General features: G+C 40.2%; 1 protein-coding gene and 1 long non-coding RNA gene across 2 annotated transcripts; one reads left to right on the forward strand and one right to left on the reverse strand.

Moving 5' to 3' along the window:
* Positions 1–105,305: 105,305 nt before the first annotated feature.
* Positions 105,306–385,731, reverse strand: PDZRN3 (PDZ domain containing ring finger 3). The gene is made up of 10 exons (XM_021007579.2): positions 384,572–385,731; positions 369,587–369,673; positions 364,260–364,367; positions 136,118–136,365; positions 131,029–131,116; positions 115,940–116,038; positions 114,097–114,159; positions 111,495–111,596; positions 108,827–108,943; positions 105,306–107,776 (listed from the first exon to the last, which is right to left on the reverse strand). Exons 1-10 carry the CDS (start codon positions 385,286–385,288, stop codon positions 106,211–106,213), a joined length of 3,195 nt encoding a protein of 1,064 aa, XP_020863238.1. The 5' UTR covers positions 385,289–385,731; the 3' UTR covers positions 105,306–106,210.
* Positions 385,732–385,737: 6 nt separating this feature from the next.
* LOC144456747 (uncharacterized) lies at positions 385,738–400,737 on the forward strand. The gene is made up of 2 exons (XR_013485815.1): positions 385,738–386,392; positions 396,937–400,737. It is a non-coding gene; the product is annotated as an uncharacterized LOC144456747 (long non-coding RNA).
* The last annotated feature ends 175,979 nt before the right edge of the window (positions 400,738–576,716 follow it).

Consider the following 576,716-nt stretch of genomic DNA (forward strand, 5'->3'; position numbering starts at 1 on the left):
GGACTGAGTATAGCAAGCTAGCCTCCAGGCAGCTTTTTCCTCTATGGAACCAATAATTAAGATGGTACCTGTTAGAGATGACCATCCCTTAAGAACTATGGGAATGTGGCAAAAAGTTTCAAATCCCTTCAACCTTCTTCCTGTCTTTATGCCTGCTGGGAGGCAGGCTGGTACGTAGAATTCTTTTTGCTGTGTCATTTGTTTGTTGATTTTAGTAACACTTTAAAGCCAACCTTCTCTTGATAAAGTTAAGATTGATGTTAATTGCTTTTGTAGTCATACATGTAGAAAAGTTGGGGGTGGGGAGAACTGGTAACTAGATTGAATGTAAAGGATTTAAACAGGTCAGAGATGCTCATCTTGGGAAAAGTTGGACATTGAATCTGATCACTTCAGGATCACAGATCACAGATTTAGAGCTGGAAGCAATTATAAAGATCTTTTAGCCGAATCCCCACCCTTTACAGATTAGGAAACTGAGGTGACTTGCTCAGGGTCATTTGGAATTATTAGTATCAGAAACAGGATTTGACACTATAGACAGTGCTTCCCCCACTCGAGCATATTTATAATCTGCTTGTTGGGATGGAAGGGTAGGGCTTCATAAGGCAGGATTTCAGTCAGCTAGGCATCAATTTTTTCTGTCCAGTGTGGTTCTGACTCTAATTGTTTTCCTTATGCTACCTCTCAAGGTCTCAAAGAGAATAAAAAACCAATGACTTACATCCAGAAATTATTGTTTGCAAGAGCTATAAGGCACTTTTTAAGGAAAAAAAGGTCCAGTGGACTCTTCTTAATTTAAGGCAGAGCCTTCCACATTTGATTAGTGACATCTAATTTTAAATGTATATGTGTACATATATGTATATATTAATATCATTGATATTATTAGATAAATCATTGTATAGTTAGGCTTTATTGTAAGTTATCTGCATTTAAGAGGTGCAGTGACCAAGAAAAATCTAAACATGGCATGTGACTTTTTCATTAGAGGTGTTAAAAATATCTTCATGAACAACTAACAAATCATTCATTTCCTTGAAAGTAAAGGCTTAATGAATGTTTTGGAAAATGCCTGGTTATCATGGCTCAGCCCTTCTTGAGGAGTTCAACACACATGATCATAGGATGAAAAATATTGTCCCCCATCTGCTTACCCTCAGATCATGAGCAAAGGTAAACAGCTACCCTCTAGGATGCCTGGACTGAACCTCAGTGTGTTCCTACCTGGTCTTACTTCAGCTAGCTACCAGGTGTGTGATTTGTGTTTGAGGCTGGCTGAAATGTCAATTTCTAGACCTTTCCAGTTGGTAAATAGCACAGCCTATACTATATGGAGACCACTTTTCAAGGGCATATTAATTTAATTCTCCCTGTGTTAGCACCAAGTTTCATGGGCAGTTTATATATGTTTATATGAATTTTGCTTTGCATTTTTGCTTTACTTTACATATTTGAAAATGCTTTACATGAATTAAACATGTGTATTCCAGCCACAGGCCATAAAGGTACAAACAATGAGTATTTGGAATGTAGGAAACATTTTCCCTTCTACTGACAAAGAATCAGTGGCTTCTCCTGACCACCCAGCTGATATGATTGATGGGTTTGGGTGTCCTTTTGTTTGACAAATGAATTTCAAGGACATGGGGTGTGTTGAATAAGCTGAAAATCAAAAAGCAAAACCCTGGGCCCAAGAGTTCCACATGCGGTAAATCTTTGAGTTTAATTACTGTGATAGTTAAAATAACAGGAAATATAATGAGGTTTGTAAAGCATTGTTCCCTTGATGGTAGTAAAGGGAGGGGTGGGCCTTTTTCTTGGTGTCAGTCAGGATGAAAAGACTGGGGTCTAGATTTCCTTATGAAGAGTGTGCCAGAATATGACCTGAGGGACTCTCTCTCTGTAGCACGTGTGCGTGTTTGTGTGCGTGCGCACACATACACATGCATTTGGTTCATTTTGGGTTTCATGATGTCCTATCTTATTCTAGGCTATTTTGCATCTGAAATCAACTGTCAGAAGACATGGCAGCCTGTAGGACTTCGGATGGTTCAAGTCAACATGCATTTATTGAGGGCTTGCTGTATACAAGAACTTCTATTAATGTCAATCTGTGATGAGAGTTCCTTTAGTTTCTTTCAAAGCTCAGACCAAATGCTGACTCCTCCATGTCATTGTTGTTGTCCAGTCATTTCAGTCGTGTCTGACTCTGCATGACCCCATTTGGGTTTTTTTTTTTGGCTAGGCAATGGGGTTAAGTGACTTGCCCAGGGTCACACAGATAACGAGTGTTATGTGTCTGAGGCTGGATTTGAACTCAGGTCCTCCTGACTGGTGCTGGTGCTCTATCCACTGCACCACCTAGCTGTCCCTGTTTGGGGTTTTCTCGGCAAAAGTACTGGAGTATTTTTTTCCTTTTCCTTTTCTGGCTCATTTTATAGATGAGGAAACTGAGGCAAACAGAGTCACACAGCTAGGAAGTGTCTGAGGCTGGATTTGAACTCAGGAAAATTAGTTTTGCTTACTACATGCCAGTGACTGTATATAGGTGCTTTTCAAATATTATCTCATTTGATCCTCACAACAATCCTGGGAGGTAGGTAATATTATTATTCCTATGTAACAGATGAAGAAACTGAGGCAAACAGAGAGGTTTTGTGTGTGTGTGTGTGTGTGTGTGTGTGTGTGTGTGTGTGTGTATATGTGTGTGACTTGTCCAAGGTCACACAGAAAGTGTCTGTAGCTGGATTTGAACTCAGGTCTTCCTGACTCCAGGCTCAGGGCTTTATCCACTGTACCAATAAATATCAGCTTATAAGAGTCAGCATGGCATCAAAGATAGAAAGCTTAACTGGGAGCTAGGAAGTCTTAGATTCATGTCCTTCCTTTGATGCATCCTGGCTGGGTGACTCTGGGCAAGTCATGTGATTTCTCAATGCCCCATACAACTCTCTAAGACTACCTGGTACAAGGATAGTGCAGATCTGTGTTCATAGAAGATGTTTCCTGAGTGAGAGGTTCTTACACCAGTGTAATCTCAGGTCTGGTAAGAAAAAAAGCATCACATTATGATGGCTAGAGCTCCATGTGTCTTATCAGGGGGGCCACTCCCAAGATACCATGGGGCAAGAGTCAACCCTTTTGTAAAATTACTTGGGTGTTCACATCAGTTGGCTCTGAATAAACCTTGGTCTTGGTCTTCTCCACTTTAGCTGAGGCTATCACAGAGCTCTCTTGGACTTGCTATGGCCACCATCTGAGGCTATTCTGCTGAAGAAATTGATGTCCAGTTAAGCTCCAAAACTTCCAGCTCAACATGGTGTAGGAGAGTATATCACCCCCTGTCTGGATTATTTCCATAGTTGTGGCCTTCTTGCCTCTCATCTACTCCAATGCATCATCTACTCAGTTGCCAAAATGATTTCTCTAGAGTGAAAGTCTGCCCATGTCAATGCTTTTCCCAATAAATTCAGTGACTCCTTTGCCCTCCAAAATCAAACACAAAATCTCTTCATTCATACAACCACCTAAGTTCAGCTCTCATCACTCTTTCCTAGACTATTGCAATAGCCTTCTAATTAGTAGTCGCCCCCCTCTCCAAGACAACCTCCACCCACCTACCAAAGAGAATTATATCTAGCCAAGGTATGCCCATGCAATCCCCCTGCTAAATAAAAGCAGTGTTTTCCTATTATTCAGGATCAAGTATAAAACCCTCTGGTTGACACTTGGAGTCCTTCATAAACTGCCCCCTTCCCACCTTCCCCTTCTTCTCATGCTTGCTCCCCTCCATGCTCTCTATAATCCAGGTATGCTGGCTTCCTTGCTTGAACACAGCTGTCCCTTGTACCTGGAATGCGCTTGCTCTCTCTCCTCTCCTTTACCTCTACCTTCCTTGACTTCCTTTGAGACTCAGTCCAAATCCCACCTTCTATAGAAGGTCTTTCCAATTACTGCCCCCTACATTGCCTTCCCTCTGAGACTGCCCTCCATTTATATGTGTATATGTTGCAGGTACATAGCTATTTGCATGCCATCTCCTCCATTAGAATGTGAGCTCCTTGAAGGCAGGGACCGTTTTTCCTTTTGTCATATTCCCAAGACTTAGCAGTGGTGCCTGTCTTCAGGGAGCTCATTGTTAAATGGCAGATAAAATATCAATATAGGAAGCTACTGTTAGGATTCTGATTGTGATTATAACTATGATCACCATGACATGATAAACGTGTTTGAGAGTTACAAAGCTCCTCACATTGTGAAGAGAAGCTTCACAGAGTCAATAACAGAGGACCTTGACCAAGTCAAGTAGGCATTGATCTCATTGTGGGGGAAAAGGGAAAATGTCCATGAAATTGAATCACCAAGGCTTCTTTCAAAGTAAGCTTGACCAGTTTGGTTCCAGTAAAATGCCCACAATGGGTCCGAAGAGAAGTATAAAGAAAGGAGAAAAAGTTACTGGCAAAAAGATAGCTTCTCATTTGCAGATGCTAAGGATGCCTTCTCTTAGAAAAGAGACAGGCTTATGAATTATGGCAAGAATAAACCCGGCTGCCCCTTGTTGCTTTTGTAAAACCCAAGTTTTATTGATACCTTTTGTTTTTATACCATAGTTGTTTATCACCTTATAATAAAGAAAAACAGTTACACACAAACCTGCCCCTTTTGTCCCTCACTTCTCTGTGGAGAGGAGAATCAGATCATCTATTTTCTGGGACAAAGATTGCTCATCACAATTAACCAGAGTCTGATTGCCTTTAGGGTTGTTTTATTTCTGCTGTTGGAGTCACTGTGTATATTACTTTCCTGGTTCTGTTTATTCATACAGGTCTTTACATTTTTCACTGATTTCCTTATATTAATTTTAAGTTGTTATTCAGTCATTTCAGTCATGTTTGACTCTGTGACCCCAGTTCTTAAAAATTTTTTTTATTTTCTTGGCAAAGAGACTGGAGTGGTTTGCTGTTTCCTTCTCCACCTCATTTTACAGATGAGAAAACTGAGGCAAAGAGGGTTAAGTGACTTGCCCACAGTCACATAGCTAGTAAATGTCTAAGGCTGGATTTGAACTTAGGTCTTTCTGACTCCAAGCCTGGAGCTCTATCCACTGTACCATCTAGCTACCCCTTATATTAATTACTGCAAAATAATGCTCCATAATATTAATATTGCCATAATTTCATAACCATTCCCTGGTAGATGGACACACACTTTGTTTCCAGTTTTTCACTGTCACAAAACCCTTCTGGTTGAAGAGAGGAAGCAGTTCAGTCGGCAGAGCTGATCTTCTTGGGGATCTGGCCACAATATTCAAGGGATGGGCCTTCATCTTCCATGCAGGCAACTTTGGCTCTGAACTCTGTTGGGTTTCATTTGTAATTACTTTCATCTTGATGACATCCTAGCTCAGGATATTTTTATTGCCTATAGAGAGGAAGTGCCCTCAAGTTATCTAAGAGAACTCAGTCAAAGGCACGTCCTTGAAGGTATTGACCTTAAGACAATAATAAAGTGTGTGGTTGAGGGAGTAGGAAAAGATATTGGGTTTGTGCAGGATTCAGAGAAGGAAGCTTGTCACTGGGGATAGAGAAAGGTGGGAAACAAATTAGAAAATTGGAGCATAGCGAATGATTGGAATGTAAATGCCTCCTTTTATTGTGCTTTGACTTGGAGAGTCTAGAGGTTGTTTTTCAGAATGCTTTATGTGTATATAAATATCCTGCAGAACGGTATGGGTTTTTTACATTAGGCAGTTTCATCGCTCCCAGTGAGTGCAGGAAGAGAAAGTAATTTTTATGTAATGCAGGGTCTATACTACAATCTATAGAGCCTGCAGAGAAAGGGCGAAAGGCTGAATACAGCAATGTCTCCTGAGTAGGCTTAGACTCTCTAGCCCAAAGTGAGGGATTTAGAGAGGTTAATACAGGGAAACACCATAGCAGAAAGTTCTCTTCATTACCAGTACCCCAGGAAAAGAGTCTGTAATTTTCAGCTTTAGTGGAAAGATATGTGGAATATAATTCAATAAACATTTATTAAGGACATCCAAAAAGATGTACTCTGATGCCTCATTGTGGCAGGGAGATGAACCTGGTTTCTCAGAGGCCACGCCAGTGGAATACAAGTGCTGATGAGGGTTTACCTTGCTGGAAAGGCTTTGGGTATGATCTGAATAAACTGCTTGTTTTCTGGGAATAAGACTAGTTGCATTCAGAGAGGCTAATGATCTATAGGCTAGTCTCTTGGTGATGAATTCTTTGTGGTCCAAAGACAAATACAAAATTACCATCAGTCTTGGGTGACTCTCTTTCACTTCTGCAGCAATGATGACAGAACGATGGGCAAAGGTACAGAGGGTGCTTAGAATCTATGGTTTTTAGATAACTTAGAAACATTTATCTCTTAGTTCTCTAAACACGAGATTCTTCCCCGTGACCAACAAGCAAATATACTACTGAAGGAACTAAACTGTTTCAATCATGATATTTTTTTTTGCCATAAGTGAAACCAGAAGACAAGAGGAAGCTATAGCTATGTGGAAGGATGACTTCCAAGTTTTCCTTGGAGACCCAACAAAGAAATTGGCAGAGTTGGTTTCAGTATGCATCCAAAGGCCATAGGAAGCATCATTACATGAGATGTTTGGTCATCTGGTATTACACTACTCATAATAGGCATTTGCAAAAAGACACTGCCATGAAGATAACTACAGCTTATGTGACAACATCTGTTGTGGAGCGGGAAGGTGTAAAGAGATTTTGTGAAGAGCTTAATTCTCCAAATTAAACAGACATTTACTCTGATATTCATTGACTTCAGAACAAAGACAGATACAGGAAAAGATGGCAAAATATATGTTGTAAGCTATAAGAAAGGTGTGGAAGTGTAAGAAAATATGTCTTTGGGTATAAGGGTAAAGCCCAAGGCTTATAGTCTCTACAGGAATCTCTTGCCTGTATATCCTGAATATTTTATTCAAGAGGAGAGTTGGGGTGGCGGGGGAGGGTGAAGAACATGGCAGACACCAAATAACATTAGAAGAACAAATGATGATCGTTTTACAGATGGGAAAACTAGTTACTTATATGGGATTTGTTTCCAAACCAATTCTCTGTGCAGTTAGACCTCTGACTTGCTAGAGCAAAGATCAAGATCTATTGAAATGAGAAGATGTGGTATACAATTGAAGCAACTCCAGCCTAACCTATTTAATGAACTACTGACTCTAGAAAAATGGAGAACAGAATAGATATTGCCATAGCTTATCGCCATTTTATAAGGAAGTTTAGCCGATGTAAATCAATCACCTCAACAAGGAGACTAAAAGAACTTAGAAAACACCTTAACTGGCCAAAATTTGATCTCTTCAGTAAAGGGTGAAGATAGAATGGTAGGAGAAGAGAAAAAGCATTTTTTCCCTTTATCTATTATATACCGTGGATGAGATCATAGAGTTATTGAAGAAGGGAGCTAAGTTACTAAGTGCTCACTTTAGCCAGAAAACTGCGCTAGGTCCTGGGAGGGATGGGGGTAGTATTCACATGCCCTAATGGATCTATGTGCTCATCAATATGGATCTTCCCTTCAATGGTGCAGATATTAGTCCATTCGTGCCACACCCATTTGGTATATTACTGGAGCACACAATCTGTCCATTGGTTATCTCTTATTTGCTGCAGGACAAGTAAAGTCAACAAGCATTTATTAAGTACCTGTTGTATGGTAGGTACTGAGCTAAATGCTGGAGATGTAAAGAAAGGTAAAAGACTGTGCCTGCCCTCTGGTATAGTGAGAGAGATAGCATGCAGATAACTACATACAAATAAGATAGATATAGGATAAACTGGAGACATTCTTAGGGAGAAGAACCATGTTCTTTTTCATGCACACATTTCTTGGATGGCAACCTTTGCTCTGTATCACCTTTGTAATTGTAATGAATGCCTTGCTCACAAGTGCACCATGTACCTCTCCATTGCCCTATGGGTAATCTTTCCTTTCAGTTCTTCAGAGACTGGAGTGTTCTATGACTCACATTTTGCCACAATACGAGAAGGTTTGGAGAAGGTGGCTATTTCAAGGAGAAGCTTAGATCATGAAAAGAACTTTGTCATTTCCCCAAAGCAATCATACTCCTTTTCTTATGCTCTTTTTCTTATGCTCAATTCTAAGCCCAAATGAACTCACTAATCATTTGCACTGCCTGTCCGAGATGTGTATATTTTATTGGACAAGCTCGATAGATTGCTCATACAACTGCATCCCATCATCTGGGCAGCAGGCAATATTTCTACACTTGATTTTTTTTCCTGGGGAAATAGGCCAAAATCTTACAAGTGATTATAGATCTCACTTAGGAGGCTCTGCAATATTCTAGGGCTCTAGGGTTGCAGCAACATCTACTAATAAGGAGACTGGAAGGTCCCTTGCTGCATAGTTTGTCTTCAAAAGGCAATTAAACCATCCTTGAGAGTAAATGGTCACAGGGGATTAAGGCTTAATATAAACTTCATGATTGTAAGGCACAAATGTCCTACGCATGCATAGTCAATGCTACTGAGGCTTGACAGATGTACCACTGCCCTGCTACCCAATACCCTCTTCTGTCTAGGAGGACCCCGATGGCAAATGCAGGTGAAGGGGTAGGAGAGGCTCTGCCTTCCCAAAGCAATGCCGCACATCTGATGAATCCCCGTTCCATGCTTTCATTGTGTCGTTTGTATCTTTTGTAAAATATTACCCAGTCAAAGAGCATGGCTCATTTGGTTCTGGTCTTGAGCTGAACCAATGGACTGGCCTGAGGCAGGCCTGGCCCAGAACATGAGGCTTGATGCAATCAGCACAATGTCAGCTGCAAACAAAATCTGGATGAATGCACACTTTGAACTTGACTCCGCGCTGGCTCTCCTCCATGGCTGCGGCATAAACCTTTGGTGAGCGTATGTTTCCCTGTTTCATACCTTGTTTGATATGAATGATCACAGGGGTCATGAAGGTTACCTCTGTTACCTTTGAAGGAATCTTGTATAATTTTGTCAATGCATCAGAGCTTGCAAGGCAGCATTTTCCTCTACTGAATCAAATCCCTTTCTACAAACAGCAAGCAATAGGATCTCATATTCTCTATCTCTTGCCATCAATTGTGTGATAATGAAGGAGAAGGCTAGTAGAGGATATTGCCTATAAATGCTGGACTGCTGCATTCTAATACTCTCATCATCCGTACCCTTGGTACATTTGTAGATTATTCTCATAAAAATTCATATGGGTGGGAAAGTAGACATGTGGATTAACAGTTATTTTCTCTGTCTCCTTTGAGGGGTAATAATAATAGCTAGCATGTAGATAATGCTTTAAGGTGTGTAAAGCTCTTTACAAATAGTATCTTATTTGGTCTTCATAATAACCCTGTGAGGCAGGTGTTATTATTCCCTTTTTACAGATGAGGAAAATGACTTCCCCAGGGTCACTTGCTAAAATACAAATATTATATTTGGGAGGGCTAGCATTTCCATCTATTTTTGTCAAACTTGGAAGGGAACTTAGAATTCAATGTAGCTGAGGCCTGGGAAATTCATGATGGGAACCCTTGAGCTGCTCAAGGCCAGTAGCAGAGTGGAGAGATTGTTTATGATTGTTTACAATTGTTTAGTTGGGGCAAAGGCCCCAACGAAGAATCTTCAAATAATGGAGCGTCCAGGGAGAGTGGATGGGACTGGCTTCCAAGATGGAAAATGCAACAGGCAAATCCAAGTCTGATATTCAGCCCCATCTTGGGAACTCAGGAGATTGGATTGAATAACAGGAATAGTCATTCTGACAGCAGAGATGCACAGAGAGAACCCAGGTCAGAGATAGAATGACAGAACCATTGGGGACAGATGGCCAAGTAGAGGAGTATTAAGAGAGACTTGACTCTGCTATCCTCATCACGTTTCCATTTTGCAAGACTTGCCCTGGCCTTAAAAACTCTGCGTCTTAAAGGCATCTGCTTGGGTCAGGTCCTCCTGAGCTCTGAAACTTAAAATGTTGATTTAAGGCTTAGTGGTAAAAGGGTATGGGAGAAGTATATTTTGAGAGAGATACGGAAATGAGGTGATAAAGTTCCAAAGCATGAGGCTCTTGTAAGAAAGGTCATGGGGAGCACTGGCCCTGGAATCAGGAGGGCCCGAATTCAAATCCAGCCTCAGACACATAACACTCACTAGCTGTGTGACTCTGGGCAAGTCACTTAACCCCAATTGCCTCAGAAAAAAGTAATAATAAATAAAAATAAAAAAGAAAGGTCATGGGGATTTATGGGGCAGTGGCATGGCTGTGGGCATCATACCAGTGCCAAGAAGAAGACCATAGGATCGAGGTCTAAAGTGGGAAGGACATCAGAGGTCATCTAGCCCAACCCTTATTTTACAGAAGAAAAAACTGAGGCCTAAAATGTCCCAGAAAGATCTGAGGGGCTGCCACAAACAAGCCAGTGGTATTTCACAACAGATACTAGAGCTGGCCTTGCAAATGGGTGTTTCTGGGGAAAAATCAAGGGACTGCAGGAAGCTTTACACAGCAAATCAATCCATAGGTGCTATGGGAGACAAAGAAATCAGAGAGATTTTGGGGAACTGATGCACAAGTTCAAGGAATACATTTCCAAACAAGCTCGCTTTTATGCCGTGGGGGTTAGGTTCTCTCTTCCTGTTCTTTCTTCTCTCACTTTATGTCACACTTTTGTACCTACCAATAAGCTCAAGCCTCTGTATCTGCAGAGAAGTCTCCAAGAAAAGACATCCAAGGAAAGAAGGCTGGCGCCACTGTTAGACACCCAAGGGGGGCTGGTTGGACCTTAGGCTGAATCCAGTGTGGTACTTGGGTTCTTATTACTTTTGAAGTACACCTGGTGGGGGGGATTCCCCTTCCTTTTCCCCTATGGTCCTTTCCTGCTGTTCTTCATCTCTCAGTCCTGCCCTCTTGATCTTTCAAAGAAAAAAAAAAAGTTGGCTATTAGCTGCCTTGTTGGCAGACGCAATCTGGAGCACCTGTGAGTCGACTTTGCTAGCTGTGTGTGGGCCTGAGCCCATCCCATCTGCAGAGTGTGACACCTGCCGGTTGTTCTCCTCAGACTGGGTCAAGACAGGGGATGGATGAGGAGGATTAGAGGAGGCTAGGTGGGTTTGAGAAAAAGGGCTTTGGTCCCCGCAGAGCCTTCAGTTCTGGGGATAAGAGTGCGGCTCTGACTCAAGCCTGTAAATCCCACCCACGGAACAGTGATGGTGGTCAGTCAGGGCCCCATCCACTAGAGCTGGGATCTTATCCGTGTTCTCTCCAATGGTGCAGATCGCAACCCATCCATGCTGGATCACAGTAATGAAAAACAGAGAGATGATTAATAGCAACACCTCTTGTTTACGTAGGAGGTTTCCCAAAGCACTTTCTGCACAACAAACCGGAGGAAGTAGATTCTGCAAGCAACCCTGGCCCCATTTTACAGATGAGAGAGTGAGGTTCCCAGAAGTAAAGAGACTTGCCTGATCTCACACGCTTTATAAAGGTGAGAGCCAAGGTTTGAGTTCAGATTTCAAAATGTCAAGTCCAACTCCCTCTTCATCATACCAGGTGTGTTCCTGTAAGCTTGTTCCTGTTCTTTTGAGCAATGAGCAGTTCTAAGGTTCACCAAGGATCATTTAAGAATCATGCCATCTTTTTTTTTTTTTTAGGTTTTAAAATTTTATTTATTTACTTATTTCGAAAGGACATTTCTTTTGGAACCTGGGAGACAGAACTACATAGATTGTATTCTCCTGCACATTTCTGATAATAACTGTTATTGATAGCGTGCTTCAAGTTTTGCAGGACATTTTATATACATTACCTCTTGATGCTCACATCAGCATTTAGAGGTATTAATATCATCCCCATTTCATAGGCAAGAAAACTGAAACAAACAGAGGTTATGGGAGTTGCTCAGGGTCACACAATTACATAATGTCTGAGGTGGGATTCAAATCCAGATTATCTTGAGTCCAAGTCCAGTATTTTGTCCACTATGCTGTGTTACCTCTTAGAAGAACATTGTGAAAATTTTATTTTCTTGAATTTGAAAATAAAATCTCCCAACCTGGAAGTGGGAGAAAAGTTACTCTGCTTTTTGACTGTGACTTAAAACATTATCTTAACCATGGCATGTGATGCCTCTATGTCATCGAGCAACCAAAGATTTCTGCAACTAAAGTGACCTGCAAAACGGCTTTTTAAAAAATTGGAAGTGGAATAGATCATAACTATGGCAATTGAAATGATGGTAAGATGGTAACGATAGCTGTTTAAGAGATGGTGAGATGGTAACTATAAGTATTTAAAAAATTTTTTCCTTAAGGAAAAAATTTGGCTTCTTTGAAATCAAATGTCATGACTCTCATTTTAGCCAGTAAATGTTTTATTCTTCCTTTGCAAAGTCCTAACTTGTCAGAAAGGACCTTCTCTGTGAGGTCAAGGCAGAGAGGCTTTTTGCAAAGCCTCTAACAGCTACTGACTGCTCAGCAAAATCGAGGGGGTTTGCTTAATGAGGGGTGAAGACAATATGGACTTGGAGCTGTGGACAGTTGCTTTTTCACAGTTGGTAGACTGTGTTGCAGGTGCATTTTCCTAATGAGGGTTAATTTGTCTCATATTTTAATCTGACAGAATCTGGCAACATTCTGCGTTCCTTGGAGGTAACTCGAACAACTCTTGATTGGCATTGCAAGAGAAAGGGGAGTCAGTTTTGGGGGTGTTCAGATGCTAAACTATGCAACTGGAATTCTTCAGAAAATATGACTTCTGCTCATGCCCTGGAATTTGATTCACAGGCTGAAAAGCTGCAGTGGGAATAATGATGAGGAAATCAAGGTCATGCATGGGAAAATCAAAGATGTGGAGGTTTTTCAAAGGGTTCCATTTGGAATCACTCAATAAAACGTGGCCCGAATCAGCAAATGGATGCCATTGGCAGAGTCCTCATGAGGAATGCTCACATGTGGGGCAGATTCAGTTGAGCAGGGAGATGGGGATGGGGGGGGGGAGGTGGGCTGAGGTATGGCCACCCCGATTGGTGAATGAGGCAGATTGGAGGCAGAAGTCATGGGAGTTGAGTGGGTGAGATGCTGAAAACTAGGGAAGTAAGGTATTTGAAGAGGGTAGGGATCTTTGGAGAGGAAGACTGGGAGCTTGGTATAGAACTCACTGGGAAGGAGGGAGAGTGACTTGGGGGTCCTTAAATGACAGCACCAAGGATCTGGATGAGACAGAGTAAACTTTAGAGAAGGTGAAATGGATGCTTAGTGACAAAGGCAGAGGGAATGTCTGAAAGTGGTAGTAAAGAGCAAGGAATCTGCCAACATTTCCTTGTGGGCCTCTATATTGAGATGAGAGGAGGAGCACTCGGGTCTGGAGAGGGTTACAAGAGATGTAGAATATCAGCAGAAGGACGTTAGGTTTTAGTGATCACCAGAAGATGAAAAGAATGCAAGAGGAAGAGATTTGTGATTAAGAGATCATGTAGTGAAAGGTGGGGTAGTGGACAGGTGCTGGCCCTGCTCTTATCTTCCTGAGTCCAAATCTGGCCTTAGACACTTACTAGCAAGGGCAAGTCCCTTAACCCTGTTTGCCTCAGTTTCTTCATCTGTAAAATGAACTGGAGAAGAAAACGGCTAACCACCCTAGTATCTTTTTCAAGAAAACCCCAAATGGGGTCATGAAGAGTCAAACACGACTGAAACAACTGAACAACAACTAATTTAAAGTTGGAAGGGTCACTCTCCATCCACGTTCCTCATTCTACACATGAGGAAGGTGAGACCTATAGAGTTGAAGTGACTTATCTAAGATCATATAGGTAGTAGGTAGAAGAATCAGGATCTAGACTCATTCTATGAACTAGCAATCTGTGCCCCAAGGTTCTCAGAAAAATGAGGGAAGATTCTCAGAGTGCAGAGGAAAATGAAAGCTGGAGGATGGTACCTGAGAGAGGGCTAGGGATAAGTCTGCCATGGGAGGTGGTAAGAGATGGCAGCAGTGGTAGATGATTTGGTCAATGGTGCAGCCTTTTACAGCAATCTGGTAAGGATCCTGGAATCCCATGCTTCACTAAGCGGGGTGGTTTATTTAGGGAGAGAGTGAGAGCTGAGTGACAGCTGCCTTGGTGGGAAGCTACGGGTTCCTAAGAGGCTCTTAGTCTAATGTCAGTGAGGGAGCTGATCAGTTGGTTGTCTTGAGTTGGAAAGGGCGAGGGTTCCTGGTTTTGGCTGTGAACGTGGCATTTGTCCTGTTGGACATACAAACCACGCTGTATGTACAAGCTCCTGCTCACTCATGGTGGTCAGATTCTGTCCATCCTTAGCTTAAGATGGAAAGGCTCTTGGATTTGTTTGAGGAAGGAAAATCTTGGTTTGGAAACTTCTTCCCCCCAAACAGTTTTTGGGCCTGTTTTACGACTTATTAGATATATTCTAGGGGTAATTCGATGTTACATAGTAACATTGTACATGATAGAGACAAGATTTGAACATAGGTCTTCCTGGGCCCAAATTCAGGATTATATCAATTATGCCTAATTAACTCTAGTTAATGAGCGTTATCCTAAGTTTTAGCTGAATCCAAAGGAATGTGTTTGTTTGCTTGCTTTTATTTTTTAAGAACTGCGAAGCATACAGGCAGCTAGATAGTACAGGTGGATAGGATGCTGAGCCTGGAGTCTGGAAGACCTGGGTTCAAATCCAGCCTCAGACACTTTCTAACCATAAGACTCTGGGCAAATAATTTAATTCCTTTGAGTATCAGTTTCTTCATCTATGAAATGGGAATAATAATGTCACCTGCCTCACAGGGTTATTATGAGGGCCAGATCCGATAAAATAACTAAATGTCTTATAAACCTTAAAGCACTATAAAAATCCTAGTTATTGTTATTATCATCACTTTCACCATCAGTATCATCAGTATTAGTATTATATCTTAGGGCCAAGGAAAATTTAGACCAAGGCATTATCCACAGTGGATTTCACAGTGAATGTTATCTAAAAAAACCCTTGTTTTCATTTTCTCGGATGGTACAGTGGTACTAATGCTGCATTTGCAGTCAGAGTCCTAACCCTGACAAAATCATACAGGTAGTAGGTGACCTTAGACAAATCATTTCATTCCTTCAGATCTCAAATTCCTTATCTTTAAGATGATTGGTTGGACTCAGATGACACCAAAGCACTCTTCTAGCTCTCCGTCTTTGACCCTAAGAAGGCAGGAAGAGGAGGTATAGATACAGGGCTAACCTTCTTTACAGGCAAAGTAGGTGGTGATGGGTTTGTGCCTAGACAAGCCCTTGCTCAAAAAATGCACCTTACCCTTTTATTTTGGGTGCACAAAATGCTGGCATTATAGCTTTATTCAAGGCTTTTGTGGCTTTTGAAAGAAGAAACATACCTGGAAGATGTGATCTTAGTCGGTCTTTTCCTAAGCAGATTTTGAAAGGAGGAGGGTAGCGGAAGCATGAGGATCCTTCATTCCTTGGGGCCAGGGTCCATTTGGTGGTCATTTTAATATTTGGCCTCATTTTACCTCTTTACAATTAATTGTCACCCATTTTTTTTCTAGTTTTGCTCTCTGAGGTTGTTGCTGTTTAGTTGTTTCAGCCATGTCCAGATCTTCACGACCTCATTTGGGGTTTTCTTGGCAAAGATACTGGAGTGGTTTGCCATTGGCTTTTCCAGCTCATTTTATAGATGAGGAAACTGAGGCAAACAAGGTTAAGTGACTCACCCAGAGTCACACAGCTAGTAAGTGTCTGAGGCTGGATTTGAACTCGGGAAGTAGGATCTTCCTGACTCCATGCCTGGTTCTTTATCTACTGTAGCACCTAGTTGTCCCCCACACCGAAGTGACATACATTTAAATACTAGGTGAAAAAAAGCTATGATGTCTTTCTTGAATCTTCTTTTATCCAGATTAAACATTATCATTTCCTTTAACTGACCCATGAAGTTAAGGATTTTTCACTATCTTTATATCTATATCTATATCTATATATACATACACACATGTAGTTTATATACATATACATATATACATATACATACATACATACATACATACATACATACATACATACATACATATATAGATGTTGTATAGCTTATCAATGTCCTTCCTAAAATGTAGCGGCACAATATTCCATATATGGTCTGAACAAGGCAAAATATCTTTCCCTGGATGCTACCTTCTCTTAACAAAGCCCAAGATCACATTAGCTTTTCTGGCTTCTATATAACACTGTTAGCTGACATGGAGCTTTCAGTCTACTTAAATCACCAGGTCTTTTCCAAACAAACTGCTATTTAGCCATACTTCCTTCATAGCATTTTTAAAGCTCATTTTTTGAACCCAAGAGTACAAACCTGATATTTATTTCTATTAGATTTCATCTTATTGGTTTTGACCCATTGTTTCCTGACTGCTATTCAAAGTGTTAGCTATCCCTGCCTGTTTTTGATGTGGTAAGCGTACCATTTATATTTTCATCCAAGTCACTGATAAAAATGTTAAGAGGCACTGCTGGTCTAAGCAGAGCCCCCTGTAGCATTCCATTGGAGACTTCCTTCTAAATTGACATCAAACCATTAATGACTTCTTTAGGCATCCAGCCATTCCACTAGCTCTGAATCCACTTAATCTTACTGTTGACTAGCGTATATGTCTCCTTTTTTCCCCCCACAAGGATAATATGAGACATTTTGTCAAATGCTTTGCTAAAGCCTACGTAAGTTATGTCTATAGCGTTCACTTAGTCTACCATTTAAGTAACTGTTAAAAAAAAAAGAAGCAGAGTTATCTGACCTATTCTTGATGAGGCCATACTTACTCCTTGTAGTCACTGCTTCCTTTCTAAATGTTCACTAACCATCTCTTTATTTTCCAGGAAACAAAGTCAAATTCATTGGCTTATAGTTTATAGATTTTATTCTCTCCCCACTGTCCCACATGCTTTTCTTTAAAAATAAATTAGAACATTTGGTCTCCTCTAGTTCCTATACTGGGAATTCATATTCTGATAAAACTGTAGGTCCTTAATATAGCTACATGTGTTTCTTGTATATGTAGATTTACCATCAAGTTGGCAAAAGGTAATGAATTTGGGGACCACAGCAGCTTTCAAAGATGACCTCACCAAAGTTGTAGAGGAGTTGCGTTTGATGAACTCATGGGTCCTTAAAGTATCAAAATGACATATATTCATCACTTACAATTATGTTCATTGTTCTAATGTAAACACACAGGGTTCTTAGGAGAGTTTTGAAGTTTTTATAGGTTTGTACATCAAGGAACAAGGATTGAGTGCTTGAAGCCAGGAAGATTTGAGTTCAAATTCAGCCTAAAACACTTACTAGCTATTTGAACCTGGGCAAGGCACTTAACTTACAGCTGTCTCAGTTTCCTCTACTGTAAAACAGGGATGATTCTAATGGAACCTATCTCTCAGGGTTGTTGTGCATATCAAATGAGATATTGTAAAGCACTTGCCACAGTGCCTGGCACATAGTAGGGGCTTAAGAAATACATGTTCCCTTTCCCATCTCCCTTCCTGAATGGTAGGGTTTGCAAAGCACTTTGCTTATGTTATTTCATTTGATCCACCCAAGAATCCTGGAAGGTAGGTGATATTACTGTCCTCATTTTATAGATAAAGAAATCGAGGTTCAAATTGGGTCACACAGCTAGCAGAAATCTGAAGCATCAGTCGAACTCAGGTCATCCTGACTCCAAGCCATCAACTCTACCAACCATGCCACTTAACTAACCTCTTTCTATAGGAAGAACCTTTTCTTCTTCTTTTTTATTATAAAATTAACAAACAGCATTTAAAACAAATATTTCAATGGAAAAGAACAAAAAGAGTGTCATCTATTAGACTGAGTGCTCGTCGAGAACAGAGACTATCTTTTACCTTTCATCATATTTCCCAGGTTTAGCAAAGTGCCTGATACATGTTAGTTGTTTAATAAATGCTTATTTATTGAATGATATTGAATTGTGACTTTTAGTTGCATTTTTTAAAAGAGTCTGCACTAAATTTAATACGGTAGTAACAAAATTGCCCAGTTTCTTTGCATCTCCATTGCAATTTCTTTTTATTTTCTTCCGTGTTTTTTTTTTATTTGGTCTTCCCTCCACTCCTTTCTTATTTCTATCCCACATTCTACCTTTCCACCCCAGAAGACAGACAGAAGCCCTGTCTTGTAATACTTAAGCATAGTCAAACAAAATCATTCAGTACATGGGCTACATCTGGAAAATGCATACCTTATTCCACAGCTCTAAAATAGAAGGCATGCTTAATAAGACTGAAGCAAAATGGACCTCAGAAGACATCTGTTTCAACCTCCTTATTTTTTTTTTTAGGCAATGGGGTTAAGTGACTTTCCCACGGTCACACAGCTAGTAAGTATTATGTGTCTGAGTCCGGATTTGAACTCAGGTCCTCCTGAATCCAGGGCCAGTGCTCTATTCACTGTGCCACCTAGCTGCCCCTCAACCTCCTCATTTTGCAGATACAGAAAGGGAGACCTAGGGAGTTTAAGTATCTTGCCCAAGGATGCAAATGTAGTAAATGTCAGAAGAGGTATTCAAATCCAGGTCCTTTGATTTTTAAAGTTAATGCTCTTTTCTAGTATACTACATTTCCTTCCATCTTCAGTCCTCTGAAGGCATAACTGCTTGTTACATCAGTCAAAGTTCTGATGTCTTTCAAAGTTGTTTTGCTATACACTATTGTGCTCATCATATAGATCATTCTCTTGGTTCTACTCATTTCATTATGAATCAGTTCATACAAGTTTTCCACATTTCTCTGAATCTGTCATACTCATAATTTCTTATGGTATAATAATATTTGTTCAGCCATTCCCCGAATTGATGGGTACCTACTTTGTTTCCAATTTTTGCTATAATAAAAAGTCCTGCTATAATATTTTTGTGTATATAGGTACTTTCCCTCTTTCTTTGGTCCCTTTAGAGTATACACCTGGGCATACACGAGTTAGTAACTTTTGGGGTACAGTCATGAACTGCTTTCTAGGCTGTTGGTGCCAATTTACAGTTCCATCAACAATGCATTGATATGCCCACCCTTCTATAGACTCTCCAGCAATCGTCATTTTCCAATTCTTGTCATCTGCCAGTCTGATGGAAGTGAGGTGAAATCTCAGAAGAGTTCTTCCTTGTATATTTTTATATAAATACTTTATTATAAATATATAATATGTAACATATATATGTATATATATATATAATTATAAATATATAAATAATCTTGCATTTACAAATTAGTGTATATGGGTATCCTTGGTAGAATGTAAGACTCCTGAGGGCAGGTTATTGCTTCATTTTTCTTTATCTCCCCAAAATGTGACCTAGTGCCCTGCAAATAGTAGATGCTTATCCAATGATTATTGAGCGAATATTAATATCAGCTGGCATTTATATAGCAGTTTAAGGTTTGCAAAGGACTTTAGAAACAGGTTCTCATTTTCTTCTCACAACTCTGAGATGTAGGTGCTGTTATTATTCCCATTTTACATATGAGGAAACTGAGGTTGAGAGGTTAAGCAATTGTGCCCAGTGTTTCAGTGTGTGAGGCTCTATTTGAACTCGGGTCTTTCTGACTCCAGGCCAGGACTCTATTCGCTGTCCACTTTATTCACCGCCTATTGTCAAATTGGTTTACCAAAAAGTTATTGCCAATGCTAGGTGAGTGTGGACAACATGAGCACCAGCTATTTCTAAGGCTTTGCAGGGTTTTTTCTGGGGAAAATAAGATATAAATAGAAAGACAGAAAATAATTTCAGGACAAAATCTAATCTAATGTCTAAGCAATATTGAATATCTAATCATTTTTAAACAGGCAGTACAATGATGATCAAGAACACATATTTTCAGTACTAATTTCTAGAGACTGGCTTTTAGGTACAATTGATTTTCATTTGTGATTTAGACTGCCCTATAAAGAACCTGGAGTTGAGGGGTGGATTAGGTAGTTCAATGAATGAAGTGAGTGGACAAGTCTCAGAGAAAGATGACAGCAGACAGAGAGAAAAGCTATCAGTGAGAAGAGAGTTTTTTGGAACTCTCTTAGGACAAAGGAAAGAGCTTCAGAAACTCCCCTACCTCAGGTGTGTAAGCTAAATCTTCCCCAAGGCTGCTCTAGCTGACTTGCGTGATAGTCCCTTACTGGATATTCCCAATATTTAGAAAGTTTGGCAGCAGGAGAGGCCCATCTTTCCTGAAGACCCAACTGTTCTCAGACAATTTCCCCAGTGTTTGTGGCACAAACATAGTTGGTGTTCCCCCACCTCCATTCCAGCCCCAGCAGCAATGCCTCTTGTTTATTTCCTTCTGAGTTTGTTTGCCACATTGGAGATGGAGTATGGAATTCCCAATTTTTGTTTATGTCTGACCTAGCCCATATTTATCAAACTCAATCACTACTTAGTTATGAAACATTGAGATGGACCTTTGAAATGGGAGCCAAACCTTATTAGGCACTTAATCACAGGTCTCCCCAACATATAATTGCCTGTGGCTTGTGATCTCTCTCTCTCTCTGTCTCTGTCTCTCTCTGTCTCACATCTTTGTCTCTCTTTTTCTTGCATCAAATGCTCATTTCATCTTTCAGAGTATGTCCTCATCATTGCTTCTGAATGCATGTTCTCATTTGTGTGTGAGAAGCGAACTACCAGAGGGCACACACTTTCTATGTTTAGCCTGGCTCCTCAAGTTTCAGGTCACTTGATAAATGGCACTAGAAATCTTTGTGTGAGTGTCCATGTCTGCATGTCTTTCTGAGCTTGACTTGGTCAAGGATTTCTTCCAGTGTTGTCTCTAAGGTCTTGGCATCTTCAACAAGACTGCAAGAGTCTGTCTCTGAACCCTTCAATAGGTTCAGATGAATGGGAAGGGCATGTGTGGAAAAAAATCAGAAGAGTCAGGGAATCTGTAGCCACTGAATGAAATTGCATGGTCAGGTTTGTGAAAGCTAGTAGGAATGGCAAACAAAGGGGTTTGTTCTAGCCAGCAATTTCCTATAATCTCTCAATTGCTGGGTAATATGCAAGTTAGCCCTTATTCTCCCTGTCTGTATTTGACAGCTCTTGAAGAATCATAGTGCCCTTTATTTGGACTGTTTTTCATCAAATACAAATTCTAACAAATACACCCAGGCACAAGGTCAGAAATCAATTCTATCCTTCTAAAATTACTTCCATGCTAGAGATAACTGCTTCAGGGAATCTAGTTCAATATCTTATATTTTGCTCTTAGAGATTACTTGTTTCTTTTCCTAATATCTGGAACATGCTAAGGGATATTTTCACCTTTTTTTCTTTTACTTCAAGCAGAGACTACAAAGGCACTTTGTGAAAGGAGACGAGATAACTCAGGATTGAAATAGGAAATCCAGCCATTTACTTTGAGCTCAGTTCAAATCTGGCCTTTGTCAGATGTGCCTCAAAGTCATTACCTGCTCCCCTACCTCCCCAAAGGACATTCTGCACAGCAAGTAAATTAGTCACATCATCCCATTTCATAGTAGACAGCATTATCTTTTCCCGAGTTGAACTCATTTTGTAGTAAGACACTTCTCCAAATGAAGAAAAACTCAAGCAGATGTCTTAAAACTGTTTTTCATGATGGGGTGGCAGTGGTTTCCACACTGTGCTTGAGGCCTCTGTCTTTTTTTCTATGCCATGATCTATCATCTCAGGGGAGGTACCAAAGCATCCCTCTCAGACAGTCTGGCAGAGGAAGGAGCCCTATTCCTCAGTATGTTTTTATCTTCTGGATGCTCACCATTCCGATGAATTTTTGGCAGCCAAGAGTCAGAAAAGGGAGGAAAAGGCTGCTGGAAAAGCACCCCTTTCCTCCTCTTTCTGGTCTCTTTTGGGCTCCTTGCCAACCACCACTCAGCTGAGCAGTCTCGGCAAAGAGCCAGGAGCCCTCTGGTAAAGAGAGAAGGGCTCTATTGTGCTGAGTGAAGAGAGAGCAGGTCGGGGACAGATGCTTAACACAGGGCCCTCCCACCTCTACTCTCCCCTTTCTCTTCACTCCAGTAATCAACACATGATTACTCTGGACACTAGCTGAGTGTTGCTCTGACCTTCACATGGGCCCTGGAATGGAGGAAGAGACTCTCACAACCCAGTGGGCCCCTACCCATCCTCACTTGAGCCTTACATCCAAATAGACACTGGTTATAGAGAGAGGAGAAGCAGACCAACTCCATTCCGATCTGGAGTCGGGAATACTTAGGTTTGACTCTGTGACCATAGGCAAACCATCCATCCTCTCTGAAGCTCAATCTGTAATTTGTGGATAATAATATTAGTTATTGTTGCTGTGGTATCCAAATGAGATCAAGCACTTGATAAATGTCAGTTGTTATAATTACATAACCTGCCATTTTTAGGCATGATTGGTATTGTCATTCCAGTAAAATGTTATCTATCCTACTATGTCACTGGTGTGGTGCCATGAAGAAAGTGTTGGCTTTAAAGTAGAGGACATTGGTTCACATGTCAACTCTGTCATTCTCTGGGGGACTGCGGACAAGTCATTTAAATAGTGTGGGCTTCAGTTTCCTGATTTATAAAATGAGGAGGCCGTGCTGTAACACTGCTGAGGTCATTTTGAGCTTGAAATGTATGATCCCCAAACCCTAAAATATATTTAATGTTCTCTCACTATACTTTCAATTAAAAATAAAAGATTTTGGAAAGACCTGTTACATTTAGCAAATGTGAAGTCAACTGTCATACACTATTTCTACTTATTCCTTAGAATCATAGCACTATGGAGCTGGAAGAGACCTTAAATACTGTCTAGTCCAATATCTTGGGTTTTACATGTGACTGTAACAACTGTATTAACAACTGAGTGTTAACAAAGTATCCTTGAAGCTTTATTGCTAAAATAATAACTAAATAAAATAATTCAGGCTCCAGCTGGTCTGCTGACTAAAAATATAACATTTCCAGATTTTCTTCTTGTGTATTCATCAAATCATCCCTTTTAAGTTGGGCAGAAGCCATTTTAATTGTAATTGAGTTTTAATAGAATAAGGCAATTCAATAAGAAAATGACCAGTGATGGCCATGCTATCACTCTCGTGTAAAGGACTGGTTCAAGGTAAGGCTTAACCTGATGAATTGTGGAGTCAAGATGTCTTTTAAATAAAGCTCCCTTTCCCAGAGTCGCAATCTGCTTCGAAGCCCATTTGTTTCCCTTACCTCATAATTTGCAGAAAGCTCAGATGTGGCTGAGTAAATAATGACAATATGATCTGTAATCAGACACCTGTCTGTCCATTACAACTGTGGGGTCCCCATGTGTCTTGCCATATATGGAGCACTGCTGGCACTGAGATGCTGAAACACACAAAGCAGACATTTGGTGGCTCATTAACCCTTCAGTGGGAAAAGGAGCTTCTAATTTGAGGGAGAGCTGAAAAACTGGGGCTTTAAAGACCACATGCCCCTTGGAACTCATATGGGTTATGCCACTTTCCCACTTGCTTGAGAGCTCTCTCTCTCTGTATCTCTCTCTCTCTCTCCCCCTTCCTTTCTCTCTCTATCTTCCTTTTCCTCCCTTTCTCTCTGTCTTCCCCCTTTCTCTCTCCCTCCTCCTCTCTCTCCATCTTTCTCTTTTTCTTTTTCTCTCCTCTGTCTCTGTCTTTCCCTTTCTCTTTCTCTCTCCCCCAATTCTTCCTCTGTCTCTCTCTTTCCCTTCCTCCCTCTACCCTTCCCCCAATCTCTCTCTCTCTCTCTCTCTCTCTCTCTCTCTCTCTCTCTCTCTCTCTCTCTCTCTCTCTCTCTCTCTCTTTCTCTTTCTCTCTCTCTCTGCCTGTCTCACAAAACTTACAATCCACTGTGAATGGTGATGAACAAGGCCAGGAGTTTCTCCTCCACGTTAGTCATTGTCCTGACAGTTATTCCCTGACTAGGTCCTACTTGCCGGTCCATCACTGCTGCGCTTGCATCTCTGAGAAAGGAGCTCACAGTTGTGGCTTTGCCTTTCCTTCCTATGTTCCAGCTGGCCTCTCTCCCACGTGGGCTCCACACCACTGTCACCATTCTCAGCTTGGCTTTGTTGCTCTGGCTCCCTTCTGCTTCTTGTATACCTCCCACAGATGCTTCTTGCCATGGCTTTGCTTCCTGTCAGTTGCTATGGGCCCTTCTTATTGTTCATCATCTTTAGCTTGGATTGCTCCACTCTGGGGGAGCTCATGGTAAGCCCACCCTGATTATGTCCTGTGTCCACCAGCAACTATACAATGTACCTCTTGTAGTCAGCAGCTCCCCTTCAGGGTTCTAAGAACACTCACTCACTTTGTTTCTTCTCCCTGATGGCTTCTCATTCCCCATCTCCCTGGGTCAGGGTATGCAAATGACCTCAGGGCTTCTCTGAGATTCTTCCAGTATTTCCCCAGGTAGGGGCAGAGTAGGGAGTTCCTAGTGGCTGCTCCCATCACTCGCACCTCATCAGTTAGAGGAGGGATAATGACAAGATTTGAGTCCCCACTACCTAAGGGAAACAAGGAATGGAGCCCTGACCTCCTCCCTAAGGGAATGAGAGGAAAGGGTCAGCTGTAGATCAACCCAGCTCCAAGTGGTCACCAGGAGAATCTTAAGAATCACCAGCTTTATTTATAGCCTTTCTCTGGACCTTAGCCATTATGAGATCTGCTCTTACAGGCAAGGCCATTGTGTTCAATGTGCAGGCCCTTTCTCATGAGCATCTCTGCTAGGTTCAAGAAGGCAGCCATCATCTTTTATCATCTGATGACTGGCTCCTCTTCTTCGCGTGCAAACTCCTCCATCACCTCCCCGGGCAGAGGCTGCCTCAAAAAAAAAATGTCTCTGTGAAACAGGAGTGCTTCACTAATGATCTCATTTACATCTGGGAGAGAGGAGAAAAAAAAGATTTAGTTCAAAACAATATGGGGCCAAGCTATATTTCTGTTCTTCTTTTCAAGCAGCATACAAAGTAGGGTTTCCATAATACCTGCTCTCCCTGGGACCAGAGGATTCAAATCCTGCTAGACACAGTAAACATGCCTTCATCTTTCAAGCTCAAGAAATCCGCTGTAAGGTAGTGTACTGTGTGGGAATGCTTTTGCTAGGTCCTAAAGATTTTAGGACTTTTTGAAGTTAGGCTGCATCTCTCCATATTTTAAAAAGCTTTTATCGCCTGCCCTCCCAGGCTAAAATTTGGAGGTGTAGCAGAAAAAGCCCTGGGGTCCACTCACTGGAAAAGTTCCCATTTTGTAGAGGTGGAGGTGGAAGGAAGGAGTTGGTTTACTTGTTTTTATTCTTAAGCTTCTCCTTTCCTAACTTTCTTTTCCCTCTGAAAAGGAAGCAATGCCACTGGGAATTCTTTTCTTTTTATAGAGGATGACTGACTTATGGGGGAAAAAAAGCCCAAGTAAGGCCAGTAATTCAATCAATAAACAACTTAATTTTAAAAAATTTTCCTTGTTAATATGTAACAGATCGGGGGTGTTGTGACCAGTGCTAGGATCAGAGGAAGTAGCGATGGTAATGAAGCATTGGCAACATCCGACACCAGACAGTTCTCTGGGGTAACTGCCTATTCGCTCTGGTTTTCAAAGAGCTGGTGGCCTCTCCCCTTAGCTCCTTCAGGAGATCCATTTTTCTCTCCCTGGTCTTAGATTTGAATATGGATTATGAAGTTTGATTGTGGCTCACCCCTAGCCTACTCTGGGAAAACCCTTCACCTTCCTTCAAAGACCTAATGGGTTTCCTAATTACTCAAGCCTCTACCAGTAGATTTGTAATTAGAATAAATGTTTAATTGAAGTCATAAATATTTTAAACCTCAAGGAGGAATGAGAGTCAGCAACAGCTTTCATTCACCCATTTTCACAACCACAAGCTTTAATCTCCCAACCCAAGCAGCCTCATGGCAGCCAGCCCTTCAAGGGCAGATTGGGATTAGTATACCTGGAGATTGGGAAACCCACTTGACTCCTCACTGAAGACAGAAGACCTAGCCTCTGCACGGGCTAGCAATCACTTTGCAGTTTCATAGGAACCGGGTTTGAGGTTTAACCCTTTGAGTTGTTGGGTAATGACTGCTCCCTACTCTCTTTATACTTGTCCCAGGCCTGGCTCTGTCCCATGGTGATGGATTCTCATTCTTTTCCATTCCATGGCTCCCAATTGCGGCCTCTTGCTCACTCATCCCTTCTGGATTCACTGCTTGCACTTTGAGCTGGCTCACACTCAAAACATCGTGTGGCCTTATTAATAATGTCTTAGCATTGGTAAGGGGCTGGAGGGCATGGGCATGTCAGCTTTGTCCTAATTGCCATTTGCTTCCTATTTACCTTCAAAAGTCTCCAACTTCTTTTAAGATCTCATGTTCCTCCTTACTTGGGCCCAGCTCTGGCCATTGACTAAGAAAGTAAAATTGATATCAGCATCTCAGAAGCACTAGTAGGATGATATGACAACAACAACCACAACAACAATTTATGTTGTATGTTGTATTGCTATAACCCATGGCACAGCACCCCACACTCTGGGCTTGCTCAGATCTCTCAAGTGTTGCGCCTATCCTAAAAGACTATTCTCTTTTTGACTCATGTTGCCTCTATCTAGAGTTTCCTCTGGGAAAATCTCCAAATATATATGTGTCTAGGTCTCCATAGATATAGGCTAGCATGTCCTTTAGATCCCAGACAAGTGACAATGTGCTACTGGGGATAGCCTTTGTTCTACTTTACAGAAAATCCATAAAACACAGAGAACTCACAGGGTCCATAGAAGCAGAAAACAAGTCACGAACTTACAAAAGCCAACAAGCGATCAATGCAATTCTCATCATCCTCTTTTGAGTTCCACTTCCCACCAGAGTCCTTCTTACCCAATCTGCTCACCCCAGGCTCATAGTACTATCCTGTGGCTTACATTCTCTTTGGACAGGACTAAGTTTGGGGTTGCCAGTGGGACAACCACCTGACATTCTCGTGAGTCTTTTTTTTTAAACCTCATAAAAACTCAGTTATCATACAAATGACTATCTGACAATTTGAATTTCCCTGAAAGGAAAATGCACTTGAGGATTCCAGACAGGTAATAGTACTCTAACATTCTATTTGGCATACAAAGCCCAAGTGCTTGTCCCTTGGAGAGCCTGGGTATAGTCTTTCTCCATTTATTTCAGCATCAAGGGCCACGTGGGCCATGCGGCAATCTTCCTTTGCCAAAACTGTGCCACTCGGGAAATTTCTTTGGTAGATGATCAAGTCCCTAAGCTTTTGAACTTGAGGTTCAAAAGGATGAGACCACCCAAGCAATTCCCTTTTCCAGAAAAGAAAGCTATTTTGGGCGATCATGCTACTTAAGAAATATCCTCCCTTAACTAAGAGGCTGAGGGTCAGGAGCAATATTTCCTAGCAACTGCCCTTTCAGGTCACTTGGATAAGCAGATGTATGCCTCTGCTGAGTGCCCTTCTGGGTGCTTTAGATTGAAGTTCTGTCACTGCTGTTTGGGTGGAGGAAGTCTTCTCTGGCCTCTGATTTCCGAACACTTCTAGGAACTTTGGGGTCCAGAAGCTTCCCTTCCCTTCTAGCCTATACTGCCTCCAATACGTGTGGTATGACATGTGCTTCTGCTTCGAGGTAGCTATTACTAGCTTGCATACTGGACCTGTCATACAACTGCGGTGATCACAAGACCTCTCCAGAAAGAAGGTGGAAAAGGAAAAAAAAAGTCCAAATGCTTCGTTAAGACTGAGTTTCATAGGCCATCAAGGATGGTTCCTCACATGAGTCTATCCTTCCAAAAATTTGAGGCAACGAATTCATCTTGGAAGCCACCTCCATCAATGAAGCTCATTTTCCAGGAGGTCCCAAGGGCTGGCTTCGAACCAACTAACTCATCTTGGGGACCAGCCTCTAAGATGTACAAAAGGGACACATTCATACCCTCTATAGAGATATTTAATTTTAATTCTCAAACAAACTTATGCCAGACTATAAGCTTATCAAGCTAATCAGGGAACTCTCTTGATTAATTACCCTACATTTAGAAACAATTTATTCAAAACTGCCTGGACAGGTAGCTATTCTCCATTTTATAAATAATATAAAGAATTGCTGACATTTGTACAGGGTATCCTAAAAGTCTTTAGTTTTAACAGATTAAAACTGCACCAAGATTTTTGGGACCCCTTGTATAGTGCTTTAAGATGTGTAAAGCATTTTGTGCACATTATTTATGTGAACCTCACCATAACCCTATGATATAAGTACTACAGGTATAAGCATCATTATTCCTGTTTTACAAATGAGAAAACTGAGACTCAGAGACTTGTACATGGTAACATAGTAAATATTAGAGGTGAGATTCTAACTCCATATATAGCACTCTTTATGCTATGATACAGGTACTAGGTGACATCAAACGCAGATCCTCTGACTCCAAGGCCTGAAGCATGGAACAATGGAAAGAGCCTTGGTCTTAGAGTCAGGAGATTCCTAGGTTCAAATTTCAACTCTAATATTTTGCTCATGTGACCATGGGCAAATCATTAAACCTTTCTGTGTCCTGGTTTCTTCATCTTTATGATGGGACTAATAATATTCAAATGAGATGATATTTATACAGGGCTTTGCAAACATTAGAGCACTAAACATATATTAGGTATTATTCTTACGTACCTCACATGGTTGTTGGGAGAAAAGAATTTAATCAACCATAAAATGCAAGAGGAATGAGATATTATCACTTCATTACTCTTCCTGCTGCACTGGAAGTATTAACCTCTTTCAACAAGTGAAATACACTAATGTGTGTGCATGTATGTGTGTGTTTCATTTCCATGTTGTGACTACTTACCAAATGGGGAGAAAGGTAAATAAAAAAGAAAGGATAGGAAGGAAGGACAGAGAAGAGAATGAAAGAGAAGAAGAATGAAGGAAAATTGGGAATAAAGCAAAAGCACGAGAGAAGGTGGGGGGGACAGAGAGAGAAATAGAGAGGAGGGAGAAAGAAAGAGGGAGAGAAAAACAGACAGGAAGAAGAAGAAGAAGTAAGGAAGATATTTAGTGGGAGAGAAAGGGACTGAAAGAATGGTTTATAGGATCACAGATTTAGAGTTGGAAGGGATCTCACAGGACATCTAATCTAACTCCTTCATATAACAAAAGAGGAAGTTGAGGCCCATGAAATTTACAGATAGCAAGTATCAAAGGCAGGATTTCACCCAGCTCCTTTGACTCCAGAACCAGTGCATAGGGAGAGAGAGAGGATGAAAGGAAATGGCTTCTGTAGGTTTGGAGGTAAATTTTAAGCCCTGAGACATTGGTGAACTCTTGTTCATTTCAGCTGCAGGACTCAGAGTACATTTGCATGTTGCCTTCAGAAAGGTAACTATTGTTCCCTATTCAACTGCTCAAATCCTTAAACCTTTCAAGCTGTGGCACCCAGAGCTGTGCCCCTGGGACCATACTGGCCATCACTCGGAGTCACAGGGCTGCATGAACACTATGTACCCCATCCCAATAGGTTATCGTGCAATATAGTGCTCCAAACCAGAGCATACAGGATTTGAACCACAGTTCATGAGGGTAAGAGCCCCAAAAGTGAATTTCACCATAGGTTACATTAAGAATTGGAGAGCTCCTGGGGCTGGGTGATTAGCAGACAAAACGGGCAAGTCAGAATGTAGGGAGTGGGATTGATCAAATAGTAGCTCACTTGTGGGAGCTGGTGCCTCCTGTCTCTGTAGCTGTCTTAGTGGGATTGTCATACTTTGGTAATTCACATCCAAGGTGGGGATATTCCCCTTGACCTGCCTTGTACTATTGAGATTGGGATCCAAACTAGATGTATACACCAGATGATGCTAGGCATGATAGCTGAGTTCATGTATTTGAAGGATTGTCATGTGGAAGAGAGATTCGATTTGTTCTGTTCGATCCCTGAGGGCATAACCAGGAGCCATGGTGGAAAGAAAACACCCTAACAATGGGAGCTGTCCAAAGAGGAAGATGCTGCCTCAAAGGATGGTGGGTCCCCCCTCCTTCTTCAAGTATGACTACTTTTCATGGATGTCTTCTTGTAGATGGTCACAGATATCTCTAACTCTTAGATTCTGTGATTTTGTGAAATCAGTTGAGCTGAGAGGAAGAAGAAGGAGAAAGAGAAGAGGGAACAGGAGGAGAAGGAGAAAGAGGAGGGGGAGAAGGAGGAGGGGGAGAAGAAGAAGGGAGAGGGGGAGGGGAGAGGAGGAGGAGGAGAAGAAGAGGAAGAGAGAAGAGGGGAAGGATGGTTATGAGAAGCTAATTAATGGAGTCTAGAGAGAGCCTTAAGAAGAAGAAGGAGAAGGAGGAGGAGGAGGAGCTAATGAATGGAGCCTAGAGAGAGCCTTAAGAAAAAGAAATAGAATTCTGTGGTTCACTATGTCCACTTGGAAGCAGACCACACCAAACGCAGTCTTGCCTATGCAGCCCATGTTGTTCTTCACAGGAGACCATAATTATTATGTTGATTATGAGAATTGTGAGTTTCTTTATAACCTCAACAGACTATGGGACCTTTGGGGTTAGTGAAAAGCTCCATTCAAGCACCCTTGCTGGTTCTCTGATGGGGAAGGAGGTGAGGAACATCTGGCTTTTGGGGCTGACTCCTATTGAGTGGGTGAGGAAAAGACCAAGACTTTTGGAGGGGGAATATCCATGTTATATGAGTTGATGTTCACTTGCTTTGATTCATTTCAAATACCATTCAAGGCTATCTGAAAGCATGTCATGGTATGACCCTTACCAAACACAGCTGGATAAGAGACAAAGGGAAGGATCTTATGATAGGGTCCAAGCCACAGTATGATTGGTGGAAATATTAACCCACACCACATACAGATAAAAATGTAAAAATATTTACGTGTTCCCCTCCTCCCATAACAGAGCTAAGTCAAGAGGTTAGTGTGAATTCTTAATCGCCAAATTGAATGGCCTTATCTTAGTCCTCATCTTTCTTGATCTCTTTGTAGCATTTGATATTGCTGATTACGCTTTCTTCCTAGATACTCTCTCCTCACTGGGCTTTTTCAACACTATCTCTCCCATTTCTCCTATTTGTAGCATCAATCCTTTTCTGGCTTCATTGTCAAACCCACTATCTGTGGATGTCCCCTCAGGCTCTATTCTGAACAGAGTCATTAAATAACAGAACTTGAGTTGGAAGGCATATTAGAGGTTATCTAGTTCAATCCCCTCATTTTACAGATGAGGAAACTGAGGCCTCAAGATCACATGTGTATCATTAGAAGTGTGATTTGAACTCAAGTCTTTTGATTGCAAATCCTTTCCACTGCATCAGGGACCAGACATCTAGTTATTTCACCAATCCTTCCATTATAGTGCCACAAAAGTACTACTTTGCATACGGTGAGAATGTCACCTCCCTAATTTGTACTCCTTCCTGGTATATCACTTAGGCAATCATATTGAGTTTTGGGGGCCACATTTTAGAAAGGACAATGATAAAACAGAGATAATCCAGGCAGGACAGCCAGGATGGTGAAGGACCATGAGATTATGACCCCTGAGGACCGATTGAAGAAACAGGATGATTAGCATGGAAAAGGAGCATGACAGCTACCTTTTAATATTTGAAGGGCTATGACATGGAAGAGGTATTTGCCTTATGCTGGTTGGCTACAGAGAGCAGAATTAGGAACAATGGGTGAATTTGGGCTTGATGTCAGGAAGAACTTTGTAGCCATAAGAACTATCTTACAGTAGGTTTCTGCTCACTGGAGCAATTCACACAAAGCTAGGCAGCCTCTAACAAGGTATGCTAGATGCTTAATGCACTTCACAATCTAGATGTAATCTACCTTTGCATTCTTTCTTATTATGCATTGTTCCTCTTTGTACATTGTGGTTCAGTCATGCTGACCTTATTACTCTTCCTCATCCACAATACTCCATCTCCTCTCTCAGTACCTTTGTCCTGGCTGTTCCTATGTCAAGAATGCACTCTCTCCTCATCTGTATTCTCGAATACTTGGTTTCTTTCAAGATTCATTTTCAGGCAACACCTTCTACATGAAACCTCTTTTGATCTATCTGACTGATAATGCCTTCTCTCCCAAATCATACCTTTTTTTTTTTTGAGACTGGGTGTCCCTATCTTGCCCAGGCTAGAAATATAGTAGTCATTCATGAGCCTGACCCCACTGCTAATTGGCAAGAAAACTGATCTACTCTGTTTCCAACTTGAGCCAGTTTATTTCTCTGAGTCAGTTTGGTGGGTGGGTGGGGCAGAAGAAGAAGGAAGGGCACCACAGTGCTACTCAACAATCCAGTGGCTCAGGACTCCTGAATGCAAGTGATTCACTAGCCTCAACCTCCTCAGTAGCAGAGATTATAGGTTTGCATCACCACATCTGGTTATTTTGTGTCTCTTTTATGTATATTTATGTCCCTGCTAGCTCCCCCTTCTTGAGGGCAGGGACTGTTTTTTTTTTTTAATTTTATCTTTGTATCTCCAGCACCTAGGACAGTGCTTGGCATTTAGTAGGTGTCGGATGAAAGCTTGTTGACTGATTGCTATTGGAGCAAAGATTAATGTCCACCTACAGTTTAGACTAGATAGGCTCTGGGGTCCCTTCCAACTCTGAAATTCTGTGTTGCCATGTAACAAGTAATGTTTCTATGTAATAAGAGACAATGCCGAAATTTCACTCCCTTACCCTTAGAAACTTTACTTCTAATGAGAAGACATGGGCAGATCATCAGAGTGAAGGTTATTCCTGGGCTGCAAAAATGGTACCCAGGCAATGTCAGTCCAGGGCTTGGAAGATCCTTATTCTTGTGTTCAAGAATGGAATCTTCAGAATGGATGGACTCCTTAGGGTACTGCAGAAAATACAGAAATAAAGTAATCTCATTTTAAGCTCTCTTTTTGGTGCCTCAGTTGAGCCTACTAGGGCGAAACATAAAAGACAAACCTATCTGTCTGAGTGGCCTAGCTTTTAAGAGCATCACAATTTTAATTTTTTTTTTACCTTCAAAGGCCTCATCAGGGAAGATGCAGATGGCAGATAAGCCATGGTCCTGGGAGAGCTGATTTTGAGAAATAAATAAGTTTTGTTATAAATCCTTATTCAATCGCCTCCGTCCATTTTGGACAAGCAATTTGACAACTGAATTCTCAGCATGAGAAGCCTTGTATTCCACCTGGCAATACCAAATCCGGATTTGGATGGGGTGGGGGATCTCTGCTATGCCTTTGTGAACAGAAGAATTATTTCTAGGATCAAGGCACACATCTTGGGTCTTGTAGCATGATCCTCTGTCAGTTTTAAAGGAAAAGCAATCCAAGTCATATTTGGAATGAATTATCTTCCTAGGCCTATGCTCTACAGCGTAATACTGTAATGCCATATAATGCTCAGCAATTTGATGTGCTATATTCAACGACATGTATGACCATTTTGTGGCTTTCCCTCATTGAATGCACTGAGTGCAACCAAAAGCATAAATCTGCCCGCTGACAAAACATAAAATTTACATGCGAGATCTAATCTCTCTTGTCCTGACTCACAGAACAGGGTCACCAGTGGGTAGTAAATTAAAATTCAGCATAAAAGTTTTACCTGCAGGTGCAAAATTACTAGACCATGCCAGTATCATAGGACGGTCTTCTGTGAATAACTACAGTGTTGGTAATTGGCTCCTCTGCTGATGCAACCCTCCAGGACTGGTTAATATTTGGATAAGGAAAGGTGCCCTCTGGTTCCCAAAGAGCTTGTGGGTTTCTTTCACCCTTTGTTAGGTACCATCATTTTCAACTATTGTTGTTGTTATTGTCATTCGTTTATTTCAGCTGAGTTTGAGCCTTCGTGACCCCATATGGGGTTTTCTTGGCAAGGATACTGGAGTGGTTTGCCATTGTGTTCTCTAGCTCATGTTACAGAAGAGGAAACTGAAACAAACAGGGTTAAGTGACTTGGATCTTAACGCAGGATCACACAGCTAGTAAGTGTCTGAAGCCAGATTTGAACTCAAGAAGATAAATCTTCCTGAATCCAGGTCTGGCACTCTATCCACTGTGACATCTTTACAAGGTCCTAAACTTTCAAGGCCTTAGGTGGAAATAGTAAACAGTTCAGGGAAGATCAGAGACAACACAGGGGAGTGGAATGTAAGCTGGATTCAGAATCCAAACATCTGTGCTCAGACTCCAGCTCTGCAATAGTGGGCAAAAGGCTTAAACCTTTCTCTGCCTCAGTTTCTTCATCTGTAAAATAAGGGAATCAGATGACCTCTGGGGTCCTGTTCAGCTCTAGATTGATGATCCTAATAGCAATAGAAATGAGAACAATTTTCTCTGGCCATGCTATACATATAATGGTGATAAATAATTGGTTTACCAATAAATAACTCTGGATTCAGAATAGAATGGGACCTTAGAAATCATTCAGTGCCTCCATTTTATAGGTGTGGTAACAGAGTTCCATAGAACCATGGATTTGGAGTGAGGGCAGCTAAAGAAGACATTAAGTCTGACATCCTTACTTTACAGATGGGGAAACCGAGGCACAGAGCACCTAAATGGGTTACATAGGCAGCAAGTACCTGATACAGGATTTGAACCCATGTCTTCCTGTTTCTAAGTGAAGCACTTCATCTGTTATACTATATTGCCTCTCGGAAGAGAGAGGGAAAGCTGCGCAAGATCACATAGAACAAGGCTGTTGTCTAGGTCCTGTCCATGGTCCTGGGGAGGTAGCTGTCAACTGTCCAGCCTTTCACTTCTCACTGCAGCCTCCCAGGCAAATGTGGGGATATTTGATAATCATGACAGGTCATTCCTACAGGTCATTTGCCCCTTCCCGAGTCCCTTCCCCATCCCCCACTCCCAGCCCCAGCACTGGAGCAGAAGCAAAATAGGTGGCAGCTAGGCAGTGCAATGGACAGAATGTCAAGCCTTCAGTCAGGAAGACACGAGTTTAAATCTAGCCGCAGACACTTGCTAGCTATGTGACCTTGGGCAAGTCACTTCACTTCTATTTGTCTCAGTTTTCTCATCTGTAAATGGCAATTAATAATAGCATCTGCCTCCCAATGTTGTGAGGATCAAATGAGGTGATAATTATATAAAATGCTTAGCATAGCAACTGACACATAGTAGTTGCTATGTAAACGTTAGCTATTATTATTGATATCGTCATCATCTCAATATCTCACATTAGCTCTCCTGTCCCCAACAGAGGTAGAGTGGGAGGCAGGAAGGCAACACTAGGATTGCACACTTTTTGTACACTAGGATTCCTGGAGAAGCTTCTGTGATTTTCATGCACGTGGCCAAATGGAAGAAGACACTAGGAACCCTATCCCTGCATCTCACTCATGCACACATGTATCTGTTCACCCTAGCAACCCTTTAATATATGGGATGTTATTATGCCCATTAAGGAAAATGAAGTTGAAAGAGGTTTACTTATCCAGAGTTAATGAGTAAGTATCTAAGGAGGGATTTAAATACAGGTCTTGGCAACTGCTAGTCCCTTATTCACTATACGAGAGGTGTCAATTCAAGGGCTCTGTCTGAAGTGGCCTGCAAAACTCCTGAGTGTACCAGAACCAGATTGAAATGTCATTGGGAGATGTTCAACAAAATAACTCAAAATACAACACAACACAGATAGTGTTCATTTGTGGTTTTCTAAGTTAATAGGTAGCAAGCATGGATCTGGTTATGTTTGTGTTTCACATCCCTGCTCCACACCTTGCTGCCTCAGATAAAGGTTGTTGAAAAACCAGGTTGTCCTGGACAAACTGAGATATTTGGCCCACTTTGGGGTACCTTGCTAGGTGCACACAAGTGTCCTACATTTAGCTACATGTTCCTATGTCCAATGTTGAATGAATAAATAGCTGATCATGATAAAAAGGGAGCCAGAGAAAGGCTCCTTTTAAAGAAAATATACCTGTATCCTAGGTTATAGAGGCAGGGAGACTTTAACTTCCTGTGTGATGGATGCCTGACATAGCAGTATCCCTCACTAACAGTTCCCGTCTGGCCATCCATAATGGGCATTCAGTGCTTTTCTTGTTGCTAGGGTCCATATCTCTGACTCTTTCATGGTCATTTAAAGTCATCTGGCCATTCACTACCCCTCAGACTTATTCACCGCCCAGAGCAGGCTCTGTCGTCAACCAACCCTCTGAGTGTCAGAATATTTGCTGCTGATTTTTCCTGTTTAGTTTCTAATTGAGTTGTGGGTTTTTCCTTTTGTGATTGTGTTGGAATCTTAATGGCAAGATGGACTGTTTCCTGCTGAGCCCCAACTGTGCGAAAGCCAAGCAGGTGGCATGCCTGCTGGAAACCAGAAAGCTTGGGAAGAGAATGGATTAGATGCTATGCTTTAGTTGTAATGCTTTTTCTCCTTCAGACCTGCTTAGGAAACTAAGCAACCAATGAAAAAATCAAATGGCCCTTCCCATGCCAGGAAATGTCTTATTGTCCATTATTTTAAAGGTCAACTGATACTAAATAAGTGAATCACTATCAAATATTTTTTAAAATTAAATTTTATTTTATTTTAGAAAGGTAGCATAGTATAACGTAAAGAAAACAACCTTTGGAACCAGAAAGACCTGAAGTCAAGCCCTGCCTCTAATGCACATGGAAGCCACTTAACCTCTCATTGTTATAGATACCTCCCTAAGAGAATGTGGCAACCTGAATTGGTAGAAGGAATTTCCTTGCCAGGACATTCTTGACAACAGTGAAATCATAAGTGAAGTCCCTATTCCTGTCCCTTATTTTTAAAAACTGGATAGGACCTTAGAAATCATCCAGTCCAATGCTTTGATTTTACAGTGGCAACTAGGACTATGTGAGAAGGGTGAGGAAATAAGCATTTATATAATGCCACCTATGTACCAGTCACTGTACTAAGCACTTTACAAAAGTTATCTCATTTGGTCCTCATAGCTACCCTACAAGGTCGATGATAATATTATCCCCATTTGGAAACTGAGGCAAGCAAAGGTTAAGTGACTTGCCTAAGGTCACATACCTAGTAATAGCTGGATTTGAACTCGTCTTCCTGATTTCAGTACTCTATCACTGTGCCAGCAATTGCCACCATGTATGCGTGTATACATCCATCCATCCATTTTATATGTGTGTGTGTGTGTGTGTATTATTTATATATATATATATACACACATATATATATGGAGATAGAGACAGAGAGACAGGGAGAGAAAGAGAGACAGAGAGAGACACACACAGAAAGAGAGAGAGCAAGAAAGAGAGAGACAGAGAGAGAGAGACAGAGACACAGAGACAGAGACAGAGACAGAGACAGAGACAGACAGAGACAGAGACAGAGACAGGGAGGAGAGAAGAGAGAGAGAGAGTGTGTTTAACTGGTCCTTTTTGTTTTTGCATCAAAGTTTTTACTAGATATATCTCTTCCCTACATCAGCTACACTCTGTCCATCATCTTCATCCCCCTCTCATCTGAAACTTGGACTCTGCCCTGGACCCACCCTGGATTCTGACAAGTGAACTTTCATCTTATCTTGTCTAGAGGAAGGCCTCCACATCCCTTCAGGACACTTTGGCCCACATCACCTCAACCTCTTTTCTAGTTCACCTTTATGTATTGTGTTCCCCCATCGTGATGTAAGCTCCTTGTGCACAGGAGTTGTATTGATTTCTTGTATCTGTACTTCCAACACTTAATGCAGTAGCTAGCACATAGTTCCAGGTATTGTGGCACTTAATACATGCTTTTCATTCATTGAGTTGCTTCCATTTCTCCTAAGCTGCTCTGAAGAGGGAAGGGAACTATGATTTATATAGTACTTACTATGTGCCAGGCACTGTGCTAAATGCTTTACCAATATCTCATTTCATTCTCACAATATCCCTGGGGGTAGGTGATGTTATTATCCCTGCTTTTATAGTTGAGGAAACTGAGGCAAACATCATCATCATCATCGTCGTTGTTGTTAGTGGTCCGTTGTTCTTGAAGAGGACCATGATATCAGGGAGGTGATGCCATGACATGCAGGTGAAATGGATTTAAGTGACGGAGGGCTGTGCAAAGTCACCAGCCTCATTTCCTCCTCTGGAGCCATCTGGGTCCAGTGACAAGATATAGATCAGGGTGAGTGGAGGTGGCCCTGGATGCAATGGGAGACCTTGGCCTTTTTAAGCTAAGGTCTTTAACAGGTTTCAGTTTGTCTGAGGCAATGCCTCCTCACTGATTAAGGCTAGGTAAGAAATGGGACAGAGAATGGCCTCTTTTACCTAGTCAAAAAAAAAAGCCCATCTGAGAGGGGAAGACCCGCAGGGTTTCTGGCCAAAAACAGAAACAATTGCTGTTTACATTCACTCTGAGCCAAATAATGACCAAGTGGGGCTTGGCCTAGGACCCATTATTGGCCAATCAATGAGAGCCAGAGTAATTTGGGTTTAAGGCAAGGTCCTTAACAAAAAAAATCTACCCTGGAAACCTCAAGCTATCTTATTAGGTTTCAGCGATCAAAATTTACATTCCTTTGGGCAGAGCACCTGTATGATACCCTATGTGGACAGAGGGAAGGGGGGGGAGAGAGAGAGAGAGAGAGAGAGAGAGAGAGAGAGAGAGAGAGAGAGAGAGAGAGAGAGAGAGAGAGGAGAGAGAGAGAGAGAGAGAGAGGAGAGAGAGGAGAGAGAGGAGAGAGAGGAGAGAGAGGAGAGAGAGGAGAGAGAGGAGAGAGAGGAGAGAGAGGAGAGAGAGGAGAGAGAGAAGGAGAGAGAGAGAGAGAGGAGAGAGAGGAGAGGAAGCTGTGTTGCCCAGCTGGTTGGTTTCAGGTGGGTCCCCAGTGGAGCAGCTCCTGCTTACAGAGGTTGCTGTTTGTCTTTGTTCTCAAAGAGGACCATGGCATCAGGGAGGTGATGCTATGAGATGCAGGTAAATTGGATTTAAGAGAGGGAGGGCTATGCAAAATCACCAGCCTTAATTTCTCCTCCAGAGCCATCTGGGTCCAGTGATAAGATGTAGATCAGGACGACTGGAGATGACCCTGAATGCAGTGGGAGATCTTGGCCTTTTCAAACTTAGATCTTTAACAGTGAGGAAACTGAAAAGGGGCAGCGAGGTGACGCAGGGGATAGAGCACTGGCCCTGGAGTCAGAAGGACCTGAGTTCAAATCCGGCCTCAGACACATAATACTTCCTAGCTGTGTGACTCTGTCACTTAATCCCAATTGCCTCACTTAAAAAAATAGTTGAGGAAACTGAGGCAAACATCACATAGCTAATAAATGTCTGAGGCTGGATTTGAACTCAAGTCTTCCTGACTTCAGGTCCAGCACTCTATCCACTGAGCCACCAAGCTGCCTAAGGGCCACCTAACTCCCTGAAATAAGTTTTCCTTTGGGTTAGAAAAAAAATAGACACATTCATATTCTCCCACAGTGACTTTGCCTTAGTTTTATTGTCCTTTTTATTTAATTGTTATAATCATTGTGTCTAATTTCCTGGTTCTGCTCACCTCCTTGTAGGTAACTTTCTTACAAGTCACGCAAGTAAAGTCTTTGAAGGCGAACTGTTTGGATTTTTGTCTTCGTAGCCCTAGCACCTAGGACAATGCCTGGAATATAGTAGGTGCTTAATAAATGCTTGCTGATTGGTTGAAGTCTTCTCATATTTCATAGAATTCTTTATATTTGTCCATTATATTTGAATACCAAAATTTGCCTGGTTATTCCCTAAACAATGGACACCTACTTCATTTCCAATTCTTTCCTGCTACAAAGTATGACTATAAATATTTTAAAACATGTGGGATAATGTTTTGTGTGTGTGTGTGTTTAACCTTCCTGGGGTATATGCCCAGCACTTGATATCTGGGTCAAAAGATGTGAACAGTTTAGTCTCCTTTCATGAATAATTCTACATCGTTTCTCTGAACTCTTGGGTCACTTCACAGCCCCAGCAGCAATACATTATTGCACCTATCGTCAGGCAGACCAGCCAGCATTGAATGTTTCCATCACTTGTTATCTTTGCCAGTATTCTGGGTGTGGGATGAAAACTCAGAGTTGTTTTCATTTGTATTTCTCTTATCAATAATTTGGAGTAATTTTTCATATGATTGTCAATAGTATACAATTCTTTTTTTTTAACTTTTTGTTCATATCTGAAAAAGGGTTTTAATTGTTACTTATGAGGTTACCTTTCTGAGCCTCAGCTTCCCTTCTGTAAATAGAGGATAATAGTAATACCTACTTCACAGAATTGTTGCAAGGAGCAAATGAGGTGACATACAAATTGCATTACAAGCCTTAAAACATTCTGTAAGTACTAGCTGTTGTTATTATTTTAGGGCAGTTGGTGGCACAGTGGATAAAGCACTGGGACTAGAGTCAGGAAGACCTGAGTTCAAATTTGACCTCAAACACTTACTAGCTGTATGACCCTGGGCAAGTCACTTAACCCTGTTTGCCTCATTTTCCTTATCTGTAAAACGAGCTGGAAAAGAAAATGACAAACCATTCCAGTATCTTTGCCAAGAAAACCCCAAACTGGGTCATGAAGAGTCAGAAACAAATGAACATCAAAATTATTATGATTATTTGGTTAGTTATTTCAATGGTATGGGCTCTATTTTTAGCTTCATTCAAGTACTGTATAAATGATAGCTATTATTATTATTGTCAATAAGAAGGAAACAAACATTTATTAAGTGCTTGCTATGCCAGATAATATTAAAAATATCTCATTTAACATCAAAAACAACCTTGAGAGGTATTATTATTATACCCATTTTACATTTGAGGAAACAGGCAAACAGAGTTTTAAGTTATTTGTCCAGAGTCACACAGCTATTAGGCATCTGAATCTGGATTTGAACTCAGGTCTTCCTGACTTTAGGCCCTGTTCTCTATCCCTTTTACCTAATACCTCAGTTCAGTTCAGTCATTTTTCAGTAGTATCTAACTCTTCATGACCCCATCTGGGGTTTTCTTGGCAGAGATACTGGAGCAGTCTGTCATTTCCTTCTACAGCTCATTTTACCAAGGAGAAACTGAGGTAAACAAAGTTAAATGATTTGCCCAGGGTCACACAGCTGAGGCCTTATCTGGTTATTTCATTAGTGTGGCCTTAGGCCTGCATTACAGAACACACCTCATTTGTGCTGTCTGCCTGTTCTAGTCTTCTTCACAGTCTTTGGTAAATCCCACAAAGAGGACCTCCCTGAGGTTCTGGAGGTCTTCTAGGACTTTCAAAATTTCATCCCAGGGAGTGCTCAGAATGTCCATCACTTATCCCTTACACCTTCCAAATGGAAGGGGCCTCATCTCTTTACCCATCACACATTTTCTTGATGATTTAATTATTGCACTCCACACCCCAAGCACAAGTCACCATTGGTAGCATATTGCAATCTATTTTTACTCACTTTCATATTCTGCACTGCCTTTTAAGGCTCCCACAATGTTGATTCTTCTTGGATAGTAGTTGCTTAACAAATGTTTGTTGAATTGGATTGAAAGTGCTAAACACTTTTTTTCTGAACACAGGCCAGCAAACACTCTTATTTAATTCTAGGCTGAAATGACTGTCCATCTGCAGTGTTTGTATAAGATATATGGACTAGCTCCATGAGTTAGCCATGTGTGTTATGATTGGGAATTAGTATTCTTCATCTACTTGGCTTGTTCTGTTTGTATTGACAGTCTCATTGGGGTGGCCTCAGATCTCATTTAGGAGGCCTTAGAGTAGTCTGAATCACAGAAATCATAAAAGCACTAAATCTTGCAGTTGGAATGAACCTCCTAGGCCTCCTAGGCTAACCTATGTATGAAAAGGGACAGCAGTCTGGAGCAGAGGATAGAGCGCCGGACCTGGAGTCAGGAAGACCTGAGTTCAAATCCACAACAACACAGTTACTAGTTGTGTGAACCTGGGCAAGTCACTTAGCCCTGTTCGCCTCTGTTTCTTCATCTATAAAATGAGCTGGAGAAGGAGATGACAAACTGCTGTAACATCTTTACCACGAAAACCCTAAAAGGGGTCACAAAGAGTTGGACATGACTGAACAACATGTCTGAAGAGGAACCACGTCTATAGTATTAGTCATTGAATCTGCCCTTGAAAACCATCTATTTCCTGATATCCTTCCATGCCAGCCCATTTCCCCTTTGTTCCCATCATACCTTCTGGTGCCCTTGTTCTATTATTAATAAACTGCCTCTAATATTAAGGCTATACCATCCTCCATGAAATTGCTTTGTGCATATTACACACACATACACATTTATATATATATATATATTATATATGTCTATGTACATAAATGTGTATACATGTATGTGCATATGTAGATATGTATTGATATATATGTATATATGTGTGTTTTATATATATAATCACATTATTTATATTTGTATTTTACTGCCAAGGTCAGTGTTATTCAGTTCTTCCAGAAGGAGCATGTTCATTGTTGGATGACAGTCACAGTTTAGAAAACTAGCATATTAATTAAAACCATAATAATTAAAATTGTATTAATATTTATCAATGATCCCCAAACTGTATGATTCTTAGAATCCTATTCTCTTCCCCCCTCATTTTTTGCCACTTTGCCACTATCACTGTAAAAGAAGGAAGGAGTTGTACAGGGCTGATGGCCATTTTACATGTTTTTTGTTTCTTGGCCAAAGTGGCCACCATGTTGGTGTTGAGCCATAGGCTCACAGAGCTGGAAGGGAGCTCAGGGTTATCTCTTTCAATCCCTCCTCCCTCATTTTATAGATGAGGAAACCGAGGCCCAAGAAAGTTAGGTGACTTGCCCAAGATCACAAAGGTAACAGTCATCAGAGATGGGATCTAAGCCTTGGTCCTTTGATTCTAGACCCAATGCTGTTTCCACCCTCTTATAATGCCTTCCTGAATGTCTCTCTGCTTAATCTGTTTGGTCTTCAGGCAGCAGACAAAGTCTGTCTCCAGCACCAACAGCATCTGCGCAGGCTAGACCGTGCTATGTTCTATGTACCTGCTGGATATTATGCTCTTCTATTGTAGCATTTAAGAACTAAGATGAGATGTTGGAGTAGAATTTTAGGAAAGAAACATCAAAAGAAAACAAGAACAAAAACAGTCTTAGGGCTGCTAGATCTCAGAGGCTGGCAAGGGAAAATGAAATTGCAAATTTCAAAAATGGGAAGAGGATAGTTGAAGAAATGGTTGTCAGGCATTTAGAAACAGAAATGGCAATTGCAGCAGGCCGATATGGCTTCATCAAGAACAAGCCGTGCCACAATGACTTTATTTTCTTTTCTGATAGGATTACTGAATTAGTCAATGAAGAGAATTCTGTAATGTAGTTGGCCTAGATTTTAGCAAAGCTTTTGGCAAAGTATCTCATACTATTCTTCTGGAGAAGATAATGAGAGATGGATTAGACTAAGTGTCTGTAAGCTATTGCCCATAGGTCAAATCCAGCCCACTCTGGCCGTACAAATTTTTGGCCACAGCTTGTAGTTTGCCAACTGCTGGATTGGACTATAACACGATCAGAAGGATCCAGAACTAGTTAAGTGACTGGACTCCAAAGAGTAGTTGTTAATAATTTAATGCCAAAGTGGAGTACCCCAGGGATCTATGCTTGGCCCTGGGCTGTTTAACATTTTTATCAATTACTTGGGAAAGAATAGAATGGTATGTTCATCAGATTTGTAGCTGACACAAAACAAGGAGGGATACTGACACAATGGATGACAGGGTCAAGATTCAAAATGATTTTGACATGCTACAACACAGGCCTGAATCTAAGGAGACAATCTAAGGAGTGAGGATAAATGTAATGTCTTGTACTTGGTCATAAAAAGGCTAATCTCAAATCTAAGATGGTGGAGTCGTGGATAGACTCTGGTTGTTCTGAGAAAGGATCTTAGGTTTTAGCAGGTTCAGTATGAATTCCTGTTCTTATCTGGAAAACCATGCCCAATTCTATAAACTATAGTTTAAGAAAGGCATTGATAAGCTAGTCCAAGGATCAGCAGCCTACAACCCCCAGTAATCTGGTCCCTACCTGTTTTATATTTTCAAATACGATGGTATTATATTTTAAAATGTAAGAAACATTCTTAGCTTGTGGGCCACAGTTTGTCATCCCCCGGGCTAATCCACTGGAGTGTCCATCAGCAGACAACCAGGATAAGGAGTCTTGAGTCCATGACATAAGAGAACCAGTTGAAGTAGACAGAGGGAGCTAGATATTCTAAGAGGAGTAAGCGAACTTTAGCCATCTTTGAATGCACCAATCATCAGTGGGTCAAATATGGCTAAGCACAGGGATTCATTGTTATTATTCCTCTTTCCTTTTCAAAGAAGACCAATGACATCAGGAGGGTGATGTCTTGATTTGCAAGTGAATTGGATTTAAGTGAGGCAGAGCTGTGCAAAGTCATCAGCTCCACTCTCTCCTCCAGAGTCATCTGAGTCCAGTGGCAAGACATAGATCAGGATGACTGGCGATGGCCTCTGATACAGTGGGAGACCTTGGCCTTTTTAAGCTAAGGTCTCTGTATGTCTGAGACAGCACACAGGGATTTGTAGATTTCCTTTGAAGTCAGAGACTTCGTTCATGGATATTTATCAGTCCCTCTAGCTGTCTCTCCTGTTAGATCCCTCCTGATCCTCTGGGTAACAGAATCTAATCTAAACCTCCTGCAAGGGAGATGGAGCCAGGGCCCAGAGTTCAATGACTACAGATGCATCTAGTGAAGAGCTAGAGGGAAATTGGAGGGGGCAAGTGGTCCTAGACTTTGAGGAAATCAGAGTGTGACTGTTTGTAAATGAAGTTCTCTTCTTTTCTGAAGAAAAGTTGAATCTAGCTGACCAAATAGGAGGTGTGGTTGAAGTCGTGAAGGAGATCCCAGTGACCAGGGAGATGAACCAGTAGAGCTGTTAGGCATTGTACTAAAGGAGCCTGGGGAATCGTTCTAGGAACACGGAAAGAGAGCGGCCCTGGATGAGAGCAAATTAAACACAGGCAGGAACTGTTCATGCCACGGCAACTTTCTGTTGCTGTGACTTGCAGAGTGGACTCTCCCCACACTTTGTGAACGGCTTTCTTGTAGAATTAGGGCTCATTATACGACAATGTCCCCACTTTTGTTGCAGGCATGCATGAATAACTTACGATAGTTAATAAAATCCAGACATCCACTCATTAGGAATGTTCTCATTAATTCTGTGGAAGATTTTTCTACAATGGCAAAGCAGAGAGGGCATATGTTCTACACAGTGTTTTTACTTTCCTGAAATGCTCTGTTTAACCCCCGAAACTAGAGAAACATTGCTGTCTGTGATATAATTGGTATGGGGAACTCCCAGAGTAGAAACTCCCTCCAATGATCCATAGGATCGTTGGTTTAGACCTGGAAGGGACCCTCGAGGCCATTCACCTCATACTTGTGACTTAGAGTCTTAGAGTTGCTTCTAAGAGGTTGTGACTTTGCATAGCTGGAGTCAGTGACTAGACACGAACCTCAGTCTTCCTGACTCTGACGACACCATGATGCTGTCCTGCTTCAGTATGCCAAAGTATTGGTTGCTTTAAAAAAAAATAAAACCAGAAACAAAACACTTCCTTCCCTTTTTAACTTTTCCACAAGAAAATATATAAAAAATACAAAAGTTTAGTAAAAAGAGATATTAAACTATCATAGAAAAGGTGTTTTCTCCACTTTTCTTTGTTTACCAGTGGAACCAATTGCAAATTTTTCTGTTTGGCTGAGGAGGCAGCACTGAAGGAAACCGGAGGGTGAGAACATGGGGCTTGTGGAGGACGGCACAGGGTAGAGCAGATTTTTCTAACTGACCTAACTGGAGGTAGCAAGAGGATGCCATGGATTGAACACTGGACCTGGAGTCAGGAAGACCTAAGTTCAAATACAGCATCAGACACTGCAGGGCCTCAGAGAAGCCACTTAACATCTGCCTACCTCAGTTTCTTCAGCTGTAAAATGGGGAAAATAATAGCATCTAACTCACAGATTGTTCAAATAAGATAATCTTTGTCAAGGGCCTGAAACATAGTGCACACTTAATAAATGCTTATATCCTTCCTTCCAACTATTTACACAGAATGAACCAAGTGAATGAAGAATGCTTGTTGTCCAGATTATGATATGCATGTTCACAGATATGGAGCTATTCTAGCAAACCTGAGGGGGGGGAGGGATGCACATTTATGGATGGATTTTGATTTTGCCCTATTAACTTTACTGTTATGAAACATTGGTTAGGACACCTTTATGTAAGGTATGATTAATGATAAAAGTATTATGAATTCCATTAGTTTTACCTTTGTGGTACAGTGAAAAAAAATTAAAAGCCAGAAGACTAGAGTTCAAATCCTGGTACAGTTACTTATTACAGCAGTCAAGTCATTAAACCCCCAGATGTCTTTCCTCATGTGAAAAATGAGGGAGCTGGTCTGCCTGTTCTCTAAAGTTCCTTATTTTGGGGTTTCTATGATTCTATGATCTTTTGATAATGGGCTAGCATCGATTTTTATTTTCCTCCCAGAGGAAAATTTTATTTCATGGCTATTCAACATGTCCTACCACAAGAAGGCACACATCAGTTCCTACCATGCATGAAAGGCTTTTGATAAATGATGCTATAAACATAAGCAATTTCCACCATCCTTATCTTGGGCTTTGGAAATTTACAAGGTGTCTCTTTTACACAATTGTTTACGCTAGTTAAGGCTAAGTTTTATGGTGTACCTATGTTTCCCATTACGCTTTCAAAAAAAGCTCTTCCCAGGCTCCATGTTCCTCTGTGTGAATGCTTCATCCAAGTAAAAAGGGATGTAAATGATACTTCCGGAAGGTTGTATTGACCACATTGGGGCTTAGTGAACCAGATGGTAAACAAGCCAGATTTGGTCAGCCTCCAACCCACATTTCTCAAGCACATTTCTCATGGTTTTAAAAAGTATATGCCACCTAAATCACATTTGTTCCACATAGATTCAGTTTAGATATAATTTTCAAAATGTGAGAGGTGGACTGTGGCATAGTGGATATAGAGGTAGCCTTGGCCTCTGACATGTGCTAGCTGTCATAACTTTGAGTAAATCCCTTAACTTCTTAGTATCCTAGACCAGAGGTGTCAAACTCATGGCCCACAAAACTCCTTGTGTGAGCCAAAGAAGATTAATATGGAATTGGGAAATATTTAACAAAATAAATAAAATTATAATAATGTGTTTATAAAAACACAATAAATGTATTTTAAAATGTGATAACATCTTAAACCCAAGACAATATACTATCTGCAAGAATAATTACATACGGATTAGTGGTTTGATAACACTGCTTTAGACAACCCCTCTAAGACTAAAAAATCGCAGGGGAAGGTCCTATCTGCATTATGAGGGGTGTTCCCTCATTTGGGAGTTCCCTTTAATCGGTGAAATCACAGATTCAATCCCTATCAAAAAGTGCCTTTTTTTTTTTAGTAGCCTTTGCCTGGGTAAATAGGAAGCTTAAGTGCCCCATTTACACACATTTTCCTAGACATAGTGAAATGACTTTGGCAAGGGACAGGGATATGTGTCTGTAAAGGTCAGAGAGGTACATTTCAAATTCAAACAATCCCCAGGAAAAAAAATTCAGGTTGTATTTAAGGTTAACAATGGTTCCAGTTGAAAATTGAAAAAATTAGATTTCCAGCTGCTAAATGGAGGGAATTAGCCATTTGTTTTGTCTGGGTCTATATGGATGTTTTATTTATAGTAACTAGGTGCCATCTGTTAAATGTTGTTCTGAGGATCAAATAAGATAATATGTGTCAATGGCCTGAAACATAGAAGATACTTAGTGAATGCTTCCTTCCTTTCTTCCAACTATCCACACAGGAGGAACCAAGTGGATGAAGAATGCTTGGTGTCCAGACTATGACATGCATTTGCATAGATGTGGAGCTGTAATATAGTGAAAAGTGCACTGGAAGAAGAATGAAGAGATCTATGTTCTAATTCCTGCTATGACCCTAAATATGTGACCTTAGTAAGGTTCTTAGCTTCTCCAAGCCTCAGTTTCTGCATCTGTAAAATGTGAGGGGGGGGGCCCCAACATGATCTCAAAGTTCTCTTTTGGTCCTAAGATCCTATAATTCCATGAAAATGTTACCAAAGAGTGGTCTTCCTGGTGTGCCTAAATGAATAAATAGGAAAGAAAGAAAGAGGGAAGGAAAGAAGAAAGGAAACACACATTTATTAAGTGTGTACTATGTGCCAGGCACTGTGCTAAGCTTTACAAATGTTATCTCATTTGATCCTCACAGCAACCCTGAGAGGTAGGTTCTATTATTATTCCCATTTTACAGCTGGGGAAACTGAGTCCCAGAGAGGTTAAGTGATATGCCCAGAGTCAAACAGCTAGTAGTGATAATAATAGCTAACATTTATTTTGGAGAATGAAATGGCAAACAACTCTCTTATCTTTGTCAAGAAAACCCCAAATGGGGTCATGAAGAGTTGGAATTGACTGAACAACTAAAGGACGACAAAAAGATGTATGTAGCACTTACTATGTGCCAGGCACTGTGCTAAGTGCTTTACATTATTGTGTCATTTGATCCTCGCAACAACCCTGTTGTTCTTATTATTATCCCCATTTTACAGATGAGGAAACTGAGGCAAACAGAGGTTAAGTGACTTGCCCAGGATCACACAGCTAGTAAGTGTCTGAGGTTGGACTTGAACTTGGATTTTCCTGATTCCAGGCCCTGTGCTCTACCCACTAAGCCTCATTTATAATTAGCATGAGTTGTGTACATATTATATTTGGACAAAGTTTATCTTAAGTTCGAGGATACCTTAATCTCTTTACCCTATTTATTTACTTATTCAACTGTTATCATTCCTCTTTTGATAACCTGATGGATCTATGATCTTATTAGTGTGGATATTCATCTCGCTGGGACAGGCATCTGTACCTTTTCATCCCCTAGGATTCTTGTCCATAAATCTTTCATACAGAAAGAGTTCCAACACTCTGGGGCTTTTGCAGCGTTTAGTCACTCAGGCTACCCATCCATCCTCCGTTACTCTTGCCATGAGATCGGCTCACCTCCCCTTCCAGGCATGGATGGTTTCTCATGCACCTGCCATTGTTGACGTGACGTCTTCTACACTCGCCATGGGGCTTTCTTTTAGTAGTTGGGTCAACTGAAGTTTTAGTTCTGAGATCATATTGTGCCATGAATAATAAGCACAAAGCTTCACAAAGAGAAAATGTATTTTAAAAGGATAGAATTTTGTGTCAAGGAACAGAAGGCCTGTGCAATGAGGATCACTAGAAGGACCATGAAGTTTCCTAAATTCCATCCAGCCAGGTTTCGTCCTCCTATTGGATTCTAGGCCTAGGCTAGTATCTAATAGCAATGCTAGTCCGCTGAATGGCACGTCACCCAACTGGCTCTTTGAGATGCCAGCTTGGCTTGCATCTTGAAGTCTGTGTAGATTGCAGGGACCAGAAGAGAAATTGCTTGAGGAGTTAAAAATATTTACAAGTTGCCAACATGTTTTCTGCCAATAAATGAGTACTTTTATGGAGGAAATTATGTTATTCCTTAAAGTGATTAGCACATTATCTTAGACCACACACAGCCCATCTGGGAATTGTTTATATGAAAGCATTGGTTAGAAGCTATGTTTGATGGCCTGAAATTGATTCTAATATTGAAAAAGCTAATTTGACCCAGCAATACCACTTCTGGGTCTATATCCCAAAGAGATCATACAAATGGGAAAAGGACCCACATGTACAAAAATATTTATAGTAGCTCTTTTTGTGGTGATAAAGAATTGGAAACTGAGGGGATGCCCGTCACTTGGCCTAAATAAGTTGTGGTATATGAATGTAATGGAATACTACTGTTGTATAAGAAATGATGGGGGCAGCTAGGTGGTGCAGTGGATAGAGCACCGGCCCTGAAGTCAGGAGGACCTGAGTTCAAATCTGGCCTCAGACCAAACACTTGACACTTACTAGCTGTGTGACCCTGGGCAAGTCACTTAACCCCAATTGCCTAAAAAAAAAAAAAGAAACAACATATAGTAGACACTTAATAAATGTTTATAAAAAAAAAAAGAAATGATGAGCAGGTAGACTTCAGAAAAACCTGGAAAGAAATGCATGGACTAATGCTGAGTGAAGTGAGCAGAACCAGAACATTGTACATGGTAACAGCCACAATGTGCCATGACTAACTTTGATAGACTCATTTCTTCTGAGCAATGCAAGGATCCAAGACATCTCCAAAATTCTCAAGATGGAAAATGCTATCCACATGCAGAAAAGGAACTATGGAGGCTGAATGCAGATCAAAGGATATTATTTGCTCTCACTCTTTTTTTCTTTCTTTTTTTTGTTTCTTCTTTCTCATGGTTTCTCTCATTGATTGTAATTCTTCTTTACAACACGACTAATGTGAAAATAGGTTCAATATGAATGCATATGTAGAGCCTATATCAAATTGTACACCATCTTAAGTTGGGGGGAGGGGAGAGATGGGGAGAAATTTGGAACTCAAATCTTATGGAAGTGAATGTTGAAAACTAAAACTGAATAAATAATTTTTTTTAGAAAGAAAAAGCTAATGAGGTAGCTAGATGGTGCAGTGGATAAGGTGCTGGGCCTGGAGTCAGGAAGACCTGAGTTCAAATCCAGACACTCACTAGCTGCATGACCCTGGGCAAGTCCACTGGAGAAGGAAATGGTATGCCATTCCAGTGTCTTTGCCAAGAAAATGCAATGCACGGTATCGGCATGCTATGGCCCACAGGATTGCGAAGAGTCAGACACAACTAAACAGCATCAATAAAAGGGCATAGCACATCATGAGGCATATGACATAACCTATCAGAGGTCCTTGCTTTTCTGTGGACAGCGATCAAGATGAGTGGAAAATTCTTAGTTTTATAAGACCACCTTCCTCATCAGCAACATTAACAAGCATTTATTAAGCACTTAATGTGTATTGAGCAGCATGTTAAGTGCTAGGGATACAAATGACCTGAACACACATTCTCATGGGAAGGAGTGACAGGGTATGGAAGACTTCTCTTCACAATTTCTCAGATGCTCCTAGTTTTAACTCGAGCCCCCATTGCTACAACCCCAGCTCTTTGCCAGTTCTTCCTAATTCACAGATTTCCCAGAACTTTTGTTTCTGGCTCTTCTGACCTTGCAGCAGCTGAGTTTAAGAAATCTGTGAAATGGAACATAACCTGAGTTGCTAGTTGCATTTTTCACCTACAAACAAATGATCAGTTGGAAAGCATGGTGTAGACCACTACCAATGTCCTGAAATGGAATACTGGGGGAGACTGGCCAATAAGATCTGCTGAGTTTCCCATAGTTCCTCCTATGACTCCATGTCGTTGTGATATTATCACTAAAGATCTCTCCCCAGACTTATGTTGATTCCATCCAGACTTAGTTGGGGAATTAAACATCAAATGAAAACATATTGAGATGATCTATCTGGACTGACATGTGCTGATTTTCACCCAAGAATTAGTCTTTGTAGGAACTATGGGAGTGAACCAAGCTGGGTAGTTGTCAATATGGTTAACACCACTGGGGTCTGTGTGTATGACCTGGAGGACAGATGTGCCTGTGTGTCATGGCTATATTGATCAACTCTCAGAAGCACGGCTCCCAGGTCTCAGGGTCTTTGATGCGCCCTGAAGAGAATGAATGACTTGAGAGTGTTTCCAAGCATGTAGCTCTTGTGGACTTTGTGACAGAGATTAATCATTGTCCCATCCTTTCAAAGTGTTTGCGCCTCAGACTTTAAGGAGCATAACCTAGCACATTAGACTTCCCTGGAGATCCATACAGTAGAAGGGTCATCAATGTAAACACATAAGAGAATGTCGCCCAGGAACACCAGACCCCTGTTAGGCTTCTTTCTTGTCCTCTCTTTCCTTCCTCCAATGACAAAAAGCTTTGTAAAAGCAATATGATTTAGCCAAGCTTCAAACAATAGCAAGGAAATTCTGCTTTTCTTTGATTTTGTGTGCTGGCTGCAGGAAGCCCTATTGCTGGAGATGGGCTGGGGCTCTCCTCACAGCAGCTAGGTGGTACTGTGGATAGAGTGCTGGGCCTGGAGTCAAGAAGACCTGAATTAAAATATGACCTCAGATACTTACTAGCTGTATGACCCTGGGCAAGTCACTTAACTCTGCCTCAGTCACCTCATCTATAAAATGAGCTGGGGAAGGAAATGGAAAATTATTTCACTAACTTTGTCAAGAAAATCCCAAATGGGGTGAGAAAATGATTATTTTCTTTTTATATTAATAATCAATTTTATATATAGGACCCAAAGATACTCTTTTTGATTCTTAATAACCAATTACTAATAGGCTAATTATTAGTAGGGGTTTTTTTACTTCCTCATTCAAAGCCCAATCCTTAGGGACAGGGCTGACAATGAGATATTCTTCTCAATCTTGGAGGGGACTCCACCCAACTGGGAGAGTTTATTTCTGATTAAAGGGTAAAGAAAATCTAATCTAGGTGAATTCTAGCCCATTGTTCAATTCTGGTAGTAGTGAGTGGAGAATAGATTCTTATGTATAAATTGCTGGAGGCATAATGATCTGGAAAAGTGTTGACATGATCACACTCATATCTCTAGACCCTCATAAGAAAAAGCACATCTCTCATTATAATATTAATTCTCTCCTTAGCCAATCAGAGTTGCTTTTCACCATCAGGGACACCCCTTTTTTCAAGGGTATTTAAGCATTCAGCAACTTCATGCAGGGTCTTTGGTTTTGGAGAGAACCACTGACCTCAATTTATTGATTATTTGCTAGCCTAGTTAATAAGTTGATTATTAATTATCCAGAAACTACGTCTCTTGGGCTTTTCATTCATTACAGGAGTCAAGAAGAATCAGACATGATCAAAAAATGACTAAACAAAACACTGCGTTCTTACTCCTGTAGCTCAACTTCCTCATATTTCTTGTTGTGGTAAGATCAAGATAACATGCAGCAACAGAACCGATAGAAACATCTCCTCTGAAGTCATCTGATTACTTTTTCTTGGTTATAATTTCAAGGATTCTTTAGAGCCATTACGGGAAGTGAGCCACTACCCTTCCCTGACCACCACAAATGCTAAAAAGGAAGTCATGTGCTATTTCTAAACACATTAGTATACTACAGGGGTAGCCTTCCAAAAGAGTTTCCTTTTTTGGTTAAAAGATGGTGAATGATGATAATAGTTAAGGGTTAGGGATATAGATAGATAGATAGATACATAGATAGATAGATAGATAGATAGATAGATAAATAGATAAATGGATGGATAGAGAGATGGATGGATAGAGATATAACTAGATAGCTATATCTACCCACACTTAACTATCATCTTAACAAAAAAGATATATACACATACATATGTGTATATGTATGTATATATGTATACACACATGTATAAACACATATACAAGTACACACATACATTCATGCCTACATACATATACATACACCCATCCATCCATCCATCCACCCATCCATCCATATGAAACACAATGAGACTCTAAGTTTCATTTTTGTAGGTAGTCCAGAGATGCCACTTAGGACCCCGAGGGGAAGTCCAGCATGATTGTCGCCAAAGGACTGAGAGAGATCTTTGACAGTTCTACAGAGGAGCAGCTGCAGTAACATGGTTCCGCCATATTCAAGGTCTCCTTATTCCTTGCCTGTTATTGTTGCTCAAGCTGAACTCTTTCCAACTCCACTTTCCTGACACAAGTGAAATGGACGCAGCCTGTCGGCCAAGGTAATCGCTTTATGGAGAATTGTTGGTTGTGTTTCTTTTGTTTCCTGCATTGGTTGTATGTGTCCCCCCACGTGGCAGCTTAATATCTCTGCTGCAATTCATGGCGTTTGCTGTAAGGAAATGGTTTATGCTGCCTCTTTTTATGCCATGGCACAGGGAAAAGTGAGCAGTTACAGAACTGTGAGGGGAATAGGACTGTTTCTAGAGCAATAAACATTTCTTTTATTTTTTCTTCTTTTACATTGGTTGCTATTAATTATAAACTTTCTTGGCATTCATAGCAATAAAGAAAGGCAATAACATTGTTCCTGTGAATTGTGGTGTGTTATTTTGTTTTGGTTGTTGTTTTTTAAAAAAACCAACAACCTCAAAGTAGAAAGAATAAGTCTGCCTAAGAAGACAGGCTGGCCTTCTTCATTTTTCCAAGGTGGCTAGATATTTATCTAAAGATTAATAAAGCCCTTCAGTGTCCCTGGGGATATAAAGGGTGTTGTTCCTTGTTGTTATATACATCCCCTTGTTCCCTTGGAAGGGAGGGTGACTTTTTTTTAACAGTGGGTGGAGATCAGGCTCTTTACCAAGCAGACCTCTTAGCCACCCATCTCACCACCTAAGGGCCTGCCTACCTGGTAGAGTGGCCCCACAGGCACCATTCCCCACAGGTGTTGTTCAGTTAATGATTAAATTAGGCTTGGCAGAGCCATAGAGCTGGAAGGGACTGCAGAAATCATTCAGTTCAACCACCTCGTATTAGAGGAATCTGAGGTTTCAGTTTTCAGTTGTGTCCGATTCTTCGCAACCCCCTTTGGGGTTTTCTTGGCAAAGATACTGGAGTGCTTTGCCATTTCCTTTTCTAGCACATTTTACAGATGAGGAAACTGAGACAAACAGGGTTAAGTGACCTGCCCAGGGTCACACGGCCAGGGTCACATGGCTCATAAGTGACCGAGTCTGGATTTGAACTCATGAAGATGAGTCTTCCTGACCTTGAGGTTAAGTGATTAGAGTTAGGTTACACCAAGGTGATACAAGGAATGATATGAACCCAGATTTTGTGGCTCAAGAGGGAGGAAATAAGCATTTATCTGCACCTACAGCCTTCCAGGTAGTGTGCTAAGCACTTCACAAATATCTCATTGGATCCTCCCAACACTCCTGTGGTGTAGGTGCTGTTATTATCACAGTTTACAGTTGGAGACTGAGGCAGACAGAGGTGAAGTGATTTACCTAGGGTCACATGGCTAGTAAGTGTCTTTGGCTGGATTTGAACTTGGGTCTTCCTGATTCCAGGCTCGGTGCTCTGTGTACTACGGCACCACCTAGTGGCCTTCAAAGCTAGTGCTTTCACAAAATATCTCACATTAAAGGTTTGCAAGGTGGAATTTGGGTAAAAAGCCTCATTAAGCATTATTCTCTTTCTCATAGTCTTTGGCCTAGCCACACTAGGTGTGCTCTGAGGCATCCTTATCCCAGCTTCTTCCTCACAGTTGAGTTAGATCTCCAGAGCTTGGCTAGCTCCCCTGGGGATTCTAGGGACATCCCAGAGGGGGTCAATGGTAATTCTTTAACATCATTTGCTCAAGTCCCCACCCCTTAGTACGCTCCCTAAGATGGTCAGTTGAAAATCACTTAATCATTCAGCCTTAAGCAGCTTTTACAAAGGGGTATTTACTATGGTAATACAATAAAAGCAGTTGGGACAAAATATCCATCCAAAGGTCTGGAACACCCTCTCGCACAAATGAAGATAAAGACCAGGGGAAAGTAGGCTGAAGTTTAGAGAAGACACATGGCAAAGGGGTCACTCACAGCAACTTGTTGCTCGAAGTCTTTTTCTCTTGTTCCTGGATTACTCGAGAGGTTCTGCTTAAGCATGGCATAGTCTCTTTGCTGGGCTCCTTGTAGAACTCTGAGTCCAGTCTGTCCTTGGCTTCCAGTGATGCAGACTTTGCTGATGGTTGATCCAAGGATGCTCTTTAGGACCTCAAGGGGAAGAAGAGAAGTCCAGCATCCTCCAAATCCTTTGAAGTTGGAAGGTCCTTCTCCAATCAAAGGGGATGGAGGGAAGGAGACCTGGTCAAAGCCAAGGCTTCTTGTTCCACAGGTGAGTCATCCCCATTGGTTAACTAGAAAGATACATGCTCCAATTTCGGGAAAAGCCTTCCATTCTACCTAACTCGATACTTTTTATACAGGACCCAGAGGGCATGGCAAAATCCCTTGTCCAATTGGAACAGATCTCTTGTCTGGTATCATTTCATTACAAATAACTTTCAAAAACTTTCTGCACTTAGTCTAAAAGGCTCAGGCTAAAATAGGGTAGGATGGTTAAAGCTTCACCTTATGTGTTCTAATAGGGAGAGACAATACATATGGGGGAGTGGTGATCAGGGTGAAAAATCATGGTGTCAGGCCAGGACATCAGAAGTAAATGTTTTGGGGCAGCTAGGTGGTGCAGTGGATATACAGCACTGGCCCTGAAGTCAGGAGGACCTGAGTTCAAATCTGGCCTCAGACCCTTGACACTTACTAGCTGTGTGACCCTGGGCAAGTCACTTAACCCCAATTGCCCAAAAACAACAACAACAAGAAGTAAATGGTTTAACACCTCCTGGGCACAGCCTCTGGGGATCCAGTTTGGAGAGCAGGGCAGCTGCTGGAAAGGCAGGGTGGAAGGTGGGGAATGGAGCTGCATGGTCCTCTGGTGGGAGCTTGGAGCTCAGTGGGATTATCAGGGATGAACACCAAACAGCAAGGCCAGCTTGATTGTACTGAAAAGGGTGTGAAAGGGAGCAATTTAATGGCAGGTTGGAGCTGAATTGTAAAGGGCTTTAGATGCCGAACAAAAGAAATAATATTTGATGCAAAAGCCAATTGGGAATCACTGGAGTTGATAGAACAGGGGAGAGGCATAACGTGTGAACAAAGTCACCTGTCTGCTGCATCTGGAGGCCGACCTTGAGATGCACTGTATTCTCAGAACTCACAGGCCTGGATGTTTTGTGAGGAAACTTTGGGCAGCTGTTTGTACAGAGGCTTAGCACTGGTTCATGGAAAGTTCTAGGAAGAAGACAGAAGACAAGAGACAGGCATGAAATTTGAGGAAGAGCGATGTATTGAAGCATGGTACTCCTATGTTTCCTCCCCAGTACTTGCATCCAAAAAAGGTAAAAGACCTGCAGAGGGCAGAGGTATGGTCACTGTGCTGTGGACCGTTCAGTGACACAGCCCCATAAGAGATGCTCCCATGGCTCCTGTTTATCCAGGTGCTGATAAACTGTCCCTGATCCAGTCTCTAAGCAGGAAGACTTTCCTACTCCCTGTAGTGAGGGTCACTGGCTGCCATATTTCCATTGAATTGATCAGTTCTTTATCCCATTTTGTGTTCTGTTCAGCCCCCCATCCCATCCTTTGTGCTGATTCATTTGGTCTAGTAAATACAGTTTTAGCTCACTAGCCTGCATTATATGAGGATCTGGAGAGTGTTGGAGGTGAGAAAGGTAGAGATGATCTGGAACAAATTCTGTCTTGCATCCCGCCCTTGTCTCGGTGTAGAAGTTGGCCTTGGGCTTGGGCTCAGACGCAGCAGTTGACCAAAGGCCTTCCCCAGGGAACTTGCCAATCCCACAGAACTTGCTAAAACTGCCTTCTAAACTAGTCCAAGGTTATAAGCAGGAGAAATAAATAAAACCCAGAAGAGTGATTTATAATCTGTTACCTGAAGCCATAAATTCTTCTTAGACCTATCATTCTTTAATAAGCCCAGGATCCAAGGACAAAAGGAGGCATAGAGTAGAGGGATTATGTGACATGGCCGTTCCTGGATTCCCCTATGCCTGGTAGTGACCACAAGTGGGGCCTTTACCTGCCTCCCTAGTGGTGCATGTAAAATGCTACAGAGTAACCACATGTGCTGTCCATCTATCAAGGAGTCTTGTGTGATCCAGACATACATGGGTGACATCACATTGGAGGGGAGTCTTTAAGATGCCATTTTATTCTTCTCATTCAAATGCACTTTTCTTGTAATCAACAAAAACAGTCAGATCTCATTGAACCCCCACTTTATAATCAATTGGATAAGTGTCAAGAAGAAGTTGTCTTGTAGACATTTGTGAAAGTTCCTTTCTCATACACTTTTGATACTCTTGACCTTCAGATGGATCATTCTGAAAAAAGATTGCATCTATTAGTAAAATGTCTGCTCCTTGAGGACAGGGACCATTTCTGGTTTTGTTTTCATTATCTCCAGCACCCAGTACTTGCTCAGCCTACTGTAGGCAGTTATAAACATTTGTTGAATTGAATTGTTAAAGTCTTGTGGAGACATGCTAGCCATCTTCAAGTAGTTAAAGAACTACCTTGTAGAGAAGATTCAGCCTGTTTTGTTCAGCCTCAGAAGGCAGAACCAGTGGAAGTTACAAAGAAGTCAAGATGGGCTTGATGTAGAAAGAACTTCCTAATGAAGAAGGCTTCCCCAAATGCAATGGGCTGTCTCTAGAAGAGCCACCACCACCTTGGAAGTCTTCAAGCAAGGGCTATGTGTCCCCTTGTCAACTATGTTATAGTGGAGATCCCTTTTATCTGTGTGTTGGGCTAGATGGCCACTGACGTCCCTTCCAATGCACAACTACTGTGATTCTGTTGTGGCCAAAACATGAGGCCAATCTGGTGAAATGCCCCTGTGAATATCACGAGGCTGGCTTTCCTCAAAGCCTTCCCAGCCCAGTAAACCTGCCAGAGCTTTTGTCCCATTGACATATCTTCAAGTCATCTTCATCTCGTAATGGGTATATGAGGAGGAATTTCTTTGTGAATGGATTTTTTAAACTAAAAATATATACTTACTTTCATCCTTTTAGACACTTGCCACTACTGATGTACTTAAGATAAAAAAAGATACAACTGAATTAGATGAAAAAATTTACATTTTGGCTTTAAGAGAGACCAGTACTATAGGCAGAACACTGATGTGAGAAGTGGGTTCAAATCCTAGCTTGGGTGACCTTAGGCAAATTATAATATTGATGGGGCTCAGTTTCCCCTATGTTGTCTTAGATCGATCCCTTTGTAGCTCTAAATCTGTTGTGCTATGATTTGAGGTTGCTAAGTGATTCTAAGCTCCATGAAGGCAGGGACCATGACTTCTTCATCTTTTTATCTCCCACAAATCACCAATAAATGTTCGTTGATCATAATGGTTGAATTTCTGCAGACAAATGAGGAATGCCCTCTCCTTTTGCCATAGGCTGAATTAAAAAATAATAATTAAAAGAATCTATGAAACCTGCTGCTTCAGACAAAAATATACGTGAAGAAAAAGAAAATTCCAAGTGGGGTTACTTCAGTTCTATAAATTCCAAAGCCCTTTGGAATGCAACTTTGGAGTCTTAAGGGACCAGATTAACTGGAATTTTCTCTGCAGAATGCCAGAGGAGATAACCTGACCTAGTTCACTGCTCATATCTCTCTGCAGACCAAATGCTGTTTGGGATTATTGTTAAGTTTGATTTGATTTCATTTTTTAAAAATGTAAATGCTTTGAAGTGCTCTGACGGATTATGTTGAGATGGATATCTTGAAATCATTAATCTTTATTGATTATTTTGACATAACACATTCGGGTTACATGAAAAGAAAAGCCCCTGTGGACTTCAAATTAATTTTCTTCCTGGACTGACTTGGAGGTGCCAAGTTTGTTTATTTTTTCTGATGGCTGATCCACAAGGCAGATTGAGCCATAGGAAAAAAAATATCTATGATAGCAGCTGAAGCCCCTGTCGTGGGAGGGCTTTGTCTTGACAATGTTTCCAGCTCATTGCGTATTTTTCTCAGGAAGGCTTTGCCATCACTCCCACAGAACCTTGTATTTCTGTAAGCAATGTATCTCCAGTTTGGTATCTTATTGTCATCACAACCATTAAATGAATTAATGCAAATCAACAGACATTTGCCAAACATATAGAAAGAAAAAGAACTCACATGTCCATAGTACTTCAAGGTTTGCAGATCATCTCATCGGAGCTTCACAATAATCCCTTGAGATAGGGGCCATTATTATCTTCACTTTACAGAAGGGGAAACTAAGGCTTAGGGAAGTTAGGTGACTGGCCAAGATCACACATCTAGTAAATGTTTGAGGTGGCTTTTGAATCTGTGTCTCCCTGACTCTGGTTGTGGTGCTCTGTTCAAACAAATTAGAGCATTCTGCCTCATCATGTTTTCCTGTGATTTCATCATTGTAGGGAACGTCAGGTGAGGGAACTCTTTCTAGCAATGTAAATTGGCACCTGCTTTGCCACTTACAGTCTTAGAGAGTTGCCCAAAACACTGTAATTCACCCAGAGTCACATAGTCAGAATGTGTCAAAGGTGGCTCCCTGTACACTATGCCATGCAGGTTCTCATGCCTCATTGTGAGGAGGATGATATAAGACAGAGTCCCTGCCCTCATCAAGAACAAGATGAAGTAAGATACAGTTTGTACTCTTTAAGAGCTACTGGGTGAGATAAAGCACATACACACCCAACTGTAATCCAAGACAGAGCAAAAGAGTGTAAACGGTGAGAAGCTTGTGAGTGAAAAGTGCTGTGGAAAGTATGAACAAGAGGAAGGAAGCTTGCTCCCCTGGGGCTGTGCGAGGTGGTGGAAGGTGGCTGAGATCGGGAAGGCTTCTTAAAGGAGTGAGTGCCTGACCTTGGCCTTGAAGAATTGGAAAGACTTCAGCAAATGGAGAGCAGAAGTAAAGCTGGAGAAGGAAGGAGAGTATTTTAGGTCTTGGGGATAGTACAGACAAGATGCAAAGATAAGGAATAACACGGATGGAACAGGGAGTGGTGAGTAATCCACTCTGGCTGGAATATAGAGTTTAGGAAGCGAAGGAAGGGGGAGATAAGCCTAGAGAGTTGGGTTGGAACAGTTATGGAGGGAGTTCAAATGCCAGGATAAGGAGTTTATACTTTATTCTATTGGCAATGGGGAACCAATGAAAGTTTTTGAACCTGACTTGAAGATTAGGAAGATGACCTTGGCAACTGTGTGAAAGGTGCATTTGAGAAGGAAAGATTGCAGATAGGAATATTAGTCAAGCAATCGGTTTTTAGCTTCATAGTTCCTGCCTGGACTGAGCAAAAGTTGCTTCAGTATCCAGTTCCTTCTTTGTTGCCTCATATCTCTAATTGCCCAAACTCTGCCTGGGCACTCATCCCTTTTGCCTGGGCTCCTCACACTTTCCTCCTCCCTTGGTCCGGTCTCTTTGTCTGTGCTGTTAATTCCCAAGTAGCTCAGATTGCCTCAGTTCAAATCAATTCAACCCACATTTATTAATATTTTAGGCACTGTACTATGTGATAGGATTAAAAAAATGAAAAGGAAAATAGTTGCTGTCCTGCCCTTGCAGGCCAGGCATATTTCCTACAGTGACATTGACTCTTTCTACTTATCCTTTCTGCCTTTATCTAGACCCCTGACAGCACAGTGCCTGGTGCCTACATGGTAGACATTAATAAGGGCTTGTTGACCTGAATCTTTGCCTACTCTGACCTTCATTGTTTCTGATCTGAACCATTTTCCTCACTAAGTAACTCACTCGAAGACTCACCTTGATTCCCTTCTCTTGCCCCTCCTTTATCCAGCCCTGCCTTATCTCTCCCTACCCCATGCTCTATGTCCTCAAACTTCACCCACCTGAAATGTTGGCATCCCTAATCCAGATGACAATGATGCTGTTAGAAAATGACATAACTGGCAAACACTGAACAAGTCGAGGAAGTATTTAACGCGTGAAAGACAAGTGTTTTATAGAGTCATATCTGGACATAGAGAGGCTGCCTTGTGGCCACCCATGTTTCAGGTACTTGAGGGAAGTAGAATGGGACTTGCCTCACGAATATTCACTTTTTCTGCCTGATTATGGTATGTTAAGTGTGTTGGACATGAATTTAAAACACCAGATAATAACTGTTTCCCTTTTGATTTTATTGATTCATAATAAGACATTTCAGGTTTTCCTTCAGGGTCTCAACTGAAAGTAAACAAAAATTCTTCCCACCACCCACTGCCTAATGATGGTGGCAAATGAGAAGTTATTTAGAGCTTATCTCTCATTTGTCCTTTCCTTCACCCAACCAAATAGGGTCTCAAGTTGTGCTCTTCACAATATATCCATTCAGCCTGTGCCTAGATTTCATTTTCTACATTTTGTAATGGTCTGTAGGGTGATTTGGTTTTAAATACCCCATTACCCAGCTGCTCCAATAGTAATCAAGGTACTGAGCTACTTAATAACACCAAGGTATCGACACATGGCATATATTATGGGATACTTTGGAACATGATCTCTAGGGTTTTCTTCCTACTAAATGAAGAAGTATTGCTTTTGGAGGCAGCACAGTATAAGGGCTACAGTGCTGCTTTGGAGATTTAGAAAGACCCAAGTTTGAATCTCACCCCAGGTGCTTACTAACTGTGTGACCCTGGCCAAATCCCTTAACCTACTTGGGCCTCAAAGCTTCCCCACCTATAAAATGGAGATGATAATCCCATGGTATATACCTTACAGGGTTGTGTCAAAATTTTAATGACATGGAAGGTGCTTTGCCCACTTAAAAGCACTACAAAAATTCAAGTGATTGTTTTTGATGGATTTTTTTCACATAAAAAGCTCTGATGATAGCATGAGAAGTTCTGTCAGCTATCCACAGTTTTTCTGTCATCTGTCTGTGTCTCTGTCACTTTCTGACTCCACAGACCTGCTTGTCTGATTCTTGTCTGTGTCTGTCTCTCATACATGAATTGATACTGAATAATCCAGCTGAGATCCCTGATAAGCTTTTACACACACTCACACACACACAGATATAGATATACACACACATATAGGTGTGTATTTATATGTGTGTTTATTTATAAGTGTATTTATAATATATAATATATTTTTCAAATTGTGTCGGTTTTCAGTCTGACATTTCCCTTTTGGAACCCAGAATCTCAGGTGTACTAAATCCCTTATTTTCTAGACTAGGAAATTGAAGACCAGAGAGTTTAAGTGATTAGCCTGCAGTCACAAAGCTAGTCAGTGGCAGAGTCAGGACTAGACTGCTGACATTTCAAACTGGATGTCCAAACTGTATTAAACTCAGTATATCCGAAGCAGAATTCTTTATCTTTCCCCCTAAACCCTTCCCGCCTTCTACCTTCCTTGTTACTGTAGAGGGCAACACCACCCTCCCAGTCCCTCAGGCTCACAATCTAGGAGTCCATAGTGGGTTCCTCACTATCTCTCACCCCCAAATCTACACTAAGGCCTGCCAATTTGCCTTTGCAACAGTGCTCAAATACACCCCTTTCTCTCCTCTTGCAGACCCTCATCACCTCACACTTGGACTATTCAATAGCTGCTGGTGGGTCTGCCCACCTCCAGTCTATCCTCACTCCAATCCATCCTCCATTCAACCACTAAAGTGATTTTCCTAAAATGCAGATCTGATCATGTCACTCTCCTACTCCATAAACTCCAGCGTCTCCAGGAACAAATGCGAAATGCTCTGTTGGGCCTTCAAAGCCCTTCATAACTGATCCCCCTCCTCCCTTTCTTGTCTTCTTCCACCTGACCCTCCAATAGGTGCTCTCAGATCCAGTAGCATGGACCTCTGGGCTGTTCCACAAACAAGATAATCCATTTCTTAGCTCCAGGCATTTTCTCTGGCTTTCCTGTATGCCTGGGACACCCTCCTTCCTCCTCTCTAACCACTGACCTATCTGGCTTTGAGTCCCAACTAAAACCCTATCTTCTACAGGAAGCCTTCCCTCATCCCTCTTCCTCTGTTAACTATTTCTTATTTATCCTATATAGATAGCCTGCTTTCTATATATTTGCATGTTGTCTGCCTCATTAGACTGTGAGCTTCTTGAGGCAGGGACTGTCTTTTGCCTTTTTGTCTCCCAAGGCTTATTACAGTGCCTAACACATAGTAGGTACTTTAAAAATGTTTATTGAATTGAATCAAATTGGCGTGGTGGCTGAGAATGTATGGAGAGTAACCTAAATCAGTCTGTAATTCAAATGCTAACGACAGGCATCAACATGTAGGACAATTCACATAGTAGGATCAACTGAGTTAATATATGCAGAGCACTTTGCAAACTTTGAAGTGCTATATGATACCATTCTTAAGCGCTCAGTAGAGGGTTATTATATGAATTAATAAGTAACATACTTGAAGAAACTGAGAAATGACCTACCTAAAAATCATATGGAAAATCAGAACTGGGAATTGAAGCAAACCTCATGTCAACTAGTATTTCACAGTTTTAATTCCCCCAACCAAGGGTAATTAACCTTTTTTTTTTTTAAAGTAATGGATCCCTTTGGCAGTCTGATGAAACCTGTGGACTCCGCAGAATAATGTTTTTAAATGCATAAAACAAAATATATAGGATTACAAAGGAAAATGATTATATAGAAATAGAGTTATGAAAATAATTTAGAAAAATAAATAAGTTCATGGGCCCCAGGTTAAGAACTCTAGCAAGCTAACCCTGTGCAAAGGCTCATGGGTAGCAAAGAAGGCCAGCTTCCATAGAGAAAAAAGGGGCTCAGCATTCACAGCCTGGCAATATTCCTCATTAGAAGGCTCTGAAAATTGAACTCCGTCAGGAGCCGTGGTGGGAGTGGCACCTGTGAGCCCTGCTTCATTCTGGAATCAGTTAGCCAACTAATTTGGTTTAATCATTGCAGGGAAATGCAAGTAGCAAAGAGAAGGCACCCTCCTCATTGCTTGTACCGTGCATATTTCAGGATGCCAGCCTCCCCAACTTTGCAGGCTTCTGCTGATACTACACAAAGGATTTATATGTGGAATAAATACTCTTAAATCTTTATAAGGTGCCTAAAATATTTATGGGTGTTTTAGTTTGGTTTGCATGGCATATTGCTCCCTTACATTAAACAGTTTTTACACCATCCTGCGCAAGCATTAATCTTCCCAGCCTGGGCTCAGCTATCCTAACAGGAGAGCCATCTATTACATTTCAGCAGTCAGAGCCAAATGATCTAATTTCTCCTTTGGCTGTTTATCCGATGGTTCATAAACCTATGCCTGTTATTGTATTAGGAAGACGAGTTGTGATATCAGAGTGTCAGGTTGACGAGTTTTCCATTCCCTTTTCTTAAGGGAAGTCAGGATTAAAAATGGAATATTCTTCCACAGTAAGGGATTACTGCCACCAATCTGACCTGATAGAATTAAAAAGGAAAATATTTGGTTTCCCACAATTGCTGAGTTGTGTGAAATCAATGTGCTCAAATGATCAAAATCAGCCCTGTGGCTGCCTTCTAAGACTTGGGATATATCCAATGTGGCTTGACAAAAGAAGGGTATCTGGCAGGGAAGGACACTGTTGGGGGAAAAGGATCACCCAGTGGTAGTTATTCCAGGAATTATAGGATTCAGAGCAGGAAAACACCTTCCATTCCCTCTGCTTAATCAATGTAGCACCTTGGAGTATATCCCCCCTTCCCGCAAAGGTCCCCTAAACAAGGTTACCCCAGGTACAAAGTACTTGTGGATCAGTATCTGCTCAAAACACCTGCCAGTGTACTTACTTTTTCCCCCCTAGTAAGCCAGAGGACACAATTAGTTCAAAGCAAAGACATGGAACAAAATACCACAATTTGAAAAATAGTGATAAAACACTTCCCCCATAAATTTGGGATACATTTGCCCACAAACATCATCAGTGGGAAAGAGTGGACACACCTGAAGAATACATGTACAAAGGCACACAATTAGAGCATGTGTGTGGCCAAAGTACTCACGTGGAGGGGCATATAAGCAGGCTTCACATGTGGCCAGAGATATATGTGAGGGAGCACATACGTAGGGTATATATATATATAGTCAAAGCATAGTGTGGAGGGATAACCTGCAGCTCCCATCCTGGAGGGCTATCAATGTCTTCTAATGATTTATACTGCTCCTGACAGCCTTATGCCATCTATGCTGGGCATATCATCTTTGTCAGATGTGTACTCTCTTACCAGATGTGTGGTCATGGTGCACAGTATATTCTGGGTATTGTATGCCCTGCTAATATTGAGTGGTTGTTACTTGATAGGACTCTAATGCTCCAGTGATAATTACCAAATATAATTTCCCGGTACATTCTTATATCCCCAGTCATCAAACTAGTGGGCAGAAAAATCTTCAGCAGCTTTTCTTCCCCTACCGAGGATCTGTCTCTTCTCAGAGTCTTGGCTATGACCAATGGCTCCTTTATAAAAAAATCCCGTCTCCCCAGGAGCCAAACTTTCTGAAACATAAAATAGTGCCACTTAACTAGTGTTGGCAGGCTTCAATCTATTTTCAAACATGCTCATGGGGGCAGTTTCTCTTTCAGAGTGTCTTTCTGACTTAGGGTTAGAAATTCCTAATGTCATCCTGCTTAATTTTCTCCAGGGGATCCTGTGCCCACAAACCAATTTCAGGAGGGTAGAAGAACACCAAAGAAACTTTGTGCTGTGTGACTTTAATCCTTTTTAGTATTTTGGGATTCCCCAAATGCTTAGAATCTTCTATGTAAATAAATCTGAGTTTGTAAAGAAGCTAAGTCCAGAGGGCAAGGTGACTGTATCTAGGGAACTTTTATCTTTAAGACATAAATGTGGCTGATAACAAACTGCCCTATACTGAAGGAAACTGATGGCCAGCAAAGTGAAATGGCTTGCCCAAAGTCACACTCAGCAGAATTGGTACTTTTTTTTTTTCTTAAAGGGAAGTGATGATTCCTAGATAATGTCACTAGTTCATCCACATTTGTCTAGAATCTGGAAAAAGCAGTCTCGGACTTTCTCTAAGTCCATTTTGTCTTTCTGTAGAGTGGGTCTAATAATACTTTAAGCCTTGGGATAAAAGATACCGTCTTCCATTTAATTCTAGTAAATCTTCCACTCATCTGTAAAGTATAAATACACAGATAAAAAAAGACTCAAACAATATGCACAAAAAGTAGATATTCCTGCCCTTTCCACTTATTTCCTCAGGACTTTTGCCTATTTTCCTTTCAACAGGCATGATAATCTACTTAATCTCCCCTTAACTAAAGTTAGGCTGTCATCCAATTTTTTTTTTCCCTTAGGGTTTTTAAGTTGCCACTTCTATCTAACTCAATTGGATTCACAAAGAAGGTGCTTCAGAGCCCCCTGCCTTTTCTGTCCTCTAAAGGATGGGAGAATTTAGGTAGGAAAGTAACACATGCAAACCATTATTTTCATTGTCTCAAACTCAACTGTTTTGTTCATTTACCTTGGGTTCTATAAATATTCAGTATTGCAATGCTTCTTGGAGGGAGCATGGTTATTAGTTTTAGGAAGGTGTGTCCATGGATTGAAAATACACCAAAAGTCAAGTGTCATTTTGGAAAGCAATTACAGTTCCCTCACTATGTTGTTACCGATGAATAAGTACATGTATTTGTAATATGTTTGCCCAGATACAACATGCTTTTAAAAGACTACATTGAGAAGTTTTTACATAGAGAGGACCCCACCCCCTTCTACTTTCACCCCAAGTTTAGCATGATTCTATACAGAGCTATCAGACTTGTTTCACTGTACAAGCAAGAACACAAAATGATGGATTAATTTGGAATGGTATCTAAAAATACACATAGGCAATCAGGAGGCAAAATTCGCTTGTAATCACAACCAACAGGAATCATGTACAATAAGTTGATTCACAGAGGATTTTAAGCATCCATCTGTCCCTATGAGACCATTGTCAGGAAGTCTTGTGCAAATGAAAAAAGTGGAAGTACCATTGTTTTCCCCTACTGTATTTAGTTATATAGTTAATTGGTTTAAGATTGGGGGAGATGCAAAAAAGGAGGACCATTGTTACTCCACCAAATCTAGTTACAGTTAATTTCTTTAAGGTTTTTTTTGGGGGGAGGGGGATTAGAGAAAAATGAAAAAAAAATGTGCTTCTGTTTCCCCCCTTCTGCATTTGGTTATATATTTAATTTTTAAAATATTTTTTGGGAGAGAAAAAAGATGAAAAATGAAAGCACCATTGAATCTTCCTAACATATTTAGTTATGTGTATAATTTCTTTAAGATTTTATTTTTTTGGTGAGGGGATGAAAAAAATGAAAGAGCCATTGTTTCCTCCCTGATGTATCTGGCTGAAATTTTAATTTCTTAAAGATTTTTTCGGGGTGAGGGGTGGCTCGAATTCACTTTTGTGAATGGGGATGCTAAGGCCTATCGGACCACAAGTTTTGTTTGTGTGACGACAGCCCCAAATGGGCCATTAAAAATACATGATTACAGATGGTTGTGTCTGAGCAAGTCACAGCTGCTCATTCCCTTACAATTCTCTAGCGCACATTCTCAGCTGAAGTGGCTAAACCTTTCGAACAATCTTTAAGCAAAAAAGGCATGGCAGGGGGTGCAGTTATTCTGATATAATCACCTCTTCCCCCCTGCCTCACAGCTCCCCTCTACCTCCTCTCACCCCCCCCCCCCCATTATGAGGCAGGAAACCCGGCCAAGGTCTTTCTAGTCCCATGGGGCCGTGCTTATTCCATGATAACAACACTCCCTGGAGTGGTCTTATTGGGATTATAAAAAGTGTTTATTGTGGAGAGAGCCTATATTTTTGGTGCTGGCAGGGAAGAATATTAAGTAGCAGTCACAGCTGAGGTAATGATTCACATTGATTAATCTACCACTTTAGAATTCTTATTAGCCAATCAGAGCTCCCTCCTCTCCTGAGTGGTCTTAAAATAAAAACAAATGCCCAGATAAATGCATAGAACAGGCCCCTTTCCCCACCTCCCCCCAACAGCTTCCTGCTGTAGGGAGCCACAAACATGCTAGTTGACTCTGCACCGAAATACAGGGAAATGTGATTCACTGCAAATCCTCCTGCCATGAAATCAAATTCTGCCATCTGGCTGGCCGGAGTAATCTTTCCTGGTAGATGCTATGGCTGTTCTCTGCTGAGGGAAGGATTGCAGTTAGACCATAAGGGCAGCCAAAATCCAACAGGAGGCCGCAGAGACAGAGCTGATTCCATGTGGCCACAACTCGGGGAGACCTGGACGATTCACGAGCCGCCTTTGGGAAGGGGATTGAAACGTTTTGCACTTGTCCAAGGAGGGAGGCCCAAGGGGATCCAGCATCAGACTGGCTCCCCAGCCTGTGTCTTCAACACAGATTTTTGGAAAGGGGCCCAAACTGTTCATCTCCGGCACATTACATCAAATTGGGTTCAGCTGTTGGAGTGTGGGGGGTGGGGGAGGCTGAATATTTCCTGACTAGCTTTATCCTGCATGTGTGTTCACATTTGCATGGAGGAGAGATCTGATTTCCTTTGTATTAGAAGACGATACTATGGACAGGGTTAGTTCTCCCGGATGCAGGTGTCACCAAAAAGGTCCACGTTAGCCCATTACTAAAATCTGGCCTTGAGTGTCTGCGTGGTCATTTTCTTCACTGGCTCTGTCACAGGAGAGATAATTGTCATGGAAAGACTCTGGCACCATGGCTGGATCCCTGCATACAGCCACCTAAGGGCTTGGGGCTCTGGCTGGGGGCTAGGGTTTAGAAACCTCTCCATTCCTTTAATGTTCTAAAGCTTTTCTTCTAGAGAGCTCTCATAACATTAAACCATTCTGGGCCGTTCATATGTAAGTGACCCATGAGTCTAAGCAGACTGCAAATTCGATAGGAGGCAGCTCTCTGATATAGCACACCTCCCCCCAAAAGGCAACACAACACACACATGAGCTGGAACTGCAGTAATAGAGAGTGTTAGGGAACAAAAAGAAAGTCATGGCTCTTCTGTCTGCTGTTCTGTTCTCTAACTGAATTAAATCTGGATTACTGTGGTCAGTTCTAGGAGCCACATTTTAGAAGTGACGCTCGAACAAATAAACACAAAAACAATTCTATTTCCTTATCGCCATTATTTGTGCAGCCCATATAGGCTCTGTGCTTAACTCTCCCACATATGCGGTAGGTGTGTGGGTTCCCAGAGGGTAGGTGGCTGTGTACTCCTCAGGGTCTTAGGGGTAACCCTAAGGGTTTATAGGGTTTTCTTTCTTTTTAAAAAATATTTCATTTTTTCCAACTACATGTAAAGACAAATTTTAGCATTCATTTAAAATTTTTTTGAGTTCCAAATTTTCTCCCTCCCTCCCCTCCCCCTCCCTAAGATGGTAGACAGTTTGATAGAAGTTATATATGTGCAATCATATAAAATATGTTTCCATATTAGTCATATTGCAAAAGAAGAAACAGACCAAAAGAAATAAAAAACACAAAACATAAAGAAAGTGAGAATAGTATGCTTTGATCTGCATTCAGACTCTATCCATTCTTTCTCTGGACATGGAGAGCATTTTTCATCATGGGTCAGTTACAGGCTTTTCTAATGCTATTGGCTCACCTTCATTCTAGTTTGTGGTCTCCAATATCAATCCACCAGTTATCTCTTCACTGTTATCTATTTACAATCAACATCTTCTCTATATCATTCATTGACTCAGTCATTAGCATCCCACTGTCAATAGCCACTTGACAGCAGTTAGTTATACGAAGGGATATTTACTGAGAAGATAACAGTGAGAACAAAGTTTCAGAGCATGTTCTTCTCCCCTCAAACCAGGGGCACACTTTCCCCTCTATGACCTTGTTCTCTAGGGAGAAAGCAGTTGCTACCATAGATTCACCCCTTACCAAATTCACTTCGAGTGCAGCATAGCCACTGGACAAGTTGTTCTCTTGATGCAACATGGTGACTCAGCTATTGAGTTGATGTTGGGTTGGCTCATTGGAGTGATCTCAGGGCTACTCAATGCAGTTTCTCAGGGCTACATTGATTGACTCCTTAGTTGACCTGACCACTGGCAAACCGTGGTACAGACTACAGTTCCTGGACTGCTGCCAATTCACTTTTTCAAAATCTCTTTGGCTTTGTACCAAAGGACAGAAGACATAAATGAGAGGCAGCTCCACCCCAGACATCTATTTGCCTGGAAGACCGTGTAGTCACCAGTGGCTCCAAGTAAGAGAAAGTCTGATGACCTTCCCGCACATAGAGGCCTCCACTGGTTTATTCTCTTCACATGACAGCAGCCAGGGTGGAATGAGGGAGAAATACAGTTGCTGGAACTTTTTGCATGAATGTTCTTCCAGCTTGGCAGCCAATTAAAATGCCCTCTTCACCACACAGTAAACAGATAATAATCATAGAATCACTGGGCATGCTCTGAAATGGACAGCAGTGTCCTCCATTACTAATGCCTAGAAGCAGGCTTGGCAAACTTCTATGTGAGGGAATGCATCAGGCAGAGAATGCTTCTATGGGCTAGGCTTTTTTTGGCCAGTCCTCTATTACAATTCTAATTATAAAAAGAAATTGGGAGCAGCCTCTATATCCAAAAAAAATTTTTAAAAAATGTTTTTAAAAAAAGTTTAAATACATTATGGTACCTTAATTAATAGATAGTTTGGTCCAAAACCAAGAATACTGGAGATTAGGGTGACTCTGCCATTGACGGAGCTTCAACATCTGTGAGTCTTTACTCTTCCAATGAAAAAAGATACTATCTTCAAGGAGTGCGGTGAATATAGTGAACCAATGATAGCTCTTCATGAGCAACATTTCCTTTTCTATGTGCTCAAAAACTTTCTGTTTAATTATCTCTTCTAGAATTGTGCCTGGGAATGAAGGCAAGGTCATACATCTGTATTTTCTTAAAAACACCCATTTTCCCTTTTCAAAAATTGGGATGACATTTGCTCATTTGCAAGTTTCTGGGTCCCTCTCTCTGTAATTCCTTAGAATGTGTGATCCCACTCACCTCATCCTTCACTACTTTGGGATGTAATTTGTCTGGACAACTATTAACATTATCTGCACAACTGTATACATTTAAATTAGGAGCCCCCTTAAGATCTCCTCACCTGATGGAACATTCAAGTCCATCAGAACCTTGCTAATTATTCACCTTTGGTTTGAAGACCTACAGGGAGGAGAAACCCACAGCCTCCCAATGGAGCTCACTCTACTCATATGGCTATGTTAAAAAAGGTTTTTTCTCACATCAAGCCTAAATTTTCCCCTTTGCAACTCCTGCCCATTGTCTTATTTCTGAGTGAAGCAAAGCATTTCTAATTCATTTTCTACATTATTCAAATACTTAAAGACAATTATCATTCTTGCCTGTCCCACCCCACCCTCATCCCCAAGTTTTCTGTTCTCCAGTTAATTCTCCGTCTTCCCTTCAGCTATCCTATATGACTTGAGACTCTTCATCACTTTGGTTTCTCTCCCCAGATGCTCTCCAGTTTTTCCATTTTTTTTTCACTAAAATGGTATGTCCAGAACTGAACCCAATACCAGATGTGGACTGACCAGGGTGGTGTGCAGCAGGACTTTATTTCTAGAAACTATTCCTCTCAGAATAGTTCAAAATTACATTAGTTTTTTGACTCCCACATGCCACGGTTGACTCCTGTTGAGCTTTGAGCCATCTAGAAGCTATAAAAGACACAGATTTCTTTCAGATGAACCATCATCTAACCATGATTTCTCTGTTTTGTATTTGTGAAGTTAGAGCTTTGAACCCAAGTGGCATTTGTCCTTACTTTCATCTTATTAGCGTCAGCCCAATGTTTTAGACTGCTGAGTCCTTTTTGGATCATGTCTCTGTCATCTGAATGCTAGCTATTCCACCTTGTTTTATGTCATCTACTACAAATTAGTAGTCATTTATGCCTTTACCCGACATTGACAAAAGTCAATGTCACACACATAGATCCCTGAGGCGCTCACTCCAGGGAGACTTTGCATGTTATTGATACCTCAATGGCCACAATCAATTTCCTTTCCCTTTTCTTTGCAACCTCATGACTTGTCTTAATAAGTAATCTTACTTATCTTGTCCCATTCATCTTGTCTTACCACTTTTTCCACTTTCTTTTCATTTTTCTTCATGCTTCTCTCCTTTAACTAAAGACCTTATCTTTTTCTTTTTCTTTATTTCTTCTTTTTAGTCAATTTCAGCAGTTTTCCTCCTTCAACTTAAGTCTTTATTCCCCTCTGAGTTCTCATGTCTTCTCAAATGTATTCTGCCCAAATTCAGTCTCTGGCCTACCTAATTCCAAAGCTTTCTGAACCACTTTCACAGTTGCCCCTTTGTTCAGCTCAAGATCTCATCCTCTTCCTTCCCCTCCTCTTCCTTCTCTTCCTCCCTCTCATCCTCCTACTCTTTTTCCTCCTCCTCCTCCTCCCTCTCCTCCTCCCACACAATCTCCCACACAGAATGAGAAAGAATGGATGAGTGAAATAATATGCAGCATTCTCAGATTTGGCCTTTGGCCTTTCTTCTCTCTCTTTCCTGTCAGTGGGTGCTAAAGAAGTAAGATCCAGGCTTCTAATACTTCTATACTCTGTCTCTATCTGCATCTGTTTCTATTTCTCTATTTTTATGTCTTTATCTTTTTGTCTGTCTTTCCCTCTCTCTCTCTGTCTTATGACTCTCTTTCTCTCTCTCTCTCTCTCTCTCTCTCTCTCTCTCTCTCTCTCTCTCTCTCTCTCTATCTCTCTCCCTCTGTCTTTCAGTCTCTGTCTGCCTTTGTCTCTGTCTCCCCCCACCAAATATAATATATAATAGATATAGTGCAGAAAAGCCCAGCTGTTTCTGAGAGGTATTTTTTTTAATGATGTCATCACCACATCACACCTAGCTGTAAGAAGGTGCAAGTTTTCTGCAAACTTCTTCAACCCTAAGATACCCTCTACCCTGAGGAAGAAAGAAAGGAAGAAAAAGAATTATGTGCTAAATATAGAGTAAAGTTGGATCTTTAAGAAGAAAAAGGTAAAAATCCCATGAAGTAACATCAGAAAACTTAGATACTTGAAAAGAAAAAAAATCTATACTCTATATTTTAGCCAAAGTCTGTTAGTGACAACTTATTGATATATTCCTGCTTGAGAAGAGTTCCAAATCGCCATAGTTTCCCCTGCTAATTGTAATTCTCTGACCCCAAAAGCAATTGCTACTTAAGTTTTATAGAAAACCTAAAACAAAAGACAGAATTGTTCTTAATGTTCAGTTGGGTCCAACTCTCATTGACTTCATTTGAGGTTTTCTTGGCAAGGATCCTGGAGTGGTTTGCCATTTCCCTCTCCAGCTCATTTTACAGATGAGGAAACTGAGGCAAACAGGGTGAAATGACTTGCTCAGGGTCACCCAGCTAGTAAATGTCTGAGGCCAGATTTGAACTCAGACCTTGCACTTTACCCACTGGGCCACCTAACTACCCCAAAATGCAGACGTAGTTTTGAGTTTAGAGTTTTTAATTTACCAAACAGAACAATTGTCATGTTAATACCACTTCAGCCTTACAGACAATATATTCCTGAAACAAATTACTTCCTCTTTAATGATTCTTTCATCAATCAGGTCAAAGGTAAACAGAAATATTTCTTTTAATTTAATTAAACTAAGTTATTTCTACTCATACTTCAGTCACTATAAGTAAGACTAAATCTCGTAGTCAGTCAACTGGCATTATTATTATTATTTTATTAAGTCATTCAGTTTCAGCGTCCCTCCCTCATATCGATTAAGTCTTCTATTCAAGGAAGACTGATTAGGTCTTTGATTCAAGTGGGTCCAAGGACTTCAGGCAACGACTTGACATAATATTGCTTAATAGGATACAACACAACTGAGGCTTTAACATTTTATGTTTACATAATACTTACAGCTTCCACTCAGTCCCCACCCTCCAACACAGTCAAAACAAGCCTGGCAGGATCATATTTCAGGGTTTAGCTGGTGTGACAATAATAATGATTCAGCCCCAAACTCCAATTCTGACCCACAAGTGGAAGCAGATACTGATTCTGCCCACCTCCCTGAAGGAAAGGGAGAATAACAGCAGAGAGGGAGGCAGAGGAGTGTCTGAGGGAAAAGTAATTGGAAACCCAACTGGGGCTAGTCCTTTCCCCTACCTCCCCCCCTTCCAAAATCTCAATTGATTCTACCCAGAGGAAGTGAAGGGATAGTTAGGTTTTCCACTGAGAATAAGAAAGAAAAGCTAACAGACCAAAGTTTAAGGGAGAAAGCCTGAAAAAAAAAAACAAAAACCTCAGCTCACAACCAGATAAACCAACATTAAAGGCTCATAAAAAAAACAGAAAGAAAAATAGATAAAAATGCAAAACATGGTCAGAACACAATGAATGAGTTTCATGCTATGAAGGAAAATATATTAGTAAAGTATTATAGTATAAAGGAAAATTGCATTATGAATAAAAATTGCTCTATAAAAAAAAACAAAAAAACCTTCCGACTCCCCACAGATCATGGATAAACAACAAAAACCTCTAGAATGGTTCAAAAGAGAAATGAAACTTTTGAAACTTTTAAAACTAGATATTTGCAATATAATTAGGCTAGAAATCAGAGCTCTTAATAGCAGGAATGGAAAGCAGAAAATGTAGCAGCAATGAGGGAGAGAGTAACAGCTTTGTAACACAAAAATCCAGACATGGAAAAATCATTTGTCAAAAGATGAATAAAAACCACTTTAAAAGAACACGGGTATTTTATAGAAGCCAAAATGCACGATCTTTAAGACAAACTGTAGAAACATAACCTAAATATGATAGGTAAAACAGAAGAACATAATAGAACAAAAAACTAAAATATCATACCGAAGGGAATAATACAAGGAAGCTGTCCAGAACTTTTGAATACAACATTTTGATTAATATAGTTCATAGACGATTAACTAAAAATGCACTCCATACTTAAAAGTCCAAGGCATCTAGTGGTTACATTTCACAATTTCATAACAAACTACAAATCTCACAAGCAGCCCAGGGAAAAGACCTACAGATATGAGGGAACAGTAATTCAGATTGTTGTTGTTCAGTCATTTTCAGTTGTGCATAGAAGTGGGAAGGGGTTTGTTAGAAAAAATGTGTGTAAAAAATGAAAGACATTAAGAACCCCAAATGAATATATAAATATGTGTATGTGTGTATAGTGTGTTTGTATATATGAAGAAAATGTAGATGGATTGCAAGCTATACCAGTGAAGGCAGTTCCCACATCGATGAAATCATGGATCATTTCAAGCATGATGTATACTAATATAATGGAATTCTACGGGATGATAAAACAACAAACATATATAAGAATTATGGAAAGATATGTGAAATGATAGAAAGTGACATCAGCAATCAGAATTACAATATGAACATTAATTACATTAAAAAAGAAAACAATTATTTTCCTTTTTCCATTTTAATTTTAAGTGTATGGTATCACCTTCTCCGCCCATTTGGTCAGATATAAATGATTCAAATTTGGAAGAATTAGCTGGAGATTCACCCCGTGTTTGATTTAATGGCCAGTTTGTAGCGATAATAACGGGTTGCTCTCTGTACGGGACAGAGGACATCATCCTGGTATCATAAGTTATGGTTCAGAAAACCCCAAATCCCATCATTTGACACCACCAGTATCACCAGCTGTTCCCTTCTGCTCTCCTCCTCCCTCTTCCAAAGTCATGACCTTCAGCTGGCAGACAGATGCAAACACAACCCATTTCCCACATAGCCTCTCTCTCTCCCTTCCCCCAAGTTTCTGATTCAGTAGTGGGAGGCTGACAGAGACACACTCTAGGTTTCTTGTGGCGATATCATTTGTTGCCACATGACTCAGGAGATGGCTCAGAGTCGTGGGCTTGATAAGGCTTGACAGGTGCTCCATCATATTCCAGCTACATATTCCCGAAAGGCAATACACATCTTGATTGGCCACATTAGCTGTACATATGGCTATCTCTGAGTCCCTGGCAGGGAACTTAGAGCTGACCTCGACAACCAACTGCTTCCTTGTGTCTCAAGCTGCCTGTGAATTCTCCTGATGACTCTGGGAGGATGATCTGTTGCTGTTGATTCGGGAGCCTTGACTCCCCTACTAAGGTGTGTCATAGGTAGCTGTAAGCGCTCAGAATTTTTTCTCTTTTCCCCTTTTGCTTCGCTTTCTCATACTCACCAGCCTTTTGACACTGATTTGAATTCCCCTTTCTTTTGGGCTTTTCTATTTCTGTTCTATATATCCCCCCTTCTCTTCTCTGACACTGCTACCATGTTGGTGCAGACTCTCATTACCTTATGCCTAGACTATTATTGGATTGCTTTCTCTGGCTTCTCCAGGAGAGGTTCTTTCTCTTATTGATGACTAAACCTAGTGATTTTTGGTGTTCTTCAGGCCTTTTCACCTTTGCCTCAGGGAGACAGAGCAAGTGGCCTTTAGGGCACATGTGAGAATAAGAGTCAGCTGAAAGACCAACATAACACACACAAAGGGAGTCACTAGTTCAGCCCTACCTTCTGGATCTCAGGGAGAGAGTACTATAGACCTTTCAGATACACACACACATACATACATATGTATATAAAATACAGATACATATACGTGAATATGTATTATATATGTATGTACATACATATATAAGTCATATAGTATGTGCCTAATGGGTCCAGAATGTTCTATTAGGGACTACTATAGGGATGATACAAACTTTAGATAAGCTGTGATACCTACCCTTGTGAAACTTACATTCTAGCATATACTACATACCAATAAATGTAATACAAAATCACAAGTGCACATGATATTGAAATAAATTGTTGTATGAGGTTTGAAGGGGAGGAGGGACATTATTAGTTGAGGGAACTGGGGAAGACATCCTGAAAATTAAGAGCATTTGCTGAGAGCTTTCTCTTCTCTCCTCCTCCTCCTCATCTAACATCATTCAGATACTTTCTGCCACTGTCTTTTCTTTCATCTCCATCTCGAATGAAGAGATGGCCCTTCTCTTTGTCAAGCCAAACCGCTCTACATGCACAAGAGATTTCATTCCATCCCATCTTCTCCAGCAGCATGCTCGTCTATCATTCCTATTCTTATTAATCTCGCATCGCTCCCTGGCTACTGGCTGTTTCCCTACTGCCTGTAAACATGCCAATGTTGCCCCCACCCTCCATAAACCTCTACTTGATCTCTTCATCTCTGCTAGCTATTGTCCTATATCTCTCTTCCATTTGTTTCTAGACAATAGGTGCCTCCATTTCCCTTTTTCTACTTCTTAACTCTCTGTAGTATGACTTCTGATCTCACAGTTCAACTGAAATGGCTCCCTTTCAAAACAATTACCAATATATATCCCCCTTCTCTTCTCTGACACTGCCACCATGTCGGTGCAGACCCTCATCACCTTATGCCTGGACTATGGCAACAGCCTCCTGCGTATTCCCCCTGCCACTTGCATCTCCCTTCTCTAGCATAACCTCCATTCAGCTGTCAAACTATCTTCCTAAAGCACCAGCAAATGAGCACTCCCCTATTCAATCAGCTCCAGTGGCTCACTATTATCTCCAAGATCAAATAGAAGATGCGTTAGGCTTGGAAAGCCCTGCATAATCCTCCCCTCTCTTTCCAGTCTTCTCTGTCTTTTAATATCTTTATCAATGTTTTTTGCTTTTCTTTTTTAAAAAAATTATTTAATTCTTAATTTATGGCATAAAACAAACATTTCTATAACAGCATAATAAAAAAGATGATTACACATGAAACTGTGAATCTACTACATACAACTTGCTATTCCTTTTAAATATATGATGAAGTTATCATGTAAATCTCTTTTTTTCTTTTTTACCTGCTCCCCCCCCCAGATGGCTACCATTAGACCTAATATATATATATATATATATATAATATATATATACATATATATATACATATATATACATATATGTATACATATACATATATATATATATATATATATATATATATATATATATGAAATTATTTTATACATACTTCTACTTCTTCTTTCTCTGGATGCAGAGAAAAATCCAATCTCCTCATTGTTCCTTGAACAAGCTACTCCGTATTCCAACTCTGGACATTTTCAATGGCTGTCTCCCATAGCTGGAATTTTCTCCCTCTTCACTCCTGCCTTCCATGTATTTCTTCTTTCATCTAAAGTCCTACCTTCTGCAGGAAGCTTTTCTCAATCCTCCTTAATGCTAGTGGCATCCCTCTGAGATTAGCTCTAGTTGATCCTGAAAGTATTTTGATTATAAATAGAAAGAGAGGAAAACCAAAAGAGTGTAGTGTTTCAGAAACTAGGGGAGGAATAAAAACCAGAAAGAAGGGGTGATGCATGTTATAGAGAGGTCAAGAAGGGTAATCATTGAAAAAAGCAGTCACTGAGTCTGGTAAAGGCCTTGGTGCCTTTTGAGAGGGAGATTTTAGTAGCGTGGTAGAGACAGAAATTAGACTGCAGCACTTTGAGGAGAGAAAGATTAGAGGGTAAGGAAGTGGGTGAAGAGGGTGCAGACAACTTTTTCGAGAAGTTTGGCAGTGAAGGAAAAGATATAAATGGGAATTTCTTTCCCCAACTACCTTGTATTTGTTCTAGACATATCTTGCATATATTAATATGTTTGTCTTGTCTCCCCTACTAGAATGAAAGCTCCTTGAAAGCAGGGATTGTTTCTTTTGTCTTTTTGTGTGTGTGTGTGTGTGTGTCCTCAGTGCCTGGCACTTATTAGGCTTTTAATAAATGCTTACTGATTTGATTGATGGATGGATTGACTGTAACTGGATGGGTCAAAGGGTCAAAGGAAAGATTCCCCTGCAAACTGCTCATTTGCCATGCCTGTTTGCTCCTGGGCCTGCAGGGTCACATGGAGCTTGGGAGAACCTTGCCATTTTAGCTGACTTGTCCTTTCCCTTCTCTGTCCCTGATAATCTTGGATAATCTGTTACAGTGTGCTGAAGATGCTTAGTTAAAGGTGTTGGCACAGCATCTTTTAGCAGCTATCAAACACACAGAGACCCTCAGTTATAGGGTCTTTCCCAAATCTTCCCTTTACTTATTCCCTCCCCCTTTGCCTCTGGGTTTCTGGGCTTCAAAGCTCTCCAGGAAGAGACTGCTCAGATGGTTTGAGAAAAATAGATAATGGCATACAATCATGCCAAAATGCATGAGACAGACTAAGTGTGCTCTGTGAAGACTTGGAGCATCATAGTCACATTAAGACCTATGCTCAGCCAGGAGCATTAGTAGAGTTGGCATGGGCTGAGAAGAGTAGATGGCATTCTAGGTGGGAAGAAAGGCATATGTACAAAGACAGAAAAGGTCATGGTGTGTCTTTTGAATAGTAAGGAGTCTGGTCTGATGGTGGCAGAATAGAGTAGTGTTCCAGGGAATAAGAGCCTCTTGAATACTAGAATGAAAATATTGACTTTCTTATCTTAATTAATTAATTTGTTTTTAGTTTTTATCATTCACTTCTATAAGATTTTGAGTTGTGAATTTTCTCCCCCTCCCCAAGACAGCATGCAATCAGCTATAGGCTATACATATACATTCATATTAGACAGATTTTCACATTAGTCATATTTTAAAGAAGAACCAGAACCAATGGGAGAAACCAAAAAAAAAAAAAAGAAGAAACAAAAAGAGGGAGAGAGAAAATTGTATGCTTCATTCTGCATTTAGACTCCATAGATCTTTTTCTGGATATGGACAGCATTTTCCATCATGAGTCTTTTGGAGTTGTCTTACATCCTAGCATTGCTGAGAAAAGCTAAGTCTATCAAAGTTAGTCCTCGAACAAAGTTGCTGTTACTGTGTACAATGTTCTCCTGGTTCTGCTCACTTCACTCAGCATCAGTTCATGTAAGTCTTTCAGGATTTTCTGAAGTCCACTTGCTCATTATTTCTTATGGAACAATAATATTCCATTATATTCATATGCCACAACTTGTTCAACCATTCCCTCACTGATGGGCATCCCCTCAATTTCAATTCTTGGCCACCACAAAAAGAGCTGCTATAAATATTTTTGTATATGTGGGTCCTTTTCCCAGAAAATATAGACTCTCTGAGAGACAATGAGGGAGCCACCCTACTCTTCTGAGCAGGAAGTGGCATGATGGAAATGATCCCTTAGGAAGATTCCTTTGGGATGTTGGCTGGGATGGACTGGAAAAGTGAGACGGCACCGGAGGCAAGGAGACCAAACAGGAGGGTATTGCAACAGTCCAGATGTGAGGTGATGATGAGAATGAGAATGAGGGTGGGAACAGAGGGAAAGGGATGAATTTGGGACATTGTGAAGGAACAATAGCTGTGCAATGAGTGCTAAGCTGACTTCACTTTTTGGCATCTCAATTGTGAGATTAAAACACTCACTACAAAAACAAGACAAAACAAAAATAGAAAGCTTGTCTCACTCTCCATCTACCATGTTGTTAAAGGACTTGAGTTATTTGGAAAAGCGACTGTTAACGGTGAGCTCACCACATACACAAAATGTTACCTAATCTTTCAGCTGTTTCCACATACATTACTGTCACAGAAATAAGCCTCTCTTCGGGAAGGTCCTGCTGAGTTTTCCCTAAATTTGTATACGGGGATCTTTGTCTACTATGCAAATTTGTCAAGTATTTCCTATTTCTTTAGTCTGGCATTTAAAGCCATCCATAACATGGCCCCAACCCACCTTTGAAATTTTATTTCACACTACTTCCCTTCACGGACTCTATGTTCATTCATTTATCTATTCAACAAATATGCACTGTTCTCCCAGTCCATTACCCTTGCCCCGGCCTCACTTTTCTCCCTCTACAGTCTTGACCCTATAATTGACTGGTTCAACTATGCACTGTTTGTCACTTTTGAGTCCTTAGCCCATTCATGCCCTGCCAATCTGCAGCCCAGGGTCACCACCACCCTTTGCCTTTTACAATTCTAGCTGACCACTGAGAATGGAGTGCAACCACGCCAGCTGGGTCTACTGCAAAACCACATTATCTCATTTAAACTGGGTTCTCAGTGCTGCACAGCAATCCTTTTTCGTCTCTTGCATGAATGCTTATAATTCTTCCCCTTCTCCCCATCTGAGGCTATCCTCCACCTTTTCTTCTCTATACTACCTCCTCCATGATTTTCCCCAGAGCACCTCAAGAAAATTGAAGCTATCTGTCAGTAGTAACTTGATCTCCTCTCCTCCATATCTCAAAACATCCTGTATTGTTTTTCCTCATTTTCTGCTCCTTTGCTTCAGTTTCAAAGGAGGAGAGGTTCTTTCTTTCTTTTTTACTTCTTTTTTTCCCCCAATTACCTGTTAAACAATTTTCCACATTAAATTTTTTTTTGAGTTCCAAATTCTATGCCTCCTTCCTTTTCTACCCTCCCCCATTCCTGAGATGGTAAGCAATATGTCCAATCATGTAAAACATTTCCATATTAGTGCTTTTGTACAAGAAGACTCTGAAAGAAGGAAAGAGAGAAAGAAGAAAAATGCTATGCTTCAGTCTGTATTCAGGCAATATCAGTTCTTTCTCTGGAGGTGGATAGCATGTTTTGTCATGAATCCTTTAAGATTTTCTTGGATCATTGCATTGCTGAGAATAGCTAAGTCATTCCCAGTTCTTTATTGCACAATATTACTGTTAGTATGTACAATGTTCCCTGGTTCTGCTCATTTCACTTTTCATCAGCTCATCTAAGTCTTTCCAGGTTTTCCTGAAATCATCCTGCTTGTCATTTCTTATAGCACAATGCTATTCCATTATAATCATATACCACAGCTTGTTCAGCCATTCTCCAATCAATGATCATCAAGAGGGGGCCTTTCTTACCAATGACTTCTGCAGATGACTCCCAATCTTGGAATACTGCTTGAACCTCCCTTTTGAATTCCAGGCCTGTATTTCCTTCTAGACATCTCTATCTGGATATCTTATCATACCTCAAACACAGGTCCAAATAGAACTGGAGCGGTCGATAATATCTGAGACTTGGAGTCAGGAAGAACTAAATTTAAATACTGTCTCTGACACTTAATAAGCCTGTGACTACAGGCAAACCATTTCCTCTTTATGAACCCCATTTTCCTCCTCTATAAAGTGGCAATGATAAGATGTTTAGTATCTATCTCACAGGGTTGTTGTGAGGGTCAATGAAATTATGTATGCAAAGCCCTTTGCAAACTTTATTTAAATGTTAACTGCCATCATTAACAGACCCTGCCCTTCCATCCCCCAACCTGGCCCTTTGCTAAACATCTCTATTTCTTCTGAGGGTACCAAGGTCCTCCCAGTCAGGCAGGTTTGTAGCATTGAAGACATTCTTCATTCTTCTCTGCCCTCATCTTTCATATTCAATAGACTGTTGAGTCTTATTAACTCTACCTGTACAGCCTCTGTTTCATCTGACCCTGCCCTTGATGCCTCTCATTTAGGCTAATGTAATAGCCTCCTCCCAATCAATCTCCTTGAAAGTTATTTAGCCTTTCTTCCAATTTCTCATGGCACTTTGCCTACACCTCTCCTTTACCTTTATTATATTTTAACTTGTCTCTTATTGATTTGTATAGACATCTAATTAAGGGTGTGTGGTGGAGCTAGCTCATACTGGCTAATAACAGCTGATTGTTAAATTTTCAGTGTAAGCCGTATCACTTCACAACCAGCAAATGCAACAAATCAGTTTGATTTATTATTTTATTGCTTGTCTAGACTATAAGCTTAAGAAAGTGATGGAGAAGATGTTAATAATACAAATTAATCCTAAAAATGTGTTGTGCATACAATCCCCTCCACACCCTGCCCCCTTCCCACCAGCCAGTTGTTAAACATTTCCAGCACATCCCTGTGTCGAGTTCTCCCTATTTAAAGATAAGCATTGTCAGGTTATAATCTGTTATTCATCATTATATCCCCAGCACCTCGCAAAGGGCTTTGGATATGAGTCTAACCATGTCATTCTCCTAACTAAGAAAATTCATTGGTTCCTTGTTACTTCTAGGATAAGATTGGGGCTCCTCTCTTTGACAGTATGGCTCCAATCTGTTTTTCCAGGCTGATTACACATCACTCCACCTCACACACTCTATGTTTCACAAATCTATCTTACTTTAGTCAATCAATCAACATTTATTAATGCTTGTTACGTGCCAGGCATGATCCCCATAGCCGACACTCTGTCTCTCACCACCATGCCTTTGCCCATACTATTTTCTAAGTCTGCAAAACTGTTCTCTTTTCCTCCTTCTATGTCATTGAACCCCTACTTCCCTTAACGGCTCAGCTCTGGTACCATCTTCTAACAGAAGGTACTTTTGCTTCCTTTAGATGGTAGGGCTCTTCCCAGCTTTGCATTTATTTTATATATAATGTGTATTTATGAATTTACATTCTGTTCTTCCACCCTCTTCTACCCCCAGCCCCAGTCTCCCTCTCCCTGTCCCTTGAAGGCTGTGATGGTTTCATTTCTGTCTTTGTAACCTCGGTTCTTAACAATTTCTGACACATACTATAGTAGATGCTTAATAAGTGATGGCTGCATTGAATTGAACTGACATAGTAGATAATTAATAAACATTAAATGAATTGAATTGAATCCACAAATAAAAGATTTTTGGATTCTTTGTGCCACTGCTTCTTTCTACTAATAGGAATGAAGGGGAATTAAATCTATCACCAATCACTCACTATATGGGCCAAGATTCATTAAATTTCAATCCCATGAAGCAGAAAAAAAATGTCACTGTATTAATTTTTCACATGAGGAAACTAAGTGAATCAAGGGACAGAATGAGGGAAAACAGAAACCTGAGTTCATTGTATGTTCTTGACCTTCACTTGAAATGCCTGAATTCAACCTAATAGCTCCGGCTGTCTCTTCCTAGAAGAAGAAGGGGAATTAGAAAATTAGTTTTGTGAGAAACCACCAGAAGGGGACAAATCACAGACAGGGAAGCCTTGTCCACAGGTAAATGGTATCCAGTGCCTCTAGGCTAGCCAAAGAATACCACAGATTAGAAAAGGGAAAAGAGACTCTGAGTGCATTTTACTGGACCCCACAATTCACCAAAAAGGTTTCAGTAGACCAACCCAGTGGGAGCTGGGGTTCTTTCTGAGAGTGGTATCCTGGGACCCGTACTTGGCACAATATTCCAATATTTATCATACCACATGTAAACCTGTCTAGGGCATTAGAAAACCAATGTTTTAGGCTGAATAGTTTGCTGACTTGTTTCCTAAAAAAGTCATCTCTCTCTCTGATGGCACAATCAGCATAAAAATGGAATAAATTCAATGAAGAAATTGCCACTATGAACTGAAGAAAGGCTGGAGGAGTGAGTTTAGACACAGTGAGAAAGGGGGTGGTAGATGGAAGTCACTGTCAAGATGATGACATTGAAAATAAGGCTATGAAAGCAAAGGGCAAAAACCATGTGTGCTGAATTTGGTGTCTGAGTGCCTGAGTTCAGATATGGGCTCAGCCATTTATTCCTTCGACGATGATAGACAAAGCACCGAGAACTTCTCCGGTCCCTTCATTTTCTCATCTATACTCAGTCTTGCCAAATAAAATCTTGGATCTAGAAAGATGGTAGGTTTCTAGCTTGAGGGAACCTCAGAGGACAAGCAGGCCAAGCTCTTTATTTTACAGATGAAACCGAGGCCCAGGGATCTTAAGTAACCTACCGAAGCTCACACAGGTAGAGAGCATGAGAGGCGGGATCTGAACCCAGCTTCTCTGACTCATTGTGTAGCTCAGTGAAATTATGAGCTATGGTTACCCAAGATGGACAGGTCATCATGAGAGTTCCAACAAAAGGTGATCTCCTGCAGGAGGAAACAGCAAAACGCTCCAGTATCTTCACCAAGAAAACCCCACAGAGAGTATTAAAATGCTAAAAGATATGACATTGGAAGATGAGCTCCTTAGGTCGAGGGCTTGGCATGAGGAGTTGGACATGACTGAACACAGCAACAACCTCTGACCTTAGAGTGAGGCTTTTTCCCAGGGTGCCATGTTGCCTTGATAGAACGATTCAGAAGTAGGGCCAAGTGGGGCAACTATAAAGAAAGAAATAGTACTCCCCCCCCCCGCCTCAGTTGTTTTAACCTTCTTGATTCTCTTCAACACGAAGCATTTGTCAGGGACCCTATCAACTTTAGTGCCTTCCATGTTTATAGCTTTGAATTTAATAGTCAGAACATAAACATATACTTTTCATCTATTTACCCTGTTCCTTGCTCATCACAGACAACAGTGGAGATTATCATAACTCTTTGGAGAAAGCTATTATGAAGCCTGGGGCTTAGCCAGGCATCAGGCAGAGTCATAACGGCCCTGTCTCTGAGGCTGAGCTGCAGCCATTAGCCAGGCCTGGTCATTATCTGAGCCTTCTCCCATGGCAGGTGATTGTCAGCTTCCCCCTCCTCCTATCTGTCATGATTAAACCCTCTCTTTTAAAGCTTTTCACCTTTCCCATGACAATGGAAAACAGTTTGGTTCTGGCTGCTCCATCTTGCCTCTGATTGTTATTAAGCACAGACAGGCCCGTTGACCTTTGTGGAGGGCAAAGGAGTTACTGTACAACTCAGCAGACTCACATTATTTCTGTGGATCAAAAACCATGCAGGGGACTACCAGCTCATCCCTGATTTAGCTTTCCTAGATAAAGGTGCTTTTTTTTTGAAAAAACATTTGGATAACTGTATTTTAGTAGAATTGGTTTCTCTTGTAATTCTAAATATTTTGTGCATTTAGAACCATAATTCTGAGAAGGGATCTAGAGGCTTCACCAGATGGCCACAGCAGTCCAAGATGCAAGTAAGGTTAAACATCCCTTGCCCAGAGGGTTGCCAGAACTGCCTGGAGAGTCCAAAGAGGACCAGCAGGATCCTTTCCTCCTTTAACCCTAGGGCTTTTTGTCCATGCCCCCTCTTCCACCCCTTTTAAATAAATGATAGACCGAGTTTGGGACAGAAGCTGGAGCTGGTTATCTCCACTGACCTTTCAGGGACTCCTGGCCCTAATTGGTTTCCCTGGAAGAGCTCAGTTGAGCTTTCATTTCATCAAAGGATGATTTCTTGTCATCTGTTCTGACAGCATCCTCATGTGTTCAAATGGATCATAAAATCAGATTTAGAGTCAATAAGCAATTAATAAGCACCTACTGTGTACCAGGAACTGTGCTAAGCAATGAGCTAGAAGGGGCTGTAGAGGTACAGTTTGACCTCCTTTACAATTTTTTTTTAAAAATTCTGAACTTAACCACCAAGTAACGTGGATATTTTTATACACAATAGAACAGAAAAAGAGGATTGTATAGGAAACGGAAAATCTCTGTTATACAACTTGCTTTTCTTTTAAAATACATACTAAATTCAATGTATAACTTTCAAAAATGCCCTTTATGTCTGTGATTTTTTTCTGGCCTTCCTTCTATTATCTTCTATGCATTTTAAAAATGCTTCAATAATCTTCATTTCTTTTCTTCCCCTCCCCTTCCCCTTCCCTTTCCTTTCCTCCTTTTCTCTTCTCTTCTTCTACCATAACCTTAACCTTCCTTTACTCTGTCTGACCCTCATTAAAAAAAAGAAAACCTTTGTAACAAGCACTCATAGTCAAGTAAAACAAATTCTCACATTGGATGCACCTGAAAATATTTGTCTTATTCTGCATCTCAAGTGCATCACCTCCTCTCTGTCAAGAGATGAGAACAATGTTTCAGCACTAGCCCTCTGGAACTGGGATTCATCATTGCTTTGATCAGGGTTGCTTTTCTTTATGATGTTTGTCCTCTCTATTTTACAGATAAGGAAACTGAGAAGGTAAGTGACAGCACAAGATCAAACCTATGAGCGGCAGCATTAGGTCTTCTGACTCCAGATCTGGTGCTTTTCCTGCTGTGCTACAAAGATATCACACTTGTTCTTTAAGGATAATTTCTGATCATTATCTCCTATGTAGGCTTCACAGCTAGATTCAAATCCTGCCTCCAACACTTGCAAATTATGTGATTAAGTATAAGCTTCTTTGTCTCTCAGAGCCTCAGTTTCCTCATCTGTGTAATGGGGATAATAATAACTGTAGTACCTACTTTACTGAGTTGTGAGAATCATATGAATGAAATGATGTACAGAAAGCACTAAAGCACTGTTAGAACCCCACACTGGGATGTTCTCCCAGCTTATACTCTCAGGTCCCTAGAGCATGGCTGCTGCCTTTCTTTTTTAGGTACCCTACTGATACTCACTACTAATTATAGCTCATAAGCCCCCACTGGTATGCTTCTCATTAACAGTCAGCCAGTAAATGCAAATAGCTTTTAACAAAGACATTTACTAAGATGGTATAGTAAGAACTGTACTACAAAACATTCTTCTCATATACCTTGGATTTATTCTCCTACTAATACAGGTAGTATACCTGGGAGTATTGAGCTCAAACTTAAGAGTACAATTGTAGAGAGGCATATATGTAGAATACAGGTATGGCCAAAGAAACTCCCAACTCTGGTACTGCTGGGCATTCTTTCTGTCTTCAGGGAATCCTCATGCTCCCCTCCAGATTGCCAGGGTTAACTACCTCAAGCCCATAGATGCCTCTCTTTTTGGCTGCCAGGAATCCTCAGGTGGATGCTAAGGATACTTAGAAAGACAAAGAAAATGGATCCTTTTTTATATTCTAATGAGGGAAACAATACGTACATAATTAGGATTTGTTAATTTTATGTTCAATTCTAGGAGCTGATTTACTCTCTGGCCTTTTTTTTTTTTGCAGGGATTGGGGTCAGGTATGAAAATTTGTATTCTTAGTGTTTGGTGAATCTCCCTTATGGGTATTTTGGGTGTTTCTGAGCAGAAGAACTGGACATGAGGGGCCTTTGTAAACAAAAGCAGCAGAGTACCCTGGTAAAACTCTGAGCATCTCTGATCCTGGCAGAGAAGCATCAGGAGAAACAAAGGCATTCCTGCTTTCAGAGGAGTAGACAATGGCTTTAGTTATCATCCTCCCCAACCCCCAAGCTCCTCACACCAGAAACACCCATCCTCCATTCTCCTATTCTCCTTCTTCCTTGCCTTGGCTTGCACCATTCCCTACACTCTGAACACTCAACCACTATCTCTATTTGAGCTTGACACCACTGCCTTAGAAGAAAAGCAGTTGCTTCCTTCTAAGAACATGCATCTTCCTCCTCTTCATGTCATGCATGGAATGCTCTCCCTCCTCTCCACTCTCTGGCTTCCCTGGCTTCCTACAAGTCCTAGCTAATATCTCACCCTCCACAAGAAGTCTTCCCCAATTTTCCTTAATTCTAGAGCTTTCCTTTTGTAGATTATTTCTGATTTATCCTGTCTGTAGCTTAATTGTACATAGTTGTTTGCATGTAATTGCCCCCTCATGATCATGAGCTCCTCAATTGCAGGGACTGTTTTTTGCCTTTCATTGTATCCTTGGTGCTTAGCACTGTGCCTTGCATATAGTAGGCATTTAATAAATAATGACTAACCGACTTCAGAAAAGTCTCAATTAAGAGTAAAGTCTTCAAGTGTTTAATGGTCCATTTAATAATTATGTTAAGGAGAGAAGAGCTGTTTTAATCCCATCCCTGACTGAGTGCAGACCTTTGGGCATCTTTAAAATTAATTTAAGGGTATTGCTCCCTCACTTAACTTCTGGTTAGAAGAGCAAATGAAGCGTCCATGGACACTGCTTTGTTATGGTCCTGAGACCAGCATCAGAGCTGAAAATGAGCTCAGACCTGATTCTTAGACCAATGTTCTTTCTACTACACCAATCAACCAATTGACAAGTATTTATTAAGCACCTACTATGTGTCAGCCATCATGCTAGGTGCTAGAGATACAAGGACAAAGAATGAAATAATCCAAGCTTATATACTTATATCCAAAGAATGAAATAATCCAAGGGGAGACAAGTACATGTAAAATAGAGGCAGTATGAACACAAAGTTAATAAATATAATTAGATACTTACATAGCACTAGCAGATATATTAATATCTGCTTATATTTATGTGACCTTTTATAATTTACAAAGCTGTTTCACTTTGTTGTTTAGTCATTTTGGTTATGTCTACCTCTTCATGACCCCATTTGGGGTTTTCTCGGTAAATAAACTGGAGTAATTTGCCATTTACTTCTTCAGCTTATTTTATAGATGAGGAAACTTAGGCAAACAGGGTTAAATGACTTGCCCAGGGTCACACAGCTAGTAAGTATGTGAGGCTGGATTTGAACTCAGGAAGATGAGTCTTCCTGACTCCAGGAGTGGCTCTCCATCCACTGTTTATCACTTAGCTGCTCACTAATAATATATTATTCAATCCCCCAAATGACATTATGAGGTAGGGGAAGCCTATGGTGTTATTTCAATTTTTTACTGATAAGATGTAAGACTGCACCGCTAGTGTTAAGAGGTCAGATTTGAGTGTTGGTTCAAGGATGCAAGTCTAGAATCCTTCATGCCACACCATACTGCCACAGGAAGCAGATGAATGTCTCCATGTTGAACTGTTTGATGCAGGGATGCCTTTCTTTGACGTCCAGGCTCTGAGATGTCTTCCAGTCCTGATGCTGAATTGTTTTACTTGGAAAGCAGTTTCTGTTGTACTCAGGACAATTTGCCTGAATGTGCCTTGGGGTCACAGTAACTTCTGACTGAGGACATGGGAGGGGAGATAGAGGAGTATTGTGTTGCTGAGGCAATAATCACAAGATAAATCCCTAGTGGTATCCTTCCTGGGAAGCTCTGGATCTTAGGTGGTCAGCCTGAAGGACTGAACCTGGAATGCTGAAAATATTCAGGTGAGTTTCCAGGTTGCTGCCCTGCTAGCATCAAGCACACATCTGAAAGACAGGTGGAAAGAGTATTTACAGTCATTTTGCTTTTCCTTGGAATATGGAGGTAGGTGGTTTGCAGGGGAAGAAGTTGCACAATTCCAGCAATGAGAGCTGTTACAGAGTAGAATGGACACATAGTAGGTGGTTAATAAATCTTTATTGACCTTTCTGGAAGGTCTCCAAGCAAAAGCTGGGAGGCCATGTGTAAGTTGTGGATGGGATTTTTGTGCAGGTGCATATTGGACTACACCTTCCAACTCAAAGTTTCTATAAAATCATGTCTATCAAAGAGTTCCAGCATAAACTGCTGGAGTTGGATTCAAGAAGACTTGAGTTCAAATCCTGCCTTAGACCACTATGTGGCCCTGGGCAAAACACAAAACCTGTCTCAGCCTCAGTTTCCTCATCTATAAAATGGGGGGGTGATAATAGTACCTACCTACCAGGATTGTTGTGAAGATCAAATCAAATAATACATGTAAAGTGCTTTGCAAAACTTAAAGCACCATAGACACATTAGCCATTACTACTACTAACTTGTCCCTTGCATTTTAAGATTGCGAAGGGCTTTATATTTATTATCTCATTTGGATGTGAGGTGGATGCTATTATCATTTCCAGTTCACAGATGAGAAAATTGAGTCAGAGAAGTTACGTGACTTGCCCTATGTTCCACAGCCAGTAAGCAGCTAGAGTAGGGTTTGAACAACTTCCCCACTCTAAATCCCATGCTACATCCACCAAGGAAGGTCACTTACATGAGGCAAGGGCATTGTGGTGTGTTGGCAGAATCCCTGGATTGGAACCTGGAGAATGTGTTTAAATCCTGATTTTGCTACTTTATGGCTGCATCAACAAGTTCCTTTCCAACTTAGTTTCCATATCACTAATACAAGTGTGGTTGGACTAGATGATTCCAAAAGTTCTTTTCTCTCTCTTCCTTCCTTCCTTCCTTCCTTCCTTCCTTCCTTCCTTCCTTCCTTCCTTCCTTCCTTCCTTCCTTCCTTCCTTCCTTCCTTCCTTCCTTCCTTCCTTCCTTCCTTCCTTCCTTCCTTCCTTCCTCCTCCCTCCCTCCCTCCTCCCTCCCTCCCTCCCTCCCTCCCTCCCTCCCTCCCTCCCTCCCTCTCTCTCTCTCTCTCTCTCTCTCTCTCTCTCTCTCTCTCTCTCTCTCTCTCTCTCTCTCTCCTTCTCTCTCTCTCTCTTTTTGCTGTAGATATCATGATCCAGCTGTGCTGAAAGCACAGGACCTATCCAAGAGGGTAAGATGGATTTCAATGGTTTGGGGTTTTTCCAGTCTAAGGGAAACTGATTCTTGACCATATATGCATATTAAAGGTCAGGAATGGAGATGGGAAAAGACAATGCCTGTTCCTTGGGCTTAGATTTATGCTTTCTTAAATTAATGCACCTGGGAGACTCACTCAAAGCACTCTGAAAGACTACAGTGGATGAAACCCATACTCAGAGATGTGCTGGTAAATGTTTAATGACCAGATCTTGGACAACAAAAGGACAATAATATACAACATATTTTTACATTTAAGCAGCATTATTAACATTTTCTCTATAACTTTTTTAATCCTAGATAATCAATAAAACAATCAAATGATCCTTGACTTATGGCATTTGCCAGTTTCCAAGGCACAAATGCTCACACTGAAAATTTAACAATCAGCTCTCTTTAACTGGTTCAAATTCACTCTAGCACACCCCTGTCATGCCACTTTGGGTTTTCTTTGTCATAGTCCCCCTAAAATGGATTGAGGGCACAGAACAACCCATGAAAAATATCATAGAATTACATAGACTTTCAGACTGGAAGTCATAATGAGGCTTCTTAGAAAGACCATGTCCTTGGTGAACAAGATGTCACGATTAAACAACAGATTTAATCCTGTGGTACCTAATTAGCTGGGAATGTATTCTATATTTCAAAGAGGTTGGCACTTGGCAATGACAATGGGACCAGTGCAACAAAGGCAAACAGTGGTCATGTGCAATAAGCAAAGAAAAATTCCTGGCACAGACCACACACCACACCCATTTACATGGCAGAGACTGTATGTCTGGCAGAGAGTCCATACGTGTGTGTCATATGAGGAATCACACAGCAGGATTGATGCAATGGCATGACCAGAAGCTCTTGTTGGCCTTACAGGATCAGAGGTGTGAACTGCTCCTTCAACATACGTGTCATGGTCACGTGTGTTACCCAATGTGTACACCCTGGCTGCAAAGGCTTCCCATGTGTTCCTTCACATGTGTACCTTGGACACACTTATCCTCTACATATGTATCTTCCCACATTATGACCTGGCTACACACTTTCTCTACATAGAAACTTCTCATCAAATGTTGTCTCTATGTTTCCACTCTTCCTACTGAAAGTATGTAAATTTATAGAAGTGTGCCCTAGGTTAGTGGGGGATAAATGTTGTATTATTAATTTTTTTTTGCTACACTATTTTATTAAAGGTCCTTGCTTTGAAATGGAATTGTTCTCTGGTTGACTATTAAAGGTAAAGTAAATAAATTGGTAGCCTCTCATTAGCTGTTGTTTTAAATGGACTTGGACCCATCTTGAATATCTTAAACCTGTAGTAGCTTGGTTGGGGGCACTCATAATTCAACTTGGGGGTAACTCCAAGTATCACAACAATGTGGTTGAACGCTGCCATGAAAATCCCTCCTCTGTGTGTGCCCCCACATTGCTGTGGACAGGAGAGGTGGTCAGCATGCTGGGGGTGATGCTAGCACTACGTTCGTTGTGTGTTATTATGCTAAATGACTATATTTATAGATGTTCATGTCTGGAGCTAATTGTTAAGAGTTAATTGGTCATAAGTAAACAAGGGAGGCATCTGGCATCCCCAGGAGAGGCAACTTGGCTCTGGGTCACACTTGTTAATGAGACTGCTTTTCTCTAAAGGCGAATACTCATTCTACCTAGGCATATTTATTGGCAATAGATACTAGGATGCTTGGTGGGCTGAACCTCACTAAAATAAGCACAGTTTTGCTTGACAGAATGAGAGATGTTTAATAAAGAAAATAATGACATGAGTTATTATGGAAATTTTTATTTTAGTGATGAATATATAAAGTTTTCCAAATGATTCCTATAAATGGAGAATATAACACTTCACAATAACCCTAAAGATATGAGACATAGCAATAATCCCTAAGGGAAGCAGCAGTAGATTAGCTAATCTGGGCCTTGTTGGGCCATTCTTGACACAAGACTATGGAGATTTCCCAACTCCTGGACTAGTGTGAAGGACAAAGGGAGGGAGAAGGAAATTGAGAGGGAGAGGGAGAAGGAGAGGGAGAAGGAGAGAGAAAACACATTCTGTTAGTAGTTTTTCTGCACAAGAATAGAGAGAGTTCCCCTTTGGCCCATTGTTGCTTCTAGAGAGGGAAAGAGCTATATGGCAGATTCTGCGGCTCTATTTTTCAGGAGAAAAGGGAGGACAAGAAATACGACCTTTTGCTTTACTGTGTAGAGTGTACCAGGAAGGGAGAGGGTGAGGAGGAGGAGGGGAGAGAGAGGGAGAGAAAGAGAGAGGGAGAGAGAGAGAGAGAAAGAGAGACAGAGACAGAGAGAGAGAGAGACAGAGAAACAGAGAGAAGAAATGGAAAGAGGAGAGAGAAATGAGAGAATGAGAGAGGAAGAGAGAAAGGAGAGAGATGGAAAGAGGAGAGGGGGAAAGCAGAAGGGCACGGCCACCCCCTAACAGGAATTCAAGGGAGGCGAAAAGATCTTCCTTTAAAAGATCTTTAAGCCCCTCTCACCACTTCTGTTACAATCAAATCAGTGTTACTAGTCACGTTCATTCTCTCTAGGACCGAGGTTTGCTCAGTTTGGTCCTCTTGGGAAATGGAGGTAACATCACCTATTGCAAGCAAGGGTGGCAAAAGAATGGGATGTATAAGAGGTGCAAGAGGGATGTGCTGGGGCCAGCTCTGGAGAGTCGGTTGTTAAATTTTCAGGGAGAGCATTTCCCCTTTGGAAATTGGCATATGCTACAAACCAGGGCTTGGTTTATTGCTTTGTTGCTTGACTAGACTTTAAAAATGATGGAGAAAATGTTAATAATGCACATTAAACTTAAAAGTGGGATATGTGTACATTCTTCCCCCCTCCTGCCGAGTCGGTTACTAAACACTGATCAGCATCCCTCTGGGAAGAAGTGTGATGGAATGACAAAGAACATATCAGCTTCTTGGTGATCACTTGAGAGAGGAACCTGATCTAGGCAGAGATTGGACTTAGTACTAAAAGAATACAGAAATAAAGGCGTGTCAATAAGAATAATCTACAGAGGATGAATCTTTCTATCTAAGCCTCCGTTTCCTCAAAATTTCAAAAATGAGGAAGTTGGATCCTAAATTTTACTGTATGTGCCTGTGATTGTCCATCTTTATGGGATTATAAAATCAAATCAGATCACAGGGGCCAGAGATGGGAGCATCCATAGAGACCCTACCCACTTATTTTATAAATGAGGAAACTGAGGCACAAGAGAGTAAGTGACTGTTTGAGGGTCACACAGTAGCAGACTTAGAATTTGAACCCAGATTGTCTGACTTCAGATCCAGTTTACCTTTTAAAATTTAGAGTATATATCTATCTGTATCCATGTTATTTCCCCTGATACAATGTAAGCTCTTTGAGGGCAGGGACCATTTCATTATTAACTTTGTATCCTTAGCACAGAGTTGGGATGGAGTCTGATGCACGGTAGACACTTAATAAAGGCCGATTGATTTGCAAAGCCTCATATTTGGAGGAAGATCAGCTAAGTACAAAGAGCACTGGCCTAAAGACCTGGGTTTAAATTCTGGTACTGCTATGTGCTCTGGGTGTGACCACGTGTAAGTCATTGAATCTCTCTGGGGATCAGTTTCTTTACGAAATGAGCGTTTGGATTAGCAGAGTTATAACCAGGTGGGATAATCAGGACTTTGACATAGAGAGTGCTCACAGCACTCGTAATTCTTCAGTCAGTAAAAGCAACTGAGTTTAGTCCCGATATTAAAAGAGTAATCTGTAAAAATAGGAACCTCCTAGATGCGGAACTGCTCACTCCCCACCCCTTCTCCCTGCTGGCGGGCTCCTCCCCAGTCTGGCTCCATCCTCTCCTTTTCCCACTAGCAACCAGGCAGAATCCTGTGGTCTCTTTCCCTTCCCCCTTCCTTCCCCCCTGCCCCCTAGGGTGGTATAACAGCTGCTTGTGGCAATTCCCCCAGGCATCGGTAGTGCTAATAATACTTCTACGGATTAGATAGCCACTAGGAGTCTATCTAGTAAATTTGTTTGGGTCACACTGATATCAGTTTGCTTCGGAGCATGGGACAGTCGCTATAATTTACAAGTGAGGTGGGGGAAAGGAAAGAAAGGACTCTTGTTTTCCTTGGGATTCAGCCTTAAGACGGAACCCCAAACTTTTGGGCGGTGGTGGCATTTTGGTATAATCCTTCAATTTCAGTGGTAACATTTTGGGCATTTTAATAATCTCATTAACTCCACCTTTCCTTTTCCTTTAAAAACTTTTCCAGGCTGGTTCATAGAGAAATCTGGAGCCTCCTCCTCTTTTACATCCAGTGATCTCATCCATGTAGGAAATATCTACACTCCACCAATGCTCCTTGGTCAACATTTGGCAATTTATAATCTTCTGGAGTTGCTTGGGAGACTAAGACATGATCTACCCAGAGTCACATAACCAGTCTTCTTGGTTTCTAGAACACCTCTCTGTTCACTGTAATACACTGCCTTTCTTATGTTGTATCTATCTATCTATCTATCTATCTATCTATCTATCTATCTATCTATCTATCTATCATCTGTCCGTCAGTCCATCTGTGTATCTATTTATCTATCTGAGGCAATCAGAGTTAAGTGACTTGCCCAGGGTCACACAGTGTCAAGTGTCTAGAGGCTAGATTTGAATTCAGGTCCTCCTAACCGCAGTGGTGCTCTATACGCTGCACCATGTAGCTGTCCCTCTTACGGTGTCTTATTAAAACAAAAGAAAAAAATTCCTAGGAGAAGTGACTAGAGGGAAATTTTCTGTGTTTTGTTTACTGAAGAATATAGGTGTGATAGAACTTACTAAGCTTTGCTCTGTTAGCTTCATGTTTTTGCTCATTTTGAAAGCCTTTTCAGTAAGTCAATAAGCATTTATTAAGCACTTACTATGTTGCCAGGTATTGTACTACTGTCTGGGAATACAAATATAAGCAAAAAGAAAGACAGTCCTTGCCCTCAAAGAGCTTACATTCTAATGGGGAAGACAGCATATAAAAGGAAGTTGAAAGCGTGGTGGTGGGGCTGGGGGGGAGAAGGTACCCACCCAGCATGGGAGCGTGATGAAGTCTGGATAAGTACAGCCTGGTGGGACCTCCAGATTCCACAGCAAGTTTGTTATTTGCTGTGACTGATGTTTGGATCCAGTCACCATCCACTTGAACCACCATGGTTGTGTTTAAATGGGATGTTGGCCAGAACCCTTGTTTCCTATCCTACTGCTGACTCGGGTTCACTTTTTACAAAAACTATCTTGGATTTGTCTTTGGAGGGGTCATTATTACCTTCTGAAATAAAAAGAATTTAGCTGGCTTGAGGAGAGATCATTAAAAAGCAAAGCTGGTCCTTCTAATAGGGACTGTGGCTCTTCAACCTTTGCCCTCTGACCTAGCTCTCTTGCTGACACATGGGAGCCCTTGGTTTCAGCAGGACAAAGCAATTACTTTCATGGAAGGTCTTGACTTTCCCTGACAACAAGCTATTCTACATTAATGATGTGCCTGGTTGTCAGATTCTGTATGATTGTTTTATATACAGCAAATTAGTGGTCAAAGAAACTGGGCTAATAGTCCAAGCTTATTTTTGTAACCACCTACAGTTGTTTGAAGGGAACACCCACCTATTGATACTTTGTGGGCTTTGTTCAGGACTCAGATTTTCAAGGATAACAGAGTTAGGGCTGGGGAGAAACTATTTTGTAGAATAGGGAGCATGTAGAAGTAGTCTCAGACAGACATTTCTTTTTGAAATGGACTTCTTTGGAAGGGAGCAAACCTTTATTAAACACCTACTATGTGTCAGGCATTGTCCTAAGTGCTTTACAAACATCATCTCACAACAATTTGGGGAGGTAGGTGCTATTAAGATTCTCATTTTATAGTTATGGAAACTGAGGCAGACAGAGGTTGTAACATTTCCAGGATTACCCAATTATAAATGTCTGAGGCTGGATTTGAGCTCGGGTCTTCCTGACTCCATGTGCAATGCTCTGTCCACGGTGCCACCTAGCTACCTCTTTGGGTTTGACCCTTTAACTTAATTTAATCAGATGAGCTTTTCTCAACATGTAGTGTGGTGTCTTGTCCCAAAAGGCCCCACTGAAGACTTCTGTCATCTCAGAGACCATTTAGCCATAATCTTAGTTTGGAAACCCCTTCATGCCTGGACTTAATGATCCAACTGGAAACCCAATTCAGTCCTCTTTGGAACTCCTGCCCTGGGCTCAGCTGTCTTGATGGGTGAGTGAGTGTAAATCCATATAATCCACTTTATCTAATCCATGTGAATTTAGAGTTGGAAGGGACTTTAAGGAACAAGCCCAAACCTCTCATTTTACAGATGAGAAAATGGAGGCCCAACGAGTGAAAGTGACTTGTCTCATTGCTGGCTATTTGGTGAAAGACCAGGACTCAAACCCAGGACTTCTGACTCCAAGATCAATATTCTTTCTATTATCATTCATCCAAGCTCTGCCATTTTCTAGTAGTGTGACCTTTGGTAAGTCATTTAAATTCTCTGAGGCTGACTTTTTTCATCTGTAAAATGGGGATATTACGGTTTATCCTATTTATGTGTAGAAAGCTCCTTGCAAACCTGTTTTTGTTTGTCCTTCGTTCTTGATGATGACCAATGCCAATTTCCTCAATGAAGACAGCAGTGATGTCTTGAATTGTGCATCAGAATGCTTGAAATGTGAGTTAGGGTCGTTTTTTTTTTTAATAGAAAAGTGATCACAAAAATGATCACAAAGACCAGGGTATAAATCCTGCCTGAGATATACTTACTTTTTGGCCATGGACAAATTGCTTACACTCTCAGTGCTATAGGCAACACTCTACATGTTATAAACTACCTGTTACAGACAAGTTGCTGACCCTGTATAGGTGTAGGGAGTCTCCACACTAGGAGGTCCTCACACTGATGGAAATTATGGCTCTGGATGTGAACTATTATTATTATTATTATAACTACCTCAGCCATAAAGGGTCCCAGTATCTTCTTTGTTGACTGTGGGTAGGCTCTAGATCATGTGGGGAAGGCTCATAGGAAGATATCAGATCTGTGCTAGTGAAAAATCTTTCATATAAATTTCTTGGAGAGCATTAGAACTGAGAGAGGAAAGATAGGACCAGGTCACATTTCTATAGAGGTTGGGCAAAAAGATTGCATTTTAAAATTAAAACAACTCTGAATTACCACCTCACAGCTATCAGATTGGCTAATATGACAGAAAAGGAAAATTATATATGTTGAAGATGTGGGAAAATTGGGACACTAATACATTGTTGGTGGAGTTGTGAACTGATCCAACCACTCTAGAGAACAATTTGGAACTATGTTAAAAGGGTCAAACTGTGCATACCCTTTGATTCAGTAATACCACTACTAGGTTTGTATCCCAAAGAGATCATAAAAAAGCAAAAAGGACCTACACGCACAAAAATATTTATAGCAGCTCTTTTTGTGGTGCAAAGAATTGGAAATTGAGGGAATGCCCATCAATTGGGGAATGGCTGAACAAGTTGTGGCATATGAATGTGATGGAATACTATTGTGCTATAAGAAATGTTGAACAGGCAGATTTCAGAAAAATCTGGAAAGACTTACATGAACTGATACTGAACAGAGGGAGCAAAACCAGAAGAACATTGTACACAGTAACAGCAGCACTGTGTGAAGATCAATGATCATTGACTTAGCTCTTCTCAGTAATGCTATGATCCACACAGTTCCAAAAGTCTCATGATGAAAAATGCTAACCACATCCAGCGAGAGAAATATAGCATCTGAATGCAGATAGAAGTATACTATTTTCACTTTTTTTGTGGCTTTTCTCTTTTTTTCTATTTCTTCTTTCGTAATGCGACTAATGTGGAAATTTGTTTATATGATTATGCACATATAACCTATTTTGATTGCTTACCATTTGGGGGAGGAGGGAGGGAGAAAAAATGTGAAACTCAAAATCTTATAAAAATGAATGTTGAAAATTTTCTTTATATAATTGGAAAAAATAAAATACTATTTAGCCCCCCCAAAAAAGATTGCAATTTTTTTCTGCAAATATAACCTTTACCAAAAGAAGAGATCTATTTAAAGATTTTGAGGCCTTGGATCACAGACACTTATAATGCTCATTAATAATGTAATAAATGGCAGCAGGCTGTTTCTAAGATCTTCCTTGAGGTGGAATTCTGAAAAACAGTGACACTATTCTTCAATCACTACGTGGACTATTGAGGCAAAGATCTTTAGCCAAACATTGCCTGGTTTTCTCCAGAGGGCCATTTGTTGGCACCACATTGAGGCACAGATATTCTTTCCTTCCCTGGGAAGCAGACAACTTAAGTCCTGATAGTATAGCTAACATTCCCATAGCATTCTCAGATTTGCAAAGTGTTTTACATACATTATCTTGTAAGATCATTAAAGCCATTCCAAGAACTGGGTACTGTAGGCATCTACCCCAATTCCTCTAGATGCTGTCCAATGTGTTTTCCATTGCCCCCATGCTGTCCCTCTTGAATCGATTAATAATACAGTTCTATCGCCTCCCATAGTGACCACAAGCAGTGTTCCCAGTTTCATTGATTTGAATTCTTTCTTTCATCTTTACATCATTTCCTGTAACTTCTGGGTTGCTGGATGGAGCTAGCTTTTGAAAAGTCTACTCTTTCTCGTTCCTGCTGAGGAATCTAGAGATCACTTACAGGAGTAGATTTGAGAGATTAAGGCAAGGGACTCTTGGTATGAAATGCCTCATCTTTTTAAAAAAAATTTGTTTTTGAAAAGCCTCATCTTCTAGGGGATGTGTGACATGCTACAGCTCCAGGCTTATCATCAAGGTGCATTTCAGGAGAGGAGGTAATCCTCCATCAGGCAGATGAAGTGATCAGAGGAGTTGGGTGGCCACAAGCCACTCAAGTTACTTTCCTTCCCTAGGCCACCCCATAGGATAGCATCTTATCAGATCTCAGTTTTGTTCCTTTAAATCTATTACCCTTACAGGGTACAAATGGATAGAAAGGCTGTGCACACCCTGGCTCAATCTATCAAGAACTGGAAAACTACTTATTATGACTCTCTCTTTGATAGCTTTTGATTTTAGTTTATTCTATTAAATCCCTCATTTGTCAGGTAGTATGGTCTTGTGCTGGGGTTCTTAATCTGTGGTCCATGAACTTTATCTGTCTGTCTGTCTGTCTGTCTATCTATCTATCTATCTATCTATCTATCTATCTATCTATCTATCTTTCTCTCTCCCTCCCTCCTCTCTTTCTCTCTGTCTCTTTCTCTCATATATCTATAGATACATCAACACAGCTATACCTCTAGATACATCTCTCTCTGTTTCTCTCAATGCAGGTAAGTATTTGTGATCCAAGGCCCCAAATCTTTAAATAGGTCTTTTTTTCTTTTTGGTAAGGTTTATATTTACAGAAATGTTGCAATCTTTTTGCCCAACCTCTATAGAACTGAGGCCCGACTCATCTTTCCTCTCTCAGTCCTAATGCTCTCCAAGCCTATATGAAGGTCTTCTTAACAGCATGGATCTGAAATCTTTCTATCAGCCTTCCCTCCAAGATCTAGAGCCTACCCAGAGTCAACAAAGATGATACTGAGACTCTTTATTGCTCAGGTAATTAAAAAAAATCTATATATAGATAGATATTTGTATTTCAATATAATTACCTTTCTTTGTAATCCTATGCATATTATTTTACACATTTGAAAACATTATTTTGAGAGGGGCCCATAGGCTCCATCATATTGCCAAAGGAGTCCATGAAACATAAAAGGTGAGAAAGTTAGGTGACACAGTGAATAGAGGTCTGGGACTGGAGTCAAGAAGGCCTCCAACAGTTAGATGTGTGAGCTTGGTTGGGCAAGTAACTTAACATCTATTTACCTCAGTGTCCTCAAATGAAAAATGGGGATAATAATAGCAAGTACCTCCCAGAGTTGTTGTAAGGATCAAATGAGATATTTTAAAGTTACTTAGCACAGTACCTGGCACATAGTATGTGTTTTATGAGGGTTATTATTATTATTATTATTTTATTATTATTATATGAGTCCCTGCTCTGGTGAAACAAGCACTGGACCAGGAGTCAGAGAATCTGGCTTCCAGCCCCTACTCTATCACTTAGCAGCCATACTCCAAGGTTCTAGTAGAATGGAAGTTCCATGGTGGCAGGGATTGTTTTATATTTACCTTCATATTCCTTCTTCCTAGCACTGTGAATTTAATAAATATGTTTTTGTTAATAATTTAATATTTAAAAGACATGTGCAGAGATCAGATGATCAGTCAATGAAAAGTCAAATGGAGTTCTGGGCAAATCTCATTCCCCTAGACCTTGTATAGTCAGGACCAGTTGAGTTCTGACTCAAAGGAAAAAACCCCCATTATTTTAGCAGCAAATTGGAATGGGACTGAGAGCAAAATCTTGCGTTGCTCACTACAACCAGGAATTCCCATTTCCTCAAAAGTGAAGGCTGCTGTCATTGCAACAAGATATGTTGCATCTTATATTTGTTTAGTGACTTCTTTCTAATTAGCTTATGTTTGACATAAATCCTTAATACAAAGATGGTGTTGAAAACCAATGGGAAACACTAACAAAAGAAGAGAGATTTAATTCCTTCTGGCAAGTTGTACTGGCTTTCAGGCACATGGGCAATTTTTCTAGCAAGTATCCCATAGCCTATTTCCAAAGGCCACAAGCAGATAATTATATTGGGTTAATTTACATATTTTCAGTTGATAATCCTAATTGGTTCTCCAATCAACAATCCCTAGGCAATATGTAGTTGGACTTGTCTCTGCTGTGATCCCCAACACACATGATCACAAGTTTGAGATGTTTCTCCTTCCAATTCACTCGCTCTCATATTGAGTGATTTCGTATTGACTTGAACATTAGTTTGCTAATAAATGTTTTATGTTTTTGTATGTCAATCATTATCAGTTATGTTCCGTGGTGGGTGCTAGTGTTCTGTAGTTTATTAGAAAATTGAATTAGCTGTCCAAATGTCCTCCATGTACAGTGGACCTTTAGCTCTATGAATCCTTTTGGGGGGGGGTATTAGTATGCTGTTGAATGCACTGTGAACTATAAAATGTGATAATTACTGAGTAGGGGCAGCTTGGTGGTATAATAGATAAAGTAATGGACCCAAATCAGTCTCAAAGACTTATTGGCTATGTAACTCTGGGCAAGTCACTTAAACTGTTTGCCTGTTTCCTCAACTGTAAAATGGGATAAAATAATAGCAACTACTTCACAGGGTTTTTGTGAGGATCAGATATGATATGTGATTAAAAAAAAAAGCTTTGAGTACATTGCCTGGCACATGGTAGGCACCATATGAATGCTTATTCCCTTCCTCTAGTGAAAATCTCCTTTTAGGTAGCAACCCTTTGATTTTTTACACTCATTCTCTCACAAGTCTCCTCTTCCAAGGGAAGTCAATTCAAGTTATTTTAAGGAATGGGGACATGAGAAGCCTTCATCACTAAATTACTATATATGAGTAAATCTTTGTTCCATATGAAGCAATACCAACTAGGACAGGCACCTTCTGAGACCCAAGAAAGAATGGCTTCTCTTGGGAGCGAAATATCAGATTCTACTGTAATCTGAGCTTAGCACTCTCTTCTGACTTAAGTGGGGCTTTTAAAACCCTAGTCCATAAACCACAGTTCAACTTAATGGACCAAGAGGGACTCTTTAGCATGCGGCTTAGGATGCAATTAAAAGTCAAAATTTAATGGCCTTGTTTAGAAAAAGGAGATGAATACAGGCCTTAATAGAGAAGAATGAAGTATTTTAAATTCAAGCTTTCATTAAGCAGCTTATTAGATGTGTAGCTACTGTGAGAGTCTCAAATTTGGGTCCTTTAAGGAAGCCTGGTGGCATATGGTTGTGGCCAACATGAAGTCTCTGGCTATGAAACTGCAATGATATTCTAAGGAATTTCATCAAAATTTCAGTCAGTTCAGTGAAAAATAAAAAGGCTGTGAGACCATAAAATTATTTGTCACGATACAGACCAAATAACCTGATGTCTAGCTGGTTTTTCTACTTTAAGTGTTTGTCTTATATTGACAAGAGATGGTACTGGGGCTGTCTGTAAATAGAACCTAACTCTTTCAAATTCATTAACTAATGATGGCTTGTTGGTAGCTGGGAGTAGGACGATCAATTGTTAGCTTAGATAAGACTGCTGTCTTGATGAGAGCTATTATTCCACTCCAATGTTGACCAAGCCAAAGGCCTTACATAGGAGCTGTAGGATTGGAGTAATTCAGATATCCTTGTGGGACCCAAGCTCAATACCCCTTACTGATGGGCAGGAATGGCTTGTAAAAAACTCCCAGTTTACACAGAGGAATGTCAACACAATCTTAGGAAATGAATTAATAGCTGTTCCCATTTACAGGATATTAGCTCAATTCCAGTCTTTCCCCATGACACAGACCAGTCAGATCCCATGACACAAACTACTTAGATGCCACAGAACACAGTTCATCAGAGGACTCCTTCAGTTGGTACTTACCATGGGTTCTACACATGTCAATGGGCCCTACTTCAGGTGAAAGAGGCAGGGTAGTATGGTGGGAAAAATATTGAGTAGATGACTTGAGTTCAAATTCTAGCTGTGTGACTTATTATAGCTAAGGTGGTACAGTAGCTAGAGTGCTGGACCTGGAGCCAGGGGGATGTGAGTTCAAATCCAGCATGAGACACTTAACTGAGTGATGCTGGGCAAATTATCTGATTTGTCTGCCTCAGTTTTCTTATTTGTAGAATGGGGATAATAAGAGCACCTACCTCAGAAGATTCTTGTGAGGATTAAATGAGATATTTGTAAAGTGCTTAGCAAACCTTAAAGGGATATTCATACATGTATATGCATGTGTACATATATACACATATGTGTATATAGACATACATGCATAGATGTGTGCATAGGCTTTTACTATCACTTGTGTGACCGTGAGCAAATCACCAACTCTGTGGATCTTAGGCTCCTACTCTGTAAAACGAATGGGCTGGACTAGATGACCCTAAGGTCCCTCTTATCTCTTGATCTATGGTCATATGAAGGGTTTAAGGTGGCTTGAGCCAGTGAATGATGGGACAAGTGCTGGTGAAGATGTCATAATCTATCTCTGAAGAGCTCTGGCAGCTTCCACCCCACAGTTCACTCTGAAAGACGCTCCCCCAGGACAAATGAGAAGGAATCATTTCAAAGTGGATCAAATAGAAAATAATAATTTATTTTGACCTCATCTTGATGTTCATAACTCATCGTGATTCCATGAAACTGCTTATTAAATTCAGTACATTCAACTCTACAAAGCAAACAGATACTAGAGGGGGCACTTAAAAAAATCACACAGACGGTCTCGTATCAACAACTTTCCTGTACATGCAAATTCTTTCAACAGGCTGCAACATTTGCAAACATGCTTGAACCTCCTTTAAAGCCACAGGATATTCTGCTCCAGGCCCTTCTTGTTAAACCTTGGTGCTTCCTTAGGAATATCACAAAGAAAAAAATGTCTAAATGTGGATCACAACACTAAACACGGCTGGTTTGGTTATGTGTGGGAAGTATCCTAAAATAGCTCACACAAAAGGAAGTCAGTGATGCTGAGCTGCCGACAACTTGAGCTAAGATATTGATAAACTGGCCCCAAGTACGGCAGACCCAGGGCAAGGTAATGTTACAAAAGAGGGTTTCGTAAAAATACATATTGGCAGTTGCATTTGTGTGTCAGGCAGGAAAAGAAAAGCATGTCTAACTTTTTTTTTTAATATGAATATAGTTTAAACAAATTCTTTTGTGTAAGTATGGTTAATAAGAAGATTTCTGAAATTTAAAACACTTTATGTAAAAGGTAACAAGTAAAAAAGTACAATCACTTATCTGAAAAAAGCTGTTTGTTAATATTGCCTTCAAAGATAATCAGGGTGGTTTTCTCCTGTTAAAATAGAGTTATCACACCCAATGTTGTAGAGTTCAGTTTTTTCACCTATAAACACAAGGACTCTATTTATCTTATATACAAAAACTTGCCACATTGAACGAGGCAGGAATTTTGACCCCAATGGTAGAGTTGGTTTGTTTTTTTATATACACACAATTCAGAAATGGAAATTATACAGTAGTCACTGATAAGAAGGAATTGTATACTCTAGTGCCATCAGGGGACTTTGTACCGTGGGTTAAGAGTTCTTGGATGGTCATCCAATTATCAAAGATTTTTTTGTTTCTCTTCTTCATCATCTTTTTGTGGCTCAGTTCAATGATGTTCATTTCCTTCTTCTCTTCGGCCCCTTGCTGTTCTTTTAGGCAGTCCAGCCTGCTCTGCATCATGAACTCACGCCTTCTCCTCTGCTCCTTCGCTTTCACGACATGCTGCTTCCGCTCCTCTTTGCTCCAATATCGTCCCATCTTCATCTCGCTGATGGCGTCATCATCTGTTGTCATGCCGCTGCGCTCTTCTCGGATCTTCAGGGCTCGCTCGCGCAGGAGCCTGTCTCGCACTGGCCGCTTGGTGATGTAGCGGGTTCCATCGCTTCTTATCTTCACCTTCCATTCCATTCGGGGTTCAGACTGGTTGGAAGAGTTTAAGTCCTTGCACATGCTGACCAGACTCATCTGGCTCTGGGCATACTCCACGGCAGACTTCTGCTGGATCAGCTGCATGTAACTCTGGTAATGCTGGGCGTGGGCAGGGATGTGAGCATGCTTGTAGGGGGAGTGGTGATAGGGGGAGAGATAAGAGCCACCCAACTTTGGACTCTGGGTTGGGCTCTTGCTTTCCTCATTGGCCTTTTTCTCTTTGCTCTCCAGCTGTTTGCTAAGATCAAGCTCTTTTGGAGAGGGGCAGTACTTGGGGCTGCTGGTCTCCGGACTCTCTGTGATAGCGAGCAGATTCCTCTGGGATGCTTTGCAAGCGGCAGAGCTGGTCATCGCCCCATCGCTGCCTTGACAGCTGATGCTTTCGGCAATTCTCCGCAGGGAGTTATCTGGGGAGATTTCTAAGGTGAGCGGGGTACTGCGGCAGCTCTCTCCAGTGTTGTAGGCACTGGAGCTGTCTTTGTCCGATTTCTCAGGGAGTTCAGTGATGTCGGAGAGCTCGTGCCTTCGGACGTCAATGCTGGTGTTGTAATTCCGGAATCCGCTATTGTGCAGCATCCATGACTCTCGGTACTGCTCCTTCAGCTGCTGCATCTTGTGAGCCCTGACAATGCTCAGACATTCCAACTCAATGTTGCGGAGCTCTTCATTCAGCATCTCCAGCTCTCTGTCCACACTCTCGGGGTCGCTCTTGTTCACTTCAAGGGCACTGTTCTGATAATACAGGCTGTAGGGATTGGCACTCTTCACTTGGCACTTGAGTTCCAGGAGTTCCCGAAATCGCTCACACTCATCCACCGGGATCCCAAGGAAGTCGGCATCTGTGCAGTCGGCTGAAATAAAGGACTCGTTGCTGAAGGGCACGTCTCCACTCCCAAGCGTGTCCTGGCTGTACATCAGTTTCCTCTGGCTCCCCAGAGTGTTAGAAGATGTGGTGTGGTCATCAGCGTTGTTCTCCTGCTCAGAGCTCTCGTCATTGCGGGTGCTCTCATCTGTGCGCCCCACACCACTGTCCTTCTCATGCTGGTTCGACAAGATGGTGGCCGTGTCCGTGGTGCCTTCATCTTCCTCATGTTTTTTCTAAATGAATAAAAATAACGACAACAACATTGCTGAAAAGGGCAAAGTATATGGGACTGATTTCCCATCTTGAACTTTCATCTTACAAAAACACATTTGTGGATATGGAGAAGTCTCTATTTTTAGGGAGTTTTTTTTAGAGGGATCTGAGGGGGTGAATCATTAAGAATTTCCATCATATTTTAGAGTGGCAGTGTGATGTTGTACAAAGAACGTTATATGGATCATTAAGAGTTTCCATTATATTTTAGAATTGCAGTATGATGTAGTAGAAACAATGTTGTACCCCAGGTCAAGAGTGACCTAGTTAGTTTTGAATCCTGCCTCAGAAGCTTACTAGCTGTGTAAGCCTGAGTGAGCCCTTTTACTTGAATCTCCATTTCTTCATCTGCAAAGAGGGATAACAATACCTATAGTACCTACTTTGTGGGGTTGTGGTGTGAGAAGCAAGATGAACTACTTTGCAAACTCTGTGTAACTGTCTATAGCAATGTTGGCTGGGGCTATTTTCCATCCCTCATTTGTCTTTTACCAGGGGTTCAAACCTCCCTATCCATCCTGAAATCACTCTTCCACTAAAAGAAATGTGATGACTCTTTAGAAGATCGTTTGTTTATGCTGATACGTCAATGATGTCATAGGTACTTGCTAAGCCAATTTCAGGCAGTCGGCAATACAAGTTTATTTTTCAACATAAGAAGTCAGAACAGCAGCACTCTCATGGCCAAGAATATTAATAGCTTGAATTCTATTAGTTATCAAACAGAAAAGCACTTCTATCATTTTAAATCTATATTCAAGCTAGCTTGACCATAGGTAGGCAGAACATCTGAAAATCTCCATTCCTTGCCAGCTCCCACAGTGCTGATTACAACCCTTCTCTCCTAATGGGAATTTCCCATTTAGACTCCCATGGGAATTTCTGGTTGGCATTTATAATGGTCTTCCAAATTTGGGTTCTATTGGGGGAGGGTGGAGAGAGAGAACGGATAAGGATCGCTCATTCTGGGCTAAGCGCCCATCCTTCTGTATGTATGTACACATTCTGACCTGCTGAAGCACGCTCGCTGTGAACTGCATAGCTTGGTGGTGCTGTTCTTCCAGCATGTCCATGTGTAAGTCATCCAGGAAATCGTTTCTATCATCATCCAGCCATCCTTCATCCAGCTGTGGGAAGGGGAAGCAGAGACATGGCTTCAGCAGGACTTTGGGCCAGCCACACTGTCTTACTTGTTCCAACATTCCATCTCCCATCTCCCATGCTTCTGAATTGGCTATCCCTCATGCCTGGAATGCCTACCCTCTTTACCTCCATCATTTAGTTTCCCTGGCTTCCTTCAAGACTCTGGCTCAAGTCTTACCTTCCTCAGGAGGTCCTCTCAACTGTTAGTACCTTCCCTTCTGAAATTACCTCTCCTCTGCTCTCTCTCTCTATCTCTTAAGTATCTATATATTCACAAGTTGGGTCCCTTTCCCCCATTAGAACATATGCTCCTCCAAGAAAGGAACTGTTGGCCTTTCTCTATGTCCCTGGTGATCTTAGCACAGGGCCAGGCACATAGTAATCACTTGACAAATGCATGACAGTGACTGATTGACTGAATACAACTTATGTATTTTTCGGACTTTCTAGGTCCTCTCTTTAAAGAAAGAAAAGCATGGTAGTCTGAAAACTCATTAAAATTAATTGGAAGAAACTCTTCTCCCTTAATTTCCCTTTCTTCCCAGGGCAGCTGTCCTACACACCAAGCCATCATTTTCACAGAAATGTGATAAACATTTAGGATGAAAAACTAAATCCAAGTGTCCCTTGTACTCTAACTGAACTAGACCAGGGATCTTTAAACTTTTTTTTCTGTGTCCTGGAACTCTGCAATCAGTGTCTGGCAAAGTCTATGGACCCCTTCTCAGAATCGTGTTTTTAAATGCACAAGATAAAGTACATGGTACTTTACATACTAAAGTACAAAGGAAAACACTTATCCTGAAATACAGTTATGGAATCTTTTAAAAACAAGTTCATGAACCCAGGTTAAGAACCCAAGATGTTAATGATTGCTAAGGTCCCTTCCTTCCGGCAAAATCATCATCACCATTGTCCTCATAGTTGGTGGGCTAACCCTTTGCCCCCTTTTGTGATTGCTTCTCATTTGCTCTTTAGTTTGGGTCTTTACATATAAAGCAGAATTGGACTTGGCCCAGAGTTTCAACCCCTTCACTCTTCTTCCTCCCCACTGCCTGGCCAAACGAGGGTCAGAGAATTACTTTAGTGGCAGACCATACTTTATCATCGCCCTCAGAAATTGTGTGGGAGACTCCAGTTATGGTTGTCAAGTTGAGTTCCTCATTTAAGATGAGTAGATTATGGATATGAAATTCATATTCCTAGAGAGGACAATGAAAGACTGCCACTCCCTGACAAATTACCTTGCTTTTGTTTTGTTTATACCTAATTATGTATATTTCATCTGTAAGATGAGCTGGAGAAGGAAATGGCAAACCATTCCAGTATCTTTGCCAAGACAACTCTAAATGGGGTCATGAAGAGTTGGACATGACTGAAAAACCATGTATATGCTCTCTCTCTCTACAGAATGTAAACTCCTTGAGGGTAGGGGGTGATTATTTTTTGTCTCCAGTACCTAGCACAGAATCATGCACTTAATAAATGGTTATCAATTGAAGCATTAGGTTGTAACCTTGTCAGTATCCCACTAGGGGTCAGTCTTGAAAGAGGAGAATACCTGAAAGAAACCTAAGCATTTGTGGAATTCAACAATGACCCTTCTGTGTTCTTGGGGCTGTACTATGAGAGAAATGATTATTAGTGACCAATGATTTGGGGAGATCCAGAGTTCCCCCTTTTTCTACAGTCCTCATTTCAAAATTTAATCTCATGAAGGACATTTACTGATAATGAGATTGAATTAACTCTTCTCAGTCTTGGTCAGACCCCACCCAACTTTACAATGAATTTAATCTAAGATGGAGAAACCCATTGTGTTTGGGTGGGGATAAATTCTTTGATCAGACTGCCCAAAGCGAAGGGTGGTCTGGGTGTAGGGATATCTCTTTGTCCAAGAGTGACATGCTGTCTTTCTCTCAGCCCCTCCTTGGAGTGAGCCCACTTCTCATTGTAATATTCATGTTCTCATTAATTGTTGTTAATCAGAGCCGACTGCCACCTTCTGGAACACCCATTTTCCCAATGGCACATAGGCCACAAGCCTGCTGCCATGATGATCTTTGGCATTCAAGAATGCCACCAACCTCTTTTATTAAAATGATAGCAGTATTAATGAGATGACTACCCAAAAATTGTCTCTCAAAGTTTTAAAGTCACAACTAAATGCCAAGAATAGAAAGATAAATGCAAGATAGGCCCCGTCCTCAATGAGCTTATTACATCAGACTGGAATCCTCCCTTTTCCCTTTGATGTCTTTTTTTCTGGTTCCCAGCTTTTTCTTGCTGCTCTAGGATTAGCCAGTTAGCCCTAAATAGACACTTAGACAGAAAGCTTTTCTTTAGAAGGCAAACAATAAAATGGCTTCTGAAACATGGTAAAAATTCATCTACCTGGCCAAAGCAGAGTTAGTGCTCAAGTTAAGAATAATTACTTATGACATACCTTATTGGACTAGAGACAGAAATGCTGACATTGAACCACGAAGGGGAAAACAACAGAGATATCTTTGTACATACATGAAGCTGCCATACCTGGAGTTCAGGTCTTGCTATGAGCAAGGAGACATTCTTGCTTTCTTCACTGGTGAGAAGCGCCACAGCTTCCTCTCGGTTTTGTACCTCTATCCCATTAATCTAAAAAAAAAAGTACAGTGATTTGATCAGTCTGTGTGTAGGGACTTTATCCATCCTGATTCTGCACAGCCCCATTGTCAGCCCTGGCCTCACATAACCTTCCTTATTCACACTCGGAGCATCATTTATCATACCCAGCCACAAAGGAATGTCTGTCTCCAAACATAACAAAGGCCTTACACCAATGCCTTTTTCTCTTAGCACCTGCCTATGAGAAAGCCACTGCTGGTTCAGTTGATGAGGTAACTGCATTGCTAAAGCAATAAACAGTGCAGGTGGCATTGGGTGGATTATCACTGAGATGCAAGAGGCAGCAGAGGGAGATGATGTGCTGTGGGGAGAGGAAGATAAAGGCATGGAGGGGCCAGTAATGAGGGTGCTGAGTCAGGAGTGTGTGTGGGAAAAACTCAAGCCATACTACACGTAGACTTGGAGGGAACTAGCACACCCAGAAGGAAGATGACAGAGAGAAAGAGAGAAAAAGAGAGAGAGAGACAGAGAGAGGAGAGGAGAGGAAGAAGAGAGAGAGGCAGAGAGAGAGAGAGGAGGGAAAGCAACTTTGCTAATGAGTCTAATTTTGACCCTGTAGTTTTTTAGACTATTTAAGAGAATGAATGACAAGGAGGAGTCTTAAAGGTATAATAAGAAGTCACTCAACATCCTTTATAATAAAATGACATATGATGGATTAGAAAGAGGTGAGTGTACAATGAGTGAGAGGAAGGTATAGAACTCATACCCCTGAAGCAGAGCAAAGCAAAGCCTTGTGGGATGCTGAGACCAAGACAACAAGCATTTATTAAGGACCGTATTAAGGTCGTTTTTTATCTCATCTCATCTCATCTCATCTCATCTTATCTTATCTTATCTTATCTTATCTTATCTTATCCTATCTTATCTTATCTTATCCTTTCATTCATTCATTTATTCATTCATTTACTTATCTATCTATCTATCTATCTATCTATCTATCTATCTATCTATTAAGTACCTCATGTGTGAGGTACTAAGTGCTGGGGCTGAAGACTGAAAATAATACTAAAAGCTTATGGATGTAGAGTTGGAAGGAACCTTCTGAATTGTCTAGGCCACTCTCCCCACCCTCCATTTTGCACAATCAGAGAACTAGAGCTTTATGCCATGGTCCCACAGGTAGCAAGGGGCAGGATTCCAGTGCTCCCTGATTGCCCCTTTCGGCTTTAACAGTCTATGATAACTTTGTGATAGAGACAGGAGCTAAAATGATGAATGGACACCTGACCAGAAGGAAGGGGAGTCCTTCAGGAAGATGGATGACTGTAATATGGAAGGCCTTACCTTCCAAGACAAAAAGACTACCCTTAAGAACAGCTCCATGAAGTGGGCTAAATATTCAGCCAAGCAAACTAGCAACAGCCCAATTAATTTTACTGAAATTTTCCAAAGATTATTTTCTACCTCAGGGTGGGACAGAACTTGAAAAGCTTGGTCTATGAATAATTCTTCAGAGGAACTTAAAAGGACAGGGGAAAATGGAGACTCTGCTAGGATGTCTTCTACAAGTCTCAACTTGGTCCATTATCATTAATCTGTAAGTGTCAAGAAGTCAAAGTCTTTGGCATTAAATCCAGTGATTGCATTCTATGTTCTGGCTACATGCATAGAGCACAGGGTGAAAATGTTAATGTGAGGCCCAGGTGGGACAGAAGTAATAATAATAGGTAACTTTTATACAGTACTTGCAGGTTGGCAAAGCCTTTTACAAATAGCTCATTTGAGCTTCATAACTACCCTGAAAAGTGGGTGCTATTATCTTTATCCTGTAAATGAGAAACTAAGCCTGAAAGGGCCACGTTCCTTGCCCAATGCTATCCCAGTCTAAGTGTCAGAGGTGAGATTCTAACTCGGGCCTCACTGACACACAGTGCCTTAGCTAATACGTCTGGGAATAATGTTTGCTTTGTTGGGCCCCAGAGGTCAGAACTGGGAGAAACAGATCAAGCTGTAAAGGAATATATTGAGGTCTGAGGCGAGAAAAATGTCCGAGGAATTAGAGTTGCCTACAGGTAGAATGACATAACTCAGGAGGTAATAACATCAATAATAATGATTTAGATAGGGCTTTAAGGTTTGCAAAATGCTTCACAAATATTAGTTTGATAATGTCACAACTCTGGGTGATAGGTTCTACTATTATTCCCATTTTACAGTTAGGGAAACCGAGGCAGGCAGCGGTTAAGTGAGTTGCCCAGGGTCCCATAGCCAGTAAGTGTCTGAGGTCACATGTGACCCTAAGTCCAACACTCTATCCACTTACTACCTAGTGGCTCCTTTAAAGAGGTACATAGTGGATTCTTTTGTTACTTGAGGTCCTTAAGTAGGAATTCGATGATCTTTTGTTAGGGGGGATATAGAGAAGAAACTGGTTTGGACTAGATGCCCCCAAGGTCACTGCCAGTCTTGGAATTCTGTACAGAAATGGGTCTAAATGAGCAAATACACAAACTGGCCGGCAACCTACTTGGATGATCCGGTCTCCCTCTCGTATGCGTCCATCCTTTGCAGCAATGCTGTTGGGATCAATCTGAAAGACAGAGGAGGGGAGTTAGGTGCCTTCCAGCTCCAAGCACCTAGGAAATCAACCACAGAGAAGTATAGCCCTGATGCCCTCCGGACCCACTTAGAAGCAAACCATAAAAGAGTTTCAAAAGTCAGCCTCTAATAAACACAGTCAACCTTGGGGACATTGCTTGGTATTATCTTTGTGGAGAAAAGGGCAGTTTCCCAGCTGACATGCAAGAGGGGCAAAGGGGTTGGAACGTTCTATCTCCATCCGTTTTTTTGAAGGCCAGTGAAACCTCAGCCAATTATACCTGAAATGAACCTATTACATGCGGCTCCAGTGTCTGGTATGTTCATAAGTTCATAAGCCAGCATCCCAGAAATAGTGTCTGATGACAAGGAGGACATTGGGTGCAATGATCCAAGACAATCCCAAAGGACTATTGGTGAAGCATACTATCCACCTCCACAGAAGGAATATTGGCTGAATACAGACTGAAGCATGCTTTCTTTCTTTCATTTTTTTTTTCTTTTATTAGATTCTTCTTGTACAAAATGACTAATATGGAAATGTTTTACATTGTATAACTTATATCTGATCAGGGAGGAGGGAGGGGAAGGAGAGAGAGAGAGGCACAGAATTTGGAACTCAGAACTTTAAATAAAAATGTCTTAAAAATGGGGGGGGAAAGGGTGACATTGGGGCTTCTGTGCCTAGTAAATAACAGCCAAATAGTGAAAAGATGAGGAAGGACAAGCAGATATAACATTTTTCATTATGTTTCCTATCAACACAAGTTATAGGAAATTTAGCAAACTTTTATACCACAATGGCTGAAGATTCCCAAATTCTGGAGAGAACTACAGATTAGTGTTTAGAAAAGGAAGAGTCCCCAAATGACATAGGGGCCAAAGGACCATAAAGTCAGCAAGGGCTGTCAATCAAATGCATTTGTTCATAGACCACCATTTTATTAAGGCTGATGGCATTCATTCTATTTCCTCCAGATACCAGTGATCAGAAGCCCATGCACCTCATGTTTATTTGTTTTGGGGGGTCCAAATCTGGATTTCATCGATACAGAAAATTAGTGGTACAGAGACTTTCTCTGCAGAAGCAAATGAGGAACTTGTGCATCACCTGCGGTCTTAGAGGGTTGCCTGAGTTCACTGAGAAGTTAAGTGACATGCCTGGGGTCACATAGCCACTGTCAAAGGCAAGACTTAACCTCAGGGCTTACTGACTCCAAAGCAATTGCTATGGATATGCTTTCTACCTTCTATGCCATGAAGCCTCCCATCCCTTGGACACCTAGGTCAAAAATAAATCACCTGCACTGTGGAAAGCCTGGAAATTGCCAAGGTGCTCATTATTACCAGGTGCCTGTAAGTTATAGCCCATGCTTTGAATGTCAGTGTTTATAAGTCCTGGAGAAAGAGTTAGAGAGGAAATTCTGAAACCTACCTGTTAACCAGAAGTTTTTATCATGTCTCTCTTTCCCCCCATCCTACTGTCTCTCTTCTCTCTCTCTCTCTCTCTCTCTCTCTCTCTCTCTCTCTCTCTCTCTCTCTCTCTCTCTCTCTCTGACTCTTTCTATGTATTTCTGTCTCTCTGAGTCTCTTTCTCTCTGTCTCTATCTTTCTATCTCATTCATTCACTCACACACATGAACACATGAAAGGAAAGTGAACAATTGATCTTTCTCTCCATCTGCCAATGAATATCTTGAGCTGAGCTGGGGCTAAGGAGCTCCCTTAATCACTTAGGCTGAATGAGAGGGAACGGAGTAACTCATTCTTACCTCACTTATATAAATCCCAATGTCATCTTCATCATCCGTCCGGTAACACACAGTGAGCCCCAGTTTGTCTTGACTATTCAGTCGGTACAAATCCACCTCCTAGGCACAGAAAAGGACATTCAAGATCAAAATGGCTGCATGATGATACAGAGCTGTCAAACCCTTTGAAAATATTTTGCTTAAATGTTATACTGGATTTCTTTTCATTTGACTGCAGACAGCAGGTTAACTTACTGAACAAAAAGTGATTAGGTCTGTGGGATCAATGCTGAGGGCATTTCTGACCTTTCAATCAATATAAAGTCATTTTGAAAATAGTTCTTTCATTGATCTTAGAGAAAGAAAAATCACCTATATTTCATTCAGTGTCAGGACTTCGACTGGCAAACCTTTTTAAAAAGCCATACTTCAATGGTTGTCACAAACAAGGGCATTTTCATACAGAAGCCACTTGCCGATTTTAATACAAATGTTTCCAACGTGTGGAGTTAAGCTGATCTCACTTTGGGCTCCTTTAATATTCGCAGCGATGTAACTTGCAAAGAGAGATTACTGCATAAATTCAGCCCAGAAAGGAGGGCAACGTGATAGCATGCAATTAATGTTTTCCACAACAGCTGTGATATTTACAGTCGAGAAATTAGTTTCAGGCTTTATTACAGCAAATGAAAGAAGATAAAAGCAGAGGGGACCTGGCATGAGACATGAGCTCAGCAAATGGCTGAGCCACAGAGCACATTGCCTGGTCCAATTAGCCTGGGCTTCAGAAGGAAATCAGACCTTTGAAAACAACTGAAGCCTCTGGGAGCAAGTTATGGGACTGTCTAGGAAGTGTTAACAAGTTGTGGAGGCCAATCTAACTCACCAGCCAGGCAGGCAGAAAAGTTGTTGCTGCAGTAAATTATAATCCTATCCTCGGGGCTCATCACAGTACATATTCTTGGACAGGTCATTGGGTTTGGTTTGTAAAACATTATCTTCTGGTGGACAGGTATGGGGAGGCCTGCTAAATTTGGATCACTGGCCCATTTTGGGGAGGCTTTTTCTAGGAGAGGGGGATGGAACTCAAAGCTTTCATCCCTTTTCCTGCTTCCAAATTCAATCCCTGGTAGAATGTCAGCTCTGTGAAGGCAGGAACTATTGCCTGTTTTTGTCTTTGTATCTCTAGAACCTGGTACAGTTACTGGCACACAGTAGGTGATTGGTTGCTGAATTGAATCCAGAGTGGTATAGTGGACTGAATGCCAGACAGGGAGTCAGAAGCACCTGAATTTGAATCCTACCTCAGATACTTATTAACTTCTTAGATATTGGGCAAATCTCTTTTAACCTCTGTGCCTCACTTTCCTCATCTGTAAAATGAGGGAGATGGAAAAGATGGACTCTAAGGTCCCTTCCAGCTCTAGAGCTGGGAGTTTAAACATAACAATTATAATAGTTGGTATGTCCATAGAGGCCCTTACACACATTATTTCATTTGCTCTTCACAATAACCTTGGAAGGTAGGTACTACAGGTACAGTATATTCATTTTAGAGATGAGGAAAGTGAAGCTCAGAGAGGCAGACAGTGATTTGCCCAGTATTACGTAGCTAGTAAATTGCTTCTCTTCCTGACTCTTAAATCCATCTTTCTTTCTCCTATATCATATTGCTGCCTCTCAGTAAATATATGAGGGTCTCCTCTATGCAAAGCATTTTGCTAGGTGGCATGGTGGCTCTAGCACTGCACTGGATAGAGATGGATGGTTTGGGCCAAATGCAGCATGTCTGACACACCTAAAAGGCAAAAGCCAGATTCTTAGATAATAAAAGTGAACTCTGCTTTGAACCCTGGATCTTTATCTCAGAGTATTAGACCTATGAAGCATCAGAGAGATTACCTCTCATTCATTTTACAGACAAGGAAAGGAATGCAGGCAGATGGATGGCCATTAGAGCTCCTTCCTCTGCACATACGGGAGGCAGCATGGTGCTTTGGAATAAGGGCTGTCTTAGGAGTCCAAAGACTTGGGTTCAAAGCCCGGAGATTTCCAGGCACTGCTTGTTTGACCATAATCAATTCACTTAACCATGCTGGACCTCCTTGAACTGTAGAATGAGGAGGTTGGATGAGAACAGTGGTGTCAAACTCAGCTATAAGGTGGGGGGGAGAGCAATAAATGCTATGTAAGGATCCCCACCTGCCATACTACCATAGACTGATTTAGAAAATCATATATTAAAGTACCTATGTTCTTTGGAATTTTTTATTTATTTTGTGAAACCTCAAAGGCTCCTTTCAGCTCTGAATCTATGATCCTGTATCATGGATAGCTCCTGAAAACAGACAATGGGCTGGATTCGGAATTAAACCAGAAGAGGAAGTTAAGAACTATAATTGGGAAACCATATAATTTCTATTTTTTGACAACCCCTAATTTTGCCGTGTAACAATGGCCCATGTTTTGTTTTCTACATCAATATTCTTCCAGTGATGTGATGGTAAGTCAGGGAACCCTACAGTCTCCTCCAGAATTGATCACCCAAAGGGCAATGGAAAGATGAGTGGTGGGCTTGAATGGAAGGCAGCAAGTTACCGATGAGGGATAGTATAGGAGGAGAGGTTTAAAGGATGTCAACAGAGAAATGAATGATCAGATAAAGAGATGAGCCAGTCACATAGCAAGAGAGTGGGGCAGCCTCTGTATCACACTGGTGTCCATAAGATGTCAAGAGCACGGAAAGAAGAGCTCAATATATTGGTTGGATGCCCTGTGGTTGATTTATAGGAGGGCAAGGAGAAAAGTGGCACAGAATCAGCCAACATGGAAGGAATTTGTAATCTGCATTGTTGAAGGAAGTATCCATACTGATGAGATGACAGGGCTACTAGGGCATCTGAATACTTTTAAGATACATAATTTAACAATAATAAGCTATAAATACTTATTAAGCACCTATTATGTGACAGGCACTGGCAAAAGATGGCAGACTTAGAACTGGAAGAAACCACGGAGGACATCTAGTGTAACACCTTCATTTTATAGATGGAGAAGCCTAGGCATAGAGAAGCTACGTGGCATGCCCATGATAACCTAGATGGTATCAGGGATGGCATTCTGAGGATGGTAGAGTTATAACTATACAGCTGGAAGAGACCTTAGAGGTCATCTAGTATGACTGTCTCATTTTATAGATAAGGAAACAGAGGTGAACAGGGTTAGGTGACTTGCCCAGGGTCACACAGCTAGTAAGTGTCTGAGGTTGGATTTGAACTCAAGTCTTCCTGACTCCAGGCCTGACGCTCTAACACTGCGTCACCTAGCTGTCACCATTATGTTTCAGGGACTTCTGTCCTGACAACAATCCTATGAAACGTCTCTTACGGTATTATTGCCCGTATGCTATGAATGAGGAAACTGAGCAACATGTATATAGGTGTCTGCAAGGAGGAGTAGAAAAACCCAAATAATGCAGACTTTGTGCTAATTCTGACTAGCCTTCTTTCCCCACCCCCCAACTCAGTGTGAACCAGGGAAATTGGGGACATTTTTGGTCCCCAGCCAAATGGAGGGTTCCAAGCTCAATGTAAACATAACGTCTTCCCTTGCCATAATGGCACATTGTGGAGAGTGAATGTTTTGCGCCTCATCAGCAGGTTCTTCCTCAGACAGGCAGTCATGAAGAATACTGAGACACATTTCAAAAAGGTCATAAGGAGAAAAATCTGAACGTGGCGAACACTGCCTCTCCTTGTTTTCCAATGTTACTCAAAAAGGGAAAACAAGCCCCCAAATGGTATTTTTATTATGTTCTAAGGGGCTGGCCAAAAGGCCAATCCGAGCTCGAGCCGCATCCACTGGAGCATCCAAAACAAGGAGGTAATGTTCCCACTGAATTCTGAATGTGTCGGACCCGGCTTTGGTTACTTTTGTCCCTGCCTAGATTCCTCCTTATAAAAGAAACATGGAAAAGCTGGAACCAGTCCAGAGAGGGCAACCAGGACAGCGAAGGGTCTGGCAAACACGTCATGAGGAGAATGAATGGTGGAGAGAAGCATTTTAAGAATGTCTAGCCTGAAGACAAGGTTTAGGGCATGACATGATAGCTAGCTTCGACTATCTGAAGGGCTGCTGTTGGGATGAAGGATTAGACTCTGGAGCACTGATGGGAAGATTTCAATTCAATAAACATTTATTGAATGCCTACAACATCCCAAGCATTCTAAGTTAGCCACTGGGGATATCAAGGCCCAACAAAAAACCAAAAAAAGGAACGGTCCTTGACTTTAAGGAATTTACATTCTAGTGGGAGAAATACCACGTAAACAGCTAAAAAGACATGCAAAGTACTTTGTTGGTAGGGACACTATAACGCCTAGGGAGATCAGGTAAGGCCTCAGGTAGATGGTTCATTGAAGGGAGCCATGGATTCTGTGACGGGGAGGTTAGGAGGGCAGATCTCTAGCAGAGAGCTAGGGGAACAGACTGTACAAGACATGGAGGCAGGAGACCTGTCAAGAGTCACTTATAGGAGAGGCAGCTAGGTGGCGCAGCGGACAGAGCACCAGCCCAGAATTCAGGAAGACCTGAGTTCAAATACGGCCTCAGACACATAACTTACTAGCTGTGTGACCCTGGGCAAGTCACGTAACCCCACTGCCTAGCTAGTAGGCATATTTGACGGAACACAGAGCATGTGTAGGGGGACTAATGTGTGAACTTTCTAGAAAGATATAATATAGCCAGATTGGGAAGGTCTTTAAATACCAGACAGTTTTTATCTCATCTTAAAGGCAACAGGAAGCTACCTGTTATAGAAAGGTAGACTTTTAGCTCAAATAGCATGGTACAGTGGGAAAAAATGCTTGCTGTGGAGTTAGAGGGCTTGGGTTCAAATCCCACTTGTGAGGCCTGTTATTTGAATGACCTTACCCTCCTAAAACCTTAGTTTTTGCATTTGCAAAATGGTGGTGGTAGTTAGGCTAGACAACCTCTAAGGACCCTTCCTTCCAAAGTACGAACTCTCTGATCCTTCACGTTCTAGAATGTTTGATACTCTGGTACACATTCCAGATTCTTAAAGGCTAGGGTAGTGTCTCACTTCTCTTGAATGAAGCATGCAGTGTCTGGCACAGAGTAGGTGTGGTGAATCACCCACTGTGCTACAGGAATCAAGCTCAATGGTGCTGTGATCACTGTCCACTCATTTGTAATTCATGTATTTAAAAAAAGGAAGTTGTTTCTGGCAAGGCATTATTTCAGGTATTACCATACTCCAGATGACATGTGGCCCTACTAGAACAGACTTATTTAGAGTCAAGCATCGAATTTAGCTGCTGGGTCCCATTAAAATGACTCCTAGGAGAACACAATTACCCTGAAAGTCATGTTGTATCAATTTAGTGGGATTTTGCTGAAGCTTATTGCAATGTTATTGAGGCCAAGTTCCTTCCCTGAAAACAAGAGGCCCCTGTACGGACTCAAGGTGAGTTATGAGCAGGAAAAACGAAATGTTCTTCGAGATGCCTGTTCCGAGCGAGGCAAGGCCATCTCCACCACCCTCGAGTCCATTTGGTTGTCAAGGATAAACTTGTGAGGCTCAGTTTAAAAAGAAAACTGGCTTAGGGAGGAAGTAAATTTGTTGGCTTAAGTGAAATCTCTTGGGGGCAGCTTTCTACCTTGACAATGATTTAGTTTTGAAAAGGAAAAGATGCATGGGCTAAAGACATGCTGGGAAAGCACAGAAAGAAGATCAGGGCTGAAAAGGGTCTGTTGCTGCATCTGTAAATTCTGTGGGAAAGAGCTGTTGACTTGTGTTTCTCTTTCTGCTCTGGCAGGTTCCTTAGGAAGCAGAAACCAAAGTCAGATGTATGTAATCCAGGAGGCTGAGGGATGGCGTGGCACTAGTTCATTTTTAAGTAGCATTTGGTAGATTAGGGATTAATATGGTCATTTTACATATAAAGTGACTGGCCCAGGGTCCCACAGGAAGTAAGTGCCAGAAACAGTGAAATGGTCTTTAAAAGTAGGGCACAGATAGCAACCAAGCAGGGTTTTGGTCATTCCTGACAGCTGAAGCAAGGCCCTCATACTCTTCTGCCCCAAACTTTGTACTCTTAGTGTGTAGCTTACACAGTCATTGAATAGCACAGCCAAGAGAACACGGAACTGATCCCATCTGGAATCTGAAGATCTACCTTATTCAGGAGGCTTTCCCCCATGCCTCCCTCTGGCAATGCCTTCCCCTTTCAGAATGCCTTCATCTACTCTCTGTGGCGATTGTTGTCCTTCATTCTTGAAGAGGACCAAAATGACACCACTATGTTGGGGTCAAGGTACAGTGTGTCTGACTATGGCTAATCACTCTACATCTTCTAAGTATCTAGTTTGTTATTGTTCAGTCATTTCGATTGTGTTTGACTCTTACTAGAGTGGTTTGCCATTTCTTTCTCCAGCTTATTTTACAGATAAAGAAATTGAGGAAACATGGTTAAGTGACTTGCTTGAGGTAACATAGCTAGTAAGTGTCCCAGGTTGGATTTGAACTCAGGAAGATGAGTCTTCCTGACTCCAAGCCTATGCCACCTACCTAGTTATCTAGTTATTACATGTTATCTCTCTCATTAGAATTTATACTACTTGAGGGCAAAGATTGTTTTTCCTTCCTTCCCATTCCACACTTTTCTTTGGACACCCAAACCTTAGCACAGTCCCTGGAACAGAGTAAATACTTCAAAAATGCTTGTGGAGTGACTGATATACACAGGAAAAATCCCCAGCCCTGCTTTCATTTCCATATCGCCCTTGAGGAAGTCACTTTGATTTTCTGGGCCTCAGTTTCCTTGACTGACAAATGGATGGGTTGGAATAGATAATCTCTAAGGTCAGGGAATAAGCAATCTTGGGAGGTTCCCCCTCCCCAGGGGTCTTCAAACAAAAACTGGATGACCCTTTGTTGGGGATGTCATAGAAGGGATTTTTGGTCAGGCATGGGTGGACTAAATGGTCTTGCAAGTTCTTTCCAACTCAGATTTTGTGTTTCTAAGTACTCTGGTTCCTTCTAGCTCTGTGATTTCACAATGAAGAGCAATATCTTGGAGGCCAGTGTAAGATTAAAGTCCTCAAATTCCATTGATCCTCATTCATTTCCAACTGAATTCCAGCTTGAACCTGAGCGGCTTTTTATTAAACAGGGACTGCCCGCGCTGTGTAGAGCAGTATATGCATGCTCAATAAATATTTGTTGATCAAGATGAAGATATGATTTTTAAAGAGACTACGAATCAAACTGGTATGGATAATTTATTGGTGATATCTGGATGGCAGCCTCTAACATCCCCAGTGCCTTGTCGAGTTGTCAAGACTGAAAGTTTTTTAAAAAATGCCCTTTCAGGTGAAATGTAAATCAATCCAATCAATAGCATGAATTTCTAAGAGCAATGTACATAGCAAATACACACACACACACACACACACACACACACACACGCACACACGCACACACGCCCGCTGATCGAACATTAGACTTGGGAGGCAGAATGAATGAAGTTCAAATTCTGATTCAGACACTTACTAACTGTGTGACTCCGGGCAAATCACTTGACCTCTTTCACCTCAGTTTCTTCAACTGTAAAATGAGGATAAGTACCTATCTCCCAAGATTGTTAGGAGGATCAAGTGAGATTGAGATTGTATCTGTAAAGCCTTTTTAGCGCAGTGTTTAGAGCACAGTAGGTGCTTAATAAATGCTTATGTCTTTCTACAAATGAAGCTTTTTGTCATTGTTCAGTCATTTTCAGTCATGTCTGACTCTGTGATCCATTTTTTTTTGGCAAAGACACTAGAGTGGTTTTGCTATTCCCTTCTCCAAATTATTTTATAAATGACGAAACTGAGGCCAGTAGGGTTCAGTGACTTGCCCAAGGTCACACAGCTAGGAAGCATCTGAGACTGATTTGAACTGGGGAAGATGAGTCTTCCTGACTCCAGGCCAGGCACTCTAACCACCTAGCTGGCCCCTACACAAATGAAGCCAGTTCCACTGAAACGCAGTTATCAAAATATTTAGAAAAAACAAATTCAAAGATCTCTCATTAAGAAATACTGCTCTAGAAATTGATGTGAGGCCCTTAGCCTGTTATTGAATGAGGATGCTAATGATGAGATAGATGCCCCGTTGCTTCCTTGCCACGTACGCAGAATGATGGCTTGGTGCAGACAGACAGGTCTCCAGGTGTGTGTCTGGGATATATTTAGAACCAACAGCACAACTTGACTAAGTTCCCACCATGCTGGGAAGATGTGGAGGATATGTAGAAGAATAAGAAAGTCTATGCCTTCAAAGGCAGCTCAGTAGCAAAGTGGGCAGAGCTCCAGGACTGGGCTCAAGAAGCCTCATCTTCCCGGGTTCCAATCTGGCTTCAGACCCTTCTTAGCTGGGTGAAGTCGCTTAACTCTGCTTGCCTCAGTTTCCTCATCTGTTAAATGAGGTGGACAGGAAAATGGCAAACTACTCTAGTATCTCTGCCAAGAAAACCTCAAATGGGGTCATGAAGAGTCAGACACAACAGAAATGATTGAACAACAATGACCCGAAATGACTTAAAATGTAGCTACCATAATGGAGATCTATATGGTGTAACAGAAAGAGCAATGGTTTTGGAGTCAGGAGAGATCTGGGTTCAAATATGAGCTCAGACACTTGCCAGCTGTGTGTGAATTAAAAAAGAATGCCCAGTACTATCCTGGGGATTCGAAGAGAAAAAGTGAATTATTCCTGCTTTCCAGGAACTCAGAGTTTAGCCAGGGGAGACAACCCATAGAAGGCACTTAAACAGCCAGGCTGATGGCAAGGCTCAGGGGTCGTTAGGGAACATCCGTAGGCCAGACGACAGCTCCCTAGCATCTAGCAGGGCACTGAGGAAGGACAATTGGTAAGGCCCAGGGGTATAATCACTTCACTTCACTTAGTTTCAGTTTCTTCATCTATAAAATGAAGATTATATTATCTAGCTTGTAAGATTTCCGTGAGGACCAAAAGAAACCCCTGAGTTACTCAAGGAAAGCTCCACAGAAGAGCCTGAACTGAGAGTTTGACCCAGGAGTCTCTCAATACCCCCACAGATCTGGAGAAGGAGGCAGTGTTTTACTTCTGGCTACCATTACTTATGGTGGTCATATCCTCTCATCTGCTACCTCTTTGACTCTACTCAACTTAAGTCACTCCTTGAAACCGGGGCATGACTGGTGGGAATATTCTTCCCTCATGAAATCATAAGCTATTTCTTTTCTCTGTTTAGATATTTTAAATACTTTTAATGTTATCAGCACACATTCACAGATGAAGGCCACTTAATGGACCTATAATGTTATATATACAGACTGATGGAGCACCTGGGAAATTAAAACAATACATCAGGAAAACCCATCTTTGACTACTGTTCTTTCTTTCCCCCACCCCCTTAGTTGCTGAAAATAAGATTTAGGGCAGGTGGTCAGTACCTGAATCTTTATGGATTATTTGGTAGGTTGACCACTGGGTAAAATCCTGATACCTCCTGATATACCTGCAGCATATTTGGGATTTGACACTCTTCTAAATACGATCATTTTGAGTATTTTAGAATAAGGATATGCTTTCTCAGGGCATAATCCTTAAAAATATTCCAATAAACATGGGGAGGAAAAATTTCCCCCACACATTCTTCTGCCCATCATAACATATCTACTGCTGGTCCAGGGTGAGGGGTGGGTGGATGAGATATGTAGTAATGGGTTTGTTGTTTAGAGCTGGGGGGAGAGCTGAGCTGTACCATTTCCTCCTACTCTGCCATCTTGGTCAACTCCATAGAATTTCCTCTGTCCAACTGTTTCCAATGGGTCTAGTTACAGATCAATCAATGGGTGAGATAAAAGTGCTAGGCAGATGAGATCATAGGATTATGGGATCACAGAGTTAGAGCTTGCAGAGACTTTAGAGGTAATTTAATCCAATCCCTTATTTTACAGATTAGTAATGTGAAGTGGAAATTAATCATTTTATTCCATATGAATGATTCCCCCCCAGCTCCAACTAACCAAATGTAAATTTAAAAGCAGGAACAAAGCCTAGAAAACAGACTATTTCCTGGACCCAGTAGTCTGTTACATGGAGTTTGGGCTAGACTAAAATGATATTATTATTATTTGGTTTGGACCTATGGTTTCATCATATTACAATAGAAATCACTCTGGTTGTGGAGTTTTAAGACCTGGGTTAAACCTGCTTGTGATATTTCACATGTGACCTGTTGACAAGTCACTCGACCTCCCTGGGCATTAGAGAGGGTTGGACCTCCTTTCCTCTGAGCTAGCCTTAGATCTATGATTTCAGTGTAGGGAACCTTCCCATGAGGAAACTCCTTCTACCAATGCAGATGAGCAACTGTTCTCTGCAACTATGAATCTAGTTGTCTGGACCCCCTAGAAGTCAAGTAATTTTGTCAGGAACATACAACTGCGCACCAGAAGTGGGACTGCAACTCAGATCTTCCTAACTCTGAGGCTGGCTTTCTCTCCCCTAGTTTCTCTTCCTCTTTATCACCACCCACCACCACCATCACTGCCGACACCATCACCACTACCACCACAACTACCACCTATGTATTTTATCTCACCTGTGGTATCATACAGAATACCTGGCAAGGTAATTCCTTCTACTAATGTCACTATCTCATCCTTCCTATATTTTCCAATGAGGTTCAAATAGAGGAGGTTTTGAGACAAGTTTCTACCCTGTGATTCCTTTACATTCAATGTTTAATGCAGAATTGCACTAGTGAACAAAAAAAGTACCTCAAGTCAAAGTTTGAGGATGGAAGCTCAATCTTCTGTAGGCACATTGTCAGTCAGTCAACTGTCTTTTATTAAATGTGCCAAGCATGGTGCTAAGTGTTAGAGACATGGAGAAAAACAATCCCTGCCCACAAGGAGCTCACAATCTAATAAGGGAAATAATATCCAAACGACTATGTACGGGTGAGACATATATAGGACATGTTTGTGGGTGTCATGTAAGAGGGAAGATACAGAACAAGACGAACAGCAGACAGGACAATGGGATGCCTTGTATTTCATCCCATTCTCAAGACTTAGACCTCCCCAGTTAGATTTCAACACATTTCATGTAGCTTGAAGATAATGAGCATTTGAGATGGAGAATTATTCCTAATTTTTATGAATCAGTTTTATGTCTTGGATACTGTGCGCCAGTCTGCAATAAAATGGTTCAGCTCCAGTATAGCACACTGGTTGAGTTCTCTAGAATATTTTGATGTTATTATTATTATTTATTCTTATTTCCTCATTATTAACTCCTCTTCCTCCTGCTACTTTCACCAGATATTGACAGAGTACTTTAAAGTCTGCCCACTCCTCTGTATACCTGATCTCATTTGAGCTTCACAACTCTGTGAGCTAAGAAATATGCAGCCCATTTTGAGGCTCAGAGAAGAAAAGAGATTAGCCTACGGTCACAGAGCTGCCAGAGGCAGGATACAAACCCACATCTTTATGACTCCAGGTACACTATGCCAGGCTGCCTCTCTATAATGAATAATGATATCTACAAACTAACCAGCCTGAACCACTGCTCTGCCTGTGATGAAAAGATTAAGGACTCTGAGGAGTGGATTCAATTTGGCTTTATGTTCTGCTTGCTAAAAATAACTGACATTATGTAAATGCTTAATGTAACTGGCATTATGTAAATGCTTTACAAATATTACCTCATTTGATTCTCACAACGACTTGGGGCAGTAGGCTGTATCATTATCCCCACTTTACAGTGGAAGAAACTGAGGCTGAAAGAGTTGACATGAATAGCCCAGGGATAGTAGTGTCCTACAACTAGTAAGAGTCTGAGATGGGATTTGAATTCAGGTCTTCCTGATTCCAAGTCCAATATTATATCCACTTTGCTACATTGCCTCTCTCTGCTCCTTATTAGAGGATGCTGATGCTTGGCTAAAAATTAAATGACAAAAGAATGAAGCAATCTTTGTTTCCTGAAGGAGAGTTAGATAAGTCTTTAAAAAAGGTGATGAAAACATACAATTGGTATATCTCTCTTTGTTAGAAACACCAAGTAATACTCTTGGGTATCATATTCTCTCTCTCTCTCTCTCTCTCTCTCTCTCTCTCTCTCTCTCTCTCTCTCTCTCCTCTGTCTCCCCCCCTGCCTCCTTTGAACAAGAATCCTTTATTTAAGGAGGAAAATGGTTTGACAAGCAAACCACTGAGCAATTATCATATAGAAACGTTGTACATTGCATGTAATTGACAGCAAATGTAACTAACAGGCAATATTGCTAGCTTTCAGTAGATGCCGACAGAGATGATACTCTAGTTGAAAATTTATATGACAGTCTTCTCTTTAATTTTAACTAAGTCAGTGATTAGCCTAGTTTGGTCCATATTCATTTTAGGAAATGAGCCTTGGTTAAATTCAAAACATGTTTTATAAACACTGAAGATTCATCAGATATGTTTTCAGAGATCTATAGTCACCAACTACTCTCTCTGCTCCAATCCATGCCTCCCACCCCAAATAAATGCAACCAGTGTTGGTGTTTTTAGGTTAGAATGCATTTCTCAGGGACAATCCAAATGCAACTATCCAGGTGAGAGTGAATGTGTCAGAATGCTGCTCCCTACCATTAATCTCAGTCTCCTCCAAGACTGGAACAAATATCTTCAGTCTTTTTAAAGAGCTATCCAGAGAACAGCTGTTTCCAACTATTCAGCTGCCTTTTTACTGAACTGATCACCTTTTTCTACCAAGTAATTCATCTCCTTCAAAAGTATTAATGCTTCAGCTCAGGCCACCTGATGACCAACTCTGAAATGGGACAAAATGTTAACCATTTCCAGCTGTTGAGTGGTACCTCTGAGTGGTACAGAAATAATTCATCTGCTTTAACTTTTTAAAAAGCATAATTCTCCAAAATCAGTTTTTAAAGATCTTTTTTGACTCAGTATTTATTAGGAAACCAAATTTTACTAAAAAGTATCCAGAAACCACCATGGGAGTCATTCATGGTCATTAAAATGGTGAGGAACATTTGAAAAAGAACTGGCAGAGTTTGGGTTAAAATCCCACCATAAATTTTGGATTTCAGTTTTCTCATTTCTAAAATGGGATACTTGGACCAGATGGCCTCTGATGCTCCTTTTAGCTCTATGATATTGATTTTTTTAATAATTTATATTTCTACAGGAAACTCTTATCTGTGGCTATCAGATTCATAAGGGCATACCATGATGAGAATAGAGATTCACTGGAAGAATATCTGACTGTGGAGAGCCAGCTTTGGAGTTAGGAAGCCCTGGGTCCTTTCTCTGACACATAATTAGCTCTGTCATCCTGGCCAAGCCACTTACCCCATCAGTGCCTCAGGCAACTTTCTAAGACTAAGTGGCAGAGGGTGTGCTGATGGGCACTGGCAGAGAGAGTTTTCTCAGGAGTTCCCGTATCTGTGAAATCAAAGGTCCTTCTCGTAAGCTAAGATGAGCTTGGTGCCTACTTAGGAAGAATAACTGATTAAAATATCAAGCTACCAGATGCCACAATGTGCCAACTCTCCACTCAAAACCTTGGTCCCTCCTGGGAGTAGCAGCCTTCTCAACATTTGAAGGGCTCGTTCCCTGTTTTTCTCTGGGTGTATTTTCTATCATCTACTCCAAGAGCAAAAATTGTTAGTTACAGATCTACAAACAGTAATTGCAAGATGACATTTATATTAGTCAACAAGGGGAGATTGGGTGATCACATAGGTCAGGTTTGTAGCCATGGTCTCCTATTTTTGCCTTGCCTTGCATGGAAGGGGAGGGAGGGAGGGAGAGAGGGAGGGAGGGAGAGAGAGAGAGAGAGAGAGTGAGAGAGAATGAGAATTTTGGGGAGCCTTAATTATATAGAAGAGTGAGTAGTGAGTTTAAATGAGGCAATATGGCAGCAAAAATATAAAGCGTGGAAGATTTTATAAGTTGCCAAAGCTTGTTAATTTCATTCTCTACAACATGTCTTGAGCGCTCTCCATCTTTCACTAGGACCACTGTAACAGCTTAATTGGCCTTTCTACCTCAAGCCTCTCTCCACTTTGTTGTTGTGGTCTTTGTTCTCAAAAAGGATCAAAATGACATCACTCCGTTGGGGTCAAGGCAGAATGTATCTGGCTGTGGCCGATCAGCCCACCATGAGCTCCGGAGGCTCTGCCTCAGATCAGGCACAAACAATCCATATAATTTCCACTTTAATCCATCCTACCATCCATGGCTGCCAAAGAAATGTTCCCAAAGCATACATCTGACTATTTCACATCCTCTGTTCAATAAGGTGTAATGGCTCCTTTTTACCTCATTAGGATCAGTTATAAACTCCTTTGACATTCAAAGCTCTGAAAAACATGATGGTTTTTTTTTAGCTTGCCAGCAATCTTACATCCCCTCCATACTCTTAACAGTCTAGCCATATTAGCCCCTAGGTGGTACTCTCTTCATGGATGAGACTTCATCTCTGTGCATTTGTACTGGGGGTCCCTTAGGACCACAATGCTCTCCCTCTTCCCCTCCACCTTTGAGAATTCCCAGACCCCTTCAAGATACAGCTCAGTGCCAGTTTTTGAAGAAGGCTCTGCTCATTCTCCCACCCTCACTCACCACCCTCCAACTACTAATGTCTTACTTTCTAAGGCCACATTACACCTACTCCTTAGATGTTTTCTATGTATGTCTTTATGTACATATTGTCTCTTCTATTCAAATGTAAGCTCCTTGAGGACAGGGATCACTTTTGCTTTTTCATTCATCCCCAGTGCTTAGCACAGAGCCAGGTACATAGAAAGAGCTTAATAAAGGCTTATTGCTTGACTGGTTTATATAACAAACAGCAAAATAAAATCTTACCCTTTTGGAGTTGCTTTGTTCAAGCTTTTGTTTCTGTTTATTTTTTCTTTTAGGGGAGGAAAAAATAAATTACACAGGTTGCATGGCACATGCAGTATTCTCCTTTAAACATACGGCTCATGAGCAGATACCAGATGTTTTAGATGAGAAAAGGACATTGGCCATACCTCCAGTTCGAGCTCATCTCTGTCCATCTCCTGATGGATGTTCCCCATGTAGTCATTTGGATCGTAGTATTCATGAGCGGATGAATGCCTAAGAAGATGAAACAAGATTTAGGCGGCTGTTTCAAGCATCATTTTCATTAATCCTCTCCATGGGTCGTGGCAAATACATGGTAGGGCTCTGTGATAGCTTGTTTGCAAATGGAAATGTAAGGGTTGTTTTTTCCTCTTTTTTTTGGTGGCACTACTCTATATATCATTCATGGATGTTTGATGGGAAGGGAAGTGCTTTCCTTCATGGAATCTTGAACCATTTGGGGGGCATGGGGTTGCTTAGTCATTAGGAGGCTCTACTTGGGCTTCCAGGAAGATATATTTCAGAGGAAGGGCTATGAAATAGGAGACCAGCCACAGCTGACTGTTTGGCCTAAGGCAGGTGCTCAAGCCTAAAGCTTTCCTCTCTTCTCAGGTTCACTGCATTTCTCTGGGCTAGACACCATGAATGTAGCTATCATTAAAACACTGCTAGGGCATCAGGAGAACAGGAGCTTCCCTTTAGTGAGGGAAACGTGGACCATCAGAGTGTGGATTTAGAGGCAGAAGAGACCTTGAAAGTCATTAGGATGGGGAAACAGACCCGAGAAGTCAAATGCCTTGTCCAAAGTCACATAGGAAGGGAAGAGGCAGAGCGAAGAGCAAAAGTGAAGGGCCGCTGCACCGTGTTGTCTCATTCCATACAGAGAGACTCATGAAACCCATTCGTTAAGCTGCTAACCCTACGAAGCGAGTTCTTGAAGAGTCAGGGCCATCAGGACAGGGAGCTCAGCACCTGCTCATCTGCTTTTGAAAGGGAGGGGGAGAGGCACGAGTAGCCAAGGTGTCTTTACCTCTCCCGCCTCCCGCTGGTATGGCATTCTTTCCCAATTAGCTCTGGCTTCACCAGGTAGGAGGGCACCTGCTTTCAGAATCATGCCAAGGCATGGGGGAGGATGGTGATATGGATACAGGCTCCTGGCAGGGCTGCTGCCATTGTACTGACTTAGCAGCTTGGCTGGCTGAGGACCTAGATCTTTAGTACTCCCAGATTAATGCCTAATCCATTGGCTCCCATCTTGCCTCCCAAGCACTTACGCTGGAAACAACAGGCCAGAAGTGAATAGCCATTTAAACAAGCAAGGGCTTTCAATTTTCTGGCCTCATTAGGCACTTCTACTACTCACCCTGGTGGGGCTTTTAGCAGTGAGGATAGTGCATGGCTAGTCCCTTCTGTCCAGGCATCAGCTTAATAGTCTCCATTAAATCGCAGAACCCTCCATGGTAATGGACATGATATACTGACTTCTGAGCTTACAACTGAGAACCTGGATCATTCTGACCTCTGAGGCTGTTTGGACATTTCTAAATCACCCCCTGGGGAATGGGGGTGGGGTCAGACTCATGTAATGGTAACTTTTCTTGGGAGGAAAGAAGGGATTCACTTCCAAGGGTCTTATCATTGTCAGCTCAACAGCTGAGTGCCTAAGGACACTTCTCATCAACCACGAGGAGCAAGACCATTTGACAAACTGATAGGCTCTTCTGGACCCCCAAAAGGCTTACATCACTGGGGTCAGACCACTCAGTTTCAGAAGGCTGAGCAGTTTTCCCCATGTTTCAAGTGGTGGTGAACTTGTAAAAGTATGGCAGCTGAGGTCCATATTTCCCTAGAATTTTACATAAGAAGAATTTTTCTTTGTGCCCAGGCCTGAAAGCACAGGCTGGTCAATGAACTAACATTCAATTTTAGTCTACAGTGGGCCTTTGAGAGGCAGAGTTGCACAGTGGCTAGAGCGCTGTTTCACAATCAGAAAGATCTGGGTTTAAGACTTGCCTCAAATACTCACTGGCTCATGTGACTCTGGGCAATTCATTTAGTTTCTCTTTGTGCCTCAGGCACCTAAGATTATAATCTGCAGAGCAGGTGCTGATCTGCTCTGAAAGAAAGATTCTTCAGCCAGAGTCTTCTAAACTCCCTCACTACTCCTTACTCTTCTCTCTTTTAAAAAATACTAATTTATTTTCAACATTCATTTTTTAAAATAACTCTTCAGTTCCAAATTCTCTCCCTCACTCCCACCCCTTTCCCTTCCATTGAGGCAGCAAACAATATGATATCATTTATACATGTAAAGTCACACAAAACACACTTCCATATTAGCTATGTTGCAAAAAAAAAAAGCAAGAAACATAAGGAAAGTGAAAAAATCTGCTTCCATCTGCACTCAAGAGTTCATCAGTCCTTTCTCTGAAGGTAAATAGCATTTTTCATCATGGGCTTTTTGGAATTGTCTTGGGTCATTATCTTGATCAGAGTAGCTAAGTCTTTCACAGGTGATCAATCTCACATTATTGCTGTTACTGTGTCCAATGTTCTCCTGATTCTGCTCACTTCACTTAGCATCAGTTCATATAAGTCTTCCCAGATTTTTCTGAAACCACCCCGCTTATCATTTCTTATAGCACAACAGTATTCCATCACAATCATATACCACAACTTGTTCAGTCATTCCCCAATTGATGGACATCCTCTCAATTTCCAATTTTTTGCCACCGCAAAAAGAGTTACTATAAATATTTTGTACATATAGGTCTTTTTCCTTTTCCTTTGATCTCTTTGGGGTACAAACTGAGTAGTAGTATTGTTGGGTCAAAGGGTATGCATGGCTTTATAGCCCTTTGGGCATAGTTCCAAATTGTTCTCCAGAATGGTTGGACCAGTTCACAACTCCACCAACAGTACATTAGTGTCCCTGTTTATTTTGCATCACTGCCAGCATTCCTAATTTTTCTTTCCCTTAATGTTAGTCAATATGATAAGTATGAGGTGGTACTTTACAGCACTTTTAATTTTCACTTCTCCAGTCAATAGCGATTGGGAACATTTTTCAAGTGATTATAGATAGTTTTGATTTCTTCTTCTAAAACTGCCTGTTCATATCTTTTGGCCATTTATCAATTGGGGAATGACTCTTATTTTTATAAATTTGCCTTATTTCTCTATATATTTGAGAAATGAGATCTTGATCAGAGAAACTTGCCATAAATTGGTCCCCTGCCCCCTATTTCTTGTTTTCTTTCTAATTTTGGTTGCATTGGTTTTGTTTGTGCAAAATCTTTAATTTGATGTAATCAAAATCATCCATTTTTACTTCCTGCGATCCTCTCTACCTCTTGTTCGGTCACTAACTCTCACCTTAATACCTATAGATAAAATGTTCTATGCTCCCCTAATTTATTCTTTATCATCCTTTATATTTAAATTATTTACCCATTTTGACCTTATCTTGCCAAATGGTGTGAGATATTAGTCTGTTCCTAGTTTGTGCCAAACCACTTTCCAGCTTTCCCAGCAATTTTTTTAAATGGTGAATTCTTATCCTCAAAGCTCGGCTCTTTGGGTTTATCAAACACTAGATTACTATGGTTAATTACTACTGAGTACTGTGTACCTACACTATTACACTGATCCACCGCTCTATTTCTCAGCCAGTGCCAGATTGTTTTGATGATTACTACTTTGTAACATTGTTTGAAATGTGCTAGGCCACCTCCTTTCACATTTCTCATATTGATTCCCTTGATATTCTTGACCTTTTGTCCTTCCAGATGAATTTTGTTATTATTTTTTTGTAGCTCTATAAAATATGTTTTGGTAGTTTCATTAGTATAGAACTGAATAAGTAAATTAATTTAGTTAGAATTGTCATTTTTATTATATTGGCTTGGCCTTGTTGTTCAGTCATATTTTAGTCATGTCACTTTGTGATCCCCATTTGGGGTTTTCTTGGCAAAAGATACTGGAGTGGTTTTCCATTTCCTTCATCAGTTCATTTTACAGAAAAGGAAACTGAAGCAAACAGGGTTAAATGACTTGCCCAGGGTCACATAGTTAGCAATTTTCTAAGGCCAGATTTGAACTCATGAGGATGAGTCTTCTTGACTCCAGGCCAGGCACTCTCTCTATCCACTGCACCACTTAGCTGCCCTTTTGGCTTGGCCTACCCATGAACAATTAATATTTCTCCAATTGTTTAGATCTGTCTTTATTTGTGTGAAAAGTGTTTTGTAATTATGTTCATGTAGTCCCTAAGTTTGTCTTGGCAGGGAGAATCTCAAGTATTTTATAATATCTGTAGTTATTTTAAATGGAATTTCTCTTTCTGTCTCTTCCTGCTGGGACCCTACCCTTCTCAGAAAAACAAACAAGAAGTAAAATGTATAGCAATTTATTCTTCCGAACAGATTGAAAAATTGATGCATAAAGAAAATATGATACTACTGCAGGCAAGTTGTTCAGTCAAGAAAATAACAAAATCTCATTTTTCCTAGGCAACTTCGTAATTATTTTAGCCTAGGCAGTCTTCCCTAGGACTTTTATGGAGGAAAGTCTCAGGTGACCTGGATTCAAATCCTGACTCTGGCACATATGTCCAACATGACTGTGCAAATCATTGCACCATTGCTTTCCTCATATGTAAATGGAGGTCCTTGGACTAGATAATCTTTCAGGTCCCTTCCGGCTCTAGATCAATGACCTTTGGCAGAAAGACGTGGCGATTTGGGTTAGTAGAACATGGGTCGCAAATGCATGTAAGATGGATGCAAGCTTGAAATGGGGTCAAAAGAAAGCAAAATCTATCACCTCGAGGGGCTTTTTCATACTGTGTGCATATGCCTTTAAACAAATAAAGATCATTTCTCTGAGCTGTAAATACAAAATCCTCAAATTATCATTTGGAGTGATTAAATTTTATTCTGAAGCTTCTTTGACAACACTTGTAAGTAATTTTGCTCCTAGAATATAATGTGAGTAACTCTGCTTCAGGGTTATAATAAAGTAATTAATATGTGGGAACAGAACGGAACAGTTCAGAGCAGGCTACGATTTATTGCCTCTATAAACAATAAAGTTAAACAGAAGCAACTCAAAGGAAAATTACAAGAAGCATTAATTTTTTTTCCACATGGAAGGAAAAAATAAAGCTGTAATGATTTGATGATGTAATAAATATAACAAGTCACATTTTCAGTAATTTATGGTTTCATTACTTACTCTTCAGGCAAGAGATACGGATCCAGCACTGGTGGGGTGGGGGATGCCATCTTAGTCAGCGCCATGATATGCTCAAAGGTGATATCCGTTTGGGTGCCCATGTCCACCAGCTGGGAGTCGAGTGAAGGAGTAAACATCTTTGTTCGAGGGGTCCGCCTTAAGACCTGGACGACAATGGGTTCTTTGGCTGTCTTGAAAGCTTCCACAGCTTGATCATGGGTTGCTTTGGATAAGTCTTTCCCATTCACCTGTTAAAAAAGTTAAGGAGACAAAAATTAAACTTTAAACCAATGACGAAACTTGATTGGTGTTTCCAGGATCAACAGTTTAGAGCCTGAAGGGACAATGGGCGCTATCTACTTCAGACCCCTCATTTTGCAGTTGAACAAGTGGACCCCAAGGCTCCAAAGGTAGGCAGTGGAATAGGGAGGGTTTGAACCCACATCTAGTACTCTTTCCATTGACCCGCAATATTGATGCTAAATGACAAGGAAGTTAAAGATGGGTAAACATGGATGCAGCAGAAGTCACTTCATTTTCATAAGCTTGACTCTTCTCTCCCTTACCCCTCATAGCCAAACCATTGCCAAAGCCTTTTAATTCTATTGGCATAACAGCTCTTCCATCGATTTCTGTCTTTCCATCCATGTGGCTCTAGTCACCATCTCTCACCTAACTTACTGCAGCAGCCTCCTAACTGGTCTCCCTGCCAAGGGGTCCCCCTTCCATTTCATGCTCCAAACAGCTGCCAAATTGATATTCCTACAGCACGGGTCTGAGAAGCTCAGATTCCTTACTGTCTGGAGGATACAATAAAAACTCCTGTGTTTGATATTTAAAACCCTTCACAATCTGGCTCTAATTGGTTTCTAGTATCATTATACACGATTCTTTTTCATAACATCTCTATTCTAGTCAAAGTAGGTGACTTATTATTACTCATACATGTTCATTCATTTCCCATTTCTAGGCCTTTGCACAGACTATTCTTTATGTTTGCAATGCACTCTCCTGTCACCCTTGCCTCCCAGAAACCTTAGCTTCCTTCAATGCTAAGCTCAATGCCACCTCCTATAGTAGGCCACTCCTGATCCCCTCAGCTGCAGGTTCCTACACTTGAAAAACTTTGAATGTACCTTTCAGTATATTTTTATATTTTCTTGTATGTTTGTAAAAATATAAACAAAGAGAATACAGGTAATTGTGGACGGGCAGCAAGGTACCAGCAATAGATGTGTGGAAAGGCCTTGCTATATGGATGTAAGTTTAATTTCCCCTGTTAAATCCCAGAACATTCTGTTATAATGAGTTGCATATACTGACCTCAGACCTCATAGCTGGGGCAGAATGCGATCCCCTTGAGGGCAGGGTCTGATTCTGTCTTTCTGAACAATGCTTAGCACATGTTAATAAATGCTTGTTGATCTAGGCATAGAATAGTTCACTTGTGTAAGCAGTTTATTAATTAAATACTCATCCCTCCTATTCCCTGCCAAGAATCAAGAGGAAACCTTCTGTTAAATTTCTGCTCTTATAAACATATACTTCTTGGATATACATTGTCTATTGACATTGAGTTAGGCCCCAAATCGAACAGAAAGAGGACTTTGGAAAATTGTAATGTTCTTTTAATGATACAAAGCATTTCTTTGAAACAAAGGCCTAACACCATTATTCTTCCGGTAATGCCATATCACGTTGAGTCACTGAACACTACAGATGCCCGAGAGCTGGAGATAAGGATCCTCCAGAGGGTGATGGAGAGGTGCACTGTATGTACGAGCTGGCTGAAACCCATTACAAATGAAGAATTATTTAAAAGAAGCAGGGCAAAGGATGTCATCTGAGAAAAAGATGATTAGAAAATAGGATATTGATCATGGGGCATGAGGAAGATGTAAGTCATGGACAATTGGCATATTCCATCAGCATCCATGCAATTCATGAAAAGAAAACACAAAAATGGACCCCAAAACACAGCCAAGAGTAACATAAGATGTGCAGGCATAGATGGAGTATGATCTGCTTGGGTGGATGGTTTAACTACCAGTATGATCATCAATGAGATGATAGTTCCATATATACATATAAACAAACACACATACATACATGTATATATAAATGTATATATACACACACGTATATACATATACACAAGTGTGTATACATATAATATTTGTGTATATGTATACTTGCGTGTGTATATATACATTGAAATCTATAGTTATAAAGCAGAAGTTTTGATCTTCATAACAACCTTGTAGAGTTATGTAACACAAAGTTACATTCCCATGTTAATAGTTGAGAAAAGAATGGCTCGGGGGTTATGTTATTTACTCAAGGTCATGTAGCTAGAAAGTTGCAAAATCAGGACTTGAATTCAGTTCTTCTGACTCCTCCTCCTCCTCCTCTAAAATATTTTGTCAGACTCTATTGTATTTAAATATCTTCCAAGAAATGGTGTTTTGATTTTTGGCAACAAAATCGGAAAGTGGTGATGTAGTGATCACACACCACACAACCTGTCCCTGCCACGAATTTCTTTAGCTTCCTTAATTCTCTTGGATGAACAATATGTTCCCTAAGAGTCATTTAACACTGAAGGATATTTGTTTTAACTCTGTTTTGGGCCGAGTCTTTCAAGATTATTATAATTTATAAGCTCATTCTTCACATTAGTGCATTTAGTGGATGCTATCTGGCACACATTTCATTTATAATAACTCTCTTTTACTTAAAAAGCTTGCAAGTTGTTTGAGCTGTCTGTGTGAGTAAGATGCAGAGAACTTCCTTCTGTTTCTACTTGTCCAAGCAGAACATGGACATTGATTCTTGCAGCTGTTTTTCTATTTTATCTTAAATACATTAACTCAGGGCCTACTGGGACAAGGAGAACTCTGAATTGGCAACTTTGCACGAATGCCTTGTAAATAACAGTTGGGTTGAAGAATTGATGATGGGATCTTTCCCTTTAATGAAGCCTTAACTAAATTAGAACAGCAGAGTAAGTATTAATGATTTGGATTCAATCCATTTAAGTAATTTACTTTCACTGATGATGGCTTTGGGCAAAAGGAGCTGTGGTCACAAATTGCTGAAATGTACCAGTAAATAAGCTTAGGGCTCAACCACAGAAATCTGTCCATCCGGAATCACAGGGGGACACGGCTGTCTTACTATGGTGATTTTCCAAACTTGCCACCTCAAGTCACAGAGTAAATGAATCTTGAGGGGCCATCAGGAGCCAAAGACTATATGTAGGTCATACTCAGGCTGCTCAGAGTGTGAAGTAATGAGGGAAAGATACAGAGCATTAATGATGGTGGTGGTGAGGCTGCCTTCTCTGTAGTGTGATACAATAGAAAGAACTAACCAGAGGATCTGGGTTCAAATCCCACTATGGTGTCTTATTGGCTGGGTGACCTTAATTCTGACTTCTAAGAATCAGTTTCTCCATTTATAAATGGGGGCACTTGGACTAGAGTCTAGGCCAAGAATCTACTCACTAGATGGATCCTAAAGTCCCTTCAGATCTCTGATCCTATAATTCTTTGACTTATGAAGCAGCTAGGATGGGGCAGTGGGCAGAATACAGGGCCTGGAAGCAGGAAGACTTTAGTTCAAATCTGGCCTCAGGCACTTATTGGCTCTGTGACATTTTAATCTGTTTTCCTCAATTTCTGTATCTGTAAAATGGGGATATTAATAAAATGGGGATATTAATAATAGCACCTACTTCTCGGGGTTGTTGTGGGGACCAAATGAGATAATTGTGAAGAGCTTAGCACAGTGCCTGGCACATAGGAACTTGCAAGGAACTTGAAGAGGCAATATAGGGGTGAGACTCTGTAGGAACAAGAGTGGAGAGAAGAGAGACAGGTAGGGAATGGGAGACTGGAGAGAGACAAGGGAAACTAAGAAATGAGGCGGAACATGAGAGCTGAACACTACGGCGAGAAGAAGACAGTGTCTGGGAATTCCCATGCGGACTAATGATACATCCCTGCATAATCTGCTTTTCCCTCACTTCAGCCTTAATTTGATAACTTCAGAGTGAATTAATGGTATATTTCACACTATCCAAGCACCTTTTGTTCTAGTAAAATTTTGAATATGGAAATTGCTACAAAACCAAGGATATTGTACGAGCATAAATCCACCAGCCCAACTGGCTTTCATTATCTGCATTTACTGGATGCTTCATTCTTCTGAAGCAGAAGAGTGCATCTCAAAAACAGTTTCTGTCTTTCACAACCTAAAGTTAGCTGAGATATTCTTTTACTTTTCTAAAAGTCTTTTGAAAAAATAATCAGTTTTCCCATTCTCTCTTTTTACTCAAGGTATGTACCTAGAAAGTTGCAAAATCAGGACCTGAATTCAGTTCTTCTGACGACTCCTCCTCCTCCTCTAAGATATTTTGTCAGACTCTATAGTATTAAAACACCTTCCAAGAAATGGTGTTTTGGTTTTTGGCAACAGGATCGGAAAGTGGTGACGTAGTGATCGCACACCACAGAACCTGTCACAAATTTGATATGCATTCATATAGAGCAACTGCTCTATGTCACTACTTTGCTCAATTATACATACATGTGTATTTTTTTTAAAAGCTGTACATAACAGAAGTTGTATGAGTCTCTTTAATATTCTTTGAACATTAAAATGTTTGTTCCTGTTGATGATGGTTATGTTCACAAGAAGAAAATTTTAATTAAAAATATTTATCCGTGGCTTATTATATGCTCAGAATTTTCCTGCTACCACGCAAAAGGGAGCCTAATGTAATTAATCAACAGATATTTATTAAACATCTGCTATGTTTTAAACACTGTGCTAAGAACTGGGGATAGAAAGAAAGGCGAACACAGTTAATGCCCTCATGGAGCTTACTTGCTAAGAGAATCAGAGAATCTGGGTTCAAATCCTGACACTAATACTTTATAACCACAAATTGCCAGACCATCTGAGCCTCAGTGGCCTCAGCTGTAAAATGGCAATAACAGTATGTTTCAGTAGCCAGTCAGTCAATCAATAAACACTACTAAATGCTGTGCTAGGCACTAACCACCTTCCAGCAGGGCTATGAATAAAAGTGCTCAGGAATCTTTAAAATACTATCCAAATGTGGGCAGTTCTTGTTAATTTTATTATTGTGATTCTCATTTGTTTTTCTTATGTGCTTATGACCACAGTCCTCAAATTCTTGTAGTGTGATGGAATAAGTATTGACCTTGGAGTCAGAAAGGACTTGGGTTTGGGTCCTACCCTTAACACTTACTGGCTATGTCAACTTGGTGAAATCACTGGACCGCTTACTAATGAACCTCAGTTTCCAGGCCTATAGGAGGGGAAATTAATACCTGTCATGCCTGCTTTACTGGGGAATTGTAGAGAACAAACAAATATTTGGTAAAATTCTTAGCCAACTTTAATGTGTCACATAAATGTCATCTATTATTATTATTATTATTTAAAGACAGTCCTCTTTCCATATTGCATCTACTTCATATTTACAGGGCACCTCTTAGAGGTAAAATTCATGCCTTTAAATACTCAGTTGATGTACAATAAAAATGACTCTGTACAAGTTCACATCTATCATATCAATGTCTGATCCATCTACCTAATCGGATTAACAAAATGCTGATTTGTCAAAGTCCTATTTTGATTAGCTGTGTTCCTTTGATCAAGCCATTTTCTAGATCAAATTGAGCCCAGCTGCTGCTTCTTTGAGTTACAGCTTGCTACCCCCCAGTAGAACCATTCAGCTTGAGTTTAAATAGTGCAATGAAAGACATGCATGAAAGACCTGGCAGGAGAAATGTAAGCCGGAGAGTATTTCATGATCATCATGAAGACTTGGCAAACCATTCAACTGTTCTCTGAGTCACTTGATTATGAGAAACAAGTAAGACCCCTTTAAATCACTTTAGCCTTTGTGTATTTTCCCATGGCACTGAGATTACACAGAAAGGTAGCAGCCACTCTACTGAAGGTTTAGAGGAAAAATGTAAGGTAAACTCCAAGTCTTGCCCTATGTTGTGGGATGTGCACAAACCATGCAAATGTCATCCATCAGCCATATGGATCAATTCATGGGAAACACAGTACAGGATTTCAATTACAACGCTAAATGAAATCCATTTCGGTTCAATTCATAAGTAGTTAGTAAGTCCCTACTATGTGCTGGCACTGGTGGAGAAGGAAACAATATTTCTTTTTTAAAGAAAGTGCCTAGGGCCTTATAACTTCTCTTATATACTTCACAGAATTATACAAAGTTAAGCTAGAAGGGGCTAAGTGCGTCATTTAAAAAAATTATGATATCTCTTGTTTTTACAACATCTTTGTTTCCAAAAATAGTTTTTCCATGCTCTGCCCCAAAGAGCCATCCCTTGTAAACAAAGAACTAAAAAGGAAGAAAAGAGCAGTTCCACAAAACTAACACGTCAACTGAGCCTGACACAGCCTCACTCTTCTCCAGTTCCAAAGACCATGACTTACAGTTATAGAGCCCCTTGTTTAAAGGATGCAAAGTGCTATGAAATTCACTTTATTTCTTACTGATTGACACTAAATAACAGGGCATGCTCAAAAGAAGCCAGAAAAATGAAGAGAGGCAGCATGGTATAGTTGGTACCTAGGGTACTGCAATTTGGAGTCAGAGAGACCTGAGTTCAAATCTCGCCACAGTTACTTAGAAGATGTGTGACCCCTGGACAAATCCTCTCTTTTAGCTTCCTTATCTGTAAAATGAAGAAAGTCACACTTAATGGCCTCCAACATCTTTTCTGCCCCACATCTATTATCCACACAATAAAGACGCTTTATATATTTTGAGAGAGTTCTGATACTAGAAGAAAGGTTTTTCTTGGGGAAGAGGGAAAGGGTGGTTCTTGACAGTTGTAGTTTTTTTTTTTAAACACCAATTCAGCGTAAACTCTTGAGGATGACTGGATACCACAGTTCTGACCCTAGACTCTCAGAAAGACTTTGAGAACCTTGGCCTCTGCTCCCCAAACATGTTGATAGGGGTAGTTGAGGCTATATCATATTCCCTTAAAATATGCATGCACGAACACACACACACACACACACACACACACACACACACACGGTAGGAAGGTAAGGAAGTTCAGAGGCATACACATCCATCTATGCAATCAAATTTGTTTTGAAGTACCGTGTACTCATAACACTTCTTACACTGTCAGCTTGGAATCACATAACTGAGAGCCTCGGAGAGGTGATGACTCCAGTTCATGTGATCAGCCAACCGAACATGACAACCTTTATGCTTTGTCTTAGGCCCCCATCTGCATTACACAAAGCAGATATGATGCCTGCAATTACAGAAAAAATGCAAGGCAAGTCAAGTTTGGCCTGGTCAAATTAAATATCATTAACTCGCCCAATTGAGCAGATTGCTTTGAAATCGTTTACACAGCTCTAAGACCAAGCGAATGGAATGTTTTGGAGAGAGAAATGCTGATTGCAAACCTAACTTTATTTTCATTTTTACTATAAGTTAAATACAGAAGTTATTCACCTAAGGCCCCCCGATCTTTTCTTCAGAGTTAGGTGCAATTATGGTGAAGAGGCAATCGCTCATTTCAACAGAAACTCCACTGTTGCAATATAACACGACAGCAATGGACCTTAATTCCTTTTATGGGAAGGTCCTTCCAGGCAAATTAATGTTAGCAGAGATAAGCAATTATGCTGTTGAAGCAAGATAATCCTCTCCTCCAAGGTTACACTTAATCCTGTATAATACACCTAACTTTACTTTTTATGAGATGTTTATATCACTGTTAAAACAACAATAACAACAATATATTTCAATTGGTTTTAGGGTGGGTTACTGTATGTTAGAAAAATTCTATTTTTACCTGTCCCAGGAACCCTTCCTGGCCCTGACAGGTTATGGCATCTCTGGACCTGATTAATTTCAGTCTTCTTCCTGGCAGTTGGAAAGCCAGTGGAAGCAACATTGAATTCTAGTGATATCAGTTTTGCTTAACAGATGGTGGGAGGGAATCCATTACTGCCAGCATCTTACAAAGAGATCATGCTAGACATCGTCTTTCCTCATAGCTCTCGGCAGGAAGCTTTTATCTGACTTCTGCTTAGATCGGGGGGGGGGGCTCTTAACCCTTTCTGTATCATGGATCCCTACCTATGGCAGTCAGGTGACACTGATGGACCACTTCTCCGAATAATGTTTTTACATAGGAAACCACTGCACTGAAAAAGTTATAAAGATGTATTTTTTTTTTAAAGTTCGCACACTCCAGGTTGGGAACCCTTGGAGATGGTCTAATTCCTTTTATGGGATATAGACACTAGAGTGTGTTTGGACCATTATTCTCAAGTGAGGCCTCACTTCTTTTTACTGTTACTGTCATTCAACCTTGGAAAGTTTTGCTAGAAAAAATAAACTTGCGTGTGATCAATTCCTGCCTGGATGCTCCCCAAAAGGGCCCACGCAGCTTCATTTAAGAAAGCAGCTACAATTCCTTAGGATTATATAATTGCAACGTCTCAAAGTTGAATGGACCTCCATGGTTGTTTAGTCCAACATGTCCCAGAAAAGCAGGGCTCCCTACAATGCATGTTAAATAAGGGGCCACCCAGCCTTTGCTTGAAGGCCCTCAAAAGGGGGAGTTCACTGTCTACTGTGGCAAGGCATTCCACTTGAAGCCAGGTCTGACTGGGAGGAAAGATTTCCTGACACCAAGCCCAGGTTGTCCCCCTTTTCCACATTTCAAATACTCTGGTGAGCATTCACCTTAGCTATAACCTTCACCTAGGACCCACCAGGCCACTTCCTGGTCACAGCCATGCCATGCCATGCCACACATACCCTCCCTTTCCAACTTTAGTCATAAAAGTGATAATTAAATAAAATGACTATTGTTAGAAAAAGGATGTGTTAATTGCCTTATGGCTAATTCCAATCATACTCTCCCTAAATTCCTTGTCCAAAACCTTCCTCCCAGGCTACTACTCTCCTACATATGTCATCTTCCTCTATTAGAAGGGCTCTCAACCTGGGGTCTGAGAACTTGTTTAAAAATTTTTGACAACTATACTTCAATGTAATTGTTTTTCTTTGTAATCTTTGCAATAAAATAAAATTTTATTTTATTCATTAAGAAAACATTCTGAGAAGGTATCCCTAGACTTCAAGAAACTGAAAAAGGGGTCTAGGACATGCAGAAAAAAAGATTAAGATACTTGTGTGTGTGTATACATATGTATGTATATATACACATACATACACATACAAATGTAAGTTACCTGAGAATAGGGATGGTCTTGCTTGCTCGAATGCTTAAATATTTCATTCTCATTCTCTTCTCTCTCTCTCTCTCTCTCTCTTCTCTCTCTCTCTCTCTCTCTCTCTCTCTCTCTCTCTCTCTCTCTCTCTCTCCTGTCTCTCTTCTTTCCCATTCCCCTTAACCCTAGTCTTTCCTGCTCTAAGTTAGACTTCTTTCAACTGGTACTTGTCCAGCGTGGGCTCAAAGCATCTCATCATTCTGGCTGCCACCCTAAAGACCTTGTCTAGTTTATTAATGTCTTCAAAATGGTAAAGATGTTGGGACATTTTCAAAGAGAAAATGTGGACAGGGAGAGAATACCATGTTCTTTGTGAGCAGGGATGAAAGTGTTTATTTGGATGACAACCTTTAATTATTACATCACAATCACTTTTATATCTAGTGTACAAGCCAATCTAAGCTTAAAGTGCTCATCTCATTTAAAATTCAGGCTACTATAAATCCTGCTCTTGGCCACAAACCAACTTTTATAGTTTTGTTTAATTAAATAGAGGGGCACTAATTTCATTTTTTAAAAAATATCACACCTATGTTTTCAAACTAATTAATGCTTAGATTCCACTGGAAGCGATATAAGATGATAAACTACACATAGAAAAGGAAAAGGTTTGGGGGCCTGATTTAGGCCAGAAATAAAACCCTTTCTCCATTCAAGAAAGCTCTGTTGACCTTAATTTATTTCAAATTCACGGTTCGCTCCAGGGATAGAAGATGGGGGAAGGATAATTTATCTAAAGTGTAGACATTGTGCATAGTGAGTTCAGCCCCTAAGCCTTAATGAATGAAATAATTTACAAATTACATAGGTCTAGACATTTCCACAGGAAGAGTGCTAGCCAAGTACTGCTGGAACTCTGACATCTTACCCCCTAATTATTAAAAACTTAATCTTTAATGATACATTTGATCTCTAAGTGTAGGTCAATGAAACTGAAACAGGGAAATTTCAGGATGATTTCTGTAAATAGCAAGTTCTTAAGTTTGGTGACGTTGAGTTGAATTGAGCTGAGAATGGCCTGGTCAAAGTCATTCAGTTCAATTCAACAAGATGATGCAAAGGAAAGAGGCTAGATTTGTAGGCAGAAGACTTGGGTTCAGATATCAGTTCTACCTCTTATTACCTCTGTGACTGAACAAATCATTTAATCTCTACAGGACTCAAATTCCTCATTGATCAATTGAAGAGACTAGATGATTTCCAAGGTCCCTTCCAGACCTGAAATCTATACTCTTGATTCAGCAAACGCTCATTCTCTGCCTATGGTATCCGATGCTGTGTTAGGTATGGGTGATCAAAAGACAAAAATGAGACAGTCCTTGGCCTCAGGTAGGTTACATTTCTTCTGGAAGAATACAACTCATAAACACAATCCATATGCTATAAGGTATGTGAGAGACCATGCCAAAGCAGAAAGGGGTCTAGGAAAATCGGAGGGAGAAAGAACTTTAGAGGCCAGGGAGGGCTAGTTGGCAGAGCAGCACCTGAAACAAGATGAAGGCTGCAGCTAGGTGGTGTAGTGGATAGAACACCTTGGCCTCAATTCAGGAGGCCCTGAGTTCAAATCCAGATTCAAACACTTGTCAGCTGTGTGACCCTAAAGAAGTCATTTAACCCTGTTTGCCTTAAAAAAAGAAAAGAAAAGAAAAGAAAAAAAATAAGATGAGGAATTTTAAAGGCAGAGATGATAAGGGAGGCACCGAGAAGAGCAGTCAATTTCTCACAATGCATCCTACACTCCAAAATACTGATATACAATAAGTACATAAAAAGAATATTATAATGTGGGTCAGGATGCCAGGTTATTGACCTCAAAGCTCTACTCGTAATTTAGTTACACTATGGTACTAAATACTAGAAGCTTGTTTCAGACCTTGTACATGGCTCAAGACGGAAGGGAGGGAAAAGAAGAAGGCATTCTTCTGGCTTTCCCAGACCAGCCCTTGACAACTGCTGAAGGAACACTGTTTGCGGCATGCTCATCAACTAGAGTTCTTCCACCCAAGCCTTCATTGCTGTCACATTGGCTTAATTCTTCCTCCTTCCTTTGGCAGAGTGCCATGTCCTTCTTCTTCAAAGTGGTCCATATTCTAAAATGACTGAAAGCCCCCTTCCCCAAATAAAAACTTTTATTCTTATAGCATAGGAAATGTTAGCTAGGTATTCTGGGAAAAGCCACTGAATGAACTAATTCATTCTAATGTGTGAGTGACTGATTTTCCCTAAAGCCTCACAGAGGGAGAAATATTTTTTAAAAAGAAGTTACTTATTAGTATGAATTTCTAATTGTCAGAATTTCAGGTTTCATAGTAACATGAAGTAAATGTGTATGAGAGAAAATTGTTTTTGGTTAGAGGGTAAACCATCGGTGTCTGTCCTGGAGTTACCTCCCTAAGTAACCCACTCCTCTTCTTCACAACCGCTTCCATTCCTCTATTTTGGAACCTTCCAAAAATCCAAATTTTTTCACTTTTTTTTTATGGCTGAAATGTCCTTTCAGAAACCACACTGATCCATTATGTGGGTTCCTTATAAATTGAGGTCTACATTCTATTATGTTTTAAAAAAATTTTTTTTAAATTTTTTTAGGCTCTATCTACGTGCCACTCAACTGCCCTCTACATTCTATTATTAAAGACCAGTTGAATAATTTTACCACTAAGGAACTCTTCCTTGTCTCGTACCTAAATTTTCATGTTGAATTTTTACCCCATTTACTCTAATTTTGTGAAGAACATATAGATAGAAGAACAGAAGATACAGAGAACATCTGGAAGCCATACTTTAATAACAATTTACATTGCTTGTGTCTTTTAGAAACAGATGTAAAAATACATAGATGTACTTGATTTTTTTTAAAGCACTGTCTAATCCCATTGAGACCATGCTTAAAACACTTTTCACCTTACATAATAATCCTACCATAAGCCTGCCAAACAAGGCCATGGAGATCTTGTATGATGGTTGCCTGTGTTCCTTGGGAAAGCTTTTACTTGGACACAAGTTTGCCTAAATCCTTTCTAAATGTACTTGCGTTGTTAAAAAAAAAATACATCTTGTTCCTTGGAGAGAAACCTCCCTTCACTGTAATTTTTCAGTTCATCTGGAGGCTTTCTTGGTGTCAAACTGAAGACCTCAGGGAAAATATGTAGTGGAAGGAATTGACAAAATATATGTCACCAGATCCAATTTTCACCATCTCTGACAAGTGGTCCTTACCAGGTTCCCACAGAAACATAGCAAGGAGAGGCACTAATATTCCAGAACCCTGAAAATTATGTGGTGAATGTTTATGTATTATCAAAAACCTCTTATGTAAAAAACCCTTATGTAATTATATTAAGGATGAAAAACAGCGCCGAGCACTTGGGAGTCAAGGGTGATGATGACTGCCAATTTTCTTCAGTTCTTCTTTGAGGCCAAAGTGGTTTTTACAACATTTGGATCTTAACTTCCTCTGCGGTAGGGACTAGTCTTCACAGCCCAGTGAATGCAGTACTGGACATCTCTTCCCTGCCTGAATGTTTTTCAAAGGGTAATGAGATATCAAGGCACTACTGTAGGCTACCCAGAAAAGGAGAAAAAAAAAGGAAAGTATTTGAATGTATTTGAAAAGCTTCTACTGTCCAAGAGCCAATGGTTCCTATACTGTTCCCACTGGGCTGTGAGATAGGCAGTAAAGTTTTCAATAACATAATTATGTGACCACTGAAGCATTGGAATGCTTCACAGATACCGACCATGGATAAGCTCATTGCATGTTTGAATAAACACAAGTTTAGTAGGAAACAGTTTTTCTTTTCTCATTATGGCTTTCTCAAAGGGGCTCAGATTTCTTCAAGGCTAAGTCTCATCATGCTCATTTTGCAAATGGAAAAAAAATAAGAACTAGAAGAGAGGCCATATGTGTGTCAATATCAGTGTATCAGGTGTATAGGGTGGACCACAGCCAAGATGTGCAAATTCTTTTATTGGGTCCTCTCTTTCCCAGAATGTAGATTATGTTGTCATCATTGCATCCGTGTGTAAACAAGATATCCCTAAAGTCTTGGTGCTGTTCTACGCTATTTAAAGCTTAAACTGTAATAGCCTTACGCTACAATAGTTTAAAACAGCACCAAGACTTTGGGGAACCCCATACTATGGTCTATAATCATAATCCTTGTCCTTCCATGGAGTCATAGATTTAAAGTCGTTAAGTCTAATCTCCTCATTTACAGATAAAGAAACTGAGGCCTGGAGAAGTCATAACACCATAGATTTAGAGTGGGAAGGCACCTTAGAGGTCATTGACTTGCTCTCAGTTTCCCAGGTCGCAAGTAGCAGAGCTGAGATTTGAAACCAGGATCCTCATATACTTTCCATGACAGTAAAGTTTTCAATAACACGATTATGTGACCACTGTCTATTGGAATGTTTCACAGATACTGACCATGGATAAGCTCGTTGCATGTTTGAATAAATGCAAGTTTAGCAGGAAATGGTTTTTCTTTTCTCATTATGGCTTCCCAAACCTATTCCTCATTCTTCCCATGACTTTCAAATACCTTTACTTCTACCTTTTTTCTCTGTTTACCAGTTCTGTTTTGTCCTCATTTTCTTTTCCTTCATAGCCCTCACCATATATTGTAAACCAATTCAACTGTGGACTGGACTATGGTCTTGCACCACTAAATTTCTTGTCTACTTCTCATCCCTCAACCCTGGGTTAGCCCAACCATCAGCTTTATCCTGTTTCCACTCACCATCTGGTAAATGCTGTTGGAAGAAATATGGTTTCTAACACAAATTAATATTTTCTCATTTCAACTGGGTCCTCATTGCTGAATAACAATTCTTTTCTTCTTCCAGGATTAACTTTATCATGATCTCTACAGCTGGTTGTCCAAAGCTTTCTACCTTCTAAGCCCCTTATCTTACCCTCTTTCTACATCAGAGCATGCAGCCTTATTTCTATTTCACTGAGAAAACTGAGGATGCCCATCATGAAATCCCCCAGCAGTATGGTACAGTGGAAGATACCTGTGTTTGGTACCAGATTATCTGCATCTCTTTTGCTGGATTACCATCCATCTCTTACCACTTGAGTGTGGGTGCTTTTGAGGTCTTTCCTCGGCTTTCTCACATTTTTTTCTTTAGCAGCTTCATCCATTTTCACAGATTCAATAGTCACCTTTATGCAGATAATATGTGTGTATGTAGATACATATACATGTATATATATATGCGTATACATTATATCTCTGTGTATAATATATGTGTGTATATACATGTTATATATGTGTGTATGTGTGTGTGTGTGTGTGTATAAATAATCTGCATACCCCTTAATTTTTCTCCTGAACAATACTTCTGAATCTTCAACTGCCCACTGGACAATTCCACCTGAAAGTTTTGTTAGCCCCTCACACTCATATCCAAAATAGAATTTATTGTCTTTTCCTTTAAGCTTTCTTCTCCTCCAAATTTCTCTACTTCTGTTGAAGGCCTCTTTATTCTCTAAATTATCTAGGTTTATATCTCCTCTCACTTCTCATATCCAGTAAGCTGGCCAGTGCTGCTGATTTTATATCGTTTCATAACATCTCTCATATTTATTTCATTTTTTTTCCATTCATAAACCACCACTTTATTTCAGGCCCTCATTACCTCCCACCGAGACTATTTCAGCAAGTCCTATTTGGTATTGCTGTTTACAGTCTTTCCACTCTCCAGTACATCCTTAACATGCCTATCAAAACAAAGCAAACAAAAGAACACCTTTCTGAGTATACACAATAGCTACGCATTTCCCTTGCTCCACAATCCCTCTCAGATAAACACAAAACTTCTTAGACTGGCATTTAAACTTCTCCACAGTCTGGCTCCAATCCATTTTTCTAACTGATTTCAGATTATTTCCCCTTTTAGTCAAACTCAATATTTCTTCTGCCTTTGTGCATTCAACAAAACCATCTCCCATGCCCGGAATGTACTTCCTTCTCATCTCTGTCAGAATCCTGATTTTCCTTCAAGGTCTAGCTCAGGCACTACTACCACAGCCTTTTTGGTATTCTCCCTGGTTGCTAGGGCCCTATTATCTTGTATTTTATTGTCTGTTTATATTGTATCTTGGCCTGCACCTCCTGGTAGAGAGAAAGGCTTGTGGAAAAGTGGCCATTGGGCCAGCCATAGATACAGTAAGACCTGGGTCTGAGTTCTAGGACTGGCACACACTGCTTATGGGAACCTAGAGAAGTCTCTGACACTCTCAGTTGAACTGGGCAACTTTCTAAGACCATAAATTGCAGATTAAGGGAAGATCTGCATCTGTGAGAGAACTTGCTCATTGGGAGTTCCTTACACAGCGAGGTCCATATTAGTGTGAATGATAAATTCCTACATTATTGTAATCTGCACTGTGTATTTTCATCAGAACCAGAACCAGTTGCCATATTTTACATAATTATAACTTCAAGTAGTGTGAATTCAAATACATATGGGGGCAGCTAGGTGGCGCAATGGATACAGCACTGGCCCTGAAGTCAGGAGAACCTGAGTTCAAATCTGGCTCACACCAAACACTTGACACTTAACTAGCTGTGTGACCCTGGGCAAGTCACTTAACCCCAATTGCCTAAACAAACAAACAAACAAATACATATGACCTAGCCCTACCAAAGAATTCACAGTCTTGTTTGAGCTTATGCTGATCCATGACCTGACACAGAGCCTTGTACATGGTAGGGATTTAATAATATTTGCTGAATTAATTATTGCATTCCTTTAAAAGAATGTAGACTCATTAAAACAAGGACTTTATTGACTTTTTTCCACTTTCCTTGTACCTAATATTTAGCACGGTTCTAGCCACACAGCAGCAAAGCAGCAGAGTAGATATAGCACTGGGCCTGGAGTCAGGAAGACCTGAGTTCAAATCTGGCCTCAGCCACTTACTTGCTGTATGACCCAGGGCAAGTCACTTAACCCTATTTCCCTCAGTTTTCTCATCTGTAACAAGTCTGAGAAGGAAATGGCAAACCCCTCTAGCATCTTTGCTGAGAAACCCTCACATGGGGTCAGTGAAGAGCCGGACATGAGTAACAAAGACACACCCATGCCAAGTGTTTAAACTCTCGGTTCAGCACTTCAAGAGGACCTGCATTTTGTTGGTGTGTTGACTCCCTTCACTGAAACTAACCTCAAACCCTCTTTAACTCAGTAAGTGGGTTTTGATAGTTGATGTGGCCAAAATATAGTGAGAGAAGAAATCTGAAACATCGTTTCAAGTAAAAATTGGTGAAATTTATGTCCAAGTCACAAACAGGAGAGAACGGCATTATAGACTTAAGACCCAGAAAAGACCCCAAAGTCCGGGTAGTCAAGCCCTCCATTTGAGAGATTAGTAAACTAAAGCTAAAGGGATGATGAAATCATTATTTAGCATCAAACAGGAAATAAGAATGGGAGCTGGGATCTGAACTGACATTTGCTGAGGACAAATCGGGTGCTTTGTTTGCTGGGTATGGCAGCAACTGACATAGAATCAGAAAATTGACCTCAGACATTTACTAGCTGTGTGACTCTGGGCAAGTCACATAACTTCTGTTTGCCTCAATTTCTTCATCTGTAAAATGGAGATAATAATAGCACCTGCCTCCTGAAGCTGTTGTGAGGATCAAATTAAATAATAATTGTAAAGTGCTTAGCATGGTGACTGGCACATAGTAATGCTGGCTATTATTATTATTGTTGACAGATATCATGCAGACTGTGGTAAATCTTTTATTACCAAAGCATGGATTTACAGGCTCCAAAATTTCTTCTTTTAATGTTTTATATTATTTTAATGTTTTGCGAGGTTTACTATATGCTCGGAAAGACAAATGTAATATGTTCAAGAGCAAAGGAGTGGTTAGAATTTTTTTAATAGCCATCCCAACCCAATGTCTGATGAAAAATGTTTTATTAACATAATCCTCCCTTGTGCCATCTTTATATAGGTCTCATAAATATCCTGCAATGTGCTTAAATTTGTTAGATGTCTTGCTCAAAGAATATAGGGCTATTTGGAATGTAAATTTAAGTTCCCAATTCTCTATTCATTAGGAAAAGAAAAATACAAGAAAATTTTTACATAAATAAAATGACTGCCATGTGGAATTAAAAATAGATCTTTTATGGCTTACATACTATTAGCATTTTATTTTTAAAGTTCAAAGCCTAGGATAGAGTACTACCAAAATAAAAAGCCACAGAGACAATCAGACAAATAATCAATTACATGTCTAAATCGATTAAACATTTATTAAGGACCCATTATGTGCCAGGGACTGGGAAAACAGAGATAAAAATGAAACAATCCTTGCCCTCAAGGAATGTGCATCTTCTTGTGCTCGCTAGGGGGCACCATAGTGCACAGAGCACTGAGTCTGGAGTCAAGAAGATCTGGGATCAAATCCAGCAGACACTTAAGAGCTGTATGACTCTGGTAAAGTCATTTAACCTCTGCCTGCCTGCGTTTCCTCAACTGTAAAATGGGGATAACCATAGCACCTACCTCTCAGGGTTATTGTGAGGATCAAGTGACATTGTATCTATAAAGCACTTTGCAAACCATTAAATGAGAGAGGGGGAGAGAGAGAGAGAGAGAGAGAGAGAGAGAGAGAGAGAGAGAGAGAGAGAGAGAGAGAGAGAGAGAGAGAGAGAGAGGAGAGGAGGAGAGAGAGAGACAGAGAGAGACAGAGAGAGAGACAGAGAGAGAGAGAGGAGAGAGAGAGAGGAGAGGAGGAGAGAGAGAGACAGAGAGAGACAGAGAGAGAGACACAGAGAGAGAGAGAGAGAGAGAGAGAGAGAGAGAGAGAGAGAGAGAGGCGGGAGGAGATAGCAGGTGGCACATGGACAACCTATAGAGTCCGATGTATATAGACAAACGTATATATTTCCACAATAGTGTATACATGACTACAGTTTGTTCACACAGTTGCCTAATGTTGTCTAATTAAAATCTGAAAGAAAAAGTGATAGAAGATTCTGCTACAGGAGAGATGACTTGGAATCTTTGTATCTAAAAGCCACAGATGCCAAGTTTCTATAAGCACCTGCCTCCTAATCTTGAGCATAAGACACACTGTTTAGATGTTTCACATTATACCTACTCCTTGCTTCATTAGTCTTGGCAGGCAGATACCTTTTGGGCACTCAGCTGAATAATATGACTGGCTGCATCTGTATTTATTGAGAGTGCCGGTAACCCAAACTAAATCCCAAAGTTAATAGGATTTTAGGTGTAAATGGCAAACTTCCCATTTCTCTGGACGATAATAGCTGATATTTACATAGCATTTTAAAGTTGGCAAAGTATTTCCCATGGATTATCTCACATGAATCTTACACTAACCCTATGAGGGAGGTACTACAGGAATTATTCTTCCTGTTTTACAAACAGATAGATAGTATTAGTCAATCAGCATTTATTAAGTATCTACTATGTGCCAGCTATTGTACTAAGTATTGGAAATTCAAAGAAAATGCAAATAAAAACATCTTAGAGATACAAATACAAGTAAGAAAGTCATCTGCTCTCAGTGAGTTTCTATTCTTGGAGGAAGACAACAAAAAAAGGTGAACTGGAAAATGAGGGAGAGGAGAGTATCTTTTGGAAATTGTGGCCAAGAAGAGACATGTGGACTTGGTTTGGGGCAAGATAAGATGAAAGTCAGCTATCAGAGGCTAAGGCACTTCCAGGGGCAGAGTGGATGGGAGGGTGAAGGGGAGAGTGTGTGGTATATATGTGCAGATGAGAATGACTGGAATGCTCGTGGCATGGTTTAGAGACCAAGGCTAGCAACTTAGCTGTTAAGAAGTACTTATTAAGGGTTGCTATACATAAGGCATCACACTAAGCATTGAGGATACAAAGAAAAGCAAAAACAGTCCTGGAGCGCCCATTCTAACGTGGAAGAAAACATGCAGAGAACTATGTACATAAAAGATATATGCAGCGTGGGAAAGGGTAAGAAATGTGGAGGTATAATTGTGGGAGAGGTGAAAACCCACCTCTTCAGGGACCAGAATGGTTCCAGGGTCAGATGAGGAAGCCTAGGCTCTGGAGCTTAAATAATCTGTCAAATTCATATAGCTATTAAGTACTGAAAATATGAAAAAGAGTTGGATATTTATACACATATGTACATATATTCATACACACATGCTTACTGACTGACTGACTGATCTAGTACTTAAACATAGGTATTCTTGACTTGCCATCTCACACTTTGTGATTTTATTGATATAGGTTATCCCTCAGAGCGCAAAATTCCTCCCAACTAATAATTTATTTGTAACAGTTGTTGAGGGCACCAAATGAACTAAATAACTTGCCCAGGGTCACTTAACCAATATCTGTAAAAAGCATCTCCCGATCCCAGGTCTCCTGACTTTAATACTAACTTAGCCTTCTTTCCACTATAGCTTACTACCTTCCAAAGCTGTTTTTGAGTAAGAGTGAAAGACAGGAAATACCCAGTTGTCCCCAGGGTTCTATCCTAATAGGGAGCTTTATCAAACTATCAGGTATTTGTCCTCAGGAGTGCTTAAGGAGAAAAGTAGATTTTTCTTCAAACTTAGCCAATGTCCACAAGGAGCTGAGGAAGCCAGCTGAGTACACTGAAATTGTATGCAGTGAAACGGGCAAACATTTTGCACCTCTTATCAACTTACATCTGGATGAAAAAAGTCATCCACCAAGAAAATGATGATACTGTGATTCTGAAATTCCCAGAAAACACAGAAGAAAAGTCAAAGCAATGTATCTCTGCTGACTGCTTATTTGTTTGGCTCCTACTTGATTTAGAGGCTTTCCACATTTACTTGTTCTTCTTAAAAAAGATTATGAAATCCTCCCAACTAGATTTAAACAATACTAGGGGCCAAGGCACCATACTAATAAACACAAAGGAAATCAGAGATGGAGCTGATACTCGTGTTTGAAATGAACTTCCTGACATTTGTGGATTTGTGCCAAAATATTTTGGTACAACTTGAAATTCTGTTTGGGCATCTAGTTTGCTTTTTTTTTTTTTTCTTTTCCCTCTCCCCCCCCCCCCCGCTGTCTTTTTTTTTTTTTTACAAAGCAAAATTAGAACACGTCTCACTTAGATCAAAGCCAACTTCTCCCTTGGCTTGCTGCCTGTTTGAAGAGTTGTGGAATATTAGGCTAAACTTCATTTAAGTAACTGGGGTAGGATCCTTGAAGTCAACAGTATAAATCAGTCTGTTGTTCTTGCAGTCAAAACTTTGCTTAAATGTTCCAAATCTTGGAATACAGTTCTCTTTGGGTGTGTTAACCCATACACTAGGAATTCTAGGCTCACAAGAGCATATATTTAGAGCTGAACAAGCCCTAGTTCAAAGCCCTGAAGAAATGGAGGCCCCCTACAGTAGGTCTGTGATTTGCTCAAGGTCCTACAGGTGATAAGAGTGAAAGAGTTGGGGTGTGAACACCAGGTTCCCTGACTTCAAATCCAACACTCTTTCCATGGCACCATGCTGTTTTACCATCTAATAGGAAGCACTCACTGTCTTTCCCTAATAATGAATGTGTCTCCTCCCCATTCAGGAGCACCTATCTTAAAAATTAATCAATGCTCTGTTTTGCAAGGCTCTGGATTTGATAAAAGAACTTGATCCCTATGATGCTGTAAACACTTCAAGGGGTTGAACTAAAGATCTTCTACATCTTGTCTCCCCTCTGAAAGCTGAACTTTGTGCCCTGCATGCATGCTTATGCAGGTGCTCAACCCTGGTGCAATGAATTAATGAATAAGGAGGAGGAAGAATATCTTTTGAGACTAGAGATGGATAAGAGAAACTCTAAGAGTATATGGACAGGAAGGCATTTTGAAAGTGTTAAGTGGGCTCGGATTCCTTAAGAACCTACCCATAGCTCACAAATGTTCAGATTCCTCAAGAGTCTGGCCAATATGGTGGAATCCTTAATAAACCTTGTCTTTGGCTGAAAAAATGTGTTGAGTGGTATAAAGCATTGAAATGGATGGGCTTTCTGAGTGGAAGAATCTCAGAATTTCAAAGCTGGAAGGCGCCTCAGTCACTTTCTAACCTAAAAGAAATTCCCACTACAATATTCTCCAAACATGGTCATTCATCTCTTACTTCTGAAATGACTTGATGACTTGGAGCCAACAAGTTTATTCCTCTTAACTTATTCCTTTTTTTTTTTTTGGCTAGGCAGTTGGGTTAAGTGACTTGCCCAGGGTCACACAGCTGTGTCTGTGGCCAGATTTGAACTTAGGTCCTCCTGAATCCAGGGCCAGTGCTCTATCCACTGTGCCACCCAGCTGCCCCAACTTATTTTATTCTAAAAACAATGCCTTGATTTGGTTGTTGTCCTTCGTGCTCAAAGAAGACCCAAATGATGTCATAATGTTGGGGTACAGTGTGTCTGGATGTGGCTGATCAGATCAACACAAGCTCGGAAAGCTCTATCACAGGTCAGGTACAAACAGAGCATATGAATATTTGGACTGGAGCTATCTCTATAATTTGCACATCTTACACATTCTTCTTGGGTACTCACCCCACATAACCTTCCCTTCCCCTCCTCCCCAATATAGTTTTCGAGGTATGTCAGACTAAGGACACTTATTAATTTCAAAGATAATGGAGAATTTGGTACTTTTCTACTCAATGATCAGTTAATTGATCAATTAGTATTTATTAAGCAGTGCCAGACATGGTGCTAAGTACCGGGGATAAAAAGCAAAATGGTCCCTGTCCTCAAGAAGCCTATATTGTAATGAGGAAAAGACATGTCTATGTAGAGGTGAATACACACACACACACACACACACACACACACACACACACACACGTATATATGTTGAATATAAGGCAACCTTGGAAGCTGCAAAGGACCTCGTGTAGAAAGAAGGTGGCTTTAGGGATGAATTTTGGAGAAAATCAGGAAAACCAGGAATCAGAGGTGTGGTGGGAGAACATTCTTGGAATAGGGTACAGCCAGCCAGTGCAAAAATATGGAGAGAGGAGACAGAGCATTGTGGATGAGGAAGAGCAAGTAAACCGATATGGTTGGACCATAGAGTGTGTAGAGGGGAATCGTGCAAACAGACTGGAAAGTTCGGAAGAGGCCAGGTTGTCAAGACTTTTAAATGTCAAACAGAGAAGTTTCTATCTGATCCCAGAGTAAGCAGGGGACCACTCCAAAATTCTATAATTTATAGACCCTGCCAAGCCTATAACAAGAAGTTCAGGGTTGGGTTAAGGGTTAACACTAGGTTAAAGCGAGTGGCAGCTTAGTGTTGTGGAAAGCACCAGATTTGGAGTTAATAGGCTGTGGGTCCTAGTCCTGACTCTGCCATTTACTAGTTATTTGACAAATTACAATTTCTCAGTGGGCCTCACTTTCTTCACCTGAAAAATGAAGGGGTTGCAATCGATGCTAATATGGTTCCCTCCAGATCTAAACCTTTGATCTCATGACCTTATTTATGTTTGTTGGTTATCCCTTCCCAGTTTGGGGTCAATTGAAAAACTGACAAAATTCAGGGCCATGACTCTAGGGTGGTAATTTTTAAAACTGTATTTAGTAATTCTTCATGATATTTCTATCCTGCTCCTTGTTCTTCCCATATGAAAATTGCCCATCTGAATTCTGCAGATGGCTGGTTGGTCCCTTTGCTTAAGCTTTCTTCTGTGGTGGGGAGCAGGTGTGAGTATTTCATTTTCCTGATTCATAGCACTGTAAACAAAGCTTGAATCATTTGGAAGAATAATGTATTTGCAGGGATACCATTTCATTGCTTACTCAGTTGATGTGCAAAATTAAAGCATAAAACTAACCCTGAGTTCCTCCAGAACCATGACAAAATTCAATATTCATAGTGCAAAATTATGGCAAAAACCTGCTGGGGAAAATGCAAATTGAGGGGAAAGAAATACTTTCTTCTTTTCAGTGGTTTAGGTGAGAAAAATATTTGTCTACATTTGGATGCTAAAAAAAATGCTAGCCAACAATTCCATATTTCAACTGTAAAATGTGCAAATGAGATACTGGAAAATCTTTGTTTAGAAATGCTTACATCTCACACACCACAAGAACCGGTCCAGATGGAGCAATGCAAATGTGTTTTACTGAACTGTCTAAATATTCAGGGTTTCCAGAAAACCTTCCTAGACACCTAAGAGAGGCCACGAACCTCTTTACAAAGCAATATAGAAATTATCTACACGGAAATAGGCAGTTTCCTATTGGTCACAATGCAAATTGTTCATAGAAGCCTGGGAATATTAGCAGTGAAAGAAGATGCAATGATGCTCCATAGAAAGTTAATGATTCCAGTGACACTGAAGGCACCATCAGAAAATAGTGAGATGAAGAAGAATCTACTAAGGAAACTACATGGATTAGAAACAAACTAAGTGTTCAACTTTTCTCCTATCAAGATCTAAACACTAAGAAGATTTAAAAAGAAAAACACGTAGTTATAATGACGTTTATCAGCTATTGTCTCTCTTGAGCTCCAATGCTACATCACCAACGGCCCTGTGGTCATCTTGAACTCAATCTCTTCTAGGCATGTCAAACTCAATGTGCCCACAACAAAACGCATTACCTCCCTCCTCCTCAATCCCTTCCTTCCCCCCAACTTCCCTTTCTTCCCAACTACCATTCTTCCAGTCAATCAGCTTTACAATCTCAGTGTTGGCCTTGCCTCTTTACATCTACTTGCCCCACATATGGATTGGCTTTCACCTTGAAAACATCTCTTGTTTATGTTTTCTCTCCACCCACTCAGCTACTCTCTTAGTTCAAGCCTTCATCATTGATTGCCTGGACTATTACAATAATTTTCTAACTGGGCTTCTTGAATCAAGCCTCCACTCCAATCCTTCTTTTATTCAGATACCTGATTTGATTTTTTCTAAAGCAAAGGTCTCATTATGTCCCTATCCCACCCCCTAAACCCCATCCTATTCAGTGAGTTCCACCAGGATCAAATACACAGGGCTTCTTGTAGGATGAAATATAAAATCCTGTTTGGCATCTGAAAATGCTCTTCAGAACCTTTGAGTACTTCTACACTTTCCTCCCATCCACACAGTCAGCACTGACGTACTCTTATAGTTTCTTGAACGTGATACTTCATCTCCCATCTCTGTCTGGCCCCCTAGCTTGGATGCTATGCCCTTTGAAAGTGCTTTACAAAAGTTAAAGATGTTATATGAGAAGGCAATGCAGTGAGGCACAGAGGAAAGTGTGCTAGACTGGGAGTCAGAAAACCCGAGTTCGGATCCTGACTCTGCTGTTCACTATCTGTGTAACCTTGGGCAAATCACTCCATCTGTTTGGTTAAGCAGGCCTCAGTTTCCTCACAGGTAAAATGAGTGGTTTGGCCTTGATGGTCTCTGAGGTCCCTGACAGCTCTAACTCAATGAACTTAATTATAATTCTACTACTGCTATTATTAATTAATTAAATTATTTTAAAAAATACCAATACTATTGTTATTTACACTCAAAATCCTCAAATGGATCTCTCATCTAATCAGTGTGGGGATTCCCTGAAATGATCTGGAACACAATACAGGCAGGCCAGACCACTGGAAGTGACTCTTGCCCATATTTCCCTTTATGACCCCAGAGATGGCAATGTTCTTTCTTCTCCTTCTATTGACATAATAAGATGCTACTAGAATACCAGGACTGTCCATTGGTATGCGAGGTGGCACAGTGGACAGAGTGCCAGGCCTGGAGTCAGAGAGACCTGAGTTCAACTTTGGCCTCAGATATTTACTATCTGTGTGACCCTGGGCAAGTCACTTACCCCTGTTTGCCTGTTTCCTCATCTTAAAATGAACTGGAGAAGGAAATGGCAAACCAGTCCAGTATTTTTGCCAAGAAAACCCCAAATGGGGTCACAAAGAATCAAACCCAACTGAACAACCACCACCATCACTGGTCACCTTTACTGCTGTCATTTGCCCAGTCCATCTACTTTTTATCCAGACACATGTAATTCTGTGATCACATCTCTTACCACGGGTCTCCTTCATAAATTGGTTTTATAACAAGCTTCAGTGTGCTCACATCACCCATTCTCCTCTCTACTGTTTTCCTCGTAAGCCTAATTTTCAAGTATGACTATCATTATTAGTAACAAGAGCATTAGGGAACCCCCCCCCCCAGCCTATCAGCGTGTAAGTGCAGATTAAGTCTTTTTGGATCAGAAGTCAGGTGAAAAGCGTATCGTATCGGATGATAGAGGACAAAAAGGAAAAAGCAAATAATCTGATGGAAAAAATCCACCAGTATGAATTGATCAATTCAATTCAGCAAACCTTTACTAAGCACTGGCTAGTCTGCAAGGCACTCTCCTAGGTACTAGGCATGGAAAGATGAAGTTGACTGAGCTACTGCCTTCAAGGAGTTTACATCTTATTAGGGTATTGCAACATGTACCCAGATAAATGCATTTAAACGAGGGCATGACAAGAGTGATGGAGAGATCAGACAAAGGGCTCCAGGAAGATCTGAGGAAAGAGAAAGCATTCAGAACTATGATTCCGATTGAAGTGTGTAAAGATTTGTAAGTAATAAGAAAATTATACAAATGTAAAATATTCGATAGGGAGGGCACATTCAATTGGATATTTCGAGCAGCCTGCTTTGTTTTTCTCTTTGACTTCATTTTCCCAATTCCAAAGGGAAGCTGACAACTAAACAGACATCTGTTATCCCATTGCAGTGTTTGTGGCCACCAAGAACACGTATATGGTCATTTAGGATGAAAGGAATTAGAGCTGCAAGAAACCTTGGAGATTATGAAGAATTACTTCTTCAGCTTCCTGGTACCAAGGAAATGTAAGGTTACTTAGGTCAGCTGTCCTCCTTGGATTACCTTCTTATTTGGCTGAGATAAAAAAATCTTACATCCGTGGGAAGAACAAAATAGTTTATATTATAATTTAAATATTCTATTAGGAGTAGACACTAAGCTATTTCTATTTCTTTAGAATGGGCCTTCAAGTAGGGCCTTCAGAAGGTAGGGGTTCTTAATCTGGAGTCCTCTAGATTTTAAGCATTCTGAGAATTTGTTTTGTAAATTATTTTGATGATTGAATTTCAGCAGAAATGATTTCCCTGTATTCTTTTATATCTTATTTTATGCATCTCAGTATGGAATGGGGTCCATAAGCTTCGCAAGACTGCCTAAGGATCCAGGGAATATAAAAAGAATACGCATCCCTATTCCAGGGATTCAGGGCAGTAAAAGGATATGGTGGGAATCATAGTTCCTGGTCAGCAGAGGTAGAAAAGGAAGGCAACGTCAGACACAAGGTCTCTACTCTTCTTTGTGTTACATTCTGTAGCAGCTGAGAGCAGGGGGACAGAAATAATGTCTCACAACTCTGTGTTCATTTCTTAGAACTGACATTCCATAGAGAAGGGGGATGGAACCAATTTAAAAAATGCAAACTGATTATTCACAAAGCAGAATAACCTAGCAACTTTTCCTCTCCCCATCTCCCTTTCCCTCTGTTCAAATGAGCACCATGTTCTCCCACTCACCTGCGCTTTGACACGTAATCAATTTTGATTGTTTCCTCCCTGAAACCCCTATGTTCTATTTATTCCTAAATACTGACGTTTCTTTCTTTGAAATAAGTGAGTATTTCAACCATTTTGTATGTGTTCCCTCCACCATTGCTGTTACAACCCCTCCATGAGACGCTGAGTGGCAGTCCATCCTTTGAAGATGAGGTAGGCCCTCCAGAAGTGATGAGGATGGTGCAAGGACCATAGATTTAAAGCTAGGAGCAACTTCAGAAGCCATATCCATTCTGCCTCCTCCCTTTACACAGGAGGAAACAGGTCTAGAATGAATAGCGTGCTTCAATCAAAGTTACAAAGGTAGTAAGTGATGGAGCTAGGGTTTGAACCCAACTCCTCTGATTCCGAATCCAGGGCTTTCTCCATAGCATATGCTGCCCTTAGATAATAGTCCTTTGCTGAATCTGTACTTGGAGGCTTTCCATGCTCCAGAGCTTACATTCAGCTGGTTGAGTCTTTGAGAACCCAGGACATCACCAAAAAGAATGTGGAACTTCAGAGAACCTCTGAAATATTTCTAAGACTCTGCTTTTACTGCTAACATTTTCATCACCTTAGAAAAGTTTCTGGCACATAGTAGGCACTTTAATAATGCTACGCTGATTGATTGACTGACCACCTGATACTTGAATGCTGAAAGTCTCCCTGCCTCTAATTCAACCCAGATAACATGATTAAGATAATTCTCCTAAAGCACTGGGTTCCTTATATCATCCTCCTGCTCAAGGATCCGTAATGGCTACCTGATACCTACTGAAACAAAATTAAAGTCTTCAGCCTAACATTCAGACACTGCCAAGCCTCATTTATTCTTCTCTAGTTGTCTTCTTCCAACCAATCCAATCACAATTCCTACCAAGCCTTTAAGAGTAACATTCTGTTCCAGGCAGCCCGGTGCCTTGCCTAACGCTGTTTTCCATTTTAATGGAATGTCCTCCCTTACTCTTTCCATCTAAAGAAAAGCTACCTACACATCCAATCCTGCCTCCTTCAGGGAGCCTTCCTGGCTCTTCCAGGCAACATTGATCTCACCCTTCTCCAGGGCCTTCTTCTAGGCCCACAGTATTCTGAGCCTGAACCACCAACCTGGGTCTGATAACATAATGAAAAGTTTTGTTTGAAAAGTTTTACCTGTATTCATTCTTTTAGACTTTAGAACAGATTGGAACAATCTTGGGGCAGAGACTGTCACTAGCTACTTTTATATTCTCTACACCAATAAGCACAGTTCTAGGCAAATAAATGAAAATTCAATTAAAATTTGCTGTGTTTACTAATTCTATTTACTAGTTGCATGGACACTGAGGTGGCACAGTGGATAGAATGCCAGACCTGAAGTCAGGAAGACTTAGCTTCCTGAGTTCAAATCTGACTTCAGACACTAGTTGTTTGTCCCTGGGTAAGTCACTTAACCCTGTTTGCCTCTATTTCCTAATCTATAAAATGAGCTGGAAAAGGAAATGGTAAACCATTATATTTGCCAAGAAAACCCCAAATAGGGTCACAAAGAATTGGACACAACTAAAAATGACTGAACAACAAAAAGTTGTATGACCCTGGGCAAGTCTATTTGCTCACCTGGAAAATGGAGATAATAATAGTTCCTACTCCCCATGTTGTTGTGAGAATCAAATAAGATAACGTTTCTAAACCTTAAAGTGCTATATAGATACTAGCTATTGTTATTAGGGCAGCTAGGTGGCACAGTGGAGAGAATACTGGGCCTGGATTCAGTAAACACCTTTCTGAGAGAAAAAGGAAGGAAATGGGGAGAAGGGATGGGAAGAAGGATACAGAAGGGAAAGAAAGAGAAGAAGAAACAGGAGAGAAAAAGGAAATAGGGAGAAACGATGAGAAAAAGGACATAGGAGGAAAAGAGATGGGGGAAAGGGAGAGAGAAAGGAAGGAAATGTGGAGAGATAAGAAGGATATAGGAGGGAAAGAAAGAGAGGGAGAAAAGGAGATAGGAAGGAAATGAGAAGAAGGGATGGGAAGAAGGATATAGGAGAGAAAGGAAGATGGGGAAAGGGAGTGAGAAAGAAAGGAAATAGGGAAAACGATAGAAAGAAGGTTATAGGAGGGAAAGGGGCAAGGGGAGAAAGAGAAAAGAGGGAGGAGATGGAGAGGAGGAAGAGAGGGGGACCACAGGAGAGAGGTGGAAGAAAGACAATTATAGAGGCAAGGGAGGTAGACAGTAGAGAGGAAGGGAGTTGTTTTTGATACTGCTGAGGGGAAAAATCATGGTGGGAGCAGGAAAAAAATAAAAGTTCTCAGCTAGCAAAGTTAAGGCAAGGAGACTGGCAGATATGGGGATGACATTTGTAGCTTTGATATTACAATTTATAGGAGAGACAGCCCAGCTGGATGGACACTCATCTAGAGCTGTGCTTCAGTAAACACACTAGTGTGGGGCAGAGGACAAAATAATGAGAACGCTAGAAGCGAGAACGTGGCTTGGAAACATGGCTGGCCCTCACCTAGAGTTACAAAACACAGCAGTGAGAAAATGCCCTTGTTCTTTAGCTTCTTGGGGCAATGGTAGTTTTGGGGCAGCTGTGGGGCAGTGGTTTTTCAATGTCTTTTTGCTTGGCAACAATGACACTGTGGCTTTGTGTGTACATGCCCTGCCATCCCTCCATGGTCGTGTCATAGAGACTCATCCCTGGAAGGACAATTAGCAAGTGTGCCTTCTGGCTGGCTGACAGTGCCCCCTGGGCACAAGCACTGGTGCAGCTCTAGTCTAGTATCGGGAGAGGGCAGGTCTATGTGGTCTGTAAGATGAAAATAAATCATTTCGCCTGCAAAGAAAAGCCTGAGAGGAAGGGGCAGGAGGTAGGGGAATGACAAGTCCATCACGTCAACAAGGAATTCTTATGTGTCAGGCACTATGCTAATGGCAAAAACATTCCCTGTCCCTGGCCTCAAGGATTCACATTCTAATTGGGAAGACAATATGCAAATAACTGTACATTATGTGTAGGTATATATGTACACACATATATACACATACACCATATACACATATATACATTGTCAATGGAAAATAGCCTCAGAAGGCAGGCACTCAAGGGAGGGTTTTCATGTAGAAACAGGGGTTAAGAACTGTCTTATTTGGCACCAGAAGGCAGTATCAGGAGCTGTGGGCAAAACTGAGAATTTATACTTGAATTTATACAGGAAATGCATCCTAATAACAAGCTATGCCAAAGTGGAATGGGCTGCTTAGGTGGGCAGCGGGACTTCTGGTCATTGGAGCTCTTCAGCCAAAGCCTGGACCACCCTCTCATTGGGTTGTAGAATGGATTGGCATTTAAAGTCCTCGACAACCTGGCCCCGATCTATCTTTCTGGTTCCAATATACATTGTTCCCTTTCTTGCATCCTCCAGGCCAGGCAAAATGGCTTTTCCACCGTTCTTCATGCATGACACTCCGTAGCTTGTACCTTTGTTGGCAATGTCCTACACCTGGAATGTACTGTCTCTTCTCATCTCTGGCTAGTAGAACTCCAGCCTTCCTTCAGACTCAGGTAAAGTACCTGCCACCTTACACAGAAAGACTTTCCTGGTCTCATCCATCTGCTAATGCCCTATCTCCAAAACTACCTTGTGTTCATTTTAAATTGATTGTTTATCTATCTATCTATCTATCTATCTATCTATCTATCTATCTATCTATCTATCTATCTATCTATCTATCTATGTGTGTGTCTGTCTGTCTATCCATAAATCCATCTACATGTTGTCTCTTTGGATAGAATGTGAGCTCCTTGAGGGCAGGGACTGTCTCATTTTTGTCTCTCTGTCTACACCTAGTACTTAAAAGCACACTGCAGGGCACTTATTGAGTTTATGAGTTAGCTGAAAGGGCATTAAATCACTAGTTCTTAAAGCATGGTTAGGTGGCCGTTGGGGATCTTGAGACCCTTTCAGGGGATGTCAAAACTATTTTCATAATAATATTAAGATATTTTAATTTCTAATATAAATATAGAGATATACATAAACAAAAGCTCTTAGGGGGTGGATCTTCAATAATTTTTAAGAGAGTAGAGGGATCCTGATCAAATCATTTGAGAACCGCTGCAGTAGACAAAATTGAAAGACATAGGTTTGTTTGAATTGTCATTTAGTAGACACGTGACCTTGGGGAAGTCACCCTCTTTTCTGGGTGTTATTTTCCTCAAATGTAAAATGAGAGTACTTTTCCTCATTTATAGGTGCCCCTATAACTCTGACATTCTATCTATGACACTCTTTCCTCCTTATACCTCTAGCCACTCTGTTTGAAAAATACTTGCTGGGCATCTGATTCAGTTGTTCACTCTTCAATTGTAGAAATCATACAAACAGGAATTTAGACACATTACAAAAGGGACCACAAATCTGAGGCCTGAATAAGGCCCCCAAAGAGAAAATAAAAGATCTAATGCAAGGCAGAGGGAAATAATACATTAAAGAAATAATAACAAGAGATTAGGTGTATGAATGAATCATCTCACAAGAAAAACATCCAGGCTTCATATGCATCCTTTGTATCATAATATACATACATGTGTATCATAATTCATGTGTTAAGTATACAGCATATATATTTCAAGCTATTCACTCTAGTGAATTCATAACAAGATAAAACACAGCCCCAAGTATAATATATCGCATTCTGGAGGAAACACACACACACACACATACACACACACACACACACACACACATATGTAGCATCTTCAACTGCTGAATGCCAAGTGAAATTTTATGGAAGACACAGCTTTCTAGGTTGGTGACCCACCAGCCTCTGAAAACATAAAACAGCTGCTTGATTAAGGATGGCAGCTCATATTTCTTGAGAATTTTAGAAAAAAAAATGTATCACTTATAATTTGATGCATCCTAAATCTCAATGCTTTTGGCTTTCTTTGGGGAATAAAGGGTTGACTGCATGAACAAATATACCTGGGTGGGCATTCACAGCCTAGGTAATGTACTTTGGAAAAAAGACTATTATTTTCCAAGCCGCCTGTTGAATTAGTGGGCTTTTTTGGGGCTTAATATGGTGACAAGGGAAGACTTCTATGCAGACTATGAGTTGTGACTCTGTTATTCATTCACAAACCTTACTGATGCTTTTTAAAAATAATGATTAGGATGTTTCTTTGTGTAGAAGCATCCACGACCCAAGGATATATGCTTGCCAAGATATTAGCTCTCTAGCATCTATTCCCCATTTAAGACACTCTTTGCAGGCATCTGATTTACTTCTTTACCAAGTTCTAAAGCAGACTGCATTTTAAGAGGGGGTAAAAAAAGCAAGAGGACTGGGAGGCCTTTCTGGGATTGGAATGGCTATTTTCAAAAAGACAATTTGTAAAATAGGTGGGTTATGTGATGGTCCTTTACATTCTTCTTCCTGTCACTAGTGAGGGCAGTCATTGATTTAGACCAGGAAACTATCATCTCATTGCACAATATGACTGGTACTCTTCTTCCTAATGAAATAACACGTAAAGAGGTATGACGAATATAACAAGGGAAATCATTTGACAAATTTTTACAAAAGAAAAAAATGTACGAAAAACAATTCGAAGAGATATATTTTTCATTACAAATACTACAAAGCACATTTGAGAAGTTTCTTTTTCTGTCTCTGTGTCTTTCTCCTTCACACTCATGATTTCATTGATGTAGAGAGGTCCCAGGGAGGAAACCCCCTCTACCAATGCTGATCAGAAACTATTCTGCAATGTTAAAGTGCAGCTTGGGGGAACTGAGAGGTTAAGTAACTTGTCCAGGGTCATTCAACCAGCACGTGTTAAAAGCTGGGCCTGAACCTAGCTCTTTTTGACTGGGGACTGCTTTCTATCCATGACACCTGGATGCCCATCACTTTTTATAGAGACCTTATACAGTATTTTTTTTTTTAGCTTTTTGGTAAAGCAATAGGGGTTAATGCCCAGGGTCACATGGCTAGTAAGTGTCAAGTGTCTGAGGCTGGATTTGAACTCAGGTCCTCCTGACTCCAAGGCCAGTGCTCCCTCCACTGTGCCACCTAGCTGCCCCCTTATGCAGTATTATTGTAAAATTATATAGAAAGTGGCTTTTGGAAAAAGCACTGGCTTTGGAAGAAGCAAATACCTTTGTAACCCCTGTCCTGAGGCCCATTGGGATGGGACTCTTTCCTTATTGGTAGAGAAGAGAAGAATGCCTTGCACCACATGAGGGCAGGGCAGAGTTGGTGAAAGGCAAGAAAGCTCCTGCCCTTGTCAGTCTTTTCAAGGTCCAGTCCCCTTTGGGACTCAGCAAGTTTCAAGTCAAGAAGCTTCTGGCTTCCATCTTTAATAGAGAAGACGGAGGAAGCCACTTCAGGCTGCTGACGGAAAAGATGCTGGGGAGACAGGAGAGGAGGTGGCAGTCTCCATCACGTCCCTCTAACCATCTTGCTACGCTAGGGGCTGCAGGGAGTTTCCCCTTGGGCAAGATCCAGGACTCTCTCTTTTGGTTCAGCTGAGTTACTTTGCTCCCAAAGGGAGAGTTCCTTTACTCTGTATTGTCTGGTATACAGTCTCCTATGTAGACTTTCTCTCGTTTGTTTTTGCTACCAATTTGAATAAATAAGTTATCTTTGCTATTTGCTATGTGTGTTCTTTGTGGAATGGTATTTGGTGGGAAAGGAGTCAAGCCTTGGATATAGAACTTGGGGTTCTCCTTCCTTTCCCTTCCCCAAATGGGAAAGTGATCAGATGTTAGATGGAACCCAATCATATTCCTGAGACTAACAACATTTAAGGGAACAGAAAGAATTCTAGCCTAGTACCCCTTTATCTCTGAGGAGGGCAGACCAGCCTCTGGCCTCAACCTCTTGCTTCCCCTCCTGGAAAGAATGAAAGTCTCTCTTGGAGATGGATGGTGGGGGAGGGACAATGAGGCTAAAGATGTCTGTTCTGTCCTACTTTGAGGCACAGAATGACAATTCCTTGCTGAGGGCTCTCTTCTCTTGCTACACATGAAACCCCTCTATACATATGGGATTCACACAGTGCCTTACTGAGTTCAAATTCCGCCTCCAGTATGCACCAGCTGAACACCATGGTCATCCCAACCTCTGGGGGTCTCAACTTCCTTATCTGTAAAGTGGGGATGATAATCCCCTGTAATATCTACTTCACAGGGTTACAATGAGGAGGAACAAGTGGGATGGTGTACCTAAAGTGCTGCGTAAACCTTAAAGTATTATGTAAATGTCAGCTATTAGTACAGTGACATTAACAAAACTAATAGATTCCCCCCCCCCCCTTAGATTTATGCCAGACTTTAATGAAATATACTAGTAGAGTTGGGACCAGAAAAGAAACTCCCACTCTCCAATTAAAACTCCTACTATTGATTTTTACAACACAGCTATCTATTTTTTCTCTTGTGTCCTATCCATCTGTTAAGTTAGTATTCTGATAGAAATTTCATGTTCTTTCAAATCAGGAATTAGACAGCTTAAACTGACCATTGAAAAAGGAAATCCATCCATCTGCCTCCTTTCCTTTTCTTCTTCCCTCATTCTGTTAAAAAACCATTTATTAAGCACTTACTATGTACTCTCCTTCCAAATATCCCCATTTTTGTTGAAGACATTATGATCCTTCCAGTATCCCAGGTTCATAATAATTATTCTGGATTGCTCACTCTCCCTTAATCCTACATATTCAACCAGTTGCCAAATCTCACCAACTTTATCTTGCCAATGTCTCTTGCATCCAATTTCTTCTCTGCACTCACACATTTAGCTCCCATACTTCAAAAGCACTCATTAGCTCTCACCTACCTCAAATATCTCCCCATCACATGATTTCATCCTACACACTACTACCAAAGCAATGTTTCTCAAATGTAAATCTGACCATGTAACTCTCCTACTGGACCAACCAACACTAGGGACTTCCTATTGCTTCTATGATTAAAAAATAAATAAATTCTTCTGCTTAGCTTTTAAAACCCTTCCCAGTTGGCACCAACCTTATGCCACCTGCATAATTTTCTTCTGCATACCAGCCTAGCTAGCTGGCACCCTCTCTGTTCTTCCCTTCTCATGCTAGATCTCCAATCTCCATGCCTTTGTATTGTTGATATCACTTGCCTAGAATGTACTCCCCCTTCTTATAGGCAAGTCAAGGCATCACCCTGTGATGTTACTGTTCTTCTTTGAAAACAAAGAATGAACCACCAGCACCACCACCATGACCACCACTACCATGACCACAACCACGACCGCCACGACCACGCCATCACTATGGCCATGACCACGACGACCACCACCATCACTCCCTTAACTCCACTTTAGAGTCTCTCTCTTCCTTGAAGATATAGCTCAGGCACTATCTTCTGCATGAAGTCTTGGCTCCTCTTGGCTCCTAATGGAGTTACTTCCCAAACTATTTGCATTTAATTATTTTGTAAGCGTGTATATGTGTGTGTGTGTGTATATGTGTACACACATGCATTGACTTGATGCTGCATATATCTGTACATATTCTTGTTGTCTCCCCCATCAGACTGTAAGCCTCCTGACAGGAGGGATTGTTTCATTCTCTATTTGTATTATCAGAATGCTTAATCAATATTGTACAGCAAGAGATTACCCAGCACCGTCCTACCCCTCCGGGGGGAAACAATGATAGAAAATAAAATGGTCTCTGCTCTCTGGGAGTTTATGTTCTAAGTTAAATAGACCTGCCTGTATTCAGCTTGATAAATCCAACACAAATTTACCTTCCCAATACTGTTTTGTCAGCACTGCCCAGCTTTCATTCATCCATCTCCTCTAGAGCCTGCTATAATTATATGTATACAGTATTTTGGTTAAACTCTTCAACCTCAATTACATTCTGGAGCAGTGCCTAATAACCCCCATGGTAGGTGATTCGGTGCCTCTGAGATCCTGCTGGTCAAACACAGGAGCCAAGATGACTGCTAAATCCATATATCTAGCCTTAATCTTTCTCTCAACCTTCTGCCCTCATTTGTCAACTGGTCACTAGTCATTTTCACTTGAATGTCCCATCAACTCTCTAAACTCAACATGATTAAAACAGAACTTACACATTCTTTCAAATTCATTCCTCCTCCAAATTTACAAAATATATACAAAGTAATTTGGTGATGAGGGAGAAAGCATTAACACAGGAACAGGAGATGAAGAAAGGCCACTTGTAGGCATTAGCACCTTAGCTAATCATAAGCTGATGGAAGCCATCAGGAGCCTTTTACAAACACAGGCCAATGGCAAAAATTCTGAATAGGCTGCTTACCAAAGCTGACCAAAAGGACAAAGTTCAATGGAATTATGATATAAAATTCATGTAAGCACAGGTAAAATCAGGTCATTCAAGACACAGGAAAAAAAAAGTTCTTCCAATGTGTCAAAGTAGAATTCTTCTTTCTTTTCTTTTCTTTCTTTCTTTTTTTTTTTATGGCAGTGGTCAGCTTGTTAATATGGACAGCTTGTTAAAATGACCCATTCTGTGAGTAAGGCTCCACCCGTCAAGGAGGTGTATTGCTCTATGAGTTTCAGAGAGCGAACATTTATGATTTTTAAGTCAACCCAATCCTAAGAAGAATCAAAAAATTCTCAAGGGCTCCAAGAACCATACCTACTCAGTTTTTCCAGCAGCCCTGTGGACAATTATCATGCTTCCCCAAATGAACCATGACCTTTACCTTCATTATTAATGAACACAACAGAAAACATATATTAAACTGGCAGTTTTTCATTGTTCCACATGTTTTCTTTCAGCTTGCCATGTCTGATGGGTGACAGTAAAGCAGGGAAACTGTCTCCTCCCCTGTGACTTCTTACTACCTGCTTTATTGCAATAAGCAGAGCATACCCATTAAATAAAGAGCAACCCATTAAAAAGTCCCATCCACCAAAGCAATCATCATTGCTAAAGCTTTTTCTAATCCAAGTCTGGGCTGTTTAATACATTTGGAGACTTGGCTAGAGTTGGTTCAAGCACTGAAGAAATTTAGGATATATAAAATGCTTTGGCCGCTCTTTGAAAAACTATAGGAGGAAAGGAGATGGAAAGGTGGTGAAGGAATGTGGCAAAGTAGAAAGAACACTGAATTCAGAATTATATGACCTAAGATGAAATCCTGGCTCTGCTACATACTATTAGTGAGACCTTAGGCAAGTTCTTAATTTGTCGGGCCTCAGTTTCCTAATCTGTAAAATAAGGGGGTGTACTAAGTGGCCTCTGAGGTCTCTAAGCAGTAATTGGTCATATATTGGCTAATTAAGAAGAGTATTAATTTCCCTTCTTTCTCCTTTGTCTACTTTCTTATGCAATGATAATATGACTTTTTGTTGCTGTTCAGTTGTCTCACTCGTGTCTGACTCTTCGTGACCCCTTATTTTTTTTTTTTTGCAAAGATAGTGGAGTGGTTTTTCATTTCCATCTTTAGCTCATTTTACAGATGAGGAAACTGAGGCAAACAGGAGTAAGTGACTTGCCCAGGATTACACATCTAGTAAGTATCTGAGGCCAGATTTGAACTCAGGAAGTGGAGTCTTCCTGACTTCAGGGCTGGCACTCTATCCATTGTATCATCTAGCTGCCACACAATATGACATTCAGTCTTTGTTAAGTTGTGTCTGACTTTCTGTGACCCCATTTGGGGTTTTCTTGGCAGAGATTCCAGAGTGCTTTGCCATTTCCTTCTCCAGTTCATTTTACAGAGGAGGAAACTGAGCCCAATAGGATTAAGGTGTCATACGTTCTAAGTGTCTGAGGTCAGATTTGAACTCATGAAGATGAGTTCCTGACTCCAGGCACAGTGCTCTATCTGCTGCAGTGCCTCCTAACTGCCCATATAATATTACATAGTGTTTTCTTTATCAGTTTCTGACATGCAGGATACTTTATCACTCACTGAAAGGAAGAGGACAATTTCACGTGTCAGTTTCTGGTAAGTAACTGATCTTCTAAGAAGACTTTCTCAGCTACATACAGGCATAGCAATGACTGGGGCTCTTTTGGTCCTCTATCCGTGCCAACTAATTCAAGGAGTGAAAACTTTCCCTAGAATGAAGCTTTCTGAAATAACATTTCCTTTAAACAAAGAAGCTTCTACTTTCCCACTAAGTGTAAAAGGTCCTACAATGTTATAGAGATCAAGTTTACTCACTTCTGTCACTTATCTCTCATCAAGTTAGTATTTACATAGTACTTTGAGTTTTGAAAAACACTATACATGTGATCTTAACTTTTATTAACTTTAAAAGGACTGATACACAGCTGAGTTTGCAGTGTGCTCATTTTGCTCTTAGAATAAATATTACATGTTTAGGAAACACAATTAATACAGTTGTTTATTTCTTGGCAAGTCATTGAGATTATGCTTACCTAACTGAGGAGTATATCTGCTTAATCAAAGAAGAAATAGACTATTTACAAAGGCATGAGTTTTTTTTAAAGCATGAAAAATAATCATCATTTCCCTGATAGTCCAGCCAAATGTATAACAAAATATTGCAGATTATTAAGAACACAGATTCATATCAGATTTATGAGACCTAAGAGGACACTGAGTCCAACTCTGTCATTTCACAGATGAGGAAATGGAGGCTGAGTGATTGAATGATTTGTCCAGAGTCATACAGGTAGTAAGAGAGGTGCATAAATATGAAAATTAATATTCATCTGTCATAATCATAGCTCTCAGGCAATCTTATTGCCTGCCAATAAACAGCTCTGAGGTGAAGCACAAAATCATCCCGTATGATGTTTCTTGTTATTACATTTTCTTAAAGGCTTTGCATTTTATTCATGAGATTGCTTTCAGAGGCAGCAATTTGGATTTGGAATTGAGGGTGCTAAGTTGAAACCCTGGGTCAAACCCAAATTTCCTCATTTTTGCCATGAAGGATTTGGGTGACAGAAGATGACCTCTAGGGTTCCTGTTAGCCCCAAATCCATGATCTGTAGTTACACAGACTCTTCAGGCCACCCTTGCCATTGAATACGGGGACCACTGATCTCCAAAACAATCAAAATATGCCAACTATTTCAAGTCTGCAAATAAGTGGCTGAGTAATCTTCAGTCCTTGACCATATTTATGCCATCCCACACAATACTGATTTTGTGGCTGTTCCACAATGTGGACTTTGAATGTAATGGTCACAAAGTCAAAAAATTGGCTGCTTTAAGTGAGTTTCCCATTCAAACGCCCCATATAATACAATGCAAAGCAGATATTGAATAAATGTTTACTGATGAGAAATCTACCTTTTTGCAACAGGATTATTTTTTTTTTACAAAGTCTTGGCCATTGGGAGCTCCGGCACACCTGAGAACTGCTCCCTTAATAGCTGCTGCATGACTTCTCTCTTAGTCGCAGTTGTGAGATTGTATTCCATAATGGATAGAGTGCTGGGCTTGGCATGCAGACGACCTGGGTTTGAATTCTGCCTTAGACATCAGCTAACTTTCTGATACTGGGAAATCCACTTAACTCCTCCCAACACTCAGTTTCCTCCTCTTTAAAATGGATATAATCCTATTTGGAACATTTACTTCACAACTTTGTTGTCAGCATCAAATGAAAATCAATCAATCAACAAGCATTTATCAAGTACCTGCTGTGTGCCAGGCACTCTGCTTAAATCCTGGGGATTCTAAGAAAGGTAAAGACATAGTTTCTGCTTTCAGGGAACTCACATTCTAATTGGTAATATATGCAAAGCACTTTGTGAACCTTAAAGCAATATATGAACATCTATTATTATTAACATTTGTCAGACCTTTGTTTCTCTAGCTGGCACTCCAGATCAATATTTATCTAATGATTGATATGAATAAAAGCCAAACTTTAACCAGCAATATTCCTTCTTGTTTCTCTTCTTTCCTGTTTTCTCTCTTCTACTCTCTGCTTATTTTAGTAGGACAAGCTTCAAAAAATAATGTCAGTGGATCATTTCGGTAAAGACACAGAAGGAAGGGGTATCCCACACTCAGTTCCCTCCCTATTTGGTTTTACACTTGAAGGTGAGCCTCGCCCACTTTGTTTTGGGAGGATGTCGTCTGGGGCTGGCTAACTGAATGTCATCACTGAAGCCCCTTTCTACAAATGGGGTTACCACGCAGTAACACCTATGGCAGGGGGCTGTCTGTACAAAGGAAAATGTTGGAGACCACCAAGTCATTTCACACCTTCCACTGAAAAGCAGTTGCTTAATGATGAGTTTCAGTCCCTACCAGCTTTGGTTGAGTTCCAGCCAGTGACTGCAGAGAAGGTGACCAGGTGGTAAAAAGGCTCCCTATCCCCTTCCCAATCCCTTAAGCCATTTGATCTTCTTTCTCAATTAGTTTATACAAGAAGATGATGCACCCCAGATAACCTCCAAGCAGCTCCATCCTTTCTCCATCTGTTCTTCCTTTAATGATGCTCTTGAGTCTTGAAAAATAACCTGGGGACTTTAGGGCCATCCCCCAAGGTAGAGTACAACTGTCAACTTAAATGTCAGTAACGAGAAGTGAAACCAAACACTGGCTCTACACTGATCTGAGGCACACACCCGAAGAGGAAATCTCGAGGAGGTAGCAGTTCATGCAGAAGCACAAAGAATGGACATGACTGAGAGGCTAAGTTACTATTTGGTACAGAAAACATTGAGAAGAAATCACTGGGTAGTGCAGAGGGTGAACCCTCTACAGTGATCCTGACTAGCACCCAAAGCGCATCAAAGCTATTCACAGCACATGCAATGCATTCTAATGACTAGGTCCCTTAATGGGTTTTTCTTTTTCATGATGTGATTAAAGGTACAATAAGGTGCGTGCGTGACAAGAGGCCCAATCATTGTTCCGTGTCATTAGGCTCACAGCAGCCCCCCAAAGAAACTGTAGGCAGCTCGCCAAGGACCCTAATGAAGAGCATCTCTCTGAATTACCTCTAGATGAGGAAAAGATAAACTCCGAGCCTGGGAATATTTGATTTTCTTCATGCTCCAATTCTGAAGACTTATTGTGCAAGGCAACTGGGCCTTCTGGAACTCGTGTTTGTGGAAGCCTTAATTTCTCAGCTGTCATAAATATTTGATGGATAATGGGGAAAGTGGAATTATTAATGGATGCCAAATGCTTTGGGAATTTCTAGGATTCTAAGTTCTATGAAGACAAAGGGATGAGACTTATTCCATTGGTACCTGTGAAGATCTGGGTTCAAATCCTGCCTCTGACCTTTTCTACTATGTGACCTGGGAGAAGTAACTTAAGCTAACTGGACCTCAGTCTCCTCATTTGTAAAATAAAGGCATTGTGTTAGGTGGTGTCTGAGGTCCCTTGCAGCTCCTGCTCCCATGATTGATGATCCTACAAGCCTAAGAGAGAGCTTGAAAAGTAGCTTTCGTTTTCCTGAAAGTGCATCTGCATGGCTTCCCAAATTGCTGACAAAGTGTTGGCCAGATGGGAGTCATTTATCAAAATTCATTGTGTGGTGGTTTGGCCCAAAACATTTTCACATAAATTCGTCTTGCAAAAAAAAAGTAAGAAATAAACAAAATCTAATGACATTTATTTATCAATTTGGGAAATAAGATTTTGCCAAATTAGATAGATTAACCTATTCGAAAAAAAATCAATCTAGCAGAGGTACAGTTATGGTCTCTTGGGATAATTATCCAATCTACTACCATGACCATGGAATGATATTTACCTTGTCTGGAGGAGGGGAAATATGAATAGGAAGCTAAAGGCAATGCTTTGCACAAAACAGGTGGTGATTTCCACATTCTGCTGCTCACTTCTGAATGGAAACCCCTCCATTACCTGGCTGAGATGATGGGTTCTGTTTGTTCTCATTTCACTTCTTGAAAGTGCAACTATTAAGAGTCCTCCAGCTCAGACTGAATGGAAACTTGGCAGGGACAAGGGCTAACTATCATGACAGGCAGTGACTGACAATAAAGCAGAATTGATGTGAACAGCACAGATGTCAAAATCACGACTGCAGGCTGAATTAGAGCCAGTTTTCTGAGATTGCTTAAGTCCAAGAGAACCTGGTCTCCTCAGAAATGATCTTGTTGTAAAACTCACCAGAACTATTTAACAATGGGGTCCTTTGCCATTTGACTGTAGTGAATACAACAAAATACAACCAAAGGTACCAGAGGGAATGTGTGCCTGAGCATATGAAACAATGAAAGATGAAGCAAAATAAGCCCCCCTCCCCAAACTTAAATCTCGCTTCCAACATCTTTATACACTTAGATTTGCCACAGTGTGGAAGCCTGTGATAGGATGAAGGTAATACACAAAGGTCCCAGTACTTTGCCCTGGGCTTTTTTTGTGACGACAATAGCCCTCTGCTGGCGAAGGGGAAAATGGCAACTTTCAAACCAGCCTGCTAAGGAAATTCTTTCTAAGCTGCACTCGAGGTCTCTGGATTTTTAAAAAATGTAAATAGTAAAATAGATATCGCTGTCTAATTCACTAAAAGAAAAAAAAATTCACCTTGTCCTTTATTTGTTCTAGCAATCTTAATACTTATATTTCTTTTCTTCCCTTCCCCCTTTCCCAAAGGTATTTCAAGGGAAGAACAACTTTTAAAATTTACTTTAGAAAAACTTTATGTAGTCAGGATAATTCAACCTCCCAGTCCCCTAAGAAAATTAATGTTAAATTAAGAATACTAGAGCCAACCTCACTAGAACTTGAGGAGTGGCATATTTTAAATCCAGTCCCCCCACCCCCACAAAAGCCTGTTTACAATACAGTTTTTTAATATCCCATTTTTCCATCTCTGTTTTCTTTCATTCCAGCTTTCAATTTCCCCCCCATTAACTGAAAGCAAGCAGCTAATAGCTTGGAACATCCCCAAACAAATTCAAGTCCCTTTCTCTTTCTTTTGGATAGGCTGGAGGTAAGGACATTTTAAAGTGTGAAACATAAATCTGAACCACATGTTCCATCTCGAGAAGTTGCTGAAAGAATAAAGATGCTGGTGCTGTCCTGAAAGAAATCCCTTAAAACTATTTGTAAACAGAGACAAAAACCTCCCAGGCATCAATCATCAGACACGTCTCCTCCAACTTGTTCAAAGAGTGCATGACCAAGCTATGACCCTTCCTTGAAACATGGTACTTAACACGCACGGGGAGAAATGTCTGTGGTGAGTGGCTTTGGGATGGGACTGCCCAGACCTTGCTTTAATTACATGTCAACATATATTTAGATAGTCAAAATGAACCATCTTGGTGCATCTGGAAGATTAATCACAAAAGAGTAAACATGCACCATATGCATGAAATTCAGAGATGCTAGAACTCTGTCTTTCCCTTCCTGAAAATGCTTTTCCAAATTCCCCTTCCAGAAGGCATCCTATTCCCACCATGCTAGCTGGCTGAGAACCTGTCTCTTTTCAGCAGGAAAATCCCATTGGTTACCTGACAAACTTCATACAGTAATTTGTACTGTTCTTCTTGCTTCTGCAGACTGCACAAGCTGCATCCCATGTTTAGAGGATCGGCAAGGAAAGCCACTTCCCTCTTCACCAGCTCCCACAGAGACAGCCCAGTTACTTAGCACTCATGGAAAAGATATCCTCTGGAACACCCAGGTGAGTCAGTGGAGCAGCTCACGCTGGCATTGCACTGAGGGCTGGGGAAGCTGCTCCCTCTTTCTCCCTTAATGCTTTCTTCCTTCCCTCCTCCTCCCTCCTTCCCTCGGAGTCCACAACACTCCCTCTACCGCTGTAGGAGCTGCTGGATTGTGGTCCAATGCACACCCTATATACTGCTGCTCATGCATATTAATCAGACCTCATTGACTATTCATAACAGACAATGATACAGAAGCTATAATTGCCGACTATGACAGTTGAAATTTCTCTAATTAACAAGCAAGTGCTCCAGGAGCAGGGTGCATGCAATAAAAGCCACTAACAATTTTGTAAACCATTTTCTGGCAATTACAAATAAACGACTACATTCTCACACAGTCCCCTAGGAAGATTCTTAACACGTTTTAAGCTAAATAGAAATACATTTTTAAAATATATCGTTAAAAAAGTCTGATGATATAAAATGTATTTAATGCTGTAGATAACTATGTCACATAAACTGGTTTTATGGAAATGAACTCTTCTTGGGAAGAATACAAATGATAGGTTTTTTTTTTTTAAAAAGCTGCACAAACACCATTTTGCATGCAAATAAAATTATTATTTTCTTAATTGAGAAATGCATTTTCCTCCTGTAGTCAGAAGTACATAATAACCAAGGACTCTGGAGCTATTTAGTTTCTGTAGAAAAAAAAAGTATTGAGAAAAGAGGTGCAAGAAAGTGATTATTAAGTATGCTTCCATCTCAAAAGGATGAAAAGTTATTTATTATAGATCTGTCAAGCTAACTGGAAATAATTGAAGCTGTCAGCTGTGTGTGATTTTTTTTTCCTCCTTCAGATTCATGGATACTGTGAATTCTTCAGGGTTCATCTCATTAGGCTAATTGGCCCAATAAATTTGTATTAGATATCCTCTACTTGAACTGATGAGCATCCAAAGACCTCTTTGCCTTTAAAAACTGACTCTCTAAGCTCAGCTGTGACCGCTGATCTCACCTTTCATTGTGTTGTGTTTGAGGAAGACAGGAAGTTCCAATACAATGCAATCCAAACAAACTGGGAGAAGATAGAGCCTGAGTCGGAGATGTCTTGCTCTATGAGGATGTGTCCACTCTATCTCCTCTGGACACAGTTCCTACTGAGTAAGGTTAATGGCCTAATTTACTCAACCTCTGATTATTTAGGATTTACCTCGCTACTTGGAGGTCACCTGGGTATTTATTTCTTAACTAAAGTGATTTATATTTAAAATTCTCCCAATTAATTCCACAGTCTTTCCTTTCATCTTGTAAAGGTTTAACTGTCTTTGAAGGAGACTTCTATTTCCCTCACGGAGGCCTCAGGGAGGTTGAATAACAATGCCACTTTCCCCTGGGATGCTCTAAGTACAGTACAGATATTATTAAATGAGTCTCTACAAAATTCTTTTGGGACCCTGAACTAGCAGATGTGACTGGTCCCATTTGACTGATACAGAAAATGAAGCCAAAGGCCTTGGCTTAATAAACTCCATTATAATCCCAGACTTCCTTGACTTTCTCTAGAAATATACAATTTTTCCAATTCTGCAAGGGGAGGGAGATAAATGCAGGCATTTGAAGGGACTATAACAGGTCACAGTGGGCACCTGTTCTCTGCCCATGATACCAAAGCCCTCTGTGTGTGAGCTCAGGCACACTGCCACCATGTGTCTCTGCTGGAGTAAGCTAAATACGAAGGCAGTATACTTCTCCTTTGTATGCCTGTGAATTCGTTTGCAGATTTTACAGGTCCCAATCCCAGATGAAATGTGTCCATTTTTGTAGTTTTCAAGTCTTTTTCATTTCATCATCCATCCTTTCCTTCTGCTTCCCCTGACACTCTCTGCCCCTAATTTTCTGACTGTAAATTTTCACAGTAGTTTCTTCCTTATCCTTACTGAGCATCTGCCTAATGCAAGCTCTCAGAGGGCAGTCATTGTTTAGGATTTTTGTCCTTTTTAAAATCCCAGGGTTTAGCAAATAGGGAGCTTAGTGAAAACCTGGCTCCAGCCTACATTCTAGGCTTCTAATATATGATGCCCCTTCCACATTCTAGAGTTCAATTAAGCTGGTCTTCCTCCTGCTGACACTCTGAGACTCATGTATCCTACATCCCCATCTTTCATTTCTGTGCCTTTGCACATGCCATGCTTGGAATGCACTCCCCTATTCACCCCTGACCTTTAGGGTCCCTAGTTTGCATTCTCTCTTTCTCTCTCTCTCTCTCTCTCTCATACACATACACACACTCCTCTTTTCCTCTCACTCCCTTTCTATCTCTGTCCTATTTCTCTTTTCCCCCTATATCCATCTTTCTCTCTTTCCTCCCCTCCCCCTCTCTTCCTCTCTCCATCTCTTTCCTCCTTTCTCCTCTCTTCCTTTCATCCATTTTCCTCTCTCCCCTCCCCCTCTCTCCATCTCTATCTTTCTTACCCTCTCCCTTTCTTCTCATCCTCTCTTTCTCCTCTCTCTCCCCTTCACCCTTCTTTTCCCCTCCCCTCCCCTCTTCATCTCTCTTCTCTCCTCTCTCTCCATCTTTCTTTCTTCCCCTTTCCTTCTTTATCTCTCTTCCTCTTTCCATCTCTGTCCTCCTCTCTTTCTTCTCTCTCTTCTTCTTTCCAGTTCTCTCTTCGTTTTCTCTGTCTCTTCTCCCTCTCTTTTTTTTCCTCCTTCTCTTTCTCAACCTCCCTCCACTCTTTCCCCTCACCTTGCCTAACTAGGTCTCTATCTCACCTGGGCTGGACATGCAGCAGCCACTCACAGGTCCAATTCCCATGGAAGCTTTAACTTGGTCCGTTTTTCCAACCTGGGCACCTCCTTGGGAAGTTCTCAGAGGGTCACCCTCCATATTAATGCAAACACTTGAGTGACTTTTCTTACAGTTTAGAATCCACAGTTTCAAATGATCCACCAGCTTCAGCCTCCTCCAGCAGAAGGGATTACAGGCATGTGCCAACACTCCTCACCTAGTTTCTTTCAAAGCTCAGCATAAATACAATTTCTTATATGAGATCTTTCCTGATCTTTCAAAAAGGCTCTCCACCCCTGAAGTAATCTTGTGTGCATTTTGTATACATTGTATATATGTTGTTTTCTAGATAAGCTCATTGAAGGCAGGGGCCAATTAATTTCTGTGTTTATATCTTTAGTGCCGAGAACATTGCCTGGCCCTTAAAAAATGCTTTAAAAAAACTTTAACTAATTTTATTGATATAATTTGTTTTTACATTACCTTCATTCCCAAATATATCTCTCCTGCCTCCCTTATCCAAAGGGCCATGCCCTGTTGTAACAAAACAGAATGCTTAGTGATTGATTAATAAATATTTGTTGGATTGGACTTGTTCTTTAACATAGTGTACTCTCCTAATGAATTCAGAATATGATTCAGTTTATAAAATTCAATGAGCACACAAGGTTTAAGGTGTAAAGTAAGGCATGCCATAGGCTAGCAAGAGGTATGCCTTATTCAGTAAAATACATTAGGGGGTTCCATCACCCCAGTCAAAGTGTCTCTGTTAAGGGCAAAAGGGGACCACTGTCTGGCAGAAGTTCCTTGTAATAGATAGAGCTATTTCTGAGATAACAGCTATCCTAGTAAAATGAAAAACAACTAGCCTTGAAAAAAGCTTACACTGTATTTAACAAGGAGTTCAACATTTGTTTTCCCTAGGAAGTAATTGTATACCGTCATCATTGGAAAGTGTTTCCAAATGTATGTGGTGCTCAGGATGATCAAACAGATACCATTCCTCTCTGCTTACATGAAGCTTAAGAAAAAAAGAAAAAGCAAAACAAAACCTCCAGAGAGTAGAGATGCTGAGAAACTCATCAGAAGCCATGTGTTTGCTGAACTGCACTAAGTATGGGTATAGCAAGGACAAAGAGGCAATAGATAGGACGCTGAACTTGGAAGACCTAAGTTAAAATCCTGATTCCTGCATGGGCTGTGTGACTACAGGCAGCTCACAATCTTTCTGAACCTCAGGCAACTCTCGAAGCTATGTTGGCAATCTGTATCAATGGAGGAATTCCCATATCAACACAATCACAGATCCCTGATTTATGGACATACAGATGTGGAGTGAAGTGATCATTATCAGGGGGAGCCTTCAGGATTTGTGCCTTGAAAGTTCAAACATAGATTACATAGATTCAACGTTTTTCTAAAGTCTTTACCTGTGTCATTTCATTTGATTCTTTTGAACAACTCTGTGAGGTTGGAGCTTTTATTATTTCCCTCCTCCCTGCCTGAATGAAAAAATAGAATCATGGAAAGCTTCATCACTAATAAACATTAAAAACTGAAGTGGAACCCAGGTTTCTCCTAATTTCCAGCATAGCCCTCTTTTCCCCATGGCACACTGCCTGCCCCTAGCACGGAGACACACCTAGCTGTAAGTTTCTTTACTCATTGACTAGAGAATGCATGGCTCTCAGTAAGTAGATTTCGTTGACTACGGAAACAGTGTCCCTTACTAGGTTTTTTTTTTTGCTTACTCTATCCCACAACTCATTACATTCCTCCATTCTGCTTTCTGTGGACTGCTGTGAAGAGCCTCATAAGATATTAGAGATGGTGAAAGATGCTAGGTCCATTAATCCTTGCCAACACAGGAAAGATGAGAAAAGATCTCCTTCAATCGACATTGCATGTTTCAGAAAGCACGAGAGTACAGGACCTAACTCCCATGGAGTGGCTCAGTTTGGCACCCTGGCTAGATTCATACCTTGCTTCTGTGCAGGAAGGAGAGGGGGCCATCACTCCATGTATCCTTCCATGTTGAGACCCTTCTATGGGTGGGGTGTTATCTTTGACAACCTGCTTTATATTATTATTGTCATCATTGTTATTGTTATAATCGTTAACCTGGGGGAAAAGCACCCAGAGTACTGTTGGCATGAGTTAGAGGAACAACGAATCTTACAGACCTTCCCTACCTGTTTCAGAGAACACAGATATAATTTATTGAGGATAATGTTTCAATAACTTAGTGTTTTTAATAACCCACATCTCGGACAAAGTGACTTTTCCACAGTCAGTTAACAGTATTTATGTAATAGCCACTGGGTCCTGAAAACTACACAAGGGGCTATAAGCAAGGAAGGATGAGGGAGTAGATTGTGGCAGAAAACTACATTAACACAGTAAACACACACACACAAAAGCCTTCAACAGCGTCAGCACAAAAAAATGACCAGTGGTTTTAAAAAGGTAATAGTTACTTTGAGTCACTGAATGGCTCTCCAAGCTCAAGATGGATGCTCAGGAATCATCCTTTGAAAAACCAGAGCTTCTCGTGTTCATTTGTGCACTTTCTGTACAATAGGGCACACCAGGATGCAGCTCAGACCTGGAAGAGCCCAGAGAAACTCTGCTTGATGAGCAGAATTATTAACTGGCTGTTTCCACCTGGTGTAATTTTGAGAGAAGGCACGTATGACAGACTGGAAAGAAATCAAGTAAGTGGTGAGCTGATGGAAAGTTGGTGGCCTGGCTATCACCTCTGCCATTCAAATAGCACAAAGGCATAGTTGTATAATCAATTTTCAAACCCTGCTCAGTAGACCATGAAAAAGATATCAGATATAATATAGCAAATGCTAGCAGTGACCAATAATTAAATGCCCTGGAATATTAGCATCTTTCTACTACAATCCTTCCTATAAGCCAGTCATTCCTATCCAACCCAAACAAGCATTTCTGTGTATCTACGTACTGGTCGTGGTGTTTAGGCCCTGAAATACAAAGACAACATGGAAAATGGTTCCTACCCTCAAGGAGTTTATGGTCTTCTGGAGGGAGGGGTACAGCACTTAAAAAAATAATTTGATGAGGGAATGATAATATAGGGGTGCAGAAAAGGCTTCCTTTAGGAGGTGGCACATAAACTGAATCTTGAAAGAAGTTAGGGATTCTGGTAGATAGAGGTCAGGATGGGGGACCTTCTGGGCATGGCAGGCAGCAAGGCTAGCGGCAATGTGATTTTTCAAACGTATTTAAACTCTCAGGTTTTGTCCCAAAGGGAATTATTAAATAATAGTTGCCTGGCACTGGGATTGGAGAGGTGTAGGTGAGTGTAGGAAGATCAGTGCAAAATCATTACAACTGCCAGGAAAACCCCTTGGCACATGATGTCTGCCATGCTTGGAATGGCCTCCCTTCTCATTTCTGTATTTTAGGATCCTTAGTTTTCTTTAAAGGTCCCCTCGAGTACCATCTCCTACATCAAGCCTTTTCTAATCCCCACATCAGCTAGTGTCATCCTCACTCCCACGAAATTCCCTTAAATTTATTTCATATAAAGGTTTAGATGTTCATTTTGTCTCCCTGATAGACTATAACCCCCCAGAAGGCAGGGGTTATTTCATTTCTGACTTTGTATCCATAGTACCTAGAATGATGTCCTAAGGGTAGCAGGTATTTGATAAAGGCTGGGTGATAGATTCACTGATTGATTAAGGTCCTCAGCACTTGGAAGTGTCCACAATGAAGTACTGAACTTAAGAAGATTACAGAATATCTTGCACACAATACATGTTTAATAAACATTTGCTGAGTTAAAGAATCGGTTTGTGGAACAAAGGCTAAATGGAAACATAATACAGAAACGTCATGAAAACTTGAATTGTTCTTCCCTCAGTTTGGTCTTTTGTGCCCATGATGTCTGGCTAGTTTGGGAAAATATCAAATCAGCCTCACATCAATGGGTGTTTGTCTGTTAAAAGTTCCTGATGCAACACAGGTCCCGTCTGGACAGCACAAGAGCAATGAACAATGCTGTAGTCTTTCAGCCCACAAATAGAAACTCCTGGGCTCCAGGCACAGAAACTTTGGGTCTTCAGCTCTATCAAGAACATCTAGGGACTAGTTCTAACGATCAGATCTGTAGACTTGGCCTGATAGGCAAAACTGAAGAATGACAAGGGAAGGAATTCAATAATTAAGGAAAGGAAAAAGAGAACCAGAGAGTATTTGGGAAAAAAGAGAACAGGATTTGTGGGAATTATGTATCCTTTAAAACCCTGAGTGATTCAACTGGTCGAGAGGACCTAAAGCTGGAAGGGAGGTTGGAGGCCAGCTAGACCAACCTCTTTCCCCTCATCTCACAGATGTGGAAACTGAGGCCTAAAGAGGTTAAGTGATTTTCTCAGTCACCCAGGTGGTAAGCAGTAGTGACAGAGCCATGCTAACCATGAATGAAAATAAAAGAGGCCACATCAGTAATTTGTTGCAGCCCCCTGTCTTCAGAGCAGACATTTCAAATTTCAAAGTCTACTTTGCTCCTTACTACTGGAGCAGGTTGGAAGAGAGCAAGAGTTCCAAACCTGTGGTCCATGACTTATTTTAAAAAATATTTTGATAATTTCATTTTATGGTAATCAGTTTCCTTTGTAACCCTATGTGTTTTGTTTTATGCATCTAAACCCTGCCTTAAGAAAGGGTCCACCAGACACTGCCAGAGGTGACATTCCAGAAACCCTCAGATTAGACAGTCCCTCACGGAGCTAGCTTCCAGCTCTAAACCTGCTTTGTGCAAGGTGCTTTTTAATCATGGAACAAACTGTGGTAGGTAGTACTCAGGGAAGTACAAGACATGACACATTTGTCTTACTTTACGTGGTAAGACAAAACGCTAGGAGAGTGAAGTTGAACCATACTAGACTTAAATAGCTGGCATAAGCCACCACCCTAGAAATATCACAGTTACTGATGGCCAAGTGTCATGAATAGAGAGGAGGTAGAGTACGTAGCAGGTGATAATAATCCGGGAAAACTTCTTGGAAGTGGTGGCTTAAGTCATGAAGGATGACTTAAGAGAAGAGAAGATTTTCTAGGCGTGAATAAAAACAAGTTGGTTGAGATACATCAAGGTTGTTTGGGGGCCACTGATTTGACTCATTTATTTAGAGTGCAAAACACATATCAAGAGTATAGATTTAGAACTGGATCACCCACAGAGTCTGACCCTGTCATTTTACAGATGAGGAAACTGAGACATGGAAATATTAAGGGACTTGGCCAAGGTCATATAGTTAGTGTCTGATGCTGGCTTTGAAACCAGGATTCCCGACTCCAAATCTAGTGCCAATCTACTATGCCATGATGCTACTCAGTGTGGGAGGTATGAGTGGGAGGGCTGAGTGGGTGCTAGATAGTGCTAGGTCAGGGAGATTAGACTTCATGTCACAGGTAACAGGCAGTCGTCAAAAGACTTTGAGTGGGGCAGGTAGGTGGTGCAGTGGATAGACGTCTAGCCTTGGAGTCAGGAGGACCTGAGTTCAAATCTGACCTCTGACACTTGGCACTTACTAGCTGTGTGACCCTGGGCAAGTCACTTAACCCCGATTGCCTCACCAAAAAGAAGCAAAAAAAAAAAGACTTTGAGCATGGGAGAAACTGGCTAAATTATTTTCCCTGTTCTTCTTTTCCCACAGGTCTATTTCCTCTGTTCACATGGGGATAAAGTTACCAACCTTGTCTCTCCCAATGAGCTCATTTCAGGAGGGGGTGTGAGAAACAGGCTCCCCACACATTTTCCATAGTATCATGCCTCACCCTGAAAAGCTGGGGGCCATGCCCTAGGGGAGAGGGGTTACACGGCTGGCTTTGTATGGAGGCAGGCAGGAATAGATATCAGCGCAGAAAGAGACAAAGAAAGTAGATCTTGACCCTGTTTACATTTCCAGCCTAGACACGGGTATGAACATATTCTATGGATGTGCGACAATTTGACTAGCTCGAAGGGTAGATTAAGGAGCAGAGAGTGGAAAAATGAAGGTGAGACCATGTTATGGAGGGACTTGGCAGAGATGTTTACCTTGGAAAGGCCGAGTGGTGTGAAATGATCAATGGAAGAGTTATCTGAAATCTCAGTAACTGCTTTTCTATCCTGTTAAAACATAAGCTCCTTGAGAGTAAGGATTTCTTATTTCTTTTTTAGCATGGTGTCTGGCACAGGTACATGGAGGGCATGTTGGGCTTGAAGTCAGGAAGACCTGAGTTCAAATCCTTCCTCAGTCAGTCACTTGCTTCGTGACCCTGGGAAAGTTATTAATTTCTCTCAGCCCCAGTGTCCACATCTGTGAAATATAGTTAATAACAGTACCCAACTCATAGGGCTGTTGTAAAAATCATATGAAATAACATGCCAAGTGTTGTAGAAGCCATAAAATGTTAGACAGGTACATAGAGCATTTATTAAGCACTTACTGTGTGCCAGGTACTGTGTTAGGTGATGGTACTGAAAACAAGACTATCTCTTGTCCGAAACAAAACATAAAGCAGAGCTGGAAGGGTACATGGGAGGAGAGAAGGATACCTACCTGGGACAACGCAGTGCTTGAGAACGTAGAGCACAACAGAGAGTGAGCTGGAAGTGAGGTGAGTACTTAGAAGCAGGCTTCAATGACAGCTATCAATATTTTTATTAACTAACTTACCTTCTCAGTGCCCTGTTTCCTTTTCTATAAAATATTTTTAGACATGGGCAACATGGAAATTTGCCTTGCATGAATAATATATATATATATATATATATTATATATATGTATATATGTATATATGTATATATATGTATATATATGTATATGTATATATACATATATGGTATACATTTTTTCTTTTTAAATTGGGGGGATGGGAGAAAGAGAAAATAAATGTTTGTTGGTTGAAAAAAGAAAATGCAATGAAAAAAACAAATAAAAGATAAAAAGGGGTTAGACTAAAAGCTGACTCTAGCTCTAATAATCTATGAATTTCAAGGACGTGGTGGGAAACAAGGAGCTAGTGAAGGTTTCTGAGTATAAGAAGCAGAATGATACATTGCAGGGAAATCAGTGGCATAGGAATCTGAGGACTAGGTAAAAATTCTCCCTACGATGCTTACTACCTGTGAGACCTTGGGCAAGTCACTTCACTTTCTTCTTGCGCAGTTTCCTCATTTAGATGGCCTTGTTAGATATCTGATTCTGTGAAGAAAGTATAGTTCAAAGAAAAATATTGCGCCAGGGGAATGTAGGATGCATTAGAGGAGGAGACTTTGGAGTTAGGAGGACTAATGAGGCGGCTGTTGGAGCAGCCCAAGTGTGAGGTAATGGGGACATGTACTAGCATGAACGGAAAGGAAGAAAATAAATTTAAACTGTCATCACTCAAAAGCAGTCAAAATTTGCTGTCCATGGAATATTTCTAATTCAGGGGAGACAATTTAATCTGGAAAACATGACTAATATTTTTTAAACCAGCCACTCTTTAGAGTCTACGAATCTACACCTGACATCCAATTAGCCTCCTTTCGGCATTGTGCTGTATATTGTTGAGACAGCAACTGCTCCTGTGCATCTGAGACAAAGTATAGGCCAGGAAAATCATAAGCTAGTTACGGATGGCTTGGGCCATAAGAGGATACTAGTTCAGTATTTTAAAATTTCTCACGGAATAAGCAAGGGATTCAGGGAAGAAGAGGAACAGTTAGGAAAAAAAAAAGCACCACTCATTGCAAAATGAATCTTCATAATTCATTCATACCTCTAAGGTTCATGTTCTGTAAAGTCTGAAATTACTTAGCAAGCTCACACCCTGGACTTACTTTCTACACAAAATAGCACTTTGGAAAGCATGTAAGCAAACATCATCATGACACCAATGGTTGGTTTGAAGGAAAAAAATGTTTCAGCAAATGATGATGCTAATTTTTTCCCCCAACATTCTCTGGGAAAGCCTAATGTTCGATTGAGTGCACTAGAGACCTGTGAGAGGACTGACAGGGTACTTAATCTTTAAAACTGATAGACACGTGTCCACAACCTAATAAAGTTCACTCTAATATAAATGGGCAAGCAAAACACTAGATCACAAGCTACACTGAGCCTGAGCTTCTGCTGTTACGGCTATAGCCTCAGGACATGGAAAATTGAAATGATTTAGAACGGTCCCCCTGATAGGATAGATCAGATTATTAGTGGGCTTGCTGAAGGAAAACAGTAATATCAGAAAGACATCAAGGTGTAAAATCCATTTATTGCATCCAAACATTTCAGTAACTTGACTCCAACATCTTGAAAGTGAAGTGCTCAAAGGGGTTGGCAAAACTGTGCTCTCGCATAAGAGGCTATAAGCACATAAGCAGGAAAGAGGAGAATCACAATTTGCTGAATAATTTGCATAGAAGTGAAAAGAGTTCAAATATGTACTTTTCGAGGCATTTACACCTTCCTTCCTTCCTCTCTCCCTCCCTCTCCATCCATCCTTTTTTCATTCCTTTCTCCCTCCCTCCCTTCCTTCTCCATTTTCACCACAAAGTTGCCATCTCTTACATTAAGAGTGGTAATGGGAGGCAGCTAGGTGGTGCAGTGGATACAACACTACCTCTGAAGTCAGGAGGACCTGAGTTCAAATCCGGCCTCAGACCAAACACTTGACACTTACTAGCTGTGTGACCCTGGGCAAGTCACTTAAGCTCAATTGCCAAAAAAGAGAAAAAAAAAGACTGGTAATGCCAGTGTAGGTAGAAGAAAGTGCTCTGGATTTGGAGATTTATTTAAAGCCACCCTCTGCCATTTTACTAGTTGTGAGACTATGAGCATGTCACTTAATTTATTATGTGCTCCTCTGTTTTCTCTCCAGTAAAAACAGGGAAATAACACCCCTAGCACCCATACCACAGGCTTGTTGTAAAGTTCCAGTGAGACAATATAAGCAAAATGTTTTGGGAAATGAAGTATTTTTTAAAAAGTCAACCATTGATATATATTTTTGGAAGATGACTTTCATGAGCTTTCTCTTTTCCTCTTTCCAGTGTCCAAGTCTAGATAAATGCTAGAATGTAGTCCTTAAAGACTCCTGGTTGGCGGTGTGCTAGATCAAGTAAAGAAACAGCGCTGATTGGGCCCACTGGGAATCCATACTATGTCAAACTCCATTATTTTTCCCTAAACCTTCACATCTTATTGACTTCTGACTATAATCCTCACAATCACTCTTCTAGATCTATCTCATTTTTCTGATGCCATCACCTCCCTCCCATTCCCTCCCACTCCTATTTTATCCAAAGAAGAGGCCATCTGATGGACGTAGCAGCCTTCCATCTCTCTACCCCATACTTCATCCATCCCTTTACCCATCTTCCCCTTCTACAACCTGGCACCAAAGCAAAAAGTTGACCCTTATCCTTTCCAAGGCTAACTCCTCTAATCTGAAGTCATCTCCAAGCCTACAGCAATCTGATTCACCAGTTTTTCACTTTCTTCCCCATAAGCTCAATACTGCTATCCATTTCTCTGGCTCCTTTGTTTCAGACCAGAAAAGCACCCATGTCTTACTTGTCTGTGGCTCAGCTGTATACAGGGATACTTGGGCAAAGCACATAAATCCTAATAGGAAGAATCAAATGAAATATGTATTGGAGCGCTTTATAAACTGTAGGGTATCGTACAAATGTAAGGGCTTACATTATTAGTATTTATTTGTTAAATTTAAAAATAAACTAATTAATTAAAAATTATTTATTCCCCACAGCAGAAGGCACAGTGCCTTGCATACAGTAGGATAATTATCTACTAAATGAATATTTTTTTTTAACATTCCCATCTCTAAAATCAACAGGGGGCAAGGGACTGAACCTAGGATTTTGCTGGTCTCTAAAACTCCTGCAGGAGGAAACTTCCTCTCCAAATAAAGATTGGCATCTGTTCTGTAATTTACCCTCTTACAGAGATACCTCAAACCCTGAAAGGTTAAGTTATTTGCCCAGAAGATTGTTGTCATGTGCCAGAGATGGGATTTGAACTGGGGGGTCTTCTTGATTCATTAAAAAAAAATTAGCATCTAAAAGGCTTGAGATTATTGGTTAGAAAAAAATACCTTACAGAATAAAAGACTATATGGTGCACTGCCCATGAGTTTTGTGGCCTTTGCAATCAAGCAAGCAGGCAAACAGCATTTATTAAGTACCAACAAGGCTCTGTGGCCAGGTGATGATGATACAAAGACAAACAAACAAACAAAATGAAGCCACCTCCACTCTTGAGAAGCTTCCATTCTATCAGGTAGATAGCAGGCATAGAAGTAGGTATATATAATATATTCTTGACTTTGTAATTAATGTGCTATGTGAGCCTGCGTAAGTGATTTCATTCCTTCTAGGCCTTCATTTTGTCTCTTGTAAGATGAGTTGGACTCTACTATCCTTACATTTCCATCTAACTCTGAAATAGTTATTTCCTCAAATAATATTGTGCCTATTTTTAAATTAGAAGAGAATATTGCACACTTCTTATGGTGATAAAGAAATAGAAGCAAAGGGTATGCCCATAGTACTGTAGCACATGGTAATGGAACAACAGTGTGTCAGATCACTAATGTGAAAATACGTTTAATAGGAATGTATATGTATAGCCTTTATAAGATTGTGCGCCATCTTGGGGAGGGTGGTGGGGAGGAAGGGGGAGAAAAATTTTTACTCAAAAGCATGTGGAACTGATTGTTGATAAATCAAAATAAGTTAATAGAAAATAAAAAAAATAATAACGTGTCAGAAGAATGATGAAATCGGAGAATTAGAAGGCTGTCAATGAAATGATGCAAAATGAGGAAAGGAGAACAGGGAATAGCTTATGAGCAATGACTACAAGAATGTCAATGGAAGGGGAGAAAAAGTGGGTCAGCGGGTTCAAATCCAAACTCTGAAACTTACAGATGGGCAAGTCCTTTGACTTCCCAGGGCCTCAGTTACTTTATGTGTAAAGAGAAGGGAGGATCAAACCAGATGGCCTCTGAGGTCCTTTTTAACTCTACATCCATGATCCTATGAATGCCGTGTACTTATGACAAAACGTGGCCCCAGAGAAGAAAATATACCTCTCTCCCTTCTCTGCAGAGGTGGGGGACCATGGACACAGAACACTACATATACTGTCAGAACCAGTTGATACATTGGTTAATTTTGCTGAACTGTTTTTTTTTCTTTTTCAATGGTACAAAGGATAGTTTCTAGGATGTTGATAAGGGGAAGGGATATATTTGGAAATTCAAATGATGTAAAAACAGAACATATCTATAATAATTTAAAATTAATGAAAAAAGAAAAGGAAAATGAAAGAGATGCTAGAGGCCCATGTGTTACCAGTACCATGTTATAATATAATAATAATCTAGCTCTATATGCCCAATGGGGCAGCTAGCTAGGATAGTGGATAGAATGCTGGCCTCAGGTGCTATCTTGAACTGTGACCCTGGCCAAGTCACTTAACCCTGCTTGCCTCAGTTTCCTCATCTGTAAAATGAGCTGAAGAAGGAAATGGCAAATCATTCCAGTATCTTTGCCAAGAAAATCCCAAATGAGATTACAGAGAGTCAGGTATGACTGAATAAAATATGCCTAATATTTACTGACTACTCACCCCAATGTTACGCACAATGAGAGATACTCCCTTGGTGCAGCATGGAAGTGCATAAACAAGGAAACACCTCTTCCTGCTTCTTCATTGACACCAAAGAGAGATAACCAAGTCATGTTTAGCAGCATCATGGCAGCAACACACCATGGACCAATTAGAACAACAGTAAGAGAAACTGTGAGAATTCTCTCAAGGAACTTACTGTCACAATGTGAAATAGACTCTAGATTTCTAACAGGTATTTGCAGTGGATTATTAGTTCCCAGAATAGGCCCCAGAGGAATGATTCCTGGTTTGACTTCAGTACTTCAGTAGCAAAGACATTTCTTATTACGTTGGAAATCACCAAATCCTAGAATCGGAGAATCTTATAACTGAAAGGGACCTCAACAGGCATCTATTACAATCCATACTCAAAAGGAATCACTAGCATAACACACCTCACTAGTGTTTTTCCAGTGTCTGCCTGAAGACTTCCAATTACCTCCTCAGAAAGCTCCTTTTACTTTTGGACAATTCTAATGGCCTTTTCTGGATATCAAATCAAATCTGCCTCTTTTACATATCTTCCCTAGTGCTTATCTCTAAGACCAGAAGAATTTGGGAGCTAAAAGAGAGATATGGAATGCTTTCCTAGACAACCATCCACAATGATATTTGTAGACACAGATGAAGGCAATATGTTTTTTGAGGTTTCCCTCCTCTGTGAAGGTCGAAATTCATTTCTGCTGCCTGATATTACTAATTCATTCAAGCCAGTGATGAAAAGTATCTCAGCGATCCCAACCACACAGATATCTATGTCAGCCATTCTTGAAGCCCAACCTTCCAGTCAACGCACAGAGTCCACCAGGTGGAGGACCATGGAAAAACTGATAATAGATTCATGCACGATTTACAAAAGCCAAGAAAGGGCACCTTCATATTTAGAAGCAATTATCATGACTATGAATAACCCAGTTTTCAGTGCTATTAAAAATCTTTTCTTTATAGCTGAAATGTGGTGTTTAGTGCGATGGGTACCATCAAGCTGATTTTCATGGGCCTTTGAACTCTGACTCTTCTACATTTCTTTTTGAATTTCAGTTTAAGTCAGGTTTTAGCAGAACAGGGGGAAAGAACCACGGATAATTAAAGCTTAAAATATTCTCATTTCATGGTGCAGCTAACAAGTGAAACTACAAGTAATGATGTAATCTAACTTGTCAAAAAGGAAAATGAAAAGGGGAGACAGAAGGCAGGACAGAGCCTTGGGACCTGAAGTGCCATGTCATCTTCTAATTAACTAACTGATCCTTTAAACTGTCAAATTCAGCAAGCAACTCCATGGCCTAGTGCCTGATTAATATTCATAGTTTGGCATTGGAAGCTATGGTTTTGGTCCCAGTGGTTATAGTTAAACATTTGTCTTTTTAAAAAAATCCTAAAACTTGCCCGCCTAACCAAAGTCTCCACAGCTTTACATTCATAAGGAAACGAGGGCAGGCCACCCTGAATTCTATAATCCACTGCTGGAGAAAATTCTCTGTGGATGCATATTGATTTCTGAATTATGATGAGGACTTGTATATCGAAAAAATAATTATTTTGCCTCTTTCTACAAGCTGCCACATTATTAATCACACTCAGGGCCTTGTTGTTAAATACAACGGAGCATGTAAAATTATATGACATTCAGTAACATAATCAAGCTTTTCATTTTAAACAAAAATAACTGAATGTGTAGTTTAATCAAAGGAGGCCAGAATGGATAATTTCATCATGACAGGCCATCTAGATCCATTTTGGCAAAAAAAAAATTGGTCTAGAAAAGAACATTTACCTTAGGAATAAATACAGATTGCCTTATATGGGATTCTTCTCACTAAACCAGTTGGCCTGGTGTGTCAGAGAGTGCCTCATTCCTGACAGCATTTTTTTTTTGTGGGAAAGACAATTGGCTAAGAAAGAAACCAAAACCACCATCCTAGATAAATGGTTCTGAGGATCCCAGTTCCTACGTATCTGTAGAATAAACCCAAATGTTGCTTCTGCATACACTATTCAAAGAATCTTAGGTTTATAGAATAGTGGGATGGAAACAACCAGTGAACTTGTTTCTTTCTTTTTTTAAAAAAATTCTGATAATTGTGTTTCAGTATAATTGGTTTCTTTGGTAATCCTATATAGTATATCATATACATTTAAAAACATTATTCTGAGAAGGGATCCATAGACTTCCCCAGACTGTCAAAGGAGTTCAGAAAACAAAATATAAGGATTCTTGTTTCTATTTTATTAAGAAAGGCTTCCAAAGAGGGCATTCCCATAAAAACCTTCCTTCATTCCACATTCCCAGGTTCAGTAACATTCATTCATGGTCAAGAAAATTTAGGTTCTTCATGCTATATTCCAAAATTCCTTATTCTGTCTTTGATGGAGATGCAAAGTTGCACATATAATACCTTTTCTATATTAACACATCTTTATCAGACAGTACTTACCAAATACCACTAGGGATTTACTCAACTTATTACCAGGTGAAGATTTATATGCTAAAATGGACATATTTATATGGACACACAAATACAGGTCACACTCACAATGGGAACCAAGCTCACACCTCCCTACTCCTCCCTACAACCTCCCCACCATGTGTATAAGAAGAGGCCATACACACAATGTGAAAAAAGATATTTGAATTATTTGGGTGATCCTTCCATGGGAGGAGAAGACTTAGCTCTATGTTATTTTTTAGTTCAGATTCTGGCTGTATTTAACTGCTCAAACCTACTGCAAGTTTTCAGCTAACTGCAAGAATGAATAGGATGAGAGTCATCAGACAGCCTGAAGATTGGGTCACTCCCCACCTGGCCCAGATCAAAACTGATGAGTGAAAGATGAAAGGCTTACTGTTAAGAATCATGAAGGGCCTTTATCTTTGTGCTACATCTTTATGCTTTCAATTTAGCAAACCAGAACTCGGTCTGAACTAGTGCACTGAACTCTTTAGGAAAATCAGGACACATTTCTCCCCTGACATGTAATTATTTCTATGCTAATTCTCCAAATTTGTATTACATCTTCTGGAATGAAGCAACAGCAGCCACACAAACACGGCACATGCACAAAGTTACAAGGTTGCACATTTCCATACATCTTTTTATCCTAAAACATACTTGGGGGACCTACCGTCACTGGTGTTCCTGACCTGCTAAGTCAAAGCTGGGAGCAAATACAAGGATGGGGCAATTCTTGGCAGCTCACGTCCAGAGACAATGGTGGCAGACTGGGTGCTAAATGAAAACTTGTTCTATGTTTTCCAGAGCTGTAAATACTTCTTTAGGTAGGTTGGTAGCAGACTCAGAGAAGACCGAAACTGGCAGACATCCAGAAGCAATGAAGTAATTAATGGTGTCTTTCAGGGCAAGCGTAATAAAAGATAATTGCTCTCAAAATTTTACAACTAATGAATGATTGTGATCGTCAATATTTGTTTTATTGGGAGTGGATGTGTGTGTGAGATTGGGGTTGGGGGGGAAGACTTTTGATGCAAATAGATAAACCGTCGCTCAGCCAGGTTAACAGCACTGAACTGCCAAGACCACAAATGTGGAATATGTTGACTCCAAATGTCTATGGGGAGCATATGTTATGGATCAAAGAACACACTGATTAATCCAACAGAGACCAGGCTCTGTCACTTTGGTCATGGTGGAATGATGTGCCAAACAGGGTCACCAAAGAGAGTAAATGAATGAGAAACAAATGCCAATAGAAAATTGGTTTCAAAGGGCAGTAGAGTTGCCAGCAGCCGGGCCGAATGCTTTTTTGGTTCAAATATTTTTGCCCTCAAAAGAACACCTGTTCATTTATGTCACTATGTTACTTTTTCTTAAGCCATCAGTTTGATTAGTGCTGACATAGGCCAGACAGGACACACAAGGTAATGATAGGAAAAGTCATATTTATAATTCATATTATATAGTTGACATTTAATAGTTTTTTAAAATTTATAAAGCACTTTCCTCACAACTACTCTCTGAAGTAGGACACACGTATGTTATTGTTCCTATCTGACAGATTAGAAAACGGGCTGAATAAAGTTAAAGGTGTTGCCCAAGATTAAGGTTTGCACTGGGATCTGTATCCATTTCTCTCTTGACTGTAAGCACAGTGATCTACTCATTATATCACACTGCTTCTTGTATTTGGCTGGGTTTTCTTTCTCGTAAGTCAAGGAGATAGATATAATAACATGCCACACACACACACACACACACACACACACACGCACAAGTGAAAAGGAAAAATTAATGTCAAAATGTCTATTTGACTAGGAATTATTGTGTGGTTTTCTATGAATAATTCCAGCAAGAGTCAGAAAAGAAAAAAGACAAAAAAAGAAAAAGACACAATATTAGAGGCAAAAATGAAACCCCCACATTATTAATTGGACCAGTTAGGTTATATGGAATAGAGTAGGCATGGTTCTGAGAATAAGCTCACAGAAGCCAGTGATTCTCATATCCAGAAGGAGTGCTGGTTTTGTAATTTCATTGGCATGAGGAATTCCTAGTGTGAAAACTCTCTCTACCAATGTGGATCTGGACCTGTTACACAATTTACAGTCTTACAGAATTGCTCTGGGCACTGACTTGTCCAATGCCACACAGCTAGATTGGGTCAGAGGCAAGATTTGAACCCAGGAATCTAGTGGGAGGTATAACACACAAAGCAGATAAATACAATACAATTTGAGGAGGGAGGGAGCAATAATAACTGAGGAGATCTGAAAAGGTTTTCCACTGAGCACTGAAGGAAGCTCAAGGTTTCTAAGAGGTGGACCATCAGGAGAAGGAGCCACTCCAAGCTTTGGGAAGGACAGTAGGGGAAGCCTATTCAAAGTCACAAAGTTGACAGATTCGATCTAATTCAACAAATACTTCTTAAGCACCTACCACGTGTGCCAGGCAGTGTGTTTGGTGCTGGGATTAAAAAAGTGAAACAAAACATCCCTTGCTCTTTGGAGCTTACATTCTACTTGAGAACATTTAGGAAATAGTAGGACTGTCTGAGCTGGTCAGTACAGAGGTCCTGAAGGGGAACAATATTGCATTTGTAAGTAGACAGGAGCCACAATAGAAAATACCTGGAATGCCAAGAGCTTAATTTTTATTCAGGAGGCACTTGGGAGCCATAGAAAATTTTTAAACAAAGGAAAACAAATAATAGGGAAAGAATTGGTTATTTAAATTAAATTCCCCTGAACTGTGAAAACTAGAACCCGAGTCTTCCAAGAATCAGTTTAGAAGACTTGACTCATTTCAAGATTAATCCTTAATTTATTACTTATAGGCTACATAATCCTTCACTCATTCACTCGCTCATTAATTCATTCAACCAACATTCAGTTAAGTTATCCCGTGTGCTTTCCAGGGAAAATCCTTGAATAAGCCACATACCAGTCTTATTTTTTAAAAGTCAGTTGTGGCTGTCCTCAACTTGTTCTTCTGCATAATTTATTAGACAGTTGTCAAACATCCATGTTATCCTGCCTCACATCTGACATTTGTACAATGATAAATGACACAGGAAAGGCTATGAGAAACTGACATTTGGGAAATGCATAAATGGAAGAAAAAGAGAATCGCAATATGAGACACCAAGAGGGACAGCATAGTATTTCCTCATGGGTTGTTCTAAGGAGAAACATACTATTAAGAGGACTCTTGAACATAGGGTGGAAATAAGGATTACAAATATAAAAAATGTGACTGTATAATAATGCTTGTAAATATCATGTGCCTTCTTAAGGCATTGAGTTTCACAATGTGGATGCTGTAATGAAAGCTATCCTCTGAAAAACAATGGATTTCCCAAAGAAATTAATTATAACCCATAATTTGGTAAAATGAAAATTAATTTAAAATAATTTTCACAACAAGAGAATGTGTCCATATGCTAACCAATGAAGAATTGCTATTTATGCTGACAATAAATGTGTAATCTTCAATTGAATCCATTCTCTGTTATCATAGCCAACATTTGTGTTCATGACACCTAATACAAAGTCTCTAATATGTTTTAATGAAATATTTAAATGAAGTTCTGGTTTTGGGCAATATAGGCTGATATTTTCATGTCAACAGGGTTGAAATGTGAACATCAATGTGCTTTTAGCTACACTTTCTTTCAAATGTACTTGTGAACGGAGGGCCCATTGTGTGCTTAACCCCGAAGCCATTTATGTTTAGTTTTGGAATTCACTGCATGTGAGAATACAGTTTTATCAGCGTTCCCTTCCGAATTCATTTTGCTTAAGTTAATATTAAAATTAATTTATATTCTCTTAGCTCACACTAAATGGTGCAGAGAAGAATCTGGAAATTTATTAGCTGACAGAGATAAGCAGCCCAAGATGAAAAATTCTCTATGGAGAACCATTGGAGTGAATCCTGTTCTCACAGAACATGAAGAGCTGACTGTATTTATGCCAAAACATGGCTAGACTACAAATCCCATAATGCTAAGGGGTAATGAAGATTATTTTTAGCTTATCTGTTTCATAGATCTTTTTAGATTGAGAAACTGAAGGCTTTAAGAGAAGTGTCTTACCAAAGACTACATAGTAATTAGCAGTCAGGAATCAAAGGTGGATTCTCTGCCTCCAAATCCATTGCTCCTTCCACTGAGGAAAGACTAAAAAGTATCATTCCCCACCTAGAATATATGGACACTCTTTAAACTACTCAGTTTACAATTAGTTTAATCACATATATGTTGTATATTATACAAATAATTTTATATCATACACATATATACATATGTGTATATAACATGTATATATTATATATATACAATATGCTATATACACATATGCATATATTGCATATATACAAACAAAATCATTACATTAAAATCAGTTATCTACAAAAGAAGGCAAGGAAGAAGACATTGTGTGGAAAGCATTTTGCAAAATTGAAAATGCTACAGAAATGCTAAAATTGCACTGATTGCTTTGTTATCAAATAAGGAAACCTGCTTAACTAACTCTTATTTTTAAAGTTTTGCAGAATGTCAGTTCTCATTTCTTAGCAAGCTTCTTCACTTGTTAAACAGGTATTATAACAGAAACAGTTTCAAACCAGGAGGTATAAAATCCTTCGCAAACACTGGAAACTTCTCAAAGGTGAAAAACTGGCAATTGACTTTTTCTTTTCCCCTTATAGCATTCCAAGTGAGTGCCCCAAACAGCCACTGAGTTTTGGGCACAGAAATTTTGATGAGTTGGAGTCAACATTTTCTTATTTGATCCTGTTACTCTTTTTTTTTTTTGCTTCCTTCACATCCATTTCATGTTGCAGCTTGAACTTAGCATGCTGGTGAGGTTATTTCGTGTCTGTACAGAAACAATCAATGACATCATCATAATTATGGCACTGGTGCTTATTAGTTAATTACAGAACCAGCAGAGGGAGCACAAGACTTGCATAAATAATTGCTCGTTTCTTTAGAGCTTTCTTTAGAATGATGATGGATGGAAAAATAGAATTATTTACCACTCGGGAGAAATGCTTCACATCCTGGTGACAATCTGAATTTGAGTCTTCACTCCCATGGCAACTAAACAGTTTAGAGTGTCCCTGTACTCTAGATGGGCAATGGTACTTTTTGGTAGTATTTCCTCAGTGGAAAGAGCAATGGATTTGGGGGCACAGGACCCACATCTGAAACTTGACTGCTAATTAGTATGTGGTCTCGGATAGTATACTTCTCTTGGAGCCCTGGATTTCTCAGTCTATAAAACAGATAAGCTAATCGTGAGAGTTATCTATTTCTCAGGGCTGTTGGGAGGAAAGCGACTTACAAACCTTAGGGCAATGTATAAGTTACTAACTCTCAATGATAATGATGAGAATAACAACAATAATTAAGCAGCATGTCTGGTGTGTCTGGCTCTTGGCACCAGGGAGATACTCTCCTGTTTGGTCTTATAATTACTGGGTTCACATCAGGAGACTTGTTTGGAGATGACCAACAATCCATGTGCACTTTCACCCTCCTACCAGGTAAAACAAAAGCTTCCCAAGGGAAGGGACTATCTGGCTTTTGCACTTTTGTGCTTTGTCACAGTAGGCACTTAATAAATGCTTGTTGAATTATGATTGAGTCTTGCCACTCTTAGGAGATCTTGAATTCTTTGGCAGACATCATAACCTTACATATCAAGATGCAACCAAGACGAATTTTTTTTGTTGTCTTTAAGGAATGATTTATGGATAAGTTAAATTAATGTTTTTAAATTAAATTAATTTTGTTAAATAATTGGTGGCAGGAAAAAAGAAAGCATTACTATCCTTTTCCCTCCTCTCTACACCCTTGATCTGCTTCATTGGTTCACTACTACATTTAAATATCTAATTGCTATTTTCAGATTGGAAGGATGTTAAAGACGATGAGTTCTGAAGGCTCAATAGAATTAGAGGAATGGTACCCCTCTTTTCTAATGATACTATCTGAATAAATGAAGGGTTTCCTGATTCCGATAACATTCTTATCAAAGACATTCATAAAGTAATTCCATGTTCAGATGGTACAAAGATAAGAGGGGATGGCTATCATGTTAGGAGACAAAATCAGATTCCAAAAAAATATGTCTTCAGAGGCCAGAATTATGGGTTCACTCTAAGGGAACAGAAGAGAATATAAGCATTTTTATAGCACCTACTACGTGCCAGGATCTGTGATAAGCACTTTTATAGTTGTTAGCTCCTTTGAGCCTCACAACTCTGTGAGTTAGGTGCTATTATTACTCTCATTTTACAGTTGCAGAAACTGAGTAGATAGAGTTTACGTGATTTGCCCAGCATCACCAACACAGTAAGTACCTGAGGATGAATTCGAACTTAGGTCTTTCAGACTTTAGGCTCAGTGCTGGAGTCACCTAGCTGTCTAAAATCTAAGAAGATTAAATTTAAGAGGAAAAACTGTAATATCCGGTACTTTGAATAATTTCATACCTATCAGAGAGGGCTACTTTGTCTGAGGAAGATCTGGGGGTTGTAGCATAGTGCAGACTCCATGAGTACAATGGGGTACCCAGAAATGCGAAGGTGATTTTAGATTAAATTTAAAAGAAGGTCTAGTGTCTTGAATGAGAAAGGTGAGAGTCCCACCATCCTCTGCCCTGCTTGGTACACATTAGCAGTACTGAAATCAATTCAAGCACTGTATTTTAACAAAGATGTAGATAAGCTGGAGACCATTGAGAAGAAAGTAGTCTGGATGATGAAGGAAATTAAGTAGGAACTGAGAATATTTCAGTTGGGAAAGACTTAAGGATGACTTCATGAGAACGAGGGATTATATTTATTCTGCTTGGCCCTAGGAAGTAGAAATGGAAGTACTAGAGGGACCAATTTCATCTTGATGAATTATACTGTCAGCTGCATTAGACTAACCTCCTTAAGGGAAGGGATTTTTCTTCTGTCTTCCTTCATATCATCAGAGCCTAGCACAGTGCCTGGCATATAGTAAGTGCTTAATAAGTGATAGCTGACTGATTGACTGATGTAAGAAAAAACTTTCTAATGAGCAGAACTCTCTAGAAGTAGAATGGTGGAACACTGAGAGATAATGGGCTCCCACTCACTAGATGTTTGCAAGGGAAGGCTGGATGACCTTTGGGGTGTTGCAGAGGTGACAGGTTCGTCACTTGATGGTCCTGCCTAAGTCTGTCATATTAACTAACAGTTGGGCATTTTGTGATTAATTATATTAAAGGCTTGATTCTCATGCCTCCTTCCGTTTTTAAGATATACTGACCGATCTTGGAGCAGGAGATATTATAATAACAGCAGTAGTTTCCAAAGCGATCTTTATGGCCTATATGTCAAGGCCCTATGATTTCAGCAGAACTTAAACCCTCTTTAACTCATAGTTTCAGGGAGATGCCTGAGACTCAGAGATAGGAATTAATTTATCTATGGTTATAGTGATGGTAAATGTCAAAGGAAGAGTCTGAGCCCAGGTCTTCTGGATTCCAGGTACAAAACTCAACCATCACTCCTGGCTGCCTCTTGCTATGCATCTCTGTAGCATGGTGCAGCAGAAACAGCACTGCTCTGGGGTTAGAGGACCTGGGTTCAAATACCATCTTGGATGTTTATGACCTGTGCAACATTAAGCAAGTCCCTGGGACTCAGTTTCCTCATCTGTAAAATGGGGGGTGGGGTGGGACTAGAGGACCTCTGAGCTTCCTTCCAGCTCCAATTCTGTGATCCTGTGAATTCAACCAACATTTATGGTAAAAGCAATCCTATCGTCTAAAACTTATGGAATTCCAAAGATGCCATGTAACAAAATGACTACTTTCAAAGCCATGAACTTCACTCAAAGGATAATTGAGCTGCATCTTTAACCTTCATCTTGTGATTAAGAAAGGCCTATGGAGGGCAGGACCCAACTAATAGCATCTAGTAAGCGAAGTACTAGCACTAGGGAGCTAGGAAGCCCAGGGGATTGGGAGCTGGCCATGGAGTCAAAAAAGACCTGAGTTCAAATCCTACCTCATACACTCACTAGCAGAGTCACCATGAGCAAATCACAACTTGTCAGTCTCAGTTTCCCCATCTTTAAAATGGGGATAATAAGAGCACTTACCTCTGAGAGCTGCACCAGAGGTACCTGAGTTGGAGCTTGAAGAAAGGAGGAGCTTTCGGAGATGGGTTTGGGGGAGCATTCAAGGACTCGGGCAATGATGTGAGAAAGAGGGGATCCAAAGCTTGGGGCAGTCCCCTTGTGCATTTTTTTATTCAGCTAAGAAGGAAGCCAATGCCCAGGGAAACAAACTGGTTTGGCCAAGGTCCCTGCAGGTTGTAACGAGTGGAACTGAGATGCAAAGCCAGGTCCTCAGAATACAAATCCCACATTCCTTTACCACAGCACGCGCACTCTGGCAGTACAAGAAGACGGGAACAAACAGCCACTCAGCTGGGGCTGAAACACAGCGTGAGTTGCATGAAATAAGGCGGTAGTAGGTTGAAGGAGCTTAAGTTTTACTAGCTGGAATGAAGAGGATATGGTCTGGTACCACCGAGCTAAATTTCATCGGGATTTGACACTGCTCTTGGACCAATGGAGGATACTTTTCTCCGCAACCCCATCATGGGTTGTGTCTACATGGTGAAGTGGTAGTTTTGATTACCCTTCAGGCCAAATGTTGAGTGAATGATTGGATCACTGAGCTGCTGATATGACTGGACCATTAAGAGGACTGAAAAAATAATTGGGACCAACTGTCTGAGGTCCAATAACCTTAGGCTTCTTAACGGCCCATTGGAAATGACACTTTTCCTATTTGATTGACAGACCATGCCTTGGATGGTTTTTTAGGTTCCTTAATCTTCAATAAAAAACTTAGTAGACATTTAACAAATACCTCTCTCATCTTATTTTCCTTTTCCTCTTTAGTGCCTTGGATTACAGAGGCAATTTTATCAGTTCTGAAGAGGTGTTCATTTATGTTGCCACAATGTATTTTTATGAAATCAGCAGCCATGATGAGAATACTTACTTAATGCTATATATAAATTCTCCCAGCAAATGGATTTCTTAGGTGATAGCAAGAAATAGACCTAGAGCAAAAAAGTGAATTGGCAATAATCTGTTCTGGTAAATTAATTACACCTAGACCTTCCTACGGATCATACGGGAACGTTTGCATTCTTCTATCCACTGCTATTCGTTACAGTTTGTGCAATGTGTCTCAAAATGAATCCACTCAGACACAAACACCAGGTCTGTCCTGTCAGCAAATTGTTAAAATTTTAAACCATACAATTTATCACAATGAAAAGAGTTACTCCAGTGGGAAATAGCTGTGCCATTATTTAGGTCTTTGTTGGGTTAATGTGAGTACACGTATACATGGTTTTTTTGTCTGTATTCCTAATTATCATCTATTATTACCTTTTTTAAAAGTTTCTTTGATATCTTTTATTTTTACATTACCTTGATTTTCCAATATAATAAAGAAAAAAAAATCAGTTCAAGAAAATGCCCTATGGCATCCCCACAGTACTCTACTTCTATCATCTATTGTTTTTGAAGACTTAAGCAGCAAACTTCATTAAAGAATAAAACAATTCACTCCTTTCAGGAATAACATACTATTGATATACTAAGAGGAAAGAAAATGAACAAGAAAACATAACAGGAATTAGGAGACTACACTATCCTAAAATGAATCTTCCAGGCATATTTCACATTTTAATTGAATAAATTGTGTCCCCCAAATCCATCCTGGTACAGCTCATCTCTTGGGTGCTCTAGGCAATCATGCACACAGCTGTTTATATTCAAAATGGATAACTTGCCACATTTATCATTTGTGGGCGTGAGTGTGTGTGTGTGTGTGTGTGTGTGTGTGTGTGTAATTTTGTTCCAGGGAAAAGTAAGATGTTTCTAAGAATGTGTGCCTGAAACATGGAATGTCTCATCCAGGTGATTTGTTTCTAACCCTTTTCTCTTTTGAAATGATGCACTGATGATTGATATTAAACTGTTTCAAGGGGGGTGAAAATAAGAGCTTCGTTCCCATTGAATGGCTCCTATCACAGACATGTCACACAAGCACAAAAATGCACACATCTTGTCAATCGGCAACTGCTCCCTGACCCAGAGCTCCTCCAGGATGGGAGTTCAGGCGTGGGGCTGCCAAAGGAAAGGTCATGATTCAGTTCGGCAGGGCCAGCGCTGGACGCATTTGTCTTTAATTGCCGGTTGTCATCTCCGAGGTACTCTTGGGTGCCATTGTGGCTAGAGTAATGAAGAAAATAAATACACAGGATCTCATCTATTCTGAATGCTGAAATATCCCACTCATTTCTTCAATATTCATTAACAGGAGGAAAAAAATTAGAGCCCATCCTTCATGTTTTGCATCAATACTGTACATCATTTTTGCTTGAGCGTAAGCTGAGGGGATGTAAACTGAAGGGCCGCGTAGCCCTTCAATGATATAAAAAGCCAAATGTCCATGGATCTCTTTACAACTCTACTCTGCTCTGTGTTTAGATTTTTGATAGGGAAAGCTTACAGTTGGATGGCAGAAATATCAGTGTCGGGCAAATTCAAATGGTAATCTGGCCCGAAAAAAAGGCAAAATTAATTTCAGTACCATTGCGGTAGATATTTTATTAGCCCTTTAAAATGAAATGGATTAACCTTTAAGGTCTGGAAGCTCAGCTTGCTGAAGGGGACTGCAAAAAATGGGTAGAGAGCACTTATGGGGCAAATGATGCGGTTTCTGGTACATTTCTGGGTATTTTCTGCTATATAAAGGGAGCTACCAGACCTTGAATGTTAATTCAGTCTGTAAGCTTTCTCAATCAAAAATCTGGAAAATTTCATAGGAAGCTGGAGTCAATTAACAATCATTTAGTAACAAAATGAGTTTGTAAAGTGAAGTGCACATCTACATATATGATTAAAGGAGCCCTAACTGGGTATTAAGCAAAGCAGAAATTAACTACATGAGGTCAATGTCCTGTATTACTGTGGTAATAGACATTGTATGTGCTAGAAGAAATGATTTTCATGGTGAAATAACTCTGCCCAGAGAATTATCAGCAAGTCATTCATTTAAACTCATCAATAGGTTTATTGGAAGCCTACAATCTACAAGGCACTATGAAAGACAGAAAGAAGCCAGCCCTGCCTCTGCCCTCTGGGATCTTACTTTCTAATATGAGATATAAGACATGTATATAGGCTAATAACTAGGATATAGGGCAGAATGTGAAAGGACAATCGATAAGAGATTAAACAGGGTTCTGGATTAAACAGGGTTCTGGATTTCTGAAGAGGGAGCGGCTACTTCTGTCTGGGCATTAACCCCTGCCCAACCCCAATTTTTATATCTCAAAGTATATTAACCATAGGGATGAATTTGTATCTTTTAGACAATAAAATCCTGGGATAGTAAAAGTTTCTACTGTGGAAACTCACTTGCCTGTGTCCTGAAATATTCACTGACATCTTAAGCAAATCCTGGCCCTTTGGGTACTTGAGCTATACACTGAATCATAAATATTCCTGCCCTAACTCTCCAATAGTTCCACTTTATGAGAATCTTGGAAAAAGGAGATGTTCTTAACTGTCATTCAAGCTAATTATGCTTCACTTTGGAGCTTTGTGTGTCAGGTACAGGGAGGGTAAGGCAGTGGCGGGCTCTGGCTGGACTTATGGCCTGATGCCTGGGAATAGAGCTTCCGTTTATTCACAGCAGGGACCTGCTATAATTGGCAGTTCCATTCTGCCCTACTAGAGGATAATTCTCTTGTGAAGAAAACACAATGTTAACAAGATTTTTACAAATTTGGCATATGGCATACTTTTCTGAAATAACCAGACTCCCTCTTCTTCCCTCCCCAGCTAAGCTTGGTTATTGCAAGAAGGGAATACTTACTACATTGTCATAAAAGGGATGTAGAGGCCTCTGGAGTTTTTCTAAAAGGAGCTATAAAATAACGCAGGGATATGAGCAACCAATTAAAAAATAACAAAAGGTATGAAACACGGCGGTGGATGTCACACTGAGATGGTAGGATAAAAATGTCACGGAAACCTCACCTTGGACATGGTGGCATTTGATCCTACCCAAGGCTGGAAACAGAGAGCCCTGCCTGGAAAGAGTCCTTCCTGTTCTGAGCCTGTGTTTGGGGAACATGCAGTGAGCTGAGAAAAGGAATCTGAAAACAGGTTCAGAAGTGTGTTCCACAGAAAGGGAACAAAGATGCCACGTTCTCATCTGGCCCCTACGTTGCCTAGACCAAAAGGGCTCTTGTGATAAGATGAGTTCAAAAATCTTCAAACCGTTCCCCTTAACCACTGTTCACAGGGTGCTTTTTTATATCAACGGCCTCCTCTCCCCCACCAGCCCCCATCTGTCACCAGATGTAAATCCAGTGTATTTGCTTTCTTAATCATAGAATCCTACAGATGAAAAGATTGGAAGTTCACAGGTTTGGAGTAAGAAAAAACCAATATCTGGTTCAACTCCCTCATTCTGTAGATGAGGAAACTGGGGAGCACAATGGGGAAGGATCATGGCTCCAGAATTGGAAGGGACCCTTAGAACCTCCTCATTTGATAGATGTGGAAACTGAGACCAGGTTGGGTAAATGATTTTCCCAAAATCACACAGCTAGTCAACATCAGGGTCAGAACTCAAATATAGATCTTCTTAGACTCCAGAGCTCTTTCTAATATATGACATGTCTTTCTGCCATATCTCCTGTGCAGAACTATATTTGCGGGTCTTCAAGACTTCTGAAGACTATTCAAAGAAAAACGTTTTTCAAGCTTGATTAGCAATGCCCATCAACATTGCTAAATCTACCAGGAAACCGAGATAAAATGGATCTCTAAGGAATTATTGGGACCCTCTGCACACATTCTACTTCTCTCTCCTGTTGTAATCTGAGGAATGTTACTAGAAGTATTCCATTTGACCTCAGGCTGTTGAAATGGCATTTGGGAAGGAGACTAACTTTAAGGTCTGTAATCTCATCAGAATAAGTCCATGAGATGAATGAAGAGCTTCTAAGGCACAGATACTAGCTATACAGGCAGAGGCTGGTGAAGTCCATGGAGAAGTGGGCTGCACTGTAATTCCTCCAGGGGCCGTGGAAGAGGCAATCTTCTGGAATCTGTTCTGGTGAGCTGGGTGCCACACTGGAAGCCACTATTGGTTTCAGGGCAATCACGGACACAGATGCCCAGGTGTGCACAAAGGCCCAACTATTTCCAGGCAAGATTACTTCCTAGCTTATTTAGCTTCCTGCTTTCCCATTTGTTGTTCTCTTGGATATCATTCCTTTATAACATTCTCCTCTTCTACCCTTCTGTTATTCCACACAAGAAGCCTCGTAGGATGATAATGTATTAATGACAAGGTTTTGCAAAATGCTTTATATTTGTGAGTTCATTTCATTTTCATCACAACCCTATGAGGTTTATAAAGCACTTTCCATACATTTAGGCCTCCTAACAGCCCTATTATTATTATTATATTATCGCTCTTTTTGTAGATTATAGATTCACAGATTTAGAGCTGGAAGGCCATCTAATCCTTCATTTTACAGATGTAGAAACTGAGGCTCCCTGAGATCAGATGACTTGTCTCTGGTCATATAATTCATAAGAACCAATCCAAACCCAGTATTCTGGCCCCTACTCCATGAAAACATTGCTTCTTTCATGCCAGGAAAAAAAAAATTGAACAAAAAGCAGAGAGCAGTCACTTCATATTAGTGGCACCTTATAATTAAAAGTGCGCTTAAAACCTCCCCCTGTCATTTTTATAGGAATTTGCATAGAAGGCCAACACAAACTGAATCTACTGTGAGGGTCTATTTTCTCTTTTTAATGAATCTGGCTATTTAATAACAGAATGCAATCTTACCAATAACGCTCAGTCCTTTGGTATTTCAGAGATAACATTATTCAATTTCACCAAGAATGACAGCAAAAGATCACACAATGCCTGATGGCGGGAGTGATTTCCTTTTCGTGTGATGGTTTAATATAGTTGGGGCCAAAGTCTCCATCTTATCTGCCCACAGCAAATTTTACTAAAGCTGTGTACCCCTTGTACAATTATCATTAAATGCGGGACTGCTGCCTGAAAGCTTTAGCCATTTAATTGCATAAAAGCACAGGCCTGGCTGCCAGGTACTTCCACAATTATCATTTATCAGTCCGCACTCTATCCTAGGGCTATGTATTTATCAAACGTTTATTGATTTAAGCTACGAGGTTTTTACAGTATTAGAAAATATTACTTCTGATTAAAACAGTGTTCACAAGACAGAAATAAAATACAAAGTACTATTTACATGGCAACACTTTTATGAAAGATGGGCCAATTACTTTTTTTTAAGCAAAGGTTTCTATATGAAAATTTTTTTTTTTTTGCATCAAAGGATAGTTATTTAGATTGGGAAAGAATCGGGGAAGCCATTTTGTCCATTCTGACCCAAAGATGAAGTCAGATCATCTAGTTTTCACTTGAAGAAACCATAGGCAGATCATTCCCTTTTTGGACATAATTGGTAAGGATTTTTTCATATGTTGAGTTGAAATTGCCTCCCTAGAACTTTCTCCCATGGATCTTTGTTCTATCCTTTGGGGACAAGCAGGATTTTAAATCCCTCTTCTCTTCTACAACAACCTGTCAAATACGTGTATTTGGTCATTTCTCTTCTCTGGTCTACACATTCCCGCTTCCTTCAACCAGAGAGATGTGACTGGTTTCCAGATGCCCTGCCATCCTGGCATTCTAGGCTACTAAGGTCTTTTCTAAACAAGGTTGCCTAAAAGTGTGTTCTGATCAGGACAGAGAATAGCAGGATCACCACCCTCCTCTGCCCTTCTTGTTTCTAGAAAGTACAACCCAAGACTGCATTAGATCTTTTGGCTGTCAAATCATTTGGAGACTCATGAGGTTAGAGCCCTCTAGAAACCTTAGTTTAGTTGTCATTTGTATTTTTTTGGGAGGCAGTTGGGGTTAAGTGACTTGCCCAGGGTCACATACTTTGCTAACTGCTAGGGCGCACCATTGTGCACAAAACACCAGATGGGAGTTAGGAAGACCTCGGTTCAAAGCTGGCCTCAGGGCAAATCACTTCACCACTCTTTACCTCAGTTTCTTCACCTGTAAAATGGGGATAATAATAGCGTCTACCTTCCAGAGTTGTTGTAAGGACGAAATGAGCTGCTATTTGTAAACCTTACCATGTATATAAATGCTGGCTATTATTAGAGAATATCATTTATTTATAAACGGAAGGAAAACCCTAGGCATGCATCTTACAGCTTACCGCTAGTGTATTAAATGAAAACACCATGCCCACAATGTCAGTTGCCAGTTGACTCAAAATTTGCCCTTTCCTACCAGTTTTGGCAATTAATGCTGAGTCCTCAACACTTCCACTGGTTCCATTCTTACCTGTCTTCTCTGTCCTATTTCCAGTGTTGCTATGATCTTACTTGGGCTCAAAGTCATTTGCCATGTTTATCTTTGTAGTTCTAGAAAAAAGTAGACGATAAGTTCCCTGAACGCAGGGCTGGTATTTCATATCTGTCTTTGTGTCTCCAGCACCTAGCACACATAGCAGGTGTTTAATTGCTGCTTGTTGATCTGAATAATAACCATTTGTGTTAACTATAATCAATCAGTCAATAAGCTTTTATAAAGGACCTATTATATGCCAGGCACTGTGCTAAAACTCTGGGGATACAAGGAAAGGTAAAAGACAGTATATGCTTTCAAGGAGCTCACAGTCTAATGGTGAAGACTGCAATTAAAATCCAACCATAGGGGAATTTTATTATTTACTTGCAGAAGGAGTATTGAATTTGGAGCTGAAAAATACGGAATCTTGACATTGACACTTCACCACGTTTGAACTGCCTCTTTAACCACTCTATGCCTCAGTTTCTTCATTTGTAAAATGAAGGATTTGGATCAGATGTCCACCAAAGTAAAGCTAAAGTTACTAGCTCCAAATTCAATGATCTTAGATTAATATAGTATATAGCGACACGCAAAGAAATCCTAGGATTGGAGGAAATTATGCCTGGTCTTATAACAATCAGCTATAGGCAAAAAAAATTTGACTTAGAATTTAAAATATAAAACCTTATTGTGGTACTCCATCCCTGGGAGCATCATCCCTGCAATAGTGTAAAGGGTGGATAAGGATGAGGGCAATCTCTTTGGAAATCAATTAGAAAGTTAACTAATCATGTTCTTTAGGAGAAATTTTTACTGATATCAGAGAAAGGGAAATAGGGGAAAGGGGGAGGAAACAGACAGACACCAACAAAGAATGAGGAGAGAGACTGAGACAAAATCAGAGCCAGAGGCAGAGGGAAAGGTCCTGCAGTTAATCAGAAATCAGACAAATAGATGGTATTCTAGCCAAGCACTTGTGTTCATTCCTTCACCAGGCTAGCTACCTGGAACTGGCAGAATTCATCCTTTTCACCTTTGCTTTGTTAGAGCTGGCAGTTAGAATCTGTTTATAGGTGCTTTTTTTTTTTAAACCCCATAGGCTTTACCTTATACATGTCATTTGTCTGTGGCTAAGTGGCCTAAGGGAAAGAGTAGACATTTACTTACAGAATCTTCAGACTATTTTAAATAGGCCTCTGGGACTTTACAACTGACCAGCCTGGAGCAGGCTTCTCTGGAACATCACATGGTGTGATTTCCCTTTTAATTGACTCACCTCCACGCTGCCTCTTCGAAATCACTTTAACCCAAAAATGCCCTCAGTCTGAAGCTTCTAATGACCTTCCCCTGGCCCTAAACACATATGGCTGAGACAATGCAAACATCGTTTGAGAGACAAGTAAATTCAGTAACTCAATTCCAACCCCACCAAAGCCACATCTATCAAAATCAGACTTCCATGGACTGTGTCTTTAGCTCCCTGCATTTCAATGGCCAGGCATGTGGGTGAGAGTAACTAATCAATTTAGGAATGATTAAATTGAAATTTGTAACACTTTCCATTATTAAACTTTCAATCTTCATTAGGGCCACTTAATGATTACATCATGGCTGAGAAAAACAAATTATAAGAAGCCCATAACTTTTAGTCCAGGAACGGAAAGCTGGAATATGAGGCTAATTGCCAAAATCCTCCAAATGCCAACAAAGCCATGTTAATGAGGGTCTGAAAGTGACAAAGTAATGCTGATTTTTCTAAGATCCCGAACAAAAATTTCCTTTCAAACTAAGGATATGGGATGCCATTTTTGTTCTCATCCTATTTAAACAAAGGACCTGATGCTTGCTTAAGTGAAAATCTGTAGATAACAGATGTGAATGCTTTTACTTTATTTTAAGGTCAGTCATAGACCATTAACTTTTTGCCATCAATGAACACCTCCTTCCTCGAGTTTATGTGGAGGTTTCTGAATGACTGCTGGACCACTTGAAATACTCATTTATGTACATAACATTCCTTCAAGCAAAAGGTTTTTTCATTTTATCCTTCTCCCACCTTGATCTCACTAAAAACCTACATGGACTTGATGCCTTTTAAGGAGCCTCCTAGCCCAAGACCCATAACTCTATGATGTTCAGGAGACACCTCCTAATTCCAACAATGCTCCATCAAGAATAGATGAAGCCCCCAACAGCCAAATGAATTACTCAAATATAGCAGAACGTGATGAAATAGATGGAAGGCAGAAAACCCAGGTCTCAGCTGTCGGGCTCTCCTCCACATTCTGAACATCTTAGAAGGCTGATGCACCAGAATGGCCCTTCCCACGCAAATTGCCATTAGCACCATTGAATGAGGAAATAGAATAACGTCTCATCTCAAGACTCATAATTGCCCTATTTACTTAGAAAGGTAAAGTGAGTTCAGTTCACCAAACACCATAGTCTACCAGAGGACTTCCATATGAAGGCAAATTTGCTATTGACAATCAGCACCTGCTCTTGTCTTCTATCTCCATTTTACAAATTGGTCAGAGAAGGATGCTTGCATTAAAAATGTGCAGGTTTATAATTTTTTTTTTATCAATCCGAACTTCATTTGTGGCAAAAGCATGTAGCCAATGCTGTCACTGTGGCGATGGTGTGACTTTTTAAGTGCAGAGAAAAGGAGGGCATTAAACAAAAGAGGATCAGCATGAGGTCCGTCCACTCCCAGCCCTGAGAAAAGTCACTCTTGCCAAATGAGGGGGAACAAAGAAGATGGACCTGAAGGTATTAAGAAAGGAGCAAGATGTGAAATGAACCAAGGAATAGATGGTATGGTTCATGACCCTGGAGTCTTCTAACACACTCCTCCTGCCATATGATAGCAAATGAAGGCAGCCAGAGGATTCAGTGCAATGATGCTGAGCTTTAGGATGTAGGAAGGGTAGATAGAGGATTTTCTTAATGCTCTGATGAAAAGAGAAAGGAAAGGACAGAAGAGTTCATTAAGTAAACTTTTATTGCTACGGTACATTTATAAATTCACTACTAACTGGGTAGTAGTACAGGATGGTCTACAGAGTTCTAAGCAAAATGAGGCATAAATTTCATAAAAGTTGTTTTCCTGAAAACCATAGGGAATTAGTAGCAATAGGAAGAATAAAAATCACACTGTGATTTTAGGCTCTGATGTTCATATGAAATTAAATATTCAAGCAAAAAAATGGATGGTGGTAGGGTGGGATGGAGAATAACACTGATTTCAGAAAACTGCAAAAATCCTCACCATAAAGCTCATGTTCTAAGTACTTCTTTTCAAAAGACTATCAGAATATGTGTTAATAGCAAATAAACACACTCCAGCATGCTGATATGTGAAATAGGACTTGCACCACATGTGAAATGAGACCTGAAACCTTCTTTCCACTTTCATGTTAGCTGTCTTTTCTTCTTGACAAATGAAATGAATAATTCCTCCTCATGGCAGTCTCCTTCAAATTCACAAGGTTTTTTATTTCTCTCTGAACCTATTATTTTTTGTTGCATTAAAACCCATCTCATAAAATAAACCTTCTCAAAGTTGTAAATTAAAAAATAAACATTCTTGAGAAAATGTCAAACGCAAGCCTGAAAGAAAGGCCAAAAAATCCATTTAGGGGAATATTGGAGTGAATCCTTTCTAGGGAAACTAGGGGCAAACACTCCAAGAAGAGATTGAATATAAATTCACTGCCTTCAGCCAGCTTGTAATGAAATGAACCTTTACGGAGAGGTTGCTATACTTTTAGAACTGACTGTAAGATGAGACTGAGCCCCCGTGCCTTCAGAGAGAAAAAGAAGCATCAGGATATCAGAATAAAGGCAGAAATACTGAAATAGAGGAGCTAGCCAAAATGTCAGGCCTCCTCCTTAAGGCCACTCATAAGGAATGCAAACATTCCACAAAAGCCAAGAGTAAGTATGTACACACATTCTCTCTCTCTCTGTGTCTCTGTCTCTCTTCCCCCCTCCCCCATCCTGGGCTCATTTATAGCTCGTTAACTCTCAATTATCCATGTGCCTATTGCAAAGATTCTCCTTACTTTTAATCCTAGGCTCATTTTAATGATCTTATCCTAAAACAGGGTAAATTTAAGCTGATAACATTAAAACATGTAATGATTATTTATCTCCAGCATGTCCCAAAAGTCTCAGTGTGATCTGAAAATATTAAAACTGCTAAATACCTTACTGAAGGAGGCAGCTATGTTGCTCAGTGGTTAGAGCTCCAGCCCGGCATCAGGAAGACCTGATTTCAGATATGACCTCGGATACTTACTGACTGTGTGACCCTGGGCAAGTCACTTAACCTCTGTTTGCCTTAGTCCACTGGAGAAGGAAAAGGCAAACTACTCCAGCATATGTGCCAAGAAAACCCCACGGACAATAGGGTCTGTAGGGTCACGTTATTAAAGCTTCAAAGCTACGCTAAGATTTTTAGGACACCCTCTATCATATTTAGTATATGAGCTCCTTGAAGGCAGGGGCTGCTTTATGGTTTTGTACCCCAATACCTACCCTAGCAGATGCTTGTTGATTGGAAAAGTCTATGTTCATTTGCGCGTATCCATCTGTATACATATATAGCTATAGGTACACATGTACATACACAGCATTCTCAAACCAAACAGAAATGATTTGGGGGCCGTTAGGGCTCATGACGCTATGAAAACATTTGAGGAAATATTCTGCCAGAAAAGAGGAGGAGAGGAAAGTCTTCGTGGAAGAGACGATGTTGGAGCCAGATCATAAACAAAATGGCGGCTTTCTGCAAGCAGAGAAAACCAGACTGAACTCAAATCAAGGGTAAAACCTCAGCCTTCAGCAAGGCAGAGGTCTGGCTAAGCGGGTGATACGTGAGGACATCCAACAGGCAAGAATTCTCCGGGTGAAGAAGAACATGGTCAGGATCATTTTCAGAGGACTACAAATACGCCTGGACAAAAGAGGGAAAGGGACTGGACCCACATAGTGAAAAAGAGGCAAAATCAAGATTTGAACCCTGGTCTTCTGACTCCAAAGAGAGAGAATTCTGTCCCTCTGTACTACATCACCTCTACTTTTTGACTCAGAGGATGGGAGAACTGGGTTTGCCACTCTTGCTGTAGGAACACAGGCAAGTCCCTACATGGTTCTCAGCCTCAGTTTCCTCATCTGTGAAATGGGGATGATGACACCTGCAGCACTGACTTTATGGGGATGTAGCCATGATCACATGAGACACAATGTCCCAGAAGTCTTAGTGCCTTAGTCTAGGGCTTTTGGGACATCCTGTATATGCCAAGTGCTCAGCAAGCCACACTGTTACCAAGGGTGGTGAAAAGAAAAATATGTCCATTTTTAAAATGAAAAGGAACAAGAATGACCACTATGGGTGGATAAGGGTATTCTGATTCGTCCCAAATTTAAAGTTTTCCTGGTAGGCAGCTAGGTGGTGCAACAGATAGAGTGCTGGGCCTGGAGCCAGGAAGACCTGAGTTCAAATCTGGCTTCAGATATTTACTAGCTGTGTGACCCTGGGCAAGTCACTTAATTCTGATTGCCTCAGTTTCTTCTTCTGTAAAGTGAGTTGCAGAAAGAAATGGCAAACTACTTCAGTATCTTTGCCAAGAAAATCCCAAAGGGGGTCATAAAGAGTTGAACAGGACTGATAAAAAAAAAACCAAACTGAATAGTAACCAAAAAACCCTATTCCTGTATCAAAGTATCTAGAATTTGTTTTCACAACATCATAGATTTAGGGCTTAAAGGTACTTCTAGTTCAACTTTTTCATTTTACAGAAAAAAAATGGAGGCACAGAGAAGTTAAATAATTTGCCCAAGGTCACACAGCCTGTAGCAGAACAGGGATTAGTTTCTTTGTCTCCAAAGCAGGCCCTCTCCCCAATATGCCACAATGGTATTGACAGAGAAACAATGGAAGCCCCTCCTGAGCCTTTCACTTACTAAACAGAGTCCTTTCTCCCCTAAGGCACCTAAGGTAAGATTATGAACTCTGTATAATTAATAAAGATTAATCGGTGTTAATGCTTAACCCGCAAACATATTGGTTAGCCTGGAATTTCCCTTATTGGGTTGTTAAGTACTATGCCTTTTATTTCTAAAGCAGAGTCTCAGATTCGGGTCATCCCTGAATGAACATCTATTTGCCACATTGAGATGATTTAACTGAAATGCACAAAGGTAAGTCTGTGAAGAGGAAATGCCCTGGAAATCTGATTCTCTCCCTTTTTAGCGGATTTGCAATTTACGATCTTATTCCTTTTTTAACTTTGAAGAGATGGATCAAAGCTCCTTCAAACAATCAAGAATTTACTAAATAACGACTTGTGTAGAACAACTCCAAGGTTACCGCCTAATCAGTTACCCAACAAGCATTTAAATGTCTACTACCTGCCTGGAGACACAAGGGCAAAACTTGCAACAGTCCCTGGCCTCAAGAAGCATTCATTCTATAGGTGGCAAAGATAGGCACACAACTAAATATATAAAGAATATACATAAAATGAATAACTAACTAACTAAATAAATAAATAAATAAAAATAAAGAATAAAAATTTGTTCGGTTGCTGTGGTCAACCTTCCGGTGATAAGCCCCCTCCAGACTCAGCCAGAAATATAGGAATTTGTTTTCCTTGTCCATACATGTCTGTAACAGGGTTTGTTTTTCTTGTTTTCCCAATTGGTGAGTGGGTAGGAGGGAAGAGAGGGAGTGGGAAGGAGAGAATTAAAAGCAGCAAATCAAATTAAATGGAAAAAACAAAAACTTAGCCAGGCTGGTATTCAAATAGCCATCCATGTCCCAACCCATTTGCACTCCATGTCTCTTTGGCTTAGTCAGTCAGTAGGCATTTATTCATTAAGTGTTTACCATGTGCCAGGCACTGAGCTATTCACTGAAGCCTGACACATCTGGTACTCTTTTTGGCAAAATTCAGGGTCACTTCCATAATAAGAAGAAGCACTGGAGGAGGGCATTATTGCAGATGTGTTGGCCTAGAACTTAAAAAAAAAAGCCTTGGTTTTTAAGGTCCTGTTTATTATATAGTACCTTCAACGCACGTCAGCATAACCAAGTAATGTCAAGGGAGAATTCCTCTGTAAAGAATCACTAGGATATTTATGTTCATTCAGCCTCAAAAGGAGTAAATTAAATTTCTTCTATTAATCAAGTTAAAAAATCATGAAGGAAGCAATTAGCAAAATCCAGCTGTGAGCCTCTCCTCTCCTGGTGTGGCTATATTTAGCTGGTACAAATGATCACGCAGACGCTAAAGCTGCATCCCATACCATGCATACTCCATCAGACTCTAATGGCTAATAATTATCCCTTGAACACCAATGGGGAGCCATCCACCGAAATGTTTTTGCCAAGAGCAAGCACCTGTTGAAATTTATCAAAAAGGAGATCAATGTGGGGGTTTGGGCTGCAAAACCTGATCACAATTTGTGCAGTCACTGGGGAAGCTTTCAAAATGGTCTCTGTAATGATTTGAAGAACGAGCACCTACCTTTCCCTGTGCCTGCCTTTACCAAATGGGACAATCAGATGGATGGAGAAACATTCACACACACACACACACACACAATAGTCCCTGCTAACCCAGGCTCTCAATTCATTTTTAACAGGAGCAGCAAATATGTTTTGGGGAATACTGTGGCGTTTCATGTATTTACCCTAGACCAATATTACAAATTACCCTTATGCAGTATGAGATACATTTGGCAAACACTTGATGCATATGTGGACTGTGGGGAATAGAGGAGAGGGAGATTGATATTAGGTGCTACTGACAGCAGTGCACCCTATTGGAATACAATTTCTAATATAAACCCTGGCATCAGGTGTTCCAATAAAACCTTTTGTTTGTAATATGATCTTATTGGGGGCAATCCAATTAAATGAAGTTCAAACCGCCATCCCTGTGGTGAGGTTCTAGGCAAGAGGCTAACTATTAATAGCTCTCTGAATACCTCCTCCTCCACCTCCACTGGACTGCACTGAGTAGCCACTGCTTCCTGTCAGTCTTATGACCCCAGACTCAGCCGCGCCTGAATGTCAGCCTGGGACGTGTGACAGCTGCAGCAACAGGACACAGGCTCCAACGTCATCGTAAATAAGGCGATTCCACAGCCTCCCGTCCTGGGAACCCATCTCTCAGGAAAGCCATGGGGTATAAAGACAACCAAACAAATAAACAGACACAAAAAACGTATCCAAAGAGACATCCAATTCTCTCTCATTCCCAAAACAAACGGCAATTTACTAAAACAAGAAAAGAGAAGATAATATTCCTCAGGTAGAAGTCTTTGCTGTCTACAGAGGAAACACCTTGTCAAAACCAGTTCATGAGAAGTAACCCTGTCTTTCAGCTGAAAGGATGAAATCCTTCCATAGTTTATCTATTATCTCACCATTAGGAACTTCAGACTCCTTTTCCATTAAGGCAATGGGAAGATTCGGTTGTGGGACTCAGGAGACCTCAGTCCAACTGCAGCTAATTTTCCCTGGCTATGACTACAACCAAATATCTTCACTCCGACTGGTTCACCTGAAACATGGGGATAATTATTCTTAAGCCTGACAGGGCTGTTCTGTCAGAAATTCTGGGCAAACCATAAAGTACTAATTAAATATGAGTATACATGGCAGTTGAGTTCACTGACTAGCCTACAAAAGCTTATTTAATCTATAATAGCAGAAGACAGTACTAATAATACTATTTCAGTATTTGAAATGCTATATTCATGGAAAAATGCACTCCAGATTTCAATTTGGGTTATCAGCAAACCACCTTTTACCACTCAACAGGGCTAGGGTTGGCAGGGATTGGGGAATGGTTTTATTAGCTAGACCCTCCTGGGTACCGGGAATATTAATTCTGGTCTGTTCTCCATGTGCAGAAGAGAAGGCGGTTCTCTAGAGCCCGTCACTTTGCACATGTTCTGAATTAGGAAACCAAAGATGGGGACCCAGCAGAGTAAAGTTCTGCAGTCAGGACTCTCCAGAGGTCCATTCATAGATGTCAATCATTTATAAATTTGATGTTTATGAATTAGGGACTGCATGTAATTTGCTATCTCAAAACAAAACCCCTCTTGGGAATTAATTTTGTTTCATCAAGGAAAATCCCTTTAAAATCCTACTATTTGGGGGTGACAAGGAGAAATGAAGGTCTCATCTGGGATTTCATCAGTATGTGGAACTTTCGATGTAAAACATCTCTCCACTGATGCAGATCAACTCTTTGATAACTTTGTTGTTGTTCAGTCATTTCATTCACGTCCTGCTCTTCATGACCCCATTTGAGATTTTCTTGGCAAAGATACAGGAATGGTTTGCCATTTCCTTCTCCAGCTCATTTTATAGATGAAGAACTAAAGCAAAAAAGGGCTAAGTGACATGCCAAGGTCCCATAACTAATAAAGTGTCTGAAGCTAGATTTGAAGTCATGCAGAAGAATTTTCCAGACTGCAAGCCCGGCACTTTATGCATTATGGCGCCACCTAATTGCCATTGTAATTTGTAGACTTACTCTAATAGTAGCAGTAGTCTCAGCCATGCCTGACTCTTTGTGACCACGTGGACCATGGCACGCTAATACTGTCTGTGGGGTCTTCCTAGCAAAGACTGGAGTAGTTTGCCATTTCCTTCTTCAGTACATTAAGGCAAACAGAGCTTAAGTGACTTGCCCAGGGTCACATAAGTAATAAGCGTCTGAGGCTGAATTTAAACTCAGGTCTTCCTATCAGGTCTATCCACTGCACCACCTAGCTGGTCAGCTGTTGTAGTAGTTGTAGTAGGAGTAGTAGGAGTAGGAGTAAGAATAGCTGACAAAATTGCCTCAGCTGTTTAGGGAACTGAAAAGTTAAATAACTTGGCTATGGTCACACAGCTAGGAAGAATTATTTGAATGCAGTTCTTCCTGTCTGCAAGGCTATCTATCTATCCAACCCAGTTAGGTTGCCTCTATTAAAATTACTGAAAAAAAAACCTCAAGGGAGAGAGACAGAGAAAGACAGAGAGAGACAGAGAGAGACACACACACAGAGAGGAAAGACAGAGACAGAGTGAGAGAGACAGAGAAAGAGACACACAGAGAGACACAGAGAGAGAGGAAAGACAGAGATAGTGACAGAGAGACAGAGAAACAGACACACACACACACACACACACACACACACACACACACACACACAGAGTTTTCCCTCCTCCCACCCCCTACTTTTAAAAAGAGACTAAAGAGAGAATGTTTTGTGGATGCGACATATAGATTAGCTCTCTTGAAACTGAACCTTTTTGAATATAGACTATCTCCTTCCTTTCAGCAGCAGAGCACTGAAAAGTACACCCAATCGTGAACACACAAATAATCAATAATGTTTATTGAATTAACTTGAAGACATCACATGGCCATGAATCAAGGACAATGCAAGAGCACCTTTTGGTAACATTTACTGTTATCCATTTAAGAACATTCTCTGAGCATCCATCCTCTGTTTAGCTTGTTCAAACAGCTTAGAGACTGGATACTGATGGCTCATCCCCTTATTTTATCTTGTGTTAAACTCCACTGTAATTGTGAACAGATGGAAACAAACATGATGACCTTGCTATTACTTCATGATTATTCACCATAATAGATATTTTCCTTTTTTAACGGCCAATTAAAGAAAGAGGTCTCTGATTATCACTAGCATACAACACACTGTAGACTTCTGAATGGCTGATGAAAGTACTCCTAAGGAAAAAGATTAACCCAAATCCTATGAGAATTAAGGTAGGAACTATGTCATGAAGCATCTGTAGTCACTTTTTTGAGGCCACTTTATTCTTGTTTTTTGAGGAAGACAAAAGAAAGAACACACTAAGAGTAGCTGATACAAAGTATTTCAGTTTGATGTATTTTTGTGAGCAGGAAGGTATTTGCACCCTCCCTTCACAAGGCAGTTGGGTATACTGGGGAATAGATGAGCCCTGGGCTCATAAAGGCTGAAGCGTTTATGGGGCAGGAGAAATTTATTTTTGAGTTCACCAGATGCTACCACACCAGTCATCACAACTCTATTACAAGTTTATGGTAGCTCTCTATTGTCAGGGACATGTGTCTGGTGTATAGTTAATCAACTGAATACATGAAGCTATGAAGATTAAGGTAATGTAGATCAATTGTATTGAATGGTAAAGAAATATTTGATGATCTGGTTTGACTACCACTGCCAATTCTTGTAAATTAGTAATAAAAGGCTTTAGAGATGAAGGATGGAAATAAGAAGTTTAATGGTGATAGTTGTGGCCTACTAATAATTCAGGGCATGTCCACCATGTTACAAAGCAAGGCTACCGTGAATGTAAATGTTGGACGTGAGTCATGAAATTGACAGAATCTGGCCCAAACACAGATTACAGAGTCAGAAATAAGAGTTCTATTTTTGACCATTCCTTATTTGCTAGAGGACTTTCAGTGACAAACCCTACTTGACTGCCTCCTGGAAAAGGAGGTGATCTGGCTGTCTTGAAGGCTGTTCCAACATAGAGTAAGATCTGGTAAGCCCTACCTACCAGTCTGGAAACTCTCTGGGTACAGACCTGCTGAGCAAAAGGCCTGAGAATCAGCAAAGTAAGTTAAGTATACTAAGTATGGACAGGTTCTTCATCAGGTCAGCCACAGAGTGCAAGTGTGATCAGGGATTCTGAACATGGAGTCCACAGTGCCCAATGGGCATGTGGATAGATTTCAGAGGGTTTGTGAACTTGGATGGGTAAAAAAATACATCTCTATTTTCAGTAATGGCAGCCAGGTGGTACAATGGATAGAGTGCCAGGCCTGCAGTCAAAAAGACCTGAGTTCAAATCTAGCCTCTGATACTTACTATGTGACCTGGGTAAGTCACCTAACCCCAGTTTTCTCATCTGTAAAATGAGCTGGAGTAGGAAATGACAAACCATTCCAGTATCTTTTCCAAGAAAACCTCAAATGGGATCACAAAGAGTGAGATATCACTGAACAACAACAAAATTTTCATTAATCCCTAAATTAAATTAAGCACTTCATTCAATTATGAATTAAAAAATAAACCATTAGTTTGAGAAAGGGTTCATGACCTTTATCAGATTGCCAAAGGGATCCATGATAGGAAAAAGCTAAAGTCCAAATCTGTAGGAGATAGGTTATTCACATGTTTGTGAAGAATGGGTTTTACAATACAGGTACACAAAGAAATAAATCAGGAAGAATATAAATGATGGCATAATTAAATAAACTAAATAAATTTCATAGAAATTGTTGTGTAATTCAATAAAACAAAAGCTTTTACCTCAGCTCTGCACCTGCAACATGTAGAAAGAGATTCAGAGAAAATGACAGACAAATGCAGAGACCAGAGAACTCATCATCCCAATGAAAAAGCAAAAGGCAGCTTTATGGAGAATCATCAGGTAATTAACAATCTATCTGCCAATGATTATGTGTGACTCACAGATCCCATTTTCCTTAAGTGAATTTCAATGCTATTATATATTCCCCTGCCAATATGCAGCACATGAAATACAAACTAGCAGCTTTTGTGCAAAAGAATTTTATCTTCATCAGAAGAAAGTAAGTGGATAAAAGCTGACATACAGTTGGGGAAACAGCATACTGCAAACAAGCATGGTTTAGTAAGTGAACAGGAAAATAAGACAAACATGACAGATAATGGGGCTGGGAAGATGCAATTGCTTAGTAATGGGATGCAGACCTTTTAGGTAACCAGTTTGAATTAGGCATAGGTGGGTCATAAGGCAGCTCTGTGGTCTATCCAAGGTCCGTTGGATGTTGGAAGTGGGTATCTTAGTCCAGGTACAAGCAGACAGCTAGATATTCCAATTGTTTACATTCCCTGCTCAACAGATGTCTCACACATTTATCAACGTAAGCCCTAGTAAGAGCATTAGGTGTGTGGCAAAGTAGATCATGAACTATTCTTGGAGTCTGGAAGAACTGGGTTCAAATTATGATGCTGACACATGCTAACTATGTGACTCTTGCTGAGTCATAATCTCTCAGCTTTCTGATACTCCAAGTAGCAAAGAAGGTGCCAAGTTGCATTGGTAAAGAGAGCTTCCTCTTATAAGTGTTCTGATCAAATACTATCTAGGGATAGGAATCAGTCCAGTCTCCAGTCCTATCAAGTAGGCAAGTGCATTTTAAAAAGTCAAAACAGCTTCCAGTATGAGTACACTTTTCAAATTACTAATGCTTCCAATACATTGACAGAGAAGCGGGTCAGTGAACACTACAGCGTGAATCATTGTAAGTCTACCAGGAAGGCCAGTATAAATAACTTCAAAAGGCATGACATCGATAGTTGAGTGTTCTCATCCTATGGAAACATAGTATTGGGTGAAAATAAAATTATGGGGCAGATCCATAGGAACAAATATCCCGGGCTATCGACAAGATCATTTTAAAGCTGGAGTTTCTGACTTAACAGTGGAGTTTGGTTATAATATATTGATAATGTAATTGTCAACAATATTGGTTGGGGAAATGTTATGCAGGTTATGTCTTTATTGCTAATATTGTTCCAGGACACACCAAATACACAGCATAGTTTGTACAAGCACAAATAAATCAACCAGGGAAATATAATAGGTTTCTTTTATGTTCCAGTAAAATGGCTTCTCCTCTAAAATCAGGGTGCGTCATAAATCTTTCCCTATTATATCCCTCCAGCCAAATGAGCATCTTCTCCAACAGGAACATTCAAACTTAGTCATCTGCTAGAGGTTATTCCAAGATTTTTATACTCAAGACCTCAGCACTCCCTCTTCCACTTAGCAAATGCCTTTGCTTCCTACTTTTCAAAGAAGATGGAGGCCAGTGGACAGAATTCTCTCCAATTCTATCCTCTACATTTCCAAACGGTTCTGTATCTTATCCATCCATCCATCCTTTGGTTCCATTTCTACTAGGCATAATGGTGTATATGTCATCGTAACTCTCCCCATCTACTTGCTCAGTGTGGACAGGAACAGAGCTCTTATTTGTTTTTTGTTTTTTCTAATTGCCCCAACATACCCAACACAGTGCCTTGCACATCATAGACACTCAACATATCTTTATTGAATAAATGAATAGATATCTACAACAATCAAAAGCAAGATCTTCATTTGAATGGGAAAGGAAGAGCCCCAATGCATATTATCTGAAGGAAAGCACATTATTGTTGCCTGAAAACACATATAAATATATATTATATATTAAGACAACTACTACATAAACACACTTTTGGAGGGGAAGGGGAAGAGAAATCTAAATGTCAGTAATTCTATCTTCATAAGAATCATTCCAAAATCTCTGAATTGGAGGTGATATCTACTAATGGCCAGTCTTTCCTATCAATGTTATTCCTATATCCTCTAGCATAAAGAATTGCTTGACTCTAAACAGGGTTTGGAGGAGCACTGTGTCTATTATAGGTTGCTGCACTGGGAAACAAAACCACATCAGTATTGTTTGAAGATAGGAACAAAACTTTCACCAATAGAATAAGGCCTTAATTAACAACAGAAAGCTAAGAATCTTAAATAAGATGCCATTTTACATAATCATTATTTCCAGGTCTCATGAGATTTTGGTGTCTTCCCTTTTTATTATTTTTTTCCTAAGAGGTGGCCTAATCAGTTCCCAACAGTGAATAGGATAGAGATATCAGAATTAAATGATCTCAGCTAATTACTATTGAGGATGTCCTTGGGTCATTTCAGAGAAATTTTACATTGCTGACATGAATGCTTTCATTAAAAGCAATCTGTCTTCTTTTGAAGCCCAGGGGAAAACTATCCTTTATTATATCTAAACTGCCCTTTCTATATCTAAACAAACCTCATTCTTGAATTTCTCCAAGTGTCTGAAAAAGGCCAATTGTGCTCTCTGACCCATCATCTGTTTTGGTCTTGGAAGCAAATGCAGAAAACTTTCCCAAACCCACCTGGCCTTCCTACCAATTTCTCACTAATTGCCAAGAAGCAGGGACATTTGCTGTTCATTAGTCAAAACACACATCTTGGAAGCTGTGTTTCATCAGGGAGGCCACAGAAGCATCACCTAATGAGAATCACAGACATGAGACGATTCCCCACTTCACATGCAGCATGCAGTCTAAACGAAATTGAAGGCCTGCTGCCTTGTAGCTGATTAGATCCAAATCGAGATGAACCTTCGTTATTTTTTTTTAATTGAAGGAGGAGTTTCTTGGTTCTCTCTTATTTACTCTGTATGTGCACACACACGCAAAAGAGGGAACATACTACTGCATGCAAATGACTGAGTGTTCACTAGTCCTCCAATTGGAGCCAGACCGGACCAACAGTCCCTTTGGAAAATAGAGCTGCCCAGGGAAGGAAAAAGGCCTCTTTAAACGGAATTCAATTTGCCTTCAAGGAGGAAAAAGAATTCAAAGCTCAATTTGATGATGAAACAGTAACAATAGCTAGCATTTCTACAGAGCTCTAAGGTTTGCAAAGTACTTTACATGTTATCTCATTGATCTTCTTAACAATAAGCCTGTGAAGCAAGTGTTATCATTGCCACTTTACAGGTGAGGATATTGAGGCTGAAAGAAGTGAAGGAATTTGCTAGGGTCATGGAGTAAGTGCCTGAGGCAGAATTTGAATTCAGTTCTTCCCAACTCCAAGCCCTGTAGTACCTATAATAGAGTTGTTATGAAGCTGAAATAAAACAATACATGCAAAATACTTTTAAAACCTTAAAATGGCAAGCAAATATCTGTTGTTATTAATTTCTGGGGGGAGGGAAGTGGTTCTAGACCTCTTATTCTATACCTATGGTGAACCCCTAGTATAGAAATTCCCATCATCAAAGTAGATATAACCTACTTTGCAACTTGGAATCTTAAGGAGTAGCTTGGGCTACTAATTTTTAAATAAACAAGGGCAATGGGAGGCAGTGATTTTTATACCTGCCAGAGGAATTCTAAAGGATCCTCAACTTATCCTTGCCATGAAGACTTCAGAAAATCTTCATTTCTTTGCATTCTGTTCTGATGGATGCTGCCAGCCCTGTCTGTCCTTCTGAATTCAAATGCTCTAGTCATCTGGGATTATCTCAGTTACCCAGTGTGCCCATGGTCATGCAAGGAGTATGGGCCAGAGACAGAATTATTACATATAGACACACATAGACTCACACATATGAATGCACACAGGTATACACACATGTATGTATACATACCTGTGTATATATATGTATATATGTATGTATATGTATGACTATATACACACACACAGCAGTTTGGATGTGCCCGCCTTATGGGACCAGTATATATGGGATATAATGTAATCATCACATCCTATTGAAATACCTATATATAATCTACGTGTAAAAGTCTAAATACTATTTTTTTTAAATCCTTAAATGATTCCTTTTAGTGGGTGGGCTATGATCTCTCAAAGACTTTATCTTTTCAAAAACACTCATCTCATCTCTGCTTTTTAAGAGTTGTAACAGCACACACCATCATCTGCCACCCATGTAATGAATAATAAGCAAAGAATACTAAGTGAATAACAAGCAGGGAAGCCTATTTCTGAAGTTCTGAGGTGACACAATCATGATAATTTGCCGAGACAAACATTATAAGACAACAGGAGGCAAACCTGCCAAGAGAATTCCAAAGTACCCTCAAGTTCTCCTTGGCACGAACACTTCAGAAGACCTCCACTTCTTTGCATTCTATACTGACGGATGCTGCCAGCCCTGTCTGCCATTTTCAATTCAATGCTCTAATCATCTGGGATTACTTCAGTTACCCAGTGGGCTTCTGACCATTGTCCCGATGTGAGGTGATTGGAAAATACTTTACTGTTCCTTCTCCATGCCACCACTGGGGAACTGTATGTCCCATGGTCTAGTATCCTTATTAGAGTTACACTTAATGGCTCATTCTTTCTCAGTCTCTGTCTTTGTCACACACACACACACACACACACACACATCTTGATATCCTAATCTCAGTTAAATTGGAATAGAATCAACACAAATGAGAAGGCATTTAAATCCCCATTTTTGAAAAAGACTAAATTGAAACACACACATACATTGGTTACCTGTCTACTGGAAGCTTTGTTTTCTGCAAGCCAAACCATCATATCTCCCATGACTGTTGCAGAAGGAAAGAGCCTAAGTCGAGCAGCTGATACCACTGGCTGAGTCCAGCAGCTTGAAAAGAAGTTGAATGGAGCCTCACAGAGAAGACTAAATCATATATGAAAGGACATCTAGACCAAAGAGGGTAACAGGTACCACTGTCAAAGAAAACAGCATCTCTCTCTTTGGTCCTGTTTACATTACAATATGGAGTCAGGCTTCTGTAATGTGTCTGGCAGATCAAGTTCACAAGTTCAGGGCTAGTTTGGCTTGTTTTAGGCAAGCTGAAGGAAGTGGCTTGGCTTTCCCAATGACCCATGCGCAAGGCATCCCATGTGATCTGTCTGTCAGCTTCCCCCCACCCCTTAATACTACATGCCAGAAGAAAAGGGGCTGCTTCTCAGGTTTCAGACGCTCATTTAACATCAAACGCATTCTCCGCAGGCTGCTTAGAAAGAATACTTATAAACTGTGTCACTAATGAAGTTGGGGACTATCTCTCATAATAGAGGAATGAATGAACAAATAGACAAATAAGTAAATAAACATGTATGTATATACACATGTACACACACAAACACACATATGTATGAGTATATATTCTTTGTATTGAGAAGCAGAATAATACAGTGGATAGAGCACTAGCCTTTGAGCCAGGAAGACCTGGGTTCAAGTGCTGTCTCTAATACATACCAGGATCACTTAACTTTCTAAACAAAAGGTTTGCTGGTGTTTGGTCACTTCGGTCAGGTCTGACTCCTTGTGATTCCATTTGGGGTTTTCTTGGCAAAGATACTGAAGTGGTTTGCCATTTCCTTCTCCAACTTATTTTTACAGATGAGAAAACAGAGGCAAATAGGGTTAAGTGACTGACTCAGAGTCACACAGCTAATAAGTACTTGAGGTGAGATTTGAACTCAGGTCTTCCTGACTCCAGGCCCAGCACTGTATCCACTGTGCCACCTACCCGTGACAGACAGAAGGTACTAATCTGTATTGCTATAGGAAATTTTTTTTCATCATAGCGTTCTCTAAATCAATGAAATTACAGGTTTAGTTCTTCTCATTATAATTTGTATTTTCTTATTTCTGTATGCGCTCTCACCCAGTTCCCACCCCCACTCCCAGCCCCACCCCTGGAATGTTACTGTAGTAAGGGGAAAGACTTCTTTCTATTTTGTCTTATTATCCCTAGCACCTAGAGCAGTACAAGGCACATTTAAGTGCTTAATAAATAATTACTGATTTACTTTCTACGTGTTTGCAGATTTTCCCACGATGTCCCAGGCTCTTACCTCATTATTCTGAGTAGTGCATTGGGAAGTGCACTATACTTTGAGCTGAAGGACCCATGTTCAAATCCTGGCTCTGCTAATACTACTTTGTGACCTTGGGCAAGTCACCTTACCTCACTGGGCCTCACTTTCCTTGTTGGCAAAATAGGAGAACTGGATCAGGTCACCTCTAACGTCTCTTCTAGCTGTAAATCAATGATCTTCTATGATCCATGGCACAGGATATATTGGAAACAATAATTTAGAGACTTCTTTTCTAAAAAAGGAAGGCTTTTACTTCTCTTTTTAAGCCACAATGGGTGCCCTTGGTAAGATGGTATATCAATGCTTCAGACCTTTGGGTGAAATCACAGAGAAAGACAGATTTCTCACCTGAATGAATAAATAACCTCTTTCAAATTCAACGTGGACGCTTAGCACTTAGACTATCCAGTAGAAAGTCAACCCCTTGTGGGTAGGGATCATTTCAGTTCTTTGTCTTTGTAACAACAGCACTTAGCCTGACCTGGGCACACAGAACCCTTAATAAATGCTTACTGTGTTAAGGAGATAATGACCCAAAGTTATAAATTTTTTAAAACAATGTTTCATTATCTTTCTTCACTGACCATGGTGTCTATCTGAGTTAATGAACCTTAACTGAGCTCCTAAGTGTAACAGCTAGAAGTAGTGTTAGAAAACTTTGAGCCTTCGTCTACTTATTCAGCTGAAGAGAGTTTTGGGGAAGCTGAGTAACCAGCCCAAAATTGCAAAGCTAGTATGTGATAAATCAGGGATTTAAACCCAGACTCCCTGACTGTAAATTTGGAGTTTGTCCCACAGCACCATACCATGCTGAACATTTTGTTTTTTACTAGAGACTAAGCCATAAAGTTTGCTTTCATTATCTACATATTAGTTTCATGCTAGTTGCTTATAACTTAAATTAAACGTGTTAATTAACTCACTCATTTTGTCTCAATGCCCAAACCCCCAAACCCCGATAAAACTTATTTTCTTTTGTTACTGGAGAAGTTCAAACCTGAACTATTGCTGCACATTTGCATAAAGCTACTCTAGGGAAGGCATGTGAATATAATTTATATTCGCCTTATGCAAGGTCATTAGCTCTCATACAAAACACTACGAAATAGTATTTGAAAAAAGTTTTATGGCAACTGCTTATGAATTGTTTTTTTTATTAAAACAGAAAAGGTCTACTGGTTTTAGACATAATTCTTTTCTTAAGAAGTTTAATTTATAAATTAATTTTCATCCAAGTATGACTTCTTCCTTTTGTATATTTTAAGCATGTTCACACAGCCTAATATTCAAAAACCCCATGCACGTATCAACCAGCATCAGAAGACAACGAAAAAATAAAATATAGAAAAGAAATAAATGAAATTACAACTATTTGCATGGAGAAGAGGAGTGTCCTACTTCAATATAACCCCATAAACAAAAATCTAGCCTTAAGACACAAGAGGAAAGCCTGGCATAGGAGAAAGAGCTGGGCTGGGAGTCAGAACACTAGGCTTCTAGTTGTAGATTTGCCATCATTAGCAGATGCGAGCACTGGAAAGTCACATAGCCTCTCTGGGTCTCAGTTTCCCTAGCTGTGAAATAAAGGGTTTGACAAGATGATCCCTAAGCCAACTTCCAGTTCTGATGATTTAAAAGCAGAAGTTTGCAAAAAAGTCTGTAAGAGGAGAAAATTGGTCCTTTAACTATTTAAAGTTCAAGATTGTATGAAAAATAACTTTATATTTTTAGGAAAGGATCATTAGCATTTTTACAAGGTCTATAGAATGATTCATTGAAACAGGAATATATCTGCTCATACATCTAACACAGGATTGTATCTGAAAACATCTGATTGGCACAAAACTTCTCAGAAATACATCTATGATACAGAGTAACTTATTCTACTCTTTTGTCATGAGGACCAGTTGAAGAAGCAGAGATGTTTAGTCTAGAAAAGGAAAAACTTGGTGGAGGTATGAAGACAGGAGAAGGAGACGCTGCTAACAATGAAAATGATGTCAAAGTGGAATGGGCTACCAGAGAAGGTAGTGGGTTACCCCTCACCAGAGGGCACTGTCTGGGTGAATACTTGCCAATACTCTTGTAGGGGGATGTTCTTGTTTAGACGCAGGCTGAACCAAAAGGCTTCAGATATCACTTTCTGAAATTCTGTGTTAAAACCCCACAGTAATGTCTACAGCTAGAAGTGGTCTAATACTAAGAAGAGATTATTTTGTACTAAAAACATTTCAATTGTTAAAGAATTATAGGATATGAGGATACTCTGTTGAGATTTAAATACATACATATATACATATATGTTCACATATCTACACTTTCTGATTATAAATTCAGGTACCTACTTAGGAAAAGTAGACTAACACCCAAATTGAGAGAAGTGGTTTTCAATGGGACATTTGGAAACAAGAGCGCTGCCAGTCCCCAAATCTAGAGTATGTCCTTCTTCTTCTAAACTCTCAAATGCTCAGAAAACATTGACTGAAAAGGCCCATTGACATTGAGGGAAGGAAGAATCTGTCAATAATGCTTATTGAACACCTGTCCTGTGCCCACAGCTGAATAAGAAATGTTATAAAAAAAGAACGAAATGGTGCAGCAGAAAGGAGCTCTGGATTTTGAATCAGGGGACCTTGGTTTGGATACATTTCTGCCTGGTACTCCTTATGAGACTTTGGGAAAGTCACACCCTCTTTAGGGCTCAGTTCCATCATCTATAAGATGGTGGGGTTGGAAAAGATTGCTTTTGATGTCCCTCTCAGATTAAAATCTATGATCTAAATAAGAAATCCCTGAGATCCTTGGGAAAGGATCAAAGAAAAACTCACATAGGAAAGTTTGATTTTAGGGCTATGAAGCCAGAAAAGCTACAGATTAGAGATGAGTGGAACATATGCTGTATTTGTGAAATAAGGGTTGTGGTCCGATTCAGATTGACAGCTGGGGAAGGGGAAGTGATGATAGAGGTAGAAAGGCTTCTTCTGCCATGGTTTAAGTGTCTCATGATTCTGTGCTTATCATGTTCCTGAAATTGATTATGACATTAGTTAATACACTCAGAATGAAAATGACGACTCATATTCACAAGGCTTGCTTCCATCTTTATAAACCAGAAAGTGCTACAGTGTTATTATTATCTCAGTCAGCCCTCTGTTCACCAAAATGGCCCTGTGATGCAAGACTGTATCATCATTACATTCTTCACTTGTTGGAGTCTTGGAGGAAGGAGAATTGAACAGGGGGGTAGGGGGAGAGTATGAAGGCACGACAGCTGTCTTCAAGCATCTGCAAGGCTATGCCTTAGAAGAGTCATTAGATTAGCTTTGTTTGACCCCTGAAGGAAGAGCTAGAAACATTTTATAGAAGGTGGAAAGATGCAGATTTGGGCTTGGTAAATCAAGGAAAACCTTCCAACAATTATTGCTGTCTAAAAATGGAATGGTACACTTCGGAGACAGTTCTCCCTCAGTAGGGGTATTCAAGTAGGCATTGCATGCTGTAGAAAGGCTTTTTAGGGTATATGCTAGACTGGATAGCTTACAAAGTCCTGTCCAATTAAGATTCTGTTATTGATTGATGACGAACAGAGCTTTTCCCTCCCTATATTAGTCCCTTCATCTTCTTGAAATTAATTTAGTTAGTCTTTGAATTTACTTAGAGTATGTCGTAGTTGTCCCCTCTCCTGGAGTAGAACGTAAGCTCTATAAGGATAGTAATCATTCCACTTTTGTCTTTCTGTCATCAGCACCAAGGAGAGTGTCTGAAGTCCCTTCTAAAGCCAATGATTCTTTTATTTACTCATTACCGTAAGTTCTCTAAAGACTTCTATTAGCCTCTAGTTACATGAATTTGAAAGTTTCTAAAGCCAGTTCCATGAAAATAATGTTCTATGCCATTAAATTATCTTGGCCTTCCCCTCAACTACTCAGAATTAGTGGAGCTCTAGTACAGATCAGCAACACTGGCAAGAATTCACTTCTAAATCCTGTCTAGAACTAAGGACTGATGGAATGCTTTACTATCATTACGGGAAAGTCCATGTTAACAAAAGGAATATAAGCTCCTTGAGGGCAAGGACTACTTTATCTTTGTATCTCCAGTACCAGGTATAGCGTCTGGCACATAGTAGGTCCTTAAGAAAAGCTTGTTGAGGGGCAGCTAGGTGGCGCAGAGGATAGAGCACCGGCCCGAAGTCAGGAGGATCTGAGTTCAAATCCGGCCTCAGACCAAACACTTGACACTTACTACTAGCTGTGTGACCCTGGGCAAGTCACTTAATCCCAATTGCTTAATTTAAAAAAAGAAAAAGAAAAGCTTGTTGAATGAACAAATGAACTAGGAAAACCAGTCCTAACCAGGAACACCCAGTTTTAGGATTCACAAGTGTATACATGTCAGCAGTAGAGGAACTAAATCATACGGTTACTCCACTATCCCAATGTGGCTAATAGATATTCAGAGCCTAATTTTCCAGGCTTAGAAATAAAGGAATAAGTCAGTCTGAGACAGTCATTGGCTTTGAGCTTGTTTATTTTGCTTTCCTAAGAGAAGTATATAATTCATTTAAACCCAGTAATTCAGAAACATTTGTCTTGCTCTTCTTTTCAGACAAATGTGAGTGTGTGTTTAGAAAGCATTCAAATATATGCTTTTGACATGGAAACAACCAAAGAAATTCTGAAATAACAACTTGGGGAGGGAAAGGAAGGGCTTCATCCTGCAGTGCTTTCTTTGTTTTATCTATTATCTATGAAGAGGCACAAGCCAAATCATTTACTAACTTACAGGTTTCTTAGGATGTGGTTAATTATCAAGACCCAAGCTTTCTTAAAGCAAATGTCTCATATTACTTAGAAATATAGAATGGCAGAATTGGAAGGGCCCCAATGGCCATACAGTCCAAAATCTACCCTGAAACATGCCTCCCATCCATCACATTCCCATTAAGTCATCCAGGCCCTGCTTGAAGAAGTACATTCATGGCCACTCTTAGACAGGTCAAAATATTAAGAGGTTTTCTTTAGGTTAAGCTGGAATATGTAATTTTAGGGGCTGTAATTCCAATTTTACACTGTAGGCATAAGCAGACTTTATATGAGACCTCTCCTTTTTAGAATGTAAACTCCTTGCATTCCAGAGAAAGGCAGATGAAGCATATTACTTACCTGACAGGGAGGTAAATGCAGAATGAGTTGCTGGAATTTTTGGAAATGGCCAATGAGGGAATTTGTTTACTCTTAAGTGTGAGTGTGTGTGTGTGTGTGTGTGTGTGTGTGTGTGTGTGTGTGTGAGTATTTGTTGCAAGGGTTTTTTTAAAATTTGTTTAATTGGGAGGAGTAAGGAGAGAAGATAAATGCTTATTTATTAATAAAGAAAAATACATCTTAAAATTAAAAAGAAAGGAACATAATCTCCTTGAAGTGCTGTTTTAGCTTTTTTCTTTATATCCCTAGCACTGACCCTGTGGCCTAATTGCTTAATTATTGTTGATGGATTGTCATTGAGAATTCCGTTGATTCTAGCTCCTACTACATCCTTTTCAACATTCCAGGAGTTTAGTAAGTGTACAGGCTTTGAAGTGAATTGGCCAAAACACTGATTATTATCATAAAGAAAACTTGATGGGCCTATTTGAGTTTTGCTAGGACAAGATGTAAATCTTATTTCTGGACCCTCACTCAAAGGCTCTGGAAGTTGGTGTTCATTCACTTAGCAGATCCCAAGACAAATGTTAGGTGCTGGAAATGGTGCTAGGTGTCAGCAGAACCTGCCAGAGCTCCTGCCCCATTGGTGTAGCCCTCTCCATACTGGAGGACGCAATGGAAGAAGACTTTAATAACGACAACACAGTCAGTTGTTCAGAGAGCACAGACTGAGAGCTGAAAGGGATGTCCAATATCACCTAGTCTGCTTCCTTTATTTCAGAGTTGAGGAAAGGGGCCTAAGAAGGGGAGGGGATTTGTTCAATTTCAAGTGTAAGAGTTTGGATTTAAACCCAGCTCTGCAAACTCTAGAATCAATGCTCTTTCCATTAGACCGTACTGCCTGCCATTTTCATCAGCAAACATCAAAGAGAATGAATGTGCAATTAAGCAAATTGAAAGAGCCCTGGCCTTAGAAGACTAGAGTATGAGTCTAATTCTGGATAGAGTGCTGGAGTGGGAGCAAGGAAGACTTCAGTTCAAATCCTATCTTTCACTTATTAGCTGTAAGACTTTGGGCAAATTATTTAATTTCATTAAGTCTCAGTTTCCTCTTTTGTAAGATGAAAATAGTAACAGCACCTGCCTCTCTGGAGAGCTATGAGAATGAAATGATATTTTATGCATACACATAGCTATGAGAATGAAATGATATTTTATGCATATACATAGTTATACACGAAGAATTTTACACATATACATATTTATATATAAGGATCTTTTTTTTACCTTGAGGCACTATGTAAGTGTTAGCCAGTATGATTACTATCATCTCTAAAATGGAAATGCCTTTAATACCTATCTCATAGGGTTGTTGTGAGACTCAAGAGATAATAATGGTAAAGTGGAATCTTGGCTATCCTTATTAGACAGACAGATTGACTGATCATTTATAAAATATTTACTATGTGTCAGGTATTATGTTGAGGGCTGCTGATACAAATAAGAACAAACCAGAAAATCCCGACCCTCAGAGAACACTGGGGGAAGATAAAGCATCAAGGGAATCTAGAAAGATGAGGGAGAAGGAAAGAGACCCAGCAAGGGGAAAGCGCTGACCACAAACAATTGCTGAAATGATCCTTATACTATTAGTGTTTGTTATCTTTTCCTCACTGTGGCAGAATTCCAGGGAATCAGATAAGATTATTTCCCCCCACTGCTGCATGTGATGCCTGAAAACACAAGCTTACAATAGTGAGTAGTGGCCTGATTTGATAAGGCCTGCCTTAATGACCAAGCCATCTTTATCATTTGATTTCTGTCCTTAATCAAAATGGTGCCTGGCAATCTGGCAGAAGAAGCGTGAGATGCACACATTTAGAGGCATCCCCACTCCAAATGTTCACATGGACCATTTGTGTCTGATCCGGTAGAGCCTTCTGAGCTCAGATTGTGTGTCTGGTCAGTCACAGCCAGACACACAGTACCTTGACCCCAACATAGTGATATCATTTTGGTCTGCTTTGCCCACAAAGGAGCAATCAACCAGCCAGCCTGCCAATATAATCTCTTTTGCCCAGGGGCACACTTCCAAATTCTTCTGCTTAATTCAATTTACTTGGTATGTATTAAGTACCTACTGTGTGCTTTACACACACTATTAAAGACACAAACCCCAAAACAAAGTGATTCACATCCTCAAAGAACTTATATTTTACAAAAGGGACAAAACTTAATAACAAAACACATAAATTTATATATTTAAAGCACATCAAAAGTCATTGGAGAGGCACTGATACCTGGGGGTAGGGGAGGATTCAAGAAACGTTTCATCTATAAGGAAAGCATTTAAGATAACCCTAGAAAGGAAACTGAAACTCCAAGAGGTTTAAGTGAGGAGGTAGGGGGTACAGCCCCGGCAAAGGAACTGTGGCAGGAAATCAAATGTTATATAGAAGAAACTTCAAGTCAGCCACTTTGGCTCAAGAAATGTACAATGAGGGGGAAGCTAGGTGGCACAGTGGATAAAGCACCGGCCCTGAAGTCAGGGTTCAAATCCAGCCTCAGACCAAACACTTGATACTTAACTAGCTGTGTGACCCTGGGCAAGTCACTTAACCCCAATTGCCTAAAAAAAAATGTACAATGAATTCAAAGATTTTGGTAGGCCCTATACGGGGAATATGTTTACTAGTTAGTAGCAAATAGTTTTGAGTTATTTCCTCATTCCTAAGGTGATATTTTCCCTTATTGTTTTGGGAGAGATGATTTTCAACTTGAAAAAAGTTACAGCTCTATCTTATGTGTGATACTACTTAAAAACTTGGAAAAGCTGATGATCTGTTGAAAAACACAACAGACCGGTGCTGTTGTCATTTCTACCTTTTCTATTTCCCATCTAAGTACTTAGTGAGAACAAGAAAAACAACTGGATCAACAAGTTGGCCTCATTTTCCACAAATCCTCCCATTCTAAACCACATCCATAAAAACCATGGATTATTGTCTACACTCATTTTTGAGGTCTGCAACAATTTTTCAAGGGAGAAGTTCACGGAATACTCAAGCTGGTGAAACAAGTATGTTGGAAGAAACTATTTCAGAGCCATTAAGAAAGGACACAAGGGTACACATGACAAGTGGTAAAGGAAATCAGGATTTCCAAGGAAAATACCATGTCAAATATGGAGTTCTACAGGAATTGATATAATGAGCATGGCCAGACATCCACTCTGACATCTAGTGATTTAGATGGAAGATTTTAATTGTAGAGAAAGCTTCTGCTTATGTGGATTTCTACAGTGGCAGCTAGATAGTTTTAATATCTTAAAGTGTAAGTATCCAAGGTATGACCGACTACCTTGTCCTAGCAGCTCCCCATTTGAAGGTGAGTGCTTTGAGATCAGGGGCTCTTACTGTTTTGCTTCTACCTTCAGCCCTCAGAACAGTTCTCTGTACATAGTAACCACTTAATTGGCTGCTGGGGGGGAAGTGGATAGACTGCTGGGTCTGGAATGAGGAAGACTCATCTTCCCGAGTTCAAATCTGGCCTCAGACATTTACTAGCTATGTGACACTGGGCAAGTCACTTAACCCTGTTTGCCTCAGTTTCCTCATCTGTAAAATAAGCTGGAGAAGGAAATGGCAAATCCACTCCACTATCTTTGCCAAGAAAACCCCAAATGGGGTCACAAAGAGTGGATGTGACTGAACAACAACAACAAAATGCTTAATAAACACTTCATTCATTTATTCTTGTACTGACTATCCTGTGGGAAAATCCCCATCTATAAGTGATTGCGCCTTCCTCCAACCTGCCATAAAATTTTGTACCTCTTATTGTACTTATATGTGCTTTAGTATATTTTTGTATAATTGTCTTACCTCCATGCGACAATTACTAATTCTGTGTGTGTGTTTGTGTGTGTGTGTGTGTGTGTGAGTGTGTATTCCTGTCTACCTATCTTCAAACCCAAAGCTCCAACTACTTATTGTCACCCTCTCAAAGGAGACTTCCTTAAAGGCTCCCAGTTGAGTATCCTCTCTCTCCTCACATTTCCCCTTTTCCTTTATGTCTCTTTTTCTGTGAACTTTTATTTGCATACAAAGTCATCTTACTAGCTAATGATCTTAGAATGCTTAACTATCCATATATTTAGCCTAGGCCCAGCTTACCCAGTGTGTGTGTGTGTGTGTGTGTGTGTGTGTGTTGGGGAAGTAGGGACAGATGAAAGAGCTGCCCCCCCCGAATACTGGGAGGTTTCTAGGCTACTGAAGTGGGAGTTTAAACCCCCCAGGATTAGGGTAAAAAAGCCTAGTGGTCCCCACCTCGCCACAATCCTTTTGACTGAACCCTACTCATTCCCTACCAGATTGTTGAAAATAATATACTGCAACCTAATTGATGATAAGGTAAATACCATAGATTAAAAATATAAAAGTAGAAGCAGGCATCAGAGGTATGGCCCATAAGACATAGGACAGAATAAAAAACTTCCATCTTTTGAAATTAATGCTTTCAAGACAAAATTATCATTCTGTTATAGCCAACTAAGGTTTTTTATATTCAATTCAAGTTTTTAAAAAGTGCTGACCTTTAATTGCTCTACTTAGGGAGCACAAACAACACTTCATATCAGGGGTGGGGAAGCTACGGCCTTGAGGCCACATGTAGCTTTCTAGATCCTTAAGTGCAGTCCTTGACTGAATCCTGATTTTACAGAACAAATCCCCTTAATGAAAGGATTTGTTCTGTAAAACTTGGACTCAGTCAAAAGGCCTCACACAAGGACCTAGAAGGCCACATGTGGCCTCCAGGCCATAGGTTCCCCACCCCTGCTCCATATTAATAATCTTTTAAAATCTATTTCATGATTTTCACCTAGTTTGAGAAATATGTATTCATGCTGGATAAAAAAAAAAGCTCCTTTTAAATTCTTTGATATTTTCATTTTTCAACTATTTCTATTTGTTCTATAATATACAAAAAGCTGCCTTAAGTCCTCTGAGAAGTCTCTTTGTTTTAAAGCATCCATGCTTGCCTGATAATGTAAGGTTTATGCTTTTGCTCTGGTGTCCTTGTGACACAGGATAAGAAAGAGGAAGCGAGGTGACACCATAGGGCATAGAGTGCAGGGCCTGAAGTCAGGAAGACTCATCTTCCCAAGTTCAAATCTGGCCTCAGACAATTCCCAGCTGTGTGACCTGGGCGAGTCACTTAACCTCCGTTTACCTTAGTTTCTCATTTGTGAAATGAGCTGGAGAAGGAAATGGTAAGCCACTCTAGTGTCTCTGCCAAGAAAACCCCAAATGGGGTCACCAAGAGTCGGAGACAACTGAAAAACTACGTAACAACAGCTCTGCCTAGGATGTCAGGCACTCAGATGAAATATGAAAAATTTAGTCATTCGTTCAGATATTCCCAAACATCGAGACAGATGATGCAAGTCCACACCCCTCCTCACCAACAATCTGAATTCTCTCCTTGGGCCTCAGTTTCCTCTTATTTCAATGGACTACACAGCTCAAATTCTAGTAGGTGACATTTTCTCTCTTTGTACTATACTGCCACCTTCTGGAATGTGGAAGCAAGTGTAATTCACTTCTTAAAAAAAAAAAAAAAACTACAGTAATAGAGAAACTTTAAGCTAATGAAAGCGAATAGAAAGTATGTAAAATTTTTCCTCTGTTCCCCCAAAAAGAAAAAGGTCAAGAAATCAAAATCCAGCAACTTGTGTTTGAATCGCTAGAGTGTGTGTCTCTGTGTAAATGCTGACATCTAGTGTTTTAACATATCAGAGTTTCTAAAATATAAGTTTTTTTTTTCAATGCTTCATTACTAGGATGTTCTCTCTCTCATGTTTCATTGCCACTAAACTTTTATTACCAACAACTTCAGTAATTCATTTCACAGAATTGGATAGTTATGGGATAGTTTTATTTGGTCTGATGACTGAACCGAAGCCTTCCTAGAATCAGAAGATCATAAGCCTGCACACAGATTTAGAGGACATCTGATTCATCTCCTCATTTTTTCAGAAAAGGATGAAGAACCAGAGAGATATGTGTTTCTTGATTCATTTGAAAGAGTCTACCGATGTTCTCAACCGAACTTGAGGTTCATTAGCAACAGCTCTGTTAAACATGTCAAGTTCTTGGGTTCCACACTGAATTTGCTATTTTTAAACCCCAAGAAAGTAAGAATTCATGCATACCAATTAGCACTATTGTCCATTCACCCCAGTCCTCTGAAAACTGAAAAACACTGTGCACCTCGACTTCAGTTTGCAGTTTCTGAAAAGAAAGGGCATCATCTAACACTATTTGCCAGGCACTTTGCAAGCCTTCAGCAAGCAAAGACAACCACATTTCCAAAAACATAACAGCTTCACTGTATTTGAAAGCAATTTTCTCAATGACACCATGGATTTCTCAAGTAATTTGGTCCCAGCTAGGAGCTTCTTTGGGAAGAAAGAGAGCATAGATTAAGTTTTTTAAAAAATTACACATATAACCCACACACAATTGAAGCTTTTATTCCAAATCGATACACAGACCAAATTCTGCTTCCTGACAAGGGATAGAATTTAGCCCTGTGTGTTTTTCTCCAGTACATAAAGGCTGTGCATTTAAAGTAAATTCTCTCCATCAGAGAAACAGATCCTCGAGGTTGGGATATTACTGTTTCCTTAAAAGATGAATGGACAAGGGAGATACTTCGGTGATACTCCAAATTTCAGAATGCATGTTCTATACATTTCACTCTGCTTATGCCTGCTTCATTTGATGCATGGAAGGGAATTTTCCGGAGCTAGCTCCAGGAGCATGCCTACCTTTGCGGATGGAGGCTTTAGTCCCCAGCTCAGATTCCTGCCCTTCCCTTATTGACACTGTTACATAGCTAAACACATAGGAATATAGGATTAGTAAGCAAGTGTTAGGTAACAAATGAACTCACATAAAATTTACATGTGATTTAATTAGCAGATAATGGGTCATTAGTTGCAAGGCTAGAGAAATGAAACACATTGTTCTGGAAACATAAAGACACCATTCAAGTGGAAGAGATGTTTGTTCTAAGTACTTCTCTGCTCAGCAAACCACCTGTGCAAATAAGGGGGAAATTCAGATGCACAGGCAGGATTTTTATTGCTTAAGGAGGGTTTTCATCTCCATGACAACTTACAGAGTTCAAAATAAAAATGTTATTTTTCTGTATCTCCTAATCGTCTTGAACTCTGGTCTAAAACACATCTAAAATTTTAGTTGACCACCAACAAATATGGCAGCACCTGCCCAGTGATTACTGGTTGGTGTTTAGGAAGTTTTTATTCACAAACAATGCTGAATGCATTTCTTAAACTATTCATTTTCCACAAACGAAGTCAAGTGCTTTGAGTCAATAGTTCTCCACAAGTGCTCATGGAAAAATCTAGCATTTCTTTTTTTTTTCTTTTCAAACTGTATATGACTTTTCATTGGAAAGTTTATAACTAGATAAGATTAATTTGCCCGCACTTCATAAACATTAGCTGTGCCAATGTAAATTGCACCCATGCATATATTTTAATATTGAATGACAATATTTAGAGCTGTGGTAAACTATATTTTTCAAAAATAGTATACATATATACATATACATATATATATGTATGTATATATATATATATATATGAACTTTCCATGAGAATGTGTCAAAGTAAATATGGAAAGTAGCAATTAAGTTACTAACTCATTAAAACTCACATCATTCTATGTCCAAAGAGTTAACTTACCACTTGGACCCCAGGATTTATCTTTTAGTCAGCTGATGGAGAAATACGGAAATAAAAAAAAATGCTCTTCATTTCAAGGAATAAATATGCTTACTCTGGAAGAGAAGTGAGCAGTTGTTTTTATTAAGTAAAGAATATCCAGAACTTTCTCAAATCTCCCTGCAACTGGCCAGCCAATTGACCATACATAGATCAGAGCAGTTTGTGAAATTGGACCCAGTCACATTCCTGACATGGAAAGGAGAGCGGACATGGCAACTTCTTTCTGGTTCCGGCTTCAGGATACTCTAATAAGCTTTTGATTCATTGCCAAATCCTCACTCCTGTCTTGTAGTTAGCTTTATTTGAGAGAGATATTTATAAATATGCTCAGTATGAGATTAATGCCCTAAAGGCTCCAAAAATAAAAAACGGAACTTTTCAGTGACCTTTGTCACGCTGCAAGGCTCACATGTGCTTGCATCTGTTTGGTTTGGGGACTAATTTTAATTTTCTGATGAGGTGACGTTTCCTGGGTTGTGAGCTGCAGAAGTAACTTCATTTGACCAAAGAAATTTGGATCTGCAATCTTCTATGTTATTTAGGTTTCTTGGGAATGCTAACGTCAGTCCTGGTTCACTTCTCTTTCTTAAGACCATTTTCTGCCACGAGCCATTGGCTCAAACCTTTTGGTAAGAAGCTCTCAGTGCAGCCATTAATACAGCAACATGGAAATTACTTTTCACAGCTAATGAATCATTTTGTGTGTGGTTCACATTTTAGAATGGGGACCTTTTTAGAAAAGATAGCACATTTGACAAAGGATACAGATTAAATGGGAAAATGTCCAGAGGAGGGCATATAGGACGGTGAAGGGCCTCAAGTTAAGGTTATATGTTGTTATTATTTTCATTACATATTTATAAAGGCACTTACTAAATGCTTGTACTCTTTCACCCTTTATCTCAGGGAAGATTAGAAACAGTAATTAGAAAAGGGAGGGACCTGACAATCACGAGAAATAACAGTGATAATCTGATAATGAACATGAAAAAATTACCCAGAAGAACTTTGTACATACGGCAGTCTAGGGCTACTGGGGGAGGATGTGGGTAAAAGACAGGCTGAGGGCATTACACTATCACCACGTGGTAGAATAACTGATGTATATACTAATGACCCAAAAGCATAAGGAAGTGGTTGAATTACATTTAGTACATGCTGCTTAAGAAGGCAAATTAGAGGATGGCAAAGTTTTGATCCAAAATAACTAAAAGAAAAGTCTGAAGGGCAAGTGTCAGTTATTTGGGATCCTTTATTTTCTGACAACAACCAACAGTCACTGCCATTTCATTTACAACGATGAGATAACAGACCTGAGTGTACCTCAGCACCTTAAGCACTGTGATATTTGGTTGATTTTGGGTTCTTTCTGCCTAATTCTAAAATGGACCTAGAACCTGAGAGGTCTGTTCACAAACAAAACAAAACAACCCCCCCCCCCAACATCATCCGTCTCTCCCTCAAGTGCTACTTCACATGAAGGTCTCAATCAAAAACATCTAAGGATCTGTTAATGTATCTACATATACCCAAGACAACATTTAAAAGTTTCCCTTGATTGAGGGAACACTACAGAATCCTGTCTGTGTTTATCCTGCCATACACCCCAAACCAATGGCTCTGGTCCTCTTTATCTTTCCTTGCATTCCTTAGAGACAAAGTGGCAATGCACATAAGAATTCTGAACTTGAGAGTGGGGAAGACCTCAATTCGAATCCTGTCTTAGATACTTACTAGCTGTGTGACCTTGGGCAAGTCACTTACACCCTTTTTGCCTCATTTCATAGATCTGTAAAATGAAGGAGTTTGTCTCTTCAAGCTCTGAATAGATACTCAAAAACCTACTGTGGTTAAGTGCCGAGTAGGTTATTTTCATAGTGAGACAGGAGAAGGGGACAGTACAGAAGAAAAAGAAGACCCGGTGTCTAATTATCAAAGAACTCCCAGTCTCTTTGTTAGGATGTAATATTATAATAGTAAACAGCAATGAGATAAAAAGAGTAGTAATAACTGACGTCCCTGAAGGACCTGAAAGTTTTCAAAATCTTTTCCATTGATGATTGCACACATTCCCTCCAAGATTACAGATGACAATCCATCCTTGCCTTTTCTTCCCGTATGACTCACCCACATCCTCCCATAAATCTTGCATGAGGCTGAGGGGATGAAGATGGGTCCTCTCAACATGCTGCAGGCTTAACTCCTGCTATTTTAACATTCTGCGGGTATCGACGCTGAACAAAGGCTGCTCATCTGTCTTCCTTTGCTCTTGTTCTATGAACTGTCTATTGCCTTTGCTGGTCACACATCTTTTTGATTCCATATTTTATGGTACTCCTCATACAAAAGTCATCATCGCTAGTACGTCATACCCTAATGAGACCTGTCTACAAAGAACCTCTATCATGCACTCTACAGTAAGGGAGAAAGGCTTCAAAGAATAATTTCACTTCAAAACTGGCACTCCCTCCCCCATCTTCTAAAAAAAAAAATAAGGGCAGCAAGAAGGGGGAAAGGCCAACAGGTCTATTACATTGGAGGCTCAGTTGAAGGACCTGGGATATTTAGCCTGTAAAAAGAAGACTTTGTGGAGGAAGATATCAGCCATTTTTTAATACTTGAAAGACAACCTCGTGGAAGAGTAGAAGACACATTCTATTTGATCCGAGACAGTGAGTGTAGGAGGTAAGGGGTCCAAATTGTAAAGAGGCAAATTTTAGGCTTGAAGTGAGGGAAGAAAGAATGCCCTCAAAATTGGAACTTAGTGAAAATTGGACCCTACAGACTGAATTGGTGTGCCCTCACTGATTGAGTCTGAGCAAATTCTAGAGGAATGAAGCCGTGACTGCCATTTTTCTGGGTATGGGTTGGACTATGTGGCTATTTATGCCTCTTCCACCTTTAAAATTTCATGATTCTATGAGTAACCCTTTGTGAGTATGAGAGTTAGCTTTCTACCACAAGATGTGTAAGTGAAACCAGTGCCACATCAAGTTTTTGACACCAACTGTTTGGAATCAGAAGACAACATCAGCTAGGTGGAGTAGTGAAGAGAGCCCTGGACCTGGAGTCAGGGAAGACCTGAGATCAAATCCAGCCCCAGACACTTAGCTGTGCTCCCCGGGACATGTCACTGAACCTCTGTGTGCCTTGGTTTCCTCACTTATAAAATGTGGATGATTATAGAGCCTACCTCTCAGAGTTGTTATGAGGATAAAATGAGATGAATGTTTGTAAATCTTAAAGTACTCGATAAATGCTATGATGAGGTTCATACCCAGCTGCATGATGTTGGGCAAATCACTTGACCTCTCTGGGCCATAATTTACTTCTCTATAAAATGAGGGGATTTAATTAGCTGCTCTTAGTGCCTGGCACACAGTAGGCACTTAATAAATGTTTACTGAGTTGAACTGATTTCTAAGTCTCCTTTAAGTTCTAAATCTCCATAGGAAGAGTTCTTAACTTAAGGTCTGTGAACTCATTTTTTTAAATTCTTGAAAGTTCTTTCAATATAATTGGCTTCCTTTGCAATCTTATGTATTTTATTTTATTCATTTAAAAACATTTTCTGAGGAGTACTCCTTAACAATGGGCTTTACCAGACTGCCAAAAGCATACATATAGATATGTTTATATTTACATGTACACACATGTACAGATACATACAGGGGTATATATGTATATATTCCAATGTTCTCTGTATAACTTCGGTTTCAGCCAGAGAGGAGAAGCAGGAAACCAGTGCTGGTGAAAGAAAAGCAAACACCAAGATCCCACCACTTTCAATTCTGTCATCACTGGGGCCGATTCCAGTGAGTAGTAAGGAGGTTGAAATGGTTTAAATAACAATCAAATTTTAGTTTTTAGTCTAGATAAAAGTTTTACAAACTTGATCATCTTTTCTTATAAAAAACAAACAAAAACAAAAATGACCACTAGGTGGCTTCCTTGGAATGAAGTTGTTCCTATTCAGTGTAACCTGAAGACATCTCTAGAATTTTTGTGATCCCAAGTGGGGGAGCCCAGCCTCTGGTGAGCGCCATCTCCTATGTACGTACTATAAAACCCTATTTCTAGAAAGTGAAGCAACACGAGCCAGGTCTCTTCTGCACGCCTTTCACTCAAATAAGCTGAATGGAAGCAAACACGGCAAAATTATATTTTCCAGCAGAGTGGCAGATTCAATAACATGTCTAGGATTTAAAACCAGAAGGGACCTTGGAGTTCACCCAGACCAAACTCCACATTTTACAGATGTGGAAACCAAGGCAAAGAGAGTTGAACCGACTTGCCCAGCACAGAGCAAACAATTTCTTTGTCAACTGATTGATGGATTGCTCAAGGTCACTCAGTTAGGAACTACTGGCTAATATTCAAACTCAGCTCTGCTTACTGTGATTTGGATGGGCTCAGACCCCACACAAACAAAAGCAAGTAGCCAAGCCCAAGAAGGATGTATACTTTCACAAAGAAAAAAAATAGAGTTTAATCTTTTGAAATGGAAGCTCTCGTGTATTTATTTAGGTGGCCAACATTTAGCTTCATGCCAGTTCTCTCGATTTCTCTTAGTTTCTTTAGCAGTATAGATGATCTTACTTCCTACTGAATTTAATATCCTTCCAGCCTATATTACTTATCTGATAAATAATTCTGTGATGCTTTTGGACTGCTCTGGTCTGTTCTTTCTTCCTATCTCATTTTCAGCTCCTCAATGGCAGGACTTTATATATCTTTGTGTAGATGGCAAGATGGCCCAGGTAGATGGCTAGATGGGATTTATAGGCACCCAAATATTTTTAAAGTAATTTGAGTGACAATATAGACTTTGTTCTCCATAATGTCTCAGCAGCATGGTAGTGCAATGGATAGACCTATGTTCAAATCCAGTTAGACACTTGCTAGCTGTGTGAGACCATGGGTGAGTTACTTAACCTCTTTGCCTCAGGTTCATTGTCTATAAAACGAGGATAACAAAAGCACCCCCTCACAGGGTTGTCACTAGCATTTAGCTCAGTGCCTGGCACATGACAAGTGCTACATAAATGCTAGTTATTACTCTTTTTGTTATTGTTATGCACTGATTGTACACATGGCCCTGGTCCTTCCAACACCATCAAACACTAGGGTCCTGGATTTGTTATAAAAGAATCAATCTAATAATTCAGTATAGGAATGAGCAGTAGACTGGCCACTGGACAGCCCATGGAGACTCCTGTGCATCTGGATGTTACTGCCATAATGCAGAAGGTAGACTAACAGAGGGGACTAAGAACCACACGGTGATTCAGTACTCACAGTGCGAGGACCTTTATTCAATGACCAACACATTAGCAGGGCATGCTCTGTGAGAGCTCTTATCTTTGAGTGATTATGAATATCAAGCAATACAGGAAAAAAGTTAAATAGATGAAAAATACATATTGTCCAGAGTAAGACATGCAGACTGGATGGTCACTGCATTACTATGTGTGTGTGCACGTGTATGTGCATGTGCGTGTGTGTGTGCATGTGTGTAAAATCTGCATCAGGCACTGCAGACGGACAATGAGCCTGCCCAGCAGAACTGAATACTGCAACCTGGATTGTATCTGGGAAAACGTACAATGCTACTAATGACTACAACCTGTTCCCTAGCACAAAGAATCGTCTTGTTACCATAAATCTTCTTGTAGTAGGTATGTGTGGCTATAGGTCTTAGAAGGTCACATTAGAAGTTTCAAAGCCACAGCCTACCCAAAGGGCAATGAAGAGTCTCAGGGTGGGCATAAGCGGGCTTCTACCTCTCTGAACCCTCCTTCTCAAGGCTCCTTTGCTGGATCCTCATCTAGATCATGCCCTCCAGCACAAGCGTTCCTGAGGGTTCTGAGGATTCTGTCCTGGTGCCTCTTCTCTTCTTCCTCTATACCACTTCACTCGATGATCTCATCAGTTCCCATGGATTTAATTGATTTTATATATATACACATATACATGCATGCTAAAAATTCTCAAATTTACTAGCTTGCCCCAACCTCTCTGCTGACCCCCAATCCCGCATCTCCAATTGTCTTTCAGACGTTTCCAACTGGATGTCCAGCAGACATCTTAAACATGTGCAAAATGGAACTCATTTTCTCTTCCGCTCCTAATTTCTGGATTATTTTTCAAGGGCAAAACCATCCTTTCAGTCCTGCAGGCTCCTTACTATCTCCCTCCACATCTAAGCTGTTGCCGAGGCCTGTTGATTTTGCTTTTGCAACATCTCTTGAACATGACCCCTTCTCTCCTCTGGCACTGACACACCTCTAATACGGACCCTCATCACGTCTCACTGGAACCACTGCGATAGTTGCTGGTGGAGCTGCCTGCCAAGTCTTTCCTCACTCCAATCCATCAGTCACCACAGTGATTTTCCTAGAGTGAAGTTCCAACCATGTCACTCCCTACTCAATAAACTTCAGTGTCCCCTTATTTCCTCTAGGATCAAATACAAACTTCTCTGTTTGGTGTTCAAAGTCCTTCAAAACCTAGTCCCCTCCTACCTTTCTAGTCTTCTTATACTTTACTCCCTGCCGCGTGCTTACTTTTCAGTCCAGTGACACTAGTCTCCTGGTGATTCCATGAACAAGACACTCCGGCTCTGGGCTCTGGGCATTTTCTCTGGCCATCTCCCCCTCCGCCCCCCCCCCGGCCTAGAATGCTCTTCTTCCTCATTTCTACCTACTGGTGTCTTTATCTCCCTCTTAGTTCCAACTAAAATCCTACCTTCCACCAGAAACATTCCCCCAACCTTTCTTCATTCTAGCGCCTTCCTTCTGTGAATTATTTCCTATTTATTCCATATATAGCTTGTTTGTGCATACTTATTTGTTCATTGTCTCCCCATTTACACCGTAAGCTCCTTGAGGGCAGGGGCTGTTTTTGGCTTTTTGCATCTTTAGCACTTAGCACAATGCTTAGTGAATGAGTGTAGTAAATGAAGAACTGGAAGAAGGCCAGATTGCCTGGGCTACAGGGAACATGAAGGACAGCAGCATGTAATGAAGCAGGAAAGCTAGGAGGGGCCATGTGGTAAATGGCCAAACTGAGAAGCTGGTATTTGGCCCTAATGGTAATAGGGAGCCAAGGAATTCAGGGAGTCAGATCTGCAGTTTTGGCACTGTTTAGAGGACAGACTGGAGTGGATGATGACAAGACTCATCTCACAGGGTTCAAAAGAGATCATTTATGTAAAGTGTTTTGCAAACCTTCAAATATTCCAGTTAATCCACAGGTCTAGTTCCTCTAATCCATTCTCATATGGACTTCTACCCTCTATGTTGTTCTTACAACATGGTGCCCAGAAGTAAACTGAATATAACAATCCAGATGTGGTCTGATTAGGGAAGACTACAAAAGGATCATCATCTCCTTCCTTTTGGATTCTATGCCTCTCTTAATATATCATCCCACTATCTCATGAGCTGTCCTAACTGCAACATCACATGGCTGATTCATTTCAAGCTTACAATCCACTAAAGACTTTTTCTCACAACAATTGCTGGGTAGCCCACACTCCCAGCTTATACTAGGATTTTAAAAAATCAACTTTAGAAGACTAGAACTTAACAGGGATCCCTATTGGATTTCATCCTATTAGATCCAGTCCAGCTGGTCTGTTTTTGGATCCTAACTCAGGCGTCTGACACATTAGCCATCCCTCCCGGCTTTGTGGCATCTGCCAATTTGATCAGGCATGCCAACAGCCAACCTGGGCTGAGAAAAAAGATGGCTGCCCACATAGCCTCATTCTGTTTGAAAACATTTTCCCTAAGTACTTTTGAGCCTTTTAGCTGAGAGAATTGGGCTCATTTTGCCTGTGCTAGTGATTCAAAGGAAGCCAGTCCAAGTAGTGGTAACTTTGTTTTGATTATAGAAATACAACTGGCCAAAGAAGTTTGAATAAACAGGACAAAACTTCCTGCTGGAATCATGGCACCCAGGCAACCTCTCCTTCCATTATACATGTGCAAATTTCTGCCAAAGGGCCTAGCTGAGAAAAGCTGGAGCACCATTTACTTCTCAAAGTAATAGATGCAAATTTGTGAAATGCTTGGTTGTCTTTAAATATAATATTTGTTGTGCTGTCTTCAAAACACGCACACACAACACCAAAAATAAAATGAAATAAAATAAAATAATAAGGGGAACAGACTCTAGATTGGAATAGTTTGTTTTGTTTTTTAAATACTAATCAGTGAAACAAACATTTCCTATGGGTAACAAGCATTTTCACTATCAGGATCCTAGGCTCACAGATTTTAAGTTAGTAGAAACCTGAGAGCCGATCTAGTTCTGAGTTTCTCAAAGGCTATTTCTGGTTATGCTACAAATTGAAAGGGACTTCAACTTGTATTTCCAAAAGCATGCAAGTCTCTAAAAATTGTATGAACTCACTCACATTTGCAATCTCCATGTTCCCATGGTGCATCTCAAATTTGATCAAGAAACAATGGTCTAGTAACAGTGGTTCCTATCAGGGGTTTCTGCTAAAAATTCTTTAATAGTGTCTTAAGTAGTATATAACTGCCAGATGTTGTAGAAAAAATATTTTTTCCTTCTGTGACAACAAGGACGTATCGTTGAAGCATTATAGGTTTGTTTCTTCAGCAAGTCACAATGATCATGATCTTTGTTGGGTAAAAGTTGTCACTGTAGTTTGATTTCAAGGACTCAAAGAATAAATTTTAAGAGAATATTATGAGTAGAACACTAAATTTATTCTGTGGTCTCACAGTACATTTTATGATTGTTGTTGAAATTTGTTCCTCATACAAAATCATTGGGAATCACCGATTTAATTTAAATCTTCATTTAAAAATAAATGACTTGTCTGACATCAAGTGGAAATAAGGAAAGTCAGGATTTGAACCCAGGTCCTTTGACTCTACATCCTAAGCTCTTTCCACAATCCTATTATTATTATTATTATTGTTACTATTACCAACAGCTGCACAATTATCCAGTTTGTGGATTACCTGGGATCTTTGCTTTCCTTCTCCTGCCTTCTACCCACAACTTTTGTGGTCTCTGCTTAACAGGAAAAAAGGTGGAAGTTCCATATGTGGTTAAAAAGTTTTATGGGCACGAGGGTGATTGCTATTGGCAGAAATTATGTTTAAAAAACCCCACTAAAACCTTATTTCTGGCGACAATTATTTCATTGGGGATTTGTAGTAGAAGTAGTAGAAGGAAGAGGAATAGGAGTGGCTGCTAGTATTTATATAGTGATTTAAGGTATACAAATTTTTTAAATATTGTTCAGTCATTTTCAGTCATGTCCAACTCTTCATGGGGTGTTCTTGGCAAAGATACTGGAGTGTTTTGCCATTTCCTTCTCCAGCTTATTTTACAAATGAGGAAACTGAGGCAAACAGAGTTAAGTGACTTACCCAGGGTCACATAGCTAATAAGTGTCTGAGGTCAGATTTGAACTCAGGAAGATGAGTGTTCCTGACTCCAGGACTGGCTATCCAGTGTACCACCTTATCTGCCCCTATTATCTCATTTCATTGTCATAACGAGCCTGGGAGATAGGCGCTATTATTACCTTCGTTCTACAAATGAGGAAACTGAGGCACAGAGAGGTTAGATGATTTGCCCAGGGTCTCGGCCAGTAAATGTCTAAGATGGGATTGGAACTCAGGTCTTCCTGACTCCAGGTCCTACAAGTAGAGGCTGCATGACCACTCTGAGTATATTGTTATGGGGATTTCTTTCTTAGATATGGATTGTATTAGAGGGCCTCAGAGGTCCCTTTCAATTAGAGAACTCGGGGATAGTTAAGCGAGTTAAGAGACTCTCGGCAATATATTTACATAACAATGGCCTGACAAGAAGGGATGGTCCCCCGCCTGGGGCTATTCTTAGGAGATAAGCTAGCAACAGGCAGCTTTCCCTTTACCTGGATAAGAATCTTCTGATCCTCCCTGGGGGCTGCACAGTTAAAGTCTTCCTTCACAACACACACAGTTTGCTCTATCCTGGCAATCTGCCAGAGACCAACTCTTGTTGCCACGTCGGGGCACAACATAGAGCACTCACTGCTTAGGTTGTGCATCTGTCTTTGTGGTCGTTTTATTTCCATTTGTAGTTTGTTTTGTTGCGCATTTCAACACATCTGCCCGAAATGTTTTCTATAGAAAGACTGAGCAGCATTGGTCTCTGAACACTGTGGGTAGAAGGATGAGCTTCTCACGGGCTCCCATGAAAGCACGGCAAGCCCTATGGAGAGGACACAACCCAAAAAGAGTTCCAATAAAAAAAAATGTGGATAGCGCCATTTGTAGACGCCCAAATGTAACGCTGGAGTCAGCGGCAAAGACAAGAACGGGAGGGAGGAAAAGCAGCTTGTGCTTGCAAATGGAAAATAAATCCACACATTTGGAGCCAGGATTTGCCGTTTCATTTAAAACAGACACCTCATTGTATTCAATTTAAAAGATGCTAGAAGAGTGGTGCCTTTTTTTTTTTTTTGGCCTGACAGTTAAATCAGAAAAGCCTCTATTTACACTAACTGGTTCCAATCATCTGGGAGAATACATAATATTTCTATTTCACAGAAACCATGGATGTCAACAATACAGAAGCTTTATGAAGCAGAAAGTTAATCCATGATTAACTAGAATATGTTTGAGATCCAGGCCTGATGTGCCTGGAAGATTTAAGACAACCCTCTTGGAAAGAAAGTTTTTGTTGTTGTTGTTATTTTCAAAGTCAAGCAATGGTTAGAATAGCCCACAGCACACATGTTCACATTTTCCCAGAATGTTCCTCATCAAACACTGTGATAGCCCCTTTAAGGTCATTTAACCATTTGACGTATTAGATCTGAAGCTGGGTATTTCTTCACCACTGACGAGGGAGGTCAGGTTGGTAAGCCTCCTAGAAGTCAAACCATTCCAAAGTCAGACAGGAAACACCTGGAGTTCAGTGTTAAAATATCACGATGAATGTACCATACATTTGGGAACAGATGATTCTGAATTGTTAATAAATATTTGTCTTGCTTCAATAAAATACTCTTTAACAAGTTTCATAAACCCTCGATGGAAAAGGCTCGCTGGATAGACCCCTAGAAGCCCAAGCTCCTCTCACATTGTACATATTTACACGAACGATATCCTGAGAACATAAAACCCATTTGAGTCATTTGAGTCACAAGATAATTTCAGACTGCTGTACCATTTGTGTTTTGTATAAACAAGCACCAAATAGAAGCATCAGTCAACTCTTTCTCTTTGACAAAGAAATATTAAATGCAATGTGAACTAGCCTCAATCTGGCATAATTTACTTATCACCACTCACACAGTAAATAAGACCCAGACAGACTCATTTGGAAACTTCGAGGGGGGAAAAAAAGGCTTTCACATAATTAGCCTTTAAAACTCCTGCAAACTGGGTGAAAGTCAGACTTACCACCAGGCAGCCAACAATTTCTCATCCATAAAAAAGTCAAGTCCTACAAAATGTATTTCCTTTTTACACTAAATTGTCAACTACTCAGGCTGGAATGTTTTTTAAAGAAATAATTTAGCTACAGAAAGGGAATTGAGTAGGGGGGAAAGTGAACTTTCTCAGAGCAGTTTTATGAATGTCTTACTTTACCTCAGACTAGCAGCACATAAGAAACTGGGGTGCTAGGTGAGATAGACCAGCCAGGATATGTAGAGCTTTCACTAGGGCGGGCCCATCAGAGATTTGCACCAGGAAGTCAACATCCAGAGGGTGCACTTCCTTCCCAGGAGGTTTGCTTTTTTCTCCTAAACAGCCTCACATCTCGCAGAAACCATTCATCTCACCTGTAGGAGCGTGACTGCTGATTCCTCATTAAGCCCCTTCTCCGCATTGCTATCAACATGTCCCTTGGGGGGCAGGGGTTCTCTTCTAACCCCTGCAGGGACAGAGAAAAATCTTTTCCCCTGACCACTTCACTGGCAGTTGGTGTCCTCTGCACCAACTTTTTACTGCCTTTCCCATAACCCTCTCCCAACTATCACCTCCGCAGCACTCTCCCCATTTGCCTCCCCCAAGGTGAAATCATTTTAGTTATTGCTGGCTCTACAGGTAGAAAATCACAGATAATTCAGCAAGAATGTGAATTATCGAGAAATTCACCCTGAGGACACTGGAGGACACAGGACTTCAAGGAAGAATTCTGGGACCCTGAAACACCAAGCAGAAGCCACCCCAGCCTACAAAGAGTTCTAAACACGGCAAGCAGGGGAAGGAGACAGGATTAAGCATTTATATAGTGCCTGCTGAATACCAGGCAGTGTGCTGAGAGTTTTACAAATAGCTCATTTGATCCTCACAACAACCCTGTGAGGGTGGGTGCTGCTATTGACCCCATTTTACAGATGAGGAAACTGAGGCAAACTGAGGCCAAGTGACTTGTCCAGGATCACATAGCTAGTAAATGTTTAAATCCAGATTTGAACTCAAGTCTTCCTGATTCCACTATAAAGAGAGAACTGTATTTGGAGTCAGAAGACCTACAGCACAATACAGGCTCAGTTCATTATTATTCACTCTAGGAACCTTGGGCAAGCCATGCCACTCCTCTGAGCTTTAGTGCATCTATAAGATGGGACAATAGCACAGCTGTTGTAAGGCCCACAGAAGAGAAGACATACAAAGCCTCTGCAAAAATAACAAAACACGATGCAAATGCAAGTTACTATTACTTGGCTTCTGTAGCACCGTGCCTTGGCAGACAGTAGGTGCCTAATGTGTGTTTGCTGATTGCTCCGGTTTATCTAGATTATAGATCACATAATTAAAGCTAGAAAAAGAGACTTCAGGTCAGTCAGTCGGGCAACTTTTATTAAGTGCCTACTATGTGTCAGTGACTGTGCTAAGTGCCGTGGATACAAAGAAAGGCAAAAAATAGCTCCTGCCATGAAGAAGCTTACAGACACATGGGGAGGGGAGGGAGGGAAGAGACAATATGCAAACAATGATGAATAAACAAGATCTATACAGCATAAAGGGGGGGAGGGAGCCATGATAATCTCAGAGGAAAGGCATTAAGACTGAGGAGGACTGGGAATTTTGGCTTTTTTCAAAAGGTGGGACTTTAGCAGAGACGTGAAGGAAGCCAGGGAAGCTAAGAGGTCACTAGGCCAGCCCCGCCACTTTATGGATGAGGCCCAAAGTGACGCGACTTGCTCATACGGGCAGGAAGCGCAGAGCCTGGATTTGAAAACAGGTCTCCCAAACCATCTCCCTTTCTCTACTCCCCCAGCCTCCTTCAGTCACGGTCAAAAGAATGGCAAAAAGTTTCAAGAAAGTAAATGGAGAAGCGGAGAATGAGAGTTTTAATTTTGAGACACCCTAAAAAGGTAAGGATTGCTACTGAACCCAGCTGCAGTCTCCAATTTATCAAATGCCCCACAAACTGCTTACTTCATTTAGTCTGTATCTTTCAAATGTCACCAAACTGCCCCCGAGCTAACGCAGAAGAAGTTTGGGGAGTTTCTTCCGACCCATAAAAGGCAGTAGTTAAAGGTAATGATAAACTAATTCTGAATACACTGGGCCGCAGAAGCTTACAACAGAGGTTAACCATTAACAGGATATTCTACCCAGTTAAGAAGTTCTTTAACTAGCACCCTCAAGAAGCCAACTTGTTAACATTCACATGTCCATAAGAGTATTCACTGCTTGTCTGTAACATGCAGATCTACTGAATTGTGACAACTTTCCTCTCAGCTCCAACCTTTAAAAAAAAAAAGTACAAAATCCAACTAGCAAACTAAGGATCAAAAAAACAGGCAGCTATAAAATTCTCTAGGACCCTTGAACTTTTATCAAAACAAAGAAAAATAATAACTTTGGCTGTTTTCACCTTAAATGAAAAGACCCAGCTAAATGCCCTTTAAGTAGAAAAAAGATAGACCATTCTCCTTTGGGATGCTCCAACAATAACTTTGAGATTGGTCCACCTCCACTTCATTGGCAATAGCTTTGATAAATGGTCTTTGGACGCTGCTCAGGCAGAAAATAAATTATCATACTGTGGTCAACCAGGTGATGAGGCTCTCTGAACTTACCCGCACCGGGCCTTCCATCACTCACCCTCAAGCCTTCCACGTCTGATCTCTTACCACTGTTTGGGTCTTCTGGCAATTGTATTCTGGTGGCACGGTCTTCAAGGACTCAGATCCCAGTAGGTCATTGGAATAAATGCACATTTTAAAAAGTCATTCTTACTGACTACAAGGATTCTTTATTTGCTAAGACAATATTTCTGTGAAGATGAACATACGTCGAAGGCCATTTGTAGGCCATCCTGTGTATAACAGACCAGGTGGCCATAAAAGCAGAGAACCATTTAGGGCCATTTAAGATGAAATGTACTGTCAACACATTTAACAGAGGGTTATTACTAATGCAAATAATTACCTTTTGTTTGGGATAAGAAGAACAAACAATGAATTACCTACAGGTGCCAAAGGAGAGAGGTTCAGGTTTTTAAAACTTCATCCTGATGACTTCGTAAGCACCCCCCATCCCCACCTGCCAAAGAACAGATAAGCTTTCTCTCCAGGGGAGGAGATTCCATTAATTTTGTTTATTCCAAGTCAGAGATAATTGTTGCTAGTGGTTTTAAATGCTTAAGGGTGGGTGTGTATTTTATGTTGAGGTGATATAAATGATACAGACTTCATTAAGGGGTTTTTAACATTCACATTTGCACTTACTACAAAGACCCATCTCCCTATTTAGATAGCAGGATGAAAGATCGACTATGGGCTAAAGACTGCAGGGTTGATGAGGTCTCTCCCCCCCCACTCCCATTTTGGGGGAATTATGATTACTTCTATCATCAAGGCTACTCTTTTTAAGTAAGAAATATGACCTTGCTTTGGGCCATTAGTAGACAAGGAAAAATGAATATATGCGTTGATTTCCACCTTTACGCCTTTGGGGCAAATATAATTAAATTCTTTTCTAAGAAATTTCCCTAAGTACAAGTGAATTTTGCAAAGGAGTGTATTTCACAAATCCCAAACTTCAGCTTCAGTCAACACCTCCCCTGCCATCACCTCTAATCAAGCTTTACATAAATTTATGGATGACTAACCTTGACAGCGAAGTGTAATCCAAACCCGATTTATCTTTGGCCAGAGCATATGTACTTAACTAATGCCTTCATCTGGCTAAAGGGTTTGACTAGTTCCCATAAAACCTGTTCTCTGGAGTCCTTTGAGGCAGAGGTGTCAAACTGGCTGCCTGAGGGCTGGACGCTCTCAGCCAGAACCAGATTAAGATACAACTGGGAAATGAAGAACAAAATAAATAAAAATACAATACAGCATAGATAATGTTCTTTTGTGGTTTTCTAAGTCAATATGACACAGGATGTTGTTTCCTTTTGAGATTGGCTACTCCTTTAAACCACTTGACTTAAGATAATCAATCAATGAGTATTTATTGATCACCTATTATATGTCAGGTGGAGCAGCTAGGTGGCACAGTAGAAAGAGTGGCAGGCCTGGGGTCAAGAGGATCTGAGTTCAAATCTGGTCTCAGACACTTACTAGCTCTGTGACCCTGGAAAAGTCACTTAACCCTATTTGTCTCAGTTTCCGCATCTGTAAAATGAGCTAGAGAAGGAAATGGCGAACCATGCCAGTATCTGCCAAGAAAACCCCAAATGGGGTCATTTAGAGTTGGACATGAGTAATCGACTGTATGACATGTTCCAGGCACTGTGCTGGGCCCCTGGAATACAAAGATTAAAATGAAGTAGTCCCTTCCCTCAAGAAGCTTACACTCTACAAAGGAAGACATGCGCATATCAGAACATTTATAAAATAAATATAAAAGTAGGGATTCGACCTGTGATTTCATTGGTATGGAAGCTTCCTCTACTAAAGCCAGCCAGTATCTTCTCTGCATTTTAAGAGTAGCTTAACACACTAAGTGACTTACCCAGGGTCACACAGCCAGTATCCTGTTAGAAGCAGAACATGAACCCAGGTTTTCCTGGTTTTGAGCTGCTTCTCCCAAAATAGGTATACACAAAAATAGACACAAGGTGATTTCTAGCAGGAGGCATGGCAGCTAAGAGGTATCAGTTTGTACATTATGTAGAAAGTGGTGCAGCAGCTGAGCTTAGAAGGAAACCAGAGATTCTAAGAGCCAGAGACGGGGAGGGCACACATTCTTAGGGCATAATGGGAGGGAGAGAGAGATGGAGGGAGAGAGGGAGGGAGGGAGAGGGAAAGACAGAGGGAGAAAGAGACAGACAGAAAGACAGAGACAGAGAAAGAGACAAAGATAGAGAGATAGGGAAAGAGAGAGAGAAAGAGTTTCTGAAGAGAATAGTGCAAAATAAGATAGGAAGGGGAGGTTGGAGTCAGCCTATGAAATTTCAAAAACAGAGCATGTATTTGACCCTAGGTAAAAAGGGTGACAAGCAAGAGCCCCTGGAGTTTACCGGACACAAGGGAGGTGTCACCATCAGACCCCGGCTTTAAGGAACTTCCCTTTGGCAGCCCAGTGGAAGCAGGGTCAGAGCAGGAGAGAATAGTGGAACAAAGGGACCCTTTTCAAATTGCTGAAGTTTTGATGTGTTGTACTGCTTAACTAGAACGTCCTTATCAGTATGAATCCAACCAATCAACTCATTTAAGCTCGCAGGGCTTGAAGGAGAACGAGGGAGCATTGCTCTAATCCTGCTGGATCGCGGTCAGCCAAGGAAGGGCAGATAACCTGGTAAAAGAGCAGGTCATTCTCAGGACCTCACTCCGGGGCCATTTCCAGCCTTGTGCCTACGGCTAGGGATCCTTCCTCCACCACCGACACTGGAGTAAACAACTTTTTCAACCAGATTGTTCCCACCCATTTCACAGATTATTTTAAGTTCCAAAAAATTAAATTTACCTTTCTACCTAATGTGTCAATAAACAAAAAGAGAATTTTGGCAAAGCTGAGTGTCTCTGGTTTTAATAAAACTCCACCCAGGGCATTATGAAAAGCTTCATTTCAACAAAAAAGCGGAGTTAAGACTACATATGCCCAGACCAAAGTCTACTTTCAAAATCAGATGTGATGTATAGTTGGCCTCACCACTCCCCAAATGAATTCAAACCAGTTTTGTCTGCCTTGTTTTTAGGTCAAGTGTAAATAAAGTTCACCAGGTTAATGGACAAACACCAGACAACTGTATTTCCATGAATAAATCTGTGCTTCTGGGCATGAGCTACCATGATAGGTAATCAACTAGACAGGAATTAAGGTGTTAGCATGAAATCCCAGTCTGACAGTATAATAAGTACCAGCTTTAATACCTTATGGATATAAATGCTGTTGAGATGAGTACTTCACCAAGGGAGATCACAAACCCTGGAGGCCTCAGCTAGGGCATGAGCCACCCTGGGCTTCACTCTATGCAGATGACTCACTTCTAGACCTATTTAACTACACCTTAAGTCCCACATTGCCAACGGCCTCTTGGGAATGTCCTACAGACATCTTAAACACAGCCATGATCAAAAATGGACTCGGTATCTTCCCTTCTCCCAAACCTGCCTATTTCTGTCACAACCTTGGCATGACCTGAGACTCTTCCCTCTCCAGTCACCCCACCTATCTAATCCCAGCTGCCAAATATCACCCTCTCTGCCTCTCACATGTGAGTCCTTGTCTCCACTCACAAAGCTACCACCCACAGCTCAGGCCCTCATCTCCTCTCCCCCAGATGACTAACACAGCCTCCAGTCTCTCACCACTCCAGTCCATTCTATACAATGCTGCCACGGTCATTCTCCATAAGTGCAGATTTGACCACGCACTTCCTTATTGCTTTTTGCCTGAGAATAAAACATAGAGCTCTCTGTTTAGCTGTTAAAGACCTATAAAGCCTGGCCTGAACCTATCTTTCCAGCCTTATTGAACATTTGCCCCAGCTCTGCTGTGAGGGCAAATCAGTTTTCTCTCTGTTCTTCTCCCATAAACGTCAGAGTTTTTCTCTTCCTCTAAAACAGTGGTATCAAACTCAAATAGAAACAGATTCCTGAAGGCAACCTATTAACTTAGAAAACCACAAATTTACATTATCTATGTTGTATTATATTTTTATTTATTTTGTTAGACATTTCCCAATTACATCTTAATTTGTTTGTGGCAACTGCAAGGGTTTTGTGGCTGCATGGGCATGGATCCTGAATGTGACGCATTTGCTTTAGGTCACAGCTCAAGTACTGCCTTTTCCAAGGGACCTTTTCTGATGTCCCCAACTGCTAGGTCCCTACCTCCCTAACTGATATTTAACTGTTCTTAATATACTTGTATTTATTCTTTTATACTTAAGCTGTATGTACAACTACATATATGTATGTGTGTATGTATGTGCTTGACATCTCTCTCATTAGAGTGTAAAATTCTTGCAAGTAGGGACTATTTCCTTCTTTATATTTGGATTTTCAGTGCCTGACACATTTAGGCATCTAAATACTTACTGAGTGATTAATAACTTAACAGCTGATCTTCAAATGTTGCTATGGCCCAAAACTTGTCACTCTGAGGCTAAGCTAATGACTAAGCTTGTCCAAACTAAGGCATGATGGCCTTTAGATAAAAGAAGGAAGAGTTCATCACTAGGCAGACACCTAAAGGTTTTTCAACCTAGTAGGACCCACTGGAGACTCTCCCTACTAGCCACTAAACAGTGGCATGGGAGACGGAATTTTGTAAGACTTAATATGTGCTATAGGTGACTGGATCAATGAAAGGGCATGAGCACAGGTGTCCCTGGAAAGATGGACTGTGAGCTGCATCACATAAAAGTAATATACACTGTGATAAGATGGGTACTATTTCCAAAGTACAAGATCAACTCTGGGCAAAGTAATTTACAAGTCTGACTTTTCAACTTACATTGATAAAGTTTTTAAAATGTAGAACTGTTCTTAAGGAGACATGTACAAATCCAAGAGGACCTAACACTTTTTAAAAATTCTATCCTAGACTTTCTCTAGAAGAACTTACTAAGTCCATTTATGGTATTGGCTGGCTTTTCTGCATGAACTAGACCCAAGCCACAAATCCCCTTCTCAGGTCAAAACTATTTCCAAACAATAGGAGCTATGTAAGCCTAAGTAAGTACACATCCAGAGTCAGGCTTGTTCCGAGCAGGCGAGAAGAGATCAGTAACTCGTGCTAGGATGGGCTGTTGAAGGTTTTTATTCTATATGTGACTATCTGTTCCACAGCATTAGCGACTGGAATCCAAATGTCACCACCAAGCAAGGAGGGATGTGCCAATCTGACTTTTGGGGGTCATAGTGGCTGAAGTGTACATATGCGAGAAGCCATGACTTCCAAGTAACTCAGTGTTTCCCAAGTGTAAATTTCACTTCATATTAAATCTTTCCAAAACTACTGAGCACTAGGCAGGTCTGTTTTTTGTAAAGAGCTCCCTTTGAAATCAATAGAAGCCTCACATGCATTATTAGCAGCACCTTAAATCAACATCTAGAAGAGTAGATAAGTCACTGGAAAATACACTACTAAGCTCCTTCTAAGGCCAGAGGGATGTCTGGGAGACCTGAAACAAATAATGAAATTTCTTGATTTATTGCCACCTCTTTCTTCCCTACAGAATGTCTGCTATGATGGAGGTATCTGTATGTGTGTGTGTGTGTGTGTGTGTGTGTGTATATACATATATATACATACATATACATACATACATACATACATATATATATATATACATACATATATATATATATACATACATATATATATACATACATATATATATATATATACATACATATATATATATATATATATATATATATATATATATATATGTATATGCATTAGAGCCTTTCCCCCCAAAAAACTGCAGGAGTGAAAAACCAGAGCATACTTGCAGAATCTGTTGCTACGGCGATCAAAATATTTAATACACTATATAATTGAATCCATATCTGTAATTTACACAACATCTGCTTTGAAAATTGACTTCATATTTCACAAGCAAGAATATGTGGGCTTTTTGCAATTTACTAATACTTTTTATGGACCAAAACATGCAAGCATTACAATTATACATGGGCTGGGGAAAAATATCAGCTGACTTCACACGTATCATCAAAATAATACCCCATCCCAGGTCCCAACTACAGACTTAGGCACCAAGAAAAGAGAAAGTGGCATTGTGCAAACCACTTTCTCATAAACTTTCCCAGGTAAATGCTCTCTTGTGTGTAAAGGGGCAAGGAGGTTGGGCATACAAGAAAAGCAATTACAATCATCAGGAAACAGATGTTTAAAAAGAGATGAACAAAAGTTGGGGGAGGAGGGGAGGAGAGATGAGGAAGGTTATTTCACCACAACTTTATTTGGCCCAGTGATTCCTTCCTTTTCTGAAGCTGACACCATATCACCATTTAATTTCATATCTCCCTCCCCCAAAAGCATTATATGAAACATGACTTTTAAAAGACATGTGAAATTGAGCTTAATTTCTCTTTGTGATTTTACATATGAATTTTTAAATGAATTTACTCAAAACACAGAATCATGAAACTAGAGTTAGAAAGGACCATAGAAATCTGGTGCAACTCTTCCATTTTATAGATGTGAAAACTGAGGCCAACAGGCTTAGTGCTTAAGGCAGGCTCAGGTGCTGGGACTTCAAATTCAGCGTTTGTTGACCGCCTCTGCCCCTCCTGTCTTTCCTCAGACCAGGGACATGGGCACTGTGTTTTTTAACAGATTTTCTTCAGTGGGGGGAAAGAAGGCCCAAAGGTCCTAAGAGCCAGCTCTCCAGCCAACACCACATCAAAGCTCCAACAGGGCACAAGAGGGGAAGAAGATCACACAAACCAAACAGAACCACAGCGGAGAAACACCCTTCCATCCCATTCAGGAGTGCACAGTAAGACAGCCATGAGCCATTGCTGATAAATGAAGTACCAAACCTGCAGGTGCTGAGATGTGCATGTGCGGGTAGGGGTGGGGATTGAAGCCTGCACAAAGGGTCTGAAGCCAGGGAGATCTCAGCACTGCCCTATCAGAGCAGCAGCAGGTAACTGAGCCAGCCCTCACAGGGTTTGGCAATGAACAACTGGGAGGATTCTGTGCCATAGAAGGATATGGGACCATTTCAAGAACCAGCTAGCAGCACTTCTGCCTTACTAGGCAAGCAGTGATGTCAAGGGCTGTACATTTACTTAGAAAATCACAAACTGACATTATCTATGTGGTATTGTGGTTTTATTTATTTTGTTAAACATTTTCCAGTTACATTTTAATCTACACTGTAGAGTTCTGTGGGCTGCTTGGCTCCCCTGAGAGTTTGGCACTTTTAGCTTAGAGCATAGACTACTGGACCTGGGGTCAGAAAAACCTGAGTTCAAATCCTGCTTCAAATAGTATGACCCTGGGCAAGTCACTTAACCTCTGTCTGCCTCAATTTCCTCATCTATAAAATGAGGACAGTAACAACACCTATCTTGCTATATTGTGAGGATAAAATGAGATAACATATCTAAAATGCTTTGACAACCTTAAAGTGATATACAAATGCTAGTTATTATTATTATCTATGACATCCATTCGGGATCTGTCAGGGCCACAAAAGGGGGACAGAACCAATTCCAGAGAACCAAGAGGCAGGGCAAAGACAAACACTCATACTGGGCCTGCCCAAACCACTCAGGAATTTCAGAAGAGGCAGAGCCTGGCCCTAGAGCAAAGTCCTGATTTAGGAACTAAGTCTGAAAATATGAGTTAAACAGAAGAAAATACTAAATAAAATGAAGCATCATAGTTAAATCCACGAGAAACTGCAAAAAAAGGCTCATAATTAAAAAAAAATCCCTTACTGTACAAAAATAAGTATAATCCTACAGTGGGAAAAAATGTACCTTTAATCAAATAGAGAACGTCAAACACTCCCAATGGTAAGACCAGAGATGGGCAGAATCATTAAAATACGTGTATACAGGAGGCAAGAGAAACTTAGAAGTGGAGAAGTTAAGACCAACTGCTTATAATTTAATAGGGGGATAAGCACAAGTGTCCCTTGGAATTCCACTGTCTTCAAGGATCATAGAGAGACAAAGGGCCTACAGATAGATGGCTTTAATCTACCCTGTTTGTTTTAAAACAGAAAGAAAAGGTAGAGAAAAAAAGAATATGCAAATGAAGAAATGAGAAAGAAACTTACTCTTTCTCATAATGGGGGCATTTTTTTTTTTAAAGAGGAAGATATAGATATGAGGGAAGGAAAGGTGGAATGGGCATATAATATCATGAACGTCACTCCCAGGTAAAGGAAGTTTGAACACAATACACACAGTTTGGCTTAGAAATATAGTAAATTCAACAGGAACATGGGTGGGAATGGGAGAGGGGAGGGAGGGCAGAATCAGGGAGGGTTTTCTTGACTTCAAGACCAGCCTTTTATATGTAAGCTTCTTGAAAACAAGGACTGTTTCATTCTTTGTATTTGTGGCCAGTGCATAACACAGTACTTGGGACATGGTAGGGGCTTCATAAATCACTGTTGATTGATCCTGTTCTCCTCTCTTGAATCCCTAGCCCCCTCATCATTTCACTGATTATGACCTGCCAAGCTTCAGCCTTTGATCGCTCCCAACATTCATCACCTTCCCTACTACACATGTGATGCTCAGTGATGGCAGAGAAAATCACACAACCATTCTGATTGGGTCCAATACAAATTTGTGCTATACAATGTTAACTGGGCTCTCGCTGCTGCTAGGCAATCCTTCTTTACCTGCCTTTTAACTCCTCAAGCCTTCCATGGCTCCTCCTTTCCCTCTTAGCTGAGAAACTTGCTACGTATTTGATAAACAAAAATAAAGTCATTCATCGTGAGTTCCCTCTTCTCCCCTAATTTAACCCACCTCGTATCACTCATATGCCTTCTGCCACTCTCTCTTCCTTCACTCCCATCTTACATGATGAAGTGGTCTTTTACTCATTACCAAGACTGTACTCGCTCATCTCCAACATTATCATGATTATCATTAAGTGGCATCCTCTCTTTTGCTGTGTCATTGTTAGCCCTTTGCATTCCCTGATATTTTTAGGAGTCTGCTGTGAGGGATCTAAACCTAAGCTAGGGAGATGGAAAGGCAAGCAGGAAAACACCAATATGCCTTTTGGCACGCAGTACAAGTGCTCATGTCAAGTGACCACGGTCTGGAAGGAACAAACACAAGAGATGAGAATCGAGAAACGTTGCCAATATATTTTTCCCCTTACAGATATTCTGCTGATGGTAAACTCTTTCAAGTGGTCAGTGGGATTTGTAACCACATCAAGTTCCCTTTAGGTTTGACTTCTGCAGACCCATTGTCAGGCTGAATGTCCCAGAATTAGTGCAAGGTGGTGGCATGAGTGGAACTAGAGGCACAGGACCCAGGTTCCAATTCTGCCTGAGTCATCTGACCACCTTTGTGACCTTGGGCAAATCACGTAACAACAGTGAGCCTTTGTTCACTCATCTCTAAAAACGAGAGCATCAAGGCTAGATTCTTTTTCCTTTTTTATTTTACCATGGGAATTATATTTTCTAAAGCAGATACGTTTTATAGGCAATGTAGTATATAAGTGAAATAGTTATCTAAAATCCTTTTCACTCTAAAAGCCCTCTGCTCAAGACTCTGCCATATCACTTTAATGTTTGAAGAACTAAGATTAGCTATGGAAAGTTTAACTGAGTGCAGAGGATAAAAGCATAAATTTGAGAGAAAAGAGAGCATAGGATTAAATGTGACTTTTAAGAAAAGTTTTTATTTATTATATCAAATATTTTCCAATTACATTTTTAACAAATTTAGCATTTCTCTCCCTGCCTCCTGCCTGGCCCCTACCCCTTGAGAAAGTAAGTAATATGATACTGGTTATTCATTTGAAGTGATTAGGGGTGCTACTTTTCTGAAAATTAATTTTTATTTTAATTTCAAATGAAGAGCTATCTTCTCTCCCTCCCACCTGCCCTTACTTTCCCCCAACTGAGAAAAAAAGAAAAACAAAACCCCTGTTACAAACATGTATGGCGAGGTAAAAAAAAAAATTCTACATTGGCCATGTACAAAAAAACCAATCTATACTCTGAGTCCATCCCCTGTCTATCAGGAGGAAGGCAGCATGTTTCATCATGAGTATTCTGGCACTGTGGTTGGTCAGGGTGTTGGGCAGAGGTCCCAAATCTTGTACAACTGTGTGTCTTTACATTGTTGTTGGTATTGTATCAATTGTTCTCCCATGGCTAATGGAATTACTTTAACTGCTCTGCTTTATTCATATTCTAATGAGGTACATAAAGCTTCATGGGGTTGGTCTGAAAACTTTAGAATAGAGCAGGGTTATTCTTGCTGTCCTGGGATACTCTCCCCAGCCTCTGAATTTGAAAACCAAGTGTGCTCTAAACTAAATTTACAAATGTCACCAGAGCAGGAAGAAGATTAGGTACCCCTCTGCCAAGAGCACCCCAGAATGGATGGTATTTAGGCCTATTTGGCTATCAACCTGAAGTGAATTTTCAAGTGGTCATAGGATGGGAAAGTCTGAGATCCACCACATGCAATGCAAACCACTTCATTTGGACTACAGGTTTCCATTTTAAGCTTTAGCAAACATACAGAGCTGCAACGAATTGGAAACTCCCGCAGATGCTGATGGCTTGAGAAGATAAGAGCTTTCTGAAAGCAACTGGTCTGTCAGTTTTAAGCTTTTCTGTATTTGAAAGGAGAAACAGAGATGTTTTTATAGCAGAGCATGCATTTTTCTGACCTTGGATACAACACAATAAGACGTTTGTTACTTATCTGAATTAGTATATATACAGAATGCTTATTTATTTTACAGAATACAGGATTTAAAATTTAGAAACTTATTAGAAGGCAAAGAGGCAAGGGAAACACTGCCCTCCTAATTCTTAATCGGTTCCCTCAATTAAAGATGAGGCCCATTTCTCAAAAGCAAATTCCCTCTCCTCTCTACTACTCACTTTCCTTACTTGTAAAATCACGGGAATTAGAAAGACATCGCTAAGGTCCCTTCTAGCTCCAAATCCTATTCTCCTAATTATTTTTCCTCTTCGTGTTAAATGTAGTAATACGTTTTCTAATACAGGTGTACCTGAGAAGCAATGGAGTCTAGGGCCAAGAAGGGTAGCTCATGTTGATTCAGCATTTGACAATTAAGAAAAAAAAATCCCCCAAAACAACTTTGTAAGGTGGGTGGTTATTATTATCCCACTGCATCAATGAGAAAACTGAGGCTCAGAGAATCAACATACACACTCAGGGTCAGACCAGAGGCGATCCAGGTGAGACTTTAACCCAAGCCCTGTGATTCCAAGACACAGTCTTTAACATGGAGGTGGGTTATTGTGACAATCAAATGAGAAATGGGAGATGATTGCAGGATCAGAGACTAAGAGCTGGGAGTGGCCTTGGAGGTTATCTAGTTCACACTCCTCATTTTACAGGAAAACCCAAGAGACATCCTAGGACTCCTCGCTTCCTTCTAGACACGCCTCAAGTGCCACCTTCAAAATAAAGTCTTTTCTGACCCCCTTCTCCCAACTGCTGGCGCTGTTTCTTCCGATCTTGTATTTGTCTTTGCTCTTTTCAGATTTAGTCTGTATGGGCATGCATGTATAGATTGACATAGAGCAGTGTGACCACATGACCCAGAAGGCTGACCTTATAGTCAGCAAACTCTGGGTTCCATCCCTCTTCTGTACACAATGACTGTGCGACTAGACAAGACACAACCTCTAAGCAACTCTAAGACCTTTTGTTGGAAAGAAGGTGCTGACCTGTATTGGTAAAGTGACTGTCCTCACCTGGGAGGTCCTTATAGCGATGAAATCGTAGGTCCAGTCCCGAGCTCTGTACTGGCAAATGCGATTTGGGTTTCCCTCGTCAGAATGTAAGCTCCTCGAGAGGAGTAATTGCACGTTCTTTATACTTGCGTCCCCAGTGTCTAGTACAATGTGTGGAATGCCGTAGGCGCTTATTTTGTTGTTCCTATTGTTACTCAGTCACGTCTGACTCTTTGTGACCCCATGGACCGTGGCACACCAAGGCTGTCCAAGGGGTTTTCTTGGCAAAGATACTGGAGGGCCTGTTAATTAATTAATTAATCTGTGTAGGCAACTCCCAATGGGGAAACCCAGACCACTGATGCAGGATGAGCAACTCCTCTATCCCAGTCTTAAAGAGTTTACTGGAGGTACTAAGAGGTTCATTCCTTGCCCAGTGTCACATGGTCAGAATGGAGAACTTGAACCCAGGTCTTCCTGACTCCAGCATCAGAGCTCTATTGGGTGTATAGTGTTAGCTCTTACAGAGCACTCGAGGCAATGTTAACATATGGTAAAACTAGGGCTATAGGGCAAATTGGCAGCTTACTTGCAAAGAACACATTTAAGTGATCATCTCCAAGCAAATCCACTTCTCAGTGTAACAGGTTAATGAGCAGCTCTTTGGGGGACTTTCAAACCTGCTTCCCAGCACTGAGTGGAAATGGCTTCCTTTTGAAAATGAACAGATGGCATTAGCTGAAGGGAGCCAGGAGCATCTTTTACACCAAACCGTAGATGGACAAATGGCAAACATATTTGCTAGAACAGCCAAGTGGGTTTAAGAGTTCTGGAAAAATGAATTTTAGGTTTGAGAATGGAAATGTATAGAGTATTATAAACACATGCACACACACACACACACACACACACACACACACACACACACACCAATCTTCCTGAAACAAAGTGCCTGTTTTTTAACACCAGCATTCTTCCAGTGATGCTCCATGACTACAGCGTGGTTGGAGAATTGAGGTGAGGTTCACCCAAAGGGTAGCAGAGAGGTGCAGACTGGGTGAGTATAGCTGCAAGGCACTACAAGTACTGCAGAAGAAGCAACACAAAGAATGATGTATCTGAAATATATGACTAGAAAAACAGAAGGCTGGTCAAGAGGGATCTCCAATGGATGTAGCCCTTGTGTTGACATTACCACCACCAGGTAGGACAGGCAGGACAGGATGAACTGTGGTCTGAACCATTGGAGGGCATACCCACACAATCCCCTGCTATATCAAAGTGACCCCGGGCATCTGTGTACACAAATGCATATGAATGGGGGTAGGATGCAGGGCAGAGAGCAACTGTTTAGGTAAGAATGTTCACCGCATTATTTGGACTATAAGCTGTTTTTTTTCCTTTTAAATAAAACTGCCCCACCTTCATTTCCTTGCTTTTGTTCCTTGGTTTACCATCTTGACTCTCCCTAAAATAGTTCCCCTCACAACTGTCCCTACGCCTTCTTCAAATGCTGGCTAAAAAGCAAACTTCATCTATGAAGACTTCCATGATTTATCTCCCAACTTGGACTAGTCTCTCTCTAAATTCTCATGGCCCCCATACTGCAGTTCCTGCACTTCCTACTTTGCATCTCATGTTACAATTATCTGTACATGTCATAAAATCATAGACCTAGAGGTGAAAAAGCCTTAGAGGCATCAAACTCATCACCTTTCATTTTACAGATGAAGAAACTGAAGCATGTCGAAGTTAGCTGACTTGTACAGCATCATAACATCTAGGAGGTAAACTTTGAACCCAGGTCTTCTTGACTCCAAATCCAGTCTCCTCTCCACTAAATACCATGCCGTTTCATACCTTTGCTTACTTTCCAAAACAGAGACCGTGTCATCTTCTTTGAATCTCCTACAATGCTTAGCACAGACCCCTGTACCAGTATCGATCAATACTGACTGTGTTGTTTTTGTTGAATCATTTTTCAGTCATGTCTGACTCTTCATGATCCCATTTGGGGTTTTCTGGGCAAAGATACTAGAGTGGTTTGCAAGTTCCTTCTCCAGCTCATTTAACAGATGAGGAAACTGAGGAAAACAGGGTTAAGTGACTTGCCCAGGGTCACCCAGCTAGTTAGTCTCTGAGACTAGATTTGAATTCAGGTCTTTCTGACTCCAGGCCTGGCACTCTATGCACTGTGTCACCTGGCTGCCCACTGATTGTATATTGTGTAATAAATAATTGTGTGAATGAACATATCATCACTTGAATAATTAAACAATTGTGAGTATATAATTCCAATATAATGAGATTTCACCTTCACATAGGTCCTGCTCCAAAGATCTGGGGATGACCTAGGCTTCTGACAGTTATAACAATGGAAAATAAGTTCTGGTAGGTTTTAGAAGCCAGAAAGGATCTGAATCTAGCCCCTTGTCTATGATCCGAGGAACCCTCTGGAAAAGATTAGAGAAACTTATCACCAACTAATGATTTTTTTAGAAGATTTTTCTTTTGGGGGAAGGAGGGACTAAGCCATGTAGAACACCCTACACCGAGGTGTGAAGGGTTTAGGGGACCTACTTTGGTGGAGTAAGGAAGGTCCCACATTGACTAGCATACAAGTCAATGGAGACCCAAATTTCTTATGCATTGAAACTAGCAGACACATCCCTTATTCTATCTCGGACAATTTTTCTCACTTACCCCACAGTCCCTCCCCGCTCCAATAAATCACAGGATTTTAGAACTGAGAGGGATAATTTCATATTGGAAAAAGGATTCTTTCTATATAGTGGTGTCAAACTCAAATAGAAAGGAATCCCTGCCTGAAGCATGTTGAATAGGAGAACCATCAATTGACATTATCTATGTCCTATTGTACTTTTATTTTATTAACCAATTCCCTCTGCTCGATGACCTCCAGTGAGAGCAAATCTACTACTTCCCAAGAAAGACTGTTCTTTATCATGGCAGCCCTGTACTGCTAAACCTCTCAGACTCCATTGATCTGGCAGTCAGGATAGAGTCACTACTTATGTCTGAAGCACTACATGTCTGAACTGAACTGATTGTGATTCCACCAGGTGATCATGCCCTCCTTGTTGTTAGAAAGTATATAAATATTTTGTCCTGATTTTTGTACACATACACACACACACACACACACACACACACACATATATATATATATATATATATATATATATATACACACACATACACAAATTTATATATAAATATATTTGCATATAACATAAATATCTCTATATAACTTATAAATATATATTGTAATATATGGACTTCATCCAAACATAAGGTACCAATAATAATAGCTAGCATTTATTTATACTTTAAGGTTTTCAATATAACATTAAGGTTTAATATACTTTAAGGTTTACAGAATGCTTTACATATGTTACATTTCATTTGATCCTGGGAGATAGGTGTTATTATTATCCGCATCTAACGGATAAGGGAGCTAAGGAAGACAGAGGTAAGTGAGTCACCTAGGGTCACACAGATGTTAGTAAGTGTCTGAAGCAGGATTGTGACTGAGATCTTCCTGACTCCAGACCCAGTGTTCCATCGACTGCCCCAACTAACTAGCTCACTGACAGGAGGAATTGCTTCATTCTTTATATTTCTATCGACAGTACTTGCTACATAGTGGCACTTGATTAAGACTGGTTGATTGATTAATTGGCTAATTACTGAATGAATCCCAATCCACAAACTTTTAATCATGCTTATATGACAGCAAGCAGAGAGACTAAACATAGTTACCATCTTTCACCACGGAAGTTTAGGCCCTCTAGACTTTGAGGAAACAAACAGAACTAGCTTTTCTGACTTTAAAAAATTGGGGGTATAATCAGCACAAAAGCATCTGTTTATCCTTCATTACCCTGGGATGTCAAATTATTTTCTAATTCTCCCAAAGACAACCCCCGCCCCCTTCTAATGAAAACCTGAAAAAAAAAACCATTGTGCACTCACTCCACTCAGCATCCAGAAGGCAATCTCAGCGGGATTTAAGTTTCACTTTGATTAACAAATTAGTCCCTTCTAAACAGATCAAGTTTAGAAAAGTCACTGACCCTTGAAATCAGGCTTAAACCTCCAGTGGGCCATTTATCACAGGCCACTTGTTCTAGATACAAACAATGTCAGGTGTGCCCCTACTGATCAGAAACATCTCTCTATTAAAAAATGAAAGAATGCTTGTTCTTTACTTGCCGCTTTGATGTCAGATCAGTAATTCTTAATAAAAGGGATTTTCAAGTATGAAAAACCTAGAGCCAGAGCCTATATTCAGAAAGGTGTGTTTTCACTGACACTGTCTAATTTAATTATTTCAAATGTACAAAGAAGCAGTCTGAGTGAGGGACTCTGTTAACTGAGCATGCGAATTGTAAGCGAAAGGAAACGGAGTTTGCATTTTGGGGGAGGAAATCATAGACAGCTATCACAGAAGGTCAAATCTATCCAGGATACATTACAGAGATATTAGGTGAACTTCAATAAATGGGATGCCTGCTTTAAAAGGCACAGGAAGTACTTGCTTAAAGAATTCTAGGAGAGCTTCCTGTGGTCTGTGAGGGCTTGTTCTGTTTAGAGCAGAGCAAATAATTCACCATTCATTAATTTTATGCCTGGCATGTTTTAGCCTTTACAGTGACTAGGCTCTTTGGAGGTACTATGAGGTATGCTTCCTTGTGTGAAGTTATAACTAGGAAGTCAAAGAAAATGTATATAAAACAAAAGGACACCACGGGCCTTAACACATGTCAGGCTCTCAGGAATGAAGGCCATCAAAAGACCACCGGAGAAATATTTGGAAGGCAATGCTGATCCCTCCTTGATGATTCCCATTCCGGGGAGAAAAGAAAGGCTGTGAAGCCTTGGACACTTAATCTCTTTGGGGTTTATGACTTTAAGCATCTGGAAGGAGAAACTAGTTAAGTTCTCAAGGGGATAACTGGTGACTTTTTAAAAACCAAGTGTGACTATTTAATGTTAACCTGAAACGATTCTTTTATAAGACGTCATTCAGAAAGGGCTATGATTGCACTAATATTACTTTAAAAGAAAAAAACCTCTGCTTTTCCTTCTACTCTATCACATAAGTCTTACAACAGCTCTCTGGGATCGGTGGGGCAGGTGATATTATTCCGATTTTGCAGGTGAGAAAACTGAGATTTACAAAGGGAAGGGGGCCACGGGATAAAAAACGTACTTTGTAAAGTTTAAAGCAGGCCTGCACAACCTTAGGGTCCCAAAGGCATGCCAAAGGATTTTGGGTGGCCCATGAAATGTGTAGAGGATCTTTTCCTCTACGTTTTTCACAGGCTGATCCTTTGGTGTGCCGTGAGCGGTCCACAGGCCTCGGGTTGTGCAGGCCTGGTTTAAAGCATTAAAAATAATGGCTAATATACACATGGTGATTTAATGCCGTCTCATTTGAGCCTCACAATAAGCCTATTAGGCAGATGCTATTATTATTCCCATTTTACAGATGAGGAAACTGAGGCTGACAGATGTTAAATGTATTGCCCAGGGTCAGAGTCGTAACACATATGAACTCAGCTCTTCCTAACTCAAGAATCCCATGTTCTAACCAATGTATCACCTACTGTTAGTTAATCCTAATTTAAAACATTTAGACAAAAGTAGATTTGTTTATATCTTTTTTGTTTTTAAGAAAAATGAATAGCAAGCTAAAAAAAATAGAGCATCATAAATTTTCCAAATATTTTTCATTCATTTAATATGGAGAATTTAAACCAGAAATAATATTTCTCTTTTGCAAAGTTATGTGCTACATTCTGGGGATGTCAGTTAAAAAGTAAGGCCTTTAGGAAAAGATCATAGGGTCAGCTTTGGAGCTAGAAGGAACCCTAGAAAACAGAGTACAACCCCTTCATTTGATATATGAGAAAACTGAACAGAGAGAAATTAAATGAGCTGCCCGAAGTCACACAGGTGGTGAGTATCTAAAGTGGGATTTGATCTTAGGTCTTCTTGATTCCAAGCCCAGCCCCTTATTCATCCACTATACAATGTGTTCTCTCAAAGAGCTGACTCGGACAGAGATTAAGTTACTAACTTTGTGACCCTGGACAAGTCACTTAACCTTTGTTTGCCTTAATCCACTGGAGAAGGAAATAGCAAAGCACTCCAGTATCTTTGCCAAGAAAACCCCTGGACAGCATTGGAGTGCAATGGTCCACCAGGTCCCGAAGAGTCAGACAGGACTAACCAACAATAAGGGATTTGAATTGTCTGAAGCAGAATTCAAACTCAGGTCTTTCCACCTCCTAGTTTATCCATACGCCAGATGAATTGAGTGTAGGGGGGAGGAGAGAGTGTCGCAGTACACCTACCCATAGCTGTTAGTCATGACCCCGAATTTCACAGATACTTAAGCAGTGTCACAAAGCCGGTGATGGGGTATTGGCGTGGAGATCTCACCTCTGGGATGATTGCGAAAGTCTGCATTAAGAGAGGAGTACAGCATTGTGGAGAATCGGCCTTGGACAGAGAGTTAGTGATGTGGTTGGAATGATGTAGCTGCTTCAGACAGAGTCCCGGGCAGGAAGAGAACATTGGCGGGGAGGGAGTGAGGGCGTGCATGGAGGAAGGCTGTCGGTGACTGGGCATCACTGCTGTGGTGGCTCGGCTCGCCCACAGGGTGAACCCTGATTCCAAGAGAAAGAAAGGGCAACAGAATTAGGGGTCTTCTAGGCTTTTCTTAAGGGAGAATCGATCAGGCACGTGGAGAAATTAGGCATAAGAAAGGGAACATTTTCCTTCAATCTATTTGAAGTAGTTTCAGCAATTCCAAAACCATTTAGGCTGTTGTTGGAAAACACCCATCCCATCGCTGCCCTGGTAAGATTCACTGAGGGCAGAACTCTGAGAATAGGGTGGGGATTCAGGTGTCACAAGAATGAAATATGTAATCTTCTGTTAACATTTTTCAAGTCACTGAAGAAACCAAGAGGCATACCGCAGAAAGAGGGGGTTGTGCTTAATTTACTGAGTGCTAGCCCTGGAGTCAGAAAGACTCATTTGAATCTTAATGCTTCTGGAGTTTGGCACCATCGCTGTGTGACCCTAGGCACGTACCTTCACACTGACCTCAAGGAGTCTCGGTTTTCTCATCATGCCTTCATGCAACAAGTATTTATTTAAATTCCCACTGTATACCAGGCACTGTGCTAGGTGCCCGAGAGTCAAAGACAAAAAGAAAAATGGGAATAAAGATGTCTGTCATATATATCACAGAGAGAGGACAGAAGGTTCAAATGAGATCATGGAAATAAACTGCTTCAAAGCACCGTACCAATGTCTGATATTATTCTGATCATAACGATAGTTCGCATTTCTATAGAGCTCAAAGATTGCAAAGTGTTTTACATATGTTCCCTTATTTGATCCTCATAACAACCTAGCGAAATAGGTGCTGTTGTCACCGTCACCATGTTACAGATGAGGAAACAGGCTGGAAGAGGTTAAGTGACATGGTCAGAGTCATGGAGCTAGTAAATGTTCAAGGAAGGATTTGAACTCGGCATGTATATTTTCCTAACTCTAAATCTCACTCTACCATCTAGCTGTCTACAACAATAACAAAGACTACTGTTACATTACAACCAAATGCATTCATTCACACATTCAATAAACATTTATTAAGCACCAACTGTGTGCCACGCACCATGCTAAGGCTGGAGAGGTAGGCTACGGGGAGAAGCTAGTAGATTCAGGAAGTCACGAATTCAGATCTAGCCCCATAAACTTACTAGCTGTATGACTGAGCAAGTTACTTAACCTCTGCCTCAGTTTTTATCGTCAAATGGGGGAAATAAGAGCACTTACTTTCCAGGGTTGTTCTGAACATCAAATGAAAGAATATTTGTAGAGGCCTTTGTAAACCTTAAAGCAATACTTAAAGGCTAGTTATTATTACTGGCATCATTCTTACTATTATACTTGCAACAGTTGTTCTCAAGGAGAAAGAAATACAGTTATTCCTTCCACATCGCTGGGGGCAGGGGCATGGAACCTCTGAGTTTTGGCAAATCTGCATTACACTTTGTTGACCCTCCTATTGTACTAGAGAAGAAGTCTGAATTATTGCAGCTTCCACAAAACTCTCCCCAAATTCCCATTCAATTCCTTATGCTGACCCATGCTATAGAGACACCACGATGGGGAAAGTGCTGATGTGGAAGGGATAACTACAAGAAACAGACACAAACAGTGAGACAAAATCTGCCATCCCTTCTGATGGTATTTTTCTACTGGAATAGACTGGCCTCAGTTTTACAGGACAACTTTCTGTTCATTTTAAAAGGTTGCTAAATGCCCAAACCAATGAGGCCTAAGAGCTGGTATGTGAATGTACAAGGGTGCACATGCACACTGACATGCACACACACACACACACACACACACACACACATGCTGACTCTGAACAAATTTCTGACATTCAAGGCTAGAAAGGTCAAGGTCAAAGTTCAATGCTTTCTCGGGTCCAGGGCTCTCCACCAGAAACCAAAGAAACCTGTGGGGAGGAGGGCTCCTTATGGCCAATTTGGCTGCCTTAGTTCATGCTTGGCTGAAGCCTGACTAGGAGCCCTAGTGTGTCCTGCTATCCCACCCGCATGTGCCCAGTTTAAAATATCTGATGGCTAATCCTTCAAAGCAGGCAGCTACTTCTTTCAACTAGTACACTAGGAAGATTAAAAGTACCTGACAGACCCTTTGAACTCCAGAAGAATCTAAGGAGATGGCTTAACATCTGTAATTGCAGATAAGAACAGCCAGGAGTAATCACATTTCACATGGGTATTCCAGAAGCAGGACATTAAGACAAGCACCAAGTCATTCTTTAACAAGAACATTAAGAAAAACAATTTAAATAATTCAGTAAGCATCACATAAATGACCACTGTTCCTCTCTCATGGCTCGAGTAATCCTGCAAAAAAAAGCAAGCTATTCCTGGTTTTCCTCTCAGCTATTCCCAAAGAAAGGCTGGCAAGGCCAAACAGCATCCCACAGAAAACAGCTCGATTCCACCCATTAGGAGCTTGCTACAGAATCATGAAGTAATGTGTGATACTTCAGCTTCTGCTAAATGGCCGATTAAATGTCACCCCTGACAACCATCCCAATGATGCCATTATTATGGCCCCACGTACTGAAGTTTAAAACATTAAATAAAAGGAACAGTTTCTGTAGGACAAGGAAGACCGAGTGAGAATGTTTCAAAGGACTTACTTTTTTAGCCTGCTAAAAATAATTAATGAATAGGGTTAACAGAGTTTAATCTGAAGAATGGCTGAATGAAAGGGTCATTTCACATAAGTCGGCCAAAGAGATACTGGGCATCAAATTGTAGTATAAATCCATGCCCCACTTTCTTTGCAAGGGAAAAGGACAATCATGTTTTCAGCCCTTGCAGGGTTCTTCTCTTTGGAGTAATTTCTGGAAAGGGTAATTCTCAAGCCTCGTATCCTAGGAATACTTAAGCCAAGGGGAATATAAATTTGAATACTACAAAACTTGCTGCTCATATAACCAAAGTTCCCCTATAAAAGAATGTCAAAGAATGAAAGTGTATCATTAAATTTGAAGAGATTTGTGTAAAAAGGAATATTGAACAGAGCACCTCTCTCTCTCTCTCTTTTTTTAGGCAACTGGTGTTAAGTGACTTGCCCAGGGTCACACAGCTGGTAAGTGTCAAGTGTTTGGTCTGAGGCCGGATTTGAACTCAGGTACTCCTGACTTCAGGGCTGGTGCTCTATCCTCTGCACCACCTAGCTGCCCCTAGAGCATCTCTTACAAGTGAAATTGTCGAGGAATCTTCCTTCTCTAAGACCCTTCCTTTTACAAAAGCATGGGGTGTTATCTTGGTTTTAAATGTTTGTTTCATTTATGTTTGTTTTTAAGCCTGGGTCTGGAAGTGTAAGGTACTCTCATGGGCCAGAGCCACTGTGATTGGGCATGCAGGTTTGACACTGTGTTTTCTAACCTGGATTGGTTCATTTCACCTTATGCAATCTGGTGGCCTACCCTTTCTGGAGGGCTTACCAACAGTAATACTGGACTTAGTGTGGACACCCAGCTGGTTTAGCCCAGTGCAGCTTAGAACTCCAGAACTCAAGAGATCTGCCATGTACAAGATTACCATGGAGCATAGTTGATGGCCATTCTCCACCACACCTGGCAGTTCTCAATATTTTGAGTGGAAAAGCAACACTTTAAATTAAAACATGTACTCAATAATCTTTCAAGCCAATAGGGTGATTTTACTTCAGTCTCAGTGTTTTAAAAATCAGGGGATCACAGATCGAGAACTGGAAGGTACATTGGGAGATTTAATCAACTCCTTCATTTTATAGATGAAGAAACAGATGCTCAGAGAAGTTAAGTGATTTACCCAAGGGTAAACAGTTAATAAGTGACAGAGCTGGGGTTTGAACCCAGGTCTTCTGACTCTTTGTAACTTCTACACACTGACATTAGACTTGATGTCAGAAAGACCTGAGTTCAAATCCAACCTCAGACACTTATTAGCTGTATAGAAAATGAAATATGTGTAAAGCACTTTGTAAATATCACTTCGTTTAATCCTTACAACAACTCTGTGAGGTAGGTGCTATTATTATCCCCATTTAAAAATGAGGAAACAGAAACAACCAGAGGTTAAGTGACTTGTTCAAGGTGATGTAGTTAGTAAGTATTTGAGGTTACATTTCAACTCAAGTCTTCCTGACTCTAGTTGCAGTGCTCTGTGAACTCTGGCGTCTCCTAGCTGTCACTTCACTTCCCTGGGCCTCAGTTTTCCCCATCTGTAAATGGAGATAATAATACCAGTTTGTAAGACCTGAATGAAAAACTAACTTCTTGATAAATTGCCAAGAATGAACAGTTCCTCAAATATCTTATCAAAAATGTTGTGTGGGACTTTTTGTTTTTTAAAGATAAGATATAATTTGAAGATACCAGTGATTATTTTCCTTTTCCTTCTTAGCGGGACTCTTAGATTACTGGAGGAGTAACGGAATATTTAACTACTTTAAGGATACACAGTGAGTCCATAACTGTGGTTACTCCCGCCACCAAACTCCCCCTGTCTTCTTCTACACTTAGTAGGTAGTCTCTGTGAGGTACCTGGCAGAAAAATTCATCACCGTCTTCACCTTCCTCCAGCCAACTTGAAAATGAACCTCTCTAATATTATCTAGAATAATATTAGGAAGGCAAAACGCAGACTATTTCCACAACTATACTTAAAGCTTTCCAAACCGTACAGGTTCTAAGTTTGGGTTCCTCGTCTTTGACTACCCCAAGTGACTCCACACTATGACGAGGCATCAGAGAAGGGCTTTGGGGGAGAGGAGAGGAGATAGTGCACAGAGAGCTGACCTTAGAAAGACCCGGGGCCGAGTCTCCACTTGGGCCAGTCACTAAACCCCTTGATGTCCCAGGCAACCCTTTAAGAAGACCATACACTGCACAACAGTGGATGAGGGAGTTTCCTCACCAAGAGGAAACTCCCTATAGAGCAGGAAAAAATACAAAAAATAAAAAAGTCATAATCTTGACAAATCACAGCAGTCTGGAATCATTTAGCACCAGGGCAAACTCACATTAGTAGCCCCCGGGAGGGCAGCACTGTATTACATCACAGTATAATGACTGATGCTCGTAATGATGACCATGAACCATCCAGATCAAGGGCAGGTTGTTCAATTATACTTTATTTAAGAAGGGAAGGAAACGGGGAATTCATCTTAGAATGACTTCCATCCCAAATTGTTAAAACTTTGAAATGGTATGACATTGGAAGGAGGAAACCTGAGTTACACGGAGAGCTCACTGCTCTAACATAAAGCTGATGACAAATGAGATGTGACTGACTGAAGAGTAAGACGTGCTGGGTGTACAGTCGCCTCACCCACCCAGGATGACGTCATAATGTAATTGAGCCAGAACCAGGAAGTAGAAGTGAGCGTGCTTGAACAGGATGCTTCTTGACACACTACTTTGGGAAATGCTGTCACTTTCATTTTGTAAGTTCTGTTTTTAACGAATAGGGATCTACTTTCTCTCCCTCCAACCCCCATTCCACTGGACAACAAAGCAAAATGCAAATTGCAACCAATACACATAGTTAAGCAAAACAAATTCTCTCACTCGTTGAATGACAAAAACTTATGCTTCATTCTGCCCTCTAATCCACCACCTCTCTCTAATGGATAGAATGCTTTTGCAATCAAGTATGCTCATTGCACTGATCATAGCTCTCACAGCATTTCTGTTGTCGTCTTTACAGTGTTGTCTGTATAAATTCCAGATATTTGCCTATTTTGAAGGAATTTTGAAGCAATAACACAAAAACTTTGAGTTCATTTTTCTTTATTCATTTACGCCTATTTCCTCTGCTTCCTGACAACCGCAATATGAGAAAAATCTGTGTCTATTACCTAGGGATAAGATATTGCTTCTTTTTCTTAACACGGAAGATGGTTCTGAATTTTTGGTAATGGTACTGACTGGCAATTCCCCCCCCCCACCAGCTGGATGTTAACTTTGGAACGCTACAATGACAACAAAGACACAGAGAAAAGTGAGGGCCCTTGAGTGAGTGTGGCCTAGACAAGGTTTATGATTTAACATCCACGCTAATAAAAATTAAATAGTTACACAAGACCACTACCTAAATGACAAACCATTATTAGATTCAGCACCCTATGAGTTTGCTCAGAGCAATAAATGCCAGCCGAAGGTTAGGCATTAATATTGGGGGCACAGATACCAAGGTTCTTTGTGTTAAATTATTGGTAAGAGCCAAGTCAACTGTCAGTACCTTTAGGATTTATTCTCCAATAAATATGCTCATCAAAGTGATCTTATAAAAATCCTTATATACCTCATTATCATAAATCCAGGTCAGATAAGAGCCCCCCAATGGCCTTTAAAATTGTGTCATCCATTGCCTAAAGTGATGGAGAGAACAGTGCGGATCAATTACTCTTCTTTCTTTGTAGTTTTAACCTGGAACCAAGTAAATGAACTCTTGGGGACAGTACAGGGAAAACTTTGGTGTCTGAATAAATTAATGGACACTAACAGGCAATCGTAAGACCTCTAGGAAGAATGACATGACGTCACTTCTCTGACGCTCGGCTGGTTGTTTTCCCATTAGACCATGCGCAATTTGAGAGTTGGTACCGTACTGTGTCTTTTGTCTTTCTTTATATCCCAAGCTTAGAACAGGGCCTGGGACATGGTAGACATGTAATGCTTATTGACTGACTGATTAAATGAGCCTGAGCAGGTCACTTGCCCTCTTTGAAAAAGAAAGACAGTCCCTGCTCTCAAGAAGGGTGAATGACCTGCCCAGGCCTATCCATTCAGTCAATGGCTGGCACACAGTCGGTGCTTAATAAATGCTTGTTGTATTGTATCATTACTACTAGTTACTAACAGCAGCTATTCACCTTGGACAAGGTGTTTGATCCTGCAATGGTGTATGTCCTTATTAATGATTATTAATGAGTTGTAAAAAAAATGGTTTGAGTCATAACAAACTAGCACGATGACATGTCTCCACCATAGACTGACTCAATTGATCAGACATACTCTAAGCGTGATCTTCTGATCCTTTGGCTAAGACACCAAATGCTGGGCATTAAGGATACAAAGATGAACAGTGGCCATCCCTGAACCTTCGAGGAGTTTACAGTCTAATATGGGGATGAGACATGTCCATAAGGAATGTGGAGAGAAATGACAGCCATCCTGAGCCTCTCTGGAAGATGTCAACATGGGGAGAACCGTAGTAGTGGTAGATGGGCAACACAAAGAATGAGAGGACTGAATACAGAACAGCCCAGTTTGGGTTAGAAAAGAAAGTATCCAATGGGGAGTAGAGGGATCTAAAAAAGGAAGGGCAGGTGGAAGCCAGATTCTAGAGGGCAAGGACAGCAATGTACTCAATACTGGTGCAAGTCCTCTGATTAAAAATAGCCAGCATTTATATAGTGCTGTAAGGTTTTGTCTGATTTGAGCTTCAGGACCACCCTACAAAGTAGGTGCTCTTATTATCCCCATTTTACAGATGAGGAGATTGAGGCAAAAAACCCCAGTTAAATCACTTGCTGACTTTGCTTAGTTGGTAAATGTCTAAGGCTAGATTTGAACTCAGATCTTAATGACTCCAGATTCAATGTGCCACCCAGCTGCCCTCCAGATAGAGAAGTGAAGGATCAGAAGATCAGATGAACCAAGGACCAACTTTTACAGTATTCTCACTTCCATATATTTCCAACTGAATGGAACAAACCATCTAGGGTATGTTGGGATATGGAAAATGACCTGTCCATTAGTCTCGAAGCCCTTTGTCTAGGTAGGTACTGCCAAACCTGTCTCTGTGGATGAACAGCCCAGTATGGTAATCCAAGAGGAAAAATACAAACAACGGTATGAGTTCTTTAGTCATGTAAGAATGGATTAGGCTATATCTCAAAAGTATGATTCAGCTTTGTAGCATTATGATTTCTGGTTAATGTGGAGCTCACCAGGGAAAAACCCAAATCTGGCCTTTTATTGCAAACCTGAGCAAAAAATGACAATTAAAAAAATTTAAGCAAAACTAAAACTTTCATTTAAAGTTCCCTAGTTAATGAATCTTCCCTCTGACTACAGGTTTGACATTTTAAAAGTTGATTTTAATCCTATCAGCTCAACATCAAAGAGTAAAAAGAGATTCACTGGCAACATTAAAAAGCCCAACAACGGAGCGTTCTAAAAAAAAGAGAGAGCCCCACTACCCCTGGCTGCTGCTCTTTCTTAATTAAGTTCATATCTGGCTAAATGCTTTTGGCAGAAATTAAAGCCCAGTGACCTAAGCCCACTTTAGTGCACGGACAATTCTGTTGTTTCTGCTCACTGATTTTGATAGGAGTTTCACAGCCAGCCATTATGAACTGCCCAACTTGTGGCCTCTTGGAGAGTTTGGCTGCCATGTATCATAAACAACTCAAGGCATCTCTCTTGCTGAAGACCTAATCTAACATGAGATTCCTCAGTCAGTGGCTGGTAATTATCTATTGTCCCACTCGATATTTTTTGCATATATGCTGCATACACACATATGTGTCCGTATCATCTGTCCAATAAAGTAATTCCATGACAGAAGGATCTATTTTGCTTGAAATCAGGAATCCCTGACTCCAAGTCCAGGGCTCTATCTCCTTTGCCAAGCTATCTCACATCTGATGTACCATTTCTGCCCACCTGATGCAACATTAGAATATTTAAGCATGCAAAGGTTACTCCTATTAATATTCTGGAAATTTATTCCTTTTTTTAAAAAAAAAATATAACAGGGGGCTGGCAATCATGTGCAGTGTACAATCCCCTCATGGAAAAGACTGGTGAGCCCGATTCTGGAAGGCACAATGAAATATAAGGGAAGCGGCCTAGTCCACTGTTGACCGACTACGTAGCTGGATATAGGACACATTCATGATGCTGGTCAGCCACAGTAAGGCCCTGGTTTTGTTCTGGTTTCTTTCTTGCCCAGCTATGGGTTGGTAAGAGAGACAATACTGTATGGGGAAAAGTCTTGCTCCTCTGAGGTCAATATGTGGTGTGTAAATATGGGCCTCTCTCAGTTATGACTTTGTTTGCTTCAAAAGATTAGGTGCCACCAGAAGCCTGAAAGGAGTCTTGCCAGGATTTGCTAGAAGTCAGATGGTGAGGTATGAAGTCCTAAGTGACCCATCTGGACCTGTCTAACCCTTTGGCCATGCTGCATTTGAAAGTTAATTTAATTGGGCAAAACCTTTGAAGAAACTGTGGTAAGTCTGAGCCCACTCTGCCTAGGGACAAAGGTAGTCCATAGGGTGTTGGAGGAAATGTTTGTACTTTTCTTCTGTTTATAGTTTGGAAATAAATATCCTTTGTAAAAGCTAATATAAATATAACTACAAATAACTACAAATAATACAAATATAACTAATATAAAAATAACTAATAGAATTGGTTAAGTGGAATTGGGGCACAATCATTGGTGGTTAACCACTGGGTAGACGCACAGGAATGGGTGCTGGAGTCGGTGGCTTTAGAAAAGAATAACCCCAATCCTAGATTATATATATCATTATATATTATATAATTATATATAATAACCCTTAGATCCCTGAGGAAAGATGTAGCCAGCCTAGACCTGGGAACTTCAGCTGCTATAAGGTGTAGGGGTTGGGAGAATGAGTATTAGACATTAATTTTACTTTTTCTTTTTTATTCCAACTTCATTGGCAGCAAACACAAACGTTTCAATATATAAAGAACAAGATGACTGCACGAGAAATTGTGAAGGCTTATGATATATTATTTTAAAATGTGTATTATTTTTAATAAGGCAGGAATGAAATGGAGAAAAAAGCCCTGGATTTGAAGTCAGAGGCCCTGAGAGTGAACAATATCTCTGTTACTTATTGCCCATTTCCCTTCCATAAGCCTTAGTTTGCTCATTTGCAAAATTGAGGTATGATCCGTCTATATATTTCCAAAAGGCTGAAATGATAGGGGGTTATTTTTGGTAATACTGGAGGTAGACTGAAAAATGTTAACAAAAATACTATACACTGGAGTGAAACTATAAAAACAAACAAAAATCATTAGTAGGTTTCTGCATCATTTTTTTAAACTTGGTAAGAAAGACAAGCCATTAAAAGAAATTTAGAGTTGCAGGAATCAGGCTTTGCACTCTCTTATTTCTTACAGGATTCTCTGCATTCTGCTTTAAGGATTCCCACTATTTGGTCTCAGTGGGAAAAGAAGACATTGGAGTGGGAAAAAAAATAATCTCAGCAAGGCATAATTGGGAAAAATTATTTTTAAAATATAAAAAAAATTGTAAGCTGATATATGTATATATGTGTACACATGTATATGTATACATATATATATATTTCTATCTATATGTCTATTTCTATATCTTATCTCTATATTTCACGCAAGTTAAATGCAAAATTCCTTATTATCAGGGCCCAAACCTGGAGCCATGGGCAGCACCCTAGGAGCAGCAGCCAGCACAAGATTCTTGAAACAATCCCTTGTTTTGGATTCCAAGTTCATTATCACAGAGCCTCATGATCTGAGGACCATGTTATCCTGAGGCTTCTGGGTAGTATTTATTAAAGAGACACACAGGCATGACATGATGCTGGGTGCTGTCCAAAGCCAGTCAAAGATGTGCTGGTCCCTGCCTGTGAACTCTCTCTTTCTCTCTGTCTCTCTCTGTCTCTCTGTCTCTCTCCCTTTCTCTCTCTCTCTGTCTCTCTCTCTTGGTCTCTCTGTCTCTGTCTCTCTGTCTCTCTCTGTCTCTGTCTCTCTCTGCCTCTTCTCTCTCTCTCTGTCTCTGTCTCTCTCTCTCTGTCTCTCTCTCTGTCTCTCTCTCTTGGTCTCTCTGTCTCTCTCTGTCTCTGTCTCTCTGTCTCTATCTCTCTCTCTGTCTCTCTGTCTCTGTCTCTCTCTGCCTCTTCTCTCTCTCTCTGTCTCTGTCTCTCTGTCTCTCTCTGTCTCTGTCTCTCTCTGCCTCTTCTCTCTCTCTCTGTCTCTGTCTCTCTCTCTCTCTGTCTCTCTCTCTCTCTCTCTCTTCTCTCTCTCTCTCTCTCTGTCTCTCTCTCTTGATCTCTCTGTCTCTGTCTCTCTGTCTCTATCTCTCTCTCTGTCTCCGTCTCTCTCTGCCTCTCCTCTCTCTCTCTCTCTTGGTCTCTCTGTGTCTGTCTCTCTCTGCCTCTCTTCTCTCTCTCTCTGTCTCTGTCTCTCTGTCTCTATCTCTCTCTCTGTCTCCATCTCTCTCTGCCTCTCCTCTCTCTCTCTCTCTTGGTCTCTCTGTGTCTGTCTCTCTCTGCCTCTCTTCTCTCTCTCTCTGTCTCTCTCTCTTGGTCTCTCTGTCTCTCTCTCTTTCTCTCTGTCTCTGTCTCTCTCTGCCTCTTCTCTCTCTCTCTCTCTCCCTCTCTCTCTCTTGATCTCTCTGTCTCTGTCTCTCTGTCTCTATCTCTCTCTCTGTCTCCATCTCTCTCTGCCTCTCCTCTCTCTCTCTCTCTCTTGGTCTCTCTGTGTCTGTCTCTCTCTGCCTCTCTTCTCTCTCTCTCTGTCTCTGTCTCTCTCTCTCCCCTTGTCTGGAGCTGTGAGCTCCATACATAACAAGCAAATAATAAAGACTAGCTAGATGAGATCATGAGCAATGCATTCAGACATGAAGAGCAAAGTTTTAAGAAAATGTAGAGGAAGTTAAGGGAGCATTAAATCTTTATTTTACTTAGTTGAGAAAGTTTTTAAAAATTCATACATGTATTTTTATATTTCAATAAACAAATACTTCAGGTTGATACCATATAACATATAATGTGTCATATCATATGTACACAATATAAGAACATCATCTCTCAGTATTCCAGGCACTAGCCGATCAAGTCATCCAGGTTTGGGGTTTGGAAAGTCAGGAATACAGGACCCAAGAGTCAAGGATCATGTGGAGTTGACCTGGTTCATCAAGAGGTCAAGACTGAAAATGGAAGGGTGTAGCCAGAGCTAGGGGACTAGCCTGGCAAAGTCTGTGGGGGTGTGTGGAGAAATGGGAGATTATGAGAAGGAGGAACAACAAAGTGAAGGGCAGCATGGCATGGGGGAATAAGGAATGATAAAGATTACAATCAGGTGCAGGAACTTTGGAGTTTTGAAACACAGAAGTGGAATCCTCATGGGTGACGGTGGCAAGATCAAGAGTCTGATGACTCCCGCGTGTAGCTGAAGGAGAAGAGGAGAGGCTGAGATGATTGAGAAACGGGTTAAGTTTCGTGTATTTGAGGGAATATCAACATGCATGGTGCCGTCCCTGGTAGGAAGGCAGAAGTTAGAAAGGAGAAGCCCTCAACTCAGCAAGAAAGGAGGGAGAATACTAGATAGTAACCACCAGGATATGGACTAGGTGATAAAGGTGGGTACAGTGAAGCTTAGAAAAGGAAGGGTGATTGAGGGAGGGAGTTTTGAAGTGACAAGGGGGTATCAAGGGGTAATTCAACTGCCCCACCAGGAACAGAGTGTTGTGTGTGTGTGTGTGTGTGTGTGTGTGTGTGTGTGTGTGTGTGTGTGTGGTGTAGAGGGTGGAGAGGGGCATGAAAGAAGGTCTAAACAGTGATGGAAAGTATGACCAAGGGTACATCTACTGAAAGCCAGGTCTCAGAGAGAAGAACATGAAAGACCTATAAACTGCAGAATAGCTGCTTGTCTGTATTGGTGGAGGAAGTTTTTATCATGTTAAAAATCTATATCTATACCAATCTATACATGATATAGGGGAAGAGGGAAAGAGAGAAAATCAGAAGAACAGGGACAGAGAGAAAGAGGGGAAGTGAAGAGAGAGGACAGAGAGAAACAAAAAGGAGGGAGAGGAAGGGAGGGGAGAAAGAGAGAGGGTAAGAGAAAGAGAGAGGGGAGAGATAGAGGAAAGGAGGGATGGGGGGAGGGATAGAGGGAACGGCAGGGTGGAGGAAGATCTGTGATTTCACTGGTACATGGAATTTCAGGATGGAAATTGCCTACAATGACTCCACTCTTGGGGGGAGTGGTGGTGGTAGAAGGGGACACAGTTGACCTCCATTTTAGGAAAATCACTTTGGCAACTGAATGGATGAGAAGCTGGAGAAGGCTTGGAAAAATGGACTACAGAGTAGCTTTAGAGTCATAAACACTGCAATGGTAAAGCAGTCGTCACAGTGGGAACCATGCAGTGGTTAACAATGCTTAGTAGGTCTTACTCACTGATTCCTTTGCATACAATGGCTAGAGGAACACATCTCTCTGGTTTTATAATAGAGACCAATGAGGAAAAAATTTCTTTATGAAATTAGTGCTGGGAATCTATTTCATAAAGGTCAGAGTCCCTACAGCATTGGAGTTAAGATTTCAAAACAAAAGCCCTAGAATAAATCAGTAGAAACACAACAAATTGGCTAATTTTCTTTTGGGAAAGTGTTTTCTTTGACTGCTAGATTTCAAATCCTAGAGATAGATTTCAACATGAAACCGAGAGCCGTTCCACAGAGGATCTATAATTAAGGTAATTACATGCTTATCATATGTTTCTGAAACTGTCACCTAAACTCTAGTTTTAAGTCCATTGCAGGCCATATATACAAAGTATGCTTTTGCGATGATTATGAAATAACACTTATTAAGCCCCTTCACACTCTGGGTATGGTACAAACAAGAAAGGCAGACACCAGCAAAGCCTTGGAGTACATTCATTTTGGCTGGCGCTCCAGGTATGGGAGAATGAATAACGGCAACACACGGGTGTTTTTCAATCATTATATATTCCATGATATCAATGTCAAAGGAAATACTACCCAGAAATAAAAATCTGCCAGTGCTCTGCAGACATTTAAGACTCTTAAAGTATACGTAATTGAAATAAAAGAGCCAGAGTGGTCTTTTAATGCTAACACGACCAAAGAAGCCTGCCAGAAATGTTACTGCAATTTCCTGGCTTTGGCTGCAGTTTAGCTAGATGTCATAAATATAAATATTTGTGCCCCTCACCCCATTCCATGGTAACCCATTTATGACAGATCTTGGCATACGTCTGCCTCCTATATAACTACCAGGCACCAAGTGCACCTACCCCTGATGTCGAGAACTTTTATTAAGTCAAGAGTATTGGTAATAAACATCCAGAGAGCAATGGTGGACCCCATTCTCCTGTAGCTACACACCGTGTAGATTTCTGCTACCATTTCCACATAAGAAAGGCTTGTGGAATCCAACTGTCCCTGTCCAGTTTTCCAGGTATGTTAAGCTCAGACAAGATGCTGTCGTAGATGTGGAGATAACTGCTCGGGGACCGGCTGAGTATCAACTTCAAGGGAGGCATAAAACAGGGACATGAATGCTCTGAAAAGATGTCAGCCAGTGACATGCAGAAAATCCTGTATCAAGTCCAAATGTAAGTGGGGAAAAAAATCTTCCAATTTTCCTATTCAAAAGTAATTCAACAAAAATAATACCCTGAGCTCTACAAAGCCTCCTAAATGAAATCCATAATCATTTGAAAAAGATCAGACTAGCCACCCAACTTGAAAACAAAATGGATGAAAAAGGCATAATACCTGGAATATGTCCTGGAACTGAATGTTCAGTTCACTGTGAGGAGGAAGAGGGTGAGGGAGAGAGAAAGAGAGGGAGAAGAGGAGGGAGAGGAAGCAAGAAAGGAATAGGGAGAGAGGGAAAAGGAGGAAGAAGGGGAGAGAGGAGAAAAAAATAGGAGAGGGAAAGTGAGAAGAAGAGGGAGATGGAAAAGTAAAAGAGGAAGGAGAGGAAGGTGGGGAGGATGAGAGAGAGGAAGGGGAAGAAAAGGGGAGAGAAAGTAAGACTGTAAATATCTTAAACTGGTATTTTACTTGGACAATGAGCTGGAGTTTCTAAATGAGCTGCTTTTTGAAAAAAGGAACAAAGGCTATACAATAGATACCCCAAGCATTGAAATGATATCCACAACATGTTACAAAAACCTCAGGATGGCTCCCAGTGCACCAGGCTGACGATCTTTTATGGAAGATTTATAGAAAGAAATATACACAAGATGAGAAGAAAAGAGAAAGTCTAACCCAAGAAGAGATAGCATGGGCTTGTGAGCTACACCTGTGTCTACACTGAGCAGATCATGGATCTATAGAAGAATTAAAATCAATAAGCCTCCTATAGGCCCAAACCACTCAAAGATTAATCCAGCTACTCATTTGTGAATCTCAAATAAGATCAAATCAGATTTAAGTAGAGGGCTCCATTATTGTGATTCTGTTCTACATCCATGATGGCTACATGAAATTCTAGGAGCATCTGTTGTACCCACGGAGAAAACATTCACAAAAGCATCCAAAGTTTCTGCTTCTTCTGGAAGATTTCCAGCTGCTTCTAATCCCGGGCACTGGGAACCTATTTTTAAGAGACAAAGCTTTCTTTAACCAATATCTATAATTTGGAAGCACCATGGAAAGTCCCATGTCTAGAATGTGACATATGCTCCTCAGCTGTCCATTCCATGAAATCCTACACATTTTGGGCCTGTGGACAAAAGGAACAAACTTTTCTATCTGGTTTTAAAAAGCTATTCATATAGAAAGCTTTCTATTGCTGCATCATCAAGGAAGGAAAAGAAGGGGGGAGTTCCGGCAGGAATGTAACCAGAACAGTCTTTCCAAAGGACTTCTCGATCTCCTGAGAAAACACCTTCAGACTGCCACCAGAGGAGATCCTCAGGCATTGGATTCAGTTCAGACACTGAATATTAGGTTCCCATGATGACAATGTGCAAGAAAAATGTGATTTCTAGTTTTATTTAGCTCTATAACATAATAACAATAACAATACACCGAGTTAATGCTTTAAAGTTTGCAAAGCACGTCACACGTTAACTGACTTGATCCTCAGAATTCTGTGAGGTAGGTGCCATTATAGGGCAGTGAAGTGGTGCAGTGGATAGAGCACCTGCCTCTGACAATTTCTAACTGTATGACCCTGAGCAAGGCACTCAACCCTGTTTGCCTTGGTTTCCTCATTTGGAGCTGGAGAAGGAAAAGGCAATTCATTCCAGTATCTTTGCTATGAAAGCCTTGTAGATGAGGAAACTGAGGCACAGAGAGGTTAAGTGACTTGCCCAGGATCATATAACTAGTATCTGTCTGAGGTAGGATTTGAACTCAGGTCTTAACTGTTCCCAAGTCCCATGCTCCATCCACTGTGTCACCTGGCTGCTAACAGTGGAGATCATGTCTGAGGAGCCACCTCTCAACAATGATAGTAGGGACTATCATTCCCAAAGTTCCCTGCTAGTTTATAGAAGCACACCAAACAAGTGGTTTACCTGAAAAAAGATGGGTCAATTTTAGTGATCAATAAGCTGAAGAGGAGGCAACATGAGCTGAGATTTGGGGCGGCCACATTGCACGGCTGCCTCCCGCCTTCCATCAAATCCCAGATAAAACGCCACCTTCTGAAAGAAGTCTCTCAATCCCTGGTAATAGGAGTGACTTCCCCTCAGATTATCTCTCATTCAACCTGCCTATATCTTGTTTGCATATAGTTGTTTGAATGTTTGCACATAGTTGTTTGTATGTATATAGACTATTTGCTCCTTGAGAACAGGGACTATCTTGTCTTTCTTTGTATCCTCAGCCTCAGTGCTAAGTGCCTGGCACATAGTAGGTGCTTAATAACTCGGTAACATAGTAGATGCTTGTTGATGTGACATGACACCCTGTATATGGAAAGAGAGCCTAGTATTATGCTGTAGACCAAGAATTTAACTGATTAATTGAACTTTCCCCCTTACCATCTGAATGCTGGAACAAAGAGGTCCTAATCATTGATGACATCTGAGACCAGTTCTTTGCTCTCTGGCAGAGGACCTTCCTCTTAGGTGTAGCATTTTATGTAAGTGACTAAAGTCACTGGCTAATCAGAGAATCCCACCAATGTTGTTATCAACTAGGGCAGCATCATATAGTTTGTTAACCACGGTGGAATCCACTGGGACAAAGCGTTCACCTGGGTCCCTGCACAACGGCTCTTTGGATGACAAGCCTGCACCTGAGCTTCAAACAGCAACACTAACCTATTCTGTGTTCCATCTCTAAGTTTCCATTTGACACTGCCATTCTGTCCCCCTTATGGAGTCAGGCCATAGTTTCGCAGTGGTCGCAGGAGACATTGCTTAATGATTCTGAACGAGGAGCAGAGGCTTTTAATTATCTTTCATTGCACGCACACACACTGGGCACACTCCAAGTAAAATGTGGTCTGATTTTTTCCCTTCTTGTTGGCACTGCAGGGTTTTTTGGAATCAAAACAAGCGTCCAAAAAAGCAATATTCTTTGAACCTGCAGAACAAGTTTAGCCAGCATGTCAAAGGCTTCTCTGGAACATGTTTATATGACGTACTCATTGGTATGAAAGAGGGATCTTTCAAATGATAGAGCACAGTAGGCATTGTGCATTCTACACTAACAAGGATATGTTTTTATTTACATTGTGTTCTTTCTTTTCCTGCTTTTCTTGAAGCTACCATACATTTGGATTAGTCTCCTACTTCTTCCTCTGACCTGGGAAGGGTGATATGAGTACAAAGCACACACAGTTTTGTAACAGACCCATTCGATATTCTTCTCCCCCTACTTTTTTTTTCTAAAAGCATGATTTCTCATCTGGTTTTAATATTCCACATTCATGTAGGTAAGAGAAAACTCTAAGACTTGGCAAATAGACCCAGGGCACAGCAATCTTCCTGAGGAACATGAAATGTTTCATAATTCCAGGAGAGATATTTTTTTAACACCACAGAAAATTGTAATCTTCATTTTGTTTCTTTTTTAAATTAAATTTTATTATTATTATTTTTCCAATTAAGCATTTATTTTCTCTCCTTACTCCAAATGAACAATACAAGAAAAGGGAAAATCCTTAACGCAAATACAATTAGCAAATGAAAAAAAAATTCCACAGTGGCTCTGTCTAAGAACATATTAGCTCTTCTTGGGTATTCTAAGAGCATCATGACCTCTCTGGTTTGAAGTGTATTTCATTGTCAGTTCTCCTGACTCATGCTTTGTCATAGCATTGATGACAGGTCTAAAGGTTTTCCAAATTTTCTTTAAAATGTTGTTATTTCATTGTAGAAATTGTAGAAAATCTTTTTGTTCTACTCATTTCCCTCTGCAACAGTCCTTGGTCTATTCCAGTTTCTATTAGAATGGTCCATTTTGTTCATGGTCATTTCTTATTGCATAGCAATATTCCAATGATTTTCATTTTGTTTCTAGGTAATTACAGGATGTTGAGGGCTCCCCCTTCTCTACCTTTTTTCATGGTCAGACTACTTAACACTGAACCGAACATTAATGATGCTGGTTCCTTTGGATACATGATCTATGTAAAACTGAAACAACAGTCTCTCAGATCATGAGATTAGAGCATATTAGAAATGCTGTTTTAACATTATTGGAAAATTATGTATTAGAGTAATCAAGCTGAGTATAGAAGTAGACAACTGTAATCTCTACTTCTGGAGGAGGCAAGGATGGTAGATAATTTAAGTTCAGGAGTTCTGAGTTAAGATAAGGCGAAAGTCACTCACAGGCCCTCACTAAGTTTGACATGGCCAAAGCCCCAGGAATGGTGGGGCTATGATGCTGCCAAAAGAGGGTGACAGGAAAATGGAGGCTGGTTAAAGCTACTATATTGATCAGGCTTAGGACTGAGTGGTTGCAGCACTTCTAGCCCAGGCAATATAGGGGGACCTATGCTTGAAAATAAAAACAAAAATAAAATCACCTGAATCCAGTGTGCAGTCTCCATCCTCTTGACCTTACAGATCCCTTATTTATATCACTCCATTGTCTTTAATAATTTATTAGCTTCTGGCATTGGTTACCTGCTCATGGGTATACTTATGTCTTCTTTCCTCACCTAGATTGTAAGCCCCTTGAGGGACCTGTCTCCTTTCTAACCCTCAGCGTTGAGTGTAGCACCTTACATACTAGTAGCACTTCATAGATAACCTGTTAATGGAAATCCAAAGAAATCACAAAAAATTCTATGGATAGGCTTTCAGATTATTTTTAAAGAAAAACCATCTAATTTCAGGGATGCTCAAATAAATAAGTCCTCCAAAGTCTCAAGAATCCTTCAGGGAAGGGCAGCTATCTTGGTAGAATCAGGCCGCAGACCACAGTAGGTGAGGAAGGAGAAGGGGCTCTCAGACCCAGGTGCTGTCCTGAGAATTTGGCCTTAGGGGTGGGGAGGAGCCTTACTGGCAGAGGATCTGGCCCTACCCTCCTCATTTTAGTGATGAAGAGCTCAAACCCACCCAGTGACTTGAACAGCCTCCTTCAACTCATTCTTAGGCAAGTCAAGGCCCCTAATCTCAGTAGAGGGGCTCTTTCCATAAAGCCACTTAGGATTTTTGGCATATTTATTTGGTATAGCCTATATTCAAAAAAACTCACATATAGTGCCTTAAATTTTACAAAGGATCACAGACTTCGATCTGGAGGGGACCTTAGAGGTCATTGAGCTTAACCTCTTACATTTATTCTTTTCTTTTCTTTTCCTTTTTTTTTTTTAGGCAATTGGGGTTAAGTGACTTGCCCAGGGTCACACAGCTAGTAAGTGTCAAGTGTTTGGTCTGAGGCTGGATTTGAACTCAGGTCCTCCTGACTTCAGGGCCGGCGCTCTATCCACTGTGCCACCTAGCTGCCCCAACCTCTTACATTTATTGATGAGGAAACTGTGGCCCATAGACATTAAGTGACTTGCCCAGGGTCACTTAGCTACAAAGTGTCAGAGGCAGAATTTAAACTCAGGTCTTCCTGACCCCATGTCCAGTGCTACAGACAGTGTACCAACCAACCAGGTAAAAGTGTCTGTAGGAGTGGGGGTGGGTCGGGAGAGAATAACATGGCAAAAAAAAAGACTTCTTTCAATTTTATTTCTTACAAAAAAATAAAACACTCCACTTGGAAAAATTAATTACTGCCTTAAAGTCTATGGTGTATGCCAAAGCAGAATTCTCTAATTCTTCCATGGTTCTGACATCAATGTGCAGAAAAACCCACATTTCATCCAGTGGCTCCCTTAAGGTAATTTTTCAATCTGTTTAAAATAAATGGCCTAAAGAAGCACCCAAGAAAAAATTAACTCCTTCAACCAATCCTCAATCTCTCTCTCTCTCTCTCTCTCTCTCTCTCTCTCTCTCTCTCTCTCTCTCTCTCTCTCTCTCGCTCGCTCTCTCCCTCCCTCCCTCCCTCTCCCCTCTGTTGGCAAACCTTTCCTGACACATTTCCATCTTTGTTGCTACAAAGTGCTTCACTTTGTATTTGGCAGAGCTATTAGATGCCCTGATTTTTCTATTTTTGTTATGACAATTCTTTGCATTTGAGACCATCAGGACAAGATTTCTGCAATTCAGGTAACAAGATATAGCAGGAGATCTCCAGCAACTGTTTCTCAGACTGTTCATAAATAACATGTGAACAAATATTTCATGCGGGCATGAGAGAAAGGGGTTGATTCTCCAACCACTTTGTCTAAGATTGTTCTAGGGAGAAAAAAAATCCAACCCAAACATCAATTACATCTGGATATGTTTAAATGTCATTAAAATATGCACTGTGTGAACTATGGGGGACTCATGTTACTTCCAAAAATGGAATCTGTGCCGTGAGTTTCTAATGCCACCTCAAAGGATGGTGGTTTCCTTCTGTGCCCAGGGCAAACATTCTGGCACACTCCAAACACAACTTTTCAGAGTTATATTTCACCTGTACAAATGGAAAATACCTTAAGAGATAGTATCAGGATTTTACTCATGAGCTGTTTCCAGGAGGGAAAGACAAGGACATCCAGAAACGGGCTACAGGGGCTCTAACTAGCTTTCTGTTTGAAAGTATCTAAGCCAAGGGTATGCCAAGACAAACAAAGTCCAGAGCAGAGGGACGTTATGGAAATTCTATTTCAACAACCAAGCATGTCAGGAGGCAGTGCACCTCAGAGAGACCAAAGAGGGAGGGAGGAATAGAACCATGGACATCCTGGGAAAACCGAGAGGCTTAATGGAGTTTATACAGTAACAACTGTGCTATGAAACTGAAAAAGATGTACAAGATTTGAATATTAAATTCATGGAGTGGGAGGATGAGACTATTTAACCTAAATTGAGCAGGAATGGGCTCTTCTATGGAGATGAGAGAGTTTTTTGTTGTTACTGTGTTCTTAATTTACTTCTTGAGCTGTTTGGTCTTTTGGCTTTAAGAAAGGCATGATTTTGTCAAGAAAAAAAGATTCAATATTTCTTTTAGGTTTTTGGCCTTTTGTACATGCATGAGGAGAGTTAGCTAATGGCTCAGCAGATAGAGAACTGGGTCTGGAGTCAGGAAGACCTGAGTTCAAATCCAGTTTCAGACACTTCCTAGCCATATGACCCTGGGCACTTGACCAGTGCCTGACAAAATGGAGCCACTGGAGAAGGAAATGGCCAACCACTGCAGTATCTTTAGCAAGAAAATCCCTAATGGGGTCATGAAGGGTTGGACACAACTGAACAACTAAACAACAACAACATTTATGAAGATTCCAGGACAACTAACTACATTCAATCTGGATTGACACAGGCAATGGTCGTATTTTACCAAAGAGAGCTTGTTATTACTGAATTTGGGAATGATAGGAAAAGTAATGAAGGCTCTTAATTCCTGGAACTGTACTAAGACCTAACGGCCACATTTGTAAAGTTTCAAGGGAAACAGTAACAATTGATCTTAGAAAATTAGGGAGGCATTTAGGCTCAGTATTCTGAGACTAAAATTTCAATGATTCATGCTGATGTGTGACCTCAGAAGACTGGGTACAAAATGATATTTGTATTTTTGATATTTTTTTGGTGTTGCTAATGAAGTTTTCATTGAATTGATTTTATGACTGAAAGGATTGGATTGATTAGTTTTTATGGCATTAAGAAAATGAGTAAAAAGGTGGGGTTGCATTTTAAAATAATTTCTTTTCATTCTGCAGCTAAAAGGGAAATTCAGGCCAGGGACTGATATGTTTGGAGTGAGCTGTGCCATTAGAATGGTAAAGTATTACTGAATCTGTAATTGAATACAATGGAATCTCACCTGGATGACTGAATTCATCCCAACACATTCATCTACTTATTAGACTATACATTCTGTAAATTTTCTAACACAGTGTTTCTTTAAATGGATGTTAGCACAGCAACTGCATCTTTCCAAGGAAGTTCAGATGTGACCATGCAGATTTAAGGTTCTCAAACATCAAACATGTGGCTACTGCCCAGATTAACCAACCAGTCTCCTCTTGGGTCCTCTTTAGACTCTTTTCTTTAAAACACCAAGAAATCGTTCCATCAAATATAGAGGCCAAGGAATTCTTCTAATGTAAGACTTTAAGGCATTACAGACCAGGAAAGTCTGATAGCTACTGTTTCACAGAGTTCTAATAAGGTATTTAATAAAATGCTCTGCAACTTTCAATATGCAAAAAACATTCAACAAACATTCACTGCTAAGCTAATCTGTATAGTCACTTTTTAAGTATATAAGTACATTCCAGGGCTCTTAAGATGAATTTGCTATAGTGGGATTTTCTTATGATGCTTCAGCTTGTACATCTTCCTGGGTTTTGTTTCGGTGGGTGGTGTGAGCCAAAGATCTTCAAATACATCTTGCTCCCTGTTTCCTGTGCAAACAGCATCGTCAGGGACTTTCATTGTGGGGTAAGCATTATATGACTTAGGATCAGAGAAAGCATTTTTTGGGCATAAAAAGCATCCGTTCTGAGAATTGGTTTTTAACAAAAGTCAGCCAAATACTCTTACTGCATGTAGGCCAAGCCTCAGGGTAATCAAGTTATGATGGGATTACTTTGTCATGAAACTGACCTTCCTTCCTCCCTCCCTCCCTTCCTTCACTATCTTCTCTCCTCCCTCTCTCCCTTCCTTTCTTCTTCCCTCCCCTTCCTTTCCATCCCTTCTTTCTCCTTCCTTTCCTTTTTTCTCCAGAACGATTTTATAGAAAGTCAGAATGTCACAACTCAGGCAGAAGAATGGAGAGGAAGTAGGAGGGAACTTGAGTGTATCTGGGAGGAGGCTCGGGAGGTGTCCATGGTTTCACTTTTTAGCTCATCAAAGAGAAACGCATCCTGTTATTCTTTTATGTACTGTGTGGACTGAGATTCATTCAGGAAGAGAGAGTATACCAGTTTAACGTCATCCACATGCATCTAGGTGCCCTTGTGCTCCAAAGCATCATCCACCCCAAGCCCTGGATGTGGGAGTGATCACCAATGTGCCCGATTCACATCACATCCCGCACCTCGGGGACTGTGGTGGTCACTGCTGTGGTTGCCACACCATGTTCCCTCCCCTTCCCTTCCTTTTACCAGGACTGGTATAGAGAAGTCCCAGGAAGGGAAATCCCTCTACCCCATAGTCTCAGGGAATATCAGGCTCCTTTGACTGAGAGACATTAACCAACATGCACAGGGTCACAAAGCCAACCCATGTCTCAGGTACAAGACTTGAACCCATGATTTCCTGACTCTTTGGCCAATCTTTTATCTCCCACCTGCTGCCACTCTCTACTTTTAGCTTCGATTTCTAGACTTGATGACAGAGAAGTCATCCTTTTCTAATTTGTGAAGAATTCTAATTCTACAATCCCTGGACGCATCAACATTTTCTATGAATAGAAGCTATAAGTTTAGTTTGTTAAAACTCATGGAAAAATACAGTTTTCTGTGTCTCCCTTTTCTTTCATCAGGTACAAACAAACCATCAAAAACAGAGCAAGTGCTCTGTCCTTGACACTAAAGATATTGAAGGAGAAGAAAGAAGAGAGCCTAAAGATGAACAAGAAATGATTTTAGTTATATATATGTGTATAAATGCGTGTGTGTATTTTATACACACACACACACACACACACACACATGTAATATATAATACACACACATTTCTTAGAGGAACAAATTTTGGAAAGTTCTACCCATGTCCAGCAATCAGCTTGTGTATCTGTAATACACATATGTTATGGAGCACCAGATCCTGACCACTGACATGCATATCAACCATTCCTAATAACATCAACAGGTGGGAACACGCAGGCAGTAAGGCAAGCAGTAACCAAAATGACATTTTAATAGGATTCACATAATTCATCACCTTAGGACACTGTAGAGAAACACCTGACATGCCCCCTCCCCAAGCAAATGGAAGGCTAGAGGTGATGACTAATCCCATTCCTGAGCTTTCTACTGCTGGGGCTAATCTGAACCTCCAAGGTGGAAGTGAATCCTTCTTTAGGGAATATCAGGCTCCTTTGACTGAACCAAACCCAACACCTATGAACTAGATCAGTCTGAGTGTCAACTACATATCCCTCAAGGTGAAGTTTGCAATCTATCGCTATTAGGGGGTTACTTCCCTCATTATTGAGGCAGTAAGGTGATGCAGTGGATATAACGCCAGGCCTGGAGTTAGGAAGATCCGAATTCAAATCCAGCCTCAGACACTTACTGGTTGTGTGACCCTGGGCAATTCACTTCACCCTGTTTGCCTCAGTTTCCTTATCTGTAAAATGAGCTGGAAGAGGAAATAGCAAACCACTCCAATATCTCTGCCAAGAAAACCAAAAACAGGGCTCACAAAGAGTCGTATATGACCGAAACGAATAAACAACAAATCTCTCGTTATGGGGGAGGCAGCTGGGTGGCGCAGTGGATAGAATGCTGGACTTGGAGTCAGGAAGACCTGATTTTGAATCCTGCCTCAAACACTTAGTAGCTATGTGACCCTGGGCAAGTCACTGAAACTCAACCTCAATTTCCTCATCTATAAAATGGGGATGATGATAATAATAGCATCAGCCTCACAGGATTGTTGGGAGGAAAAAGTGAGATAATAGACGTAGATGTTATTATTAGTGACATTATTAAGCATACCTTTTAACACCTTCTAGGTTTTTATTTGCACTCACAAAAACTGTTTTTGTTGTTCAGTGATGACGATAGCGATTATGATAACAATTATACAGTATTTTAAGGTTTGCAAAGCACTTCACATGTGTTAACTCATCAGACACTCACAACCACCCTGTAAGGTAGATGTTATTATTATCATCATGATTATTATTGTTGTTGTTTTATTATTCCCACTTCATTCTTCTGGCTCTGACTTTCTGGACTTCAAAACCATATCTTCTTTACTGCTGGCTCATCGTGGAACTTCCTCTCCACTTTCCTCCCTTTTCAGTTCCTTCTTGAGTAGTGACCTCCTCCATTAAAATCTAGGTGCCCTATGGAGAGGAACTGTGGGGTGCCTGGCATACAGTAAGTGCTTAATAATGGCTATTTCCCTCCTCAGATAAGGAAACTGAGGCATGGAGAGGTTAGGTCCTTGCCCACGGTCACCTAGCAAGGGTGTGTGAGGCAGGATTCTGAGAAGGAGAGACAGAGAGAGCTTAGCCTAGACCATGGATTAGCCATAATTGTTTAAGATAACCTATGTGTGAACCACTTAGTACCAAACTTTGCAAGCATTTCTAAAGGCTGGTGTATGTAGTGGGCTGCTCTCCCGAGTCTTCCTTTGGGTTCATAGGACTGGATGAATGACGCCCAATTGGAATAGTAACTGCATGGAGTTTGGTTGTCCCTAGGAAAGCCAGCTAGTGAGACTAAAATAGCTGTCATTGGGAGTTTTAGTGGGATTAAAGGCCTAATTCCACAGCTTGATAAAAAAAGTTCAGAAAATACCTTAAAAAATAAATTAGTGATACTGAGAGCCCCCTGCAGTCTCCTGGGTTTGGGGGACCAAGCCAGGGTGCAGCATACAGCCTGATTTTATTTACTCTTGGCAAGCCATGACTTCCTGCTTCTCAGGGAAAAAAAAGAAATAAAGAAAAGGTTTAAAAAAGCTCATAAAAAGGTTCCAAAGGCTTCTTGGACACCAAATAGCTCTTACAAAACTACATTTTGATGAGCTCCATGTAAATGAATCAGAAACATATGGATTTCATTTCCTTTTTAATACACAGGGGCTTAAGAATGAAGAGGGGGAAAAGTGTTTGGCAAGATGGTTTCTGGCCTCTGGTGAAAATGTTTGAAAAAATGTATTTCAGGCATCGGATGAACCTAAATGGGGAGTGGGGGTGGGAGGGAGGATGGCCCAGCTCTAATCCTCCTCCCTTTTCTACCTGGATCACTACTCACTGATGTGCTGCTTTCACGGTTTCAAATCCAAATAAGACAAGAGCCCAGTATGTTAAACTCCTCATTGTTTCTCTTATCATGCCACTCTTAACCAAGATATTTTATACAACTGAAACAAAGTACATGGCATTCTCAATGCTGTTAAAAATCACAAGGCTGACAGAGCACATGCACGCTTTACGGTCCCAAAGAAGCCATTAAAGGGAATGCAAACCATTTTCCAAAATCACATATGCCCAATCTGCTATGTAATAAGAGGGCTAATGACAGAGATTTTCACTCATTTGTGGTCAACTATAACTAATTCACTTGAGACTCCAATCTTCCAATCAAAAGTCCAATAAATAACGTACTGATCCAAGACCTTAGAACCAACAGACTTTTTACTTATTTCATTCTACTTCATTCTTTTCCTAGGTATGTATTTTATTAAAGCTTGCGGATAAGGAAAGGGAACAAGGACACTGGTGAGTCAAGGCAGCAGGATGGAGGGAGGAATTTAATTCCATTGAATTCCACAAGTATTTATTAAGACCCACTAGATGTTAGACACTAGGCTGATTCCTGGGAATACAAAGACCCCAAAAAGTCCCTGCCCTCATGGAGCTTATAGTCATTCTACTGGGGAGAAACAATATGCAATCAGATAAGTAAATATAAAATAAACATGAAGTAAAATTTTTGTCGGGAGGGAGATGCACTAAAACCTGGAAGCATTAGCAAAGTCCTCTCCGAAGTTAGGGATTTTAAGAGGCAGATGTGAAGTGGCAGAGGCATGGAGGAGAAAGCCTATGCAAACTACAAGGTTTGGAGTCAGGGAAGACCTGGGTTCAAATCCTGCCTTTAACACTTGAAAACTTTATGACCCTGGAAAAAGTCACTTGGCTTCTATGTGACTCAGGCAATTATCTGGGACTTGTCTGCGAAGTCATCACAAGGCTGGCAACCTGGCAAATTCCCACACCTGGTGTGAGTCTGCATAAGAAAGAAGCTAGAAATAAATGTCATTACAGAGTCAGCTATTTGTGCACTCAATCAGTTTACACCTGTTTTAGCTTAGCTAAAACAGCAAATCATTTAATTTTACATGTCAGAAAGGAGGATGTCTGAATCCAGAAACTGGATTCTCATCCAAGAGGAGGAAAGTAAAACCAAATTCAGGAGAGAAAGCCAAAGTTGTTGATGCTATGTAATTTCAAAAGGATAACAGGCCAAGGCTGCCTGTTTGACAAAAAAGGTGAAATGAGTAAGGATGGAGAATGGAAAAGCCATCCCTATTTACAAGCAGAGCTTGGTCGTTTTTTCATGATAATCATAAAATCCTTGACCTGGCCCCAAACTAGGAGATGCTCCACAGTTCAAACCCTTCATTTCACACATCGGGGAGGGGAAATTAAACACACAACAAAAACAACTGAATGGCTGAAAAAAGAAACGAGTAAATAAATTCTCTTTTTAGGTCAAATGATCAGTGACATTAAGAGGTGGTAAAGGGTACAATTTGCCACTGTGCTAGTTACACAAATGTTCTAATCAATCCAATCCACCAAACATGTATTAAGCCACTACTTTGTCCCAGGTATTCTGCTAGAAGAAGGAGATCCAAAGACAAAACCATAAGACTTCCTGCCCTCACAGTGCTTATATTCTACACAGGTATAGGCAAACCAAGTCCATCCCATCCCACCCCACCAGCTTTTATGTGGCCCGCAAGCAATATACACACAGGTTAACAAATGAAAATTTATGCTAAGTAATTTAGAGAGGGAAGGAGACACAGGGATACCAGAGGAGGAATTAGGGAAGGCCTTCTAGGAGGTGATATTTGAACTGAGCCTCTAAGGCAGCAGTTCTCAAACTTTTTGCTCTTGGAACCCCTTCACACTCTTAAAAATTATTGAGGATCCCCATCCCCCACAAAGAGTTTTGGTTTATGTGAGTTATAGCTAGTAATAGTTACTGTACTATGAACATCCAAACCCCCTGAAAAGGGTCTGCAGATGTCACTTTGAAGACTACTCCTCTTAGGAAACTGAAAATACCAAGGAGTAGAACCTAAGAAATTAAACTGGGAAGCTGGCATTGAGCAAGATGAGATAAGGTCAGCTGTTGGCCCTCGCTCAGAAACTGACTGATACCTTAGTTAGTAGAAGAATCTGTCCCTGCTGTGTTTGTCTGCTCTGGAGAACCAATGTGCTATGTTTTTATTTTTTTTTAAAAGATGTTTATAATAAGAGTCCCAGAAAGAAAAATATTTAAGTCTGAACACGACAGGCCAGGGTTCTGGAGCCTCTCAAATAGCTATAGTCTTCTTTTCTCCAACCATTTTGATGCCACCTAATTTTCAATTGGTAAGAATTTCGATTTCAATGCAGATTTACCCAGAGTAAAGTTTCTGTGAGTTAGTTTTTGGGGAGAGAAACAGGAAAAGCATTGTGAACTGGAAATATTTCCACTGAATAAAATTTGTTTTGAGAGAATGATTGTTCCTTTATACACCATCAGGTCAATAAAGCAAAGTTGACTAAAATGTCATCTTCTTGCATATACAAACAAACAGAAAGTGTGAACCTCCGGCACTTTCCAACAGAAACTGCCAGGAAATTAAGCTCACCATCAAGTAAAGCAGAATTATGAACTCTTTAAAAATAATCTTATTTATGGAATTTCCCCCACATAATAGATTGCATTTGCTTGGCATGTTGCAGGTTAGAATCAGTTGAAGGAATAGAAGATGTTTTGCCTGAAGAGGAGAAGGTTCAGGGGGTGCCATGATAGTTGTCCAAGTACTGGAAAAGAAAGAGGCATTAAGCTTGTCCTAATGGACAAGAAATAACCAGGAGTAACTCATGGAAGTCACAAGAGAAGAAAATATAGGGGCAGCTAGGTGGCACAGCATATAGAGCACCAGCCTTAGATTCAGGAGGACCTGAGTTCAAATCCAGCCTCAGACATATAACACTAGCTGTGTGATTCTGTGCAAGTCACTTAACCCCACTGCCTAAAAAAAAAAAGAAGAAAGAAAGAAAGAAAGAAAGAAAGAAAAAGAAAATGTAGACTCATGGTAAATCTAGGTATGATGCAAGGAAACAATTCCCGACATTCAGAGTAACCTCAAAGTAGAATGCAGTGGCTTCCCCTTCACTTCAGCCAATGGCTGGATGATTGCTTGCTAGTATGTTGTAGATAATTTTTCAGATATGAGTTTGACTAGATGGCAGCTGAGGTCACTATGAACTCAGTTTCTATGATTACTTCCCTCAGGACCACCCTAGTAGTAGTACAAGTACTACTGTCTTCATTTCATAGATGAGGAAACTGAGGCATAAGCAAAATGGAGCTGACGGGCAAATGAGGGCCCATTCCTTAAGGCATGAGAGGTATCTACCAGCTTCCAATCCACATGGAGCCTGGTGACCTGCTTCTTCTAAAACATGATGAAAGAGGGCCTCCCCAATGTAAAGCATGCTCAGGTATATCGATGATTTCTTGTTAAGTTTATTGCAGAGTGATGAAAAGCCTTATAAATGACTGCTGACCTAGAACTGAGAGTGCATACAAAAGGTATCAATAGACAAGCTCTCTTTTTTTGGGTGCATGAACTTCTGGGGGACTCTAGCTGGGGAGGGCCCTTTGGTCTTTCCTCCTTTCCTATTACCATGTGGCCACGAACACATGCATGGCACTGATTTCTATCTTTGGTGGGTTTATTCCTTCCTGACCTCAGGGGATGGATGATCAGTATTGGAACCTGCTAGATGAATATGAAGGCCTTTAATATTTTGATCCAACCACTGTGGACTCTCACAGTCTTCTGGTAGGTAGTCACAGTGGTCAAGCCCAGTAAGGAACCAGCCCTGAAGAACAATCTGCTTGATCCAGCCCTGCTATGGCATCTGGACGCCACATCTCATTTTATCCTTACAAAAACTCTACAAGGAAGGTGCCATTATTATCCCCATTTTACACTTCCCTGAGGAAAGGGAAGCTGAGAGTGTTAAGTGACTTGCTCAGGGTCACACAGCTAGAAAGTATTTGAACTTGGGTCTTCCTCATTCCAGCTGGCAGCACTCTAACCCTAGCTGCCTCCATTTTTGAAATGTTCATTTTACAAACCATACAAATCTGCAAATCATGCAATTTTAACTTGATTTCTTTGGCTAAAAAAGGACCCCAAAATTCAAACATATATTAACAAAATGTTTAAAGGTGAGGAGGAATCATACTAATTTTAAACGGAGGTTATATCTTTGCTGATTCTTAGAGAAGACCAGCAGAAATTCAGAAAGTAACAGTATTGCCAGAAACCATTGGTTCTTGTCTTTGTTAATAAATACTTTCAACTACATTCTGTACTGACTTTGTACACAAAGGCAACAGAAACAACAGTGGCTACATTAGTATCTGGTCTTCCCTCCATCTCAGGCAGCATCCTTTAGTTTCTGCCAGAAATGCTCCTCCATGTGGATCAAGTTTCCATTCACTTTTTCTTTTAAGTTTTTCATCTGTTCTGCTCCTTTTGAAATCAAGCATAATTGTGAAGATTTAGGTATGAAGGGAAAAGAATGGTCTCTAGAGTTAGAGGAATTTTGTTGCAAATCCTACTTCTGTCCATCACACTAGCAACCTTGGGCAAGACATTTCACACCCTTGGGGGCCTTAGTTTCCTCATCTCTAACTGAGGGGTTGGAGCAGGCCGCCTCTGAGGTCCCTTCCAGCACTAGATCCATGATGGTAAAAATTTGCTATTTCACCCTTAGGGTTTTTGAAGAGCAGCAAAAATAGCTGCATTCTTTTAAAGGATCCCATTTTAGAAAAGAGAAGTATCTATCACAAGGAACAGACCAAATGGCCATGAGGTGTTTGGGGACTTCTTCCTTCCTTCCTTCCTTCCTTCCTTCCTTCCTTCCTTCCTTCCTTCCTTCCTTCCTTCCTTCCTTCCTTCCTTCCTTCCTTCCTTCCTTCCTTCCTTCCTTCCTTCCTTCCTCCCTCCCTCTCTCTCTCTCTCTCTCTCTCTCCTCCTCCCTTCCTTCTTTCCTTTCTTCTAGGCAATAGGGTTAAGTGATTTGCCCAGGGTTACACAACTAGTAAGTGTCAAGTGTCTGAGACTGGATTTGAACTCTGGGGATTTTTTAAAAGAGGACAAAAGGGCCTCTAAAGGAGAGAAGGGCAGCCTTACAATCAGGAAGATTGAGGGTGCAAGCCCTGTCTCTAATGTGTAGGAGCCTGGGCACATTATTTACCCCTGTAGCGCCCCATGCAATTCTCTTAAGAAGCTATGGAGGAGTTGCCGATCTGTATTAGAAATTTCCTAAAAAGATGAAATATTTGTCCAGATTTCAAAAAGAAAGTGGTGGTTTCAAAAATACTTCACAATTATTCATCAGGCTTTGGGGGAAAAATAAGGGAAACACAACTCCAAACTGTGGCACTTTGATGCAGGGTTCACTGTGAGAAAAGAGGCTATGTAGCAGGAACCTGTTTGCAGTAAGCGAACATGTTTAGCTTCTTAACATATACAAATACCGTATTTGGAAAACAGGTTCTCAGCATAAGGTAAATTGTTTCTAATACTGGATAAACCAAGATGTGATTGCTATGGAATTGAGCTGCTGAGCCCAACATTACTTGGCACAGGCTATACATTCTTAGTCAACTGAATCAATCAACAAGTATTTACAGGAGAGGGCTGAGAGCGAAGGTGAATTTTTAATTTTCATGGACGTTTACCCATCAACTTGGCATTACAACATATGCTCATTACTGTGTCTGCATGTTTGCTACTCACAGTCTCAGCTATAGAAACTTGGCAACATTTTGGTTCCTATTTCTGAACTAAGATATCTTGGAAATTTGATTAAGTTCACTTTAGTTATCAGCAATATAATGGGTACTGTGGTGGATGACATGGTGAATAAAACATGTAAAATGTGATCCTGAGCCTTATCATCTTTGTGGCAGCTTTACCTTAAGGACACTGGCTTTGCTATATGACCCTTTTCCCATGACCTCTAGGATCCTGGGACTTTCCACCTACCTGGCAGATGAGTTTTCTCTCTTTATTAGAATGCAAGCTCTCAGAGGGCAAGAGATATCACTTTACTATTTGTATCCCTAGTATTCAACACAGTGCTTTTCATATAGTAATAAGCTTTTGAAAAATGTCCGTCCTTCCTTCCTTCCTTCCTTCCTTCCTTCCTTCCTTCCTTCCTTCCTTCCTTCCTTCCTTCCTTCCTTCCTTCCTTCCTTCCTTCCTTCCTTCCTTCCTTCCTTCCTTCCTTCCTTCCTATCTGAAGCCAGAGGAGGATGGTCTGCCTCTGATTTTGTCGGCACCTGAGACATATCAGCTCAACTCCACCTGGGGCACTTCTATCTGCCTCCAATACAGAAAGTCTTATAGCTGACATCTGAGTTTGGAGTAACTTTAGGCAGGTCGCTTAACTGGATCCCAATGCATCCTGCCAAGCAGTCCATCTGCCAGCCTACAAAATGTTTCTGTATCACTCTCCGATCTTCAAACCTTCTTGGCAGTGGCGTGGTACTTTGCTAATATTTTTGGAGTCATTATGGGTGACAGGACTAAGGGTGAGGAATCTGGTGGAAGGAATAGGTTATCATTAAGTTGGTGCAGCAAAGCTAGCTCAACCCATAGGGAAAGAATTGTTACTTTCCAGGGACATGATGACACTGTCAAACTTTGTAGAGGACTCTGAACTACTGGAAGGAAAAAACAGAAATGAAATATATATATTTTATTGCATAACATATATATGTTATGATATATAACAACTTTTTAAAGGGAAGTCAAAATATTTTCAGCTTCTAAATTACTCTCCATACATAGCAGTAGTTAGACTGATAAACATACTGACTTCTGTCCAAATGTCTCCAGATTCTTTCATAATTTGCAGATAGAATGAGCCCCATGGGGCCCAACAGAGACAAGAAGGCAATCCATTCCCCAGATTCAGTGAGGGTGAGACCCTTGGCTTGGCAGACAAGGGAACAGAGCCCGCAAGGCTGACTGTCTGTCGCCTGTTTTAATCACTAGACAATGCAAATAAATTGTGGGGAAGGGGTGTGCAGTAAATTAAATGTGTCTGTTTCTCCTTTTCAAAGGCAATTAGGGATTTATGGTCAATTTATTATTTTGGATTAAGGACTAGAATCATGCCTCCCCTTAGAGAGATGTACCAGGCACACCCAGCTACTCCCCCTCCCTCCTGCCAAGGACATTACTGAAGCCACCACATTTCCATTCCCACCCCTCACTGGCAAGATCCAGGTTTAATATCAAATCCTGTGGATGGAATGATCATTCATTGCAAATGGGCAAATAAAAATATAAATCATTGCCAACTATTCTCCAAAGTCAGTCAAAGAGCATTTATAAAGGTGCTTACAAAGTGCGAAGTGCTGAAGATACAAAAAAAGGCAAAAAGCAGCATGTCTGTTCTAATAGTCAAATAATATTAACAACCATGCTAGTATTAATCAAATTAAGAGCTAACTTCTGTATCCTCCTCATGTTCCTTCTACCTCATAGCACTGAAGTCACTGTCAAGATCCCTCGAGTATCAGAGGGTCATTTCGTCTTCCTCTCTTAATGACCTTATTCTTCTTGAGTGCTAAATATACTGTGAAGGTTCTAATTAACTTGGGGAGTAAGAGGAAGGAAAGGTATCTATAAAAATATCAGAGATAGTACAGTTTAGGGAAAGAGTGTTATATTTGGAATCAGTATGTCCTAAGTTCAAATCTTGCTGACACTTACTAGTTCTATGACCATGGGCCCAAACTCTCTGAAGTTCTTTAGTCATCTGTAAAAAGGGAATCAAAATCATAAATGTAAAAACACTTTGCAAACTTTAAAGCATTAACTAAATATCAGGTTTATTATTGTTTCTATGGAAAGGTACAAATTTTAAATACTTTTTTATAAGTTAATTTTCATTGCTTTTAGGTTGATACCTAAAAGAGTCTCATTAACAGTGTTGCCCAACGTAGGACCTTTATGTTTATAGGTAATTGGTTATACATAAAAGGTCCTTCTGAAGGGTGTGAGGATGCTGAAAATGGCCTAGGATCATAGATTTAGGGTTGAAAGGGACCTTAAAGGTCAACTCTTTTCCAAGGTCATATAGTAAGTGGCAGAAATGGGATTCCAGCCAGTGTTTCTCTCTGTCTGACTCTCTCTCTCTCTGCCTTCCCTCTCCTCCCCTCTTCTCTCTTTTTTTTCTCTCTCTCCTCTCCCTCAAATAATTATGATCACAAATACTTATATACATATTTTGTCTTTATACCCAGTAGAACATAAGATCCTTATAGATAAGTGTGGTTTGCTCTTTTGCATTCATATGCCCAATACCTAAGACAGTGACTTCCATATACTCGGTGCTACTTAATAAATTCTCATTGAGTCAGATTGGAAACAAGTCTATTCTTTGTTATATGTTATATGTGTTACATATACATAGGTTTTATTATATATGCTATATGTTTCATTTATGTAAGTATGTATATGTACCTATCTAACAAACATATCTATTATAGCTAGATAGCTAGCTAGATGGATAGACGAATAGACAGACAGACAGAGATGGATAGATAGACAAGCAGAACAACATAAACACCAGAGGTACACAAGAAGGCCATGGTGTGGCTTGAATGGTCACATGATCCATCCCTAGACTTGCTTCTTTATGTGCTTCAATATCCTCACTCATTAAATCAGGGTGATAAATACCTGAGCTGTCTGAGCAAGGTTTTGAAATTTCACAAAAATAACTATAAAGAAATCAGAAATACAAAGGACAAATATGAGAAGAATAAAGCCAAGTAGATAACTGGACTGAGTTTCCTCTGGGTATCAAGACTCAAGATAACCCAAGTTTCTGTTTTGTTTTTTCCAAGTTCCAGCTTTACCAACGAATGACCAGAAAAAAACAGTTTCACTTCCTTAGCCTTAGCACTGCCACCACCTTTAAGCTGCAGAAATGATGGCAAACATCTGCCTCTATTTTGGAAAAAGCAGAGGTGGAATTAAATACCAAATAAATCTGCAGGACACTGAAAGTTCCTAAGGGATAACTGCTATGTGAAAAGAATGGATTACACAGAAGGAGAAATCGAGTAAAAAGAGGAAGATGTCCTTACCCAAGGGGGTGAAGACAAAGATCTCGCTGACACAGTAAAGATTAAGGCAGTCCTACAACTCTCTTCCTGGTGACTGTCATGTTAGCAAAGAAAAAAAAAAGGTTGGAATTTGCATGGATAAATTTATGGTTTTATTTTATCCGAATTCAGAAAACGAACATCTGCAAACAGGATTTTAACACCACAGAGCAGAGCTTGCAGTCGAATGACGTTTCTAAATGTCATTCCAAAGACTTTAATTTATGACCTTAGTCTGATGAATTCAAAAATAGCAAGCAAACTGCGGCCGACAGCTGCTTTTAAAGAAACCCAACTTACCCTTTACTGTATTAAATTTTCTTTCCCATTTCTGAAAGAAAATACAATATTGTTTGAAAAACAACAGCTGCTTTGCCTTAAGATCTGCATTATCTTCTCTTGGAAGCCGATAACCAACACTGGGTTATGAATTCTGGAAATATTTCACTAACTATTTCTGAGCCTATTTCTTCTATCAGGTCTCTTGGTTCTCATTCTGGTCATTAAAATGGAGCATGTGGTCACAGTTTACCCATAATTCATATTAATAGAAGTCTACTTAAAAGCCAGGACCTCACATGATAAAGTTCAATTCAAAACCCACAAGTAAAAAAATAACAACAGATAGTGGATTATAAATGGCACAAAATAAGTTAGGAACATCACCATCACCATGATGATAATAGCTAGCATTTATGTAGCACCTCAAGATTTGCAAAGGACTTTACCAATATAGTTAGTAAACATTTATTAAGCTCCTACTATAAGCAAGGCACAGTGCCAAGCCTGAGGATACAAATATGAAAAGGACAGTCTTTGCCCTCAAGGGGCTTACAATTTGATGGAGGAAGATAATACACACACACACACACACACACACACACACACACACACAGAGCTGAAAAGGGATACGCTGGAGTAACATAGAGAAGTCAAGAAGTCTAAAATAAGTGCAGCTGGGTGGGAGATGAGAAGACGTCTGAAGAAATGTCTCTCCTGTTGTCTCTCTTGAAATGGAGGAGAAATATGATCTCATTTTATCCTCACAATAACCCTGGCAAGTAAGTGCTATCTATTATTATCATCTCCATTTTACAAATGAGGAAACTGAGGGTTAGAGGTTAAAAGACTTGCTCAAGGTCACATAGCTAATAATTGTCTGAGGTTGGATTTGAACTCAGGACTTCCTACTAGACTTCCAAGCCTAGGACTCTATCCAATGTGCCACCTAGCTTCCTTCCAGACATTGAAAGTAATTCAAAACTAGACACTGGAATTTACTAAGTATTTTTTTCCCCTTAGGTATATGCTGAAATTTCTCTTTAAAAAGCTAGGTCCCAATTAGTAAGAACTATGAAGCCCATGAAGTGTTCACCTATATTCAAGTTCACATATATTCAATGTGATCATTGGTTCCATTGGAATAGAAATATGTGGAACAAAGTAAATTATTGTGACCACTTTATGGATGCACTTTTCCCACTAAGAGGGATCCACAATTCCATAAATGTGGGCTCTCCTTTCTCTGATATAGGTGACAACACCCACACCCTATGGTCCTGTGCGTGCCCTTCCAGAAATATTAAACAGAAATTCTATTTTCTTTTTTTATTTCTAGGTTGCCTACCCATGAAAGAGAAAAAGGTAAAAGAAAATGAGTCTTGATCCCCCAAACAGTCTTCCTAATATAATGTCATTTTAAAATTTTAAAATTTAAATTAAATTTAAATTTAAAAATAAAAATTTAAATTTCTAAAAAAATCAAGGTCATGACTATCTTGATTCCAATAAGAGAAAATACAGAAAATTATTAGGAAGTGAGAGTAGATTTTCATGTACATTTTTTTCATTTTTTTACATTAAAATTTCCTATTCAAAATTATCCTCACTCTTATTCATTAAGGAAATTAATGAGGCAGAATCCATTCTAACCATAGTGCCTAGAAGGTTCTAAGTATGATACACTGGCATCCTCAGTCTAACATCCTATGGTTATCACATGGTATGTATATACAGAGCCCGTGCTGGAGTTGAGAAGACCTGAGTCCATTTCCCCTCTCTGAAGCACACTGCACAAGTCTCAAACTTTCTGAGCACCAGGCAACTCTCTAGGAGGATAACTGCAGAATCGTTGTTCATCTAATCTGGTATAGCTGGACAGTTTTTGAAACTATAAGCAATTCATAAATCTAAGAGGCAAATATAAAAAGTATAAGGCCAAGTGTCTACTGGATTGAATTTCTCAAGATAATCCATGTTTCTGTGGTTCCCATCCCCATTTTCACTACCACCCTCCCACCTCAACTTTACCAATGATCAGAGAAGCAACTTCAACCCTATAGCCTCAGCATCACCACCTTTAAGCTAGAAAAATGATGGCAAACTTCTGCCTCTTCCTTGGGATATGAAATCACAGGTTTATTGGACTCCACACAAAACAGAAACTGAGAGGCAGCACCCATAGTGCAGACCACCTTAACCTATTTTGTGTTATGGACCCCTTGGCAGTCTGGTGATGCCTATAGGCAGACCCCTTCTCAACTAAATGCTTTTGCATGAATAAAATAGACAGGATTACAAAGGAAACTGATTACATTGAAATTTTTTCTATCTAAATTCACATATCCTCTATTTGTCCATGCTTATCAAAATATTAAATAAACAAAAAACAAAAAATAAGTACACAGACTCCAGGTTAAGAAAAATTGGCAGAATGGATATGTGGCCACAGAATCAGAAAGACCCAGATTCTGACAAACCTGTGTAATTAGGCAACGCACTTAACCCCCTCAGTGCTTAGGCAACTCTCTAGAAATATAAATAACTAACAGGTGCCATTTTGCATTGGCAGGGAGGAGATTCTTTATGTGGAGTTTCCTGTGCCAGTAAAAATGTGAGGGACAAAGAAAACTGCAGTAATCCAAGCTACAGTGTGTTCAACTGCACCTTGCCCACTCAGCTAGCTGAGCAAAGTATCACAAATAGCTAGTATTAAAGAATAATACCCCAAACAATTCGATCTAGCACTGGAAGGGAATCAGGGGAGCATGCTTCCCCAGACCCAGAACTCCCACACATTTTCTTCAAGAAGTTACCCTTTTTTCTTCTCAGGTGAAGTCCCCACCTGGGCACTGTGGATACAGAGAGAAGCTAGAAGCTTAGCGCACTTGGATAATCTACTTTCAAGAACTAAGAGCTCTATTCAGCCCCTAAAAGGCTAACTAAGGCACTCCATCATTAAGAAAAAACAAAACAAAAACAAAAATAATTCCAACAATGTTAATCTTTTGTGCAAAGCAACAGCTCCACCAGGCCCCATGTAAATATAAAGGCTTATTAAAATGAGGCATTTGCTGATAATATTTATTGCCATTCAAATTCCTGATGTTATAAATGAGATCTGGTTAACTATTTCCATAATCCCAAGGCAACAAAACTTGCCAGAGGAATGTGGCAATACAATCTTTTTTTTCTCTTTCAAAGTTCTCAAGGATATTTAAAAAGAACATTCTTCAGTGTCAAATTGCTAGATGAACTAATAAATTTATTCAATAGACATCTGTTGAGTACTTGCAGTGTGGTAAGTAGTCTGCTGTCTGCTACAAAGACACCAAAGGAGCAGAAAATAGACTTCTCACCCTCTCAGAACTTGTGATCTAGTTAGGAAAGCGAGAATAAAACACCTAACAGAGACGCAGGAACTCACAGAGCTCACAAATGGAGCAAAAGTGGATCAATGCCATTACCTAGTTATCAGTTACCCCATAGATTATTCTCCTTCAAAACCCTCAAAGGTTGTTATCAGGAAAGCATTTTGTAAAGCCTAGTGAGCTGTTACTACTACTACTACTACTACTACTATTATTATTATTATTATCATCATCATCATCAATTCACAGATTATGCCTATGCGTGTTTGTTTTTGATATTTCTGTTCACAGCTTGGTGGTTTATTTTGATTAAGTCTGTCCTCAGAGGCTTTACCCAACAAAATCTTTTGGCCAAGTCTGTTAATTTGACAGATTCTGATATCTCTTGTTTTGTTCCCCAAAACATGGCTAGATGACTACTTTGCCCTTCCAGATCCAAGTTTGATCCTATGGCCCCTCTGCCTACAGGAAGAATCTTTTGGGAAGACAACAATCCTCAAGGTCAGCTACTAGAGTATAGTACAACCTGAGTGAGAGCCATGAGTTTACCATACGCATACCTGAAAAGACACACTCAGAAATAAAAATAAGTTCTCAGAATATTTCTGTAGCTGATTAGAATGGAATTAACATTTGATGTATATAGAACCATCCTGATGGCATACTTTCACCAGAAAGGCTCACATACAAGTCTGCTGTAGGCTCCACTGGCATTCCTTTTCTTCATAAATTGCTTCTACATTTTACAGAACACCATCATCTAAGCGTTATCTACTGAAACAATATCCTGGATACCTTATATAAAATCCATACTTACACACAGACAAGGACCCATAGAGGCTAATAAGTTCAAACCACAGGATCACAAGAAAATATCTGAACAAAAAGTGAGAGGATCTATATGTACAAAAATATTTTGTATCCAGATCTTTTTGCAGTAGAAAAGAACTGGAAACCGGGGGGGGGTACCCATCAACTGGGCAATGGCTGAACAAATTATGGAATTTGTGCAAAGGATTGCTATTGTGTTGTAAGAAATGACCAAAGGGCTATTGTTAAATCATTTTTCAGTCATGTCTGACTCTTCATGACCCCATTTGGGGTTTTCTTGGCAAAGATACTGGAGTGGTTTTCCATTTCATTCTCCAACTCATTTTACAGATGAGGAAACTGAGGCAAACAGGGTTAAGAGACTTGGCTGGGGGTCACACAGCTAGTGTCTGTGGCCAGATTTTAATTCAGATCTTCCTGATTCCAGGCCCAGCATTCTATCGACCATACCACCTAGCTGCCTGACCAAAGGGTTAAGTTCAAAGAAACCTAGGAAGACTTGTATGGAATTATACAGAATCAAGTGAGTAGATCTAGTAGAACAATTTATTCAGCAATATTATTTTAAAGACAAACAACTTTTTTCAAAGACTTTAAAAACTTTAACACTGATTGAGAATTCTTATCAATGAAATGACCAACTGTGATTTCATTGGACTGATGGTGAAACATGCTACCCACCTCCTGAGAGAATGGCCTCAGACTGCAGTCTGAGATGTACACTGGACATGGCCGATGTGGAAATTTGTTATGCGTGACTACAAATTTATTAAAAAGAGGTTTTGTCTTTTTCTCAGTTGGAGGAGGAAAGTACAGAGGGAGAAAAAGTAGATTTTTGTTAATGGAAAAAACATTTCAAACAGAAAAGAGTTGTATCCAGGACCAAAGATCTTTGATACAGACTCCTAACATTTCCAGTAATGTTCACCAAGACAGGCCAAACACCACATCCAATATAGAAGGGTAGGATGTGATTATATATACATATATGTGTATATATATATATATATATATATGTATATATACATATATACATATATATATACATATATACATATATACATATATATACATATATGTGTATATATATGTATATATATACATATATGTATGTATATATATATACATATATATGTATATACATATATGTATATATATATATACACACACATATATGTATGTATATATATATACATATATATGTATATACATATACACACACACATACACATATGTGTGTGTATGTATATATTTAGCATTGCTCACATTATATTTCCAACAGAGTGTTTCCTACGTAGTATTTCTTCTCTCATGGCCCGTGTAAAGACTTCTCCAACCTATCACTGACAGTAAGGAAAAACCAAAAGCCCTTATGCTGAAAAACACTGATCAGCTTCATTCAGGGATCCTTCCAATAAACACTGGAAAAACCACAAATCCCAGCATGCATAAATGTGTTCAATAAATTGCTCCTTTCCTTACTGAGTTAATGATGCTATGTTTGGAGAATTTTAAAAGCATCATTTCACCACTGATAACACTGCAGAAGACAGACTAGAATGCATTATTTGCAGAAAAGTATTATTATTGTGTACCTCCTTAGCCAAGTCAGAAAAAACACATCATTCTATTTTCAACCTTCTTTAGCCTTAAATGCTTTTGCTAACATATTTTGTACTTTTCTTCTTGGCAATGTAGGGGCAAATTCTTTTGTTCTCTTGCAATAAAAAAAGAGGAAAACACTCAACTTTTGCTGAATTACTCTCTTTAAAGGTAGAGAAATTACTAAGGCATATATTGTATACCCTTCCATGGTCCAACTTATAATCTAACAAGCTCCTCTCCAAAAACCACCATCATTCTTAAAGTACCAAGTATTTAGCAATGACTTGAAATTCAACATTTTGGCTTATCATCAGTCTATCCTGTGACTCAGTGGCCAACATCCATACGACAATACAGATGTTTACTCACTTCATATCAGCTTCCTCATCTTTTACACAAAATGAACTGATTTCATTCTTTCTAGCTACCCTATTTTATAACTCATTTTTATCTGACTCTGAAGTTAATTAAAAATGAAGACGTCAGTCAATAAACATTTATTAAACACTTATAAGGAGCAAGGCACATTGCCAAACCTGAGAGGTCAGGTGAGAGGGATATAAAGAAAGACAAAAGATGGTCCCCTGCTCTCAAGGAGCTAAGAATCTAACAAGGGGATGCAACACATAAAGGTAGCTGAAGGTGGGGGAGATGTGCCCAGCTTGGGTGGTTCTCCATCTTCTCCAATCAGAGACAGAGGTCCCAGGGGCAGGGGGTACTTAGGGAGGTATGAGTTTCAGAGTTGGTGTGGGAGACATGGAAGGGTACACACCTTAATAATTTCACTACCTTTGAAGAAAGTAATTCTACATAAGGTAAACATTAAGGAGACACAAAATTAATTCATACCTTAAGGAAGACAATTTAGCTCTATAGAGAAGTCTTTGTCCCAAAATATGGAGAGATACTGACAAAACTGCAGGGGGGAAAAATCACATTAGCAAGAACAGAAAAAGACAAATTCTAAACTTAATCCCTACTCCAAATTGCAATAGACATAAAGGGTAGAAACAGTAGTCCCACAGTCAAAAATAATTACTGCTCTGTGACCTTGGGGAAATTTGGTTCTCTCTCAAACTTAGTTTCCTCGACTAGAAGATGAGAGGCAATTGAGTAGAAGATCTTCAAGATTCCTTCTAGCTTTAAATCCTCTGAAAACAAATGGCTGCCATGAAGGTTGCTTCCAGGGAAAGACTCCAAAGAAAACACTTTTCTATTGCCAGTGGGCTGTCTAAGCTCTTGGTTTTCTAAGAAACAAGTTGCTTCTGAATCTTCCTTGTATTTCCAATTTTCTAGGAGAACTAGTCACGGGTTGGGAAATGACCACCTTTCAATACTACTTAGACAGACTGGAATGCCACCAGGAGGTACATCCTCAAAGGCAAACACACCACAAAATTTGTATGTAGGACATTCTCTTTAAAGAACAGGTTTTATATGTATTGTAAGAATCCTGGAACTTCTGTTGTTGTTTTTCAGTCATTTCAGTTGTGTCTGACTCTTCATGACCCTATCTGGGGTTTTCTTAGCAAAGATACTAGAGTGAATTGCCTTTTCTTTCTCCAGTTCCAGATGAGAGAACTGAGGCAAATAGGGTTTAGTGACTTGCCCAAGGTAGTAAGTGTCTGATGCCAGATTTGAATTCAAAAAAATGACTCTTTCTGACTCCAGGCCCTGTATGCTATCCACTGTACCACCTAACAGCCTAATCTAAAACTGAGGCTCACCCAATGGGCAATGAAGAGACACACAGTCAGCATGGGCAGGCTGAAGAACATTACAAATGAAGGACAACATAGTGGATGTCACTGAATGAGGATGAGCCGGTGAATGAGAGATATAGATAGACTTCAGGCTCTACGATTATCTACTTAGCGTCAAGAGAACTTGAGGAAGGCGCCCGGCAGGCTGGGGGAATCTCCTGTAGAAATTTCTGGGAGGTCATGGAAAGAAGATGCATGGGAGGGACAGCATGGATAAATTGCCATTTACATCGCTGGAGGGCATACCACATTGACATTTAGAAAAGAGTGCATTCCAGAAATCAGGCACAATTAGAGTAAAGGCCCATTTGAATAGCATCTTTTGAATTCTATCTGATTGGGAAAAAAAATCACAACAGCAAATCTCATTCTTGGGTACATTAAACAGTTAAAACATTTTAAGACTACATGCAAGTCTGTCATCATTTAAATATTTCTGCTCATATGTCATTTTGTTCTCTTACACACCAGGGAACATGATACAAGAAATCACGATCTATCTCATAATTCCAATATGTTTTCTTGTCCCTTCAATAAATTCATCAATTTTATCCACTCTTTCCCATGTTTCCTTGTCTCTTTAGCATTTTTAACAATCTCATGGGGAACAGCTAAGTGGCACAGCCTTGGAATCAGGAGGACCTGAGTTCAAATCTGGCCTCAGATACTTGACCCTAGCTGTGTGATCCTGGGCAAGTCACTTAATCCCATTGCCTAGGCAAAAAAAAAAAATCTCATGGTTGAAAATACCTTACGTCTCTCATTTTCACTGAGAATCACTTTAAATTTATTCCAACTTTAACTTTACAAAATGCCTATATTGACCACTGTTATTTTTTCTTCTAATAAAAAATTAGTATTTATTTTCAAATCATTATTCCAGGCAGGGAAATTTTTGTCATAAAGATTCTCAGCTCTGTATTTTCCTGGCTCTCAAAGAACTTCAACTCCTGGAAATCATCACAAACAGGCATCAGTTATAGACAAGAAAAACTTGGCCCATTTAGACACTCTAATCTTAGAAAGGCTTTTATACATAAAAAGTAAGCAATACATCTGGAAGAAAATTCACTTATTTTATATCTGTATAATTAAAAGACCTACACAATATGAGATTCCTACCCAATTCAACAAACATCATATACCTAATATGTGGAAGGCACTGTCCTAGACACTGGGAATACAAAGTACAAGAATGAAAAACAGTCCCTATCCTTGAGAAACTTGTACCCTTCTTGGGCATAAATGATAGATACAGATAAGTAATACAGGATAATTTGAATAAAGAAAACTCCCTGACGATGAGGACATTAGGAAAGGCTTGAGAACAATGAACTTTGAATCAATCTAAGGATTTTAAGAGGCAGAGGTTAGAAAAGAGTCCATTCCAGACAAGAAGGAGAGCCAGTGTAAAGATACTCTCTTGATAAGGTTGTGCTTTACTTGTATTATTTGTTTCACATTAACAATTGGAAGCCTGAAATAAAGTCTGTTTCATATACATATATATATAAAATGTATATATATATATATGCATATATATACACACATACATATATGCGCACACACACACACACACACACACACACACACATGCATATGTATATACCTAGACTACTGCAATAGCCTGCTAGTGGGTATTCCTGTCTCAAAACTCTTCCCCCTCTATTCCATCCTCCACTGAGCTGCCAAAGTGACCAATCTCCCTAAAGTGCAAGACTGACCACGTTACTCTCTTTACTTAAACTCCAGTGACTCTTAATTACCTCCAAGATCAAATACAAAATCCCCTGTATTTTAAAGCCCTTCACAACCCATCCCATTCCTACCCTTCCAGTCTTCATACATTTTACTGCCTTCCATGTATCCTCCAATCTAGCAGCACTGAACTTCTTAATGCTCCTTATAGGTGACACTCCATTTCTCATGTCTAGGTCTTTTCAATTGCTGTTCCCATGCCTGGAATGTTCTCTCCTTGTCTCTGACTCCTGGCTTCCCTGCTCCTTCAAAGCTCAACACAAATTCAACCTTCATATTTCTCCCCTTACTTCCCCACCTCTAATGTATGGACATTGTCCATAGTTGTTACATAGCATCTCATCTCTCTGGTTAGACTGTGAGCTCACTGAGGGCGGGAAACATATTTTTTGCCTCTCACTGTATATCTTACTGTATCTATAACATTTTGCACTGTGCTTGGCACATAGTAAGGGCTTAGTAAATGCATGGTGATTGACTGACTGAACTGCTGCTAAATTTGGCTTAAAGTAACTAACAGAGGAATCCATTTTCCCACTGGTTTTCCTTTGTTCTTTCCTTGCTCTTCTTTTCCCACTTCCCAACTTCTTTTGGTGGCAAATTTTTAGAAAAGCTTGGTCTTAATCTATTTCATCTCTGAGTCTCCATTACTAAAAACCAGTGGATGATTTCAAATAACTGTCTAAGATGACCAGTATTTTACAAGAATCCCACATTAGTCACCTTTGCACTCAATATTTTCTGCTCCTAACCTTTTCTCTAATTTTAACTTTACAAAAAGCAAAAAAAAAAAAGTAACGTAAAAACAGCATTATGGATTATGGACCAAGTATTGTGCTGGCTAACACTTTTGACATAACCAAACCCTATTAATGTCAAGCTAGCCTGGGGAATAGCACATTAGTAATCACTACAGCATATGTCCATTGGAATTAAAAAGGAACAAAACCATTAGGACTATGAAAAAAATGAAAACTATGGCTATACCACACAATCTCCAATGGAATTGAAGCTCCTTTGGGCCTTAGACCATTTTGGTTCTGTCACTCTATCTCTAGAGCCTAGGACAGAATATGGCACACAGACCCTTAATAAATGCTTGGATCGCCAAATTCAATGGTTTACATTCAAGTAGCAGAATGAAGTTTTCAAAATGTTTTACCTGAAATATCTCTCCCAAAGCCCTGTATGATTATTATTGTCTTCATTTATATAGATGAGGAAATAGGGGCTCAGGGAGCATAAGTGATTACTTTGTGGTCACCAGCTAACCAGTGTCAGAGGTAAGATTGGAAACCAGGTCTTACCTGAAAGTCCAGCACTTTAAACCATTACCCATAACAGTAACATGAATACAGGACTCATTTATGGCAGCAAGGGCTGGATTTTCACTAAGCATTCAGAGAAACTTCTTACCATATGTCAGTCAATCTACTTATTCCTTGATCAAGAAAGAATGCCTCATTTCCACTGTCACAATGTACTATAAGACAACAGCTACCTTCAAAATTATGGCCAGAATAACTGGGATCACTGCAAAGGACCTGTGGGAATGTCACTGGTGCTAGAACATGGAGTCATACAGCAAGCCTCACAGAATGAAAAGGCCATGCAATACCAATGGGCATCCCATTCCAAGGATCATCTCTTTTAAAATCCTGATGACACATCCCCCTTTATCAGGTATTTCCTTAGACTAATGCTAAAAATGGTTTCCATTTGGGAAATGAAAATGAGGTGCTTCCAATAAATAATAAAATATATCAAATTATCCAGGACTTCATTTTGGAGGAAGACTCAATATTTCTATAAAGAGCTGGCATGAACTGCTCAATGGTTTTCCAGGTAATCCCAGAGAGGTTAAGTGACTTATCTGCAAAGAGGTAAAACTATCAGTTCCTTCTGGCTCCAATCCCAATGTTCTTTCCACTAGTTCACATTAATATAGTGCTCTACCAATTCATAAAGGGTTTACAGATAGCAGCATTATAAATAAAATCACAAATCCACATAAATATTGGCAAAGATTAATCCAAATTTATGCAACCGATCTCTTGCCTTGGCTCTCATTTTTAAAGCGGAGGAGTGAGTACATCACGGAGTATATGCCTGATTACTCTTCCAGAAGAGCACATCAAAAGACAGTCAAATAGCATGGGTTTTGCATTCATTTTTCAAAGGAGAAAAAAATGAAATCTTTACCCCCCAAAAGAGCTCAGAGCCACAGTAATCAGTTCCCAGTTAGCACTGATATTCCTCTTGCCTTAAAGGACACAGCAGATGACCTTTAAATGGTACTGTCAACATACTCTATTTCTAAATCAGCTTAACATGTTTTGCTATAAATGGAAACCACGTTTTTGGTATTTCTGGTGGCTGTTATTGAACTGTGTGTGCTGCGACTTGCCAAGTGATGTTATTATATAAAAACAAGGTGGAGAAACTGCATGAATCAAAAGCCATCTTTAGGAGAAAGTGAAGAAGGTTAATTTGCAGGAAGCAGACACTCTTGATAATCACATCGACAGAGTCTCATACCTTATATAAAAACCAATAACGATTTTTTTCAATTGACTGTGTTTACAATTTGGAGTCTGAAGTCTGCCCTCCTATAGCTACTACTTTAGGCTGTTTCATTTATGGGCCTACAGAGAATTGCCTTCTTCACGCTTCTGCAATTTTTCCAAGGCCAATGCAAAATAGAAAATTTGTTCCTAAGATGCTAGATTTTCAATAGGCTGCTCGTTCAGATAACAATTCAAAGTATAAAACTATCATTTGGGTTAGAATAGAATGTGCTCAGGAAGCCAAAAGGGAACTATGGGGAGTCCCAAATTTCGACAAAGCGGAGCCAAGACTCAACATGGGCTATGTGCGTATGCACTTTTAACACAAGTATTGGCCTCATTTTAAAGGGAGAAAAACTATTCTACATCTTATGAGGATAAGCACTGTAAGATGAATACAGAGTGGTCATGAGAATTCCGAGGCGGGGTGATGCTGTCAGTGCATCTTATTTGACACCTATTGGACAGAGGGTTCAACTTGGACATGGTAAGAGCTGGTATCAAATCCTGCCTCTGACTCTGGGCATTCCTGGACAACTCACTTTCTCTCTGCCTCAGTTTCCTTGTCTATAAATTGGGAATAGTAAAAAGTATCTTGTTCAGTCATGTCTGTCTCTTTGTGACCCCATTTGGGGTTTTCTTGGCAAAGATACTGGAGTGGCTTGCCATTTCCTTCTCCAGCTCATTTTACAGATGAGGAAACTGAGGCAAAGAGGGTTAAGTGACTTGTCCAAGGTCATGTGGCTAGTAAGTGTCTGAGGCCAAATTTGAACTCAGGAATATGAGTCTTGCTGATTGCAGGCCCAGTACTCTATCCACTGTACCACTTAACTGCTGCCACTTTAAAAAAGGACCTATATTATAGAATTATTGTGAGTCTCAAATGAAATAATGTATGTAAAGTGCTTTCTAAATCTTAAAGTGTTAAATAAATTATGGCTATTATTATCTTTCCTAGTTATTATGAGCTTATCTAAAATGAAGACTAGTTAGGATTATATCACCGGGGCTCAGCTCTCTCCACATAAAACCAACATACTTTTATTAAGACCATCCCATGTAGTATCTCAGTAAATTATAAGATCTCAGAGTTGGAAGGGCCCCAGTGGCCATCTAGAAACAATAGCTGACATTCCTAGAGTCTTTTCAAGTTTGCAAAGTTCTTTAGAAGAAACATGTCATCTGAGCCTCACCAAAAGGTTAGTGACCCCCTTAGAGTCACATAGCTAGTAAATAAATGTCTGAAATGGGATTCAAATTCAGGTCTTGCAGACTCCACGACCAGCACTCTAGCCACTGCCTGTTGCCACTACCTGTCTAACCTGTATCTGAATACAAATATTTGACAAATGGTTATCCAGCCTCTTCTTGAAGAACTCCAGTGGTCCAGTCACTTTGGATAGCTCTGATAGGAGGTTCTTCCTTTGGGCAAGCCTGCATTTACCCCATTTACAATGTCTACCCATTGTTTCCAATTAAGCCCTCTGGGTTTAAACCTAACAAGTCCGATTCCTCTTCCACATGACAGCTTTCAAATACCTGAAGTCAGTTACCATACCATCACTCCCCACCTTCCAAAGTCATCTTCTTTCCAGTCTCGATATCCCCAGTTCCTTCAACCAATCCCTATAGGGCATTATTTCTCAGCCCTGAACCCAAGGGCAGTTTTAATAAATGGTTGCTAATTTTAACTGAATTATTGAATCTAATGAGCCAATCTGTCAAGTTCCCTCCACCTCTCAAATGAGAATTAAAAATCACTGCCTCTGAAATAAGAAAGGATGAGAAGATGAATAAATCTCAAAGACTTCACAGAGCATCTTGAGGACTAGATAAAGCAGGTTAGACCTGGCTGGGTGCAGAGGAGTGGGGCTGTTGAAAAGAACAGCCCTCCTCACCTCTTCACATAAAAGCCAGGTTTTGCTTCATTCCTCAAATCATTTCCTGAGGCTTATCCTGGGAGATCAGGATTCTTCAGTCACAGACAGTGACATCTGAGAACCCTAAAACGTCTGGTGCTTTTTAAAAATTCTAATCCTATAATAAAGAATGAAGACTCTTCCCCTAAATTTTAAGGAGATATGGTCCTAAAATACAAACTCCTAAAGTAGTGAGAGTCCCAACAAAAGCCAGACCCAATACAACTTTAAATTCAAAACACCATGCTCTGATGGGCCAGAACATTTTGTCTCTGAAAGAACGGGGAGTGGCCTACTGCATTTTTTTAAATGCCAAAATTAGACTCTTGCTAAATAACTTCCTATCCAGGTTCATAAGAAGGACTAAATCATGTCTAACGTAAGAAACATAGTAGATCTTGACTAAGGGACGAATATTTTGGCTTAACACTGATGGATTAGAACAGTTGATAGTGAATCTTGGACCTAGCACACACTATTCATCTAAGAAGAGGAGGTGCCCACAAAAGTTGCTTTTATCTCCTCCCTTCTGCATCTACAGAAGTCATAAGGAACTTGATGCAGACAGAAATTAGGCAGAATCAGAAAAAACACATTCTTGACTACAACAACGCAGAAGAAAAGAACAACCACCAAACTGACCTGAAACCCCATGCTACTGAATTCTAATGACCACACCCCAAAAGGAACCCAATAGGAAGGTGTCTTCTTGGCAGAGGTGGGGAGCTATAGGTATCCATATAGTCAGAAATTTTCAATGTATTGGTTAGGTTTTGAACTGCTTCCCCCCCCCCCATTCTTTATTCTTTGTGAAAAGGGATGACTTTCTGAGAGGAGGGAAAGGGAGAGAGATAAAGGAAAACATAAGTGATGTCAAAACATGGTAGCAATAAAAACTATTTTGAAAAAATTAAAAGGGAAAAATTAGACTCTATTGGTGACTCCAGGGAGAAGAGGGATATCATTGTACTAAGAACACTACAGCTTTCTGTACTCTTCCTGACATTTATACATGAGCTTGTCGATAAAAATGACATACAAATCCAATTATTTAATACTAACATCAAAAAAGATATAATTATAATTATAATAATGTGGGATAGTGAAAAGAACACTGACAGATCAGAACACCTGAGTTCAAATCTCATTTCTGAGGATTGCCTGTGTAACTGTGAGCAAATCACTTCATTTCTCTAGGCCTCCATTTTCTCATCTGTAAAAGAAGAGACTTGGACTACATGCCCTCAGAAGTTCCCCTCTCTAGAGGAAGGAGTCAATGATCTTATGAACTACACTTATCTTGTACTTGACGGAATATCACAACATCTCTGGTTAAAGGTAAGGGGAGGTAGGCTGCGAGACTGATGGTTCCATTACAGATATTTTAATGGAACTTGCATTCTTATTCTTAAAATGTTCCTATTCCAAAAAGTGAGACCAGGCCTTTCTGCTGTATAAATACAGCAGGTAAATATCAAGTGATGCTATGAAGTGACACACTAGAAAAGAGATGAGTTTTCAAATGTCCAGCAAGCTTGATTGTTCAAGCAGCCAACCCAGATGAATGAAATTTACCAACGCTGGTCTAGATGATACTGAATAAAGAAGACCCAATCTTAATCCTTCTTTCTACCCATTTTAGATTCTTTATCTGTAAAAGAGAACAATATTTCCTTACCATACATGGGTCTTATGTGGATTATAAATGAATACCTGTAAAGCTGTATAGAAATGCTGAGTGGTAGTGTTCTTAGAAACCAGAGTTCAAAAGCCTGGGTTCACGGTCACAAGGCTGGTATTCAGAGTTTAAAATTCCCTGGGGTTTAAAAGACTTGTTATGGACCAAAGCTGATGATAAACAGATTGTATCAGGAAGACTGAGACAATCATTCACTTTCCTATCAGCATAATCAGCAGGGCTTCTGATTCAACAGGTATCATTCATTTTCTCTCACAAAATGAAGAGATGCAGTCTGGTGTTCTTCCTTTCTCTTCTGAGAATTAGCAAGACAGTCACATGAACCTTGTGTCATAATATCCTGCCCCCATCCAAATAGCTGTGTTTAGCTGTACCCCATAGCAGTTAGATCGCTAGCATCATAACCTCCACTCAAGTCCTCCTGAGATGTCTCATTGCAGTAGGAAGTTGAACTTGGCTTCTCAAAGGCTATGCCAGGAAATAACAATCTGGCAGTGGGAGAGGGCACCATGCTATAAAGGCTTAAAGACACTCTAGTAGGGTTAGGGTCAACCACCTTTCAAATGCTGCCTCAGTTTCCTTATCTATAAAGGGGGCAATAATAGCACCTCATTCCCAAGGTTTCTGGGAGGATAAAAAGATAATATTTGTAAAGTACTTGTCAAATCTTTAGGTGCTATATATATGGTAGTTATTATTGTTATTGTTATATAAACAAAAGCAAATAAAGTTAACATGTTCTCAGGAAGTGTGATACCCCATGAGAAAACAGAAGATCCCCTGGAGTGTTTCCTTACCAGGGGTGGGGATATGCTTCTAGATAATATACTAGATGCTATTTTTCTAGATCAATATGCTTTTGCTTCAGCCTATTTTCCCACCAGTCACAGATATGAGTAGCCCCCAAAGCCCATGTGCTTTCCATGTAGGAGCTGAGGGAAACATTGACTATGACAGCATGTGGTAGCGGGGAGGCAGCTTGGAATTTGCTGGCAGACAATCAAGTTCATTTTTGGCATCCAACTCCACGGACCCTTTGCAAAGGCCTAATTACTAACAGGTGATACTAGCCATATAATTACAACAACATTACAAAAATCAGCCACAACACTAAAAGAGAAGTAAAATCCTTCTATAAACATATAAAAGAAGCAAAGGGTTTCTGTTTAAGAGCAATACCTGAAGGAAGGTATGAAAATATTTCCTATGAAGCTCAAGCAGGTTGACACCTTTTCATGTATCCCTCTGAGAATCTGGGAGACCTCCTAACAAATGAGATGCAGAGCATCCCATTTACTACTGGAACTGAGAGCTTTTGAAAAATGTGTTTTAGTGGTTCAAATCAGACAATCAATCATAGCATTGGAGTTGGAGAGGACCTTAAGGATCACCTGGTCTCTGAGGATGAAGAAACTGACACCAAGGCAAACTTGTCCAAGGAGATAAAATTAGTCTTTGGTAAGGCTAGGGCCTGATGGGGATCAGGGCATAATGGAAAGAGACCTAAACTTGGAGACTGGGGTCCTCTGTTCAAATCGAATCACACTTAATAGCTGTGGTCATGAACAAATCCCTTCTCTCAGAGCCTCAATTTGCCCAGCTATAATGCTGCTGCTGCTGCTGCTGCTGATGATGATGACAATAATACATACACCTCACAGACTTGTGAAGAAGGCATTACTCAAATATGACCTGTTATGACTATTAGAACTCTGGCCTCCTGCTGCCCTAAAATGCTGTAAGTTCAATAAAATTTCAATGTTTATAGTTGAAGCTATGAACTACAGGGTCTTGGAGAATACCAGACAGAAAATCAAGTTCCCTTTGAATTAACCATTCACGTGCAGTGAGAATGTAAAGCATAGCTATTCATAGCAAGGAAATAAAGAAGTGGGTCAATAACAAGCATTTATGAAGTGCTCACTATGGTCAGGTCCTGTGTTTACCCATGGGGATGCAATGAAAGCAAAAACAGTCCTTGCCCTCAGGGAACTCTGAGAAAAATGAAGCAATTGTGACTCCTCCTCCCACCCGGTCCCCCCGCCCCAGTTAACACTCTAATGGAGGAGACAACACATTATCAACTATGTACATACAAGATATGTTCAATATAATTGGGAGATAATCTTGGAGGGGGCTAATGGGGAGAACCAAGGAAGGCTAGTTGAAGAAGGTAGGACTGGAGCAATCTTTAAAAAATCTAGGGAAACCAGGAGGCAGGAATGAGGAAGGAGATTATTCCCAGCCATGAAAAGGCAGAAGAGGGAGATGAATTATGTTATATGGCTTTGTGGTGGAGCAGAGAGAGTACTGGATCTGGAATCAGGAAGATCTGAGTTCAAATCCAGCCTCAGACATTTACTAGCTGGATAACTCTGTGCAAGTCACTGAACAGCTGTCTGCCTCAGTTTTTTCACATGTAAAATAGGGATAATAATAGTGCCAACCTCCAAGGGTTACCTGTGAGGATCAAATAAGATAATATTTGTGAAATCCGTGGTACACCTTAAAGTGCAATGCAAATGCTAACTGTCATCACCATGTGTTAGGAAGAGTAAGAAAGCTAGAATCACTACATCTAAGAAGACTGGAAAAGTAGGATCATAGGATTTGGAGCAAGAAGGTCCCAAAGATTTTAATTTGTGTAAGATCATGGAAAGAGTACTATACTGATGATGGAAGCTATGGGTTTGATTCCTGGCTCTGCTGTGTGATCCTGGGAAAAGTCACTTGACTCTCATAGTTTCCTCACCTATAAAATGAGAGCATTTACCTAGGTGATCTTGGAAGTTCCTGAGAGCCCCCAAATCCATAATCCTGTGAAAATTTTTATCAGAAGTTCCTGAACCAAGGTCATGCAGGTAGTTAGTTAAATGGCCAAAGGTGGGATTTTAACGCAGATCGCCTGACTCTGAATCCCTTGTGCTCTCTTCTGCCTCACTTCAGAGCTTCTAACTTGCATAATAAAAACATTCCTCATATCGCACACCTATCACATACAATCAAACCTCACTTTGTGAGATGGCTTTATTCCAGAAAAGGGTTAAGTATGAATCACATTTTTATAAATCAATTCATTTCTAACTGACCTTTAGTTGACATAACAAAAAGGTCTTCAGGCTCTCAGTGAAGGTGTCATAATCTGTAAACAATTGGTCCAATTCACAAAAAAGAACCATTTTTTTTAAAAAAGATATCTTCTGCAAAAGGAAAAAATCCTTTCTTCTTTATGATTGTGTTCTAACTTATCAGTGGCCAAAGTTCAAATTTTGTCTATCAGATTTTCCCACAGGGCACCTTTTGTACCAATGATGATCTAGATAGGGAACTAGAAGAACAACCCATATTGTGTGGGTGATCTCCACTAATATGGTGACATTATTACTTCCATTATGGAGGAGAAATGGTGGAAGACTATTAACTAGCCAAGAAAATCATCAGATTATAGATTTAGATCTGGAGGGGTGGCACCCTTAGAGGACATCTGGCCCAATTCTCTTCCTTTTATAGACAAGAAAACAAGTCTAGAAGTTAAATGATTTGCCTAAGGTCACATAGGTTCTAAGTGATAAACTCAAGATTTGAACCCAGATCCTCCATTACTTCCTCTCATACTCCAATACTCTGTTCACCACTATTTCAACCCTTTAATACTTTACCAGGGACAAGAGCCTTCTTCAGTAGTCCAAAAACCACAGGTCTGGTCAAAAGACTTGGGACACCAGCTGCCCATCCCCACCCCAAACTCCTAGCTGGGTGGAGACCTTAGGAAAGTCACTTAATTTTTCTTGATTTCTTCATCTATTACACGAGGATGTTGAACTATATAACCTCTGAAGCCTACTCCAGCTCCACTTAATCTAAGATACCCAGATTCATTATAGGTCCCAACAGGGCATGAGTCATTTCAGTTCAACAAACATCCATTAAGTGCTGTGGGTCACTGGTGATACAAGGACAGGGGTAACACAGACCCTGCATTTAAGCAACACTACGAGGGTATGCAGCCTTCATAAACCTTAAGCTTCATTTGGGAGCATCTTTCTCAAAATCAAACCAAAACAAAAATAAAATAAACATAACAAATAAATACTTTCTGCAATGTAATACGGGCAACGCTGGTTAAAATATCAGCTAATAGGCATTCTTATTTGGGAGGGACTTATCTAACATTAAGGTATGGGAGAATACTATAAATACTAAAACAGACAGTGATCCAGCATATTTAACTAGTAAATCAAGGAGTTCAGAAATCAAATGTGATAAGCATCTTATTCTCTATAAGAGGCATATTATAAATAGATAAATATAGGCAAATCAGGCAGTCATATTACAACTATCAAAAGAGATGGACAATAATTCTCTCCCATAATCCAAATTTATCCTATTGCAGGTATCAGTTAAGCAGCAAAAGTTGTGTTAAAAGTAAAAAGCCATAAATTTTTCATAATCATCTTAACTGTCAATTTGTTCCATAGGTCAAGTTGGTATATGAAATTAAGAACTGTTTTCAGAAGGATAAGACGCATCACTATCCCATCCAATCCATCAAATGCATATAATTATACATGGACATAGTGTCTGCACATACACACACAATGTACATGTAAATACACATACACATATGTATCACATAAATACACACACATATATTTCAACATTTAAAATTTTAAATACTTAAATGTAACGTTTAATTAAGAAGAGCAACAAAACAGTGAAAAGTCTTTACTGAAATCAACCAGTATTGTATGTCATAAACTTCAGATGTCCATTCTGGGTCTATTGCTTTTTTCCACCTTATTACAAATGAGTGTTCCTGTTTCTGCTTACTTGATAATTTGCCAAAATGCTCCATCAACTGCTATAGGTCTAGAAGCCAGAATTATAACTGTAAATAATGTCACTGTCACAAAAACTCTATTACCTGAAAATATTGACATTAGTACACAGCTCATCTATATGTCAATATCCCCTTGTTCAAGAGTAATCCCATTTTCATTACAAATCTCTAAGCATATTAGTATAAGACATATTAATAGCAAATGCTTTCAACAAGAAATAATTCTGTTTCAGCATAGATCTTAATTCTAAACAATGATAAAAATCCTTAAGTAAACACCATTTTTTTCAGTGGCTGTGCTAAAGCACATTTTTCAAAGCCTGATTCCATTTGTTATGAAGTCGGCACTGAACCTTCAGCATACCTTTTCAATCAAAGCAACAGCTGCCAGGTTGATAGAGTACTATCCCATGAGAAGAATGCTTACATGCTTACCTCTTTAACTGTGAAATGCACACGATTAAAATGGACATGTCCATACTTTAGAAGTGGTCAACTGACAAAGCAAAGCATGAATTTTAGTGCTCTAGTCCCCCTGTAATAAATACAGATTTATGACACACGGCCAATGGAGACACAGTGCTTAGCTGAAGCCCTCTCCTACTGTTTCTTACTACAGACTGTGCTAAGGAAGTTCATACAAATACAGCAGGAAGGACTGGCAGAGTATTGAGAACCCCTGGTTATTAGGGTCCATTTGCTCCCATTTTCTAGAAAGCTTTTATTTGTTTTCCATTCCACAATGCTGCTTACTGCACTCTATGAGGAAGCCTTTCTTCTATGGTTGACCAGCCTTTCACTTTTTAAGCCTATTTTCAAATTTTTCTTCTATGGACAGAAATCTGTTTTGGCTTGTTTTCCAAAGTCAAAAGAAAACTTCCTCAGCTACATTTTATTTAATTCAGGTTTAAAAAACAAAAGGCAGTGTTGTTCAGGAGTTTGCTCAAGTTTTGGGCACTTTTAAATGGAAAGTTTATTCATTAAAGCTCTTTTAAAGTCTCTGATTTTTTTTAAAGTCATTTTGGCCACATTCTTAAAAAGTAAAATAAAGTTTGAAGTCTACGTATGCTCCAATAAGACACTATTGCCGGTAACATCCATTGGCAGTAACATCCACTTAGTATTTTCTTTCAGAAATTTCAACTGTGCCTCCTACTAATTATATAATCCAAGGGACTAAAGGCTGGCCTATTTGCCAACGTCACTGCACTATATACGCAATGCATGCTTAACGAACATTTGCAAGATAAGGAAATGTTCATGTATAGTCAATGATAATTATATTCCCTTTTTATGCCTTCTTAAAATTTTATAAACACTTAAATAAAGTTCATTCAATAACCTTAAGTTAATACACCAATTATCTTCCCAATTGTCAAAATTAACATGGTCAAATCGAGAAGACATTTGCTATCCAAATCAATTGTTGGCTTATAAAAGTGATAGTATATATTTGAAATAATAAGGGTACTTAAAAAAACCCCAAACAAATAAACATCTAGATCAACTGTAAACCAATTGGAAACTGTCATTAGCCATCACCTCACCTGTAGGCAATGTTACTTCTCCATGTTGTTATCTTAATCCTTTGAGGAGTTCCTCAATGTAACTGAGTTATCTAGGAATCTATATGTGAACCACCACCATAAATCACCCCCAACATTCTTACTGTCATCTTACATATCATTAAACTACAACTGATTACTTACCAGAAAAACATAACCTTTGTTTCCTGCATGCGAGTAGGAACAGAAACACTGAAAATGGAGAAACATCCACCCAGCTTAATCTAAAGGCAGAAATGCTGCTCTCGGGTAACCAAGTCAACCAAAGGGGAGGGCATCCATTTAGTAGGAGTTATTTTCATTTTTTAAAAGCAGCAACAACAACACCTTGGTTCCTTTTCGTGTATCTTCTGGGGAAACAACATACCACATGTTACTCAAACCTGAATATTTGGTGGAAGATTCTACAGGCTACGGGCTGTTGAACAAATAATTCTAGAGCTTTTGGTTTTCTGCTCCCAATGTGGAAACCAAAGTGAGAAAATAACACACAAGTCCAGTCTAATGGGCCTTTAAGCCACACTCCTAATTCCTCACTGCGTGCCCATGAGACTTATCAAAATCTCAGAGCCCATGCTAGTAAAGAGGTCTTGTGAACTGATAACCGGCTGGAAGAAAAAGGGCAGTATTGGCTTTAGCATCCGACTTTATTAAAACAGATGTTTTAGCAAATCTGATTAGTTTTGCAAGCCCGGGGGCTTTGCTTTGGGATTGTAATCTGAACCTTCCGGGCAGCTCTCACTCCCAAAAGATATGGCCCCAAAGCAGACAGACAGGCCTGGTGTCCAGGGGCCTCCAGATTCCTGGAAGGACACAGAGAACATGCATGGCACGGCACCCTAGGGATGGTTTGTTTTTATTGCAGGGTGGGGTGAGGGACAAACTGGAATGCAAGAGTCTGTTAGGCCACCGGGCAAAGTGAGACATCTGAGGATTTAAGGAACTGATGAACCCTGAAAAAGCCAAACCCCAAAACAAGCAGATCAGACCCAGACCCTTTGGAGAGTTAGGGAGCACACTACAGCTGGCAAGGAACCAGCAAGTCCCTGAAACCATTTCCATTCCATAGATCTCTGCCTAGAGCCATTTATAGGGCCCATCAGTCACCACAAGGTTTTAAAACAAAAAACTGAAGACAAACTATGAGGGCATTTTATCCAGTTTATCACCACAGACAACTAACCTCACATGAATAATGTAGGTCATGAGAATCAGAACTGAATATAGTGTAAAGCTTGAAAAAATAATTCTGACCCAGGATAAAAGGATGTTACCACCAGGCTCACACGGCCTCTTCTCCTCTGGCTTCTTTCAAATGCAAACACTCCTGCTGCCAGGAACAGTGTGTAGCTAGTTTGTTAGCACATCCTCCAGGCATGAGTGGTTTGAAGGATGCAAGAAGGCCTGAAATGCGTTGGGCAAATGTTCTTTATCTTAATGTCACAGCCAAGCAACAGTTGTCTGAGCTGGGGAGCCACTTCTGAGGGCTGGGGGATATTTGAAACTTAGCCTGCAATTAAAAACAAAACAAAAAAAAAAAGGGAGGAGGAATAACACTATGCATCTACATTAATTACCTTCTTCTGCTAAAGTCTGCCTAGTAAGTACACAGCATCCACTTCTCCGCCTCTTGACTGCTAATCTCCTTATAACATCAAAACCCAAGCACCTACATTTGCCTCTTCTTAATCGCTAATGCTCTATAAAACTTCCTAAGCCATGTTTGCCATTGGACTTGGTTACTCAAAGGGAAGTGTGCACAGCTGAAAAATTTCCCTAAATAAATCCTGGTCTTCAAATCCTTAAGCCTATACAACAGGACTTCTTAAAGTGAAATAAACTGACCATTATGGCAGATTAGCCTATTTAAAAAAAAAAACAAACTGGTGCTGACCATGTAAGGGACAGATATGAGAATTTTTTTTAACATTTAATCTTCTTAAATTATTTTTACTTTTTTTTTTTTTAGCAAATTGAATTTTAGCAATACTTTTTATTTAGTTAGTTATTTGTTTTCATTTTGCTATTTGTCAACTATAACCTCTTCCTCTGCCAAACTTCCCTCTTTCTATTAAGGTGACCATTTTTACAGTCATCTTTGACTATTTCTCTCCTTTCCCTGAGCCCCTCTAACTGGGTGCTGGGCCTGGAGTTAGTAAGACTCACCTCCCTGAATTCAAATCTGGCCTCAGACACTCACTAGCTGTGTAGCCCTGGCCAAGTCATTTCACCCTGTTTGCCTCAGTTTCCTCACCTGTAAAATGAGCTGGAGAAGAAAATGGCAAACCACTCCACTATCTCTGCCCAGCAAACCCCAAATGGGGTCACAAAGAGTTGGATGTGACTGAAATGACTCTTGATTTTGTCAGTGTGGGTATTTCCTCTATCAACCAATCAGCAATTACTTGTTGACTGCTAGGCACCAAGGAACCAAATACAATGAATAAAATAATGTCTACTTACAAGGAGCTAGCTTAGATTCTAATGGGAGGAGACAGCAAGGACATATATCAGCACATAAAGAATAAACTGAGAGAATAAATACAAAGATGGTATGTAATGGGGGCTCATTTTATAGAGCCCATAGGGACTTGCCTTCCTATTGGTTATACAAAGCATGTGCTTTATTATATAACTGGTTCCAATCCAAGACTTGGAAGCTCTTTACTAAACATCTAAGAAGAGTACAAAGTGCTATGAGATAAGATATGGAGGAAATCCCTCCAATGTATCATTCTGGGAAGGCTTTTGTGTAGGGGTAACATTTGTAAGGCATGGTTCCTGGAGGGTGGAAGTAGCTTAATAGAGATCATTCAATAAGCATTTATTAATCACCTGCTTATTAATCACAAGACACAGTGCTAGAAGTTAGGGATAAAAGTTTTTTTTGAAGAGACACTGAACAACAACAACAATAAAGACACCTTTCAATTGCTTCTTCTTCTCTCCATTCATTCATTCAGACCCTGGTTTGGTCCTTTTCACTTCTTTGCTGGACTCTATGGAATAGCAGCCCCCTAATGGTCTCTTTCCCTTCTCCAATCACTGGTTCCTCTGTATTACTGCCAAACTCATACTTCTGAAACATGGAACTGACCATGTCCCTCTGATTTGAAAATCTTCATCCTTCTGCTTCCTGGAGAAAATTTTAAAAAACTCCTCAAACTGGCATTAAAAATCTTGCACTGTGTGACCCTGGGCAAGTCATTTAACCCCGATCACCTCACCAAAAAGAAAAAACAAAACAAAACAAACCTTGCAGAGTCTGAGTTTTCCAGTGTTACTTCTTACTACTTCCCTTTCTGCACTCTCCTTTTCAATCACATCTGTGTGTTAATCCATGGCATTCCCTCTTCTGTCCTCTTGCCTTTTCATAGCTCAGATGCATCACCTCATTTCTACCTTGTAAGATCCATAGCACTCTTCAAGGCACAGCTCTCCTGTAACTTTCTATAGAAATTTGCTCTTTCATGATTCTCCTAGTCATCAACATTTTCTGTTTCTTAAATTAATATATATACACACACACACACACACACACACACATATATATATATATATATATATGATTCTATGATACTGTGAATATCTTGTATCCCACTAGTAGAATGGAAGCCCCCTGAGGACAAGGGCTGTGTTGCCCTTTGTTATTTCCAGGGCTGACCACTGAGTCTGGTATAGAGTAAGTGCTTAATAAATGGTTATTTAGTGATGATGATAATGATGAAGAAGAAGATGATGGTGATGATGATGATGATGATGATAAATAACTAGCATTTACATAACTTTAGGAAAGCTGAGACAGAGTTTAAATGACTTGCCCAGGTTCACACAGCCTGTAAGTGTAGACAACACAAGAGGTTCACATTTGCACTCAAGTCTTCCTGATTCCAGGTCCCAGTTCTCTGCCCACTGTATTTTCTAGCTGCCATAATAATAGTTAGTGTTTAAATAGTGCTTTAAGATTTTAAGATTAAATAGTGCTTTACACATGTTATTTCATTTGATCTCCATAATAAACCTGTGCAGTAGATGTTATCATTATCTTAATTTTGTAGAAGAGGAAACTGAGGTAGAAAGGCAGTAAGTGCCTTAATGGGGATGCACAGTTTGTAAGTGTCTGCAGTGGGATTTGAACTCGAATCTTGCTGACCCTAATTCCAATACTCTATTGAATTGAACTGAGTTGAATTTTGTATCTTTGAAGTCATTATCTCTGTGACCTTGGGAAAGTCGCACCCTTTCCATGATTCAGTATACTCATTTGTAAAACAAAGGTGGGTTATATAGCTCTAAAGAATGATAGAAACAAACTGTTCCCTAAAAAGGTGAATAGCCCAGAACACTTAAGTACCATGGAATTTTAGGATTGCAAATAAAAAGTGAAAGTGGAGATTTTAAGTTCAATTAAATCATCAGAAAATCCCAATAAACAAAAAAGAATATTCTATTTTACTCAGAATGAAGAACAGAGAAAAACAGATAGACTTAAATAATCCTAGAAAAAATATGTTAACTTGAACATACACAGTATCAAAAGTCTTCTGAAGGCTGATTTGGGTTAAGCATATCCTACGTGACAATACCTACTCTATAATAGTAGGACGCCAGGTGGTACAATGAATACAGTCCTGGACACAGGGTCAGGAAGTTTATATTTTTTAAATATTTTTTATTCGGCCTCAGACATTTATCTGCTGTATGATATCGAGTTTCTCTCAGTCTTGGTTTTGTTATTTGTAAAATGGGGATAATAACAGCACCTTTTGCCCTTCTGTCCCTTTTCCTGGTCTTCAGTCCTCAAAATCTTGCCTCTACTGCTGTTTCATCCTGGAATTCTCTCACTGCCTGTGGTCTCTTTGCCCTAGGACATCCCAGCACTTTTGCTGCCTTCTCAACTGGGACCATCCCTCAGTGAGGTCTGCCCCATTCTCCAATCTGGGAATTCCTCCTGGAGCCTCCAGATGTAGAGGAGGCCAGGCTGGACTTCATTCCCTTCCTGCCCCTGTTCTGGACCTCAAAACCATCCTGATGTTGTCCCAACTTAAGACTTTGCTTAGCACCTGGGGCCTCCTCACCATGGACCATTCAACCATCCCCTTGGCCTTCTTAACCTGGAACATCCCTTCAAAAGGCCCCTTCTTTCTCTCATTGGGGAGTTTGAGCTGCTTCAGGGGGATTGTCTTCCCCCATTCGAATCATAAGCTCCCTGAGGTCAGGAACCATCTATCTTTTTTCTTGTATTTGTTTGCCCAGAGCTCATACCCAGAGGTTGGTGCTATTATTACCCCCATTTTTCAGATGAGGAAACTGAGGCAGGCAGAGGTTAAATGAATTACCCAGGGTCACAGAGCTAGTAAGTGTCTGAGGCTAGATTTGAACTAAGGTCTTCAAGACTACATGTCCAGGGCTCTATCCATTGCACCCACTCCATTGCCTCAATAGTTTTATCCATAGCTCTTTCATCCTCTATGAGTACAGACAATAAAGGTGGCCATATTTCAATTTACATTGACCTATTTAGAGAATTTGAAGATTCAATGGCAGCACGATGGTATAAGAGCACGTCAACTTGACTTGGCACATGTCGAAACCTTTTTTCTTTTGGTCCAGCCTTTCACTGGTTGGGGAGCTCCCAGTGTCCAAAGTCTTTGGATGCAGATCTACAACTTATCCATAGCTTACACTATTGGAGAGGTGCCCATGGCACCAAGGAGTTGTGTACCTTGCACAGAGCCACACAGCTGGTATGTGTCTGGTGAAGGGCATGTCACAGGCTCTTCCTGACCCCAGCACTGGCCTATGCCATGCTGCCTCTCATGACTAAACTAGCATCTAACTTATTTTCTTGAGTCAATTGTCATCTCTAGCTGATGAATCAGTAGCTAGTTTTCATTTCTCACTCCTTTAGTAAATGTGGCTTCCTTCATCCAACATGATAGTAAAAGGTGGGCTGAACCATACAGAATTACAACTACACAAAATGAGAAAGATTATTTTGGAACAGGGACTGACTGATGGGCCCATATGGTCAGAGGTTAGTTTTCTGACAAAGCCTTGCATCGGTAGCACCACTCTGTTCAAAGTTTCCATATGAAAAGAACACTGCCCGTCCTTATATTTCATTTGGGGGACAGCAGAAAGTCACTTGCTCTTTAGGATTCAGAAGCCAAGAGGAACAAAAGAGAATGCTAAAAATTATTAGAAAAAAGAGATTAGCAAGGCTCTAAGAGTAAGTATACATGCAAATCAAGTGTATTTGGAGAATGAACTAAAACATCCCTGTAAAACAAAGAGAAATGAACAATACTTTGCAAATTCCTAATTCGGTACTGAAGGAGAAACTGTCTTAAAAACTTTGTCAACATTTAAAATCATAAATTTATATGTGTATAATGCATGTGAAGGGCAGCTAGGTGACAAAGTGGATAGAGTGCCAGGCCTGGAGCCAGGAAGACTCATCTTCCTGAGTTCAAATCTGCCTGTAGACACTTACTGGCATTGTGACTCTGGGCAAGTCACTTAACCCTGTTTGCCTTAGTTCCTCATCTATAAAATGAGCTGAAGAAGGAAATGGAAAACGACTCCAGTATTTTGCCAAAAAAACCCCGGATGGGATCCCAAAGAGTCAGATACAACTGAAACAACTGAACAACAATATGTGACTATTACATATAAATGTATAAATAAATGTTTATATAAATCAACATTCATATAAATAAATTATAATATATATTTTCTAGTGTACCCTTATTTTGATTTAAGAGATTCTGCAGTGTTCTGGAGCCTGATTTAATTAGCCCTGCAATGGGTGTATATGGAAATTCTCCTGATCTATAGGAGGGATTCTTAGCCTGGGGTCCATAAACTTTTTAAAATTATATTTTGATAACTATATTTCAATGTAATGTTGCCTTTGCAATCCTATGTATTTTATTTTATGCATTTAAAAACATTATTTAGAGGGGATCTATAGGAGATCCCTGATACAGAAAATGTTAAAAACAAACAAACAAAAACCTGACCTATATGAAACCCCTCTTTTACTTAGATTCTGTGCTGGATTTCTGCCCTAACCATGACAAACTCCTTCAACAAATATATGTGTCTCTCTATTATGTTTTCACTGATATTAATCATCACAAGATCAACAAAGGTTGTCTCTGTTGTTGTGTCTATGATGTCTTCTTGTAGCATTCTAACATATGCATGGAGAAAGGCTATTGGAAGAATTCTGTTAAGGAAGAATTTTGCTCCCACAATCAAATGCTTTCTATGGTCAGGAACAGTCGGGTTTTCTAGTCTCTGACTTTCATTCAACTGTGCGATGGTAAAGACGTGCTGTACTGTTAGGGGGGAAGAATAGAGTTTGCCCTAACTATCCACGCAGAAAAAGAACCAAGTGGCTCAATAATGCCTTTTGTCCAGCCTGGGATATGCAGCCAGATGTACAAACTATAGTGCTTGTCCATCAGCATACACAATTTGGACAAACACTGAAAAGGGACAATGAGCCGAGCCCAGGGCTGACCAGGATGAAAAGGTTTGGCTGGATAAAGGCTCATCTTCTGAAGAGCAATGTTCTTCTGGTGATGCTGTACCGCCAGAAGCCATCGATGCTACAACATCTGGAGTGAAAGCAAGGCTCACCAAAATGGGGACAGTGCGTATGAGTGAGGTGCAACACATGACATAAAGACTTATGAAGAAAAGAGTATAAAGGGTACTGCTGAATACATACAATGGGAAAAGAATCAGCTGATCATGTGGTCATGCAGGTCGGCCTCCACCTACATCTCGCATATAATAATAAATGCAGATGTTCTTCCAGCACTCATTTACTTTGATTTTAGAGGCTCTGGTGTGTTCTCGGGCTTAATCTAATTGAGGAAGGCCCCAAGCCCAGCGAGTGAATCCCTTGTGGTGAATTTAGGAGGGGAAACAGACACGTGCCACAAAGCCTGGGCAGGCATGGCTCCATCATATCTGTACCAATGGAGAGAATATCCACGTTGATGGTGTCACAAATCCACTGGCATACTGGAGTATTCTGATTTTGAAAAGTTGATGAAGCATGTAAGGCAGAAATACCAAAAAAGATACCAGTATATGAGACACCTCTTATACTGTTAATGGCAGCTTGGTGGCCCAAGACACCAAAGAGGATTGGCCTTGGAGTCAGGAAGACCTGAATTTAAACCTTGCCTCCTATGCTCACTGAGCTGTGTGGTCCTGGGCAAGTCACTTGATTTTCCTCAGCCTCAGTTTCTTCATCCATAAGATGGAGGTGATCACTGCACCAATTTCCAAAGGCTTTTGTCCAGATCAAATGGGATAATGTACATAAAATGCTTGGCAAACTATAAAGCACTACATAAATGCCAGCTAGCATCATTATCATTATAACTCTTAGTACCATTATTACGCAGGAACACAAGAAAGTCTGGGGAGTCCTTCAGAGCACTTGAGGAGCATTTGATAGATAATCCTTTTGTACTTAAAGAACTGCTGGCTAGTTGTTGGGATATGAGGAAGAAAAGCAAAGTGCTGCAATCTACGTGTGGTGGAAGGAATCATTTTGGAGGGGCAGAGGTAAATCAATGGAGGCTGCATGTAAGAGGTGGTACCTGACTCGGGGCATGGAGGGATGGTCATTTTGGGCACGGGTGACAATGTAAGCAGAGGGCACAAGAAAAACAAACAAACGAGGGGATCAACCCAGTGTGGTTGGATCAGAGTAGGGGAAGGAGAAAAGAAGCAGAAGTGGCTGGAAAGGGAGGCAGGTTGGAGGCAGATTGAAGTGAGCCTCAAGCAGTCTCATTTTCTCTGCAGGCACTATCCTATTAGGTATGAAATAGATATTTACATCATAATATTTAGACTGAGCACTCTTTGACATAAACATAAAAGGTTATGGTTTCACCTTAAAGGGTTACAGTCAGAGGGCAATTTAGATCATTAAATAACTGCTGTGAAGGTAAAGTTCCCAGCCTAAAGTAAGGAAAGTCGGCAGCTCTGAACTCACACCTCTCCTCCCCTCTTCCACTGATCATTCTGCTTATTATTTGGCACCTTCTACCTTCAGGGCAAGAACAAGGTTTCTGTGTTATGATAAAGTGCTCACTGTAGGCATTTATTTATTCTGCTTCAAAATGGGGCTGGTCCTTGCAGTGGGAACGGGTTACTTTTCAATAGTTTTGTCTAGGGTCCTGAAAAAGAGGAAAAATATCCCATTTCCCATTCTGCAAATCTGGTCACACTGCCATATCGACTTATGATGATAGACATAATATGTAAACAGACTTCCCCCTCCCCTTCCTATGTCCTAATGAGCCCTGCATTCTCCTTCCTATCAGCATAATTACTTTTCCACTATTCATTCAAAATGACAGTGGTAAAACACTATTCACAACAGAGTGGGTTTCAGCATAAGGCAGGGCCATCTTGGACCTTATCCAAGGGGCCTTAGTTACAGGAGTACCAAAAGGGCCTTATTCATTAGGAGGGAGGTTCACCTATCAGGCAACCCCAATGGCATGGAGCCCAAGCACAGCACAAGAGGGAGGGAGGCTGCCCTATACTCACTTTATTCCTACTCAATATACGTGACTGGCCTCACAGAGCCACATAAGTATCCCCCTCAATGGATGTGCAAGCCATCTCCAATGACTGGCTTTTCAAGAAGAGAATCCAACTGTGTCTTGCTATATAGCAACAATATTAAAATGCTTGAAACTAATCCTGAAACACAATATAGAGGCATTTACAGTCTTCTTGTGTCAATCAAGAGCTGCCACATTGCACACTCAGAAACAGCTAGGAACTGGTTTATATTTCATCAAAATGCTGTGGGTTGTGTGTGTGTAGAAGAGAGGCGGGGGAGGGAGAAACACAGAGAGAGAGAGACAGAGAGACAAAAGGCAAGAGTGAGCAAGAGAGACAAAGACAGAGAGAGAGGCAGAGACAGAGACAGAGAGAGACACACAGAGATAGAGATAGAGTGAAACAGAAAGAGAGACAGAGGTGGAATGAGGAAAGACAGTCTCATACACACAGAAGCAGAGACACAGAGACAAGACAGAGAGAGAGACAAAGAGACAAGATGAAACAAGTATAAAATGAATTAAGCAATTTGTGGTTTGAATGGGTATAAACAAACAAGGATCTAACATATTCGTCAATCTACAGATATACATAGGTACAAGGGAAGCATATTCGTGTGCCCTCACCAAAAGCAAACAAACAAACAAACAAACAACCACCTGAAAACAACCTAATAGTAATTCAATTATCCTTCTTCACAAAAACAACTCCATTTATGAGAAACTATGTTTCTCTTTTCAATCATCTTGAGTGGGTCAAAACCAAACAGACTGCTGGTTTGGTAGATAAATACCAGCCACGTTTTTCCATAAACATTTTGAAAACACCACTGCCATATGTTACACTGTCATTCTGCATCCAGCAATGTTACTTGTATGCAACACAGGCCTTTTACGATACCAGTAACAAGATCGAACATCCATGTTAAAGGTTCACCACGCTATACCTGACTTTAATCGTATATAGATATATTACATGTGGAGGCACAGCTCAGCCTATCATTTACATAGACCTGACAGAGGAATGCTGGCAAATACACCTAAGATCTATGACTTCACCAGCATAAGGACTTCCCTGAGTGGGAACTCCATCTACCAACCCAAACAGCAATTCTTCTATAACTTAGTAAAGAAGTACTAGGAAGCTAAATGAACTAACTGATTGGTCAAAGGTCCCCAGCATGAAGTGTCAGTGGCATGGATTGAACTCAGTGTTTTTGTCCAAGCCCAGCACTCTATCCACCATGCCTTATGAAAACAAACCACGGACATTAAGCAGCTAGGTGGCATAATGGTTAGAGTGCTGGCCCTAGAATCAGGATGACCTCAGTTCAAATCCAGCCTCAGCCATTTACTAGCTGTGTGACCCTGGGCAAGTCACTTAACCCTGTCTGTCAGTCTCCTCATCCATATAATGAGCTAGAGAAGGAAATGGCAAAGCACTCTAGTATCTTTGCCAAGAAAACCCCAAATGAGGTCACAGAGAGTCAGACACAACTGAAAAATGACTGAACAACAAAACCGACTGGGAGAACAGAACTTTAGAGTGTTAACTTAGGTCTGTCTCAATACAGAACTACAATTACATGCAGAAACATTTGCCCCTCCTCTCCCGCCATGGCCAACTTGCGTCAAAATGTTCACAAGGGGATGGTGTTCAGGCTCGCAGTAACTAGAGTGATAAACAGTCTCAGAAAGCATCTGGTCCAAACTCTAATTTTACACAGCAGGAAACCCAGGGCCAAAGAGGATCTGCCTGGGTCATCCAGGAAACAGGTAGGAGAGCTGAAATCCAAACCCAGGACCTCTACATCCAAAGCCAGGGCTCTTTCACTGGATTAAGACATTACATCTGGTTCAACAACAACCACCACAGCCAGAAATCACTAGTACCAAGAACACGGTTCCAAGCTCATCCCCCTCCTTAAGACGGCATATATGCTATACATACATCATGGGGCATATACATTTCATTTGCAGACCTCTGGAGATTTTAGCTCCACTCACATGACAATTTTTCCCTAGAAAACCCTAAAAACCAGATTGTTTGTTAGAAAATGTATCTATTGTCACTTTCTAGTATTCCTCTAAATGAAACCTAAAATTCTGTTCAGTTTCAGCTTCAGCCCTATCCAAGTAGGTGGTCTGTAACATTAAACATCCGCAATTAGCTTTCTGCTTTCACTTCCAATACTGGCAGCAGCTTTTTTTTTCCCCCACTGACAAGACTAGGGCATTCTCTTTGTCTAGCACAGCAAAAGACAAAAAAAAAAAGCCACCCACTTGCGGCCTATTAATGTTCTTAAAATACCAAATCAGACCTTTCCTTCACAGTAATATCTGCTCTCATGATGGCTTGTGGACCTCAAGCAACTACAATGTTACAAAGCTGAAATAACAATAAAAACAACAAGCCCCACCCTCCACCCCCAAACCTGAGTGTTTGGATAGGTAGAATTGCTCTTCTCTTCTGCAGGTGACCTTGATTCCTAAAAATATCATCTACATTGTTTAACCAGCCAAGAAAATGCCCAAGAATTTTGCTAGATAGTGAATGAAAAGATGAGTTTATATTTTAAAATTCAGTCACCTAAAGTTTTCATCTTACTTTTGGAGAGGGGGAGTTAATAAACAATAAGAGATAAATGAAGGTGAAATTTGTTTTTAGGGAAAAAAATACTCAGAGGGTATCCTAAAGACCACTCTGCAGTTATCATGTTAACGCCTCTGTCATTCCTTCTCAATTAACCCTGAATAAACCAACTTAATGAGCTACTTCCCAAAAGTGACTAATACCTTCTGTGTTTTGAAATGACAAGCTTTCCCTACATAAAGATGAACAACAGTACACTTTCATTTTTTAATTCTTGAAATTAACAAGCTAAGCAAAATCATCAATAACACTGCTGTTGAATTCTTCTAGAATTTGAGAATTACAAGTTTCCAGAATCCTAAGTATGCTTCAGATGAAATCTAAGAGTTCTAAAGATGTCCTGGCCAATAGTGTTTCAATTATTATAGCTAAAGTAGATATTTAATTATTGATATTGGTATTGATATTGAATCAGTAATTGAACAATGCAATTCAATTAATCAAACTTTCCATTATTGTAGCTAAAAATTTAAAGAATGGCCTGAAATTCACTGTTTTTATTTGTTCTTTTTTTAAAAAGTATCTTCAAATGCAGAAATCCCTCAAAGGTCATATATTCACATGAATCCATGTGGAATGTTTTAGGACCTAGCTAGAGGCTGCTTTTAGCCATATTCCCCTCTGCCTTGCTAATGCCCCACCCCAACCACTTTAGTGCCCAGCTTCAACATATCTAAAACAAGGGCTAGTTCCAGTATCCCTTCTTTGCCAAAGTCTTCAGTAGAAAACTTGAAATACTTGCGTGGCCAAAAAAAGAAAAATGGGGAAGGAGAGAGGGAGAGAGTTGGAGAGAGACAGAGAGAGAGAAAGGAGAGAGGGAAGGAGAGAGGGAAGGAGAGAGGGAAGGAGAAAGAGAGAGAGAGAGAGAGAGAGAGAGAGAGAGAGAGAGAGAGAGAGAGAGGGAGAGAGAGAGAGAGAGAGAGAGAGAGAGAGAGAAGAGAGAGAGAGAGAGAGAGAGAGAGAGAGAGAGAGAGAGAGAGAGAGAGAGAGAGAGAGAGAGAGAGAGAGAGAGAAATTCCTTGTTTACAAAGTTAGAGACTGGGAATCTTGATGTTAAAAATGATAGTTTCTGGGAATATAATTATTTAGAAGTTTTCATTTGATTTTTCATTTTGATCTGCAGTTGCTTATGGGAGGGGAGGCAAGGGGTGATTTTTGGCCTGATCATCCTACTATAGAGAAAAACCGGAATGGCTTAAAGAAAAAAGAAAAGAAAAAAAACAACTGTCTACAATTTCTAGCCTGGCTCAACCTAAGCTAGGGCTTTAAATTTTATTAGCAGTTAGTTAACAGTTAAAAGAAAAAAAGAAGCCTGTTCACTACCCTGGGCCTTGTCTCACTTCCAGGCTCACCTACCTCATCTAATTCCTCCTGAATATGAATGACCTTCTGTGACTGCTGGCCTGGTGGCAAAAGGCAGGCAGGACCTTTCCCAAGACCTTCATTTCCAGCTTCCATTTGCATTCCACTCCAGGGACAGCCTAAGTCAATTCAACTGGGGTTTATCGCTCCAAAGACAGCTCTTTAATTAAGCTACTGTGACAAAAGCATCATTTCCTGAACCTTACAGAGAAATTCTTAAGGAAACCAAATGGCTAAGCTGTCTACAAGGAATGGTCAGTAGGAAAGGGAAGGCATGTATTAATTTCACATACAACGAAAACATGGGATTCCAGGATAACTGGGCTAATTCTGAAAAAATGGCTAGTGACCATAGGCTGGCTTCCTTGTGCACGAAAGAGATGAAAGACCCAGTGAGACTGATTCTAATAAATATTCCCAAGTATGGCAGGCATGGATGCTCCTCATTGTGACATGATTAAAAATATACCAAACGCTAAAAGAAACTCAGTGGACTAACATAAAATGAGTTACTATCATTTTCTTCTTATCTAAATGTAACTAAATGCAAGAAAAAAACCCTTTAAAATGATAATTTATGGGTAAGAGAAACTTTAACACCTAAAATACACTTATGTGGATCCTTGGGACTGCCTAGTCCAATTCCCTCATTTTACAGATGAGTAAACTGAGGCACAGAAAAGTTAAGTGACTTGCGCAAAGCCACACAGGCAGTCAATGGCCAAGCCAGGATTTAAATCTAAGTTGTATAATTCCAAACCCAGTATTCCTTCTTCCACACCACAATTTGCTACATTAATTTGCTTCCTGGGGAAAAAAAAAAAAGGATTTCTTCTGGGTTACCTTCAAAGAACCCAGGGTTTAGGCTTTTGCTTACAGCAATTCTTTTTCTCGGGGGTGTCTTACATTCCGCCTGTACCTGGTGTAAAAACTGTTTCATATATCTTCCCACTACACTCCTACAAAAGAAGCAGGTACCCTCAGAAGGGAGTGTATGCATATGTGTTAGTGCATGTTTGTCCTATGCATATATCAAATCACTCCATGACCCTAGGCTATATTCTCACATTGGCTTGATATCATCCCATTTGGGCCCATTTTCCCAAGGTACATATGACCTGTGGATCTTAAGCTTAGGCCTTCCTACAGTACACAGTACATAAATGTTTGTTACATTACACAGATATGCACAGAATCACACAAACTCAAAGCTGGAATCATACCGAATTAATAACTCCCCCAGGGAGAAGTGACCTTGTAGGTCATTTACCCACCCCCCAACCCAGGAATTCCAGAATCTCTTCTATAATACAGAATTCAGAGTTAGAAGGGCCCTTGGAGACAATTCAGTCCAAAGCCTACTCCAAAGCATAAATAGTGTGAATAACAAACCTAGCATGCTTGTACACGCGGACCTCCAATAGAGTCTGGTGAGCTCAGTATCATCACCCCCATCCCCCATGTGGCCCATGGCATGTGCAGAGAGTCCAGAAATCTTCCCTACACTCTCTATCCTATTGCTCCTTCTTCTGCTCTCCGAGGTACTTGAGAGTCACTAGTACCTGAAATGGAAAATAAGGGGCTTCTTTGCCCTTGGAGCATGGTCTAAATTTCAATTTGATAAACTTTATTAAGTGCCTACTATGTGCTAGGTATTCTGCTAAGCACTAGGGGCACAAAAAGAAAGTCCCTGCCCTCAAGGAGCTTACAATCTAATGGGGGAGACAAAATGCAAACAAATCTATGCAAAGCAAGCTAGAAACAGGATAAATAGGAAATAATTAACAGAAGGAAGTCATTGGAATTAGGAGGGGTTGGGTTGTTGTTGGTGGTGGTGGTGGTCTTTTGTTCTGGAAGAAGACCAGGACATCTGGGAGGTGATGCTATGACATGCAAGTGAATTGGATTTAAGTGAAGGAGGGCTGTGCAAAGTCACCAGAGCTTTTAGTCCAGTGGCCAGATATAGATCAGGATGACTGGAGATGGACCTGGACTTAAAGGAAGCCAGGGAGGTCAGTGGTCAAAGTAGATGAGAGAGCATTCCAGGCATGGAGGAGAGCCAGAAAGGATGCCCAGAGTGGAGAGATGGAGTGTCTTGTTCATGGAACAGCCAGGAGGCCAATGTCACTGGATCAAAAAGTATATGACCAGGAGTAAGGTGTAAGATGATTGGAAAGGTAGGAGGGGGCTAGGACAGGGCTCTAAACACAGAAGGGGAACCGTATCTGCTCCTGGAGGCAATCCATTGGAGTTTACTGGGGGGGGTGTGACATGATCAGACTTGCATTTTAGGATAATCACTCTGATGGCCCAAAGGAGAATGGATTGTAGCAGGGGGAGACTTGAGGCAGGCAGACCCACCAGCAGGGTATTGCAGCAATCAAAGGATGGTGTCAAGGGCCTGCACTAGAATGGTGGCAGCGACAGAGGAGAGAACGGGGTGTATTCGGGAGATACTGCAAAGGTGAAAATGGCGGCCCTTGGCAGCTTCTTAGATATGACGAGTGAGAAAGAGTAAAGAATTCCAGTATGACTCCTAGGTTGTAAACCTGATCAACTGAAGTCTGGAGGGCAAGACAATGAGGGAAGAGTCAACAGTAACAGGGAAAGTTTGAAAGAAGAGGGTTTGATATCACAATCAAAAGAAACATTTTTTCCAATGGGCCTCCCCCTCAGCCAAGAGCCCCAGAAATGCCCTTTGCCAAGCATCTACATGAGGCACTCCTTCCATTCTGGGACACCCAAGCACTCTAGGGCTACTTGGGCTGCATCTATTTTTGCCAGTAACAGGTTTTCAAGGAATATTTTAATTGGAAATTTCTTTGCATCTTTTACAAGGAGGCTAAATACAACTTATAAAAGCTAACTTAAAGACCACAACTCCTACTAGAAGTAGCCAATGTATTACCCAGTTCCCAGCGAAGCACTGGAAGAAAAGGAGAACTTACTTCCAATTTTACAAGTTGTTACTGTTGATATTTATTTCAATCCAACAAGTGTGAGATTTCCTACAATGTGCCAAGCATTTTGTTCAAGACTGGGGATAAAAAAAAGAAAAACAAAAAAACAAAAAAGGATTTCCCTCCAAGAAGCCAACATTATATTAAGGATGATCCACACGTATATAGATTGGTATATACAAAACACATACTGAGTAAAAACAAAATTATCATGGGGATAGGATACACTAACAACTCAGGAAATCAACATTTTCCTGCGTTGGCGTCTCTAGGGCAGGCAAATTAGTGAGGAGGGAGCTGAGATATAGCTGCTGTGTCCTAGCCTGGGTCCCTATACAGGTTTCAAATCACCTCAAAAGTCCAATGATCCATACAACCAACTCCAGCCATTAGATAGGACTAAAAACTCCCAGAAGCAGCTAGGTGGTTCAGTAGATAGAGCATTGGGCCTGAAGTCAGAAAGACCTAAGTTCAAATCTAGCCTCTGATACTTACTAGCTGTGTGACCCTGCCTCTGTCTGCCTTAATCCAGGAAAAGACAAACCACTCTACTATCTTTGCCAGGAAAACTATATGGACAGCATTGGCTTACTGGACATGACTGAACAACAACAAAAAATGCATACAATCAAGACAAATTTAAACAAAAACCCACTATTTAGAATTTTGACCAGTTTACATTTTTTGCTCAAGAGCAAAGTAAACATTACATAAATTGAATAATTAGGACTTAGTTTACGTTAAGAGAAAGAAAAGAGTATGCAATTTAAATAACATCCACATTTCATTCATTGTTCTCTAGAAATCAGTTTGATACTTATATCCCTTTACATTTTCTATTAAACCTAAGAGGTCAAACCGACAAGTACACACTTTGCTTATGATGTTTTCCGGGAGCTAGCAAAGCAACAAAGTAGGAAGAGTTCATAAACAGAAAAATGATGATAAAATTTGGCTCTCTTGATGAAAAAAAAAAGCAACATTCTTTGCCACCAATATGCCAGGATCTTTATTGCTTCTATAATTTTATCTGATCCACTTTTAAATTACTTGAAACTAAATTCAAAATACAGTCATAATCTAATTCACAAAATTGTAATAGACATCAAATGAATAATTCATAACCAAATCCACACTGAAACCAAGTGTGTGGGCAAATGTTTGTAGATATCACATTAAAGGGTTTTTTTTTAACCTATACAAAGGCTCCTCTTAAGCAAGAGTCATTTTTCCAAATGAATTGAAGTTTCATTCATCAGAATATAGTGGTTTTCCCAAACTGTTGCCGCTAGAAGTTTAAAAAAACAAAACAAAAAGAGTTCTGGACTGTGTTAGATTTAAAGTATTGAGACAAAGTGATGAAAACGGACAGTAATCTATAACCAATAGATGATTTTCTGCTATAAGCAACTATGTAAAGACAATGTTTCTGAATGCGTGACTAAACCAAACGAGGTTTTTAGTACATTTAATTCTGCTATGACTCAATTTCATCAGGTTTCAGTCACTGGAACACCAAGACCCCTCTAAGAACCAGGCTTCTCAACCTCAAAATAAAGTCGTCATGCAACAGACTCCCACAATCTTTCTTGCCTATATTCTTTTAAATCAATAATAATAATAACAAATAACAAAGAAAAGGAAATAAAAGGAATAAATATCAACAAAAAGGATGTTAAAATATCATGACTGGAGGATGGCATGAGTGTTTGGATACAGTCCGGCATAGTGGAAAGAGGGCAAAAGCGCTGGGTTCAAGTCTTGACTCTGATACATACTAGCTATGTGAGCCCAGGCAAGTCATGTCACCATTCTATCTTCTAGGAAACTAACTCTAATATAGGGTCCAAGGAGCTCCAAGGAATCCATGAATAGATTTCAGGACAAGATAAATAATCTTTATTTTCACTAATATTTAGCTGAAATTCAACATTTCTTTCAAGTAGGAATGTAGCTAATAGACTTTATTTTGAGAAGGCATCTGGAGGTTTCACCAGACTGGCCAAGAGGTCCACGACACAAGAAAGATGAACTTCTTTTGCTCCAAGACTAAATGATAGAGAGTGGATTGACCTGCATTCTTAGAAAGGGTTTCCTCTGCCCATTAATTGGGGAATGGCTGAACAAGTTGTGGCATATAAATGTAATGGAATACTATTGTGCTATAAGAAATGATGAACAGGCTGACTTCAGAAAAACCTGGAAAGACCTGCATGGTCTGATGCTGAGTGAAGTGAGCAGAACCAGCAGAATGTTGTACACAATAACAGCCACGTCATGCGATGACTAATATTGATAAACTTAATCCTTCCCAGCAATACAAGGCTCTAAGACATCTCCAAAGGCCTCGTGATGGAAAATGCTATCCACATCCAAAGAAAGAACTATGGAATTTGAATGCAGATCAAAGCATATTATTTGCTATTTTTTTTTCTCTTCTGTTGAGTTTTGTTTCCTCTTTCTGGTGGTTCCTCCTATTGGTTCTAATTTTTACTTACAACATCACTAATGTGAAAATATGTTTAATAGGAATGTGTGTGTATAGCCTATATCAGATTGTGCATTGTCTTGGGGAGGGTAGTGGGCAGGAAGGGGGATAAAAATTTTAAACTCAAAAGCATATGGAAGTGATTGTTGATAAACCAAAATAAATTAATTTAAGAAATAGAAAGGATTCCCTCATCTGGGAATTTCCTAAATTAGTAAAATCAGATGCTAAGTACTCATTTTTATCCTATAATGGCTTATTTTTTTGAAAAAACCAAGAAAATAATAAAAAAAATTACTGAAGTTTACTTCTACAAAATAACATAATAGTACTCCTCAAATCATCAACTTATTAATTTATTTCCAATTAAAAATAAAACAGTAAAATTGATAAAAAGAGAAATTTTAGCTAATGATGAAATTTATTAAAAATCTGGGAATTAATCTATCAAGGTACACTATTTTTTACATAAATAACAACAGAATTAAATAAGCAGAGATATTCAATGCTCATGATTAGGCTCAGCTAATACAAGAAAGATGATAATACTATCCAAATTAATATGTAGATTTGATGGTATGATGATTAAAACACCAACCACATATTTTAGAGAATTAGGCAAAATACCAAAATTAATGTGAAAGCAGTCAAGCGGTCAAGAATAATAAGAGAAGTGGGGGAGATGGTTAGAAATGCGTCTTATACTCCTAGAACAGAATACAATGAAAGAAGTAACTATATAGGAAGAGAAATCCAATTCATGATAAAAAATAGAAAAATAGATTGATGAGTTCAATGAATGAGAATGAAATATAATTAAGTATATGATATACACACTTATAGTCTATTTGATAGTCTATATATAGCCTATAGTCTAGTCTATATAGAGATTATATATGTATGTATGTATATATACATATATAATCTATGATAATCTATATATTGTCTATAGTCTGTATATATTCTATTTGATAGTCTATGTGTGTGTGTGTGTGTGTGTATGCATAGTCTCTAGTCCTATAGATAGATATATAGATTTAAGCTTTTAAAGGTTAAAACTGCACTAGAGCTTTTGGGATATTCTGTATTTTACTGTATGCATTTAAAAGCATTCCAAGAAGCTCACCACCTTTATCAGACTGCCAAAATGGTCCAAGACACAGAAAAAGTTAAAAATCCCTGGCTCAGAGGAAATTATGAGACAAAATAAGTGATTTTGATTATATAAAAAGTTTCTCACAACAACAATTAAAAAAACCCAGCAATGCATCTAGAATCAAAATAAAAGAAACAATGTCAAATTTCCAAACATTCCCACAGGCAGTGCTAGAAGTATTCTTATTTCTAAGTACTAAAGAATTCTTTGGAGGGAGATAAGAACATCGTAAAATAATTTCAAACCTTGATTTCTGGTCCCACGCTATCAGCATTATCAGTGGTTATTCTACTCCAGTGATTACTATGGAAACTAAGCATTGTCTGGGAGGGTATTTGCTACTCAGGCCAGTCCCTCTTCTGCCAGTGCATGTTACAAAGCATTGGCCTGGCCCGGCCCCTGAGCTATAAGAGAGCCAACATCGCTTGTGGAATCAAATTTGGAATTACATATTTACTCGAACACCATTTCTTCCCCTTTGCTCTCATGGTGAAGACATGTAATGAGGATAAGCTATACCACGTTTTCAGAAATCAAATTGAGGTACGTCAAGGTTTGGCTGAGAGGTTGCCAAAGCTCACATTTTCAGAAAAATGCCACCTTTCCCTTAAGGCGCTTCAACTCTCTCCAAGCACTTTCTAAAAACCTGATATGTGATTGCAGGATTGTTTTGATTTAATTTTAAAACAGCTCATTCACAGGCCATAGGAGAAACTATGTGGTAACTTAGTGCATATGTGTTCAATTAAAAATGATTGTGAATCTGGGAAGCAGTGAATGTTCTTTAATAAAGACTCCAAGTACTGCTAATCTAGAAATGAAAACAGATAAAGAGAGCGGTCTAGGTCACAAATCAGACACAGCATGTTCTGAGGTTTACAAAACTTGGACTGTAATGGAGTATATGGAAAGACCACTAGCTCTAGAGATTTGGTGGATCTGGGTTCAAATTCAACCCCTAATGCTACTTGGTATGACCCTGAACAAGTCACTTAACCTTCAATGGCCTCAACTTCTTCATGTGTACAATGGAATAGACAGCTTCCCTTCCCACCGTAGAGCTGGAATCCATGAATTATCCCATGAGTTTTTCATCATTAAGCCAATCACTCATTCATATGGCATTCAAAGGACACATGAAGGAAGACACTATCTGCATACAGAAGTATGTATAGAATGATTTTATGTAAATATACATATTTGAGTCTAATGGTAGCCATCTCTAGAGCAGGGGGAGGGAGGGAAGAAAAAAAAGAAATGTACATAATAGCAAGTTGTATATAAGAGATTTTCAGTTTTATGTGCAATTACCCTTTTTTTTTGGCTATACTATGTTATGGAAATGCTTGTTTTATTCCAGAAATAAAAAGTAAAATAAATAATTTTCTTTTAAAAAGAAGAACCAATGTAAAAACAAAATAGGATGTTGTCTACTTTGCAATGTTCTGTTCTGTTTATGGTTGTGATGAGCTATAGGTAACCAGGATGGTGCTGAGCTTTGAGTCCTTAGCATACAGGGATGGGTTTCAGGAACTAGATGTATGGAGAGAAGTCTGGGGAGGGAGGAGAAAGGGTATTGTTGAAGTTGAACAGAAACAAATTTAGGCTTGATACCAGGAAAAACATCGCAACAATCAGAGCTCCCCAAAGACAGCTGTCTCAGGAGACAGTGGGCTCTACCTGACTAGAGGTCTTCCAAGCAAAGGCTGATGACCACTTCTCAGGTATGTTACAAAAAGGATACCTTTTTGAGTATGATTGGACTAGCTGGTCAGTGAGGTACCTTCCAATGCTAAAATTCTATGATATTATAATAAGAAGAGAATAGGAGAAAAATCAACTGATTCTTCTCTATTTTGACGTCAGAAAGTCTAATTATTAAAATTAAATCTGAAAGCCCAACATCCTTCTACATCCAACATAAAGTGAACACTCTCTCCTCTAGACTGGTATTCCAGACTTTATGTTCAATAATATAGGGGTTTTTTTTTTTTTAGAATTTAATCACTTACAGCCTGGTATACTGCTGTTACCCTTTCCTGAGCATCTGTCTTATCTCTGTAACTAGATGATAATGTCCTAGAAGGCAGGCACATTCTCATGCTTCTTTGTGTCTCACTCAATGCCTTGCACACAATAGGTGAACAACTGTTTTGCTGTTGTTTTTAAAGAGTCTACCTTTTATAATTACCTGACATAGGATGATTGCATAGGATGAATTAACATAGGGTGAATTAACTTTCCTCTACTCCAAAATGGAGAACCCACGCTCAACAAATCATTTCCCCTTCCTATCAACACCTCATTCAAATCTTTTTGGTGAGTGTGCCAACCATATCATGATGGCTAATGAATTCTCAAATAAAAGTTCTAGAGACACAGGGAAAAAAAAATGTGTGTTTAGACCAATGATTCCCAGCTGTGGTCCTGGGACACAGAAAGGTTTCCCCCATTATCTCATGGGATATTACAAAATACATGAAGCACATTTGAATTTATTTTAATTTTAAAGATGCAAAACATGCCCCAGGCTCCACTTTGGGGAGGAAAAGTGTGGGTATGATGAATCCTAAGAAATGTGATTTATCTTCACAACTCCAAAAAAGGTTAGGAATCCCTACTTTAGGCTTGCTTTGTATGCCAGAGCCCTCCGAAGACTTGGTGGGGTTGACAGGAAAGGGGAGCCTTGATGAAGAACAGGAATTAGAGTCTGAGGAACAGGAAGACATCGGGGAGAGGAGCTGTCAACAAGAGTTGTCGGGAGAAGAGGGGGAGATGTTGCATTATGCACAGGGAATGGTTCAAGATGCAGCCACTGGTAATATCAACATTGAAGAAAGGGGCCGAAGGTCTACAAGATACAATTCAATATGACAGTTTATTCCACAACTCTTTAATGTGATCAAAATTCAAGAAAAAGTTTCTAAAGCATCTAAGTAGAATTTACTAAAGGGCTTCCATAATTTCTAAAAGTCAGGTATTATCTGAATGTATGAATGGTATCTTTTCCTCTTCCAAAGGAATTTGCACAAGGATTTCCTTTATTTTGCCCACTCTACAATGGGAAAAATAAATGGTCAGAAAAATTCACTGAAAAGTAGAATAATCACTGCTAGTTTTTCTAGATTTTGCAAAGCCTTGTGGATGATTTAATTAAATTTTTCTATTAAGGGATAACCATGAAGGATAGTTTTAAAGCTTTTATGAATTCAAAACTCCCATAAAAGTACACAGTGTCAACATGCTGTGAGCTTTTATTAAAATGGGCAAGGAATCAGGCCTGGATATTCTCTGAAGGAAAAACTTCAAGGACCCTGGTTCAAAAGTTTTAGCATAAAATACCTTTAGGAATTATGCACTGTGCTACAAACTTCGGGAGAGGAGCATTTCTGTCTTTTTTTTAAGTAAGCTTTCACAGATTTCTTTCTGTAGTTTGACATTTTTACTATTTTTTTCTTTTGTCAAGTTTCCTGCTTTTTGGGGACAAGCACAATAGAATCTCTCCCGCCATGTTGTTCATATCTGTAAGAATCAACTGGTAATAAAAAACACTGGTTTCCTCAGTAACAATAAATTACAACAGCATACCAGCTGAAACCAATCGGGGAAGAAGAGGAAAACAGAAGAAGAAATTCATTAAGGGCTTTGTTATTGTTTTATCTTCATTGGGTATAAAAGTATAGCATTTAACCCAGAGGTTCTGAACCTGAGGTCAATGAGCTTTAAAAAAAAATTCTGATAACTGAATTTCATCATAATTGGCTTCTTTTGTTATATTATGTATTTTATTTTATGTATACTATGTAATTTATTTTATTTTATGAGAATCTCACAAAAAACGTTAAGAACCCCAGAGTCAGTCCTTGAAAAATTAAACAAAAAGGTTATAACATTAACAATATTTAACTACGTTGTAATAACCCCACAACTGGGCTTTTCAAAGATTGAACAGGAAGTTTATTCAATTCAATTCCAAATGCCCAAGCATTTCTTAGGAACCTACCATATGCACTATACTGAGATAGGTGCTAGGGGATACCCTGAAAAAAGAATTGTCCAGTCCCTGCCCTCAGACCACTTACATTCTCTTGAGGCTACTGCCTAAAGTATTCCCATCTTTTCCTTCAGGTGCGACAGACAGGTAAAAGACATAAGAAGGAGAAAGAGGAAATGGTTTGCGGGAGGAAGATGAGGAGGCACAAAGAGATGTTGTGAAGATAGGAGAGTTACTTTAAATAAAAAACTCCAAGAAAAGAGGCTCACTTGTAATTTGTCTAATGTGGTATCACTGAAGAGTTGTATGGCCAGACAAGGAGGTGGGCTGGTCACATACTGCAAAGTGATGGATAAGCCACTTGTCACACACAGTCAAGAGGAAGGCCCCCAGGCACACCGGGTGAAAACCTCGTATAATAAGATCGATGAGATGGAAGGCCTTGTCATCCACACCATTGTTGATGAGTACCCACGTTGATAAGATAACAGACCAACCTTGAAGTCTAAATCAATGGCAATGATATGGAAGGAGTCAAAAAGTCATTTCTGAACAGCCAGACTTCCAAAATGTCTGGAAAAAGAGCACTGGAACCAAAATTCCACAGCCAAAACAAAGATGAAGTTTCAAAATAAATAACTAAAGTAGGCAAAAATTGCTTTTTTGAATATTTCAAGATTTTAGGGGTTTTTTTGGGGGGTGAGGTGGGGAAGTTATCCTGGATCAACTAGAAGACTGCTACACTCCCCCCATTTCACTTTGGAGGGCTTGTAAAAAATTCTGGCACCACTCTGTTAAGCAGCAGCATTGTGTGGGCCTCAGTGCTAACACTGCCCAGGCCAAATCTTATTCCTTTCTCTGCTTGCTTAGTAGTAAAAACATCTCTCAGGGTTCTAGTACAGAGCTAGGCTCGCTTATAGACTAAATCAGTATATATAAATGTCAGAGTCTACATTGCCCCACTGATGAAATGGAAAATTAACAAAAATCTTCTGGATCACAGAAAAGGATTTTCCCCACCAACACCAAAAATAGCATGGGAAATTTCAAAATCTAGCTCATCCAATTTGACTTTTCTTCTTAGTTAGTCCCATATAAACAAAGAAGACTAAAATGTTTTTTGGTTTCCGGGTTTTTTTCCTTCTAAAGAAAAGTTACACTACAGTGTTTTAACAAAGTAACTATAAAGCCCTTCCCTATTATTAACAAAGCAGCTAGTGAAATCACAGTTTGCTCAACCACATCCATGGCCTAAAATGAGTGCCAGCGATGGTGGAATGGCCAATCCTTTCTAGACGATACCATGACTGGCCTTGTCAGAAGTGACAAAATAACTAATTCTGATGCAAACAAAACAAAGACGACTGACTTCCCCAAATGCCTGGGAGGTTAGACAGCTCATGTACCTACATCTTAAGGTCCCCAAATCATAACATTACCCACATGTCAGCTTATTTATGGAAGATTATACAGAAGGATGATTATTGGCAATAGAGAGTTAGTTGAATGTCTGAGGGTAGAAAATAACATTTGTAATTCCCTAAAGAGAGAGAAGAAACTCTCTGGGCCAAATAAGTATCAGACATCTCGAGCCCAGTATGTAGCGTCTCAACCAATTATTATAAAAATTCACCTCGAAGATAACAGCAAATGGTTCCATAACAGCATGCTCATGAGAACAATTTTTCCATACATAATCAAGGAATCCATAAGCATTTATTAAATACCTACTGTGTGCCAGGCACTGGGCTAGATGCTGGAGACACAAAGACGTAAAAATGAAACTGTCCCTGCTCTCAAAGAGCTTTCATTCTGTAGGAAAGAAATGGAATTAAAAAGAGCTCCAAAAAGAGCTCCCCAAATTCCTCCAAACTGAGCAAAAAGAGTCAATTAAAACCTGAATTCTAAATAGCATCTGGAATACAAACTATAAAAGAAAAGGCCCAGAACTGTATAAAGGAACACCCACAGATGGAAGAAAGTTTTGAAAACTGGTGCTTAGAACAGTTAAGTGACATGATTTCATAATTTACAGGGGTTTGATAGGGATGACTGCAAAGAGAGAGATGGTTCTCTGGATCTTCCAGTGAAAGAAGATTAAATTACTTGACATGAGATGCAGGCTTCAAAAAGAGAACTTATGAAGATAGAAATTCCCAAGAACTAGCATGCCAAATTAACCTCATGTCCTTCTCCAACAACGTCACTGCTTTGGCAGGTAAAACTGGACAGGGAAAAAAAAAGTGATCTCTATTTCAATATAATCGATTTCTTTTTAAATTATAGTCTGAGAATTGGTCCCCACGTTTCACCAGATTGACACCCTCCCCCCAAATTAAGAAAGCCTGCTCTAGGGAGAAAGAGAGGCAGCTGGGGGATTTATATCCTGGTCCCTTATTCTCAGACTACCTCCCAAAAGCCAACAAGGAGAAACCAAAAAGATGACAATACAATGAACACTGGTTCTTTTCACTCTGGTACTTTTTTGAGGGGGGTGGATCCAGACTCATGACTTCATAGCATGGGGAAAACCAATGTGGGCACACCCTCCACTGTTGTGGATCGTGAATCTTGCAGGGGTGGGTAACCTGTGCCCCTCTAGGTCCTCAGGTGTGGCCTTCTGACTGAATCCAGACTTCACAGAACAAATCCCCTTAATATAAGGATTGGGTCTGTAAAACTCGGACTCAGTCAAAAGGCCTCACCCAAGGACCTGGAAGATATAGTCTATGACTTATAATCCTAGATAGTTGATAAGACACACTGATAGAAGTTATAAGACTTGCCTACATTCACCAGTCAGTGCAAATCAGACACTGGACTTGAATTCAGGTCGTCTTAATTCTGAGTCAGTTCTCGGTCTACTATGTCATGGTCTGGACAAGTGATTTAATTTGTGTAGACACATCCTGGTGAGGACACTCCCTCTACCAAAGCAGAAGGAGGTAGGTTGGAGAGACAGGGGAGAGGAAAAGGAGGGGAAAGTAGAAGATGAACTTGCATCTTATTATTTTTATTCAACTTCCAAAAGCAGTTATTTCATTCACATATTAAATAGTCTACAGAACAATAAATATAAAAGAATAATAGCAGTATAATGACTGGGTCCAGACCATTTCTATCTGAAAGGCATTAACTAGATGAGAATATTTTTTTGAAGAATAACAACAAAAAGAATGTTTCTCTAGTGCTTTAAAGTTTGTAAAACACTTTACAAACAATATCCCATTTAAACCTCACTCCATCTCTGGGAGGTATTACTGCCCCATTTTATAAGTGAGGAAACTGAGGCCCAGAGAGGTTGAGTGATTTACCCATGTCACATAGCTTGTAAGTGCCAGAGTCAGGATCTGGACCAAGGTCCAAGTCCAATGGTCTAGTAACAAAACCATGGCTCCTTTCTATTTCCACATTGCTGTTTCACAAAAATTGTTTTTCTATAGATAAATAACTTACGTATATTACTTTACACTACTCCTTTTCCCCAATTCACACCACACATGTTATTTTCTATAAAAACTGAATTGAGTGTTTTACCCATATATGCCTGTATTTCTCGGGTACCCACATTTGGGGCCAAGTCTAAGCACCAGGTCCCTGTTACCCAAATGAGGCCCCTCAGAGCACCTTGTGGCACCATTCCCTATAGGTGGGCACAGCACGTCCAAGCCACTGAGAAGTCTCTGCAGGACTTAGCCCCACTGACACCTGAAGCTGCAGTGTTACATATTAAAGCTATGCCTCGTGCTAAAACAAGACAGAAAGCAGATGCGCCAGTGTGCGTTGGTAAGAGTCACTGAAATCTCTGTGTTGCTTCAAAGAGATTAGTAATTGATTGATATGTGTGTGATGTGTCAACTGCAATTATCTAGATCATTGCACTATTGTGACTTCCACTCTTTTCATTCAGGCACAAGAACGTGATTCATATTTCACATACTGACTGAAGGGAAAAGGGGGCTTACCAGAAACTGTTCTGAAAATTCGAATACAGGCTGCCCTTTGCCAAAAGCAAATCCTCCACAGCTGTATATTTCTCATTTGCAAAACATAAGAGCAATGAAATTCCATTACTTAGAAAACTGGCAGTACGACCATTTCCTTGGCAACAAACACTTCGCTTATCTTTTTGAACAATAGACCCACAAAATTGCTTCTTTTTCCAAACAGGCAGTAAGTACACATCTTAACTCTAATGAAGGCTGTCCTTCCCAGCAAAACTGTTGTTTAATGACATCAAACCCTCTCTGTTCAGAAAGAGATTTACCCTGGAACACATGAAGAATATGCATCTAAAGACAAAAACTCTGTAACAAAAGAAAAAAGACACAATATTCCTGACCCTCACTGTTTTAAAAAGAAATTAAATGTATGTGAAGGAACAGTTAAGATCAGTTTGGTGGAGTGAAGACTATATTGGTCTGCGGGCTGCCCAATTCCTGCCAGCCTTGGAGGGACATGTGACCGTCTTCCATCTTCTTAGCTCACCACTTTATGTTAAAAATCGTCAGGTACATCACTGGCTGAATAAGGCCACGAGAATCTTCTAAATGAAGGTGCTATGTGAACATATATGTAAGAGCTAATGCCTGCTGGTATTTTTTTTTCTTACAGATGACTTACTCAGGCTCCAAAGAATCCATCTACTTTTCAGTTTTCTAAACCATTGTATTATTTCCTGCAGTTGCTTTGATAGAAAAACCAACAGTACTGAGCCTATATCTTTAAATATTAAACCAAAGCTCCGGTAAGGAGCTGTGGTTTTTTTCAGCCTAGGGAGCATCCTAGGGAGGCTGATCACAGCCCCCCTCTTACCAAGTAGCTAAGTCCTATGAAGATCATGAAAGGTGCTTAAAGGTGAAGTGATGTGCGCAGGATTGTATGGCAATTAACTGTCAGCTCATCAGTCAACAAACAGTTATTAAGAGCTTATTTTATGTGCCAGGCACCAGGTTAAGCTCTGGACATACAAAAAAGGCAAAACCAGTCACACACATGATACACTAACACATATACACATGCACACATTTGTGTGTGTGTGTGTGTGTGTGTGTGTGTGTTAGTAAATAAAAACAGATGGAAAGGAATCTACTAGGGAAAGGCATTAGAAGCTGGGGGTGCTGAAAAAGGCCAACTGCAGAAAATAGGACTGAAGCTGAGTCTTGAAGGAAGTTGGAGAGGCAGAAATAAGAAGAGGGTAATCCAAACATGGGGCGGGGGAAGGGGGAAATAGTGCAAATCAAAGAAATGTGATGTCAATGGGAGTGAGCCAAAGCATCTGAACTGTTATGTACATAGAGGGGAGTAAAGTGTAAGGAGACTGGAAATGTAGAAAAGAGCCTTAAATGTCAAAAAGAGGATTTTATATTTGATCCTGGAGGTAACAGGTAGACAACTGGAGTTTACTGAGTATGTATGTAGCCAGAGACATGGCCAGACCTCTGCTTTAGGAAAATCCTTTCGGCTGCTTAGCAGATGGATTGGAGAGGGGTAGGATATGAAGCAGGGAGACCAATCTGAAAGCTGTTACAACAGTGTAGGCAAGAGATCTTCCTGACTCCCAGGCTAGCATCTATCCATTCTATAACACTGAGCACACGAAATTTTTCAAAATAATATTGAGGAAATTGTTCAATTGTTTAAATTTTTAAAAAAACCTATTCATGAAACATACTCACTTCCACTTAATAACTTAGAATAACCCGTGTTTTTCCCAAAATCAGAAGTGCTCCAAAGCGGAAGAGGCCTTGCTTGCCAGATGTGCTGTTACAAGGAAGGCTAAATTAAACTGATTTGGTGCAGCACAGAAATTAAGATGAAAATGCTGACGATAATTGTGGATGAAGGACTTTTCTCTACACATCCATCAGAAAAATGTCCATGGGCATCATAAAAGAAAGCACAAGGGCAAAGCAGACAAGTGATTTATACCACGTAACCCACGTATGCTGAACTTTGGAGGCCTTAGCATGGTTCCAAAGCCTACAGAAAAAGTACCTTGGCAACTGAGATGAATACAGCCCCAATTTACACAACAGAGATTTCACATCTGGTGTTTAACTAACATCTAGACTCCCCTTGGTTTCATAACAAAACTACAAGCAGAGTACACCAAAGAGATGCCTGATCCCGTTGAGAGAGGGAGAGAGAAATCCCAATCACACCACTCATAATCTGGCTCCTCCATATTTAGAAGAGACCTCCTCTTAGTACAAAGACAATCAGAACTAGATCTAACAAAGCACACTTTGACTGTCTCCTCAAAACACTTGCCTTATTCATTCCCAGCAGCCCTCCACCAAACAGGCTACCTTGGGTGAGTATTCAGAGATGGCATTCAGAGTATGAAAAGGCTCTGTCCACTATTCCACATACCTCGATAATCCGGTCATGAATCTGTAGCCCTCCTTCTTTGGCAGCTGGCCCACTGTCAACTATTTTTGATACAAAAATTCCTTCACTGGATGATCCCTCTTGATTATCCTTTGGAGGTAAGGAAAACAAGATAATATTAGGTTTTCCGTGAAATAAACTCTCATATGTCTAAGACAATAATTCCTACTGTCAACAGAGAAAGTAGTTATGGGAAAGCATTTCTGAACAAACCCCGATCTCTCTAAGCCTCCCTGGGTCCTTGAGTGATGAGTCAGGCCTCTGACTTTCTGAGAAGGAGGGCAGTTTACTGCTAGCACAGCTTCCTTTTCCAAAATCACAAAGCTTAAAACAGGCTCAGAGAAGCCTCTTATCTTATACACGAGCTTTGCTCAGAACAGCCCTGGAATGAGTTATATCTAAGTGTGTGGATTAAATTTCCACTAATTTACAGATGTATTTATAAATTAAAAAGCACAAACATGTGGTGTTTCCAAACAAAATCATTTGGTAAAATAAATTCAGGATGTTGCACAAATCTACTAGGTAGCTACATTTCAAGCAAGGAGAAACTCCCGTCCATATTAACTACACTAGATACCAAGAACCTGTGTGTTTGTGTGTGGGGGGGGGCAGAGTGTCTCTGGTTTATGCTATATTCTCAATCTCTAACTTGTTCAAAGAATGTAGTTCAATCAAACCCACTAACGTCGATGATAAATATAGGAAGATAGAGGCAAAACACAAAAAATTTATATCTCATCGGGACAAAATGTTACTAGATATGAGTAACCTAAATTAAAACTTTCAGTTTAAAGTGTACTTCAAGTACTGTTCCACCCCTCAGTGTGCACCACTTGTAGAACACTGCTACAAGTTTCAAATAAGACCTGGGCTCATGTTTTTGGTCATTTCTTTCCTTTATTCTCTCTGGTCCACAGGCTCTTCATCTGTAAAATCAGGGAATGGGACTAAATGGTCTCTCTTTGTAGTTCTAATTCTATAAATCCGTAGGGCTTTACAAGATAGTGAGGTATAGATTGATAAAAATAAGGCTAAAGGATTCATAAGTGGTTGAATAACTGACCCAAAATCCTCGGACTGTTCTTGCCCCTTTGCTGGTTAACATTTTTTATCAATAACTTGAATTTAAAAAGAGATGACACATTTTCAAATCTGCTGATGACCTGAAACTGGGAAGGATAGCTAACACATCAGATAACAGAATTAAGATCTAAACAGTTCAGCCATCCAAGACAAAGAAGTGAATGTAAAAACGATTGAATCTGACAGAGAAAAATGCAAAGTTCTTCATTTGGTTACTGAACTTGCGTTCAAAAGGTCAACTACATAAGTAGAGAATGGGAGAAGATATGGTTACTCAATAGATTGTGTGAAAAATAGCTAGGAGTCTCAGTGAACTTAAAGCATAGTGAATCAATAATGTGGCATGTAAGAGAAGAAGGAGGAGGAGGAGAAGAATAGAGGAGGAGGAGGAAAAGAAGAAGGAAGAAAAGGAGAAGAAATCATGCAATAATCAGCTGCATTGATAGAAGTATGCCTTTCAGAATGAGAGAAATGATAGCCTTGCTTTATTCTGACCTGGTGACACCACACGTGGAGCACTGTACCCAATTCTGCATGCCAGATCTCATGAAGGGCATATTGACAAGTTATAGCACACCCAAAATCAATGGAAGAGTCTACTCAGTCTGGAGAGAAGACCTAGCCAAAACATGTTAGCCACCTCAAAGTACCTGAAGGATTCTCACATGGGAGAAAAGTTCATCAGGCTGTTCTTACTGTCCTGGGCAGAAGCTCCCAAGAGGTAGTTTAATGCTCAAAAGAAGGAAAAACTTTCTAAAACTTGAAGATATTCAAAAGTACTAGGAGATGCCTCTGAAGCGAGGCAGCTGTAGCTAATACTAGAGATGTTGAAGTGGCAGCTAGAGAACTTCTCACCAACTGAAAAAGGGATGAAGGCCAGAAGGGAGGTGCATGACATTATTTCATGAATAGCAAAAGAGTCATTTTGAGGAATAAGTAAGAGAAGGATGGGTATGGGCAAGGCAGGAGCAAAGCAGAAGACATAAAACCAAATGAAAATTGAAAATCAAGTAAGAAATAGGCATCACATGTACACCAACATTTCTAAAGGGCATTGTCAAGTAATATTATCCTTAATTTGCCTGGATGCTGCTAGAGGAAAATCTCCAGAAAGATCTTCATTTTCTTTTTGGTCCAGTCTTTCTCTAACAGACTTTCTATTTCCTACCCATGACTCCTCTTCTGTCTGTCCTTACTCCTGTCTTGCCTCTTTTTTAAAATTTTTAAAAATTTTTTTATTTTTTTTGGCAATGGAGGTTAAGCGACTTGCCCAGGGTCACACAGCTAGTGAGTATCAAGTGTTTGCTCTGACACCGGATTTGAACTCAGGTCCTCCTGACTTCAGGGCCGGTGCTCTATCCACTGCGTCATGTAGCTCCCCCCTTGCCTCTTTTCTTAAAACCCCATATTTAGATTTTCCATCTCTAGAAGTTTCTAGGCTCCAAGATTCCTGCTTAGTGGCTGACTGTTCCCCCTGCCTCTGACCTCAGGGGCTGGAAGCCAATCAGATTCATCTGAGCAGAGGCCCTCTAAAATGCCAGAGAGTTCTGATCCACAAGCGGCCACAATCCCTCAGCTGAGCCAGCTGCCTGGACTCCAGGATTACCTGAGCTATCACGAAGAAAGGAGCCAAGAATTCCAGACTACCACAGGCTCACCCTTCTTGTCATGGCCTGAAGACCATCATCCCTGAAGATCCCTAGCTATAGCCCTGGCCCCAGGGTGAGGAGCTCAGGGGGATCCCCTAGAACCCTCCCTTTGTTATCCCTACCCCTTCCTCTCTTCGGTGTCTGCAGTTAAGCTCTCCCTTAAACATGCCACGTAAAAAGGCTGCTTGCTTTCAAAAGTGACTGAATCATCTAAGCCTTCTGTGAAGACCCAGTAAGACACCCTGACAGATTTATTCCTAATAATGTCTTTTAAGTTATTGCTGATAAATGTTATCTAATATAATTAATTATGTGACTGGAATCAGCTGGGACTGTTAAGCAAATGGAAGAATTTGGTTTTTAATCTGACATTGACTTTCTAACAGCATGCAATTACTGGCCCTCATGTGAAAAGTTTGATAAAACAAGCTGTTTCATTAGGGAGATTAAAAGCTAATGAACGAATGATATAACTTTTCACCTCCTACATGATGTCCCAGATCATGTAATAAGGCACCCTAGGCCAAAGCCTCCTGGCTGGGATATTTTGCAGCACAACTCAAGCGTTTACTTAAGGATTCCTTGGAAAACACACACAATCTGTTTTATTACATTCTACATAAAGTACATAACAGTGTGTGGACACTGTTACTTATCTTGGGGTTTTAGCATGTGCTAGGTAAATTGCCAGATTTTCCAGGCAACAGTACAGAATGACTTTAGGCCCTGAGATGATATTTCTGCTAATCAGAATGAGGGGAAGTGGGGGGGGGAGAGAGAGAGAGAGAGAGAGAGAGAGAGAGAGAGAGAGAGAGAGAGAGAGAGAGAGAGAGAGAGAGAGAGAGAGAGAGAGAGAGAGAAAAGGGAGGGAGGGAGAGAAGAGCTCAGAGTTGTTTATAAATATAAGGTAGAATCGTGTCTCTGATGCTTACCATCTGTTGCCTTGGCCAAGTCATTTTCTACCCTAGGCCTCAGCTTCCTTATCTGTAAAAGGGGTGGGGCTTGACTAGAGCCTCCAAGATCCCTGCCAGCTCTAGGTCTACAGAATGACCACACTGAGATCCATCTGCCTCTAAGCCTGGTTTTCCAGTGATTCTGACATAGCAAAAGGAGGGCAGCACATTGCAGAATTCTGCTCTTCCTCCCTTCCCCTTAATATCACTAGGCTGGAAAATCCTGAACTTTAGCCTAAGAAACAGGGACACCCCTCCCCATTCTAAATGTGTGTTGTTCACCATTGTAGAGCTCACAAGAGTCTCTGCCCTGAGAGATCTGTAATAGTTTACTGGTACTCAGGTCCAAAGGCCTGAGAACAGTTTCCAAACCATTCCAAGTATAGCAAAAATGTCATTTAAATGTCTGCTATGAATCTGGCAGGTTTTCCTTTTCCTCTAATCTGGTCTATATAGACAAAGTCTGTGATGAGAAGAAGATGTTATAACAAAAATGAAAGACAGCTAAGAGAGCATTCAGCCTCAAGTTCCACTGATTTTCCCTTTGATGTGGTTCTGGAAGAGCCAGTAGGATCACAGGCTTCATCTGATTCCCAAAGTTATCTCCCTGAACCAAACCAAGGGTGATCAATTTTGGATTCGCTTGTCCGTGTGCACGCTGTTTCCCACTGGTAGAATGCAAGCTCTTTGAGGACAAGGATTGTTTAATTTCATCTTTCCGTCACAGGCCATGCTCCTTTCACCCCTGGCCCCATTCACTCCTCCCTCTCCAGACTTCTCTACCTCCAGGGCAGCAGCCACGGTTCTGGTGGCTGGGCTTCCAGCTCCTCTTCATGCTTTATCTTCCCCTTTAGATTGTGAGGCCCTTGAGGTGAGGGACCATTTTGCTAGCTTATATCTGTATCCCAGGCACTTAGCATACTGCTGGTACATAGTAAGTGCTCCACATATGCTGCCTCTAGTTCCAGGGCCTAACACAGAGCCAGGCATATAATAAGTGCTTAATGCCTGTTGTTATTGGAAAGGACCTTGGAGCCTGTCTAGTAAAACTGCTTCATTCTACAGATGAGAAAACTGAGGCAAATCTCTGCCTCCCTCCTACCTGCTGGAGAAGGTTCAAATCAGAAGCAAAATTGTGAACAAATCAGAATCTTACTGGGGAGGATGAGGGGGACAGGAATAATGAACAAAAGTTTTGGACAAACAACAAATTAGATCGTCAGTCCCTGAAAAATTTAGAGTTGGCGGAATAAAAGAGAATCCAGATATCAAGACTTCAGCCTTAGGATCCAAACACATTCTAATGAGTATAGGAGAAAGTGACACATTAACTATATACATCAGGTAGTACTTAATTCAGTACTGTTTAATTACCAAATAAATGGAAATGGATCCAGAGCAAACCTATTTAATTAGCTGTGATTCCCAGGACAGTGATATTTGTGAGCGAGGAGATAAAGAAGATACCTCAGAAACTTTAATATTAGATTATATTAGAAAGGTATTTGCCCCAGGGAATTGTTTGAAACCAGGAGGTTTCCCACCCCTCACCCCCAGGCCCTGACCCATATGGTTCTCTCCAACAGGAAAAGGCAAAAACACATTTTAGCAATTAACATACCACACACGGTCGGCCACCGATAATATTAAATCCCAGAGAGCCAGAGTCACGATGAAGGACAAGAGTCATTGTTTTCATTTCTTCACCCTATGGGGAAGAGGTAAATTAATTCAAAACTTTATTTATCAACAGGAAATTGCAGTGTGGGTTTTCAATCTCAGTGTTTCATTAGTTCACAGATCATTGAACTGCCTATTTTCCAACTAAGAGTATTATCTTCATAAGTTGCACCAAGGAAGTTTTTTTTGGTCAAGAATAGGTGGGTGACCACATCTTTGGTTTAGATTACAAGTATTTCTAAGTGCCCTAAAGTAGTACCTAAGAGTTACTGAGGACTGTCCCAGTCAAGATGCCCAACAGAAGAATGTGTAGGGATGTCTAGACATGTCTGAGGCATACCTTCCATAAGTGTGACTCCTGGGTCTGTAAATCCATTTTCAGGCTAATTGCTCTATCATGTGCAGTCTAGACTTCTACTATTATGTTTGTTTGTCCAAAGCTCAAACCAACAGCACCTAGAGATCATGAATGGCTCAAGAGTTTCCTCAAGATTTAACACTCCCCTCCCACACACACTATCAACAGCATTTATGTTGCAGTAATCAATGACAATTCAGCTTTCAAAGTCAGACCCATTCTTGATGGGTAGCAGAAAGGACAAAACCCCAATTATCATTCAAAGGACATCAGTATATTATGGCCAGTCCAAAATATGTGAGCCCTAGAATATTGAAAACACCCTTTCCAAGACTAGGAAAAGCTAAACTTTAAATCAAAAGTACTGGAGAGGTCACAAGTGCACTGTGCTAGACAGTGCAATGGGAAAGGAGCAGGGTTAGGAAATTAAAATGAATTTAATTTTCACAGAAAACTGTCACTTGATTTTTTTTTTGCTAGAGAAACTAAGTTTTTTCATACATAGCTAATGTGATTCCAATGATCTAATAATAATAATATTTTTATAGCACTTTAAGGTTTATAACTTGCTTTTCATATCTCGTGATCCTCACAACAATCTGTGACATAAATTCTGTTATTATTCCCCTTTTACAAATGAGGAAACTGAGGCTGAGTGCAGTGAATGACTCTGCCCAAGGTTACACAGCTACTCAGTATCTAAGGCAGTATGGAATCCAAGTCTTCCTGACTCCAAGATCGGTGTGCTATCCATTTAGTATACCATGTATTGAGTACAAAAACTTGGTCTTCCTGGATATCAATATAACAAGTAGGTACACAGGTACACGAAAATAGAGATTTTATTCAGAAATACACCTCCACCAAGCAAAGTCTCAGAGTTTACATAATCTTCCAAGAGAAAAGCCCACTTCTTTTTCTCATAATAACAAGCCAGCTTGGCAATGAAGAGACAGCAGGCCTTGAATCAGGACAAAGGTTCAAATCCTGCCCTTGTCATTAACTAGCTGTGTGAGCCTGGGCAGATCCCTTAACCTCTCAGTGACCCAGGAAACTCAGACAAAAACTTTTATAGGAAAGGGGTTATCTACATTGCATTCCATGTGGGAAGTTCTCATCACCTATGAAATCCCAGGTCCTGACTCCCCATCCTGACCACCCCAAATAGCTAGCTTTCAAAGAATGGCCTCCCTGTGCAAGATAATCCTACTTTTCTAAGCTTTGCTATCCCATCATTCCAAGGTCCTGCTCCACTGACTGTAGCACTTTCCAGCCCACAGTTCTGGCTCCATATTTGGGAAGGATGCCTTTGTCCAGAGGAGCCAAATGAAATGAAATCATTAATGACTAATGAGCTGCATTGTGGAGGAGTTTTCATTTCCCAAAGCCCTTAAGAGCCAATCCTCCTTCATTGAGTTTGAAAGCAGAAAGTTTCTTTCCTGGTAAATGTTACAGAATAGACACATCACTGCAAAAATCCCACCACAGCAAAGTCACTACTATTCACTGACAAAATAAACTTTCAGATTCCAATTCTTCCTAATTAAACACATGTGTCATTCAAGTGAAAGTTTAATGAGAACAGAAACTTTATGACAAGTATCACTTCATAATAAAAACATATGGTACTTTACATCAAAGAGAATTCTATAGATTCTGCCACACCACTTTTTTGGGGTGTAGAAATGAGTGTTTGGATTTATGGTTCCATGGGTATGGGAATCTCCCAGCATGGCAACTAATGTTAACTGATCTGTAACTTCTAGTCTGAACCTGTTGCTTCAGAGCACTGAGAGATAAATGACTTGGCCTGGATCACACAGGCATATGTATCAAAACTCTCTATTCACAGTATCATGAAGCTTCTTACCAACCCAAAGAGATTCTAGATAGAGATAAAAGTAAACAGTTACTGACGTTATTCCTCAATATCAAGAAGGAAAAGGTTATTACCAGCTTCAGGGGGTGGGGTGATAATCCCAGGAAGGCTTCATGAAAGAAGAAAAATCCTAACTGGGCTTTAAAAGGTGGGTAAGAATTCCTTAGGTGATGGCAGATATTTCAACCCTTTCTATTGGAAATTTTTCTTAAAAATTAGTAAAAATGAACTCCTTAAACAAGTAATCACCAGCAGAAACATTTGTAAATGGCATCCTTCTTTTGATGCAGTGCAAAAGGTATTAAGTTTTGAGGATCTGGGTTCACATCCTAGCTTTACCATCACCGGCTAGGAGGTACTTGGTAAGTCACTTCCCTCTAAGCCTCAGTTTCCTCACATGCAAAATGAGAAGGGTAGACTAACACTATTCTAGGATCAGTTTCAACTTTGTATCTTACCCAAGATCTTAATTTGGTCCATAGACACGTCAGTCAATAACAACCACTGTTCTCCCAGATAAAACCATAAATTTGCCTAGAGGTTATGGAACAGAAACTCGATGATATTGATTAATATGGGGTACAAGCTATGTAAGAAAACAAAAAAAAATCTGCTCTGTTATATTAGAAAGGTAAAAGAGTTTCATCCAGACATCCGAACAAGTTATCTTAAGTGTCTGGCTTTCATAAGCAATTAACGATAGCAGTTGAAATAGTTACTTAATAATGTAGTGCAGATGTTTTGAGTGGGTACATTTTTCTCCTCACGTGTCAGTTTGAAATTGTCAATCAAATATTCAGAAAGGCTATTTAAGTCATACCACATGTGACCTGATCCCCAGTAACCCTTGCAAAGCTAGGCTTCCTTCCTATTGCCTTTCAGTGACTTTCCTCACTAGAGACAGTAGAGCATACCATTTAAAGAGACAGATATAGCGGGCAGAACTCAGGAATTAGGAGAAATCCATATTTGGTCCCATCAAAGGGCTCTGTTTCCTTAAGTGTTTCATTATAAGGAGGTTGAACCTATGAAGTGCTCCCACAGCACTACCCTGGAAGGGAGGGTTTTAGCTAAGTTGCAGTGTATTTATCTTAAATGTCAAAGAAGATCTAAACAGAGTCCTGGCCTCTGAGAACACTTTCCAAAGTGAAACAGGCCAACATTTGAGAAGCACAAGACCACGGAAGCAGCAAGAACTCTGAAAGAAAAAGTCTGGCAATCATCTGAGACGTCTATTTTTCGGCTTCAGGTTTTGTCGTTGATGTTGTTTTAAAAGCTACTTACCTACCATTGGGGATAAAGGAAAGTGTTCTTAATTTTTATATGCATTTAATTTGAGTCAATGGATTTATTAGGCACCAACTATGTGCAAAGCATTGGTCTAGGTTCAAGAGGAGGATGCCAAGCTTAACTAAGACTCTCCCTGCTTTTGTGCACCTTCATGAAGCCCTTCAAAATTCATCTAAAACCTACAGGAGGCCTTTCATGGCACCCTGCCTCACTAGTGCCTGCCCTCTGAGTGATCTTCCATAGAATAATAATAAAATGCATGTATATATACATAAACACACACATGCATATATATACATGTATAAACATAGAAGTTATTCGTGTATGTGTGTGTATATATATATACACACACACATACACACACACACATATATATGTGTCCTACACGTATTTTTTTACATCCCATTAGAATATGAGATCCTCAAGAGCATGGAACAAACCCTTTTCTTTGTATCCCCAGCACTGAGCCTGGCACATAGTAAGTACTTAACAAACATTTGCTGACTTGACTTACAGTCTACTCCGGGAAAACTAGAACAAATTACACATGATAATTGCATTAGAGGGACATAAAGAAAAGCACTGTTTATTTATTATCAAGAAGGAAAAGGTTATTACCAGCTTCAGGAGGTGGGGTGCAGTGATGATCCCAGGAAGGCTTCCTTGAAGAAGAAAAATCTTAATTGGGCTTAAAAAGGTGGGTAAGAATTTATTAGGTGATGGCAGATATTTCAAGAATAGAGAAGAGAATGGGCCAAGGTTTGGGTACCAGAAATATGTAAACAAACATGTTTGGCACAACAGGCAGGCTGATAAGTACATGGCAAGGAGTTGTATGAAATAATATTGGAAAGGTAGAGAGCACACTTGATTGAAGGCAGGGACTGGTTTTTGCCTCTTCTTTGTCTAGCCAGAGCTTAGCACAGTGCCTGGAACACAGAAGGCACTTAATAAATGTTTGATTATTGAAGGACCTTAAATACTCTGAGTTTTATTTTAGAGGCAATAGGGAGCCAGTGATGGTTTCTGAACAGAAAGAGATGACCAACTCTATTCATAAGGAAGTCTGATAGTAGTATGAATGATGGGCTGAGAGTGAGAGAAAGTGAAAGCAGGAAGACCTCTTATAAGGCTATTGAAGTAACACAGGTAGGTGATGACCAGGGCCTATACCAAGATGGAAGCAGTAGGAATCTAAAGGAAGAATGACTGAGAAAGGTATTACAGAATTGGAATCTACAAGACTTGGTAAACTAAATGGGTATGAGAAGTATTTGTTGTTCTATCATTTTTCAGTCATGTCCAGCTCTTCATGGCCCCTACTTGGGGTTTTCTTGACAAAGATACTAGAGTGGTTTGCATTTCTTTCTCCAGCTCATTTTACAGATAAGGAAACTGAGGCAAAAAGGGTTAAGTGACTTGCCCAGGGTCACGTAGCTAGGAAGTATCTGAAACTGGATTTGAACGCAGGAAGAGGAGTCTTCCTGACTTCAATCCCAGCACCCTATCCACTACACCACCTAGCCACCCTGACATGAGAGGTGAGGAAGAAGAAAAAGTCAAGATTGAGGAGTTATTGAATTTCTAGTTGCAAGAAACCTGGGAAGTTATCTAACACTACCCTTTCAGTTGACAAACAAGAAAATCAAGGTCCAACAAAGGTTAAAGGTAATGTTAAGGTTAGTAAGTCGTAGAACTGAGATCCAGACCCAAATTATCTGATTTCGAATCCCATGTTTTTTTCTTTCGAACATAAGATACTGGGTAGAAAGTAGTATCACTGCCAGAAATAGTATCACGAAGGGCCGGTTTAAGGAGAAAACTCATAAACTCAGTTTTTGACATGTCGAGTTCAAGGTGCTGGTGAAATACCCTACAGGCAGGTGGAGATGCAAGTCTGGATCTCAGAAGAGACATCTTTGCTACAAGATCCAGATTTCAAGTCAACTGAGTAAAGACAAAGGTGGAAGCCATGGGAGAGAATGAGATAAACAGAGTGAGTGTAGAAAGAGAAAAGGATGGGGCTCAGGACAGCGCCCTGAAAAATCTTCCTTTTAATGGGATAGAGAAAGAGATACTGAAAGGATCCAGGAAGGTATGGTATTTAGGAGGATAAAGTGCCAAGGAAGGGGCAGTCAACCAAACCAAATGTGCCCAAAGATTAAAGAGAATGAAAAATAACTGCCGGGGGTGGGGTCAGTGGTATCACTGAAATGGGGCATTAGACCATTTCTGACAGGAAAGGGGAGTTACAACTGAGGAGTGAAAAGCTATTCTACTTTGCAATAAGCCAAGGAGAAAGTGCTATTAAAGTAACTGTAAGACCTTGGGGAAATTGCAATCTCTCTGGACCTCACTTCTACCACTTGTACATGAGGAAGTTAATTCTGAAAGTTTCTTCTGTCTCCAAAAAGGATGACGAAAAATATATCAAGGCAACTCTGCCTATTAATTTCTCTCTCTGATCCAGTACTTTCAAAGATGAAAGAACAAACACTGGGCAGATAAGTCAAGGTAAGGCTGGTAGAGCCTTGTGGTATGAGGCTGGGCATTAGGGGATATAGAGGCAATAACAGAGATAAGAAACAGTAGGGCCAGTTTACCAAAAGACTGGGTCTGGTATATACCCATCACCAGCTGAGCAGACAAGATTCTTAGCAAGCCCAGGAGTGAGAATTAAGTCAAGATTTTGTTCTGACCTGAGAAGTGAGGGATGCAGAAAGTATAAGATATGTAGTTGACAGAGACTGGCTAAAAGGTGCTAAGGTAGAACAAGGGATAGTGTTGGCCTTAAGGTATAACAGAAAAGCTGTGGAAGGAGTAAGGATGAAAGAGTGGTGAGGTATAGTAGAAAGAACATTGCATCTGGAGTTAGAAGGTCTTCCCAATCCCCTGCTGGACAGTGCAGTGGATAGAAAGTTGGGTTTAAGTCAGGAAAACCTGAGTTCAAATTCAGCCTCAGAAACTGACTAGCTGTGTGACCCATGAGCAAGTCACTCAATCTGTCTGCCTCAGTTTCTTCAAATGTAGAACTGTAATAACAGTACCTACCTTCAAGGGTTGTTGTAAGGCTCAAATGAGGTAATATTTGTAAAGTGCTCAGCACAGTGCCTGCCCCATAACAGGCATATTCTCTTCCCCTTGCCCCTCCCTAGCTGGCAGGTTTCCCTGGTGAAGGGAACATGGTTCTGGGAGAAGGGACAAAGGACAGGGTTTTCTGCACCCTACAAAAAGATGTGTGCGCAATGGTGGTCTTTCTCCTATTTTGCAATGGAGATGTTCACAGGTTTTCTTTCTTCCTTTTTGGAAATGTGAGTTGTCAAAATGTAGGAAGCTTGTCTGACAAAAAGTGGAAAGAGAAGCATGGTTTTCTGAACGCTCATCCATAAGAACAGGCACAAGCAAAGAACGAGAGCTGAATAGCTACATTGGCTTGTTACAGACTCATCCACGCTGAATTTAGAAAATGAAACAGATCACTTGATGCTTTAAGTAACATGAAATGAAGGGTGGAGCCTATTGTGCTCAAAGGAAATTCCCATTTGTTTCTACATCAGTAGAACAAGAGAATTCATGCTGCAAACCCACAGACTGGGTTCAGAACACTGTGAGTTCATAGCACAAAAGATGGATGCATGTGTCACTCCTAAAGCATAAATAATGAAAAATTAGTTTTTATCACATATTAAAATGATACAAAACTTGATTAGCTACCAAAATATAAGTTTAGGAAAATAAGTTTGGGCAAACAAAATTACTGAAAAGGACGAAACTTATGATGTCTCTAGCATAACTCTTTCCAGTGACTTTAAAAAAAAAAGTATACCATGCTCTGTGTTTATAGTCCCCCTTGTCCACTGCATTATTCTGGCCCCATTATCCTATGCCATTCACGACTCAAAAGCTTGGAAACTGGTCATTTCCAGACGAGTGCAAGGGCTCTGGGAGTCAGCTGATGACAGTGTCAATGCCAGCCTTTCCAAGACTTTTTTCTGTACAATCATGCATAGCTCCTGATTATCCCTGTTTCCAATTGCCCCAACTGGAAAGTTGCCCAGCATGTTGTGAAAGATGTAACTGACTAGCTGGGTCATGCATCTGGGTGACACCACTGACACCTTTTAGTTTTCCGGAGATCAAGCAAAGTTCATGTCCGAAGATGCTGCTGGTGCTGCTGCTTTGTGCAGACAGCTGGGAGACAGCCCAGGGGGCTGCTGATGAACTGACAAGAAACACACAGGAAGTCTGAAACTTGGTGGCAGATATGAAGGGGATTTTAGACAGTGTTGGAGGAAGAAAATGGAGAAAGAGGCCATCATAGTTACTGGGAATTGTAAAAAAATAATAATAATAATGATAATAATGAGAGCTAGAATTTCCATAGGCTTTAAGGCTGGCAAATACATTTGATCCTCACATCAACCCTGGGAGGTAGGTGCTGTTATTATGTCCATTTTACAGATGAGAAAACTGAAGCAAACAGAGTGAAGCGACTTGCCCAGGGTCACACTGCTAGTAAGTGTCTCAGGTCAGATTTGAACTCAAGTCTTCCTGACTCCAGGCCCAGTGTTCTTTTCATAGTGCCACAGCTGCACACCTAAAACATTACAACAATAAAGTACAGGGAAAGATGTTGCCCTCATTCAGAGCATTGTCATAGGTTTGAGTGTCCCTCTCAAGCTCCACATTACTCTCCCTCCCACCATCTGAGTTCCAGCTAAAGTGGCTTTCAAATCTTTTCTTCCCCCTGGCTATTTTCTCCCTTACCTTCAGGTCTTTGTAGAAGCTGTGCCCCACATCTGGCATACTATCCTTCCTCAAATTACTGGTTTCCATCAAGGTTCAAGCTCCAGGGCCACTTCCTCCTTAAGGCCTTTCATGATACCTCAGTTATTACTGCATTCCCACCCCCAAACTTTTGTTGTCTTATCAGTCGTGCCCAAGTCTTTGTGACTCCATTTGGCCTTTTCTTGGCAAAGATACTGGAGTAGTTTGCCATTTCCTTCTCCGGCTCATATTACAGATGAAATTGAAGCAAACGGGGTTAAAATGACTTGCCCAGGGTCACACAGCTAGTAAGCACCCTAGGCAAGATTCTAAGACTATTAAATTATAGAAGAATTGCAGACCTGCAACGGTGAAAGGAGTTTCACACACCAGAAGTCCCAGACACCACCTCCCCATTAAAAAAAGGTTCTTTAAGAAACAGCTCAAAGAGAAAACATTAATAGATGATATGAACAAAAAAATCATCAGTCATTGGGGTACTCAAACAGATCTGCAATATGGGTATCCTTCCAGTGATACAGATGGTAACACATCTGTGTCTCCCCATTCTGTGTGACTCTGATTCATGGCCTCACATCAATTCACCACGGCATCCCATCTAACATTCTCCAAGTTCTTTTGACATACTAAGGATACCAATGGAAAAACAGGCTCCATGAAACAAAAGTAAAAAAAAAATTAGGTTAAGGTATAAAAATAAATGGAGACTGGATACAATGGAAGTTAGTTCCAGATGGCAAGAGTTTAGGATGTGGCCTTCTACCAAAATAGTACTTAAGAAGATGTGAAGTGATAAAGGGAAGCAGACATTCAGACAAAAAGTGGAAGAGAGTATGGGGTGGTTCAGTGGATATAAGGCCTACAGAATTTTTAAACCATCCAGGCTTAAAAACACCCATCTGATGTGGGCCAGAATTTATAGGATCACAGATATGGAACTGGAAGAAGTCCTCCAAGTCATTGAGTCTAGTGGTGTCAAACTCAAAAAGAAATAGGGGCCATTAAGCTATAGAAAAGGATCCTTCAGGTCACATATTAACTTTGAAGGCCACACATATTTCTTTTTATATTGACACATCAATGCATTATAATCAGATAGGAAGTACATTTTAGTATGGTTCAACCTGCACTCAGGAGTGTTGTGGGCTACATGGAGTCCATGACCTCATGTCTGATACCTGTGATCTAGCCCAACCCCTTCATTGTACAAAGGAGAAATTGAGGCCCAGTAGGGCTGAGTGATTTACCCAGGGTCACACAGCTACTAAATGTCTGAGGCTGAATTCAAATCTGCACCTTCCTAAATCCAAATCCAGTGCCTCTCTCCCATGGCCAAACAATATTTTTGTTTTTTAGAAATTCAAATAAAAATGTATAATAAAGACAGTCTTCTTTCCCAATATTTCCAGTAATAGCCTTGGCTTTTTAAACATCATGCTGTTTTCAAATGGCCTCTGCAGAAAGCCTCAAGATGTGTGCTTTTCTTTTTTGGCACATCTGTTTCTCGATTTCTATGGCTGATTTTAACAATGTTCCATCTGCTTTTTTGTTTGAACATCCACCGATATCTAAAAATGAGGGCTTGATAGTTACTGGGAAAGTAAAGAGCAACAACAGTTTGCTTCCTGTTTTAAAGTAGGCGAACACATCTCTCTTGGGCACACAGAGAGGTGGTTTGGAGAGGGGCGAAGGAGAGGAGGTTAAAATAAAAATAGTCCTTTTTACTATTTGTGGACATTCCTATCTGGAACACAACAAAACCGGGGCAGGCCAATTTCTACTGCCAGTGAAGTCGGGAGTTCTTATTACATCACTTTATAGCACAGAAACCACGCTATCCAGTTAATTATCTTTGATAATTGGAAACAGCATAAATACAAATCATTGAAATGTCCAGATGATCAGAAACTTAAATTGTCATTACTCCCATCACGGTCCCTTGGGCCTTTCACCAGAGCCGCTAAGAAGTGGGAGAACAGGCAAGACGATCAAATCTATTTTCTTTCTGCCCAATCCTGACAATATTGCTAGCAAAGTCATGCAACTGACCAGAAGTTTATAATTGGGAGGCAATGGGTCTGCATGATTCATAAATGAGGTAATGTACTCTTGAATAATGTGTGCTATTTCTTTTTCATGACAATCACTGCAAACTGTGCAAATATTTCTTTAGAAAATCCTATTTTTATGTTCAATACGTTTGTACATATATAACCTATATCAGGTTGTTTGCCATGGGGGAGGTGGAGGGAGGGAGGAGAAAAAAAAATCTGGAACTTGAAATCTTATAAAAATGAATATTGAAAATTATCTTTATATAGAATTGGAAAAAATACTATTAAGTGGGGGGAAAAAAGAAAATTCTATTGAAAAAAAAACAAGAAATGTCAAAGCAAATTACTTTTGTAGCACCCACCTCCATTACTCCAATGTTTTGCAATTTTCCTTTTTAGGAGGATAGCAGGTACTCAAATATTTTATGGATTAAATATATACTGGAACTATATACTATATATTAATTATATAGTGGAACAGCTCCCATGTCGGAGTACTAAGATAACCTCTTTATGAACTAGTCCCATGTCTAATCATGTGACAAGACTCCTAAGAATGGTATTTCTACAAGGCTTCAGGATAGAATCACCCACTTCCCATAACTGGTCTCTAAACACTCATCTCATTCCCACCACTACTGAGAATCTCATTCTCAGGTTCTAATTATGAAATAATTATCCAGAACCAATGTTTATTAGACCATCATACAAGTGAACCTAAAAAACACAGTTTATATTCTGTAGGCCCACAATAAAAATAACAATGAAACCGAACAAAAAAATACTCAATCCCATCTGCTATTTCCTCTACATAAACAACATTCCACCACTTCCTTTTCTGTGGTAAAGTTATTAGAATATTATTCTCTCATTAGAATATATTCTTTCATTCTGATGCAGAATGACTCAATACATAATTGTTTACTCAAACTTAACTTGTTAAGCAAACTATAGTTCTAGAGTAAAAGGATGTGGATTCAAATCCTACCTCTAAACCTTTACTACCTGTGTGATCTTTGACAAGTCATATAACTGCCTCAGTTTCCTCATCTGTAAAATGAAGAGGTTGACCTAGATGGCCTCTTTGGTCCCTTCCATCTCTAGATCTATGATCCTGAGTTGCTAGGATCAGATGATAATAAAAGAATATCAGAGTTTTGCTACAACACTGCCCTTTGGATGCTGGCACACTGTGAGGCCTTTTAAGTATAAGTATGACAAAATTATTTGGGTGTTTTATTACATGGATAACCTTTGGATGGGGCCCAAGGTGGATGCATCTTATAATCGATTCTCATCATCTAGCAAATATTCTGAGAGATCATTCTACAACAAATTCTGAAATGAAAGTCATAAAGAGAAGCCAATTCCAACTCCTGAACAAAATTGTTTATGTGTCTCTAATTCCTGTCACTTGTAGCACATGGGTCCCCAGTGCCTAAACCACATGATAAAAGCCTAATACTTATCAATATAAGATGAAAAAGGTCTTTGGGTCTTCATTTTCCCTATAAGGAGCTGAACTCAAATGGATTGGCTAGAATGCCATTTAATTAACTTATCAACAATATAGTGAAAACATCTTGGGTAATGTTCAGCCACAGAAACTCTACTGAGTGGTGTGCAATTTTAGACAGTTGGCTCAAGGTGTTTCCCACATCTGGAAAAGCTTTTAATACAACTAAACTGTCAATTAGGTTCACTTATTTACAGTAGTTATAAAGAGCAAAATACATTTATGTGATGTGGGAGCTATGGAAAACTTGCTCTGCCAGTATGACAATCTTGAACTGAGCCCAGATAGGCAAAATATTTTATTGCACAACTATGGATGATGGAGGGGAAAAAGAAAAAGATCCCAACAATAGTGCATTTCAGTCAAGCTGACGAGTTGGGTTCAGTTGAATCCAGAATCTTTTGCTCCCTAGAGAAAAGCTATCAGTTCTTGATCATTCAAGGGAAGCAGTCTTAGAACCAAACGGGTGTGTGACAAAGAGAAGGCCTGAGCCAGAGTCCAGAGTCATAGACCCAAAGCAGATGAGAGCTATAATAAGCCCCTTTGTTTTGTGGATAAAGCAACTGAGGACTAGAAGTTTAAGTGACTGATTGGAAGGTCAAACCCATTAGATAGAGTCAACATTCCAATCCTAGCCAGGCAGCCTTTTCCTCTGAATATATTTTCAAACAACTCTGAAATGAAGGGGACATCACCATGCCCATCTTGGCCCAGAGCCAACTTTAGATCGAGGGACACTTTTTAATACGTCATTTGCCTCTTGATCAGTTTACTCTTTACTATTCAAAGAGGTGACCGAGATAGATTAAATGATATTTGCTCATTTAATGGAATACTTCCAGTTCTTTTAAAGCTAGCCTATACTAGAGTGAGGAGGGAGAAGGAGGGGATGTGATGTCCTGGCTGTAGGGAACTCTCTCCACCAATGCAGATCTGCCACTGTTTTTCAACCTACAGCCTTAAAAAGTTGCCTGGGGCACCCAAGATGTTGAGTGACACTAGATGAAACTTGAACTCAGATCAACCTGATGCTGAAGCTGGCCCTCTAGCTACTACACATACCCCAGGTGCCTCTCATATTAGCTATATGCAACATACAATGAAAGCTCTAAACATCCAATTTGGGATGTACAGGAGAAAAATATTTATAATCTGTAATTCCAAACTGAGAAAAAGTCCTTTTCCACCTATTTGAATCCTGACTTTGAGTCACAGTAGCACATTCTGTGGATAATAAAAGGCATAGAAGGCCCTTAAAAGGCTCACCACACCACAATTTAGTATTATGGAGTGCCTGACTGATTAAAAAAACCAACAGTTCAGAAGGCTTTCTTGGCCAGATTCTGGACCATAACACCAAATGGTTAACTTGACTTCAGGAGATAACTCGATATCTTCCAGGTTTCCCTAACGCCTAGAATATGCTGACTGCTGATCCGTCCTACTTTTGAGACCACCGAAACCACGTGAGGCAACTTGGTGCCAGTCTTTTTTTTTTTAATGGATGACCTCAATTCTCCATCAGAGGCATATAAAAGTTCAGAGCTCAGCACCAACTTTCAAGGGAGAAGTTTCTCTGTGCAAGGTTACATAGTAACATCTTGTCTGCCAGCAAAACTCTGTTGACGATCCTCACTCCTCCCCAATTGATCTTCAAAACAGAGTTTTGAGTAAATGTATCACAATTTTTGATTCAGAGTTTACCCAAACACTCTAAAATGGAAACAAAAAGGCAAGAAGAAATAATAAACTAGGTTAACAATGAATGATATATAAACTCCAGGGGAGCGAATGGCTTATTTATAAATAAAAGTATCGCTTCAAAATATTCAGGAAGTCCGAATTGCAAGACAAACTTTGGAAACCTATTAAGTGGCCCAGGACTGGCAACTCTAGCAGGATAAGCAGCAGGTAGGATTAAAAATAGTGTTTCTGTTTTTATTTTGGCAACACACCCTCACACAGCCCTTTTGTGTGCCTTCTGAGCCGAGCCCGGGGTGAGTAGCTGAGCTGTAAATATTTGCCCTTCGCCCAGGGTCCGCCAGCTGCTAAGACTGCAGCTGACAGACAGACATGTCTGTGGGCGAGGAGGGAGAAAGTATGTCTGAAAAAGGGGGGGGGGCTCCTAGCAGATCTTGATGATACATATGCCAGGAAACTAGGGGGAGGGGAGTGGCCCTGGGGGAAGAGTTCAGCACCAAGGCAAAAGCAACAAAGCTACCGCCCAGATCCCCTCGTGCCCACCCGCATTCCCCTACTCCCTCCCCATCGGCCCCCGGAGGGTGTCCTAGAGCCCGGGTGGGCTCAGAGCGCAGCTTCTATTCCCAGCTCCGCATCTGCTCCAGTTCGCCCCGCCACAGGCAAATAGCCTAGCCAAAGCGGCGGCGCCCCCGTTACTCTCCCCTCTATCCCCACCCCCACAACTTCCCCCAAAGCAAAGCATCGAGCCAGCGGGGGGGGGGGATGAGAAGGAGGGGGAGTCTCCACCACCTCTTTTTTCTGTTTGCAAGAAGTACTGGCCAGAGGTGCCTTGTCCGCCTCTCCCCCAGTACTCCTTGAGAGGGGAAAGAGGGAGAGAGGCTGGAGAGAAAGAAGCTGAAGAGGGGCGATAGCTGATGGACAGACCGGGGTGGGGGGTGGAATACTGGGAAGGAGGGGGCAGTAGATGGTGGAGAGGGGGTAATATTAGGGATAACTAGTGGAGAGCGATACCGGTGGGGAGGGGGCAGTAGCTGAAGGAGGGGAGGTTGATAGCTGGTGGAAAGGGGCCATAGCTGGGAGAGAAGGGACAAGCGCTAGGAAGAAGGAGATACAATTAGGGAAAGGGGGTGACTACAGGAGGGGACTGTGATATAGGAGTGATAGCGGAGAGGGATCGACAGGAGAAGGGCGATTCTTGGAGGAGAAGGGGCGATAGCTGGGGGAAGGTGGGGCATTATCTGTGGCGAGGGGCAAGAGTGGGAGGCGAGCGATGAAAGCAGGGGCATGCGAGTGGGGTGCAGGGTGGGATCTGGGCAAGGGCGCCCCTCCCCGCATCTTACCTTGCTGCCTGGGGAAGCGACACTGCGGCTGAGAGAGTCGAGCCGGGCGCTATACTCCGTGAACTTCTTCTGGTAGCGCAGCGCTGTCATCTGCAGCTCCAGCTGCACCGCGGCCAGCTGCGCCACGAGCGACTTCTCGCGCTTGCCGGCCCGCAGCGCCTCCTTCTTGAGCTCCTTCTCGAGGCCGGCCACCTTGGCCTGCAGCGCGCCGCTGTGCGCCTTGAGCGCCTGGAAGCAGCAATGCGCGCCGGGCCGCAGCTCGCCGTGGGTCAGCACCAAGCCGCAGCCCTGCTCGCACAGGCCGGCGGGCCGCGCTTCGCAGCGCTCGCGCATGTGGCTGTCCACGTCCTTGAGGTTGAGCACCTCGCCGCAGCCCGGGTGGCGGCAGCGTGCCGGCGAGTAGTCGCACATTTCGACGTGCTCCCCCAGCTGCTGCAGCTTCACCACCCGCTCGCAGCCGCGCCCGTGGTGGTCACACTTGATGTCCAGCTTGAGGATGAGGCTCTTGAGCGGCAGGACGTGGTTGAGCTCCTTGGTGGAGATCCGCTGGCACTGTACCGGGCAACTGCCCTGCTGCACTACCCAGGGCAGGACGCAGCCGGCGCAGAACACATGACCGCACGGGGTGGTCAAGGGGTCTTCCAAGACCTTGTTGCATAGATTGCACTTGAAGTCCGGGTCCACGTCGCCATCGAAGCGATCCAGCTCGAAGCCCATGGTCTGCAGGCTTGGGCACGGCTTGGTCGGAGAAGGGAGCTCGGGGCCAGCCTGGGATAGGGGGGCGCGGGGCCGGCCGGAGAGACCACACACACAAAACGCTCAGCCGCAGCCGCAGACGCCACCGCCGCCGGCGCCGCCGCCGCCGCCGCCGCCAAAAGTTTCTAAGAAATCCCCAACTCCTGGGAGCGGTGGCGAAAGTGGAGCGGCTCCTCCGCCGCCGCCGCTCGTCATCGGGAGAGGCGTCCCAGACAGGCTGGCTGCGCGGCTCGCTCTCCCCGGACTGAGCTAATTGCTCGAGACTTCCTTGGAAAAGGTTGGAGACGAGTTCTCTACCGCATTTGCGCGAGTTAACGCGCAGCTTTCTGCCGGAGGCAGCCCTCCTCTCCCTCCCCCGCGCAGAAGGGGGCGGGGGGTGAGGGTCAGGGTGGGAAGGGGGCTGGGGACCCGGAGGGAGGAGGGCGATCGCCTATGGAGTTCTTAAGCATGCGCAGGGGTGAGGCAGGCGATCCAGGTTCTGTAAACTTGGGACAGGGGTGGGCGGGGGAGGAGGAGGAGTGGGCACTTTCCTTCTCTCCCCTCCCACCCCACGTCAAGTTGGAAAGGATGAAAATAAAGCTGGGAGAGGGAAAGCGAAGGAGAGAGAGAAAGAGACTTGAGCAAGATGTAGAAACCTTCGCTTCTTTTGTTAATAATACCGTGCATCTTAGAAGACATTTCAAGGCTGTTTCCCCCCCTTTTGGCTGTCTGGCCCTTATGCTAAGAATCTGGAAAGAAGAGTTTGCCAAAGCTTATGTTCTTTATTTCCAGGATAGTTTTTTGGGGAAAAAAGAGGAATGGAAAGTTTTTTCCTTTGACTTTTTGTTGGTCATATAAACGGCCAGAGCAACATCATCTCTCAGCCTAGTTTTAGAGGATGAGTGGATGGATCTGGGCTAGCCATCTTACTCAGAACTTGTCAGTCATTCAGTTAATAAACACTTATTATGTGTTTACTCTGTGCCAGGCGCTGTGCTGAAGCTGGGGGACGAAAAGACAGGCAAAAACAAAACAAGCAAAAACTCAGCTCCCAAGGAGCTCACAGGTTAATGGAGGAGATGACAGGTAAGCGATTATATATAAACGAGATATACGAAGGAGAAATAGGAGATAATCAGAGGAAGGCACTAGAATCAAGTGGGGTGGGATGGAGAAAAGCTTCCGGCAGAAAAATGGGATTGTGGCCGGGAAGCCTGAGAACCAGAAGGCAGAGAAAAGAGAAAGGAGAATATTCCAAGCATGGCAGACAGTCACAGAAAAATTTGGGCTGATAATTGTTCTTATAAGACAATGAGAGTTTAATTGTGAAATTTTCACTACCTCCCCTTCACAGCAGATCAATATAATATAATCCGACAAGTTGTGCGGTTTTTTGTTTTGTTTTGTTTTGTTTTAGGGCCTATGATGTCCTAGGGTTGAGGATACAGAAAGGTTTTCCTGGCTTCTGAGGCTTAGTTCAGATATTGTCATTTTGTTTTCAACCGGATCCAAGTATTCCTGACCTCATTTGGGGTTTTCTTGGCAGAAGATACTGGAGTGTTTAGCCATTTCTTTCTCCAACTAATTTTAGAGATGAGGAAACTGAGGCAAACAGGTTAAGTGACTTGCCCAGGGTCACACACCTAGCGACTGAGACCAGATTTGAAATAGGGAAGATGAATCTTCCTGACTTCAGGCCTGGCATTCTATCCAATGTCCCACGTAGCTGCCCCTAATAAGTCTGTATGTATATGTATGCATGTATGTATGTATACACATATATATGCATATATACATGAATATTCAAGAGCTAAATGAAACTACTCCCACTTATTTTAGTGGTATTTGGAGTACAAGGAGGATTAATAATAGCATGTAGAAAGTTGGTGTTTTCCTTAGCTGTAGCTCTAAAAAGGTAATGGAAAACCAGGATTCATAAGAGTGAAAGGGATAAGGAGAGTTCTTGATTAGAATTCACTATCCCAGACCAGATTCTTAAATGGAAAATTCAGAGTTGTGCATATACAGCATTTCTGTGGATTGCAAACCAAAATTACATCATCTCTTGTGGAATCGCCCTCTTTACATGTCCAGTTTTATACTTTAGGCAGAGTACCCTGACTTTTTAAGGAGAAATGGTTCTCTCTGGGATCCTAATAATCACTCCTTGTTTAAATGACTTTTAAAAAAGAGATAATGCGCTAATTTTGTCCCACTTGTTCTTGTTATAGGCTTCTCCACTAATCTCCCCAATGCTTCATTGTTACATAAAGGTGACTCTAAGTTCTTTGGAGTTAACTAACTTGAGAGAGCTTTATCTCCCTCTCTTCCAGAAAATGGCCACCAGATAGTAAATTTCATCAGCACAGCAACTTATAAAGACCATTTGCTAAAGCAGTGGTTCTCAAAGTGTAGTCTGAGGAATCTTGGGGGTCCATGAGGTCAAAACTATTTTTATAATAAGACCAAGACATTTTAATTTCCAATATGGCAAGTATCAATATCTATAGCCCAAATAAACAAAGCTTTTTGAGGGATCCTCAATCATTTCTAAGGAGTCCTCAGACCAAAGAGTTTGAGAGTAATACTGTACTAAGTCGTAGTGGAAAGAACATCCATACTGATGAATTCATAGGGTTCTGAAGGATCAGTGTATGGCTATTGACAAAGATGGAATAAATAGAGCATTTGGGGCCCATGTATGTAATGTTCAAGGTTTGGTTTTGTTGTACTCTGGCTTTCTGAAATAAATGGCATTAAGTAGGAAGCATACTGCTTCCACTAAGTCCCACTCTTTTTTTTTTAATATAAATTTGTTTATTTTTAGTTTTCAACATTCACTTCCACAAGTTTTTGAGTTCCAAATTTTCACCCCATCTCCCCCTCCCCCACCCCAAGATGGCATGCATTCTGAATATCCCTTCCCCTAGTCTGTCCTCTCTCCTTTCTCTCTCCCTTCTCTTATCCCCTTCCCCTTCTATTTTCCTGTAGGGCAGGACAGACTTCTGTACCCCATTTCCTATATTTCTTATTTCCCAGTAGCATGTGAAAACATTTTTTTAAACATATGTTTTTAAAACTTTAGGTTTCAAATTTTCTCTCTTCCTCCCTCCCCACCCACCCTCATTGAAAAGGCAAGCAACTCAATATAGTTGTACATGTGCAGTTATGCAAAACACTTCCATAGTAGACATGTTGTGAAAAACTAACTCTATTTCCCTTAATCCTATCCTGCCCTCCCATTTATTCTATTCTTTCTTTTGACCCTGTCCCTCCTCAGAAGTATTTACTTCTGATTACCCCTTTCCCAATCTGCCCTCCTCTCTATCATCCCCCTGCTCTCTTGTCCCCTTCTCCCCCTATTTTCCTGTAGGGTAAGACAGATTTCCATACCCAATTGAATGTGTATGTTATTCCCTCCTTAAGCCAAATCCTATGAGAATAAGATTCACTCATTCCCTCTCACCTTCCCATTTCCCCTCCACTGTAAGAGACTTTTCTTTTCTGTTTTTTTTGTGAGATAATTTACCCCATTCTACCTCTCCCTTTCTTCTTCTCCGTATAATCCTCTCTCATCCCTTAATTTTATTCTCCAGATATGACCCCTTAATCTTCAACTCACCCTGTGCCCTCTATCTATCTATCTATCTATCTATCTATATACATACATATAATTTTTTTCCTCCAACTACCCTAATACTGACAAAGGTCTCATGAGTTATAAATATCATCTTTCCATGCAGGAATGTAAACAGTTCAATCTTAATAAGTCTCTTATGATTTCTCTTTCCTGTTTACCTCTTCATGTTCCACTTGAGTCCTGTATTTGAAAGTCAAATTTTCTATTCAGCTCTGGTCTTTTCATCAAGAATGCTTGAAAGTCCTCTATTTCACTGAATGACCATTTTTTCCCCTGAAGGATTATACTCAGTTTTGCTGGGTAGGTGATTCTTGGTTGTAATCCTATCTCCTTTGCCCTCCGAATATTATATTCCATGCCCTGCGTCCTTTAATGTAGAAGCTGCTAAATCTTGTGTTATCCTGATTGTGTTTCCACAGTACTTGAATTGTTTCCTTCTGGCAGCTTGTAATATTTTCTCCTTGACCTGGGAACTCTGGAATTTGGCTACAATATTCCTAGGAGTTTTCCTTTGGGGATCTCTTTCAGGAGGAGATCTGTGGATTCTTTCAATTTCTATTTTGCCCTCTGGTTCTACTATATCAGGGCAGTTTTCCTTGATAATTTCTTGAAAGATGATGTCTAGGCTCTTTTTTTGATCATGGCTTTCAGATAGTCCAATAATTTTTAAATTCTCTCTCCTGGATCTATTTTCCAGGTCAGTTGTTTTTCCCATGAGATATTTCACATTGTTTTCTAATTTTTCATTCTTTTGGATTTGTTTTACAGTGTCTTGATTTCTCATAAAGTCACTAGCTTCCAATTGCTCTATTCTAATTTTTAAGGAAGTATTTTCTTCAGTAATCTTTTGGACTTCCTTTTCCATTTGGCCAATTTTTCTTTTTAGGGCATTTTCTCCTCATTGGCTTTTTGGACCTCTTTTGCCATTTGGGTTAGGCTATTTTTTAAGGTGTTATTTTCTTCAGTATTTTTTTGGGTCTCCTTTAGCAAGCTGTTGACTTGTTTTTCATGATTTTCTTGCATCACTCTCATTTCTCTTCCCAGTTTTTCTACTTCCCTTACTTGCTTCTCAAATCCCTTTTGAGCTCTTCCAAGGCCTGGGACTGATTCATATTTTTCTTGGAGGCTTTGGATGTAGGAGCTTTGACTTTGTTGTCTTCTTCTGGTTGTATATTTTGATCTTCTTTTTCACCAAAGTAAGATAATATAGTCTGACTCTTTTTGCGCTGCTTGCTCATGATCCCGGCCAATTACGTGAGTTTTAAACTCTTTGTCAAGGTACGAATCTGCTTCCAATGTGGAGAATGTACTGTCAGGGGGGGGTTGTGCTGGTTTTCAGAGATACTTGTAGGGACCTGTAAATTTTCAGTTCTTCCAAGGTGGTATGATAAGGGGTGAGGTGTTTACTCCTTTCCTGGCCTGTGACTACAAGTACTCCTTTCTGTCCTGTAACTGTGAGGAGGGGTTCCTGTCCACAGCCACTACAAGCTCCACCATGCCAGCGTTCCTCTTCACCCCGGCACTGCCCCCCAGAACTGTGACCCAGATCCAAACACTGGCAAAGCAAGAGATTCCTGGCTCAGCACTGGCAAAGAGATCCCTGCAATCCCTCTCTGATCAGCCACTGGATTCCCCCTCAGTCTGTGGGTCGGAAGCTGGGGAAGCAGCTGCCCCCCCAGGGCCATGCTCTTGGGGAATGGAGGTGAGACCCCGCCTTCCTTTCTCAGCACTGACAGAAACAGACTTTTCCCACTGACCTTCTAAGTTGTCTTTGGCGTTGGTGGATTGAGGAGTCTGGAAACCTCCACAGCTGCCCGAGATTTAGTCCTCTGAGGCCTGTCCAGGTTTGAGGCGGCCTGCGCACCCACGCTGCGCTGCGCTGCGCTCCCAGCCCGGCACGATACACTTTTCTGATCAATCATCTAGGTTGTCTTGGGCTGGAAATTTGTTTCACTCTGTCTTTTTGTGGGTTCTGCTGCTTCAGAATTTGTTTAGAGCCATTTTTTATGAGTATTTGCAGGGGTTTGGGGGAGAGCTCAAGCAAGTCACTGCTTTCACTCCGCCATCTTAGCTCCGCCTCACTACTAAGCCCCACTCTTGTGCCAACTTCACAAGAATGCTCATCAGTGTGGACCCCCCAAATCTGTGATTACAAAGAGTGATGCTGTTCTGTACAAGGACAAATGTGTGACTGCCTTGGATGGGATGTTGCTCCCTAAAAAATTACATCTTCAACACTTCCTAGGCACCAGATGGAGAAATTGGAGTTCTACTAACAATGGCTAGGTTGAGAATGATAACCTTGGACAAATCCCTACCCTGGGTTTCCTCAACTGTCAAATGAAGGGTTTGCACTAGATGATTTCAGAAACCTTCTAGCTCTGTTTCCATGATCCTATGAGCCCATGCCACTTGGTAATCCAGGTCACTAGATGTGCTGAAGCAATGGAATTGTTGGCTTGCTTTCAGTTGGCCTTATCAAGAAAAATCAGAACAGGATTCATACAACCCTTCCTTCATGAGTTGGAAGAGAGAAAATCCTTGACATGGAAAGGTAGGCTCCTTAATTTTACCTTGCATAGTACCTGGCATATAATGAGAATTTAACAAATGCTTCTTGATTGAGTAAGAAGAGAAATGATAGGCTCATAGAATCCTAGAGCTGTACATGGCCTTAGCTATCATTTAGTAATTTTGCAGAAGAGGAAACTGAGGACCAAAGAGATGATGATAAAACATTCAATTTAATTCAACATCTAAGCATGAAGGACAGGCAGGTGGTATAGTAGATAGAACACTGGGCCTAGAGTCAGGAAAACCAAAATTCAAATGTGTAGACAAGTCACTTAACTACTGTCTGCCTCAGTTTCCTCAACTGTAAAATGAAGATAATAATAGTATCTACCTTCCAGGTGATGTGAGGAACAAATGAGATATTTGTGCTTAATACAGTGCCTGGCACATAGTAGGTGCTTAAGAAGTGCTCATTCCCTCAACTACTGTGTGCCAGGTGCTAGGGGTAGAAAGACAAAAAAAAATTCCCTTTCCTCAAGGAATTTAAATTCTACTGAGGGAATAGAATCAGTAAATGGCTAAGTAATACGAAGTGATGTTATTTTCACTACAAAAATGAGAAGATAGCAGCAGTAAGCAGATCGAGCCAGCAGAGAGCAAACACAGAGATGTGACCTAGCTGGGGAAGAATGTTGAACTGACGAGTTCAGAGCCACCAAAGAAAACAGAGGAGACTACAGGCAGTATTAAAGACTAGATCTGGTATGGCAGGGCCTGCTAGAAATGGAACCACATTTTTAAACGTTGAACATATAATACCTCGATTTGCATAATCCTTGATACAGAAGAGAGAAGCCTATGTATATTCGCTTCAACAGACAGTAAGTCAAAATATGCACTCTATGAAAAGCATTGCTCTAGGGGCCTGGGGTTCAAAGACAAAAACTTAACAAAAATTCTCTGCCTTCAGGGAGTATCCTGGTGTATCTAGCTTGCTGCTCAGTTAGAGGTTGGTTCAGTTTTGCAGATTACTCCTGGTAACGCAAGGTTTCCTTCTCTTCTTTTCCTACCAAATCCTGGGTGTAGGTCATCATCCTAAAGCCAAGTAGAAAGCCCTGTCCCCCCATTTATAAACAAGTCCAAGGCCACCTAGTGTAACCTCCTTATTTTGAAGATGAGGAAACTGAGCCCAGAAGGAAGTTAAGTGACTTGCTGAGATGCACAAATTTAAACCCAGGTCATCTTCAGTCTAGAGCTAGTACTCTTTCCACCATACTGCACTATCTCCAGAGTGTTTTATCGTATGATCTGTATCTTTCCTTTCTATTACTATGAATGATCATTACTTAGTGGTGAGTATATGTGTGTAGGCAAGCCCTGAGGTATAAACACCTAACTTACACCCCATGACCCATACAATTAAAAACACATCAGTTCCCCTAGCCCAGATGGGCCTTTGTGGGGGAAGACACGGTGGCACTTTTAGCAAATCTGTAGGTTCAGAAGTTAAGGAAATATGAATTTATAAAAAAGAAGGGGAAAATAAGGAGACTTGATCATTGGGGAAGGGGAAGGCCTAATGCCAGTAAGAGCAATCTACCCAGGTGGAGACCTCCAAGCTCCAAATATCTTTTCCTTCTTTGCTTTCAGTTCCTGCTTTGCTTCTTAAAACCGCCTGAAATTCCACCAATTAGAAATCCACTTGCACTGGCAGGCTTTTTTTTTTTAAATGTAAAGTCCTTGAGAAGAATTAAGGAGTCATTCACACATGAGTATAAATTAGTTCAACAAGATCGTCTTCTTCCTAACGCTTAACAGATCAGTTTATCTGAAAGACTGAAAGATTTTAATTGAGGGAAAGGAGTGATAGGTAATTTTGCAGCATGGAACACTTCTTGGGGCTAAGGCAGATTAGAGACCTTCAAAGTGGGGTTCAGGGGAATGTGAAAGTACTACAAATGTTGGAACCTGGGGTAGCTAGCACTTGGAGGTAAGGGAGTAGGAGCCAGGGCTAGGAGGAGGTATTTGGGCAACTTAGGTGTGGTGCTTAGCACATAATAAACATTTAATAATAGTAATCCACAGTGCCTAGCAACCAGTGATGTTTGTTGACTGACTATCCTTCATTTTTGACAACTGAACATCTTTTGTGTCTGTGAAGCATTGAGCCTTCACTATAACACATGAATTGATATATCAAAAAGAAAAATATCACAAGTCATAGCCAAAAAAAATTATAATAGTTTTCTGATATTAGAAATATATACATTTATAAAAGGGATAGGGCCTAGACCTCTGGTTTCATTAAGGATAATGAACTTCAAGGTGAGCAAAATAAGCCAAGGTAGGTCCCGCCTTCTCTGCAACTGACAGTACTAGAAAATTGCCTAGAGGTACTGAAAGCTAAGTGACAACATCTCACACGTATAGGAACTGAGGCAAGTGGGGTTATGTGACTCGCCCAGGGTCACACTGCCAGTATGTGTGGCAGGGCTTGAATTCATATTTGGACAGATTCAGCATTGCCATGCTACCTTGCTCAGTAATCCTGCTCCAAACTTCTCCTAATTCCAATGTCTTCCTCTATTAATTATTTCTTATTAATATGTATATAGTTCATTATATGTACAGCTACGTGGCTCAGTGGATAGAATGCCAGGCCTGCAGTCAGGAAGATTCATTTTCCTGAGTTCAAATCTGGCCTCAGACACTTGCTAGTTGTGTGACCCTGGGCAAGTCACTTAACCCTGTTTGCCTTAGTTTCCTCATCTATAAAATGAGCTGGAGAAGGAAATGGCAAACCGCTCCAGTATCTCTGCCAAGAAAACCCCAAATGGGATCACAGAGAGTCAGACACAGCAAAAATGACTAGCCATCCACAAAAAGCTAACATTGTTTATATTTGTTTTCATGTTGTCTCCCCCATTATATTATAAACTCCTTGAGGACAGGAACTGTCTCTTGTCTCTTTTTTGTGTCTTTAGCACTTAGCACTGTGCCTGGCACACAGCAGGTGCTCAATAAATACCGATTTATCGATTGCCACTCTTAGAAAACTGTGATGATTGGGCTTCTTGAGGGCAGAGACTGTCTTCTGCCATTGTTTGTAACCCCAGTGCTTGCCTGGCACGTAGTGGGCACTGAATAAATGTCGGTTTATTGATTGATTCCTGATTTCACAACTCCCCTCCTCCTTACAATGTGTTATATCTAGAAGGCTTCCAAGCCTGCTTATCCCCAGCCTCTGCTTTAATAAAATGAAGTCAAAGAACTTCATGTATTTCATCATTTTTAACTAGGGCCATCTGGGTCCCTGTCCAATAAAGGAGGATACTTACTGCTTTCTTTGCTTTCTTCTGTCTTTTTCTTTCTCCTTTTTCTCTTTTTCTTTCCACTTCAGTAAAGATGTATGAAGTACCTACTATGTGCAAGGCACTGTGTTTATTTCTTTTCCTCCATTTTCTTCTCATTCTCCCTTCATCATCCTGCCTAATGCTATTATTGCTAAAGTTGACTTTATAGAATGAGTTACACTGGCTTTTAATGGATTAGTCTGGGAATCCAATCACCATGGGAAGATGGCTCTGAATTCCCCACTACCCATAAACTTTTACTACACAACTAGTCCCCCAGTAACTTACAAATGAGTTTTTTTTTATTTCACAATGGATGGACAAATTAAGGACCACCAACACATTTTGGTTTCAGAATATTTATGTATTTTGTGTACGTGTATAAAATCATGGGATAATGATGGAAGAGACCCTACAGACCATTTAGTACAACAAATAACTCTGTTTTTATGGATGAGGAATGTGGCTTCCAGACCCATCAAAACTGAGATGTGGCACTGGTAGAAGTCAGGAGAGTCTGTGTTCAAGTCCTGCCTATGATATATACTAGTGTGATTGTAGAAAACTTCAGGAAACAAAGAAGGCTATGCTGTTTGGTTCACATCAACTAGAATGATCCCAGACTGGGTTACTAATTCTAAAGATAATTATTGAGACATTACCTAGAAAAATGCACAATCCATATATTATATGGGGAGAGAGAGATAGGAAGAGAGAGACAGACAGAGAGACAGTGAGAGACAGTGAAAAAGATGTGTGTGTGTATACAGAGTGAGAGAGTGAGAGAGAGAAAGAGAGAAAGAGAGAGAGAGAGAGAGAGAGAGAGAGAGAGAGAGAGAGAGAGAGAGAGAGAGAGAGAGAGAGAGAGAATAAAATTGTTTCAATACAAGGAGCTCCTTCTATCAATTCTGAATGACAATTGTTCTCCAACTTCTGGTGTTAGACAAGAGAGGTCTAGGGGCAATTTAAGAGGTTAAATGATTTGACAAATAACCCACAGCCAACAAAATGTGTCAGAACCGGGATCTGAATCCAGGTCTTGTGGATTCTCAGGTTTTTCCTTCTTCCATTTGCTACCCAGTGCTACTTCCCAATTATAATTTAGTTTTTGGTAATAACCAAGTGATCATATAACATTGGATTTAAAGCTGGAAAGGGCATCAAAATGTAGTACAGAGTCGTAGATTTGGAGTCAGGAGACTTGAGTTCAAATTTTTTTTCTCTCTCTTTTTTTTTTAATTTTTAGGCAATTGTGGTTAAGTGACTTGCCCAGGGTCACACAGCAAGTAAATGTCAAGTGTTTGGTCTGAGGCTGGATTTGAACTCAGGTCCTCCTGACTTCAGGGCCACCTAGCTGCCCCTTGAGTTCAAATTTTACCTTGACTATTTACTAGAATTTGGTCAGAATTTGGGCAAGTCACTTAACTTCTCAAGGACTCAGTTTCCCTTTTTGTAAAAGGGAGAGTTGGAGTACATGAATTCCAAGGCCCCTTCCAGCTCTAAATCTCTGGTCCTATGTTCCTAAAAGGCCATAGATGTTGAAAGGATTTGCACAAGGTCACAAAGATAATAGATGACAGAACCAGGATTTGTACTTGGACCTCTCACCCCCATTACTAATATACATAAATCCTAACGACTTAAGGAATTTCAGGAAAAGGAATGAGAAATTTTCTGGGTTAAACAAGCAGTGCAATTGCTATAATATTTAGCAGCCTTTTTATTTGTAACATAGGAATATTTCAGTTTAGAAATCACATTTTTTAATCATTTCATTTCACTGTGTTGGTGTATGTATGTAATTTAAAAAAAATAAATCTGCCCTTTGAAGTAGTTACAGACTCACACTGGGATCTAGGAACTCATTCATTTTAATTTCTGCTCTGGTGCAGACTCCTTTACTCTCATTTACTCTATAAAATTGGCATCATCATCATCATAACGATGATGATAATAACAATAATCCTGGCTTACCTAACGTATCGTAACGATGGCTGATTAACTAATTTTTATTTATAAAACACCCTGAGGAGCCCCATGTAATTATTTTAAGTTGATTAGGAGGACACGGTCTTCTGCTTTCAAGTATGACAGGTTACATTTTAATTTTGCTCTTTCCACAGGGACAAAACATCACAAGCTGCTTTCATCTGTTGTCCTTCTGCTGATTTATGTAACTGACAAAATGTAGGAAGAAGATAATAGAGACTTTCCCTTGATGCCTTGCGCTCCTAACACCAAATGCTCTGTTTTTATTATTCAGGAGAATCGCTTCATCAAAGGATGTAAAGACCATAACTTTCCATGCATAACTTCAGATTGCCAAATGGACGGACCTGTTCACAGCTCTACAACATTATATTAATGTAGAATTATCTCAATATTTTGTCATCATATCGAAGGCTTTCCAAAAAAGAAATGGGCTGTATTTGGAGACAGTAGTCTGCTCCTCTCTTGAGGCCTTTGAGCAAAGGCCGAATGACCACTTTTTAGGAATCTTCTAGAGAAGCTTAGTTGTGATTTGGGCTAGATGGAATATAAAGCTCCTTCCTATCCAGCTGATGCAGTGGATCAAGTGTTGAGCCTGGAGTCAAGCAGACTCCTCTTCCTGAGTTCAGATCTGGCCCCAGACACGTCCTAGTTGTATGACCCTTGGCAAGTCACTTAACCCTGATTGCCTCAGTGTCCTCATCTGTAAAATGCTGGAGAAGGAAATGGCAAACCACTTCAGTATCTTTGCCAAGAAAACCCAAATGGGGTCTACAAAGAGTTGGACACAACTGAAAAATGACTGTATACTAACTATGAGTCTGCAATTCTTCCATTAGTCCTGTTACTGAAAAATACAAGATTTCCCAAAATGTCTTACTTCAGTTTTAAGCACTAAGACTTTTTGGGACAGTCTGTACAAATCACTCCGTTAGCCATCAAAAGACAGTTATAAGTGTGAACAAAAATAGGTATGATGGTTTCTAAAGTAATGACAATTGTAATTGTAAGGGACAATTTGATGAGGCAGGTAAATCAGTGGATGAGAGGCAACTTGTTATAGTAGGTAGACACAGCTTTGGAATCAGGAAGACCGGATTTCAAGGTCCACCTGTGACATATAGTGAATGTGTGACTCTCAGCTAGTCACTTCACCTTGTCGTGCTCTAGGTAATTGTCTAAGACTAGAATTCACAGTAACAGTAACACAGCAACTAGAATTTACAGAATTGCAGATCTGCGTTGATGAAATCAGAAATCTGCTCCATTAAGAAAAAGGAGAAAGAGAGCTCGATAGTGGGTCCATTAATTCCTTCCATAGTTGTATATTTGTATTTTTCACTTGGAAAGTATAGAGGACGTGACTTATTTATTTTTCCTTAATGGTGCCTGGTTGATATTTGATCTTTTGTATGCCATATTTTTTAAGTACCTAATAATGAAAAATGATTTCTATTCTATTTAGTTTTGGCCTGAAGAACTATTACTGGAATATTTAAAGTGTATCTTACTTAGGCTATTTTTCCAAGTGGCACGCCTTCCTCCTCTCTTAGAACAAAGAAAACCCAGTCAATCACAAGGATTAGACACAGTGACCCCATCTGATGACATGGGCCACATTCTGTACCTACCCTGCTACCTCTTTGCCAAGAGGAGGGAAGTATGTTTCATCATTGATTCTGGACCCACAACTGGGAGTTGCATCAAATCCAGTTTCTGATGTCTCTGGGTGTTGTTTTCATTGACATCAGAATAATTTTGTATATCATTCTTCAGGTTCTGCTTTTCCCATTCCAAGTCATTTCTTGACAAGTTTTCCATTTTCTCTGAACTACTTATGTTTGTTATTTCTTACAGTCGAATAAGATTCTGTCCTGTTCATATATCACAGTTCATATATCTAGAGCTGAAAGGGAACTCAGAGCTTCCAGTTCAGTCGCCTCATTTTTAAGTGACATATCCAAGGTCACACAGGTTGTAAGTGTCACAGATGGGATTTTAATCCAGTTCCTCCGATCTTAGAGCCAGTTCTCTTTCTACAGTGCTAAATTTTCTTTTACCATCTTCCAAGTAGTGGGTATCCACTTTGTTTCTATGATTTTTTTCTATTATAAAAATAGCAATACAATTAAAATTTTCATTTACCATCATCTGCTCTGCTTGGTCTCAACTCCACCAGCATCATACCTCCCCCATGATGAGCTCGTCACCTGAAATCTCATCATCTTGGAGAGTGATTCAGCATTAACACTCAACACCTCCTCAGCACCCTCACTTGCCTCTTTCCTCCGATTGGAGGCATGGAGAACAGAGTAATGAACAGTCAGTCCTCCCAAGGCCTCCCTTTATGCAAGGCTCAGACTTTTACAGCAAACTTCATTTGCCATTGGCTGATCTGCTTGGTTTTAATTCAGTGAACATCATGTCCCTGCCTGTAGTGCCCTCTAGGGCTCCCTTACCCCCTTCTTCTTTTTGTGTATTTTCTTCCAGCGATGACAATAACAGCAGCAGCAGCAATGATTGACCTCCTTGAGGGAGGAATTATCTTTCTTTTTCTTTTTGTATCCCTAGCACTTAGAACAGTACCTGGCACACAGTAGGTACTTAATAGATGTTTATATATTATTGCTACATATAGGACTTTTCACTTTGCTATTGACTTTCTTGAGGGTAGAAGCTGAGTAGTGGGATCACAGGATCAAAGGGTGGTGGTGTTCAGTTATTTCAGTTGCGTCCAACTCTCTGTGACCCCATTTGGGTTCTCTTGGCAAAGATACTGGAGTGGTTCACTATTTCCTTTTCCAGCTTATTTTACAGATGAGGAAACTGGGGCAAAGAGGGTTAAGTGACTTGACCAAGGTCACAAAGCTAGTAAGTGTCTGAGGCCGAATTTGACTCACTGTCCACTTTTCTGCCCTGATCAAAGGGTGCAGCTAGCTTAATGACTTTTCTTGCTTAATTCCAAATTGTTTTATGGGATGGTAGGGCCAATTCACAGTTTGACAACAGTGTGTTAATTTGCCTGTCATCCTATAGCCCCTCCAACATTGACTATTTCAAACATTTTTTTTATCATCTTTGTCAATTTGTTGGATGTGAGCTATAACCTCAGAATTGTCTTAATTTTCATTTCTCTCATTATTAGTAATACAGAACATTCTTTCATATGGTTGTCGATAGTTTATATTTCTATTTTTGAAGACTGAAGACTGACTACTTATCTATTTGGGACAGATAGGAGATTGATTAATCATCTAACAACAAAATGAAACATAACATGGTAGTCCAAACTTTTAACTTCCGACATAGTGGTTTAGTTTCACTGTTCAGTTTGGTAATTGGTCCAAAGTTGTCATAAAAAGCAATGAGTATAGTAATATGGTAGCACAATCTACCCAGGGTAACTGTTGTAGTTAAGCAAAATGAAGTAACATTTAACACTTCCATTGCCTGTAAGTATTGTATGGGAAAAGACAATAAACATAATTACAGTGACATGCTTTCTCTATATGGACAAAGTTCATTATTTGGAAAAAAGCAAAACAAAACAAAACAAAACTGTGGATGCTATTCTATTTTCTGCATAGGTAAAGTGAAAAATGTGTGCCAATGCCATCACCTTCTCTGTAATTTTGTTGAAGAGTACATTTCGTCTTGATGGTCTATGATGAGCTTTAGAAAAGGAATATGAAAAAGATGAAAGGAGTCACTGCCTAGACAGACGAAGGGGACAGTGAATCAGTTTGTCATTGGTGGGAATCTTGGTAGTAACATATAATTTATCTCTGTGTTGTGTAAGCTGAAAGATGAAGATACAACTAGAATCAGGGAGTTCATATTGGATTTTCTCTACTTCAGAACTACAACGATGTTGATGTTTTTGTGACCTTTGAGCTATCTGAATATATATAAATATATATGTATGTTTAATATGAGATATATGTATGTGTGTATATGTTGCTTGTATTTCCCAGAGAAGATTATTCACTGGGAGTGGAAATGCCTGACTTCTATTTATCTCTTGTTGAGGTTACCAGGGGTTCAGAGTCTGGAGATTATAGGTTCTAAAACTTGATTTTATCTGTTTATTCAGGGATGATTAGGATGTAGGAGACTGATTCAGGTTAACCACACTCACAGTGGTTTGATTGTCAGATACTGGAGAATGCCAACTTGCTAATTTATATTGAGAAATATTCCAGATAGAAATACTCATAACAGCTTGTCAGTTTCTCTTCTCAAGAAGAAAGTCTACTTGGAAAGCCAATTTGACATCAGAGGGTTACTTGGCAAACACAGAAACTGAATAAAGGAGGTTAGCTCATCTTCTGTGGTATACTCTGAGCCTCAGTTTCCTCATATATAAAATGAGGATAATAATTATAGTAATAATAACTACCTCTTCAAGTTATTGCAAGGCCCAAATGAGATAATCTATGTAAAGTGCTTTTCAAACCTTAAAGTGCTGTATAAATGTCACAGTTGTTTGTTAGTTTCATGACTGATTTCAGTATAGTATCATAAAGCCAGGATAACATGATTCTCCCATCTTCCCTATAGGCCCATAGCTACCAAGTAAAATGGAAAACTTCCACTAGTTGTTGGTGACACCCAGCCCTATGGGCAGTGCCACGTAAACAGTAACTAATTTTTTACTATCCAACAATCCTTTCTGAATATTTGACTATGTCACCATAAACTTCAGCTATTATAAAATTTATGCAACACAGATGGTTGCAGTTTCTAAGATTATCTTTTATCAGTTGCATTTTTAATTGATGTCTTTTTTAGGGAGGCACCCTAGTTCCCTGGCAGAGATTTATGAAATGCCGTGGTCTTATCAGCAGTATGCTTATAAACCATCTTGCAGGGTGGATTACTTCTTAAGCCAGCCAAAATGTCTTTCAGTCTGTCAGTCATTCTTAGTTTCAGTTTCAGAAGATAATTTTTTTTTCTTTTGGTCCTTGTCCCTACATTCTGAGGGCACAGTTCATTTGGATACTATATTTCTCCCGTGTGCTGACTATGGTAGCCTGCAATGACAGGGGTCGTAGATTAGCTGTAGCAAACAGGCAAGAGAAATAAAGCCAACAGCCTAGAATGTCACAAACAGATAAAGGAAGTCTATATGTTAGATTTCAGTGGATAATGATATATTTGCTTCTACCAAGTGCTTCTCCTACAAGCCTCCTGCTTAGTATATCAAAGTTTTGTTTCTCTAGCATCTTCTACCAAAATCCTACTCCGTTGCTTCAGCATGGCTTGGAAGAAACCCAGGATTCTCTAAGGTTATATACCATATAAATGGTATATATATGTTTTGACAGATTCATTCAAGCTAGAAAGGCTTCCATTTGGGGCTTAAGGATGGCTGGCATGCCCAATATTCAAGGACCAGCTTGAATAAAATTCAATATGGAGATACACTTATGTATCTTTATTTTGAAGCAATTGCTGATCTGCATTGGTAGAAGGTATTTTCTTTTCTGGCCATTCTCGATGCTAATGAAATAACAGGTCTGATCTGGTATGGTCCCTATACTCCATATCCATATCCATATCCATATCCATATCCATATCCATATCCATATCCATATCCATATCCATATCCATATCCATATACATACATACTATATATACAATATACATACAAGCATATACATATATTATCTGTCTGTCTATCTATCTATCTATCTATCTATCTATCTATCTATCTATCTATCTATCTATCTATCTATCATCAGGCAGCTAGGTGGCACAGTGAATAAGAGCCCTGGACTTGGAGTCAAGAAGATCTGAGTTCAAATTTGGCATCTGATACTTACTATGTGACCTTGGGCAAGTCACTTAAGCTCTGCTTCTGGAGAAGGAAATGGCAGACCACTTAAGTATCCTTGCCAAGAAGACGTCATGGACAGTATTGGCATGTGCGGTTCATGGGGTCATGAAGAGTCAGAAGTAACCAAACAGCGACAACTCACAAGTTATATCTATATAGAGCAGTTAGGTGGAACCATGGATAGAATGCCAAGCCTGGAGTCAGGAAGACTCATCTTCCTGAGTTCAACTCTGGCCTCAGATACTTACCAGCTGTGTGACCCTGGGCAAGTCACTTAACCTTGTTTGCCTCAGTTTCCTCATCTGTAAAAATGAATTGTCGAAATCAATGGCAAACCACTCCAGTATCTTTGCCTAGAAAACCCCAAATGGGGTCGTGAAGAGTTGGACACAACCTAAAAAAACCACTAAACAACAACAACAACAGCAACAACAACAACAACAAAGTGTGGATAATAATAGCACCTGCCTCCCAGGGTTTGTTGTGAGGATCAAATGAGATAATATTTCTAAAGTACTTTACAAATCTTAAAGTCAGTGGATAAGCATATATTAAGCACCTACTATATGCTTTGCACCATGTTAAGTATTGGGAATACAAAGAAAGGCAAACACATCCCTTGTACTCAAGGGGTTTAGTCTAAACTCAAGTTTAGTCTTATGGGAGAAACAACATGAAAACAATAGTATACAAACAAGTTATAAATAAGCTAAATCAGAGATTATCAGCAGAGGGAAGGCACTAGCATGAAGGCGGATCAAGAAGGGCTTCTTGTAGAACATGGGATTTTAGCTGGGACTTGGATGCCAGGGAAGCCAGGAGGCAGAGATGAGGAGAAAGAGAATTCCAGGCATGGGGGACAATCACTGACAATACCCAGTCTGCAGATGGAGTGTCTTGTATAAGGAAAAGCAAAGATGTCAATGTCAATGGATCAAAGAATATGTTGTGTGTGGAGTGTTAGGTGGAGAAGACTAGAAAGGTAGGAGGGGATAGGGTTATGAAGGACTCTGTATACCAAACTAAGGGTTTTGTATTTATCCTAGAGCAACAGGGAGCTTCTAGAGTTTATTGACTAGGGCAGTGACATGGTCAGATCTCAACTTTAAGAACATTCATTTAACAGCTGAGTAGAGGACAGACAGATGGGAGTAGGGAAAAACTTGTAGCAGAGAGACCAGTCAGCAGTATGGAAATGCTAGCTATAAGCTATAAAATAACATACCATTTATATTTTATACATATTTGTGTTTACATATTTATATGTATGTGTTTAAACACATACGCATATATTAAAACACGAATGTATTTATGTATATGTTTATGTGTATATAAACACAAATATGTATTTACATGCATGTTTTATATGTATAAATACATATGTGTGTTTGTATATGTCTAACTATATTTAAAACATGAATGATACGTGATTTCATCAGCACTTGGAACTAACAGCATCATCACTCCCTCTACTAATATAAATTGCGTCGGTGCTATGAGATATTAACATCTCATAGCTGACATTTATGCAGCACCTACTGTGTGACAAGCACTGTGCTTTACAAATATTATCTCATTGAAGCCTCACAGCCTCTCCATTTTATAGTTGAGGAAACTGAGGGAAGTGGAGGTTAGGTGAGTTTGCTCAGGGTCACATGACTAATGAATGTCTGAAGGACCTGCCTTTCTCTTCTTAGGTAATCTCTAGAGAGTTTCCTGAGAGACATAAAGGTTAAATAATTTGTTCCAGGTCACTCATTAAGTGTCAAAAACAGAATTTGAAGCGAGAACTTACCATGTCCAAGCATAGGACCTAATCAACTGGGTCATGTAATTTTCTGTCTTTCTCTATTTCTGTCTGTGTGGATACTTACCTATTTCAGTTAGAATATAAGCTTTATGCAAATAAGGATTATTTCATTCATTATATTTACATCAGTAGTGCTTGGCATTGTGCCTAGCACATAGTAGGAGTTTCATAAATAATTGTTGATTGCTTAGTTGATTTCTCCCTCTGTTTCTCTTGTTCTCTGTCTTTGTATCTCTCTGTCTCTTTCTGCCTCTTTGTCTGTTTCTTTGCATATAGTTAATTTGGGGATTGTTCTCACTTGAACTAGACATTCCCCATAAATGGAAGGGTCTTCTAGAAATACCTGATTATAGATGACACTGTGCTGATTGCAACAAGCCCTGGAACACTGCAGAGCCTCCTAACAATGAGATGAATAATCAAACAAGTTTAGCCTAGGACAAAAAAAAAAGGCATGTGTATTAAGGATTCCTAGCTTCCAGACTATAATATATAGTCAGATGGCTAACCTATGAATGGGTATGTACATGGGACAGACTTGTGAATGGGCAGTGACATTGTACAAGAATTAAACAGCAGAAGAGAGGAACTGAATCACCTATCAGGAACTGTTCAACTCTTTTAGGGACAAACTCTTCCTTGGAAAAAGGCCCATCTTTTTAACACTAATATTCTCCTGGCAATATTGTTTGGTTGCAGATCATAGAACACAATAGACCGAAGAGTTTAAATTTAGGATCCACAAAAGAGAAATGAACTAATGCAGGGTGGGTGCAAGCAGGTTGTCCACAATACCAATGAGGAATTTACCCAGCACAAATGGTGCAAAATGATATCATCAGAGGAATGTCTGATCAGAAAATGGAGATGAGCCATTCACAGTCTGAGAGTAAGGAATAACACATAGCCTCCCCACTGCACTGATATGTACTTAATGCCACGAGAACGAGAAAAAGGCCTCCCATGAGAATGTGGCATGGAGTGATGTGGAGAATTTATGGAGGACAACAAGAATCAGTTAGGATTGGCCTGGATGGGTTGCATTTTGCATTACTGGAGGGACGACTCACATCAATGAAATCACATAGCTACTGGAACATTGGTGTACAGGACAGTACAATACATATACGTTTATTCAACACCTACTATGTGCCAGGCACTGTGTTAAGTGCTGGGGATACAAATAAGAAAAAGAAAGACAATCCCTGCTCTCAAGGAGCTTACAGTCTAATGGGGGAAGACAAAGCCCAAAAGGAAGAGAAAAAACTATGGTGAGGAGGGTAGATGATGGTAGAGTTGGAGCCAAATAGTGATACAGGTGGGTGATGAAGAGTAGACTGTGCTTCTGAGTCCTCTTTAAAGGAAGGCTTTGGGAGGAGTTTTTTTGCTTTGTTTTGTAGCCCTCCAATCAGAGGAGAAGAGACGACTGAAAGTACTGATAAGGTATGAGAACTGAAGCTGACACGATCTCTGAGATGTTGACATTGTTTCCTGGTGATGAGTTTATCCTTCAGAGGCATGGTGATGATGGAGTACAGACCAAGCAGTATAGCTGGTGGGAAATGAGAAGTTAGCCTCTAGATATCACTGATGGGGTCCAATCAGTAACATACAAAGATGACTAAATAAAAAATGGTTTACTAACCTTGCCCTAACTTTCTAAAGTGAATCAATTTCTCATGCCAGCAGCCATCTCCAATCATCCTGATCCATATCTTGCCACTGGACCCAGATGGCTCTGGAGGAGAAAGTGGGGCTAGTGACCTTGCACAGCTCTTCCTCACTTAAATCCGATTTACTTGTAAGTCATGGCATCACCTCCCTGATGTCATGGTCCTCTTCGAGAAAGAAGGACAAACAACAACAATTTCTCATGGGATAGACTTGACTCATTTGTTCTAGAGCCATATAAAAGAAATTTGGGAGATTTCATATATGTAATCCTAGACCATATATATGAGCAGATGGATCGAGTGACACAAATTAACAAAGCATACCTACAAAGAAATGAATGAATCAAGGGGAAGAAGTCATATTATTGCAATGCTTGTAACAATGAATGTACTCTCTCACATATAGGGATATAGGGATAGACATTGGATCTGTGATTTGATTGCTACAGGGAACTCTCAGGTAAAGAAATTCCCTCCACCAATGCAGATTGACATCTTCTTGACATTTAATATTTGAAAGTTGCCTGAGCACAGAGAGGCTAAATGCTTTGCTCAGAGTTACACAGCTAGGATACGTCAGAGACAAGACTTGAACCCAAATCTTCATGGCTTTGATGCCAGCTTTCTACCCAATATGCCATGTGGCATCTCTGTGATTTAACCAATAATTAGCCAAATATTTTTGGATGTGATTTATTAGATATTGGTATTTTGACCATTCCCAGGACTACCTTTATAGAAAGCAAATTAGTATTACAAGAGGTCTGTTCATTTTCTCTTGAGACATCGGGGTCAATAGCCTATATGGTTACAGACTTGCAAACCATTCTACTAAAATGAATGATAGGAATAGCATTAATATCAAAGCAAAATTCATGCATAATAGTGAACATAAAAGTCTTACAAAGGAGCCCTGAAAAAGCCACAATGTTGAAATGGCAAGAAAGACACTCACATTATTGACAAATCTCTTAAATGACCCTGTCCTCAGCATTTCCATGTGGCACCAGCCTCCCTTGGGCTTCTGGTAGGAATAACATGAAAGTCAGGCAGCATTCTGGCTATTTGCAATACTGCCTTTCTGCACAACCAGCTTTACATAGGAGACAGTAACAGATTTCAACATATTATATGCTTTGGGTAATTATATCATAGGCCTTTGTCTAACCTGGTGCCAGTGTGTCTAAAGACAAATGCTGCCTGTCCTTGCTTATGTCAAATCTTCAGCATTGCCCATTCATTATATTTGGGATTTTAGAATTTTATTTTTTCTTTCGTGAGTCACTTAGACCCAGAAAGAATTCCATTCTGCACAGTTGAGAGTGCTGTTCCCTAGAGAAAAGGATGAAAAATGGGTATTTGAATCCAGAAGGAAGCATTATACAATCAGTCAAAGAGGAGAATTAAAATGACAAAAACGATTCTAGTTGGGCCCAAAGCAGATTTGTATTAAGATAATGGAGATGAGAATTTAAATTATATTCTCAACACTATCCTGTCCCCCTCCCCTTCTCTTCCCTCTCCTCTCCTCTCTTTTTCCCTTCTCTCATTTTCCTCTCTCCTCCCTCTCATTTTCCTTTCATTCCTCCCTGATATACTTTTCTTTCTCTCCATCTTTCCCCCTCTCCTCTTTTCTCCCTTTCCTTTCTCTCCCCCTTTCCCATTTCCCTCTCTCTCTCTGTTTCTGTCTCTGTCTTCTCTCTCTCCTTCTGTGTCTCTCTCTCCCTTTTCTCTCTGTCTCTGTCTTTCCATCTGTCTGTCTGTCTGTCTGTCTGTCTCTCTTTTCTCTCTCTCTCTTCTCTCTCTCTTCTCTCTCTCTCTTCTCTCTTCTCTCACACACACACACACACACACACACACACACAACACACACACACACACTGGTTATAAAGATCAAGTTGCCAAGTTGGAAAACAGAACTTAAAGGGTTGGCAACAGTTTGGTTATGTTTGTCTGGAGCCTGATAACAGAAAATAATAGTGTATTGACTGAATATCTAGCAAGGATGAGCTATTTCTGCTTCTAAGGATCAACCCTCTCCCCACCTCTTTGTTTTTACATTCTTGCAAGAAAAGCCAAGTATCATCCAAGGTGGGCAGCCAGATGGTACAGTGGATGGGATGCCAGGACTGGAGTAAGCAAGAGTCATCTTGGGTTGTTCCAATCCAGCCTCAGGCACTTACTAGCTAAGTGACCCATGGCAAATCATTTAACCCTGTTTGCCTCAGTTTCCTCATCTGTAAAATGAGTTGGAGAAGGAAATGGCAAACCACTCCAATATCTTTGTCAAGAACACTCCACGTGGGTCACGAAGAATCAGACACTACTGAAAAATGACTGAACAACAACCATAACAACAATGTTGAAGGCAGGAATGTTGGACAGAGATCCTCAAGTGTGGAGTGGCCTCTGGAGGGTGGCATTTCAAAATCAGTCAGTTAGACAGTCAGTAAGTCAACAAGCAATGATTAAGTGCCAACTGTGTGTCAGGCACTGTACTAAGTGCAAAAGATACAAAGAAAGGCAAAAACAAAACAAAAAGTCCCTGCCCTCAATGAGCCTATACTCTAATGGTGATAACGTGTAAATAATTAGACACATCTACAGAATAGATTATGATAATCTGAAAGTAGGAGGCCTTATCAGCTGGGGAGGACTAGAACAGGCTGCAGAAGGTGGAATTTGAGCTAAGTCTTGAAGTGAGGTTGGAGCAGTGCATCTGTGGGTGTCCCTGGAGCCTCAGCATATCTCCTGCAGAGGGAAGAGGGAGGTGGATCAGCAACCAGAGAGAAGAGGCCTGGCATAGCTTCCTGCCAGGCAATCAACTTGGACCCATCATCCTAGAGTTGCTGAATGGACAACAACATGACTGGCCAAAGCCTCAGGGTCTCCATAAACCAGTGACCTGACCTCCACCACCAATAACAGCTGCAGCTGTTAAAGTTATTTTTATTCCATAAATCTCAATTAGCTAAGAACTGCATGTGGATTTCTGGTTTTGTTTTATTCTCTTTTAACCCTATGTTTTGCAGACTATTCGCTTTACATGTGATAATCCATTAACTTCATACTGTCCCGTTCTCTTGTTAAATGACAAGATGATCTCAATGGCCTTATTTCTAAATTCAAATGCAGATAAATTTGACCAAGGGGAGGTTGGCCTCCACATTCTCTGTCCACTTCTTTGAATCGAGGAGTGTGAAATATTTCTAGCTGGTGTTCGTGATAGTACATCATCTAACTCAAGAGGCTGGAAAATTCTTAATGGTGGAAGTTAAATGGAGAGCTATATTTAGTTCCATTTCTTTTTCTTAGCTATTCTTTTCTCCATTTTTGGTTATCTGTGTTATTAGGGAAATTATGCCCCACTTTTCATGATTCTTAGTTTGTACCAGAATCATGACTCCATTAAAAAAGCAAAACCAAAGACAATAAACCTCCAAATAGTCTCCTGGTGATGCTGTAATGCTGTGAATCATGGCGTACTACAGTCTGTTAGGGATCGATATTGTGGGTCACCCAAAGGGCAATGGAGGAGACACATGGTGAGTGTATACAGGCTGCAGCATACTGCCAATGATGAATTGCAAGCACTAAGCAGCACGGAATCTCTCATTAAGATGTGTGATTAGAAAAGGAGGTATGCTAATTATTTAATAATTTAAAAGTAATGATATTTTAGCAATAATAAATAATAAACATAATTATAACACAATAATATAGAAATATGTTGTGATACGTTTGTTATATATGATATGCAATATTATACTTATAATAATATAATATTTTAAAATAATGACAACTAACATTTTAAATAGCACTTTGAAGTTTGCAAAGTGTTTCACATATATTTTCTCACTTGATTCTCGCAACAACCCTATGAAGTTGATCCTCACTCTTCCCCACTGGGGGAGAAATGTCCTTGTAGCAAATATGCATAGTCAAGCAAAACAAATTCCCATACTGGCCATGTCCAAAAATGTATGTCTCAATCTGCATCCTCACTTTTCCATTAGGGAGTGGGTAGACCGTTTTTTCTTAAATTGTCTGGAATTGGGAGTTTTTATTGTACTGGTTAAAGTTTTTAAGTCTTTCAAAACTGTCTTTACAATGTTATTGCACACATTGTTCTGCTCTGTTTATTCTGCATCAGTTCATACAAGTCTTCCCAGAACTCTCTGGAACTGTCTCTTTCGTCTATGGAACAAGAGTATCCCATTCCAATCATATTCCATCCATCGTTCAGCCACTCCCTAGTTGATGGGCAGACCCTTGTTAAGTGGTTTTCCTAGGGTAGCTGATGAATAATAATGGGTGCATTGCCCTTGTGCTAGGTAGCGTAGATAGACTCAGAGAAAGGCACCCTAGTTTGTTGGGTGTATCTCCTATGGAGGATTTAATAGAAGACAGGGGCAAGAGATGCCTGGGATGAAAATCTTGTGATCTGTATGCTCATCCTGAGCACTCATAATGAGGAGATAATAGATTTCTGCAAAAATAAAATATCTCTGGTTTTCAAGATTTCCCCCTTGTCTCTATGCCCCCTGCCCCCCCGAACAAGTCTTTCTTTGAATGCTTCCAATGAGGGGAACCAGCTATACAACCAGTCAGCAAGCATGTATTAAGAGCTGTGTACCAGGTACTCCACTTAGAGTTGGGGAGATGAAGCAAGACAAAAACATCATCCCTGGCCTCAAGGAGCTTATCTTCTAAGGGGGAAACAATATGCAAACAGAAGGAAGGCAATAGCATGCGGGGGAGGTTATGTCACAAAAAGCAGGATTTGAGCTGAGGCTTAAAGGAGGCAGTGTGGAGGGAGAGCATTCAGGTATGCTGGAGAGCCAGTGAGTGAGAGAGTGTGGTGTGTGAGGGGCAGCAAGTCTGCTGGTGTGGTCAGATCCTAGAGTATGCGGAGGGCAGTAAAGTGTAAAGAAGAAGACCGGGAAAGGAGGAAGGGGCCAGGTTGTGAAAAGCCTTAAATGCCTCACAGAAGACTTTACATTTGATCCTGGAGGTAACAGGGATCCATGGAGTTTACTGTTTGGGCTGTGGCGTGGTCAGAGCTGTGCTTTAGGATAAATCCCTTTCTTAAAGCTGAGTGGAAGGAGGATGGGAATGGGGAGATACCTGAAGTAGTCTTCCCTCGAAAACCTTCCTCTAAGATAGGGTGGTAGCACTAGCTCCTGACACAGCTCATTCCACTTTGGACAGAGCTAACTGTAATGTAATCCAGTCTAAATTGGACGCTTATGCCATATTGCTAGTTGTGCCCTCTGGGACCAAACAGAATAAAGCGAATCCCTCTGCCAGCTGATAGCCCTTTGGCTGCTCAAAAACTGATGAATCCCATGGATGCTTGCCTTTCTAGTGACACCTTTCCTGGGGTTACCTCCCACTGACACTCTATATAGTTTGTATGTACTGACTGTGAATTCCTTAAAGGCAGAGACCCACCTTTCTTTTTCATCCCTAGTACTTAGCAGTGTTTGACACATAGTAGGCACTTAATAAAAGCTTGTTGGCTGGACTCTGGTCAGCAGTGAGATGACTGAATCACAGATTTTCTTTGAACCTCACTTTCCTCACCTGTAAGTCACCTGATCTTCTCAGCTAGCTGTTCCATTGGCATCTTCCATAGGCTCCAGAAACTTGTCTTCCTACAACAGCAAATCAACCAAATGGAATGTCTTCAGGACTACCCTGCCAGTTGGGCCCCTCCCGCCCTCTGATTGGAGAGGGTGGGAGGGGGCACATCAAGATCATCTCCCAGACCCTCCACTGTTTATGGAGAGGGCCCAGGCAGACACCTCACAATTTCCTATCTGGTGGCAGGACTTCATTCCCCTTCCCTCCCCTCTCACTTTCTTCTCCTCCCTCTCCACAGCTTCTCCGCTTTTTAAGGTGTTGTCTCCCCCGGTAGATTTGTTAACTCCTTGAGGTCAGGGACTGTCTTTTGCCTTGTTTTGTATCCCCAAGAGCTTAATAAATGTTTATTGACTGACTGATTATCTGATAATAACATCTGCCTCACAAAATTGTCCGGAGGATCAAGGAAAGAATGTATGTAAAGCACTTTTGTGAATCTTAAAGTGATATAATAATGAATAATAACTGGCATTAATATTAATGATAATGAATAGCTAATATTAATATCCAGAGAAAGAACTAATAAATAGATGTATAGAATAATTTTACATTTCTATTTTGTGTCTAATGGTAGCCATGGGCAGGGGAGGAAGAAAAAGAAAAAAAGAAACAATGCGATAATATAGTTATCTATCTTTAAAAGGAATTTATTTATTATATATTTAAAATGAATAAGAAGTTGTGCACAGTAGATTTGCAGTGTCATGTACAATCATTTTAAAATTATACTGTGTTATAGAAATGCTTGTTTTATTCCACAAATTAAAAATAAATAGCATTTTAAAAATAGCTAACCTTTATGTAGCTATGTGCTAAGCACCTTGCAATTATAATCTCATTGGATCCTCATAGAAACTCTGGGAGGTACGTGCTACTATTATTCCCATTTTACAGATGAGGAAACTGAGGCTGGTAGATACATTATCCAAGTATACATATGGTATCTATTTTATATTTATATATATGTACACATATACACACCATCCTTATAGCATATGTACATACATGTTTATGTATCCACATATATACATACATGTGCATACGTATGTATGTGTGTATTATCACTATCACACAAATGCGTGCCACACATATGTATATGTGTGAGCTGTTGTTCTTTAAGGAAGTAGAGACCCAAAAGGAATGTATGAATAAAGTCAAAGGACAAAAATTACATTGAGTCAACATAAAAAAAAAACAGACCTCTCCATATTTCAGAAACAAAATGCTTTCAATCATGATTTATTAGACACTGGTCTTGTTGAATTCATTTATATATGTGTGTACTTAATATATATTTCTATATGAAATATATTTATATACATATTTATATCCTACCCTCTTTCTTTCAACTGGAGCTGGCCTGAAACTTGATGTACAAGAGATGAATAGACCAGAACCAATCCTCATAACATTTTGGAGTTTGAGTGATGTCCTGCCTATTAAGTCATTTCATACTAGTAAAGGGAAAATAGAATGAAGTGTTTAATAAAAATGTTCATGAACTTCGTCTCCTTTTGTTTGCTCAGTCACCCTTAGTTCATGCTTAGCATCTGTTTTTTCTGTGAGTTCTTGCCTTTGATGAATTTTCCAGGTAGGTTGATAGAGGCCCAGAGGAATCGGGCTGCAGGCTCAGCTCAGCTTGCATCTTGAACAGTTCTGCATTCCTCCCTCTGCTCTGGCCTTTCAGTTCTGCTTTCTTCAGAAAGATCACCTAGATCACTGAGGCAAATATTGGCAACTGCTTATTTTTTTTTAAATAGCCTTTTACCTTAAAACATATGCCTTTATACACTGCATGTTGAAGGTTTGGAGAAATTCCCTGTTGAGATAGAGCAGAGATTCTTAAGGGAGGGTGGTTCTGTAGTTAGATTTCAGAGGGTCCATGAACTTGGATTAGAAAAAATTACATCTTTGGTTCAAGGTAATTGGTATCCTCAGCATTTTATTTTATATATTTAAACCATAATTCTAAGAAGGGGTTGATAGGCTTCACCAGACTGCCCAAGGGGTCTATGGTCTATGGTACAAGATGGTTAAGAACTCCCGTTCTGGAGAGTTCTAAAAACAAGCAGCATTATACATTGGAAAGAAGGCTGGATTTGGCCTCTGGTGACATGGATTCTAATCTTGATTCTACCACATTACCTGTATGATACTGTGCAAGTGATTTTTTCTTATTTTTTATTTTATCAAATAAAACAAGCATTTCCATAACAGTATAATAAAAAATATGATTGTACATGATACTGCAAATCTATTATATACAACTGGCTACTTGTTTTAAATATATAATAAAGTTGTCATGTAAATTTCTTTTTTTCCTCTCTCCCCCCACCAGGGATGGCTGCCATTAGACATCAATAGGTATGTATACATACGTACCTACATACATACATACGTATTTATATAAATCATTCTACATAAATGATTAAAGCTCATTATTCATCTGTAAAATGAGGCTTGGGATAGACTAAATGACCTTTCAAGTCTCTTATAGCTCAAAAACTATGATCCTGTGATTCAGAAGGTGTACTGGGAGACTGGAGAGAAGAATGTCTTCTCCTCTACAATTGTAAAATTATTAAGAGAAAGGGCAATTTCATTTTTGTCTTTGAATGCCCAGCACGTAGTCTAGTGTTTCCCACTAAAACATATGTTAATTGGTCGATTAATTGTTGTTGCTTCTATAAAAGTTGGTGCTCCCTTCCCAAACATTCAGAAAATGGCTCCCGTTCCCAATACTACTACCCTTAGGGTTCAGAATCTCTTGTTTCAGATGAAGAACTTTCTCATGTTAGAAGGAAAAAGGGAGAGGAGGTCCAGTTGAAAGGCAGAAACCACATCTAATATCTCCAGCTACCGTCTGGGTTTTCATTTTTTACTTGAAAAGATCAACACAGAAAGAACAGAGATTACAGATGCCTAATTACAGCATGTGCAGGCTACAAGTCTGACCCATGTTTGATTTAGTGTTTCTGAACAGAATATATGCAGCAAGAATTTCATCTTCCAAGACTACTATTACCAGTCAGTCACGCCCTTGTGGAAATATTGGGTCAGGCTCCATTTTTAAAAAAAGGATAAATATTTTACCTCATTCAAAACACTGGTTCAGGAATAGGCTTACAAGTACTCATTTCCTACAGCTCCCTTCTCTTAGATCCAATGTCTTATTATGGCAACTTTGATGTTGGTTGTCTGACATTTCTGGTTGAAATTTCATAGGCCTAAATATACTCATGAAGAATATTTCAATGTCAAGATCATAATAACAATAAGTCCAATGGGATGGGATGGTAACATAGTCTTGATTTTCTCTACCATCTAAGGCATAACCCGGTGAAAATAATGAGGAGCATCCTGATGAAAGAAGAAAGATAATGACTAATGTTGCAATAAAAAGGAAAACTGACTTAATTTACAGGACCTAATTTGCATTCAAATCCCACCTTCGATAGCTTACAACTTGTGCGACCACTGGCAAATCCCTTAATTTCTCTGGGCCTCAGTTTCCTCATATGTCAAATGAGGAGTCTCAGTGATCCCTTCAATTTCTAATTTATGATCCTAAGTTTCTCTTGTAGAAGTAGCTGCAAAATGTGGTCGGGTCTGATAAGATCAGAATCAAAGAATCTCAGAATTGGAAGGAACCAAAGAAGTCTTTTAGTTAAATCTATAAAAAAGAAACTTCCTTCTGTAATATACTCAACCTATGGTCATTCAGCCTCTACCTGAAGACCTCTAGTGAAGGGGAGCACAGTGAGATGGCCTGAATCGTTAGAAGGCTATTCCTTTTATCAGTTTATTTCTTGGCAACTTCCTTAAACTTTCTATGGCTGTGTTCCTTTTATTGGCAGTTATATCCAATTGCTAATTGTTATTAAGCTTGTGGCATCCTAAAATCCTTGGATCTTTTTCAGATGAACTGTTTTCTGGCCACGTGTCCTCCGTCTTCTACTTGTGAAGTTGATTTTTTGAACCCAAATGTAAGACTTTGCTTTTATCCCTGTTAAATTTAATTTTATCAGATAAGCCCTAGGTTCTAGCTCAGAGGGGTCAGACCCTGGGGCTGTAAAACTTCATAGTGCAGCAGTAAGCAGATTAAAGTATAATTGGAGGATGTTTAATGAAATAAATAAAAATGCAATACAACATAGAAAATGTTAATTTGTAGTTTTCTAAATCAATATGCTGCCTGCGTAGATCTGTTTTCTGAGTATGACACTACTGTCCTAGTCAATCTTTGTGAATTCTGACTGTAACAACAACAACAGTAAGCATTTGTATAGTGCTTTAGGTTTACAAAAGGTTTTAAAATATTATCTTATCTTTACATATGACAAAAATAGTTGTTGATAAAAATAATAAATGCCAATGCAGATCTCTGCATCACTCTCCTGGAAAACTCCTTTCAAGTTGACATCAGACTATCAATGCTTACTCTTTGGGTCCAGATATTCAATAAATTCTGAATTCATCTAATTCCACTATGAACTAATTCACATTCTTCCAACTTTTCCAGAAAAATAGCATGATTTTCTGAGCCTCAGTTTTGTCATATATATAATGGGAATAATTATAGCTGCATGTTGTGAGGGTTAAATAAAATAGTATAAGTGCTTTGTAAACTCTAAAGAGGTCAGTTATTATCATCATCATGAAAGGTTATTCAATATTATTTCACATTCTATTTATTCATATTTAAGTATGTAATTTCTCAACACCCCTCCCACAAAGACTTTTAAGTTCCACGAGGGCAGTTACTGTCTTAAGGTCCCTCCCAACTCAGATGTTCTATGAGTCATACCATGTAACTCAACATGCCATCTGGCTTTGTGCTGACTGATTATATGAATTTGGTTCTATTAGCAGTAATAACAACCAAAAATTAAATTTAAAAAAAAATCACATTTTATGGCTAAAGAATACTTCCCAGGTATTACTTCATTTAATCTTTTCAACTTTTAACGATATGCAGTACAAATGTTATTGGTTTATAATTAAGAAATGAGATCCTTTTTGTTGTTATTCAGTCATTTCAATCATGTCCTGACCCCATTTGGGGTTTTCTTGGCAAAGATACTGGAGTGGTTTGCCATTTCCTTCTCTAGCTCATTTTACAGATGATGAAACTGAGGTAAACAGGGTTAAGTGATTTGCTCATGGTCACCCAGCTAGGAAGTATCTGAGATCAGATTTGAACGCAGGTCTTCCTGTGTCCAGGCCAACGTTTTATCTACTGTGCCACCCAGCTGCCCCATCATAGCCTTAGGGAAGTAAAGTGACTTGTTTATCCCCATCCTCAGTGCTCTTTCCATGGTTCCAAATCCTCATTAATTGTAAACTCCTTGAGGTCAGTGACTATTTTATGTTTGTCTATATATCCTTAGCATCTAGCACAGTGCCTGATACATAATAGATACTTAATAGGTGGCCGTGGAATTGAACTGAATTAGGCATTTGGTTGGTGTTTCCTATTTATTAATACCAAATCACTTTCAGATTCACCATTTTCTACCTTGCTTTGAAAGAGACACTATATTCTGAATAGAAGAAACCACTTCAGCAGAGTAATAACTCACATTTATTTAGTGTTTGAAGGTTCACAAAGTACTTTCCTGTGAGATAGTTGCTCCAGATACTATTACCCACATTTTCACAGATGAGGAAACTGAGGGAAGGTGACTTACCCACAGTCACAGAGCTGGGGTCTGAGATGGAGTTTGAAGGCAGATCTCAGGTCAGACTCAGCTCTAACCACTTATGCTAGCCTGTCTCTAAAAATTTTTTTAAAAAAAGCAGATGAAGAAAATTCAAAATTCACCCTATGATCTCTTCTCTTGGAGAGTGCAGGGTGCTTGTGGTCAGACAATCAGTGTTCAGATCTCAAGTCTGCTACTTTACTACCTGTGTAATGGGCCTTGGTCATGTCCTTTGTAAAAATAGGAGGGAGGAGGGGGAGTTGGACTTGGGGATCTTCAAGTTCTCCCTCAAGTTCTCTCTCAAAATATACAACGATGTTCCATCTTGGTAGTTACAGTTTGATAATAATGATAACTAACATTTATATAGTGCCTACTATGTGACGTCATTATTATGCTATTATTATGTGCCAGGCCAGAGCAGCTAGGTGGCCCAGTAGATAGAGTGCCAGGCCTGAAGTTGGGAAGACTCATCTTCCTGAGTTCAAATCCAGCTTCAGACATTTAGCTGTGAGACCCAATCAAGTCACTTAGCCCTGTTTGCCTCAATTTCCTCATCTGTAAAATGAGCTGGAGAAGGAAATGGTAAACCATTCCAGTATCTTTGCCAAGAAAACCCCAGATGGGGTCACAAAGAGTCGGACGTCACTGAAACAACTGAACAACAACAAAAAATTCAATTCAACTCAATAACCAATTGTTAAGCAAGGCTCTGTGTTAGGGTACATAAAGATAAGGATAAAAAAATGACCCTAGTCTTCAAGGAGCTTATGTTATGTTGGGATATTCAAACATGTACCCAGGCAAATAAAGACAGTAATTTCAGTGATGGCTGGTCTTCACTGGTAATGTGCCATGTTGCCATCTATTTTCTCCCACCTTGAGCCTTTCCATTGTCCCTTGAATGTCCTAGACCTTACGTTGTGGGGAGATTGTGAGATTTCATGACTCAACAAGCCATTCACTGGAATAACATTGGTGTTTAAAAAAGATGGATCTTTATATTAGAGTGAAGGTAGGGATTTCTAAAAGTTTCTCTGGCATATTGACTTCACAGAGATATTGTGAAGAAAGTGGCTTTTATTTTTAACTTTAAATTTCTGGAAGGTGTGCAAGATATTCTTTCTATAATTCAGGAAAGAAGACTTTTAGAAGAGCTGGTAAGTGTCTTCTGGAGTTCTTAAATGTCATTGTAATGTGGTTTCTTTGGGGAGAGAGAGCTAGCTCAAGTCATATCTAGAGATTTGGCTTGGTTCTTGAGATAATATTTGTAGTAACTTAGGCAGAGAAGAACATTCTATACCTAATGATCAGAAAATATTCTTTTTTTTATTGTCTAATGTTGAGCTTTACAACTACAGTTACAGTTTGCTCTGTGTGACCACTTTTATTTCCCTCAAATGTCCTAATTTTAGTGACTTCTAAGGTTTAGGGATTTCTGTGTGGGTGGTTTCCCAGTATTAAATTTGCTCTGGAAACTAAATTAAGCTTTTATATGCTAAACAATCCAAATGTTTATTGGAATTTTCAAGGATCTCACAAAATTAACAAACATCAGCTTGATCTTTTGGGAAGTGGCCATGATGGCAATTTTGGTCTAAGACTTAGCTTTATTTGGCACCCACAATTAGAGGACAGGATGCAGTCTATATAGCATTAGGACCATCAGTTAATGTGAAAAGGGAGACTGTGAAGGGTAGTGAAAAGAACATTAAATTGGGAATCAGAAAATTTAATTCTCATCCTGGTTCTACCATGAACTAGCTAGGCAGTCCTGGGCAAGTCCCTTCACCTTTCTGAAATTTAGTTTATGGATTTAGATGATCCTTAGCATTCCTTCTAGCTTTAAAATTTTATGGCTATAAATTGGCAACATGTAGTTAGGCAGAGACAGGCTAAAATTTTATATTCAGTGCTACGTACCACATTCTAGGAAGGATATTGATAAGATGGAGGGTCCATGTCATATGGTGATACAACGAAGGATTTGGGGATGGTTAGCCTAGAGAAGAGGAGATTCAGGGGAAGACTTGTTGCTGGTTTTTGAGTCTTTATAGGACTTGTTGAAAGACTGACTAGCAGAGCTAAGGGGCCTTGGGATTGTAACCTCCCTATTCTCAGAAGCGGTCTATCCATATTTCTATTGCTGTGCTTGTGTATAGACTCATTTTATATATCCAGAGAACATCTAGAAAGGAAGTCCCCTCCACTGACACTGATTGTGTCACTTACTCTTCAGTTTATAGTTTTAGACAGTTGTCTGAAGCCACTGAGAGGTTAAATCCTGTCTTTTAGCCAGTTTGCTTCATATAGAACTTGATTCCAGACCTGACTTTCTGACTTCAGGCCTAACTCTCTTTATCCACTATGATACAGCAGCCACTCATACCTCTTGTAATTGCTTCAGTTTTTCTGTGTGTCAGAAAAATTCAGCACCTTTTTCCCCATTTCAACCTCTATTCCAAACTTAGAATACCCTGGCCTCTTGATTCCTTTAACCTTCTCAACTCTCATGACCTCTGTAATCAAGTTAGTTCAGCCATGCTGAGCTCTTGGTCACACCTAGACAACTATCTCTTTCCATGAACTAAATTTGCTCCAGATGTCAGAATTCACTGGCTGCTAGCTACATGGGAGGTGTTACCTATTCTTGGTTTTTTTTTTTTTTACACTTAAAAACCAGACGTCTATAGAGGGTGGAGCTTAACCCAAGGCAATGAATCTCTAATGGAGGAATTTTGAGGTGCTTAGGCTCTTGGATAAAAATTTTAAAACTTTCTCCTGAAATAAATGGACTTTTTTCACTGTTATCTGGAGAGGAAAAATAATTGGAAGGTCAAGAACACATAATTTACAATGGATGGGCATACAAATAAAGAGATGCTATAGGTTTTTTGGGGGGAGGGGGCAGGAGGAGAGAGAAAAAGGTCTTCCTGGAGCTCCTCATTTACCTGCTTATCCTGCTGTACATGATGTGAGACTTGTAGATGATTTGTTGTTGAGCAGAGATGGTAAAATCATTCCATGAGGGGTCTCATGAATTCTTTACTCCCTCCCTCCTTCCCCCTTTTTCCTTCCTTCCTTCCTTCCTTCCTTCCTTCCTTCCTTCCTTATTTCCTTTCCTTCCTTCCTTCCTTCCTTCCTTCCTCCTTCCTTCCTTCCTTCCTCCTTCCTTCCTTCCCCTTCCTTCCTTCCTTCCTTCCTTCCTTCCTTCCTTCCTTCCTTCCTTCCTTCCTTCCTTCCTTCCTTCCTCCTTCCTTCCTTCCTTCCTTCCTTTTTTTCTCTTTTCTCCTTCCTCCTTTGCTCTTTTCTTCCTCCATCCCTATAAATGATCCGCAGTATGGTGGATAAAGTTCTAGCAGTAGAAGTGGAATCAAAAAGGCATGAGATCAAATCCCTCCCCCCTTTCTCTCCCCCCACCCCACCCCTTACTAGCTATGAGACCCCGGGCAAGCAATTTTACCATTATCTATTAAGTGATAAATTGGATCTGTAGGTGAAGGGAATCTTCCTCTCTCCCACTCCACTGCCACTAATCCTTTTTGTATACATACACTGACTTTTGTGATTTATCCTCTTATTGCTGTTCCAATGCCTTTCAAACCAAATAACATTCATGTCTTGCAATCAGAAAAATGTTGGGAAGCCCAAGGATTAAGCCAACAGAAACTTTAAAAAAGTAGTATGTAGCCCACATCTTTAGATCAGGCTGAGTAACAATCATAGGAAAGAATTCTGTGCTGTCCTTCTTACTGAATTTTCAATACTTTGGTAGCATTGTGTCACTTATTCCATTGCATGTTTTCTGCCTTTTCTTTTTTTCCATTGTTTCCTTGGGTACTTATTATCTCAAGCCAAAATTTCATCCTTTTGTGTTCTCTGGAACAGCTCCTACAGAGCAATAGAGAAGGGGGGGGGGCTTATCTTACTACAGAGAATCACATTTTCAATGATTGTATATAAAGAAAATGGAAAACATACCCCAGTAAACTGCTTCACATGAATCAGATACTTACATCTTAAATGATTCAATAGACAGGATGTAATCCCCCCATGGCGTGTACTAATGTTTCCCCCGCAGACTCTCCTCACTATGGGAATTTAGTCTTTTATTTATATGCCCATCCATTGTAAATTATATATTCTTGATCTCCCAATTATTTTTCCTCTTGAAACAAATAACAGTGGAAAAAAAAGCCTACCTATTTCAGGAGAAAGTTTTAAAATTTTTCTAACTGTCCTGAAACTTTAATGTTTGGCTTCATTCATAGTATCCTGTAGCTGTCTTAAACCCAATAATATCAAAAATTGAACCCCTCTCCCTCCCCACCCTTCCCCCCTTTCAACTTCTCCAGTATTGTCAAGGGCACTACTATCCTCCCAGTTGCTTACATTCACAATGTAGATATCCTGGACTTCTCACTTTTATATCTAATCAGTTGTCAAGGCCTGCTGATTTTACTTTTGTACCATCTCTCAGATACATCCCTTTCTCTCCTTGGAGACTGCTGCAAGTCTGGTGCTGGTCCTCATCTCATACCTTGACTGTTGTAATGTAATAGACTGCTGCTGGGTCTGCCGCCTTGAATTTCCCCCACTCCAGTCCACTCTCCACACAACAGCCAAAGCGATTTTCCTAAAGTGCAGGTCCCACCATGTCACCTTCCTACCCAGTAAACTCCAGTGACTCCCTGTCATGTCCAGGATCAAATATAAAATTCTGTTTGGTGTACAAAGCCCTTTATAACCTAGCTTCCCCACCCTGGCACCTTTCCAGTCTTCTTACTCTTCACACTACACCATGTACTCTTTGACCCAGTAATACAGGCCTCCTTGATGTTCCTAGTGAGAGACACTCCATCTCCTGACTCTAGGAAACTTCACTGGCGATCCACCGTGCCTGGAACGCTCTCCCTCCCCATCTCTGCTTCCTGTCTTCCCTGAGTTCCTTCAAGTCCTGCTAAAATCTCATCTTCTTCAGGAAGCTTTTCCTAGTCCTTCTTGATTCTACTGCCTCGTCTGTTGATTATTTCCAATTTATTCTGTATATAGCTTGTTTACAAATAGTTATTTACATGCTATCTCCACCGTTAGATTGTGAGCTCCTTGAGGTCAGGGACTATTTTTCACTCTTCTTTGTAAACTCAGTGCTTAGCACAGTGCCTGGCACATAGTAGGCACTTAATAAATGTTTATTAACTGACAATAGAAAACTTCTATTTTCACTAACTTTACCTTCATTTAGTTTGATTAAAAAGTTAGATTTGGTAAGGGCTGGGAAGAGCCCTTTTCAATAGGATAAATAATAGGATAATCTATTTAGAGCTAGAGGGGAATTTTAGAGTTCATATAGAACTAACCTCCTGCTTTTACAGGTGAGAAAACTAAGGTCCAGAGATATTGAGTTGCTTAAGGTCAACATATTAATAAGCAGAGGAAGGCTTTGACCTTAGGTCCTATGACTCCAAATGCAGAACACTTCCCACTTTATGCCACGACTTAGAGTCCCTGGCTGCCCTGTAAAGTTTGCCCTTTCCTGAGTAGGGTGATGGCAGTGAATATATCCAGGCTTGGAAGCTACCTCATAAGTCTGAAAGGTCTGGAGGCTGTGGGCCTCGTTGGTTTGGAGCTGATTGACAGTAGGGAAGGAGTACCCAGAAATAACACTACTCTTCTTGGGGAGGATAGCCACAGAAGGATTGGCTCAAACCTGGATGGTTTATCATGAATTGGCTCAAGCCTGGTTGATTAACATGTACTGGGAATTGTTTGAACAATGATATGAAATGCGAAATGTCTAAGTAGCAGTAGTGCAAACTGGTTTATAGTATATATCAGTTTCCTAGAAGATACTAATAGTAGCTATAAGTTAAGTTACTGGATCCTGTTTGAAAGATCCTGTCTTATTAATATATACTTGGAGTCTTGTATTTAGCATTTGTTTGGTATGTAGGAATAAATTATCCATCATTTACCTGATTTATATTGTACAGAAAGTTTTTTATGTAAGTTTATTAAATGTTTTATTAAATGTGTTTTATTAACTGTGTTTATTAAATATTTTATTTGAGGACCACTAGATGTGAGACATGGGATGTGAATGGAAAAGCTAGTATGTGCTACTGGGGGTAGCACATCCACCATATACTTGATTTATATTGTACAGAATATTTTTTTATGTAATTTTATTAAATATGTTTCTATTTTATCTGAGGAACACTAGATGTGAGACATGGGATGTGAGTGGAAAGGCTAGTAATGTGCTACTAGGGGCACAAATAGACTATAGAAAACAGTCTCTGCTCTCAAGGAACTCACATTTTAAATGGGGGCAGCATCAAATAAAGTATTTATGTTTAATCCATGGAAGATAGGAAATGCAGGTAGTACATAGGTAGAAAGTGTAGTAGGGCATATGGAGAAGCCCAGAGGACCTTGGTGAGCAATGGCAGGGCAAAAAGGGCTAGAGTGGAGTCAGACCCTGGGATATCTCTATTAGTGGGAGGGATGTGGAGGTCAGCATCCAGGTGATAGTGTTGTTTTTTTTTATATAGGATCTAGGTAATGGGACAATGAAGATTGGTTTGGGAAAGGAAAGGTTCACTTCAGTGGCAGCAGGTAGTGGTGGCTTAATGTAAGCCATCTATAAGTAAATTTGCCCCAAGGTGCTGAGGTGGGGGTTTAACTAGCAGAACAGTGTGAGAGCAGGGAGCTTAACTCCCACTCATTAGAAGCCCGGTTCTATAGCACTGAGCCTAGTCCAGACTGCATACCTGGGCACAGAACAAGGAATGGGTACAGTAACCCACAGCCTGTGGATCCAGTAGAATTTCCATCATATTATACTCTCCTTGTGTGTTTTGTTGTTGTTGGGGGGGGTGGGGAAGGTGGAGGAGTGTAGCCCTGAGTACACTCTGGGTTGTCCAAGGGGAATCCTGGTGGGGAGAAAGACAATTTGTAATCATCACAATAACTAATATTTATATATGGCTCAAAGGCATGCTTACATATGTTACATAATTCACTACAGCTCTGTGAAGTAGCTTCTATTATCATGGTCCCCATTTCACAGATGAGGAAATTGAGGCATAGAGAGTTTAAATGACTTGTCCAGTGTTACTCATTTAGGGAGACTGAGGCAGGATTTGAACTCAGGTCTTTGCTCTATCCACTGTGTCACCCAGATGCCCATTTGAGACCTGTGGGGAGGGCTGATGTGGGTAGGAAGTATGTAACCTCATCAATAAAAGAGACAGACCAACTATGATGTTGTCATGAAACCAACTTGGGAAAAGTGGTCTATTGTAAAGCACAAGAGGTGATGTGCCTCCAGCCTCTGGGAGACCTCTTCTGTGTGACCCTGGGGCCACAGTGGGTACCACAGAATGAAAGGAGGCACTCTGAGGGTGGTCTGAGGTCTGAGGTCTGAGGTCTGAGGGTCCATTTTGAAATGTAAATGTTCTCCCAAGATAGAATCTCTGTCTTCATTTTTCCCCATGGATCTTGATAAAGAACTGGTCCCCTGGGAAAGGAAATGAAGGCCACCTATTGGTAGATGAGGAGCATTGCAGATGGAGAGACAGAAAGTAGGACCCAGCCAGGAGATTCCTGGCATATCTATATTGGGTCTAAGGAGACCTGAAGGCACATCAGGGCAGGATTATAAAAACAGTTTGAGACAGGATATAGTGAGGAATTTCCATAAGGAAAGCTTCAGGGCAGTGAAAGGAATTAGCAGCAGGGAGCAGCAAGTGGGAATATCTGTTGGTAACTCTGGAAGAGTTTGTCACAAGGGGAAAAAAATCAGTGCTAGAAGGAGCAGCTATTTCTTATCTGTCTCCATGTGTCTTATATCACACCAGTATAATGCAAATCGTTCGAGGGCAGGGAGTGGTTCATTTCCGTTTTTGCATCCTAGGTGCTAAGCTCAGTGCCTACTTATATGTTATTTAGTCATTTCAATCTCTTGGTGACCCCATTTGGGATTTTCTTGGCAAATTTATTTGCCATTTTTTTCTCCAGGTTGTTTTTACAGATGAGGAAACTGAGGCAAACAGAGTTAAGTGACTGGTTCAGGGTCACACAGCTAGTAAGTGTCTGAGGCTGGATTTGAAGCCAGGAAAATGAGTCTTACTGACTCCATGCCTGGCACTCTATCCACTACTTATAGTAGACACTTAATAAACATTTGTGTAATTGAATGGTGTTAAGGAAGAAAGTGCCAATGGGGAAAGGTCACCTCCAGGCACCTCCTATACAGAGCAGTATTGTAAGTGACTGAAACTCTCTTGTTTTTTTGGTAGGATGGCTGTGCACTGGTAGGCATAATGATTTTCAATGAGCTGTGATAAAAAGCCTTTTGTATTCACTTAACTCCTCAATCAGAGGTTGGTAAACTATGAGGGCCAAATTGCTTATTTTTACATAGTCATGGTCTAAGGATGGTTTTTACATTTTTAAATGAGGTGTTATTATATATAAGACTTTAAAAGTTGTTCTCAGTTCATGGGGTATACAAAAACAGGCTTTGGGACAGATTCAGCCCTCAGGCCATAATTTGATGACCCCTGTGTAAATCAGCCTTGTTGGCCTGTGGGACATGAGACAGAGAAATGAAATGATCCTTGATGACCCTTGGGTGGTGGTGCAGTGGACAAAAAGCAATGGTTTGGGAGTCAGAAGACCCAGGTTCAAAGCTCTGAGGCTTACCACCTGAGTGACTTTGTACAAGTCGCTTCCCTAGGTCTTGGTAAAATCAGAAGGCTGTGCAAGATGGCCCCTGCAGTCTTGCCTTTACGATCCTGTAATTTCTGAGCTCCTTTCTGCTTCTAAATCTATGACCATACAATCCCTATGTGTTAAGAGGAGGGCCCTGACACAAGGGTTACACCTTTATGGAGGATGTATGGAATTTAATGGATAGGAATCACCCAGGATGAAAAAAGCCTGTGAAGGGCTGAGGTGTCTACTGTTGGAGGGAGTCACCCACACAGACCCCTTGAAGTATTTTTAAGTACCAGCACCCAATATAAGACTGCAGAGTCAGACCTCCCTCCTACATTCATCCCTAAGGTTTATTTAGGTTTAGGATGATCCTGCTCTCCTGTGCTCCCTGAATTCCACTAAAAAGACCAACGCAATAAGATGAACAAGAACCGTAAAGTCAAAGACACCCAGACAACAACAAGAGTCCTGGAGACCTTGCTAGCAACTGGCTATGGAAGGACCACCTGTAAAATTACTCTACACAGCTCAAGGCAACCACTGTATTGCATTAACAGCAAAAGCTGTTTGTCTTGGGGAAATACTTGTCAGCCTATCTTATTTTTCTCCTCTAGTTTTCCTGGAATTTGTCTTATAATAAATATTTGGCAGCTCCAAGGTATGGCAGAAACCCAGGAGAACAATTAATGAATTAATAAACATTTATTAAGCACTTACTGTGTTCTGGGAGGTACTGTGCTAAGTACTTAGGGTACAAAAAGAGACAGATGGTCCCCGATGGGAGCTTACAATGTAATGGAGGATGAACTTCACAGGACCTTAGCTTTCCATCATTTGCCACTAACCAGATGATAGATGCAGATTTTTATAAATTTATGTTAAAAACAAAATTTATTGGGGAATGGCTAACAAGTTGTGGCATATGATTGTGATAGAATATTACTGTGCTATAAAAAGTGATGGGCTTGATGATCTTAGAAAAACATGGAGAGACTTGCATGAAATAATGGAGAGTGAAATGAGAAGAACCAAGAGAAGGCTGTACACAGTAACAACAATATTATGTTAAGAATAACTTTGAGTGCCTAAGTCATTTTGACTATTATAAATACACAAATTTACTACAAAGGACCTATGAAGGAAGATGCTACCTGTATCCAGAGAAAGAACTGATAAATAGAGTTGATATAGAATGGTATATCTATCTATCTATCTATCTATCTATCTATCTATCTATCTATCTATCTATCTATCTATGTGTGTGTATTTACATATATGTATGTATCTCTATGTATATATTTATATACATATTAGTGTCTAATGGTAGCCATCTCTAGGGCCTGGGGCAGGGGAGAAAAAGAAAAAAGGTGAAAAAAGAAAGCTATATGATAACTATTATATATTTAAAAGGAATAGCGAATTATCCATAATAGATTTGTAGTTTTGTATATAATCATCATTTTTCCTATTCTATTGTGTTATGGAAATGCTTGTTTTACTTCTTAAGTTTAGAATAAAATAAATGAAATTTAAAAAATTGTTTTCCAAAGACTGACTACAAAATGAGGAGATTATCTCTAAGGTCCTTTCAAGCTTTAAAATTTTGCTCTTGATGCAGAAAAGACTAATTTTTACTCAAGCTAGAGAACCCAAGTGTACTATGAAAGCAACTATTTCTATATTCTTTTCACTTTTTTTTTTAACAGAATGGAAATCAGTAAAATGAAAATATGTGGTTTCCCTTTAAACCTAGCATTTGTTCTTTTTTTAGTATTTATAGGTTGTTATGGATAATGTATTAATTTATTAACCCTAAATATATGTGTATTTCCTAGCTTATACAAAACATTCTTTTACCCTTTAATACCACATTGATTTTGAGCAGTGAAATTTTGGATTAATTTGAGTACTTTACTCTTTTGGTCTGGATGATTTAGATAAAATTTTTCCAATGAACATTGGGTGATGTGATATTCCAAACTCCAGAAAATTCATAGGTCAGATCAAAATTTGCAGTCCCATTTTTAACGTGTGGGAATACATTTGTATCTACTCCTCACGAAAATAAAGACTGAAGATTTTGTAGTATCAGTGCCATAGGTAGAGTTGGGTATAGAGGTATAGGAGGAACACTGAATTGGGGATCAAAGACTTAGGGTCACAATTTACTAGTCTTATGATTGTCAACAAGCCATACAACTCCACTGTCTCTGCTTCTTCATCTGCAAAATAGGGAGAATGATTCTTGCATAACCCACCAAAAGAAACTTTTGTGAGGAAAATTCTCTGTGATCTATAACACACTTATTTATAGTCTATGATGTCCAGAATATAAACTCTTTGAGAGCAGGGTCTACCTTTTACTTTGTCATTGTATTCCAAGCCCCTACCTTAATGCTGACATGCACTATATGCTTCATAAATGCCTTTGGAATGTGGGATTGGAAATGAGGGCCATTATTATTAAAAGTAAGTTTAAAAACAGCAAGCACATGTCCTACATTTTCCATGTTTGTCCTTGGCTTCAAAAGCAACTAAGAAACTGATAATATTTCATGCTACACATAATTTATGTTATCTGATTGTCAACAATGCAATCTTTCCACTATACAGGATTGGGCAAATAGCTGCAGTATATTCTACATGTTTACAGCCCCAGTCCTCAGTTCAGGGTAATGTTGTTTATATATCATTAGTTTTTCTGCTAAAGGCACTGATGATACTGACATTTTGTGCGATATATATTGATGATGTATAGTGGCGCCTACATGTCTTTCATCTTTTCCCAAGAGACTTACCGAAATGGCAAACACAACTTCCTGGAAGGACTGTAGTTTTGTTTTGCTACTCTTAGAGGATATAGTCATATATTAAAACAAAAAACATATGGCAGATTGTAAAATGGATCCATATTTCATCACATTCTCAGTGTTGGGTTATGATACATTTAGTCTCCTTACATGTCATTGTATATTGGAACAAAGCAATGGAAATTACTGAATTTAAAAGTTCAATGGAACCTCAGAGAAGATTTAATCTAACCCATACTGAAAAAGGACTCCTTCTACAATATACTAAACAAGTGGCCATCTAATCTTTGCTTAAAGATCTCTAATGAGACAGAATCCAACTCAAGTTATTAGTCCTCTTTGGACCTCAGTTTCCCCATCTATAAAGGGCTAGGGTTGGACTATATGACCATTAAAGTCCTTTCCAACTCTATATCTATGATCCTATGAACCTGTGACCTTTTAAGGGACCCCAGTATAAATATACATGAAGAAATTGATCATTTCCCTTCAAGTCTTCTCCAGACTCAATATCTCTGCATCCTTTAATTGAACTTCAACATTCCCAAGGCTCTCTGCTGAACATTCTCAGCCTGGCAATATCCTTCCCCCAAAAGAGGCCTTAGAATTTTCCATGATGCTCTAGATGTGGTCTGACCAGGATATAATAAAGCAGGCTTATCATCTCTTTATTCCTGAGAGCTATGGCCCTCTTAATGTAGCTTATGGGCATTGGTGTAGCTTGCTGTAGGTTGTTGGCTTCCATATTTGTTACACTATTGGTTTTTTTTTTTTTTTGAGGTTGAAGGCTACTGAATCTTTGCCAGACAAGCTAGTCATATCTTTCCATCTTGTACAGCTGAAGTTGATTTTTGAACCCAGGCATGACTTCATATTAAAGTTCATCTTTTTAATTCATCTCCATTTCTCTTGTCAAGATATTTCTGAATCACTCTATCATCCAGAATGTTCATGGTTCTTATGCTATTATAAATATTTGTGCATTTTCATTAACCTTTCCTGTAGGCATTTATCATCCCTTTATAGATCTAAGAAGTGTCAAGGCCTTTCTCATTCTCTTCCAAAAGACATTTTCAATGAAGTTATTAAACTTATTGTATTATTTTGTAAATTCATGCATTTTACTAAACACAGCTAGTGCTGTTATGAGCAAGTGAAGACCAGCCATCCTCACCAAAGCTAGCCTTTGTTTCCCTGAGGAAAATCACTGCCTAGATAATTGAAATTTAAATAAAAAGGCATAGCAATAGCAAAGAATACAATGAAACTCCCTTGCAATAATGCCCATGGAAAACATTCATGATAAGTAGAGGTTTTTTTTTTTACCCTTTTTCTTCTTCTCTTTTTCCCATGTGTAAATTCTCTTATTCCTGAGGCTCCATTTTCTAACCTTTCTTGAACTACCTGTTGGGCCTAGTGAGAGTGCTCTAGATTCAGTCCCCTTCTAGAAAAGAAATACTGGATTGTGACAAGGGGCATTTCCAATGAAACAGAGTATTAATTATACTACAGGATAAAGCGGTTTGCAGAGCTGAGACAAAGGGAATTCAGAATGAAGAACTTAGTCATGTATGTATGGTACATGAATATTTCCTTTTGAAGAGAGCAACACTGCTTTTTATTATTATTTACTATTTTCTCCCTCTCAATCTTGAAAGAGCTTCTTCTGTGCTCAGCTTCAGATTGCTGAGGCTAATTAAAGCAGTGGAAATGGGATAATTGTTCCCTCTATTTATTATTTGTGCTCTGATGAGTTCAGGCCTCACCTCACAGGAAGCAATCATGTATAACTCATCACTGATCTCCCCCTTCAATGATTTCTGAACATCCTGGGATCAGATTAATTTAATTAGAAAATTTTTCTTATAAAGTGGAAGCAAGGCTTGGTATTTGGGTTGCAAATTGTTCAGCACATTGTAGAAAATGGTGGGATAACACCAAGGCCTGAAGGCAAGTTTAAATCTAGGCCAAAATAACAATATTTTCATTATTTATGGTCCCTTTCAGTGCAGTATCTCAAAATGTCTTCCAATCCAGAGTAACTCAGCAACTAAGATATTGATCAATGGAGCTCACTAAAGGTTGTTGAGAGCAGAAAAGAAGCTTATCTTGGAAGCATAAAGGCAGATGTTTTGTACTGTTCTTTCTGGGCCACTGCTGGGTGTATCTGATATTCTTCAAAGGGATGGACTACATCAGGGATTGCTGTACACTAGAAGAAAGGGGAGAGTACATTATAGTTTCATGCATAAAGGCAGATGATAACTAGAGAGTGTAAATGACCCTATTTTGTATTTTCGCTTCATGTTAGATAGGAAAAAAAATCTGTTTCATATTTTTTGATTCATATTTTCTTATATGGAATGGTTAAATTTGGTTTAACATGTGTTTGGTTGTTTTGTAAAATATCTGCTTCCTTTGAAAAGGATGATTGTAGAATGATGAGTCATGTTCACTCATTCAAGTGAGCCTGAGAAGGTCAAATGGGATCAACTGGGGAAGACCTTGGCATCACATATGTCCCATATACAAAGCAGATCAGAGAGAAGAAGGAGGAAGAAGAGGAGAAGGAGGTGGTAGGAGAGAAGGAGGAGGAGGAAGAGGAAGAGAAAAAGGGAGAGGAGGAAGGAGGTTATTATTTTAGAAGCAGATTGCAACAGATTACTGTGGGAATGAGAAAAAAGTGTAAAGGCAGGGTTGCCTGTATTAAACGTGAGAATTTTAGCCTCAGAAATTGGAAAACTCTATAAATCAGGGCTTTTGTTGATTGTCTAAACTTAAGAAAGTGATGGAGAAAATGTCAAGAATGCAGATTAAATTAAAAGTGAGCCATGTGCGTATGTTTTCATTTTCGTTTGTTTTTAAGAAGATTAGCTCTTAAACATTTATCTGCATACCTCTGTGTTGTTGTTTAGTCATTTTCAGTCATGTCCAACTCTTTGTGACCCTTCAAGGTTTTCTTGGCAAAGATACTGGAGTGGTTTGTCATTTCCTTCTTTAGCTCATTTTACAGATGAGAAAACTGAATCAAACAGGGTTAAGGGACTTCCCCAGGGTCACACAGCTATTAAGTGTCTGAGGCCAGATTTGAATTCAGGAAGACTCATCTTCCTGACTCCAGGCATGGTGCTCTATCCACTGTGCCACCCAACTGGTCTAAATACTTCACACTGGGTAATAATTTTTGATCAGGCAAACTGGAAACCCTAAAATGATGAGGCAACCTGCAAGTAAGTATGAATGAACAAAGCCAGTGGTTAGACCTGGAGCGTTATAACAATTTAGTAACCTACTATTATATATAGATATATATATAGATAGATAGATAGATATAGATATAGTACTTACAAGCTTTCCCCCTTTCTTTTTCTTGTTCTGCATGGTTCCATGAGCTTTCCATACTTAGAAGTGAACTACATTTCTCTCTGTAGATAGCTTATGATGAAAATGCCTGTAAGAAAATGAAATCATATATATCTTGCTTTCTATAATTTGCTTATCTCCAAGGAAAATTTAAATAGCTGTGACTCTACCTCTAACTCTCTGATGTTTGCCACCATGGCTCAGCTGTCTCATCTCCCTGGAAGGTCAAAGCTCCATTCTGGTCTCCTTCTCCCCTTGGTGAGTTTCTTCTAGGGCCCTGGATTTCAAGGATGGGCCCAGGCTGGCTTGGCTTCATTTCTATCCTGTGCTTCTGACTCTCTGGACTTTTCCCTCATGTCCTGACAGTATCTTCCTTCCCAACCTCTTTTCAGCTCCTTTTTATGTCTTCCCCCATTAGAACCTATGACATTTAAGGACAGGGACCATCTTTTCTTATTAATTGGATTTGTCTCCCCAGAACTTAACACAGTGCTGGGCACATAAGAAGAAATCAATAAATATTTGTTGCCTGCATGATGCATTCAAAAGAAGCATTACCTGAGTCTGTGTCAAGAGGTTATGCCTATGGTCCCCAGACTGTGTGCTCCATGGTGCACTAAGGCACTCCTCTTGAAGGGAAACATAATGATGTGTGATACTTAGACACTCCCTGAACTACTGGCTTGAAGGAGTTTACAGTTTCAACATTAGATCAGGTTACATTCCTTTCAATGAGGTTCTCAAATGCTTACATGTACTTTTGGATATGACAGTAACTTTTAGAAGTTTCTTAGATTTTGTATATAAATATCTGTTTACTCTGAGCCCATTAGTACCAGAAATGTATTTTTTAATTGGCTACTAAGTTGTTAGTACCTAAGTTATTTGGATCTAACAAGTTAATAGATGGGATAAATGAAGCTGTTCAATATTTCTTTTAACCTATGGATGCCAGGGGGAAATTACTGTGACTCTATGGGTGCCATGAATGAAGAAAATTTGGTAACCTTTGAATTTATGTAAAGTCCTAGGGAGGACAAACCAACATCCTTATGACATGTCCCTTAATTTTAATTCCTTAACAGTTATAGAAATGTCAGATAGCTAGTTTATGCAAAACTCAGATACATAGCACAGCAAGCAGGTAGTAGAAATGATTCTGGTCTACATTTAGTGAGTAGCTACATCGGTTACAGATAAGAGCATTTTTTTTAAGGCAGTTGGGGTTAAGTGACTTGCCCAGGGTCACACAGCTAGTAAATGTCAAGTGTTTGGTCTGAGGCGGCATTTGAATTCAGGTCCTTCTGACTTCAGGGCCGGTACTCTATCCACCGCGCCACCTAGCTGCCCCCAGATAAGAGCATTTTCAACCCATCACTTACCATCTATTTCTGTTGCCTATATCCACTTAGGATATTTCTTTACTTCGCCCAACCTCACACTTATGAAAGTGTATGCAGGTATTTATCAGGTCTCTGGTCTGATCAAATTGCTTCTTTTTTTTTTTTTTTTTTTTTTTTTTTTACTGTTTTGAGCTGTGTTTTTGTAAAATGAAGGTGGTCTGGTGTGGTGGTGCCCACTCTGTGGCTGCCATAGGCATTCATAAGTCAAGTGCTCTAGGACCCCGAGGTAGAAGGGCCAATATGAATACTCCATACAGTCCCAAGAGGGGCTGTATACTTGTCCTGTACTCCGTGCTTACCTGTGGATAGATGTGATGTCATACTATGGTTGAGGTCTAAAATGTAGCCTTGGTATAGACCTGCTTTGTCTGCCTCAGCTCCACCATTTCTTGCTTTTGTGATTACTTTCACCTCAGTGGAATTCAAATCTAGGTCTGAATAGAGTATATGACCAAGAAACCTAATTCAATCTTAATCAGAATTAATAGAGACATAGAGTCAGTCCATAATAAGAAAAGAGATTGTACTATTATGTCCTGCTCTGCTCAGAACTAGCTGGAGTGTTGTGTTGAATTATGAGGATATTTCAGGCAAAACAATGGTAAGTTGGAAAAGTATCCTAAGGAGGATGACCAAGATGGTAAAGGAACCTAGATGATGCCACACAAGAACTGATTGAGAACACTGGGAAATTGCTTTTGATTCTGTGATGTTTCATTTGGAGAAGAGAAGACTTAGGGAGACGTGATAATAGTATTTAAATTATTTTAAGGGTTGTCACATATAAGAGGGATTAAACTTGTTCTTCTTGGCCCCAGAGGAAAAAAAATAGGGAGAGTGGGTGGAAGTTGCCATAGGTAGATTTCCTTTTCATACAAAGAAATATTTCTAGGCAATTAGAAGAAGCAGAATAGGTTATTGCAGGAAGTGGTGAATTCCCTGGATCTGGGTATCTTCATACAGTGGTTGAATAGCTACTTATGCGACTTTGTAGAGGGGATGATTCCTGCTTAGCTGTGCGTCTCACTAGATGACCTCAGAGGCCCATTCCACTCTGAGATTCTGTGATCTTATGACCTCTCTTATCAGCAAGATGTTCTTATCTCCTGCTAGGGGATGCTCATGGAATTGTGCTATTCAGACTATTGGCTTTCAAATAAGCTTCTTGTCACTGACCCTAACAGCTTTCTGGCCCATATCCTCACTATCAAACCACATAAGGCTGATCCTGAGCAGGTTTCAGGCTGACCAAGGTCACTGGGCAGCCAACCTAGATAGATGGGGTCAGTGTAAAAATCTAAATCACAGCTGTGGCCTAAAGCAGCCAATGACACGTGTTATTGATGAGTATTCTTTGTCTGGCCAAATAAATGAATATCAGCAAAATGAATGAGCTGCTGCTGGTCTGGGTAAGTTATAGATTTATTCAAGTAGAAGCACAGAAGGAAATTACTTAAGTAAACTTATGAATTGCTTACTTCCAGGATTCTCCTATAGACCCAAATCTATACTTAGATATGCACTATTTAGACATATGGAAAGGCTTAGCATTTATTTTCTTGTGCTTTTGGAAAAAACAATAACAATGGAGAATTTCGTGGTTGTTACTGATGATGAAATTCAGGAATTAATTTTTAACTTAGCATGACCTGCTGCTAGTTCTTTAATCTAACTAATGAGAATAGTTGGAATTTACATTAGTCGATTAATCAACACACTACCATTATGTGACAATAGGCAAGGGAATTGTGTCTGTAAGTCCAAATGCCTGGCCCATAGCCACAGAGTCAATGGCAAACCCAGGATTCAGAGACCCCAGAGACCCGGGCTTGTTTTTGTCATGCAGACTGCTTTTAATCATGTCTATAAAGTGCTTTGAAGTGCCATTATTTTGGTTAAAATTCTCTTAACCTATTCTGGTAATTGAATTGAAAAGATAATGAGGTCCTATAATAATGAGTTTTTTATGTCTTATCTTCAGTCCTCACCATGTATCAGGTTCATTTGCACACAAGAGAAAAGATAGTTTTGCTGTTTGAAGATACCAGGTTTCTCTCATAAGCTTATACTGCTGTCATGTGGCTAGTGGTCAGAAAAAAAAATCTTAGCTTTGAACTGAAAATTCTCATTGAAATTATTGCCCTTATTCCACACCTCATTTCTTTGTTTAAAAAATTTTAATGATTTTTTTATTGTGAACATAATGATCATAAATATTCACTATACAAAGGATAAATATATGTGTATAACTGAATTTCTGTTACATAGTTTGATTTTAATAAAATATACAGATAAATCTACATGTGTAGATATGTATATACAATATATATTTATATGTAGATATTGTATGTATTATTTTAAGGAGGATATATATATATATATATATATATATATATATATATAATTTAACATGGTAATAACAAAAATTGTGTTTCCTTTCTCCCTTTTTTTCTGGTAACGAAACAATTTTTTATTGCTGCTCTTTGTTTTTGCTTATCTATCATTATCTATCACCCTAGCCTTTATCCCATCAGCAGAAATACTGCCTTGAAATAAATAAATAAATAAATAAACAAATAAATAAATAAATAAATATTCCAGTATATGTATGTGTGTATTTCAGTGAAACAAGTCAACGTTTGCTAAATTTGAGAATCTCTGTCTTATTTTGCATTGCTAGTGTGTTATCTTCCTGTATGTACAACACAGTGAAGAAAATTCAAATGAGTGGGGGTAGGAAAGCTGGAGCTTGTGTGAATGCATTTTTATTGCAGAAAGAGATTACTGAAATTGGAAAAAAAAATAAATCTTAAAAGCTTAACCTCTATCATTTCTATCTTTCTTCTATTGTTGTTGTTCAATCATTTTTTAGTGATGTCTGACTCTTTGTGACTCGATTTGGGGTTTTCTTAGCAAAGATACTAGAATGGTTTGCCATTTCCTTTTCCAGATGAGAAAAGCGAGGTAAACTGGGACTTGCCCAGGGTCACACAACTAGTAAGTGTCTGAGGCCAGATTTGAGCTCCGGAAAATGAGTGTTCCTGACTCCAGAACCAGTACTCTATCCACTGGGCCACTTAAATGCCTCCTCTCATCTTATCTAGACCTATATATAGGCATACATTTCAGGACCATTGCTATTAATGCTAGTGCCTTCCCTCTGTTGATTATCTGCCAATTATTCTGAATATATTTTGTTTGTGCATAGGTGATTGGCTCCTCCATTAGACTATAAGCTCTTTGAACTCAGGGACTAGTTTTGCCTGTTTTTGTATCCTCAATGCTTAGCATAGTGCCTGGCACTTAGAAGGCACTTAATAAATGCTTGCTGACAGACTAGAGGCAGATTTCTACTTTTCTATTTGAAAGTTGCTCTGACCAAATACTACGATTCCTTACCATGTGGCCAACTTGTAAAAAAAAAAAGCAGCACTAAGTAGTGCTTAACACAGAGCTCTGTACATAACAGGTGCTTGATAAATGTTTGTTGAATGGATTTATAGATGGCACAATTTTATGGCAGAATTTAATTATTAGCCTTTAAAAAAATTTAAAGGTCAAGTTGGGTCATTTCAGAGGCATTGACTTAGAGCCGTTTTTTTTTTTTAAACTTAAATGTTTTCCTCAGGAAGCTAAATGTTCTAAGAAGGACTTTGCTATGATAGCAAAGATTGATGCCAGCCTCCATTGCTCTTCTCTTCTAGTGTTTATTGTTGTCCTGTAGCTTTTTGGAGCTTTAAAGCAATTTGTGTCTCCTTGTGCAGTTTCTCCAGGCCTGTTGCAGAAACTTTAAAATGTAAATTGAAAGAGATAGATGCATCATAAATACTCAGCAGGGAGGTACTGACCTTGGATTGCTTGGAAGTGGGGCAGGCACACCTTGCCTCCTTTTGGAGGTGGGGAAGAAGTGAATAGAATTCATATTTACTCAGTTAAGAGTGAGGGCCACCGACCTCTATCTGAGGAAGGTGAGAGCTTTCTGAAGGGCCCTTTGTGTGCTAGCTGACTGAGGCTGTGAGGCTGGTTAACCACAAAGATGAATATTGATTGACACCAGGATAGAGAGGCCATAAGGAATATGGGCCAGAGAAGCCGCACTCTAGAAGATGTATGGTATTTCCCCTCAGAGACAGAGCATCGTGGCTAGAGGAATAGAGAACAAACAAAGAAGTTAATTATGGAGGCAGAGAGAAGCCGAGATCATATAAACTCTCAAGTCTCAATGGGAGTTAATGCAGCTCAGAGCAATATTAGCAAAGGAGCTCCCTGTACTCTGTCAAGAAGGGCCGATGGAACGTTCCAAGCAATCAGGCAAAACTGGCCTTGTGGACTCCTAAGGACTCAGGCAGGAGAAATCTTCCAGACAGAGATTAAATTGAATCCTAAATGATCCCTTGCCTTGGGAATCTGCATTTTCTAGAGATTTGCTGGGAAGGAGTCCCCAGCTTTTCTATGGGTGTGTAAATCTGTGGGATCTGGCTGTTTTTGCTGATTAGTAGTTTTCAGTCATGTCCGAGTCTTCGTGACCCTTTTGGGAGTTTTCTTGGCAAAGATACTGGAGTGCTTTGCCATTTCCTTCCGTCAGGAGCTGAGAATGATTCTATTGATCGACTTTTCCCTATTACTTTGCTATTCTGTTCCAATGAAATATTTTTATCTTCTGGCAAACCTCGTAAGTTTTCCAGAGAAAAGCAAGTTATTTTATTAGCAAGACTCTCTCTCTCTCTCTCTCTCTCTCTCTCTCTCTCTGGTTACCATTTCCCTTGTAGTTGGCTTTAAAACAAATAAAACAAAGCTAGAAGCAACTACCATACCAACCCACTGATAAATGCTCATAAGTATTTACAAGCTAGGATTGCATAAAATAATGGCTACAGATTCCAGACAACATGATTAAGGAATGCATTGGTGATTGTTGGCAGAATTTTAAAGATTGTCAGTGATAGATTTCACTTATAATGGGCTTTTTTTTTCATGAAATAAGAATGGAGGATTTAAACAAAGGCAGAATAATTTTGTTGTTCTAACAGGAAACACAAGTATATGTAATGAAATTATAATAGCTAATCTTATGAATAAATTAAAGTTGCAGGCTCTGCATTATTTGGCATCAGAGGCACAGCTTCAGAGCTAGAAGAGACATTAGACCTTATCATTTACAACAGCATTTAATTTTACAGAAGAGGCCCAGAGAAGTTGTGAGAAGTTGCCAAATGTCACACAGGTAATAAGTAACAAAACCAAGATTTGAACCCAGAACTTCATACTATGAGAACCTCCCAACTGAAAAAAAAAATCAAATCTCCATGCTGTGGCTTGTTTATTGCCACATGGTTTTAGTCTTTGACTGACTAATGTTATTTTCCCCATAAACTCTTCACACATCTTCAAAAGCATTACAAAATACTTATGTATTCCAGAAAGAACAGGCTGACTACACATTTCGTAGACATATTGCGGGTTCTGGGAACCATTTTCTCCAGTCTCTTCCAGCTGTTCTCAGCATCTCCCTAATGTATCCCTGCAGAGCAGTTAGCATTTTTTGTGACACCGAACCTAGGTTTTCCTGTTTCCATGCATAAGGAACATTAACCTTCAGGTTTGCAAAACATTTTAATTGTAAACTCTTCTCCAAATTACCATCATAGGTTTTTATCAATGGTAATTCTCACCTAAAATATTGATTTTGATAGCTTTACATTATACTTTGAGTTGTCTTGACTCCTGAAAAAGAGCTTAAACTTTCAATTTATGGGAGTCAGTTAATTTTCAGCAAAACTGCTGTCCAAAAGGCTGTGCCTTTACTGAGCTGGTCTGCTTTTGTCAGTTTAATTAGTAGCACAGATGTTGGAGCTGAAGTTTGGCAAATTATGTGAATACAAATTGAAACGACAGACCTGGGTTTCAGCTTTCTGGCAAGTCCTCTGAAACTGCTCCGATGCCTTTAGCAATATCTAAAGCATTTCTAGACTAGATATAGCTGTGGGTCTCAGTGTCATGGAAGCCATATCTTCAAAAGCTAAGAATTCACTGGAAATGGAATGGAATAGGATTTATGTCTGCATTGGGCCTCACTTTGATGCTTTGTTGCATCTTTGATCTCCTTGATGTGGACATTCTTTCCAATGATACTAATCACAGCTCAATCTTGCCTGCCTATTCTGCTTAACTCTTCCTCATGTCTTCTCTTATAGTCACTACAGGAGGAGATCCAGTCAATGTGCTGGATATCTCCCTCTAATTCAGTTTCTTAACCTGAAGCCTGTAAAAGTTTTTAAAAATATTTTGATAACTGTTTTTCAGCATGATTGGTTTCTTTTGCAATCCCGTGTACTTTTTGCATGTAAAAACATTCTGAGAAGGAATTCATGGATCCTAGCAGATTGCCAAAGGGATCCAAGATAAACACAGAAAAGATGAAGAGCCCACCCACCTCTAGCTCTCTTGATCTTCTGCAGATACCAGTAGAGTGTGATCTGTCCATTGTTTAGCTCTTGAATTCATTATGAGAATCACAACACTTCAGAGTTGGAAGAGACTTAGTGGCTTTCTAGTCCAACTTACACTTAGAAGAATCCTCTCAGTAATATACCCTAAGATGGCCATTATCTGGATGAATGAGGACCACAGAAATAGACCTTTTTAAAGGAATGAGAAACATTCTAAATTCATCCATGGAAGAATCATAGAGTATTTGGGTTAGGATGGACTTTACAGGTCAGCTCCTTTGTCCTATTTCTGATGAGTAGTCATCTTGTCTTCCAGGGACGGGCAACTCACTCCTTCACAAGAAGGCTTTTGGAGGGTATTCAGTGGGAAAGGGTTATATGACCCTGCTGATTGTACAAGACATATAAAATTGATCATATCAAAATTAAAGCTCACCATCTCTCCTCTCACATCCTTCTCGATCCCTATTGCCAATAGCAAGTCCACCGACCATGGAAACCCTCAGGTTTTCAGTGTTTAATTCTGCTCATCTTTGTCTCTCTCCTTCCTCTCCACCACCCCTGCTTCTGTCCAAACTACTTCTCTGAGCTGTTCTTTTCCCTCCTTCTCTCTTTCAGCACATGTTATATAATGTAAATGTTCATATAGTGTATACATGCACAGCATACATGTTGTGCATGTATGCATTATATGAACATTTACATTATATAACAGTATATACATATTATTTCTATATGTAGTTTCTATAAGTACATATGGGGTGTATGGGTATTCAAGGAGGACCAGCACCTCTGCTATGAGGGCTTATTGAACCCTTTCCAGAGCTGCTCATCCACCTTTGGTGTCTACCTTGGCCCAGCTCTCAGCTGTGGCTCCAAGAAGCTGTAGCATGTGCAGTGGCCACAGCCTAGTAAATTGTCTCTGCAGAGAGGCTAAACTAGATTGAGGGTAACTGACAGGTCAAAAACACATCATTGAGTTAGAGGAGTGAAGACTTCCCCTGGCAGAATGGGAAGATGAGAACAATTTGTTCCAATAGCCATGAAAGTGGCTGAAGCAGGTGCTGTGGAGCGCTTAGAGCTTGGTCAGACATCGAGGATACCAAGGCCATCCACTGCATCCTGGGCATTGCCTGTCTTCCAAACTTTTGTCTTGCCACTGGATTTTGATATCTTGGCAGGTAGACTCCTAATTATTTTATACTATCTGCGGTTATTTTAAATGGAATTTCTCTTTCTTCCTGCTGAGTTTTGTTGGCAGTATATAGAAAATCTGATAATCTATGTGGGTTTATTTTGTACTCTGCAACTTTGCTAAAGTTGCTATTTTGGTCTTATTGCTATAGCTAGCATTTCTAGTACAATATTGAATAATAATGAGGATAGTGCATAGCCTTGCTTCATCACTGATCTTATTGGAAAGGCTTCTAGTTTATCCCCATTACAGATAATACTTGTTCTTGCTTTTAGATGGATACTACTTATCATTTTAAGAAAGGCTCCATTTATTCCCAAGCTTTCTAACATTTTTGATAGAACTGGGTTTGGTATTTTGTCAAAGGGGTCTGGGGCTTTTAGGGACAACTCCTTTACATCTCCCTCCTTACTACACCATTTCATGAAGTGACTTTCCTTTGATTCATTGATGTCCTTTAGCTGACTAATGAGAGTAAACACATCAGTAACCAGTTGGGTACTATGGTTTTTGAGTGCCTTCAGTCCAAGAGAGAGTACCTTAAACCTGGGATGTATTTTCTGCAGATTTCTCCACAGAGCTACCTGAATGTGTTACTTTAGAAGCAATGAATCCTTCATTTTTAGAGATTTTTCAGTTAGCTTCTGAATAATTATCTGAGGATCAGAGAGGAAATTCATGGTTCAGGTACTAATAGGACTAGATGACATCTGAGGTCCCTTCTAATCAATGCTAAAATTCTGTGTGTGGCATAATAAACAGAATACTAGATTTGGAATTAGGAAATTCTGGGTTTGGATTCAAATCCTGCCTTTGACATTTATTAACTATGTAACCTTGAGCTTTGCTTTGTATGAACTTTGTATACCTTTGAGCTTTGGTTTCCTCAGCTGTAAAATTGGAAGAATAATAATCATAGTGTCTACCTTGTAAGGTTGCTGTGAGGTTCAGATAAGAAAATATAAAGTACTTTGCAAACCTTATAGTTGTATATAAAAGGCCTCATTTCTTAAATGTATAGAAAACAGAGTCAGATTCATAAAATATGTCATTCCCCAACTGATAAATGGTCAAAGGATATAAACAGGCAGTTTTCAAATAAAGAAATCAAAATTATCTATAGTCATATGAAAAAATGATCTAAATCACTATTGATTAGATAAATGCAAATTAAAACAACTCTGAGGTACCACCTCACACCTATCAGATTGGCTAAAATGACAAAAAAGGAAAATGTTGGACGCTGGAGGGGACACCAGTACACTGTTGCTGGAGTTGCGAACTGATCCAACCATTCTGGGGAGCAATTTGGAACTATGCCCAAAAGGCCTCTAAAAGTGTGCATACTTGGGGTATCTAGGTGACACAGTGAATAGAGCACTGGCCTTGAAGTCAGGAGAAACTGAGTTCAAATCTGGCCTCAGACCAAACACTTGACATTTACGTGTGACCCTGGGCAAGTCACTTAACCCCAATTGCACCCCCCCCCAAAAACCCACCAAACTGTGCATACTATTTGATCCAGCAAAACCACTGTTAGGTTTATATCCCAAAGACATATAAAAAAGGGAAAAGGACCTATCTGTACAAAAATAGTTATAGCAGCTCTTTTTGTGCTGGATAAGAATTGGAAGTCAAAGGGATGTCCATCAATTGGGGAATGGCTAAAGAAGCTGTGGCATATAATTGTAATGGAAGATTATTGTTATAAGAAATGACGAGCAGGATAATTTGAGAAAAACCTGGAAAGACTTACATGAGCTGACACATAGTGAAGTGAACAGAACCAGGAGAACATCGTACATGGTAACAATAATATTGTTCGATGGAATAACTGAGAATGCAGCATGCAATGACCCAAGACAATCGCAAGGGACTGATGATGAAGCGCACTATCCACCTCCAGAGAAAGAATTGATATTGTTTGAAAACAGACTGAAGTATGCTATTTTTCACTTTCTTTCTCCCATTTTTTTCTCTTTTATTTGAGTCTTCTTATACAAAATGACTAGTATGGAAATGTTTTACATAATTGCACATGTATAACCTATATGTGATTGCTTACTGTCTCAAGGACAGAGGGGGGAGGGGAAGGACAGAGAGAGGGAGGATAGAATTTGGAACTCAAAACTCTAAATAAAAATGTTTTTTAAAAAGCTCTGTATAAATGTCAATTACATACACTCTCTCTCTCGCTAAAGTAGAAACTGTATATATGTACTGTCAGCTGTATAAACACGTTTCACATTCTCAGATGTAAGTCAGTGTTCTGGAACCGAGGATACATTCTTCCAGAAAATTAGTCGTACGTGTGACTCTGACATAAATGCTAAGAGGTTGGGGTAAAGCAAGGACAAAGACAATCATTCCAGGTCTTTCTCTTATCCACTTTTACATCAGGCTTTGTTTACGGATAGCAGGATGTGTGTGTGTGTGTGTGTGTGTGTGAGAGAGAGAGAGAGAGAGAGAGAGAGAGAGAGAGAGAGAGAGAGAGAGAGAGAGAGAGAGAGAGAGAGAGAGAGAGAGAGAGAGAGAGAGAGAGAGAGAGAGAGAGAGAGAGAGACAGAGACAGAGAGACAGAGAGACAGAGAGAGACACAAAAGAGAATGGCTAGCATTTATATAATGCTTTAAAATTTGCAGAGTGTTTTTTACAAACATTGTATCTTTTATCCTCACAACAACTCTAGGAGGTAGGTGTTATCATTAGCTTCATTTTACAGATAAAGAAGCTGAGGTGCAGACAGCTTAAGTGAGTTGCCCAGAGTCACACAGTAAATGTCTGAGGCACATTTGAACTCAGATCTTCTTAAATCCAGGTATAATAATCAATTCACTGAGCCACCTAGATAGATGGATTATTTATTATTTACTATATGCCAGACATGATGGAGAGATCAAGCAGAATTAAGAATGAATAGGAAGTGAAGTGAACAACATGACTTGAGCTGAAGATATGGTGGATAACACTAACAAATGAGATTTAAAACCTCTCGCTTTCTTGTTCGTTGGTTTTTTTTGTACTACTATGTAAGTGCTTCTGATCATATTTCAGGACACATAAACTTAGTTACGTAACAGATAATTGTTATATATTTGCACTTCCAGAGGATAGCTAGTGCTACGTTGAGATTTTGATAGTTAAGTGTGGGTGTCTATTGAATCACTCAATAATCCTATCCTAAATAAGCAGCTACTTTAATCAGTAAAGATCACCTTTATCGAATCAATCAAAGGCACTAAACATGGTGGCAAATCAATTTTGAAAGAGTGGAAGTCATTGGATAAAGTGCAATGATGCTACAAAGGAAGTGTAGTGGGATAGGCTGAAGAGACTCAGTCATACTTTGTGGGTCTCTGATAAAACAACAGTTAGGAGCCCAAGTATTTTAATAGATAGTTGGCCCAATGGTAGATGCAATTCCCCAGCACTTAACAGAGCGCCTCCAGTGCTCAACACAATGTCTGGCACATAGTAGTGCTTAATAAATGTTTATTGATTGATCGATTGATTCTAGTCAAGTCCTGAGAGGGAATCATTCAGGTAGGGAGAATAGGCTCCAGAACTTAGGAAGGTTAGAAGATTTTAGACTTTCTATGGGCATCCTGGTAATGTCACCAGAACTGCAGTGGATGATAGCAATGTTTGCACTGGGAGCTGAAGAAAAACTAGGCATAGTGAGGAAAAGGAGCTTCAGGACTCTACAAGGACCATGGCGGAAAACTATGCCAAGACTAGTGAGAACTTCATAGGGCCTAAACAAAAGGAGAAGCCACTTTCAGTGACTTGGAGTTCTGAATTCCTTTTTGTCATGTGTGCTTTCTAGGCTTGAGCCCACTTCCCCCTGGGAACCGTATGTACTGGTTGGAGAGTGTACCCCGAGTCTGGGGTGATGCTTGTACTGATTATTTTTCCTATACCACCTTGATCAATACCTGTTACTAGAAGCTTGTTAAGTCTAGCTGGCCACTTTATATTTACTGATAGTCAATGAAGGAGGAACATTGGTGGGGGATCATGATCAATAATACTAGAGAAAATCCCATAATACTCCAGTTTTACCTTTATAACCTTGTGGGGAGAAGTAGCCAGATACCCTCTAGGGATGCTTATGGGTATTAGAAGATTGAGTCCTAGAGCCTGTCCTACACTATTCTCATGGGAGTTTATAGGGTATTAATGGTGCCACTGTAAAGCCATGCTGGTTGGAATGCTTTCATTTAGCTTGTGACTTTTATAAACCATAAACGTCCCTTGAAAAATTTGATAGACAAAAACTAGTTTGGGGAAAAAATGAGCCAACATAGTTTCTCTCTCCTTCCCTCTGTCTCTGTGTCTGTGTCTGTCTCTGTCTCTCTCTCTGTCTCTGTCTCTGTCTCTCTCTCTCTGTCTCTCTGTCTCTCTGTCTTTCTCTCTGTCTCTCTCTCTGTCCCTCTCTGTCTCTGTCTCGTGTGTGTGTGTGTGTGTGTGTGTATGTGTGTGTGTGTGTGTGTCTTTCTCTGTCTCTCTCAACTGTCTCTCTGATTTATTGACTGATTCAAGTATGAGGTTCTCCACAGTCTTAAAACAATAACCAATGGTAAATTCACTTTACCATTCAGTAAGAGATCTTGAATCATGTTAGCATTTTTTTTCATATCATGAGTAAACAGAATACTTACATGAAGATAATAGCATTTTACCCAATAAATAGCTTCCAGAGCTCTGAAAACTCAAATTTTCGTGATATTTTTGCTCATGCTGCTTGAAATACTTCCATTCGGCCAAAATGAGCCTGATCAGACCTTCTTGTGTTTATGAATTGAGTTTCTTTTACCTTTATTGTTTATTCATAATATTTAATCTCCTCCCCCCTCTTTCATTGTGCATATGCTGTACAATATATCTATAATTGATGCCACAAAACCTTATTTTCTTCTTCTTTGTAAACTCAACATATGTTCTGTATTGTATGGTGATGTCAAAGGAAATGTGTACAGTTAGAAAAAGTTTTGAATTTTTCATGAAGGGTAACTGGGGCCAGGAGACATCTGTGTAGATGTTGGGAAAAGGAACAAATCTATTTCAGAGAGAATTTTAAAAACTGATCGCAAGGATCTTCCCTCTCTGGCCAGGAAGAGGTAGGACTAAGGGGCAGATTGTTGTGTAGAGCAATCTCTTGTTTTAGTCTAACTGCTTTCCTTTGTTACAGAGAAACAAAGTTGTAGCTTTGGAGGCTAGGGAAGGGGGTGGTATATGCAGATGTGACTGACATACAAACAGAAGGCAGCAATAAAATACTACAAAGGAAAAAAAAACTGAATGTATGATAACTTTCTTTACTCTCTATCTTATCTTTTTGGTACATTAAGTCAGTGAAATGAGTCTTTCTTAGCCTATATTTAGAAATAATAAGACTTTTCATCTTAGCTTTTGACTGTCCTACTTTGCTAAGGTTGGGTAGATATGAGATCACCAGTATGATTATAATTAAGCAAGTAAATAGCTTATTCCAGGTGTTTATTTTGGATATCAGAATGAGGATAAAGTCATTAAGCAGGGATAGACATAATAATATAGTCTTTTGGAATGGTGCTGCTCAGCAAAGGCCATATACATAGGTAAGACAGGCAGATGCCTACATGATGTGGTCTGAGAAGCACTTTTTGAGTGAAAGTATCTGTCATTGCAAATGATTGATATCCCACCATTAAAACTTCATTCCTGTAGGCGATGGGGCAAAGGTATTAACCCCAAGGCATTAAAATTAAATGACTGTGGAAAAAGAAACACACTAAGCTACTATCAGTCACCAAACTAATCCCCACTATGTTATCAAGTCCTGTCTGACATGGCATCTAGCCAAGATTAGATTTTAATACAGAGGAAAGTAGAAGATTCAGATTATGTATACTTCTCATTGAAAGCAGACCAGGATGGGGCTCTGGTGCCTTGGAGTGGTAGGCATGGCAAGACAGGGACATTGGAGAAAGAGGTGATACATGTGGGCACAAAAGCCATACTTTGTTTTTTAATAGCTATTTCTAGGGCCATGATTTTGATGCCTACCCAGTGAGTTGGTTGATTCCCTGGAAAAGCCAGTGTCCAGATGAGGACAAGCAGAAAGCAAAGGGCCTTGAGCCAATGGCATGTGGGATTTGGCTGAAGAAGTTAGGATGTCTAACATGGAAAAGATGGGGTGGTGGTAGTGGTGATGGTGGTGGTGATGGTGATGGTAGAAGGCATGATAGCTGCCTTCCTATCTTTGAGAGGCTGATGTGTGACAAAAAGGATCAGACTTATTCTGCCTATCCCAGGTAGTAGAGCCTGAAGTAAGGGTGAGAAATTGCAAAGAGGAAAACATAGGCTTGATGTGAGGGGAAAGTCCCTAACAATTGGAGCTCTCCTAAAGAAGAATGAGCTGCTTTAGAAGGTGATGGTCCCCTCCCCTCTCCCCATCCTGATAAGCACATTGAGAAGACAATGATTTGGGAGCTATTTCTGTATCTTCTGGACTATCATCAAAAACATCTAAAGTCAACATGACATTCAATTTCAGTTCAGGAAAAAGGCGATCTGACTTTTTTCATCCTATTTTTTTCCGAGGCACATTTAAAAGCAAACTGCCTAGTACTGACAAAAAAAAAATACCAATGCAATCTACTTCCAGAAACAGAAGGACCTGAGAAAGGAAAATTACCTGTAGAACTGACAGGCCTTAATGCAAACTGACTGATACAGGAAGTGAGAAATAAGGAGAAGTAAAAGAAATTTCTGAGGTTTTAAGACTATATGACTGAAAAGATAAGTCGTGGCATTTAAAAATTATCAGCCATACTTATGCAACATTCTGTTTGTGATGTGCTTGTTTTGTCATGAGAGGAAACTGAGGCCCAAAGAGATTGCAATAATTTTTCTGGTTCTCAAGCCCACATGTACTAGAGTTGGGAACTGAACTCATGATCTTTGAATTCCTAGAGCAGGGCTCTTTTCCCTCTTCTAGCTTTTACAAAGGAATATGCACTGAGAAGCTATAGGGAAAACACAATTGCAAACATTTTCTACCATAATGCAGGAGCACACCATCCCCCCATCCCACTTTAGTCCTTCGATACAGTGAGCTCACAGTTTACAAAATATTGACCCCCACCAAGTTCACTTTCAGTATAGCTGACAGTATAACTGACAGTGGCTGTCACTCCCTATCAGAAGCTTTCATCTTTTTTTAAAAAAAATTTATGCTGAGTTGTCAAGCAGGTCACTCAGGACTTTGCCTTCTCACTGAGCTTGATTGTCCACAAAATCTGGCTTGGATCCAGGCTCTTAGACCACAGATGGCTGAGTGTCCAACTTCTAAAAGCTCACAAGGTCACAGACTAGTCTAAGACTCTTTCCCCCTAAGACCAGAAAAGAATATACGCAAGTACAGAAACTACAGCAGGACCATGGTCTCAAGGGACACATGGTGTTGGGGTGGGAGGAGAGAATAAATCCTGAGGCCTCTCTTCCTACCTGGAGGCTTACAGTATTCCCCACTGGAATGCAGCCAGGCAGGAAAGAGGCCAGTGCTTTTTTCAACTCAATTCAATGAATATTTATTAAGAGCCTATTATGGACAAAGCACTGGTTTGGGCACCGAGGATTAAAACAAAAAAATATGCTCTACACTTTCCTTGTTGTTACCTTGTTATTAATTTAGAAATGGAGGTGGGGAGGAGAGAAGTGAATCTTATGGGGAAGATGATGTGTTTGGTATTGGACATTTTGAATTTGAGATACCAGCAAGACACCTAGCTGGAGACATCCAGAAATTAGTTGGAATTAGAGGTCTAGCTCTGGAGCTAGGCTCTTCTAAGTTCCAGATTTCTAATTCTAGCCCTAAGCTCTAGACCTGGTAACTGGGTTATTCCCTTGGTTCAAGTAGCAGATGAAATCCGCCTTCTATAAGAAGCCTTTCCCAATCCCCCTCAGTTCTAGAGTCTTTCTTGTGTTGATTACCTCTGATTTATCTTGTACACAGCCTGTTTGTATCCTGGTTGTTTGTAGCTTGTCTCCTTCATTAGACTGTAAGCTCCTTGAGAGCAAGGACTATCTTTTGCCTTTCTTCATATTTCCAGTGATTAGCACAGTGCTTGGTTCATAGTAGGCAGGTAATAAATGTTTTTGATAGACTTACTGATGATTTGGCTATTGATTAGTGATTTGGTTATTGATGCTGGATCAGCCCAGAGTTTGGTTAAACCAAGCCCACAGAGGTCTGAGACCCTTTCTCCAACAGCATAAAGGAGTGAAAAAAAAAATCACCACTATAGCCATGATGTCATACCTATCTTCAACTATGATGAAAATGACAATTTTACCAATTCGTTCCTCTGGGAAAAATTCCTGCCCTTGAATACTATAAAAGTTGGTGTTTGAATATGTATGTGTGTAGCTTTCCTTGAGTCTTGTCCTTAAACATGTTTGGGAAGAGGAATTTGAGTAGGATTCAATTGATGAAGATCAATAAACAAATGTACAGTCATTATAGCATCAGTTGTTCAGTGATCATCTCCACCTTGACTTTAAGAATTTTTGAACGTTTCCTTTCTGTCTAAGATGAGTGATTTCTTTTTTTTAAAATTTTATTAATTTATTTTTGTTTATCAATAATCACTTCCATATGCTTTTGAGTTTCAAATTTTTCTCCCCCTTCCTCCCCACCACACTCCCCAAGATGCCTCACAATCTATATAGGCTATACATTTACATTCCTATTAAACATATTTTCACATTAGTGGTGTTGTAAGTAAAAATTAAAACCAATAGGAGGAACCCTCAGAAAGAGGAAACAAAACTCAACAGAAGAGAAAAAAATAGCAATTCAACTTTCACAGTTCTTTCTTTGGATGTGGATAGCATTTTCTATCATGAGACCTTTGGAGATGTCTTAGATTCCTGTATTGTTGGGAAGGGTTAAGTTTATCAATATTAGTCATCACACAACATGGCTGTTATTGTGTACAACATTCTTTTGGTTCTGCTCATTTCACTCAGCATCAGACCATATAAGTCTTTCCAGGTTTTTCTGAAGTAGCCTGTTCATCATTTCTTATAGCACAATAATATTCCATTACATTCATATACCACAACTTGCTCAGCCATTCCCCAATTGATGGACATCCTCTCAATTTCCAATTCTTTGCCACAACTTTTGGTTAATTTAATTAAAAAAAAAGAAATAAGAAAGCCAAATTACTAGTATCAAGAATGAAAAGGGTGAAGCTACCACCAGGGAAAAGGAAATTAAAACAATAATTAGGAATTATTTTGCCCAACTATATGCCAACAAATTTGACAATCTTAGTGAAATGGATACATATTTACAAAAATATAAATTGCCCAGGTTAACCAAAGAGGAAGTAAAATACTTAAATAACCCCATCTCAGAAAAAGAAATTGAACAATCCATTGATAAACTCCCTAGGAAAAAATCTCCAGGGCCAGATGGATTTACATGCAAATTCTATCAAACATTTAAAGAACAATTAATTCCAATACTATACAGACTATTTGGGAAAATAAGTAAAGAAGGAGTCTTACCAAATTCTTTTTATGATACAAATACGGTGCTGATACCTAAACCAGGAAGAGTCAAAACAGAGAAAGAAAATTATAGACCAATTTCTCTAATGAATATAGATGCAAAAATTTTAAATAAAATATTAGCAAATAGATGACAGCAACTTACCACAAGAATAATACACTATGACCAGGTAGGATTTGTACCAGGAACGCAGGGCTGGTCAATATTAGGAAAACTATCAGCATAATTGAGCATATCAACACCAAAACCAACAGAAACCACATGATGATCTCAATAGATGCAGAAAAAGCTTTTGACAAAATATAACACCCATTCCTATTAAAAACACTAGAACACATAGGTATAAATGGAGTCTTCCTTAAAATAATAAATAGCATATATCTAAAACCTTCAGCAAGCATAATACATAATGGGGACAAACTAGAAGCATTTCCAATAAGATCGGAGGTGAAACAAGGATGTCCATTATCACCACCCTTATTCAATATCGTACTGGAAACATTAGCTTTAGCAATAAGAGAAGCAAAATAAATTGAAGGTATTAGAATAGGTAAAGAAGAAACAAAGCTATCACTTTTTGCAGATGACATGATGATATACTTAGAGAATCCTAGAGAATCAAGTAAAAAACTACTTGAAATAATAAACAACTTTAGCAAAGTTGCAGGCTATAAAATAAACCCACATAAATCATCGGCATTTCTATATATTACCAACAAAGCCCAACAGCAAATATTGGGAGGCCACCTCCTGAAACAAACCCAGGAACTCTATGAACACAATTACAAAACACTTTTCACACAAATAAAGTCAGATCTAAATAACTGGAAAAACGGCAGTTGCTCATGGGTAGGTAGAGCTAATATAATAAAAATGACAATTCTACCTAAGCTGATTTACTTAGTCAGTGCCATAACAATTAAACTACCAAAAAATTATTTTATAGAGTTAGAAAAAATAATAACAAGATTCATTTGGAAGAACAAAAGGTCCAGAATATCAAGGGAACTAATGAAAAGAAATGCAGGGGAAGGTGGCTTAGAAATTCCAGATCTTAAATTGTATTATAAAGCAGCAATCATCAAAACTGCTTGGTACTGGCTAAGAAACAGAGTGGTGGATCAATGGAATAGGTTAAATATGCAAGACACAGTAGTCAATGACTATGATAATCTATTATTTGATAAACCCAAAGACCCCAGCTTCTGGAGTAAGAACGCACTGTTTGAAAAAAACTGCTGGGAAAACTGGAAAAGAGCATGGCAGAAACTAGGCATAGACCAAGATCTCACACCATATACCAAAATAAAGTCAAAATGGGCTCATGATTTAGATGTAAAGGCTGATACTATAAGCAAACTGGGAGAGCAAGGAATAGTTTACCTATCAGATCTATGGAGAACAGAAGAATTCATGACCAAACAAGAGATAGAGAGAATTACGAAAAGCAAAATGGATAATTTTGATTACATTAAATTGAAAAGTTTTTGCACAAACAAAATCAATGCAACTAAAGTTAGAAGGAAGGCAGAAAATTGGGAAAGAATTTTTACAACCAGTCTCTCTGATAAGGGCCTCATTTCTAAAGTATATAGAGAATTAAAATGAGTGATTTCTTGTTGTATCTATTTTAAGCTACTCTTCTGAGCCCAAAATTCTGCCTTAGTTGATATTAAACAGAAAATGAGACCAAGAATAGGAGAGAAGTTGCCAACCCATTAGATTTTTTCCCTTGCCTTGCCTTCTCTTTCCTTCCCTTCTCTTTTATTTAAAACAGATTCTTAAATTGGATAAAAGAGGAGACACAAGTTAATAACTACTCAGAATACTTCTGAGTCAAACAGAAAATTATCAGGCTACTTAACTTAGATGCCAGGGTAATTAGAGCCCAATTATTTCACTCATTTAGTTCTAATGGATGGTGATAAATTAAAAAAAAGAGAGATATAACTGTAAATTGCTTTTAGTGAGTGGAGAACTTTGTAAGAGACAGGCATTTTCTCTTCTCTTGCTAATTAGAAACAAAAAAGACAAAGCAAAAAAATATCTCCCAACCTCTAAGTATTCATTGTCAACTAGTGTTACAACTTGTATTTTAGATGAGTACTCTGGGTATATCATCATGCACTTTCTACCATAAGGAGAATCAAAATATGGTCCACATCAGTCTTGTTTTCCTGACAATAAGATCAAAGTCACGGGCAGAATTTTCTTGTTGTTTTTGGATTTGTCATGTGTTTGGACTGAGATGGAATGTCTAATCAGCTAGACCATAGTATTTTCTCAGCTTCTAGTTTGTGTGTTAGTTCCATTAAAGTTTAATTCTGATGGGGCATAGTGATAGGAAGATGGCCCTGGGTTCTTGAAGATGAGGCCTTATAGATCACACTTCTTCAGATTTGTATTCCTCCTTGCTTATGTTTCCATTTTTTCTACATTTTTTGGAGGGCAGAGTAGGGATCAAGAGATCTCTAATTTCATCATTGTAGAGTGGTAGAAGCATGGAAGCTCCCTCCATTGATATGTATTAGCCACTCACCTGGAACTTCATTTTAGAGTATTGCTTGAGAACAAATAATTACTATTAAAAAATTTAGAACATTTTTATTTAAAGTTTTGAGTTCCATATTCTATTCCTCCCTCCCCTCCCTCAGATATAGGTTATACATGTGCAATTACATAAAACATTTCCATATTAGTCATACAAATAGATACTATTATGATCCTTACTTTTCAAGTGAGAAAACTTAGGGTCAAAGAGTTGAAGTCACTTGCCTAGGTTATAGTTAGTATGTACAGGTCTTGAATCCAGTAACTTCTAGTAATAAATATCACTCTTTTAATTTTGTTGCTGGTGCTCAGTTGTGATTCTTTGTGACCCTATTTGGGGTTTTCCTGACAAAGACACTGGATTGGTTTGTCATTTCCTTCTCTAGCTCATTTTACAGATGAGTAAACTGAGGCCAACAGGGTTAGTTATTTGCCCAAGATCACACAGCTGGTAAGTGTCTGAGGCCAAATTTGAACTCAGGAAGGTGAGTTTTCTGACTCTAGGTCCAGCACTCTGTGCACTATGGCGCCACCTACCTGTCCTACTCTATCGATGTAGATTTGCAACTGTTCTGCAATTTACTATCTTAGGGAGTTACCTAGGGACCCCAAAAGGTTAAGTGACCTGCTCCAGGTCCCATGGCCAATATGTGTCATACTCAAGACTTAAACTCAGGCCTTTCTGACTCAAATACTAACCCTGCTAGCTGCAAAGATAAAAAGAGAAAAGAAATAGTTCCACCCCTCCACAAATTTCCATTCTATTAAGGGGAACAGTAGCATGGTCTACACTGGTTTCATTTCTGTTAATAATTGGCTGAGCAAGTCCCATTAGGCTCAAGTGAAATGTTCTGCCTAACTGTCCTGCATTTATGAAATTTCATAGGAGCCTTAGGAGAAGAAGATATAGATGTCTTATGGAAGGACAGAGGTATAGAGGAATGAGTATTTGACTTATAGTCATGAAGACCTGGGTTTGAATTCCACCTCTGACATTTACCAGCTTGCAATTGACTTAAGCTTCCTGAGCCTTAGTTTTCTCACTTATAAAATGGGGGTAACAATATCTACATCACTAGATTATTGTGAATGTCAAATGAGATATTTTGCAAAGTGCTTTGCCAAATTGTAAAGAATACTCTAAATGTCAGCTCCTATCCGAGCAGAGTTAATCTCCCAAAACAAAGAAGCCAGTCCATTAACATCCTGGGGCAGACATATGGAGCATCTTTGTCACCTTTGGTTTACTTGTAGCTGAAATGAACTGTCAAAGTCCATTTATCTCCTGCTGGGTAAAAACAGATGAACATTGTCTTGATATCATTGACAGTTTCTCAAATCCCTAAGTTCAAATGCACTGGAGATAGCCTGAAAACCGTCTTTTTCATTATACTATGTTATGGAAATGCTTGTTTTATCCCATAAATTAAAAAAAAAAAGAAAACCTTTTTAAAAGTCCAGGTGCATCTCTTGACTAGGTTAGTTTGCTGTTTTCATGCTTTAACTAGCTGATTTATGGACTAAGAATGCGTGAGTGAAAGGAACAAACGTAGTATGTGCTTTCTGATTGCCCAATAGACTTCATGGTATAATCATAAATTTATAATCATAAATCATAAACAGTTCCAAACTGCTCGTGGAACATTAAAAGCTAACAAACAATTTCACCAAGTTTATTACTGAGATAAAAGTGGAAAAAACCCAGAGCTGCTTAGAAGACACAGTGGTAACATTTTTGTTCAAATAACATTCCACACTCTTTAGGGCAGGATATAAGCTTTCACTGAGAATTAAAAAGGTACATGCTTTGTTTGTTGCATATCTATCTATCTATCTATCTATCTATCTATCTATCTATCTATCTATCTATCTATCTATCTATCTTTCTGCTTGTCTATATATCTATGACAATGTGGCTTAGTGAATAGGAATTTGGCTTTGGAAAACTGGGTCATCTTTTTCATCCCAGACACAAACTGTCTATGTTACCTTAACTTCTCAGTATTCTAGACAAGTCTGTAAGAGTACAAGGAGCCAATGTGTATTGTAGAAAGAGTTTCCTCATCTAGAAATTCCCTATATTAATAAAACCATGGGTCTAGACACCATCTGCCTCTTTTAAAGAGACCTATGATTTCATTGGTATAGGAAGCTCTTGATGATAAGCTTCCTGTATCATCATGCAGAAATGGCTACTTCTCTGCAATGACTAGTCTTAGAGAGTTGTCTGGGACCCTGAGAAGTTAAATGACTCCCCCATGATGAGGTAGCCATTATATTGCAGAGGAAAGACTTGAACCCAGGTCTTCCTGACTCTAAGGTCAGCTCTCTGTTGCCTACTTTTCTTTGCCTCCTTGAGAATATGTCCAAATAGCAAATGTAACCCAAAAGAAACTAGGATTCCAAAGGAAGCATATTTGTTTTTCTCTCTTCCCCAATTTTTAAAACTCAATGAGGAATTTGCTAATTAGGAGATTGCTCTAACATAGCAATTGACATCTGCCCTAGTTTCCTTCCAGCATCAAAGATAGTTTAATTTGGATAAAAGCTTTCTCCTACATGATTTGACATTCTTCCTTCCCCATCCCACCCCACTCAAGTTTAATCTCACTGCAAAATCATAATCTTCTAATTATGATTAGACTTGGAAAAAAAAGGAAAATGTGAAATGGGAGCTAACTTGGTCTCTAATTTTCAGCTGTCTCTTGATGCTATCTGTGTTAAGCTCTACTTTGTCATATTGGTACATAAAGGGAAGACTTTCATCCTCATTCCCCTTCTTTCCCTTTTACTTGAACCTACTGTGAAGTTGCAGAATTGTGGCTGGGGTGACAATTCTCTGTGTCATCATGGAAATTCATGTGGAGGTCACAAATTTATCTTCATGACTCCCTTTCAGGATCTAGAGGACAATTTTTTTTTCATAGGATGCTTTGATTCCAAGCTGGGATCAAACTGAAATTTAAGATGCTGGTGGAGTAATGAAAAAGTAGTGAAATTAAGATAATTAGATCTGTTTGTAAATGGAAATAATATCACCATCATGTAAGTAGAGTTGGAAATGTTGAAAAAGGAATCTATACCTTTTATATATGGCCTATAATGTTATCTTCTAACTCTGAAAATTCTATGATTTGGTCCCAGTAATCTGAAGGTCTTTTTATTATTATTATTATTCTGGTGAATTGAACTATCCAGAAGCAGACTGGGCCATCTCATCGGAGATCTTTATGGAAAGATTGAATGATCATTTGTTAGCCATGAGGGGGGGGGGCGCGCATCTCCAGTCATCCTGATCTGTATCTTGCCACTGGACTCAGATGGCTCCAGAGGAGAAAATAAGACTGGTGACTTTACACAGCTCTCCCTCACTTAAATCCAATTCACTTTCAAGTCATGGCATCACTTCTCTGATGTCATGGTCCTCTTCAAGAACAAAGAACAAAAGACAATAGCCGTGATGAAGGGAACGTTATTTTTAGGTAAGGGTTGGACTGGATCACTGCTGAGGTTCCTCCTAACTCTCAAATTCTATTTCTAGATCTGTTTTCCTTGTGGGGAAAAGAAAAAAAAACTTCCTTTAAATCATGTTGCACTCACAACTTAGTGTCAAGAGACTTGTATCAAAGATGTCAAATTCCATACAGTTTGGGCCAGTAGTCAGGGTATTTTGATCCGGGGTGACTCTGATAGAACAGGACTTTTATTTGCTTCTCATCATGAAGCTTCATTTGTAGACCCAGAATTTTCAGATAAAAAACTCTTGGTCAAAATTCTACTAGCATAATTGTGAATAGGGTAGCTGCCCAGTCCAACTCTATAACATTCCAACTACATGCAAAATTCAGTTCCAGGCCTAGTTGTATAAATAGGCAAAATCAGGTGATTTGGCTTTGGAGGTTTTAGAGCAGAACCAGTGTCGGCTGTGTGTGGGTGGATGAGCAGAGCAATCAGTGGAAGACCTAGTCAATCTGTCTCTACAGGTGGGCAAGATGCCCATACCATAGAGGTGTGTAGGTCCTTGCTCAATAATCCATCTCTTGACACAGAAGCTGTAGCCCACTCTTTTTTGGCTTGGTATATGGAGAATCTTTGAATGTGAAAGAGTTAAAATTCCTTTTGAAATTCCAGTGTGTGCCTGATTTCTTCTTATTCTTTCCTTTGCATTCCCTCCCTAACTCGTGTGGTTTTTTGACCTACAAGAAAATTTTCAACTGCATTTGATGGTGGACCCCAAGTCTAGGGACCTTATTTATCTGTGGGTCTTCATACGACAGAATTATGCCTGGAGGTACTGAAAGGAGGGACACTGGCAGGAGTATTAGGAAGAGGATTATTGCTCCTCTATGAGCAAGGAAAGGGAGGGAGGGAGAGAAGAAGTGGGGAGAGAAGGAGAGAGGGAGGGAGGGAGGGAGAGAGAGAGAGAGAGAGAGAGAGAGAGAGAGAGAGAAGAGAGAGAGAGAAGAGAGAGAGAGGAGAGAGAGAGAGGAGAGAGAGAGAGAGAAAGAGAGAGAGAGATGAATATGTTTTGTGGTTTATTTTGTATGTGTTATATTTGTATGTTTCATCCATGGTTTAGGGATCCACAGTCTCTGAAGTTCATAAGAACTGGGTGTGGTGGTAGGGGCTTCCCCCCCGCCCCAAATTATGTTCTTTTTGGCTGTGTCCAGAGTTTACTTTGCAAAGTAGCTAAATCTCCACAAATTAAGTAACAGGGTTCCCACTCAAAGCAACTCAATGTAAAAGATCTCTAGGATAGAGATCAGCCTTTGTTTCCAGTCTGACCATGACACTGCCCTACTCAGTAAACTCCAGTGGATTGCTATTATCCCCAGGATCAAATATAAAATGCGGTTTGGCACTTAAAGCCCTTCGAGCCCTGCCCCCTTTCCACCTTTTCAGTCTTCTGACATTACTTCATTCTACATACTAGATCTTCTATCTGGCTACCCAGGCCTTCTTGTCGAGTCCTCACATGCCATACTCCATCTCTGGACCCTGTGCCTTTACACTGGCTGCTGCCTTTGCTTGAGATGCCCTTTCTCTCCCCACAACCTCTAGGCTTCCCTGTTCTCTTTCAAGACTCAGTTCAAGTCCCGCCTTGTGCAGGAAGCCTTTCCTGATTTCCACTCCTGATAGTGCCTTCCTTTCTGAGAATACCTTCCGTCTACACTGTACACATCTCATTCCTTTTTGTTTTGTCTCTCCTATTAGAATGTGAGCCCCTTGAGGGCAGAGACCAGCACTTAACCACAGTTCCTAGCACTTGGTAAATACCTGTTGACTGACTGATTTCACCCTGCAGAAAAACGCAGAAGGATGAAGGAAGGAAGGAAAAAAGGAGGGGAGAAAGGAAGAGAGGAGGGAAGGAAGAAGGAAAGGAAAGAAAAAAGGAAGGAAAGAAGGAAGGAGAGAGGGAGAGAGGAGGGAAGGAAGAAAGAAAGGAAAGAAAAAAGGAAGGGAGAAAGGAAGAGAGGAGGGAAGGAAGAAGGAAAGAAAAAAGGAAGGAAAGAAGGAAGAAGAGAGGGAGAGAGGAGGGAAGGAAGAAGGAAAGGAAAGAAAAAAGGAAGGAAAGAAGGAAGGAGAGAGGGAGAGAGGAGGGAAGGAACAAGGAAAGGAGAGAAAAAAGGAAGGAAAGAAGGAAGAGAGAGAGAGATGGAGGGAAGAAAGGAAAGAAGGAAGAAAAAAGGAAGGGAGAAAGGAAGAGAGGAGGGAAGGAACAAGGAAAGAAAAAAAGAAGGAAAGAAGGAAGGAGAGAGGGAGAGATGGAGGGAAGAAAGGAAAGAAGGAAAGAAAAAAGGAAACATTTATTGAATGCCTACTGTGTGTCAAGAGCTTTACAAATATTATCTCATTTAATTCTCAAAACAATTCTGAGAGATAGATACTATAATGATCCCCATTTTATGCTTAGGAAAACTGAAGTAGACAGAGGTTAAGTGACTTGCCCAGAGACAAGCTAGGAAGGTTCTGAGGTGGGATTTACACTCAAGTCTTCTTCTTCTTCTTCTTCTTCTTCTTCTTCTTCTTCTTCTTCTTCTTCTTCTTCTTCTTCTTCTTCTTCTTCTTCTTCTTTTTCATTTCAGTGAGGCAGTTGGGGTTAAGTGACTTGTCCATGGTCACAAAGTTAATAAGTGTCAAGTGTCTGAGGTCGAATTTGATCTCAGGTCTTCCTGACTCCAGGGCCAGTGCTGTATCCACTGTGCCACTTAGTTGCCCCCAGACTCAGGTCTTCTTGACTCCAAGCCCAATGTTTCTCTACATAGAACCACCTACCTTCCTCTAAGGCACAAAGTGGTCATAGGAGCCGACAAACAAATACAGCAAACACATTAAAGCCTTCATATTCCCATAAACTCCTCTCAGAAGGGACTTGAACTGAGTGCAGCAGGATAGCACCCTGCTATTCTAGTAAAGTCCCTTTTCCCCATAGAGTTCTATACAGTGCCTCCCAGATGCATAATGACACCCTGTGATTGAGGCTCTCCCTCAAAAGGCAAACATCTTTTCTGGTTACTATACAGATAACCTCCTTTCTAATCAAATTATCAAGGGACTGACCTTATAAAACTTGATAAAATAATAATGAATTGTATTGAAAGGAACAGGATTTCTAGAATTTCAAGAGGAAAATGAAAAAAAAATAGGAATGAAGGAAGAATAGCACTTTCATACCTTAGCTTTTACCTATACCTATTATAAGGCAGTAATCATTGCCACTGTCACTGGTTAAAACAGATGAGGAGATCAGTGGAGCAGATAAAATAAGCAAGAATCAAACACAATCCCACTCAGTAGACCAACATTCAATCAATGATCAATGGATAAAGACTTCCTATTTGACAAGAATTGCTGGGAAAATTTGAAAGCAATTTCATAAAAAATAGGTTTAGGTCAGCACCTTAAATCTTATACTATAATAGAGCCCAATGGATAAGCAACATGTGTGTGTGTGTGTGTGTGTGTGTGTGTGTGTGAGAGAGAGAGAGAGAGAGAGAGAGAGAGAGAGAAAGTACTTTTTTATTTTTCAATTTTTGTAACATTTGTTTTTAAAACGTTGAGTTCCAAATTCTCTCCCTTTCTCCCTCCCCACCCACCCCCAATTGAAAAGGCAAACAATTCCATATAGGTTATGTATGTGTAGTCATGGAAAACATATCTATAATAGTCATGTTGTGAAAGAAAACATAGACAAAAAAACTCAAGAAAAATAAAGAGTAAAAAACCAAACAAACAAAAAACCAAAAGTTGCTTCAATCTGTGTTCAGACATTCTTTCTCTGGGGTTGGATAACACTTTTCATCCTAAGTCCTTCAGAGTTGTCATGGGTCATTATATTGCTGAGAATAGTGAAGTCATTCATGGCTGATCATCTTACAATATTGCTGTTACTTCGTACCCAGTACATTTTACTTTGCATCAAGTCATGTAAGTCTAGGTTTTTCCAAGTGCATCCTGCTCATCGTTTCTTATAGTACAATAGTATTCCTTTTTTTTAGGTGCTTTTATTTTTATTATTTAAATTTTTTTTTAATTTTTAACATTTGTTTTTAAAACTTTGGGTTACAAATTTTCTCCCTTCCTCCCTCCCCACCCACCCTCATTGAAAAGGCAAGCATCTTGATACAGGTTATAGATGTGTAGTCATACAAAACACTCCCATAGTAATCATGTTGTGAAAAACTAAGTATATTTCCCTTCATCCTATCCTACCCCCCATTTATTCAATTCTCTCTTTTGACCCTGTTCCTCCTCAGAAGTGTTTGCTTCTGATTATCTCCTCCCCCAATGTGCCTTCCCCTCTATCAATTCCCTGCTCTCTTGTCCCCTTCCTCCCTTATTTTCCTGTAGGGTAAGATAGATTTCCATACCCCATTGTGTATGTTATTCCCTCCTTAAGCCAAATCCTATGAGAATAAGATTCACTCATTCCCTCTCACCTTCCCCCATTTCCCCTCCACTGTAAAAGCCTTGTCTTGTCTGTTTCATGTCAGATAATTTACCCCATTCTACTTCTCCTTTTCTCCTCCCAGTATAATCTTGTCTCACCCCTTAATTTTATTTTCCAGATATCACCCCTTCATCTTCAACTCACCCTGTACCATCCATCTATCTATAACATCTATCTATCTATCTATCTATCTATCTATCTATCTATCTATCTATCTACTATCTATCCATATATATAATTTTTTCCCTCCCACTACCATAATACTGACAAAGGACTCATGAGTTACAAATATCATCTTTCCATGCAGGAATGTAAACAGCTTAACCTTAATAAGTCTCTTATGATTTCTCTTTCCTGTTTACCTCTTCTCTGTTTCACTTGAGTCTTGTATTTGAAAGTCAAATTTTATATTCATCTCTGGTCTTTTCCTTGAAAGTCCCCTATTTCATTGAATGACCATCATTACCCTGAAGGATTATTCTCAGTTTTACTGGGTAGGTGATTCTTGGTTGTAATCCTATCTCCTTTGCCCTACAGAATATTATATTCCATGCCCTGTGGTCCTTTAATGTAGAAGCTGCTAAATCCTGTGTTATCCTGATTGTGTTTCCACAATACTTGAATTGTTTCTTTCTGGCTGCTTGAAATATTTTCTCCTTGACCTGGGAACTCTGGAATTTGGCTACAATATTCCTAGGTGTTTTCCTTTGGGGATCTCTTTCAGGAGGTGATTGTGGATTCTTTCAATTTCTATTTTGCCCTTTGGTTCTAAAATATCAGGGCAGTTTTCCTTGATAATTTCTTGAAAGATGATGTCTAGGCTCTTTTTTTGATCATGGCTTTCAGATAGTCCAATAATTTTTGAGTTCTTTCTCCTGGATCTATTTTCCAGGTCAGTTGTTTTTTCAGTGAGATATTTCACATTGTCTTCTATTTTTTCATTCTTTTGGATTAGTTTTAGAGTGCCTTGATTTCTCAGATAGTCTCTAGCTTCCAATTGCTCCATTCTAATTTTTAAGGAAGTATTTTCTTCAGTAAGCTTTTGGACTTCCTTTTCCATTTGGCCAATTTTGCCTTTTAGGGCATTCTTCTCCTCATTGGCTTTTTGGACTTCCTTTGCCATTTGGGTTAGGCTATTTTTTAAGGTGTTATTTTCTTCAGTATTTTTTGGGGGGTCTCCTTTAGCATCACTCTCAGTTTTTCCTCTACTTCTCTTACTTGCTTCTCAAAATCCTTTTTGAACTCTTCCATGGCCTGGGACCAATTCATATTTTTCTTGGAGGCTTTGGATGTAGGAGCTTTAGCTTCATTGTCTTCTTCTGGTTGTATGTTTTGATCTTCTTGGTCACCAAAGTAAGATAATATAATCTGACTCTTTTTATGCTGCTTGCTGTTGATCCAGGCCAATTACTTGAGTTATAAACTCTTTGTTAAGGTAAGAGTCTGTTTCCAGTGTGGAGAATATACTGTCCCAAGATTCAGGGGTTTTCTACAGCTGTTTTCAGGGATACTTCTAGGGATCTGTAAATTTTCAGTTCTTCCAAGGTACTATGATCAAGGGTGAGGTGTTTACTCCTTTCCTGACCTGTGCTCTGCTCTATGAGTGACCACAAGCACTCTTTTCCTCTCCATAGACACTACAAGCTCTACCATGCCAGCACTCCTCCTCCCCCCAGAACCACCACCCAGAAGTGTGACCCAGATCCAAGTATGGGCAAAGCAAGAGAATCCTGCACCAGGAGAGAGATCCCTGCAATCTCCCTCTGATCAGTCACTCATTCCCTCTCAGTCTGTGGGTCAGAAGCTCAGGAGGCAGCCACCGCCCCAGGGCAGAGCTTGAGGAATGGGGCTCAGACCCCACCCTTCACTCTCACTGCAGAAGCAGACTTTTCCCACTGATGTTCTAAGTTGTCTTTGGAGTTCATGAGTTGAGAAGTCTGGAAACTGCCACAGCTGCCTGTGATTCAGTCCTCTGAGGCCTGGTCCAGGTTCTCTGTGGCCTGTGTGCCCATGCCAACCTGCGCTCCTCTCCCAGCCCAGCTCAAAACATCTTTCTGATCAACCATCCAGGTTGTCTTGGGCTGGAAATTTGTTTCACTTTGTCTTTTTGTGGGTTCTGCTGCTTTAGAATTTGTTTGGAGGGGTTTGGGGGACAGCTCAAGCAAGTCACTGCTTTTATTCTGCCATCTTGTCTCTGCCCCCCCACCAATAGTATTCCATCATAATCACATACCACAACTTATTCAGCCATTCCCTAACTGATGTACATTCCCTCAATTTCTAATTCTTTACCCCCAGAAAAGATCTACTATAAATATTTTTGTTCATATAGCTCCTTTTCCCTTTTTATTTTTTTAATCTCTTTTGAGATACAGATCTAGTAGTGGTATTGCTATGTCAAAGGGTATGCATTGTTTTATAGACCTTTGGACATAGTTCCAAATTGCTCTATATAATGGTTTAATCAGTTCACAACTCCAACAACATTACATTAATATCTCATTTTTCCCACATCACCTCCAACATGTGTTATTTATCTTTTCTGTCCTATTATCTAATCTAAGAATGAGGTAGTACTTCAGAATTATTTTAACTTGCATTTTCCAATCAATAGTGAGAATATTTTTTCATAAGGCTATAGATAGCTTTAATTATTTCATCTAAAAACTTATTATACCTTTTGATAGTTTATCAATTGGGGAATGGCTCTTATTTTTATAAATTTGACACAGTTTTCTATATATTGATAAATGGGGTCTTTATCAGAGAAACTTGCTTGAAATTTTTTTTTCACAGTTACTATTGCTACTTGTATTTCCTTCCATCCTATCCCCCTACCCCAGTTTATTCTATTCTCTCTTCATCTTGTTCCTCCTCAAAAGTGTTTTGCTTCTGATTACCCCTTCCCTCATTCTGTCCTCCCTTCTATCACCCCTCTTCTATTATCCCCTTCCCTTTCTATTTTCCTATAAGGTAAGAGAAAAAATACTTTTTACAAAAATGACTAAAGAGAATTCTTAACCAAACAAGGGACAGAGGTAATTACAAAAGATAAAATAAACACAACTGAAAATATTCCAGGCAGGATTTGAACTCAGGTCTACCTTTCTCCTAGACTTGTATGTTATCTACCATGCCGTATTGCCACCATGTTCTGTTGCTTCACAATTGAATTGAATTGAAGGAAACTATTATTTATCAGTGTTTTTTGATTGTTCATCCCTCTTCTAGAGTGATGGTTCTGGGAATAGGAAGGAGGGAGCAGATGAAAGAGATATTGAAGAGGACAAATTGACATTACTTGGTAACTGATTGGACAAATGGCTTGAAGAGTAGAAGATGAATCAGATTTCAAGCCTGCCTTAGAGAATAATGGCACCATCAGTAGGTATAGAAATATAAGATATGAAATTCATCCTGTATAAATCTTTTGATCCTGTGATATAGGAAAGTTAGAATGCAGTGCAGGTTTAAGACATAGGTTTTAGATAAAATGGATTTGCTTTGGGGCATATTGAATTTGAGCCATTGGTGGGACATCCAAGTGGGGAAATCTAATGGGAAGTTACAAATGTGGGAAGGGAGTTCAGGGAAGATGTCTCATGGCTAGAGATGGAAGTGATAATTTAAGCTGCTAGATTAGATGAAATAACCAAAATGTAGAGGGATGAGTGGAGAAACCAGTGAAAAAGTATGAATACTTTCCCTAGATCTCAACTTTGTAAATAATTAGAAATTATCTTTCCTTATGGTACTTTTTATCTTTTCTATGAATTTCTTCAAATACAGAAATTTTTAACATTGGGTCCACACAGCCCTAAGGTGCCTGTTGATAGGTTTATGAGGATCTGTAAATCTGGATGGAGAAAAATTACATCTTTATTTTCACTAACTTCAAAATGAAATTTACTTCAATTATGAATGTAAAAAATAAACACAGCTAAACATAAATCTTACAAAGGGTCCACAGGTTTCACTAAACTGCCAAAGGGGTCCATGAGACACAAAAGGTTACTAGTCCATTCCACATTAAGATTTTTGCATAGTATTGTATATTTGTGCATGGGCAGTGTTCCTTTCTATCAGACTTGTAAACTCTTTAAGGGCAGAGACCTTGACTTACTTAACTTCTTGTTACCTTTTGTATCCCCTATCCCAAACATTTAGCACAGCACTTTGCATGGTACTCAATGAGTCATTGTTGAATGGAAGGAATGAATGAATGAGTGAACAAGGTAATTACTGAGAAGGCCCACTTGAGGAAGCCAGGTTTCCTGAATTTTCCTTTTTATCTGATGGAAATGTTTGCTTCTCTCTATGTTTTGCAAGTATTGCCCAACATTTCTGCTTCTGAAAATGCCCTGCCATAGTTAAAGCCATATATTTATCAAGGGGAGTACATCTAAAATGCTCCCTCAGTAGCTGGCTGTGGGTGGAAACCTGTACTCCCTCCTGGCCCCTTGCCTTTAGGGAAGGGAGTAACTCATTGCTTCATGGTCTTCCCAAGCTGCCCTTAGTCATGTGCAGAGAAATTCTAGGAGTTGGCTTGACATTGCATAGATTAAAATCATTTGGACCTCGGAAATCATCCCAATTGCTTCTCTCTTGAGGCCAATGATTCTCACCCTGGTTTTGTGATGCCCCAAGGTATCTTCAATTATCTCAAGGGATCTTGTGCAATTTACACATACATATAGACTCATAACTCTCTAAAGAAAATTAATTTTAATTTACTTAATATAGTGTTATATAACATTTCAGAATTATATGTCATTGATAAGGTTAGAACAGAATGTCAGAAAATCAAATGGTGAAAGATTATAGAGACAGAAACAAGGAATTATTGCTCTATAGATTCACAACACTTCAAATTGCTGGATCACATCTTTATGCCTAGTAGAGTTATGCTTTGGTGACCAGTAGGCTGCTTGTTGTATTTTTAGTACAGTCTTGCTTTAAGAAGGGCAAGCCAGGATACTAGGCTTGATGCAGGATAATCAGAACAGGCAGCTAGTTGCCTCTTGCTTGTGATGGGATGTGGTCCATAAGGTCCCCTTGCTTTGGCAAATGTCTTCTGATTGGCTCTGCCCCAATATATGAAATTCATAGCAGAAGTCTCCTGAATTTTGATCAGGTTTAAGTAGAGATGATAAAGGAAAGGAGGGCCTTGGAGTCAGTAAGATCTGGGTTTCAGCCCTGCCTCTGACTCATAGCAGGTTGGTTCTGGCCAACTCACTTATCAACAAATCAGTCAGCAAGCATTTATTAAGTGCTTATGATGTGCCAGACACTGTTGTAAATGATTGGGGTATGAAAAAAAAAACAAAGACAGGGTTCCTGCCCTAAAAGACTTGCCATTCCACTAGGGAGGCAAGATACAAATAACTATCTATGCATAAATGGAAGATAATCTCAAAGGAAAGGCATATCGAGAACCAGGAAAGCTTTCCTGCAGAAGATGGGATTTGACATGAGTATTAAAGGAGTTTGGAGAAGCCAGAAGGTAGATGTGAGGAGTGAGAGCATTTTGGGAATTGGAGATACTCAAGACAAAGGCACAGAGACTGGAGATAGGGAGCTCAAAAACTCTCAACTATAAAGGAATTTCATTGGTAGAGTGGATTTCCATACAGGAGTTCTCACCAGAGAGTAAATAACAAGGGTCAACCAAAAAAAAAAAAGGGAAGGGGTTATGGAATGCTATCTAGGTTACTCAGCTTTGAGATAAGTGTGGTTTAGTTTAATGGATTAAGTTCATGATCGTCTTCATTTAGCCAAAATCAAGGTTCTGGGTGGGTGGGGCACAGGATGGATAGGCTCTGATGGTCGGGGTGGGGTTGGGGGTTGGGCAACTAGTTGTAGCAGGACACTGAAGAAGTGGGTCTGGGCACCAGCCCAGATATGATGACACCAGATACTCAGGTATGACGAGGAGCGGTGGTGTCAAAGAAAAGCGTTGTCTCTTTTATACCTTTGCAACTATAACCGAATAGCCCTTTCAGGAACTTTGCTTTTTGATTCTATTGTATGGCAACTGGCATCAACTTTAGCCTCCGTCTCCCTAGCATCTCTATCCCTATTTGGCCCTTTTCTCTACACAGGTGGCTGGACAAACAGGTAGGTTATGGTAACAGAATGTCATAGATAGAAATATATCAAGGACCTGTGATTTCCCATGGTGGAACTTCCTCTGCCAGAAAGCATTACAGACTATGTGTGATTTATGGCCTTTGAGAATTGTTTGAGCCTCAGATGGGTTAAGTGCTTTGCTTCTGCTGACATCACTAGGAAGTTTGAACCCAGGTTTTTGACTCCAGGTTGTCGACCACTGCACTATGCTGACTCTCATATAACATTTACCAAAGGGGGGAAGGGTAAATTTTGTTTTCATTTCTTTGCAAGATAGAAATTATCTAAAAGGTGATGGAATGTAAGCTCCCTGTGAGTTGGGATTGTTTTGTATATTGTTTTTGTATTTTTAGCTCCCAACATAGTACCTGTCATAGAATTGGTGCTTAAAATAGATTTGCTGATTGATTAATTTAGAGGAATATGAAAAAGCCATTGGAAGCCCAGAAGATTAAAGAAAGAGGAAAAGGTCCTGAGTATGCACAAATATTTGTAATAGTTATTTTTTTTTCTGTAGCTGCAAAAAACTATAAACTGAGAAGAGTTTATGGGGAATAATGGGGAATGGCTGAACAAATTATGGTGGATGAATATAATGGAATATTATTGTGCAGTAAGAAATGATGAAAGAGATGGCTTTAGAAAAACCTTGGAAAATTTGTATGAACTGATCCAGAGTTAAGTGAGCAGAACCAGGAGAACAATTCGTAGTCTAATAACATCGTGAAAAGGAACAATTCTGAAAGACTTTCATGACCCTGCTTAATGCAATAACTAACCATGGTTCCTGAGGACTGATAATGAAGAATGCTTCCTATCGCCAGACAGAGAGGTGATGCATATTACATATGCAAAATGTGACAGCTATTTTGGACATTCCAGTATGGGAATTTCCTTTGCTTGACTATGTGTATTTGCTACTTGGTTTTCTTTCTCAATTTATTGGGGGTGGACAGGTAATATGTGTGTGAAGGGGGTGTGAAAGGGGGAAAAAGACCACTTGATATTCAAAGAAATTAAAGCTACTGGAAGGACATGGAACTTTTCTTCATCATCATCGCAAAAAAGTTTTTTTTTTTTGAATTTGTAGGATGCCATGCTAGATTCTGGGGATGCAAAGAAGAGCCCAAAAGTAGTCTATAGCCTCAGAGGGCCACTTAGGAAGATGGAAAAAACTCCTAAATCAATAAATTACAAGGCAGCTAATGTTAAATACAAAATAAGCCCCTGAGGCCCTAAAGGAGGGGCATCCTATAACTCTCCTCATTCTACACCCCCCCCAACCAGGGAGCTCAGATTATACTTTACTAGCACCCTAGTTAGGGTCAGAGCTTCTAGCATTTTATGGCCATTGGGGGGCTTGTTCCCACCTGACTTTGGGAAGAATGTTGCCTTATCCTTGCTCACCAATAAACAAACCAAACCGAAACAATAGCAGTAGCAGTAACAGCAATAACAATGGCAACAATAACAGCAACAGGAACAATAATAGTAACAGCAGCAGCAACAACAGCAAGAACAGTATCAACACCAACAACGCCAGCACCAGCAGCACCAGCAACAACAATAGTGATGGCAACAACAACAGCAACAGCAGCAACAATAATAACAACAACAGCAATAACAATGGCAACAATAACAGTATCAATAATAGTAACAGTAGCAGCAGCAGCAACAGTAACAACAATATCAATACCAACAACACCAGCACCAGCAACAACAATAGTGATGGCAACAACAACAATAATAACAACACAGCAACAACAGTAACAACAACAACAGTAACAACAACAATAACAACAACAACAGTAACAACAATAATCACAGCAACAGCAATATCAACGCCAACACCACCAGGGGCATCAGCACCAGAAACAACAGTGCTGGCAACCACAAAAGTACCAGCAACAACAATAGTGATGGCAACAGCAGCAGCAGCACCAATCACAGTAACAAAGAGCCGGCACATAAGCCTTCTCTTCTCCAGTTTTTCTTTAAAAAAGAAAAGAAAAGAAAAGAAAAGAAAAAGAAAAATGTCTGTGAACTCCTGGGATATAAAATAAGAGCCAAGGATGAAAGATGTTGACCTGGAATGTGTCTCAGCCATCCTTGATTTTAAAGCTCGGATGTCGTAGTTGACGAAGCTGAGATCTGGAGGGGTGTGCTAAGTAGCGGGCAGGAGCTGAACCAGGCCTTCTGCCTCCAAGTCTTTCCACCATCATCATGCTTCTTGAAGGAAAAGGGACAGAATGACTGTGGGCCATTGCCACTTGCCCTGTATGGCATATAAGCCTTACTCTGTCTTCCTACCTTTCCTTTTGGCTTGCATGGCACCGTGGGATCAGAGGTCTAGAGCTGAGAGGAGCCTCAGAAGCCAGATAGTCTTTCTCACACACCCCTCTCCATTTTGCAGATGAGAGAATTGAGGCCCAAGGAGTTAAGTGACTTGCCCAAGGTCACATGGTCACAGGATCATAGATCTAAGGCTTGAAGGGACCTCAGAAGCCACCAACCCCATAATTTTACAGATGAGGAAGCTTTGACACAGGGAATTAAGTGATGCCTAACTGATAGGGTCAGAGGTAGGATTTGAACCATGTCTTTTGACCAGAGAAACTAGATTCTTTTCACTACACTATGACTGCCTTTCTAAGGAAAGAGGGCAGAGCAACAACATTTCATTAATTAGTTAACCTGTCCTCAAGAGCCATGCACTGGAATCTAGGCCTTTCTTCCTCTTCATCCCCTCTTCTCCACTTGACTTGCCTCTCTTTGGATCTTCCCCGAGTTGGCTCCACTCAAAGCTCGCAATCATCATGCCTCAGGCTGGGTGCTTCTGAATCTGCATCCCCTTTCCTTTGCATCTTGAAGGCAGAATCACAAACCCCGCAGCTTCCCAGGTAAGATCCCATAGGTATAAATGCAGGATTAATTCATATCACAAAGATTTTCCAGACTGGTGGCCTCCATATTAGACATGCTCACCCTTTCCCCCTCCTATATCCTTCAGAGTCTGGGGTCATTTTTCCACAGATGGTTCAGCTGTGGTTTCTCTCTAGCCAAAGATCTGGTTTCCACTGGCAATTCCAAATGAGGAATAAAGCAAAGATTCAAATAGTTCAGGTCCAATATGCAAGCAGCAATCTCAAACATTAGCCTTTACTCGAAGTGATTTCCAGTGCTGAATTATAGGGAAATTGAGGCCAATTTCTCCCGCCTGAATGACTTCTCCATTTTGCCAAGTGAGTGGGAGTATGACTTTGATACCAGGCCCTACTTGGAACATAGAGATCACATGATCAAAGTACATGTTGTTCTAGAGGAGGAAGGGCCCTCACAGGGTATCTGATTCACCTGCACCCCCACCCCTATTTACAGTCGAGGAAATGGAGAAACAGAAAACTGAGGTGCCTGAATATGAAGACAGAACTAGGGAGCAATGGATGGAATCTGTCAAGAAGCAATTTTAAGCTCCAGCAAAAGGCAGCTCACTACCCTGGGAAGGAGTCTATTTCACTTTTGGCTAGCTTGCATTGTCAACTAGAAGTGGGTTGGGCTACATTACCCCTCACTGAGGCCTAAAATTTGCCTCTTTGCAGCTTTGCAGCTTTGCAGCTTTCACTGATTGCTCTAGCTTCTGCCTTTATGTTCTATGTTGTCTCCCCTTATTTGATTATAAATTCCTTGAGTCCAGAGATTATTTTACTTTTGTAGTTGTATCCCTAGGACTTGGCATAGTTTAAGCGAAAAACACAGAGTAATCACTTGATAAATAAGTTTTTCATCTGTCCATCCATCCATTCATCCAAGCAAGCATTCATCCATCCATCCATTCATCCAAGCAAGCACCCATCCATCCATCCATCCATCCATCCATCCATCCATCCATCCATGAAGTGCTTACTCTCCTCCATAGGAGGTCTTCAAGAACAGCCTGAATGATACACTTATTGGGTAGGCTGTAGAGAGAATTCTTCTTTGGCGAGCATCTTAGGCCTGCTAACCTTCCTTCTCACTTAGCTTTGCTTCTGACTTTGACATCATGCTACCATATCTCCCTTCTATGTATTGTCTCCTTCCATTAGAATGCAAGCTGGAGGGCAAGGGCTGGCTTTATCTGTGTTGGTATTTGTATCGCTTTCATTTAGCCTAGTGCCTGGCACATAGTAAGTTCTTAATAAATGCTTATTGCCTTGTCCAAGTAGGGGTTGGGCTAGATGACCCCTGAGATCCCTTCCAACTCTCAGATTGTATGATTCTGGTCAATTAGGTAACTAGATCAGATATTTGTATGAATATTTTGACCTTTGGGGGGCTATTGTTTTCTCTGAGTATTGTGGACATCTTTTTTCAGACAGTGTCAAGGCATTCTGAATAATGGGCAAGGGGGATCCACTTCCTGAGGAAGCCACAAGATGGGAAAGATCTTCAGAGATAGCAGTTACCTTGTATATTATTACCTTGACCTAACCTAGACTCTTGAAAATAGGGAAGAGATCGAAATTGAGGTTAGGAAAAATCTAGTTTTAATCTTTTGGGAGGAGGTGAGAGGAGAAAGCAATAGCTTTAAAACAATAGGGGACAAAGTATGAAGGATGAATGGTAATTCCAGGTTTTCCATAGTGTCACAATCTTTTCATGAAAGGTTGAGCAAAGCAAGGTTCATTCTCTTTAGATGAGAATATTCCATTACCAGCCATGTTTGAGTTGACAGCTCACTGGAAACCTTGGAGTGATTCCATTTGGATGCCAGTATAAGCCCTGGCTATAATAATGAACAGATCCAGATCACTCTGAAATGTATTTTTAAAGGTTTTGATTGGCCATGACGAGGGAGGAGAAAAAAAATCCCTTATGTTAAAATGAATCTTGTTAAGTACTTGAACTTTTTCCATTCTCCAGACTACATGATGTACTCAGTGGCTTCTCCATCCATGTCAAGTCTGCTGCAAGGAAAAGCTTAGTTGTAGGTGAGTGCATATTCATTTTCTGTCTCTGAATGACAATGGTAATAATGTGGTCACAACTAAACATGAAATTAGCAGGGAGTCAATACTATCAGACTATTTGTGAGGTTGACTTTTTACTGAATAAAATGAGTGAATATTGATGGCTTCCCATTTTATCCTTCTCTATTTACTATCTAAGCACCTTAATCCCAGTCCCAAACCTTTTGGAGCCAAGGAGACATGGACAGGAAGATTAAGCAGTCTCCTTTTAATAACTATTTATTTTATAGGGATTTATTTCTCCTATCCAGGAGAGAGAGAAAAAAAAGGCTGGAAAGGGCTTTGAAAAAACAATTTAAATGGGCCATCCATCATTTATAATAAGTTAAAAAAAAGAAGTGTACAAAACCAACAGGCTGGAAAAAAGGCTCATCTATTTTAAAAATGCTTGTAATTTAGTGAATTGTCAAATTCTGGGAAATTCCACATTAAAATGAACTTCAATCCTCAAAACTGATGAGACAACAGAAATTAAATAACAAGATTTTGGGGGGCCAATTTCAAAGGCTTTCCCCCCCCTTTTTTCCTGGTGCATGACAGTTACATGGACACCATGACAATAAGCTAAAGATTAAGTTAACGGTCTTCAAAGTACAATCTGCCAAGTTGCTTAGTTATGCTAGGAGGCATTCTGGTGTTTTGGAGAGAATAATGAACTCAAAGTTCAATGCTAGAATGGAATTCCTTATTTTCTGCCTAAGTTTGCTCCTTCTCCTAACTCATTTATTTTTGTTCGAGGCTCCACTGGTTACCCACGTTCACAGCTTTGTAGTCACCCTCAAGTCTTCATTTTCCATCTCTTTCCCCTTAATCAACCAGGTTACTGAGTCTTGTTAAATCTACCTCCACAAACATTTTTTGCATCCAACTCCCCCCCACCCCTTGCCCCACTCACAATGGCACTATTTCAGGCCTTTATCATCTCTTGCCTAACCTATTGGAATAGCCTCCTGATTGTTTCATCTGACTCTTGTCTCTTTTCTCACCACTCCAGTCTCTATATAGCTGCAAAAATCATTTTCCTTACACACTGGTTTGACCATGTTTCTCTCAAGAAACTTTGGTGACTCGCCTTGCCTCTTAGATAAGAGGAAAAACATTTCACCCTGACATCTAGGGCCCTATACAAGGTGTCTCCAGCCTCCTTTTCCAACTCAATTACATTACTTCCTGCCCCCCACATCCTGCCCCCCCCACTTCATGTTCTAGTCATTCTGGTTTATCTGCAATTCCCCGTACGGACATTTCATCTTTCCCACTTCCATGCCTTTTTGAGGCTGTGCACCCTGCCTAGAATGCACTTCCTCCTTTCTTCTACCTCTTAGACTATGGACCTTCTTTCAAGGTTCAGTTCAAATGCCCTGCACAAGCCCTTTCCAGATTCCTGCCCTTGCTGTTAGTATTCTACTCCTCCTGAAGTCACTTTGAATTTATCTATCTGGGTATATGTTGGATCTAGCCAGTAGAAAGTAGCATCTGAGGGCAGTGTTTCTTTCTTTTTTCTTTTGTATCCACAAGGCACAGAGTTGGTCTTTAATTAGTTATATGACCTAAGTTTGGGTTTTGTCTTGAACTTGAACTGAGTAACCCTGGGTGAATTCATAAAAATCCTCCCCCACCTCAGTTTCCTCACCTGGAAAATGAAAGGAATAATTACTTTCTTCCCTACCTCTCAGGTTTATTGGGAGGACTAGATGAGTTCATAGATATGAAAGTTTCTTTGGAAGAGTCAAATGTTTGACAAATCCAGGGTATTATTAGATCACATTCAGCTTCTAGTCACATTTTATCAACGATACCCATGGTGTAAGTGTGAGATCACCAGTAATGAAATTCTGCCATGGAGTTAGTCAGCTAGCCCTGAAAACGTGTTTTCTTGAACCCCAAGGCCTGGCTGTGCATGAAGGCTAGCTAATGGGATGTCTGCTGCATGGCTCCAGAAGAAACATGTTGGAACAAAGCCACATTCATCATGCCAATGCTGTTAGTTCAGTGAAAAAAAAATCTCCCAATGAAGGTATTTGGCATCACAAATGCCAATTGCAACTGGGATTTTCTTTTTATAAGCATTTGTGTTGGTATCACATTTGTATGTGATCTGGTGAGGTGTCACACTCAGGCCTGGAAATATATGGTTAGTGGAAAGTTGCAAAAATTTGCCCTCAGTTCAGCAATTAGTTCAAAAAGCCTTTTTGTATGCATATTTCATATGGAAAGGATTGTTCATCATGTATTGGATGCCTGCCATTGTCTTTCATGGGCTCTTCTAGTTCCAATTTCTGTTTGAGGATCATGCTACTGAGAACATTGCTATCTGTGGGTGACCTAAGGGACTGATGTGGGAACAGGAGGTTTTATTTTCCCCCACACTGGCGATGCAGATGCTGCAGGGACAAGACTTGACTTTTTGCCATTGTGGAACTGGCTTTGCTCCTCCCCCAGTGGTGTTTCTTCTGCTTTCTTGAGGTTTATCCAAGCCCTAGGGTAATTTGGATGGCCTGGTCTTCTAGCCAGGGTGGGGTGGGGTAGACAACAGTAGTGAGAAAGGATTTTTCCCCCAGGTTTCAAAAAGACACAGTAGGAGGTTCTGACCATGTGGGGAGCACACTTCCTTCACTTTGATGAGGGAGATGGAGACTAAGGAAATCAATGTTTCTAACTTGGCTAGTAGTAAGGGCTGGGAATTGCTGGTTGAGAAGGGTGAGTTAGCCCTTCCCAGCCACCTGACTCTTTTGTGTGCCAGCCTGGCGGAACTATGGGTATGATTGCAAAAATGTGCTCTCACTCAAGAAACTGGTTTGAACAGTCCTTATGTATGCATATTTCATATGGAAAGGATTTCCATATTTCACATGGGAAGGAAACAAAAAGACTGGAATGGAAATGGATTAATTCGGCCAGTGGCATGTTGATTTGGTCCTCTCATTATGAAAACATTATAATACTTTACCCACAAAGACAATCAGTGGGAAGCAGATGGATGTAAATGGCAGTAACAGAGATAGGGTTGTGGCCCATTGGTAGTGGTGGTGTCCTAGTAGTAGTGGTGGTGTCCCATCAGTGGGGGTGATGGCCCATCGGTGGTGGTGGTATCTTATTAGTGGTGGTGGTATACCATCAATAGTGTCAGTAGCACTAGAGCCAGTGGGAACCTCATTGGTTCTGGAAGAGTATCAATAGGTAGAAGTTAAGGAATTCTAGGGTCAATACTGGACATGTGGCAAGTGGAATGAAGGAGCAATGAGTCACAGAGCCATGAAGTACAAGAAAAAGCAGAGACTTTATCCTTCTTTCATGAGGACTGTGCAGGTCTAGGGGAAAGAGGTCAACTCTCTAGTGATTTGGGAGTTCTTGGAGATACTTCAACCTCAGGATGGCAATGTAATGGTGGGTGGAAAGACACAGAGAGACAGAGACAGAGAGACATCATCATCAGAAAGACAGGCACAGACAGAAATGAAAGAGAGAATGAGAGAGAAATTGAGAATGAATAGAGGCAGTGTGATATAGTAGTTAGAGAGCTGGCCTTAGAGCCAGAAAAAGAAAAAAAATCATGTCCATAGACCCCAAGTTAAGAACCCCAATTCTTTAGTATCATAAGTTGGCAGGTGTTGAAGGCTGGGGTGGGAGTGGGGATAGAGTAGCAGGAGAGACAGAAAAAAAGCCAAATTCAGATGTTCTTAAGGTAAAACAATGGGTGCAGCCACCAAGTCAAAGATAATTATTGAGCAGGTTTTTTTTTAATTTGGAAGTAGTGATAGTAATGTTAAAAAAAAAGAAGAAAAAAAGAGTCATTGAAATATAAAAAAAACACAGAAGAGAACAGGAGAGTTGGGAATAGACAAGCTGGATGGCTTTGAAATTAACATGGTGAATTTTGTATGTGCATTTTAAAGAGAGCAGGCTGTTTGTATCAGACTCATAGTTTCATAGGCAATCCTCATTTTCTGCTCTTCTTTGCATACAGAGATGTATAAAAATGAAAATTGTTTCTTTAAGCAAAGAGAAGCCTCCAAGGTTGAACCCAATCCCTGTAAACTTAGAGCTGTAAGGTACTGAGCTAAGGGAGTTCTGTGACCCCCTTTGCTTTTCTATCTACCCATTTCTGTAGAATATTATAGAACCAGTTCGAGCTCAGACACACCAGAAAGAAAGCCTGGAGCAATTTCCCCAGTTCAATTGTTTCCACTTCTCTTCCAAATGTCACTTTAGACTGCCTCTTTGTCCAACATGTTTACATTTCCATATGGAACAAAATTCATGTAGCCTTTTTATGAACCGATAACAGTAACCACCACTTTGGCTAAATGAAACAAAGTTCATGGGTTTACTAATTATCCTTTCCTATCTGGACTTTAATAGATTCTTGATTTTTATGCAGTTGAATATGCAAACTGTATGTTCAACATGGAAAGAAATTGAAGTTTATTTTAGGCAGGTCTCTTGACCTTTACTTTCTTTCTTTTTTTAAAATTTTTATTAATTTATTTTGATTTATCAACAATCACTTGACCTTTGCTTTCTCTTATGTAAAAATAATTACATTGTTAGCAACCCTATCAAACTCTTTTTTTTTTTCAATAGAGGAGGTTTTTCATGGTCAAAACGAGGAATTATGAGTTGTGACAAATTTTGGCCATTAAAACCATCTCTACAGTTGTATTTTAAGGTCACTTGATCTTTGTCTAAACTTGTATTCTTAAGAGTGATTTTAGTATTAACACACTTTTCTGAAAGTTCCTTTAACTCTCATGTATGTGAAAAATGACAGAATGTCATTTGAAATACTTAAAGTCAAGACAGACAGTAAAGACAATGAGCACAATTTAGAAAGACTTTAAAAATGCTTGCTTTTCCCCAGGAGATAGTAATATTCCTCAGCATAAGTAGTAATTAAACAATTTTAGATAAAACATTTTATTCCATGGTGGCAAGATACTAGAATAGCAAAAGCAGGCTTTCATAACACAGAGAATAGAACCGAGCGAGACCATTCTGTTCAAAGGGAACATTTCTTCAGTGAAAACAACAAAACAGCAAAACCCCCAAAACAACCTACCTCCTCTGTTCTTTCCCCAGTCCCTTCTCCTTGTGCAATTCCAAATGTCTCATGCAATTCGATTTGTTGGTAAGCAATATCTTTTGCTTACAGCCTTAGATTTTTATGTTAATTTTAGCTAAGAGCTGGACTGATAGCTCTTTGAAATGGAAATGTTGACAGACTTAAAACTTTTGGTATCTGTCTCTTGACTAACAGTTCCACTCACTGTGCTGAATCTTCATGCCTCAGCTTCACACTCTAGGTAGTTCGTGGCTGGAAGCACGCTTTCTTTGAAAATGACTTTATCTTATGTGGTACATACTTCAGCAGAAATTGCTTTCCATCCACATAGAAACATACTTTCATTCTAGAAGCTAGCAGGGTTTGAGATAAGCAACAGAATTAAGATCAATGAGCTCAAACATTGAGAAGTAGTGCATTTAATATTTGTAGCAATAAACTGGACTGCAGATAAATACTGACTTTAAAGGTGTCTATCTGTTATATGAGGCAGCTATTGTTTGCCCTTTGTTTTTGAAGAGGACCAGTGGAATCATAGGGTAATGTCTTGACTTGCTTGTGAATTGAATTTAAGTGAGGCAGGGTTGCACTAAGTCGTCACCCTCACTCTCTCTTCCAAAGTCATTGTAGTCCAGTGTCAGGACAAAAGTCAGGATGACTAGTGATGGCCTGGAATATAGTGGATGACCTTGGCAATTTCAATGTCTGACCAAGCTTCAGCCACCTTCATGGCTGTTGGAACACTTGTTCTCATTCACCCATTCCCCTGGGGGAAGTCTTCACATGCTTGGGGTAGATGTCCCCTAAATCCCCAATAGGTTTGAGGACAGTCATTTACTCTCAACCTGGTTGAGCCTGTCTGCCGAGACAGCTTGGTGCAGTGGATAGAGTGCTGGGCCTGGAAACAGGAAGCCCAGAGTTTATATTTGGCCTTGGGCATTTACTTAGTTGTGTGAGTCTAGCTAAGTCACTTAATCTCTGTGTACCTCAGTTTCCTCATCTGTAAAAAGAGGACAATAATAGTACTTACCTCCCAGGGTTGTTGGATCAAATGAGATATTTGTAAAGTGCTTAGTGTAACACCTGGCACATAGTAGGTGCTATATACATATGTGTGTCCTTCTTTCATTCAATAAATATGAGTCAGCTAGGGGTACAGTATATGGATTACCAGACTTAGAGTCAGAAAGGTCTGAGTTCAAATCCTGATTCATTCACTTACTAGCTGTTTGGTCCAAGCAAGTCACTTAAACTTCTTCATCTGTAAAATGAAGATAATAATAGTACCTACTTCACAGAGTTATTAGAAGTATAAAGTGAGTTGACATATGTAAAGTACTTTGCAAACCTCAAAGTGCTATATAGCTATTTCATTTCAAAAGAGAAATTATTTTGTTTTTCTGTTTTGTTTAATGGCTAGTCTTAAAAGAATAACACTTTCCATTTTTAGTGATAAATTATGGTAGCTGAGCTACAGAGTCCATTAAATGGGTTTTGTGGGCTACTCTAGGACCTAAATACCATTTATAATATTGCTTCCATGGGAAAGCACATTTCAAGTTCCAAACTTGTTAGCAAGCATAAAGAAAGAGTCTGACTGACTCCCAGGTAAGATCTGCTCCCCTGTGGTAGATAGGGAGGTAATATAGTGGGTAGAATGCTGGACTCCTGAGTCAAATCCTTAAGCAGACATTTCTCAGCTGTGTAAACTCAATCACTTAACCTCTTTCAGCCTCAGCTTCCTCATCTGTCAAATGGGTATATTAATAATACCAACTACCTCACAGGATTGTTGTAAGGGTCACATGAGATAATTTATATGAAGTGCTTTGAAATCCTTTAAGTCATATATAACTGCTAGCTATTATTATGATGATGATGACAGGTGGGATGCTCAAACAGTTTTTATTAAAAGTTATGTACTACTATGAAGGTTCTACAAAGGACAAAAAAGTATATAGCTCACACAGATTCTAAAAAATGGGAGTCCTCAGAGGCCATTTAATCCAACACTTGTCTTACCACAATTCACTTCTATAACATCCCTCAACAAGTGATCACCTAGCCTTTGCTTGAATACCTTAAATCAGTAAGAACTCGTTGGCTCCTGAGACAGTCTTCTCATCTCTAGGCTATATCTAATTGTTAGGACTCTTTTTTTGTCCGTCCAGCCCAAATCTGCCTCCATACAACTTCTACCCTTGCTCCTAATTTTGCCCCCCAAGGCCAAACAAACAAACAAAGTCAACGTAATCCATCTTCCACATGACAACCTTTCTTGTTCTTCCTCCCTCCACTCCAACCCTTATCATCCCAGTCTTCCTTTCTCCATCTCGGCTGAAAGTCCTAGATAGGAGAAAAAGAGGAGATCTGACTCATCACATAAGATTAGTTGCAGAGCTAAGATTAGGTCTCATATCTCTTGATTCTCAGCAAATCTTTCTACCACATTATGTAGTTTCTCAAAGTGAATAACCTCAAGGAAGAAGCCAAGATGGTGGAGCAGTAGAAAGAAGTATAGAGAGATCTTCGCCTCCCTCAACTCTTCCAAGCATATTTAGAAAACATACCAGACTGAATCCTGTTGGGGAAATCCAAGAAAAAATTGCAGTGAGTTATTTTCTTAGCCCTATTTGGCATAAGGAACTCCTCAGATGAAAACCATACTTGAAGCCCCTCTTGTGTTAGAAAGGGGACCTTCTCTTGCCCTCGGCCATAGCCTGTACCTGAACCCCTGGCCAGACCCTGTCCCTTCAATCCATCTCCTTATGCTTCATTTTCTACATTCACTTCTTTCCTTCACTCCACTGCTATGTCTTTTGTTGTCTACTGGATGCTTCTAACCAGTTTTTGAATTACAGCCAATTGATATAGGATGCCTGCTTCTTCAAGGAAACCAGAAACTATTCCACCACTTTGTAGGGGGACCCAAAACATCTATGTATGACTTGCTGTACTTCATTTACCGTGTACAATTCACAAGAAATATTTCTATCTGAAGCTACAGTACAACCGTGCCATGCTGTACTTTCCTCTATCATCCAATGCCACTGTTGTTCTCATAAGAGTGGGAAGGATCCAGCACAGTTGAAGTCTAAAGTAAGATTCCATGTGTTGCCAGATTCTCTTCCCGTATGTCCAATCATTCTTTTCCTGTCTCTTTTGTTTGTTTTGCACCAATGTCATCCCTAGTAATTGTAGGTGTCACACAAGGCTTTGTCATGGGCTTCCTTCTCTTACTCTAAATTAATCTAAACTAATCACTTGGTAATCTCATTAGCTCCCATCTATATGCCCAGTCTTAGCTTCTCTCTTGAGTTATTACTATTACACATTACTAAATCACTCTTAGAAATTTCACATTGGATATTCCATTTTGTTGTTGTTGAGTCATTTCAGTTGTGTCCAACTCTCCATGACCCCATTTGGGGTTTTCATGGCAAAGATACTGGAGTAGTTTGCCATTTTCTTCTCCAGCTCATTTTACAGATGAGGAAACTGAATCAAACAGGGTTAAATGACTTTCCCAGAGTCACAATCTAGTAAGTGTCCGAGGTTGAATTTGAACTCATGAAGATGAATCTTCCTGACTTCAGGCCCAGCATTCTATCTACTGTGCTACCTACCTGCCCCATGGCATTTTATAGGAATCTCAAATGCAGCTTGTCCAAAACAGATCTCATTATTTTTCTTCCAAAGTTCTCTTCTCTTTAGAACTTCCCTATTATTGTCAAGGGCACCACCATTTTCCCAGCCACTCGATCTCACAACATCAGTGTCATCCCTTACTCTGATATCTAATCTGTTGACAAATCTTATCATTTCTATCTTTGTGCCATCTTTTGGATTATCCCCTCCTCCCCCACTCAAATGGCCACAACTCTGGTTCAGACCTTCGTCGCCTCTTGCTTGGACTATTGCAATAGCTGTATAACTGTACTCATGTCTCCAGGCTCTGCTCTCTTCAGTCCACCCTCTGTTCAGCTGCCAAGGTGATTTTCCAGAAGCATAGGTCTAATATGTTCTCCTCCCCAATTTAAATGAGCTCTGGTGGCCTTCTATTGCCTCCAGACTAAATAACAACTCTGCTTAATGTTGAAAGCTCTTCACAATATAGCCCTTTCTGGCCTTTCCAGCCTTCTTACAATGTATTGCTTCCTTTCCATTCTCACTATGAACCAGCAATTCTAGGCTACTTGCAATTCCACAAAGACTCCTCCTGTCCCCATGCCTTTGCACTAATTGTCCTCTATGCCTGGAGTGTTTTGTCTCCTTACCTCCACCTTTTAATGCCGTTGCTTCCTTAAGGAAGTACCTTAAATCCCACATCCTGTTGGAAACTTTTCCCCTCCTCTTAAATACTAACACCTTCCTCTCTCAGATTCCCTTCCATTTTCTCTGTAACTACTGATTCACTTGTCTCCCCATTAGATGGTGATCTTGAGGGCAGGGACTGTGGTTTTGCCTAGCTTTATATTCTTAGAACTTAGTTAGTGCCGGACACATAGTAAGTACTTAATAAATGCTTGTTGCCTGACTGATTCATCTCTGGAGAAGATGACAAGCTCAGTTCTCAATGCCCCAAATTCTAGGTGTTGGTAGAAAATCCGTCATGACTCAGAAATGTAGAAGTTGGATAAAATGAGAGGTGTGATTGGCAGTTAGGAAAAAGGGAAGAGAAAGAGGCTACAGATAGACCTGTGCAAAGATGGAATCTTAAGAGATCACTTGGTTGACTCTGACCAAGGTGCTATCCTGGACAGGCAACTGTTTTCTCCTTTCTTGGAACTTTAAAGAGGTATGCCCTTTTTTTGATGACCCTTTCAGGCATCTTGAACTCCTGGTGCTGTGCAATTACCACTGATTCAACACATGAACCCTCTCACAGTTTATTACTGAGGATTCGTAGTACCAATTAGCAGGCAGATGCTAAAAGGAGTTGAGAAAATGAAGCATGTGAAACCAATCTGACTGATTCATATCAAGAACAAGCAAGCTTAGGCCCAGAGAATAATAATGGCTGATTTTTATATAGATCTTTAAGAAATTCTTTTATTAGCCTCCTATTGACTGCCTATCATTCTTCCCATGATAGCATTTCCAAACATCCAACCTCCAAATTCCCAGGTTCTCTCTGACCCCAAATACCAAGAGATGAATTTACTTTCTTCTTTAATGAGAAGATTCGGATTTTCAGTTCTGCCCTCTCTATTAGCCTTCCCTAGTTAAGCCTCTAAATTCTCTTCTTTTTTTTCTTCCTTAGAGAAAGAGGTTTACCTTCTCCTCTTTGACAGCGGCTCTTCCATCTGGGCCCTCAATTCCATTTCTCAAATTTTTGACCCTGGCAGTCAAGGCCCTTCATAATATAACTTGAACTTGCTCATTGGAGCCTTATTTGTGACACTTCCTCCTTTGCATTATGCATAAAGTTGTGTTGTTGGTCACTAACATGATCCTATTTAACAGGAAGGATTGGGATTTGGGAAGCCCATGTTTATCTCTTTCAATTATAGAATTCCACCTCATTGAATGGAATTGCCAAGCTCTCTCTGGTTCTCAGAAAGTACTCAAGCATCTATTCCCTAGCTCTTCTTCTCTCTGGGTGGCTATGCCAGTTGATTATCTCACATGGTGTAACTAGTGTGGATTTTGCCATTCAGTCAGCTCTGAACCCAATTGGACTCAAAGTCCACAGTCCTAGAACTAAAAGGGACCATTTCACAGACGATAGAACTAAGGCCTAGGGAGGTTAAAGGACCTTCTTAAAGTCATGTGGGCAGCAAGTATCAGAACTGGGACTTAGACCCATGACCCTTGACTCCAGAGCCAGTATTCACTGCACTCTTCCACACAACACTTCACTTGGTTTCTAGCACCCCTGAGGTGTGTTCCATCCCTCCCAATTTCTATGTCCTTGATCTTATCCGTGGTTTGTCTCCCTTGCTGCCACATTTCCCCTTGCTCTCTTCCTCTCTTGCATTTGAATTCTACCTTGGACACTTACTGGTTGTGTGGCCCTGGATAAGTCACTCAATCTCTCTCAGACTCAGTTTCCTAGTCTGTAAACTGGTGATAGCAATAGCACCTACTTCAAGGGTTGTTGTGTTGATTGAATAAGAGAGCAATTTTAAAGCACTTTGCAAACTTTAAAGCAAACTATATAAATGCTAGTTATCATCATCATTATCATTGTGGTCATCGTTAATATTATTGTTGGGCATTTTCTCTGACTGTCTGCCATGCCTAGAAAGTTCTCCCTCCTCATCTCCATCCTACCAGCTTCCTTGGCTTCCTTTAAGGCCAAGCAAGAATTCCACTTACTATAGGAAGCCTTTCCTAACCCCTCTTAATTCTAGTAGTTGTTCTCTGTTAATTACTTCCTATTTATTCTGTATATATTTTGTTTGTATATAGTTGTTTGTTTTCTCTCCAATTAGATTGTGAGCTCCTTGAAGGCAGGAACTGTTTTGTATCCCCAGCACTTAGCACAGTGCCTGGCACATAGTAAGCACTTGATATGTGTTTCTTGATTGATTAATTGATTGCTATTACCTTTTGGTTTCCTCCCAGTCCTAAATGAATCTATTGTCTCACTGGTAATCCTACCCCCACATAGCAATGGACACCTAGCCTATTCTCCATCTCAGTTCTCTTCCTTCCTTTTCCTGCTACTTTTGTTCATTCTTTCCTTGTTCCTGGAATGGCTTCCATCTGTTTAAGTCCATTCTTTTCTTCAAGGTCCACTCCAGATGCTACTTTCTCCTGAAACCTTCCTTCCCCTTCTTTTTCTTTTGTACTTACCTTGGTCTCCATTGGATCATATCGTGGACATTTGTGTACTTGCAAAGGGAGGTGGGGTGTGTAGGGTGTTCCATGAAGACTAGCACCTCTGGTGTGAGGTCTTGCTGAACCCTTTTCGGGGCTGTCCATCTAACTTTGGTGTCCACCTTTCACCCAATTCTCACCTGTAGTTCCAAAGCTATGTACAGCAGCCACACTCTGGTAAACCGGACAGGTGGGCTAAAACAGGTTGAGGATAACTGATAGGCCTCAAAGCCTTCAGTAAGTTAGGGAGATGTCTACCCCAAGCACATGAAGACTTTCCCTGGTGTAATGGGTGGATAAGAACAATTTGTTCCAACGTCCGTGAAGGTGTCTGAAGCAGGCGCTGTGGAGTGCTTAGAGCATGGTCAAGCATCTAAGATGTCAAGATCATCCACTTCACAGACAGCTGCCCGTCATCCTGACTTTTGTCTTGCCGTTGGACTTGGATGACTCTGGAAGAGTGAGTGAGGCTGATGACTTTGTGTAACTCTGCCTCATTTAAATCCAATTCACTTGCAAGTCAAGGGTCATCCTGTGATGTCCTTGGTCTTCTTTGAAAACAAAGGACTAACCACAACAGAAGGGAGGTATAGAGACATATTTAGAGGGTTGGAGGTGGGTATGGTAGAAAGAGCATGCCTATCGATCTCAGTCTTTTCAGTAAAGCGGAGGGAGGGATGTTCATTTGCCTTCCCCTGCCTGACGCATTTATCTTTAATCAGATCATAACATCACAGATTTGGGGGTGGTGAAGACCTTAGAAGTAATTTTAGGCTGGGACAGCTAGATGGCTAAATGAATAGAGCATAGCCCTGGAGTCAGGAGGTACTAAATTCAAATCTGGCCTCAGACACTTACTACTTGTGTGACCCTGGGCAAGTACTTAACCCTGATTGCCTCAAAAAAAAAGAAGAAAGAAAGAAAGAAAGAAAGAAAGAAAGAAAGAAAGAAAGAAAGAAAGAAAGAAAGAAAGAAAGAAAGAAAGAAAGAAAGGAGTAATTTAGACCAGTCCCCTCATTTTGCAAGTAAGGGAACTGATAATCAGATAGGTGATGATGTGTTTAAGGTAGTTACATAATTGGATCTGAACCTAAGTCCCCTGATTCTAACCTTTATAAACACTAGGCACTCAAGGAATGACTGTAGGCACTTTATAAATGTTCATTGTATTGTATGGAATTGAATTCTCTCCCATCTCCCTCCCGATTTTGTTTCACCAATTTTCGCCCTCCAGAATCTCAGTCTCCAATAATTTCTTCCCTTTATCCACTACTATCTTATTTCTCTTTCTTTTTTGCTGTTAAACTTCTCAACCAAGTGTTTTGTGTCTTCTAGCTCTCCTTTTTCTCTATCCAGTATCTCCTGAACTATCTACAATCAGCTTCCACCCCTCCTGCCCCCCCTTGTCTGAAACTGCTCTCTCAAATGTGATCTATGACCCCAGAATTGCCAAACCCAGTGGTCTGTTTTCAGTCTTCCTGCCTGCCTTGCAGCTTTTGACAGTGTTAAACAGCACCCCTCCCTCCCCCATCTTTAAATTGGGCTCCTCCCTTGCCTTCTATTCCAATTCTCTCCATCGAGTCTCTTCCCACATTAGTGTTTTTTATTGGCTTCTCTCTTCCCCCAACCGGTACCCCCAATGTGGTAGCTCCTTGAAACTCAGTCCTTTGCTCCTTGGTCTAATTTGAAAAGAAAGACTAAACTCCTGTGCAGATCTGGCCAGTTTCTAGACTTCTAATATCCTACATACACAGATGACTCCCAATTCTGTCTGTCCAGCCCTGAACACTTCCTGAGCTCCAGGCCCACATTTCCAACTGCCTCCCAGACATTTTCACTTGGATATCTTCCCACCACTTGACATTCAACACGTCTAAAGTAACTCATCACCTTTCCTTCCTAATCAGCTCACTCCCCTGACAATCTAGAATCAGAATCTTAGAACTTTAGAGCTGGAATCAATCAATCAATAAATCAACAAGCACTTAATAAGTTCTTTCAGTGACCTCGAATATTCTCACAATAACGAAGACCCCTATTTTCAGTGCCTTTTCTGTTTAGCAGTGTTGCTGTGTGGTATTGAGATTTATAGTAGCATTGTGGCCAAGGAGTCAAGGTGAACATCACGCAGAGGGCAATGGTCAAGGTGGGTAGGCTACAAGCACGATGAACTCCCAAGAAGAACAGGAGCAAAGGACATTGTCGAGGACTTGTATGACAGGAAGAGATGGACAGTTGTGTTGTGAGAGCAGGCGGTAGATGGCTGGCTGGAATGGCCCATGGGTAGGTCCCCTTTTAATGATTAGAGAAAGCAAAGGAAAAAGACCTACAGTGTTGGATGCCTCCCTTGTGATGGCCTTTTGAGAGAATAAGGGTAAGAACTGCCCAGGATAGACACAGATTCATTTACTTAAATGTCAGAGGAGTTGGGGATACAAAGCCAAAATCAGACAGTCCCAGCCTTCAAGAACTTGATATTCTTCCATCAGAGTGTGAGCTTCTTGAAGGCAGGGGCCATGCTGTGCTTTCCTTTGTATCACCAGCCCTTACCACAAAGCCTTCCACAGGCTTATTTCAACAAAGAAAGGCAAAAGAAAACCCTTGCCTCTCCTTGAAGGAGCTCATCTTCTAATGGGAGAAAGATAAGTCAATAATGCTTCTTGATTGACCAGCTGGGAGAAAAACCTTGGCATCGTTATTGACTTATTTTCCTCCTTTGTCCCCCATAGGTGGTAAGTCACCAGATTATGTCAACTGCTCTTTGTCATGCTTGTCACCAGTCATGCCATTCCTCTCCTTTTCATTTCCATCAGCAGAGCCTTAGGTAGTTAACTATGCCAATGGTCTAACACTGAGGTGATACAAGGTCAACATTGGGCAGGGGCAGTTGGAAAGGAAAGGAAAGAAATGAATGCACGTGGTATCGATTTCCAAAAGCCTTGTAAACACATTTAATCTTCATCTCTTGCCTTAATTTGATAGTGGGGAATAACAGTAAGGAATCCTTTGGAAATACAGGTAGTTGGTGCCCTATTTCATCTGTTTTGTAAATTAGTATTCAACTACATTTCTCAATTCAATTAAGCAAATATCAAGAACCTACTGTAAGCCAGGTGCTGGGGATACAAAAAACAAAACAATATCCTGTTCTCAAATATTTACATACCTGGAGGGATATAACGCACATATGTTTATACATAGAATGCATACATATACACATACACACATATGCATACATACATATACACACACACACACAACATACATATACACACACATGTACACACAGAGAGACCCAGACACAAAGAAGCAGTACAGCATAGTAGGAAGAACATTGGCTCTGAAGTCAGGGGTCCTGAGTTCATATCCTGCCTCTGTGTCCCTTTCATAAATCACATGACCTCCATGGGTCTTAGTTTCTCCATTTGTAAAATAAAGGAGTTGGTTTAGATGGTCTTTGGGGTCCTAAGTCTATGATCCTAAGTGAATGCAGAGTATTTTTAGGTACCGACCTGACATTTCATTGGTACTTGGAACTCCCCAGTGAGGCAACTCTCTTGGTTGCAGCAGATCAACAATTAATCTGCAGTTTATAGACTTAAGGGGGTTGCTTAGAGTCAGGAATCCAAGATTTCCTGACTCTGAGGCTGGCTTTCTAGGCATGTCATCAGGCTTCCTTGCCTCTTCTGAGCATAGAGTACATAGGAGGTAACTTGAGGAGCTACTAACCCCTGCACTAGTAACTCAGTTTCTTCATCTGTAAAATGAGGAAAACCCTCATGTATGATGGGGCACCTCCCCTGTGCTTTAAGGGAAGATAGGCAGTCTTTTTTCTTATTCTTCCAAAAGTGAGGCACACCCATATTCTGCAATATGGAAAAGGGAAAAAAAAAAGCAAAGATCAGGATTGAGAGAGCCTTAGCCTAGTTGAACTGGTTTTTTAAATCCAGTTCAACTAGGCTGTAACTCTTGGGGCTAGCCCACACGGTGGGGTGTTTAAATTGGAGGATTTTTAAAGGCATTGGGACAACCAGCCCAGTGTTGTACACGGGCCGGTCCCACTCAGCACCTAGACAATGGGCATCACTCACCAGAAGAAGCACATTAAATGAGAGCTCAGCAAGAAAACCTCAGTGGAAAATTAGCAGCGGTCCAAGAAAGCAGCTCAGCCAGATGCCTGTCGCGCTCCATCCCCCTTGTGCATGGGGGCTTAGATATCTCCTGTTTGGTTTTTTCTTTGTTAATGAGGGCTGGTGTTAATGAGGGCTGTTTGTCACTGTTCAGTTCCTCCTATACTCACCGCAGGCCTCTCCCTGGAAAACATCCTTCTGCCTCCACTTCTCCCTCTGATTTTAGTCTTTGATAAAAGTTAAAATTCCCTGCCCTACCCCCCAGGTTTCCACTTCATATTTATCCACTGAGCAATACTTGGGAAGCTGATTTAATTGGTCTGAATACTTCAGAAATGCTATCTGTTGATTAATCAGCACACTGGTGCTGAGCAAATCAGGCTGATCTTGATTTGATTTGTGTGTTTGCAAATGGAGCCAAAGAAAGGATAATTCTGGACAGGGCAATGATAGACTCATTGGAGAATTCTCCCAGGTTGACTGTAGCCCATGTGAAAACTGTTAAATACTGTTTTAATGGAACTCAATCTGCTAAGAATATGATAGGGGGAGATGAATGGAAAATTCTGTAATTACTATCTTCATATTTCATGCTAAAGCATAGTCAAGATTAAGTTTATACTTTCAAGCCAGGGTATATGCATCCAAGTGGTTTTTTTCTGGGGTGGGGGCATTGGCTGGTGTGGAAAAAAGAATAATTTAATTATGTGGGAGAAACCATTTTCACAGAAGTATTTCATGCAAAGGCCAATTTCAGATTTTTGGTTTTACAAATCTGATGCCTTTGAAAAGCTGTTTTGGATGTTATCGGAAAATGACACTGCTTATGAGTCCAAGCCTTTCCACCCACTCACTTCGAGGTTCCATAGAATCCCACTGGAAGTTCCGTGTGTGTGTGTGTGTGTGTGTGTGTGTGTGTGTGTGTGTGTGTGTGTGTGTGTGTGTGTGTGTGTGTGTGTGTGTGTGTGTGTGTGAGGACTGCAGGCACAGGGCACTTGGTTACATTAATAGAGCTCCTCAGTGGGTTTTGCAGTCACCCACTGGATCTGGAAACCAGGCGGTTCTTCTGAAAATATACACAACCTAAGCCACAGGCAGAGCATTCTGTATGTTGTAAACATTCTGACAGTGTGGGCAAAAATCTCTCCTCTTTGATTCATTGCCTGCCAGAGTTTGCACTGACAAATGACCAAAAGAAGGTAAGAAGCTGGGGGGAAGGGGAGAGAAAGAGACAGAGACACAGAGAGAGATAGAGGCCAACAGAGAGACACACATAGAGACAGAGACACAGTGACAGAGACAGAGAAACAGCAAAAGACAGAGGCAGAGACAAAGACTGACAGAGCAACAGAGACAGAGAGATGGAGAGACACAGAGACACAGTGACAGAAACAGACAAGAGATGGAGAAACAGAAAGAGACACAGAGACAGAGACTGAGAGAGAGACAAGGAAACAGAGAGATGGAGTCAGAGACATGGAGACAAGAAATAGAGACACAGAGAGAGAGGGAGAGGGGAAGAAAGAAAGGGAGAAAGGAGGAAGAGAGTCAAAGGGAGAGAAGTAGGGAGAGAGGGAAAGAGATGGAAGGACAGGAAGCTAAGTAGGGAAGGAGATAGAATGTAAGAGAGAGAAAGAGAAGAGGAGGGATAGGAAGAGAAGAGAGGGAGTAGATTTGAAGTGAGTTGGCAAGAAGGTTGCTTTTTTTCAGTACCCAGAAAGGGAAGAGAAACAGCCCTCTCTTCTGAGAGCTTCAATGGTGCCAATTTAAAGAAAGGTCTTCAAATCATGTACAATTTCAGAGCTTAGATCTGTGCCCAAATACCTGGAATTTGGTGGAGCTCTGCAAAGTTTTGCAAAGATGCTGCCAATGGGGCAGCTGGGTTCCATACAGGCAACTTTTTTTCCCGCCTTTTCTGGATTTCAGTTCTTAAGGATTGCATGAATGTGGAGATGAAATAAAGCCATAGCTGGCAGGGAACACGGAATTCCCAGGAGATCTGGGAAACTTTGGCATTTTCATTTTGAAACTAGGGAGTTTCCAGGATTTCATAACAGAATCCTTAATGCGGCTTGCCATTTTGAGGCCAGCTCCTAAATGCTGTCTTGTAGAATGCAGACCTAGAGGGAGAATGTATCCAAAAGAGGTGATGTTGATGATATTTTAAGTGAGGCTACAAAGGCCCCCAAAGCTTCTGTTTAGTTTCATGATACTTTTCATCATATTTCACATATCTAGGAATAGCTCAAAGACTTTGACAGACTTTGTCCCAGTCACTGAGCTAGGCTTTGCTTAAAAGCAATTTGAGAAATTAACTTATTCTAACTGAATGAGGAAGATCCATTTTTATTTACTTCTTCCACCAATATTCGATTGACCCATCCAAAGGCCAGTAAAAATGAGTGCAGGAATAAGGAATGGGTTCAGTTCTTATGATTCTTAGAGTATTAAACTCTGCATAAAACAGGCATAGTCCTAGCCCAAGCAGACTCCACACTACTTGGGGGTACCTTGATGGCACTTGGTGAATTCTCTTTAAATATACTAAATATAGTATATTTATATTATATATAAATTATATATGCTATAAATATATCATTACATTACATAACAATATATTATAAATATATTTATATATTTTGTATACCAAATACAGTATATTTTATAGTATTTTATTTTTTCAGTTATATGTAAAGATAATTTTCAGCATTCATTTTTACAAAATTTTGAGCTTCAATTTTCCCCCTCCCTTCCTCCTCTTTCCTCTTCCTAAAACAGTAAGCAATTTGATATAGGTTATATATGTGCAATCATGTAAAATATATTCCCATATTAGTCACAGTTGTGAAAGAAGAACATACCAAAATGGAAAAAAAAAACAAGAAAAAAATAGAGAGTGAAAGAAGTATGCTTTGATCTGCATTCAGAGTCTATCAGTTCTTTCTCTGGATGTGGATAGCATTTTCCATCAGGAGTCCTTTGTAATTGTCTTGGATCGTTATATTGCTGAGAGAACTAAGTCATTCATAGTTGAATGAATATTATCATCATACAATGTTGCTATTACTGTGTACAATGTTTTCCCGGTTCTGCTCATTTCAGTTTGCATCAGTCCATACAAGTCTTTCCAGGTTTTTCCGAAGTCCGCCTGCTCATCATCTCTTATAGCACAATAGTATTCCATTACATTCATATACCACAACTTGCTCAGCCATTCCCTGATTGATGGGCATCCTCTCAATTTCCAATTTTTTTGCTACCACAACAAGGGCTGCTATAAATATTTTTGTACATGGAGGTCACTTGGTAAATCCTTTTTTTGGGGGGGGATAGCAAGCTAAATGGGAAGCCCTTTGGGAAGTTACTGAAGGACCTCAAATTTAAGCTTGCCACTTACAACTTCTAATATGAAGATTCTGGTGTTCTACCTGTTAAGATATCTATCTGCTTTTACTTGGATAGTTGGTTCTTTCATTTGCATTTCTAAGGTTTTGCTACTAACTGTGTTTGTAAAGTTAAACTCTCCTATGCTAACTACCTTTGGAATATATTCATCTAATAATAGCTGCTACCTATAGATAGGGGCAATGAAGTGGCATAGTAGATAGAGTGCCAGGCCTGGAGTCAGAAAGACCTGAGTTCAAATTCAGCCTCAGATGCTTACTAGCTGTGTGACCCTGGGCAAGTTACTTAACTCAGTTTGCCTCAGTTTCCTCACCTATAAAATGAGCCGGAGAAGGAAATGTCAATCTATTCCAGTACTTTGCCAAGAAAACTTAAAACTCCCAGAGTCAGAAATGACTGAATATTAACTGAGTTACCTGTACAGTTGCTTAATGTTCACCAAGGGCTTTTACCTATTTTAGCTCATTTGAATCTCTCAACAATCTTGTGAGATTGATTCTATAGATTTTGTGGATGAGGACACTGAGGCTCAGAGGACTTACAGAATGTGGCTGTCAGGGGACAGTTAGGTGGCACAGTGGATAGAGCATAGGCCCTGGATTCAGGAAGACCTGAGTTCAAATCCAGCCTCAGACACATAACACTTACTAGCTGTGTGACCCTGGGCAAGTCACTAAACCCCATTGCCTAGTCAAAAAAAAAAAAAGAATATGCCTGTGATCATGAAGTTGGTAAATGCCAGTCAAGATCGAAATGCAGGTCCTTCTGACTCCAAGTCCAGCATTCTATTACCTGGATCACATTGCCTTTCATTTGTCTTGTTCCTCCTTTGTCTTAGGTAGATAGAGCAACCTGAGTACAAATCCAGCCTTAGACACTTACTAACTATGAAGTCACTCTGTCCTCAGTTTCCTTATCTGTAAAATGGGGATAATAATAGCACCTGCTTCCTAGAATTAAATGAGTTAATAATTGTAAAGTACTTAGCACTGTGCCTAGACAATAGTAAGCACTATAAAAATGATAGTTATTTTTGTTATTATTATCCCCTCTCTCAGTAGTATTACACCTCCTCCTGGTAGAATCAGCATCTACACTGCATGATGTAGCTAGGGGATTCTGTGAGGGCATACCTTCCTAAGATAGTAAATATGGAATTACATACATATAAAAAATACCTCTGACAAGAGGTATTTATTCTGAAATTTCTCTTAATGCCGTTTTATCTTGGGGTATTTTGTAACCCTAGGTCCCTTTTGGATCATCACACTTACAGATTCCATCCATTTATTCCAAGCCCCAAAGTGTCTCATGATTAAATATATATTTGGGAAACTAGTACCTTTAAAACATTTTTCCTCCAACTTTCAATTAACCAATCAGCCATGTATGAAATGCCTCCAAGGTGCCAGGCACTGTGCTGGGATCTGGGGATGCCTTGGCAAAAATGGAACAATCCCTGCCCTCCAGGCGTGTACAGGGAGATCACTCTAAAGCAATTAAGACTTTAGAAAAAAAAATTTTTTTTTGGACAAAGAGGATGGGATTTATCCTGTTCTTTGGGGGAAGGGGAAGTGAAAGGGAGAAGAGAATCACAATTAGAGCAAAAACTACTCATGTCTGTTGCTCTAAAAGCACTCTCATGGAGCTGGCCTGGAAGGATTGTGTGATAAATGTGATTTAAACCTGTCTCTGCTACTTTCTGATCTTATCATCGCATGTGGCTGAGGAATTCCTCCATGCACGCCCTAGAAAAGAGAACCCCGAGAAGGAAAGACCAGAGTAGATTCCCGATCATCAAAGAACGCCGCAACACAAACTGCACCTACCAGACCAACGTAGTATAAATATTTGCTGCCAATGTTGTAGGTGGGGACGGGACGTTGGCCTTCCTGCTGCCAACCAGCAGCGAAGCTCCTACGTGCCTGGGTTGATGGCAGGAAGTAGTGCTCAAGCATCCAACCGACACCTTTGGAGAAACCCTCCTTTGACCATAATCAATTTGCAAGATCCCTGGGAGAAAAATCCAGTTGGAAGCTTTTTCCACTGCCCTGGGCTGTACATTTACTCAGAGCCATTTGATGGTCCAACCTTGGCTGCTTGCAGAGAATCAGAGAAGCTGGCTCTCCGGAGATCTGGCTGACATTTCCCTCTCAATGGAATTTCCTTTTCTGCAAAACCTATCCAGCACACTGCGCGCAGCCTCTGCAGCTTCTTGGGGAAGATTTCTCCTCGAACTGGCCTCTGTGAAAGGACAGTGAGAAACAAGGCCTTCCATCCTTGTCAATGTTTCAGCGGCGAGGCGAGCATCGTGGAAAGTTGCTGTGTGCTTTCTGGATACAGATGACATTATCTCAAAGGCCTCAGAGAGCTAAAGGGACAGAAATTTCTGGAGTGGGTCATCTGTGTCCCTTTAAATGATTTGCAGTGAATGAGGCACAATAGAGAAAATCAAGTTATTAAAGGTGGCCACATACGCATATTTGTGTACATAATAATAATAATTATCCATAGTGTGTTTAAAGGTAGATCTTTATAATCACAAACATATCAAGGCACAGGGGAAAACCTCTGGCCTTGCTTTCAAATCCCACCTCTAAAACTTGCTGTCTGTGTGAGCTAGGGCAGGTCACAGCTTCCCTGGGCCTCAGTTTTCTCACCTATTAAATGGGAATGGGTGGATGAGATAGGTCTCTTAGGTCCCTTCAGGCCCTAGGTCAATGATTTTAGTATTATGTTTTATTAATACTTAAGGATCATTTTCAAATTTATGGATCCGAGGATCATAGATATAGAAATCATCTACTTCAATTGCCACCATTTTACAGATGATAAACAGGCCCTACGGAGTGATGGCCACACAGGGAATAAATAGCAGAGCAAGGATTTGAACCCAGGCCTTCTTACTCCAAATCCAGTACTACACTGCCTTTCATGGAACATGGATGAGGAGCCCCTACGATGGGCAGACCTGGATGTGCTGTGATTTGTATTGTTTGAGGGCCTGTCCACAACAATGAGATCACAAATTCCTTGGTGTATCAGAGTATCTGTCTGTCTGTCTGTCTGTCTGTCTCTCTCTCTCTCTCTCTCTCTCTCTCTCTTTCTCTCTCACTCTCTCTCTCTATGTCGGCCTGCATATCCAATTATGTATATATATTCTGTATTTAGAGTATATATATATATTATTCTGTCTATATATACTATGCAGAGTAAATATATATGTGATATATATACTCTCTCTATACACATATATACATAATGCTTGTATATATAGGTATGTAGTATATGTATTTATAAAATCTATGTGTGTATATTATATATGCATGTATGTAAACATATCTACATAGTCAACAAATGTTTATGAAGAACCTACTATGTGCCAGGCACTTTGCTAAACATGGAAGGGCTGAGATAAGGACATCAATAAGGTCACATCCTGTTGGTATATTGGAGCATTCAATGATATACACATATGTATATGCATATGTATACGTGATGTGTGATACAGATATGTATCATAGCGATATGTATTTATACACATATACTTACCTATTTTGCATGCTTGTCTACTATATATAACATGTTAGTATGTACTATATATGTATTGTAAACATGCATGCATATTTATGAGATATGTGTGTGTTGGTATATCCCAGGCTGGTGAAGTTTGAGGCTTTATGCTGGAGACCACTTTTAAGAGCTGGGGCAGTGAGGGCAGTAGCAGCCCAGTCTGCTAGACAGATCTGCCACCACACAACCTTTATTTTTTTTCCCTCCTTCATCACCTGCATGAGGGTTCTCACTTGTCCAGGGTGAATCCTAGGCCTCTGGAAGAAAGGAAAAATGCAAGACTTGTAAGCTGACACCTCGCCATGGTAATTTTCATGACTTATGGGCATACATCAGACAGGCAGTTGCCAGATACGTTGAGCTTCATGCCATCAAACTAATTTTTCTCTGGATCCAGCTGCTTAAGTGACCAGAAAGAAACCTCAGGCCAACACCTGGGTCACTACAACAGACAGATCCAGAGGAGTCTAAGTGACACCCGATCACCTCCTCAGCATATGCTCCATGGCTGGGGCTTTTGGAGGACATCTGGCTTGACCCTGTTAATCTACTTGGTCATCCCTGTACCAGCTGTGTCATGTCACTCACTCGTTACATCCCTTCAGGCTGGGAAAGTGTTCCTGCCTGTTACCCGGCCCAAAGAAAGTTCAGCCCTGCTTGTTGCAGAATCATCAATATTATCCCTAAGAGCGAAGAGCTAAGGGGCAAGGCTAGCTGAAGCATGATGATGGGTAACTCAGTGATAACATCAGGCTGATTCTTATTACTTCCTTATGGTGGTATTCTCATGGGAATAGCTGTCTTCTGTGTTAGTCAACAAACATTTATTTGGCATTTACAAATGCTAGGTCCTGAGCTAAGTGCTGGGGTTACAAGAAAAGACAAAAACAGGGTGCCTGACCTGAAAGGGGGAAACAACATGCAATAACTATGTATGTATAAGATAACGCACACTGTAAATGTGAAGTAATCTTAGAGGAAAGGCATGAGCAGTGGAGAGGAAAAGGGAAAACCTTCTTGCAGAAGGTACGAATGACCTGGGGTCTTGTAGGAAGCCAGGAAATTGTGGAAGCAAAGATGAGGAGGAAGAACTTTCCAGGAATGGAGGCAGCCAATGAAAATGCCCAGAATTAGAAGATGAAACATCATGTGTGAGAAACAGCAAGGCGGACAGTCACTATTACAGAGTACATGGAGGAGAAACGTAGAAAGGACACAGGTTGTGATGGGCTTTAAATGTCAAATGGAGCATTTTACCTTTGGTCTGGGAGTTAGTAGGGAGTCAGTGAAGTCTACTGAATGGGGGTGGTGGTGACATGGTCATATCTGAGCTTTAAGAAGATCACTTTAATGAGAAAAGAATGGATTAGAGTGGGGAGAGGCTTGAGACAGGGAGACCAGCTAGAAGGGTATCACAACAGTCTATGTGATGATGAGGTGATGAGAGGCCAAACCTGGGTGGTAGCTGTGAGAGTGGACAGAAAGCAATATATATGAGAACTAGTGGGAAGGTAGGAAAAAAGACTAGACAACAGATTGGATATAGAAAGCAAATGTGAGAGTGAAACCACAGATGACTTAAGAGTCTGGGTGACTGGAGGATGATGATGCCTAAGTGGGGACAGTTTTTGGGAAAAGATAATGAGTTCTGTTTTGGACAGGTTGAAATTAAAATGCTTATGGGAAATCTAGTTCAAGATGTTCAAAATGCAGTTGTTTATGTGAGATTGGAACTCAGTTGATGGGTTAGGGCTGGATATTATAGATCTGAGAATCATTTACATAGAGATGGTCATTGACACTATGGTAGCTGATGAGATTGCTAAGTAAGATGGTAGAGGAAAGAAAACCTAGTACAGAGTCTTGGGGAATACCACATAGTCGTGGGCAGGACCTATATGAAAAACTAGCAAAGGAGACTGAGAAAGAATAGTCAGATGGGGAGGAGAAGAGAGAAGAACCAAGTGAGAGCAGTGTCACAAGAAAGGAGAGAATATTCATGAGAGGGTGAGCAGTAGTATCAATAGAGAGGTCAAGATACATGAAAATTAAAAAAAAAGCCAATAGGGTTTGCTTTTTATGTAATGGGGGGTGATCAGGAAAGCCCCCCCCCCAATTAATTGGACTAGGGTCTGAGGGTCCCCCTCACATGGAGCATGTATGGGCATGGACCCTATAAGTGACCTTGAGCTACTTCTGGAGAGAGACACATGCTTTGGGTCAAGCGGAGGGACTTGGTCTTTGTGATGTATTTGTCCCTGTGACAAGGGCCTATGTGGGGTGTATTGAAGGTAATTGATGACTGAGTCAGGGGGAGCTGCCCACTATGAGGATTATAAGAGAGGTGACTCAGCCCTCTAGTGTTTGGTTAACTCCATAGAGCTGGAAAGAATGCTGGGCATAGAATCAGGAAATCTGGGTTCACATCCCAGTTTAGGTAAATAGTAGCTGTGTGACCATGGACATGCTATTTAGCTCATCAGAGTCAGTTTTCCATGTGTAAAACAGGGATAAGAAAAATGATACTTAGCTACACCACAGGGAAGATGTTTAAGCACATGGAAGTGGGAATAATCATTGGTAGAACATTAGCTTCATCTCCCCTCCTTATTCTTTTGTGGACTCCCCTCATCCCTAGGATTCACTCTGTTTTAGTTTCCTCTAAGGTGCAATTCAGGTGCCAACTCCTATACAAAGCCTTTTCTGATTTCTCTTCCCCAGTTCTCAAAAGTCTCCACCCCCACATAATATTTTATAAAGCTTTTGTATTTATTTAACTGTATACAAGCAGTTCCCCACATCTCCCTCTTCCCCCAGGAGAATATAAGATCCTGGAGGGTGGAGACTTCTTCCTTTTACAACATGTACTTCCAATACCTTTGATAAATGCTTCTTGAATGAATGGATGCGGATTAATATGGAGGAGATAGAGATTTGGTCTGGTTCTAGGGCCAACAATGGCCGAACTTTAGCCAGAAATGTAACAAACATCTGTCGCTGGTAACAATGGTAGCTAATGGTAGCTGGTTAAACAAAGGCCATCATTACCATTAGAAATCCATTTAGAAAGGACTGGCATGATCTTCTGTCAGTGAATCGCTAGTATTATCTTTTAAAAAGTATTCTTTTTTTTTTCAATTGGAAACATAAGCATTCACAAATACAAACATTTCAATATACAAAGAAGAATAACAAAGAGGATTGATTATATACAGAACCACAAATCTCTGTTTCATACAGTTTGCTTTTTTAAAATAAATATATATTTTAAATATAATAGAGTAGTGACAAAGTTGTTATGCTTATTTCTGTACATTAAGATGTTTTATTGATGCTCTTTTTACCTATCTATGATTATTCACTAACCCAACACCCCGCCCTTCTCCAAAAAGAAGCACCCTTCATGACAAATCCGTATGGTCAAACAAAACAAATCAATATATTGATCATGTCTGAGAAGGCATACCTAGTTCTGTACCTCCAGTCTAACATCTCTTTAGGGTGGTAGAATGAATTCAAAAACCAAGTCCAGTGATCTAATGTTTGCCAGAACCACACTTTTCAGTTCAATTCTACAAACATTTATTAAGTGTCTTCTACCTGCCAGGCACTGGGCTAAGTGCTAAGGATGCAAATGAGAAAAAGAAAGATAGTTCCTGCCCTCAGGGAGCTTATAATCTAAAGAGAGAAGATGAGACATAAAAGGAAGCCAGAAAGGGTGGTGGGATCAAGTAGAGCTGCAGATGGAGAATGGACAGTGAGCGCCTGAAACATAAAGATTCCCATCCCATTAAGAGAAGGGCTAGAGCCAAATGAACGATTGTGCCTCGAGTGTGTCTTCACGTGAGAAATGGGTACACCTCTCCAGCCTTACCTTTAAACCTTCCCTTTCACAAAGTCTACTCCTGCCAAATGGTTTCACTCATTGGTCTGAAGCATACTTTGTGCTCATCTGCTTCTGCCCTTAAGTTCATATTCTCCCCATTCCTAGAACGAAGACCTTCTCTCTCTACTCATTCAAATCCTAACAATCCTTCAAATACTGGCTCTGCCAAATGCCATCACAGACCACCCTAGTCTACCACTCTCATATTTCCAGTTCAGTTATAAGATTGCTAGATTATAATGCTCAGGAATAACCTAATCAATCCATGATGCTTCAGTAACTTGGGTAAATAAGAATGATTAATCACTGCTCTTGACTCATTTTCCTTGTGCCTGATTTTGAATTTCTATAAAAAACATATGCCCACTCCCCATGCCATTTTCCTCTTAATTATCATGGCTAGCCTTCAGCACAAGGCTGAACTACCATACTTTTGAAAACCACACACACAATTAATAACACACACACACACACACACACACACACACACACAGAGTTGTTCCTTCCAGATACTATGCTACTCACATGCAAGAGATGGTTCTTCCTACAGAGCATAGGTATTGGTAGGTGTCCTTCCCAAATTCAAATTAGTGAATAGAGCTGTGTGTGCTCTCTGTGTCTGAATCTTTTCCTACTTCTTCTTCCTGCTGCTCTTTCATCATTGTTATCTTCCCCTCCCTGGTATCCTGTACCTCCAAACTTTCCTGATCAATTGATCCCGGCCCTGAAGTGACCTTCAATCAATGAGATGAACTGAGTTTATCTGAACTCAGCCTCTAAGTGCAGGTCATTCTCCTCATGAGCATGTACTGCCGTGGGGAATCCCCGCCCTGGTTTGGTGCACAGTTATATAAGTCAACAAGCATTTATTAAGACACAAAAAGAAAGCAAAAATAGCCCCTGCTTTTAAGGTGTTCACAGTATAGTGGAGGAGATGTTATGTAAACAGCTTGGTACAAAAAGATATATGTAGGATTTATTGGATGTAACTAAGGAAGGCACTAATGTTATGGAGGATAAGGAAAGACTCTATAGAAGGTTGGATTTTTCTGAGACTTGAAGGAAGGAGGTAGAGATGAAGAGGGAGAGAATGCCAGACATGGGGACAGCCAGTGAAAATTCATGGAGTTGAGAGGATGGAATATCGTGTTCAAGGAACAGTAAGGTGGCCATAATCCCTGGATCACAGAGTATATGGTGGGGATGAAGGTTTATGAAGACTGGAGAGATGGAAGTGGGTTAGGTTATAGAGGGATTTAAAAGCCAAACAGAGGACTTAGAGGTGATAGGGAGCCACTGAATACAGTGGTGACATGGTCAGATTTGTCCCTTAGGATAATTAACTCAATAGCTGAGAACAAGATGGATTGGGGTGGGAAGAGACAAGGCAGAGATACCAAGCCATAGGCATGAGGTGATGAGGGCCTGTCCCAGTGGCAGTGTCAGAGAAGGAAAATAGCAGAGAGCAAGCATTTATGAAGTACTTCTTATATACCAAGCCACTTGCTAATATTATCTCACTTGATCCTCACAATAACTCCGTGAGGTAGGTGCTATTTTTATCCCCATTCCACAGTAGAAGAAACTGAGGCAGATAGCATTTAAATGACTTTCCAGGGTCACACAGCTAGTAAGTATCTGAAGCGGGATTGGAATTTAGGTCTTCCGGACTCCAGGCTCAGTGCTTTATCCATTGTGCCATCTAGAGAAGGAAGCGTATATAAGAGATGTTACGAAGGTAGAATTGATACGACTTGGCGACTGATTGGATGGGGAGGGGGTGAGAGAGTGAGAAGTTGAAGATGAGACATAGGGCATGAGCCTGAGGGACTGAGGGAACGGTGTTGCCTTCTACCATAATTGGGTGATTGTTGTTGTTTGCCCTCTATATCCAAGAGGACCATAACATCAGGGAGGTGATGCCATGACACGCAACTGAATTGGATTTAAGTGAGGAAGAGCTGTGCAAAGTCAGCAGCCTCACTTTCACTTCCAGAGCCGTCTGGGTCCAGTGGCCAGATACAGAACAGGATGACTGGAGATGGCTCCCGCAGTAATAGAGATGTTAAGAGGGAAGGAAGGTTTAGGGTGAAAGAATGAGCTCAGTTTGGACATGTTGAGTTTAAGATGTCCACCGGACATACAGTTCAAGAGTTGGGTTGGCATTTCATATCTTGATGTCTTGTCTTCCCATCTACAGTAGATTGTGGGTCTCCCATGTTGTAGCTCTTCTTTGACTCCCCCACAGCACCAAACAATGCTTTGTACATATTTTGATGCTTCAAGGGACTGTGAATTCATTGATGTGGTTACTTCTTCCACGAAGGCAGCATAAGATCCCTGCTTTGCCTTCATAGACAGTTTCTAACTATTGCTGTGGTTTGAAAAAAATGCGTCAACCTAGTGATGAGACTGCTCCTGACTTTGGCAGGCATACACCTAACCAAGGTTAGATACAGCTAGAGTTCATCAGATTGCTTTTCTTGGTGGCTAGGACCTGTTAGAGCTCACAAGTTACTGATGCAGCTTTCAAAAAGCCAACATCACCTCAATGGCACAATGAATAGTCCCTGGAAACTGGAGTAAAGATTGAACTTGTGGCAGATAGAGCACCAGCCTGGAGTCAAAAAAGAACTGAGTTCAAATCTGGTCTCAGACACTTACCAACTGTGTAACCCTGGGCAAGTCACACCACCCATGTTTGCCTCAGTTTTCTCATCTGTAAAATGGGGATAATAATAGCATCTACCTCCTAGGGTTGTTGTGAGGATCAAATGAGGAAATAATTGTAAAGCACATAGAACAGTATCTGGCACATAACATAAATGTAAATTTTTATTATTATTACCATTTATTATTTTTATTTTATTTATTATTATTACTATTACTATTATTATAATAGATACACAAATGTTCGTTGATTTGATTGAATGGCTTTATTCTCATATAATTCATTCAATTAAGAATGTACTGACAATTCATCCAAGTCTTCACCATCCATTATGATGATTAGTATACTAGGCTTCTGATCAGTTTCTTGCCTAAAGTCATTTTGTGCTTAGCCCAGTGCCTGGCACATAGTAGGAGCTTAATAAATGTTTATTGACTTTACTTGAGCCTTTCTCCATTCCAATTCATCCTCCATACAACTACTAAATAGCTATTGCTAAAGTGGAGGTTTGACCACATCGATTCTCTTTTCAAAAAGCTCTAGTGCCCCCCACCCCAATTACCTCAAAGATTAAATAAAGATTCCTGTATTTGGCATTTAAAACTCATAACAGGTTGGTTCAAGCCAAGCTTTCCAGGCTTACTTCACATTACCTCCTTTTGCATACTTCATATTTCAACCAGATATGCCTCTTTGTGCTTCATCATGCATGACATTCCATCTCCTATGTCTGTGCCTTTTTATAGGCTCTCCCCCATGCCTCTTTTTTACATAAAGGAGCTGCTAATAGGACTCATAGGGGCTAGGCTACTTGGCCTTCCCAACCTTTATCCAACCATGTGGTCCTATATTAAGTTCAGTGGTAGTGGAGTCTTTCTCAGTGAGGGAAACAGGTTCCATGTTTTCACATTCATTGGCTCATTAAACTCCCACCCTGGCTACTATGGGGAAAATTGACTTATAATCTTCATCTAGGGTTTCCCCTTTAAAAGGAAGAGGGGTTACAAAGAGGACTGGAGGTATAATATGAGATAGGCATAGAAAAGTTTATTTCTATACAGAATAGAATACTCAACATAAAGAAATACAGTATGAACAGAATGATTTCTATAGTTTATAACTACTGTTAATAATCTGTTGAAAGGGCTAAGAGAACATGAAGCAGTTCTGAAATACTGCCAATTAGCCATTTTTCATTTTACTTTGGCTTGGTATTGTCCAATTAACTCCAGGTATGAGACTACTGCAAAATGGCCGGATGGAGCCAGTCCTCTCTATTGCTAAGGCCCAAGGACACTGATGCAGGTCTTTTTTTTGTTATCAGCCCCTGTGGCTGCTACAACCCAACCTGCCTCTGTAGGGGTCTCCCCTTGCTAGTCTCACTGATGCAGCAATGGTCACTGCTCTGGTATATGCTACCAAGAGCTTTCAAGCTCTCACAGCATTGTTTAGGAATCACACCAAGAAAGGCAAAGTCCCTTGGCTCTGGCCTTCTAGGCAGGGTTACCCCAATTCTGGGATAGGGAAGGAGCCTGTCCTTCCTCCCCCCCCCCCACTGGAATCACATCTTGCCACCTGGAAAGCTGTATCTAAGAGGCATAGGACGGAAATTGACTCTTAACAAATGTGACACTCCTCTTGTTGCTGTCGGAAGGCTGGGGTTTGGTTGGAGGGAGCACATAACCAAGGGACCCAACAGGGTCTTTCACTTCATATTAGAATGTCAAATCATTTCAGCACTGGGTCACCACACAGTCAGAAGTAGTCACCTTACCTCCCCACCTTCCACATTGGGAGGAGTCAGGGAATATCCACATATACTAGGGCTGGCGGCACCCACTGCATCTGGGATATAGGCTCTGCTCACCTCCATTTCTTAAAATCTCTAACTTCCTTAAGCTCATGTCCTCTCCCACTCTGATTCCCCCAGTTTCTAGTCTATCCCCTCCCCCCAATTACTTTTCATTGCCTTTGCATGTATTTTGCATTTATTCATATTTGCATGTATTTCCCCCTAATATAATACAGGCTTCTTGAGGGAAGGAAACATTTTATTTTTGTCTCTGCAACCTCAGCGATTAATATAGAGCCTGAGAAATACTTATTAAGTGAAAGGGAAGAGCAAAGAGATAAATAATCTTGACTTTCAAGAATAAGGAGTCAGCAGTGTCTTTATGGTATAGAATCTCAACTCAGGCTTCCACACCTAGGCGCTCAGTGTATAAACTTATCCAAAATGGGAAATTGGAAACAAATGCTATCAGAAAGGTGGAGGCTGGAGAGGGAGGGAGGAAAGGAGGAGAAGAAAGAGACAGAGACAGAGAAAAACACACAGAAACAGAGGCAGAGGCAGACAAACAAGAGAGACAGAGACAGAGACACAGAGAAAGAGAAAGACAGAGAGACAGAGGGAGAGAGAGAGAGAGAGAGAGAGAGAGAGAGAGAGAGAGAGAGAGAGAGAGAGAGAGAGAGAGAGAGAGAAGCAGGGGGGAGAGAGAGGCAGAAAGAGATAGAGACAGAGACAGAGAGACAGAGGGAGAGAGAGAGAAAGGCAGGGGGGGAGAGAGAGGCAGAAAGAGAGAGAGAGACAGAGAGAGAGAGGGAGGAGAGAGACAGAGAGATTAGAGAGACAGACAGAGAGAGAGAGAAAGAGAGACAGAGAGACAGAAAGACAGAGACAGAGACAGAGAGACACAGAGACACAGAGAGAGAGACAGAGAGAGAATCTACTTTCTTGTAGGCGACATGGGTAGAGTAAACTTTTTGTAACATTTTTAGTATACTGGAGGTAAAAGTCAGATGTGAGTAAAAATATACATTATACAGATGCCTGGATTTTGTTCAAATCCTGAAAGCGTGATAAAAGATCCAGTTGCTCTCCAGATTTTTAGGGAGGGGGAAATGGGCCATGGGAGCCCTTGAGTCCCTTTTCTGAATTTGTTCAAGTGACAGGTTTTGTATTTGTAGTGTTATCTCAGCTGCTTTGGTCCCTCCTGTTAGCATGACCTGTTAACACGACATCCTGTTGGCTTCCCAGAAACAAACAAACAACAAATAAGGTAACAAGAGTAGTTTAAAGAGCAGCTTATCATTGGAGGCATAAAATACTCAATATATTTTAGTGTATACTGTCTAATCCTATATTACATACAGCTTACACATACACATATATTTAATATGACAGATTTCTGAAATATTCAGCACTTTCTTCCTGCCACCAAAATAGAGTATTACTTTACACACACACACACACACATACACACACACACACACACACACACACACACATTTTCCCCCACTTGCTTTTAAAATTTTAAAGTGATTTTAAAATAATAATGAAGTGCTTGATTTCCCCATTCAGGAACATGGCTCAGTTTGTAGCAACTTGATGATTTATCTACCAGGCTTGAGTATTTTGTTCTTTTTTACCTCAACTTTCTCAAGTGACCCTAAAGCCAAATGTCCCTGTTACTCTCCAATTTTAGTTTTTAGCTTGGACTTGTCACCACCATCTTTTTCTCTGGGCATCGATGAGGAGACAGAGGTAGAACTGATCTGATCCTATGCAGTTTGCCTGTAAGGGAAGCTACGTTAATTAAAAAAGTTTCTGTTTTTAAAAGCTGCCTCTGTTACACAGAGACCAAAATGGGGCAAAGAAAGGCACATTGTTTTGTCAGACAAAGGCAGACTATCAATTTTCATAAATCTGCATTCCCAAGACAACTGTTCATGTCTGGTAAAAGGTCTATTTTTTTGAACTTACATACCAGAAAGTATTTTTTCCCCTTGTCCCAGAAAGTAGAAGAAACCTGGTTAAATGTATTTGATACATAAGTTTCAGTGGTGTAGACAGACCATTATACTGATTTCAAAAATTTTATCCCGTTAAGAGAATCCTACTTTTCTAAGAAAAAGGGAGGTGGGTGGGAAAAAAGTCCCAATTATTTTTATTAATTTATTTTGATTTACCAACAATAACTTCCATAAGTTTTGGAGTTTTAAATTTTTCTCCATCTCCCTCCCCAACATAGTGCACAATCTGATATAGGCTATACATATACATTCCTATTATACGTATTTTCACATTAGCGATGTTGTAAATAGGAATTAGAATCACTAGGAGGAACCACCAGAAAGAGGAAACAAAACACAACAGAAGAAAAAAAAGTGGCAAATAGTCTGCTTCGATCTGCATTCAAACTCCATAGTTCTTTCTCTGGATGTGGACGGCATTTTCTATCATGAGACCTTTAGAGCTGTCTTAGATCCTTGCACTGCTGAGAAGGACTAAGTCTATCAATATTAGCCATCGCACAACGTGGCTGTTACTGTGTACAGCATTCTCCTGGTTCTGCTCACTTCACTCAGCATCAGACCATACAAGTCCTTCCAGGTTTTTCTGAAATCTGCCTGTTCATCATTTCTTAATAGTGCAACAGTATTCCATTACATTCATATACCACGACTTCTTCAGCCATTCCTCAATTGATGGGCATCCTCTCAATTTCCAGTTCTTTGCCACCACAAAAAGAGCTGCTATAAGTATTTCTGTGCATGTGGGTCCTTTTCTCATTTGTATGATCTCTTTGGGATATAGCCCTAGAAGTGCTATTGCTGGGTCAAAGGGTATGCACATTTGTATAGCTCTTTGGGCATAGTTCCAAATTGCTCTCCAAAATGGTTGGATCATTTCACAACTCCACCAACAATGCATTGGTGTTCCAATTTTCCCACATCTTCTCCAACATTTATCATTTTCTTGTTTTGTCATGGTGGCCAATCTGATGGGTGTGATGTGGTACCTCAGAGCGGTTTTGATTTGCATTTTTCTAATCAATAGTGATTTAGAGCATTTTTTAATATGACTACAGATGGAAAAGCCCCAATTATTTTGGAGGGCCAGACTATATTTCCTTCATTGGTCTTATATTTAATTTTTAAAAAATAATATTTTATTTTCTCCCCAATTCCATGCAAAAACTGGTCTTAGATTTTAAAAAGAAAAAGAAAACAAATGAAAACAATGTTTGCAACCATCAAGGTGGTTTGGACAATGATGTTAATAGTAATAACTATAATAATAACAACTAGGATTTATGTGATGCTTTAAGGCTAGCAGAGCACTTTACAAATATTACTTCATTTGATCCTTACAACCACTCTGTAAGGTAGGTGCTATTATTGTCCCCATTTTATAGATTAGGAAACCAGTGTCAATAGAGGTTAAGTGACTTAACCAGGGTCACATACCTATTACGAGTATGAGGCAGGATTTGAACACAGGTGTTGACTCCCATGTTCCGTGCTTACTAGGAATAGTGTAAGATATATGTTTTAAATACAGTAAAATAGGGTCAGAGAAGGTTCCAAGGTTGCTGGACTGAATTTGTCAACCATATTCAGTTCAACAAATATGTATTAAGCGCTTAGTATATGTCGGGAACTGGGAATATGAAGACAGTAAGAATGAGTTGCTGCCTTAATGCAGTTTAATTTCTGCTGGGGAGGATGAGGAGGAGCACATCAGGTGTCGAGTAAAGAAGCAAAGTGTATGCAAAGTTATGGAAAGTCATTTCAGTAGAGAAAGAACACAGGGAGGGGAGATAGTGGAGATGGCAAAGTCCTTTCCTTTAGCTGTGGGCACTGTTGGGTGCGACCAGTTTTTTTCTGTGGACTTTGGTTGCTAGGTCTGGTGAGGAGACGTGTTGACTTGGGAAGGATGGTTTAGTGGAGCAGTTTCGGTTTGGGGCTGGTGGCTTTGGTTCCTGTCGGATAATTGTGTTGGTGTTTGTAAACACTGTGTCTAACTAGGCCAAGAGGCCTTGTCAGTGGGTACCACGTGTATAAATATAAACAAACAAAATTAAGTCAGGGCAGCTTGGGCGGATCAGCATTGGTTCCCAACAGCCCTGCCTTGGTAGGGTTTGGCGGAGCGAAGGAGAACAGTGGGGAGGCTTGTGTGACTTGGCAGGAGCTGTTTTGCCTGGAAGGCGGTCGCTCTGATAGCTTGCCTGAGCTATGAATCTCTCTTCTGTATAGGTCCATGTGACTCCATTTAATATTTATCATGGAGGCCTGATAAGGTCCAGAAGTTACAAAAAAGCCTAAACCTTGCCAACTGCCAACTCAATCCAACGTACAAGACTATCTAAAAGGGAGTAGGTGCTAGGCCTAGGGCAATTTATTCTGTGCAGGGAATGATCTGCCTCCTCCTTCTGTACCACCTTCTTACAACCTTATACATTTGTGAAATGAGAGTAATAACAGTTGATGAGCCTCAAAATTTGCAAAGTGACATCTCTATCTATCCATCTCTACAGATACCTACATATATATATATATGTATATATATATACATATATATATATATATATTCATAATATTACTATCACCTCTGCTTTACAGATGGAAACTGAGGCTCAGAGACATTAAGGGACTTGTCCATACTCAGTTGTTCAATCAGTTTTCAGTTGTGTTTGACTCTTCATGACCCCCTTTGGGGTTTCTTGGCAGAGATACTATAGTGGTTTTGCCATTTTCTTCTCCAGCTCATTTTACAGATGAGGAAACTGAGGCAAACAGTTAAGCAACTTGTTCAGAGTCACACAGCTATTAAGTGTCCGAGGCCAGATTTGAACTCAGGAAGATGAGTCTGTCTGACTTTAGGACCCAGCACTTTATCCACTGTGTCACCTTGCTACCCTGTCCATAGTCACATAGATAGTAAGTGAAAAGATAGGAGTCAAAGTCAGGTATTCCTGCCTCTTATACCCTATTCATGACCTCATTTGGACATGGGTGTTATTTATTTATTAGGTTTTCTAAAAATCTCTTCTCCATCTCTGTCTCTCTGTCTATATTTCTATCTTGATCTCTTTCTGATTTATGTCTTTTAAAAAACGTAATATTAATTTTCAAATATATTCCTACCCAGTGGTGAGGTCTCCATGTAACAAACAAAGGTTTTAAAAGGGAAAAAAAAAGCAGCCTGGCAAAACCAACCAACACAGCAACCTTGACAGATCACGTGTGCACAATGCCATACCCATAGTTCCCTCTGCCTTTGTAATGAAGAGAGTGAGGCAGGTTTTCTCAACTTGTCTGGGGACATTGTCTTTGCATTGTACTTAGCCTGTTTCAATTTTAAGATTTAATAGCTTCAAACCTCACCAAGACCATGGGAACCCCCTGGTTTGTTTTCCTGCTTCTGATCATTCCATTCTGTATCAGTTCTTACATATTCCCTTTTTTCTCCAAATTCTTCATGCTCATCATTATTTATGGTGCAATACTATCCCGTTACATTCACATGCCACAATTTGTTGAGCCAAGTAGGATCAAAGATTTAGAACTGGAAGGGTTCTCAGAGGTCAACTAGTCCAACTTCTGAATTCTGTGGACGATGGAGCTGAGAGGTTTGCGTGACTTGCCTCAGTTCACAAGGCGGGAAGGAGCTAAGAGAAACCCAGCGCGCCTTCCACTACCCAACAGTGCTGCTGAGGGTCGGACTAAAGGAAACAATTCCCATGCCCATTTCTTACTCTGAAGTTGAACTTAGAAAAAAAAAAAGGAAATCTTGGGTTGAAATAAGAAAGCAAAGTGACCCAGAATAAGGAGATGGTCCATCTTTAAGCTGCCCCATTGGAAGGTATAGTACTCCATTCTGGAGGTTTTGTTTTAGGAAGAGCACTCACAGGTAGAAGAGCATCTAAAGAGGGCCACCTGTCAGGGAGACTGAGGCTGCTGGATGTCCTTAATTCAAGTCTTCTCCATGATCAGTATTCACATAGTGAGCCCCTGGAAAGGATGCCACCAGGTTGCCTAAAAATGGGCGAACCAGTACCATGCTGATCAGAGTTGGCCAAAGCCTGTGAGTAGGCTCTGCCTCAGTGAGATAGGGGGATCCAATCTTTTCTAATATTTTTTTCCAAATTTATTATTTTTTTTATTTTTAACATTCTTTTTTTTTTTTTTAACATTTTTGAGTTCCAAATTCTCCCCCTCCCTCCAAGCCCTTTTCTATCCATTGAGAAGGCAAGCAATATGATACCCATTATACATGTGAATTCATGCAAAACATATTTTCATATTAGCCAGTCTCAAAAAAAAGCAAGAAAAATAAAGTGAAAAAAAAAGTACACTTCAATGTGCACTCAGAATCCATGTGTTCTCTCTCTAGAGGTGGATAGAATTTTTCCTCATGAGTCCTTCAGCACTGTCTTGAATCGTTGTATGGATCAGAGTAGCTAAGTCACAACTGATCATTATAATATTGTTGTTACTTTGTACAATGATCAGAGTGAGTTCTGTTCACTTCACTGCATCAATTAATATATATGTTCCCAGGTGTTTCTAAAACCATCCCCTTCATCATTTCTCTTACAGCACAATAGTATTCCGTCACAAAGACAACTTGTTCAGCTGTTCTCTAATTGATGAGCATCCCCTCAATTTTCGACTCTTTGACATCACAAAAAGAGCTGCTATACATATTTTTGTGCATATAGGTTCTTTTCCTTTTGTCTCTTTGGGATAGAAACCTAGTAGTGATATTGCTGGGTCAAAAGGTATGCACAGTTTTATAACCCTTTGGGCATTTTTCCAAATTGTTCTCCATAATGTTTGGACTGGTTCACACCACCACCTATTTTTCTACCCCACCCCCACCCCAGTATTTGTCATTTTCCTTTTCTGTCATGTTAGCCAGTATGATAGGTGTGAGGGGATACCAAAGAGTTGTTTAAATTTGCATTTCTCTAATCAATAGCTCTTTAGAGCTTTTTAAAAAATTTGACTATAGATAACTTCGATTTCTTCTTTTGAAAATTGCCTGTTTATAGTCTTTGACCATTTATCAATTGGGGAATGGCTCTTATCTTCATAAATTTGACTCAGTTCCCTATATATTTGAGAAATGAAGCCCTTTATCACAGAAACTTGCTGTAAAATTTTTTGATATTACTTCATTGCCTATGTTATTTTCTAACAAAATGTAATTTCCCTGCTTATATCTTTTAATTACACCTATTTTTGCTTTTATTTTGTCTGAGATCATGATTGCTACCCTTGCTTTTTTTTTTCTTACTTCACTGGAAGTATAATAGATTCTGCTCCAGCTCCTTATTTTAACTTTGTGTGTATGTCTTTTTTTTTTTTTTTGAAGTGTGTCTGTTGTAAACAACATGTTGCTGCATTCTGGTTTCTAATCCATTCTGCTATCTGCTTCCATTTTATGGGCAAGTTCATCCCATTCACATTCACACTTATGATTACTGTGTGTTTTCCTCTATCCTGTTTTTCTATTTATCCTTCTCTCTCTCTTTTTACCCTGTCCCTCCTGAAAAGTTCATTTTGCTTCTCACCACTGCCTCTCTTAATTGTCCCTTTCTTTTATTACAACCCCCTCCTCTATTTTTCTCATCCCTTTTCCTCCTACTTCCCTGCTGGGTAAGATAGATTTCTATACCTGAGTATGTATGTATATTCTTCCCTCTTTGAACCAATTCTGATGAAAGGTTCAAGCACTGCCTGCTACCCCCATCCCATTTTCTACTTCACTGTAAAAGCTCGTTTTTGTGTGCCTCTTACATCAGATAATTTTCCCCATTCTTCCTCTCCCTTGCCTCTTCTCTTAGTGCATTCCTCTTTCTCACTTCTTCATTTTTTTGAGACCATCTCAACATAATTGACTCATATCTGTACCCTCCTAATGATGCCCTAATAATAATAAAGTTCTTAAGAGTTACATGTATCATCTTCCTATATAGAAATGTAAACAGTTAAACCTTATTGAGTCTTTTGTGATTTCACTTTCTTGTTTACCTTTTTATGCTTCTCTTGAGTCTTGCGATTGCATGACAAGTTTTCCATTTACCTCCGGTCTTTTCATCAGGAATGTTTGAAAGTCCTTATGTCTGGCAAGACTCACCAAAGAAAAGGGGGACTCAATCTTTAAAAAAAAAAGACAACCAAGATAGTGAAGGATTTCAAGGTCATTCTATGTAAGATGCAGCTGAAGAAACCAAGGATCATTAGTTCAGAGAAGAGAAGACATGGGAGCAAGGTGGGGCAGGAGGAGAAAGAAATGGCATCTGTCTTCAAGTATTTGAAGAACTTCTGAATGGAAGAGATTTGTTATGGTTGGATTCAGAGGGCCAAACTAGGTAGTAGTAGTGGGTAGAAATTGCAATTGCCTATTTCCCACCAACTACAAGGCTTTTGGACATCTTTGGATATCTCTATCATGCCTTCCCTCCCCAGGAAACTCATCACTGGGAAATCTCATTATTCTGCATGATTGAATCTTCCTGGTACTCACATCTCACCAGTACCCTTTGCCCCTCTGACTGGTTCCTCTGACTGGAGCACAGAGCTATGGATTCCAGGGCTTCTATTTGAAAAAGAGGCTCTGTTCACTTCTCCCTATTTCCTACCAGCTATACTGATTTTGGACTTCTGTATCATGCCACCTAAGGCAGGCACCTTCCCTCCTTCCCCTCCAGCTTTGTTTTGCTTGTTATCTTTCCCCATTAGATAGTAAGCTCCTCGAAGGCAAGGACTGTCTTTTTTTATTCCCATTGCTTATCAGAGTGGCTGACATTTAGGCACTTAATAATTGTTTTTGACTGAGGTAAATTTAGACTTGGTATAAGGGAAAAAAACAACTTCCTTCTTAAAATCTCTTAAAGTAGAGGGAGATGCTTTGGGAGATAGTGGGTCCTCTCTTATCAGAGGTCATTAAACAAGGATTGTATGACCCCTTGTTGGAATGTTTTATAGAGAGGATCCTTGTTGGAGTATGGGCAGGACTTAGAAGAGGACTGAGGTCCTGTCTAACTTTGGAACTCTGGGATTCTTTCATTTGTAATTCAAATGTAGCATCAGTAATTAGGCAAATTCTTGATCGATTTAGAGGGTTCCCTGACCCACTTGATAAGATTATAGGGGATATATCTTTATTAGCCTGGAACAACTCCCACAGATCTGGTTATGTGCCCTTGATTCCTTGCTTAAGGAAATGAGCGGGGAGGACAAAGTGAGCTTCCCTGTTGTCTCCAGTGATTGGAGTTGTCTCCTAATGTTTAGTTGATTGAGGCTCAGGAGAACAGACTTGTCAGAGAAACCTCTCCCTTTATGGCTCAGGTAGGAGCAATATCTTAACCCTTCCCACCATGCAGATTACACTAGTTTTTCCCTAAAAGGTATTAAAACCATCCTTGAGACTTGGTTGACTGAGGGGACTAAACATTTAGACTGTTGACATTACCAGTTGCTATTTTACGAAGTAGCCATGAGGAGTCCCATGTGCTCTCTCTCAGATGCTGATTCAGCTGAATTAACTCTAGGGGTCATCAATGCCTTGCCTTCTAAAATCCCTTTCTGCCACCACTAAGAAAATCTTTCGTTAACTGTTGATTGCCCAACAAAGGTCTCATTTTGTTCCAATGTTGTACTTAAGCTGCCAGTATTGTGGCCAGAGTCAGGCCCAGACCAGAAAAATGGCCTAGACAAATCTGAGCAAAAATGACTCCACCCCAGCTTTTTTTTTCATGGCTTTTTTTTTTCCACATGCTTTCTCCTTGTAACTCCAGAGTGCTGCAAGAGTGGATAGAGGATTACTCCCCGCTGCCAACCCTGCTAGTAGCAGAAAATGTCAACATAAATGCATAGAGCCATAGGAGGCAGGCTTGCAGGCAGCTTGAGACTGAAAGTTCCCTGACTTCTTAATTACTTCTGCCTTCCCCAGCCTTTCTATTCCTTCTCTGAACATGGCACTAGTGATCCTGAGAAATGGACATTTCCAGCCTCAGTGGTTACCTCATGAGTTAAAGACTTTGTGAATTCAGGAGCTGGTCAACATTTCACCGGCAGGAGAGGATTTCTGAGGAGAAGACAGCCAGGCTCATTCATGCTAAAGCTAATGAATTACTAGTGAAAGCCATCCCTTGGAGGTCCAAGAGATCTGGATTGCAAGCTGTGTAGGCAATATGGCTTGAAGTGAGTGGGAAGTGTCTGTTTAGTAATCCCACACTGTTATTTTTACCTTACAAAGGTAGGTGGGAGTACAAGGACTGTAACGGGCTAATCAGCCATTAAGTTCGTGTGTGCCTTTGAATCCTTCAAGTCTTATGTTTAATGTTCTGTGTTTTGAAATAAAGTATTTCTGATAACCCATACCTTCTTTGGACATTGGATACCTCTGTGGAAAGAGATTCTATTATCCACATATGGGAGGCCATAGTTCTGAGGGTTACTGAAACTTTACATTAAATATTTCCTATGAGTTTTACTCCAGGGAAGGGCCACGGCCAGAGGAAGAAAACTGTTTTTTATTGTCCAGCTCCTCTGGATGACTATGTAGACCTTTAGTGTACAGCTGCTTGGGGGCCCCCTAAATCTCAGGGCACACTGATATCCAGGTATCCTATTTGGAAATGAAATGAAGAATGAAAAGACAATGAATGAGGTGGTACAGTGCAAAGAGTTCATAGATATTCCCTTGTTTTTTTCCAAATTCTTCACATTTATCAATGAAGTCTGGAGTTAGAGGAAATGAGTTCAAATCCAGACCTGGACACTTACTTGTCAATCTCCCGCTTGGTAAACTGTGAGCAACCTATTAGATCCAGGATCCGATATAAAGCCCTCTCTTTGACATTTAAGGCTCTTCACAGCACGGCCATTCTTAGCTTTCCAGTCTTTTTAGAATTTACAAAGAAAGTGTTTAATAAATGTGCATTTCCTTCCACTCTAATGTGGGGAAAGATAATCTACAGAAGGGAGCTGCAAAGGGTGGGGTATAATGAAGGTACCCAGCATGAGGCATGATTTTGAAGTGTATAGTCAGGAACAGGGCCAGGAGGGGAATGAGCACAGACCGCCTTCATAAAATAGAGATGCCAGGAGGAACTTACCAAGGGGAGAAGAGGGATGGGTTTTGTGAAGCAATATTCCGAAGTGAGCAGTGGTGGTAAGATGATCCAGGGTGAGGAGGCTTCAGGTACTGAGGAAAGATTGAAAACAAAACAAGAAGCTTATGTCTTTTGGGAGGATGCATCATTGTACACAAATAAATAAATGTGAACTCTGGAGAAGTAATTGCTGGGGGTGGGCAGAAAAGAACTAATAAGTGGGAGGGGGTAGAAAGTGTCATGGATCAGGCAATATCTGACTGGTTACTTAAAGGAAGCTAGAGATTCTAAGAGGTGGATGGAGGTGAAGAGGGAGGGCGTGAGGGACTGCCAGGGCAAAGGAATGCAGGTGGGAGATGGGATATTGTGCATGACTAAAAGGGTCTCAGTGTGCTATCATTATCAAGTAGATCTATAAATTGAAAAGTTGGAGGAATAAAATGGCCTCCCTCATGAGCTGAAGGTCCCCTTTTTTGAACTTTTTTGTAGTTTTATGGCAAAGTTTTATAGCAAAAGCTCTTAAATGATGAGGCCAGAGAGCATGTGTATCATCCCCTCTGTGCTCAGCACAATGCTAGGCACTTTAGTGGGCTCAAGGCAGGTTCTGGAATTGTTAAAGTGAAAGGTTTCCTTGGAGATCTGAAGTACAGTCCATTAGCGAATTCCAGAAGTGCACACTGAGGTAAGCTGGAAGGGGATGGTAAACAAATGCTGATGAAATGTTTCCATTAGGGTAGATAGGAAAAGAAGAAAGGAGAACGAACATCCATGGGCTCAAAAAAGAGTGTGACTCACCATGGAGAGAGATGTTCCTTAAGCTTCTCGGGCCTTTCTCAAAGAATGACAAATTTCCCCAGGTACATTGGCCTCAGGAAGCCTCAGCAGAACAGAATGAGCCTGCACAGTCATGAGCCTACACACAGTCGTGGGTACTTTGAATGGACAATGGCACTGGCTTTTTTATTCACCGTACTCTCTTTTAGAAGTTGGGTCCTGCCGGGTGGGTGGAGGAGGAGGATGGATAGATGTGTTCACTAAAGCTGAGGCTTTAGGTGTTCATGGCAGAAACAGTGCTCTAAATGATGTCTGTAACAAATGGGACTAGGAGAAAGAAAAGTCAGCTACAGAATGTGTGCTCTCCAACAAAATATTGTGATAAACTGACATCATACCTGGCAATGGGTCGTGAAGTCATCAAGGGCACGTGAAGGCCTGTGTATACGGGGGGAGGACGGAGTAACCTGGAGGCAGCATTCTCTTGGTCAGACTGACCCCCAGCCTCCACAGCGATCAGATTAAGAGTGCTGTTGTTTGCTCCTTTCTCACTCTATGCGTCCCGTTTGGGGTTTTCTTGGCAAAAATCCTGGAGTGGTTTGAGATTTACTTCTCCAGCTCATTTTACAGATGAGGAAATGGAGGCAAACAGGGTAATAAAGTGACTTGCCCAGGGTCACACACCTAGTAAGTGTCCGAGGCCAAATTTGAACTCAGATCTTGCTGACTCAAGGCCCAGTGTTCTGTATACTGTGACAACTAGCTGTCTCAGACAAGAATGGATGTCCTTAACCTGGGACCCATGGACTCCCAAGGGGAGGAATCTATGAATACATTTCAGGGGGTATGTGATCTGAATCTTTATTTTCCCTAACCTGTAGCCAAAAGTTAGCATTTCATTATGTTATGAGTGAAGATAACAAAATGTTATTCTGAGAAGGGGTCCATAGGCTTCACTGGATTACCAAAAGGGTCCACAATTTAAAAAAAATGGTTATGAAACTCTGTCTTAGCCAAGATTTCTATATAAAAAAATGCCTAGACCCAAGTTTTTAATAAGTTGGATTAGAACTAAGAGTTCTGCTCTATAATGAATCAATAAGCATTTATTAAACACCTACTGTAGACAGGCACTGTATGAGGTACAGAGCATACAAAAACAAAAATGAAACAATCCCTGACCTCAGGTGGCTTACATTCTATTGGGGCAGAGGGCACTATGTATGAGACCAGTCTTTTTGTGTGTGTGTGTGTTTTGTTAGGCAATGGGGTTAAGTGACTTGCCCAAGGTCACACAGCTAGTAAGTACCAAGTGTTTGGTCTGAGGTCAGATTTGAACTCAGGTCCTCCTGACTCCAGGGCCAGTGCTCTATCCACTGTGCTGATGAGCTGCCCCTATACGAGACCAGTCTTGAACAAAATTGGACTAGGTGGAGCTTGTCTTTGGACCCCTTTGGCTTTTATTTTGTCACTCTCCCTCCCAGGGTCAAGTTCTTCTTGACCCAGAGGCTACTGAGTCTTTCTCAGGAAGCCTGTCTCCTCTTCCTACAATTCAGTGCTCTGTCCCTTTAAAGACCCCTGGCTCCTCATCAAAGTGTGTGTAGCATGTGGTACATTTTCCTGGAGACCCTGCTCTCTTCCAAGTCAAAGCTAACTAGTTATGCAAACTATTCCATGTTATCATGCTAATTGGTGCTAAAACGTTATCTCTCCAGGTGACTTAATTTTATTTTAATTGAGGTTGTCTGAAGGCAATGTCTTCAGCCAAAGGCATGATTAATCTGGCAAATTCCAGGTACCATTTTAGGCTAATGAGGGAGGTGTGTGTCCGTGTGTGTGCATGCATGTGTGTGTGTGTGTGTGTGTGTGTGTGTGTAGGGCCTTATGGTGCCCATCAAACCATACCATGAAGACAATGAAATTGCAAAACCCCCCAGTTTCAGAGCTGGAAGGGTACATCACATGTACATGCACATGTGTGTACACACACACACACACACGCACGCACATGCACATACACATATACACATCATATAAGCAAATATTTACATATTTATATGTATATATACACATGTTTATGTATTTATGTGTGTATATATGTATGTTTGTATGTAAGTAAGTAAATCTCTCCCCTATTAGAATATAAGGGCGGGGATTTATTCCCTTTTGTATCTCCAGTGCTAAACAAATTGATTGGTACACAGAGGGTGCTTAATAAATGCTTATTGATGGATTGGTTGATTGACTGACCCTCAGTTTCTTCATCTATTAAAAAGAAGTGTGTGTGGGGGATTGGACTAGACCCCTGAGGCCCATTTTAATTTTAATGACTGATCCTGCTATGGAGTATTGATTTTCCATTAAAAACAAACAATTATTGTCTACCATGTGTAAGGCATATAGGGGCTGAGATATGAAGACAAATGGAAAAACCAGGCTCTGACTTCAAGCATCTTTAATTCTGCTGCAGGGCATCCCTTTGATGCTGAACTAGAAATGGAAGAGAGATGAAAGATCACTAACTAGGGGAGTTAGGTAGATCTGAAATAGGAAGCAGCAGTGCAGCTGGCTTTGAAAGAAGGACCTGATTCTAAGAGATGCACATATGCTGTGAGTGCCTTCTGGGCATGGGAACAGCCTTGCTGGGCAGGTTAACACCAAACCCTAGGAACATAGGTAACTCCACTGGAACACAGAGGACGTGAAGAATATTATGAAATAAACCTGGAAAGGTAGGTGGGAGCCAGACTGTGTGTGGGGTGGGAAGTGGGGGCACTTTAAATGCCAAGCTGAACTGGTTATATTTGATGCTGGAGGCAATAACTGTGATTCTACAGATTACCTACTCTCTTGGAGGCAAAGGCTCCAGGCTGTGGCTACCCTTACCCTTTAAAAAAAATCATTATTGCTTTATTAAAACAAAACAATTCCTCAAACAACCCGAAACCAGCCCGTTGGTCTCCCCTCTTCTCTCTGGTTTTACTGAGGGTAACCTCTACATATTGACATGGATATTCACATATCTTTCACATCTATAACACGAAAATAAAAGAAAAAAAATGACTTAAGAGCAAACCAAAGATTTTGCTTGTGTGTTTTTTAAACTATCGGCTATATAGGACAAACGAGTTTCTCTCGAGCTCATACATTCAAGAAGATGCTCACTAATTACCAGAAGCCTGAATCTACACCTGCTCTGCCTGTTTATGTGCCAACAACTATCCTTTCTAAAGTGGAGTTTCATGATCTTCATTGTGGGAGAAGAGGACATCCTAGGAATATAACCTCAAAATGGGTGAAAACTTCCTGTCTGTGGCAGTAACTCCTGGGATTGGATTTCCAAGACATGAAACAAATTAAAAAGGGCTCTACCATCCAAAAATGTGAAAATCACAACTTTGGGAATACTGGGAAATTTGCAGATCAACCATAGATCATTGCACAGTGGTTAATGTTCATAAAAAAAATACAATCAGTTGTAGTTATAGTGCCATGGCTGAGGCTCCTGTTCTCAACAGAGTATGCTCCTTTTGATGTGCTGAGGACCCCTAATAAGAAGACTTAAAACAACCAAGTATTAACTTAACAACAAGCAGTATCTTAGTTGTGCAGCCTTATGCAGGCTGAAGGAATTGGGCAAACACTGTCACTTTGGCAATGCTGAAAGCTACTGCCTCACCTGGGTTATGACTTGAGATACTGGCATTACGGGTTGAACACATTCACATGGAAGGAGATCTTAGTCTACACTCAATGGGTTTCACAAGAGGTTTGATATGCCACTCTCTTCTCCTTCAGAACTCAAAGCTTCTCCTCTCTTCTGTACTTGGACTACAAATTAGTGTGGATTCATCTTTGCAAATCCTACCTGATAGCCTTGGGCTAGATACTTGACCTCCTTCTGTTTCCTTATCTTCCAATCAATCAATAAACATTTATTAAGTACCTGGCTGTCTTTCTTATGGATTTGACTGTGGACTAATCATACAAACAGCTGCCATTTCTATAACACTTTAAGATTTGTAAAGGACTGTGTGAATATAGTCTCTGTCCCCAAACCCATTGGTATGGAACTCTCTCCCTGTTGGTGGAGGTAAATGGTCTACCCTCCTTGAGGGGCTGAGTAGAGTTGGAGGGAACAGGAGTGCTCCAATCTTCTTCAGTCTTGTTCCAGATTCTTCAAGCATAGAGTTCTTAGGAACTTCGGGCTTCTAGCTTTGAGAAGGAAGATGGACTATATTAATTCCACTTCAGATCCCTGAAAGAAAAGATATGAGAGAAACCAGGAGTCTCCACATGCCCCCATCCCCAGCTTTGAACACTTGAGACCATGGGGAGCTTCCCTTTGGCTGAGATCTGGAACCTTCTCTCTTGGTTGAGCTCCCAATGGTAGAGTTCTTCACTTTGTATTATCTGGCATTTATCCTTGTCTGTATACTTCCTCTGATTTCTGTTTCTCTGCAGTTTGGATAAATCAGTTCTTTGCTATTTGCTGCATATATTCACTGTGAAACTGCTCTTTCGTGGGAAAGGGATCAAGCCTTGGATATAGAGTTTGGGGTTCTGCTTCCCCCTGATAATAATGACAAAGTGATCAGAAGTTAGGTTGAACCCAATCACAGCACCTAGACTTATAATCTTTAAAGGAGTAGACAGAAACAATTCTAGCCTGGTATATCCATATATCCCCAACTTCCTGCTTCTTCTGGCAGGAATGAAAGTCTCCCTTGGAGAAGGGTTGGGGAGAAAAGGCTAAGATGTCACACAAAGACAGCACATGGGGCTCTCCTTACATTTATACTGTCCTATTGTATCTTCCTAATTCTGTTGGATACACAGGAAAGAAGACTTAGGGAGCACATGGGCGCCATCTTGAAGTTTTCTGAGGCTGCCGTGTGGAACAGGGACTAGATTTGGACTGTTTTGGTTCCAGAGGGAAGAACTGAGAGTTGTTTCTGAAAGCTGCAAAGATGAAAAGTTAGGCTTGATGTAAGAACAAGTTTCCTCACAATTAAGGCTATCCCAAGGTAGGATAAGCTGCTTAGGGAGGTAGCTGATCTTCCCTCACCAGCGGTCCTGGAGAAAAACCTGGACCACCCACTCATCAGGTTTGAGGTTTCAAGCCGGAAGATGAGGGAACTGAGGGTAAGTAATTTGCCCAAAGTGACACAGTAAAGGGGCAAAGTCTAGAGCTAAAGTGGTAATTCTTTTTCAGGTATGGGCTGCACTGATAGCTACTGAGATTGGTTCTAACCTAAGGGAAAGAAGGAAGGAAGGGAATGAGCATTTAAGTACCTGCTCTGTGCCAAGCACTGTGCAAATGATATTTCATTTGATCCTCACAACAGCCTTGTGAGAGCTATTATTATCCCCATTTTACAGATGAGGAAACTGAAGCAGACAGATGTTAAGTGACTTGCCTAGGATCCATAGCTAGTGTCAGAAGAGGGATTTGAATTAAAGTCTTCCTGACTTCAGGCCCAGCTTTCTATCTATTGTGCCCCCCACCCCAGCTGAAATTGTGAGATTCTGCAGAAAGCCCGAGAAATGAATGGGTGTAAAGGTAGAAGACCATCTCTTCTTTTAATGGCCCTCCCAACATCCAACTGTAAGTTTTAACCTGTTCTCTTTTCTCAGACTGGTGAAAATCTGGTCATATTCCATAGATAACCCTGTGCATCCCAAAGGAAGAACCCACCAATCTGGGCCGGCTGGCACTTTGCTATAATTTGTTTAATTTGGACCCTGAGAGATGGAGTCAGGAGACCTGAATTCTAGGGTCCATTGTGCCATTCACTGACTGTGTGACTTAAAAAAAAAAGTCTGAGCATCAGTTCCCTCAACTATGAAATAAGAAGGTTGCATGATATAGTCTCTAAGGTGATTTCTAGTTTGAATATTCTCTTATTTTGTAAAGGTCTCCTTTTAAAATTCTACCTTTTTTTTTTTTGCTTTGTTCCCTGGAAAAATACTCACTAAATTGTGCTAGGAAAATAACTTTCCCCCTTTGACATTTTTATAGCTTTTCTTTCCCTTTATGTCTGTGCTTATAAAGGTCCCTAATTCATAGTTTGTTATCTAGGTTCTCATAAAGACTGTGGTTGATAGCAGCCTAAAGTTAACTAGGTTAGTGGTTTTAATTACTATAGAGCTTGGAGGGAAATAAATGCATGGTTTTGATGGGAAAGCTTTCTCTTCAGGCCTCTAAGTCTACAGGAAACTCCACAAAGGGAAAGGGATGAAAATACACCACCCATTCATTTTAATTTTCTTTTTTTCCCCTTTCTCAAAATGTGTGGCCAGTATAGCATGTTCATGTTGCACATGGACAGATTTCAACTCCTAGCTGGATTCTAGGCCCATCCTAGCTCCTAGCTCAATTCTAACTGGATTTGTAGCAATTCTCAATCAATAAGCATTTATGAAGCACCTTCTATGTGCCCAGCATTGTGATATTTCTCCCAGGGAAAAACAAAAAGGCACAAAACAAAGCTATGGTGGGTTGCCAGAATAGAGATAATATGATAATAATAATAGCTTATATGTTTATAGCACCTGAGGCAGCTAAGTGGTGATATGGATAGAGAGCAGGGCCTGGAATCAGGAAGACTCATCTTCCTGGGTTCAAATCTGACCTCAGACACTTACTAGCTGTATGACCTTGGGCAAGTCACTTAACTCTGTTTGTCTCAGTTTCCTCATTTGTAAAATGAGTTGGGGAAGGAAATTGCAAACTGCTCCAGTATCTTTGCCAAGAAACCCTACGAACAATATGATCCATGGAGTCATGAGGAGTCAGACATGACTGAACAAGAAAAACAAATATAGTGCTTACTATATACCAGAGACTGTGTTAGGCACTTAACACAAATTATCTCATTTGATACCTCAGGAGGGATGGATTTGGAATCAGAGGATCTGAATTCAAATCTTGATTCTGCACTTAACAATTTTTGTGACTTTACTCATGTCACTCATCTCAGTAAGTTTCAGTTTCCTCATCTGTAAAATAAACGGCTTGGACTAGATGGTCTCTTCCTGCTATTAGTCCATGATTCTATGAGCCTAATGGCTCACAACATAACAGACACTCAAAATTCCACAGAAAGTTGTCCTATTAAAATAATTCTCTACCTATTCCTACCTCTGAGTTCTTTGATGCTGTTGAAATCTCTTTTCCCTAGGACTTTACACCTGTGTTTCTGCTCTCTTTATACCATTATGTTTTTTAAAAAATTAATGTGACATGTGGCTGCTTTAAACATATCTTAAAGATTAAGTACTAAATTACTATCGAAGTAGCAAAACACCTTGCTGAATTTAAATTCCTCTACATTTGTTAATCTTATCAAGTTAGTGTTTTGTGTGAAATACATTTTTATATAAAAAAAGATTAAACAGGGGCAGCAAGGTAGTGCAGTGGATAGAGAACTGGCCCTGGAATCAGGAGGACCTGAGTTCAAATCTGACCTCAGACACTTGACACTTACTAGTTGTATGACCCTGAGCAAGTCACTTAACACCATTGCCTTGCCAAAAAAAAAATTAAACTAAAAAAATTTTGTTCTCCATGTGTGTAAAAATTATCTGGTGGGGGGTGGGGGGAGTCAGAGAATACTCCACAAGACAGTTCTTTGAAATAATTTAAGAAATACTCAAGGACAATGTCATGATAAATGAAAAGAAAGGAGCTCATAGGATTTACATTTGGGAGGGCATTACAGGTCATCTAGTTCAACTCTCTCATCTTGTGAGAGAGAGAACCAAGGATCAGAAAAACACAATGACTTGCCCAATGTTACACAAGTACTTAGGGATAGAGATGGTCCTTTAACTCTAAATCTGGTTTGTTTTTTCTACCACGCCTTAAAGCTGGCAGAGGTAGCGATGGTGGTAGTGATGGTGGTGGCGGCGGCAGTGGTGGCATAGTTGGGTGGGAGAGCTTTGTGGTTGGACAAGTTCCCTTTAATAAGAAATTGAGTTTGAGATTTGCAGAGAGAGGGCTGAATCATCCACCAATGTGACCAATTAATTCTATTCCCCTCCCCCAAGTCCCACAGAAAAGATGAACTGACACCCAACACTCTGCTAGAATTTGTCAAACTTGTTTTTGGGTTTTTTGGGTATGGTGTGGTGGAAAGGGACCTGGACCTGGAGTAAGAACACTTGGAATGTAGTCCTGTCCCTGCTTTTAGGAAATCATAGGTGAGCTGGAGATTGAAAGAAATCTCAGGTCAGAACTGGAATCAATTAATCAACAAATGCTTGCAAAATACTATATGCCGGGCATCGGGCTTAGACAGAAACAGGTGAAACGGTTCATGTCCTCGAGAAGCTTAGCTGACATTATACTATATATTATAGGATCTGTAGACCAATATTTTCATTTTATAGTTGAGAAGACTGGGGCCCAAAGAGGTAAAAATCTGCTCAAGGTCCTATACCTAGTTAGGGGCAGAACCAGGATTAGAACTCAGGTCTTCTTATGCCCACATCCATGGTCTTCCTATTTTACTATTATACCTAGAGACATGATGCTAGGCAAGTCACATTTGACTTCTTCAGGCTTCATTTTGTTATCTGTGAAATGAGGGGGTTAGACTAGGTGACCTCTAAGCATAGCCCTAACTAGGGTGGGACAAAGAGAATTTTGACCCAATGTACTAATTTAGAAGGGGGTGATGCCACATGTCCTCTTTCAGTCATATAAGAACGGCAGAGCCTAGTGCCAATTAGTTAAAATAAGAAACAATCAGATGTTAGGCTGGGCTGACCCCCTCCTTAGCTCTGCCCTGCCTCCTTCCCTTCAACCCCCTTAATGGAAAACATGCTTTATGCCATTTTCCTGGGTGAAGAATCCTAGTTTGTGGTACCACCCAAGGATGCAAGAATTCAAGGATGCAAGCAAGGCTCTGCCTCAAAAGTGCCTTTCAGCTCAAACATGGCATGATCCCATGACTCCATTCACACTTCTCAAGGCATTTAGGGCAGACTGTCATATTGTATCAGAATTCATCCAAGGTTTTTTTTTAACACCTCAGACCTTCAAGACTCTATGAGTGGTAGGAAAACCCAGAAGAAATGGTTTCTGACTCAGATGGCCATCTTCACAAGCCCTGAACCCATTCATTAATGTACTGTACAGAATGCAGCCTCTGAACCCCTCTTCCCCATCTCCAGTTCTATTGCCTAAGTAGTTTTTCACACCTCTTTTTCTAGGTGGGGATTCCGATTAGCTGGTGTCCATATATGCTATGGTTTTTTGAGCATGTCTCCACACAATCTAGAATGTGCTTTATGTAAAATTTTAACCAATACAGAGAAATAGCTCTCGAAGTCATCAGTTGGCACTGTCTGATTTATAACTCACCTCATTTTGAGCAGCCAATTTATTTCTGCCTCATACACATTTAATTTTTTTACCTTTGTAAAGTTAGACTGATTTTTCTAAAAACAAAACAAATGTGATCCCACATGGGAAGATAGTTCTAGCTATAAACACACGTGCGGGGAACTGTAAAACTTAATGAAATTCACGTCCAAACTTTATAATAAAATGGCCTTAGGACTCAAACAATCCAACTGGCCTCCAGTGAGTCACAGATGAGCGATTGGAATCATACACAGGTGGCTGAGGGCACAAGGCCTTTGGCTTCACGCCTCACAGCACACCCGGGACGTGCATTTTATGACCCAACAATGCATGCCCTGTCGTGCTTTATTGTTCACATATTTCCGTCCGAACCTGCCCTGGCAATGGAGCTGCATAGAAATTACAGTTTACAAACCACACTCATTAAAAGAAGTTAGCAAATATTTCACTGCCTGAATGAGGACCGATTCATCTGCAAAGCAGTGGGATGAGCTAAGCCTGAAGCTTTGGATTTCCTGGCAAATCTTTGGAGTTCTGTATGGAAAGCTGTGGAGTAAATTCTTCTGTTACTCCTCTTCAAGACTTTTTCAGACCAAGTTTATTCCTTTGTCTCTTTCTTATATTCTTTATTCTTTATATCTTCCCTCCTCCCTCCCTCCTCCCTTCCTCCTCCTTCTTCCTTCCTTCCTTCCTTCCTTCCTTCCTTCCTTCCTTCCTTCCTTCCTTCCTTCCTTCCTTCCTTCCTTCCTTCCTTCCTTCTTTCCCTCCCTATATACATCCTTCTTATACTTTGAGTATACAAATCCATGGACAAGTACTAAATGGGCCTTGTTTAGTACCCAGTTTTGTACCGTTGTAGTCTTGCATAGCAAAACCTACATTCTTAATGAAGATTATGCAAACATTACCCCTACGATGACTAATGAGGAGGATAGCATGGTGTAGGTCAGCTATAGCTTCGGCTACAGCTGTAGACAGTATAGCCTAACAAAAATTTTCCATTATTATTACAGGCATTTCTTGGGTTTCGTTTTGTTGATCAGTTTGGTCATGCTTTGTAAGGTATTTGGCCTCCTTATTCATGGTTCTCATTTCTGCTTCCCACTGGGGCTTTAATTTATCTCCCTAGATCTCCACATCAGTACTAACTTCAGTGAATGGGTGATCTCATAGATGCAATACCCCCTCCAGTGATGCAGTTCTCAACCCATCTGTGCCTCTCATATCCCCATTTTTTTCTCATCAATCCTCCGTGGAAGATCTACCCAACATATCTGGAGCCTTACAGTAAGTCTTTCAATATTAATTGGGTACCATTGAAAGACTTAGACTGTCCATTTGCTGCTTCTTGCTGTAGTTACATGCGTGAGTGAGTCTCCTTCTCTAATCACACATTTCCTGTATTCCATCTTGTACTGCACTTCTTCAAATCAAGTCGTCATTTGTAATATTCTGTGGAGCATGTATGCCTGTCTCACTCTCCCAGAGCCAGGAAAGCTTGCTATATTTCCCCCTCAGAGTCCTCAGGCCCCTGAGTGGTTGTAATGTCTTTCCTGTACCTCCATTGGTTTGAGCTTCCATTGCTCATGTTTCCCCCATTGTTAGGGGAGGGTAGTGAGCAGTACCTAGTTTAATTTAAACACTTAATATCAATTAGATTTTGCAAAGATAATTTACCTTGAACACATAGCAAAAACAAAGTACAAACATTTCCATCAATATTTGAGGCATGATCTCCCCATGTCTATATGATCTAGAGAGAGGTGGGGATTAGGCTCATAGCTTAGCTCAGTTATTACAGCATTGTGCAGATGTGTCGTGACTTCTGGACAAGTTCTTACACTGGTCTAGGGTCCTGAAAATCACTCCTGCAGATTGCCTCTTGCTCCTCAGGGCATCAGTGCTATGCTGGATGCAAAATCAAGACTGAATTCCACTTCCCAGATTCCTTTTGCTTGATCTTCTGACCTTTCAAATTCCCAAGGTCAGAGACTCCTTCCCCTTTACCTAGAATGGAAATGAACAAACAAAAATGCCATGAACTGAAGCTGGTTTCGTGGGGCTCTATGGACACAGAAGAAGGCTCTAAGGCTCACCCCTTAACCCATGGTCTCCCACTGGATACCATTAACGGAGGAGTCACAAACTGAAGGCAACCAACATGGCCAAAGCTGACTCAAGTCTTTTTGAAGATGCTCATAATTCTGGTTATGCAATCATTCAAAAAAGTCTCCTCCTGGCTTTGTGGTTAGCCAACTGGAATCAGAAATAGAATATGCCAGCATGCTCTGTAGTCTTTACAAGGTACTTCCTTAGAAGCCATTCATCTAGAACTCCCTCCCCTCACCTCACTCTGATGCCTTCCCCTACTATCTCTTCCTTTACCTCTTTTCCTCACCTAGGTAAACCCCTCTACTTCTACATGTGATTCCATTCTATCCCATCTTTTCCAGCAGATTTACCCCTCTAATATCCCCATCCATGCTCATGCTGTTGTTCAATTTCTCCCATTCTACTGGCTTCTCCCCTGTTGAAAACCAATACACTCACCTTTTCACCATCATTCAGAAATCCTCACTTGATATATTCATTCCCATTAGCTGTTATTTTATCTCTTTTCTCTCTTTCATGGCTAAACTTATTGAGAAAACCATCTACAATTATTGTCTCCCCTTCCTTTCCTTTCACACTCTTTAACTCTCTGTAGTCTGGCTTCTGACCTCCTTATTAAACTGGAATTGCTTCCTCCAAAATTGCCAGTGCTCTCCTACCTCCCCACTCTAATAGCCTTTTCGTAGTTGTCTTCCTTCTTGACCTCTCTGCAGCCTTTGACATGGTGTATCACCATCTTCTCCTTAATACCCTCCTCTCTCTAGAGTCTTATGACATTGTTCTCTCCATTTCTCCTCCTACCTGTCTGACTAGTTTTCCCATCTCCTTTGCTGGAACTTCATCCAGGCTGTAACTGCTAATTGTAGATTTCCTCCGAAGTTCTGTCCTGGGCACTCACTTTCCTCTATATTATTTTACTTGTTGATTTAACAGTCCCATGGATCCAATGATCATCTCTATTTAGATGATAGCCCTAACCTCTCCTAAACTCCACTCTTGCATCTCCGTCTGCTTGCTGGACATTTTGAACCGAATTTTCTTTAGATATCCTCAATTCCACATGTCCAAAATTAGACATATTATTTTTTCTCCAAACCCTTCCCTCTACCTAATTCCCTGTTACTGTTGAGGGCACCACCATCTTCCAGTTACTCAGGCTTACAATCTAGGTATCATGCTCAATTCCTCACTCTTTCTCATCCCACTGGACCACCCAACCATGCAATCAGTTTCCGAGTCCTGTCTGTTATATCTTTGCAACATTTCTTGTACACATCTCCTTTTCTTCTTAGACACTGCCACCATTCCATAACAGACTTTATCATATCATTCCTGGACTACTTCAATAGTCTTATATTGATCTCCCTGACTCAAGTTTCTCCTTACTCCAGTTCATCATTCACTAAGCTATCAAAGTGATCTTTCTAAAATCCATGTCTAACCACATCAGCACCCTATTCAATAAGCTCATATATAAAATCTTTTGTTTTGCCTTTAATACTTTTCATAAGCTGGACTTTTCCTACTTTTCCAATCTTCTTACATCTCACTCTCCTCCAAGTACTCTGCTATCCAGTGACATCACCTCCTTGCTATTCCTTGAACATGATATTACATCTCTTGACCATGCCTTTTCATTGGCACATAACTGGAATTCTCTCCTTCTTCATCTCTGTCTCCTATTTTTCCTGGCCTCCCTTAAGTTTCTGTTAAATTTCACCCTTCTATATGAATCTTTCTTTACTCCCCTTAATTCTTGTCTCATTTCTCTGAAATAATCTCTAATTTATCATAATCATCTGTATCCATACATACATACATCTTATTCGTACATAGCTATTTCTGTGTTATCTTCTTCATTGGACTGTGAGCTCCTTATGATCAGGGACTGGTTTTTTTGCCTCTATTTATATTTCTAACTCTTAGCACACTGCTCAGCTCATAGTAGATGCTTAATAAATGCTTGTTAAGTCAACTTCTCTTGCATGCCATCATGATTTTCCCTGAAACAAAATCTCAGATCCCCGAATTCCTTTATATGGAGAGGTTGCATCAGCCGGCTAAACTGATGGGGTCTGCACTTGTGCTAGAGTCTGGTTATATATGATACCTACTTGCACTAAGCATGTATGTCTCCATCACCCTTTGGGGCATGAACAATTCTGAATTTTTGGAGATTATATTATTTCATGATTTATAGCCATATTGAGCCACTGGAAGAGTATTAGCATTCAAAGGTTGCTGTGTGTGTGTGAGTGTGTGTGCATGCCAAGAGAGCTCTTTGGTATCACTCAAAGTATTAGATAACTTCCCAAACACAATCCAGCCCTATTTATTCTTTTTATTAAATTCTGAGTCCAGATCACTGTTAAATTGTGGCATAGATCCAAGATATGATGATTACCTAAAATAGTAGTCATGTATCCATTGCATGTCACAGTCTAAACAATAGCCATTCATCATCCACTTGGTTTTTCTTGTGTGACTTGTTCAATTAAACTTCATTGAGTGATTCTGGATTTCATTAAGTAAACTGTATTGTTCTGGAGCTCGTTGCACAATGTCATCTGCAAACGGGAACATCTAGAAGACTTCATTATCTAATCTCTTTCAACTATCTTAAGAAGTGATCTCTCAATGTTTTAAAAATTGCATCACCTCCAACATAACGTTCTTCTATGTATATTTGGTCATCTACTAACAAAGCATTGCACTGGAAAGGTACCATAAATGAAGTCATCAGATATGTGTAGAACTTTAAAGGGAGGTGGCCTAGTTATGGATAATTATAGGGATAACAAACATATAGCTCAAGTCTTCTGTTGATCTCTCTGCAAATCTAGAGGAAAACCCCTAGCAGGTTGGGTGGACCCCCGTGGAAGATTTGTGGGAGGATGTGAACTCGAGTTGCATAGGATTTAAAGAAATCACATATTGATGAAATCACATAGACATCAAAGTACTGGGGAAAAAAACCTCAACACAACTTGATCTGGTCCAGCTGCTTTTCTAGTCTTTGTCTTTGTATCATTTCCAATTCTTCATTTAGTTAATCATAAAAAGTATAAAATTAAAGTCTTAATGTGGTGTTTCATTATCACTGATAGAAATTACTTTATCTTTTATATAGTAATAGCAGCATTGTTCGATAATTAACTAGTTTAGACTTAGCTCTTCTCAGCAATATAATGATCCAAGACAATTCGAAAAGCTTCGTGATGGAAAATGCTAACCACATCCAGGGAAAGAACTATGGAGTCTGAATGAGGACCAAAGAATACTATTTTCACTTTTTTATGTTTTTTTTTTGTTTTTCCTTTCTTGTGGTTTCCCCCTTTTGTTCAGACTCTTACAATATGACTAATGGGGAAATATGTTTATCATGATTGTACATGTATAGCCTATATCAGACTGCTTGCTGTTTTGGGGAGGGGGGATGGAAAAGAGGGAGGGAGAAAAATTTGGAGCTCAAAATTTTATAAAATGGAAGTTGAAAACTACCTTTACATGTAATTGGAAAAATTAAAGTACTATTAAGAAGATTAGTTTGTCATCAATGCTGGCAGATCTGTTACATTTATCTTCTGTTTGTGGTCTTCCAGTTTTGAATGTTCTTGGGATGATATAGCTCAATTGATCTTATACTGAGCAAGTATTCTACAGACTGGTTTTTCTCTCTGTTCTTTGCTGTTTTGTGTAGGGATACATAATCTTTCTCCAGTTTCCTCCATAGCATTTGCTAATAAATTGATATTCTAAACTGGTTACATCTGTCCTCGCCCCGCAAGGAGATGAAGTGTTTGCTGGCTAAGGGGAAACAGAGACCGTTTTGACCCCTTTAGCACATCAATTGCTTTATACGGGTTAAATTTCTATAGTAAATGGTGATGATTCACATGGCTATCTTTTTTCTCATTCCCCCCCCCTTTTTGTTTTAGTAGAAAGATTAGATTGGAACTGGGGTGATTGCATGTCATTTCTTCTCATCTTCATCCTTTCTTTTAGTTTAGGATTTATTTTGACCGTTGCTCTGACAAGTTGATGGTCTGATTATACACAGAGAGCAGATTCTAAAATGACTCCTCCAACAGGATCCACTCTTTTCCTGTCTGGTAGATATTATCAATTCCATTTTTTTGTTCAGATCTTGTCATGTCCTGCTCCTTCACACCCTTTTCAAATTATTTATGGCATAAAATGTTTAACTTCTAGAATATAATGAGCCCCTTAGATTTCTTAATCCTGAACCATATTTTCCACCTTCTCTGTGAAGCCTTTCTTGTCTCTTCCCACCTCCAGCCCCAGGTGTTAGTGAGCCCTGCCTCCTCAAAGGATCTAGTAATTATTGATCTGTGTATTTGATGTGCTTTCCTCCCCTAGGTCCTTGAGAACAGGGATTATTTTGATTTCTGTCTTTATATTCCTAGTGCCTAGCATGAAGTCTTAAGCATAGATCATCTGTGCCTCTCTTTCTAACTGTGTATGGACTCCAGGGCTCTGTCCTGGGTCCTCTTTTCTTTCTTCATTCACACTTGGTGACTTCCATTGTTGAAGCCAATCAAACGGGTTGATTTTTTTCATCTCTACAGATGACTCTCAGGTCTAATTAGTCTTCCTATTGCTACATAGCTATTAAAAAGTTAAGATTCCAGGGGCAACTAGGTGGCTCAGGGATAGAGCACAGGCCCTGGATTCAGGAGAACCTGAGTTCAAATTCGGCCTCAGACACATAACACTAGCTGTGTGACCCTGGGCAAGTCACTTAACCACACTGCCTAGCCCCCCCCCCCAAAAAAAAAAGGTAAAGTCCTAAAGTACAGGTCTGACCAGGTCACTGATGGGCTCAATAAACTCCAATGGCTTCTTGTTGCCTCTAGGATCAAATGCAGATTCTGTTTGGCATTGAAAGCTCTTCACAATGAGACTTTGCTCTACATTTCCAAGTTTAACTTTGTACAGCCCCCTCCCCCCCTCACTTAAATCCAATTCACTTTCAAGTCACGGCATCACCTCCCTGATTTCATGGTCTTCTTTGAGAACACAGGACAAACAATGACATCAATAGCCACCCCCAGTGGCTATCACCTTCTCCACTCTCCCTCCAACAATTACTTGATATTTACCTTATATCTCCTGGGCTTAGGACAGTGCTTGGCACATAACAGATACCTAATAAATGCTTATTGATTGATTACCTAAGCCCAGTCCATAAAGCAAGGTATAGTATTTGTAATCCTCCTTTGCCCTCATTGACTAACCATTTAAATCAATGCTATTCACATCTTTAATTTGTAGCATTTGCTTTAATGGCTGTAACTTTTATTTAGTTAAATTAAAGGCATATTTAATCTTTCTTTCTGGTCTTTCAATTCTTTTCCTTCCCTTTTTTCTTCCCTTCCCTTCCATTTTCTTTTCCTTTCCTTTTCTTCCACCTTCCCTCTTCCCTTCCTTTTCCCCTTCTCTTTTTTCTTACCTTCCCTTACTTTTTCCCTTTCCTTCCCCTCCCTTCCACCTTCTTTTCCCTCTACCCTTTCCTTCTCTTTCCTTTTCCCTTCCTTTCCCATTCCTTTCCTTCTTTTCCCTCTTCCTTTCCTTCTCTTTCCTTTTCCCTTCCCTTCCCCTTCCTTTCCCATTCCTTTCCTTCTCTTTTCTTTCCTTCCTTCCCTTCCCTTCTCTTCCCTCCCTTCCATCTTTCCATCCTTTCCTCACTCTCACATGGAGTTCAAAGTGCATCATCGGTTGGGGCTGTGGTTGTACTGTCTGTTAGTGCCATACATTATAAACAGCTGTGTGTATTTGCATGGATAAAAATCTGAGAAACCTAATTTGGAAAATTTAGAAATCCAGGCATTAAGGGAACAAAACTCCATTGAAGCAATAATAAGGTAAAAAAGGAGAGAATTTAAAACTGAAAAAAAAGAATGGACAGATATTTAATTTGTCTATCCTGACTCTATGTCCATCCCCATGCCAAGCAATGTGGTGAATAATCATAAAAGTTGGATGCTGCCCTTGAAAAACTTACAATCTAATTGGACAATAAGATGTCCATATGCATTAACTAAATAATAGTCCAAAATAGCATCAGATCAGGAGTCAAAAGGATTGGAACACACAGTAGGTATTGCAGGAACAGAGATCTGAAGAGGAGTTAGAGAAAGGGACCTTAGGAGTCATTTAGTTGAACTCAATCATTCTCAGAAGAGGAAACTGAAGCCCAAAGAAGTTAAATGACTTATACAAGGTTACATAGCTTGTAATGGGCAGAGCTGAGGATTTGAATGCAGGTCCTTGGTCTCCAAGCTCATTGCACCATGTGCCTTTCAGAGATCAGAGAAGGGAGAGATTCTAGTGAATTGTAGCAGTTGTGAATATTCCTTGGAGGAACTGATGATCTATTAAACAAAACATTAGCCTTTTCTTTAAAGAACAAAGATCATTGTTAGTTTAATAAAAATATGATTTTTGACTGTGCATCCTTTAAGCTAAAAAGTAATTTTTTTTTCCGTGAGAAAAACATCCTTTGACATGTCCTTTTCAGGGATACATGTGAATCTCTTCTCTTCAGTGATTTTAAAGCTCTTTAGTCGGCTCTCAACTTTAGCGTTTCTCTCCAGGAAACAGTCTGTACCTTTAAGAATAATGGAGAAATCTTCAAGGTTTTAGGGGAATAAATTGACTCTTCCTTCTCTGAGTCTAAAGGCATTATAAATTTGGGAAAGAAGTGAGCAAATTTTTTTTTAAAGTAAAATCCTGTGGAAACAGGGATTGAACTTGTGATCTTTCAACATATTAGAAAATGTGTTCCCCCCATCTGATTTTTCATATATGTGTTTTGTAAAATAATTCGGAGCTCAAAGCATTCAGCTCATGTGTATTCAACTAGGGTCTACTTAAATATTCCAATTAAGAGGCTAATATTCATTTCTATGAGTTTTCTCCTTTTCTTTGTCTTTCAACTTTAGGTTTATTTTTTAAAAAATATTCTTATTCTGAATTTAATAAGCAACAAATAAAATGGGTATTCCATAGAATAGAAAAATAATTCCAGTGCCTTCCCTCTGCCAATTATTTCCAATTTATCCTGTTTATAGTTTGATTGTACATGGTTATTTGCATGTTATCTCCTCCATTATTAGACTGTGTGTTCTTTGAGAGTAGGGATTGGCTTTTCCCTTTCTTTATCCCCAGAGTAGCACGGCGCCTGCCATATAGTAGGGGTTTAACGTTTGTCTGGCTGACTATATGAAACTGCAGACCTCTATAATATATACCTGCCTATCTTTTAAAGTATAAAATAAGTTCACTCTATAGCTTTCTGTTCCCTTCCCTTGCATTAGTCTCACTTTCTCAGATGGCCAAGAATTCCCAAGTGTATACAACACCATAAATGAAAGGAATTGAAACCCCGAATGCTGAATGCTGGGTAATTATGATGACCAAGCTTCACCTTAGACAACTTAGACAATCATAATGGATTTAGAGCAGAAATGGACCACACATACCTTTTAGCCCAATCCTCTAACCTTACAGGTAAGGGAATTGAGGTCCAGAAAAGGAGAATGACTTACCTGGGGGGCTGTCAGATAGATAGACATCAGAGGTGAGATATTAACAAAGGCCCCACTCCCTCCAGAGACAGCCCTCTCAGATCTTGCCATACTTCCTTTTCAAGAAGAGTTGAGAAAATGGATCCCTTCTTTTCTTTGCAGAAATGTTTACTTAGGTGTATAGAATATTGCATGTACTGCTAAACTTTGTTGACTGGATTTGCTGAACTCCTTTTTTCTCTTCTATATTTGTAATAAGAGATTCCTCTTTAAGTAGGGGATGGCAAAGGGATGTATTTGGAAATGAAGGCAATATAAAAATGAAAGGCATTAATAAAGTATGTATACACACACATATATGCATATACATACATATATACATACATATACACATCCATCCATACATATATGTACACACAGACATATCTATATATCTATATCTATATATATATATATATGTATATACTTGTGTCTAATGGTAGGCAAGAAAAAAAAGAAATTTACATGATAATTTTGTTGTATATTTGAAAGGAATAGCAAGTTGTGCACAATAGATTCGCAGTTTCATATGCAAACACCTTTTTTTTATTGTACTACATTATGGAAATGCTTGTTTTATTCCATAAATTAAAAATTAAAAAAAAATTTAAAAACTTCCAGTCTGTGCCTTCTATAGAGCAAGAATTCATAGCCTGTTTGTGTCATGGATCCTTTGAGCAGTCAGGGGAAGCTTAGGGACCCCTTCTCAGAATAATGTTTTTAAATGCATAAAGTAAAATCCATAGAATTACAAAGGAAGCCAATTATGTTAAGATACAGTTGTCAAAATGTTGTGTTTTGTTGAAGTTCTTGAGCCCTGGGGGAAGATGAACATTTGAGAGGAAATGCTTGGGGAGACCTGTAAACAATTGCAGGACTTCCAGATAAGGGCCACAGCGTGGCTTCCTCAGGGAAATGAGGTTTTTATAATGCTCTTGCTACATTTCCAGGGTGGGTTATTAAAGGGACCTCTTGCAGGGGCTTTGGAGAATGTCACCGTGGACATGTCGCCTCCTCCCTGGCTGGGTGCCTGAAATTCTGCTTGGGGTGTGAATGTCCTCACCTCCTCTGGCTTTCCCTGGCTCTCTTGAAAAGTGGCACTTTCGGCCTATTTGGCAGCTCCCTGTGGGCTTCCTTGCTCATTTGCTGGCAGTTTTTGAGCTTTGATGTGGGGGCTAGCTGGGGGTGGGGAGCCTGCCCCAGCTTCGGCTAGCCAGGGGAAGGCCTGGAGGATTGATCGATTAACACTTTCTCTGCCTGAGCGGTGCAAAAGAGCCATTCACTCTGGCAAGCTCCAGATGGCCGCAGGATGTAAGCGAGGTGCCTGTTTCCTGAAAGTCTGATGCTGGTAAATGGGAGACCTTTCAGGAGACCCAGGACCTTGCATGTGGCTCCACCAGCTTGTTCAGTGCAAAGCAGCAGGATGTCCTCTGTGTCTTTGGGGCATCCTGACCTTCCAAGGAACATTTGCAAACTCTCGTTTCAAAAGAGAAAAGTTGATATTTGTTAAGGGTACACTGTCCTGTGCCTGACCTTGACTTCGGAAAACAAAGGAGGAATTCAATTCAATTCAAAGAGAGGATTTTTTTAAAAAAAGCTGGGAATAAAACATATTTAACTTAATTTCTTCTTGCCTTCTAAGATTCCCCCACAAATTAGTTGGGAGTGACTTTGGCAGGATGACGACCGAGACTGTGGGCCATCCACTCTTGATAAGAGCTGCTATTCCTACTGAGCTCCTAAGAGTTGGCCTTCCTCTCAACATCCATTGTTTCATGAGGTAACTGTGGCCAGAGGTGATCCATGTCCCTGAGCCTGAAACCCTTGTACTGAAAGGGGGTTCAACAAACACTCAGTGAGCACCGAAGGCAAGAGAAAAAACTGGGGAAAAGGGGCGGTGGTTGGAAGGAGAGAGGCTGAGGGGAACAAAGGAGGAAGAAGGGTACAAGAAGAAATAAGACATCATCCCAACGCTTAAAAAGCTGAAAATCTGGCTGAGAACATTAAAGACACATGTGAAATGATGATGACCTTTAATAATAATGATAATAATAATAACAATAATAGGTAGTAGTTTACAAAACACTTTACATAGTATATACCCAAACAACTCTATGTGGTAGGTGGTCTCATTGTTATGCCCATTTTACAGATGAAGAAATGGAGGCTGAGAGAGGTTAAGCAACCCACCCAGGGTCACATAGCTATGTCATGAAGCCTTCATTGATCACTAGGGGGAAAACCCCCACTGGTCTTGCAATAGGAGGATTTGGGTTCAAATCCCACTATGTATGACTTGGGGAAGCCTCCTAAACCTCCTGAGATCTGTTTCCTTATCTATAAAATGAGGATTACATGAGAGGGTAGGATTAAGTGGCCTCTGGGGTCCCTTGCACCTCTGCTTCTGTGATCCTTTCCCCTCCACTTGGTAAAGGTTCTCTCTTTAAACCTGTCAAAACTTATTTTCAGTCAACCAAAAAACCAAAAACATTTATTAAGCACCTACTAAGTGTCAGGCACTGCTTGAAGCAATGGGCAAACAAAAAGGTGCAAAAGATAGTCTCTGCCCTCAAGGAGTTTACAATCTAATCAGGGAAACAACATGAAAACAAATCCATACAAAGCAAGTTATGTACAGGACAAACAGGAAATAATTAACAGAGGGAAGGCACTGGAATTAAGAGGGGTTGGCGAAGGCATAGATGGTGTTTTAGTTGGGACTTAAAGGAAGACAGGGAGGTCAGTAGTCAGAGTGGAGGAGGGAGAGCATTCCAGGCATGGGGGATTGACAGCCAAAGAGAATGCCAGAGTGGAGAGATGATGTCTTGTTTGTGAAACATCCAGGCGGCAGATTTTGGATTTGGGATCTCTTGAAGGCAGTTATGATCTAACATTGTGTATTGTAATTATCTGTGTTTTTGTCCTCTACTAGGCTGTTTAATGAGGGCAAGGCTCAGATCTTATCTATCCAAACTCTGTAGCAACCCCAACATATAACATAGTGATCTGCACACAGTGTGTGTTTGCAGGGTAATTGAATGTGGATGGTGCAGTGGATGGAAGACCCACATTGCAATCGTCCCTCCAATGCTGACTAGATATGACTTGGGCAAGTCACCTGAAGTCTTTGTGCTTCATTTTCTTCATCTTTAAAATGAGAGGATCATCTGGTTCAATGGTCCGTAAGTTCTCTTTCACCTCTAAATCTGTGAGCCTGTGAATTTAAAGAAACAATCTAACAACATCTTAATTTTTGGAGAGTAGAGAGAAAGATTTGATAATTTGACTCATTGTGTAATGCACATTATAGAATGTAAGTCCCTTGAGAGTAGATACTACTTCATATTTTGGTTTTGTATCCTCATCACCTAATATGGTAGCTGAGACATAATTAGGCATTTAATAAATGTTTATTGACTGAATATTGGGTACAAAAGATTCATTGAATTTAGACTTTTGGGGTGATGAGTGATAATGACAGAGCCCTGGGTAATAATTTATGCTGTGAGCTGCAGGTTTCATTTGCTTTCTTAGGGGTACAGCCTCAGGATGAGATCAGACTGGGTGGGTGGTGTACTAAAAACAAGTTTGGGTAGTCTGCCAAGTTTTTTAAAGGTGGAAACTGTATATAAGAAGACAAGCCCAGAAGAGGGGATGAACCTGCCATGATGAAGGCATATTTGCTGAAGATGACAGACCCAATTTTGAAAGTGTTGAGGAATTTATTTTCAAGATATCTCAGAGGATACCCTCGGAAGAAAACATGAGAATTGAATAGGCAGGCTTTCACAGATGAATTTTTTGACTATACAACATATGTGCATAATTAACAGAAGAGTAGAGAATATCAGATCCCACAGAACTTTTCATTTGTTCTGATCAATGGAGAATACACACACATACACACACACACACACAGAGCTCACATAGGTAGTTAGGTAGCTCAATGGATTTAGCACCAAGCCTGGCGTCAAGAAGATCTGAGTTCAAACCCAGCTGTAGACATTATTTGTATGATCCTAGGCAAGTCACTTAATCCTGTTTGTCTTAACCCTGTTTACCTCAGTTTCCTCATCTGGAAAATGAGCTGGAGAAGGAAATGACAAACCATTCCAGTATCTTTGCCAAGAAAACCCTAAATGGGGTCATGAAGAGTTGGACATGACTGAAACACCTGAACAACAATGAAATCGTTGACCCATGGCACACTTTGAAGAGATAGCACTTATCTGAGAGAAACGGGTGGGAAGCCAGTAATATGGGGGGGACCTTTTATCCCCTCAGGATTTGCATAAGTGAGGCAAACACATATGTAAAATAAAAAAAAAAATATTGGACTGGATAATCTCTTAGGCCTCCTTCAGCTCCAGACCGCTTTTTTCCTTGATTCATTTTCTCTCCTCTCTCTCTCTCTCTCTCTCTCTCTCTCTCTCTCTCTCTCTCTCTCTCTCTCTCTCTCCCTCTCTCTCTCCCTCCCTCCCTCCATCTTTTAAAGGTATTTTTATTGTTCCCAGAGAAGCTATGACAAAAGAGTAAGGATCTCATTTACGCACCTATACCTTATATGGAAAGCACGGATAAGTTTGCAATGAGCTGCAGAGCATGTGTGATGTGTATATTTCAGTCACAGCCAAGTGATTGATAAGTATGCTGAAATTACCAACTTGTCTCTTTTCTGCAAGGGAAGCTAATGAGGCTTTCTGCTCTCCTGGTTTTCAGTGACAAGGAAATGATCCTTTATGTAGCACCCAGGGTACTATCTCTCATACATGAGTTCCTAGAAAGGCTACCATACTCTGCAGGTCAGAGTCCACTCAAAATCCCACCTCACAAGCCCTCTCCTATGTGTTCAATTATACTAACCAGGTAGGATGCATTAGCTAATGCCAGTCAATCAGTGAGCAATTGTTAAGTATTTACTATGTGCCAGGCACTGTGCCAGACACTGAAGATACAAAGAAAGACACACAATGATCTCTGCTCTTAATAAGTCTAATTTGGAAGACACCATGTAAACAACTATGTGCAAACAAGCTACATACAGGACAAATTGGAAATAATTAATAGAAGGAGAGCAGCAGAACACAGGGGGATTGAGAAAGGTTTCCTGTGGAAGAGGGAGTTTTAGTTGAGATTTGAAGGAAGTCAGAGAAGCCAGGAAGCAGAGAAGAGGCGGGAGAACATTCCGTGCATGGAACAGCCAGTAAAGATGCCTAGAGTTGAGAGATGGAAGGTCTTATGAAAAGACAGATACTAGCCAGAGAAAGGAGGCTATTATCACTGAATTGCAGGGTAGGTGGTGGGGAGAATGTGAAACATAAAAAGATTGGAAAGGTGGGACAAGGACCAGGTTATGACAGGTTTTAAATACTAAACAGGTTTTTATATTTGACCCTGGACGTAACAGGGAGCCAGTGGAGTTGATTGAGTAGGAGGATGACACGGTCAGACCTGTGGTTTAGGAAGATCACTTTGACAGCTATGTGCAGGATGGGCACAGGGAGGTGGATACTATTTTTATCCCCATTTTACAGTTGAGAAAATTGAAGCAGACAGAAGTTAAGTAACTTACCCAGGTCACTTAGCTAGTCAATGTCCAAAGCTAGATTTGAACTCTGGTCTTCCTTACTCCAGACTCTATTCAGTGCCACCTAACTGCCTCTTAATGTACATCCATCAAGGTACAGACCATGGAGAGTAGCTAGCTACCACGTAGGAAGAAGATTATCAGCAGAGAAAGACAAAGATTCACAGGAGACCAAATCCATGAAAAGAACTAGTAGTAAAACTAATGGCCTCAGATGTCTGTACACAAATGTATAATCTATAGGTGACAAGGAAGGTGAACTATAGATCTTATCACAAGGAGACAGATTTAACCTCATAGATATCCCTGAGACTTAGTAGAATGAGATTCATAACTAGAGTATGTCTCAGGAAGGATATCATTCGATAGACGCAAGATACGTAAAAGGAGATGAGGTGGAATAGCATTGTGTATTAAGATATGAGAAGAAATTCAGGAACTGAGTGGGGAAGAATTTGGTGGAGAGAATTTGGAAGAACAGTAGAGGAAGAAATAGCAATATTATCTATCACTAGTGTCACCAGACCTACTTCATAGAAAAAGGGAATAGAAGGAGGTTTAGGAAATAGATCACCAGCCTGTCGCAGAGATATGCTATAGCAGTGATGGGATGTTTCAATTATTTTGTCACCCAGAGGTATGGAGAGCTAGCTCTCTTGCTTCCAAAAGCAGAATAACACACGTGCTCCATTGGTATCTTCCCAATGTCAAGAGAAATTGACTAAACCTTCCTTCTAGCATGGTAGGTGGACCCCTTTGGGCAAAATTAGGATAGAATGTGGGCAAGAACTGCACTGGTTGGGCAGACAGAGGTGGGTTGTAATCTTCATTGGAATCAGTCATTCAGCAAGGTGATATAGTGGATAGGGTGTTGGTCTTCAAGTCAAGAAGACTCAAATTTAAATCCCTTCTCAGAAGCCTAACAGCTTTGGGACCTTAGGCACTTCATTGTGGTGTTCCACTCAGGCCTTCTCTTGCCAGACAGCTCTCTAAACTTTCACAGAATCACAGTTTCAGTTAGAAGGAATCTCAGGGACCAGTCAGCCAATGCTTCTTGATTTATTGCCTTGACTCACATCTTAACAGGTACATCCTTGACACAATTCTTTAGTTCTAAAGAGATGAAAATGACGGGAATTTGGGCATCCTATCAGGCTGTCAGGTTAGCTATTTCAGGTAGGCAAGCTTGACTTTTTATCGCCTTTCAAACTTCAGGAGATAGGCAGCTTTGTACTCCAAGAATGACATTGGCCTTGGTTATGATATGCTCAACTGTCTTATTAGGTCATGTTGAACATTCTTGTTTCCCTTCTTCCCCATGCATGTCTTAGTTATTTGTCTTTGTAATTCTTTCTTCCCATCACCTGAGAATGTTTCAGAATTGAGGTCTCATAGATGCTAGAACTAAAAGGTACCTCAGAGACCATCACCTAGTCTATACCCTTCATTTTATGGATCAGGAAACTGAGGCACAGAGAAGTTAAGTGGCTTGCCCAGGGTTAATTTCAGTAAATTTCAGAAGTGAGCTTTGAACAATCTAGCACTCTATCCACTAATCTACCTTCTGATATCTATATATCTATATCTATCTATAGATAGATATAGATAGATAGATAGTTAGATAGATGAATAGATAGACCAATAGATCAATACATGGTAGATGATAGATAGATAGAAAATGTATTAATCACTCACTATGTGCCTGGCACTATGATAAGTTCTAGGGATATAAATACAAGCAAAAAAAAAGTCACTACCCTCAAGGAGCTTACATTCTCATTGGGGAAAACAGTACATGGAGAGCTGGAAAGTGAGGGCATCAGTGGGGGCAAGGCTATTGGTAGGGGGTGAAGAAGCCAGGAGAGTAAATTGAATTGGGATTGAATTTGCTGAAACATTAACAATAAATGGGGAACCCAAAGGGAAGACTGCCATAAAGTTAAACCCCTTGTTACATTTCCCTCCTGCTTCTTAGAAAGAGTTGGCAATTTTTTTATAATAGAGGACTCCTGATCAGAAACATTTGTAAAAACTCCTTTAGCTTTAATTAAGCCAGAAAAGCGCTTATTTTGATGTTGCCTTAGAATATGTGTTAATGAATAACTGACACAGGGTGGCATAGTGGATGGTTTCCTAGATCTGAGGCCACCATGGTGGATTGGGCAAAGATTCACCAATCAGAAAAGCCTGACCCAATCCTCTGTGATCAAATTGAAGCCCAGAGACGTTCAGAGTACACAGGTGACCAGTGACAGAGGCAGTGTGATGAGTTCTTACCTGGTTTGAGGTTCAGGCAGTTGAAATGACTGTAGACAACCTGAACACAATTTTAAGATACATAACACTTTCATAAACATCCTGAAAGGTTCTTTTATATTGTTTGCTGCCTTCGAATTTCATTTTTCAAAAAAAATTATGAGGTTTATATAAGCCTACAACCAAAAAAGAAAATCCAGATAGAATAGACACATGAAGGTTGGGTTTTCAAATGCACTTTTTTCAAGGAAGATTTCTCTTTTATTTTTGTGCTTAATGTTTTCAGTTTCTTTTCTGGAACTTTTCTTGAGAATTAAAAGCTGCCAGCACTTAGGATCACAGGGTTGGAGCTTGAAGGGACTTGAAAGGTTTATAGTCCAATCTCTTCATTTTGTACTTGATTAACTGAGTTTCAGAGAGATGAGCAACTTGTCCCAGGTAATCCAAGTAGCACAGCCAAGATTTGAACCCAGCGTTCTCTGATTCCAGATCTAGGAAACCATCTACTATGCCACCCTGCCTCAGCTATTCGTAACACATTTTCTGAGGCAACGTCAAAATAAGCACTTTTCTGGCTTAATTAAAGCTAGAGAAAGGAGCATTTACAAATGTTTCTGATCAGGAGTTCTCTATTATTATAAAAAAAATATTGCCAACTCTTTCTAAGAAGCAGGGGGGAAATGTAACAAGGGATTTAACTTTATGGCACAGTCTTCCCTTTGGGTTCCACATTTACTGTTAATGTTTCAGCAAACTGGAAGACTTGGTCATCTGCCATCATAAAACCAATGTGTAACTTCCCAGCTGATTGTAGGAGCTTTGCAAAGCTCAACTCCTAACCTCAGAAACCAAACCTGAAAGCTAAATGACTATACCCTCATTTGGTTTCTTGAGTATTTGTGTTGGGAAACTATTTGCAGAGAAACCACATGAGTTCCAGTTGATTTGGGCATATGCTACCCCATTCCTGGCCCCCTGATCTCCAACACCCAGAAAAGCTAACAGTTGTTAACAATAGTTCGAGGAATCATGTTTATTTAGAGCTCTTCAATATTTTTGTGAGTTTTCTGTGTACTCTAAAGACATGGTGTCACAATGGTTTATAAATCTCTCCTCTTATTTTTTGGCCTTTAACTCCACCTAGCCTCCACCTTCCTCTCTTTCAGTCTAAGACTGAGAAAATGACAGCTGCTATGAGATCGCTCTGCTTTCCTCTTCCACACCTCTCAACCTCTCACCCATCACTCTCCATTCATGCTGTCTCAGAGGATGATGTAGTCTTCATCCTTGGCAACGCCAGTCTCTTCATTTGTGCCTTTGATACCACCCTGCTTGCCGCCAGTTCTTCTGAGAGCCTGCTTCACTGATCATCCCTCCTCTTCTCATTTTTTCTAGTGTAGAGATGGTGGTAGATAAGCCAGGTAACCCCAAAGACCCTTTGAGAACAAAGCCTTCAATTTTGCCCATCTACCCCCAAAACCTTACCTTAGCCATGCTATTCCTTTATGGTATCAACCTTCCTTTTTTTCTATTTTGCTGTCAAACTTCAAGAAAGATAGTTTGCCTACCGTCTACCCTCTCATTCATTACAAGATCCCTTGTAATCTACCTTGTAGGTCAACGGCTTGATTGAAATCTCTCTCTTCAAAGTTAAGTGAATTCCTGATTGCTGAATCCAATGGCCTTTCCTCAGTCTTCATCCTCCTACACTTTCTTGTGTGATTTGCCGGTTTGACCAGACTCTCTTCCTGTATACTCCCTTGGCTCTTGTGACTTGGTGCTCTCATGGATCTCCTACTGGTATGACTGCTTCTCCTTGCTTTCTTTGCTACTTTTTTCTCTTCCCACTCTCTAAGTGTGGGTATCCACAAGGCTCTTATGCATGTTCTATGATCTCTTTTCTCTACATTTGAAATCTCATCTACTCCTGCATCTTTAATTACCTCCTCTATGCAAAAAACCAAAACCAAAACAAAAACCACAACCCTCAAAAATCTAGCTCCCAGTCTCTCTGCCAAGCTCCAGTCTCATATTTCCAGTTTGCTGCCCACCATCTTCATCTAGGTATAATGCTGGAATCTTAAATGCAACCTGTGCAAAACTGAACCTGGCATCTTTTTCTCTCATAAACTTGCTCTTGACTATGTCCTTTGAATTCACTGGGCAGCTAGGTGACTCAGTGGATAGAATGCCAGGTCTGGAGTCAGGAAGACCTGAGTTCAAATACAGCCTCAGACTCTTCCTGGCTATGTAACCTGGACAAGTCATTTAGCCCTGTTTGCCTCAGTTTCCTCATCTGTAAAGTGAGTTGGAGAAGGAAATGGCAAACCTCTCCAGTACCTTTACCAAGAAAACCCCAAATGGGGTCAAGAAGAGTCAGACAGGACTGAAATGACTGAGCAGCAACAAGAACAATAGTTGAATTCACCAGAATGTTCCCAGTCACCGAGACCTGACCCCAAAGCAGGCGGCTGCAGAATCAGCTTGATAATTAAATTTTCATTCTGAATATTTACACCTTGGAAATAATCAGATGCTACAAAGGGGGCTTAATTTATTGTTTTGAGGATTGTTTATTCTTAAGAAAATGGTGGGGAAATGATAATAATACTGATTATACTTAAAAGTGCATCCACATCCATCCCCTCCCCTCGCCCCGCCCCACTGCCCTATTACGACAGCCTATTGTGAACCACTTGCTAGCACACACTTGACTCCAAGAATCATCTTGAAGCCTTCTCCCTCCCTCCCCTCAATGTGCAATTCATTGCCAAACCTTGTTGATGCTACCTCTACAACATCACTCATATCTATTCCCTTCTCACCACTTACCACTGCCAACACTCTAATTCTGTATATCATCACCTTTTGCCTAGATCATTGTAATAAACTTCTAACTGGTCTCTGCTATGAGTTTCTCCTCTCTCAAATCTACCTTTTACAAAGCTTCCAAATGATTCTTCCTAACATATGGCTCTTACCATCTTCCCCCAAACCTTGGATCAATCCCTATTTCCTCTGGGATAAGCAAGAACTAAGCCTGATGCTTAAGTCTGAGACAATCTATATATACTTTATCCCTTCACCCAGAAAGATGAAGGGAGGGCACAGGAACAGGAGAGGCTTGGATAACTTAGGAATCCATAGGTAATCCTTAGAGAAAGCATGCCAGCCTATATGGGCACTTTCATTTAGTTTACTCCAGACGTGTGTGTGTGTGTGTGTGTGTGTGTGTGTGTGTGTGTGTGTGTGTATAACAAATTTCTTGCCTGAAATTGGTGCATTTGGAAAGAACACTGACTCTTTATTCCTGAGCATGAGCACATTCTTCAGTGTTAAGGGGAGGCCACCACTTATCTGCAGTCCTAGTAAAGCTGATCAGCTTCTGATTGGATTTCACATCCCAAATGGAGAAAAGGGCAGCCAACTACTCAGTCAATAAGCATGTATTAAGCACTTATTATCTACCAGAGATTGTGCTTAATACAAAGAAAAACTGAAAACAGTCCTTGTCCACAGAGAACTTACATTTTAAAGGGGGAGATACCTACGTATGAAGGCATATACAAGATACATACAAAATAGGTACAAGGTAACTTTAGAGGGGAAAGCTCTAGAATTTAGGGGATGGGAACCTCAAAAGAAGGTAGAATTTGGGTTGAGTCTTAAGGGAAATCAGGTGAAGGTGAGGAGGGAGAGGATTCCAGCTTAGGGGATAGCGAGTACAAAGTCATAGAAATGAGAGATCAAGTATTCTGTACATGGAATAGAAAATGGAACAATATAACTGGAGTAAATGGAGTAGATGGATAAGGGAAATGTGTGACAAGACTGGAAAGATACAAAAGGGCCAGGTTGTAAAGAGTTTTAAGTGCTATACTGAGCTGATTATGGGAGTTGCTGGAATTCATTGAGAAGGGAATGATGTAGCCAAACCTATGCTTTAGGAAAATCACTTTGATAGGTGAACATAGGAGAGATTGCAGTGGAGAGGTACTTGAAGCAGAGAGAGCCCTTAGAAGGCTCTTGCAAGATTCCTGATGGAAAAGTGATGAGGGCTTGAGCCAAGATGGTGGCTGTAAGAGTGAGGAAAAGGAAATGTATGTAAGAGATGATTTGAAGATAGAAACAAGATTTGGCACCTGATTGGATATATGGGGTGAATGATAGTGAGGAGTTGAGGATGGCCTTGAGATGGTGAGCCTTTGTGATTAGAATGATGGTGGTGCTTGTCTAAATCAGTTCTTGGCCAATTACTGGGGCATTCCTTGAAATGTCTGGCTCTTCATTCAGTCCATCCATCATGTGTGGATCACATTCCCTGTATAGTTATCTTTTCAAATTCTCTTCTTCTGAGGCTCAGTTCGGACACCATCTCTTCTATAAAGAAGAGCCAAAGTGGTCCCACCAGGCAAAAGTGGCCTTCCTGTCCTCGTATTTTCTTTTAGGGCATTTGCCTGCATTCTCCTTTGCCCTTATCACATTTTATCTTATCTCTCTGACTTCTACTTATATTCTACTGTGGGTACTATATAATATATATATATATATATATATATATATATATTATATATATATATATATATTACACACACACACACATATATATACATATGTAATGAGGCTCTTCCCTTTCTCCTCTTTCCCTTCCCTGAAAGATACTCTCAGTCTTCTTCCAACGAACCATGTAAGGGCTCTGTGGGGCCAGCTTCTGGTCATCTGTGACTTATCATTGAGGACCTGAGGATCCTCTTATTGGCCACTGAGCCTGAAGAATTGATGATGTGGAGTGTCATAGTTGGAAAAAAGAGGCAGCTTCCAGCTGGCAACCTTCTTGGACACAGCTTTCAGAGGGTAAGATGTTTTCATTGTGGGATGGAGAAATACAGCTCTTTTCTACCCTAATATAATGGTGGTGGGAGATGCTTCACATAGACTGAAACCAGAGGGTCTTGTACTAAGGCCTCTGGTTTCCTTTGCCTCTCACTTGTTTCCTTTAGCATTGACCTTGTAAACCCAGAAAGGTCTGGAGAGATAGTAGCAACATCTTCCTGGTGCCTGAGAAGCTGGGGAGTAAGGAAGCAGTAACCAGGGTAGGTTGGCACTAGGGATTCTAAAGACCAGTGAAATCAATCAATCAATCAGATTAAGTTGAACAAGTATTTATTAAGCACCTGCTATGTGCTAAGCTTTGTGCTAGGTACTAGCGATGCAAGTAGAGGGTGTGCTGGCAAATTTTAATAATCAATTCTCTGAAAAACAAAATGTATGCATGTCACATTTAAATTTAATCTGCATCATTAATATTTTCTCCAACATTTTCATAAGACTAGGCAATCAAGCAAACCATAAATCAAGTCCCGATTTGTAGCATTCACCTATTTCTGAGGTATAAATACTCACACCGAAAATTTAACAATGAACTCTCGTGAACCAGTTAGATCTCATATACCAGGAACACTGAATGAAATATTCCCTACTTGCAATGAGCTTATATTCTAATGGAAAGCTCAAACTTGTATGTTCAATTGGACGATGCTAACCTAGGTGAAGTAAGCTGTGGTTAATCAGTTGTCTTGCAAAAGCTGTTTTGTGTCCCAACAAAACTAAAATATTAGCTTTCCAACTAACTACCATAGTAGCTAAGATACTGAATCCTATTTTAATAATTCAGTTGATGCATGCTATGATGCTCGTCATTGCTTTCTGTGTGGGAGTAAATAATATGTCCTATATAAGTATTGCACACTGGTGATTTTTTTATTTCTACCTTTTTAGGGGAACCTTAGACAAGAGCCGATATTAGGTTTGTCCTGGGAATAACTGAAGTGGAAGGGTCTGATGAGGAAATGAGCTTGAGAATTGAGGATTCTCTTACTGAGAATTCAGACTTCCCCTTTCAAGTGAGTCTGGGAAAACAACAAGATAGAGGAAAACGTTAGCAGCTGCAGCAGATTTTGGGCGCTGCATGAGTGGTTGCCACCAGCCTCTATGCTAGACACAGAAGACCACTTATACAAAGGTGTGGAGGTGGAGGATGGGATGTCATGTATAAAGGAAGGTGAATTGTGCAGGTCTGATTGATACATAAAGAAAGTGAGGGAAAGTAATATGAAATAAGACTATAAAAACCATGGAAAGCCTAGGCACTGGGGATACAAAGAATTATGACATGTTTTCCCTGCTAGCAAGATAGCACCTATGTATAAAAAGATAACTGACATTATGGGGTAGCATATGGAAAGAGCAAAACAGCAGTAAGACGGAGAGATGATTGTGGATGGGGGTGGTCAGATAAGGCCTCAGTGAGCAGATGGGATTTGGACCAGTAGGCCTTGAAGGACAGGCAAGCCTTGGGTGGGTAGGGTAGGAATTTCAGGACAGATGGATTGCGTGAACAAGGGAAAAAAATGAGGGCAGGAATGAACATGAATTTAGGGTTCGAGGCATGAGTGGACTGGAGGCTTCTTAAGGGGATCAGTAGGATGAAGGGTTGGTTAAAAGGATGTGAATAGAGAAAGAGTTGGCCTTGGATCGAGGAAGGACTGCAGTCACTGGTCTGAAACAGTAACAAAAAGATGGGATGGGTAAAATGGTGACAGACTATGGATGATGAGCCCTTCACCTTGATCTGATGAGTCAAGCTGAACAATGAATGGGAAGTTCTCAATCAGAAGAGTATAATGACAACTCTATGGCTGGATGACATTGACTGACAGCCTCTTAGTACAAGGCCTGCCTAGCAGAAGATGTCTTGGACCCTGATTATTTTCAAGAGATAGAAGGTTTGGGAGGTGGTACTCTTTTCCATGTATATAGGGTAGTCATTAACTCATCTATTCAATCATTCATTTTTCTCTTAATTATCAAGTACCTACTATGTATAAAACACTAAACTGGATACTGAGGAAGTATAAACAAATAGTCTAAGTAATAGAAGGAAAGGTATGATTCTTTCTGCCTTCAAAGTCAGTACGAGATGAGGCACTTAAAATCAATGTGGTCTCTTCTCTTTCCTTCCAATTTTTCCCTTTCAGATTAGGCTTCCCTTCCCCTCTTCCCCCCTCCCCCACCTCCCACCCCCAGCCATTTGGAGGGCGTGTGGTTCACAGGCCCCTATTTCTCTCTCTCCTTTCCTTTCCTTTATTTCTTGCCTCTTTGACACTTTTAAAAGTCAGTCTTCTCTCTCTCTCCCCAAAGTGAAAGTTTCTTTATTTTGGTTGTCTCAGAACTGGCAGGACAAATTCCTGGGAATGTCATGTGCTTTTTATTATTATGTTGTTTATTCATGTACTTGAAACACATTGATATTGTTAAGCTATTCGTGGAATAAAACAGTCCAATGAAAAAACAAACGAGGCAGTTTGGTCGTCGCCTTGAGAAAACAAAGAAGGGTCTTGGAGCCAAGAAGCATTTAAAAAAAACCCTCTTCTTGTATCTTTTCCTAATTCAGGGACCCTGAAACCTTCCACTGTGGCTGAAACTAATCCCAGCCTTTTCCACGTGAAGTCATCATGGGAATGGCGAAGACTCGGTCCTTAGATTTGTGTGAAGGAGACATGATGCACCAATTTCTTTGGATGTGAACACAGACAGTGTCCCTTCTCCCAGGCGGGACCCGTGGGTGCTCCTCTCTGATTTTTTCCTAATGTCATTCGTTTCAGTTATATGGCAGATTTATACACACACATGTGAATGTATGTATAGAATGTATACAGAAATCGACACACATAAATATATGTATATATTTATGCTATACATAATACACACACACACACACACACACACACACACACATATATATATATGTATATATATATATATACACACACACACGTATATGCATTTGTGTATATAGGTGTATGTGCAGATCTAGCTAGCTAGCTAGCTAGCTAGCTTCTTCCTTCCTCATTACTTTTAATCCATGGGTTTTCTGTACTGGTTTCTATCCTGACTATTCCCCATCCTTCATTTGGAATAATCCTTAGTACTGATATAAAGGCAGCTAGGTGGCTCTTTGGATAGAGCTCTGGGCCTGGATTCAGGAAGACCTGAGTTCAAATTCAGCCTCAGACCTCTACTGGCTGCATGGTCCTGAGTAAGTCACTTAACTTCTGTTTGCCTTAATCTGCTGGAAAAGGAAATGGCAAACCACTCTAGCATCTTTGCCAAGAAAACTCCATGGATGGTGTGGTTCACAGGGTCATGAAAAGTCAGACATGACCTAACAGCTGAATGACAATGCTGATAATGTTCTATCAACCTCAGATTCTTATTTAGAAGGTATAGGGTAAGTATGTTTCTCACTCTCTCTCTCTTTCTCTATCACTCCCTTTACTAGCGCAGATCTGCAACTTTTCCTTCCCTTAGACTCTTGAAGAGTTTCCTAGGGGCACTGAGAGTGTCAAATGACTTGTCCAAGCTTATATGTGTCACAGATAGGGCTCCAATACAAGTTTTCCTGATTCTGAGGTGGGCTCTGTATCCACTAAATCCTCTTTGAGTAGTGGGCAACTTTTTGAATTTGTGCCCCCTAGTTGTCCCAAAGGCAGATAGACCCAGATCCTTAACATTTCTTTATGAGTCAGTGTGGTATAGCTAAACTGTTTTTATCTGGGATAGAAATAGCTGGGAACCAAGAAGTAATCTATCCCACTTAGTCAGGACATCCTATATCCAGGCCAAAATTCTGATGGTTTTTGGTTCTTAAAAAAATACTAAGCTTTACTCATGCACCTTCCCTCCATTTATAAAATGGACAGAATCAGGCTTAATAGCTCTAGCTGGAGCAGTTCCAGAAACAGGGAGCTAAATCAAACAAGGGAATGAGAAGCCTGACATATGAGGCCAGAGAAAAATGAGGATATTTCATTCTGCAAAGATGAATGCTTAGAGGAGGCAGGCATAGCATAGTAGGAAGAGTATTGCAACAGAAGTAAAGAGCAAAGGTTGGCCCAGCTGTGTGGCTTTGGGTGAGTCATTTTACCTTTGGGGGCTATCTTTCCATATCTGTAAAGAAAAGAGGCTAGATTAGATTTCCCAAGTCACTTCTGGCTCTAAGCATCTATGAATTCCCCCTATAGATATGTTTATGGTCTATACATTTATAAAGTGAACAGAGAGTCAGACACTCATCGAATTCTCTCTTTCTGTCTCTCTCCCTCTCTCTGTGTCTCCCTTTGTCTCTCTCTCCCTCCCTCCCTTTCTGTCAGTCTCTATATCTTTCTGTCCTTGCCCCCCTCTCTCTCTCTCTTACAGAGACAGACACACAGACACACAGACACACGCACGCACACACACACACACACACACAAACACACACACCCTGGACAACCTGATGGCTCCCTACTCCCCAGGGCTCACTATATTGATAGTGACCTTAGTGCAGATATCCTATTGGCTTAGTAAACTGCAGCTTAGAATTCCTGAGGTCAAAGATCGATCAGCTTCCTGCTATAGTAAGGATAACCAGCATGGGACACTATGCCTGGCAACTCATTGAATTCTTGCCGCATTTCTTGAAGCTTGAGAGAAGTAAAATTTGAGGCCAATAAAAACTTCCAACAAGGATTAGTAAACTCATCTTTACTGGTAACCCTAATATGTCATACAGGTTGACAACATAAGTTAAAAAAGAATTTTGATAAATTCATGGATAATAGATCCATGATAGGTTATAAAGGGAGATGAGAACATTTGAGGCTTATGTACTTGACATGTGAGACTGATATTAATGAAAAGCAACAGTGTTTTTACCATATAGACCTGGTATCTCCTCTAGGGAGAATTAATTTTGTGTTGGATGGACCATGAATCTACTCCTGTATTATTTTTTCTTATGCCTTTCTTTGGTAATGGGTATTTAAATAGTGCACAGCCCACAAAGCGAGGCAGGTGCCTGTGTCCCTTCAAAAGCCCCTTCCAAAAGGATTTGTGGGCTAGCCACTCCTGTTTATTCCCTTAGTCTCTGTGAAGGGGGTAGAATTGTGTCAAACATCATCGGTGACAGGAACAGCCACCCAGTCTGTGAGCTTTCCTCATTGAGGAAAGATGACTTTTGACCCCTTTAGAGATGGTCTGTTTGTTGGGATATAGTCAACACCAGCTCTCTTTCTGATGTCCAGCGTGGGAGATGGAAAGGGGATTTTTCCACCCTTCCAGCCTTCCCCCAACATCATTTATTCATTCATTTGTTCAACCAGTCCACATACATTTGTTGAATGCTTACTATGTGATGGGTCTTGGGTTAAGTGATAGAGGAAGGGAAGGGAAGAGAAATATAGTGTTTGCCTTAAATGAGCATAATTCTAATGATCATAAGCAGTCAAAAGTATATTCCTTTGGGCAGAGCACCCACAGGTAAGGGTAGTCCCTATGTGGACAGAGGGAGAGGAGGGAGAGGAAGGAAGGAAGGAAGGAAGGAAGGAAGGAAGGAAGGAAGGAAGGAAGGAAGGAAGAAAGGAAGGAAGGAAAGAAGGAAGGAAGGAAGGAAGGAAGAAAGGAAGAAAGGAAGGAAGGAAGGAAGGAAGGAAGGAAGGAAGGAAGGAAGGAAGGAAGGAAGGAAAGAAGGAAGGAAGGAAGGAAGGAAGGAAGGAGGGAAGGAAGGAAGGAGGGAAGGAAGGAAGGAAGGAAAGAAGGAAAAAGAAGGGAGGAAGGAGGGAGCAGCATTGCCCAACTCAAACTGGCCAGTAGGGTCCTCAGTGGGCCAGTTACTACTGCTCACAGATTGTTGTTTGTCCTTTATTCTCAAAGATGACCAACTTATTAAATTGGGACGTACAAATATTCTGGTGCCTCACCATTTAGTGTGGAAATGACCAGGGCAAATAGTTATCTTCTCTCACAGGAAAGGAAATTCTCACTTAAATCCCACTGCCTCCTTCTACCTTTACTGAAAGACAAAGAGTTTGTTGGAACATCTGTCCTCAAAGAGATTATTTTTCTGAACGGGTGCTTTTGCAAATCCAGCTGTGTTCTACATTCAGCATATGCCTCCAACTATTTTCTATGTCTCAAGGCCAGAGAAAGCTCACAATATTTCCCCTGAGCCGTTTTCTTCTTAATTTTTAAATAAATGCAAATTTTCAGAAATTTAATCTAAGGGCTCATGATTCATAGCTGCTTTGCTCATCAAAATGCTGTTTTGTAAGAGTCATTTGTTGTCTTCCTAGTCTTTTTCCCCCCCTAGCCTTTTATCTTAGAACCAGGAAATCCTATTTTGCCAGCCTCTGTGAACTGTAACCACAAAAGTCTGAGTTTGCTTCAAAGCTTAGGACCCAGGAGGGTTGAACGGGTTTGAAAGTGGGCAAAATATGGTCCCCTCTCTCTTTCTGGGAGCCATGTACATCTAGAGGGGCTGATGGAATGGCAAGGTCATAGGGTAACAGAGATGATGGGCTGTTCTCACAACCTGAGGGATTCCTTAGGAAAACCCTCTCACACTGCTCCAAGTATAGTACAGTTCTCCAGGAGGTCATTTCCTTTTCTCATTGGGGAAAGAAATGGTAAGTTACCTCCTTCCACCTTGCTATTCCTCTTACTCAAAAGCAAAAGAAGGATCACCTCCATATGTGACCTGCAGGGGACTTCTTTCAGTCCCTGCTTTTATTCTGTCAAATGAGAGAATGTTGTTAAAACCTTTCCTTGCTTTTCTTCACTTTTTTTTAATTTTAAAAAATAGATTTTTATTTATTTTTTGTTTTTATATCACTGAGTTTCCCCCTATATCCTTTCTGTAACTCCTCTCAAAGAACCGTATCATAATAGTTTTATTACAGTAATGGGAAAAACAATCAGAAAAACCAATTGTGATGCTTAAAGTGATTTTAATGGTAATTAAATACTTTGCAAATATTAAATAGACATATGAACATACATAGTAGAGTGGTTGGATAGAGGCCAGGTCTTATGGCCAGGAAGGCCTGGGTTCAAGTCCTCCCTCTTATATATATTGACTTTTTGACCATGGGCACATTACTTAGTCTCTCACTGTTATAGGCAGCTTTCTAACCCCAGACCATAAGTTTTTGGGAGAATTAATGATTAGTGGAGAGGCTGCCCATATTGGAAGTTTCTCACCCAAATGAAGTCACAGATATGAACCAAAAAAAAAGGCAAAAAAGTCAGTTATTATTATTGTTATTTTACGGGTAGTACTGTGTGTACAACTACACCTAAACAACTTTAAAGCTATGATCCTATGTTTGTCCTTGACCTTTAGGGCCTGAGCGTTTAGGAAAAAGTAAATGTATTGCAAAAAATTTTAAAAAGACAAAAAGAGAAATGAAGCCATTGCTTAGAGACCATGGACATATTGAACGTAAAAATAGTGACAGAATGAAGAATACATAACATTGGCTTAAAAGAGAAATGTAGACTGGAGAGGCTGATGTAATAGAATAAGCATTTTAACATTCAAACACTGTTAACACTAGGTCAGTCTGGGAGTTCTGAAGACTAGGAAATAAAATGGTGGATGTAATGCTGCCATCTACTGGTAGTTGTTTACAGGGCGATCCTAAAGAGCTGTTGAAGTCTTAACTGAGCAGTTAATGAATGCTATAAAGGAATTCCACAGTCCAGGCTGACATTACAGGTGTCAATCATGTAATTAATCCCTTACCTTTTCTGGGCAGAAGGCACCTCAAAAGCTTTTCAGCTATTTTCTACTGGTGAGAAAATTGCCTTCCTTCAAGTTTTTTTTTCTTTTTCGTATTTTAAATTTAAACTTCTAGATGAGGTTTTTCTTCCCCTCCTTTTGACTTCCATTAAGCTATGCTGCCAGGGGAAGGACTTTGGTAAGGCCTTAGCTGAATTATTCCAAGACAAACTTAGCTACCCGGTAAGTGATTTGAATCATATTTTGAGCTGAAAAAAGTGTAAGAAAGAACCAAAGAATTTAGCCTACAATCCAACGAATATATTTCCCCCTCTCTGGATCAACACTGCTTTTGTGCATGTGTTGATGGATGCCCTAGAAAGGATGTGGTTTCATCTCTGAAAAAAGCACTGAGTCAAACTCTCTCATCCTGACACAGCCTCAAAGGAAGTTAAAAGTTGGAGCCAGTGGGTGGATTTGCCAATTCTCTGCCTTTAGATGTACTGACAGCAGTGAAAGCATTGTGGGAAAGCACTTTCAGAGCTTTAACTAAGGTAATAGGGCTTTGCCAACAGAACGCCAAAGTAGAGAGGGGGGATGGGGTGTCAAATTCAAGTCTTTAATATTATAGAAAAGACCTAGTTATCAAGAACAATTAGTTCAATTAGGAAGCTACCCGATGACAGCCTCTTTTCTCTCATCAAGTGGTCATCTCTGAGGTATGCTTTTCTTCTCTAACCCCACCTTGCACTACCTTACTCAACTTAGGTCAGGTTCCCTATGAAAGACATAGAGGCTTCCTGGAGTCTGTACCATGCCATCCACCATGCCAAAATGAATTGAAGACCATTTTATACTACTTGCCCTGAGTCAAAGACAATTGACTAGTTACAGCTTTGCTTAGATATGCCACTATATCGTACAGCTATAAACTTTATAACAGCCTCTCAAGTGAAATTTTTGAAATGGAACATTTGATGTTATTTCCACAATTATCTTAGCATGGGAAAGGAGCAGACTTTCGGGGGACATTTGCATGTTCTAATATCATTAGTAGTCATAGGCAAGCAGAGAGATTTGGCTAGATATGCAATTCTCATTGACCTTTCCCCTTTCCCTATGAGCAAGGACCTATGGGAATATTCCCTGGAGATGGACTTGCAGACCCAGCCTATAGTTCTATGCATGCTTATGTTCTCAGGTCTTTTTATTTTCAGCAATAGCCCTTGGGGCCATTTGCCTCTCCTTCTCTTGGGGCTGCCTCTTACTAACCATTCTGGCAACTGCCTGGGGCAATTGCCCCAATTTATCCCACCCTGGGGATGTATCATCTTTTCCACCTCTATCTTGTCCTCTATGAAAAACACCAATGGTGACTGAATGTAACCTAACATCTCTACTATGATTTGTCTGAAGACCACGTTCACTTATGTGAGAAATGTGTGAAGGGGACCTCAACTGCTTCTGTATGTGGTCATGCTGCAGTTTATTTTGATTTTCAAGTATGTGCTTTAAAAGGCTGATCTTCAAATAGTTATGTCAGGATTTTTCTATGTTCTGTTTTTTCTTGGTCATTCATTCTCTGGATTGTAAGGTCCCTTCTATCACCATATACCTGATTCTTGATGTAAGAATTGCAGAGCTAGAAATACAGAAAATCTGAGACAGGGGAGGGGGAGGGTTTTTGTTATTTTTAAAAATTCAGTTCAATGAACATCTGTTAGGTGCCTCATAACTAGAAGGCATTGTGCTAGGTGCTAGAATATAAGGATGAAAAATAATTATAGCTAGAATAGATGATGCTTTAGTGTTTGCAAAGCACTTCCTTCTGTCCTTTCTTTTCTCTTTCCTTCCCTCTACTTCCATCCCTCCTTCCCTTCCTCCTTCCTTCCTCTCCTTTCCACATAGGGTATCATACTCTTACCTGTGGGTACTCTGCCCAAAGGAATGTGAATTTTGATTGCTGAAACCTCCCAAGATATCTTGCAGCTTATGGCCTAGATTTCTTTGTTTTTTTTTTTTAAGGACCATGCCTTAAACCCAAATCACTCTGGCTCTCGTTGATAGGTCAATAATAGATCCCAGCCCAAGCCTTACTTGGTCATTGACTGGGATATCATGGCTCAGAGTGAGTATAAATAGCAATTGTTTCTGTTTGGCCAGAAACCCTGAGGGTCTTCTCCTCCCAGACTTATTTTTTTAATTAAGTAAAATAGGCCATTCTTTGCTTCATTTCTTACCTAGCCTTAATCACTGAGTGGGCATTGCCTCAGACAAACTGAGACCTAGGAAAGACCTTAGCTTAAAAAGGCCAAGATCTCCCACTGCATCTAGGGCCATCTCCAGTCATCCCGATCTACATCTTGCCACTGGACCCAAATGGCTCCGGAGGAGAAAGCAAAGCTGGTGAATTCACACAATCCTCCCTAACTTAAAAACACTTCACTTGCAAGTCTGGACATCACCTTCCTCATGTCATAATCCTCTTTGAGAATGAAGGACAAACAACAACAACAACAGTTTGACTATTAGCTCTGCCATTTTCTTGTGTGATCTTGGGTAAGTCATATGATCTCTTGGGGTCTCAGTTTCCTCACTTGTAAAATAAAGGTTGGACTAGATGAACCCTGTGGTCATTTATAGCTCTATATTTTTGAGTCTATAATCTAATAGGAGACATATGACATATATATGTATATGTAAGTAGGTCTATGAAAGGGTTGAAAGAGACATTGAGACAGTGTGCTAAGAAAATTTGAGAAAGGAAAGATCATTTTCAGTTGAACTGGGACTCAAAGGAAGAGATGTCATTTATAAGCAAAGATACAGTACACAGTGTTGGGGGGGGCAGTAACCTGTAAGAATGTATGGTGATGGGAGGACAGGATAAACACAGTTTGGCTGGAATGCAGACTGTGAACAAAAGTAGTAGGAAATAAGTCTAAAAGAGCAGGTTGGAACTCTGTTGTATAGGGAGTCTTTTTATTCAATAGGCAAGAGAGGTCCATGAAAGAAGTGATATGATTAGAGTTTTAAATTAGGAAGATTAAAAGGACAATTGTTTGAAGGACAGTTGGAAATGGGATGCAGTGGAAGCAGAGGAAACAGTGAGGAAACTATTCTCATTGTATTAGACAAGACATGATGAGGACTTGAATTATGGTGACCATTTTGGTATAGGAAGGAATGGAATGGGAAGGAGAACAGGAATGATAAAGGTCACTGAAGGTCTCTGGTTGGGCCAATGATGGTTGCTTGGCCATGGTTTGGAGAATACTAGTCTAGACCATGTTTGTATTCTTCCACATATTTACTGGACATGTCTCAATGGACATATTCCTAGGAATTTATGATGTTCTCTGATGCATTTAGGTTAGCTCTGTAATAAGAACTCTGGCATATGGAGCCATATGTCTGGTTCCCACACATTTAACACTGCAGAGAGTTTGGATACATTTTCTGAAGGTCAGCCCACTGACTTCTCCAAAGATAAAAGGCACCTTCTGATTGAAGACTTTCTCAAAATGTTTCTGGCGATGTGTTTCCATCTCTTGGGATGAGTCAATTGAGGACCGTTTCCTTTGCTGATTTGACAGACATGTTTTGGCAGGGACATGCATCCTTTTCCTTTCTCATTTCCAAGGTTTTCTAATCATCTTCAAGAGAACTTTTGCAATCAATGAGGACCATTCACCAGAAGAATGTGCTGAGTGTCAGTATCATTAGGCACCAACATGCTTAACATATAGGTTACAAGGAAGAGAGAAATGTCAACAAAACAGCAACCTAGGCTTTGGCTCCTTGCTGAAGAATCCTCAGGCCAGAAGGCCTCAGAGGAAATCAGCTAGTCTTACCTCCTCTTTTAGGACAGAATAGGCAAAATCCACAACTGTCCTATGAGAATACTGCGTTTCTGAAGAACCCTGGAGATGAAGAAGCTCTCAATTTTTTTTTTCCTCCATACACTTATTCTAGAATTTAACAGCCCTGACAGCAGGAATGTACATCTTTACATCTGTCTGGGATCTTTCATGTTTTCATTTATAACAACTTCCTTTAGTTCTTTCTTCAAAAGACTTGGGGATCAGCTGGCTCTAGACCAAGGGTGTGTGGAAAAATGTTTAACAACTGGCTCATGGAAAAAAAGAAGGAAAAAATAAAGAGGATTCGGGGCACACTTTTAAGTTTAATTTGCTTTATGAATATTTTCTTCATCACTTTCTTAAGTTTAGACAATCAATAAAACAATAAATCAATCCCTGATTCGTAGTGTCTATTTCTGAGGTGTAAATGCTCAGACTGAAAATTTAACAATCGGTTCTCCCAGGCTTGTAAGAGCTGGCTCCAGCACACGGCTGCCTCTAAATAGAAAATCCTCCAGAGCCTTCAGGAGCACCCCAAACTCTAGTTTCCTGTCTCTGGGCCTGCAGAGGCAATGGGGTATCCTGGAGTTGGAATAAGAGCACTTGCGTTCCAATACTGATTACTAAGCTTGCCTGCAATGGCTATCACTCACACACTTCATGTTCCAGTCAAACTGACCTGCTTGCTAAGTCAGGTATATGTCATATCATTTCCTCCCACCACGCCTTTGCATAGTCTCCCTTCTCGCTGCCTTGTCTTGGAAGCTCCACCTCCATTTAAGGCTCATCCCAAGTGCTACTCCCTACATGATTCCCTCCCCCATCCTCAGTTGGCTACCTCCTCCCCACCAGGAAATTACTCATATATAAGTAAATATATGAATTTACATAAATACATATATTTTTTATATATTATTAATATATATTTATTATTTGATAATGACTCATCCATGTCTATGTTGTTTGTCTCTAGCAGAAAATCACCTTTTTCAGGACAAAGTGATATTTTCTGTTCTTTTCTTTTTCTTCTTTGAATATCCAGTGCCTGATATGATGCCTTGCAAATGGCAGGTGGCTGCAGCCATGTGGTGCAGGAGATAGAACACTGGGCCTGGTGTCAGGAAGATTTGAGTTCAAATTTGGCCTCAGAAGCTTCCAACCTGTATGACCCTGGGCAAGTCACTTAACGCTTTTTGTTTCACTTTCCTCATCTGTAAAATGAGGTGGAGAAAGAAATGGTTAACCACACCAATATCTTTGCCAAGAAAATCTCAAAGGGGGTCATGAAGAGTTAGACATGACTGAAAAATGAATTAACAACAACAACAGGTCTTTACTGAAACAAAATGAAAAAAAAATGAGGACATTGGATTGTAAGAATGGTAAAAGAAATAAGATGATGCCGAAAGGGACTGGCAAGATGCTCCCAACCAACGTGAATCTCATCATCATTTGACCTTAGGTTAAACTGGATTTGGAAAAGTCTAGAGATGGGTTTTGTGGAGGAGTTATCCCCAAATGTGAGTCAAGACTGACTATTTCTATAGAATTAATTTGATCTGACAATACGAAGTGGTAGAGCCACCTTTAAAAAAGGGGGCACTGGTGGTTAAGTGCCGTAGATCTTGGAAGCACTCCAGAGGCCATCTTGTCTATAACCTCTCATTTTTACATATAAATTAATTGAGGCCTAGAGAGGTTAAGTGACATGTTCAAAGTAACATAAGTAGGAGTGTCAAAGCTAGAATTTGAACTCGAGGTTCATGACCCCAAATGTGAGGTAGCGCCGTTATTCCAGCATCAAAATACAGTATCATGGGTACTCCTTTTTGTGTTTGTGCATGAGTGTGTGTATGTGTATGCATGTATATACACATGTATGCATGTATACGTGCATATGCATATGTATATACACGTGTGTATACACATGTGCGTGTGTGTATATACACACCTATACACATATGTACATGAGTATATGTTTTCCAGCTGGAATCCATAAAGCCCATGAAGTCTAATTTGGTAAGATTTTGACACTTGAGCCCTGACTTTCACAGAGTATTTTGAATTGGGGAACAACCCAGACTTGATTCTTCATGAGTGAAAATGAAAGAAAAAATATCCAGTGTGATGGAAAAAAAAAAAGCCAACCCAAACATAATTAGGTTTTGAAAATGTCCTTGGATACAATACTGAGGAAAATGAGAAAAAACTTCAGAAATAGCTGAGGCAGCAAATATTTTTGGCCATACACAGCTAAGCATAGGCAGAATACAGAAACAAGGTGGCTATAAGCTGAGGAAGCATGATGTTTTGAGAAAAAAAAAAGTAAATATTGAAAGAATAAGGTCCACAAATTGTTGATTGTAGGGGAGCTTTCCTTTTGAATTCTGAGTTCTTGTTTTTTTTTTTCTTTCCTAAAGGAACGGTTGGACAGTCCACACACACACACACACACACACACACACACACACACACACACACACACACACACACACACAAAGGTGGGCTAGCTTCCCATGATGAAGACAATAAGTCAGAAGTCTCCGGAATAGCAGATTATTTTTACTCTTTATAGATGTGCCAGTACTGTAGGTTACCCCATGGGCCATGGCACAAATGCCCCTTGGCACTCCTGGGGCTGGGGTGAGATTGATCGTGCCACCTGGTGCTTGTCTTCATAAACTATGTGTCTTAGATGTGGTTCTGAATTATTTAGTCTATTTGGTGGTGATGAACTCCAGGACTTTTGTTTATGTGTTTGTCTATGTTCCTTTAAGGCTGGGTGCACCATTTTAGTTGAGGTATGGGACACAATAAGTTCTCAGTACCTGATAGCGCTGGAGGCATCTGGAGTGGGCACTTGGCCAAAATGGTTTAATTGTACAAGGTTTCTTTTCTAGAATGGTTCCATTATAAATCATCTTAATATGGGATGACTCTCACAAACTGAATGTGGCTGCAATTATTCTAATTAAGCTCCTCCAAATGCAAGGCTCCATTTCCCCTCACTCCAGAAAGAACCCTCCTAAACTTCTAAGAGCTCTGTTGATGTCAATGAGTCTGCTTCAGTGAAATGAGCTGTGGCTCTGGAGCTGGGGAATGGGGGTTAAAATCCTGGCTTGGCCGTTCACTAGACATTTGTCCTTGGACAAATTGGCTTCTGAGGTCACTTCAGTTCTATTTTTAGGATCCTAAGTCGCTACATCTCTCTGCTTCTCAGAGTCTTCCTCTGTAAAGCTAAAGGATTGGACTAGATGATGTCTTAGGTCACTTCTAGCTCTGGATTTAAGAGCCTATGTACTATAGCTATCCCTTCCACATTGTGACTTTCCCTATCGCATTTTCAATATATTGTGGGTCAACGTAAGAAATAGGAATTTTGGTGAAGTTTTACAGAAGCCACAGATGACATGCAAGGGCTAGCAGATGATACAGAAAAAGTTCAGAAACTCAGAAATGCATAAACTATAATATTGTATAATATCAACCCAAGCCTTACAATAAGGTAAGTACCCCATAGAAGAAAAATAAAAAAAAATCAGACTTCTTTGGTATGAAGAGGTCAAAAATTTTACAGGGATGTTCCAGCTTGCAGGGCCACCTCACCCCTAACCCCCATAATGTGGAAAGGATAACTGTAGATTAAAAAAATGAGATGTTGAAACTGAGATGAAGTCCTCTAATTTTCTAGGATTATTCTCAGAATCATAGCCTGGTAGATATGAGAAAGGGCATTTAGATCATGCAGTCCAATGGTCTCATCTTAAAGATGAAGAAACCGAAACCTGGAGTTGTGTGTTGCTTTTCTAGAGTCACACAGTGAGTTAGCAATGAAACTGGGACTAGAACCTAAGTTTCCTCATTCCCAATTTAGTGTTCAAATCATTATGTCATTTCATTTTTTTTATCTTTCTGTAACTTCCATCTATTCTGAATAAGGTATTCCAATTATCATAGTGAAATGTAAGCTTTAAGAGGTGTCTTGTATCTACCTATTTGTTTAAAGGTTGTCTCCCATACTACTAGAATATAAGCTCCTTGAGGGCAGGAATTTTTTGTTGTTGTTGCTGCTGTTGCTTTTTTTTTTTGTAGCCCTAGTACTTGGCACAGTGCCTGGAAGCAGTATTTGTTGATTGAAATTTCATTGTCTCTTGCACTTATGGCATTTTTTTTTTAGTCTTTATTGTTTCACTTCTTGAGCACCAGCCTTCAGTCTCTGCTCACTGTCAAGCCTATGTATAGACCAGTTGCTTCTCATGCTCATTACTGAAGTTGCTGTAATATAGTGGAAGGTGTGGGAGACATAAAGTCAGTAATACCTGGGTTGAAATCCCGTCTCTGATATTTACTAGTTGTATGAACGTGGATGAATCATTTAGACTCATGTGCAGTTTCCTCATCTCTAAAGTGAGGATAACAATACCCATAGTATCTCCTTTATAAGGACTGTTTGAAGGACAAAATGAAATATCGTGACAAAATTGTATATTCTTTTCATCTCTGTAGGTCATTTGGAGACCCAAGGTGGCGTAGTTTATAGAGAGCTGGCCTTAGATTCAGGAGCCAATCAACTTATGGAGAACTTTATTAAGGAGATGGCAGCTAGGTGGCAAAGTGGATAGAGTGCTGGGCCTGGAGTTCAGGAGACTCCTCTTTGCGAGTTCAAATCTGGCCTCACACACTTACTAGCTGTGTGACCCTGGGCAAGGCAGCATTAGCATATATGAAAAACAATGAATAGGCATTGCTATAGTATGAACGTACCAGAAAACATAGGCAAATTCTGTTCGCCTCAGTTTTTCCATCTGTAAAATGAGCCGGACATGAAAATGGCAAAGTATTTAAGTATCTTTGCCAAGAAAACCCCAAAGAGGGCCACAAAGAGTCGGACCCAGCTGAAAAACAACTGTTGTTAAGGGGATCGGGGGATACAAATACCCCCTTCCCCCCCCAAAATGAAACAATCCATCTAAGTGACGTGTGGCTTGCAGTCAGAAGACCTAGCTGCACTCTTACCCCCGATGCTTATTAGCTGCAGGATCCTGGACAAGTTACTTAGCCTATCTGAACCTCAGTTTCCTCATTTGTATAAGGAGGGAGTTTGGCTCAGTGGCTTCCTAAGTCCTTTCCAATTGTAAATCCATGACACTAGAGCAATGACCTAAATCTGTGATTTTGACGAACCACCCAAGCTTCAGCACCGTGTCCAAAAAGGCGCGCCAGACAAATGGTACCATTTTGCAGACGAGGAATTGGCTACTTTGGTAGGTAAGGGTCCTCCCCGGAGGGATGGCTTTAATCCAGGGCTGGATAACCCCTCGTTCAGGCATAGGTCAGGCTTCTGAGGGCCCACCTAACTCTGAGATTGTGCCAGTCTGTCCAAAGAACATAGTGAGTTTAAAAAGTGTCAGTGGTCTGGGCAGGAGGGTCCCTAAGCCTCTTTGTTTCTGAAGCAGGATGGGCCTGTAAATCACACAAAATGACAGCATGGAACAATGCAAACGCACCCTCGTTCAGGAGTCCTAGGACCTAGATTCAAATCCTCCTTCTGATGCTTCCTACCTCGGTAGCCTTGGGCAAGTCACTGACCCTCCCTGGGCCTCAGGTCCCTCATCTGTAATGGGAAGGTCTTGGACCACGTGGCTATGGAGTTCCCTTTTCGCTCTGAACCTATGATTCTATGACATCGCCACAATTCAAGCCTGAATAAGTTCTCTTGAATGACAGCTTTCTATGTCTCTGTCTTTCCCCTGTGATTTCAGCAGGGTGACACTAGCCATGTGTGCCTTTTCCTTCCTCTTCCACAGCACCCTACTCGATCTGTCCGTAGGCTTGATTGTTTAGGAATGACTGGGCTGTTGAGGTGACCAAAATGACAGATGGAAGGCCTATATGAAGGAGCATAATAATGTGAAGAGAAAGCCTTCTTCTGCCAGCAACGACCTAGTGTGCGCCAGGGATCGACTGGGATGGCAGCATCAAAAGATGAGGTTCAAACCTCTCCCTCCCCCGCTTTCTTCCCAACCCCCACCCTGTCAGAATTGAGATTTCCCAAATAGAAATTCAATTTAATTCTGATTAAAGCACTAAAAGAACACAAGGGGAAATGCGAATATCTTTGGTGGACAAAATGCATACAGTCTTTACCAGGCCTTAATTCTTTATGAAATTTTGACTTTTAGAGCTGGAAGGGATCACCTTACATAGATCAAGAAGCCGAGGCTCAGACAGGTAGAGGAACCACTTGTTCTTGCTGACGCAGCTGGGAGGAAACGGCCACCTGATTCCCTTCGAGTAATTTAGAGAGCTGTTGTTGTGGGGGTTGCTGTTGTTGCTGTGGTTGCTGCTGTTGTTGCTGTTGCTGCTGCTGTTGTTGTTGTTGCTGCTGTTGTTGCTGTGGTTGCTGTTGTTGTTGCTGTTGCTGTTGCATTGTTTGTCCTTCCTTCTCAAAGAGGACCAGGACAACACGAAGGTGGCACCATGGCTTGCCAGTGAACTGGATTTAAATGAGGGAGGGCTGTGCAAAGTCACCAGCCTCACTTTCTCCTCTGGAGCTCTCTAGGTCCAGGGGCAAACTATGGAACAGGACAACTGGAGATGGTTCTGGATGCAGCGGGAGATCTTGGCTTTTTAAAGCACAGATTTTTCCAGCCAATCAGTAGATGTAGCAAGGTCCTGAGGACGGGGGCGATGACATGGGGAAGCTTGGCTGGGGGAGTGTAGAAGGGAGAAGAGGAAGAGAGAGGTCTGTAACGGGTGCTGTTCCTCTGGGTAAGAAGGTCAGTTTGGGTGAGGGCACTGCAGTGGGAGACTCTAGGCAACGAAGAGGTAGCATGAGAGCATTTTAGGTATTTGGGTAGGGGAGATAGGCTAGGAGACTCTCAAAGTGGGCTATTAAAGCTAGAAAGAGGAATGAGAAGAGGGGAGTTAGACGGCACAAAAGACTGTAGTATTGGAGAAAAAAGCACTGATCCTGCGTTTAGGAGTGAACTGAATTCAAATCCTGTATGTCCGTGGGCAATATTTCCTATTTATCCTATATAGTGGTTTGCATGTTGTCTTCCCCGTTAGATTGTGAGCTTCTTGAGGGCAGGAACCGTCTTTTACTTCTCTTTGTATTTCCAGTGCTTACCAGTGCCTGGCAAATAGTAGGTGCTTAATAAAAGTTTATTGACTGACTTAACTTCTGCGAACTATAATTTCTTCATCTGTAAAATGGGCGTAATATTACCCATATTACCTCTCACCTAAAGCTGATATATCAAGTGTGTGTGGGGCTTTCAGTGACATACAAATGACAATTATTATTGGATTGTCATAATGCTGCTCCCCAAATAGACCTGGTTGAAAGAAGAAGAGAAAGAATATGGAACAACCTAAAGAGTGTTGAACTTGGAGTCACAAAAGCCAAGTTTGAGCCCTGACTCTGACACTTCCTTGATATATGACTTTGGGTAAGTCACTCAACACTTCTTGACCTTGGTTTCCTCATCTCTAAGATGAAAAGTTTAGATTACAATGCCTACAACATCTCTTTCAATTCGAACATTCTGTGGTGTTGTGAGTTTGAGGTTTACGTAGGGGGTGGCTGCCTGTTAAACAGCATTTGTGAGAAGTGTGGCCATTTAGGATAACTCAACATCTGAAATCTACTTTGAAACAGAACGTCTGTTTTCTGGATTTTTTCATCGGGCAACTGGACTTTGCTGGCAGGAAAAAAAAGTCAAGTAGAAATTCCTATTTCAGTCTTTCCCCCAAACAACAACAACAACAACAACAGCAATAATTCAACCAAACTTTCTTAGAAACTAGGTGAGCCCAAGCAGTTTTGAATGACTGTTGGATTGTGTCAGACAGCTCACACCTTCTCCTCCCTGGATGAAGAACAACTGAGCACAGAACACATGGTTGACATTCCCTTTCCTGGCATCTCAGATCAATTTTCCCAGGCAGGCTTTTTGCCAACCTGTCCACCAATTTGAAATGGAAATTGATTGGCTGTCCCTCACTTCCATCATTTACTTGCCCTACACACTTCAAATCCCCTAATCCTTGTCTAACTGCCTCATAATTTCCAAGGAGGCATATTTCTGGGTCAGAAGACCAATAATGATGAAATTGTATCTTACAGAGGTTCTTAACCTGAGGCCTTTTAACTTGTTTGTAAAAAAATTTTTGATAACTATATTCCAATATAATTGGATTCCTTTATAATCCTATGTACTTCTTTAATTGAAAAACATTATTCTGATGAGTCTATAAGCTTTACCCGACTGCCAAAAGGGGCCATGTTTCAAAAAAAAAGCTTAAGAACTTTTTTAGATTCTAGAACAATAGTTAAATAAATCCAGCAAAGCTGAGAAATTCTATTTAAGCCAAATGTTCTATCCTATCCTGGTTATCGTCCAGGAACTAAAGAGGAAAACAGAGGTATGGAAAGACAAGCATGAATGAGGACTTCATTATTCACCTTTTGGAATCTTGTACTGACTTTTTAATGTAGATATCATCTTATTAACCTCTTGTCCAGTAACTTGTATGCTTTGAGTGAGACTTGAAATGAAAATAGGTCTATGCAAAGTTTTCTTCTCTGCTTGGTTTTCATGATGAAAACGTACCTTTATGATTTGATCAGCAATAGCACAAAGTCCCCCATATAGCCTTCCATGCTGAAATGCCTTCCTTCTTTAAAAGCTCGGGTCAGGGGCCATCTACATCATGAAGCTTTCCATGATTCCCTCAGCTAGAGGTGATCTCTTGGTTCTAGATTTTCTCCAAATTATGTGTTTCATATTAGGGGAGAGGTAGAAGATAAAGTTTCAAGTATTCCAAAGCATTCTACCCTCCATCCCCCCCTCCCCAGGAAAAAAGGGACATGGCAAAATTTGCAGGACTTTAAGATCTTCCCCACTCCCATAATTCCCCTTCCCCTTCTTTGGGCCCCCTTTGTGTATTATCTTCCCATTAGGCTAGGTTATGATGGGCCAGCTAAAGCTATAGTTAACACATCTATCTCGGTGACAATATGAAGATTGTCCATGTGAAATATGTCTTGCATGTAATTGCATGTTTACTGCTATACATGTGAATTAGGGCATGTTTTAGGCTTGTTTCTTATTTTGCTGTTATGTTTGACTATTTTTTTCTGGTATACTCATGCTATAGCAATACCTGTTCATGGTTTTTCATATCTGCTAATGCTTATAGTTAAGCTGCATTTGCTATATAGTCCTATCGTTGCATCTTGCCAGCTTTGGTTTTTATTGCTTTCCATTGATTGCTGTGTGTTTTGGATATGCATGCATGGATATTTGTGAATGTGCTATGTTCCGTACGTAGTTAGGAATGTTGACACTTAGTATCCTCCAGGTGCTACTATGTATAGTGCCATTTCTAATTTATATACTATTTGTACACATTTGTTTTGTTTTCATTTCAATGGAGCTATAGGTTAGTCAGCTGGGTCATCAGAAAAATTGTCCTTGTTTTAAAGCAGTGATCTTTGTGTTTATTCAGTTTACTTACAGGTTTCAAATATGCCTCAGCTAATTTTTGCAAAGTACTGCAAAGAATTTTGGCCTCGGGGAGGAATGTAACCCTCACCTCAAAGTCCATTTGTTTGGGCTTCTTCTCACTGGTGGAGAGCGATTATTCGGTGCTCTGTGTATGCATAAGGAGGGACACTTGGGAGAAGAGAGATTCTGATCTTGTTTCCAGCTTCAAGAAAGAACACATGGTTCCAGACTCTTTTCAGGATCCTGAAGGGAGAGAAAGACTCTGAGAAGATGTGCTGCATAGAGAAACTGATACCTCTACTAGGGACTTTGGAAAATTTTCCTTTGGGTGAGATCTGAGATTCTCTCTTTTGGTTGAGCTGAGCTATTTTGTTCCCAAGGAGAGACCTCATTCATTCTGTATTTTCTAGTAGAGAAGAGTCAAACACAGTCTGGAACACTCTCAACTGTGGCTCAAACCAGATTAAAATACAATTGTAAATATTTTACAAAATAAGTAAAAGTACAATAAACTATAGAGAATGTTGGTATATGGTAATCTAAGTCATTATATAGCCCACAGGATTCCTATGTATGGTTTAGTGGCCCCAAGTTTTGAGTTTAGCAACATGGTCTAGTGTATTCTCATATGTATACCTTCTCTGATGTCTGTTGTGTTATCAACTTGAATAAATAAGTTTATTTTAAAAAAGAATCAGCTCCTTGAGGGTGGAGACTGTGTTTTTGCTTGTATTTGTCTCCCCAGCACTTAGCACAGTGCCTGACATAGTAAGTGCTTCTTAAATGCCTGTTTCTTCCCTCCCTCCCTCCCTCCCTCCTTCCTTCCTAACTTAAAAATGCTATACTTGTGCTATACCTATATTAATGCTAGCTTTTATTATAAGTGTAATTTCTAGATACCTCTCTCTCCACTCCACCCCCACCTCAATCCCTTGCCCCAGAATCTAACCCTTCTAACAGTTGAGCCAAAAAAAAGTATGCAGTATGCCTCCTGGCTAGAGGAGGCTGATGTGTTTCATTATCTGCTCTCTCCATTTACCAGTACTAGTGTTTCAATTATTCAAAGTTCAGCTTCTCGTGCTGGTTCTGCTTACTTTACTCTGCATAGTTTCATAAAAGTTTTCCTACTGTTTCTCTGAACTCAACCCACCAACCAGCCCTTATTGAGTACTTACTGCATTCCAAGACTAGGCTAAATATTGGAGATATGAAGACAAAATTGAAATTGCCCCTGCCCTTTAGTAGCTTTCATTCTTGTAGAGTAGACCACATGTGCATAAGGAGGTTTATACAAGACACATATGGAACAGACATGGTAATCTTGGAGGGGAAGACGCTGCCAGTGGCTGGAAGGACCAGGAAAGGCTTCTTGGAGCAGTAAGTACTGGAGATGGCTAGTGGAGAAAGCCAGAGATTTGCAGAAGTACAGCATTTGTCATTTCTTGCGGCATAATAACATCCCATTTTATCCATATTCTCTAGTTTGTTCAAAGGTAAGGGCATGATAGAGCCAGCTCCCGATTAACTTTTCCATGTGACTATTTATGCCTTGGAAATCAACAAAGCCTACAAGTGTTGGCTTGATGTTTTGTTGATTGTCTAGATTTAAGAAGATGATGGAGATAATAGCAATAATCCATATTAAACATATATATATATATAGCATATATATCTTCCGCCTCTTCCCAGCACCCCCACTGAGAGTCAATTAGTATATATTTACCAATGTACTGTTGGCTATTCTGGTGCAGGGGATAGGGTGCTGGGCCTGGAGTCAGGAAGACTCACCATTCTCAGTTCAAATCTGATCTCAAACACTTACTAGCTGTGTGACCTTAGGCAAGTCACTTAAACCATTTGCCTCAGTTTCCTCATCTGTAAAATGGACTAGAAAAGGGAACGACAATCTGCTCCAATATTATTGCCAAGAAAACCCCAAATGGGGTCATGAAGAGTCAGACATGACTGGAAAAACTGAACAACAATAGCACTAACCATCCCCTACCATTAAAAATGGCATCAAGTTTAAACATCATATATTTATATATTGCATACATATACACATTACATACATAATTATATAATAATATTGAACTTTAAATGTTAGGGCTGGAAGAAATATTAGGGTAGGGGATGGACCTCTATTTTCTTTGGCACAGGGACCTCCAGGGTAAGGAAGCTGTTTACTGATGCAGGTTGGCACCTTGTCTTTTTAGAGAGATTCCTTGAGTTATGTGACTTGTTCAATGTCACACAGCTTTATGTGTTAGAGGGGGGAGCTATGTCTGAGGCCTGTTCCGTATCCACACTACTATTCCGGCTTTTGAATTATTTACTCCAATCATGTGATTGAGGCCAGAAGAGAAGTGACTTGCCGAAGGTCACACAATGAGCCAGGAATAAGACCAGGGCTAGAACCTAAATCTCTTGCCTTCTAGGTCATTGGCTCTTCCCCTCTTCCCCACTGTCTCCACGGATGAACAGGTGACTTCTGGTCGTTTTCCCATCACCATTCCCCAACACCCCTCCCTCTCTCCCCCTCCCCACAAGAAAACAAAACCAAGCAAGCAAACAAAACCTCATACATACATGACACAGAGTATGGTTCAATGGAAAAACAACAACAACACCAACACAAAACTGCTGTATTTGGAGTTGGGTGATTAGAATTCAGGTTCTCCTAGGACTCTAGCTGTGTTGATCTTGGGCAAATTCATTTTATCTCTCTAGATCTCAGTTTTTTATTTGTAAAATAAAGAATTGGACTAGACCAGGGGTTGTTATCCCATTTTGAGACTTCCCACCCCAGTCCCTCTGCCAGTATGTGAAGTCTACGGACTCCTTCTCAGAATATGATTCTGAATACATAAATGATTACAAAGGAAACCAGTTATATTGAAAAATAGTTATCAAAATATTGTTTTTTCTAAGTTTAGAGACCCCTGGGAGAAGGTCTCTCAGGTCCCTTCCAACTGCAAATCTGTGATTCTATGATAGAAAACAAATGAACCACAGTGAAAAAGGGTCTTTGAGCAGGTCTGAAGTAGCCGTCACAAAACCCCAGCAATCAATCCTTGTACTTTTCTTCTAAATGCCTCATTCAATGCCTTATTAACTCTCACAGAAAATACTGTTCTTGGTAATAAGCTTGGATACCTGGCTTCCCCAGACCAATGCATGATAGAAACCACAAACTCGAAGGCAGGTAGGGAAGGCTGCTAAGCTGTAGGACCACTGATGACAGCAGAGGTGGCAGTCTGACACCTGGGGAAGGGGAAGGAGATAATGAAAAGCAGATGAGTGACTGAATAACCACAGAATAAAAGAAAGCTTGTCCATTTAGCAAATATATATGATTTACCAAATCATCTGTTTAAGAAGGCAGGGAAATAGTGATTACATTTTATTTTTTATTTTTGTTTTTAATTTTTAAGCAATTGGGGTTAAGTGACTTGCCCATAGTCATGCAGCTAGGAAGTGTCAAGTGTTTGATCTGAGGCTGGATTTGAACTCAGGTCCTCCTGACTTCAGGGCCGGTACTCTATCCACAGCACCACCTAGCTGCCCCGATGGACTTATTCTTGAAAAATATTTGACCATGCATTTTTCCTCCAGTCCTTCTTATCAGGTATGTTTCTGAAGGGAAAAGCAAAAAAAATAATAATAAGAGCTGGCATTAAGATTCTCAAAGTAACATGGGTATTATGTGCATGTTTATATACATATATGTATACACATGTGCATATGGACACGTGTATATACATATATGTATGTGTCTGTATGTGTAAATACCACATATAAAATTTGATCCTCACAACAACTCTGGGAGTAGGTGCCATTATTATTGAATTTTGTAGTTATGGAAACTGAGGCACAGAGAGGTTAAGTAATTTGCTGAGGGTCACAAAACTAATTAGAGTCTAAGGTCGGATTTGAACTCAGGTCTTCCTGATACTCCAATCCCAGCACTCTGTGGTCTGCAGAATAGACATGTATCTATTGAAAGCTAAATATAGGCTATGGAGATACAAATAGGAAGGCAAGACAGTCCTTCTCCAGAAATTTGCCTTCCAATGAGGAGAGAGACCACATATAGCAGGTTGAGCTGCTGGGCAGATAGAACACCCAGTGGTCCTTAGCAGCCAGGCAGATGAGGGATTTAAGAGTCCTTACAGGAAAATGGTAGGCGAGATAGCAATTCCTGGGTATGCAGAGAGCATGATGGTTAATAGGGCCCAGCAGAGTGGTATACACTATCTACTCTTTTGTCCACACAACTTAAGCAACCTTTGGCCACACAGCAAATACTCATTTTTCTCTTGCTCCTCCTCCACTCTGTTTTCCCTTGAGTCTCCAGAAACTTGGACTCTCTCTTCTGTAATTAGAGCCGATCCCCTCCTTCTCTTCTTGGCGTGTGCTGTCATTCTTGGTTGGAAACATCATACATGGAGCTTTTGGCATGGGATCGGGGACAACACATGGCATTACAGCCTAATATTTTCTTTTTGAGTCATAGATAACAAAATTGACTTCCTTTATATACCCACAGTGGAAAACACATAGAGTTAGACAGCAGTAATGTATAATGAATAGGGCTAAGTCACACCAGTACCAAAAATAGGGTTCTCTGAAACATGTGGGCGCACACACACACACACACACACACACAACACCCCCCCACCAAGCATCCTCACATAATGCTAGATTATCATTGTAGATTAGAAAACAGCTATGAATGACCGACCTCATTTTGCACCAATGCCCTGAGGAAGTTTTTGATAAGGTGAGACATTCCACAAGAGAGAATTCTGTGCTAGGAGGGTGAACTGAGTTGTAGGAAATCACAGTGACCACTGATAAATGGGAACCTTCTTTTCTGTTTTGGTTGGAGTCCTTAGACTGTTTTCCCACTGGGCCTCAACTCAGATTACCCTCTTCCCCTCCTTTTTCCAAAAATTTTGCCTACGAATAGAGGAATCTCATTTCCTTTCTTTCCAGATGTGGTCTTTTAAATGTTCTCCAGGGCTGTGAATGTGGTGAAAAGTGGAGGAACACAGGTGAGAGAGGGCTGGAAAGAGAGGAATAAATTTGAACAGGTATATCCCTGGCCCTTCCCCAAGGTCATTTATCAGTTCTGGGAGTTAATGACATGAGGGTGGGGCATTGGAGGGGGGCATCTCCATCCCACTGAGCTTCCTTTTGATTCTAATTAGTGATTTTCCATCTCCCCACATGTAGCTGTGTCCCCCTCCCCCACAGTATCATATGGATTCAAGAGGCTTAAAAAAAACTGTATAAAATTATAATCTGCATGACTCTTCTTTCCCTGCTTTTCACATACCCCTGGAGCAATAACTTCCATGAGGCTTTGAAGTTATAAATGGATCTGAGAAAGGGCTGGGGCTTATTTTATTAGGTGTAGTCGATGTTTTGGAAGTAGTTGAGTATAGGGATTGAGAGTGAGGCTTGGAGTTAGCCAAGCCCTGGGTTCAATTCCACCCTATACACTCAACTTGTTTGTGATTCTGGCCAAGTCACTTCAGACTCAGATAGTTCCCCAAGACTTATCTGGCACCAGACCTGAAGTCAGAGGACTCAAGTTAAATCCTAGCTCTATATTAGATATTCCCAGTGTTACCTTGGGACATCATTTAATATTTCTGGGCCTCAATTTACTCAACTGAGAGGCACCATGGTAGGACCTCAGTTCAGATCCTGAATCGTCATTTACTACCTGGGGGGCCTGAGGCAAATCACTTAACCTTTAGGAACCTTAGTTTCCTCATCTCAAAAGTGAGGAACTGGACTAGTTCCCTTCCAGCTCTAAAAAAAAAATATATATAATAATGCATAGATAGGTTGGGTTGTGATCTGTGATAGTGGAAGGAGGGATCCCCACATTGATGAAGTCACAGATCCTTTATGTATTTATAGCTTAAACCCCTGTCTCCTCACTTTCCCATTTAACTATTATAATTGTTTTGCTGCTGTGGTCTCTATTCAGCCCATGGATTCGTAGAGGTTGAGGTGGAAGGAAGTTTCGAAGCCATGTAGTCCAACCCTTTCTTTTCACTAATGAAGAAACTGAGCTCCAGAGAAACTAAATGATACCGTTTTATAGGTAGTAAGGGATAGATCCTGGATTCCCTCTTTTGAATAATACAAAAGATGGATAAATCAAAAAAGATTTGGATAAGCTTGTTTGAGGGGAAGCCATGAGAGGGGAATAAGGAATGGAGCCCATATCAGCATTTTTCTATTTTACTGGGGGGATGGGGAGGGATAGGTGTTATTTTTAGAGCATCCATATTATACTATTTCTCTTAAAGGCATTTCTAAGTATTTATACCTGAAGCCATCTTTCTGATTTATAGGAGTCACGGAAAACACATATGAGTTTCCCATTTCTGAGACCCCATTATGTGACTACATGGCCTTCCTCTTCGGCCCTGTCTAGAATTGTGGGGTAAAACCAAAGGAGCAACATGAATTTACTCTGTGCCCTGCGGTCTACATTCAAAGCCTTGAAGTATTTGGCACCCATGATCTATGCACCAAGGTGATATTCGAACAGAGACAAACCATGCTCCCACATCTGCAAGTCATCACTTCTCCGCATATGCAGGCATTTTGGGGGAAAAGCTAGGGAAGGATCAAAACCGAGATTAAGCCACATCTGCTGGGGTTTAAATGACATTGTCTATGTAGTTCAAAGTTGTCCTTTTTTTTTTTTGGTCTAAAGAAAACTTCCCAGCTGTTTTTTATCTTCCCTTCACAGCTACTATCAAAGAAGTGTTTGCATTGGCCAGTCCGTGTTATTTCTAAAATTTGAACTAGTTAGCAAAAGGGGGCTAAGTAAGAAAGTATGCTTTATTCATCAAAGATCTACCCCCAGAGCTGGTTCTTGACATTTGGAGGGAGAGAAGGCAGAGGCTTCTCAAGATCTGAAATGGAAGTGACCTATCTACTGTGTGTCATCATGTCGTAAATTAGGTCTTCAGTCTTTTTATCCAAGTAATTGACTACAACTGACTCTGATAAGAAACATGAAACAGAAAATGAATCCAAAAAGGCATGAATTATTTAATAAATAAACACTCTGGCACACAAATGCTCTGCACCAAAGCACGGGAAAGGCGATGGTCTGGAAAGCTGCCATCCATCAGTAAATGGAATTATCTGGTAGAGACATGGGGTAGGGGTGAGGGGCTTCGCGTTCCTCTCACAGGGTTTTTCTTTTGGACATCTGACACATTTTTATATTAAAAAAAATCACAGCAGATTGTGAAGTCCTTGTGTTTTATGAGGAATAATAAACAATAAAACAAGCTCACTGAAATTACCACTAAAAGGTTCATTAAGATGGAACTGGAGACCGAGAAATGAGAATGAATCAAAGGAATATGAGCTGACAGCTGTGCCATGCTGAGCAATGGTTGTAGCTTTCATGTTATCTTATTCTTCATGTAATTTCCAGTAGTGTTTTGGGATAATAACTCTAGATAACATAAGTGGGCATGCATGGGTGCCTGTGAGATATCTTTGTGTATCCTCTTTCATCAAGGTGCAAATAATAAGGTAATTTAAAAGAGAGGCACAGATTACTTAAAATACCTCTCCCCCCAATTTGCAGGGTTATTTTTGTGTTGGATTTGGAAAAAGATACACATTTTTTTTCTCCAAGAGAATGCAAGCTCCTTGAGGGCAAGGGCTATTTTATTTTTGTCTTTATATTTGAGCAATTAAAGCCCAGCACAACACCCAGTTCATTTTAAGTTCTTACTAAATGATTGTCAATTGGTTACTGTTTAATTTTTCAACAAACAAGGCAAAGTTTCAGTGTTTTGTCCTGTGTTTGTTATATGAGCAATTATTCTGATTTGATAATATTTGGATGCCCCTCAAGTTTTATTTGTGAGAATGATGTTGATGTTAGCCCAATGTGCCTGGCATTTGTTATGGGCTT

The sequence above is a fragment of the Phascolarctos cinereus genome, unplaced genomic scaffold (genome assembly GCF_003287225.1).
Source record: "Phascolarctos cinereus isolate Bilbo 61053 unplaced genomic scaffold, phaCin_HiC Scaffold_4;HRSCAF=312, whole genome shotgun sequence".
NCBI lineage: Eukaryota > Metazoa > Chordata > Mammalia > Diprotodontia > Phascolarctidae > Phascolarctos > Phascolarctos cinereus.

What these genes read in the sequence shown, in the direction of transcription:
- PDZRN3 (XM_021007579.2), bottom strand. Translation starts at nt 385,288, where the DNA reads ATGGGCTTCGAGCTGGATCGCTTCGATGGCGACGTGGACCCGGACTTC. An exon ending in TTCATGACCGGATTATCGAG is followed by an intron (nt 136,366 to 364,259) that starts GTATGTGGAATA and finishes CTTTTTTAACAG; the next exon opens with GTGAATGGGAAAGACTTATC. An exon ending in CAGCGAGCGTGCTTCAGCAG is followed by an intron (nt 107,777 to 108,826) that starts GTCAGAATGTGT and finishes TTATTCATTTAG; the next exon opens with AAAAAACATGAGGAAGATGA.